This window comes from Pongo pygmaeus, chromosome 12, assembly GCF_028885625.2.
Source record: "Pongo pygmaeus isolate AG05252 chromosome 12, NHGRI_mPonPyg2-v2.0_pri, whole genome shotgun sequence".
In the NCBI taxonomy this organism is placed as follows: domain Eukaryota; kingdom Metazoa; phylum Chordata; class Mammalia; order Primates; family Hominidae; genus Pongo; species Pongo pygmaeus.
In genome coordinates, this window is record NC_072385.2 from 90,141,768 (window position 1) to 90,718,483 (window position 576,716).

The 576,716-nt window shown below is 44.6% G+C and overlaps 2 protein-coding genes, 1 long non-coding RNA gene and 2 other non-coding genes across 15 annotated transcripts; 3 read left to right on the plus strand and 2 right to left on the minus strand.

Annotated features, from left to right (window-relative positions):
• The first annotated feature begins 1,358 nt into the window (after window positions 1–1,358).
• On the plus strand, window positions 1,359–367,710 carry THADA (THADA armadillo repeat containing). 11 transcript variants are annotated; one of them, XM_063648769.1, is made up of 39 exons: window positions 1,369–1,503; window positions 4,544–4,590; window positions 5,019–5,118; window positions 5,401–5,495; window positions 6,492–6,622; window positions 10,438–10,586; window positions 10,706–10,738; window positions 10,991–11,039; window positions 15,577–15,764; window positions 18,923–19,017; window positions 20,300–20,520; window positions 22,546–23,237; window positions 24,580–24,758; window positions 25,710–25,865; window positions 27,059–27,181; window positions 30,718–30,841; window positions 37,142–37,293; window positions 40,971–41,181; window positions 45,176–45,311; window positions 45,594–45,727; window positions 48,157–48,318; window positions 50,027–50,184; window positions 63,389–63,498; window positions 81,813–81,945; window positions 84,857–84,970; window positions 90,994–91,116; window positions 108,616–108,707; window positions 162,878–162,967; window positions 164,942–165,073; window positions 201,417–201,585; window positions 255,883–255,998; window positions 279,584–279,678; window positions 305,095–305,474; window positions 306,080–306,198; window positions 306,533–306,605; window positions 311,226–311,379; window positions 318,385–318,516; window positions 365,705–365,874; window positions 367,221–367,710. In XM_063648769.1, the coding sequence occupies exons 3-39, from the start codon at window positions 5,043–5,045 to the stop codon at window positions 367,611–367,613; spliced, it is 5,859 nt and encodes a 1,952-aa protein (XP_063504839.1). In that variant the 5' UTR covers window positions 1,369–1,503; window positions 4,544–4,590; window positions 5,019–5,042; the 3' UTR covers window positions 367,614–367,710. The 11 variants fall into 11 exon arrangements, with proteins under 11 accessions (XP_054331131.1, XP_063504839.1, XP_054331134.1 ...); XM_054475159.2 differs by having other exon boundaries at window positions 1,375–1,503; window positions 45,591–45,727; XM_063648766.1 differs by having other exon boundaries at window positions 1,394–1,787; window positions 45,591–45,727.
• On the minus strand, window positions 191,277–191,382 carry LOC129030941 (U6 spliceosomal RNA). The gene has a single exon (XR_008500833.1). It is a non-coding gene; the product is annotated as a U6 spliceosomal RNA (small nuclear RNA).
• A 1,174-nt stretch (window positions 367,711–368,884) lies between the features above and the next one.
• On the minus strand, window positions 368,885–371,359 carry LOC129030025 (uncharacterized). Its single transcript, XR_010123109.1, has 3 exons — window positions 370,874–371,359; window positions 370,482–370,631; window positions 368,885–369,010 (listed from the first exon to the last, which is right to left on the minus strand). It is a non-coding gene; the product is annotated as an uncharacterized LOC129030025 (long non-coding RNA).
• Window positions 371,360–371,919: 560 nt separating this feature from the next.
• ZFP36L2 (ZFP36 ring finger protein like 2) lies at window positions 371,920–375,827 on the plus strand. Its single transcript, XM_054475177.2, has 2 exons — window positions 371,920–372,303; window positions 372,817–375,827. The coding sequence occupies exons 1-2, from the start codon at window positions 372,253–372,255 to the stop codon at window positions 374,245–374,247; spliced, it is 1,482 nt and encodes a 493-aa protein (XP_054331152.1). The 5' UTR covers window positions 371,920–372,252; the 3' UTR covers window positions 374,248–375,827.
• A 131,426-nt stretch (window positions 375,828–507,253) lies between these two features.
• LOC129031049 (U6 spliceosomal RNA) lies at window positions 507,254–507,360 on the plus strand. The gene has a single exon (XR_008500926.1). It is a non-coding gene; the product is annotated as a U6 spliceosomal RNA (small nuclear RNA).
• The last annotated feature ends 69,356 nt before the right edge of the window (window positions 507,361–576,716 follow it).

Here is a 576,716-nt window from a genome sequence, read left to right on the forward strand (position 1 = left end):
TTCTATGTCCACAGTTTCAAAGTCTACAATGTATTTCTTGGTATCAGTCAGGGTCAAAAATACCAGAAAAAATTATGGTAGAGAACCGTCTGCACACACTCACCAGCTGACATGCACAATATACTTCACAGCAGCAATGTTAGAACAAAAACTGGAAATAATGGACATGTTAAGAGGCAGCAGGATGGATACATAATGAAGTATATTAAACAACGGAAAATTACGGGCCGGGCGCCGGGGCTCACGCCTGTAATCCCAGCTTTGGAAGGCCGAGGCAGGCGGATCACGAGGTCAGGAGTTCAAGACCAGCATGAGCAACATGGTGAAACCCCGTCTCTACTAAAAAATACAAAAATTAGCTGAGCATGGTGGCACGCGCCTGTAATCCCAGCTACTCAGGAGGCTGAGGCAGGAGAATCGCTTGAACCCGGGAGGCAGAGGTTGCAGTGAGCCGAGATCGCGCCACTGCACTCCAGCCTGGGCGAAGAGCACTACAGCCACCTGTAGGTGAATATGAAAAGCAATGCTGAAAGAAGCAAATTGCTGGAGAAAACATACACAATTCCAAAAACTTTAAAATTGAACGAAACAAGATAGTGATACATACATTATGTGGTAAAGCTATAAAGAAAACCAAGGCAAGGTGATATAAAAAATTCAGAAAATAATTATTAAAAATTTAAGTCATTAACGTTTAGGGAACTGAAATGTTTCTATTTTCCAAATAAATACTCCTGATAATAGCATCAGGTCTTTCCTGATCTTGCCCACTGTCGCAGCTCCCAGTGACATCCAGTTATTGTATTTATTTTTCAAGGACTGAATCATCTGACAATTTGTATGTGCTGCGTAATACATGTATCCTCAGTAGGGGATAGCTTTCAAGGCTAGCGCCTGGCGACGCTCTGACAGTAGAGCTCATTATCTATTGAATGAATATATGCGCTTTGGCACACGTTGGTTCAGCACTTCTCATTGTAGTCCGAATTCTTCGCGTGGCTTCCGTTCAGTCGCCGCCCAAACCCCTGCCTGTCTCGCGGGCTCTAAACTCCCTGGACTCGTTCCCGAGTCCCAGACGTAGTTTTCTCCTAGATTCTACACTGGGCCAACAGAGTGGGAGAAAGGTGGAAGGTCTGGATTGGGACAAAAGCGCTTCCCAGGCGTCCAAGCATGTGAAGAGAATGAGGTGCGCGCAAGAAGGCCCGTCAGCCCCAACGCCACGAGGAACGCGCGCCGCTGATGGTACAGTGGCTGACAAACTAAACCCGATTGCTACCGCCCACCCCGGTGACGTCACGGCCTAGTCGAACTCCTGATTGGAGGAGCTGCGTTAGGTCAATTCTCGCGATGACTCCCCTAGGTTACCCCATCTCCCTCCCTTCGCCCTGACCCGGTAGTCGACCGCGGACCGCGTTGCAAGCCTCGGAGACGCCGTAGAAGGAGACCTGCTTCCGGGACTGGACCAGGCGCCTGCGACTCTTCTCAGACGCCGACGGGCACGAGGTTTGGCTCCCAGGTGTCCTGCCTGCCAAACCCGCGGTAGCTCGGCTCGGCCAGTTTTGCTAGGGCTGCCTGGCGAGCCACACCAATTCCCATCTTTTGGTATCGCCAGGATTCGGCGGCTGTGAAACTGATTTCCGGTCGCTAAGGTCTCCATGGAGACAGCACTTTAACCACTTTCTCCCACTGTCATTCCTCGACTCCACGTGGTTCAGAAATCGCCCAGAGAATGTTTGTGGGAGTCAGCCAGGAAGGTGTAGAGTGAAGCAGCGTTCTAAAGGGAAGCAGTAAGTGGGACCTAGGAGGAGTGTGATTTACTGGGCACCTTCTGGCCTTGCGGTAGACGCGGGATTTACCCCCTTGGGGACCCTGGTTCTTCAGGACACACGTTTAGGCATCATTTGAGCAGGCATAATTACCGAGTCTGCTTTTGTGTAGCCCTCAGAATTGCGAGAGCAGATCCGCCTGCAAACTTGCTTACCTTTAACCAGAGAATAGTCTCCCTAGTTAGGTTTCCCAGTCTCTTCTGGCTTTGTACGATGGTCACTTTCTTAGGAAGCGTGCCTCTATTTCTCTAGATCTGACTATCCCTTTACAAATTACTCTGTTGTCGACACTTTCCTAGCTGCGTCCATTTTTGGTTAGGTGGTTGCTCACCTTCTATTACTGTATGGATTTCTTACTTCCCAAACAGACCATAGGTGCTTAAGATGTAGAATGTCACTTAGATATAGAATGGATTTTAGATACCAGATAGTCCACCTTCCTGCCGTTAAAGACATATATCCCTTGTAGAACATCTCTGACAAATGTTTGTTAATTTGTTTATTCGTCAAGTGTTTGTTAAACACCTACTATGTGCCAGGCATTGGTTTAGGAATTGAGACTTGAAACATGAACAAAATAGATTAAAGTTGCTGCCTTCATTCAGTTTGCTACTAGGTGAGACAGACAATGTACAGATGTACAAGTTACGGTAATTTCTGGTAATAGTAAGTGCTATGAAGAAAATTAACGGAAATGGTGTCTACGTGTGTTGTATTGGTGAGATTTTAGATAGAGTGGTCATGGAAAGCTTTTAGAAGGTAATGTTGCAGCAGAAACATGAATGGTGAGAAGGAGTCAGTCTTGCAAAGATGTGGAATGCACATTAAGGGGCAGAGATAATGGGAAGTGTAAAGCCTCTTAGGTGGGAATAAGAGCATCAGGAAGTACAAAGCTCTTGAGATGGTGAAGAGGAGATTAGTTTGAGATGAAGAGTGGAGGAAGGCAGGGCTAGATTATTTAGGGCCTTGAAGGGCAAATTCTCAAGTTTTTATTTATTTATTTATTTATTTGAGACGGAGTTTCGCTCTTGTCGCCCAGGCTGGAGTGCAGTGGCACGATCTCGGCTCACTGCAACCTCTGCCTCCTGGGTTCAAGCGATTCTCCTGCCTCAGCCTCCGGAGTAGCTGGGGTTATAGACGCCCGCCACCACACCCGGCTAATTTTTGTATTTTTAGTTAGTGCAGACGGGGTTTCACCATGTTGGCCAGGCTGGTCTTGAACTCCTGACTTCAGGAGATCCACCCGCCTCGGCCTCCCAAAGTGCTGGGATTACAGGCACGAGCTCCCACTCCCAGCCTCAAGTTTGAATTTTATTCTAAGTGTATTTAGAAACCCTTGGAAAGTTTTAAGGAAGAGAGTAAGTAATTCAATTTGATGAGAGTTTTTTTTTAAAGAGATGGCTTTGATGACTGTAAACAGAATGGGCTCTTTGGAGGTAAGTGTAGAAGTTAGGAGACCAGTTAGGGAGCTGTTTCAGGAGTCCAAGAGAAAATATTCAGTCATCTTCTCTTTGAATATTCCTGGTGTTGGGAAATTTCTTTGTTTAAAAGGTAGCCCAGTCCTTAGTGGGACCATAGAGCTTTTCCTTTATATTGATCTGGAATCTTTTCCTGTAGCTTGTACTGACTTTTACTAATCTAATAGCAAGGCAAGAAGTCTAAGGCTGGGCGCGGTGGTTCATGCCTGTAATCCCAGCACTTTGGGAGGCCGAGGTGGGTGGGTCACGAGGTCAGGAGATCGAGACCATCCTGGCTAACACGGTGAAACCCCATCTCTACTAAAGATACAAAAAATTAGCCGGGCGTGGTGGCAGGCGCCTGTAGTCCCAGCTACTCGGGAGGCTGAGGCAGGAGAATAGCGTGAACCTGGGAGGCGGAGCTTGCAGTGAGTGCAGATCGCGCCACTGCACTCCAGGCTGGGCAACAGAGCAAGGCTCCGTCTCAAAAAAAAAAAAACAAAAAAAAACAACAGTCTGTAGTAGACAGATAAATCTACTCCCTTTTTCTCCACAACAGTCTAGCAGCTGTTTTAAGGCTCTTGTCCTGTTGACTTTTCTCCAGGCCAAACACCTTTGGTTAACTGAGCTGTTCTCTGAAGGAGGAGCTCTCTAGGTCCTTCAGAAATCAGCTCCATTGTTTGTTATGGCTCCTTAAAGTATGGCCGCCGGCGCTGCACCTAATGCTCTACATGTCACCTGGCCTGTTTGGATAAAATCATGCACTCTGATATGGCTGACTTCTGTGGTTTTTGGCAGTCATCTTGGGCTGTTGAGCTGTTTCAAACCACGTTTTGCCTCTCCAGCCTCTCTTTCTGTGTTTTTTTGCCCTAAACTAAATGCAGCCCTTTACATTTATTTCTATTTCATCTTGGTGAATTTCGTATTGCTCATTATTCCAGTTTATTGACCTGTTTTTATTCCTGATTCCATCATTCAACATGTCCTTCCAGATTTATTTTATACATGTACTACATTATAACCTCTAATATTTGCATCATAAATACTGCTAAAAATGCTAACTGCATCAAGAAAAGAGCCCTATGACATTTTCCTAGCAACTTCTTTCCAGATGGCATGGTACTATTAGTGTGTAGTTGTGTAGTCTTTGAGTTGGGTTGTTTAGCCTGTTATGAACCCGTTGATTTGTTAAGTATCAATAAAAGCAAACTCAAGAGAATAGCATTAAAAAAAAAATTTTTTTTTTAAAAATTTTTGCAGAAATCAGGACACGGTGGTACCTCCTGTTAGTCTAATGAGTCACTGAGGTTAGTTTGAAGTATTTTATTTTTGGAAAAACTATCGTAGTTTTTTTTGTGTGTCTGTTCACTAAAAGGAAAGTTTTCTGTATTTTAAAATACAAAGACTGAGTCATAGTAGGTAAAATAACTTCAGTCAGTAATGAACTTGAGCTTAAAACATTTTTCTTCTTCAAATCAGAAATTCTTAGACAGTGATTCTCATTCTGGAGCAGTTTTGCTCCCCAGGGGACACTTCGCAGTGTTTGGAGACATATTTTGGTTGTCAGAACTTGGGAGGGAGGAGGGTGCCACTGGCATCTAGTGGGTAGAGATGGGGATGCATGAAGCATAATGCATAGGATGATACCGTTCAACAAAGAATGAACCCAGCCAAAAATCACAGTGCTGAGGTTGAGAAACCTTACATTAATGCCTTAAAGTCTTCTTTCTTGCAGTGACTACTATTAATTCTATTTAAAATGGGTGTAAAGAAGAAGAAAGAAATGCAAGTTGTTGCGTTGACCATTTGCCATCAGGACCTTGAAACTTTGAAATGTAGGTGACTTCTGGTTTCCCTTATTTAATATATTTTTTTCCAGTTTGCAAGCAGAGTATTTTAATGACTGGGACCTCTAGCATATAATATTCAAATTCTTTATATTTTTCCTTATGTTTTGGATGTAAAACAATTTTCTTAAAATTCTGTCTTCAGACTATGTTCCACCTATTGCCATGGTTTATAATTAAAAAATTTTGTAGAATGCACAACAAAGGCAAAGTTATCTTTAACTTAACTGTTAAATCATTGAAAAAATTTTTTTTGTATATGTTATATAGCTTTTGCTGATGTGGAAGGGAAAAATCTAGCTTCTTTGCTGTTACATTGTGTGCAACTCACGGATGGAGTGTCACAAATCCATTATATTAAACAGGTAAGTCTGAATTGATATTCATGGATGCATCTTTAAGAGTATCATGCTATTTTTGGTCCCTATTTTGGTCCCTAATTATTGCATATCAGTTTATCATTAACAAATAAGTATTTTTTTCTTTTCTGTTTATTGTATATGAGGATATTGTATAATATCCTCGTATGCAAAGCAGCAATAGAAGCCATATTCAGGCTTCTATCATAATTGAACTGTTAAATAGATAAGGTAGAAGATAATGTGCATACCTCTTCTGTGGAGATAAATTTTAAAATATATGAATCTTCAAAACCTTTTAGCAGGCACATTTAAAAATTAATTTAAAATATAAAGATTATACTTATTAGTATTTCAGTATTAGGATTTACCATTTGAGCACACATAGTTTTTTTTGGAAAGCAAGTAAATGTATTACTGGTTTTTTAATAGTGCTACAGCTGTTCTTTACTGTAAGCCATTAACAGGTCTGTGATTCTCTGTGGAGGTGGGTCTGGAGGGTAAAGAGGGAGCTGGGGACATGAGTTTAAAAAGTTAATAAATAGTGAAATAGGTGTTTAGATCAGTATCCTTGACAGTGGAGTATGGAAAACATTTCACATAATTGACACTTTATTTTATTTATTTTTTTGAGACAGGGTCTCACTCTCTTACCCAGGCTGGAGTGCACTGGTTTGAAATTGGCTCAACCACAGCCTCAACCTCCGGGGCTCAAGCAATCCTCCTGCCTCAGCCCCCTGAGTAGCTGGGACTGCAGGCATGTGCCACCATGCTTGGCTAATTTTAGTATTTTTTTGTAGAGACAGGGTTTCACCATGTTGCCTGAGCTTGTCTCGAACTCTCCTGGGCTCAAGCGATCTGCCCACCTCAGCCTCCCAAAGTGTTGGGATTACAGGGGGTGAGCCACTGTGCCCAGCAATTGAGACTTCAAAGAGTATCTGTAACCATGTTACTTTGCTATATTTGATATTATAAAAATTACTTCAATGTTTTGTATTATAGATTGTGCCTCTGCTGGAGAAAGCAGATAAAAATGGCATGTGTGATCCCACTATTCAAAGTTGTTTGGATATCTTAGCAGGCATTTATCTTTCTTTGAGTCTAAAGAATCCCTTGAAGAAAGTATTGGCAAGGTAAGAAAAAAAGGAAGGGAAGTTGGGTGTTATAAATGTTGAATTTGACCAAAAGTAACTGAAGTTCCTTCCTTGGTTTGATAAAACTGAACTGATACAGATCACAAAAAGTTCATTCATATGGTTTGTTCTCTGTTTTCATTGATTAGTTACAACTATTTTTTTTTTTTTTTTTGAGACGGAGTCTAGCTCTGTCGCCCAGGCTGGAGTGCAGTGGTGCGATCTTGGCTCGCTGTCACCTCTGCCTCCCAGGTTCACGCCATTCTCCTGCCTCAGCCACCACGCCCGGCTAATTTTTTGTATTTTTAGTAGAGACGTGGTTTCACCATGTTAGCCAGGATGGTCTTGATCTCCTGACCTCATGATCCACCCTTCTCAGCCTCCCAAAGTGCTGGGATTGCAGGTGTGAGCCACTGTGCCTGGCCTAGTTACAACTTTTTAAAAATATAAAAAGCCTTCTTAGGTCACAGGCTTAATAAACAGGCTGTGGGCTGTAGTTTGCTTACTCCTGCCTCAATCCATTTACATTTATTGGTTATGTTTAAATGTCATCTTGCTGTTTTTTTCTCTTTTTGTCCTATCTGTTCTTGGTTTAAATATATATTTACACAGATAACACAGGAATATAGGCTTGGTATAAAAATTTCAAACTATATAGAAGTATACAAAATAAAAAGTAAGGCTTCCATTTCATTGTTTAGGGCTTATCTTACTTTTCTTAGTAAAGATTGTCACTTACCATTTTGGTATTTATCTTTCTAGACCTTTTCTTTGAGGTCAGCATATGTGTGTTACGTTCTACTTTTTTTATATATCTGTAAACGAGATTATACTTTACACAATGCTCTGTAGCTTGTTTTTTCACTAAAGAACATCTTAGAGATATTTCCATGTCATAAAATCCTAATTGTAGTAAAAGACACATAATATAAAACCTCAGTCTTGACCTTGTTTTTATGAATTCTTTTTTTTTTAATTTTAATTTTTATTTCCATAGGTTTTTGGGGAACAGGTGGTACTTGGTTCCGTGAATAAGTGGTGATTTCTGAGATTTTGGTGCACACATTACCTGGGCAGTGTATACTGTACCCAACAATTTGTAGTCTTTTATTTCTCACCCCCTTCCCACCCTTTCCCCTGAGTCTCCAAAGTCCATTGTATCATTCTTATGGCTTTGCATCCTCATAGATTAGCTCCCACTTAAGAGTGAGAACATATGATGTTTGAGTCTTAACCATTTTTAAGTGTATATAGTTCACTATTGTTAAGTGTATTCACATTGCAGTGCAAGGATCTCTAGAACCTTGTCATCTGCTAAGCTCTGAAACTGTACACATTAAGTAACAACTCTCCATTTCCTGCTCAGCCCTTGGCAGCCACTTTCCATTCATGAATTTGATTACTTTAGATACCTCATATTAGTGTAATATTTGTATTTATATTTTTGTGACTGACTTATTTCACTTAACATAATATCCTTAAGGTTCATCCTTGTTATAGCATATGACAGGATTTTCTTCTCTTATAAGGCTTAATATTCTGTTGTATGCGTATACTGCATTTTGTTCATCCATTCATCTTTCAATGGACATTTGGGTTGCTTCCACTGCTTGGCTGTTGTGAATAATGCTGCTATGAACATGGGTGTGCAAATATCTATTTGAGATCCTGCTTTCAGTTCTTTGGATATATACCCAGAAGTGGGATTGCTGGACCATATGGTAATACTATTTGTAATTTTTTGAGCAACTGTCATACTGTTTTCCATATGCAACATTTTACATTCCCGCCAACAGTCCTTACTTTTTCAGCTATAAATATTCTGTAATATGAATATACCAAAATTTAAATGTACCATATATATGACTTGTATGTATCTATATATGGTACATATTACATGATTTATATTACATGGTATAAAGTAATTTAATCACTTCCCCATTGCAGTGATATTCTTATGTATATAATTATATATGTGTATTTCTCTGAGATAAATTCCAAGAAGTGGAATTTCTGGACCAAAAATTAGGCCTATTGAAATTCTTGGTAGATATTGTTAAACTGTACTCCCCCAGACTACCAATTGAGTTAGAATGCTTGTTTCTTCTTCGTATATTTCCAACATTGAATAGTATCAATCTTTAAATCTTTTAAAATCTAATGAGTGAAAATGCTGTCATTATAATTTGCGTATCCCAGATTACTAGTGTAATTGAACATTTTTTAATGTGTGGAATTTGACTATTTTTTTATTATATATTCTTTGTACATTTTCTTGTTAGAATGTTTTCTTGATTTATAAGACTTCTGTATAGATCATATGCCAAATACATTCCTTTGTTACTTGTCTTTAAACTTTCTCATGGTGTCTTGTCTTTACAAAAATTAAAATTTTATTTTGGTTATCAACTCAGCTAATTTTTGTGTATGTAGATTTCTGAGTTTTATACCTTGCTATATATGCTTTCTGTAATACAAGATTATTTAAAACATTATTTGCAGGCCTTATACTATTTTTTTTTTTTTGCTCAACTTTTATGTCCATCTGGAATTAAGCTTTGAATGTAGTGTGAGGTAGGGATTCAATTTAGTTTTCTTTTTTATATGGGGAACCACTTACCCAAACTGTTGAATCGTCCATCTTTGCCCACATATTTGGAATGCCACCTTATTGTGTTATATGTTCACATATATACATGGGTTTGATTTCTGATTTAGGTCTCTTTGTTCATACACCAACACCACACTTTTATTTACTATAGTTTGATAAAGTGTTTTAATTATATATCAGTGTTAAGTCTTCCCTGTAGTGACTCTTCTTATTCTGAATATTCCCATTTTTGAATTATTTTCTTCCAGAAAAACTTTGAACTGTCCAGTTATATTTAAAACAAAGCCAATCAGTTTTGATGTATATTAATTGAGGCAAAATTGATATGTTTAATTTACTCATTTGATAAATTTTTATTGACTGCCTACTGTGTTTCAGCACTCTTCTAGGAATTGGGGGTAGAATGAATGAAACAGTCCAGAATGGAGGTTACATTCTAAGGGGAAGATAGAAAATAGACAAAATAAATAAGTAACATTTATAGGATATTAGATGGCATGAGTGCTATCTAAAAGCGGGAAGGAAGGAAAGGGGGCATAAAGGATGGGGTGAGGGTTACAATTTAAAATATTATGGTCACTTCATATAGCTTTGCTCAGACATGATAAGGTAATTGAGATTGACCTGAAAGGGATGAGGCAATGATTGTTGGGTATATTTGAAGGAAGAGTATTTTGGATGGAGGAAACAGCAGGAGCAAAGACTGGTATGTCAGAACAGAGCAAGGTCATGTAGCTAGAGCTAAGTGAACAAGGATGAAGATGAGGTCAGGATTGTGATGGATGCCATTTTAAAAATCAAGAAAAGAAAAAAAATAAATAAAGATGAGGTCAGGAGCTAGTGGTAGTGCCAGATTGTGTTGGGAGGACCTTGTAGGTCACTGTAAACACTTCAACTAGTACTTTAACTGAGAAGGATATTGTTGGAGGTTTTAGTAAGAGAAGTGACATGGTGTTTTAACAGTGTCACTCTGCCTACTCTGTTGAGAATAATCTGGGAGATGGGAAGGAAGCAAGGTGGAAGCAGGGAGACCAGATGAGCTGACAAGCCAGGAAATTCCAGTGATGGTAGTGTGAGTTGTAATTTTCTGGCTGTATTTTGAAGGTTTAGTTCAGTATTCCCACATTTGTATGATTCTCTTCCCTCTCCACATATTCTGGGGCTATTAGATTGTCAGATTTTTAATATTTGTTTCTTTTTCTAGCTCACTAAATAGCCTACCTGAATTTTTTCTACCTGAGGCTATACACCATTTTACTTCTCGTCTTCAGGAAGAATTGAATACTACTGACTTATACTCTTACAGGAAAGTTATTGACAATATTTCTTCCTGTATGGAGAACTTTAACTTGGGTAAGGCTGTACTTTTCTAGTCCTTTTTCTGGCTAACCCCTCACATCACATCATAGTTTTTAAATGATATTAATTTTGGTCGTGAAACTCCTTACCAGTGTTCATTTTTTCCTCTACAGGTAGAGCAAGTGTTAATAATCTGCTTAAAAATGGTAAGTCCTATTATTTTATTTTGTTTCATGAGTTGATGGCTTGTACGAGTCATTTTGGAACTGGCTCTTTTAAGTTTCTTGGTGATAGGTAGAGCATTGTAGATAACTCAGGTACATCATGCTCCTTCCTTTTAAATTTTTGTTTCCATATCATGATACCATTTTGGATAACAGTGATATAAAATATTTTATTTTATTGAAATTGAGGTTCACAGTTTTAAATTCTTGTTTGTCATATTCTTTTTGTTTCAGTGCTACATTTTCTGCAGAAGAGTTTAATTGAAATCCTGGAAGAAAATAGGCAAGTGCTATATGTTGGCATTTGTGTGTGCACACTTGCAGTTGTACATTATCTTTGTACAAAGAAAAATTTAAAAGTCTCAGAATGTGATCTTTTCATCCCTTTTCATTAATATTATCACTTTTATATTTTTTTTGAGACGGGGTCTTGCTGTGTCACCCAGGCTGTAGTGCAGTGGTGTGATCATAGCTTGCTGCAGCCTCAACCTCCTGGGCTCAAGTGTTTGTATCACCTCAGCCTCCCACGTAGCTGGGACTACAGGCATGCACTACCACACCGAGCTAGTTTTTTAATATTTTTGGAGACAGAGTCTCACTATGTTGCCCAGGCTGGTCTTAAACTATTGGACTGAAGTAATCTGCTCGCTTTAGCCTGCCAAAGTGTTGAGATTACAGGCGTTAGTCACTATGCCCAGCCCCTTTCTCCATTAATATTAGACCCAATTATTTATATATATTTTTAGAGGTTTGATATTTAATTTTAATAAATTCAAAATTTTTATATTTAAACTTTATTAAAATATTTAAATGAAAAATTAAAAATTTAATAAATTGTTATGAGAATAAGTGAAAGAACTCTTTTCCTCACCTGAGTGTGTTCCTTTTTCATAGCATCCTGTTTTATTTTGTGAGTGAAATATCCTCTGTTACTTCTCTGAGGATATATTCATGATAGTTTTTTTGTTTTTTATCATCTTTACATAGTATCTGTTTCTTCCAAGTTGCTTTTTTCTGTTTGCTGGTTTTGTTCAGTATATTTCTTATTAGAAGCTTTCCTCAGAAGTCTGGTGATCCTTGGCTGGGCAATTATGTATTTCTTTCTTTTTATCTATCTATCTATCTATCTATCTATCTATCTATACCTATATATATAAATTTTTTTTTCTATCTATCTATCTGTCTATATATATATATAAATTTTTTTTTTCTTAGTGACAGGGTCTCATTCTGTTACCCAGGCTTGAGTGCAGTGGCACGATCTTGGCTCACTGCACCTCTACCTCCCTGGGTTCAAGTGATACTCCCACCTCAGTCTCCCAAGAAGCTGGGACTACAGGTGCTCACCACCATGCTTGGCTAATTTTTTTTTTTTTTTTCATTTTTTGTAGGAATGAGGTCTCACTATAATGCCCAGGCTAGTCTTGAACTCATTGGCTCAAGTGATCCTCCCTCCTTGGCTCCCAAAGTGCTAGGATTATAGGCGTGAGCCACTGTGCCCAGCCAGGGTAGTCATGTTTAATAATGGGACACTGAGGATTGATTTGAATGTCTGTGCCTATGAGTGGAGTTGACTGCAGGTTTTATTGTAGGCTAGTCTAGCTGAGCTCTTTCTTGGGGTAACTCTTCCTTGGGGAAACCTAAAGATGTCAGTACGTTTAAATCTTTTTGCTTAGGTACTGGATTTGCCATGGAAGAATCTTCCAAACCATTGTCTTAATATTCTGGTTGCTGAGTGAGGGAAGAAGGCTGAGGTCTCAGTATTTGGCGTGCATTGTGCATGTATTTACCTAATTCTCCTTTTTGTAATATGTTGCTGCCTTATCTGTGTGTGCTATCTTCCTTTCCAAACACCTGTTTTACCTTTTCTAAAGATAAACAAGTTGTCTGCTGGCTCGGAGGTATTCAGTCTTCCTGTCTTCAATCCTATATTTACCTCCACATCAAGGAGTACCTAGTGCCAACAGTTTCTGAGCCATTTGGGACTACAAATGAAATGGCTTCTGGGCTTGTTCCCTGGCTTAGTATCCACTTTTCTTGATTCTGCTGTCAGTTATCACTCATCCATCTGCTTTGCAGCTTCTGAAATACTATTGTTATTGTCTTGTTGCATATTGGTTGCCTTTAAGAATTTATCTTTTTACGTTTTAAATCCCATGGCTGTTGGTTTGAGGAGGTTCTGGGAGAGAGGAGAAATAATACCTGTACATCGTCTTTCACTCAAGGTAGCCTTTTGCCACAGCAGGAGCTCTTTGTCTCTTTTTCTCTTTTTTGGCTCTTCTTTTTATGCTTGTCGTGTAAAGGTGGGTTCTGTCCTTTTTATTTTGTTTGTTTGAACTGCTTAATAATGTCCACTTTGGTGTCAGCCACCACCTATATACTCAGGATTCCCAAATTTATTACTCCAAGTTAGATCTCTTTCCTGAGTGGTAGACTGATGGACATCAGTTGACAGTTGACTTGTGGACATCTCAGCTTGGATGTTTTACAGGTACCTCAAATTCAGTGTGTCCAAAAGAAAGGAAAATTTATTTTTTTAAAAAAGTCTTTTCCTGTAGCCCCAGGTAATCTCTATTCTACTTCCTGTCTTTTTGAATTTGCCTATTCTAGGTGATTCTTATGAATCATGTAGTAGTTGTCCTTTTGTGTCAGGCTTATTTCATTTATTTTTCCCTTTTTTTTTTTTTTTTTTTTTGAGACAAGCTCTGTCTCTGTCACCCAAGCTGGAGTGCAGGATCTTGGCTCACTGCAACCTCTGCCTCCCAAGCCCAAGCAATCCTTCCATCTCAGCCTCTGGAGTAGCTGGGCCCACAGACGTCCGCCACTATGCCCTGTTTTTATATTTTTGGTAGAAATATGGTTTTACCATGTTGCCCTGGCTGGTTTCAAACTCCTAAGCGCAAGCAGTCCCCCTGCCCCAGTCCCCCAAAGTGCTGGGATTACAGGCGTGTTTTCAAGGGTCATCCACTTTCGTAGCATATATCAGAATTTCATTCCTTTTTGTGGCCGAATAATATCCCATTGTATGTGTAGACCACATGTTAATCCATCTATCGATGGACATTTGGTCTGTTTCTACCTTTAGGCCCTTGTGAATAATGCTGCTATAAACATTGATATACAAGTATATCTTTGAGTCTCTGCTTTTAGCTCTTTTGGGTATATACGTAGGAGTGGAATCATAAGATAATTCTATGTTTAACTTTTTGAGGAACTACTAAGTTGTTTTTCCTAACTTTTGCCTTAATGGGATTATTCTGTGTTTTGCTGTGTTGAGAACTAAGAGGGAAGGACAGAAGCTGCGAGAGACCAGTTAGGAGGCTATGGCAATAACCCAAGGGAGAGATGAGAGTGGCTCAGGCCAAGATGTAGCAGTGGAGTTGGTCTGATTCTAGATGTATTTTGAAGGTAGAACCAACAAGATTTTCTTATAGATGAGATGGAGAGGAGAGGTGGCAAGGATGATTACAATGTTTTTGTAGGATAAAGATGCAGTAGGTACAGCAGATTTGGAGTTGAAGATAAGTTCACTCATTTAGAGATATCTGTTAGACATCCAAGTAAAAATATCAGGAAGTTAGATATACCAGAAAGGAATTAGACAGAGAGGTCTGGGTTAGAGATAAAAATTTGGGAATTATCAGCATGTAGATTATAATTTAAAGCTGATGAGCTAAAAGAGATCAGCAAGGGAGAGAATTAGATGAAGAAAAGAAGAGGAATAAAGACTGAGTCCTGGACATTCCTAACATAAAAAGATCCAGGAGAAGAGGATGAATTAGTGAAGGTATCTGAGAAGGAGTGCTGGTGAAGTAGGGGAAAATCTGCGAGAGCCTGGTATTTTAGAAGTCAGGGAGAGGCTGGGCGTGGTTGTTCCCGCCTGTAATCTCAGCAGTTTGGGAGGGCGAGGCAGGCAGATCACTTGAGGTCAGGAGTTCGAGACCAGCCTGGCCAACATGGCAAAACCCCTGTCTCTACTAAATATATAAAAATTAGCCGGGCATGATGGCTTGCTTGTGATCCCAGCTACTTGGGAGGATGAGGCAGGAGAATCGGTTGAACCTGGGAGGTAGAGGTTGCAGTGAGCCCAGATTGCACCACTGCACTCCAGGCTGGGTGACAGAGGGGGAGACTCCGTCTCAAAAAAAAAAAAAAAAAAAAAAAACAGGGAGGGAAAATATATCAACGTTGAGAAAATATATCAACGTTGAGAGAGTGTTCAAGTTTCTAAGTTAGGTCATTTTTTTTTTTTTAAGATGGTGTCTTGCTCTCTCGCCCAGGCTGGAGTGCAGTGGTGCCGTCTTGGCTCACTGCAACCTCCACCTCTGGGGTTCAAGTGATTCTCCTGCCTCAGCCCCCTGAGTAGCTGGGATTACGGGCATGTGCCACCACACCTGGCTAATTTTTGTATTTTTACTAGAGACACGGTTTCGCCATGTTGGCCAAGCTGGTCCCAAACTCCAGACCTCAAATGATCCACCTGCCTCGGCCTCCCGAAGTGCTGGGATTACAAGTGTGAGCCACTTCACCCAGCCTGAGTTCTGTCATTCATTCTTGATTTCTTATCTTTGCCCTAAAAGAAGTGAAGTTAGTTATTGGCTGAGAAAGAGGGACATGTAGATAAGTTAACGGTGTTGAAAGTTTGCAATTAATATCTACATAGTTGGAATGTTTATAGGAATGGAAGAGAGAGGAGTAAATTATCATAATTTAAAACTGATTTTGGGCCTTTGAGGAATGTACTTATTTTGCTGAGAATTAGAAATGTTCACACTTTTGTTTGAATTTCCTTTTGTAATAATGTCTTTTCTTCTTTATAGAAAATGTGCTGGAAATCATATTATTCAAACACAGTTGATGAATGACTTTTTGGTAGGCATTAGGCTTTCAATGATGTTAGTACAGAAAGTACAAGATTTCCAGGGAAATCTTTGGAAGGCTTCCAGTTCTCCCATATGGCAAAATATGTGTGGATTGCTGAGTATTTTTACCAAGATTTTAAGCGATGGTAAGTGTAACAAATTATATACAAATGATATATAATTGACAGTTAAAATTGAGTGCCAATCAGCTTTTCCTAATAGTGTGAAATGTGATACTTAACTGAGATGTGGAATGTGTCCTTACTCAGCCTCTCAAAAATGGAGGGAGGCCCTGGACTACATGGTTGTTTTTTTTTTTTTTCTTTTTGAGACCGAATCTCACTCTGCTGCCCAGGCTGGAGTGTAGTGGCGTGATGTTGATTCACCGCAACCTCCGCATCTTGGGTTTCACATCCCAGGTTCAAGCGATTCTTGTGCCTCAGCTTCCGAGTAGCTGGGATTATAGGAGGGTACCACCACACCTGACAAATTTTTTGTATTTTTAGTAGAGAAAGGGTTTTGCCATGTTGGCCAGGCTGTTCTCGAACTCCTGGCCTCAAGTAACCTTACCGTGGCCTCCCAAAGTGCTGGGATTACAGGTGTGAGCCACTGTGCCCAGCCTGGGTGGCTGAGTTCTATTTCTTGCCTTGGAAGATAGGTTCAAGGGTGATCACTTTTTAATAATTTATTAAGCTGTAAATTTGTTTTCTGTCACTTTTTTGGAATCTGTGGTTTATTATTGTAATAAGATTAACAAAAAAGTGACACCTAACACAAGTATTTATATAAAACATTGAATTATCCTTTCTGTCTTCACCTCCCTTTCTATATGGTAATATATGTATGAATGTAACTTAATTAAAAACATGCTAATGGGATCTCTTTAGAGCTCTTGTTAGTGAAAAGCAATAACTGACTCTGGTTTTGCTAGGCTGATTGGAAAACAGTAGCATCTCATTGTTTGTGTTTTTTGTTCTTTTGGGTTTTTTTTGTCTGAGATGGAGTCTCTCTTTGTTGCCCACACTGGAGTGCAGTGGTGCGATCTTGGCTCACTGCAACCTCTGCCTCCCAGATTCAAGCGATTCTCTTGCCTCAGCCTCCTGAGTAGCTGGGATTACAGGCATGCACCACCACGCCTGGCTGATTTTTTTTTTTTGTATTTTTAGTATAGACGGGCTTTCACCATGTTGGCCAGGCTGGTCTGGAACTCCTGACCTCAGGTGATCTGCCCGCCTAGGCCTCCCAAAGTGGCTCAGGTGTGAGCCACCGCACCCGGCCTCGTTGTGTTTTTAACCCTGGTAACGAAAGTCTTAGCTATGTTTTGTCCAATTAGTATTTCTATTTTTCTTTTTGTCTGGATTCTCAGGTATTAAAAGGAAAGGAAAGTAGTTAAAGTTACTTTTATTAAGACATAACTTACAGAAAACTTTTCAGAGGTTATTTACTTTTTAAAAGAGGACTGTGTTAGTCTAAAAAAAAGATTCTCTAACTGATGAAATGTAGAGAATACATGATTTTAATATGAGGTAGCTTCGGCCAGGTGTGGTGGCTCATGCCTGTAATCCCAGCACTTTGGGAGGCCAAGGCGGGCGGATCACGAGGTCAGGAGATTGAGACCATTCTGGCCAACATGGTGAAATCCCGTCTAAAATACTAAAAAACTAAAATACAAAAAAAAATTAGCCGGGCGTGGTGGCGTGCACCTGTAGTCCCAGCTACTCGGGAGGCTGAGGCAGGGGAATCAGGTGAACCCGGGAGACAGAGGTTGCAGTGAGCCAAGATCGTGCCACTGCACTCCAGCCTGGCAACAGAGCAAGACTCTCTCTCAAAAAAAAAAGAAGTAGCTTTTTTTCCGAAAAGTTGATGGCACCTAATCAGTACTATTCTTTTCCAGCATTTTAAAGCTTCATAATCAGTAAAGTGTTTAGCTGCAAGTAACTGAAAACCAAACCTCCTTTCCCACATAACAAGTTCAGAGGCAGGTCATCCAGAACTGGTATAGGCAGTGTACGACCCACACATTTTCTGCTTTTCTGCTGTGCCATCTTCAGCAGTTTGGCTTTCACTCACGTTTGTTGCCTCGTGGTTGCCATATGACTGCTGTAGCTCCAGATGTGTCTTTATTCAAGGCAGGAAGAAGGAAGGCCAGTTGCATCTTTACTTTTTATCAGGATACTCAAGTGACTGGCTTACATCCAATTGGCCTGAACCCTCTTATATGCCTACCTTTAGTTGCAAAGAAGATTGAAGAAGCAAGTATCCTGCTTTTGGCTGGGCATGTGGCTTCCCCAATCAAAGTCACAGTTTTGTTATCAGTGATGAAGGGCAGAGTGGATATTTAGTATGTAGTTTATGATGTCATAAAGAAGTGTTACTTCTTTCCCCAGGTTGAAAATTCACCATGGTATTAGAGGCTAATAGAGATAAAACAAAAAGAAGACACCAAGTCAAAACTGGTTGCTATGGGTACAGTGTCAGTGCTAGCAAAGTTTGTAATTAGCACTTACGTACATTCTTTATACAAGCCCTGAAATCTCTTTTTGAAAAAGTCTATGTATATACATACATTCTTTATACAAGCCCTGAAATCTCTTTTTGAAAAAGTCTATGTATATGGTGATTGGGATACAGAGGCATTGGTGGAGGGGAGGGGACAGATGGTGTTGCTATTAGGTGTTCTGGGAAGCAATAGTTGGCAAGGAAGAAAGTGTATGTTAGAGGAGAGAGGAAGGAATCACATTTATTGAGTATCTATATGCTGGGCTTAAAAGCCTTTATATTCGGCCGGGTGCAGTGCCTCACGCCTGTAATCCCAACACTTTGGGAGGCCGAGGCAGGCAGATCACAAGGTCAAGAGATCGAGACCATCATGGCCAACATGGTGAAACCCTGTCTCTACTAAAAATACAAAAATTAGCTGGGTGTGGTGGCACATGCCTGTAGTCCCAGCTACTTGGGAGGCTGAGGCAGGAGAATCGCCTGAACCCAGGAGGTAGAGATTGCAGTGAGCCGAGATCACGCTACTACACTCCAGCCTGGCGACAGAGTGAGACTCCTTCTGAAAAGCCTTTATATTCATTATTCATCTAAACCCGACACTGTGTCAGTTAGGAGTTATCCCATTTTACAGAAGAGAAAAGAGAGTCTGTGGGATGTTAAATAACTTAGGTAAGACCTGTTCACCCAGGAAGTGGTCAGACTAGAAATTGTACCCAGGCCTATCTGGCTGCTCAGCATCTGCTCTTTCCACTCTACCAGAATATTCATTATTTAACACAAGCTTCTCTCCTTTTTTGCCACATAGATGATCTATTACAGACTGTACAGAGCACATCTGGATTAGCTGTTATTCTTTTTATTAAGACTATGTTTCACCCATCTGAAAAGATTCCTCATTTGGTAAGTGCACCTCATTTTTAGAATCGTACTTTATTGAGAGTTAGAGTATGTTTAAAAAATATTTTTGGCTTGGTGCAGTGGCTCACATTTATAATCCCAACACTTTGGGAGGCCAGGGCTGGAGGGTCACTTGAGGCCGGGAATTTGAGATTAGCCTGGGGAGTTTAGCTAGACCTTGTCTCTAGAAAAATAAAAAAACTAGCTGGGTATGGTGGTGCACAGCTGTAGTTCCAGCTCTTTGAGAGGTTGAGGTGGGAGGATCGCTTGAGCCTAGGAGTTTAAGGCTGCAGTGAGATAAGATTGCACCAGTCTGGGCAACAGAGTGAGACCTTGTCTCTTAAAAAAAAAAAAAAAAATATTAAAAATAATTTTAAAGAAGTGAATTAAAAGAATTTTTTTTTTGCATTGTCTGGTTCCTTCTGATGACCTTTTTCTCTTATAATAAGAGACAATTCCAAAAATTCAGATAAAGCAACAATAACAAAAAGACAATAACAATCACCTGTAAGTCCATCTCACACAAAGATAATCACTATAAACATTTTTGATGTACATTCTTTTGGTTTCTTTCTAGTGCTGTTTGTTCAGTGTCATCTCTCATTAGTATCTTAAAAGATATTTTTAATGTTAAAATTATGCATATTAATGTATAGATATATACACAGTAATAACTTTTCTGATAAATGTGTTCTTTATTAAGAATAACCCAAATCATGTGCTTTAGACAGGAAGCATGCTAGATAGAGTCAGTTGTTCAGTAAATTTGCTTCTTATAGAAAGTATAATTTGATAATTTAGGCCACAATCCTTGTATTTTTTACTAGTAGATTTCTTTTTTTGCTTGCTATATTGTATGGAAACTTATTTTATCTTTTTACCTGACCTTAGAAAAATATATGTGCAGTATTTTATGAGATCACACAAAGTAATTATCTTTGGATAAGTTGAAGATGTTTATTTCTCAAATCACCTCTGAAAGCATTTGTTTAAAAAAAAAATACATACCAAAAAAAAAGCAGTTGTTAAGCTTATCCACCTGCAGGTGGCGATGTGTTGTGCTCTGCCAGTACATTCCAACCAGCAAAATCATTCTCGTACTTGATGTAATTTTTTTCCTTTAATACTAATACAATAATCATGACATTTGTGGGTATTTTATCTTTGGATTTAGTCATTTTTCCTAGGATTTTTCAGGGGAAAGAGATGTTTGGGTTTGTATTTTGAAATACCTCTGAAAAGTTTTAAAAGCTTTATGTGTATTAGTTCTGCTATATTTTTCCAGATTAGCAGTGTGCTGCTTCGTTCAGTGGACTGCACCAGCGTCCCCGAGTGGTTTATGAGCAGCTGCAGGAGCCTCTGTTGTGGTGACGTCTCTGAGTCAGCTGTCTTATTCCTCTGTCAGGGGACACTTGCCATGTTGGACTGGCAGAATGGGAGCATGGGTCGGAGTGGGGAGGCCCTGCTCGTGGATACTGCACATGTTTTGTTCACATTGAGTTCACAGTGAGTTCTGATGCTATCGTCTCATATTTTGTTTCACTTGTAAGACATTTAAAAGATGCAGTCCAAAAGCTGGAGTGGCTTGTGCCTCTAATCTCAGCTACCCTCCCAGTAGGCTGAGGCAAGAGGATCACATGAGGCCGGGAGTTCAAAACCAGCCTTGGTGACATAGTGAGACCATGTCTGTACAAAACTTTTAAAACTTAGCTGGGTGTGGTGGCATGCGCCTGTAGTCTCAGCTACTTGGGAGGCTGAGGTGGGAAGATTGCTTGAGCCCAGGAGGCCGAGGATGCAGTGAGGTATGATTGTGCCACTGCACTCAAGCCTGGGCGACAGAGTGAGATCCTGTCTCAAAAAAATAAGTAAATAAAATTATTGCTGCTGGTTAGCCTGTAAAGAACAATTCTAAAATTAATTTTTAACATTTTCAATGTTATCATTTTTAAAAACTGTAAACATTTTTATATGTATAGTATTTTAGAATTTATAAAGAACTTCAACATAGGTAATCTAATGTGATCCTCAAATGGCTACTATATAGGATAAGAAATCTAATTTGTTGAATGGGCAAAGGGAGGCTTAGAAAAGTGAATGCTTACCTAAGACCATATTGCTAATAAGAACCTGAAACAGCAATATTAGAAGATCTTCTGACTTCATGGGGCTGTATTTTGTATTTTTGTGGTGTTTTTGCCATAATGGCTGAAAGTGATCATGTATATGAAATGTTGAAACATATATACAGCTTGATAATAATGAACATATGAATAAAGGAGGAAAACTAAAATAATTTTTTATGTATTGGAGCTATAATTAATATATTATGCAATTCATAAATTTAAAGTGTACAATTCAGTTTATTAGTTTATTCACAGAGTTGTACAACCACCAGCATTTCTAAAATTAATTTTTAATATTCTCTGTGCTGTTTTTTCTTTAAAAATTTTTTCCTGAAATTTGTTTTTACCATCATTTTTTAAAACTATAAAAGTTTCTACATGTGTAGTGCTTTAGAATTTACGAAGAACTTTAACATAGGTAATCTAAAGTGATCCTCAGAAGTCTGATAAACCATCAACGTTTCTGAAATGAAGTTTTAACATCTTAAAAGTTAATTCAAACAACTTTAGAATATTTTTATCACAAAGAAGCCCCATTCCCCCAACCATCTCCAACACTTGGCTTTCCTTATGTTTTAAATTACATGTGTAGGCCGGGCATGGTGGCTCACACCTGTAATCCCAGGCGTGTAGATCTCAGGCAGGTGGATCACTTGAGGTCAGGAGTTCAAAACCAGCCTGGTCAAGATGGTGAAACCCTGTCTCTACTAAAAATAGAAAAAATTAGCCAGGCGTGGTGGCATGCGCCTGTAATCCCAGCTACTGAGGAGGCTGAGGCAGGAGAGTCGCTTGAACCTGGGAGGCAGGGGTTGCAGTGAGCTGAGATGGTGCCACTGCACTCCAGCCTGGGTGACAGCAAGACCCCGTCTCAAATAAATAAATAAATAAATAAATAAATAAATAACTTGTGTAATCACAGTCAAGATAGTGAATATTTCCATCATCCCCCAAATTTCCCTGTGTCCCTTCCTGGACTATTATTATTTTTGAGACAAAGTCTCACTCTGTCACCCAGGCTGGAGGGTAGTGGTGTGAGCACAGCTCACTGCAGTCTCACTCCTGAGCTCAAGCAATCCTCCCACCTCAGCCTCCCAAGTAGCTGGGACTGCAGGTGTGTGTCGCCACACCCACCTAATTTTTAAAATTTTTTATAGAGATGGGGTTTCACTATATTGCCTAGGCTGGTCTTGAACGCCTTTCTGGATTATTTTTTACAAGGTAAAAAGATTCATATACAAATTTGAGATCTGTTTTGGCTTTACTTGTAGTTTTTTGTTCTTGTAAATTTAATAATTGAAATTTGTGCTCATTCTTTGTATTTAATATTTTTAAAGTCTAAATTGTTATAAAATGAAATTTCTTTTACTAATCAGTTTACAATAATGGCTTATGGCTCGTTTTTCTTCAGGATTAAAGAGCCAACGCTGGAAATGTTTCTGTCTAGAATCTTGGCTTCCTGGACTAATTCAGCCATACAAGTCCTTGAATCAAGTTCTCCGAGCCTAACAGACAGCCTGAATGGGAATTCAAGTATAGTTGGGAGACTTTTGGAATATGTCTATACCCATTGGGAACATCCATTGGATGCTCTGAGACACCAAACCAAAATCATGTTCAAAAACCTTCTCCAAATGCACCGGCTCACTGTGGAAGGTGCAGATTTGGTCCCTGATCCTTTCTTTGTGGAATTGACTGAGAGTCTTCTACGATTGGAATGGCATATTAAAGGAAAGTACACGTGCCTTGGTTGTTTGGTAGAGTGCATAGGAGTTGAACATATTTTGGCTATAGATAAAACTATTCCATCTCAAATCTTAGAGGTGATGGGGGACCAGTCATTGGTACCTTATGCAAGTGACCTCTTGGAAACCATGTTTAGAAATCATAAGAGTCATTTGAAATCCCAGACTGCTGAGAGTTCTTGGATTGACCAGTGGCATGAGACTTGGGTTTCTCCTCTCCTTTTTATATTGTGTGAAGGAAACTTGGATCAAAAATCTTACGTGATTGATTATTACTTGCCAAAATTATTAAGTTACAGCCCTGAAAGCTTACAGTACATGGTAAAGATTCTTCAGGCTTCTATTGATGCTAAAACTGGTAAGAAAAATACATTTTTGTTTTAGTAGTTTCTAATTATGATGCTTAAATGTAGGTAGCTATGCAGATACTAATCATATTCAAATATAAATATCACTTCTATAAATAGTAAAGGAAGAGATTAATGATAGATGTTTCAGTTTGAAACAAATGTTCCTATATATAGCTGAATGGAGTTTTTTGGCTGAAGTCATTTCTACAAGCTAAAGAATAATTCCACTTAAAATGATAAGCTTTCCTTTATTACAAGGTTTTAATTCATTTTTTCAAGTTCTGAATTTATTTTGGTGTATCACTGGAATAAAAGTTTGTGTGTCTTATATAATGTGCTTATTCAAGTGATTGAGACAATAATTAAAAATTGTGTTAGGCAAGGTTAAAGACAGGTAACTTGGCAGTAGCAAGTTTTTTTCTCTGGGGAAGTGACAAAATTCAGAGGCATGATCTCAAGAAATAGCCATCTATAGTTATTTAGAATAGGGATAAACATGCCATTGAAACTCACAAACCCTACAGGAATCACTGCATTCAAGCATAATTCAGGATGTGTAAAGTGATGATCATGACACATCATATAAATCTTAAAATTATTACATTCTGTTTAACAAAGCAAGAATGTAGTATCGTACATCATAATTTTAAGAAATATTTTCAACTAAAATTGTTAAAAACTTTCAGTACTTCAAGGAGTAACCATGAGGTAGCAGGAAAATTTGATTCCTGTATGCAAAAATAAGCCATTATTTGTAATTTTTGACAACAATTGTTCTTGAGTTTTTGAAAAGCCATCTGAAATTCAGGATTCAAGAATCTGTTCTGAAGTAAGGTTGTCTTTATTTTTATATCAAGCTGCCCTGTCTTCTTGGTAATGGCTGACATCCTAGCCTCTGAAACCAGCAGCCTCTTTGTGTTCCTTTTTTAATCTTTACTAGTGAGAAACAGCCACTCTAAAATATGCAGAGAGGTTCAGTGTTTACTTTTAGAGAAATAATAGTCTGTAGCCACTGATGTGGTTATTTCTCCACCTGATTTTTTTTCCTGATGTGCTTCCTGATTCCCTTTCTAGGTGTTAGGGAAAAAGCAAAAATGTTAGCAGGTAAATAATGATTTGTTTATGTTAACAATAAGAGAATTATGCTTACTTGAAATGATTGACAAAAGGACGAATCATTTTAAATGATGATTATTTTAGAATAAAACTTTAATTTGTGTTAGAAATGAGTTTAAAATGTGATTTTTATTTATTGAAATAAAATGTTTATTGGAAACATGAAAATTAGCAGCTGATAATTATAGTAGTCATTGCATAATACAGTAATGGTCTTTGTTATTGTGCTTTCAGGACAAGAGCAATCTTTCCCATCTTTAGGGTCTTGTAATAGCAGGGGGGCTCTGGGAGCTTTGATGGCATGTCTGCGAATAGCTAGAGCTCATGGACATCTTCAGTCTGCAGCTGATACCTGGGAGAACCTCGTGTCTGATGCAAGAATAAAGCAAGGCTTAATTCATCAGCATTGCCAAGTAAGTAAAGAAAATTACCTGGATTTGTACATGCAGTAGATCCCTTTCATGTAGCAGTTCAATATAGAGGCCCCTACATTGTATCCTGCACTGTTTTAGGGAGTTCATAAAGAGAATGAGTAGAAACCCTAGTTTCCCAACTAAACTTTCAGTAGGCCCTTTCTTCAAGCTACTGAAAGTTTAGTTGAGGATGTAAGAAAACTTACATAAAACAACTGGAAACTTTTAGAACTGACAATACAGATACAAGCATGCCATCATGTGCCCTTAAATACATAAGGACTCGCTTGGAAGGCTCAGAAGAGACTTATCAGAGCAGGTGGTGCTTGATTAGGAAAGTGATAGATATGATTAGAAAAGAGGAAGCCTTGGAGCAGCATACAAAATGGAGGGACCGAAATGAGCAAGGTCTGGAGGATGATTAAGAACATTGCTTATCAGGGGTGGAGTGTTTTGGACATTTTTTGGAAAGGTCTAATGCTAGGCTAAAGACTTCGTTGGTTCCCAGGCACCAGCTGGTTTTACTAAGCTAAACCAAAGCCACTCTTTTCAGCAAGGAGTTACATTAGTGGAAGCATGAGTTTCCAGAGTGGGAGCAGAAAGAAACCAGGAAACCAGTTAGAAGTGCCTGGCAGTAATTTAAGAGTGAGGTGATGGGGTAAAAGGGGTCACTGGAAAAAAAGAGAAAAAGGAATAAAGCTGAGCATTACCATGGAATAAAAATCTTTAAGATTGTTGCATTTTATAAATCCGCAATTTACATGTTTAATAAAAGAACTGTATAGGAAATAACCCTAGGATCTTTGAGATTAAGAAACCTTTCTGAGGTACCTATTGGTGAACTGAAGTTTACTTTTTTCCTTTTGTAGCCTATGTAAGTAAACAATTCAAGTGATTTAGGCTTTGCTTATTTCTTGGAAAATTAACATTTTATTGCTTGATGTTTTTTAGGTAAGGATAGATACATTAGGCTTGCTTTGTGAAAGTAATCGGAGCACAGAAATTGTTTCCATGGAAGAAATGCAGTGGATTCAGTTCTTTATTACATACAATCTTAACAGCCAGTCTCCAGGAGTGAGGCAACAGATCTGTTCTCTTCTTAAAAAGGTAGAATTTCCCATCAGAAGGCATAGGGAAGTGGTGAACTTTGTTTGGGAAATCGTTTTTAAAAAGAGCCCAGATACTGGGAGCATGTGGGAATGGTCATGGAATTGGGCTACTCGTCTGTTCATGATGGCCGTTCTGTGACCTGTTCTCTGATTCCATAAAGCTTACATTTGGGATTAAAATCCAGAGTGAAAAGCACACACCCCTCCCCCCACCATTTTTTTTTTTTCAGGAGTTCAGGATCAGCCTGGGCAACACAGTGAAACCCCATCTCTACTAAAATACAAAAAAATTAGCCGGTCGTGGCAGTGTGCGCCTGTAGTCCTAGCTACTTGGGAGGCTGAAGCAGGAGAATTGCTTGAACCTAGGAGCGGAGGTTGCAGTGAGCCGAGATTGTACCACTGCACTCCAGCCTGAGCAACAGAGTGAGACTTGGTCTCCAAAAAAAATAGTCTTGCTCTGTCACCCAGGCCGGAGTGCAGTGGTGTGATCATAGCTCACTGTACCCTCAGCCTCCCAGGCTCAAGCGATTCTTCCTCCCCAGCCTCTCGAGTAGCTGGGATGACAGGGGCACAGCACCATGCCTGGCTAATATTTAATTTTTTTTTAGAGATAGTGTCTTGCTCTGTTGCCAAGGCTGTTCTTAAACTCCTGGGCTCTAGTGGTCCTCCCACCTCAGCCTCCCAAAGTGTTGTGGTTACAGGCATGAGCCAGCACACATGGCCAAAAGGCCTTTCATTTTGGTGTAGTAAATCAACCTTGGGCTCTTTTTTGTAAAGAAACAATCTAATGCTGGAGTTAAGGTAGTTTTAAGAAAACTTGGTAACAGCATTTTTATAGTTTTAAGCACCTCACAAAATGATCATTATCAAATAATCCAACTTGAATTAAGTGTACAACACATTTATGGGGTGAAGAATTGGTAAAGTAGGGAAATGACCAAATCACCTTCAGGTTTGTGCCAACTTAAAGGAAATAGAACTGTGGTTTAATGACAGTATTCTGCTTTGCAATAATACTTTGTTTTTGGTATAAAAATTATTTTCTGTCAAAAAGAAACATTATAAAATATTAAGAGATTAAAAATCAGTACTCTCCTTGCCTGAAGTTTTATTCTAAAGAATTTGCCTCTTAGGCTGACATTTAAATTTAATGTGTGGCTCACTTCTGCTTCATTTCCTTTGTCTCAAAAGTTGTTTTGTAGGATACTGGAAAGTTCTCAGGTACTTTATAAATTGGAGCAGAGTAAATCCAAACGTGAACCAGAGAATGAGTTAACCAAACAGCACCCTTCTGTTTCTTTACAGCAGTATAAGGTAGGTGATATATTTCTAAACATAGAGTTTTTTTTTTAAATTAAAAAGTATTATGAATAAGCATTAAAGGGAAATAAATGGAAGTCTCTTGGTAAATTGTGTTTCTGTGTTTTTTTCCTTCAAGCTGAGTATTACCTATTTCTGGTGCTTTGGTACTCTACTTGATGTAGCCTGGGTTATGGAACCAGTGCTGTACTGGAGGACTGTTACAGAATGAGTTAGTGGGCTAACCTCAATCACTTTCAGCTTATGTGGGCCAGATGAATTTAGTACTTTAACAGAAGGGTAATTGACAGTACTGAACTCTGTCCCTCTCCAGGGCAGAAGACTGCTGTTGCTGGGCCTGTTTTCTCTTTAGATTGACATGACTACAGAGGCTTGATATTAATGACACTTGGCCCATGGTCCAGCTGTGGAGGGAGCTTGAAGAGTAGGGCTGGATTTTAGGGCATTGTGTTAATGAAATGTATGGAAACCTGGGTACAGCAGCTCCAGTCTGGGCCAGGGCTTAGCTTGACAATCTTGAATTTCTTTTCAGCAGAACAGATTGAGCTTTTCACTGTTCTTCCCCCAAATCTAGCCTTTGAGAAGCAGACCCTTTTTTTTCTCCTCAGGCCCAGATAGAAGACAGAGCTTACCTATTTATTTTAAGAAAGAGGTAGATTAATAGATTAATGATACATTTGAACTATGACATGCTCACTACTTACTCTAAACATTATTATGGATGTCCTTGGTTTTCAATTTTGTATTTAAAAGATAAAAAGCCATCAAACAAATAATATTTCTGTACAAAGGGTAAAATTAGCTTCGACCTTTTAAAATCTCAATTATGAAGATTGGGAAGTCACAACCTGAGCTTTAAAGACATAGGTTTACTCCTGATTCTGCCACTTATTAGTTGGCTGACTTGAGTCTCATCAACTATAAGCAGAATTAGTAACCTTTCTCAAAAGATTGATTTGAGGATTAAATGAAAAAGCTCTTTGTAGACTATATATCTCTCCACTTGATCTTAGCTAAAAGGCCGAGAAGTGATGAAAACTATATATCTCTCTACAAAGCCTTGCTGGGAGTCATTAAAAGTGACTAGTGGTAGCTCATGCCTATAATCTCAGCACTTTGGGAGGTTGAGGCAGGAGGATCACTTGAGTCCAGGACTTCAAGACTAGCCTGGGCAACATAGCAAGACCCCATCTCTATTTAAAAAAAAACCAACCCTGAGACGGGCGTGGTGGTGTGCACCTGTGTTCCCAGATACTCTGGAGGCTTAGGCTTGAAGGTTGCTGAAGTCTAGGAGGTCAGGGCTGTGGTGAGCCTTAATTGTACCACTGCACTCCATCCTGGGCAACAGAGCAGCGAGACCCTGTTTCAAAAAAATTAATAAATAAAAATTTTAAAAGTGACTAGAATATATATTGAAGCCCCCAGTGTGTGTGTGGGATAGTTAAAAAAATTTTTTAAAATTAATTAATTCTTTGTAGATGTGAGTTCTTGCTGTGTTACCCAGGCTGGTTTCAAAATCCTGACCTTAAATAATTCCCCCACCTCCACATCCCAAAGTGGTGGGATTACAGGCATGACATACTACCTATTCTAAACATTATTATGGATCATTGTGGATATTATGCCCAGCCTAGTTATTTTGTAGTTTCTCTTAGATCATTGGTAGATTTAACAATGCATATCTCGTTTGCTTTCTTTTTGCAAGGGGTAAAATGACATTTGTGAAAACTCAGGTACTTGGAAACACAAAAGCTGTTTTTTGGATTGAGATTCTGAATTTTCATGTATGCATGGTTTCTTGGTCTGTGTTATAGGTATGCATGTTTTGAAAATTAGTCCTTTGAGTCTTAATCTGGGTCAGTCTTATGGTTGTAGTACTTTTTCCCTACTGGTACACCTGTGGCTTTTAGAGGTTGTGACCTTGACACTATATTGTCATAATCGTCACACCATCATAAGAGTGGGTGCCATGCACAGTGTGTGGTAGGCTCACAATCAGTAGACTAAGTGCTGGGGGAGAAGAGGAGGCTATTAGTTGAAAAAGATGTCTTCTAGGCTGGTGGAGATTATTTTATACCTAAATAACTGATATTAGTAACTAGAGTACTTTTAAATTTATAAAATGTTAGATGTCCATGTTCTCATTTAACCTTTAATACAAAGGCTGTGAGATAACATTCTTATCCCCACTTAACAAGTGAGAAAGCTGAAGCTCAGTGAAGTTCAATAACCTGTGTAAGATTCCTCAGCTAGTAAGTGGTAGAGTCAGAACTCCAATCCAGACCTGCTCTTGACTCCAAAATCTCATATTTTCTCCCCCTGCACCCGTAGTAGTAGCTTAATGAAGGCTTGGAGATAAGAAAGCACAGGGAGAACTCAGGGAATGGTGAATTCACTGATGTGAATGACATAAAATACCTTGGGGAATGGAGGACTTGAGTAATGGGAAGTGAATCCAAAGAAGCAAGTTGAAAATGGATAGCTTTCAGTGATAGGCCAAGGGATTTGGAAGCTTCACTGGGAACCATTAAAAGTGATTAGAGCATATACTGAGCATTACTATGTATGTAGGATAGTGTGCTCAGCACTAGGGATCCAGCCATAGAAATGTGGTCCCTGCCTATATTGTGGCTGCAGTCTGATTGCAGGAAAGAAGAACTATATTTAACCATGTAAATGACAATACGGTTTGAATGATACTTCTTAGTGGATGATCTTGTTTTTTTTCAGAGGGAGTTTCGGTCTTTCACCCAAGCCAGACTGCAGTGGAGTGATCTTGGCTCATTGCAACCTCTGCCTCCTGGGTTCAAGCAATTCTCCTGCCTCAGTCTCCTGAGTAGCTGGGACTACAGGCCTCTGCCACCACACCTGGCTAATTTTTGTATTTTTAGTAGAGACGGGATTTCATGTTGGACAGGCTGGTCTCGAACTCCTGACCTCAAGTGATCCGCCCGCCTTGGCCTCCCAAAGTGCTGGGATTACAGGCATGAGCCACCACGCCTGGCCCTTGTTGTGTTTTAATGTGAATCCTGTTTTACTTATAATTAAAAGTAGCTTAACTAGGATATTTTTCAGTAATGGCCCTATTTCTTCGAAACCTAATAGAATTAATAACCTCATAAACTCTTAGGGCTTGTGGGACCTAAAGGATAAATCCCCAAGGTTGCATGTCCTTCACCTGAGAAATGAATGCAGGGATGTTTGGTAGAGTCAGTTAAGACTAGGGCTGTTGAACCCAGCGAGACTCTGTCTTAAAAAAAAAAAAAGTGTACATATCTGTCTGGTCTACAGTAGAAATTGTACTTCTTGTTGACTCTGCAAATACAGGGTTTATTAAAGTCATGATATAGCTTATGGTCAAGGGTGCTAACCTGAATTATTAAGCAAAGTGAACAACCAGTATCATTTTTTGAAATTTTTTATTTTTAAATTGAAAACAAAAACACCCACTCTTAAAGGGTGTTTAATACTCTGAATATAACCTATTGTGACGTAATTATACTTACTGTAATTTTTTTTTTTTTTTTAAGAATTTCATGTCATCCATTTGTAACAGTCTTTTTGAAGCATTGTTTCCTGGATCTTCCTACTCGACTAGATTTTCAGCTTTAACCATTTTAGGTTCAATAGCTGAAGTTTTTCATGTCCCAGAAGGTAAGTGTTTAATAATGTTAGGGGAAATAATTTTTGTTTTCTTTCAAAACATACTTATTCTACATTTTGCTTTATTTGAAGTTTCAGTTTTGTTGCCTTTCTTTGAGGTTTTATTCTTACCATATAATTCTTGCTTGTACATAATGAAATTTGCTAGTAAAGGACAGAGGAGAAAGAAACTATCTCCCTTTTCATTGATCATTATTTGCCAACCCCAAAGTATAATTTTCGTGGATTATGCTTATTATGGAAAGAGTTCCAGCTATTACCTCCCTAATTTGTTTGTTGCCGTTTTAAGATAGTATCCAATCTGTTCTTTAAGTTTTAAAATTTGAAATAATAATAGCTTCTATTATATTTAATATTTCTCAGTGAGTCTCTGTGGTTAAAATGTGGTTTCCTTTACGTGCTGTCTGTTTCATATGCCTCAATCTGGTTTTGGAAAGACAATATGAGGATGTAATTTCCAAGTATTCTGATTTAATGATACCCTTTGTTTTTCCTTCTGTGTGGTTCTCAAGAGGGTGAAATTTCAGTTCCCTCTTTGAATCTTTTTTTTGTTTGTTTTTTCCTTTTTGACAAGAAATGATTCTTTTTTTTTTTTTCTTTTGAAACAGAGTCTAGCTCTGTTGCCCAGGCTGGAGTGTGGTGGTGTGATCTCGGCTCACTGCAACCTCCGCCTCCTGGGTTCAAGCGATTTTCCTGCCTCAGCCTCTGGAGTAGCTGGGACTTCAGGCTCATGCCACCACGCCTGGCTAATTTTTTGTATTTTTAGTAGAGATGGGGTTTCACCATGTTAAGTCAGGATGGTCTCAATCTCCTGACCTCGGGATCTGCCTGCCTCGGCCTCCCAAAGTGCTGAGATTACAGGCTTGAGCCACCGTGCCTTGCCGAAATGATTCTTTTTTCCCTGTATATGTGTGTATATGTGTTAGAATGTGGGATTTCTTGCTTGTGCTCAGTCTTCATTGACTGTGGTCAAACAGGAAAATATCCTGCTCAGCTGCTCCTTCACAGGGAATGGCCAAAGCACAAGGGAGCTTTACACTATCATTGGATTCTTTTTTATTTTAAATTATTGGGCAAAGTGTAATTTTTTGACAGGAGAACAGTCAGCTAATGTAAAAGAGGCTTGCTTCATTTGGGGAAAATCAGTTTTTAAAAGTTTTTATTCTGAAAAAATTTAAATCAACAGCAAAGTTTCAAGACTGATTCAATGAATAGCTATGTATGCTCTACCTAGATTCATCTTTTTTTTTTTTTTGAGACTGAGTCTTGCTCTGTTGCCCAGGCTGGAGTGCAGTGGCGTGATCACTGCGACCTCTGCCTCCCGGGTTCAAGCAGTTCTCCTGTGTCAGCCTCCTGAGTAGCTGGGATTACAGGCATGTGCCACCACGCCTAGGTTAATTTTTGTATTTTTAGTAGAGACAGGGTTTCACCATGTTGGTCAGGCTGGTCTCGAACTCCTGACCTCAGGTTATCCGCCCTCCTTAGTCTCCCAAAGTGCTGGGATTGTGGCGTGAGCCACCGCACTCGGCCAATTCCTCAGTTATTAATATTTTGCAGTATTTGCTATATCTGTGTCTTTTATTAATTCTATAACCATAACACAATGATCAAATTCAGGAAATTGAATGTTGATACAATGCTTTAATTGAATACGCAATCCATATTTAAATTTTGCCAATTGTCCCAACAAATGGCCTTTTATATTATAGAACAAAAAGCTTCCTACAATCTGGGAAGCAATTCTAGATCACGCATTGCGTTTTGTTGTTATGCCTCTTTTTAGCTTCCTTTAATCTGGAAAGTTTCTAATTTTATGATATTAACATTTTGGAAGAATATGTCTCAGGGTTTGTCTCATTGTTTCCTGATGATTTGATTCATGCTGTACATTTTTGCAGGAATGTTGCATAGGTGATAATGGTGTTCTTCACAGGGCATCCTATTAGAGTATTGGTGATACTGGCTTGTTCCAGTTTTTATAATAAGAAATATGATCACCTTATTCAAGTGGGGATGGCAGGCTGAAAAATGGTCTCCAAAACACATCCACATCAAATCCTTAGAAGCTGTGAATGCAAACCTTACATGGAAGAAGGGTCCTTGCAGATATTCTTAAGTTTAGGATCTTGAGGTGAGATAATTCTAGATTATCCTGATGGACCAAAAATGTCATCACAAGTATCCTTACAAGACAGGTAGAGAGAGATTTGACAAAAGAAAGAGGAGGCAGTGCGACAGCGTAGGTAGAGATTGGCGTGATCTGGCTACAGGCCATGGAATGCCTGCAGCTGCTAGAAGCTGGAAGAGGCAAGGAACAGATTTTAGAGCCTCTGGAGTGCATGGCCCTACTGACACCTTGATTTTGAACTTCTGGCTTCCAGAACTATGAGAGAATAGATTTCTGTGGTTTTAAGCACCAAGTATGTGGTAATTTGTTACAACATTCAGTGAATGCAGGAGTCTCCCATCAGTTCATAGAATTTCAATAGTACTTCAATTTAATTTAGAAAATAAGTTTTTACCTTAGAGTGATTGATTACTTCAACCATATAACAAAAAGTTTCCTGCACATTTAATGTAATTGTAGTTGCATCTAAGTGTGTGGGAAATAAAACTAGGCTGAAGCGTACCTGTAATTTTTCAGTCAAGAGAGTAATTTAATACATTTAAATGTACTTTAAAAATGAAAACCCTGAGTCATCTTTCTAATGAATGAGTTGCATGTAATTGGGCAGTGACTTATGCCATCATAATTATGTTAGACAACTGGGAGGTAATGCAAATGGAGCAAGCCATACAGCAGGCATTACTTTTGAAGGAGGCTTAAGAACCTTGACTGTGAAGTACAGGATGGGAGATGTAAATTCATCCTTCATTATCATCTCAAGAACTTCAGTGGTGGGACTGATTTGAGATTAGTCAAATGGTTTCTGCCTTTCCTAGACCAAGAAGAATAAGTTGCATGCATCTTTCTTATGTGGAATCAAATGCCACAATATTGATGGTAAAAAAATTCTACAATTAGATTAAAAGGATTTGTTCAGCAAATATTAATTTAGTGCTTATTATATGTCAAGCAGCTGAGGATATTCACAGTCTCAAACAAGGTGCTTCTTCCTTTGGAGCTTATGTTTCAGTGAAGGGAGACAGTAATGAACAAGTAATACATAGAATTTGTATATATTAGTACATTATGTAGATACAAGATTATGTATATTATGTGTGTACAAGATGTAGATAAGTTCTATGAAAAATATTTCAAGAAGATAAGGGGGATATATAGAAGACCTAGGAGGCAGGAGAGTATTAGTGGCTTCATACAGTGGTGTCATAAAGGGCTTCACATTTGAAAAAAGCTCTTAAACAACTGATGGATAAAAGAATAAATCATGAAGGAAGTTAGAAAATATTTTGAGATGAATGAAAGGAAAAATACAACATACGAAAACTTATGCATTGCAGCAAAAGCAGTGCTTATAGGGAAAGTTATAGCTGTAAATGTCTACATTAAAAGATCTTGAATTAATAACCAAGTTAACTTTCCACCTCAAGCAACTAGAAGAGAAGAACAAACTCAAAAGGAAACAAAAAGATTAGAACAGAGATAAATGGAATAGAGAACAGAAAAACAACACAAATAATCTACGAAACCAGAAGTTGTGTTTTTTAAAGATTAACAAATAGACAAAGTTTGCTAAACTGACTAAGATAAAAGAAAGACAGTATAAACAACTAAAATCAGAAATGAAAGTAGGAACATTTCTATTAAGTTTGCAGAAATAAAAATGATTATAAGACAATACAGTGAACAATTGTAACACCAACAAGTTAGATAACCTACATGAAACGGACAAGTTTCTAGAAACACGACAATTACTGACTTGAGAAGAAATAGAAAATGTGAGCAGACCCATAAGAGATTGAATCAGTATTCAAAAGGCTCACAGAAGAAGAGAAAGTTCAGGGCAAGTGACTTCTCTGGTGAAATCTACAAAGCATTTAAAGGAGGATTACACCAGTCCTTCTCAAACTCTTTCAAAAAATTGGAGAGAAGGGAACACCTCCTACCTCATTTTATAAGGCCATCATTACCCTGATACTAAAACCAAAGACACTTAGAAGAAAACCGGCCGGGTGTGGTGGCTCATGCCTGTAATCCCACCACTTTGGGAGGCCGAGTCAGGTGGATCACCTGAGGTCAGGAGTTTAAGACCAAACTGGCCAACATGGTGAAACCCTGTCGCTACTAAAAATACAAAAAATTAGCTTGGCGTGGTGGCAGGTACCTGTAATCCCAGCTACTCAGGAGGCTGAGGCAGGAGAATCGCCTGAACCCAGGAGGCTGAGGTTTCAATGAGCTGAGATTGCGCCGTTGCACTCCAGCCTGGGAAACAAGAGCAAGACTTCATCAAAGAAAAGAGAAGAAAACAGAGGAGAAGAGAAGGAAAAGAAGAAAGAAAAGGAAAGAAAAAACCAAAGACCAGTATCCCTTATGGATATAGAGGCAAAAACCCTCAATAGAATACTAGCAAACCAAATCCAACAGCGTATTAAAAGTGTTATATTCCGTGAGTAAGTGGAGTTTATCCCAGGAATGTAAGGGTGGGTCAATTTAAGAATAATAGTCAATGTGATACACCACATTAAAATGAAAGTGGAAATACCATGTGATCGTCTCAATTTATGCAGAAAAAACATTTGACAAAACTCAGTACCCTTTTATGATTAAAAAAATGAGCACAGTAAAACTAGAAATAGGAAGGACAAGATGATGAAGGACATTTGTAACACAACCACAGGTAACATCACACTCAGTGGTGAGAAACTGAAAGCTTTTGTCCTAAGATCAGGAAGAAGACACAGATGCCCACTGTCACCACTGCTGTTCACCATTGTACTGAAAGTTCTAGCCAGAGCAGTTATACAAGAAAAAAAATAAAAAGCAGTCAGATTGGAAAACAAGAAGCAAATCTGAGCAGAGTTGTTAAGGAAGTAACAAAAACCTCAGATGTTGGCTCTAGGAATTTCATAGGGTTGATCTAACTTGTAAATTAAGATTAAATGAGAAGTTTGTATCCCAATTTATATTCCTCAAATTAACTAAGCATAAGAATGTTTTCAGTTTTCATTAGGAGTTCACTTGTGAAATGTTTTTAAATGTTCTTCACATTTTGCCATGAAACCTGTTTTTCCACAGTTCTTGAGTCTTCATCCTAGAGTTAAGTGGAGTCAGTGATTACCATCATTCTTTGGGATAATTTTTCTTTTCTTCCCTTGGTTGGCTGAAATTCCTTTTTCTCTAAGAGTTTCTGGAGATAAGTAGTTCTTAATTTCTTGCATATTATAAAATGTTTCTATTGTTCTTACACTTGAATAAGAGTTTGATAGGCAAAGTTCTTCACACCTTCATTCCCTGAGGATTTTGTAAGCATTGCTCCATTATCTTTTAGTACTACATGTTGTTATAGGGACGAGTGAAGCCAGTCTAATTTTTTCCATTTTGTAGATGAATTGAGCTTTTCCCTGAAGGGCCAAAAGATTCCTTCTTTATCTTTGACTCCCAGTAAGTCTGTCAGGATATGTCATCATACTGATCATTCTATGTCAGTTCACTCTAAGATATGGTGGGAGTTTGCTTTTTTTTTTTTTTTTTTTTTTTTGAGACCAGGTTTCACTCTGTTGCGCAGGCTGGAGTGCACTGACGTGATCTCAGCTCACTGCAACCTCCATTTCCTGGCCTCGAGCGATTCTGCTGCCTCAGGCTCCCAAGTAGCTGGGATTGCAGTCATGTGCCACTATGCCTGCCTAATTTTTGTATTTTTAGTAGAGATGGGGTTTTACTATGTTGGCCAGGCTGGTCTCAAACTCTTGACCTCAGGTGATCCACCCACCTCAGCCTCCCAAAGTGCTGGGATTACAGGCGTGAGCCGCTGAGCCTGGCCAGAACTTTGTATTCTAGGTCAAGAAGTTTTATTAAGATTTTTAAAAAGATGTGTTTCTAAATTTACTTGTTTTTGTTTATTTTTAACAATAACTTAGAAATCTTTTATATAGTATCTTTCAAAAGATAATGGAATGGTTTAAAAATCTTTTTTTATTTGGAGAACTGTGGTACTTATTTTGTCATTTTAAGAAATAAATTAATGGAAAAGTTACTGTTTTAGCTATCATGGGTAAAGTATGAAGTGTGGTTTTTTGGTACTTATTTTCTATAAATGTGGTCAAATAACTTCGGAAGATTGATTTCTTTTTGTTCACTTTTAAATCTTTTTGTTTTTAAAATATTTTTAGGCAGAATTTATACAGTATATCAGCTGAGTCATGATATTGATGTTGGTCGTTTCCAAACACTAATGGAATGTTTTACCAGCACTTTTGAAGACGTGAAAATTTTAGCATTTGATCTTCTGATGAAGTTATCAAAAACAGCTGTACATTTTCAGGTATCAGGACTTTTCTAGTATAAATGTGGTATATGCATGGAAACTTTCTATCAGCAGATAAAGCAATCTGAGGATTATTCATGTGCTTTGCATCTGCCTTCTCATGTTTTTGGACTGTTTCTTTCAGTTATCATTAATACCTCTCTACTATTTTGGGGTTAGTGGGAAAGGAGGAAATATCAAAAAGTAAATAAGGCACAAATCAGTGAGCTTTGCTGTTTTTATTGCTTTGATAAAAAGGGAGGTGTAGGAGGTGGTAGGTTTTATTGTTTACAAGATTATTGGTAGATTTTAGTTAATTGTGGTTTCCCCTGTTCCCTTGGACATGTAATATTCGATCAGAACACATCACTTACAGTAACTTGCATTTTTTGAGATAATCTCCCTTTTTCATACACTTGAGAAACTGAGTGTAAATGAGGTAGAGAGGATGTTTCTGGTTTTTGAACCAGCAATAGCTAAACTGAGACTGAAACTTACCAAGTACTTGAGGTTAACAACAGTTCCTAGGTGCTCTACCTCATCCCCAGCCCGTCCATTCTTCCTGACACATTGCTCTTCCCACTTTGGGGTAGGAATTAAAGGTGGGGTTGGAAGTGAACACATTGCATGGGGATGAGTCTGCAGGGGACTTCCGGACCCAGGCTCTTAGCTCTGCCCTTGAGGCTTCTCCTAGGGCTGTTGGGTCACCAGCAGAGTACTGGTTCTGGAGCTTAGCTATGGCTTTCTATTAGAGCTCTATAAAGGCCAAGGGTGCGTGCTGCAGCTGAGCCATGGTCTAGGCTGTGGTTGTTCAGCTGTGTTTAGGGCATGGTAGCTTGTAGATGCAGTGGATTTTGTAGGATCACATGCCGGAGAGGATAGTGTCTGTTTCTGTGGCTTCTAGATGGTTATGTAGAACATCTATCTATCTGTATCTCTCAGAACATCTATCTTTTTTGACTTGGGTCCATATTGGAAGTTGCTGTACAGCATCTACTGATGCCTATGATTTTTCAGGTGCCCTTGTGAGCAGAAAGTTCCTTGGTGCTCAGGCTGCTAACTTTTGTTACCATACAAAGTTTTTAAAGAGGAGATTTTCTCTTCCTCTGTCTGCCACTCCTCACCTTATCATTCATCACATGTCACCTCATATTGTGTCAATAGCGATGCCCCATTCTTGGCAAATATTTTGAGAGTATCTGGATGGAGAAGGCATATTATGGCATAAATGTGAAAGATCTGGCCCTTACATCACTAAGGGGCTTAGGGGACCTCTGCATCTCTAAATTTGATAAACCCGTGCTTGGTATATTGACACTAGCCATAGAATTCAAGAAATTTAGTACCAAATGTGGTTTGCTATAGGATTTTGATTATACTCTCTGGCTTGCAGATTAGTAAAATAGTTAAAGGAATAGGCATTCAAGATTTAAAAATATTAATTATATATTTGTATTAGGGTTTTCTAGAGGGACAGAATTAATAGCATAGATGTATATATAAAGGAGAGTTTATTAAGGAGTATTGACTCACATGATCACAAGGTGAGGTCCCATAATAGCCCTCTGCAAGCTGAGGAGCAAGGAAGCCAAAGCTGAAGAACTTGGGAGAGTCTGATGTTCCAGGGCAGGAAGCATCCAGCATGGGAGAAGTAGGCCAGAAGACTAAACCAGTCTAATCTTTCCATGTTCTTCTTCCTGCTTTTATTCTTGCTGCACTGGCATCTGATTAGATTGTGTTTACCCAGATGGAGGGTGGATCTGCCTTTCCCAGTCCACTGATTCAAATATTAATCTCCTTTGGCAACACCCTCACAGACACACACAGGAACAATACTTTGCATCCTTCAATCCAATCAAGTTGACACTCAGTATTAACCATCACAGTATTATATTTCCAAAGTCTTTCTTTGGGTGTCCCTTATATAATATATAATTAATTTTGAATACAGTTAAGTTTACAGCAGTTTTTGAATGCTAACCTGATCTCTCTAAGGACGTGTACATATGTATTGTTGACGGCATATTTTTTCTCATAAATAGCTTGACTACCCTACTCACCTAGGTTACTCTCCTTCTTTGGAGCCGCATATCCTAGGTCTTTTGTCATATTATACTTCGATTGACCTAAGATGATGGAACAAAGACATTTTAGACTTCAAAGGCTATTTATTATCTTTCTTACTAATGATTAATAAAACAGTTCCGGGACTTAACTGTCAATTAAAAAATGGCTTAGGTGCTTAATTGGTTCTATTACTTATTTAAACTTGAACTTTGGCCACTACTTTTAAGTTTTTTATTTAGGTCATAGAAAATAAACATATCAAATGGTAAAGAATTTAAATTGAAATAAACAGATATTTAAATCAGCACATTTGATATCTACTGTTGTGAAATTATAAAACATCATCAAATATTTGTAGACCTATAATCAACTTCAAAATTGAGTGTATAATTATTTTTTCCTAACACAAGATAGGGAATAATCCTAGTAGAATCAGAATATTATTGAGCAGCCAAACCCTGACTTCCAAACTGGTGAACACACAGCTTGCCAGTTGTTGAAGTTGGGGCTAGGACTTACGTCTTCTGTTGTCAGCCCAGTGCCTTTCCGTGACTATAACAGCAAACTGTCCTTTGTTCTGTCTTCTTTAGGACAGGCGATGTGAGTGGATGTTTCTGTGAGATATAGGTGTGGGAGCTCTGATGCATAATTTCTGAGGCTGAATTGATCACTTTGTTTTCCACACACACAAAGTTTCACCAGGTACAGCCTCCCAGGGGATTTGCAGTTTTCTCCAGTGAACTACCTGTATAGGAAGGAGGAAGGGAGAAGGGCAGTCATGTGATGCCCAGGTGAAACATAAGCCCTGAGAGACTATGAACTGCCCTGTCTAGAAATAGTAAAGATAGTCTGGCTGTAGTCATAGCAAAATTCTACAGGACAAAGTACACTTTTGCTGAAGAAAGAAGCAGTTTTAAAAAAAGGTTTTATCAGTGTTGAATTTCCCAATTGAAATTATTTCCAGCTGATTAATAATCATTAATTACTGTAATAAAAAACTCACGTATATTCAGGGAGAAAGGAAACTAATGTTTATATTGAGTTACAGTTATATGCCAGGCTGTGTTTTTTTTTTGTTTGTTTTTTTTTTCTTATAGAGACAGGGTCTCACTCTATTGCCTAGGCTGGAGCACAGTGGTGCAATCATTGCTCACTGTAACCATGAACTCCTGAGCTCAAGTGATCCTCCCCTCTTAGCCTCTTGAATGGCTGGGACTACAGGTGTGCACCATTACACCCAGCTAATTTTTAATGTTTTTCGTAGAGTTTTTGTAGAGGAAGTTTTTTGTCTCACCGTGTTGCCCAGGCTGGTCTCAAGACTCCTAACCTCAAGTGATCCTCCCACCTTGGCCTTCCAAAGTGATGGGGTTACAGATATGAGCCACTGCACCCAGCCTGTGTTTTTTTTTTTGTTTTGTTTTTTTGAGATGGGGTCTCACTATGTTGTCTTGGCTGATCTTGAGCTCCTGGCCTCAAGTAATCCTCCTCCATCAGCCTCTTGAGTAGCTGGGACTCTAGGCTCGAGTCCACTGTACCCAGCTCCAGGCTGTGTTTTAAAATAATTTACTATTTTTTTAAATTAAAGAGATCTTTAATTTGACAGTTACTGAGTCTGCGCTTTATTCTAGGATTCGGAGAAACTGCAAGGCTTATTTCAGGCAGCATTGGAGCTCAGCACAAGCACCAAACCATACGACTGTGTGACAGCTTCCTACCTGCTGAACTTCTTAATCTGGCAGGATGCTCTACCGTCATCCTTGTCTGTCTACTTAACTCAGCAAGTTGCATGTGATAATGGAGATAAGCCTGCTGCTGTGGTGGAAAGGAACACATTAATGGGTTTGTATTGATGTTTGCTCTTATCAAAACCAATAGCTTAGTCTCAGTATTCATTTGGTTAGAATATCTAATGGTTAAACATATACTTTGTGGTTTTTTATTTAAAAGTTTATCAGCATATAAGAGCACCATGGGTTCTTATTATGCAAATGAACATTTTACTCAGCTATAATACTTTTTTCTAAACAGGATTTATGTTGAATAAGTACATATACAAATATTTATTAATAAAGCTCTTTTTAAATGGGAATGACCTCTTTCTCCACCAAAAGTCTGCTTTTTTCCCTACATAAATTATACTGTGACTAGAGACAGACCATCTTTATTGTTTCTATATAGGCAGAGTTCCTTTTTCTGTCAGGGTTTATGTTTTAATTAACTGTCATACCCCTGCCTTTTACTCTTCCCAAATAGCCAGTTCCAAAACCTAGGGTCTGAGATTATTCAGATCTAGTGATTTTCAACAAATATTTATTGGGGATTCATGTTCGTAATTTTATGCTAGTCAGTCTTCATTTTGGAATTGTACTAGAAATAAGGACAGATAAGGATTTTTTTTAATAGGAAAAGGGAGATCAGATATAGAAAGAGAGTTAAAAATTATTATTTCCAAGATGGTAGAAACAGCCATGAAAAAGAGAACTAGTAATGGGAGAAAAAGAGGAGGCCATGGGTAGTTCTGGTGGGAATATGGCCAGAGATCTGGAGTTAGAGAGGTGACAGTACCTCATGGAGGATGATACTTGCCTACTTGAATTGCTTCATAGCTGGATTTAAAAGGAGACCCTATTGAGACAGTGGGAAGAGGACTGCAATTGAGGTGAATAGGGAGTGCATGCTTCACATAAAGGCTTTCAATTCAAGACATTTTAGGACTTTATGAGATATTTCAAACATACAAAGAATGTTTAAATATAGAAGGCTTAAAAATATATATATATACAGGTAATGTATATAAATAATATGTAAAAAGTTCACAAGTTTTATTCACAAGCTAGGTGATCACACTTACCTTAAGTCATACAATAACACTCATATCTTTGAAGCCTTTCCTTTATCCTGGCTGTATTTTATATTAATTTTTATCTTCTTTTTTTAATAATATTGCCTCTGGTGTATATATTATTATATATTATTCAGTTTTACATGATACTGAATTTTCTCAGTAGTACTTACTGTATATATTGTACAGATTTACCACAATTTATGAATCCATTCTCCTGTTGATGGACTTTTTTTCCTAAATAAATAATACCAGTGTAAACATTCTTATGTAGATCTTTTACATATAGGTTGAGCATCCCTCATCCAACACCTGAAATGGTCCGAAATCCAAAGCTTTTTGAGTACCAACATGACACTCAAAGGAAATGCACATTGGAGCATTTTGGATTTTGGATTTTCACATTTGGGGTGTTCAGAGTATGATGCAGATATTCCAAAATCTGAAAAAATATAAAATCTGAAACTCTTATGGTCCCGAGCATTTCAGATAAGGGGTATTCAGCCTGTATATTAATATCTTCTAATGCACATGTCTAAGAGTTTATGGTAAACAAATGGAATAACCTGGTCACAAAGTATGTGCATCTTGAACTTTATGAGATGATGCCAAATAGGCTTTTAAATTACACTCTCACCAACAAATTCCGAGACTTGTATTGCATCACATCATCACCATAATTTGCTATTGTCAGATTTTAAAAATTTGTATAATATAAAATGATATCTCATTGTGGTTTCATCTTACATTTTTCTGATTACTAATATAATTATTTTTTCCCATGTTTACAAGCCATTTACTTTTCCCCTTCGATGCAATGCCTGTCGATGTCCTTTGTCCAGTTTTTCTGTAGGGTTGTTTGTCTTTTTCTTATTGATTTTTAGGAGTTCTTTTATATGTTCTGAATAATAATTTACTGTTTTTACCAAATCTAATATTTAGAATATAACCTTCTCCTTCCAAGACGTTGAGGGGAGATGTCTGTTATACTGGTATAACTGGACATGTACATGCAAGAGAATGAAATTAGATTCACTACCTTATGCCATATACAAAAGCTAGCTCAAAATAAATAAAAGACCTAAATATAATAGCTAAAACTATAAAACTCTTAGAAGAAAACATAGATGTCAGTCATTGTGATCTTGGGTTAACCAATGGTTAGTTATGACTTCCAAAGTACAAGCCACAAAAGGAAACAAAAGATAAATTGGACTTCATCAAAATTTAAAACTATTGTATGTGAAAGGATGCCATTAAGAAATTGAAAAAGCCTGAAAAATGGGATATTTGCAAATCCTATGTCTGATAAGGGACTTTAGTATATATAAAGAACTTGTACAACTCACTAATAAAAGGACATAACCACATTTTAAAAATGGACAAAGAATCTGAATAGACATTTTTCCAAAGAAGATATACACATGAACAATAAGCACATGAAAAAGTGCTCAACATCAAAAGCCTTTACAGAAATGCAAATCAAAATCACAGTGAGGAAGTACTTCACATCCCATAGGATGACTATAATTTAAAAAATAGATGATAACAAGTGTTGATGAGGATGTGGAAAAAGTGGAACCCGCATAGACTGTTGGTGGGATTGTAAAATGCTGTATCTGCTTTGGAAAATAGTCTGGCAGTTCCTCAAAAGGCTAAACATAGAGTTACCGTGTGACCCTGCAGTTCCACTCTTAGGCATTGTCTTAGCTCGAGCTGCTATAACAAAATGCCATAGACTAAGTGGCTTAAACACAGACCTTTATTCTCATAATTTTAGAGTCAGAGAATTCCAATATCAAATTTCCAGTTCCTGATAAGGGGCCTCTTTTTGACTCTCAGATGGCCATGTTGCTGTGTGCTCACATGGCAGGAAGAGAGAGCAAGCTCTGGTCTTTGTTCTTATAAGGACACTAATCCCATTATGAGGGTCCTAACCTCATGACTTAATTTGAACCTAATTACCTCCCAAGGTCTCCATCTTCGATTGTCACATTAGGGATTAGGGCTTCAACATACCAGTGTTGGGGTGGGGGAGGGAGCACAAACATGTAGTCCATAACAAGGATATACCTAAGAGAAATGAAAACATACATCTAAATAAAAACTTGTACAAGAATGTTTATAGCAACATTATTCATAATAGCCAAAAAGTGGGAACAGTCTACGTCTGTCAACAGATGAATGGATAAATAAAATGTGGTATATCCATGTGGTATGGCTATACAGTGAACTATTATTCATCTATAGGAAGGAATGAAGTATTGATACATGCTGCAGCATGGATGAACTTTGCAAACATTACGCTAAGTGAAAAGCCAGTTTCAAAAGATCACATATTGGATGATTCCATTTATATGATACGTCCAGGCAACTAGTTTATTTTCTGTCTATAGATTTGCCTACTCTGGATGTATCATAAATGGAATCATACAATATGTGATCCTCTAGGGCTGGAGAAGGGTAGAGGTGCAAGGAGAGCAGTGACTGCTAACGGGTAAGTTTTCTTTTTTTTTTTTGGTTTGGTGGCAGGAGGGCAGTGAAAATGTTCTAAAATTAATTATGGTGATGGTTGTACATATGTGACTAATAAAAACTATTGTATACTTCAAAAGTATGAATTTTGTGGCATATGAATTACATCTCAGAAAAGCTGTTCTTTTTTTTCTTTTTTAATTTGAAAGCCATCTGCTGTCCAATTAGCACATGCCACATCAGCCTGGGGTTTGATACCCTAGTGAGAGGATGTTTGGGAGGAAGGACTAAGAGTGAATGCTGTAATGGATACAGGCAGTTTAGGGAAAGACACTCAGTTCTGCCTTAACTAGAAATGAGCCACCCTGTTGGATAACCCTGAAAGATCTCTTTCTGATTAGAAAACTCTAGTGTAAAGTTCATTTGAGTTGGCCATATTAATGAGAACTGTTTTGCTGTTCGTACATTTACAAATGTTTTAAAATTGACATTTGATTTTCTGTTTGCTTTTTCTAGTTATCAAATGCTTGATGGAAAATCTTGAGGAAGAAGTATCTCAGGCTGAAAATTCTCTGCTTCAGGCAGCAGCAGCATTTCCAATGTATGGGCGAGTCCACTGTATAACAGGAGCTTTGCAGAAGTTATCTCTAAAGTAAGGATTTCCACAGCTGCCTCCTGTCTCAGAAATCCATTCATTTCTGAGCTTTAACCTCTGGTTGGAATGTGTCCTGGGAAAGGAATGCAGTCTATTGCTTTGAATAAAATTGAAAATCAGATTTAAAAACATACATATCTGTGTATATTTTTATGTCTCACATGTTTTATATATTGAACAATTTTGAAACACAAATTCAACTCCTTTTATCTAATTTTCATTTTTAAAATGTGATTTTTGCTTTTAGTATAAATTTCCCTGATGTCTTTGTTGCAGCAGCCTGCAGTTGGTGAGCGAGTGGAGACCTGTGGTAGAGAAGCTCCTTTTGATGTCCTACAGGCTTTCCACTGTGGTGTCTCCAGTCATTCGGAGCTCATCCCCTGAAGGCCTCATCCCAATGGACACTGATTCAGGTTAGCAAATGTAGAAGGCAGGCTAGAATGCTGTGGTTTGATTATTATGTCTTTACCTCTTTTTTTTTTTTTTCCTGAGTATTTCTTTGGGGAGATATAAAAGTTAAGTTGAGGAGAAAAGAATTATTATTATTTGTTTTATTTCTGCCTTTAGCCATAGTTTTAACTATTAAAAAGTAGGAAAAAAAAAAAAAAATCCCAAACCAGAGGATGAGCACAGTACCTTCTACCCCAGGGTAACTTGAGTTATATAATACTGTGTAAGTTGAGCATCCCAAATCTGAAAATTGGAAATACGAAATGCTCCAGATTTTGAAACTTTCTGAACACCAATGGGATGCTCAAAAGAAATGCTTATTGGAGCATCTGTATTTTGGATTTTCAGATTAGGGCTGCTCAGCCATTAAGTACAATGCAGATATTCCAATATTCAAAAAAATAAATTGAGAACATTTTTGGTCCCAAGCATTTCAGATAAGGGATGCTTAACCTGTACTAAAATTGAGTGTTCCTTTTAATACACAGAAAAATCATGAAATATATTTATGTTTGGTGTTGAAATAAAGTTTGTAAATGTATTTTAGAGTGCAAAGAGAGGCTTCTATTAGAAAAACTGGCTGTATCATAAACACTCACTGTACCATACGCTGAAATACCTTGGGCTGATAATTAAGGTAATGTGGAGTTATGTGTTTTGCACAGAGAATATTAGGTTTTGTTCTTTCCTAAAAATGAGTTAGAAGATTGGTGATGGTTCACGATAGTAAGACACATTTATTTAGCCTGATGTTAGTCTAAATACCAAATTATTTTATTTAATTATTTTTTTTTTGGTAGAGATGGGATCTTCCTGTGTTGTGCAGGCTGCTCTTGAACTCCTGACCTCAAGCAATCCTTCTGCCTTGACCTCTCAAAGCATTGGGATTACAGGCCTTAGCCACTGTGCTGGCCTTAAATAGTAAATTTTGACGCTTTAGATTTTCTACTTGAGCAGTGCATAAGAGTAAGGAACATGCAATCTTATAGCTAATATTTGGGTCAGCAAAGTACCCATATATTCTGGATGAGAAATCTTGAATATTTCTGTTACCTACTGTGGGTAGATCCTACAGAGGATGCTAACGTTATCTTTATTAGTGAAGAGTTTTAAGGTATCAGTTGGTCTCAATAACTGTCTTTGCCCCACAGACTTTTCCTTCATTCTGCCTGCCTTTTTACCTCTGGTTGTCTTCATTTTTGCTGCTTCTTCCCTGTGTTATCTGCCATACATTCTGAATTGCTTGAGGAAAATCTCCCCTGAAAGCTGTAAAATTGAATGGATAGGATTCTTAAAAATTTATTCTCTGATCTTTTCTTGGTCTTTGCGTGGTTTCTTTTGGGGTCATTGTTAGTTTTTCATGGCTGTTGAAATTTATTTTTGACAAAATTCCAGGAAGGAACATAAGATGTTGATTGAATCATCATGATAGTAATTTGAGTATTTATATTTCCCATAGTACCTAAATATAAGTCAAAATAATAGATGTACAATAAATACTGGTTCTTCGATTTGTTAATTGATTTCAGATGATTACCCATGGCTAGTTTTGAAAATCTGAGCCTGGCTAACTCCTTAATACCTACATCCATTCATTCCTTCAACTCATGTTCCTGAACCTCTGCCGTGAGCCAGTTTCTGTTATAGGCACTCGTCACTCAGTAATGAACAAAGTGTTGCATTCATGGAGCTTACATTTCCTAATCCAGTGAGTGCTTAGGGAATAAAAATGAAACTCAATGTAATATGAAGACTGTAAATCATAATTAGAAAGCAGTATATTACATAATGTGTTTCAAAGTTGTGGAGTCTTTATGATATTCCTATCCTATAAAAGATTGTTTTTGTTGTTGATGGGTTTTTAAAAGTGTCTTTTTACCTTTCTAGCTTTAAACTTTGATACCTTGTATTATGATAGGGAAATAAACTCTTTTCTATTTTTTATTATTTATTTATATTTTAAATCAAATATTTATTTTTTTCTACTTTTGTGTTGCCTGCTTCATTTTTCTTTCATAGAGAAATAGCCTCTTAAAACTAAATTTATTGAAGTTTGTTGCACTTCTTTGACATGATTAGCACCATATTTGAGATATTTAGACAACACTAAGAAAGGCAGTGTAGATGACATGGCGGTCTTTGTCTTGTGGACAGTTTCAGTTAGTTTTTTTTGTTGTTATATTTCAGTCTAAATTGCCATATTTTAAAAATGCACTCAAGCATCATGAAAACTCTATAAATAATTTTCATATTATCCACCTTGTGAGTCCCTTCTAATAAAGCTGATTATTAAGTATTGAAAATTATAGATTTTTTGAGTAAGTATCCCCCAAGGGAAATCTGGCATGTGATGTGTTACTGGGTTTCATGTACGCTCATTTCTTTCCCTCAGAGTCAGCAAGCCGCTTACAGATGATTCTGAATGAGATTCAGCCTCGAGATACTAATGATTATTTTAACCAAGCCAAAATATTGAAAGAACATGATAGTAGCTTTGATATGAAGGACTTGAATGCTAGTGAAGTGAATATTGATACTTCTACAGAAATCAAAGGTAACTTGTATAAAATGGATACTGTAATTCATGTTTAAGTGACAAGTAAAATGTACAGAATGCCCTTTTTATATAGTAAATTAGAGGTTGCAAATCTGTGCAGAACATTTCTAGAAAATAAAGTTTTTTAAAAATTTGGTTTTGGGAAAGATTTGGGTTTAGGAATGCATTTATAAGATTTTTACCAGCCTATTAGGTGCTGTTGTGCAGCGAACAAGCTGTTAGAACAGAAAGCCTTGGAGTGATAAAACCTGCCTTGACAGCCCAGGTGATGTAAGAGCAGTGCTATATAATGAACCTGGGTTTGGGCAGCAATCAACTTCTCCCAGCAATGTGGTTCATTGTCTGCTGTGAGAGTTCTTAAAGTCAAGCAGGCTTTTAAAGGAAACAAACCTTATTAGTAAAATGGGAGCTGCTTTGTTGTATCAAGCTTCCAGAATTCGAGTTCTTACATTTGTTTGATCATTAGTTGTTACTGAATTTTCTGCAGTGCTGTAAAACGTCATCAGAAGCAGCAATTTCTTAGTGATGTATTACATATTCTACATTCTCCACTAGGTGGGGATATTGTCTTGCAAAAAATTATCTCCACACTTAAATTTTTAAATTACACAAAATAACGTATAAATGTAATTATAGCCTATTGTAATAGTTTCAAACAACAGAGGTAAATATGAATTAAAAACAAATTAAATTCCTCCAAGGTTTCCTCTCCAATTCCATGTCTTCCTTCTTTAGTGCACTATATTATTTTATGTTCTATATATTTATGTGTATGTACACTTATCCATTTAATGCATTGGGCTTTTTAAATAAAAATACAAATGAGATTACCCTATAAGTACCATTTTGTCAGCGTGCTCTTTTATTTAATATAATAGTTCATCTTGGATTTTAAAAAAATATCAGTACCAAAAATACTCCTAAAACTAGAATAAGAGAGTAAGTAAGGCTAATTATAGCTTATTGGCCACGGGAATTAAATATATTTTGAAAGATAATTTGTATTTTCCTTTGATTTTAAAAGTTATATTCTACTCCTTTACTAATGCAACAGACATCCTCACCAAAATAAATAAGGAGTGTATTTATTATAGTCATCCATATCATACTTTATGACAGAGAGGCAGAGTTTGTTTAATCTTTGGAAATTAAAGATTAAACTTAAGTTTTGGAACAATATTGTGTTTTATTTTAAAATTTAATTTGAAAATAATAAATTAAAATACTGGGCCTGGCATGGTGGCTCATGTCTATAATCCCAGCACTTTGGGAGGCCCAAGCGAGAGAATTGCTTTAGTCCAAGAGGTGATGTGGTGAAACCCTGTCTTTACAAAAAAATACAAAAATTAACTGGGTATGGTGGCGCATACCTGTAGTCCCAGCTACTAGGGAGGCTGAAGTGGAAGGATTGCATGAGCCTGGGAGGTCATGGCTGCAGTGAGCCGTGAGCATGCTACTGCACCCCAGCCTGGGTGACAGAGCGAGACCCTGTCTCCAAAAAAGAAAAAAAAAAACTTAGCATGATTTCTTCTCATAACACATGCTCGACAAATGTTAGCTTCTTTCCTTCTGAGTAAATATAACATGACAAATTGGGTTTGTTCAAACAGATTATTCTTGGGGAAATTATGAATAAGCTTGTTTTTAGAAACCTGGGATATGAGTAATCAAGGTTGCAATAGTTGTGTTTTTTTTTTTGTTTAAGGTAAAGAAGTAAAAACATGTGATGTAACTGCGCAGATGGTGCTGGTATGTTGTTGGAGAAGTATGAAGGAAGTTGCTTTACTTTTAGGCATGTTGTGCCAGCTTCTGCCCATGCAGCCTGTGCCAGAATCTTCTGATGGATTATTGACGGTGGAGCAGGTAAGGCAGATGTTTATTCTACCATGTATAATTTCTGGTCAACCCATAAATCACAAACTTTTTTTATAACCCAACTTTAAAAAAAGGTTTAAAATTTTTCTTGAATAAAATCATACAAATGTCAACTGAAGAAAGATCATGGTAATTTAGAATGTTAGACTTTATAATACATTTCAAAACTGTGGCATTTTTAGAAATATTTTTCTAAGGTATATAACTGTAGATTTTACCTCACTTTTAACTGTAGTATTATCTCTAATTTTTATTTCTCCATTTCACATACACAGACTTAAACTTTAGCTTAAAATTGTCTTATTTAGTAAAACTGCACAAATCTCTTGAATTTTGGAAAGAAAAAAGTAACATGTTGGTTGATTATGGATCTCATGTTTCCCACTGCATTGATAATAAAGTTGTAGTCTTGGTTTTTTGGCTGACTTTTGTTTTAAGACCACAAAGTTAGTTCACCATCTGGGACTGTTCAAGTGACTTGAGTGCAGTGTTTACAAGAAGTTAGCTTACCACAAGCATTTCATTTGGAAATATTTTAGGTTTATTAGATTTCTGTTTCTAATTGATTCCCTCTTCCTTTCCATATGGTTTTGACAAATCCATTTCCCACCATTTTTCAGCAAAGATACATAACTGAACTTTCATTTTTAACTTTTTAAAAATAAAGGCAACTTTTTCCCTAGGGTGTCACAATTAAAGAACAAAACAAATACTGTAGTATGCTAATGCTGATTATTTCTATAATAACCACATGACTAGTTCCATGGAAATAATGCTAATACTTTTTTTTCTCACACTCTGTGGCTTATGTTGCATGCATCTGGTTAACAGCTGGGCTTGTGATGTTGCAAGGCCTTGAGATGAAGAAAGGCAAAGGCGCGCAGGACACTTCAGGCATCATTATGTTCCTTATTCTCTTCCAAATCAAATAGGCATTAGTGTCCTAGAGTTACTCGCAGTCATTGCTGGTGACTGGCTATAGTGCCAATGCCAACATCTTTGCTGAGGAATCCAGCTATGATTAATGATTACTTCACTGATGTTCACCATCTTGCTAAGAAGTAAACATGTGCTAGAGGCCTTTGATTTCCCAACTTCTCTTTCCAAGGACAAGTTAAAACATTTAGTTTTTTTGGGTTTGTTGGATAGTGTTTAAAAAACAAATTAAGGGAAATGTATTTTGCTTTTACTGTAACTAAGACCTGAAAGCTTCCTATGAACATTATTTTGCCTTGACACCTTTTACATAGCACCAAAATCTTATGTATTTAATTTATGTGCGACAGCCATGTTAAAATTGGGAATTAATGTAAAATAAAAGAGATGTTTGTTAAAAAAAACAAACAATAATTATCACAAAAAGACAGGTTCTTATAAACCAAAGAATTCTTCCAGTGACTGCTTGAATAAAAAATAAGATCCTGACTGTTTTTCTGTAAAACATTAGTTTCCATTGTAATGAGGTCCAGTAATTTTTCTATGTTGCCATTCACATGGTAACCTCAGATACATAAGTGTGAGAAGAAACTGGTGACTCAATGAGTGATGAAATGTATATGTAATAGCAGTGTTCTAACACTGGAACCCCGTCCTCTATGAAAAACTTGATTCTTCGTATTGCTGACTTTAGCTAAAGAAATGTCTGAATTCAGGAGTCAATAAAAATCCAAAGTCATCAAGAAATTAGTGTTATTTATATTACTGGAGGATTCCTGCTTTTAAACATAACATTTTGCCCCATGAACTTCCTTTAAATTAATAATAATTAAATATACTTACATGTGCTTAAAACCTTTAAGAGTTAAAAATATAAATGACAGAGAAGAACGTCATTTACATTGGAATGGCTGGGCCACACCTGAGGTACACCCTTCCAAGGGCATAGTTGCCCTGGCAAAGCTAGATCTGCTGTGCCTAGTGGTAAAACTATGAATTTAAGAGTCAAGCCTTAGGTGAATGTGACTGCCACCTGAATACACGGAGGCAGTGAAGTGACTTGCAGGCAGAATGCAACCCTAGTTACAGGGGAGAATGTGGAACTTGCATTTCTTATTCTTCAGAGTAATAACTGTGATCTACTTTTCTCTCAATGGATGAAGAAAGCCATTCCATACAGTCTAAAATACAATTCTGTTCTATTTTGAAATTTGATGACTTGAATGTAGAAGACAGTCCGTTTAAGATCATCCTGATTTTACAGCTCCTTGTTTAAACGGGTGGCCACTTAAATCCCCCATATAGGAGTATAAAAGGTAGGGAGATTACAATTTGGGGTTTTTTGTTGCTGTGTGGGGAGAAGAAATGGGGCTTGTTTATAATTCTGAGTTTTCAGTGCTATATTCACAAACCATTAGAGCTGGAAGGATCATAGAGATGATATTATCCAGCTCTCTTGGACAAGAGGAAGCTGAACCCTGGATGTTACCTGGTTTGCTCAAGATTGCGAAGCTAGTTTGTGGCAGCTCTGGAACAGGAACCCAGTTCTTCTCCTTGCCAGCCTGTGTTCTGACATGGCACAGTGCTGCCTTTGTTGTGAGCTGCTCATTTAATTTTTCTTTAAGTTTAATTTTCTGTATTTCCCATATCCAGGTAAATTTTCACAAGCAACAGGACAGTAAGATGACTTGCTACTGAACTTTTTCTTAAATGATTGATTCCCTAGAGCACTTCTTGTGAAGCAGTGTGCTGTCACCAGTTTCTCCAGGAGGAAAATGTGTTCATTCAGAGGCATGTCTGACTTTCCTCCTTCACTGTAATCACATAATGAAAGGTTCTTTCATAGTGTTCCTGTACAAGAGGCAGAGATAAAACCAACTTTGAGGGATGTAAGTGGAGACCCTTCAAGAGTAAGCAGTACACACAACCTTATCTCACAACTTCCTGACTAGTTGATGTGTGTGCAGTTTTCAAACTTGATGTTTTGCTGATGTAGAGCTTTTGCTTGTTACATTTTGTTGGTTCTCTTTTCATGGGCTGATACCCAGTGCCTACTGATTTTTTAAAACAGCTTCCTCCACCTGGAGTACTATATGAACTTAAGTTTATATGTATTTCCCTAATATTCCTAAAAAGAAACTACTAGGTAGATTTTTCATTCATGCTTTCCCTCTCCAGTAATTATCGTCACAGAAATCACATGAGTAAGATTGCCAGCTATTAGAAATTGCTAATTATAGAAATTGCTATTTTAAAACATTCTTTTTTAGTTTTTTTTTTTGAGGCTGGGTCCCATTCTGGTGCCCAGGCTAGAGTGCAGTGGTTCCATTTTGACTCACTTCAGCCTCAAGCTCCTGGGCTTAAGCCTCCCGAATATTTGGGACTATAGGTGTGTGCTATCACTCCTGGCTAATTTTTGTATTTTTTGTAGAGACAGGATCTCACCATGTTGCCAGGCTGGTTTTGAATTCCTGGACTAAAGCGATCCTCCCACCTCAGCCTCCCAAAGGGCTAAGATTACAGGCATGAGCTACCATGCCCGGCCTAAAAATTCTGTTAGATTCTGTTATAACTTTTATGATGCCCAGAGTTAACTACATTGATATATTCCCTCAGTAGTGTCTTTTGTTACTATTTTAGATTTTCTGTAATGAACTACAAATGGGATATATGTTTATTCACAAGTCTTAAAGAAATTGCCTTTTGTATTTTCTTTTGCCAAAGTTTATTTTTTAGAAATTATAAGTAATTTCATTGAATTGCACTCAATGCAAGTTCCCATTTTTAAGCTTTGAAATGAAGTTGTGCATGTAACCACATCCTATTTATTGACTGCCTTACTACAAGGATATCGTGGGAAAATAAAGAAGTACATAATATGTGGTTCTGTGACCTCAAAGGGCTTAGAAATACAATAGGGGATACCAGACAGAAATTCATTTTAAAAAGTCAGACTACAGGGCAACAGTTAACATTGCTCATGGTTAAGAATTTGCTAGAAAGCAAAGAATAAACATTCTGGTAAGATGATATCTGAGTGGTAGAAAATTATTACCTTTGTTGTTATGTAGGAGAACAGTGTTTGAGCTTTGAAAAAATCCCAAAAGTTAGTAAGAAATCACTGTAGGAGAGAAGGTACAGTTTAAAACATTAACTGTTTTACTGGAGTGTAAACTTTTGTAAAACATCCCGTTTAACCAAAGTGAAATTAGAAGTGGCTGTGTCTTAAAGTCAGAATTCAAATTAAGGCTTAGGGATTAAGTCTCACTACTTTATAGTATAAAATAAAAATAAAATGGACATTTATTGTTTGCTACTCTTTGCCAGGTACTCTGATAAACACTTAAATGCATAATCTTATTTATTTCTCACAACAATCCTGTGAAGTAGGTTCTAGTGTTAGCTCCATTTCACAAGTAAGAGAACTGTCTTTAATTACTTTGCATTAGTAGTACATTTCAGAATTTATCTTCTCTAGATAAAGGGTAGATTTAAAATATATTTATATTTGTTTTATATGGGTTTTATACTTTAGATGAGCATTTAGGTCCCCTAATTAGTCTGTTGGTGAATTATACATGCCTGGAAACATGGCATGTAGCTTCTTCCCCTGTGGAAATTTATATCCTGTGAGTCCATAAAACATGTTAATTTCCCTATAGAGATACTTTTTATGAAAAGTTAAGAGCAGGATATGCTAATTTTAAAAAGATAAGTGATTAGAATTTAAATTTCTGTTCTTTAAATTTTAAGAACAGAAATCACTGTATTTTTCTTGCATTTTGATCTTAATTTCCTTTATAAAAATCCTGAGATGTATGTTATTAAAAATTATTTTGTTGGAGGTAACATACTACCAGACTTCAAAATATACTACAGACCTGTAGCAACAAAAAAGTGTGGTACTGTCATACAAACAGACACATAGACCAGTGGAACAGAATAGAGAACCCAGAAATTAATGTATCTACAGCCAACTGATTTTTGATAAAGGCTCCAAGAACACTCATTGGGTAAAGGACTGTCCAATAAATGGTGCTGGGAAAACTGAGTATGCTTTCTTCATATGCAGAAGGATGAAACTAGACCCACCTGTCACTCTATACAAAAATCAACTCAAATGAATAGGCTGGGCACGGTGGGTCATGCCTGTAATCCCAGCACTTTGGGAGGCTGAGGCAGGCGGATCATGAGGTCAAGAGACCAAGACCATCCTAGCCAACATGATGAAACCCCATCTCTATTAAAAATACAAAAATTAGCTGGGCATGTGGTGTGCACCTGTAGTCCCAGCCACTCGGGAGGCTGAGGCAGGAGAATCGCTTGAACCCAGGAGGCAGAGATCGCACTACTGCACTCCAGCCTGGTGACAGAGCGAGTCTCGGTCTCAAAAACAAACAAACAAACAAAAAAACCAAAAAACCAAAAAACAAATTAACTCAAAATGGATAAAAGACCTTCAAAACAATAAATGGTAAAGACTACTATAAAACTACTTGAATAGTGGTATTTATTCAGGACATTCATCTGGGAAAATATTTTTTCTTTTTTTTTTTTTTGAGTCTTGCTGTGTCACCCAGGCTGGAGTGCAGTGGCACTGTCTTGGGTTCAGATGAACCTCTGCCTCCTGGCTTCAAACAATTCTCCTGCCTCAGCCTTCCGAGTAGCTGGGATTACAAGCATGTGCCACCCTGCCCGGCTAATTTTTGTATTTTTTTAGTAGAGATGGGGTTTCACCATCTTGGCCAGGCTGGTCTCAGACTCCTGACCTCAGGTGATCTGCCCAACGTGGACTCCCAAAATGCTAGGATGACAGGCGTGAGCCACCGCCTGGCCTGGGAAAACATTTTTATAAATAAGACCTCAAAAGCATAGACAACAAAAAGTAAGTGGGATTATATCAAACTAAAAACCTTCTCAACAGCAAAGGAAACAACAGAGCCAAAAGATAAACTTCAGAATGGGAGAAAAAAATTTGTAAACTATTCATCTGACAGGATTAATGTTCAAAATGTACAGGGACCTCAAACATCTCAACAGCAAAAAAAAAAAAAAAAGACAAATGATCTGAACAGACATTTCTCAAAAACACAGAAATGACGAACAAATATATGAAAAAATGTTCAACATCACAAATCAGGGAAATGCAAATCAAAACCACAATGAGATATCATTTCATTCCAGTTAGGATGGCTGTTACCAAAAAGACAAAAAAAAAACAAATGATGGCAGGAATGTGGAGAAAAGGGAACTCTTACACCCTGTTGGTGGGAATGTAAACTAGTATAGCTACTATGGAGAACAGTGCAGAGATTCCTCTAAAAACTACACCTAGAAAAACCGTGTGATCCAGCAATCCCACTACTGGACATTTATCCGAAGAAAAGGAAATCAGTATGTTGAAGAGATAGAGTGCTGCAACCCCATGATTGAATAGTGTTGCAATCCCATGTTTATTGCAGCACTATTCAAAATACACAAGGTACGTAATCAACCTGGGTGTCCAAAAACAGATGAATGGGTAAAGAAATGTGGTATATATACAGAGTGGAATACTATTCAGCCATGATAAAGAATGAAATACTGTCATTTGCAGCTACATGGATGGAACTGGAGGACATTATGTTAAGTGAAATAAGCCAGGAACAGAAAATTAACCACTGCCTGTTCTCACACATGTGGAAGTTGAACTCAAAGAAGTAAAAAGTAGAGCAGAGGATACTAGAGGCTGGGAAGAGTAGTTGAGAGGGTGGAGATAGGTAGAGTTGTGAAAGGATACAAAATTACAGCTACATAGGAAGAATAAGCTCTAGTGTTCTTTACCACAGTAGGATGACTATAGTTCGCAATAATATATATATTAATAATTCCAAATAGCTAGAAGCAGAATGTTGAATGTTGCTAACACAAAGAAATGGTGTTTGAAATTATGGATAAGCTGATTACTCTGATCTGATCACTATTTATTACATGTATTGAAACATTACTGTGTACCCCATAAATATGGATAATTATTTGTCAGTGAAAAAGAATTTTTAAAAATGCTTTAAAAAATCTGTCTCCATAAAAGGGTTTACATGTCTTTATTAAATTATTTCAAGGTGCAATTTAATTTTTGATGTTATTGTAAATCCATCTTTATAAAAATTACATTTTTGAACTTTATCTTGCTGGGCTATAAAAATACAACTGCTTTTTAAATATTTATCTTATATTCATCCATATTTACTAAACTCTATTATTTTAATCATTTGTGTATTATTTGTAGATTATATGTCCATAATGTCACCTGCAAACAATAAGAGTTTTTTGTTTTAAATTTTTATTTTACTTTAAGTTCTGGGATACATGTGCTGAACGTGAGGTTTGTTACATAGGTATACATGTGCCATGGTGGTTTTCGGCACCTATCAACCTGTCATCTGGGTTTTAAGCCCCGCATGCATTAGATATTTGTCCTAATGCTCTCCCTCCCCTTGCCCTCCACCCCCTGACAGGCCCCGGTGTGTGATGTTCCCCTCCCTGTGTCCATGTGTTCTCATTGTTCAACTCCCATTTATGAGTGAGAACATGCGGTGTTTGATTTTTTGTTCCTGTGTTAGTTTGCTGAGGATGATGGCTTCCAGCTTCATCCAAATCCCTGCAAAGGACATGAACTCATTCTTTTTTTGTGGCTGCATGGTATTCCATGGTGTATAGGTGCCACATTTTCTTTATCCAGTCTGTCATTGATGGGCATTTGGGTTGGTTCCAAGTCTTTGCTGTTGTAAATGGTGCTGCAGTAAACATATGTGTGCATGTGTCTTTATAATAGAATGATTTATAATCCTTTGGGTACATACCCAGTAATGGGATTGCTGGGTCAAATATTATTTCTAGTTCTAGATCCATGAGGAATCGCCACACTGTCTTCCACAATTGTTGAACTAATTTACACTCCCACCAACAGTGTAAAAGTGTTTCTATTTCTCCACATCCTCTCCAGCATCTGTTGTTTCCAGACTTTTTAATGATTACCATTCTAACTGGCATGAGATGGTATCTCATTGCGGTTTTGATTTGCATTTCTCTAATGACCGGTGATGATGAGCTTTTTTTCATATATTTGTTGGCTGCATAAATATCTTCTTTTGAGACGTGTCTGTTTATATCCTTCGCCCACTTTTTGATGGGGTGGTTTGTTTTTTTCTTGTAAATTTTTTTATGTTCCTTGCAGATTCTGGATATTAGACCTTTGTCAGATGGATAGATTGCAAAAATTTTCTCCCGTTTTGTAGGTTGTCTGTTCACTCTGATGATAGTTTCTTTTGCTGAGCAGAAGCTCTTTAATTAGATCCTATTTGTCAGTTTTGGCTTTTGTTGCAGTTGCTTTTGGTGTTTAGTCACGAAGTCTTTGCCCATGCCTATGTCCTGAATGGTATTGCCTAGGTTTTCTTCTAGGGTTTTTATGGTTTTATTTCTTTCTCTTGCCTGATTGCTCTGGCCAAAACTTCCAATACTATGTTGAATAGGAGTGGTGAGAGGAGTTGTGCCGGTTTTCAAAGGGAATGCTTTCAGCTTTTGCCCATTCAGTGTGGTATTGGCTATGGGTTTGTCATAAATAGCTCTTATTATTTTGAGATATGTTTCATCAATACCTAGTTTATTGAGGGTTTTTAGCATGAAGAGGTGTTGAATTTTATCGAAGGCCTTTTCTACATCTATTGAGATAATCATGTGGTTTTTGTCATTGGTTCTGCTTACGTGATGGATCACGTTTATTGATTTGTGTATGTTGAACCATCCTTTTTTTTTTTTTTTTTTTTTTTGAGATGGAGTCTCGCTCTGTTGCCCAGGCTGGAGTGCAGTGGCACAATCTTGGCTCACTGCAACCTCTGCCTCCCGGGTTCAAGCAGGTCTTCTGCCTCAGCCTCCCAAGTAGCTGGGACTACAGGCGCATGGTGCCACTCCCGGCTAGTATTTTGTATTTTAGTAGAGTCGGGGGTTTTACTGTGTTGTTCAGGCTGGGCTCGAACTCCTGAGCTCAGGCAATCCACCAGCCTCAGCCTTCCAAAGTGCTGGCATTACAGGCGTGAGCCGCCATGCTTGGCCTCTTTCATATTTTTTACACTTTTCATTTCTTCTTCTTTTAGTGTGCTGGATAGGGGCTCCAGAACAGAATTCAGTAGAAGTTGTGACAGTAGGAATCCTTATCTTGTTCCTGATTTTAAAGAGGATTAAAAAACAAACAAACAAACAAACAAAAAAACCCTACACTATTGTCTGTGATGTTTTCCTGTTGGGTTTTTATAGGTATTCTTTATGATGTTAAGGAAGTTTTTGTCTCTTCCAAGTTTGGTAAGAGGTTTTTTTTAAAAAAATTATGAGTCGAAAAAAAGGAAAAGACTAGAAAGAAATGCAATAAAAATTAATAGTTACCTCTAAAAAATTATTTTGTACATCCATTATCCATTTTGTGAACCTTAAATAGAAACTCAGTGGTATCTAATAGGCAATTGATTTGGAGTTTTCAGAGGTTTTCATTTTAAAATGAAAATTCAGAGATTTTCATTTTAAAATGAAAATGCAGAGATTTTCATTTTAAAAATCAAATTTTGAAATTGTTTCTGATTTTATTGTTATTAATTTTGTAAGTGGTTTGAGTTAAATCTGTTTCATGTAGTCTGATTATCCACTGGGAGGCTGTCAGCTTGGTCTTTCTTCTCTGTTCAGCTGCTCATGGACTACACTGCCAAGCCCACTAGTCATTTGTAATTGGATTCATCTCTTCCTTGTAGCCTTGTCCTTACTGTTTTCTAGCACTAAACTTCTAGGTCATTCAGCCAGGTTTACTTACCCTTGTCTGTGTATGTTCATTCATTGATATGAAAAGACCTAGCAAAGTATCTGGTAGGTAGCTAGCACGCACTTACTTAATGTTGGTGTATTCATTCTAGTCTCCCAGCCTCTTCTCATGTTAATTACCCTCTTTCATTTTGGTCCACCCAAGTACTGTAATAGCCTGTTCAAGTTCTGGATGTGAAGTCTTTTCTCATTATTCCAGTGCAAAAGGATCTTTCATTTTTTGGAACTTATGCTTCTAATGGGCACCAGACAGCATGTTGGTTTTCTTTGCCAAAGTGAACTAAAAGCCTGCTGAGGACAGGCATCTTGTTTTCATCTTTTCTGTCTACCACAGCATTAAGATGCGAAGCATTTTACATGGTGCTAAAGAAAGACTGTTATCTAACAGGAATTTTACATTATCTTCAAAAGGAAAAAAGCTAATAAGCCTAGGTATTAGCTATGTGGGTTTATTCGGAATTATTAAGTGCAAAATGAAAGGAAAAACTGCCTACGTCTCAGTTGTGTCCTTAGAACGTCATTCTGTTTTCTGTGCCAGGAATACCTAGGGTTGAGGTCCATCCTTGAGAAGACCACCCACTGGTCATACTTCTGATGTCTTTGATTTTTATTATATGCTTTTTGTTTTAGACCCCTTCGAAGGGAGTTTGAATAAAGGAAGTAATGAAAATCTGATCTTTGCCTAAGGAGTAAATTATGAACTGTTGTAAATCCACAGAGAAGCACTTTGTCAGTAATGACAAAGTTTATGTTTTCCTGAAGTGTGTTTTAATATCTACAACATTTTGGGAGAAAAATTAAGGAAGTTAGAGAAACCTCATCTCATTGACTTTCTGTTTTTATTTTCTATGTCTTTAAGTACCTTCTTAGAAATCTCTTGTTTCTCTAATAATCGAAATGATGATCATTACAAATAAGCTAACTGGTGTTTCTTCTAGTCCTTATTTTGTATTAGTATTATTTTTTTGAGCTGGCTATCATGAGTTACTTATTTTATAGGATTATCGGGCTTCAGCCCTATTTTAGGGGTTTAATTTGGATTTAAGCCTTGATAATTCTGTTCAAACTATGCTCTGAAATTACCACATTGAAGATAAAATAAGGCTTACCTGACTATGGCTCTTGACAACTAGTAGTATGTGGTCTTTAAAAGATACTAAAATGAAGAGTATCATCAGATCTTTACAGGAAAACTAAATGAAGAACATGGCCTCTCACTCTTTGGGATACTAAAGAGTTAGAATTTTAAAAAAAAATTTATTTTATACTGCTTTTTTGGTTCTTTGTTAGTCTCCTATCTGATTCTTGTTTCTCCATGTGTATCACTTATTATGTCTTTATATCAGATTTACTTTGAGTGTGGATTACGTCTTTAGTTTTCCTCTATTTAGAACCCTAGTCAGAACTCATATTGAACTGAATTGGATTATAGGTTATGGGCCTGTTCTGAGCTTTGCAATTTATTACTTATTTTAATACAACAACCTATGTCCTAAATACTGGTATTATCCCTAGTTTATGGATGAGGAAACTGAGATACTTGCCCATGATGACATGTTTAACTACTTATTCTACTGTTTATCATCTCTAATGTGTGCAGAATACTAATCTAGTCCCCATGCTGAGATAGGAGGTGTTTCTAGGTAAGCATATCTGAGATATCTTGGGACAACTTGTCTTTTACCATCCTGTGATCTGTTGGGGAGACCTAGATCAAGAGATAGCTGGTTACAGCTTTGGTCCTGAGTTTTATACAAAATCTTGATTTTTAAAAGACAATAGTCACCAAATCTAATGGTATGAAAGCTTAATCGGCTTAAAAGTTAATTCTATTCAAAACCTTAGTCAACAACGAATTGTCAGTTTTGTTTTCTTTAAAATAAATAATCTGGCCGGCCACAGTGGTGCATGCTTGTAGTTAACAGCTACTCGGGAGGCTGATGCAGAAGGACTCCTTGAGCCCAAGAGTTGGAGACTGTAGTGCACAATGATCACACCTGTGAATAGCCACTGTACTTAAGCCTAGGCAACATAGTAAGACCCTGTCTCTACAAAAAATTTAAAAATTAGGTGGGTGTGGTGACATACACTTACAGTCCTAGCTGCTCAGGAGGCTAAGATGGGAGTATTACTGTAACCTCAAACTCCTTGAGCCTAGGAATTTGAGGTTACAGTGAGCTATGATTGCGCCACTGCACTCCAGCCTGGGTGATAAAGCAAGACCAGACCCTGTCTCAAAAAAAAAAAAAAAAGTCATATTTGTTACTTGTCTAATCTTGTGTGGAGAAAGACAGCATGTAGGAAAGCCACTGGGTGACATTCTGGCAAATTCCATGGTTCTGTCTTGAAGTGAAGCCTAGTAATTTTTCAGGAGGTCCTTTGCACCACATCTTGCATTGTCATTAACAATTTTATGTCTCTAAAAGGTAATATGGGTTATTTTTTAATGGGTATGGAGTTTCCATTTGGGAAGATGAAAAGTTCTGTAAATGCATGATGGTGATGGTTGTACAAAAGTATGAATGTACTTATGCCACTTAATTGTACATTTAAAAAGGGTTACAATGATAAATATTATGTATATTTTACCATAATAAAAAAGAAAAAACTTTTTAAAAGAAGGAAAAAAGGTAATTATTTCACCTAGACCTATGTGTGTGAGTGTTGTCGCTTTGTGTGATTTTCTGTTGGAGTTGAATAACATGAGCTATAACAGAAAACATACTGAGGTTTGTGAATATGACATAGGAAGGCAGTTCTAGTGTAGCAGTTAAAGATGGTCAACTCTGGAGCCAGACTGCTTGGCTTCATGTTCTGGTTCCATTGCTTTCTTGCTGTCTGACCTTGGATAAGTTTTGTAGCCTTTCTCGGCCTCAGTTTTCCAATTGTGAAGTAGAGATAATGGTCGTACTTATTTCATGGAATTTTTGTGAGGATTAGATGAGCTATTGTTAAAAAAAAAAAAAAAATACTTAAAATGGCTGGGCACAGTGGCTCACGCATGTAATCCCAGCACTTTGGGAGACCGAGGTGGGCGGATCACCTGAGGTCAGGAGTTAGAGACCAGCCTGGCCAACATGGTGAAACCCATCTCTACTAAAAATACAAAAATTAGCCAGGTGTGGTGGCAGGTGCCTGTAATCCCAGCTACTTGGGAGGCTGAGGCAGGAGAATCACTTGAACCCAGGAGGTGGAGGTTGCAGTGAGCTGAGACTGTGCCACTGCACTCCAGCCTGGACAACAGAGCAAAAATCTATCTCAAAAAAAAAAAAAATGCTTAAAACATGTTCTGTGATATGGTAAGCGCTAAATGAATGGACCCCTAGACCTGGGTTCTAAACAATGTTACTGATATAAATATACTTGCAAATGTAAACATAAATCGGACTTTTTTTTTTGCTTTTTTTTAAAGGTAAAAGAAATAGGAGATTACTTTAAACAACACCTTTTGCAGTCCAGGCACAGAGGAGCATTTGAACTGGCTTATACTGGTTTTGTGAAACTCACTGAAGTACTAAACAGGTAAAACAAATATCCTTTTGTGTACGTTTTTTAAAAAGACTAAATATACAAAGCATATGCTTGGAGTAGAATTTAGTTGTGTCTTTTGATGTTTAAAAGAATAAGACCTTTTTGACTACAAAACTCTTGGAAGAAATTGTTTTCTTAGGTTTCATTGTATGATTTACTGCAGATAACTGATTGAAACGTCCAAACTGAGCTATTATTCTGTCATTGAAAGGTGATTTGAATCAAACTCAAAGATTTTGCTAAAAATAGCTTTGAAATTATTGTGTTTTTTTTGTTTTTTTTTTTAATTGAATGAAATAAATGTTTTGTCTGTTTGAAAATTACTTGGTGTTTGGGATAAAACAGGCCTTGCAATTTTTGGAGTTTGTATTACAGAAGCATTTCAGGATTTTATTTTTTTTCTTCATAATTTTATCTTATAGAAAAGTTTAAAAGAACAGTAAGTAGACTGAAAAGTAGAAAAGATTTTTTTCCTTTTACCTGGAAAACTACTTAGATAGATTTCATGTATTTAACCAAATGTATTTCTTGACATTATAGTTACAGATAATTTCATTCATTCATATAATAGATTTCCTCCAAAGAGCTTGTGAGGAAACCTTAAATTACTTAATGACTAAGTGTTCATGGCAAGTGTTCTCTAAATAAAAGGTAGTATTTTCCAGGAAAACATTTCCATTGCCTGGAAACTTTTTGAAATGAAGCAGAGTTCTGCCAGCCTTGTAGCCTCAGCAAACATTTTATTTTAGGCTGTTAAGACATCTATTCCTTGAATATTTTTGAAACTTTTTTTTTTTCACATGCCTGGTAAAAACATTTATAAAACATTTTGGCAGTTATGGGCTGCACAGAATGTCTTTAAATGATACTTTTAAAAAAGTCCCTGACATTAAACCGCTGATGTTGAAAATATTTTATCTTTTCAAGTGTTTGTTTCCAGCGTAGACATGACTTATGAACTTTTTTTTCCCTCAAAACACAACACACTCCATTCCCATCAAATCAGTTAACAAGAATGTATGAATACCAGCAGTGTGCTTAGTACTGTGCTTGGTTTGGATGATATTATGGTTTTTTATAAGATGAAGTTCCTGTTATTAAAGAGCTTATGGTTTAGTTTGAGAAATAAGTAGAGATGAAATTCAAAATATTTAACAAAAGATATGTTGTGAGCACTGACTGGTCAAAACCAACACTGGCTGTATACAGCACCCAGCATCTCTCTATGTATGGATGTGTGTGGACTGAATACCAGCCTGGAAGTAAGACCGACACACTTGAACAAGATAAAACTGCCAAATTTTGGGTGAAATTTATAAAACATATAGAAATAGCAGAGAGAGAAAGCAATGGGGATAGGCTGGTAGGGCTTCATGGAAGAGGTGGAATTTGTGCTAATGCATGAGTTGAAAGAAGGAAACATTGTGAGTAAATGTTCAGAGGCTAGAATCGGCAAGGTGAATAAATAAGCCATCCTTCCTGTAGTGGTGGAGTTAGTAGGAAATAACCAGGCAAGTTGATAGATTGAGGCCAAATTATAGAGTGTCTTGGAAATAGATTTACTGTAGCAGGGATGGAGAGAGGCATCAAACATTTTTGCTCTGAGATAGATCATAAGAGGCATCATAGAATGGAGGAATAGCAGTAATCTGTGACTCTGGCTCTTAGTTCTGTGTATATTCATTCCATTTATTGGCAATGAGATTGTACAAAAATTAACTTCCCTAACCTTTGATCTCTTCATCTTTAAGGAAAAGGGTATTTGCCCTATTGACAGATCTTTGGCTTTTGTTGTATGAATCAAATAAAATAGATATTTAAGAAGACCTCTTTGCATTATAGAATTTCCTACAAATTTAAAACATGAGATAGATGTTGGTTGTGGGGTTGGCACGTAAAAGTAGTTTTCTGGTTGGAAGTGTTAGGTTAGCTAGATTGTAATACAGATTATAGTAAGGAGAGCCTGCAATCAGTTACAACAAAGTAGATCTGAGGTAATGAGGGCTTCCTCTTGGGTGATGGCTCTGGGAATAGAGACAAACGTGGGGTTTTAGTTAACTTTTGTCCCCACATAATAACAACTCCTCACATGACGTATGCTTAGAGGGAAAGCTGTGGACACATTTTATTACATTCATGGTTTTGTATCTCAAGAATTTGGGCAGTACTCAGCTGGGTGATTCTTCCTTAGGGTATTTACTGAGTTCAGTTGGTGGCATTCAGCTGGCAGATGAACTGGTCACAAGGGACCTAAGACAGCTTCACTCGCATTTATGGCACCTTGGTGGGACTAGCTAGAAGGCTGGGCCTAGTTGGTACTACATGTGGTCTCTCACCCCAGCATGGCAGTCTTGGGGTTGAAATTCTTATGTGGCAGCATGCTTCCCCCAGAGAGAGTATTCCAAGAGAATCAGCCAGAAGCTGTATGATCTTTTCTGACCTAGCCTTGGAAGTTTCATTACATTGCTTTAGTCACATTCCTTTGATTTTAAGTGCATCTTAGTACCAGCCTGGCTTCAATCTACCTTTTGATGGCAAAGTGGCAAGATCATATTGTAGAAGTATATGCAGATAGGAGATGTTGTGGTAGCCATCTTTGAAAAATGCCATCTGCCATATGAACCAACTGAATGTGAATAGTGGGGGTTACTAGGGAGTTCATGGTTGCTTCTGTGATTCTAAGTCTTGGTCACCAGACAAATGGGGTTGATGTTAACAAAACCAAGGAAGTTGAAAGAGGGAATGGTTTGATAAAGATGAGTAAGTTTTTTTGTTTTTTATGTGTTGAATGTGAGATAATGATGGCATACCCTGGTGGAAGTATTTAAGTCAGATGTTAGAGATAGGGGATTAGTTTGGGTGATATAACAAAAACAGAGATGTAGATTTGTGAGTTTTCTCCAAAAATATCATAGTAAGATTGCAGTCTTTGGTGGAGAGCATGAAAGGAAAAAAGAACAGAGGACTAAGGATAGAGGCTTTTGAATAACTGTGGTTGAATGGTACAGTTGAAGACATTCCGAATAAATGGAGCAGGGAGACTAGGGAAGGCCCAATGCCTGGTATCTTAGCCCCTCCTAATCTACTTTAAAGATTTTCTCATGGCTGTTACTGTTGGCTTTTAACCAATCTGTTAGGAGTTCTCAACTGTTGCTTTCAAACCAAGTAGTTCTTGATCCCTTTAGAGACATTTCAAATCTGCTGAACAGAATGTTTTGCAGAGAACATCTTTACAGTGTGTGTGGCTTCCTTTTGTTTGGTTTTTATTTTTAAAAGAAAATTTGTTTCTTTTGGAGCCCTTTTGAAAGCATTTTATAAGCCCTTAAGTTATGAAAAAGTTGTTTAGGCATACAACATTTAAAAAGTTTGCAAAGAGAAATCTGGGCATTCATGAAAATCCACAGAAATGGAGGCCAACTGCTGGCCACCTCTTGAACTACAGCTGTGTTAAGGAAGGAAGCACTTAAAGAGATTAGTGGATAAATAACTGAAGAGTTAAACATGACCCACATTGTTTGAATTGGTCTTTAATAGGATTATGCAAAATGTCTTCAAATATAAACTGACTTCACTATTAAACAATCATCTAAGAATAAATAGGGATGGAGACATTGTTATTTTTTCTGGGAATGTTTTGAAAGCAACACTTGCAACACACATAACACACAAATAGTGTGTTGAGTTAATTTTCTGTAATCTGATTTTCTTATGTAGTGCTTTCTATTTAGAAGTCAGTGAAATATTCCTATTCTCCTTAAAAAACATCATTGCTTGCCTGTGCATAATTACTTGTCTAAGCATTTGATTGGAGTGGTTAAGTTTGTTAATGTCATAAAACTCTAAATTCAACTTTTTGATGACATTCATATTTGCTTGTTTACTTTCTGTGATCTTATTATTTGAAGTCGTTCTTCTGATGAAAATGAACAGACTTCTAGGATGTTAAGTTGGGAATCCAACTTTAATTTGTCCAACCATAAGATACAAACTTAACTATAAGGGGACAAAATCATTGACTATAATTCTAAATCTAGAAGGGAGATTTGTTAGTGCTTGATGTTGTCTTATTCTTCAAATATTCGAATTGCTTTATTTGTTGAAATGTAGCTTAATCTACAGATATTTATTGCAGTAATTATAATCATTTTCACATTATTGGCCTGAAAAAATTAAATTATGACATTTAGTAGTTTTTGTCATAAAATACTAGTACTGACTCATGGACATCAACAATTCTGTGGACAGAAATCATTTAAATATGTATTTAAACTTTCATCAGTTAATTATAGCTACCATGATTCAAATTCAACAGAAAACTTTCGATGAGAAATTTAAATATAATAGTGAAAAAATAATTGCTTCTACCTTTCTGGAGAATGAAAGACCAAGTCTCTAAAGAATATGCAGTTGAGAAATAAATAAATGCAGAATGTAATATATAAGATTTGGGGAAGAGTCATTCAGCTTTGAATGAAAGAATATACAATCTTGTGTAAACTTTATTTTTAATTTAATTTATTTATTTGAGACAGAATCTCTCTGTTGCCGAGGCTGGAGTGCAGTGGCATGATCTTGGCTCATTGCAACTTCTGCCTCCTGGCTTAAGTGATCTTTGTCTCAGCCTCTGAAGTAGCTAGGACTTATCGGTGTCTGCCACCACACCCAGCTAATTTTTGTATTTTTTGTAGAGATGGGGTTTTGCCATGTTGCTCGGGCTGGTCTCAAACTCCTGGGCTCAAGCAGTATCCCCACCTCAGCCTCCCAAAGTGCTGAGATTACGGGCATGAGCCACCGCGCCCAGCCTAAACTTTTATTTACATTTCATTTGGCAAATGTGTCTAAATAAGACACTGTTTCTCACTGAGTATCCTATTAATTTTATTTGAAATATGAATAATTAAATAAAGAATAACTAAGAGATGAGCCACCCTGGGGAGCCATATTCTTTTTTTTGTTTTGTTTTGTTTTGTTGAGATTGAGTCTCGCTCTGTCGCCCAGGCTGGAGTGCAGTGGCGCGATCTCGCCTGGGGAGCCATATTCTTTATAGAGAGAAAAATCCTTTTAATTTCCCATTTCCATTGTGGATTAAAAGAATTTGGAGAAAACTAGAATGTCTTGATGTATACATTCTAAGTGTTTGTTAATGACTCCTGCATTTTTATTTTCATTTTTAAGCCTACTATAATAGTTGAGTCAGATTTTACCGTTTTTCATCAATATTTGTACACTCATTTAAAAAGTTTTCGTAATAACACTTTGTCATTTAGACAATAGAAGAGGGACTTTGTTCTCAGTGAGTAACCTCTATGCCAGCTTTTTAAGTAAAGTTTTAGAATTTTTTTAATATTAATTTTTTCTCCTAGATCTTAGAGAATTATTATATTAAATAATTGAGAGAACCAGCTATCTGGTACATCTTCCAATGACTTCTTTTAATCCACTGTGTCTTGTCCTTCTCCCCATGGCCCTCTGATTGGTAATTCAATTTAGATTTGGTCATTGTATTATTGCCTGTGCCTGCAACTAAGTCTTCAAAATAGTCCCCTAATGTTTTAGCCTGCAGTAAGCCTCAATAATGTATGATACTGGTGAGGGAGGTTAAGATGGCTTCTCTTGATATGTAACTAACAGGATTTCATTTGGGCAAATCATTTTTCAGGCTTAAAGTTTCCTGGTGCTTCAGGGTTATGTTCCCTATTTAAAACGTACATGCAAACAACCTTCCTGCACACATCTGTTAGTGTTTAGTTTCATTGAAATAATAAACATGAACTTTGAAATAATAAATATAATACTTGACCAAAGATTGAATGGAGTTGAATGGGAATTTAGCTTATGAAATAATTAGAGATTTGGGAAAATCTCTAAGTTAGAAAAAATCATACTGAAAGAGTTTGAGGAAATGAAGGTGACATTTCTCAGTTAGCAATAGTAATATAAGTTAAAAATAGCTCTGTGCTACCACATGTAGTTGGATGGATGAAGCCATTGAAAAGCCACTTTGTAGTCAGGGAATCGGATTTATTGGTACAAAATAATTGTCTAATGACCAATTAGTTGGGTATACAGCTTATGTAATTTGATTTTAGTCTGCGGGTTTTATTCTTATCTTAGAATACTTATCCAGTGGGAGTGAGATAGCTCTGTGGATAGAAGTTGGAGTAATCTGTTTATGGAACAATAATTTGCTTCAGTGATCTTCTCAAGAACATACAAAGGCCTGAATACCAGCTATAGCCTGGCCTGTTCACTTCTGTTACTTTTAGTAGGGGCCTAGGCCATAGCACTTAGCATAGGAAAACAACAACAACAACCCCCCCCCCTTTTTTTTTTTTTTTGAGACAGAGTCTTGCTCTGTCGCCCAGGCTGGAGTGCAGTGGCGCAATCTCGGCTCACTGCAACCTCTGTCTCCTGGGTTCAAGTGAATCTCCCATCTCAGCCTCCTGAGTAGCTAGGATTACAAGAGCATACTAATATGCCAGGCTAATTTTTTTGTATTTTTGTAGAGACTGTTTCACCATGTTGGCCAGGCTGGTCTTGAACTCCTGACCTCAGGTGATCCACCTGCCTCGGCCTCCCAAAGTGCTGGATTACAGAAGTGAGCCACCACGCCCGGCCCTCCCTACCTGTTTTTTGTGCGTCTGCCTGCCTGCCTTCTTGTCTGCCTGCCCTCCTGACCTCTTTCCTTCCCTCTTTCCTTCCTTCTTCCCTCCCTCCCTCCTTTCCTTCCCTTCCTTCCCTCTCTTCCCTACCTTCCCTCCCTTCCCTCTCTTTCCTCTCTTTCCTCCCTTCCCTTCCTTCCCTTCCCTTCCTTCCCTTCCCTTCCTTCCCTTCCCATCCTTCCCTTCCTATCCTTCCCTTCCTTCCCTTCATTCCTTCCCTCCCTTTCCTCCCTTCCCTCCCTTTCCTCCCGTCCTCCCTCCCTCCCTTCCTCCCTTCCTCCCTCCCTCCCTCCCTCCTTCCCTTTCTTTTTTCTTCCCTCCCTCCCTCCCTCTTTAAGAATTCCTACTCTTCATACAGTGCTGCTTTCTAGGTTCTGACTGGGAAAGTCAGGATTTCAGATATAAAAGACTGAGAGAAGCTGGATACATTTTTAGTAAGCTTCCTTGAGAACTGGTAAACCGTTTGTTGTTGTTGATATATATGTGTGTGTGTGTGTACATATATATATATGTATAAATATTTGAGATAGGGTCTTGCTCTTTTGCCTAGGCTGGAGCACAGTGGTATATTGGCTCATTGCAGCCTCAACCTCCTGGGCTCAAGCAGTCCTCTCACCTCAGCTTCCTGAGTAGTTGGGACTACAGGTGTGCACCACCACGCCTGGCTAATTTTTTTATATTTTTTGTAGAGATGGGCTTGTGCCATGTTGCCCAGGCTGGTCTCCAACTCCTGAGATCAAGAGATCCTCCTGCCTTGGCTTCCCAAAGTGTTGGGATTACAAGCATGAGCCACTGTGCCTGGCCATATTTTGTAGATTAATAACATTTTGTGTTACTGAGTTGTTTATGATGAACCTTGAACCCCTTTTTAAGAAGGTTGCAGTTTTACAGTGTACTCAGTCAGAGGCTAAAGACACTGTATATTTTGTATTAATTCGACAAGATAGCCAAATAAAAACAAAATACTTTCAGACAAGAGGCTGTCTGCTTATTTAGTGGAAAGGCATTCACTAACAAAAGCAGGGTTTTGGAATTCCCCATGGCTGTGGTTGGTGACTACATAGAGTTGGCTCAAAGAACCAAGGACTGTTTCACTCAAGAACCTTTCTTTTTATATCCTTGCTAGGCCCTGGATTGTGTGATGAAGAACCAAAACAAACAACTAGGGTTTGCTGTATTGTTCTTGGGAACCTTGCATGGTTTCATTTTTACCTCTCAATTCCTTCATTATCACAAACACCAGCAACCCTGGAGTTTTGAAATCACTTCCTTATAAAGAAATCTTTCCTTGCTGGGGAGCAGACAGAAGGTTCATTGAATAGTCAGAACTCTATTCTGCTTTTTATAGGCACAGTGACCTCACTATTGAGAAGACTTAGAGTTCCAGCTCCCTGCTTTTTATACCTGGTTTGTCAATTTTATGCCTACCTGCAGGCACAGCTAATGTGCGCCAGCTGGCACCAGCACTAGTTGCTCCTTAATTATTCAACAAAAGATTTCTTAAACATCTACTGTGTGCCAGATGCTGTGTTTGACTGAGCTCTCTTTGACCATTGAGAATATGATATGGTAGGCCACAGTTACTGTGAACCTAGACATAATTACCAGAGTCTAAATAGGAAACATGTAACTCTGTGGAGGTAAGAGAGAGATGTGAGGACTTGAATAAGGGACTAAGGATTGTATGGGACCATGATGAGGAGTTTTGGGGACATTCTTATCAGGAACTTTGGGTACTTATGTATTTTAGAGTCATTATCTTCTCTATATAACCCAGGGAATGTTCATTGAATTTTCAAAGCACTTTTATTTTATTTTCATTCTAAAGCACTGAGAAATCAAGTGATTTATCTATAGCTACATATGTAGTTGGTGATTGAGCCAGCACTAGAATCTAAATGTTTTTCTGGAATTTCATAGCATTTCAGAAGTTAGCAGTTTAACAAAAGTTTATTGATTATTGCTTTCTATAAGGAATTGTGATAGGTAGGATAAAAATATGGGTAAAACATGGGCCTTGTTCTTAGAGGAACTTTCAACCTAGCATTTTAATCTTTGGGATTAGATAAGTAAGTCACATAATTTACAAGACAGACGTTAAAGACCAAGACAAAGATCCGCTTACTGAACTGTCTATCCTAGGTGATGAGAAGAATAATTAATGCCAATAACAAAAAAAAGCAAGGCAAACAGGAGGGCATGATGGGAGGGAGAAAAATGCTTTAAACATGCTGAGTTAAAGGTGGTTTTGGGAGGCTGCCTAGCGGGATAGCAGACAGTTGGAAATACAGGTCAGGAGATTGGCAGAAGGGGTCCAGGTTGGAGATAGTGTGACCTGGGACTCCCCCAATATTTTAGCAGTGAATGTCCAGCATTCTGGGAAATCCCTTAGTCCCAGGCAAATAGGGATAGTTGCTCACTCCAGCTGGAGGTATATGTTTGAAAGCCAGCCAGACAGAGGAAATAGATGAAGCTATGGGCCTAGAGGACATCTCCTAAAGAGGCTTAAGAAAGAAAGGAAAAAGTTATCATCTTGAATTAAATTTTATAACTATTGTTAAAACTCAGAGACGTTGCTCATGTGAAACATATTTTCTACTCTGTGTTCACAAGTGTACAAACCTCGGTTAAATAACACTTTTACATGAACCTGAACTATACTTGCTTTTGAACCCTGTACTTGGTTTTGTTCTTGGGTCTTAGAGAAAAAATGATCTCTTGGGGTAGCAGTTAGGTTAATAGAGTTGATTTTGGTAGGCTGTTTGGAGATTTCAGTAGGAAATATTCTTGCATGAATACTATAACCCTGGTATGTGGAGATTTGCTGAATGTGTTTGTACCTGTTACAGGAAGCTAAGCAGCTGCATCAACTGCTGGCTCTAACAGTGGCACTTCTTCTTATTGGAAAACATTTTTGTTTATACTTTCTTTTCTAGTTATTATACCCTCTTTGTCAACCTGGTTTGTTAGACTACCATACTCAATGAAGTTAGTAAATTATATGTCATTCTTTTATTCAACAAATATTTATTGAGCTGCCTATAGGGTGTCAGGCTGTGTTATAGGTGCTGGGAATAGAGAAATAACAGGAAGGAATGTGTCCTTGATACATGGAGATGTAGAAAATAATAAACTATCTGCTAGCAGCGTGTGTTTTTATGTGATAAAGTTTGGTGGTAAGGAAGATTCTTTCCTACTAGACTAAAGTAATATTTCAGCCAAGGCCTGAATGGCAAGAAGCAGCACCTTTTCTGGAGAAGAGCTTTCCAAGCAATGAGAACCACTAATGCCAAAATCCATGGTGTATTAAAGAACAGAATGGTATAAGATGAAGTTTAATGAGATTGTCCAGATAAGTAGGGCTTTGTGAGCCAGGATGAGGAGTTTGGATTTTGTGGTCCCTGGGAAATCTTTGTGTTTTCTGAGAGTCTCCAACCACATGGATATAAAAATAGAAGGTATCTTGGAAATTGTACACACATTAATATTTATGGACCCTAGTAGGTAACTTCAAGATTATGAACAAATGAAGTACACATGCGTTTGACAGAGTTGCATGGAAGCGGGGAGGGGACTGGATGAAAAAATGAGGAACTTCATGGATGTGTAAAATCAATGGACATAAAGTTTCTGTTCCCAGAAAGTATACTATTCCTTTCTAAGCTTCCACTTTGTTCTTTAACCTAACAAAGTGAAAGTCTGTGTTTATGGGAAAGGGAAATGATTTTCTTCCTTCTTGTGCTTGGTAAGTAAATTATTGTTTGGTAAATAAAGATATTGGCAGAGGCTTACCCTTACTCAGTTGAGGTTATACATAATTACCTTCATGGCAGTTTGAGTCTTTTCTGGGAATTTTGCTTCAATATGTTGGCTTTAAATGTACTTCATATTTAAATGTGAAATTAATTGCTTTGTGTTTGCAGGTGAAGTAATTTCTTCAGGCTACCATGAATCATTCAGTTAATATAAGAAAACAGTTTATTAATAGTAATAAACTTCCCCAGTTCCCTAAGGGAGTGGGGGTACCTCGAAAACAAATGAGACACAGTTCAATTCAAGTCAGTCACGAAGAGGTTATCTACTGAGTGGCTTTTCTGTAGAGTATTTTAATTTTCTAGCTAGCTCTCTATTCATGTCACCTAGTTCATTTAGAACTATTAATACTTTAACCCCCACCCCAATGGTAGATGTTCAGGGAATGAAATCAATCTGAAAAGTAACCTGAATAAAACATGATCAGGAAGGTAATATCTTAAAAATAGTATTCTCTGGTAATACATTCCAAAGCCACATGAAAACATTTTGTAAATCATGTGCCCTTTGGAATTTTTATTCTGTGGTTCTATTTTTAGGACATAGCATAGTGCAAAGCAACCACTAGGTACCTGATAGATCTCTTTAAAAAATAAAATAGTGAAATTCACTAAAACAAATAATAGAGAGTTGATAGTATCTTCATCATGAGCCAGATCTGAGCATTTAGGGCAGGCACATTGAAATAATGCGTTTTTATTAGGCAAGGGCTTTGGTGTCAATATACATTTTAATTCTCCCTCTGCCACGTACTTGCTGTGTAACCTTGAGCAAATTATTTAGCTTCCGTCTCTTCTACCCCCTTATTTTACCCAATTTTTAAACATTAGTGTGAAATATTTGCATGTACTAGAAGGTATAGTGAATACTAAAATTAGCAGTTGTACAACCACGATGTAAATACCTGGAGGAAGAGCATTCACGGCAGAGAGAATGTCAGGTGAAAAAGTCCTGAGAGGCTTGGGCTTAGGGTAGGTATTTAAGGAACATCAGGTAAACCAATTATGACTGGAGTAGTGTGAGCATAGGAAAGAGTTGTAAATGAGATCAGAGAAGTTATGAGGACTAGACAGCCTATGACATTGTGTAAGAACTTTGGCTTTTACTCTGAGTAAAATGGGGAGCCACTGGAGTGTTTGTGAACAGAGGAGTGACATGATCTCATCTTTTAAAAGGATTACTCTTCTGTGTTGATAATAGACTATAATAGTGAAAACAGAAAGACCGATTAGTTACAGTATTGCTATACTACAGAAAAGAGATAGTGATGACTTGGAAAGTGGTGGAGGAAGTAAAATGTGATCTGAATCTGGATGTAACATGAAGATAGAGCAGGCAAGGTTTGTTGACAGATTAGATTTGCTATTTGCTAATTTGCTATTAGATTTGCTATTTGAGAGAGAGAGCATAACTACAAAGTTTTTGGCTTGAGCCTCTGAAGAGATTGATTTGTTATTCTTTCATTAGGATGGGCAAGACTGTGGGTAGAGTAGGTTTTTGGAGGAAGATCAGGAGTTTAGTTTAGTTTGGGGCATGTTAAGTTTGGCATGTCTAGTAGACACCCCATTGAAACTACTGTAGGTGTACTTTGTTGAAGTACATCCTTTAGAATTTCTTTTGGTGAGAGTCTCTGGAAGGCACACTTAATCTTCGTATATTTCAGATTGTTTTTTTCTTACCTATACTTTTGAATGTACTTTAACAGGGTATACAATTCTGATGGACAGTTGTTTTTCTTCAGTGCTTTTGTTATTGCCAGTGAGAAACTTGTCTTTGGTATAATTGATGTTCCTTTGTAGCTCTCCAGTTTTTTTTCCTTTAAATCTCCTGTGGCTTTTAAGTTTTTTTATTAATCACAATTTTGCTATGCTTTTTCCAGATGTGGAACTATCGTATATATATACACACACATACTTTATGGTTTTTTCATTCTGTATACTGTTATGGGTGAATTTCCCAGAAAACTGTCTTCTAAGTCACGAATTCTTTAGAATTCATCTTATCTCTTTTATATGTGTGTGTGTGTATATATATTATATATTATATATAATGTATATTATATATATTATATATGTATATTATATAATATATATATATATTTTTTAAGACAGGGTCTCACTCTGTCACCCAGGCTGGAGTGCCTTGGCATGATCTCAGCTCACTGCAACCTCTGCCTCTTGGGCTCAAGCGATCCTCCCACCTCAGCCTCCCGAGTAGCTGAGACTACAGGCGAGTGCCACCATGCCCAGCTAATTTTTTTTTTTTGTAGTTTTTTGTAGAGACAGGGTTTCACCATGTTGCCCAGGCTGGTCTCAAACTCCAGAGCTCACGTGATCTGCCTGCCTCGTCCTTCCAAAGCGCTGGGATTACAGGCGTGAGCCACCGTGCTTGGCTGAAAGTATACTTTTATTTCTAGTCTTTTTTATTTTTATACATGCCTGTTCTTATTTCACTATGGCTTGTTTTTCATGATTTCTTGCTTTTTTTTTTTTTTTTTTTAAGGGACAGGGTCTCACTCCAGTGTCATCCACACTGGAGTCTAATGGTGCCATCATAACTCACTGTAGCCCTGAATTCCTGGGCTCAAGTGATCTTCCTGCTTCAGCCTCCTGAGTTGCTGAGACTACAGATGTGAGCCACCATGCCCAGTTAACTCTTCTTAAATAGAAGTTATTCCCTTATTTATCACTTCAGTATCCTAAACATAGTTATTTTAAGGTCTTTGTCAGACTGCACCATAAAATTAGTTTCATATAGAGTGAATGTGTGTTATTACTGATTTTTTTTTAGATTGTCTTTCTTAATATAAAATTTATTTCTATATTTTGAATTTTGGCTTGCTGGCTATGATGAGAGCCTTTTGTTTTCTTTATTGATCTCTTTCTAGGCTCTTTCCTCTCTATCAGAGGAACTAGATTAGGTAGTGGCATTTTGGGTCTCCCACTTCACAGTGAAATTGGGGATATCATAGATCTAGTCACTGAGTTAGTAGTCAGCCTGATTCAGAGGCTCCCTGTGCCCTTGGCTTTTCCTACTGCTACAGCCTCAGGCAGCTCTGGCAGTAGCCCTTTTTCAGATTCTTTTCAAAAGAGATGAGGCTGCTGAAATTCTTTGGCTGCCACTACTGCTTCTAAATCTGTAACTCTGTGGGTCTCTGGTATCAGCACACTCACTGCTTTGCATTTCTCTTCATTTTTACCCAGATGATTATCTTGTTTTTGGACTCAGCAGGTTTTGGGGTTTCTATTTGTATATTTTGCATATTGTTAATATTAACTTGCATTGTAGGGGTATGTCCTGTCAAAATGGAAACTCAGCTGTTTCATCTCTATCATTTCAATTGAAACTCTTTTAATACTTGCTTTTCTCATAATAACAGATGGTTTTAGAAAATGACCATTAAGAACTTATTAGATATAAGAACAAACTCAATCCTCCCAAAAACCGTCATTTTATAGAAGAGCAAAGTGAGAAAATGGAGAAATTTAGTAAATTGCCTTGGATCGTACAGCTACTAGGTAGCAGAGAAAGGATTCTAAACCAGATAACACGGGTCCATAATCTGTGTTCCTAACCACTGTGATATATTCCCTCTCATCTATTAGTTGGGAAAAATAACTTTCTCATAGTTTGTTCCAAGAATGAAGTAAGAGCAGCTGTGAAAAGCCTGGTGTCGTACCAGACGTGTAATAGACATCCAACGAATATTTGTTTTTCTTTCCTTTGTGGCAGGCAAATATATTTCCAGTATGATAGTTTAAATAAAACTTGTGGCCGGGTGTGGTGGCTCACGCCTGTAATCCCAGCACTTTGGGAGGCCGAGGCGGGCGGATCACCTGAGGTTGGGAGTTCGAGACCAGCCTGACCAACATGGAGAAACCCCATCTCTACTAAAAATACAAAATTAGCTGGGCGTGGTGGCGCATGCCTGTAATCCCAGCTGAGGCTGAGGCAGGAGAATCACTTGAACCTGGGAGGCGGAGGTTGCAGTGAGGCAAGATGGTGCCATTGCACTCCAACCTGGGCAAGAAGAGTGAAACTTCATCTCAAAAACAAAACAAAATAAAAACAAACAAAAAAAAAACTTGTAAGTAGATTTTGTTTAAAATGTAGTATGTTTAATTTTAGTAAAAGGGAGGGTGAGAGTTCCATTATTGGACCAAATTCCCTTGTATGGCTTTGAGGGCAGGACTTGCCTGGGAGAGGTGCAGAGCTGAGAAGCAAGGGAATCAGAGGAATAGGAACCGGTGGCAAAGTTCACATTGGAAACCAGATAAGTAAAGAATTCTGCAGAAGAGCTGGTTTGATGCTGGGGAATTCCAGAGCAGAGTAAGAAGGTTTGGACTAGATGGTAGGAGCTGGTGCCTTGAACATTTCCCAGAGCTCATGAGGTTCCTGGGTCCATGGTGCAGTGGGCAGAGACAGCTCTATTGATGGCATTTTGCCAGCCTTGACCTTGTAGAGCATTCTTCTGGCCTCTGTTTTCAAATTCTGCAAATTAACAAGGAGCGTTTGGTTCTTAGTATGCAATACTCAAGGGAATAAATAGGCCCAGTTAACTGTTTACAGTTATACTAGCCAAGTATCTAAATTAGGGAATTGCCTCTGGGGCCTTGACCTAGCTCTTTCCCCAGTCATCTCATCTTTTACTTCCTTAGCTCTCATATATGGGCCTTCCGCCATTCGACCTACATGTCCTTCAAAGTCTAGTTCAGATTCCAGCCCTTCCATGATACTGTACTGATCCCATGTACGCCTAATACCTAGTAGTTGCTTCAAGTTAATTAGAAGTTTAGAGAAAGAAAAAGTCCTCGTGAGATACAGTATTTGGAGGAAGTTTCATCAGTTTGGATGAATAGGGATATGTGTGGAGACCATAAACAAATGCTTAGTTGGGAATATGAGGTATGTGTGTTTGTGGCGTGTGTGTGTTGTATGTTTGTATGAGAACCAGCAAAAAACAATCTTACTAGACCAGAGGAGTTTGTGTAGGAACTTGGAAAAGTTAAGGTTAGATTTAAGTAGGAGGGTTGGGTCCAGGTCATAGGCAACCTTTCAAGCTAGGAGAGTTTGATCAAGTTAGAAGAGGAGTTAGATGATTTGGTTAATAGTCAAGAGCCACTGAAAGTTCATGCAAGGAAGGGTGATGCATAGTGAGATGTTCTACTCTCATTCCAGACCTGCCTTCTTGGAGTGGTTGGTTTTGCCAGAGCCTCTGTGGGCTCACTCAGGGAGGCCCAGGGGAGGCCCACTGACAGTTGAGGCGCATTATTGAACTAGTATTTAGTGTATTTGTATTTCAACACACTGAGGAAATTAAGGAAATAGGAAAGTACCTCTCATGTCCTGCAGTTCCTTCTTCCCCTTAGTTTTTCCTACGTAGCGAATCCCCTACAGGAGACGACCTTAGACTGTAGCATTATCTATAAGCTGGTTTTAACTTTCCCATGGTTCTAGGAAGAAAATACAAGTATAAATTAAGCCCACAGATAATAGATCAAGTACTCTTTATCTTATTCACCTCTATAATTCCAGTTTCTTTTCTTGGGTAGCTAAATCACCAAAAAACATTTTTTTTTTTTTTAATTTTTTTAGTTTTTTTTGAGATGGAGTCTCGCTCTGTCACCCAGGCTAGAGTGCAGTGGCGCCATCTTGGCTCACTGCAGTCTCCGCCTCCCGAGTTCAAGCGATTCTCCTGCCCCAGCCTCCCAAGTAGCTGGGATTACAGGTGCCTGCCACCACACCCAGCTAATTTTTGTATTTTTAGTAGAGATGAGGTTTCATCATGTTGGCCAAGGTGGTCTTGAACTCCTGACCTCAGGTGATCCTCCCGCCTTGGCCTCCCAAAATGCTGGGATTACAGATGTGAGCCACCGCACTCACCTGGCCCAATTTTTTTTTTTTTTTTTTTTTTTTTTTACAGTGAAGAAGGAACAAAAGAAGGCGGTAATCTATATCATTAGCACTTAAGTAATTACTCTTAGGAATTTGGATTTCAGTTTTTGATTGGGCAACTGTGTGAGGATCACAAGTGTGAAAGGATCACAACTGTGTGAGGATCAAGCTGGCAATATTACTAATAGAGAAATTATTTCACAAAACACAAGACATTTATCTTAATTTTAAAAGATACAAAATCCAGTGATTGGGAAGTAACCTCAATCCTTAAAAATACAAAAGTGTGGGGCAATTATTTTTATTATGAAAAATTCCAAACACATAAACGTGTGTATTTGTGTATATATATATCACATATATTTAAAAGTAGAGAGAATAATAAGCCACCTTTACCCATCATCCAAATTCAATAGTGATCAAAGTTGAGTCACAACTGCTTCATCTATCCCTTTTTATTGTTGTTTGTTGAAGTATTCTAAAACACATTCCCGATTTGTGATTTTTATTCCTATGTACTCAGTATGCATCTCTAAAAATATGGACACTTTGTTCCATGTTCACAGTGCAGTGGCACATTTTATAAAGAATTTCTTGGTGTTATCTATTATCTAGTATGTATATAAATTTCCTCTGTTACTTGACAGTGTCTGTTTTACATTTCATTTGTTCAAATCAGGATCTAAGCAAGGTTCACACACTACATTTGGTTGTTATGTCTCTGAATCTTTTTTAATCTAGCGTTGGGAGTTTTGATAGCTGGTTTTGGTGGCTGAGGGCAGGAGTGTCGAAGAAGCAAGGGTGAGGTGATGGATTTTAAGATATGCTAAAAGGAAATCTTTAGAATCACAGAGCCTGCTAGGAGTAGGGAGATGTAATTGTAACGTTTATGACTGAAATAATATTTTTTAGGTCCATGTCAAACTTTAAAAAATGCCTCCTTTAAAGTAGTATTATTTATATATTTTGTTCTATGGGAAACATGTAGCTGAATCTGAGTTGCTATTTAGAATGTTTAGTTACTGAAGTTATCTGTTTTACAGCAAACTAGAATAAAGAAAAAAAAAATCCCAAATGTGTTCCTAAGAGATCTAATTCTCACTGTAAATTGGAAATCAGTTGTCTTTCTGCAACTTTTCTTCCTCAACTTAAAAAAGAGTGTTTTTCCTTTGGACCTTTATCTGCTAATTTTCATATATTAATTTCAGTTAAAACCAGGTACTATCTTGCTAAGATAATTGTGTCTACCTACCACTGAATTTGGTATTCCTTGGGCAATGTTATACAGTCTAGTAGGGCATACAGTTAAAAATTTTATAAAAATTAAATGTACTTGAGCACTCTAAGATAACGCTTAATGTAATAATGCAGAAGCTTACTGATGTAATGTTCAAATCGCCTCAAAACGTTTATGCCTCTTCCCAGATAAATTGCTTTAATTCTCCAGAGGATCTGGTTGAAAATTTTGTGGTAGGCCTCATTTTGAGAGAGATGAAAATGATTACTAAAATACAGTTTAAAATGTGTTTTCTTTGAATATGTGTAATCCCTATAAACATAGAGCATAAATTATAGTAAACTATAAACTTATATTCTCTTTGTTGGAAATCTTGAGTTGTATAGTATGAAATACCTGTGAGACCATGATCAACCTTTTCCTGAATATTTTGAGTGTGGATGCAAGCCCATGTCTCAAAATTTATTTTGCAGACAAGACACATGCTTTAAACACTGCAGTTGGTAGAAATGAAATCTTTAGATCTTAAGACCCGTAATAAAGAGGAAAGTAGGTGAAAAGTATGAGACATGTTTTAGTTTCACCCCCACTCAATATAAGGATATTTATTATTTTCTAACAGTGTAAATGTGCACCAATAGTTTGTACTTTTAACTTTGATACCTAATTCCAAATATTTGATTATATATGCCTTTTAGGTGCCCAAATGTGAGTCTGCAAAAGCTGCCAGAACAGTGGCTATGGAGTGTTTTAGAGGAAATTAAATGCAGTAATCCTTCATCTAAACTCTGTGCTACAAGGCGCAGTGCTGGAATTCCTTTCTACATACAGGTATTTATCAGTAGGACCTTAGCTGTTTGTTTATATTTGTCTTTTGATGATAGTGTATCCTAACCTGTTTGACATGTGAGTGAGCGTATTACATAAAGGACATTTCTGTCTTTTCAGCACCATAGCATTTGTGGCTTTGTTTTAATGTGGGGACGGTGTGTTCCTGTGACAAGATCTGTTCTTGGAACAAACCCTCTAAAAGGTCAATCTTGTAATATAAACAGAGGGTGGTATAAATTTCTGTCTGTGTATTAAGTAGGCAGACATTACTGTGGCACAGTCATTGCTCACTTCCAGGAAGTGCATATGTTACCCCACCACCCCACTGTATTTTTTTAAAAAAATAGTGTTCCTTTCATCTCAAGACCTTCAATACTCTCTGTAGGCAACCAGTGTTAACATTTTCTTTTCAGTTCTCCTATAAAATGTCCATCCATAAAATAATCATAATCATAATAGTAGCTGACATTTATTAGTGGTTATTTCACCTCATTAACTCCTTCCTTGGACCCTATTATCATCCATATATTCTAGGTGAAGACACTGGGGTTTAGGTACATTAAGTGACTTGCCAAAGGCCACAGAGACAGTAAAACTGAGTTAAGACTTGAGCCCAGGCAGCCTGACTCCTGAACCTCTCTGCATATGAGAATATGTGTGTGCGAGTCCGTTTTCCTTTTGAACACATATGAAAACATATACACTGCTTGCTCTTTGATTTCACTTAGTATTATACCTTAAATATTGCTTCATATCAGCACACTTAGATATGGCTATTGATGGGAAAATATTTTATTTAGAAATTAAGACTGTTACCTTCATGAACCCAAAGAATAAAAACCAGTGTCTTCACAATACTAAATCAGACCCCATCCTGAAAGACCTTTGTTTAATATATAGTAAGATTAAATCCAGGAATGTGGTGGTATAATAAAAGCACTGAAAATAAATGGAATGAAGTCTCTGGTTTTTTTCGTGCCCCTACATTTTTTCGTTCTCTTTCTTACTCCTCCGTCAAATTCCTAAAATCCCTTTATGATTTTTTGGTGACGGTGGGCATCAGTTGCAGAGGTTGTTGACAGAGATCATTGAAGTAGTTCTGCTGTACGGATTTTGGTGACCTTCAGAAATCAACTTTTATTTGATCTGACCCATTCTGGATCAGTGTGTTTCATTCTCCTGCCTCTAATTTCACTCTGATCTTGTGTTTTTACGTGTCATTTGTCTGTCTGAGATCAAATGTTAAGACAAGATCAAGGTCTCAATGCATATTTGTGCAGTGTGCTTCTTTCAGCTCTGGTGCCCAACTTGTACTAAGTATTGGTCATAATGAGTAATCAGAAGGTGTACTTTCTTACCCTAGCCTTGGCAAGAATGCTATAACTTTACCTAGCTCTTTGGGAGAAAAAAGCCATGGTTCCCTGAAGACATTTTTGTAACTGAATGTAGCTTTTTTTTAGTTGAATAAAGTCTAATTTTTTTAAAAAAATCTGCTTAAAGAGAGTCTTCATTTCTCTTAGCGTGACTTACTAATAAAGTTGTATTCCTGTTTTGGTGGAAATCTGCATAGTGTTAGCTATGGAAAAGAACTGTCTACTTAGTTTGTGAGTTTACCTTTTGTGTAGACAGATTAAAAATTATTTTCAATATAGACATAAAGTTTTTTTGAATAGTCATTTAAAAAATATACATTATCTGAGCCTAAATAAACTATTAGAAATTTCTTCTAAATCAAACTATTTTTTGTATGTCTTTATTTTCCACTTCTGTAGATTTCAAATGCTTCAGAAGAAGCTAACTAACTTGAAACTTTCACTCTTGAGAGCCAGTAGCTACAAACATGAAAAGTAGACATGGAGGAAGGGAGTCTGGGAATGTGACTAAAGTGACTTTTTTTTAACAGCTTTATTGAGATGTAATTCACATACTATATAGTCACCCTTTTAAAGTGTACAATTCAGTGGTTTTCAGTATATTCACAGAGCTGTACAACCATTATTTAGTTTTAGAACATCAACCCATGAAACCTCCCGTACTCATTAGCAGTCACTTCCCATTTCTCTCTACCCCTGCCACTCAGCCCTAGGCAATCACTAATCTACCTTCCAGCTCTATACATTTGCCCTTTCTGGACATTTCATATATATGGAATCATACAGTATGTGATCTTTTGTGTGTGGCTTCTTTCAATTAGCGTAATGTTTTCAGAGTTCATCCATGTTGTAATATATATTAGTACCTCGTTCCTTTTTATTGCCTCAAGTAGCTTAATACCCTATTTTTATGTTTATTGGACATCGGCAAAGTGTTAGATACAAAGCAAGTAAGAAGCTACTGAAAATTTCAAATATAGGACCTCTTTGGTGTTTGCAGTATTTCTTTTTGTTCCATGGAGTTTCAAATGCTTTGATTTGATTAGTCCTACAAGTAATGATTCTTTTGTGAAGAATTAACTAACTGCTTCATCTCCAGGGAGCCTTAACATTCTTACAAGAAATTTAATCCAGAGATTTTTTTGTTTTTTAAGTAAAGAGAATTTTCTTGTTAGATAAATTTGTTACTGAAACTGATTTGTTTATTGTATCAGAACTGCCACCTACTTAGGGTTCTTAAGGAGTTGTCAATAAGAGCCATTTTTTGGCCTTTTAGAATTATAAAATTTAATGAGCAAACTGGAAGTGACCTTAGAGATGACATGATTTCACCTTCACCTAAATTTATAGATGAAGAATCTGTAGGTTCCACTGTGAGGTTAAACCGCTTGCCCACAGCCACATGGTTTAATTAACTTTCTTTGATAACCACATGTTTTTATTAAGGGGATTTTGCATTTTGGGATTGATCTAGGGAAGCAGCAAAAAAGTATATGTAAACTAAGAACCCTGTTAATTTTTCCATTCTTTTTCCATAGGCACTGTTGGCGTCTGAACCAAAGAAAGGCAAAATGGATTTGTTGAAAATAACAATGAAAGAGTTAATCTCTTTGGCTGGGCCTACAGATGACTTACAGAGTACAGTCCCCCAGGTAATCATGGAAATAAACAAACCCTCCAGTGTTGCTTTTAGTTTTGTTTTGTTTTTCACTTTTTTCAAGACGGTTGTTACTGTCTTGTTACCCAGGCTGGAGTACAGTGGCACAATCTCAGCTCACTGCAATCTTCGCCTTCCAGGTTCAAGCAATTCTCCTGCCTCAGCCTCCTGCAGTTGTTTTAAATCTTTGCTTTATTTTTTAACAAAAAGTATCTGCTGGAGATAAAGAACTCTTGAACATTGGACAGACATTTGAAGCTTGTTTGAATAGTTTTTCTTTCTTTTTTTTTTGTCTTTACCATCCACAAAATAAACCATTGCTTTAGTTGAATATATTAATCAAAACAAACAATTTTTAAACTCTGGTGAAAACATCCAGCTTATATAAGATATTTTATAATACTATTGCATCTACGAATTTGAAAGTGCATATGCTAGCACTTTAGAATTTCATGTGTGTTTCTTTGCGTTGATGTACATTTTGTAACTCAGCAGTTGAAAATTTCCTTTAAATATGATATCTACCTTTTGGGGTGTTCATATTTTACTAGCATTTAGTTCCTTTTAGTCACTACCTACATATATGAAGTTAAAGCACTCCTCATAGCTCCACTTCACCACTAGGGAGTAAATATTAATACCTATCAAGTACTGCTTGTACATTATAGTCTGGACTTACTCAGTTAATGCTTCATAGTAGGACACTCCTTTTTTTTTGTTTGTTTTTTGAGACAGAGTCTCACTCTGTTGCTCATGCTGGAGTGCAGTGGTGCGATCGTGGCTCACTGCAACCCCTGCCTCCTGGGTTCAAGCGATTCCCATGCCTCAGCCTCCCCAGTAGCTGGAATTACAGGCATGGGCCACCATACCTGGCAAATCACCTGAGGTCAGGAGTTTGAGACCAGGCCCAATCATCTGTTGGCCAGGTTGGTCTGGAACTCCTGACCTCAGGGATCTGCCTGCCTTGGCCTTCCAAAGTGCTAGGATTACAGGTGTGAGCCACCATGCCCAGCCTATAGTAGGACACTCCTACCCAACTGTAAAGGGCCATGCTAGGTCAGGGAACAGATTGAGAGCTGAAGTTTGCAATCAAGTACGATAAGTACATATGATTTTATTTCAGAACCTGTGGGAGGTGTTAAAGGGAGCCCACAGGCCAGAATGAGGACTGTGGAAAAGAAAGGGGATTTTATGTTTGTTGGATATTGGCAAAGTGTTAGATAAAGGGAGCCCATGGGCTGGAATGTGGACTGTGGAAAAGAATCCCCGTTCTTTTCCACAGTCATATGGAACATAGTCATATGGCACATAGTGGCCAGTGCCCATAGATATGAAATGTCTTTATTTCTTTAAAAAATTGACTGAAATGTTGTTAATCACCGTTCAAAAATGATCATTTCAAGACATTTTTCAGTGAAATGTGAAAAAAATGTAATTGGTTCTATTTTCCTAGACTATCACTTTTAAAAAGTACATGTTGAGTATCTTTTATCTGAAATGCTGGGGACCAGAAGTGTTTCAGAGTTCAGATTTTTTTTTTTTAATTATTTTGGCATATTTGCATTATACTGAACAGGTCAGCATCTCTAATCTGAAAATCTAAAATGCTCCAATGAGCGTTTCCTTAGAATGTCATGTCCGTGCTCAAAAAAGTTTCAGATTTTGGAGCTTTTTTGATTTCAGATTTTTCTATTTGGGATGCTTTACCTGTGCTATTTTTATAAGAACATCTAAAAATAGTGGGGCTTGGTTTTAACGAGTGCTGGATAGTTACTGCCCTACTCTACTTCAAGGTGATTAATGGCATTTTAGTGATCATTTTTATGAAATTGGTGAGATTTAAAAATTTTGTCTCTGACCAGTCTTCTAAGCTTTTTTAGTTGATAATTTGCTTTCCTTCTCCCCTCCCATGGTTCATTTCTTCATTATTTTTATTATGTGTCTTTGAAATACTTCAGTATGCAGAAATGTATAGTAAATAATGAACATATTTGAAACCAGTTCCAATTTAAAAAATTAAACATTACAGAGACCGTTAGTTATGCTGTGGATTCTTCCACATCTCATTCCCGTTTATTCCTCCTCAGTTATAATCACTAACCCAAATTAGTGACTATCATTCCCAAGCATTTTCATCATACTTTTATCTCCTTTTACATGAATGTTGTTATCGACACTTTTTATACTTTGCTTTTGTCAATCAACATTATATTTTTAAGATTAGTAAGCTCCTGTTCAGCCCCTGTTCACTTTCATTTCTGAACAGTATTTTATTCTATTTCATTTCATCCCTTTTGTGAATGGACATTTGGGTTGTTTCCCGTTTTCTTCTATTACAAACAATGCTGAAACAAACAGTCTTGCGTGTCTCCTTACACACGTGAGTGTTTCTCCACGTTATATACCTAGAAGTAGAATTGCAGAGTTGTAGGGTACACACATATTCAATTCAATACTGTTGTGTTGTCTCCAAAGTGGTTGAACTAATTTGTATTCGTGCCAGCAGAGTATGAGTTTCCATTGCTTATCAACACCTTTGTATTATCAGACTTTTACAGTTTTTGACTTTCTGCTTAGTGTGAAATGATGTTTTCTAGTTTTATTTTGCATCTTTCTTATTACTAGTTAGCTTTAACATCTTTTCATATGTTTATTAGCCTTTTGGTTTATTTCTGAAAGTTGTCTGTTGAAAGACTTTGCTTACTTTTAATATTGGTTATTTGTCCCTTCATTTTTGTTTTGTAGGAGTTGGATTTTTATTGTTGTTTCAAAAATATTTTCTTGATACTGATTTCTTTTTGATCATTTGAATTACATATATATTCTCCCAAACTGTGTTTTCTCTTTTTACTTTGTGGTCTCTATTATTATATAGATATTTTTAATTTTAATAAAATAGAATAGGTCAGCTTTCTCCTTTATGGGTTGTACATTTGGATCTTATTTCAGAAATTATACCCCAAGATCAGAAAGATATTTTATATTTTCTTTCTTTTTTCTTTTTCTTTTCTTTTCTTTTTTTTTTTTGAGATGAGGTCTCACTCTGTGGCCTAGGCTGGAGTGCAATGGCATGATCTCAGCTCACTGCAACCTCCGCCTCCTGGGTTCAAGCAATTCTCCTGCCTCAGCCTCCTGAGTAACTGAGATTATAGACTTCCGCCACCATGCCCTGCCAATTTTTATATTTTTAGTAGAGATGAGGTTTTGCCATGTTGGCCAGGTTAGTCTCGAACTCCTGACCTCACGTGATTCTCCTGCCTCGGTCTCCCAAAGTGCTGGGATTACAGGCGTGAGCCACCACACCTGGCCTAAAACCACTATTTTAATTATTGTGTCTTTATAAAAAGTTATACTATCTGGCAAGGTGAATCTCTCTTTTTTCTGTTTTCCCTTCAGAATGACCTTGGCTATGTTTGTCCTATTGCTGTTCCATAAAAATTTTAGACTTAGCTTGTTAAACTCAATAAAAAGCCCTTTTGGAATTTTGGTTAGAATTTAAATGTATTGATTTATTTGGGAAAAATTATCTTTTTAAGTATTGAATCTTCCATGAGCATGGCTTATTTCTCCATTTATTCAGATCATTTAATGTCAGTTATTATTTTTTAAACTAATTCCCATAAAAGTCTTTTTTTTTTGGAGATGGAGTTTCGCTTTTGTTGCCCAGGTTGGAGTGCAATGGCGCGATCTCGGCTCACTGCAACCTCTGCCTCCTGGGTTCAAGCAGTCCTCCTGCCTCAGCCTCCCGAGTAGCTGGGATTACAGGCGTGCACCACCACGCCCAGCTAATTTTTTTATTTTCAGTAGAGACACGATTTCACCATGTTGGCCGAGCTGGTTTTGAACTCCTGACCTCAGGTGATCCACCTGCTTCAGCTTCCCAAAGTGCTGGGTTCACAGGCGTGAGCCACCATGCCTGGCCCATAAACGTCTTATAGATTATTTTTGAGATTTATTTCTGATATCTTATTTTTTTGCAATTATGAATGGTACTTTTAAAAGATTATATTATCTGTTGCTGTTTGAGAAGAATGCAGTTAATTTTGGGGTTATAATTGTGCGTATATTCAGCAGTCTATCAGAATTGCTGGGCTTATATTCAGCAGCCTATCAGAATTGCTGTAACACAGGAAATGACTTATCTGTAAATTCTTTTGGATTTGTTTTATGGATAATCAAACCTTTGACAAATAATGCTAAGTTTGTTTTAACTTTCTACTTTTTAGTTTTTTCAAAACAGTTTTTATTGTACTTTGCTGCTGGAACCTGTAGTAAAGTTTGGTATAGAAAGAGAGATAGCAGGCATCCTTATGTTGTTTCTGATCAATCTGCTGCAATTTTTAATCTACCCATTATCTTATTAAGGAAATTAAATTTTATTGAATATTTTTTGCATCTTTTGAGATAAATATGTTTTCTTCTAGAATTTGCAGATGTAATGAATTGTATTGATTTTTCAATTTAATATTATCTTTGCATTCTTGCGTATCTCACTGGTTTTGTGAGTGAGACTGGCCTGTGGTTTTCCTTTTCATGCCGTTCCTTTCCTGTTTTTTTAAATATGCATCTTTTGATGGAATTATAGTACATATACAGACAAGTGTACAAACCATATGTGTACCTCAGTACAGTTTCACAAAGTGAACACATTTGTGCAGCCATCAAGAAATAGAACTTTTCTAGCAACTGAAAGCCCCTCTTGTTCTCTTCCAGTCCACACCCTTCTCTCCAAGAGTAGCCACTAGCCTAACTTCCAATACTCTAGTTTTAGTTTTATCTTTTTTTTGAGTTTTACATAAATGAGACCATACATTATTATTATTTTTTTATTTTAGAGACGGGATCTTGTTCTGTCACTCAGGCTGGAGTGGAGTGGTGCAATCTTAGCTCACTGTAGCTTCAAACTCTTTCATAATATTTTTTATTTGTGCCTTATTTCTCTCCTCTCTTCTTGGTTAGTCTTGTCAGGGGTTTATTTCTGTTTCAGAGAATCAGCTTTTGGGTTTGTTAATGCTCTTAGTTGTGTCTTTGCTATGTTAAAAGTTTCTGCTCTAAATTTTTATTTTCTTTCTGTGTTTCAAGTTTATTGTTGACTTATTTTCTGTTGACTTAATTGGTCACTTACACAATCATTCTAGTCTTTTAAAAAAACAAGCATTTGAGATGTACATTTTTTTTTTGAATTTCACTTAAGCTGCATCCTACAAGTATTGATATGTAGGTAGCATCTTCAAAATATTAAAAAAAAAATTTGACCAGTGTTTAATGTGCTTGAAAATGTGCCAATTTTAAGCATTTTTTAGGCCAGGCACGCTGGCTCACGCCTATAATGCCAGCACTTTGGGAGGCCAAGGCAGGTGGATCACCTGAGGTCAGGAGTTCAAGACCAGCCTGGCCAACATGTTGAAACCCTGTCTCTACTAATTATACAAAACTTAGCCGGGCGTGGTGGCATATATCTGTAATCCCAGCTACTCGGGAGGCTGAGGCAGGAGAATCGCTTGAACCTGGGAGGTGGAGGTTGCGGTGAGCCGAGACCGTGCCATTCTACTCCAGCCTGGGCGACAAGAGTTAAACTCCATCTAATAAAATAAAATAAAATAAAAAGTAAAGTTTTTTTTTGAAGTTTCTTAATTCCATGGTGATCAGAGCATAATCTGTAAGTTATTAATTACTTGGTATTTGTTGAGACTTTATTTGTAGCTAGGTATGAGGGATTTTAGAAAATAAATGTTTCATGTGTGCTCGAAAAGAATGTGTTATCTCTTTAGGTGCAGGCTTCTATGTATGTCCATTGGATCAAGCTTTTTTATAGCATTGTTTGAATCTTACTAATTTTTTGTAAAATGGTTTATCAGTTACTGGATGTCTGTTATTAAATCTGCTATTTCATTTGTGGATTATCCATTTCTTGTAATTCAGTAAATTTTTTGTTTTGAAGCTGTACTATTGGATATGTGTAGATTTAGAATTAGCCACGGTTTTCAACTACAACTAATTTTGAACTTCTTGTTTTAGGTTCATGCTTTAAATATCCTTAGAGCATTGTTCAGAGATACGCGCCTGGGAGAAAATATTATTCCTTATGTTGCTGATGGAGCTAAGGCTGCAATTCTGGGTTTTACATCACCGGTCTGGGCAGTAAGTGCTGTCACTATTTATTTTCATTGATTTAATTATGCTTCTGAGTAGGTTTTAATAAACTAATCTTTCACTGGATGATAAAAAATATTTCCTGCCCTTTACCATGAAGTTTCTTAGAAATCTTTGGATCAAGCTACATTTTTTATTCTCGATATTTCATGGTTCCATTTTCACTCATTTGTTGGCTTATTAGCCATCTTTCTTTTTTTTTTTTTTAATTTTAGTGATTGCTTTAGAGTTTACAGTATGTATGTTTAACTTATCACAGACTACCTTCAAGTGATATTACACCATGTCACTTAAAGTATAAGAACTTAATAATAGGGCACTTCTGTTTCTCTCCTCCGAATCTATGTGCTATTATTGTTACACATTTTACTTTTATGTGTGTTGTAAACTTACACTACATTGTTGTTATTTTTCTTTAAATAGCCAGTTATATTTCTTTTCAATTTACCACTTTAGCTGTTTTTTTAAGTATATACAATGCAGTGGCATTATGTGCATTCACAACAACATTTATCAGCACTGTGCATTTCTGGAACATTTTCATCATCCCGGGCAGAAGCTCTGTACTCATTAAACACTAACTCCCATCTCTCATCTCCCTCACCCCTAGTAACCTCTGTTCTCCTTTCTGTCTCTGTGGATTTGCCTGGTCTAATACCTCATATAAATGGAATCGTACAATATTTGTCCTTATGTTATTGGCTTCTTTCATGTAGTATATGAAAGGTTGATCCATACTGTGCGGGGGGGGGGGGGCATGTGTGTGTGTGTGTGTGTGTGTGTATATTGGTTTATCAGTATACACACATCCCACATTTTCTTTTTTTAATTTTTATTTAAGTTCCAGGATACATGTGTAGAACATGCAGGTTTGTTACATAGATATAAGCGTGCCATGGTGGTTTGCTGCACCTACCAACCTGTCATCTAGGTTTTTTGTTTGTTTGTTTTTAATTGAGACGGAGTCTCGCTCTGTCACCCAGACTGGAGTGCAGTGGTGTGATCTCAGCTCACTGCAACCTCTGCTTCCCGGGTTCAAGTGATTCTTCTGCCTCAGCCCCCCGAGTAGCTGGGACTACAAGTGGATGCCACTACGCCTAGCTAATTTTTGTATTTTTGGTAGAGAGAGTGTTTCACTATGTTAGCCAGGCTGGTCTGGAACTCCTGACCTTGTGATCCGCCTACCTTGGCCTCCCAAAGTGTTGGGATTACAGGCATGAGCCATCACGCTCAGCCTGTCATCTAGGTTTTAAGCCCGTCATGCATTAGCTATTTGTTCTGATGTTCTCCCTCCTTTCCTGACTCCAACAGGCCCTGGTATGTGTTGTTCCCCTTCCTGTGTCTATGTGTTCTCACTGTTCAACTCCCAATTATGAGTGAGAACATGCAGTGGTTGGTTTTCTGTTCCTGTGTGAGTTTGCTGAGGATGATGGCTTCTAGCCTCATCCATGTCCCTGCAAAGGACATGATGTCATTCCTTTTTATGGCTGAATAGTATTCCATGGTGTATATGTACTACATTTTCTTTATCCAGTCTATCATTGATGGGCATTTGGTTTGGGTCCATGTCTTTGCTATTGTAAATAGTGCTGCAGTAAACATATGTTGCATGTATCTTTATAGTCGAATGATTTATATTCCTTTGGGTATATATCCAGTAATGGCATTGTTGGGTCAAATGGTATTTCTGGTTCTAGATCCTTGAGGAATCACCACACTGTCTTCCACAGTGGTTGAACTAATTTACATTTCCACCAACAGTGTAAAAGTTTTCCTATTTCTCCACAGCCTTACCAGCATCTGTTGTTTCTTGACTTTTTAGTAATCACCATTCTGACTGGCGTGAGATGGTATCTCATTGTGGTTTTGATTTGCATTTCTCTAATCATCAGTGATGTTGAACTACCACATTTTCTTTATCCAAATTCATCTGTTGATGGACATTTAGGTTGTTTCCACTTTTTGGCTATTATGAATAATGCTGCAGTGAATTATAATGTATAAATTATCTGAGTCATTTTAGTTCTTTTGGGTATATCATATGGTAATTCCATGTTTAACTTTTTGAGGAATGAACAAACTTCTTCCCCAGCAGCAGCACCATTTTATACTCCCATCAGCCATTCACAAGTTCCAGTTTCTTTACATCTTTACCAATACTTGTTATCTTTTTTTTTTTGATAATAGCCATCCTAATGGGTGTGAAGTGGCATCTCATTCTGATTTTGATTTGCATTTCCCTAATGATAAATTATGTTGATCTGGAAACAAAACAACTCTGAGCATATAAATGTGTCTGTATTTTGGATGCTGTGGACTCTGGTATTAGTATGTTAAGTTAGTGCTACAAATAAACTATCAAAAGTTGAAAAAACGAGACACTCGCAAAACATTGAAATGGAAGAGGTTAAATACTGAGTCGCATTTTCTTTTGTAATATGTTCACTGTCCAGAAGCATTTTGATTCAAAACTTTAAAGATAGTGGGCAATACCCAGTACAGTTGTTGGATTTTTTTTTTTTTTTTTTTTAATTTCTTTTTTTTTTTTTTTTTTTTTTTTTTAAATTTATGAAGTATTTATTGATCGTTCTTGGGTGTTTCTCGGAGAGGGGGATATGGGAGGGTCATAGGATAATAGCGGAGAGAAGGTCAGGAGATAAACACATGAACAAAGGTCTCTGGTTTTCCTAGGCAGAGGTCCCTGCGGCCTTCTGCAGTGTTTGTGCCCCTGGGTACTTGAGATTAGGGAGTGGTGATGACTCTTAAAGAGCATGCTGCCTTCAAGCATCTGTTTAACAAAGCACATCTTGCACCGCCCTTAATCCATTTAACCCTGAGTTGACACAGCATATGTTTCAGAGAGCATGGGGCTGGGGGAAAGGCCATAGATCAACAGCATCCCAAGGCAGAAGAATTTCTCCTAGTCAGAACAAAATGGAGTCTCCTGTGCCCACCCCTTTCTACACAGACACAGCAACAATCTGATCTCTCCTTCCTTTCCCCACACTTCCTCCCCTTCTCTTCAACAAAACCGCCATCGTCCTCATGGCCCGCTCCCGATGGTCGCTGTCTCTTTGGAGCTGTTGGGTACACCTCCCAGACAGGGCAGCCGGGCAGAGGCGCTCCTCACGTCCCAGACAGGGCGGCCGGGCAGAGGCGCTCCTCGCTTCCCAGATGGGGCCGCCCGGGCAGAGGCGCTCCTCTCCTCCCAGACGGGGCGGCTGGGCAGAGGCGCTCCTCACTTCCCCGACGGGGCCGCCCGGGCAGAGGCGCTCCTCGCTTCCCAGAAGGGGCCGCCCGGGCAGAGGCGCTCCTCGCTTCCCAGACGGGGCCGCCCGGGCAGAGGCGCTCCTCGCTTCCCAGACGGGGCCGCCCGGGCAGAGGCGCTCCTCACTTCCTCCCAGACCGGGTGGCAGCCGGGCAGAGGCGCTCCTCACCTCCCAGACGGGGCGGCCGGGCAGAGGCGCTCCTCACCTCCCAGACGGGGCGGCCGGGCAGAGGCGCTCCTCACTTCCCAGAGGGGGCGGCCGGGCAGAGGCGCTCCTCACTTCCCAGACCGTGTGGCAGCTGGGCAGAGGCGCTCCTCCCTTCCCAGATGGGGCAGCCAGACAGAGGCGCTCCTCACTTCCTCCCAGACGGGGTGGCGGCCAGGCAGAGGCACTCCTCACTTCCCAGAGGGGGCGGCCGGGCAGAGGTGCTCCTCACTTCCTCCCAGACGAGGTGGCAGCCGGGCAGAGGCACTCCTCACCTCCCAGACGGGGCGGCCAGGCAGAGGTGCTCCTCATCTCCCAGACGGGGCAGCCGGGCAGAGGTGCTCCACACTTCCTCCCAGACGGGGTGACGGCCGGGCAGAGGCACTCCTCACCTCCCAGACGGGGCGGCCGGGCAGAGGCGCTCCTCACCTCCCAGACGGAGTGGTCAGGCAGAGGTGCTCCTCACTTCCCATATGTGGGGGCGGCCGGGCAGAGGCACTCCTCACTTCCCAGATGGGGCAGCCGGGCAGAGGCGCTCCTCACTTCCTCCCAGACGGGGTGGCGTCCAGGCAGAGGCACTCCTCACCTCCCAGACGGGGCAGCCGGGCAGAGGTGCTCCTCATCTCCCAGACGGGGCAGCCGGGCAGAGGTGCTCCTCACTTCCTCCCAGACGGGGTGGCAACCGGGCAGAGGCACTCCTCACCTCCCAGACGGGGCGGCCGGGCAGAGGCGCTCCTCACTTCCCATACGGGGTGGCGGCCGGGCAGAGGCGCTCCTCACTTCCTCCCAGACGGGGTGGCAGCCAGGCGGAGGCGCTCCTCACTTCCCAGACGGGGTGGCCGGGCAGAGGCGCTCCTCACTTCCCAGACGGGGTGGCCAGGCAGAGGCACTCCTCACCTCCCAGACGGGGCGGCTGGGCAGAGGCGCTCCTCACTTCCCATACGGGGTGGCAGCCGGGCAGAGGCGCTCCTCACTTCCCAGATGGGGCAGCCGGGCAGAGGCGCTCCTCACTTCCTCCCAGACGGGGTGGCGGCCAGGCAGAGGCGCTCCTCACTTCCCAGACGGGGCGGTCGGGCAGAGGTGCTCCTCACTTCCTCCCAGACGGGGTGGCGGCCGGGCAGAGGTGCTCCTCACCTCCCAGACGGGGCGGCCGCGCAGAGGCGCTCCTCACCTCCCAGACGGGGTGGCCGGGCAGAGGTGCTCCTCACTTCCTCCCAGACGGGGTGGCGGCTGGGCAGAGGTGCTCCTCACCTCCCAGACGGGGCGGCCGGGCAGAGGCACTCCTCCCTTCCCAGACGGAGTGGCCAGGCAGAGGCGCTCCTCACCTCCCAGAGTGGGCGGCCGGGCAGAGGCGCTCCTCACTTCCCAGAGTGGGCGGCCGGGCAGAGGCGCTCCTCACTTCCCATAGGGGGTGGCAGCCGGGCAGAGGCGCTCCTCACTTCCCATAGGGGGTGGCAGCCGGGCAGAGGCGCTCCTCACTTCCCAGATGGGGCAGCTGGGCAGAGGTGCTCCTCGCTTCCTCCCAGACGGGGTGGCGGCCAGGCAGAGGCGCTCCTCACCTCCCAGATGGGGCGGCCGGGCAGAGGCGCTCCTCACCTCCCAGAGTGGGCGGCCGGGCAGAGGCGCTCCTCACTTCCCAGAGTGGGCGGCCGGGCAGAGGCGCTCCTCACTTCCCATAGGGGGTGGCAGCCGGGCAGAGGCGCTCCTCACTTCCCAGATGGGGCAGCTGGGCAGAGGTGCTCCTCACTTCCTCCCAGACGGGGTGGCGGCCAGGCAGAGGCGCTCCTCACCTCCCAGACGGGGCGGCCGGGCAGAGGCGCTCCTCACCTCCCAGAGTGGGCGGCCGGGCAGAGGCGCTCCTCACTTCCCAGAGTGGGCGGCCGGGCAGAGGCGCTCCTCACTTCCCATAGCGGGTGGCAGCCGGGCAGAGGCGCTCCTCACTTCCCAGATGGGGCAGCTGGGCAGAGGTGCTCCTCACTTCCTCCCAGACGGGGTGGCGGCCAGGCAGAGGCGCTCCTCACCTCCCAGACAGGGCGGCTGGGCAGAGGCGCTCCTCACCTCCCAGAAGGGGTGGCTGGGCAGAGGCGCTCCTCACTTCCCAGACGGGGCGGCCGGGCAGAGGCGCTCCTCCCTTCCCAGACGGAGTGGCCAGGCAGAGGCGCTCCTCACTTCCCAGATGGGGTGGCGGCCAGGCAGAGGCGCTCCTCACTTCCCAGATGGGACAACCGGGCAGAGGCGCTCCTCACTTCCTCCCAGACGGGGTGGCGGCCAGGCAGAGGCGCTCCTCACCTCCCAGACGGGGCGGCCGGGCAGAGGTGCTCCTCATCTCCCAGACGGGGCAGCCGGGCAGAGGCGCTCCTCACTTCCTCCCAGACGGCGTGGCAGCCGGGCAGAGGTGCTCCTCACATCCCAGAGGATGGGCGGCCGGGCAGAGGCGCTCCTCACTTCCCAGATAGGGCGGCCAGGCAGAGGGGCTCCTCACATCCCAGACGATGGGCGGCCAGGCAGAGATGCTCCTCACTTCCTAGACGGGGTGGCGGCGGGGCAGAGGCTGTAATCTTAGCACTTTAAGAGGCCAAGGCAGGAGGCTGGTAGGTGGAGGTTGCAGCGAGCCGAGATCACACCACTGCACTCCAGCCTGAGCACCATTGAGCGTTGAGTTAGCGAGACTCCGTCTGCAATCCCAGCACCTCGGGAGGCCGAGGCAGGCAGATCACTCGAGGCCAGGAGCTGGAGACCAGCCCGGTCAACACGGCGAAACCCCGTCTCCACCAAAAATACAAAAACCATCCAGGCGTGGCGGCGCGCGCCTGCAATCCCAGGCACTCGGCAGGCGGAGGCAGGAGAGTCACAGGAGCCCGAGGCAGGGAGGTTGCAGCGAGCCGAGATCATGGCAGTACAGTCCAGCTTCAATAACAGCGGGAGACCGAAAAAAGAAGGAGAGGGAGACCGAAGAAGGGAGAGGGAGAGGGAGGGGGAGGGGGAGGGGGAGGGGGAGGGGGAGGGGGAGGGGGAGGGAGAGGGAGAGGGAGAGGGGTTGTTGGATTTAAGAAAGTAATTTTTCATGTGTTTTCTTAAGATTTCTGGGAGAAACATTATAGTTTGTTTTCCTATATCATTATGTCTTCTAGAGTAAGGAGAATAATTATAGATGCTTGAAATGTGGCTTAAAGTAAAAAGTCTGGCAAGGGAGAGGAGAAAATAAGCTAGATCTTAATACATTACCTGCAGAGTGGATTATTTACTAGAAAGTCAGGCTTTCCATTTAGTAAACTGCACAAACCATTTCTTACCCGTATGATAAGCCTGTAATTGAGAGTATTTTGCAGTGAAAGCCAAAGGCACAGACTCCCATTGTGAAGAGGAATCCTTTGAGGTTGCCAACTCTTGCCTAGAAAATTGTGCATCTTCCTGTAAGAGATACACACTTCTGGAATTCTGTCTAAGAGCATTGCATAACTACTCTTGAGGACACAGAGTTTACCTTTTATACTTACAGGAAGTAGAGCAATGTCTTTATACTGTCAGTAGAGTCAGAGAGGTAGGAATGTGGCTTGACCATCAGGAATGCTGGAGATCATAAAAGTGATTGTCAGAAATATCAATATTGCTTTCTTCAAGCCATTAGTTCCAGATGAACCAAGAAATATTTTCTGTGAAAGGACTTTCAGAGAGTGAAGCCTGGTGATTCATCCAACTTTTTAGTAAAGTTCAAACTATCAGAAATGAGTGATTCATTTTTTTTTTGAAAAGACTATTTTTTGAGAGCCTAAACAGTAATACATGTGCACTGCAGAAATTTTGAAAATAAAGAAAAGCATAATAAGAACAGTAAAAGTCACCTGTTAAATTACCATACAGATATGAGCATTCTGATTCATTTTCTTTCTCTTTTTTTATGTGTGGGCTTTACATGTGCATAGTACATGTATGCATACATATCCACAAAAGGCTGCATAAATATATATGTGTTTTTATTTTCTTTCTAATTTCATAATACTAATAATTTTATTTCTTGGGATCTTCCTTTTTAACACTTTATGAAGGAAACATTTCTATTTAGTTTGCTTTACTAGAGGAAATAAATATAGCTGTAATGATCAACACTGTTACTTAATAATATCAATGGTTATATTTTCTTCTGTATAAAAATCTAAGATAAAATTTATAAGTCAACCTATTTAATGGATGTGAAGAAGTATTCACTTACAAAAACAATTTACAAAAGCATTCTCTGTTGAAGTGATTTTAAGTGTGATTTTTCCTTAATGCATGCGAAATATGGTTTGATTTGCAGAACTTTGATTTGTACACATCCTCTTAGGAATATAACTGTGCCTAAAGCTGGCTACATCTGTACTTTTGACTTAATTGTTTTTCCTGATAAGTTAGGGAAAACACACATGTAAAATGAACTTAATTTTAACTTGCAATAAAGAAACATTTTTCAGAAAGCATTCATGTATATATTTAATTTGTTTTTACAGACTCCTTAGTCTTTCGTATTGAAACCATACAGATCTCTCAAACTTTGCTACTTAGTAAGCATTTTTAAAATATAGAGAAATGTAGTATGTAAATATTTTCAGCATTAGACATATCTACTTACTGTATTGTAGATGTTATGTTAAGCACTAGAAATACAAGGATAACACACAATCATAATAATGGCTGTCTTATTGAGTATTTCTCATGTACCTGGCATAATTTACATTGCATTGATTATCTTTGTAGGTTCTGTTATCCAGGTAGGTTCTGTTATAATCCTCATTTTACAGATGAAGAAAACAAGGCTCAGAGAGATGAAATAACTCTGCCTAAGGACACAAAACTATGACCTGTCCAACTCCAGAATCTGTGCTATTGTAGAGGAGATGTTTGAGTATTTTAGGAATACAAAGGAGGTACATTTTACCTACCTTCTGGGGTTTTGGCCCTATTTTCTTAGGAAACAGAGCTGGAAGTAAAGCCCAGGTCCTAACATTTTATTGAATGGTACTAACCAAGACCAGCAGGAATGAAAGAAAAAGGGAAGTGAGGCAAGGAAAGATGAATCATACTACCAAGGGAACCTTAACCTTGCAGAAAATCTGAGCTGGTTGTCTTGTACATGGTACATCTTCTAGCCAGACCATGTGAAACTACCACCTTTTGGAACAGCCCAATATGTTTGTCTTTTACTGGTCAAAGTTCATCCTTGGGGCATTACCACAATTTGGGCAGGTGTTGGCACAACCCTTGGGCAGCTGCTAGGGAAGCCAGATCGCACGTCCAGTGATGTGGCATCTCATCTGAGTCTGAAAGTGGCTGGATGAACCAGAGCCTCCATGGATATAGTTGGGACAGACCTGAGGTTTGAAATAATGACTTCTACTGTGTTGAAAAGCCCTGCATAAAAGAAATTTATAGCAGGGGAGTCATGGGATGTGATTGATGTAGGTAAAAGTGGAGACTCGATTGTAAGATAGCAAGAGGGAAGGAAGAAGACCAATCAGGAAGCTATTGTAATAGTTCTGCCAAAAGGTGGTGGTGGCTCAGCAAAGATGGTGAGAAGTGATAGTCTTTAACATATTATTTATATTAAAAATATTTCAGAGATTAAACCAACCAGTTTAGTTAAAAATCTAAGTTAAGAGAAAGTAATTTGTAGAACCCGAGAATTTACTAGGCAGTTTTTTTTAAAAAATATCACTCATCTCTCTTTATTATGTTCAGTGACTAGGGGAGGCCTGATCTTCTTTCCCTGCATCCTCATCCTCATTGCAGGACAGGCAATTCTCGGCTTTCCCAGTGGAGCCCGCCCAAAAACTCCACTGAGTATGCCACTTTGAGTCTTTCTAAGACCCACACTGGGTTTATTTTTATTTTTATTTTAGACGGAGTCTCGCTCTGTCGCCAGGCTGGAGTGCAGTGGCATGATATCATCTCACTGCAACCTCTGCCTCCCGGGTTCAAGCGATTCTCCTGCCTCAGCCTCACTAGTAGCTGGGACTACAGGCACATGCTACCACGCCCAGCTAATTCTTGTATTTTTAGTAGAGACAGGGTTTCACCATGTTGGCTAGAATGGTCTCAATCTCTTGACCTTGTGATCCACCCGCCTTGTCCTCCCAGAGTGCTGGAATTACAGGTGTGAGCCACTGCGCCTGGCCTATATTTTTAACTGGTGTATATTTAGCTTGCTTCTCCCAGGCTAATCTGGTTCATAGCATGCAGTGGGTTTCAAAGGAGGGTAGGAAAAAGATCCTCTCAGATCTGCCCAGTAGTGCTGCCATGCCATGGCTGCTCTGTGCCTCTGTTGGCACCAGCATCTCCAGGCTCTCTGATAATTATGAGGTTGCCACAAGGGTGCCACGCTGAGAGCTGTGTGCTGCTGATACCTGGCTGTGCTCTATTCATTGTGCCGCATGCCTTGGCGTGGAGCTTCATTGACCTAGAGGAAGAGGAACCTTTTTTCTAATTCACTCATATGTACTATATGGGCTAGTTGAAACCCTGTCTCTTCTTTTGTCTGCTCATAGGTGAAGTGTCTTGCTACTTTGGAAGAGGGTCAGCAGAAACTCTAGGACATGGCTGGCCCTCCCTTTAATCATAGGCCCAGAAATCCCAGCACGGTTTTCCTGTATTACAGATAATAGACTTGTGACCCAAAGTTTTAACTGTCTTTTCACGGTCACATGGCTAAGAAGTGATGGAAGGTGAATTAGAACCCAAATCTCATTTAGTTTTTTCAGAAAATATTTTTTTCTGCTACCACGTACACAAGACAAAATATTAAGTGTCATATGTGGATCCCATCCTTAAGAAATTGACTGCCTATTAAGGATAAGGTGTATGGTGTGTAAATGACCATATTACATAGTGATTGCACATAGTAGGCTGTCCTTTCATACTTTCCAAATATTTTTCAAGGGAGCATTTCTATTATATAAGAAAAGCTATGTACATAGATAAGAAAAATATACACATATATACATGTGCACACACACACAGAAGGCTTTGTGTAACCCAGTTTTAATTACCTAACTGTTCTGTATTTTTTTGTGTGTGTGTGACAGAGTCTTACTGTGTTGCCCAGGCTTGAGTGCAGTGGCACCATCTCGGCTCACTGCAGCCTCCACCTCCCAGGTTCAAGTGATTCTCCTGCCTCAGCCTTCTGAGTAGCTGGGATTACAGGCGCCCGCCACCACGTCCAGCTAATTTTTATGTTTTTAGTAGAGATGGGATTTCACCATGTTGGCCAGGCTGGTTTCGAACTCCTGACCTCAAGCAATCCATCTGCCTCGGCCTCCCAAAGTGCTGGGATTACAGGTGTAAGCCACTGCACCCAGCCTCTTCTGTATCTTAAACGAGTCTACATGAAAGCTTTTTCATGCAAGAAAGGAAAGAAAAAGTTATACACTCTGTGAATAGAAGAGAAATATTTTGGTAACAGTTGTCAGTTTGCAGTCGAATTCCAAGTTCCTATCAACCATGTATTTAGGGCTTGATGGAGAAGGAGGTCAGGAGCAGGAAGTGTTTCCCTCGTGAGAAGGATAGATTTTAGCTGGGATTAAAGTCATGCATTACTTAATGACAGGAATTAATTCTGAGAAATCTTTTGTTTGGGGATTTCATTGTTGTGTGAACATCATATCGTATACATGCACAAACCTAGATGTATAGCCTACTTCACACCTAGGCTGTATGATATAGCCTATTATTCCTAGGCTACAAACTGTACAGCATGCTATCATACTGAGTATGCTACCGTGCTGAGTTTGTAGGCAATTGTAACACAGTGATAATTATTTGTACGTCTAAACATAGAAAAAGTACAGTAAAAATACGATATTATAATCGTATGGGATTATCATTAAATATGTGGTCCATTGTTGACCACTGTCATTTTGTGGTTCATTACAGCTATTATCATTTCTCCATTTTTAACTTTACTACTACTTACCCTTTTCTGTCTTTACTCTCCTTTTTACTTATTAATGGCAATAACTGTGGTTACTTTTGCACCAACCTAATATGTTTTCCATCTATCCTTCCAAAAAGGGACATGTTTTATTGCCAATACTACTAATGTATTACTCACATTAAGATTGCTATCAATGATTCATATTAGCATTTATTGTCAGTGAATTAGGAGTCGATAATGTAGTTAGTCACAATCTCTTTCTCAATTCTCTGTCTACTTCAGTTTCCTCCTTGTTAGCTTTATTTATAGTGGATGGGAACAGAAAATATGGATGAAATACTAAAACATAAAAAGCAATACCTGAAACAGATATCCTTGAACCATTCATACTGTCACACAGAAATCTAGGGGACACTCTTCTGTCTTAAGTAGGAAGTAGGCTTTCATGCCAGTTATTTTGCTCTATATTTACAATAACTCTTTTAAATGTTCTTCTGTATAACTTATACAGTTCTAAAACAGAGTATGTATTTTTCAACCTACAAAAGTCAATTACAGTAGTCCCCTCCTCAAATTTGAGGAGAATGCATTCCAAGACCCCCAGTCGATGCCTGAAACCATGGTTAGTGCTAAACCCTATGGATTATGCTTTTTCCTATACATACATACTTGTGATAAAGTTTAATTTATAAATTAGATATCATAAGAGATAACGATTATAACAATAGACCGTAATAAAAGTTAAGTGAATGTGATTGCTCTCAAATTACCTTAGTGTACTATACCACAGGTAACTGAAACCACAGAAAGCAAAACTGCCAATGAGGGAGGACCATTGGAATGTAATATACCATGTGAATAGACTAAAGGACAAAAACCACATGATTAAGCAGATACAGAAGAGGCATTTGACAAAATCTAATGCCATTTTATGTGAAAAGAAACTAAGAATGGAAGGGAAATTTCTCAACCTCAATGGAAAATCCATAGTCAACAATATACTTGATGGTAAAAGACTGAAATCTTCCTCTCTAAAATCAGGAACAAGACAAGGAAATCCACTCTTGTCACTCCTATTCAACATTGTACTGGAGTTCCTAGTAGGCCAACTAGAGAAGAATAAAAAATAAAAGTTATCCAGTAAAGGAAGATGCAAAACTATCTCTATTTTCTGATGACATGATCTTAATATAGAAAAATCCTAAGGAATCCACACACGTGCAAATTAAAGCTTGTCTATTAGCATGGTTTCAGGACAAAAGGTCATCATACAGAAATTGTACACTAGCAATGAAAAATCTAAAAATGAAATTAAGAAAACAGTTTCATTTATGATAGCATCAAAAAGAATAAAATACTTAGGAATAAATTTAGCAAAGGAACTGCAAGAGTTGTTCATTGAAAATTATCAAACGTTTTTTGAAGAAATTATAGGCCTAAATAAATGGAAAGATCTCCTGTGTTCATCACTGGAAGACTTAACTATTGTTAAGATGACGTGTTCCCCAAATTAATCTGTAGATTCAGCACAACCTCTGTTAAATCCCTTCTAGCTTTTTTTTTTTTTGCAGATCTTAAAATACATATGGAAATGTGAGGGACCCATAATAGCCAAAACAATCTTGAAAAAGAACAAAGTTGGAGGCCCCACAGGTCCCAATTTCAAAACTTAATGCAAAGCAACAGTAAATTAGATATTGTGGCATTGACATAAGGATAGGCATATAAATCAGCAGATTAGGATTGATTGTACAGAAATAAACCCCCACATTTAATAAAGGTGCCGAGACAATTCAGTAGAGAAAGAATAGCCTTCAACAAATGGTACTGGGACAACTGGATATCCACATGCAAAAGAATGAATGTGATCCCCATCTCATACCATATTCAGATGACTCAAAATGTATTAAAAACCTAAATGTAAAAGCTAAAACTATAAAACTTTTAGAAGAGGACCTGGGTAAATTTTTGTACCTTGGATTAGGTAACATTTAGTTAGATACGACACCTAAGGTACAAGCAATACAAAAATTGATAAATTAGACTGGCAATGAAAAAAATTGATAAATTAGACTTGATCAAAATTTAAAATGTCTGGCTGGGCATAGTGGCATGCACCTGTAGTCCCAGCTACTCGGAAGGCTGAGGCTGGAGGATTGTTTGAGCCCAGGAATTCAAGGCTGCAGTGAGCTATGATTACACCACTGCACTCCATCCTGGGCAACAGAGCAAGAAGCTGTCTCTAGAAAAGTTAAAAAAATTTTTTTTTTAAATAAAGCTTAACCAGCATCAAGAAAAAAATGTTTTTCAAAGGACACAATCAAGAAAGTATAAAGACAACCCACAGAATGGGAGAAAATATTTGCAAATTATACATCTGATAAGAGTGGAGTGTCCAGAATATATAAAGAACTCTTATAACTCAATAATAAACAACAACCCAATTTTAAAATAGACAAAGAATATTTATCTCCAAAAAAGATAGGCAGATGGCCAGTAAGCACACAAAAAGATACTTAACATCATTAGTCATGAGGGAAATGCTACAATGAGTTACCATTGCATGCCCACTAAAATAAAATGCATGGAAAATAACTAGTATTAGGGAGGATGCGGAGAAATTGGAGAACTGGTGAAATTGGAATGCTAATACATTGCTAGTGAGACTATGAAATGGTGCTACCACTTTGGCCGTTCTTTTGAAGGTTAAACATAGAGTTACTCTGTGACCAAGCAATACTACTTCTAGGTATATAGCCATGAGAAATGAAAACATGTTCACACAAAAACTTGTACATGAATATTCTTAGCAAAATTATTCATAATATTCCAAATTGGAAATAGCCCAAATGTCCATCAAATGAAGAATGGATTTTAAAAATATGGTATATCTATACAACGGGATATTATTAAGCCGTAAAAAAGGAATAACATACTGATACATGCTACAACATGGGGGAACCTTGAGAACATTATGCTAGGTGAAAGAAGCCAAACATTAAAGGCCACATACTACGTGATCCCATGTATATGAAGTATCCAGAAAAGGCAAGTTTGTAGAGACACAAAGTAGACTGTGCTTTCCTACTGCAGGAGAATAGAGAGTGATGACTGACAACTCCCGAGTTTCATTTTGAGGTAATGAAAATATTGTGGAATTTAGTTAGTGGTGATAGCATCACACTTTGTGAATATAGTAAAAACTACTGAATAACATCTCTTAAAATAATAAATTTTATATGTGAATTATACCTCAATTTAAAAAAGTAATTTAAAAGTGATTTTAAAACAATCATGCAGTCACCTTTGGAGGTTGGTATGGCATGAACTAATGATTCTGAAAATGATCAGTATATGGAAATAATTCTTTACTAACTGATGAACAGGGTAACCAAATAGCAGATGAGGAAAAGCTTTAAAAAAATAAAGTTTTTCTGAGGATGTAAATGATTAATGCAGAAGGCCTATAGAATATCGTGATTTTGCTACACCTAATGGAAAATGTAATGATCATCATTGATTGCTAATGAGGGCACTTTATAAAGGATATCTTAGTCCCTTCGGGCTGCTGTAACAAAATACCACAAATTTATTTCCCACAGTTTGGAGGCTGGGAAGTCCAAGATCAATATGCTGGCAGATTCAGTGTCTGGTGAAGGCCTACTTTCTGGTTCATAGATAGCACCTTTTAGCTGTGTCCTCACATGGTGGAAGAAGTGAGGCAGCTCACTGGGGCCTCTTTTATAAGGGCACTAATCGCATTCGTGAGAGCTCTACCCCCATGACTTAATTATTTCCCAAAGGCCTCCACCACCTAACTCCTTGTAGGTTAGAATTTCAACATATGAATTTTGGGGGAACATAAACATTCAGACCATATCAGGATGGATCAGGCAGATAGGATTAGAACCCTCTGGTCCATCTTAATATGACTAAAAAGACATGTGTCTCCTGCCGTCAGTCTATTGAATCAAAGGAGTTTTGTTTCAGAGGGTGCCCATTCACTTTGTAAAATAGTCCTCTACAGTTTTGTTTAAGGTGTGCATTTCTCAACATCTCCAGGCACTCCTGTTTTAATTTTACTGCATCTGGCAGCCTTTCTCAGGAAGTATGGCTTAGGGCAAGATGGAGTCTGTGTTTCTGTTTTCCTTTTCTTTTTGTGTTTTTGTGTGATTTCTGAGAGGAGAGAAGGTCCCAGATATCTTTACCAAGTCATCTTAGACCTAAAAGTCTTTGGGAACCACCTCACTAGATCAGGTAGAAGATAATCCAGACCTGAATGAGGGCAGAGATTATATTGATAAAGTAACAGCATGGATTGATTTGTTATTTGGGGATTAAATTAGGCAGGGCACATAGTAGGGCCTCCACGGATGTTTGATGGCTATTGAATGAACGAAAGTGAATCTGTTCAGTTTTAGGGTTTTATTGCAGCTTTGATATGGATTGTGCCAGTATATCTGTAAAGTTCACTTCTATGGCTGTCATGCATGACTTGAGTCAGTTCTGGGCTTCTAGAGGAGAGGTTACAAACTGGTGGCCAGTAGGACAAACTAGCCTACCACTGTTTTATTTGGTTTTCATAGTGGTTTTTTTTTTCCTTTAATTTCCTGCCAGCATTTCAAAATAGATTTCACATAAAAACCTGGGTTTCTGGCTTCTCTTGAAAAAGCAGATGATCTGGCAAAACTGGACTTATATTTCCTCATGGCAGCAACTCAGCTGACACTGATGCATTAGACCAAGTCCACTGCTGCCTGTGTCGCTCACTGTTCCTGTGAGCATTTGAGCTTGTGACTCTAAGGGCAGCGCTTTCAGGAAGCTGTTTTCTAAATCTTAACGTTACTTTTAGTGATCTTCCTACTTATATTGCTATTTAACACACCATGTGGTTATGTCACTTACTTAATTAGAGTGTAAGGTCTGTAATACCAGTAAGTATGTGTTTTCTGTTTCTGGATCTTATCCATGGTGCTGGTATAGGGCCTTACACACTGTAGCAAGGTGAGTACATATATATCTCTACACTGATTTTTACAGAGTAATTGAGGAAGCCTATAGTGCCAAAACAGTCAAGACCCTTTTATGATCTTCCAAAGCATCTTGACACATTGGTTTGGAAAAGATAGGAAAAAGATTATTATCATCTTGGAGAAATAATTTGTGTTTATTCATGGTAATTCCTGCCTCTTATCTTTACTAATGTTATCAGATAATTTCAGTATTGAAATTACTTGATAAGTTACTTGCATTGTGAAGCTGATAAGCAACATTTTGGATGTTAACTATTTTCTTAGCCGTATTAATTACCTGGATTCTTAGAAGTTAGGATTTTTGGATTTTCTTTTTGTTTTTTTAAAGACAGGTTCTCACTCTTTTGCCCAGGCTGGAGCACAGTGGCACAATCAGCTTACTGCAGCCTCAAACTCCTGGCCTTATGCAATCCTCCTGCCTCAGCCTTCTGACTACCTGGGACTATAGGCATGTGCCATGGCTGTAAAAACAACAACAACAAAAATCACAAACAAAACAAAAAAATCTCTAAACAAATACTTTTTTTTTTTTTTTTGAGATGGGGATCTTACTGTATTGCCCAGGCTGGTCTCAAACTCCTGGCCTCAAGCAGTCCTTCCACTTTAGCCTCCCAAGTAGCTGGGATTACAGGTGTAAGCCACTGGGCCTGGTTCTTTGAAGTTAGGTTTTATAAGTATTTTCTCATAGGTAAAATGATTTCAGAAAATAAGTGGAAAGAGCTGAGGTTTTACTGCGATCTTCATTGTCAGGAAGAATATAGAAAAATGAATTTTTAGAAAAGTGTTATTTGATGCTCTAAGTGCAGAGATATAATGAAAACTGTTGATGGTAATATTAGGAATATAGGAAAGGGCTGTGTTGTGTGCATGTGATTGGGTCGTAGAGCTCAATTTAAGTCATTGAATCGATGACTGTAAAGTTTTTTTTTAAAATTATTTTATAACACAAATCTGTCTTTTTAGCCTCACGCTAGCCAGTTAGGTAATGATTTTGAATCATCTAGTTTGAACATTGTAAATGTTGGTTTCATGCCAAGAATATTTAACCCTTATTGTGTTTTCATTTGTACATTAGGTGCGAAATTCATCCACACTTCTGTTTAGTGCCTTGATCACAAGAATTTTTGGAGTTAAAAGGGCAAAGGATGAACATTCCAAAACAAATAGGTAAGCTCCATTTACGGCTAACTTTACTTTTTTTTTTTAAATACAATATTGTCCTGGCCAAAAACAAATTTTGAAATTGTGCCTACTGTTATAGATTCATCTAGAGCATAAAACTATAAAAATACTATAATGAATTAACCTATGCTGCCAAGTTATAAACCCTTGGGCACAAATATCAACGGTTTAATAAGTGGACCTTTCAAAGTGACAAAAATTTAGCAAGGTAGCAAGGAGTGAAATGTAGAGCTTGTTTCTCCATGCAAAAGCTAGTGTTTTTTTTTTTTTTTAATTGCATCTTCTTTAAGTATTCCTGAATGTCTTAACTTTACTTGTATATATTATCCTAGCTTGTATAATATCTTTAATTTTATAGGTGGAAGTTTAAATGTTTATGATCCTCTCATTAGAACATCTCTCACATTACCTTTGCATTAATCTCTGGTACTAAGAGGAGCACCTATATGTGTTAACCACAAGAAATAAACAGTGCTTTTTACTTTTGGTCTTTAGTTTTATGTTTACCCTCTAATTTGTTTTTGTCTTAACAAAACAGCTTTTTTGTTATGCCTGAAAAGAAACCTGTGGAACCATTTTGCTTTTGGGTAGTTTTTAGATAAAAATGCACAAGATCTGTTTGTTTTTAAAGAAAAGCTTTGAATAGTTGTTCTTCAGCACTTAAGAGGATTTAATGGTAATCTAATTGACTTGCAATTGTTAACACTAGATGTCACTGTTGCTGCACATTTAATTACTTCCTTAACTTTATTTAGGACCCAGTTTGGCCCAGTGATCTTTCTCTTGAGGATCTAGAGTTATATTCAAAGCCCTATTCCCTTCTTACCTAAAAAAGTCATATGCTTCATATTTAAGTTTTAAGCTAATGTTTATTGAAATGCATTTTTGTGTGATGGAACTAAATCTTAGGAATTAAAAAAATATGAAATCATTTTGTGATGTACTAGTGATAATTCTAACGAAACCTACTATGGTATTTCCGAATTATCGTTTAAATTGCTTCTTGTCACCCTGTAACATTCACCATATATTTAAAAGGAAGGTAACTGGTTGTAAGTATAAATCCCTTGAGCATGTTCAGGCAATACCAGAGAGCTTTTTAATTTTTTTTTTAACTGAGTATTTTTTAAATAAATAACACATTACTCTTGTGGAGGGATGATTATGATTTTTATTTTTTAGCCTATTCTTAAAGAAATTCTTCCTGTCACTAACTTGAAATCACTAATATTTGTTTTTCCTTAGCTTTGTCTATTTTGTTAATAATTCTCCAGTGTGCTACAGTTTAAAACAGTTGGGTCATGTTATAAGGCCTTGATAAATACTGGTATAAATGAAATATGATATTAAGTCATCAAACAAGTAAAATTAATGTTTAAGACTGAACTTGAAGAAAATTTGTTTTGTTTTTTATGAAGTGATTCTTGAATGTATTTATAAGTATATATACATTTTACTATGTGTAGGAGAAAATGATCAGAAAATGAGAAAACCTTATTTAGGTTGTATCTGAGGGAGGAATAATAGGGCAGTGATACCATACAATTTTAATTTTTTGCCAAAGTTACAATGATGGAAACCTCCATTATAAATTTATTCCTCTTGGATAGGAAAGATTACAAAATATATAAGGTTTCTAGAAAAAAAGGAAATAGGAATGAGACAGTTTTTAACTGTGAAGAATGTGAGAGCTTTTAATTTTAGTAATCTGAAGATCAGTATGGACCATTATGTGTACAAGGCTTCTGTTCCCTGTTTAACCCATGAAGATATATTTCTTGGCAGCTCCCATTAGGTTTGCTTTGCAAAACCTTTAGTGTCTTAAATTTGCAGTTGCTTGTGATGGTTCTTTTAGTTGTAGTTTGTTTAATTATGTCACTTTTTGTTGAAATGTTTATATGCCTGTTCCTTCCAATATTAACTTCCTGAAGGAAGGACCTTTTTCATCTGTTCTGGGTATGTAATGGGCACTTTAAGAAGGCTAGTAATAATGATATCTTGGTTGGTTACTTATCCACCGGATAACTAACCTCAGCCGGTGACACATCTCACAAGTCAGTTGTTTCCTATCACAACCACAGATTGTCCTGCTCGCAATTTGGAAATGTGTGTTCTTGGTCAGAGGGAACTGGACATAAAAAGAACGTCTGCTTTTTCCATCTAATGGGAAATAAAGGTCTAACTTGGAGTAAACAAACCTGGTTTCTAGGCATTTTGCTGCCACTGGAGATGACCTTAATAGGCCCCCTTATCCACTTTGCACTTCAGTTTCTCCATCTATATACCAGGAATAATAAGATCTGTGCTGTGTACTCCTAGGGCTATTGTGAGGATAAAACAAACTATTAGAAGTTCATTTTCTTTAAAATATTGGAAGTCCTAGGCGATTAGAGATATAGTTTGGTTTTTCTTTCTGTTACCACTTCTGTGACTGTACTCATCTGATTGTCTTGCTCTTAAGACCGTGCTTTCTGAGGACAAGGTCAGTATCTTAACCATTCTTGGGTACCCAGAGTCTAGCATAGTATCTGGCATATAGGAGGCATATAGGAATAATTGCCTAATGAATAAGTAAATTTTGTTACTAGAGGAGAAATAAGAAATCTGGTTTCTACTCCTGCGTTTGTTACAGTATAACCACTGTAATCAACTGAGACAAAATAGCCAACCTCTCTGGGCTTTGGTTTTCTCCTCTGTAAAATAAGGTTTGGAATATCCCTGAGGTCTTTTCTTTCTTTAAAATACTAAAGTAAGCCTTTACATAATGTTACTGGAATTGTAAGTTTGGTAAAATGATGTATTCCCAGTGCTGTAGAACAGTCCCTATCGCATAGTAGAGACAAGAAGTTCCTGTTCCATATATAAAGATAGGAGCAGAGGATCCTTTGTAAGTGTGTAGAGTGTACCTGTAATGACTGAATTTTTACACCCATTAGTCGTAGTTTAGATGTGTTTTTTGGATTTTAAAGAATGAGAAAACACAAGTTTCACTTGTGCTTTTAAAATAATGTTATTACATTTTAATTTTTAAAGCTCTTTTCCTTTCTGTTTATTGCTGCCTGACTGACTTGGCCTGACAGAATGAAGAACTGATTTTGTGTAAAATCGGAACCAGCAAAGCTCTTGCAACCTGTACAATATGCATGTTTTCTAAAATAGCCTCCATCTCCATGTGAGTGAGCTCACCTTCATAGCTCCTCATTTCTTATAGGACAGGAGCTAAACTAATATGGCGCTTAGCTCTAGGTCTTTCCCTTTAGCCCCTGTGTGTATTAACTTTCAGCTGTGAGTCCCAGTTAAATGACACATGTCAATATGTAGCAATCAGAAAAGGTTTATTTTTTACTTCTTGGAGTGTGCTTTGCCAAAGCTTCATACAGGTGCTTAATGTACAGTGTTGTCTAGCTTTTGCACGTTCTCTCCACCTTAAATCAGTGAGCCAATGAGAATTTGAAAGCACTTATCATGAACTCAGTATTAACATAATAGGAGAGTGCATGAAGAATATAAAACTTGGATCTTACTCAAGGAGTTTACAGTTCAGTTAGGAAGACAAAAATTGTTACATGTGAGTCAGATACAAATAGGAGACACCATATAAAAATCACAATGTGATGTGATGAACACATTAGAAATTTATAAACGGGAGAATTGAGTGGAGTATATCTTGGGGGGAGGTAGTATTTTTTACAAGGCGTTGGGAAATGAGTAGATTTGGGGTACATGGAAACAGGTAGATTGAAAGAGGAACAAAATAATAGTCTTGTTTACTGTGTTAAGTACAATCTCTATTCTACCTTATTAAAGAGAGCTCATATTCAAATTAATAGCTTAGGATAATTTAGTACAATTTAAGAAGAAAATGTGTTTCTAAAATCATGGGAAGATCCAAGTAAAATTGTTTCTAGTGACTATGTTGGGAGATGTTAAATTGTATTTATTTTATTTTCCAGGGTATAAGTGATAGAGAATTATTTTAGTTATTTTTCTTAGCATTTTAGTGGTGTAGGCCTGGAAGGATCCTTCAAGGGGCATCTAATCCAGTCCAGCATCATGCTTATAGAGAGATTTTGAAGCAATTTCCAGACAGACTGGCTTCTCTCCTGTTCTTAATGTTTTCTAGGAAAAGAGATTCCACAAGTTTCTGTGGTTACCCACTCTATTGTTTGGGAAAGAATTGAATTCTCAAAACTAAAATTGAAAGCTGCAGGGCAATTGGGTTTTCATATTTTAGAGAATGTAATTATTAGAATTCAGAATAGCTTATTTGCTTTGAACTACATAGTAACTTGTAGCAAGCCCTATTTGGCCAAATTGAAAAACAGAATTTTCTTTTGACTGTGGCCAGGGTAATTTTTTTTTCTTTTTTTTTTTTTTTTTTTTTTCCCCAAGATGGAGTCTCGCACTGTTGCCCAGGCTGGAGTTGAATGGCAGGATCTCAACTCACTGCAACCTCTGCCTCCTGGGTTCACGCAATTCTCCTGCTTCAGCCTCCCGAGTAGCTGGGATAACAGGTGCACACTACCATACCTGGCTAATTTTTTGTAATTTTTTTTTTAGTAGAAATGGGGTTTCACTATGTTGGCCAGATTAGTCTTGAACTCCTGACCTTGTGATCCACCTGCCTAAGCCTCCCAAAGTGCTGGGATTATAGGTGTGAGCGGCCAGGGTAATATTAACATCCTCAAACCCAAACAGTTCTAATTTTCTCCACTGAACAAGCATTTATTATGTTTTTACTCTGGGCCAGGCCCTCTGCTAGTTACTGGGATCCAAAGATAAATCAGAAATACTCTCTGCCCTAGGGGACTCCAAGTCTGATGAAGAATATGGCAGTTATCTGTGGTGCTGGAGTCTCTGTTCAGTTGTGTAGAAGGACAGGAGAAGTTGTGAAGGAAGGTAACATTTCTTTAGTGCGTGGGGCATGCCAGACCCTTTATACACGTCTAACTTAGCCGAGATCGCAGCTCTGCGAGGTAGGTAGTATCATCCTCATTTCACAGAAGGGGAACCTAAGGCTCATGCGGTTTAGCTACTTGCCTGTGGCCATACAGCCAGAAGTGGCAGAACTAGAACAACAAAGCGAGTTCCATCTGCAGAGCACATGCTGTTACACACCAAACAACGGATTCCCTCATGGGCAGGGTGTCACCTTTTTGGAGTTGGCTTTAGGTTTTATTTTGTCAGACTCTGTGGGAAATTAGCCACTTCACCCAAAATCTGAATGTTGACCAATAATCTCAAATCTCCCACATAGTAGGTTGATTTTAGCAGGAAAGTAGGAGTGGACCAGAGGAGAATTTTGTTTTGGGTTGACTTTAAAATTCTTTATCTGGACGGTGGAAGACAATAAGGATGTGTACTTTTTGGTGCATGAATGTTATTTACCTCAATGAGCCCCTCACTGTTCTCATGTAGACAGAGGTGAGGGAGGAGCAAGGCTCAAGATTTCTAATGTCAACTGGGAATGTCGTAAACTATGAAGGTAGAAATCTTAGTTTTCTGGTTAGAAAGTAGAGAATGAATGAAATTACCCCAATAAGGATATCAGTATTGCTAGCAAGAAGTTAACTTTTTTTTTTTTTAACATTTATCTCTGAAACTCTTAATATTTGATAATAGTTTGGTGCTATTGATAGAGGATTTGGAGGCTTATGATAATTCTTGCTTATGATATGATTTCTCTAGACTTAACTCTTTCTCTAGAGTCTGTGCTTATATCTTTCATTGATATCTTTAATTAAAATGATATTAATAACCATTATTATTATTTGTTTTTATCTTTGAGAGGACCTAGGAAGTCATCCAGTCTCATTCTCATTTTGCAGATCTGAAAATTGAGGTGCAGAAAAGTTAAGCAATTTGTGCAAGGTCACAGAGCCAGTACTGGTGATAGAATTTAATGGTTATTTTTAGTTCACAATAAGCTCAACTAAAACATTTAAAAAAATCAGTCAATTATTTAGAAATGAAGTTTCTGTTAGCAACAATACTAGTTTGGATTCAGATGATTCTGATTTAAAATATGAAGTTTATTTTCTCAAAGAGGTACTTTAATTATCATAAGATTATAAATATTAATGATTTGAAAGTAAGTTAAGAGCTCTAGTGTTTTGGTATAGTCTGGAGTGTCATTCATGCATTTTGCAGAGTTGTTTGTAGAATTAACATTCAATCATTTATCTGCTCTTTAGGCAGAGTAGATAAATGAGTATTTTTGGAGACTGAGAGGTAAAGTACAAGTTTTGTGTAACCCTGGTTGAGATGTTCCTAAAGTCAGAATTAAGTCTATACTGACACTTTGGCCTATTAGAGAGTTTCATGTTTCAAGTTTTTGTTCATTCTTAGGTTCATAGATTACAAGTAGGAGAACCACAAATAAAGTTTTTAACTGAAAAGAAGTTCTTAAAAAGAAATGTTTTCATGAACTTGAAGTGGGAATTAGTCATTGTGTTCTTAAATATTGACTCTTACGTAGACCAAGTAATCTTTATTTCTAAGTACTGCTTCAGGCCATTGCCTTCTTTAATAACTAAGGCATTGTTACTTTAGTTTGAGCATGTTCTATGGAATTTTGGCAGTGCATGTATCCTCTTTCTGCATCTTAGTAAAAGCATGAGTAAATATTTTTTCTTAGCTTTGGTATTTTTGTAGCTTACATTTTATATGAGCCAGACTAATATAATGTAATACCAGGATTACATAATTTAAGACGTCAGGATTGCTTCCAGGACTATGAGATAAAGTCTTCATTTATCAGGGGGTTTACAAGCAGTATTTCTTGCTCCTTCAATACCTGTAGAGAAATACCACTGAGCTATTTTCCAAATGAGAAAATGGAGTCTAAGAGGTTAAAGCCAGAGGGAACAGTTTCTTTAGAACTTGGATAATATTTGTTTATTCAGAACTTGGTCCTTGTAACTACTGATTTGAGTAATGTACAGTTTGGAAATCTCAGGAATTTCCAGCTATTGTTTTTATACATTGAACTTTTAAAGAAAATATACTCTTAATTTTTTCATTGAATACTCCTTATGGACCTTGGCATCCTGGTATGTACAAAAGTAGTTTATAACACGTCTGAGATTTCAAGGAGTTTGCCATTTATTGAGAGGTAAGACCAACATGGAAACTAGTTTAGGAAATGTGAGTATCAAACTCTCTGGTACTGACTGTCAGGGGATAAGAGGTCAGAGGAGGGATGAGGCCAGTCTCCATGTAGCAGTCTGGGTTGAATTCGGACTTGAAAGGATGGTCAGGATTTGAATAGGTAGAGAAGAGGGTGTTGCATATGGGATCATGTAACATAAACAGAGATGTAGAAGTTGGAACACACATTGTACATGTCTAAGAAAATTAAAAGATGAATCAGATGAGGAAAGAGAGGACATGATGGAAGTGTTCATTCAGTCATTCATTCCTAGAGCAAGGATTCATGGTCACTTAGTCTGCATAGGCACTGTACTAGGTTCTGAGAGACTATCAGTGAGTGTGGAAAACAGACATGTCAGGAGACTAGTTTGAATTTTACAGAACATTAGGATTCATTTAGAAGTCTTTGTATCTGAGTATTCTTTGATAAAACCATTGCTTTAGGAATTATTTGAGAAGTGATTGCATTCTGTACCACTGGCTGGTGGGCATGGAGAATGTGATGCAAGGCCTTGAAAGGGAGTTGCTCATGAATAAGTAGCTCTCTTTGTAGATTTTAAAGCCTGGTTACAATTTGGTGTGATTATTTCTGTGTTTAGTGTTTGTGTGCCACTTCTAAATTGAGTAGCAGCTATGTTAATGGGGAATGTATGTCCTATGTTTTAAGTAATACTAGTTTTCTCAAGAAATTAAGTGATGTTTAGTGAAAAATAGATTTTTCTGTTATTCACTGACTAGAAATGCTGAATTAGATAATGACAGGTTCTCAGACCTGTGCTATAATGTGTTTTGAGAATCTTCAAGAGTGGGATATAGCATGCAGTATGAGCATTTCCCTAAATTATTTGACCATGGAGATTCTCTCTCTTCCCTTCTCTCTCTCTGTCTCTCAAAGAACATATATTGCCATTTTTTTTCCATCCAACAGTTTGGGGAATACTGCTGTCGGGATACTGATTAAGGCAGGTGAAAGGCATACTTCTGATTATTAGGAGCAGTAGATATATCTACTGTGAGAAAGATATATATATTTAAGATATATCTTGGTAGCAACAGAAAGGATTAGTTTTAGTTACAGCTAAATACACTGTAAATTATCCCACGTTGTCAGATAAAAATGTAAAATAGTGTCCTACATATAGTAGGTAGTCAATGCATTTGAATCTAGGAAAATTTCATAATTGTAGACCTTTAAAAATTCTATAATAACTAAAATGCCTCTTTGAGAGAATGAACTTTATATTCTAGGTTAGAATCGTCTAACATTTTGTCAGAAGATAATTTCCATTTTCCCAATGACTTGACCATTAGTATGGGGAAGATAGTGCCTATAATACAGTTGATGAACTAATCAGCAAGATTAGTACCTAACTTGCATGACTGTGATATATGTATCTGTTTGTGGGGTGGGTGAAGAGTGCCGATAGGGAGAAGGACATAACATAGTAACCAGCTTTGAAATACAATCTTGCTAGTAAATTAAATAGCATACTCTGTTGTTGTCATTCCTAATCCCCACAGTAATAGCACCGTCTGTTAACATTTACCCAGAGGCTTGAAATAATTAAGACTTATACAGCTGGAATGCTTTTGGCTGCAAATAACAGTAAACCCAAATCAAAATTTAAATACAGACAACTTACTATCCCATATATAACCAGGAAATTTTAAAGAGGATTGATTCTTTTGAGGTTGAAAACATCATCAGAGACTCCGATTTCCCTTCATGTTTCTGCTGTGCCATCCTTGATGTGATGCCATGAGCCCCAGGCAAGCTTCCTTCATGGTTGCAAGATGGCTTCAGTTCCAGCCATCATAGCCAGACACTGCAGTGTCTAGGCACAATACCCAGTGGCCTTGTGCATTTCTGTTTCTTTTTAAGAGCAACAGCATTTCCTCTTGTTTATGTTCCCATGTTCCCACCTCCACACTCTACACACTTTTCTTCATATCTTGTTGGCCAGAGTTAACATCTTAGCATGCCCCAGCTTATCCCTGGTGGGGGAAATAGATCCACTGTAATTAGACTAATAGGATTCATCAGTTGGGTCTGGGGTTGGTGCTGGTCCTCCCCGAAGCACGTGACTACTCAGAAGGGTGAATACCCAACCAAAATCAGTTCTGTTAAAAGGAAGGATGAGATAGAGGAATAAATATTGATTAGGCAACTAATGGTGTGTGCTACTACATTCTTCTAGGCTATCTGAAAAGCTTTGAAAATGTTTGTGTTAAGAACGGTGACTTAAGAAGACTATGTATGTAGTATTTTAGCTTAATAGGAAAATATATTTTTGTTTTATGTATTTTCTTTATGTAATTATTAAAAGATATGAAGTAGTGCAAGTGTCTGGATATATGATTCCATAAAATTCATTCCTGTAAGCAGCTTGCATTATAAAAATTTCACCCAGGAACAAAGTCTGTGTCTTTACACATGACTTTACAAAGTTTTGTAGAATGTTAAAATAGAGATTCTGAATAGGATGTAATCAGTTCCTAACCAAGAAAATGCTATTCTGCAATATGAAATGTCTCCCTGGTTCAGAGCTAATCTCTAACAAGCTAACAGAATGTTAACATTGTTTTTTAATATAAACTCTAATTCACTTTGGAATTTCACCTCTATATTATCACATTGATTTTCTTCTTGTACGGCCAAATAATGTGAAGTCAAATAGTCTTTCTAGGGTTTTTTTTTTTTTTTTTTTTTGAGACAGGGCCTGGCTCTGTCGCCCAGGCTGGAGTGCAGTGGCACGACCTTGGCTCACTGCAACCTCTGCCTCCTGGGCTCAAGCCATCCTCCCGCCGCCTCAACTTCCCAAGTAGCTGGGGCTACATGTGCGTGCCACCATTCCTGGCTAATTTTTGTATTTTTTGTAGAGACGGGGTTTCGCCATTTGCCCAGGCTGGTCCCAAATTCCTGAGCTCAAGTGATCCACCCACCTCAGCCTCTCAAAGTGATAGGATTACAGGTGTGAGCCACCATGCCCAGCCGTCTTTCTACATTTGTTGGAATTATTAATTATTTTTATTTATGAACCAAAGTGTTTTGATGTAACTTTTTGGTCTCCGAACTCAACTTAGGTCAGTTGTCCTGAACAATCTCTCTTTCTCTGTCTGCTAGGTTTCTTTCTTTTCTGTCCTCTAAACTCTAAATGTTTTTTCAGCACATACTGCCTCTATAGAAGTGGTCCATGAGGCAGTCTGGGTCAGGGCAGACCGCTCAGGCTCAATAGAAGATGGGGTCAGACTAACTTCTCTTGAGAAAGAAACAGATTACTAAATCTTGGAGGGCTAGAATTTTCCACTCTATAAGCACAATTCTAGAAGCATCTAATGCTCTTCAGACATCTTCATCTTTCTTTTATTTATCTCTGTGATAACTCAAATTCTGAATACCTGAAGTTGATTTAGATACATATAAATGGTCAATTGCATACTTCCCTCCTTCAATTCACTTGATTTCCTCTTTTGCCCCCTATAAGCAAAGCCTTCCTATGCCGCTGGTTCCATTTTCTATGATTAGTGTCCTGTTTAGGTGATTCAACCTTTTTTTTTCTTCATCATTCATTCAGCACAGACGTTTGCTAGGTTCAAGGATCTGATTACTGAGGGGAGTACAGACATTTATAAAATATGGTCGAATTGGAGAAGAGTGGAGGAGGAGAGATGACACTTGAACTCAGCTGTAAAAATAACTCTAAAACAAAGTGGAAAGCTGTCAGTACTCTGTGAACTCCTTTCCTCTCTGTCAGGGGAAGAGCCTGCATGTTTCACTTCTCCCATTTCCTCACTTCGGCTCCACTGTGTAATTGTACCTGGAACAGAGCTCTTTCTCACACTCTTAAAACACACATCCTCTTTAAACCCCTTCCTCATTCCCATCTCTTTAATTCTTCTTCCATTAAGGTGAGAAAATGTCATCTATTTCTGTATCTTTCTTCCTTCTTTTGCTCTATCCATATGACAGTAAGTGATTCAGGTCATGGTTGACAAACACAGAGCAGTATTGATGATATGCCTCTCCTACCTGCACAGTCATGCCCCACATAACATTTCAGTCAATGACAGACCACATGCATATATGACGATGGTTCCATAAGATTATAGTGGAGCTGAAAAATTCCTATCCCCTATGATGTCTCAGCACAATGTGTTAGTCACATGTTTGTGGTGATGCTGGTGTAAAACCTACCTCTGCTCTGCTGTCAGTTGTATAAAAGTCAAGCACGGGCCGGGCGCGGTGGCTCACACCTGTAATCCCTGTAATCTGGGAGGCCGAGGCAGATGGATCACCTGAGGTCAGGAGTCTGAGACCAGCCTGGCCAACATGGTGAAACCTCGTCTGTACTAAAAATACAAAAATTAGCTGGGTGTGGTGGCAGGTGCCTGTAATCCCAGCTACTCGGGAGGCTGAGGCAGGAGAATCGCTTGAGCCCAGGAGGCAGAGGTTGTGGTGAGCCAAGATCACGCCACTGCACTCCAGCCTGGGTGAGAGGGAGAATCCGTCTCCAAAAAAAAAAGCCTAACATGTACGATTATGTACCATAATGTGATACTTGATAAAAAACGATGGTGTTACTGGTTTATGTATTTACTATAATATATCTTTTATTGTTATTTTAGAGTGTACTCCTACTTATTAAAAAAAAAAGTTAACTGTAAAACAGGCTCAGGCGGGTCCTTCGGGGGTATCCAGAAGAGGGCGTCGTTCTCATAGGAGACAACAGCTCCATGCTTGTTATTGCTCCTGATGACCTTTCAGTGCGACAGAATGTAGAGGTGGGATATTGATGATCTTGACCTTGTGTAGGCCTCGGCTAATGTTCGTGTTTTCTTTTTAACAAACAAGTTTAAAAAGTAAGATAATAAATTTTAAAAATAGGAAAAGCTTATAGAATAAGTGTATAAAGAAAGGAAATATTTTTGTACAGCTGAATAATGTGTTGCGTTTTAACCTTTGTTACAGAAGATCAAAAAGTTAAAAATTTTAAGTTTATAAAGTAAAAGTTACAGTAAGCTAAGATTAATTTACCATAGAAGAAGGAAAAATTTTTTAAAATAAATTTAGTATAGCCTTAGGATACAGTGTTTATAAAGTCTCCAGTAGTGTACAGTAGTGTTCTAGGCCTTCATGTTCACCCACCACTCACTCTGACTCACCTCAGAACAACTTCCAGTCCTGCAGGCTCCATTCGTGGTAACTGCCCTAGACAGGTGTGCCATTTTTTTAAATCTCTTATAGGATATTTTATTCTTTTTCTATGCTTAGTATGTTTAGAAACACATATACTTACTGTGTTAGCATTGCCTACAGTATTTGGTACAATAACATGTTGTACAGGTTTGTAGCATAGGAGTAGTAGGCTATACCATATAGCCTAGGTACGTAATGGGTTATACCATGTAGGGTTGTATAAGTATACTCTACAATGTTTACACTACAGTGCAATTGTCTAATGACACACTTCTGAGAACATATCCCTGTTGTTAAGTGACAGGTGACTGTGTTTGGAAATGAAGTTACATGTACTAAAAACACATTGTCACTGGCCTTTAAGTGTGACAAGTGCCCGGTTTTCCCCAGAAACCTAGCACCAGGTCATCATCTCCATCTCTTTCATGCTTTAATTAAGCCAACTTGTCGTTTAGCTTCAAACATTTCAAGGAAATAAAAGAGGTTCTTTCAATGATTCTCTTGTTTTGATTAGTTATCAATATTATAGTAGCATAGGTTTCAATTTTTAATCGTTGTAAAAATATAGTGTTTCAATGGTGAAGTAATTTCTGTGGGCTGTCTGCAGTGCCACCATTTATAGCATTTATGTCTTTGGGAAAATGTATTTCAGTTGCCATATGACTATTTATAAGTTGTGGCCTTTCCACACCTGGAGATATCATACTTAAATACTTGCCTGTTTTTATCCTTTCTGTTTTCAGCCCTGGCTACCTTCAAAATTGTGCTGTCATGCACTGCCAAACTGGTTGGCTGTCCCATGAAAATCGAATTCCGTGAGATCCATGGCATTTTCTGTGGAGGTTTCTTTCTCTGGAAACTTTCCCCCAATCCCTGTTAAATCGAAGTTTAACGGTTTTTCAGGGCCTTGTGTATAATATCACTCTTTGTAGAATTTCTTTAATCAAAATAGCAAAAGGAAACATGTTTCTTGGTTCATTTATCTTAGTCTTGAGTGGGTTTGTGTGCATGATCTCATATCTTCATTATGTATTAAGGATCAACTGTATGCCAGACTTAGTGCAGGCATTAGGAAGGCACAAGAGCAACTTATTCTTAGGGAGCATACAGTGTTCTGGAAATGAAACAAAACAAAAACCAACAGGCACAAAATCATTACAGAACAGGTAAATCTTAATGTGAAGTGACAATAGTGATAAGAACGAAGAAGAGGGAATGATCATTAATTAGGAACCAAATGTTATAGTATTATTCTAGTATTACTCAAGAAGTAAGTGTTTGATTATTGTTACATATTCTGTCTATGATGTATATGCTGTAGCCTATGTATTAGGAAATGCTTGGAGTTGTGTTTGCTATTTACAAGGTTTCCCTACTTCTCAGAGAAACTTACCAATTTTTGATATGTACTCTTTATATTACTTTATTTTGCTTTTTCGGACAGGGTCTTGTTTTGTCACCTAGGTTGGAGTGCAGTAGCACAATCACAGCTCACTGCAGTCTTGACCTCCCAGGCTCAAGTGATCCTCCCACCTCAGCCCCGCCGCTGAGTAACTGGGACTACAGAAGTGCACCACCATGCCTAGTGAATTTTTTAAATTTTTTGTAGAAAGAGAGTCTCACTACATTGCCCAGGCTGGTCTCAAAGTCCTGGGCTCAAGTGATCCTCCTGCCTTGGTCTCTCAAACTGCTGGGATTATAGGTGTGATCCACCATGCCCAGCCAGTTGTGTATTCTTTATAATCAGAGATACTCTATGATATAATTGTCAATATTTTTATTTTGGGGGGTGACAGTAAATGAGTATTTAGCAATATTCTCTGTTCCCCTGAAATTTGTAATTTTTGATATATTTACTTAGGAGAACCATGGACCTTTAGAGACCTGAGTCCAAATGTGAATTGAAGAAAAACACCTGTATGTTTTCAGTAAGCCTATAGACTCCAACTCTTTTCCTACAATTATTTTTTCTTACTACGGTCAGTCTTTTGTCCCTCAGGTCCTCCCCATTATCAGTACCCATCCCATAGATGAGCTCTGTTTCCTTATATTCAAAACGAATATTCTTCAACTGAGATTATCTCTTCCTTGCTACCAGTTCACTGCTGATTTTATAGGTTAGCTAAGTCTAGTGAAACTGTGGAGTCTTCCAAAGCCGGGTGGATGAATGGATTATGCTGTGGTCTAGGCTAGGTCTTGTTGCCTCTATCTATTTCACTTTTGTTCCCTCTTTTTATGTTGAAAGTAGTATATGCTTATTTAAAATAATGGAGAATATGAAAAAGTTAGAGTCTTATTCTTGTCACCCAAATACAATTTTTGTTAGCATTTTGATGCATTTTCCTGCCATTTTCTCATTCGTGAGTGTTCAGTTTTTATAAGGTATATTACTAATTATTATATACACACAGTTTTGTATACTCCCTTTTTCGCTTATAGGAGGCATTTTTCATGTAGTTATATAATCATTCATCTTCTAAGAGGTGCTTAAGTAACATTCATTATAATGGACAAATTGTAGTTTACTTGATAATTCTACTACTATTAAATATTTTGTTTCCCCCCTAGTTTTTAATATTATTAGTAATGGTATGGTGAGCATCTTTATGTATAAAATGTTTTAATGTGTAGGGTTATTTCCTACAGATAGATTCTCCTAGGTGTGATTGATGTGTCAAAGGGTATAACTGGCCTCAGACTCTATTTACATATTGTCAGATTTCTTTTGTTTTTCTTTTTTTTTTTTTGAGACACGGTCTCACCGTGTTACCCAGAGTGAAGTGTAGTGGGGCGATCTCAGCTCACTGCTGCCTCGACCTCCTGGGTTCAAGCAATTCTCTTGCCTCAGCCCCCAAGTAGCTGGAACTACAGGTGTGCCACCCCGCCTGGCTAATTTTTGTGTTATTTTTAGAGATGGGGTTTTGTCATGTTGCCCACGCTGGCCTCAAACTCCTGAGCTGAAGTGATCTGCCTGCCTCGGCCTCCCATAGTGCTAAGATTGCAGGTGTGAGCCACACCCGGCCATTGTCAGATTTCTTGAAAAACGTTTTTTCCCATGTCACCTTCCTACTCAGGAATTTTTATTAGCTTTCTGTTGCCTACAGTCTAAAGTCTTACCCATCTAATTGGTCCTTTTCATTTTTAAAACACTTTCTAAGAAACTTTTTTTGTTTTAACCACCTACTTATCATTGAGCATTACATTCCATCTAATTTTCCACATTATAAAAAGTGATGCAGGGAATATTCTCTTATGCAGAGAGAGGCATGTTTTTTTGGATTTTTTGGGGGGATAAATTATCAGCAGCGAAAATGCTGGGTTAAAGAATATAAACATTCAATGAAACTAATAACCAAGCTTTTTAAAAAATAAGATTATATCAGTTTACAAATTTACCAGTTATGTATAGTCTTCCTAGTAGTGAGAATAATTATTTTTTTTAATGTTCATTTAAGGGAATGTGAGGGGGAAATTTCCATGTTTTTTTCAATTTACATTGTTTTTATTACTAGTGAGATTTCAGGTTTGTCCACATATTTGTTGGTTAATTGTATTTTCTTCGGCTTAGCTTTCAAGGCCCTCTGTAAGTTGGACCTGCCCTTTTCACCTTATCTGCTATTATTCAAACCCACAAATATTTATTAAGCCCCTGCTGGCTAACTTCTCCCACCCCAACAAATAAACACACTCTAATCAAGCCAATCTCCCTATTGTTCCCTTGAACTTGTCAGGCTTTTCCTTTTGATGCTTTTGTTCATGCTTTTTCTACTCCTACAGGGCCTATCCCTCCTCTTTTGCTTACAGTATGCTGATTTCCCCCATCTTTTGGGTTCAACCCAAAGCTTTTTTCCTCTTGGAAATCTTCCCTGACCTGACTGACTTGCTTGAGGGCAGAGTCCGGGGCTCAGGCTCCCTTGTATCCCAGTGCCTTATTTAGGACCTGCCTAATGTAGTAGGTAGGCAATGATGTTGCTTTAAAAATGCATGTTGAGATAGGCAGACCTAGACTTAACTTTTGGCTCTGACTTTGGGCAAGTTATTTTAGTCCCCCGGGCCTCAGTTTCTTCATCTCAGGGTCAGTCATAAAATGGGGATGGTAATAGTATCTGCTTCTAGAGTTGTGAGGAATAAATGCGGTAATGGTCATCCCAGCACTTGGTCTTCCTTTTGTTAGGACCCTTCCTGATGTGCCCCAGATTCTGTATGCCATCTCTTTCTTGCGGTGGTATTGTTTCTTGTGAATTGTTATATGCTCTCAGATACCAAGTTCTTAAGGTGGTGGGGGATTGTATTTTAAATTTTTTGCCCATCCTAAAGCGCTGTGTAAATGTTGATTGAGTATAATTGAGTAGCTTTGGTAGCAGTGAGTATAATTGAGTAGCTTTGGTAGCAGTGAAAATGAGGGCAATGCAGTGAGGAGGACCTCATTTTCAGTCTTTTACTAAAAGCTTTACTGACCCTTTATTGGAGAACTTTCTCTTAGGGCCTTTAAAAAATATTTAATTTTGTTGCTTGTTCAGCCAAATGGAGTCAGTTATTCAGTAGAAAATGGTAAAAAGATCCAAATAACACCACCGGATTTCACTTTTCCATATAGTGTTTCAAAGCGTTGTATTCATTAATATTTGTGCAAAAACCTATGGTTAATACCACAAGAAGTCATAAACTAAACCAGATTTTTCCCCTTTTTAACTTTCACATGACTTGCATTAACAACAGCGTTACTCCCTAATTTACACCAAGCATTCTTGAAAAGCTGAAACAATGATTCATGTTTAGTCACCGTGTGACTGGCTATTTTCATTTATTTAAAATATAAACAACAAAAAATATCCTGGATAAAGATCTCCACATATTTTAACTAGTGACAGATGCTATGATCAGTATTTTTACTTAAGTCAGGCATTTTTTACTTACACCTCAAGCCTTGCAATTAAGCTTTAGGCCTTTCCAAGCATAACAGTTAACCAATAAACCAAAATATCAGCCTGGTCTGGCTTAGCTCAGCGGTCTTTTGATTTCTTCCAGTCTGTTTGATGTGGAGGCTTATTGAGATTTATCTACTGAGCTGTTCATAGTTTGTAGGGCTGAGAGCACTGGCTATATTATATAAGATTCCATTAGTGACAAAAGAGTGTAGACAGTCTCTACAGTGTAGATAGTTTAGTCAGTTGTGGTAGTCATAATTTTGTTGAAATTTTTAAGACTGTTGTCAAGCTTTTTAAAATTAATAGTCAATGATTTTTCTTATTTACCAGTTTATACTGTGAGCCTCAAAACAGATGTAGTTTGATTGGTTCAATTTAGTAGAAATTTTCTCAGCTTTCAGGAGAAGTCTCTGCAGATTTGAAAACTTTTCCAATTATTTGGACCAGTTTACCGGCAGGGAAATAAAAATAGAAATACATAGTAATCAGTCCTAAATATTTGCTATGTGGGTAGGTAAACATTATTCCATTGTATTGTTCATGATGGTGGTAGCATCAGTATACCAACCTGAAGTGCTACAAAGGGCTTCTACACGCTGTGTCCTGTATTCCTGGTAGTGATACTCAGTAAGTATTATTGTCCCTTTTCTAAATGGCACAGTTGGAATTTGGGTTATTATTTGCTACATCATCTCATATCTAGCGTGAAGCAGAGCTAGTGTTCAAATTCAGGTATAACTTCTAGCTCAGTTATTTTTGCACTACATGAAAGGTTTTTTTCTTGTTAAATAGTATACAGTATTTCTTAAAGTAACAAAGTTCTGCCAAGCAGCATTCCCATGGTGTGTAATCACATCCTCTTTCTTTAGAAGTAGAATAAAATTACTCACATTTATCCTGCTGAAGATAAGAAAATAAGGTCATATTGGAGGAATAATGAAACATATTTATGCTTTCTGCCTCAGTTGCCTCATGTCTCAAATGGGGAAAATATCTCTTAGGGTTTTTGTGCAATTGAGTGAGTTCATACGTTGCTGGAGATGAGGAGAGTACTTGGTACAGAGTAAATGCACAATACGATTAGCTCTTGTAAGCATTCATTTACTCAGTAGGGTATGTTGACCTGCTGCTATGTGCCAGGTAATGTGCTGGGCATTAGGAGGTAAATAAGTCAAAGTCTTTGCCCACAAAGGTCTCAGAATCAAGTAGAGTAGACATACCCCAAACTGTGTGCTAGCAGCATGAATATTCTCATATAGAGGTATGCAAGGAGGTGTGGACACACAGAGTAGGGATGAGTAGGGACTGTTAGGCAAAACTTCCTGTAAGAGTCAGGGCCTGAGCTTGAAGGGTGAGTAGAAGTTAACCAAGTGAAGAAAACTGTAGGGGCAAAGGGAGCCAGGAGGACAGATGATGGTAGTGAAAGGTTGGTGTGAAAATGTTTTTTCAATTCAGAATTTCTTGAAGACATTAATATGCTGCTATGCATTATGATTCTCCAGTCATAGCATTGACTACTCATTTAAAATATTGAATCATGGAATCCTTTTTATAGAATATCCATTGAAGAGCTGTGTTTTATAGGACACACTTTGGGAAATTCTGGATGGACCAAGTGGTGAGAAGAGAGGAGAATGAGTTCAGGTTGGAAATGAGGCAGACAAGGAGGATGGAGAGACAGATACTGATCAGAGATATTAAGACAGTAGATTTGATAGGACTTGATGAAAAACAAGGGGGCCAAGGAAGAGGAAACATAGTGGCATGGCAGCAGATTTGTGGCTTGGATGGATTCTGGGGCTAATGGTGCCATTTACAGCAGCGAGGATTTAGGAGGAGGAACAGACTGGTGGGGGAAGATACCAAGTTCAGTTTTGCCCCTGTGTTTTGAGATGCTTGGGGGACATCCAATGGCAGATCCAAAATGACATCTATTTGGCAGTTAGATATGTAGGGTCTGGAGCATAGGAGTGAGGTCTAGGCCAGATGAAGGAGTCATCCATAGGTGGTATTTTATGCCAGGAAAGTGAATGAGATCACCCAGAGGGGCTGGGGTAGACTCGGGGAAGCATCAGTATTTAAGTGATGTATGAAGGAAGAGGATCCCTCAGCAGACATTGAGTATTTTAGTAATCTGATATTCTTTGGGACGGGCTTGCTCTTTTCAAGATCTTTGAGTATTTTGTTTTGTGTTTTTCTGGAAAGTGTCTGAATCCACCCATGCAGAAAATCTATTTTGTGGGCTCTTCCTCCCAAGAATCTGGGTAGTTGTAGAAGGAGGCACTTCACCCACGCCCTGAGCTCTCTAAGGAGAGCTGTGTGAGACTCCACCCAGCCCTTCTGAACTCAGTCAGAGAAGGTGGAGCCATCTTGCATTGTTAAGTTTTGGAGTGTTAAGTCCTTAAATGTAACTGGAGAAATAATGAAAGGGAAGTATTCCACTGGATTAAACAAGTTCAATGGATTTTAATTTTCCTGATAAACTATTATTAAGAAATTGTTTTGGAGATTTACTCTTTGAGTAGGATTAGCTAACCTACATTTTCATTTGGATAAATAGTTCTTTAATTAGAAACCAAGATTTAGAGAATAGTTCCTATTGCTTTACATAGTGTAGAGAAGGTATATGAAACTGCCAAGTCGTGGTTTTCCTCATGATAGTGAGAAGCAGGGAAAACAAGAGGAAATTATAATATGTTAAGGAAAAAGATTCTTTTCCTCCAAATATACCAGATTTTATCTTCAATTCTGGGTCTTTGCTGTTAGGGTTTTTTCCCCCTGTTCTTGTCATGCCAACAGTTGCATATTTCTGGCAAAATGTTCATTACTGGGTAGGGGTGCACAAGAAATCTTTTGCTAGAGAATTAAGCAAGCAGAAGTCTGTCAAAACAAATATTCTAGTTTGAAAATATAGTCCTGTGGGGGAAGCGGGAGGAGTGGATAGTGGAGGAGGCCAGGGCATGTTCTGAGGCTGAGTATTTATTTCATAAGAATTCTGTGTTCTGAAAGACTGTTGTTTGTAGGAATGCCGGAGGAAGTAGGATTGTGGTACATTAAATGTACCGATGAGCAAGATTTTTCTGGGGAATTTTGGTTTGTTCTTGTGCTTGTTATGTAGCTCACGTGATGACAGCCTTTGCTGAGAGTGATACATTTTGCTAACAAATAGCCTTCTTAACTTAATTCAAGAGGCATTTAACAAAACTTATTAGTTTACATGGAAAAAAACCCAGGCCCGAGGATACTAAACACACATAAACAAAGATGCACATAAATACCAGTCCACTTCATAAGCATTTATTTGGCTAGGAATGCCAACATTATACAATTCCAATCTTGAAAGTATTCATTGATTGATTCAAAAAAGTAAAACTTGTTTTTCCTTCTACTTCTTTTTTGTTACTTTTTTTTTTTAAGTTACTTGTTTTATAGATGACTAAGAGAATTGATGGATAGAAGCAAAAGTTTTAGATTCCTTTGTTATATAGTTGCTCAAAGCTACTATTATAGAAGTTGCTCTTCAAGTTGGAGAAACATAGGCTGACATTTTTGGTTTTACCCACTGGGATGGGAGTAGGTGCTAACCATATTAAGCCTCACGGATGAAAACTGTTGCATACAAAAGTGGATTTATTTCTTCTACAGAATTTTCTGACCATATATCAATATACAACTGAGATTTTCGGAGATAACTTTATAAATAAAATATACTACCTTATAATATTGTTGTAAATGATCTTACATAGTAATAAAGAAAAGCTCTCAAAATAACTAATAAAATAGAAATCAGTTTATTCTTAACTTCTTCTGGCAAATTTTAAACTTGCTACTATAAGCAATTCAAGAGCACATGCCTGTGTCTGGAGCACTGAGAGGAAACCATCCTGCTTTTTCCTTCCCTGATTTCATATACTTTAGTTACTGGAAGAAAGATTAATTAATATAAAATTTCTTTACTTTTAGTAATTCAAAAGAATAAAAATTTTTTGAGGGCTTGAAAAGATCATGGTGCACCATTGGAATTTGCCTTTAGTAAATGTAACATTTGTTTTCTAAAGAATTATAACAACATACTTAAATTCCAGAACAGTAAGCAAAATAGCTTAAGTTCACTGACTTGAAAAAACATTCTTTTATACTGCACGGTTCTAAAATAAATACTTAAAAGAAACAGAGAGCAAGCCATTCTATCTTGGATTTCATTTTCCTTCAGATAGAACAGCTAGAACAAACATTCTTGCTAGTTAACATTGCCTGTGTTTTTATGAAGTTAATAACTGACCTGTCAATCACGCCCTATATAAATACGGTAGTTGAATGCTTTCTGCTTTAGAAGCACTTTTATTTACAAGAGCTGCCAGCCAAGATTTCCAAAGGACTCCACGGCTGTTTGCTTTGATCTGTTTTGAGGGCTGGTCTCTTTATACCTGTTGGTTTGCTCTTTCTGATACCTTTGTGTAATCAGGTATGGGGAGAGCAGATGTGCAGAATAAACACATCTTAAGGGAACCAAGACTCAAGAGAAATCAAGTAATTATGAATGAACAGCTCTAAAAAAGAGGGAGAGAATATTTTCTTAAATCAACTTAGTTGCTGTTATGACCAAAGAACAGATGTTGTGGTGTTCACCCCAGAGAAGCAAGAGATTTTCCCTTAAACCTCAGCTTATAATGAATGGAAGTGGTATGTGTATCCCTCACCCTCAAACTGTTGCTCTCCTTTAAATTTGTAAATTGCTGAGATGTTGCAGCTCTTCTCAGTTGACTTTTGCCTTTGACCTTTTCTCATTTGCTTCTTCCCTAGGAAATGTTAACCACATGTCTCTACCCAAATAATTGAGTCTCTGTGAGAGTGTTTACCTTTATATTTTGAACTGGAAATGCCTTTTAGTATTTAAGACAATTTTCCAAAAAAGATGGCTTTTTGTTTTGTGATTTTGATTTGGGGTTCCCCCTCAACACTGAGGGAGAACTGAAAGCCAAATTCATCTTTGTATCCCCACAAATGCCAACCAATAGGGCTCGGTGTATAAGAGAATGATAGAAATGAAGAGAAACCAAAATTCTTTGGTCTTCCTTCCAAAATGGCCTATTCTGAGTTTAGTTTATTTCACTTTTCAATTAAATGTTGCCCTAATCATTTCCATATATTACATTTAAATATCACTTTTCTCTAGGAATCTGAATGTTTGAACATATTAGAGGTTGTTACCTTCTATTTTAGTCTGAAATTAAAACATCAAACCAAAAGGTAGCCTCCCCTATTTTTTTAAACTAGAAATGTTACCTTGACTTTACAGTCCTTAGGAGAGCCTGATTTAGAGATTTTCAGGCACTAGAAGTTCCCCTTACTATTTCAGGAAATTCTCTTTATACTTTTCAAATGGCTTTCATGGACATTTTTTGGTCAGCGCCTTCCCCTTTTGTGACACTGGCAGGAATCTTAGAGTTTCTGTGGAAAGATGCCTGAACGTTACCCATGGTTTGGAAAGCAGGTGTTTTATTAACCAGAGTTTTCTCCTTTGTTGCTCAGAACATTTTCAAAATCTAGTATCTTAAAATGTTATTTGGTTCCTTATTTATGGTTTTTAAATTCTGGCATCTCTATGGTAATCAACAAAGTATAAAATGCAGACCGAAATCCCCTTGATTCAGCAGCCTTCCTCAGATACTCACTTGCCAGAGTAAAATTATTTGGTAAATGTTAAGGTAGATTAAAGCTTGGGTTTAAACTCTGTTCCCTCTGGGCACCTTTTGGGGGTCAGAGGTGGTAAAGCTGTGGTATTGCCTGGAGCCAGTGCAAACTAACACCGTTGTGTTGCCTGTGTGAAGGCAGAAACCTCTGAGGGACGTGAAACTGCCAAAATTACATTTGAGCATTTTCAGGCCTTTGATTGCAGAACCTTTGCTGAAAGCAGTAGTGCAGGGTAGCCAGAGATCAGGCCAGAGAAGCAAGGAGGAGTAAACTAGGATCAGCCATGCCACAGATACTAGGGGAGAAACTGCCTCTCCAAACGATGCACAAGGGACAACTCTGAAGGTCCATGGGACTGCTGAGTTGGCAGATTAGCCAAGTCCCCTCCAGTATTTTCATTTTGCATTCATCCAAGGCTCAAACCTATAATTAAATTTTCTGAACAAAGACTCTATTAACCCACACCATCCAGATTGATGACTAACAGCTCTTCCTTCCAGGTACATAAGGAAATCTGTAATGCTTAAAGCAAAATAAAGACCCTAGTCAGGTTTGGGGGAGGGCAAAGTCAGGGAGTGGATGTAGTTAGGACTGGGTTTACCTTTCAAAGATCATTTTTTAGTGCTTAAAATGGACCTTTCAGTGGTTCCTGCACTTACTCAAGTATATGTGATTTACTGAATGATCTAAAACTTAGTCACAGTGATTTTAATTTAGATATCTGTGAAAATGTGTTGGTTTTTAAACTTTTGGCACATTGGTTAAAAATTCTCTCTTTAATATTTTGTGTGGGCAGTGTAAACTTAGGTGAAACTTTTCAGCACAGACCCAGACACAGTTCATTGTGTTACTCCTATGCCAAAACTTCAAGTAGCTTTCTAGTATTTGAGAAATAAGGTTCAAATTCATTAGCTTGGCATTTGAGGCCTTCCACAGTCCAGCCTACTTTCTACTAGAGGTTTTTGCTCTAGCCTTTGCTGTTGTCCCCAGCAAGCCTTACATACCTCTGCCTCAACAGTGTCCTTGTGCCATCCCCTTCTCCACTGACTTTTCTCCTCCTCCTACAGCCTCCCCACACTCCAGGGACAGGTGAATCCTAACTGTTCTGCAAGGCCAAGCTTCACCTAGAACACTTTAGGACCTCTGCTTTTCCAAATCTGTCAACATCCTGGTTAATCCCACCTCTTGCGAAACTGGCTTTCCTGGAGCATTCCTCTGTGGGCTCTCCCCTACCAGTTTGGCCTCTAGAGCAATGTTATACCACGTCTATGGCTCTTACCACGCCAACCCTTCATTTGTGGTTGGTTTTTGTGTTTTTGTTTTCCCATTCATTTCTGTCTTGTTTTGTAAACTTGATAAAGTTCCTTGAGGCTTAGAATTGTATCTTTTATGTACGAGTGTCCTCCAGAGCACTTAGCATAATGCTTAATATATGTCTGTCAGTTGTTTGATTGATTGGTGCATGTCTCAGGCCCAGGGCTTGATGTCTTTGCAGTCTCTAAAGACAGCAAGCTATTTTCAGAAGCACTGAGTACCTTTGTACCAGGTTTATTTTTTGGCTTTTCAACTTGGTATTGGAGATGTTAGGCCCAATTCTGTCCAGAAAATGTATTTTCCAAATCTTTGCATGGACAGAATAGTGTTACAGTCACAGTCTGGAGCAGTTTCACCTGGGTACTGCCAACTCTTTATTATGCTGACTGGCTGACCCATGTTGAAGTGTTCCTCAGATCTCATTTCAGCTTTCTGGCTTAATTTTTTTTTTTTTTTTTTTTTTTTTTAATTAAGAGAAAGCTTATTTCTAAGATCGTTTTTGGAGCAAAGGCAAGTGAGTATTCATTAAATGTTTACTTTCTTGACTTTAATTCACTTCAGCAGATGATAACTCAGGTGGGATTGTGCCTTGACAGTGATCTAACAAGGTCCTTGTTCAGGGTAGTTACTGACTTTTCCAGTATTAACCTTCTAGATACAGCATGAAGCCAGCATCCTTGTGTCTGAACTATATAAGGAACTGGCTTTCTTTTAATTTTATGTGTTTTGAGTTTGAGGAAGATGCATATTTTGCCAAGATGTGGCTTTTGAGACTTCAGTGCTGAACTCATTTGGTCTGAAAACTACTGATAAAATTTCTACTTTTGCAAACTTGTTTTTTTTGTTTTTGTTTTTGTTTTTAAAAAGTAGGCAAACTCAGTTTTTTAAAAGCAAGTCTGCAGTAGTGAATGCCCTGTCTAACTGACACAGCATGCTTTGGCTTCTGGAAGCTTGGGCCAGACTCTGAGAGATTTTAATAGCCAATATGGACCTATGTACACAGTAGTCAGTCCCTCACATTCACACAGCACTGTTTAACACGTTTGTATTTATTCATTCAACAAATATTTTTTGAGAACCAGCTAGGACCCAGGCATTGTACTAGGTTCATGAGATACAGGGATGAGTAATCACGGGATATTTTACTTCCTTATTATTATTTTGACTTTTAGTTTCTAGTCTGTTTTCTCTTACTAGAATATCAGCTCTTTGGAGGGTGGGTATTTGCCTCATTCATTGTTGTATCTTCAACACCTAGAGCAGTGCCTGACATAGCAGAAGCTCAGTAAGTATTAGTCAAATGTATGAAAGAAGGTCTACAACAAGGGATGTAAACACTTATAAAGCACACAGGAAATGCATATAATCTGGGATTGGGGGAGTCAAGGAAGACATCCCAGAGCAAGAAAGATAATGGGTGAGAGGAAGGATGTGCAATATTTAGTTGGGAAAGAGGAGTGGAGGTGAGGGTGACTGCTCCCGTGCAAAAGTCAGGATGAAAATGCACAGGGTACAGAGAGGGCAGCCTGAAGTGAGCTGGGGACCTTGTCAGCTAACTCAAGGACATGGGAGCAAAGAAAGTATCTTAAACACAAGTATAACAGGATTTGCTTTAGTATGATCATTTTGGCTGATGTGGCTGGATTGGAAAGTTGTGCTCAAGACTGGGAGATCAGTTTGTTTGAATAATTTTGTTTGTTAGAATAATGTAGACAAGACAAGTGGTACCTAGACTTTTCTGTTTTGTGAACCAGCAAAATTTTTTTTTATTTTGAAGATCAACATAATACAGTTATCAACCCTTTAATTTTGTTAAATAAGTACATTAAAAAGCATATTACATGTCAGAATCATTTCATAAATTAAAGGACATTTTCACATACATAACCACATATATACATCCCCCTTTAGGAATCTCAAATTAATATTAGATATTTAAATAGAATACCTTTAGCTTTATGCAGAATTTATTGCCTTGCACTGTGGGGTTTTTTGTTGTTGTGGTTGTTTTCATTTTCTTCATGAATGGGCACTGGCGTGTGATCTGATATTTGTAAACTAGAGATGTAGGCTAGGATGAAAATGTTGGTGATCAGAATTAGGATAGTGACAGTAGGGGTTGAAAAAAGTGAATAGAATTGAGAGATAGGCGGTCGAATCAGCAGAACTTGGTGATTTCAAAGTACTTGCAGATCTTTTATCTCATTTGATCCTAATGGTAACCATGTGAGGAAGTTAATTTGGTTAGGTATAGTTATCCCCATTTAATAGATGAAGAAACTGAGGCTCAGAAATTAGATGACTTCCCCAAGTTACGTATCTGATGAATAGCACAATGAAACCATCATTCAGGTGGCATTGGACTCTTGGTATATGGCACCTTCACCCCTTTTTGCTTTTGCTCACATTTCAGGGAAGAAAGGAAAAGGAATCCTGGGCTCCCTGTGAGTCATATCTTTTAGGTCAAAACATACGATGCAGTCTGTCCTTAGAATAAAATAATATTTTAGTGATGACTAAATCTTTGATTCATCTTATCTTGCAACATCATCCATTACCAATCCATGAACTTGAGTAACCCTATTTAAATTAGGCCAGAGGAGATGAAAGCTTCTTTGGCAGTATTTTCATGTTATCCTGTGCTACCCTTTTTCCTTTCCATAAATAAGCCTTGGCCACTCTATTTATGGTTGTGTTTTTTTTGTTTTGTTTTGTTTTTTGTCGAGACGTGGAGGCCAGTGAGACTTTGTTTGTATGTAAGGATATCCCCTATCACCTGGGATTTTTTTTTTCCTTTCTCTTCCTCAGTGTATGTGCAGATTAGTTTGGTGCTATGTAGATTCCAGAAAGAATGGAATAGACTTTATAATGGAGTACTCCTTGTTGAAGGGCAAAGACAGGAAGTGGAAGTGAATAAAAAGAATGAAATTGGACTTAAAGGAGAAAAAAGTGAAGCAAAAACAATTTGAATTGGACAAAAGAAAAAAAGGGTTAGAAAATATTTGTGGGCGGTTCTCTATAACTGACTTTTAAATAACATTTTTGGTTTATAGTCGTAAAATCCTCTGACCTATGAAACACCAGTTTAATGGAATTAATTAAAAATAAGAAGGAATGCCAGAATTTACATATGAAAACTATCAGTAACTGTTCCTTCAATTCGTTGTTTTTGTTTAGTCTTAGTGTCAGTCATTTTTGTAGGCTCCTTGTTTCCTGGCAAATTTGAAGATGTTTTTGGAGAACTGTTAAGATTGACTTTAAATTATTTTAGTAGAGACTCAACTACTAGTAAGTCTGTTGTAATTACAAATAATTGTGAGAAATATGGTTTCCTTTTCCAAGAAGCAAATAAACTTGTTATTGAAGCATCTGCACCTCTTTGTGTGTATGTCACAGAAGTGTCTACTTTTACTACTAGAATGGGCACATCAAAACCAAATATTGTTCTCTTATGATGTATGAGTAGGAGAGTGAGAGTAGCATTGTGTATACCGCCATTTTCATCTCCTTTAATCACCTCACTCACTGTGCGTGCATGCGTGCGTGCGTGCGTGTGTGTGTGTAGATATCCTAAATATGTTTTTTCTACCGATGTGTAACATTCTATCCCACTTCATAGCTGTCTTCCTGGCCTTTGGCACGTGTGCGCACACACACATATATAAAATTTGGTGTTTGATTCCTTCAAAGTATAGGTGTTAACATATTCAGAATGCTGTGTAAAATTTTTAATGCCAGACCTAAATTTTAATCATGCTTTCAGTGCCTGTACTTTGTGTATTTTTAAAAGCTATTTGCATTGTAAGTTTGAAAGTGAGTTATGTTCTCTGGTGTACTCTTAGTATCTTAGTATCTTGAGTATGTTGAACTTAATTGTAATTTATACTAATTTCCTCTCTATTCCTTTCATCTCATCTTTAAAGTGCTGAGGGAAAGGAAGAGGACTGGGTGGCAAGAGCCAAGACAAAAGAACAATGTGTGTGTAATTTGTTCAGAAGGTACAAAGTTAGATTTGTGATTTGTTGATGCATTATCTCATTTCTCAAGTAATTCCACTAAGTAGGCACTATTATTCCCATTTTATAGAAAACAAAATGTAGCGACAGAGCGAGACTCTGCTTAAAAAAAAAAAAAGAAAACAAAATGTAAAATTATTTAGCAAGGTTGAGTGAATCACCCAAGGTTACACTGCCACTGTGTGGTATTCCTCTGGTCAGGCTGGTTCTAGACCTTTGCTTTTTCTCTACTTTGCATTTCCTCATTCTCACCCCACCACAGAATAAATAATCTGTGGAACATGGTTTCACATTCTATTCCATGATGTAGTAGCAGCCTTTTCTAAAATGAAATGCTGTACATATTATTATTTTTTAATTGCCATTGAAAATAGGCTGAATGTAGGCAGATAAATAATATTTGAACTGCTTTTGTTTATATGGAATATTACCTTTGTCTGAATGCATGACTTTTTTTTAAACTTTTAATGTGATTATATAATTTAGATGAATATTTATGCCTTAACAATGATGAGTTTTGCACATTTTTAAGACTACTTGGAGGTATTTATATACCTCAAATATTTACTAGGAAGTATCTTTGCAAGGTTAGGTAAAACATTTTACCAAATGAGTTTCAATGAGTCTCTGTTGGGAAAGGTTAAATAGCACTGTAGCGTAGTCTTTTGGCAATTGAGCAGTTCGTCTGCACAAATAACAGTGAATATAATTGATGGTCTTAGTAATAAGGTCATAAAGTCAAAAAGAGCTACCACAGTGTGGTCAACGTTTTGACCGTAAGGAACAGAATGTAAAAGTTGGTTAGCTGGAAGGATTTCCTGCCTCCTTAGTAACTATTGTGTCTCTGTTTCCTTAATCATAGCTGAATTGAGAAGAAGAGAAAAATCTTTTAATTCTGCATTTAGAATTGATGTTTTTCAGATTTACATAGTGGAAAGTGTGTTTGGATGAGTATAAGCCAGAACCTAACCTATCCTTTGCATAAATGCCTTTCTGCAATACTGCTTATTCAGGATAGCTTCTTTTATGTCTTCTTGTTAGCCTGCTCTCTAACCCTTGTTTTACACATTATAGCATTTAATATGCTCCTGTTTTTAACTGACAGAATTACTCTGCATTGTTGTGTGTGTGTGTGTGTGTGTGTGTGAGGGAGAGAGAGCGAGAGCGCGTGCGCATGCAAGAGAGAAAGTGTGCTTGTATGACGGAGAGAAGTACTACAGGCATACCAAGAAACAGCTGCCACCTAAAATTTATAATCAACAATAGAAAGAAAAAGAGATTTTTTTAAAACGGGAATTCCGTAGAAGCAGGTATACTGTAATATAGGGAAAAGATGGAAGAAAAGTAAGTTACACTCAGGGAGGTGAGATGAAATTAAGAGCAATCTGTGAATAAGAAGGAGCTTTAGAAAATTAAAAAATATGATAGCCCAAGTAAAAATTTCAGTACATAGTAGGGAAGACAGTAAAAGGACACTGCCAGAGATTGACCTGGAGAGAGGGAGATGGAACATGGGAGAGAAAAAATAAGATTAGAAGATTATCAGGCAGTTCAACATTCCACTTACAGAAGTTCAGAAAGGAGAGCAGAGAAAAGTGAGGGCAGAAAATTATCAGGTAGCTTAAGAACATGTAGAACTAAAGAACATGAGTCCTAGTACAGTGAATGAAAAATGATTCACACGAAGACGCGTCATTTCCAAAATTTTGTGAAGTGAGAGGAAAAAAAAAAACAGCTCATATACAGAGAATTAAGAATAAAAATGACAGTGGACTTAGAAGTTAATGGAGCATTGCCTTCAAAATTCTGAGGGCATATGATTTGCTTCTTATTCGTATTTAACTAAACTGTTAATCACACTTGGAGCTAAAATAGAGTGTACTTTTATTTTAAAAGTTTTCTTTTAAATTAAGGACAAGGAAAATATCTTTCTCTTTCTTTCCAGGACATACATGAATACAGCAACTAAGTATTTTTTAAAAGTTAGTTGCCAAACAATATTGTTTAACATAACTATGTATGTGTAATTTAGTGTGTGTGTGTGTGTGTGTGTTTAGACAGGGTCTCCTTCTGTCACTCAAGCTGGGGTGCAGTGGTGCAGTCTTTGTTCACTGCAGCTTTGACCTCTTGGGCTCAAGAGATGTTCCCACCTCAGCCGTCCAAGTAGCTGGGACTACAAGCTCACACCAGCACACCTGGCTGATTTTTATATTTTTTGTAGAGATGAGTTTTCACCATGTTGCCCAGGCTGGTCTTGAACTCTTGGACTCAAGCAATTCTCCCGCCTCAGCCTCCCAAAGTGTTGGGATTACAGGCATGAGCCACTGACCCTGGCTAATTTAATGTTTTTATATGTGCATATAAAAGGTCTAGAATGGACAAAGTAGAATTTCTTCTTCTACTTACTTATTTGTATATTGCCTGTTTTTTTAATGAGTGCATATTAATTGCAATTAATAGAATATAACTAAAGAGAAGGGAAGAAAAGTGACTTGATTTATTTCTTCATTTATTTAAAAGAAAAAAGTTGGCAGGCCAAGGCAGGAGGATTGTTTGAGGCCAGGAGTTTGAGACCAGTCTGGGCAATATAGCGAGACCCTGTCTCTATAATAATTAGCCAAGCATGGTAGTGCATGCCTGTAGTCCTAGCTACTTGGAAGGTTGAGGCAGAAGGATCACTTGAGCCCGGTGAGCCATGACTGCACTACTGCACTCCAGCCTGGGTGACAGAGCAAGACACTGTCTCTTAAAAACAAAATGTAGAAAGTGCATGCTATGTTGTTCTCCTCTGCTGGGTGCTATAAGAAATATAGTTGAAGTAGCAAACACAGCTTCAGCCTTTAAACGATTTTGGGTCTGGCTGTTAAGGGGAAACACATATGTAGGGGAATGACTCCCAGCTATGTTGAAAGTCTGACTCTGTGTGATTTCAATGTACAGGCTGCTCTTGGGGCCACGCAAATTCCTTTCCAGGGTCTGCAAGAGGTGGCAGTCTAGTAACTTCAGAGTACTTTAAAAAACCAGCGTTTGTGAGAATACCAAACACAGGACTCTCGTCTTGGAATATCTAATTTAATAAATTTCGTTTGCATGTCTACAGAAACCAACCTACTTACTGTTGCCAGCCCCAGGAGCCAGAGGTTAGAGTTTTTAATAATAATAGCAATAATGAGTTATACTTATTCCAGATTAGTTTTCTAGCTCTCCAAAAAACAAATGGCTAAGATGTCCAAAATGTTCTTTTCACAACTCTGCCAAATGCTGGCTTTCCCTCTCCGTCTGGAAATCCAGCCAATCTGTTGAAAATTATCCTATTATTTGAGTACTCCCAGGCAGTTCTTCAGAAGGAAGACTAATTCTTGCAGTCTGAGATGGACGTCCACTACATAAGGGACTCTTTTCCATACTTCTGCAGCTGAGGAAAATTACATCTTGTATTCTGAGTCTTATTTCTTCTAATTGTGAATTTGAGAAAATATGTGTATACCAGACATCACATCATACCTATAGACAGCATTGTGTCTTAATTGGGAGTGTAACATTTGCCTGGTGACTACTTGGGTTTTTTGTTTGTTTGTTTATTTTTCTTGTAAATAAGTCTCGGCCTGAGTGTTCACAGACTTACAAAAAGCGTGGGTTCACTGGGGAAAAGTGAAGCATTTAGCCTGAATAAGAACAAATACACACACTCTTTTCTGGTTTGATTTGCACGGGAGTTAGATGTTTTTTGGGGGTGGGTGGAGGGTAGTAAGGGATATTCTAGTATATTAGTAAGAGTCTCTTAATTTGAATACAGGAGAGACAGGAGACTTATTGGACCCAGTGGAATTATCTGTGGTCCAGTGATCTCCAAAAATGCTTTGTAACAGCAGATGATTAGATTTTAAAAGATCAGTTTAGCTGGCAGTTTGCCTATTCATCTACCCCCATAAATTCAGTGGGTGGGCCTGGCTCAGTGTGTCGGAGTAGAAGCTCAGGTGAGGAACCTTAATCTAACCTGACCAGGCTGATTGACAGCAGTGGAGAGACTGCCATACAACCAAACCATGGGGACACATGAACTCCTTTGAAAACTGGCCTGTCTGGGTCACAGTGTGTCCTCTGCTTGTTAAGAAGATGCCTGGCACAGAAGTAGTTGGATTACCTGTAAAATAGAAACCTTGGAATGTCTAATGACTAGATTGGGAAATAAGAGAATTGGATTCTAGTTCTGTATTTACCTCCAAGCTGTATTTTGATGTTGGGAGACTCACTTCATTTCCTTGGGTATCAGTTTTCTCATCTGTGAAAGGAAATGAGTAGAGTTGTTTGAAAATACTTCTAGTTTTATTATGTTCCTTGAAATATGGGACTATTGGCACCACCCCCTCACTTGAACAATATGAGTTGGCATATTAATATTAATCTTAGTTAAAAGAGTTAACTGAACAAAATGTTAGAATAGAAACAAAAAAATTATTTGAGAATATTGGACCTTATGCTGAATTAGTCTGTTCATTTTTAATGAATGAAAGAGGAATTGTTGGGCAATTTCTTTTTTCTTTCTTTCTTTTTGAGATGGACTCTCACTCTGTCACCAAGGCTGGAGTGCAGTGGTGCTATCTCAGCTCACTGCAACCTCCACCTCCTGGGTTCAAGTGGTTCTCCTGCCTCAGCCTCCCGAGTAGCTGGGACTACAGGTATGCGCCATCACGCCCGGCTAATTTTTGTATTTTTAGTAGAGACAGGGTTTCACCATGTTGGCCAGGTTGGTCTTGAACCTGTGACCTCAGGTAATTGACCTGCCTCAGCCTCCTGAAGTGCTGGGATTACAGGCGTGAGCCACTGCGCCCAGCCTGTGATTTCTTGATAGTATAGTAGATGAGACAAATGTAGTACTGTTTGAACTGTTGGCATGTACGCATTCCTGACTAAGGTTATGTGATGCTCTTTAGAATTAACAAAGAAGAGTTTCTGTAATCTTGTATATATCTTTAGAGTCAGGTTGATTAACATGGAACCCCTATGGCTGAAAAAGAAGGGGCAGGATTTGTGGAAAGTTCTGAAAAATAGCAAAAAGATAGCAAATATTTACTAATGCCTCCTATGTACTAGACACCATTCTGGGTGCTGAGATCAGAGCAGAAGTTAGATAGTCTTTAGTCTCAGGGAGCTAACATCCTAGTGAGAGGAGATGGACTTTAAACATGTTTCAGTAAAACAACAGTAACTGTTAATGTTATGAAAAAGTAAAATTGGTATTGTAGGGAATAATGGACAGTGGTGGATGGAATGTGCTTCTGTAGGTTGGAAAGATAGGGATAATAGGAAATGAGGAAATAAGGAGTGTGGATAGCTGTTCAGAGTTGCACTTTAGAGTTTCTAAAGCCATCAAACTCTAAACTTTGCCTCTGGAGCTCATGGTGGCATTTCAGGATCTGTGCTTGCCTAAGGATAAGAGAGAGGCCAAACTGTTGATCACTTGCCTCAATCCTGCTTCAACTAGAACAGCTCTGGTTTCTTTGTTTTAATTTAATAGCATATTTTTTATTGTGGTAAAATACACATAACATAAAATTTACCGTCTTAACCATTTTTAAGTATATGGTTCAGTGATATTAACTATATTTATATTCTTGTGTAACCATTACCACCATTTATGTTCAGAATTCCTTTTATTTTGCAAAACTGAAACTTCATACTCCTTAATAACTCTTCTTTCCCCTTTTCCTCCAGTGCCCCAGTAACCACCATTCTACTTTCTGTCTCTATGAATTTGACTATTCTAGCTACCTCATAGAAAGGAAATCATACAGTGTTTGTCTTTTGTGACTGGCTTATTTATAGCCACCCCTGCTGTCTTCCGTTACTATTTATATGGAATATGTTTTCCCATGATTTTACTTTTAATCTATTTGTGTCCCTAGAGCTAAACCAAGTCTCTTGTAAACAGCATATAGTTGGATCATGTTTTTTTTTTTTTTTAATCCATTCTGCCAATCTCTTGTCTTGTGGTTGGTGAGTTAATCCTTTACATTTAAAATAGTTACTAATGAGAGACTTACTTGTGTAATTTGGCTATTTGTTTTCTATATGCCTTATAGCTTTTTTTTGTTTATTTTTTGCTGTGAAATGTTTTAATTTCCTCATCATTTCCTTTGTGTGTATGTGTATATTCTATAACTATTTTCTTTGTGGCTGCCATGGGTTTCAATTTAATATTTTAAGGTTGTAACATTCTAATTTGAATTTATACCACTTTAACTTAAGTAGTATACAAAAACTCTGCTCCTATATGGCTTCGTCTCTACCCCCTTTCAGTTACTGATGTCACAGATTTATATCTTTATACAGCTGTGTCCAAAACATTAATAGTTGTTTTATTTTTGTGCATAAATCTCTTAATTTATGTAGAAAACAAAGTATGAAGTTATAATAATATTGGCTTTTAATCTAATAATAGTTTTTTAAAATATGCTAGTCTCTTAAATTTTTGTAGATTACAAAAAGTGGAGTTATAAACCAGAGTTACAATGATACTAGCTTTTATAACTCCCCATGTATTTCCCTTTACTGAGATCTTTATTTTTCATGTGACTTCAAGTTCCTGTCCAGTGTCCTTTTATTTTGGCTTTCAGGACTCTTTTTATATTTCTTGCAGGGCAGGTCTAGTGGTACTGAACTCACTTAGTTTTTATTTATCTGGGAATGTCTCATTTTCTCCCTCACAGTTGGAGGACAGTTTGCCAGGTATTGGATTCTTGGTTAACAGGTTTTTTTGTTTGTTTCTTTCAGCACTTTGAATATATCAGCCCACTGTCTTCTAGCCTCCAAAGTTTATAAGAAATTGGCTGATAATCTTATTCAGGACCCTTTGCATGTAACAAGTTACTTTTTCTTTTTTAAGATGGGGTCTTGCCCTGCCACCCAGCTTGGAGTGCAGTGGTGCAATCACAGCTCACTGCAGCTTTTACCTCCTGGGTTCAAGTGATTCTCCCACCTCAGCTTCCCAAGTAGCTGGGAACACAGGAGCACACCACCATGACTGGCTAATTTTAAAAATTTTTTGTAGAGATGGGGTCTCACCATGTTGCCCGGGCTTCTCTTTCTGCTTTCAAGCTTATCTCTTTGTCTTTGTCTTTTGACAGTTTGATTTTAATGTGTGTGGGTCTTTTTTAGTTCATCCTATCTGGAGTTTATTGAGCTTCTTGGATGTTTATATTCCTGTCTTTCATCAAACTTGGGAAGTTTTGGTCGTTATTGCCTTAGAGAATCTCTTTACCTCTTTCTCTCTCTCTCTTCTCCTTCTAGAACTCCCATAATGTTTGTTCACCTGATGATGTTCCACAGGTCCCTTGGACTTATTCACATTTCTTTAATCTTTTTTTTGTTCCTCAGACTCAATGATTTCCGTTGTCCTGTCTTCAGGTTCATTGATTATTTCCTTTACCTACTCAAATCTGCCTTTGAATCCCTCTAATGAATTTTTTACTTCAGTTCTTGTACATTTTAGCGGTAGGTATTTTTATGTTTCTTTTTAGGTTTCTTTCTCTTTATTAATATTTTCATTTTGTTCATATATCATTTTCTTGACTTTCTCCATGTCTTCTTTTAGTTTTTTGAACAGCTTCAAGACACTTGTTTTAAAGCCTTTGTCTCTACCATCGAGTCTTTCTCAGGGCCAGTTCCCCCCTGCCCCCCGTCCTTTGAATTGGCTATCTTTCCCTGTTTCTTTGTATGCCTAGCAGCGTTTTGTTTGTTTGTTTGTTTTGTTGTTGTTGGAAACAGGATGTTTGAATCTAATAGTGTAGTAACTCTGGAAATCAGATTCTCCCTCTTTCTCAGGGTTTGCTGATTTCTGTTTTTACTTTTGTTGTTTGATTGTGGTAGGCTCTGTCTGTGTCAGGGGTCTGCCTAATGTGTAAGCTTAAGTTTTTCTCAGGTCTTTTTTGAGCCTGCACCTTTCATTGGGTGTGTGTGGTAACCTTCTGCATTCCCCTGCTATGTGGTTACTTTTGAATGTCCTAGACTTTAAATATCTGGCTTCTGAAAGTGGGAAAAGAGAAAAATGAAGAAGAAAATAAAAGCAAAAAAAAAAAAAGAAAGGAAAAAAAGTGAATTGCCCTTTAAATTCCTTGCAAGTTGCTTCAGCCTGAGGGGAGGGGTTTGTAACTGTGCTAAGAGGGTTGCAACAATGGCTGCCTGCCTATGTGTTTGTATCTCCAAGATCAGAACAGCAACCATTGATCTAAGCACAGATCCCCAGATTTTTGGAGGACGGGATCCTCATCCCACAGGCTTAGTAAGCTGATCCTGGAGCATGTGCATAGTTGCCCGCCATGAGGCTAGGGATTGGTTAGCTGCTACGGTGCTAGGAGCTGAAACTGACCAAAATTGACTGCAATATACTGTCCAATCCTTAAGACAGACTACAGAATTTCAAAATAGTTACACTAGACCCATTCTGCCAGTGCAGTTGTTGCCTTCGTGAGAGCACAGGTTCCTGGTGCTTCCTACTTAGTCATCTTTCGAGAATTCTTTCTCTGGTTTTGTTTTGTTTCGATGCTTTATTAATAAAAATTGGCATTATATTTGAAATAAGTAATCCATTGCTTTAAAGATTTGGAAAAACAATTGCCTTGGAAAAAACTAGTTATGTTTATTCTTTCCCCCTTAGTGCTGTCAAAAATCGGATAACATAGAGACAAATCTCTAAGCAGAAAGTTTTATTTAGGAATATATATAAAAACAGAATTGTAAACTGGGACATATGCAAAGACCAGAGTGGTTTTTGGTATGTCCAAAGAACAAAGGAAATATTGGGATTTTATTGGGAAAGGGAAATATTACATAAAATGTTTTGAAACAAAGTTCATTAAATTACAGGTTGTTTCAGCAGCTACTAGGTAAAACTAGTCTTAAGGCTATGGGAGGCTATTTCAGCAGCTGGGCTTGTGAGACAGTTCCTGGAGCTGGCACTTTGTGTCCTGAGTGCTTTTTCCCCGGGTTCCTTGACTCTGTCTGATTTGCTTGGATATGACAGGAATAACGCCAATTCCTATAATCAGTTTTTGCAGTGCCTTAATTCTTGTGTTTTAGCATTTGTGACAGGCAGATTAATGGCCCTTCAAAGATCTCAGATCGTAATTCCTGGAATCTATAAATGCTACCTTGTAAGGAAAAGAGGATCTTTGTAGATGTGATTAAGAATCTTGAGTAGGGGTGATGATTATCTTGGCTTAGCTGGGTGGGCCCTAATGAAATTGCCTATACAAAGGAGGCAGAGGGAGATTTGGGAGACAGAAGAAAAGAGTATGACCACAGTGGTAGAGATTGGAGTAATATAGATATGGTTTGATATGGTTTGGCTTGATATGATTTGGCTGTGACCCCATCCAAATCTCATCTTGAATTGTAGTTCCCTTAATCCCCATGCATCGTAGGAGGGAACTGGTGGGAGGTAATTGAATCATGGGGGTGATGGTTTTATAAGGGGCTTTTCTCCCTTTGCTTGGCTCTTGTTCTCTCTCCTGCTGCCCTGTGAAGAGATGTCTTCCACCATGATTGTAAATTTCCTGAGGCCTCCCCAGCCATGCAGAACTGTGAGTCAATTAAACCTCTTTTCTTTACAAATTATTCGGTCTCGGGTATTTCTTTATAGCAGCATGAAAACGGACTAATACGCAGCTATAAGCCAAGAAATACTGACAGCCACCAGCAGGTGGAAGAGATCAAGATGGGATTCTGCTGTAGAGTCTCTAGAGGTACCTTGCTGACACGTTGATTTTGATACCCTTGATACTGATTTCAGACTTCTGACCTCTAGAACTGTGAGAAAATCAATATAGTAAAGGTAAATCGTGTGCTCCTTGTTATCAGCATCTCTTCTATTTAGTATTACCTTTTCCACAGAGTCTAACTCAGTGCCTTCAGTATTATAACTGTGTTTCAATTACGTATTGCTGCATGACAACCCCAAAATTTAATGACTTAACAATTTATCATTTCTCACAATTCTGTGTGTCAGCCGTGTTTAGCTGGGCAGTCCTTCTTCACCATGTGTTGTCATATGGGATCACTCAGGTGGCTGCTTTCATCTGAGACCTCAGCTGGGGCTGATAGAACCAACATGGCTTCATGCTCACATTTCTGGGGCTGGAAGTAGAAGCATAAATGACTGGGGGCCAAAGTGGCCTCTCTCTAGCAGGGTAGTCAGGACTTCAAGAGGGTGAACCCAGAAGCTGCCATGCTTTGTAAAGCTTAAGTCAGAACTAGCACAGTGTCACTTCTGCTGCCTTCTGCTGATCAAAGCAAGTCATAAGGCATCCTAGAGTCAAGAAAAGGGGAAATAGACCCACCTCTTCGAAGGAAGGAGGCATTTACATATAAGGAACGATAGAAGTTTGTTGACCATCTTTGGAAAAAGTCTATCACAAACTGTTTAGTAAATGATTATTGAATTAAACTATAACAATTAATTGATTCTGAGATTTTAGAAATGATTTTTTAGAAACATTTTCTAAAAAATAATTCCTAGTTAAAAAATATCCATGTAAGCTGCCCAAATGGGACCTTGCACACATGAATAATTCAAGAGATTGACATTTACTCACCAACTTGCTGTGTAAAGGCGTGGAAATGTGTTTCCTGGCCCACCTTTGGGCCAGTGACTTCACAGGGGGCATGGCAGGGCTCTTCCAGGACCAAGACCTTTCACTTCCCTCTCTCAGGATAGTATTGTAATAGGCAGTTTAGTGATTTGGGAATTCTCCACCTTGAAAGCAAGTTCTGAAAGGGAAGGATTGGAAAAACAACACGTAATTAGCCAGGCATGGCAACATGTGCCTGTAGTCTCAGCTACTTGGGAGGCTGAGGCAAGAGGATCACTTGAACCCAGAGGCTGCAGTGAGCTCTGACTGTGCTACTGCACTCTTAGCCTGGGTGACAGAGCAAGACTCTGTCTCAAAAAAACAAAAAACAGAAAAAGTCCAAAAATCCCATGGCTACCTACAGAGGATTGGCAGGGAAACAAGGATACTGGTCGGAGCCCTGATCAGTCAGTGTGCTCAAAACAGAGGCCCTGAGGAGGATGCTTTCCTTCAAACATGGTTTGCCTGAAAGGGCTTCCTGGTAGATCCATCGCTATGAATACACAGACTTCCTGAGTGTGAGATTCTGACCACGGGACTCCTGACATCTCTTTCTGATCACTCATTCTTTTGTTAACTACTCTAGGGAGAAAAGCTTGTGTCAGCCCAGTCTGAGGTAGGGAGAGGATTCCAAGAACAGAATCAGAGATGGGCTTCCTGATGGGATTTCAAACTGAGATTTCTTTTTATTAGTTGTTTCTATTTTATTAGTTTGCATTTGATCATATCCTTTGAAACGCATATGCATGCTTTGTCTTCTTTGTAGGTTTGTTTCCTTTGCAGGGGGCAGGGGGATTATTTTTCTTAAGATGAGCTTGCTGTTTTTATCAGCAATCACTGTGGTGAGGAGACACAGGCCGTTAGATGATTTCTCTCTTGTAGGGTGGTTTTATAGGCCAGAATCTAGGGAATAGCTCCGTTTTAATAGTTTATTGGGTTCCCAATTGAAATACCAACTGAAAACCCCCAGGCTTTGGCCTTCAGCATTTGTTTTCATCCAGTGACCAGATTTATGGTGTTTGCTTCATGGCCTGTGAATAAGTCCCGGTTTTAAAAACTGGACACAACCCACACCTTTACTGCTGTCTCCTATGCAGTTCCTTACTCCTGCATGGTGGCTTTGCTTGCCTTCGCTAGCTTTTCTTTCTATACCTCTGTACATTACTCTGTGGATCCCTATTCCTGAGATGATTGAGAATGATATGGGATGTGTGTGTAAGAAATGGGTGTGTGTGGATACCTCCCCCCAACCTTTTTTTCAACCCATTTCACCAAATGCCTTTTTTCACTGCACAATAGTTTTCATTGGTATACTTTTTGTTCAGAAGCATGTGCTTCTGGCATTGCAACTTTTCATATGTGTGGCAGATCTTGAAGACAGGGTTTCTATGAGAAATTGGAGCTTGGTTTAAATTTTTTCTAGGCTGTTAGATGGCAGGTTGGATTAAAAGCCTACCAAAATGGCCAAAGCTCAGATGCTCTAAAAACTGAAGAACTAGACCCTTGGCATTACCAAGATTAGATGTGGAATATGCAGACAAATTGACATAGCTGGAGTAGCAGCGTTCCACCTATGGCTTAACCCAGATGGGAGTAAGTTGTTCTTGGTGTCAAGGTTAGTGCCCCAGAGGAATGTATGGCCAGACAAATGTTCACACACAGGAGAGGCACAGAGAGTGTAACACACAGAGACTACTATGTTAAAATGGCTTCAGATTGACATGGAACCGTTCTTGATATGCTAGTAAGTGCAGTAAGCCGATTATAGGACACTATATGAGGAGAGAGGTGTAGATGGACCTACATCAAAACATAAAACTGGTGGCTAAATTTGGTTGGTAAGTTCATGGTGATTTTTAGATTTCTCTTTGCGGTATTCTTTTTTATCTGTTTTTTTCCTCAATAAACATATAGTGCTAGAATAATATTTCTAAAGCTTTTAAAATAAAACAAAATGGTGCCTGGCAGGTGTTTTCCTTGATTCAGTAAACCTCTGTTGCTGACCTGTTTTGTCCAGGCCCTGGCTGGGGTCTGTGGAGTCTAGCGATGAATGGATCATGCCAAGGGTTGCCTTGTTGGTGGAGGTTACCGCCACTCTTGCTCCCTGCACCTTATGCTTTGTGCTAGGCAAGTAGAGATCTGCAAGTAGCTTCTGTGTTTCCCCAAGGGCCTCTCATCAGTTGTGCCTGCATATCCTTACCTGGTGGGAGAGGGAATAACTCACCTTTTGCATAGTCTGACAGTTCTGAATTTAAAGCTGCTTCATTCTCACTCTTTATCCTGATTTGTTTGTTTTCACTTATGTCTGTTTTATCCCATTCACAATATTTAGTGGTCTCCTTTTTTCTTCCTAGGAGCTTGAACTTAACAGAGCTTCAGTTTTTCCTTTTTGGCTATCACTTTTATTGTTTTCCAGGCTGGTTTTTGATCACATAGATAAACGTTTGAAATGCCTGTCACTGGAGAATTTACCCTCAGGGCTCACTATATCTGCAGTGGTAACTTATTAGCCTGTTTGCTTGTTTGGGTGAACTAGAATTGAACTGTTTGTAAACCAGTGAGATAAGTTTTATTTATTTGTGTTTAAGAACATTTCAAGCTCTGTCAGGATCCTCATTTTATTAACTCAAATGATGATTCTGAATGCCACTACATTTATACCTGATGATGCGTTTTGTGAAATTATTAATGTGTTACTATCTTGGTCATAATTCCTTTTCTCCTTGCCTGTCTTAAGGACTGTCCTTGTGTTTCGCTTCACTCACTCGGCAACTGTTTAGTAGGCACCAGCTGTAAACTGGGCATTATACTCAGTATCTTAAATATTGTGGAGAAAATGAAGTCAGCTATGGTTTCTTCTTGTGCAGAGTGTATAATCTAGTGGGCAAAATAAGCAAGAAAACAGGAAGTTTCATGTATGACATGCTGCCTGTGTTAGGGAAAGCACAGGGTGTAGTGTACAACTGAGGACAGGTACCTAAGCTAGACTTGAGATATCAGGGAATGTGTCCTGGAAGAAGTCTGCCTAAGCCCAAAGTTGAAAGATTATTTGGAGTTAGTCTGACAGGAGGGGTGCGGTGGGCAGCAGAGGCGGAGAGTGGAGGTGTTCCTGGCAGAAGGTACGATATTTGCCACAATCTAGAGGGTAGAGAGAGCATAGAATGTTGATGGAACTAGAAGACATGGTCCTTAACCTACAGAAATCTATGCTGTGGTTGAGGTGATAAGGGACACATTTAGTGAAGGTGCATGGGGTCACCATGTTTCTACTCTCTAGCCTGGTCCATCTGCTCTTGTAACATATCTCTTCTGTTCAGAAACTGTCAAAGCCCATAAGACAGCAAAGCTGCTTAGCTTGGCATTCAAATTTCTAAAAAAAATTTATGCCAGAAAAAAAATTTTTCTACCTTCTTTCGTCGTGAAGTCCTCTTGTCATCCAGTCAGCTTAACTACTTTTCCCTTCCATGCTGTCTTCTCTCCTTTTTAATCCAGTCTTACTAATTTTTCAAGGCTCATTTTGGTTTCCATTTTCTTTTTTCTGTCTTTGAAACTCCGAGTCTCCCTCTGTCGCTCACCCAGGCTGGAGTGCAGTGGTGCGATCTTGGTTCACTGCAACCTCCGCCTCCTGGGTTCAAGCGATTCTCCTGCCTCAGCTTCTGGAGTAGCTGGGATTACAGGCACGCACCACCACGCCCAGCTAAATTTTGTATTTTTAGTAGAGACAGGGTTTCACCATGTTGGCCAGACTGGTCTCAAACTCCTGACCTCAAGGGATCCGCCCACCTCGGCCTCCCAAAGTGCTGGGATTACAGGTTTGAGCCACTGCAGCCAGCCTTGGTTTCCATTTTCCCTACAAAACTATCCATAGTGATGTCTCCAACCCAAATGATATATTTTCCAACTCCAAACTCTTATTGTAAACATCATATACTTGGCTATTAAAATGGTTTGCCTTATGCTATTAGTTATATCATATGTGAATACCTGTCTTAACCAGGTTTTAAGCTCCAAGAGCACTGACTCTCTTTTACTCTTAGTATCTCCCATAGGATTGCGCCCAACATGAAGCATGTCGGTACTTTAAAAAAATATTTGCTACTTTTGTGAAAAAAAATACGATCACATTACAGTTTTGATTAAGTAGCAAGTGAGAGAGAAGACTCACATATTCTAGGATTCAGAGCAGGGAGATTCAAATATGACCTAAAATGGTCCTATGATCTTGGCCTTTTAAAGTAAGGCTAGATTACAGACCTTACATGGGCAGTCCAAAACCTATGAAATTCTTTTATATGGAGGCACTATTATAAATGGTGATTCTTCACTCAGTACAACCATGAAAACTAATATGGTCATGGTTAGTTGAAGGCTGGTGTTGATATCAGCTTAATTTCTGGATTCAAGATGCTTTAGAGTCTACAGTAGACCTTTTGGTGTAGTTGAGAATCAGAAGTGAGTGAAGTTTGAATAAGCCCCTTAGATAATTCTGGTTCTCCTACCCTCTACCTCTTGAGAGTCTGTTTTATAATACACAAGAATTGTTAATGTTGCATATCCTTCAGACATACTATGTAAATATTTAACCAAGTCTTTACTAGCTTTTGGCTAATGCAGAGTTGAGATGATGCTCCCTGGCGAGTACATGGAGCTCAGCTCTTGTGTTTGTAGTAAATTAGAACTCTGGCCTTTTAGCTGAACTAAACCAGAAATAGGGTCGACATTTCTGTGTTGAGGAACCTAAGAATGTTAGAAGGACACCTCCTGTATGCTCAGAGGGCTTGAACAATGTTGAAACTTTCTGTAGAAAATAATTTGGTGTTTTTAAACCCTGACAAATGCATAGTTGATACTTCAAAGTCCGCACCATCAAGCATGGCCACAATAATTTTAACAGTATACTTTTGAAAAGATGTAGTCAAAAACCTACTATGCTCTTAAAAACAAAACAATTAGTTAAAACGTTCACTGAAGTTTAATTTTCAGTAAGTACCTTCTTTATACACCTTCCAAAATAGACTAGTTGGTAAATATTTGCTAAGGTAACTGCATGATGTAACTTGCTGTTTGGGACAATTATCTTAATTCAATTAAAATAATGACTTTAATCCTAGAATAGTAGCTCTACTGCCCTTTTCTCAGAGTGGTATTATGGTCAGCAGAGCCAGTTATCTATCAGGCAGTTTCTAGATCATAGTGATGGAATCATGTGGTGTGCATAAGTGAGAATACGTGTGTTTCTTACTCAACCAAGAGATAGCAGGCCACTTATTTCTCTGGAAATTAATAACTGATTCCTCAGGAAGACATATCCATTGCCTTTCTGTTTGTATAGTGAGAGATTCTGAATGAGCAAATATACTCAGTGATCCCAATACTAAACTCAAAGATTTACCTTTAAGTGGCTCCTCTTCACAGAATCAAAGCCAAGGAAAGGACATTAACAGTGGAAATTGATGTTCTTGACCAGTTTTGCTCTGAGGTGGTCAATAATATAACAATGGCCTGTAGTGGAATGATTTTGCTTTCTCCCTGTGTAAAACAGTGATCCTGTAAAACCCAAGTTTGTAATTTATTAACAAGGAAATGTACATGTAATCATTTGTAGCTGCAAGAGACTAGCAATAACCAAAAGGCTTGTCATTAGGGATTAAGTAAATTACAGTCAATCATACAATAGATTACTCTGTAGCCATTAAATGGAAGAAAATAGATCAGTGTGCCTGACATGGAATAATTTTGCAGATTAGGCGAAAAAAAACTCAAGGTGCAGAAAAGTGTATATAATATGATTATTTGTAAGGAAAAAAACTACAAACTAAAAGTATGTACCTGTATGCATTGAATTTTTTAAAATAGGAAAGCTGAAATGCTATTACACAGTTCCGTATGAGGAAGGGCACTGTGGGGAGTCTAGTGTGTATTTTTTAACATTTGCATTTTTACTTTTTCCATTAAAATATCTAATAAATAAAAAAGGAAATGAACATATTTTGGATGAAATATTCAATAAATATTTAATGGGTCTGTAATTTGGAAGGGAGTAAGGATTTCTTTTTTTAAAAGACTTTTGATTTTATGAAATAGGTAAAAGAATATGTATAAAATATGTATAAGGTTTAAAGAATAACAATGCAATAAACACCTTGGATCTAACACCTAGTTTAAGAAATAGAACATTACAGTAGTCTCCCCTTATCTGTGGGGGATGCTTTTCAAGACCCCCAGTGGATGCCTCAAACCATAGATACTGCTGAACCATATATACACTATATTTTTTCCTATGCACTCATAGCTGTGATGAAGTTTATATATTAGGTGCAATTAGAGATTAACAACAATAACTAATAATAAAATAGAACAACTATAACAATATGCCAGCATCACTACTCTTGTGCTTTGGGGCCATTATTAAGTAAAATAAAAGTTCCTTGAACATAAGCCCTGTGACACCAGGACAGTTGATCTGATAAGAGTTGGCTACTAAATGACTAATGGCTGGTGGCATATACAACATGGATAGCTGGATAGAGAGCTGATTCACATCCTGGGCAGAATGGAGTGGGACAGCATGAGATTTCATCACCCTACTCATAATTTATAAATTAGGCACAGTAAGAGATTACCAACAGTAACTAATAATGAAATAGAGCAATTATAATAATATACTATAATAAAAGTTAAGCGAGTGTGATCTTTCTCTCTCTCTCTCCCTCTCTCTCTCTCAAAATCTCTCTATAGATCTAAATATCTAATGGCACTCAGTTTAAAACTTACGAATTGTTTAGTTCTGGAATTTTCCGTTTAATATTTTCGAACCATGTTTGACCAGGGGAAACTGAAACCAAGGATAAGGATATCTATGGTTTTGCTTTCTGTGATTTCAGTTACTGGTCACCAGCGGTTCAAAAATATTAAGTGGAAAAACCAGAAAGAGACAGTTCATAAGTTTTAAATGCTACGTCATTCACTTCACTTTATCTTATCACATAGGCAGTTTATCTCACATGATAAAATCTCACATCATCACAAGAAGTAGGATGAGTACAGTATAAGATATATATAGAGAGACCATATTCACTTAACTTTTATTACAATATATTGTTATAATTGTTCAAGTTTATTATTATTGTTGTTAATCTCTTACTTTGCCTAATTTATAAAGTAAACTTTATCACAGCTACGTATGTACAGGAAAAAACATAGTATGTACACGGTTCAGCGCTATCCACGGTTTCAGGCATCCACTAGGGATATGGAAATGTATCCCCTCAGATAAGGGGGGGACTACTGTAATGTTCCACTTCTTTAGCTAGGTGGTAGATCCAAAGTGTTTATTGTATTATTCTTTAAAGCTCACACACATGGGGACTACTATACTACAGTTTACTCATGTTTTGTTGATGAAGATGTGGCTGCTGTGCATATGCTTGTACAAGCCTTTTGATGCCCGTTTTGAAGAGTTTATCTAGGCCATTTACCTTGGAGTAGCATTCTTGAGTCACTAGGTAAACACATCTCTGACTTTCAAGAAAATCCCAAATTATTTTTCAGAATTGTAGTAATTTTCATTTCCATCAACAGTATCTGAAAGATTCAATACGTGGTATTACCAGACTTACTAGTCTTTGCCAATTTGAGGGTGTAAAATAGTCTCTTGGCATAGTTTGGGTTTTTTTTTTGTTTTTTTTTTTTGTTTTTGTTTTTGTTTTTGAGACGGAGTCTCACTCTGTTGCCCAGGCTGGAGTGCAGTGGCACGATCTCGACTCACTGCAAGCTCTGCCTCCTGGGTTCATGCCATTCTCCTGCCTCAGCCTCCCGAGTAGCTGGGACTACAGGCGCCCGCCACCATGCCCGGCTAATTTTTTTTTAATTTTTAGTAGAGACAGGGTTTCACCGTGTTAGCTAGGATGGTCTCGATCTCCTGACCTCATGATCCGCCCATCTCAGCCCTCCAAAGTGCTGGGATTACAGGCGTGAGCCACTGCGCCTGGCCATCCCTTGGTATAGTTGAGCATCCTTTCTACTGTTTCTTGACCACTTATGTTTATCTTCTGTGAATTTCATTTTGATAGGTGTGTCCATTTTTATATTATTTGTCCTTTATTCAGTGATCACTTGAGTTCTTTGTATATTCTGGATACTGATTATGTAATTCTTAGATACATGTATACAAATGTTCTCCCCATTTGTGGCCTGTATTTTTATTTTTAATTTAAAAACTTTATTATCCAGAGGGAGACACTATATCTTCCAATGCTGTTCATTATATAAACATCCTTGAATAGAGTCCAAAAAGTCCAGAACAAAGGGCAGTCAGTGCTTCACTTTGCAATAGTGGCACAGTGGCGGTAACTCATCTTGTCTCTCAACAGCATCTGTCTCCCATTTCTGGTGAAAATTCTGGTGAATTCTCCCATGAATACATCATACTGTTGGCTCCTTCGATTAATCTAAGTGATGAGTTGGCACCAAATCCATCAGTTTGTCTCATACAACATTTAATTAAGGTTACTACCAGTAGGACACCAAGCAGCAGGATGAGCTCAGCTTTCAGTATTGACATCAACTATGCCTCCCAGCGTCTCAGATCCAATCACTTGTACAAATCCCAGAAACCAACAGGGTCTATGGTAGAAACTCAAATGGCTGTCTTTTGAAGTTTTTGTATTGACCTTTCCATTTAGCCCAAGCCATTAAGCCAGGTACAGCAGAATGTATTAGTGATTGTACAGACTTTATCTTATCTTAACCTGTAGATTGGAAGTCTAAGAAAATTTTTCATTTATATTGTTATGACTTGCCCTGTGAATTGAAGCAAACCTGAGTGGCTTTATGGGCTGAAGTGCTAACAGTGATTACCTCAGTTAAAATCAGTCGATAAATTTTGTACCATGTTTTTAATTGAATGACTCTTATAGCAGGACTAAACAACCACAGGGTGTGCAAAAATAATGAGTTGCTTATACCTCTGGGAAGCTTCTGTGAATAACCAAGCATAACCCCATTTTGGGGAGATCTTCATAGACATCTGAGAGCTATATGACCTACTGGTGGTATTTCCTTAAACATTTGAAATTTGCTTACAGCCACCCCTAAGGTGCAAATCACCGTGTTTGGTTGGGTGGAGAGTTAATGCCTGCTTTCACAAAAGAAATAGAGTCCTAAGGACACATCTAGTACTCCTGTAAAGAAAGCATTTGTTTACAGTTTGGGGAGTTCCCTACATCAGTCGAGGAGCATATGTTGATAGTGCCTCCATTGAACAATCAGCTGGTAAATCTTAAAGTTTCTAGTTTAGTCCAAAGAATGTATTCTAGTCCTTGGTTTTGGAGGGACTGCTTAAGTGCAGTCATTCCAACCTATCCAGTTTTGCCCACACCAACAGCTGAGTGGCATTCAGCTGTCCCTTGCAATGATTGAGCTATGGCTACAGAAAAAGGAACGGCATTCAGAGATATTGACAGGTGCTTGGAGCCAAGGCCATAACATATAGTTTCTGATAGGCTTCTCAGTAAGGTTAAGGGGAAAGCAATCAAATTGTGCTTCAGGTCATCTGAGGGAGGCTCACAGACCCAGCAGTTGGTTAAATTTAATGTGCTCATGACAGTTTGGGGGAAGAGCAGAGCATTTTCCTTGGTGAGGAAGGCTCTTGGGGCAATTTCAAAAAACAGACACCATTAATGTTCTTCCTCCCATTGTACCTCCCGAGGTCTGAGATAGTGTCTTCCCAGGTGTCAAGGTTATTCTCTCTACTTCCTCAAAATCAGTTCTCCCATTTCAATATTTATAACTTTGTCTTTTTTCCAGTTGCTCCCTACTTGCAACCAGACGTTTTGTCTAGAATAGTCAGGTACAAGAGAAACAAGGCATTTGTATAAATTTTACAGAGACCCTTTATGTACTCATGGGCCACCTTAGGAAGACTCAACAAGCTGTGCACTCAAGCAAGTAGTCATTATCTTATGATTTAGAGCCAGGTTAATCCTTTTAAGAGAATCCAGGTAGCTAAATAGAATTAAGTTAGAATTTCCTACGGCTCTTTTGGCCAGGCTGCCACATGGAAGGTGTACTAACTAGGCTGCCTGGATTTGTCATTAGGGGAAAGAAAGAAGCATTATGCCAGGAATGCTCAGGGCAGAATCCCAAATTTTCAAAATAGGTTTTAAAAAAAAAAACCCTCATGCATTTTTTTCTTTCTTTCTTTTTTTTTTTTTTTTTTTTTTTTGATGGCAAGGTCTTACTCTGTTGCCAAGGCTGGAGTACAGTTGCACGATCTCAGCTCACTGTAACCTCCGCCTCCCAGGTTCAAGCGATTCTCTTGCATCAGCCTCCTAAGTAGCTGGGATTACAGGCAGATGCTACCTCAACTGACTAATTTTTGTATTTTTAGTACAGGTAGGATTTCACCATGTTGGCCAGGCTGGTCTCGAACTCTTGAACTCAAGTAATTTGCTGGCCTCAGCCTCCCAAAGTGCTGGGATTGCAGGCGTGAGCCATCTTGCCCAGCCCTCCCTCCGTCCCTCCTTCCCTCCCTCCCTCCCTTCCTTCCTCCCTTCCTTCCAGGAGTCTGTTGTTGCCCAGGTTGGAATGCAATGGTGCAATCTTGGCTCAATGGTGCAACCTCCACCTCCCAGATTCAAGTGATTCTCCTGCCTCAGCCTCCTGAGTAGCTGGGATTACAGGTGTGCACCACCACGCCTGGCTAATTTTGTATTTTTCTTTTAGTAGAGATGGGATTTTTCCATGTTGGTCAGGCTGGTCTTGAACTCCTGACCTCAGGTGATCCGCTCACCTGGGCCTCCCAAAGTGCTGGGATTACAGTCGTGAGCCACTGCGCCTGGCCCTGGCTATTTGTTTATGCTGTTTTAAAGTCTTGAAGTCAATGGAATTTAATTTGTGTACATAGTAGTGAAACAGGAAATGTTCCCTTGTCCCCCTTGCAGGGTATGTGAGTCCCCCTCACAAGGTGTGTGATGGGATCGTAGCTCACTTCTTCAGCGCCCCGCTGCTCAAACCTGTAGGGGAACATACAGACAGGCAGGCTGTGGGGCTCCCACTCCACAGCAGTGTCTAGGGGTGAATGTTTACGGCTGAAGCCCCAGTGGGTGTGTGTTACAGGGTGTTCTTTCAGTTTAGCTGTCCATAGGCAGCTTGCGTTAGTCAGCTCAATTAGACTCTCTTGCCTTGTCGCAAGGACAGAGGGCTTTCTGTATCCCAGGGTTCTTGCCTTGATATACCGGAAGAATTTGATCCCACGTAGGCTTGGAGAATTAGTCCAGGGTTTTATTGAATGGAAGTAGCTCTCAGCAGATGGGGGAACCAGAAGGGAGATGGTTTTCCCCTGGATTTGGGCCACTCGGCGGCCTTTCTCTTTTCTGACTGCACTGGCCAAACTCCGCATTGTTTCGCCAGTTGATGGCCTGCTGGTGCCTGGTGGTGTACTCTTGCCATCCAGCCGCTTGTGTGTTCCTCCGCCCATGTGCTCCTCTTGACGTCCAGCCGCTTGTGTGCCTGCGTGCTAGGGTCTCGGGGGATTTTATAGGCACAGGATGGGGGCATGGCGGGCCAGGGTGGTCTTGGGAAATGCAGCATCTGGGCGCGAAGGCAGGAGCGCCTGTCTTCACCTAGGTCCGTGGGCACAGGCCGGAGGCAGAGCCTCCTTCACCGGGAACCTGCCCTTCTTCTCCCAGGACTTCCCTGCACCCTTCTCATATCAGTGGGAGCTTGGGATCCAATTGTAATTTTGTCTGTGTGGATAATCAGTTACCACACTACGTTTCTCTGTGATCTGCAGTATTAGCTCTTACACAAATCAAGTTTTTATACGTGTATTAATATATGTCTGCTCCTGTGCTTTCTATCCTATTTTATTGGCTTACTTGTACTCACAGTCCTAATTACATGAGTTTTATGGTATTTTTAGCTATCTGGGTGAGTCCTCCAACCTTGTTCTTCTTTAAGATTATCTTTGCTACTCTTACTCTTGGCCCTTGATGTGTCTATATACAATTTAAAATCTACTTCTCAGGGCCGAGCGCAGTGGCTCATGCCTGTAATCCCAGCACTGTGGGAGGCGGAGGCAGGCCAATCACCTGAGGTCACGAGTTCGAGACCAGCCTGGCCAACATAGTGAAACCTCATCTCTACTAAAAATGTGAAAAATTAGCCGGATGTGGTGGTGCGCACCTGTAATCCCAGCTACTTGGGAGGCTGAGGCACGAGAATTGCTTGAACCTAGGAGGCAAAGGTTGCAGTGAGCCGAAATTGCACCACTGCACTCCAGCCTGGGCAACAGAGCAACGCTCTGTCTCAATAAATAAATAAATAAATAAATAAAATGAAGTAAAATGAACTTCTCAGGTCACTTGCAGACACACACACACACACATACACACACACACAATTACTGTTTTTATTGGAATTGCGTTGCATTTATAATCAATTTGGGGAGAATGTCATCTTTATAATATGGAATCCTCTCATCTATGAGCAAAGCACATCTCCTTTTTTTGTTTGTTTGTTTTCTGAGATGGAGTCTCACTCTGTCACCCAGGCTGGAGTGCAGTGACGCGATCTCGGCTCACTGCAACCTCTGCCTCCCAGGTTCAAGTGATTCTCCTGCCTCAGCCTCCAGAGTAGCTGGGATTACAGGCATGCACCACCACGTCTGGCTAATTTTGTATATTTTTAGTAGAGACGGTTTCTCCATGTTGGTCAGGTTGGTCTTGAACTCCTGACCTCAGATGATCCACCCGGCTCGGCCTCCCAAAGTGCTGGGATTACAGGTGTGAGCCACCACACCCAGCAGCACATCTCCTTTTAAGGCATATCATTTTTTTTTTCCAAAAAAAAATCTCCTTATTAAAAATATGAAATACTAATGTGGAAAAAAAGAACCCTGACCTCTGTCTCACACTATACACAAAAATTAATTTAAAATGGATCATAGACCTCAATGTAAAAGCTAAAACCATAAAGCTTCTAGAGGAAGATATACGATATCTTTCTTAGGTAGGTAGGTAGAGATTTCTTAGGCATAGCAAGCATGAATCATAAAAGAAAAAAACTGATTAAATAGTGGACTTTGTCAAAAATTTTAAAATTCTGCTCATCAAAAGACATTATTAAATAAGTTGGCAAGCCACAGACTAGAAGAAGGTATATGCCATGCATATATATGACCAAGGAAAAGCAACCTATTAAAAATGGGCAAAAATCTCGAAGAGGTACTTCACAAAGGGTCATAACAATGACCAAAGCACATGAAAAGTGCTCAACATCATTAGTTGTCAAGGAAATGCAAATCAAAATCATGGGAGATACACCATTGCATACCCACGAGGATGGCTACAAAGGAAGGAAAAACAAAACAACAGCAAATGTTGAAAGGACTGTAGAAATCTCCATCAGAAATCTACCTTACTGTTGGGAGTGTAAAATGGTGTAATTATTTCGGGAAACTGTCGGTTTCCTAAATGGTTAGACATGTTACAGTTTTATTCTCAGATATTAATCCAGGAGAAATGAAAATGTGTCCTTAAAAAGTCTTATATTAGAATTTTATAGCAGCTTTATTCATAATAGTAAAAAAAAAAAAGGTAAAGAACTCATGCCTGTCAAGAGGAAAATTAATAAACAAACTTACAGATTCATATAATGGAATACTACTCAACAGAAAAAGAACCAGACTATTGATATGTTGAATAACATGGATAAATTTCATAAACTCTGTGCTGAGTGAAAAAAGCAAGACAAAAAAATGTATTATTGCTGGGCGCAGTGGCTCATGCCTGTAATCCCAGAACTTTGGGAGGCTGAGGCGGGCGGATCACAAGGTCAGGAGATCAAGACCATCCTGGCTAACACGGTGAAACCCCGTCTCTACTAAAAGTACAAAAAATTATCCGGGCGTGCTGGCGGGCGCCTGTAGTCCCAGCTACTTGGGAGGCTGAGGCAGAAGAATGGCGTGAACCCAGGAGGCGGAGGTTGCAGTGAGCCGAGATCGCGCCACTGCACTCCAGCCTGGGCAACAGAGTGAGACTCCGTCTCAAAAAACAAACAAAAAAAATATTACATTTATATGAAATTCTAGAATAGACAAAACCAAACTGTAATGACAGAAATCAAATCAGAGGTTCCTTTGTGGGGTGGGAGTTTGCTGGGAAGGGGCATGGGGGATCTTTATGGGATGATGGAAATTTTCTGAGTCTTGATAGGGGTGTGGATTATGAGTGTATGTATTTGTGGGTCGAATGGTACACTTGATCACAGCATTTTGCTGTGTGTAAAAACGTTTCAGTTTTTTAAAAATGTGATATTCTGGATTTCAATTAATAGGAACCTAACATGTAGAGCTGATAAAAATGGGTAGGTTAGGGAATATTTACGTCACCCCTTCGGAGTAATTCTTTAATAGTTGCGGAGACAGTATGTTCCTAAATGCCATATTTAGTTTGAGCTTTTTGGTCAGTGGTGCCGTCTGAGGAACTATTCTACTTTCATAGTTCAAGAGAAGTTTTTATAAAGTTGAAAAAGATAATTCTTAAAAGTTCAGCAAGGATTAGATTTCCAGAACTTCACATGCCAAGACTGTACTTCTCATAACCGTACTCCAAATCAGTGGTTCTCAATCAGGGGCCATTTTGTCCCACAGAATATATTTGGCAATGTCTAAAGACATTTTCATTGTCATGATTGTTTGGGGAGAGGTGTTGTGCTGCTGGTATCTAGTGGGTAGAAGCCACGGAGGCTGCTAAACATCCCACAATGTGTAGGACAGTCGCCTGAAACAAAGAGTTATTTGGTCCAAACTGTCATTGGTGCCAGGGTTGGGAAAGTTTGTTCTAGACCTGTCCTTATCACTGAAGCTGAGTCAGTCTCAGTCAATCAGGTGTTGACTCTACTTATAGTCCAATTCAGTTGTGGAACTGGCATTGGCACAGATTACATATTTCTTCCCTGATAAAATTTAATATCAAATATTTGTAAACATGCATAATCTTAAATTTTGAGATAAAAGTTCATGGATTGAGAGCACTTCAGAAATCAAAATTACCATTTATGTTGATTGTTAAATTCTTAAGATGCTGTAGATTCTGTTTGTAACTGTATTTAATTAAATATCCAAACAAATAACCATACTTATCTTCCTTTTTTTAAAAAAAAGGCTTTATTGTCAGATCAAAGGAAATAAATGATAATAACTTTTTTCCTCCTTCTTTCACAGAATGACAGGGAGAGAGTTTTTCTCTCGTTTCCCAGAACTCTATCCTTTTCTTCTCAAACAGTTGGAAACTGTCGCCAATACAGTAGACAGGTAAGAAGAGAATTAGGTGGGGCAAAATGAACTCAAGGATGTGAATTACCTTAGTAATTGAGATTTTCCCTCTAGGCAGCTGTTTTTAATAAAATTCTTCCCTTTTTTAAATTTGTTTAAATTTTTTCCTTGAGACAGGGTCTTTCCCTGTCACCCAAGCTGGAGTACAGTGGTGGCCACCACTCCTTGCCCATTTTTGTATTTTTTGTAGAGATGGGGTTTCGTCATGTTTCCCAGGCTGATCTCAAACTCCTGAGCTCAAGCAATCTGCCCACCTGGGCCTCCCAAAGTGTGGGGATTACAGGCTTGAGCCACTGTGCACGGTCAGACTGCTTCCTTGCATAAAATTGGCTTTTTTATTAAAGTGCTTTTTTGTAATTATATCATGTTGCTTGGTTCTCTGTAGTAAATTTGTACCTGAAAAGTTGTGTAAAATCCTGTCTTTATATTTTAAAAATCCTATTTTATGTTAAATTTTATCAAACTTAATTCCATTTTCGGTGGTACAGAAACTAGGAATCACATGGTGATTTCTTCTGTTACGAATTATTTTCATCCTATTTTTAAAAAAATCTGTGTTTACATATTGAGTTTGCTTTATGCATACCTGTCATTTTTTATTACTGGCTTGTTGCAACTTACCATTGTGAAACTATAGCAATTAGCTGACTAATATGATCACTTGTGTTCAGAAATGGTTCTGGTCTACCTGAGCAGAAATGGCCAGTGTTCTTGGAAACACAGAGGAAAGCCATTACGAGGGCTTTCCAGTCTTATAGTTCACCATTGTCTTAAAAATCACTTTCTGGCTGGTGCGGTGGCTCACACCTGTAATCCCAGCACTTTAGGAGGCCAAGGCAGGTGGATCACCTGAGGTCAGGAGTTCAAGACCAGCTTGGCCAACATGGCGAAACCCTGTCTCTATTAAAAATACAAATATTAGCCAGGCTGGTGGTGTGCACCTGTGATCCCAGCTACTTTACTTGGGAGGCTGAGGCAGGAGAATCACTTGAACCCAGGAGGCAGAGGTTGCAGTGAGCCGAGATCTTGCCACTGCACTCCAGCTTGGGTGACAGAAAAAGACTCCGTCTCAAAAAAAAAAAAAACACATTCTAAAGCTGGTAGTGGAATTTTTAGTATGGACATCATAAAGCATGTCTTTTGTATTTTTCCTATATTTTTGCACTTGGTATGAATGTACACTAATTGTCTATAATTAGAAAATAATAGTAATGAATTTTACTTCTGGTTATGATGCATTTGCTCACATTAGTAGTTTCTGCTAACGTGCTTTTCTGGCCTTTAGTGACTGTTCATGCTTTCTTAAATGCATTTGAATGTTGAAAGTTTCACATTTCATACTCTGGAACAGACACCTCTCTACTGTAGGAACAGTTCTAATCAAAATAGCATACTCTAATTATGTAAATGATTAGCTTTGAGAAGACGATCCTGTACAAAAGCCCAATTCCCTGTTTTGCTAGTAGTTTTTTCTTATGATGCACATTTGGGAGATAAGTGAACGTAGAAAAAAAAAAAGAAAAAAGGAAAACTATCCCCTTGATCGTGGAGTCTCACTTCATATACGTAATTTTTTTTTGAAATGGAGTCTTACTCTGTCACCCAGGCTGAAGTGCAGTGGCGTGATCTTGGCTCACTGCAACCTCTGCCTCCTAGGTTCAAGTGATTCTCCCACCTCAGCCTCCCGAGTAGCTGGAATTACAGGCGTGTGCCATCACATCCGGCTAGTTTTTTGTATTAGTAGAGATGAGGTTTTACCATATTGGCCAGGCTGGTCTTGAACTCCTGACCTCACGTGATCCATCCGCCTCGGCCTCCCAAAGTGCTGGGATTACAGGCGTGAGTCACCGCACCAGGCCATATACGTAATTATTTCATGAGAAAAATGTTTGAAGGAGGAGTGTTTCACTACCTAAATGTGAAATCTTTCATGTGTAATAATTGTTGTTTCAGTGATATGGGAGAACCAAATCGTCATCCAAGCATGTTTCTCTTACTTTTGGTGTTGGAGAGACTCTACGCTTCCCCGATGGATGGTACTTCTTCTGCTCTCAGCATGGGACCTTTTGTTCCCTTCATTATGAGGTAGTGTCATGCTGTGTAGAAATGGTCTAGGTGGGCGTGGGAGTTTTATGGGAATATTTTATCTTGTTCTTATTTCAGAAACTATTTTATATATATATCATATATTATATATATTTTTATTTATATATATATATATTTTGTTTGTTTGTTTTTTGAGACGGAGTCTCACTCTGTCGTCCAGGTTGGAGTGCAGTGGTGCGATCTCTGCTCACTGCAAGCTCCACCTCCCAGGTTCACGCCATTCTCCTGCCTCACCCTCCGGAGTAGCTGGGACTACAGGCGCCCGCCGCCACGCCCAGATAATTTTTTGTATTTTTAGTAGAGACGGGGTTTCACTGTGTTAGCCAGGATGGTCTCGATCTCCTGACCTTGTGATCCGCCCACCTCAGCCTCCCAAAGTGCTGGGATTACAGGCATGAGCCACCGCACCTGGCCATATTATATATATTTTTTTATGTATGTAAACCTATTGTATATATTAAAAACTATTATATATATAACTATTATATGTAATATGTAAAACTTTTGTATATAACTATTGTGTGTGTGTGTGTGTGTGTATATATATATAACTATTTTATACACACACACACACACACAACTTTGGGAGAGGTCTTGTGAAAGCAGAGGCCTGGGTTTTCCTGCCATTGCCCCCAGTGTTTCAGAGTAAGGTGCTTATATTGTGGGTACAGGATCTCATTAGAACCTGTGTAAGTAATGTTTTCTTTGAGCCCTGTCTGCTCCAAGGCAGGTGGATGGTGTTGATAGGAGATACTCCTTTTGAAAAACATAGCCCCATGTTTGCGTTATTCCTGTGTTGAGCCTGGCTAGCATGGAGCAAGCTTGGTTCTGGTATGTATCTTCTGTCCACGGGTTCGAGAGGACGTCAGGACATTTGACTTTTCACTCTGGAGGAGTCTACGAGGCGGTACAATGGGTGGCATGTAAATGGTAATGCCATGTGGCATGAATTCCCACTCATCTTCTCTTTTACGTTTGTAGTACCTGAAAAAAGCCATGAATATAGAGTATTCATGGAATAATATAACAGGGTTTTCTTCTTTTAGAGCCTATTACCACTTCTTGTGTTACATCTTTTCAGGCATTTGCCATCTTCTGATTACTTTTTTGGATCAAAGGCCTAAATATGTAGGCCTCCAAGAAGTATTAAAATTTCCTCATGAAACCTTTCAGAAGCCTGTCATATTAGTTAGCTCTTACCTTTCTGCTTAGCTCTTGACAAAATAGTACCTTCATTTTTGTGTTTCTACCAAAAATTGAAGTGGATTTGGAGCAGAAGGGTAAGAAACCAAACTCAAGAGAGTGTTTCTTATGTATGTAGTGTCCTAGGTTTCACTTCCTTGTTTCACAGAGCTGACTTATGCATTTTAATGTGAGAAAACCATTAAACATGAGATTCTGGCATGTGCTTGCGGAGCTATTTGTTTGCCCCAAGCCCTGGCTGTGGCTGTGTTATCTTTGATCACAGAGATGACTCACGCAGACTGGTTTTTGTTTCCTGATATACAAAGTTACCAGTCTCCTTCATCTGGCATTTGGTGGTTCATTTTAGGAATTTGGGTGGTAAATTTTACTTTCAGGGGCCTTAAAAACTGTTCTTTCATGAATAACTGGAAAGAACTAAGAAATGTTTTCAGAAAGTTGATGTAAGGAGGAAAGGCATGTGCACAGAATTGCAGTTTACATTAGAAACAGAGATGTGCTTTAGAACCTGTCCTCTGCCTTAAGAACATTGAATTTGTGGAAGCTTTTTACTACTCAGTCTCTTATTCATTGCATCCTAGAAATAATAAATTACTACACTGAAAGTACCTTTCCAAAATGTTGCTTAGTTTACATATAATCAGAATGCTGATACTACTCATTATATTCAAAGTATCTGTTATATAAAACAAAGATTGCATTAATATAGAAAATTTAAATATTGCTTTGAAGCCAGTGTACTTAGGGCATCATTTGTTAATCTCTAGAAATACAAAGTAAGAAGTTTGCAATCAGTCTGTTCTTCCAGTGAAAGAAAATGCTGTGGTTTGTAGTTGCTTTCTTCCAGTAAGTAAGGTGCTCTATGAAGTAGATTCATAGAACATCACCAACAGCAGAAGTGCCACCAACCAAAATACAAGGTTATTTTGGTGTAACAGAAAGAGCACATCTATCACTCTTGACAAGCCCTGCACTCTTGGGTTCAAATTCTAGCTCTGTAACTGCCTTGCTTGCTCTCTGAACCTCAGTTTCCTCAACGTGCAAACGAGGGTGATAACACCTCTTCTCAGAGTCACTGTAAGCAAAATGCCCTGTAAGCAGAAGTACCACCATTGATTCCTTAAGTACAGAGTCTAGGCTCTGACTTATTGAGTGTCCATGTGTGTTATAGAACAGTGTTTCTAAAACTTCAAGATATAAACATATCACTTGGCTATCATATAAATTCTGATTTCAGTAAATCTGAGGTGAGGCCTGAGAGTCCGACTTTCAAATGGTCTTCCAGGTAATGCCAGTGCTGCTGGTCTGTAGATCACATTTTGAGTAGCACAATTAAACTTGGGATATTAAATTTAATACCATCACACACACACACACACACACATACACACACACAGTTTTAACAAGCTAGACAGTAGTAGCTTATTAAAATTGGTTAGGCAGTTTAAGGAATTTATTAAGAAGTAGATTTTGACCCAGGAATGCAGAAAACAAGAAAGAAAGTGTTCTGAGCAGAGAAATCAGTAGGAAGTAGACCAACCTTTGTTGAGCCCTGTCTTTCTGCCTAGTAGTGAACTGGGCATTTTGCTTACAGTGACTCTGAGAAGAGGTGTTATCACCCTCATTTGCCCGTTGAGGAAACTGAGGTTCAGAGAGCAAGGGAGTTACAGAGCTAGAATTTGAACCCAAGAGTGCAGGGCTTGTCAAGGGTGTTAGAATGTACTCTTTCTGTTACACCAAAATAACCTTGTTTTTTGGTTGCCTTTTGAGTAGCCAGTAACTTAGTTACACTGAATGGACCTATAGGGTCTGAAATGTATGCAACTGAGAGAGATGAGGAGCCTATATCCACAGCTGATGTATCTGAGTACAGGCTGTCTTCTGGATATAGATGTAGTGTCTCTTTTTTTTTATTATTTTTTTTTAATTTATGAAGTATTTATTGATCATTCTTGGGTGTTTCTCGGAGAGGGGATATGTCAGGGTCATAGGATAATAGTGGAGAGAAGGTCAGGAGATAAACACATGAACAAAGGTCTCTGGTTTTCCTAGGCAGAGGACCCTGCGGCCTTCTGCAGTGTTTGTGTCCCTGGGTACTTGAGATTAGGGAGTGGTGATGACTCTTAAAGAGCATGCTGCCTTCAAGCACCTGTTTAACAAAGCACATCTTGCACCGCCCTTAATCCATTTAACCCTGAGTTGACACAGCATATGTTTCAGAGAGCATGGGGCTGGGGGAAAGGCCATAGATCAACAGCATCCCAAGGCAGAAGAATTTCTCCTAGTCAGAACAAAATGGAGTCTCCTATGCCCACCCCTTTCTACACAGACACAGCAACAATCTGATCTCTCCTTCCTTTCCCCACACTTCCTCCCCTTCTCTTCAACAAAACCGCCATCGTCCTCATGGCCCGCTCCCGATGGTCGCTGTCTCTTCGGAGCTGTTGGGTACACCTCCCAGACAGGGCAGCCGGGCAGAGGCGCTCCTCACCTCCCAGACAGGGCGGCCGGGCAGAGGCGCTCCTCGCTTCCCAGACGGGGCCACCCGGGCAGAGGCGCTCCTCTCCTCCCAGACGGGGCGGCCGGGCAGAGGCGCTCCTCACTTCCCCGACGGGGCTGCTCGGGCAGAGGCGCTCCTCGCTTCCCAGACGGGGCCGCCCGGGCAGAGGCGCTCCTCACTTCCTCCCAGACCGGGTGGCAGCCGGGCAGAGGCGCTCCTCACTTCCTCCCAGACCGGGTGGCAGCCGGGCAGAGGCCCTCCTCACCTCCCAGACGGGGCGGCCGGGCAGAGGCGCTCCTCACTTCCCAGACTGGGCGGCCGGGCAGAGGCGCTCCTCACTTCCCAGACCGGGCGGCCGGGCAGAGGCGCTCCTCACTTCCCAGACTGGGCGGCCGGGCAGAGGGGCTCCTCACTTCCCAGACTGGGCGGCCGGGCAGAGGCGCTCCTCACCTCCCAGACTGGGCGGCCGGGCAGAGGTGCTCCTCACCTCCTAGACGGGGTGGCCAGGCAGAGGCGCTCCTCACTTCCCAGACGGTGTGGCGGCTGGGCAGAGGCGCTCCTCCCTTCCCAGATGGGGCAGCCAGGCAGAGGCGCTCCTCACTTCCCAGAGGGGGCGGCCGGGCAGAGGTGCTCCTCACTTCCTCCCAGACGGGGTGGCAGCCGGGCAGAGGCACTCCTCACCTCCCAGACGGGGCGGCCGGGCAGAGGTGCTCCTCATCTCCCAGACGGGGCAGCCGGGCAGAGGCACTCCTCACCTCCCAGACGGGGCGGCCGGGCAGAGGTGCTCCTCATCTCCCAGACGGGGCAGCCGGGCAGAGGTGCTCCTCACTTCCTCCCAGACGGGGTGACGGCCGGGCAGAGGCGCTCCTCACCTCCCAGACGGAGTGGCCAGGCAGAGGCGCTCCTCACTTCCCATATGGGGTGGCGGCCGGGCAGAGGCGCTCCTCACTTCCCAGATGGGGCAGCCAGGCAGAGGCGCTCCTCACTTCCTCCCAGACGGGGTGACGGCCGGGCAGAGGCGCTCCTCACCTCCCAGACGGAGTGGCCAGGCAGAGGCGCTCCTCACTTCCCATATGGGGTGGCGGCCGGGCAGAGGCGCTCCTCACTTCCCAGATGGGGCAGCCAGGCAGAGGCGCTCCTCACTTCCTCCCAGACGGGGTGGCGGCCAGGCAGAGGCGCTCCTCACCTCCCAGACGGGGCGGCCGGGCAGAGGTGCTCCTCATCTCCCAGACGGGGCGGCCGGGCAGAGGTGCTCCTCATCTCCCAGACGGAGCGGCCGGGCAGAGGTGCTCCTCATCTCCCAGACGGGGCAGCCGGGCAGAGGTGCTCCTCACTTCCTCCCAGACGGGGTGACGGCCGGGCAGAGGCACTCCTCACCTCCCAGACGGGGCGGCCGGGCAGAGGCGCTCCTCACCTCCCAGACGGAGTGGCCAGGCAGAGGCGCTCCTCACTTCCCATATGGGGTGGCGGCCGGGCAGAGGGGCTCCTCACTTCCCAGACGGGGTGGCGGCCAGGCAGAGGCGCTCCTCACTTCCCAGATGGGGCAACCGGGCAGAGGCGCTCCTCACTTCCTCCCAGACGGGGTGGCGGCCAGGCAGAGGCGCTCCTCACCTCCCAGACGGGGCGGCCGGGCAGAGGTGCTCCTCATCTCCCAGACGGGGCAGCCGGGCAGAGGCGCTCCTCACTTCATCCCAGACGGGGTGGCAGCCGGGCAGAGGCGCTCCTCACATCCCAGACGATGGGCGGCCGGGCAGAGGCGCTCCTCACTTCCCAGATAGAGAGGCCGGGCAGAGGGGCTCCTCACATCCCAGACGATGGGCGGCCAGGCAGAGATGCTCCTCACTTCCTAGACGGGGTGGCGGCGGGGCAGAGGCTGTAATCTTAGCACTTTAAGAGGCCAAGGCAGGAGGCTGGTAGGTGGAGGTTGCAGCGAGCCGAGATCACACCACTGCACTCCAGCCTGAGCACCATTGAGCATTGAGTTAGCGAGACTCCGTCTGCAATCCCAGCACCTCGGGAGACCGAGGCAGGCAGATCACTCGAGGCCAGGAGCTGGAGACCAGCCCGGTCAACACGGCGAAACCCCGTCTCCACCAAAAATACAAAAACCATTCAGGCGTGGCGGCGCGCGCCTGCAATCCCAGGCACTCGGCAGGCCGAGGCAGGAGAGTCACAGGAGCCCGAGGCAGGGAGGTTGCAGCGAGCCGAGATCATGGCAGTACAGTCCAGCTTCGATAACAGTGGGAGACCGAAAAAAGAAGGAGAGGGAGACCGAAGAAAGGGGAGAGGGGAGAGGGGAGAGGGCTAGATGTAGTGTCTCTACCAGTGGAGAGGGAGAGGGAGAGGGAGAGGGAGAGGGAGAGGGAGAGGGCTAGATGTAGTGTCTCTACCAGTGGTGGGATCTGTTCCTTATTTTGCTTTTCCTGTAGGAAAAGTGACTGATTGGATTGGTTAACCATGTGTGGCACATGGTGACAATTGCCTGGGGTTATAGGATTGGTTTGTGGCCAGATACAGAGGAAGCCTGGCTCTTCTTTCTTGGCCACCTTCTGTGGTAAAGTGGAAGGCCCTAGATTTAGTTAGTTTGGGGTTTCATCAGCCTACCACAGGGACAACTCATGCTACCCCAAAATGTTCACTGGCGAGGTGAACTATAAACAGATTTTTAAAAAGCAGTGAATGTGATAAAACTGTATGCATTTGATTTAGATGACCTCTGAGAATATTATTCATGAAGAAAGTGAAAGGCTGATCATAAAACCTATCATTCCAGGCAGTGCTTGTGGTTCTGATTGTGATAAAGAGTGGGCTGTTTTGACCTGGGGTAATAGCTAAAAAGATGGATGGGTGTATGCACAGTGGGTCAGCAGTGTTTTATTTTTGTACCATTGTTAAGGGTAATTTATGTACTTGGAAGGGTTCTCATCGGGCTCATGGATACTATGAGTTTGGCTAAAGAAAAAAAATTTCAGTTTGTGGGAGTAGTGCAAAGGTTGCTCTGACTGCTAAAAGTGAATTGCACAATGAGAAGAAGATTAAAAGCACCAGCGACAGCTTTTTGTTTCCCTTTGATTTATGTGTACTTACCTGCTATTTCCTTCCTCTCTGTAAGGTATTTGTAAGTATTATATGTAGTTTTACTCCTTTATCCCATGTTTAAGAGTATATCTAAGCTTATTGCTCTGTTGATTTTCTTCGTTGATTTAAGTCTTAGAAGTTACTGATGTGGATTTTCCAAAGTTATACATGTATGCCATTATGATTGTTGCATCCTCTTGGGACAGAACTTATAATGTCAATCCCAACATCTTGTATACAACTTTTAAAAAATCCAGTGTATTTTATGTTCTGATGTTGTGCTGCATCCAGATACACAGTCCTTTGCCATGTGAATGTGATGCTTTCTATTTAAGACCATTAATTCATTCTTCAGTTCAGGTACCGCAAAGCAGAGTAATTCATGCTTTAAAAAGAGCCTTGACTGGCTCTCTGAAGCAGCTCACCAGGGCCTGCTTCTCTGGGCTTTCTAGAGACTAGAAAGTCTTTTCAGAGGCCAAAAAGTCCCTGGGCATACATCTCTGAGTTCCCTTTCACAAGCAAGTTTCAAGTTCCAGTCGAAGAGCTCTAGGTAACTACATATGCCTCAAACCTAGGACCATAGAGTCCTGAACAAAGGCCCAGGAGAGCTTAGACAAATCAGGTCTCTGAGTCCTGGGCCTTTGTTCAGGACTCTATAGTCCTAGGTTTGAGGCATATGTGGTTACCTAGAACTCTTTGACTGGTACTTGAAACTTGATTGTGAAAGGGAACTCAGAGATGTAAGCCCAGGGAGTTTTTGGCCTCTGAAAAGACTTTCTAGTCACTAACTGTGACACTTGGACAGGGCTCTTTACCCCCTCTACACCAGTGTGGTTACTTGCATGTATATGAGTTTCAGTTAAGACCAAACGTGCCTTCTATTGTAGGTAACTGAGATCTGATTAATACCTGCAGGAGAAATCCCTTCACTGCCCTTTTGAGGCACTTTTTAAAGGATCTCTCCTACTTGCAGCCCCCTTCCCCTGCCCCCCACCACCTGTTTTTTCTTTTTTTTTTTTTTCTTTTTTTGCTTATTTTCACTGCAGATGACTTTCAGTACGTTTTTTTACCCCAATCCATTTAGTCATTGTTCTCTTTAGACAAGTTTTCAGTGAAATCTCCTTTCCTTTCCTTTTCCCTTCTCCTTTTCTTTCTTGCTTTTTTTAGAGAGCTAGGATCCCACTATGTCGACCAGATGGACCTTGAATTCCTGAGCTCAAGTGATCCTCCTGCTTCAGCCTCCCAGGTAGCTGGGACTGCAGGTGCACACTACTGTGCCTGGCTTGCTTTTCTTTTCTCTGATATTTTTATTTTTTATTTTTTTTTTAGATGGAGTCTCACTCTGTCGCCCAGGCTGGAGTACAGTGGCATGATCTTGGCTCACTGCAACCTCCACCTCCTGGGTTCAAGTGATTCTCCTGCCTCAGCCTCCTGAGTAGCTGGGACCACAGGTGTACGCCACCACAGGTGCACGCCACCATGCCCAGTTAATGGCAGAAACCACAATTACTTTTGCGCCAACCTAAATAAGTTTTGTATTTTTACTAGAGATGAGGTTTCACCATATTGGTCAGGCCAGCCTGGAACTCCCAACCTTGAGCGATCTGCCCACCTCAGGCTTTGAAAGTGCTAGACTTACTTGCAGGTGTGAGCCACCGCGCCCAGCACTTTTGACAGATATTGAAATACAAATAGCAATACAATTTTTTTTTTTTTTTTTTTGATATGAGCCTTGCTCTGTCGCCCTGTGCAGTGGCACGATCTCGGCTCACTGCAACCTCCACCTCCCGGGTTCAAGCAATTCTCCTGTCTCAGCCTCCTGAGTAGCTGGGACTACAGGCGCCTGCCACCACGCCTGGCTAATTTTTGTATTTTTTTAGTAGAGATGGGGTTTCACCATATTGGTCAGGCTGGTGTCTAATTCCTGACCTCAGGTAATCCACCTGCCTCAGCCTCCCAAAATCCTGGGATTATAGGTGTGAGCCACCACACCTGGCCAGCAATACAATATTAACTAAACATGTGGCAGTAGAAATCATCCAGAGGAACCTATTCAGTGGAAACTTTTTTAGTTGAAATATGGATCTCTAGCCAGTAATCACAGCATTGGAAAATACGTTTTATGTATTTTTAAAATATTTCATGGAATCTTTTGATTTTTACCAGCCTTAAAAAAGAGGGAGTTGGGGGTGCAAAAACTTAAGAGTTTGTTGGTCCTTTTAAGCCTGTGGCATTGGGAAATGACATTGACTCCTTTCCTTTTCCTTGAAAGTTACAAAAATTGAGGGATTATCGCTTTGCTCCTTACTGAGATTATGAAGTTGAAAGACCTTATTTTCCATGGCACAGAGTTGGGGTTTTTGCAGTAGACAATAGTTGCCTTCTACTTCATTTGTGATTGTAATACTGGAAACTCTCCTTCAAGGCTTCACGTGATGTTTCTATCTGCTCTGTTTTCCCAGAATCCTTGTAGATGAATAGAGAACAAGATTTGCTTTATAGAAGAGATAAATGAGGCAGACAGTGGTTAAAATACTGCTGAGAAGTAATGTCCTCATCACTTTCTCTCTACCTCAGCTCCTGATCACCTCTCCCTTTGAATGTCTGTAGCGTTTGTTACTTAATCTCCTCATCTTGCCATTCACCATTACTATGCCATTCTGTAATACTCAATGCTTATTCTTGCAAAATAAATCTTACTTTCCTTCCATGCAGCAGCTGTGGGGTTCTTTCATTTGTTTATTTTTTGTTACCTTTCTCTGCCTCACCCCAGTTTGGGCACAGAGTTAGATTAACAGAAAAATGAAAGTAATCTGGAAGTGAGACTTTTTGTGTTGGATCAGTCTGTGTATCTGTGAAGTACTCAATATTAGAGCCACATTTTGTATCCCTCCAGTTACTATTTTTATAGAAAAGAGACTCGGCTGGGTTCTGTGTGTTACCTGGACTTTGAGGAGTCTTGGGTTCGAATATGAGCTCTGACATTTGCTTTTATTGTGACTTCACCTCTCTGACCATCCGTTTCCTTTTCTATCCATTAAGGTGTTGAACTGGATGTTACCTAGTTTCCCTCTGCCCTCAGGAGCCTCTGGCCACCTTCCTGCACTGTGAACTTGTCTCCTCTAACTGCCTTCCAGTGAGCCACTATAGAGGACTACCTTGCAGCTACCCTGTTGCAGGCTTTAAAGCCAAATGAGAGGACCCTGGATTGATAAGAATAGAAGTAGGGGGGAGGTGCCATTTTTCTGTTCAAGGTTATGGAATTACAAACAAGCCAAAACATGTTGGGGAAAGCCTCCTGGGTTAACGTAGCATGAATGGAGGAGCCATGTAGGAGAGCAGCCTCTGTGTGTTTCAGGCCGTAGATCTATATAATGGGGATAATTCTGCTTACAAAATAGAAGATAAAAGCTCCCTGGTTTGCTTGTTAAGAAAAATTTTAGAGAGAGGAAGGGGTTGATAGTATAATGGTGATAGACAAACTTTTTCAACCCATGGTTTTTCAGTAAGCCAGAGGGAAGACCCTGAAGTCAGATGTAGTTGAAGCAATAGAAAAAGAGCACCGTGTCCTGTGAGGGAGGACACATCCCTGCACCCAGATAAATGACAGCCTTGGGGGCAAGTGAGCCCAGTACCATGTCAGTAATTTTTGGGAAAGGTGGGGTGAGAATGTTGTGCCAGGACCCCGCAGAAGGATTTTTCAGAAGAGAGGGGTAGAGGCATATTTTATTAGTGACCAGACAATTGTGTTGATATTGATTGTTTTTTACTGAATTATTGAATATGTCACTTGGGAGTTCTTTGCACTTTATTCACTGAGCACTAGTAAGGATTCCCTAAGAAAATATCATGCCCGAGTCACCTCATTATTTTGATGGGATTACTAGGCTAGATGCTAACAATGTAGCTTTATTCAACATTTGAATTATGTACTTAAATGAAGACAAATTATGCACATGTATCCTAGAACTTAAAGTATAATTTAAAAAACAAGAAAAAAGGAAAAAATATTTGAAAAAAGAAATGGTATCAAAACTTCAAATATTGGTAACATACTTGATAAACACCACTACCATAGCATTCAGCTTTTTGAAAATAAAGCTACTAGGGCCGGGCACAGTGGCTCATGCCTGTAATCCCAGCACTTTGGGAGGCTGAGGCGGGTGGATCACCAGGTCGGGAGATCGAGACCATCCTGGCTAACACGGTGAAACCTCGTCTCTACAAAAATACAAAAAATTAGCCGGGCATAGTGGCAGGCGCCTGTAGTCCCAGCTATTCGAGAGGCTAAGGCAGGAGAATGGCGTGAACCCAGGAGGCAGAGCTTGCAGTGAGCGGAGATTGTGCCACTGCACGCCAGCCTGAGTGACAGAGCAAGACTCCGTCTCAAAAAAAGAAAAAAAGAAAGAAAGTAAAGCTACCTATTTGGTAGGTATATGAAGTCAAAAGACTGATGCTGGTGACATAGCTTCAAATGCTGGAAAGTCCAAGTAAAAATTCTTTTGAGGAGATAGGGAAAGAATCTCTTGCAACTTTATAGCATGATACTTTATGATTATGCTGTTAATAGCTAAAAGTAGCCATAAAAAAAATGAAGACAAACTAGATTGCATACTAATCAAATTTGTGAGCGAATTAAGATTCAAAATAACCTTCAAGCATAGGACTGACAAACACAAATTCAGGCATAAGACCATTACCTCTGAATGGGGAGGAAAGGGATGAAATTGAGGAGCCATGTACTAGAAGCTTCAATTTTATTTGTGATGTGTTCTTAAATTGGGCATTGGGCAAATGCTTGAATGTCATCTTATTCTCTAGATTCTTTTTGTTGTTGTCATTGTTTTGTATGTCTGATGCAGTTCATCATTTAAAAGTAAGATTCAAAATAGCCAGGACCAGCCTGGGCAACATAAGGAGAAGCTGTCTCTACAAAAAATTTTAAAAATTAGCCAGACTTGGTGATTTGCGCCTGTAGTCCCAGCTACTTGGGAGGCTGCGGTGGGAGGATTGCTTTAGCCCAGGAGGTCAAGGCAGCTCAAGTGAGCTGTGATTGGGCCACTGCACTCCAGCGTGGGTGACAGAGCGAGACCCTGTCCCCCAAAAAAGCCATGAAAGACTGGATTGATGGGCTGAGACTATCAAGATAACATTTAATAGAGACATATATCATTCTGATTTTTTAAAGAAAAGGCAAAATTATATACATACAAAATGAGGGCTCTCTGGCTTCATAGCAGTTTTTGTGGGGGAAAAAATATCTTGGTGAATGAGATATCCTGGTGAACCATGAGAAAGCAGCATGACACTGTTGCTGCTTCCAGACAGTGGGGGCTGTAGTCCCCCTGGACTCTGTTGGTTAGCCTAAACCCACGTTATTCTCCTTATTATTCTGTTCTGGGCTCCCCATTTTAGGAAGGTCACTGATAAACTAGTATCTGTCGAGGGGAGGTGACCAAGATGAGGAGGAAAGCAAACATCTGGAAACAGTTAGACTGGAGAAGACTTAGTGGCAACATGAAAATGGTCTTTGTATATTTGAGAGACTGCCATATGGCAGAAGGCGCATAATTCCTCTTTTTTGCTCCCAATGGGAAAATGGAAGATAGATTTCAGCTTTTAATTTAAAGAATTTTGTGAAAATTAGTATTCTCTATCAAGGAAAAGAACATATTTCCATAATACGGAGTTTGCCCATCAGCAAAAGTGTTAAGTTTTCAAGGAAAACTGATCACATGTTGAGCATTTATCTGCGGCACACCTGAGGTTGGACTGGATATCATCAAGGTATCTGTTTGGCATGCCTTATTTCAGAATAAGTGAACAACTCAGCTGTGGATTCTGAATGTTCAGTGAATGAAATGATCAACCTGCCTCTAATCTTGTGACAATATTTGTACATTTTTGTTTATGGGTCCTTTGCTCTCTCAAAGAAAAGAAGTTGGGATGCCATTCTTGGCATGGCTCAAAAAGTCACAGTGGTTTGCTCTTAAATGGTGCCCTCCAGGAATTAATCTACTAAAATTTAGCCTTTAAGTAACTTCTATAACTGTGTTCTGGATAGTTCTGAAAACATATTTTTGGCCTATGAGATGTTATGTCTGAAAAGCATTCTTTATTAATTTAATTATCTTTTTTTGTGGTTGCTGTATTTTTCTCCATTCCAGATGTTGGCTTAAGCCACATTTTCTGACAAGCAAAAGAACATCTGAGTCTTTGAGAAGTCAGAGTTGCTTTTCTAAAGAATGGTTATAATAGATAACTCTTTATTGTTCCAATTTCCCAAAGTATCTTGAACAGAGTTGCCTGGAGAGAGGGTACAGGAGTCTCAAAGCCTTGCTCATTACAGTAAGTAGAAACACCTGAGAAATAGGGCTTTGCCAGTACTGTTGAGATAGAACTTCCTGCCCTGGCCAGCACTCCACCTGGTCTGTGGTTACTACTAAATTCCATGAGGTCCAGAGAAGGGAATTATAGGAAAGGAGTATGCCCCCACCCTTCCCCCGCTGCCCAGCCATCCTAATCTGCTAACAGTTGTTGGGTGAAAAAAGGGTTCTGCTATCCCACCATTCTGTGGAAACCCTGGCCCCTTGGTTTCACTATGTGACTGTCTGATACCAGGTCAGGCTTGGGACCAGATTGTTGAGGCACAGGTGTTCAGTGCTGCTCAGTTTTCTTCTTTTCTTGTAGGCCAAACTTGCAAAACATGTAAATGCCCCCAGTGTTATCTTCCATGGGGTATTTGTATATTACAGATACATACATTTTGAAATAAAGCAGTAAAACTCTAATGGTGGCATTTTAGGCCTTATATAGGCAGGATCTAGAAGCAGAGATTGGAAGGTTGTTTCCTAATGCTGGGGAAATCACATTGTTTGGGCAGCTACTTACTCTGCCTCCTTTTTACTGTGCCTAGCACTTTATTTGGAGGGCTGTACTCATGGCCCTCTGAATTTCTGAATTCTACCCAGGGTAGCTGAGGTTCAGCGTGTAGTATGAAATTATGTTTTGTATTATGTGTCTTTTTTTGCAAATAGTTCTGGCATAAAAAGATACCTTGTTATCTGTCACCAATTTTTATCTGTTAGTTCCTAGATAGGGGCCTGGCCAACTTCATTTCTGGTGCCAGATCTCTTTAAGACCATTTTCTAAATATGTTTTTGAGCAGAAGGAATGAGGAGTTCACCTCTTATGGAATGCATTGACAAAGCAAACTAGAAAAACAGAACTTGTAGGGACCAGCTTTTCTTCAGTGTTATCTGTTATCCCAACAGGCCAGTTCAGGTCATGTTAGAACAAGTGATTTGATCTGCACACAGTCCCATTCTTAGGTGAAATTTCTGACAATGATGATAATCTATGGCCTATTGCTGCCATTCATACTAGAAGTTAGAATCTAATCAGTTAATTGGTTAACCAAGTATTTGTTAAACATTCATTGTGTACCTAGCTAGTGTTAGGTCTTGGGTAAGATGCAAAGTAAAGAAAAAGGTCTTTATGCTTAAAGAACTTACCATCTAGCTAATAAGGTAAAATACATGCTTGTGAACCTTTTACTGTGTATATTAACCACTTAATTATATGACATATACACTAAGGACTGAGGCCTACAAAGAAGGGGAAGAGCATCAGTGGGTTGGAGAAGTCCAGGAGGCTTTCCCAAATAGCAAGGCTGGAAGAAATGTGGGAGTTCAGTCTGCCATCTCAGGGACTTTTAGAAATCACCCGTGGTGATTAACAAGTCATGTGAGAGGAGTGAAAAGTCAGGGGGATCCAACAGGGGAAGATTGTGATGGAGAGTTTTATGATTCATAACTTGGAAGGCATCATAAAGAGCTTTGCTTCCACTTGAACCAAGGGCGACCCAGGAAATTCACAAAATAAATGGTTTGCTGTTTAACAGGAGAAACCATTGATGGTGCATCTTTGGTAACTTTAATACAGAACAGTATTTGTCCTGAGTGTTGCATTTAAGTCTTATGGAAGTAATGAATTGTAGTGGGAAAAAAATTTAAATTTAGTAATACTGAAACATTTTAAAGTATCTTAACAGTGTTTTTCCATACAGAACTTTTATTTCCTTGTTCTTAAATTGCTTCTCAAAAATTGTAGCGAAGGTGCTCTGCAGGCATTTTTAATGCTGAATTGAAGGATTTCACATTACCAAGCCCCAAGTGCCAACTGATAGGCAGTCATCCTACACAGTAGGGAACATTTTAGATCAAAAATGTGTTTTTTTCTTCCAGAAGAAAATATGAAATTGGGAAATAGAATAAGAAGGTAAAGATAAATTATAGAAGGTTTCAAATGAGGACAAGGAAAAATAATGACATAGTGTGTTTCGGTTAGCTTTCTCTGACTGGAATAGGTTTTCCCTTTCCCTCTGCGCCTTGGCCCCCACCTGTCTATTTCTAATCTTCTAGTAAAAACAAGCTACACATGTTACATCAGCTGCTCAGGATACCTTCACCCTCACATCCTTTTACTTTTTCCTTCCTCACTCACTTTGAACATTGTGACTCTTGACTGCTCATCTTGCCTCCCTTCCAACCAGGTATAGACATTCTCTTCTTCACCATTTATTCTTCTCTGTCTCTTCATATTGTGATCACTCTTCATCACCAGTTCATCCTTCCATTAAGTGTATTTACTGAGGGCCTACTTTGTGCCCTTGCCCAACCCAACACCCCTACTCTCATCACCTCTCATTTGCAAGAGAAGATGTGGAGGCCATCAGGTGTGAGTTCTCTCCATGGAGAAACCCACTCCACCCACAGTCCTCTCCTTTGTTTTATAGCCAGGCTCTTGGAAAAGGTGGTCTGTGTTTAGTCTCCACTTTTCCCCTCCTTAACCCACTGCAGCCTGGCTGCTTCTTCCACCGCCTCACTAAACTGCACCAACAAAGGTAAATAGGAGTGACCTCCTTATTAAAAAAGCCACTGGGTGGTTTTCATTCCTTCTCATTTCTGCTTTTTCCCTGGTGTTTGATGCTATTGCAGACTCCTTTCTTCTTGAGTTCTTTCTTCTGTGGCTTCTCTGGCCGTTATTTCTTTCTCTCCTTGGAGGGCCCCCTTCCTCCCGCTGCCTCTCAAACATTGATGTACCTGTTTGTCCTGCCCTCAAACCTTTTCTTTTTCACTTTGCATGCTCTCTCTGGGGTTATCACTCACCTACGCTTACCTAGTCCTAGATCTAGAACTCATATAGAATCACAAGTTCAACTTTCTATTGGACAGCTTCTTCTGCGTGTCTCACACACATCCAAAAGTTGAGAATTTCGATTACCTCTGCACACTGAAGTTTGAGCAGCCTTCTTTTAGGGCCTAGTACAATGTCTGACATCTTGCTCTACCTGGGTAGCTGCAGTCAGGGGACTTCTTTAAGGGAAACATATCAGAATCAGGACTCAGGGTGTCACAGAGGTTCCTCCCGCTGTCAGTGACTGTGTTCATGCATGCCCAGTAACAAAGGAGCATTGGTTTAAAAAATCACTGACTTCTGAAAGCCCTCCAGTAAGTTTGAAATGATTTGCTTTGCTTCTTACGTAGATTATCATCAGTTTGAGGTAGCAAGTAGCAGGTGCTGGTACTTTTCTTTGGAGGCGAAAAGCCGAGGCCCAGAGAGAGTAGACATAATATGCACACAGTCAAAAAGTGACTCCCTAAGGAGTCAGGGCAAATTCATTTATTCATTCACTCAACAGATATTTATTGAAAACAATTATGTTTCAGGCACTAGAAATAGAGTGGTGAATCAGACAGATATGGTTTTTGGCATAATGAGGTATCCTTTTTGATGATGCTTTTTATCTCTTTTTTGCTCCTATTTTTTCCATCCTGATTAGTGATAAATGATAATAATTAGCAAATGTTTACTATAAGCCAGGCAATATTTTAGGACTTTACACATATCAACTCATTTAATCATGATGACAACACTATCAAGTCATTGTCGTTATTATCCCATTCCACAGAGGGGGGAATGTTGGGCAGTAGGAACTTTCTAAATGTGTCCTACCTAGCTCATACTGGTGGTGATAAGGCATGAATTTGAACCCAGTCTGACTCTAGAACCCATGCTGTTAGCGACTTCTTTAGCTATTCTAGCTCTTAACACTGTAATACTTGCTTTTGCTCATCTGTTTATGATGCTGTATCTGTGAAGTATGACAGGGTAGTTCTCAGCATGCCAAAATTAACCTGCAGCTTTACCTAACAAACATTTGGACTTACTTTGCTTTCTTGAGATATTTCCCCCCTTGGGCATTACGTTGGCAGTAGTCTCATTTTCTAATCTGAAATCAGGAGAAAAGGAAGAAAAACTTGCAATAAAGCTTAAGTGGTTGTGACAGGTTGCTAAATAAAACTGGCTCAACTGAAGTTTTCAGATTCTTGAGAAACACTGAGAATTTCTTACAAAGGAAATTTTCCTTATTATAATAGGAAATCATGGGTCATTGCACAGTTATAAGTGTCTTAGTAAAGAGAGAATGTAGCTTGAGGCTAAGAAGCCTAAAATCTTAATGAGATTATTTGTGGGCTGCTATTTATGCATAATTTTTAAACTCTTAGAAAATATGTTTTCTATCTGTCTTTAGTATGTCATCTTAAGTTTCCACTGCTTTACATAATTTTGAAAATCTTTAGGGTTGCTAGAAAAAAAAACAGTAATAGCAAATGTTTACATAAGAATTTAACTTTAGAGTGTACTTTCACATATAGTAACTTGGTGGTTTCTCTTTTTACTCTCTTATAAAGAAAACAGTCATGAGGATATCAATTCGTGTTGAAACTTCTTTAAATTGCCAATGTTTTCTTATGCACTAATTGTAAACTGATTTGGAAAAAAAGGAAATCTAAATCTGTGAAGTGTTTACATTACTGAATAGTATGAAAGGAAGGTTTTGTTACTTAGGACTGCATATAATAACTTTAGGAAACTGCTTTAATGGGTAAATAACAATAGCATCTGGTTAAGTTGTTAGTTGGTCATCTGTACTCCAAGGCCTCTGAAGTGGGTTCACACCCCGCTTTGTTTGCCCATTTTATATCTTTTATGTACATAGTCCTACTTCCCTCTTTTCATAATTATCCAAAGGTTACCAGCCAAAACCTGTGTGGAGGGTACACGGAGGATGAGCTGTGTCCCCTGGGGTTTTTGCATTAGGGAAAATTCCTGATCTGGGACATTTGTGCCCTGACCACCAGCCCCCAAGAGATGCCACATTTCTGTCTACTTTAGATGAAAACTCTCAGTCCTACAGTAGGCTATAGTAGGCCTCAGTCTGAATAATCACAAAACCAAAAATAGGTATGCCCACATTAATGAGATTTTTCTGTTCAGTCTCTACAGTGTCTGGAGCATTAACAAAATATATATTTGTATGAAATCTACAGGCTACTGTGTAAATAAGCCTGCTCCCTTTTGGTTATTAAATCATACAGGAAAGAAGCATCTGTTTTAGCAGAAACTGTGGAAAAATACATCTGGGTAGCCCGGGAAAAGTTGAATTGTTACTGAGGGATGTGTCACCACAGACAAGAAAAGAATTTACAAAACAGTGGGCAGAAAATATTTTCAGACACTAATCTGTGTTTTTGGGTGATGTGTGAGTAGCACTGGTTTGTTTCTTGCTTGAATGTTTATTCATTTTTTTTCCCAGGAGAATCCCTTTTGCTCAGCTTCTTTCTGGTTTGGATAAAATGAAAAGTAAAATTGACTTAATACTAATTATAACCTGCATAATTCTACTGAAGAGAAACTTAAGAAATAGAATTATTTTTTCTAGTTAAGCTTCAGGGTCATATAATTATTATAATTCAATCATTTATTATCCCCCCACCCTTTTTTCTGCGTGATTTAAGACATCAGAATTTAATTTGTAGCCAGAATGAAAACTGGACTTAAGAAAAACTTGAAAAGACTAGAGAGAGATTTGCATTCTGCTTCATGGTTGAACATGTCTCTAAAGTAGCAACTTCAGAATGCCATGTCCTGATAGAATTCCCCGTTGAAAGCTAGCCAGCAGAGCAGCTTCCTTGTGTCCTCCTCCTTGCCTGACCCACCGTGAAGTGTCACGAGGGCCCTAGATATGAACCTCGGGGGCTCCACAGCCTGACAGAAGAGAACTAGTGTCGCTGGGCAATCCATGATCTGGCACAGAAGCCCCAGGCTCTAGATTTTGTAATTGGCCACCCACCCTGGCCCAACCTTGGATAAATATTCCTGAGTTCTAAGTAGGATGAGGAATTTAAATCCCTGTTTTTTCCTGAGTTCTTCCATAACCAATCCACGACATTGTTATGAGATCTGAGTGGAGTGCCCATGCTTGGAGACAGAATAAAGGGAGCACGTTGTACTACTACTAATGAATACATACTCCCATTAACAGTCCCTTTTTCCCTAGGAATGATGCCACTGGAAGGGCCAGATCTGACTCCATTGTAGTCACTGACCCAGACCAGCTTTACCCCTAGGGTAATTGAAACCTATATTAAATGATTTGACAGGTCATAAGCAGTGCCCTCTACCCACTTAATTTTCTCAGGTGCCTCCTCCATTATGAGCTAAACCTTGGAGATTTTCATTCTTTTAGTATATGGTTTTGATCCCTTCTAAAATGGACACCTCAGTGGAACATAAATTACTTAAAAGTTATTAGTAGTCATTTATGCCATAGTATGAATTAGTTTACATTTCTTTGGTTTTGACAGGAAGATAAATAGAATACGTTGGGGAGAAAATGTAGAACTCGAAACAAAGGGAGAAAGCAAGTTGCCACCTTTGGAAGACTGCAGTGATTTCTTTCCCATTAGAATTTGCTCTGATGTTTTCAGTGAAACAGGGCATCGTGTTTTCCATTTACCTCTCCTTTCTGGCAGGGAAAGACTTGGAGTTCTTTTTACAGCTTTAACTCTTTCTTACCCCTTCTAGATGTAGTTCCATTTCCTTTCTAAGATGAAAGCTTGTCTTTGTGCCCTCCCAGAATAGTTCCAAGCAGCAGAACACAGTGAATCCTTCCAGATAAAAGACCCTGCTGATAAAGTGCCAGATTGTTATCAGAGAAGCAGTGAGGGGAGTCAAGTCCCTACCATTAATTACCTAGTTACAGTTTTGTTTATATCCTGTTCATTTGGGGCATGTTTTTCTTGGACAGTTTCTAGTCTATGTTCTGAACTGCAGTCTGAAGTTTGTAAAAATCCCAAAGGTCAAGGAATAGTGGGTTCCTTATTTTCTGAAAGGTTTATTGGCGAGAAAGAGAAGATCAAAGTTTCTATCTTTCATCTGGAATGAAATAGACAAATGCTTCATTTTGGTGGTTCATTCTTCACCTCAAGCATACAAACCATAGTATGTTGGATGAACTCTGACTTCGAATACCTAGCCAAGAGGTTACCTGGAAATAGAATGACATGTATATCTGTGAAGACGTGAGTATCAACCAATGAATGACTAGATATCCAAGCATCAAGGCCAGAGTCCAGTTGAATCTAAAATAAAACATTGGTAAATGTACTTGATGCCACTGAACTGTACACTTAAAAATAGTTAAAATGGTAAATTTTAGGTTATGTGTGTTTTACCACAATAAAAGTAAATATTACTTCCTGACAGCTCCAGTGCTTCAGTCACAGTTGGAAATACAGTTGGACCTCATCCAATCATTTATGGATTCAACCAACTGTAGATCAAAAACATTTGGAGAAAAAGTAAACACAACAATAAAACATAATGTAAATGTAAAAACAATACAACATAACTTACATAACATTTACATTGTATTAAATATTATAAGTATTCTAGAGATTATTTAAGGTGTACCAGAGGATATATATAGGTTATATGCAAATACTGTGCATACTTTACATAAGGGACCTAAGCATCTCACGGGTCCTAGAACCAATCCTCTGAGGATTCTGAGGCCCAGCTGTACAATATGGGTGGGCTGCATGGCCTGCATTATTTTGAATGGGATTGCTGTTGCATATAAAGCATTATGTATCCATTTAAGAACTGTGGGACTGTGAGTACCAAATACCTTAATGAACAGAAGAAGATGAAGAGACCGCTTTGTCACCATCATATGAACATACTAGGAAGTTTAGGATTGGAAAAGAGCCCTTTCTGTCTTGAAAATGATTGACTCTGAACCATGATAGCCGCTCTCTTTCTACAAATGAACCAAAAGAAGTGGCAATGGGTCACTTGATGGCTGAAATAGTAGTGCCTAAGGCTTTGATTATCAAATAGTGTTGTTGAAATGTTCCACGACTAGAAATGTAGTATTAGGTAAGATAACCTCATCTGTGGTATCTGGCAGCCATTAAGTAGCCAAGCATATATTTCTTGACCGTATTAAATTTGTATCTCACCTTATGCTGCTGTATTAGGTTCTGTCCAAAACCCAACCCATCTTTGCTAATCAGACTGCTGACTTACGATTCAGCCAACCCTCTCAGCCTCACTGGTGATGGGGCGGGGGTGGTGGTGGGGTTTTAGGACTAGACTGTTGTGTTTTTCTCATCAAGCCAAGAAACTTCTCAGACCCTGCAAACATGTTACCTGGTGACATAGCTACAGTATGAATTTTAGGATAGAAAGAAGGAAGGGAGGGAGGAAAGGGAAAGTAAAGAAAATAGCCCTATGACATAGCTACAGTATGAATTTTTAGGATAGAAAGGAGAGAAGAGGGGAGAGAGGGAAATAAAGAAAATAACCCTATTTCAAATCATGAAGCTTTTTTTATCATTAACCCCGAATGCCCTTAACTCAGAACTCTGACCAAAAGATGTCTCTTTTTTCCCTGTAAGTGTGTATTGAACTCATGCACTCATACCTGTCATCATTTGAAGATAGTTATGAGACATTCATTATGACTTCAGTAACTTCCACATATTTAAATTTAGTGTTTTCTTTAGAAAAGGCTAGAAAATATAGGGATTTAGGAAGAAGTTAAGGTAAACTTAAAATATATAAAAGCTCACTTTGAGTGAAAACGAGTAAAAACAAGCCCTGACCTTCTCAGAGGTAAGAAAAGTTGAAATTAAATGTATTCTTTAGGAAATAAAGACTTTGCCAAGAATAGCATGGTTAGTTAAAGCAGTCTGGTGTGGAAGGTGTGTCTTTTAAAAAATAAGATTACTTTACTTTCTTCTTGACTAATGATTTTGTCAGAAGAACTATTTGAATAATAAATGAAATGCTTTGAAGTATATAGGGGAGTGGAGAACTTTTCTGTGACTTGTACGAACTGGTGATACAGATTATAAACTAAGTGATGCCAAATTCCACCAGTTTACCCAGGATCTGAACACGAGCAAATGTAGTCAAAGCCATAGAAATCTGCTGATGAAATCATGAAAATGAACAGAAGTGATCCAGATTGTTTAATTTCTTTTGAAATATTATATTTTAGCACCCAAAAGTTAAACAGTATTGAATTTCACACATAGCACTTTATTTTTAATCTTGGGTTGAAGATTATGCATTTGGCATGACTGAAGAGTGACTCATACATTTTGCACCGGCTTTATTATTAGTTGTATTATTTTGATAGGCAAGGAAGAAAGCTGGGGAGTAAGATGATACTGAATTGAGGCTAAATTTGTTAATTGATTGAACTCAAACGGAAATAAAGAATGTCACTTAATTTTCTTCTGTTTATATTCATGTGTGTATCCCCTGTGAAGACTTTGAATGCTACTCATGTTTAAAATCCAACATAAAATATCATCTGATCATCAAAATTGGCAGTGGGAATTAGCAGTATTTTCTTCTAATTAATGTCTCAAACTCTGCCACAGCTAAAATTTCATCACCTGAACACTTTGAAAGATGTGACCAGTATTCCTTACTGACATGTTTCCCATCTTAAAACACAGTCACCATGAAATTAATATACTAAGTCTTGGTCACAATCCAGGGAAAGACTTGAAGGTAATGTGATTCTTCTCATAATTAGTAACCTAATTAAATGCTAGAGGGCTTCAGCTATATAGTAATGTACCATGCTTCTGAACAAAGATACCACCACCATTGAAATTGTATACTTGTAACACTAGTATATTTTTAATTAGTGGCAGGGTATAGGTGTATGTAATCAGTTTTGTTTCATCTTCTAACTTTGCACAGCAGTCTCCATTGTGCATTCATTTGGAATATATTGAAAAATAATGCACTGATTTGGCTTCTGTCTGTCAGAATTTAGGGTGACTAAAACTGGTATGTGTTGAAAATTACCTTTTCACGATGGAATAAGCAAATTAAAAGGCTGTTCAAAATATTAGAAAGCAGGTTTAATCTAATCAAGTTGGGGGGAGGGGAATCTTTTTCCTTAATAACCACTACAAAATCATACGGCTAAATACAGCAGGTGAGTTTATTAAAGCTGGCCCAACAAATTTGGCATCACTTGGTTGAATAATTGGAGCTGTCAAGTGTCCTTAAAATGAATAAAATTGAATTTCTTTTAATATGTGCTATTGTTGTTAATTTCTATGGTGGTAAAAATATCAGAGATGGGGAACACTCATTTTTGCTACTAGCACAGGCTCTGCGGTGAGACAGACTTGACTTTGAATCCTAGCTCATACATTCATTCCCTTTGTGAGCCTGGGCAAGTCAGTTAACTTCTCTGAGCCTGTCTAGAACATGTGAAAGATTCAGAACATTGTCCAAAAAAATTTTGTTTTTTAATTCTTGTGTGATTGTTAGGATTTAAGTGTTTATTGATTTGATTTTTTAAAAGAGCACAAGGAAACATTAATTCTGGTTGTAAAAGTTTAAAGGAAATAGCTGGGCTTGTTTAATCTGAGGAAGAGAAGACTTGAGATGTTTTGGAGATGGAGCTGGAGGCTAAGAAAGCAAGACAGAATATGTAACAACTTTTCTAATGTATATGAAAGATTATTCTTTTAAAAACAACTTTATTGGGGTACAATTGATGTAAAATAAAGTGCACATGTTTAAAGTATACAATTTGATATTTTTATATACCCATAAAACCATTATCACTGTCATGGTAAGGAACATAGCCATCACCCTTTGTAATCCTTACCCAACCTCCCCTCCCCCACCTCCCTGGCAATGATTGTTTTATGTTCTGTCGCTGTACATTAATTTGCATTTCCTAGAATTTTAGGTAAATGGACTCATACAGGATGTATTCTATTTTGTCTGGCTTTTTCACTCAGTATAATTATTTTGAGATTCAGCCATGTTGTTAGGTGTATCCGTAGCTTATTTTTATTGCCAAATGGTATTCGATTGTATGGATATACTGCAATTTGTTTGTGTATTCAGCTGTTGAGCGATATTTGTGTTGTATGCATCAACTAGTAACAAATAACTTGCTAGGAACAATCATGCAGGAGTCTCTTTTTGGACTTAGGCTTTCATTTCTCTAGTGTAAATACACAGGAATTAAACAGGTGAGCTGAGTGGTGAGTATATACTTAACTTGTTAAGAAACTGCCAAATTGTCTTCCAGAGTGATTATACATTCCCACTAGTAGAGTATGAGAATTCTAATTGTTCCATATCCTAGCCAACACTTGGTATGCTCAGTCCTTTTAACTTTAGCCTTTCTAGTGAGTATATAGTAGTATTTCACTGGGGTTTTAATTTAAACTTTACTAATGTCTAAGGATGTTGGGCATCTTTACATGTATTTGGCATTCATATATCTTCTTTGCTGAAGTATCTGTTTGAAGCTTTGACCCAATTTTTCTGTCAGATTGTTTGCTTTCTTTTCTTCTCTCTCTCTGTTTTTTGTTTTGTTTTGTTTTGTTTTTTAAGAGATGAGATCTTGATCTGACATCCTAGCTGGAGTGCAGTGGCACAGTCACAGCTCACTGTAGCCTCAACCTCCTAGGCTCAAGCAATCCTCCTACCTCAGCCTCCTGAGTAGCTAGGACTACAAGCACATGCCACCATGCCTGGCTATTTTTTTTATTTTTTGTAGAGACAGGGTCTCATTTTGCCCAGGCTGGTCTCGAACTCCTGGCCCCAAGCAATCCTGCTGCCTCAGTCTCCCAAAGTGCTGGGATTACAAGTGTGAGCCATCATGCCTGCTTTTGTTTTCTTATTATTCTGAATATATTTTGGATACAAGTCTTTTAGACATAGATTTATTTGTTTCCCTGGCGTGTAGAACCAGAAAAACAAAATTAAATTGCAGCAAGAAAAAGTATAATTATACTGTATAAGGAAGTATTTTTTTGACTGGCAGTGTAAATACGGGTACTGGGATAACCAAAGGAGGATGTCAGACTTTCTCAGGGGGGTATTTAAAAACTGACTGGCAGTAGTCTATTTGGGATACTGTAGGCATGCTAAAATATGACTCAACTTACCTAATTGCAATTTTCATTTGAGAAAAGATACCTTGAATGAGTCTGTTGCTAATATCTCAATATCTGTTGCTCTTTTATGTCATTTTTCCAGGCCAAAAAAAAAAAAGCAATTTTTTGGAATTTTTCAAAGCTTTCCTTGTGCTTTATTATTTTTAAAAATTCATTCTTTCTGGTTTTAGCTTGAAGTGTTTCTGTGAAACATGAGGAGGGTCATTCAGGGGCATTAATTAGCTTCAGCAAAAACAAATTGCAGTCTCTGCAAAGCAATCAAATTAAAAGAAATACTCAAATTTCTCTCATACAGCAGTAGCACCAATCATTGTTTTAGCTGATGGCATTTGGAAGATTCTTTTAACCCTCTGTAGATGCAAAATAATTAATGAGATTCTAGAGAAGAGGTTCTACATGATGAAAGGAGTTGGAGTGGTTGTAGCCCTCAGAAGAGTAAAGGGTGCTTTCATGACGGGATTCCAGTAGAGTTAATGAAGAGTTTTCCTCTGTGTAGAAAACACTGGTCATTTGTTCTCCAACTCCACAGAGGCTCAAACTAGAGAAAATTGGCTCCAACTATAGAAAGATTGAGTATGGTTAGTGTTAGACATAAAACTTTTATTATTAGCATTGATATTATGAGATTAAGCAATGGAACAAGAGAGGTCGTAATGATATTTTAAAATAAAAAAGATAGCTATCTGCCTGGAATGTTTAAATGTCCATGATTGAATTTTGTTTTTGAAGAGGACTTTGGAGATCATTTATTCTAATAAGCTTTTATAGATGAGGATGTGAAAGGATATTATGTAACTTGCTGTGGCCACATTGTTAGATACTCATATTTTAATGTGAGGATGTCTTAAAAGTAGCCTTGCGTAAGAGACACAAAGGAAACCATGTAAGTGCTTCTGCTTCACAGTAGGTTTCACTTCACTAAAAAAGTCACTTAAAGCTGATGACTGTGTATTTCTTCTACGCCCAAGAAGATTCTGCCAATGTGCTGACATGTATGTGTCTTTTCTTGTCATTAGTAATGTTGAAGATTTTTATTCTTGGGCAATTCAAACTTGTCTTTAAATAAATACTATACTTTGCTCAGGGGCAACCTAATCTTCTCAGTATTGTTCCAATTTTAGTATATGTGCTGCCGAGGCAAGCACGAAATCAATACTGTACTTTGAATGACTGTAAATGATTTGACCTGAGGTGATCAGTACTGAGAGAGGATACCAGGGGACACTGCCACAGCATTTGTGGAACCTGTCGCAGTCTGATGTGGGGTTCTTCGTAAACGTTGGTTGATGGCTGCAACTTGGTGGGTGACTTGCTTCGAAGTCCTGGTGACTAATTTGCCTTCCTTAAAGATAATATTGAATAAAGCTTTGGGCTTTGTTTTGTTTAACACTAGTTAGAGCAGTAGGAAACATTTAGACTACCAATTCCTTATGTATGAGACCTGCAAATATGCATTCCAGCCATTGAAATTAGTGGGATAAATTGCCTATAAAGGTTTCCTCATTCATTATCACAACAAAAAAATTGGCACAAGACATTTTATTTGGTTGTGGTTACATTTTATTTGGGAATTCATTCTTTTTATGTTCCCATAGACTATCTAGAGTGAAAACCCACATATATTTATATAATATGATGTACTTTATTTTAAAGGGTTTATCTGAGTACTAAAAATGAGAGAAAATATTTTAAAGTACCTAGCACATTGCCTGGCATCTAGCAGGCACTCAGTAAATATTCCTACCTTCACTTCCTTTTTTCCTTCCTTCTTTTTAGCGTGGATATCAGAATCTTTTATAAATGTAACAGATTATTGTCAAAAAAGGGAAGTTAATAGAATTGGTGTATGTTGAGCATTCCCTTGACTCACAGGATGTTTAGATTGTCTAAGATTTTAATATCATTTCAGAGATAATCACCTGAAAAGTTAAATTGGTCAAAGAAAAATTTACTCAGCACCTTTGATTTGTCCAGTCAGCCTTGGACTACAATTAGAGTACTTTGAATACCAGAATAAGAATATGTATTTAATGTGACAATAGAGAGCTATCATAGGTTCTAGAAAATTTGAAAGCTAAAAAAAAGTTTTTTAATGTCAATAAAAGCATTCCTTTCTAAACCTTCTATCTCTATATAGTAGGGTTATATATAATAGGGTTTAAAAAATAAGATGATAAATTCTCTCTATTCCTTTGTGTAGTGTCTTAAAATGACTACCCGTTCCTGTGTTTGTGAACTGAAAAATCAATCACTGTAAATATGGAATCTCTTGCTCTAAAGGATAATGGTGTGAGTTTCAACTGTATTAAATCACTTTGAGAACTTGGCCTTTGAGCAGTCAACACCAAAGGAAAGCCAGCCTGTTACTGATTTCTCAGACCCATCCACTGCCTGCAAGGAAAGGAGACATGCTGAGGGGCCAAGTGTTATTATGTTCAGCCCCCTTTAAAGAGTCAGTGGCTGCCTGAATGTGCTCATTTCTTGGTTGTTTGTGTAGCCCAAGCAGAAACATTGTGAAGGGTTTTGCGATTGGGAGGAATGTGCAGCTCTTTCATTCAGTCTGCATATGCTGCAGCCCAGCTCCTGCCTTACACGCAGCTCATCCCAGCCCAAGAACCCCGAGGGTAGATCTGGAATGCTTTTCCAGCTGTTGCGTGAGGAGAACAGTAGACCAGAGTGTGGCTCATTGGTACAGGGTCAGAGAGAAACCCCTCAGATAGGCTGGGAGGGAAGATTATGCCAAAATTTCCAACTAAGTCTAGCGGTTATTTTTACTTGCTTAGGAAAGATGATTCCCTTTTATTTTCTAGGGCTCCCAATGTCTTTGTATGTACTTTGCTATGAAGTCTTTTCCATGTTTTTCCCAGAGTCGGGAAAGAATTATTGCTAAGGTATAGCACATTTCAGTGCCCCTGAGGAGAATCTTCTTCCCAGCTGTCTAAAACATTTGGTTGGAATCTGAAAAATTTAGTTTCAAATTGTATTTGTTGTTGTCTCAAAAAATGATGAAACATTTAAATGAAATTTCAGATGAAATGTAATTTTCATGCTTCATCGCTACATTTTGATCAGCAAGTAACCAGAAATTAGCATTCAGAAATCATGCATCTTTTCATTTATTTAAGAATATTTCTAATTCTGAACAATTAAAGCATATTGTTTAGAGAGCTTTTAAAGTAACAACCACATTGTATACCTTCACCCCTCCCTGTTGGAAAATTTCCTTGCCTTATTTCCTAGCACTGAAAGGGATGGTATGAATCAAGTAGCCATAGCCATTGCACCTGGGACTGTGTTTCTGCCACGTCAGGTTGCTGAATGCCGTGCCTGTTTCTTGCAGGGGCAAGTGGAGGGATGTCCAGATGATGGAGGCCGATTTCTAGCTCCCAGCAGCTGACATTTCACAGCCTGGAATTAATAGCCTGTGGCCTGTCAGCCTGGGTCACTGGGAGGCAGTGTGAAGGTGACCTCAAAAGCATGCTTTTCTGAGGCTTAGACTCTGTGGTTGGGCTTGTCTCAAGTGGTCACACACTACAGTTTTCAGATGTTCTGTTGTGGCTTATTGTTGGCCTTTCTTCATAATTTTTTTTTTAAGGGTTTAATGTGTTGCTTAGAATTAATTTGCAAAGAGCTTTTGAGCTGCCCAATAGATAACGTATTTAAACATTCTACCTGAAGTTACTTTGTGTGTCTGGAAATGTGCAGTTTTTAGCTTAGCTACTGTCTACAGCTCTTATTTTCTCCTTACTACCCAAACCAGGGATTTTTAAAAAATCAAACTTTAAAAGCCCCGAACTCATTACTCTTCCAAGAAATATATTTGAATAAAGAAATCCCTGAGCTATGCAGAGGGCAAGATTACAGTCAATGCAATTTTTATGTGCTAGTGGTTTTAATTGCAGGAAAAGGAGCAACTAGTTCGGGTGGTGGTGGTAGATCCTTTGATGAATGGAATATTGGCATAGGAAGAACAAGTAGAGAATCTGGCAACCTTGGCCATCACTGAACTCACCTGAGAATGTGGAAAAGAGCTTCAGGAATGCCACATTTATAACAAAAACATATTTAATAGTTACAGGACTTGCAGAAATATTTGCTTTTTCTAACTCACTGGATACAAACTTTGTGTGTGTGTGTGGTTTCTTTTATGCATGCACACGTACCCACACATATATGTTTTCCTGAAGGCAAGATTTGAAACTACGAACCACACAGAATAAAAAGGAAAAAGAAATCTTGGTATAAAAGCGGTAGAATCGACAGAAAATAGACTTGGGCCCTGGACCTGGAGAATAAAGCCAATGGGCTTCACATAAACAAGTGAATAGGCCCCAGAGAAACTCAAGCCTCCTCTCCTTTCCAGCTCATTTAGAGGGGAAGGAGGAGGGTAGGCCCGTGTGAGCACTTGGAGCCTGTTTGGTACAGGCCAGGCTGTTTCCTCAGCCAGTTGTTGAGACAAAGAACACTAGAGAAAAACAATTTGTAAATGTGTATAAAGGTTTTATTTTCATGCATTATTTCATTTAAACTTTACAACAGCCCTATGAAATGAGCACTCTTCCTTTTCCCCATTTATAGAAGGTACAAACCTAGGTTTACTGACTTATCTAAAGTCACACACTAGTAAGTGTCAGAACTCAGATGTAAACTTAGGTCTGCTGGATTCCCGAGCATGTTCTTAAGTCCCTGTCCTATGCGCTCTGTGATAAAGAACTATGAAGACCTTGTTTCTGTTCTCAGTGTCATTTCAGTCTAGCAGACATGATGATGCCTGAGAGCTACTGTGGGGAAGGTAAGTGGGATGCACTGGCTGCTATGGCAGAGCTAAATATGCAATTGCAGTAGGCAGAGAGAAGGAAGTGATTGATTCTGATCACAGAAGGTACAGTAAAGTTTCACAAAAAAGGTAGTACCTTAGCAGAGGCCAGGCATGGTGGCTCATGCTTATAATCCCAGCACTCTGGGATGCCAGAGTGGGAGGAGCACTTGAGGCCAGGTGTATGAGACCCTGTCTCTACTTTAAAAAAAAAAAAAAAAAAAAGAAAAGAAAAAGAAAATTAGCTAGGCCTGGTGGCACCCGACTGTAATCCCAGCTACTCAGGAGGCTGAGGTGGGAGGATCACTGGAGCCCAGGAATTCAAGGCTGCAGTGAGCTATGATCAAACCACTGAACTCCAGCCTGAGTGACAGAGCGAGACCCTGTCTCTAAACAAAAATCTAATACCTTAGCATAGTTCAGAAGATGAAGAGGAGTTCCCCTCTTCATTACAAGAGTACAGGAGTAAAAGTACAAGAGTAAAAGGACATTACTCTAGTGAGAATGAGTTGGAATGTGCAAAGGCACTAGATGGCTTGCCAAAACATACATAGAAAAAAGATTTTTTGAAGGTAGTATAATCCAGAGCTTCAGCCTGCTGTGTCTCACCCAGCCTTTAGAGATGGCCTGTTAAATAGGGTTGTCTCAACTTTGGGTTGTCAGTAGATGACCATTTCCCAGGAGCTGACAGCTGTGCTGTAGGACAAACAGACCATAATGGCATGGCTGGCATTCTTGAGTAACTTTTGTGAGAGGTTTTAGGGGGTGTGTTGGGGGGGTGGGGTCAGGGTCAGACATAACTTTTTTGAACTCGTCCCAGCTCCGAAGATGCGAACCACTTGGTTAAGTAGGGGCATCTAGAGCAAGTGGATGGTCCTTTTCATCATTGACAGAAGTTTGGGGCCTCTGTTTTGCACATGGTATAGCCTCATCTGAAAAATAAGAATCAGGGCTGGAGGTGGGCCAGGAAATGGGGAGGAACTGGGGGAATGTTAATTATGTTAATGAGGTAGGATGGAAGGGGATATTGGCTGGATCCTGAAGCCGTTTGGAGACTTTGAAGCCTCTGGTTCCTGTGACATACAGGGACTTGCCCAGTGCTACTGAGCCTTAAAGTTCCCTCAGTTCAAAAATACCTCCCCCACATTGCCTACAAAGTTTCTCTCAGCCACTCTGGCTTGTCAGATTTAAATGAGGTACCACATATAGAGCCTGGTCTTTAATAAGTGTTCAGGAGATGTTAGCTATTATCAGCATCATCTTCGTTGTTCTGCTTCACGGTCTGCAAATTAGAGACTGGTTGGTTCTCTAAGTTGTTCATACCTCAGTGTGATTAGGTTGAATGTTTGGAAACATTCGGCTTTTCCAAGGCTCTGGGGATTTTGAGGCAACTGCGTTGTAAAGTCTTAGAAAGACCGAATTTTGTAGGTAGACAGACCCTAATTAAAATGCAGGCTTTATGCTAGTTTTATGACCCAAAGTATGCTGGGAAACCTCACTCTGTTCATCTTAAAATAGGGATAATGACAGTGACCTTGGAATGAAGATTAATGAAATAATTAAAATAGTGTATCAAAAGCACATAGCCAGTCCTGGCACATACTAGTGACTTAATCTCAGTTCCCTTCCTTTTGTCTGGGTGCCCTGAGGGGCAGTTTGGGTTCACACAGGGAAAGGCACAGGCCTGGGAAAGGACTTCTTTCTTGCCAAACCCAAGTGCTCTCTGCCTCTCCCCCACCTCTTGCCACTTAGGCAGAGCTGGGCATGATCACCTAGACTAGTACTCCCACACACAGGTGTCACACTTACACAGCAGCAGCAGCTTGTGTTTACTTCTCAAGGCCTGAGAATCATTGGCTGGTTCTTCTGTCTTCCACACTAGACTGTAGGTTCCTTGTGGCCTAGGCAGTGATTTTCTCTCCAGTTCTCTGGTACCTGACCAAGTGTGTGCTGTGCTAGGTACTCAGTAGATGTCCCTACAGATGTGTGTGGGCAGAGACAGTTTTGGTGATATATAGCCACTTACCTTTGAAACCTTTCAGAAAAAAAAGCACAGATTGTGAAGGTAGATATGAGAGGAGAACACTTAGAAAAAGCTTAGCCCCAACTCTGTTAAAGGTGGTGAAGTCAGCATGATCTCAGAAGAATGGTCCTTTTTTTGCTGAGAATAGTGCATTCTGAACTCTTCTTGGTTCCTCAAGTGTTAAGTCCAAGTGTGTATTTCGCCCTCATTTGAAGGTCCTTCATCTGTTCCAGAAAGTTGTCTCAGCTCTGCCCCCCACTTCACTTTTCTGTGCCACTCTTCAGCTGTGAATGTCTGCATGGGTACCACTGATTTGTGATGAGCAGGCTGTATATCGCCTCTAGGCTGGTGGTTCCCTGTGAGCAGTGTTCTCCACTGCTGTGTCACATGCAGCAGAGCACAAACCTGACAGCCATATTGTGTGGTCATTGATGTATGCAAAGGAGCAGCAGGAGGTTCTCCACCTGGGTCTGGGAAACTCCCCCCACAAGGGTTTTGGATGTGTGTCACAAACCTGAAACTGTATGGGAAATTGTGTGTATATGTTCATAAATATATTCCTCTTGTGAGAGAGTCCATAGTTTACATTGGTTTCTGAAATATTTTCATGATCCTTAAAATGTTTTTTTTAAAAAAAACAAAAAACCACTCATTTAGAAATTTTCCAAATATGCGTAAATTACAGTTTGTGTTTTTGTTAGCTAGGAGATATTTTTATGCTTCCTTGATTTCCAGGTGTGAGCTACAGGTTGGGTAGCCAGAGAGGTCTGGATCACAGTCTGCCCTGAGCATTGCTTACACTTAGCCCTCAGAGTTTTCGCTGAATCCCTCTGAGCTTCATTTTATTTTTCATCTGTTAATTTAGGTTTATAATGCCCTTTTGTCTACAGGGATGTTGCATAGCAAAGAGATCACAGGTGTGCAGGTGTTTTATCAACTGTCAAGTGCTGTACAATTGTGGGATGCAAGTATTCCTATTAAAAATGTATCATGTCTCGGCCGGACATGGTGGCTCACGCCTATAATCCCAACACTTTGGGAGGCTGAGGCGAGCGGATCACGAGGTCAGGAGATCGAGACCATCCTGGCTAACACGGTGAAAGGCTGTCTCTACTACAAATAAAAAAAATTAGCCAGGCGTGGGGGCGGGCGCCTGTAGTCCCAGCTACTTGGGAGGCTGAGGCAGGAGAATGGCGTGAACCTGGGAGGCGGAGCTTGCAGTGAGCCGAGATCACGCCACTGCACTCCAGCCTGGGTGACAGAGCGAAACTCTGTCTCAAAAAAAAAAGTGTCATGTCTCATGTCACACAGTGTCGAGGACATGGTAGGCAGTCAATAAATAAGTGATTAAAATGAACATGGAAAGGGTTTATTGAAGTGAGAGGGCGAGAGGTTTTAAGACACTGGTGTCTGTGTACCTTGCAGATTCTGTGGAGGACCTAGTATTCAGGCCTAGAACACAGCTTAGGGCTATTAAAGGAACTGATTTTCAGGGAATGTTAAAAGTAGAAATGACCTTCAAGACCTTAAGTGTATTTGTTTTATTTTATGGAAGAAACTGAGACTTAGAGAGACAGAGGCTATCCCATTTATTTCAGAAGGGCTTGAGACTCTTCCTCATCACTTTTAATGGTGGCCAAAAAAAGACCCTCTTTGCCTTCATATTATCAACATGTTGTCTTACCTTTTTAAAACAGCACAGAATTCATCACATGGTCTTAATTCTCTTATTGGGGCTACTCACAGGCCTGCAATTCTGGAGTATACTGATGCTATTACTGGACACTGGCACAGTGCACTGTAAAAACTTGGAATTTCTGAAGCCCTTCCTTCTTGGAGTGTTCTCTTAGACATCACATCAGACCACTAGGTAGAAAGCATTGCCACCATTCTCAACTGTACTGAGACTCAGAGAGGTTACTGTAACTTGTCCCAGTCACAGAACTCAGTGTCCAAAGCAGAATGAAAATCCAGGTGTTCTAATTTTCTATTCTCATAACCACTAGATTCTCAATGTTCTCATCAGATCCCCTCCCTGCCGCCAGTAGGTGACAAAACAGTAACCTAGAAATTTTTTTTCTTTGTGTGTGTGTATATATATATATATATATATATATATAAATTTGTCTATGATCTAATCTTTCCATCTAAAGAATTTGCGATAGAATATTTAACCATTGCTTTATAATGAATGTTACTTAATTAAATATTACTTCAAGAATTGGCTTCTTTTTTGGTAATTGCATTACTTTTTTGAGGAGAGGTTTTGTTTTGCTTTTTAACCTGGTTGTGTGCATTTGGAAACCACCCTAACACAGGGTATCCAAAAGCAGAAAATACTGGCACTTTTCCCACTTTCCGTTCTTCCTCTTGTATGGATGCCAGAATCCTTTGGGAAATCATCATTTACAAAAGTCAGGAGCAAAAGGAGGGGCATTCTTTAGTGTACAGTCACTGCTAATTGGAAACTAAACATCTGTAACCATGTCAGAGTTATTTGTATTTGAAAAGAAACATTTATATACAAGAGCCCTTTTGGTAACATAAAACACACTGTAACACAAAGTGTGTGTGTTGGAGAGGTGGGGGACAGACAGAAGTGGAAGCTTGCAACAAATGACTGCCTTACTAAGTGAGGTCATTTGCTAATTAAATCTCAAAACATTTTCAGAGTTGTTTTTTGTTTTTTTGTTTTTTGGTCAAACAGATTAAACATTTAATCACTTAAAAAGAATAAGTGAGAAAATGGATGAGTTGTGGGAACTGTCCAGCTACCTACTGTAACCATAGCTCTCTGTTTTCCCACAGATAATGTGAGGTGACCTCTTCTCCATCCTGAAACTGTGTGCTGCTAGACCTACCCAAAAGACCTAACTGTCTTGGGGGAAAAAATGACACATTTTTTTTAAACACCCCATACTTGTTTCTCCTCTTCCCCTGCCTCCCCCAACACCATGATGAAATTCTGCTCAGGCTATTCTATTTGTACAGAAATTGTATCTGTATTTCTGTTGGCATATTAGAATAAATGTTGGTGATAACCTCTAGGGTGTTAGAAACGTTGCTATTGTAGGGCCCTATCCCTCTACCTACTGAGCCAACATGGCCATGTAGCCCTAATGGCCTAATTCTTACCAAGTAATTCCTTCATGAACACAGATTAGTTTTGAATAAAGTCAAGAGGCCATCTCTTTTCCCCTACAGAGTCTACCATCTTCTGACCTTCCCTATTCTTGTGATCTAAGATATTTCTGTAAGTTGAGTTACCTTTTTAATTGGATGAAAAATCATGAAGTCTTGAGTGTTCTAGTCAAGAACTTAGTTAAGCTGGTACTTAGCATATTGGACTTTCCTCTCAATCAATCAATCTCCTATCTGTGAAGGCTTTAAAGTGCACAGTTTCAACAAAATGGTTATGGCCTTTCAGTTTCTGAGTGTTTATGAAGTTGAGAGGCCTTTAGATGACCTGCCTTTACAATGACCTTTCTAGAATCTCAAAATAACTCTTGTCCAGGACTTTCACTATTTAAGAACTGGCTTTTATTCCAGCTCTTTGGATATGAGTCAGCCCAGAGGCAAGGATTTGGTGATTTGAAGGTCCATCTCTTGTTCTCTTAACAGTAAGTTCAGACCATGTACTATGCTATTCGTGGCACTCCCCAGTATGGCCTGACCCACTTCTCAGCCTTAACTTTTACTGTTATTCATGAACCTCTGCATTATTCAAACACATCTACCTACACCTTGAGTATTTTTAGCCTTGCTTCATACCACTTTGCCCCTGGTTGAAATGGCTTCAGATCTTTCTTGGCCTACTTGAATCATGCTTGCTTTCCCGAGTTCCATCCTTCTTCTGATTTTCTATAGTCATAATGTCAAGGTCACTTGCTTCTCACTTTTCCTATACTGTCTCATACTTTTGGTCATTTTTTCAAATGTACTTTTCCTCTGGCCAACCAAAGTATGGGCTCTTCAAAGACAATGGTGACTGTCTTTTTTTTTATAGCACTTACCATGGTGCTTTTGCTTATCATAAATACCCAATAAATAGTTAATAAGTAAGTTGTTTTTTGCTACTACCTGTTTATTGTCTTATTCCCAAGCCTGTCTACGTTTAATCTCCATGATAAAGAATTATAGATGCTAACAATGTTTTTAACCAAAGCAAAGTCACCTGTAGAGCTAGTGCAACTACAAAACATCATTTGGGATAAGGAGCAGCTCCTGTCTCCCCCTAACCCCTGGATGTTCCAGGCCGTGCTAGATAGAATGTAAGTATATACAAAGACACAGATGTGGAGATGACTATTGAATGGTCTTGTGTTTTTATTTCTCCCCAGGTGTGGTCACTCACCTGTCTACCACTCCCGTGAAATGGCAGCTCGTGCCTTGGTCCCATTTGTTATGATAGATCACATTCCTAATACCATTCGAACTCTGTTGGCCACACTCCCCAGCTGCACTGACCAGTGTTTCCGGCAAAACCACATTCATGGGACACTTCTCCAGGTAAGTAAAGTTGCTTTGTGTGACTTCTGTCGAACACCATAAGATGAACTTTGGTTTCTTGTGTACTGTTAGCTGGTGAAGATTTGATACACAGCCTCTTAACTTTATCTGTAGAACTTTTTTTTTTCTACTTCCGAAAAATCAGGTATCTCCTAGTTATACTTTTTTCATCCCAAATATCACTACAGTGTTACATTGTGATTCTCTCAGATTATCTTTTGCAATACATCCTGTGTTTTCTACAGTATACTTTCTCCCACTTGGCCTCACCTCTCTGAACCAGATAAAACTTTGTCTTTTCCATCAAGTACGCCTGCAAAACATTCTGGGCTACTACCTATTCCCAGTGAAACTGAAAGCATTCCTTGAGAGAGGTTAGCCTGAGAGGCACAGGAAGAGTTATACACATCAGGGAGAGTTTGCCCTGTGGCACAGCACCTTAGTACCTGGAAGTATTGAACCTTTCCTGTTTTCTCTGTACTACCAAAAAAACTTATTACTTTGAATAAATGTACAAGTTTATTGTTTTTAGCCTAACATTTCTTCTAGAAAATAATAACATACAAAAAATAAATGAGAAAGAGACTTTTTACTGAAACTGCCCTATTTCAACCCTAACTTGAGGACAGGTAGTATTGGTGAGGTCTTCTGTTCAAATGGCTGCTATAGTGCTCATACAGGCATGGGGTTAGGGGTGGAAAATAAGCGTCAGGTCATGTTCCTGGTTTATGAACAGAGTTGAGAGATGGCCTTGAGATCTCAATACATGTTATAAGCCTGAGATCGACACTGCTGACATGGCAGGCAGTGTCTTGAGTGATTAACAAGGTGAAACTCTGGAGCCAGACTGCCTGGGTGTGAATCTCAGATCTACCCCTCATTACTTATACATCCATGTCTTCATTTTTGAAATAAGGATAATAGTAGCATATACCTCATAGGGAATTTGTGAACCCTAAGGGAATTAATACATATAACATGCTTAGAATGGTGCCTGGTACACCACAAGATATATAGATAGTCATTATTGTTATGATTATCATTAATTTTAATAAATCTATACTATAATGAAAACTAATTATTTCATAACTAATTCCCCCTAGGTAATAAGAATGCAAGATAGAACTATCTTTTTCTTTTTCTTTTTTGAGACAGGGTCTTACTCTATTGCCCAGGCAGGAGTGCAGTGGTGCAGTCTCGGCTCACTGCAAACTCTGCCTCCTGGGTTCAAGCCAATTTCGTGCCTCCGCCTCCCGAGAAGCTGGGATTACAAGCAGCCTGCACCCCCCGTCCCCACAGTCGCTAATTTTTGTATTTTTAGTAGAGATGAGGTTTCACCATGTTGGCCAAGCTAGTCTCGAACTCCTGACCTCAAGTGATCCACCCACCTCAGCCTCCCAAAGTGCTGGGATTATGGACATGAGTCACTGTGCCTGGCCGTTCCTTGGTTGTTTTCTATATTCAACAAATATTTACTGAATGCCTGCTACATACCACTGTGTCACAGTCGCAATAGCAACTAAGTCAATTTTTGCCTTGAAGGAGCCAAGGACAAAAAAGGACCAGAAAATAGGCAGTCACGATGTAGTGTGCTAAGTGCTGGCTGAACACATAGCAGGGCCACCAGACTTGTCTGGGAAATCAGGGAAAATGTCCCAGAGGAAGTGACATCTAAGCAGAGACTGAAGAAGTTAGCCAAGTAAAGAAAGGGAAGGAGTCTCCCATGCAAAGAGAGCAACATAAAGGCTCCCAGTGAGTGAGAAGGTAACCCCCCAAGTGGGAACTGCTGGTTTGGGTGGGACTGAAGTTCTAGGTTGGCAGTTTTCAAATTTGTCTCAGGACCTCTTTACACTCTTAAAAGGGGTCGCGGCTCCCAGAGAGTTTTGTCTATCTATATTCAATTAGAAAGTAAACTTGAGACAGGCTGGTGTGGGGGCTCATGCCTATAATCCCAGCACTTCGGGAGGCTGAGCTGGACAGATCACTTGAGGCCAGGAGTTCAAGACCAGCCTGGCCAACATGGCGAAACTCCATCTCCACTAAAAATACATAAATTAACTGTGTGTGGTGGTGCATGCCTGTAGTCCCAGCTACTCAACTTGGAAGGCTGAGGCACGAGAATCGCTTGAACCCCAGAGGCAGAGGTTGCAGCGAGCCGAGATTATGCCACTGCCCTCCAGCCTGGGAGGCAGAGTGAGACTCTGTCTCAAAAAAAAAGTAAACTTGGGAAAATATTAAAACACGAGGACTTACAAGCACATATTGCATTAGTCATCAAAATAATGATATCATCACACACCTTGTAGCCTCTGGCAAACTCCACTGTACACTCATGAGAGAATGAGAGTAAAAGAGGAAACTCTTTTCTTGGCATCACTTGAAAATAATTTGTCTTGTGGACCTCTTGAAAAGATTGCACAGCCCCAGACTGCAGTTTGAGATCATCTAGTCTGTGTTACATACATGATGGGTCTTAGGTGGTTTCTTTAATATAAACTCTTGAGCACTCATCTCCCTTGAGTTCCCACTACGTCCCTGTGATGAGGAGAGGGACGGGGATTATTGTCTTGGTCTTAAAGATGGACCATTGTGTCCCAAAAATTATCATTTGCTCTGCCTCAAAATGTACATCTCTTGATTGTGTCAGACTCTGCTGCTTCTTCAAAAGAGCAGGGCTGGAATGATGAGGAATATAGAACAGTCTTTTCAAAGTGTGAACTGTATCTGAGTTAGAAGGAAGGCCTAGCTTGTCAAGGGGATCAGCCATCAGATTTTCTTTACTGAAGATCCACTCTTGGCTGAACTTTGTCCAAGTAGTTTGGTTGGAGTTGCTTCTTGGGCTCTCTCACCAGTTGTGCAAATGAGCCTCCCAGCCTTGTTTCCCACACACGCTACTGGCAGGTCTGGCTGGGTTTCACCAGTCTGCCCAGCAACAAAACATGGTTTTTGCTCTGTCTCTGGGCTGCTTTTGATAGTCTCAAGTTTACTTCTGCTAGATAAAATGTGAAATCCTGTGGAAAGGTTAAAACCCTAGAACTCTGGGGTTCTTGTGGCTGTTGCTGTTGTTCCTAAGTGTTGGTGAGATGAAGGGCTTGTTGAATAAAAGCCAGCAAATGTGGGCGTTGGGTATCATATTCATGTTTGTCAGACAGATTCCTACCTTTATCAAGGTTGGTTTACCCTGGTTGAGAAAAAGAAGTCAAAGGGATGTGGAAAGTCTTTCTGGCATGTCCATTTGAGTGTCACACCTGTGTTGTCCTAGTTCTGTCCATCCTGTGGTTCTTTATGGGGAAAGCATAAGGGGTTAAGTTGGGAAGGGCTCTTTTTCTTTTTCCTTTCTACAGCTTATAGATTCCTCTCCACATAAAGCTACCTTTGAAATCATTAAAAAGCCTGCACCTGGAAAAGAGGTGTTAGGGATTGAAAGGAATGATCATCTCCATGGGACCTCCAGAGCCAGCTAAGTAAATATAAAGTTGTTATTTTTTTCAAAAGCAGGAAATCATTTCGTAATCAGAAAACAAATTCTTTCCCAGAACGTTTTCTTGAATTATACATTTTGACCACTTTGAAAATGTTTACATAAATATATCAAATCTCAGAGTATTTCTGTAGTATACCTTGAAAACAAGAAATATGCTGATCTCTGAATTTTCTGGGACTATGGAAGAAAGACTCAAATTATAGCACATGCAAAAAGGAACATGTGGGATTCATTTCTTAATCATTTTAAAAACCAGAGGTTCACAATTGCTGTGTTGAGATGGTTATAAGTAACACACATTAGAAAAGGTGAGGTTATGCAGCAGATTCATGAGAGCCAGGGGTAAATGACATTAAATCTCAATAAAGGCTAGATAAGAGCCATGGACATTACCTCATTTGGGAACATCACTAGCAGGGCTGCTCTGTCTTTTAAGTAGATTTAACCTTCTGTTTTTGTTGCCAAAACTCTTCATGTTGGGGACTTAACATTATTACTAGGTTACTTATCACTCTCAAGAAATCATATTGGAGTTCAGAAAATCTTATATTGAGGAGGAGCTTGGCCACCAATCATGAGGAAGGGTTTATTCTGATTCTTGGGTACTTAACTCACATTTTGGGTGATTCATAAGAAAATGTATACCATTTGAAATAAGAGTTTGAATTTTCAGTTTTTTCATTTCTTGTCTATTTTGGGTCTTGTTGTTGTTGTAGTTGTTGTTATGTACAAACAAAAGGTGATCTGTTGCTCTTAATTTAGCTCTTTTTTTTTTTTTTTTTTTAAGACGGAGTCTCGCTCTGTCACCTAGGCTGGAGTACAGTGGCGCCATCTTGGCTCACTGCAACCTCCACCTCCTTGGTTTAAGCAATTCTCCTGTCTTAGCCTCCCGAGTAGCTTGGATTACAGGCACCCGCCACCACACCTGGCCAATTTTTGTATTTTTAGTAGAGACTGGGTTTCACCATGTTGGCCAGGCTGGTCTTGAACTCTTGAGCTCAAGTGATCCCCCACCCTCGGCCTCCCAAAGTGTTGGGATTACAGGCGTGAGCCACCGCACCCAGCTGAGATAACATATTAAACTCTAAAGCCTGTGTTCCTATTTTCTTTAGAATGTGCTGCCTCTGATGTGAATAACAACTTTTTATGGCTAAGGAAAATAAACCAAGGATCCATCTAAAGATATACTTTATCACTCAGTTGCTCTCCTTAAATCTAATTTGGTATGTTATGATACAGTGGAAACAAAGTAGATCTATTTGTGTTATTGAGACAGAAGAAGTCAGTGAAACCCAGGGAAGCTGCGACCTGTAAAAGGTATATTGTACCCTCCCCTCTCCACTCATCTCTCTGTCATCATTTCTCTTTGGTCTTCCATTTAATGCTACTAAATCTGTAATTGGAAATACAGATCCTCCCTTGGGACCTAGGCTATAGCCAAGTCCATAGTTGCCCCACCTTCTGTCATCCTTAAGGGTTTGACATAACCTCTCAAACTTGGGTAACCATATGGATCCTAGATCTAGGAACTGATAGGACCATGAGAAGGTGGTCAAGACTGAATTTAATTCAGCAGACACTGTAGCTTGCTTACCCTGTCCTAGGCACTGGTGAAAACACAAGGAGTTTGCCTTTGAGGCAAACTTAAAGACAGCTGTGGATTAGAAGCCAAGTGAGCCCTCGGGGACCAGGGATCATATGAGTAACAGAAATAAAGAGGAGACAGAAGATACAATGCCAGACAGGGCATCAGGCATAAAAGGAGACTGAAACTGAGGCCATTTCTGCTTGAGTCTGGAGCACCCCAATATACTCTGTGTTTGCTGTAGAGCCGGAATCTTTATGTGATGGGAACAGTAGTGTTGGGCTGGATGGGACACATGAAGACCGAAACTGGAGTAGACTTTAGCATTACCTTTACGGGAAGGAAACCAGAAAACAAAGAAAGAAGTAAAGGTAGGCTAGTTCAGCCAGCTAGTTGTATGAAGGAATCACTGTGCAAGAAGCAGGGATGGAACCAACCGTCCTTCACTCTATTCTACAGACAGGAGCAGTGGAAGCAAGTAGAAAATCAGTGATAGAGGTAACCTTAAGTGTCAACTCTACTGGAGTTTCTTAAATAAGGAAGCAAATGAACATTTATAGAAAAGATATGTATATATATTTCTATTAATATTACCGTTACATCAAAACTTGTGATTAAATATAAAAGAATTATTTCCATCTTTTAAAAATGTAACCATATGAGTCAATGTCTTAGTGCTTTAAGAACTTTAATGTCATTTATATTTCTTAAAACTACAAAATTTTGAAACATAAAACGGTCCAGCTGTCCAGAAATGGAACATTTCTTGATCGATTCCATTTGGCGACCTAAGATGCTGGCCGTCTCCATTGTTGTTTGTTTTATGCCTTGAAAATATTATTTCAGAATGGAAAATCAAAAACAAAAGCATGAAACTATGCTGATGTTGTAAGTTATAAATGGATTTCTGGTCTGTGTGCTTATTTTCTGGAATGAGTCATAATTTAAAGAAAATGCTCACTCTTGTCAGGTGGCCAGATTTATTCTTTCTTTTTGAGGACTTGTGTTAGTGTGAAAGGAGAAAAATCTTAAGTTGCTAGAAAGGTCTCCAGTCCAAGAAGGGTTAGGGCAGAGTTTCTCCAGTGGCGTGGCTATGGATGTGCCAAGGTATTTATCGATTCCTTCAGCTCTCAGGGAGTCTTGAGTGTGGCCTGGCAGGGCTGGAGCCTCTAGGCAGTCACCTGCAGCTGGGAGCACCATCGTCGGTTTTATCCCAGAGTGCCAAAGAAAGATTACTTTCTATGTGTGCCTTGATATGAAAAGGATTGGGAAGCATTGGGCTCTTAAAAAAAAAACTAAAGAAAGGACTAAACCTTGTTAAATCTTACCTTTTGGCAATATATTCCTTTCTGGATATAAGCCCAAAAAAGTCATTTTTAATTAAAATGCTACTTTTGAAGATGAATTAATCCCTTCCTTATAAACATCCAAAAGCTTTTATTTGGTGTCTTTTACTTAGGGGGATTTTGCTGGGTGTTGGAAACAGCTCTTAGCTGCCAGGTTCTGGAGCATTGACTGTACTGCACTGTGTGGTTGTTCCCCCAGCAATGTACTGCTGTTCTGAAGTGCTCAGAACTCAGAGTATCAGTCAGGGGCATGTGGAACTTAGAGATTTGCCAGTTGATGTGTCCTCAGGTGTTTCTAACTGTTCAGGATCAGAGTAGGGGAATTAATAGCAAAAAGAGGAAAAATATATATATTCTTTTCAGTGAGAGAGTGTGTGTGTGTGTGATGTATGTGTGTGTGTGTGATGCACCAGTCACTGAGTTCCTACAGAGCCTCTTCTGGAGGATAGGTGTTATTCCCATCCTACTGGTGAGAAAACTGAAAACAAGAGGGGTTGTGCGATTTCACTAAAGTTATGCAAGATTAAATGGTAAAAAGCAAAACTGAGATTCAAGCCTAGGATCGTTTGAAGCTTTTGAGCTTGTGCAGTTAACCACTCTAGTATACCGCTTCTCTGGATGAGGAAAAGGAATATTGTCAGGGGAGAAGGATTCTCTCTGGGACCTTTGGGTTGTGGGTAAAATGTGACTTGATATCATCTATTTATTCATTCATTTGACAACTGCTAATTGAACACCAGCTACGTGCCAAGCACTGTTCTGGGTGCTTGGACTACATCAGAGAACAGAAGAGACACATCCTTGCCCTCCAAGATTACTGTTCTCAGTGCACTTATATTCCCGCAGCAGGGAGGCAGTAAGAAATGTTCAAGAAATAAACATTCAATTAAACATATCAGAACTTACTATAGTAAAAGGTAAATTAGATAGTTTGTTAGAAGGTAATCGTTGCTGCAGACAAAAGAACAAGTAGAGTAGGCTAAGGGGAATCAGGAATAGATAGGAGAGGAGGGCCGTTGGCATGTCAGAATAGTCGTCGTTGGAAATGAGCAAATTCTATCACAAGACATGGGAAAACTTTCTTATTTTTTGAATAAAGGTAAAGGGTAGACATCTTTTCTTCTGAAACTGTGCTGGCTGCAGACATCCATAAGCAGGTATACCAACTGCATGTTTGAGACTATCTTTACCCATAGGAAAGTGCCAACAGAGTGGGCAGTAGTGGATAAACAAGGCCAGGAAGGATGCCATTACTTTAGAAACTTAAGAGCTCCCTAAAGTGAGGTGGTCATACTATAGATGCCAGGACTGCTGGGGACTCTGAAGCCGTTTTCTTCTGGAATCACAGTGAATAAGGTCAGTCTGTCATGGTTCTGATGAGCTTAGGCAAAGAGCAAAGTATCCATCATATTACTTCCTCTGCTTTCTGATATGACCTTTACCTTAACCCTCTGGACCTGGGCCTTAGAGATGTAGAGTAAATGTGGAGAATGTTTATTCTTCTGCTTAGCAAATATTTGTTGAGAAGTAAATACATACTATGTCAGGTACTGTGGAAGATACAAAGAAAATTTATAGCATATTCTCTGCTCTCAAGAAGCTTATGAGCTACCTGGAAAATAAACCATTGACACTGCAGACAATTACACAGAAATACATGGCTACATGTTATGTGCACCAAGCATGTGGCCGAGATCACACATCTGAGAGGCAAGACCAGGATGGACTGGAGACATCAGAGAAGGCTTCAGGGGAACATTGGGCCTTGGGATAAACCTTGAAACTAGCTTTCTGTTTTTGAGGCAAGGGACATGGTATGAGCCCAGGCATGGAGGAGGGCATCAGAAAGTGTTTGCAGGAGGCAGTGAGCAAACCAGCCTGTTGTGTCAAGGAGAGAGGATGTGTGAATGGCAGGGTGGGTGCAGGTCAGCATGTGAGAGACCACAAATGCTGGGCCAAGCAGTTTGGGCTCTGTAGGCCTGTAGCCTTCAAAGTGGGGTTTGCAAGACAATAATATATGTGGAAGAATATGTTAGTGTGTTATTTCTTTTATCGCATCCTGTTTTATTATTATTATGGTTATTGTTAGAGACTAAGGTATCGCTATGGTGCATAGGCTGTCCTTGAACTCCTAGGCTCAAGTAGTCCCCCTGCCTCAGCCTCCAGAGTAGCTGGGACTACAGGTGTACCTGGCTTTTAGCTATTATTTTACGTTTGATATGTAATGTACATAATGTATTAATAGAATAGTATATAATTTCCAAGTTAAGAAGTACACAAAAGCTGGGAGCATGTGCTCAGAAAGGTCCTTTCAGGTAGCAGGTAAGAGTGGACTCTGGAGCCAGCTTGTCTCCCTCTAGATCCTAGCTCTGCTGCTTACTGGGTGTGTTATTTTGGGTGAGTTACTTAATTTCTGTGCCTCCACTTCTTCTGTAAATGGGAAAATAAAATGACCTCATAGGGTGGCTGTGAAGATTAAATGAGTTAATATGTGGGAAGTGGGTAGCAAGGTCTCTGGTATATAGTAAATGCTCAGTAAATGTTAGTTGCTATTATTAATACTTGCTGCTACTGCCACCACCACTGCTACGGGCGGGGGGTGAGGGGGTTATGATTAAAAATGTAAGAATCACTGGTGTAGACGGTGAGTAAAAGACCTTGAGCTAAAGAAAACTATATTTAAAAAAAATTATGTTGTACATTGAAATAATACTGTAAAACGTGAGGATTCCTATTGGTGTGTGAGTGCATAAGAGAAATAAGTCCATTTTCGCAATTTTGACTTTATGTGTTATCATATTTCACAGAGAGGTTCCTCCGGTCAGTCACTGTGTTCTCTGCCTTCCTGTAGATCATGTTAAAGATTATAAGAGCTGAGATTAGCTCAAATTTTTAAGAGCAGAGTTCTTGCCTATCAGGTTGTTATTCCTTGCACCTGTTTTGTTTTGAATTACATCCTCTCCCTCAGATCCCACCGGAAACTTGAGGAATCAGTGTCTCACACTGTCTGAGACAAAGGACTCTTTTATCATGGGAAGGGAGAAATTTGAAGTTCATAAAGTGAAAGGAGATACAGGATCCTCCTAGATAGATTAATCTAGCACATTCCAAGTTTTTTTTTCATCTTGGAAGATATGCTTTCCATCCCCTCCGAGCCATTCCACTCTTGTTGTCTGAGACTTCATATGACTGACGATAATTCTGAATATACTTTAAAAATTATGCAACACAACAAAACATCTCACCGTGGGTACACTGTCAGACTTTTGTCATTTCCTAGAATCCCTGTAAAATATCTGATGGTATGTGGTCCCATAATGTGAAGGGATTTGTTTGGTGGTTCCCATCCAATAAAAATAGTATTATTTGTTGTTATTTGTTTTTAGTATATGCAAATGGAATGGGCAAAAAGTAATACCTTTGTTTTTATTGGGATAGCATATTTGAGATTGCACAGTTTATGTACTTGTGCTATAGCTCTTAGATATATTTACGGCACCCAGCGTATTTGAGTTACTAAGGACATAGCTGACCATTTAAAAGCACTGTGGTTGAGTATAGCCAATTTGGCAGCCACCCCAGATGCCTGAAGTAAAATTGACACACAGGCCTAAAGGAAAGTTTAAATAAGTAATAAAACTCTTTTCCTATTTTAGACCATATTGTTGTTCATGACATTCTTGCATTTCTCTGTATCGCTACCCACTTCACCCTTTGCTTTTGTGGCAGGGCTTCTCAGCCTCGACACTCTTGACATTCTTTGTTGTGGGTGGGTGCCTTGTGCAATGTGGTGTGTTTGGTAGCACCCCTCCTTCATTTGTGACAACAACAACCAAAAATGTCTCTAGACATTTCCCTATGTCCCCTGGGGAGGCAGGGGGCGGAGGCGGGGGCAAAATTACCCCTAGTTGACAACCTTTGTTCCATGGTACCTATGGATTTTCCCCATCATCCTGTGGGACAAGGCATGATACAGCTCTTAAATACCAGCAACCATAAAAGAAACCATTCCTGACCTGGGCAGAAGTTGTGGCTCAGCATACTACAGTGAGCTGTGCATAGGCATAAATGAAAAGGTAGGGGGATACAAAACTCAGACTGGAGTCACTAAGGAGGCACTTTCCTTCCTCTCTTTCTCTCTTTCTACTGGAAAAGTGTTGTGAACATATAAGCCAGCTCACTTTTAAAATCCTAGCTTCTTATAGCTTACTTCATGTCCTTGTTCCAACCTGCCTCTCATCCACTTTCATAATGTATAGTTGAAACTGAATTCTGCCCTCCTCAGAGTCAGAGAGCATAACATTCTAGTTTCTATTTACCTAAGGAAGCTTCAGAAAATAACACATAATTAAAATTTTCTCACTCTTTACTTGAAACACTGATGAATTGCTAGGTACAGTTGCTGTCTATTTCATTGATCCTCTCTTGGGTGGGGGACAAGAGGCTTTGTGAATGAATCTTCTCTAAGAACAGAGGTTATGCTGAAAACTTAACCCAGAACATAAAAATGTTTTCTTTGAGTTAAGCATAAAGCTTTGTCCATATTCCCAGATTCAGACCTCAGAAAGGAAACTCATGGATAAATCTAACGGGTACTGAACATACATGATGGAGATAGTAATTATGCTTTTTTTTTTGAGAGGAAATCTCACTCTGTAGCCCAGGCTAGAGTGCAGTGGCGTGATCTCGGCTCACTGCAACCTGTGCCTCCCGGGTTCAAGCAAATTCTCCTGCCTCAGCCTCCCGAGTAGCTGGAATTACAGGCGCGCGCCACTGGCACCCGGCTAATTTCTTGTATGTTTTAGTAGAGATGGGGTTTCACTATGTTGGCCAGGCTGGTCTCGAACCCCCAACCTCAGGTAATCCACCCGCCTCAGCCTCCTAAAGTGCTAGGATTACAGGCTTGAGCCACTATGCCCGGACAGTAATTATGTTAATACTATTTTTTTAAAGGACCTTAAATATTATATATGCCTCATATATGTAAATGTCTAGAAAGTCAGTAGTAAATCTGTCACTTGACTCTCAAAGTAGTATGATGCATACAAATAAGACCTTTAAAAGCATATCCTTATTATTGCTTTTAGAAATTGTCAGATAATTCTTATACATGTTTTTCTTTGTCTATTTGGGGAAAAGAAAAGTACATCTATTATATTAAAATGAAGGCTCTCTGTTTTGGACAAAGGCATATGTTTGGAAAAAACATAAGTTAAATCTTACTTGAATTTCTCTTGTTACTGTCAATAGCATGCACATTTTGTGCCTTCTCTAAATCAAGTGAATGGGATTATTAATTGAGGTATGAATTTGTACTTGAAAACGTTCACCTTTTTTGCCAATTGTTGCCTTCCTGCTTCATCCTCCACTTTTTTTTTCCATATTAATTAATGGGTTGTGTGTTATAGTCTTGAACTGGTACCACTCTGAAGCAGTTGTTGAGGTTTGTATAGGCATCAGATATCAGATGTTTTACTGATGGGCCCATGTTCATATGGAATAGGTATTTAGAATCTTGGTCATTTTTCTATTTGGGATGCCTTTTTAATCTTTATAAAGTAAAATTTCTGGTGAGGGGGATTTTTTCATTAGCTTCCTGAGAATCATATTTCTAAAAAGGTCTAAGATTATTTGTTTGGAGTTTTTTTTTTAATATCAAATGGATTTAAGAGGTTTTTTTAAAGTTGTGACTTTGAAGAGTTTACAAGTGCCAGCAAATTCTATCACCTTTGCTAATCTTCAAAGAGATCAGTATAATTAACATCTTACATGTGTTGTTTGACACTTTTTTTCTTATTAACTTCTTAAGCCTTTAAAAAAATCTTTAGACAGTAAGGTGAGTTTTACATGTAAATTTTAGTCCATTTATAGCAGATAGACTTTATGCTTGCCCCTTCTTCTTTTTTGTTTTTTTTAGGTTTTTTTTTTGTTGTTTTTTGTTTTTGAGATGGAGTCTCACCCTGTTGCCCAGGCTGGAGTGCAGTGGCGTGATCTCTGCTCACTGCAAGCTCCCCCTCCTGGGTTCACGAGATTCTCCTGCCTCAGACTTCCGAGTAACTGGGACTACAGGTGCTCGCCACCACACCTGGCTAATTTTTTTGTATTTTTAGTAGAGACGGAGTTTCACCGTGTTAGCCAGGATGGTCTTGATCTCCTGACCTCGTGATCCGCCCACCTCGGCCTCCCAAAGTGCTGGGATTACAGGCATGAGCTACTGCTCCTGGCTTGCCCTTTCTTCTTAGATTACAGGATGTATAGTCATTTTTATTTCTAACTTGTTTCTGAAATGCAGTTTCAGTTTCCTGCTTTATAATTGATTTTTTCAAATATGTGAGACATTTACTTGTCCAATTACCAAATTGTTTTTTGTTTTTTTGTGAGTTTTTTTGTTTTTGTTTTTCGTGTTTTTTGAGACAGAGTCTCACTTTGTTGCCCAGGCTACAGAGCAGTAGTGAGATGTTGGCTCACTGCAAACTCTGCCTCTCAGGTTCAAGCGATTCTCCTGCCTCAACCTCCCAAATAGCAGGGACTACAGGCGTGCACCACCACACCTGGCTAATTTTTTTGTATTTTTAGTAGAGACGGAGTTTCACCGTGTTAGCCAGGATGGTCTTGATCTCCTGACCTCGTGATCCGCCCACCTCGGCCTCCCAAAGTGCTGGGATTACAGGCATGAGCTACTGCTCCTGGCTTGCCCTTTCTTCTTAGATTACAGGATGTATAGTCATTTTTATTTCTAACTTGTTTCTGAAATGCAGTTTCAGTTTCCTGCTTTATAATTGATTTTTTCAAATATGTGAGACATTTACTTGTCCAATTACCAAATTGTTTTTTGTTTTTTTGTGAGTTTTTTTGTTTTTGTTTTTCGTGTTTTTTGAGACAGAGTCTCACTTTGTTGCCCAGGCTACAGAGCAGTAGTGAGATGTTGGCTCACTGCAAACTCTGCCTCTCGGGTTCAAGCGATTCTCCTGCCTCAACCTCCCAAATAGCAGGGACTACAGGCGTGCACCACCACACCTGGCTAATTTTTGTATTTTTAGTAGAGATGGCTTTTCACCATGTTAGCCAGGCTTATCTGGAACTCCTGACCTCAGGTGATCTGCCTGTCTTGGGCCTCCCAAAGTGCTGGAATTACAGGCGTGAGCCACTGCGCCTGGCCTCCAAATTGTTTTTTAAGTTTGTTTATATAGTTATTTATTTTAATTTAATTTTTTGTAGAGATGGGGTCACACTATGTTGCCTAGGCTGGTCTTGAACTCTTGGGCTGAAGCAATTCTCCTGCCTCAGCCTCCCAAAGTGCTGGGATTACAGGCATGTTCCACTGCATCCAGCCCCAAATTTTTCTTATACTGAAAAGAAGTATGCATTGATCAGATTGAGAGAAAATTGAAATAGTCATCAGGTCTGATTTTTAGATGTGCATATAGAGAACAGAGATACAAGGCAGTAATTTATTTAAATTCATGTTTGAACATACAAATATGTGTGTTCAGTATGTACATTTAGGAAGAAGATGCTAGAAATTTGAGTTGATGTTCTTCAAAGGAAACTCTTAGAGTAAATTAGAAATGTAAATACAATCCACACCCACCAACTCAAAGGGGTACTGAGTTGGGTAGGTTTCTGAAGAAAATGAATACCAGTGTCCCCTAGCCTGTAATCCCTAAGCAGTGGTAGGCTCTTACTCACACCCCTCACCCCTCCCCAAGAGCTGAACAGCCTCATTAGAGAAGGAGGACTATATTGTTCAGTAAACGTGTCTTGAAGATCATCACTTCTTCTATTCTGGAAAAATGTATGATTTACTTTGTTACTCTCCCCTTGTCCTAGCTTTTCCTCCTTTGTTGTTTCTCTAAATTTTTACTTCTCCCTCCCGAATGAGAGCATGAGTAGAGATGCATAATTTTCAGTTGTCTATCCATTTCAGAAGTTAACCCTTACTATCACTGCATTGATCATAGTAAGTTTGGTCATTTTAAAATTCAATAGAGAAGCCGGGGTAAGGGGGTAGCCTGTGTGTGTATGTTAGACCAGGAGTGATGGTAGAAGCCTAAAAACATCTAAAATTTCAGTTAAAAAAAGAAACAAAATAACACCAAAAAGTCTGCCCAAGAATTTATGTGCAAGTAAATATGTTTTGGTATTTTTGTATAAATTTAAGAATTGAGAACGTTTTTCACTTTTTTTAATGATTGACCTTTCACAGGTGCAATAGGTTGCTGTGGAGTGTTAGTAAGCACTCATTGCCTGAGGTCAGGCACAGTTTAGAGAACCTTGTCACTCAAAGTGTGGTTCTGGACCACAGAATCAGTATTGCTTAGAACTGGTTAGAAATGCAGAATCTTGGGCCATCTCAACTCGCTTGAATTAGAATCTGCATTTTCACAAGATCCCCAGTTAAACTCCTATGTTCATTATGTTTAAGTACTAATTCAGATGAACCTTTTTCAGGATGCTGTACTGGGGCTCCCAGCTAGTAGCTAGATGGTTGGACCAACTGAACCTAACATTCAGTGATTGGTTATGCCTTTGTTTCCATGACCAACAGAGAGATTGGTGTGATGCTAATTATCTGGTATGTTAGCTTAAAATGCTGATGATAACCCTTAATACTATAAGTCATATATAGCTTTGTGTTCTAGCTGTCACCTAATTCTTAATTTTACCAAGAAGATGGTGAACTCATGGAAGGCAGGGATTGTGCCTTACTTATGCTCTGTCTCCAAAACACCTATTACTAAGCATATAGTGAGCCTAGGTTGATTGGTTTGATTCGCTTTTCCAAGAACCAGTTTTGATACTGTCAATCATCTCTGTGTGGTTAGATGCATCTTTTATTAATATTATTTCTTCTTTTTCAAAATGTACATTTAGAGCCATACATGCTCATTTAATGCCATTTTAGTCCCATCCCATAAGTGTTCATACATGGTGCTTTCTTTGTTGTCCACTTTTAAATATCTGAAAATTTTCATAATTTATTCTTTAACCCATTGATTATTTTTTGAAATTTAAACATTGATACTGAGATTTTATTGTTAAATTTTCTTATAATGTTATTTTGTGGTCAGAGAACATAATCTATAATTATATTCCTTCTTTTGAGAATTTTTTGAGGCCATTTTTGTGGTATGGTAATGTGGTCGTTTGTAAATTGTGTGCTTGGAAGACTGTGTTGTGTTACTTAAATCTTCTAAACTCTTACTGATTTTTAAAACCTGCTTAATCTGTCACTTTATAAGCAGTGTGTCAAAAGCTCCTATATGTGAATTTGTCTTATTTCTTCTTTAATTCTATACATTTTAGTGCAGCAGTTAGAAGCAGTATCCATGAAGTGGCTAGAATCTTCATGATTGTTATGCTTTTCAGGAGAATTGTTCCTTTTATCATTAAGTATTTTCCTCTTTTATAACTGTTAATGCCTTTTGGCTTAAATTCCAGTTTTGTCTGGTATTGACATGGTGATACCAACTCTCTTTTGCTTGGTATTTCTTGAATATCTTTTTTATCTTTTATGTTCATTCTTTGTCTCTCCAAGTTTTAGTTGTCTCTCGTAACGAACATATATCTGATTTTGTTTCAGTATGCAATCTGATAGTCACTGTCTCATTTTAAATAAACTTCTTACTTAAGAATAGTTTTATATATACTGAAAAGTTACTAAGATAGTACAGAAAGTTTCTGTACACCCCTCACCTAGTTTCTCCTATTGTTACTATCTTACGTTAGTATGCAACATTTGTCATGGCTAAGGAAGTAATTGGTACATTACTGTTAACACCACACGTTTTATTCAGATTTCACAAGTTTTCACCTACTGTCTTTTTTCTGTTCCAGGATCCCATCCAGGTTACCACATTACATTTAGATGTCATATCTCCTTAGACTCTTCTGGTCTGTGACAGTTTCTCATGCTTTTTTTCATGTTTTTGATGGTATTAACAGTTTTGAGAACTACTGGTCAGATATTTTGTAGAAAGTCCCTCAATTTGGGCTTATCTGTTTGTTTTTTTTTAATGGTTAGACTAGGATTATGGGTTTTTGGGAGAAAGACCACTGAGGTGATTTGCCATTCTCATTATGTCGTATCCAGGGTACATGCTATCACATGCTATCAATATGACTTATCACTGGCTGGGCGCAGTGGCTCACGTCATAATCCCAGCACTTTGGGAGGCAGGCAGATCACTTGAGGTCAGGAGTTTGAGACCAGCATGGCCAACATGGTGAAACCCTGTCTCCAGTAAAAATGCAAAAATTGGCTGGGCTTGGTGGCTCACACCTGTAATCTCAGCCACTCAGGAGGCTGACAGAAGAATCGCTTGAATCCAGGAGGTGGAGGTTCCAGTGAGCCGAGATCATGCCACTGCAATCCAGCCTGGGGGACAGAGTGAGACTCCGGAAAAAAAAAAAAGACTTATCACTGTTGATGTTAACGTTAATCACATGGCTTAGAAGTCATGTTTGCCAGGTTTCTCCACTATAGAGCTGCTCTCCTCTTCTGTCTTTTTTCCATACTCTACTCTTTGGAATCAAATCACTAAGTGTAGCCCACACTCAGGGGCTTGGGAGAAGGAAGTTGAGCTTCACCTCCTGAGGCTGGGTGGGGGGAGTATTGACATTACTTATTTTAAATTCTTCTCTGGGAAATTTGTCTCTTCTCTCCCATTTATTTATTTGTTCAATCATTTATTTCAATCAGCATGGACTCACAGATATTTATTTTGTACTTTGGGTTATAATCCAGTATTACATTATTTATTTTGTTGCTCCAGTTGTTTCAGCTTCAGTTTTAGCTATTGGGAGCTCTTTCAGGTTGGCTCCTGGGTGCCTTTGACATGCCTTCATCCTTTCGGTTTGTTTGTTTTTCTTCCTTTTTTTTTTTTTTTTTTTGACAAAGTTTTGCTCTGTCTCACCCGGGCTGGAGTGCAGTGGTGCGATCTTGGCTCACTGCAGCCTCTGCCTCCCAGGTTCAAGTGATTCTTCTGTCTTAGCCTCCCGAGTAGCTGGGACTATAGGCATGCGCCACCATACCCAGCTAATTTTGTATTTTTCGTAGAGATGGGGTTTCAGCGTGTTGGCCAGGCTTGTCTCGAACTCCTAACCTCAGGTGATCCACCCTCCTCAGCCTCCCAAAGTGCTGGGATTACAGGCGTGAGCCACCGCACCCAGCCATTTTTCTTCCTTTCTGGCACAAGATGTTCTAGTCTCACCTTGTATGTTCCCTTTTCTAGGTATAGAATTAGTCATTTCTCCAAGGAGACCTGGTTTCTTTTATTGGAGAATGGTATTCGAAACCAAGATTGGGGCACTGGGTATGCTCATGTCTACTGGGGTGTTACCGTTTCTAGGCCCTCTCAATGGACAGAGCTAGGAAATACATATATGTATACTAACCCGTTTATGCACACGTGTCTATTTCTGTCTCTGTCCTTCTGCAACTGTATTTAAGCTAAACAAGAGTTCATACTGATGACTTTGACTCTACTCCAGTACTATGTGGTTCATTTTAGCTTTCTCCCTTGCATATCTGTAACCTTTGTCCAACAGTGAGAAACCTAGCTCCTGTCATCTACTACTCATTTATTTATTTCCTCAATCCCAGTATAGTTGCACAGATGTTTCAGAATTTGTAACCCATACTAGTGGGAGAAAAAACCTTACCTACTAGAATGCTGTATATACATTTCTTTTGTCTTTATTCTTACAGTTTCTAGTCAGAACATTATCTTCCAAAGTTATTTGTAGAGTACAGTTAGATTCTTTCACCACAGTTGGGTTCTTTTGTCCTGATCTCCTGGTTGATTTTTTAAAAATTTGCATACATTAAACTTTAGTTTTTGCACTATAAAGTTCTGTGCATTTTGACCAGTATATAGAATCCAGTACCCACCACTATAATATCATACAGATTAGTTCCACACCCTAAAAAATTTCCTGTGGTTCCCCTAAGCATTCCTATCTCCACAAACCTCTGGCAACCACTGATTTTTCCATCCAGTGGTTTTGCCCTTTCTAGAATGTCATGTGAATGAAATCACAAAATATGTGTAACTTTTTCATTCTGGCTGCTTTTAGTTAGCAAAATACATTTAATATTCATCCATTTTGAAGCCACAGCTTCTTTTTATTGCTGAATACTGTTTCATTTTATGGATATACCAAGTTTGTTTACCCTGTTTCACCTGTTGAAGGACATCTTGATTGCTTCCACTTTGGGGCAGTTATGAACAAAGGTACTATACATATTTGTAAGTTGGTTTTTATGTGAACATAAGTTTTTAAAGCAGTTGGGTAAGTACCTAGCAGATTGCTGAGTCATGTGGTAAGTCTGTGTTTAACCTTATAAGAAACTGGCTATCTTCCAAAATGGCTTTACCATTTTGCATTCCCACCAGCAGTGAATGAGAGTTCCTGTTGCTCTCAGTCCTTGTCAGCACTTGGAGTCACCAGCTTGTTGGGTTTTAGCTATTCTAGTAAGTGCGTAGTATTACAGTAGCTCATTGTGGTTTTTATAGTTCTTGTCGTTTAGTAGGCTATTTTACTCCATTTACATTAATTATGATTCCTGATATCATTACTTTTTTGGTTCTATTATTTCACATTTTCTATTTATTACATTTCTCTTTGCTTCTTGTTTTCTTTCCTTTTACAGTTGTATTAAATAGTTGTGCTTTTTTTTTAACTCTCTCTTCATTTTTACCTTATTCTTTTGGAAGTTATAGACTCCATCTCTATCTTTTTAAGAGGTTGTCCATAAAATCTTAAAGATATTATCCTTATTTTCTCCTCTCCAGAAGATATGGACATCAGAATACTGTAACTGAATTTGCTTTTCCTGTCTTCCACATTATTATTGTCTACTGGACCTACCTTGGTTTTAATCGGTCATTATTTTTATTATTTTACACTCAGTATTTATGCTTGCTAACATATTTAACCAATTTCTCTGTTCATTATTTTTTCTTGCATCCCACTCCTTTCTTCTGATTTCAATTTCTGTCTTATCCTCTAGTTGAGGTTGTCCAGGTTGGCACTTATTTCCTTCAACACTTTGAAGATATTGTTAGGCTGGTGCGATGGCTCACGTCTGTAATCCCAGCACTTTGGGAGGCCAAGGCAGGTGGATCATCTGAGGTCAGGAGTTTGAGACCAGCCTGGCCAACATGGAGAAACCCCATCTCTAATAAAAATACAAAAATTAGCCAGGCATGGTGGTGGGTGCCTGTAATCCCAGCTATTCAGGAGGCTGAGGCAGGAGAATCGCTTGAACCCTGGAAGTGGAGGTTGCAGTGAGCCCAGATCACGCCACTGTGCTCCAGCCTGGGCAACAAAGCAAGACTCCATCTCAAAAAGAAAAAAGAAGATACTATTATATTGTCTATGACATCTGTTATTATAATAAGACAGCTATCATCAGTTTGATTGTCATTCCTTTATAGATTATCTAGTTTTTGTGGCATTTAAGATTTTTCTGTTATTGATGGCTTACAGTTTTATTATGATGTTCCTAGGTGATCATTAGTTATATTAATTATACTCAAGAATTGGTGAAGTCCTTTAATATGAACTAATATCTTTATTAAATTCCAGAATGTTCTTTATCTCCGTTTCTTTGAATATTGCCATTTCACAGTTCTCTCCAATTTTTATCTCTAGGCTTGATTCTTGATTATTTCCTCAGATGTATTTTCTAGTTCACTGATTGCATTTTCAGTTGCTTATGTCTAGTGACACAGGTGAAATAAGTACTTCATTCTGTCATGGAATTTTCTACTTCAATGAAGGTGTCTCTTCCCCATCCCACCCTGAGATCTGCCTCTTATTTTCTCGTGGTAATTATGTTTGCTTCTGTCTTTTAGTCTTTTCATTATCTCTTTGATTGTTTTCTATTAATTTTTTCTTAAATGCCCAACATCACCTCTGCAATATTTTCTCCAAAATCTATGACCTCAGTCTAATCATGTGAAAATACTATAAAAACCCAAATTGGGGGACATTCTACAAGGTATCTATTTACCTTAGTCTTTTTCAAGTTACTGGTTTTCTGTAGTTCCTGGAATGTGAATTCTGCCTTTTGCGGTGTCTGGGGCCTTTCCCAAGGGTTGTAATTGTTTTTTAGCTCATCTTCAGGAACAGTTTTTCCCGGCATTCCCCTGTGCACTGGATGGTAGAGGCAGTTGTCTCTGGTAGTTTTGTGTTTAACCTTTTAGGGCCCTTTCTATAGATTTCATAGGTCAAGACCCAGCATTATGTAAATTTATTGTTCCTATACTGCATATGCCTCTCTCAAACCTGAAATTCTGATTGCTCATAAGGAACAAATTTTTCACCTCTGGCCCCAAGGTAACTAGATTCTTTGCCATATCCCGTGATCAGATGATGGAGCTTTCTAGTGAGTAAAACAGTTTTTCATCGCTGTAAGCTTTGCACAGTGCTCTCAGCTCAGCATCTAATTCCCCTGTGGGTCACTGCACCTCATCTGTTCCTGGCTCTACGTTCCTTCTTTATATCTGGCATTTGGAGATTCCCTTTCTTGCCATTGAGCTTTGTATATTTAACACATTTTTTCCTTAAAAAAAAAAAAAAAAACTATGTCTAAAGAGGAGGGGGAAACATCATGTGTCACCTCAGTCAAGCATTGACTGAATTTTCAAATCCCTTGTTGTGAATGAGTTATCAGGTTGATCCCCCTTCTAGGCCTGTGGTAATGACACATATAAGAGCATATTAATTATTCAAGTAGGAAAGGACCGTTATCTAAACTCTAAACAATTCTAAACAATTTATAATTTTGCCAAAGGCATTTGCAGACTCCTCCACAGGTAGCTCAGAGGAGATGCTATTGTTTATCCCAGCTCCCCACAGCCGCCTTCTCCCCGGGCTATGTTCTGCCCAAGAATAGGTCGTGTTGAGTCATAGATTTTAAACCTGTAGGTGGCCTGTGAGCCGTGTACTCCATGAATGGGAAAACAGACCTGAGGAGGTGACCTGAATTTTTTGAGGCTGAGGACCGTGCCTTACTCACCACTTAAAACTCCCAGTGTCTGGCACTGTCTCTGGCACATAGTAGGGGCTCCTGAAATGTTGGCTGCATGTGAAGTCACACAGTCATTTAGGAGCCAGACCCCATGAATCTTAATTCCCTGAACAAACTCATTCTAGGCAACCCTACTTTCTAGTCGTCTCACATAAAGAAACAGATTTTGTTTGCGTCAGAGTAGTGATGGGTAGAGATAAGTGAGTTATATGTATCTAGGTTGCCAGAGCCTCTGCGAAGCCCTTCTGAATGTCAGTCATTACTGACATTTGACTTAATTCAAGTGTGGTAATTGGGGCTCAGAAACCTATAAGAGTCGGCTGTTGATTCCAAGCAGGTATTAAGTGTTTTGCTTCTAAGTGAGACAGAAATAGGTTTCATTCATTTAACATGTGGCCTCCAGTAACTGAGACGGAATGTTTAGAATACGGATCTTTAGCATTGTCTGAGGGCATCCTAGTAAATCTCTAACACCACATGTAGTTTGGGAAAGGGACATTGCTTCTGTGTATTTTCAGCTATAGAATTAAAGAAAATTTTGAAAATGACTTAAGCCAAATGGAGACCATTTTTGAAGAGCAGGTGGTTCTCTGTTTTAAAAATGTTGGCTCAATTGTCTTAGGTGTTTGTAGAAAACAAATCATCATAAAGAGGGTATTACTTCAGGAGTGCATACAGCAGTGTCCTTGTGTCTTGACCATCTGAATGTAGTAAGACAGGGGAAGCCATGTGCATTCTGAACTGTATCTTTATATACACCGGATAAAATAGAAGAGAGCGTTACTGGTTGTGTGTAGAACCCTTGGAGAGGCCACAGAGAAGGGATATTCTGTTTTCTACAGGTACAACTTTAACCATGCTGTAAATATTGACTCTGAGGGTTTCACAGTGTTGATCTGGCTTCAGGGGCCCCTTTTAGTCTGAAACGGCTTGCAGTTGGGTGGTGTTTCTTGTGTTGGGTTGTGAACACTGACACTGATTTCACGAAATTCTCTTGCAAAATGCTTTTGCGTGTTTGTGCTTTGTTTTAGTCCTTTTCTTGGAGACCTTCCTAGTACAGGCCCTGAGCTGATTTTCCTTTGCTGTCTTAACACTGTCAGCAGTTCTGTAACAAGATTAAAGGGATACCTCAGTTTTCAAAAATAGAAGTTCAAGAGGTTTACTGCCCAGCAGAGGAAAGTCAGAATAATCAGCATTATATTCTTTTGGCCTACAGATTTTTCAGTTTCCTAAAATTGTGACCTTGTATTTAAAAAAAGAAAACAGTTACAAAATTTTCCTCTGTGTAAAATTATTTCGAAGTGCATGCTAGCTTCACTTTAACGCTACTCTTCTGGAAAGAATTTTATGTGAGATGCTTTCATCTTAGATGTCATCCAGCAATTGAAAAGCTAAGAAGCTACAATGATAAAGTATAAATCAGACAGGGACCCCAAGTGTACTTATCATTTTAAAATTAAGAAGAGTAGAGAGAAAATACTGTGTTATATTGTACTTACTTCATTCCTACTTGTTATATACAGTTTGTAATCTTGCAGTGTTTATTGCTCCATTGATAGTTTCATTGACAAACTGGATTATGTGGTGGCTAGAGGATGATATAATAGAAAGAAGTTTTGGATCCAGGCAGACCTGGACTTGATATTCTCTTTCCCCATTTTCTAGAGACTTGCTAGGGCAAGTCACTTAAACTCTGAACTGAAGCCTACCCATCTGCAAAATAATAACACATAATTGGCAAGGATGCTGTAAGGAATAGAGATGTTACATGTACAAATTCCCAGTATAGTGGCTGGTATGATATAGTTTCTTAATAAATGGTAACTATCATTTGCATAGTTTTTCTGTTGTTTTTTTTTTTCTTTTTGGTCCACGACCATTTATTAGAAAATAAATCTTACCTCCCCAGAGTGAAAGCTGTCTTTGTCATATACTGAGTTTCAGTATATAGTTGCTCTTATTTTCCATTCCTTTGAACAATTTGTTTATTCATACACCAGTTGCTCACAGTAGCTTTATAATATGTGTTTTACAATTTGGTGGAGACTAATTCCCCTTCAGTATTATTTTTTCAATATTTTATGAACTTTAAATCAATTTGTATAGTCGCCTACCTTTTATTGTCATTTTTAAAATTAGGATCACACTAAACTAATATGTTAACTTATTAACTGTATATAACATGTTTAATTATGTGTTATTTAATGGTTTATGCCATTCCATTTGTTTGTATCCTTATGTGTCATCAACAGCATTACATTTTAAAGGTTCCTTCGTATAGAATGCATTTTTAAAATATTTCTTATTGCTGTTATCAGTGGGTACTTTTATTGGTTATATCTTTTGATTGTGCTATTTTACTTTTGAAAATGATTGACTTCTGTATATTTGCTTTGTAATAATACTATTAGTCATCACTTTTATTGCACTAACTCTGGGTCAAACACTTAGATGCACTTACATATATTTGCTGATTGAATCTTCATAACGGTTCTAGAAAGTGAATACTGTTTTACAGTGAAGAAACCGAGGCTCATATAGCTAGAAAGTGGCAGATCCAGAGTTCAGAACCTGTATTCCTAACTTCGGTACCATACTGTATCTTGTCACCTAACTCTCATTTGCTGTATCATTTGTAAAGATCTTTTGTGCACTAATATGTTTTCTGTTGATTCTCTTGGGCTTTCCCCAAGACTATTACATGTTTTTGATTGGACTAAATATTATAAAGATGTCAGTTTTCTCCAAACGTAGGCTTAATGCATGTCCAATAAAAATTTTAACTTTTTAAACTTTCACTTGATAGTGTAATTCCAAAATTCCAAAATTGATGTGCAACAATAAATAGTAAGGATAGATGAAATGTTTTTTGATTGAGATTGTGTTGCATCTGTCCAGCAATTTGGGGAAAATTGACATTGTTAAAGTATAATTTCATAAAGGTAAAATCACTGTCAGGCAAATATAAAATGAACATGCATATAAGATTTTATTTAACTCATTAATTAATAAGGGAACTAGAAAGATGTTGTGATCAATACAAAGAACATCTGTTGGTAATATTAGAAATGAGTTTTCCTGGTGTATTCCAATAGAAGGTTTAAATACTTATTAGACTTGGCCAGGCTCAGTGGCTCATGCCTGTAATCCTAGCACTTTGGGAGGCCGAGGCGGACAGATCACATGAGGCCAAGGAGTTCGAGACCAGCCTGGCCAACATGGAGAAACCCCATCTCTACTAAAAATATAAAAATTAGCCGGGCCTGATGGTGTGCACCTGTAATCCCAGCTACTTGGGAGGCTGAGGCAGGAGAATCGCTTGAACCCGGGAGGTAGAGGTTGCAGTGAGCCGAAATCGTGCCACTGTACTCCAAGCCTGGGAGACAGAGTGAGACCCTGTCTCAAAAAAAAAAAAGAGAAAAGTTAACAACTGAGATTTATTACAAGCCGTTAATTTTTTTCCTTAAGAGACCTAGTCATGTACTAACACAAATTATTTTAGACAGAAAATAGAAATTATTGGATGCCAATAATAACTTGCATCAAGAGAATAAGCAGTTCTAGTAGTCTTTTAAAGTTGACAGTTTTCATAGAGATAGTGAAAATGTTGGGCTTTTTGTTTTAATTCTTGAACATCATTTATGATTTAAACTGTGTGTTATATATTGTACTTTAAATAAACATGTAAACTTGTCATTATTTTGTACACTCCCATAACATTTAACCTTAAACACCCAATACATGTTTGTTGAACGAACGAATTAGAGTAATGCTGTTTTTGAGTAATTCAAAGGGTGTGATAGTGATAGTATTTTCTTTTCTTTTTTTCCTCTTTGTTTTCCTATTGGTAGCGTTAGAAGTAAGTTTTTTTGGGGGGTATTCCAATGGAGAGTTTAAATACTTACTAGACTTAGCTGGGCGTGGTGGCTCACGCCTGTAATCCCAGCACTTTGGGCAGATCACTTGAGGCCAGGAGTCCAAGAGCAGCCTGGCTAACATAGTGAAACCTCGTCTCTACTAAAGATAGAAAAAATTAGCGAAGCTGTGGTGGCACACACCTGTAACCCCAGCTACTGCGGAGATTGAAATCGCGCCACTGCACTGTAGCCTAAGCGACAGAGTGAGAATCTGTCTCAAAAAAAAAAATAAATACTTATTAGACTAATGCTCTACATTTGTCACAGTGGAAGTCGAGCCACTTTGAAATGCAGTTTATATGGCCTGTTTCCTTTTTGGTGACATGAAACAGGCATGCTGCATAGCAGAACAAGAAAACTCATGTTGTAGAAACCCCCTCTGTTGGCTATGTTGAGTGGGTGGGGATTTGAGGACCTTCACACTCGGCAATGCAAAGTTCCCAGAGAGGTTAGAAACTCCTGACCCTAGAACTGCAAGTTTAATGCTTCACCTATCACTTCATCATTAAAAAAGAGTGAGATTTTTCTAGAATAAAGAAGAAATCTCATTAATTTGAATTTCACTATTTTAGGGCTTTGTTTTATTTGTGTACTTCTGACACATGGACTACAAAAATGTACCTTCCTCCATGATGTTTATTATTAATGCGTCTTCTGAATGTATCAGGTTCAGAACAGAAACAGTACTTGTGTGTTTTAGTTCACATTACTCATCATATTTAAGTAATAAAACTAGCAGCTCTTTAAAACTTATTTTTTGTTTGAATAGATTTCTCGTGTGTTCAGATTAGTCTTTTCCCAGTTAGTTTGTTGTATGCACATTCTTAGACATTTGCCACTGATGTTTAAAAATTGTTTAGCTGAACACATAGTCTTTGGAGACTACTAAGAAAGAAGTTTATATTGTGAGGAGGTGACAACTGGCCGCCCAAAGATGGGAGAATATGTTTGGATGAATGATGACAAAAACTCAACACCCAGGAACGAGTTATCCCAACCATCAGAAATCCAGCATGAGATGAATATCCTGGGGCCTGGGTTTTATAATCCATCACTGACTTGGGGAGTAGATATTTAAAAAAGAGTGAGATTTTTCTAGAATAAAGAAGAAATCACATTAATTTGAATTTCAGTATTTTAGGGTTTTGTTTTATTTGTGTACTTCTGACACATGGACTACAGAAATGTACCTTCCTCCATGATGTTTATTATTAATGCGTCTTCTGAATGTATCAGGTTCAGAACAGAAACAGTACTTGTGTGGGGAAAGTTAGCACATAAACCTAGCTGCTAAAGTGGCAAGTGATTTTTTTTTTAGTGCACCAGAAAAGGGAAATAGCAGACCCTCTAAGCAATTAAGTGGCCAAATTGCTTGTGGAGGTTTGGCAAACAGACCAAAGTAATTCAGTCCATGGACAGCAAAATAGTTTTAGTTGAAGAAACTATGAAGGTTTAATTTATTTTGTTTGCCAAGGAGTTGATGCATTCAGGGGTGAGTTAACAAAAGAATCAAAGAGTTTGAAAATCAAGTCAGTGATCTCTCCCCTTTGTGAAAAAGAAAAGAATGCATGTTTTGTTTTTTTTCTTTGTCTTTATTTTTATAAGAGCACTTTCTTACTGAATATTGTTTAACATAAAGAGACAGTTTACTTGTGAAAGTTCATTCCCCTCTCAACAAAAACTGAGCATTGCTCTTTCTTATATTATGAAAAATCAGTATCTACTATTAACATTCTAATCAGTGTAGAAATTCTACCATTTAACCACCATTGCAAAAGAATGTTATAATATATAATTAGACATATGTAAAAACTCATCAAGCTATACATTTCAGATTTGGAACTTCAAGTTGTATTGCTACTTTTAAAAAATTGCATTAGGAGTGGTGGTCAGAGTTTAAGAATTATATTTGATAATTTAAGGAATTACATACTTTATAGTACTATGAAGAGGATATTCTTTATCTAAAAAGGTTCCCCAAGGACTGAAGCTTACGGTTAATTAAAAATAGAATAAATATAAAAATCTACCTTCAAGTTACTATGTTAATTATTTGGCACAATTCAAACTCCAGAGGCTGAAAAAGAAAATGTTGTGGGCATGTTTTTCAGTGTTCACTTCAAAGCAGAAATGTAATATTCATTAATCTTGTTCTTTGATTGTGATGTTAGCTCTTTTGTTACTGTGGAGTTTACCTTGGCCTGAGTGCTGGCAATTAAATAGCACAGTGAAGATTACTGGAAAACATTAACTTGTTATTGTTAGTTGACATCTTGCTGAGGTTGATGGGAAGTAGAGTTTATAAATAGCCTTGCCCCTGTGCATTGATTTTGAAATCTACTGAGTTTCAGGGATAAATCTCATTATTCAGACCATTCATTACTTACATTTGAAGCTTTTTATTTCACAGAGAGTAGTTTCATCCTTTAGAAAAATGTAATATTGAACATAGCTGTGATACAACCTTGTTGAAACTTTTGTGTTCAGTATTAACTTCTTGAGTAAATTAGCTTCCTATCATTTGCTTAACTTTATTTTTTTGGATATTATATAAGTGACGATCTTCCACTGTTTTAGAAAGGGGCCTATATTCCATTCTGTTTTATATAATTTATACTTTAATCTAGAATGATCTTCGTGTTTCGAATGTTTTCAAATAAGCATCCTTGAACATTTGCAGTGTTCAACATGAAACTTCTGTTTGTTTGTGAGAAGGGTGTTGCTGTATGTCCTTTCCCGAAAGCAGCCCGCCACTTGAATTTTTATGGTGCACTATCAGATGCAAATCATTAACTCTGAGATCTCTCCAGCATGATGGTGGAAAGAACACAGGGTCAAAGCAGTAATCCATGAGGGATGAGAGGAAGTTGACTCTATTATGAGAAATCTAGGCAGTCAAAGTATAACAAAAGTTTCTAGAAATCTGGCCAAATCGCCAAATAATTGCTTTCCTCTTTCAGGCCAAGAGGCAAACCCTCAGTTTGCATTCTCATTCTCCTCATTAACTGATGGTGTGGGAAGGATTCAGTGCTATTCAGGTAGGCTTTAAGACGTGGAGTTTTTTTGAACTGAGTGATGGCTTTACTGATTAATCAGTAAGGTTTTAATTGAGTTTCAATTAAATGCTCAGTACTGTGCTAATTAAGCACTGAATGGATGTAAAGCAGTATAAATTCTTCACTGGGATCTTACAGCATGGTTGGGGAGACACAACCAACAAACCTGAAATAGAAACACTGGAGTACAAGAATCACATAGTGTTAATTTTAAGTCCAAATTAATTTTCAGTCCATACTCACAGCATGGCTGGAGGATGTAGAAATTTTGTGACTAAATTCTAAAGAGTTAAGTCATTTGGCTATGTGTCTTCAGATCTCTGGTTATTAGGACACTGACAAAAACAGGAAGATTTTATAGGCTGTCAGTGTTTCCCAACTTTACCTGACATGAGAGTTACTTGGGGCACTGATGAGGATACGGATTCCCAAGTGCCTGTCCTAGAGATTTTGGTCATGAAGGCCTGAGGTAGGACCCCAGAATCTGCCTTCTTAATGAACAACCTAGCTGATTCTTGTGATCAGACAAACTTGAAAAATACTGGTTTAAGTGTGGAAGAGAGGGATGTAATGTATAAAACCTAGTTAATATAAGAGATAAGTTATTGTTTTTAGATCTAAAGGATAAGAAGGTGTATCCCCTAAGTGATAGATATTATATGTCACAAAGTAATCTGCTTTTGAGATTAAAGGACCATGAAGAGTACTAAGAAAACCCTGAAATTTCTAAGCTCAAATATTTAATGAACAAAAAGTGTTCTGGATTTCATTTTATCATTTGTTCCACTCTAGGAAGGGTGCTCCTGGTCATTCATGTGGAGAAGTAGGCAGGAAGACATGAGTAAGGAGGACACATCTGAAATAGCTCATGGTATTAGCTTGGCGGACACAACAGGAGACTCTTCCAAGTTAGAAAGGCAGCTGGCAAGACTGCTCAAAGGCAGAACTGAAGGAAGCAGGAGACTGAGCAATTTAGTAACACAATGTTTGGTGGTCAAGATCAAGGGGCATGAAGTAAGAGTTGTGGGAAACGAGGGCAGAGATAACAATAATAATTGTAATTGCACGTGATACATCTTATGAAGATCAAGTAGGTCAGCAGTACGTGTAAACTCTTGGGCCTCATGACATCCTCTTCCTAAAAGATAGGGGCAGGGTGGTGGTACTACTTCAGTTTTACAGCTTGAAAGCCAGTGTTAGGAGAGGTGTCATTGCTATAGACAGTGAACTAGAGAAAAAAGTCAGAGAATTTGAGCCAGTAAGGTTTTCTAACTTGTGATGTTAGGTTGGATAGATGTTGGGGGACTGGAGAAGAGAAAAAAAGAACTATGTTGAGTTGAGGTGGTGAGTCTAATTGTTAAATTTTAAGTGGGTTTCAGTATAGGTAAATTAAAGGAAGTTATCAACAGATTTAAAAAGTGCTGTGGGCCGAGCACAGTGACTCATGCCTTTAACCCCAGCAGCACTTTGGGAGCCTGAGACAAGAGGATCACTTGAGGCCAGGAGTTCCAGACCAACCTGGGAAACATAGTGAGACCCTGTCTCTACAAAAAAAAAAAAAAAAAAAAAAAAGCCGGGCATGGTGGCTGGCACACACCTGCAGTTCCAGCTACTGGGGAGGCTGAGGTGGGAGAATCACTTGAGTCCAGGAGATCAAGGCTGCAGTGAGCTATGATCACACCACTGCACTCCAGCCCGGGCGACAGAGCAAGACCCTCTTTCAAAAAAAAAAAAAAAAAGGTGGTATGGAGTGGAGATGATGAAGATAAGGGGCTAACGATGTTGAGAGGTCTTTTAGCTTTGAGCAAAGAGAAACTAGATTTGTATGGCAAGTAAAGTTGATGGTTCAGCACAAGTATATGACATAAAATGAACTTTTGTACCTCCTTAAGAGATGACTGATAGATGACAAACTGATAATTATTATCCACATCTTAACCATATCTTTTCGGGTAAGCCTACTTTTTAAAGTAGTCTGCAATGGAGAAAGGTTTTTTTGTTTGTTTGTTTGTTTGTTTGTTTTTGTAAGACAGAGTTTTGCTCTTTTTGCCCAGGCTGGAGTGCAATGGCACGATCTTGGCTCACTGCAACCTCCGCCTCCCGGGTTCAAGTGATTCTCCTGCCTCAGCCTCCCAAGTAGCTGGGATTACAGGTGCTTGCCACTACGCCTGGCTAATTTTTTGTATTTTTAGTAGAGACAGGGTTTCACCATATTGGCCACGACGGTCTCGATCTCTTGACCTCGTGATCCACCCGCCTCGGCCTCCCAAAGTGCTGGGATTACAGGCGTGAGCCACCGTGCCTGGCCAGAAAGTTTTTTAAAAATTAAACTTTGCCTAGGATTTTGGTCTATGGGCTTTTTTCTCTCCAACATAACAGTAGAGAGACTGGAAAAGCAGTGAACTTTAGAAAAATGGTAAAGTAGGTCTTTACCATCCCATTGTTGCAGCGTCACTCAATAATTGTTCCTTTCCCCACAGTTACTACAGTCTTGTAGCTTGCCTCTAATGATAGACTTTGGTATTTCAAATCAGCACCTGTTGCTAGATTTTTGTTTTTTGTTTTGATAAAGGATTAAAAGAAGTCAAAGTGGATTTCTCAGAACATTTAATTAATGCAGGCTCACAATACCAGTTGGTAATGTTAGGTAAATGTGTAGCTCACCCACAAGGCTTTTTAATAGATGAAGAATCCTGTAGTCAGAAAACTCAAAACATGACCCGAAAATATTACTGAATACAGTATACAATATTGAATAATACTGACTTGAGTGTAGGGAATTTTTTAATTAAAATTTTTAAAATTGTGATAAAAGACACATAACATAAAATTTACTATCTTAACCATTTTTAAGTGCACAGTTTAGTAATGTTGTGTGGTCACATTGTTGTGCAGCCAGTCTCCAGAACATTTTCATCTTGCAGAACTGAAACTCTATACCCATTAAACAACAGTGCCCTATTTCTCCTTTCCCTCAGCCCCTAGCAACTACCATTCTATTTTCTTGTGTCTATGAGTTTGACTATTTTGGTACCTCATATAAGGGAAATCATACAGTATTTATCTTTTTGTGACTAGCTTCACTTTGCATTATGTCTCAAGGTTCATCTGTGTTTTGGCATGTGTCAGAATTTTCTTTTTAATGCTGAATAATATTCCTTTGCATGATATACCATATTTTGTTTATTCATCTGTCAATGAACTTTTGGTTTACTTCCACCTTTGGCTATTGTGAATAATGCTGCTGTGAACATGGATGTACAAATATCTCTTTGAGACCCTACTTTCAATTCTTTGGGATATATCCCTAGATGTAGTATTGCAAGGTTACTTGGTAATCAATTTTTAATGTTTTGAGGAGCTACCATACTGTTTTCCATAAAAATGTAGGGAATCTTGATTTTTTGTTTTACTTAGATGGTAACTTCATTGGGAACCTTGCTGATTTGCTTGTTGGCCTCAGTTTCCTCCAATATTAAGAAATATTGTACATAAACTTTTGCTTTCCTATTTATATTCCTCCACTGTGTTTTGGCCACCTCCTCCTCTCTTCCCCACCTTCATATCTCAATCTTTTTGAAGCAGTTAAATCTACTTTTTTCACTGAATTGTTTTTAAGATCTGAGAAATTGGAGATTGGAGATCCAGGTGATCATAGATCACTCTGACCTCTTTATCTGTGACTTCTTCTTGTGAAAACTCCACATTCTTCAGACAGTGAGCTTTTTCTTCTTCACTCCACCTTACTTAGGTCTTTAATTGACTGAATCCCTATGCATCTGTGTACAGTTTATTAGACAGTAATTTTTATTGGTCGGTATTTTACTTTTTAAGTGAAATTAATTTCATTTCATTGCATAAAACCCATTTAACTTGCTAAATATGTATGTGCCAAGTTAAGAAATAAAAGAGAAACTATTAGCAATTCAGATGTTGCCTTTTTCTCAATAAGCACCTGCCCTGCAGTGAACAGTGAAATGGTGTCCCACTGTTTAGTGGTGACACAAAGATACTGTCTCTTTAGTATCTCTGTGCTCAACATAATTCAAGGGTCATTTTTTACTGTACACAATATTCACCTTAGTCACTTGCTTTAGACCCTACTCCCACATATTATACTTATATGTTATTGCCTCAAATAAATCATAAACTTCTAGGAAGTTGAGATTATCTCCCTTGCACCCCTCATTAGATTGGGAGACAGTGTCTTCCATCTGAGCAATTGTAAACTCTTAATTTTACCCCCTGGCCTATCCACAGTCCTGGCCTTTCCATCTTCAGCAAATGAGACTACCATTCACCCAGTTTCTCAAGAGGAACCTGGGGATCAAAGAACCCACCTTTTTTTTAACTTGCTTTTTAATCTACTGGTATCATCTGCTTCTGTACCCTTATTCTCTACACTGCTATCCTTGTGCAAGCAGCCTCATCTTTTGCTTGGACAACTGCATTTGCCTCATATCTGGCCTGTCTGCATTTTGTGTGTGTGTGTGTGTGTGTGTGTGTCAGAGTCTCGCTCTGTCACCTGTCACCTGGGCTGGAGTGCAGTGGCGTGACCTCAGCTCACTGCAGCCTCCACCTCCAAGGTTTGAGCAATTCTCCTGCCTCAGCCTCCCGAGTAGCTGGGACTACAGGCGCCTGCCACCACGCTCAGCTAATTTTTGTATTTTTAGTGGAGACGGGGTTTCACTGTATTGGCCACGCTGGTCTCAAACTCATGGCCTCAAGTTATCTGCCTGCGTCAGCCTCCCAAAGTGCAGGGATTATAGGTGTAAGCCACCGAGTCTGCGTATATTCTTGCTCCCTTCAATCTATACTCTATATAGGGAGAAGGATCTTTTAAAAACACAGATGAGGCCAGGCACAGTGGCTTACACCTGTAATCCCAACACTTTGGGAGGCCGAGGCGGGTGGATCACCTGAGGTCAGGAGTTCGAAACCAGACTGGCCAACATGGTGAAACCCCGTCTCTACTAAAAATACAAAATTAGCCAGGCATAGTGGTGCGTGCCTATAATCCCAGCTACTCGGGAGGCGGAGGTTGCGGTGAGCAGAGATCATGCCACTGCACTCCAGCCTGGGCAACAAGAGCGAAACTCCGTCTCAAAAAAAAAAAAAAAAAACAACAGATGGGTTTCACTTAATTCCCTACTTAAAACCCATTAGTCATTTACCATCACAATTACAATAATCTAAATCTCGTACAGTTGCTTATAAACACCAAAATGACCTGACCCAGCCTACCTCTCCAACCTCATCTCATGCTGCTTTCCTCCTTTCATTCATCTCTAACTCCATGGACCTTCCTCTAATAACCAGGCCTTGTCCTGCCCTAGGGCCTTGATATGTGCTGTTCATTCTACTTGGAAGGCACATAAGCAGATGTCAACAAACATTTGCTGAGTGAATAAACAAGTCAGGCGCGTCATAAGGACGTAGACTATACTAACTGTCATCTCCCAAAAGTAAATACAGTACATGGTGTCAGTTTATATAATAGAGTGCTTAGTGCAGTGATTCTCCATTGTGAGCCATTTTTCTCCACGGGGGCATTGGCAATATCTGAAGATACCATTGGTTGTCACTACTGGTGGTGTGCTGTCAGCATAAGATGGATAGAAGCTAAGGGCTAGGAAACATCCTGTAGCATGCAGGACAATCCCCACGACAAAGAACTATCTGACAACAAAAAACTAACATTTGGGGAACGTTAGTAGTGCTGGGGTTGAAAAATCGTTTTAGAGTAATACATTTGAGTTAGGAGAAGTCAATTTTAATAGCAGTGCTGGCCCTTCAAGTCTGTCATATTACATAAACAGCTTTTAAAATTTTTTTATTTTCTATTTTATTTTCTTTTCTTTTTGAGACAAGGTCTGGTCCTGTTGCACAGGCTGGAGTGCAGCAGCAGATCTCGGCTGACTGCATCCTTTGCCTCCCCAGCTCAAGCCATCCTCCCTTCTCAGCCTCCCTGGTAGCTGGAACTACAGGTGCACACCATCACACCCGTATAATTTTTTGTAATTTTGGTAGATAACAGGGTTTCACCATGTTGCCCAGGCTGGTCTCCAACTTGTGAGCTCAAGCAATCTGCTTGCCTTGGCCTCCCAAAGTCCTGGGATTACAGATGTGAGCCACCACGCCTGGCCTAATTTTTTTATTTTTATAGAGAGAAGATCTTGCTCTATGAGGCTTGAGTGCAGTGGTGCCATCATGGCTCACTGCAGCTTTGAACTCCTGGGTACAAGTGATCCTCCCACCTCAGCCTCCCGAGTGGCTGGCTTATTTAAATACTAGAACGAATCCTCATGTTTGGAGACTACTTTCTCATCCTCAGGAACTGTGTGTTATTTCCATAAGGGTAAATGCCAGTGCTCCACAGACTCATGAACTACTCCTGTTGGTGGGTATCTTGCTCACTTCCTCGTAATGCTAAGCTGAACTCAGTCTTTCCATTTGTTTTTCCAATAATAAAAATGACCACTGATAACCAAAGTTGAAGACATCCCTCTGGATCAGATGAGAAATCTCCCTCTTTCTCTTCTGCCACTACAAAGGCTTTTGAATAAACAAAGTTTTCATGATAGCCAGGAAACTGCCTATTATGGAGATATGATTCGTTCTACATAGAGTTCACCATTAATTTCAAGAAGATTGGGATTAACTACAGTCATGCATCACATAACAGCATTTCAGTCAACCACAGACTGCATATGTGACAGTGGTCCCATAAGATTATAATGGAGCTAAAAAATTTTTATTGCCTAATGATGTAGCACAATACATTACTCATGTGTTTGTGGTGATGCTGGTGTAAACAAACCTGTTCCGCTGCCAGTCAAATAAAAGTATAGCACATATAATTATATACAACACATAATACTCGATAATGACAGCGAATGACTATGTTACTGGTTTATGTATTTACTATGCTTTTTATTGTTACTTTAGAGTATATTCCTGCTTTAGGCATTGTTATCATAGGAGGTGACTACTTAAAAAATTGTTAACTGTAAAACAGTCTCAGGCATTGTGATTATATACGGTGACTGCTCCATGCGTGTTATTGCCTCTGAAGACTTTCCAGTGGACCAAGATGTGGAAGTGGAAGATGGTGATTTTGATGATCCTGACCCTGTGTAGTCCTGGGCTAATGTGTGTGTTTGTGTCTTAGTTTTTAGCAAAAAAGTTAAAAAAGTAAAAACATAAAATTTAAAATAGAAAAAATAGGAAAAAGCTTATAAAATAAGGATATAAAGAAATTATTTTGGATAGTTGCACAAGTGTTTGCATTTTAAGCTGTGTTATTACAAAACAAACAGTTTTTAAAAATTTAAAGTTGATAAGGTAAAAATGTTAGGGCAAGCTAAGGTTAATGTATTATCGAAGAAAATTTTTAAAATACATTTAGTGTAGCCTAAGTATACAGTATTTGTAAAGTCTGCAGTGGTGTACAATGATGTCCTAGGCCTTCACATTCACTCACCACTCACTCACTGACTCACCCAGAGCAACTTCTAGTCCTGCAAGCTCCACTCATGATGAGTGCTCTATACAGGTGCACCATTTAAAATCTTTTATATTAATAGTATATTTTTACCATACCTTTTCTATGTTTAGATACACAAATACTTACCATTGTGTTACAGTTGTCTACAGTATTCAGTACAGTAACATGATGAAATCGCCTAACAACACATTTCTCAGAATGTATGCCCGTCATTAAATAATATGTGACTGTGTATTGCCTTTTCTTGTAAATCAAAAATTATGGAATTTTAAACACATGCACACATAATTCATACCCTTTGAAGTAGGACTGCAAATGTAAGATCATAATGCTTCATTATATAAACATCCAGATATCTATTTTGTGAGACTAATACACACGGGAAAGACACTTTGCTTCCTTTGAATAAGGTAAAAGCAAACTGTCCAGATTCACCCAGGAAATGACCTACGTTGGGAGCTAAAGTATTTGTTCATGTGTTACCTGATTTGGGTCATTTGGGAAATACTAAAGAAAATAAGAATGTGCTTTCTTAGCCTATTTTAAAGAGTTTTCCTCTCTCAGAGCAGTCCAAAAGGGCTAGAAATTATATCTCTGGATATGTGAATTTATGGAGCAGTCTCAGTTGGAAAGAATATCAAGAATAAACCTCTTGAGGGTCATAACTAATAGAGTTAATACCTTCAAGGGTCACCAGATTATTTTTTTCTAAGACACTGAGTGGTACAACTTATTCTTAGATGTACATCACAAATGCAGAAAATTTAACTTATGATAAAAAGGGCAACCTTGATAACAAATACTGTATTTCTTAAAGCACCTGAGGGATAATCATAATTTATCCTTGCCATACATTTGTCATTGTGATGAGCTGTAGTAAGATGATTCGTCAGAAAGCACAGTTTCTGGGACAATCACCACAGACCACTAAGAAAAATACTGCTGAGGAACAGTACTGCCAAAGGCAGAAGTCCAGTGGTCAAGTCAAAACAGCTGCCAAAAAAGAACATAAGCAGGCAGCACAGAGGAGTCATAAGCAGGCAGCACAGAGGAGAATGCAGAGCTAGGAGAACAGGAGGGCCGGGTGGCTGGAGAGGAGTGAAGTGAGTCTCCTTTTCACACCAGCACTGAGAGAGGCCGTCAGTTGCACCACAGAATTGAAACCACATGTAGGCTATGCCATTCATTAATAAGAGTGACTAATTTTTTAAAGAGAAATTACAAAGCGCTTTGTACATCAGTTATCTTTTAGACCTCATGGCAACCTCATGGGATATGAGAGGATTGTATTATTAGCTTTATTTTATAGATGAGGAACTTAGGTCTCAAAGAGATTAAATAATTTTCTAAGGCTACCAGCTATGTCTTGACTACAAAGCCTGTGATATGATAGTAGGCCAGGGTTTTTCACCCTCAGCACAACTGACATTTGGGGCTGGATTCTTGGTTGTAAGAAGTTGTCCTGTGCCTTGTAGGATGTTTAGCAGCATCTCTGGCCTCTGTCTACTGGTAGCACCCCCTTTCAGTTGTGGTAGATGCTGGTAGCACCCCCTTTCAGTTGTGACAGCTAAAAATGTTGTAGATATTGTCAGATGTCTCCTGGGGATGAACTCATTCCACGTTTAGAACTCCTAGCCTGAGGATTAAAGTATCAGTCTAGTATTACTATGAGTCTAGTGGGCACCAAGAGAAATATCCTGTTGTCCCACTGTCCTCAGTCCCAATAATTGGCTAAAAGGACTTCTTTATGTGGAAAATCCATAACAACTTCTCTTTGAACTTTCCCAAACAATCCTCATAGCCTTCCAGCAATATAGTGAAAGGGAAAGGCCAAAATGGTTTATGGACAGATGGGTGGGTGACTGGTTGCTTAGAGACAGTCATTGTTTCATTCAGCTATTGACTCAACAAATAAACTTAACAGTTCCTGGGAATGGTTTCATAGTGGCATCAGTGTTTGAGCTGAAGTAGGTTTAAAAGGAAGATTATTAGTTTCCTCAAGATGAGCTTGGGGAAAGATGAACATGTAAATAACCTGACATGTCAGTAGGCTAGGACTTAAAAGGCTGGTGGCCCATGACACAAACATATTCCTGTCTTGAGGACTTGTAGTCATTGGTCATCTTACTTTGTATGCCAAACCATTTGCAAGCAGTCTTGCTGTTTACTTTCACTGTTGAGTTAACTATTGCCTTACAAGTACCGTTTATCTCAGCCCACATGGTAATTGCCTTAAATTTAAAATCAAATCAACAAACGTTTGCACTCCAGCAAGGCTCTATAGGAGATAAAACGACATGGTTTACATAAAAAGATACATAGTAATTAAGATAACATATCCTAGGTGCCAAATGAGTGGTTCAGATAAGTGTTATGGCATGAGAGGATGGAACGATTTGCCATGACCTGGAATTGTCAGAGAGAACTTTGCAAAGGGAATTGGTGAGCTGAGCTTGAATGGATGAGTAGAAATAATATGAAATCTTTGTAATAGACTGAGAATTGCACTTTGATTAATTTGCCCAGCACACCGTGTTAGAAGGTACCTTTTAGGTTGATTATTTTAATACCACCTACATCTCATTATCTTGGAATATATCTAATAATAGAAAAAAAAAAAAAAGAAAAGCCCGTTAGAGCTGGGGGCAGTAGCACATGCCTATAGTCCCAACTACTTGGGAAGCTGAGGAAGGAGGATCCCTTGAGCCTAGGAGTTTGAGTCCAGCCTGGGCAACATAGGGAGATGCCATCTCTTAAAAAGAAAAAAAAATCCAGTTAGCAGCTTATCCATGATGATTGTCCAGAGTATATTGTCAGATCAGCCAAGAAAACGCCTAAGAGTAAAAGGGGTTTTTTGTTTGGTTTTGTTTGTTTGTTTGTTTTTAGTCTTGCTCTGTCACTTAGGCTGGAGTGCAGTGGCACAATCTTGGCTCACTGCAACCTCCGCCTCCCAGGTTCAAGCAATTCTTCTGCCTCAGCCTCTCAAGAAGCTGGGATTACAGGTGCCCGTCAGCACGCCTGGCTAATTTTTGTATTTTTAGTAGAGACGGGGTTTCGCCATGTTGACCAGGCTGGTCTCGAACTCCTGACCTCAAGTGATCTGCCTGCCTCAGCCTCCCAAAGTCCTGGGATTACCGGCATGAGCCACCACACCCAGCCATGAAAAGGTTTTTTTGATGACTCTCAGGGATCCGAGGAGGCTCATAAGGACTGATATCACAGGACCCTTGGTTCAGTTAGATCTCACAGAATCACCATTCTCTGAACGAAGGTGCGCTCTTAGGAAATGGGGCTCAAGATTTGGAGAGGCCTTACTGCATCCTTTCTCTATGACTTTGGATATTACACATAATTGCAGGACTGTGGGAGGCATAGTTATCAATAAGGGCTACAGAGGCTTTTGCTTAAGACACTGCCTGGTTTATTCCACAAACACCAGCTGTCTAGTAGACTTTAATAATTATGCATAAAATGGATGCAACAGATGTTCCTGGACCTCACTGCTGGAGGTTTTGAGTGGCAAATGAACAAACAAACTAGATGGAGGGGGAAGGGCAACCACCCAAATCTCCATTCCTAGGGGCTTAGAGGAATCATTTTTTCCCTTCCTCCATGTGAAATTATAAACAGCCACTTTGTAAACAGTTGTCACTTTTTGACTTTTAAAGATTCACAGTCTTTTCCTTTTGTTTACTTTGATGACCTTTGAAATAAGCTGCAACCGAAAGAGGGGAAAAAATTCCGTCTTTATTTTTCTAAAAGAGGAGTCTGTCTGTTCCCACAGTGCATTGGAAGCCAGCAAACTCCTGAGGCTGGCTCAGGCCCACTCAGGTTTTGGGGCCTTTAGGTACAGTTAAGTCCAGTTGCCTCAAACCCCTTCACTGGGCAGCTCAGAGTAACGTGCATTACCAGATGCTGGGTGCCAAACAGTTTTCTGTAAGCCAGTCTCTCTTTACAAGGCAAATTTTATAGCCTCTCTAAAATCTGGAAAATGCAAATTAATATAACTTTACATTTCCTTTGGCCTCATTTGCAGAAGAGGCAACACTGGAAATACAGTTGTGGCTCTTAAGAAGGCTGCCACCTATCTACTCCATGAAGAGCCTTCTCTGCCCCCAGTGGGTTTCTCCTCTGACCTGCTCTTCAGCCACATTGGGCACAGAACTGAAAAGTCAAAGGAGGAGACCAGAGAGGAAGAGCCTTGGGAATGTCAAAATTTCTTTTCTTTCATTTCTCTCTCGGTGAAAATACCACACAGCTACCCGTCTCAATAATTAGTATGTGAATTTTCATATTGAGTAGGGAGTTAGAGAATATATGACAAAAAAATATATTTTAGCTTTTATTGTTTCTGACTCTAAAAGTAATGTACTTTGTAGTGATAGGACAGTCCTGTATCTTGATTGTGGTAGTCGTTATACAAATTCATACATGGGATAAAATGGCACCGTCCTCCCCCACCAAATGGATGCATGTAGAAAATGGTGACAGCTGAATCAGGTATGCAGTCTGGTTAATAGTAATGTACCTATGTCAGTTTTCTGGTTCTGACATGGAACTATAGTTACATAAGATATCACCATTGGAGGAAGCTGAGTGAAAGGTACACGGACTCTGCTGTTTTTGCAATTTGCTATGAGTCTACAATTTCAAAACTTGAAAAAAATTGAAAAGTAGTGCACATTTCTACTGTAAAACTTTCTAAATTACAGAAGTATACAACATTGAATGTAAAAATCCCACTCCCCCAATTGTTAACAACTTGGCATTAATAAAAATGGGATCATAGTATTTTTGCAGCTTCCTTTTTCACTTTACAGTATGACTTGGAGATCTTTCCAGTTGAGTCTATATAAAACTACAACTTCTTTATAATGACTGTACAGTTTGGCTGTACATGACAGGATGTATGTAGGACTATCCCTTACTCTTTTCAACTGGTCCCGTATTGGTCATTTCTAAACTTTCCTATTCCATACAACCAGTGCTGCTGAAGATGATCCTTGAGCATCTATACCTTTGCTCCTATCTGTTTGTCTGTAAAATAAACTCCTAGAAGTGGGCATAGCAAAATTAAAGAAAGTGCATGTCTTCCATTTTGATAGCAAATGCCGGACTTTCAAGTCGTGGCTTTGCCCAACTCCATTGGGTACCATTTGTGTAGAATATGTTATGTATACAACATGATTCTGCTGATTACCCTCCAAAAAGGTTGTGACAATTTATACTTCCACCAGTGATGACTGAGAGTGTCTTATTTTCTTGTCCATCTATCAGTTGGGTCTTACTCTTTTTTTAAAAAAAGTATGTGCCAAATCCATAGGTTAAAAAAAACCCTCATTGTTTTATTACACTTCTTTAAACACTAATGAAATTAAAGATTTTCTGATACATTTATTGGCTATTTGGATGTCATCTGTGAATTGTTTATGTTCTTTGCTAAATACTTGCAGTTCCCAAAGTATGTGGCAAGGCATGGGATATTTTCAATTTTAGGGATAAGCACAGTGACACTTGCCATCTGTCAGACATCATGTGAATTACTAGAACAAAGTAATTTATAGTTTTTAACATTAGCTCATACTACATTCCTTTTGATGATGCTGTATCTTTGCAAAGTTGAGCATTTGGTAGTTGCTGTGATAAAAAAGCAAGCGCCCTGAGAAAATCAATGTGGAACAGGAATGAGTGGTAGAGTCCAAAGCTGGGGAAGCCATGAAGTATCCAATAGGCACATACATCCCATTAGTGAGTAATTGTGGTTATTTAAGAATGAAAGGAAAATATTTTTTCTTTCAACTTATGTTTATTTTTTCACACAGCCACTAAGTTATTAAGGCATAAATACTTATTGGATTGTTTGGACCTAACTACTTAATAAATGGAACTCTTAGCTATTTCCTTTGGCCTTAGGGCACCCTGAAAAAGTCAGTGAGGTACTAAAGGTGCTTTGAATTGAGAAAGTTTGACAATTCGTGCCATATTTCATTCAGTTACTTTCATTTTTGTTATTGATTTGCAAATTTTGTTCCTTAGGGGAATTAGCAGATATTTTACCCCTGGTTTCCCTCTACTTTTGAATCTTCATAGTAGTTTTTGCTATATAAAAGTTTTCAGTTTTTATGTTGACATATTTATACATCTTATTTCCGCCATTCATGGCTTTTTGTTTATTCTTTTAAAAAACATTTTTACCTGATGATTATAAAACATGATATAAAACATATTTCATTCCCTTCTAGCATTTTTATAGTTTCTTTTTTACATTTGATTCTTTTCTCCATCTGGAATTTATCTTAGTTTAAGGCTTTAGATAGGAATCCAACTATATCATTTCCCAAAGGACTGGTTGATTGTCTTAATACTGTTTATTGAATGAATCAGTCTTTTCACTACTGTTCAAATGTCACCTTTATCATCTACTTAGTTTCCATGTGCAGAATTTCGAAGGAGTTTATTTCTAGGCCTTCTGTTCTCTATTTCTCTTATAGCACTTAACCGTTTTCTGCCTTAAATTTCAGTATGTACATCTTACTTTCTGCACTGCATCATAAGCTCTTCCTATATTGCTTATTTTTGTGTCCTATACACTAAGCTATTTTATCTTTCCCTTCTTCCTCCCTCACTAAATCTTTTTCGCATTTTTATATTATAGGAATTTTTAGATATACACAAATAATATAATGAATCCCCATGTATCCATCACTCAGCTTCAAACATTGTCAATCGATGGCTAATTTTGTTTCATTTATGCCACTATGAGTTCCCCTTCTCCTTTATTGCCTTAAAATTAACTGTGTCTGCAATGGGGAAGGGATAGTTTTTTCAGTAAATGGTGCTGGGAAAACTGGATTTCCACATGCAAAAGAATGACATTGGACCCTTATACCTTACGCAAAAGTCAACTCAAAATAGATAAAAGATGTAAACGTAAGACCTAAGATATAAAACTCTAAGAAGAAAACACAAGGGAAACCTTGACATTGGCCTTGGCAGTGATTTCTTGGCTGTCACACCAGAAGGTCAGGCTACAAAAGCAAATATGGATAAAAGGACGATATCAAATTAAAAAGCTTCTGCAAGCAAAGGAAACAATAAACAAGATGAAAAGGCAGCCTATAATTATCTTACCTCAGTTAAAATGATTTTTAACCAAGAAACAGGCAATAATGAATGCTGGCGAAGATACGGAGAAAGGGGAAACTTTGTACACTGTTGGTGGGAATGTAAATTAGTACAATCACTATGGAGAACAGTTTGGAGGTTCCTCAAAAAGCAAAACCATATGATCCAGCAATCCCACTACTAGGTATATACTCAAAAGGAAGGAAATCGGTATATCAAAGAGATATCTGCACTCTCTTGTTTATTACAGCACTGTTCATAATATCCAAGATTTAGAATCAACCTAAGGCCTAAGTGTCCATCAGCAGATGAATGGTGTATTAGTTTGTTCTCACGCTGCTAATAAAGACATACCCATGACTGGGTAATTTTAAAGGAAAGAGGTTTAACTGACTCACAGTTCAGCATGGCTGAGGAGACCTCAGGAAACTTAACAATCATGGCGGAAAAGGAAGCAAACACATCCTTCTTTACGTGGTGGCAGCAAGGAGAAGTGCCAAGCAAAAGGGGGAAAAACCCCTTGTAAAACCATCAGGTCTCGTCAGAGCTCACTCTCTATCATGAGAACAGCATGAGGATAACCACTCCCATGATTCAATTACCTCCCTCTGGGTCCCTCCCTCAATACATGGGTTTATGGGAACTACAAGATGAGATTTGGGTAGGTACACAGCCAAACCATATCAAATGGTAAAGAAAATGTAGTCCATATACACAATGCAGTACTGTTCAGCCATAAAAAAGAAGGAGATCCTGACATTTGCAAAAATATAAATAGAACTAGAGGTTCCATGTTAAGTGAAATAAGCCAGGCACAGAAAGACAAATTTCACATTTTCACTCATTTGTAGGAGCCAAAAATTAAAACAATTGAACTCATGGAGAGAGAGTAAAATTATAGTTACCAGAGGCTGGGGAGGAAAGGAAAGGGGAATAGTTAATGGGTACAAAAATATAGTTAATTAGATAGAATGAATAATATCTGGTATTTGATAGCACAATAGGGCAACTACAGTCAACAATAATTTATTGTACATTTAAAAATAACTAAAAGAATATAATTGGAATGTTCATAGCACAAAGAAATGATAAATGGTTAGTACACATCGTGTGCCTATATCAAAATATCTTATGTACCGTATAAATATATACACCTACCATATACCCATAAAAAATAAAATGTAGCCAGGCGTGGTGGCTCATGCCTGTAATCCTAGCACTTTAGGAGGCCGAGGCTGGCGGATCACTTGAGGTCAGGAGTTCAAGACCAGCCTGGTCAACATGGCAAAACCCTGTCTCTACTAAAAATACAAAAATTGGCCGGGTGCAGTGGCTCACTCACGCCTGTAATCCCAGCACTTTGGTAGGCTGAGGTGGGCAGATCACGAGGTCAGGAGATTGAGACCAGCCTGGCTAACACGGTGAAACCCCATCTCTACTAAAAATACAAAAAATTAGCCAGGCATGGTGGCAGGCACCTGTAGTCCTAGCTACTCGGGAGACTGAGGCAGGAGAATGGCGTGAACCTGGGAGGCGGAGCTCGCAGTGAGCCAAGAACGCACCACTGCACTCCAGCCTGGGCAACAGAGCAAGACTACATCTCAAAAAAAAAAAAAAAATTAGCCAGGCTTGATGGCCCGTGCCTGTAGTCCCAGCTACTTGGGAGGCTGAGGCAGTAGAATCGCTTGAACCTGGGAGGCAGAGGTTGCAGTGAGCCAGGATTGTGCCACCACACTCCAGCATGGGCAACAGAGCAAGACTCCATCTCAATAAATAAATAAAATAAAATGTGAAAAAAGGCAGCCTACAGATTGGGAAAAAGTATTTGCAAGCCATGTATCAGATAAGAGGTTATTATCTAAGATTTATGAATAACTCATACAACTCATTAGCAGGAAAATATATAACCCAATTTAAAAATGGACAATGAACTTGAATACCCATCTGTTTTATATCTCAAAAAAGATGACATGAAAATGTCCAACAGGTATATAAAATAGTGCTCAACATCACTAATCATTTGATTTGCATTCAAATGAAATCAAAACCATTATGTGATGCCACCTCACTCCTCGTAGGATAGCTGTTATCAAAAAACAAGAGATAAGTGTTGGTAAGGGTGTGCAGAAAAGGGAACCCTTGTACCCTGTTAGTGGGCATGCAGATTGATGCCTCCATAATGGAAAACAGTATGAAGATTCCTAAAGAAATTTCAAATAGAACCATCATAAGACCCAGCAATCCTGCTTCTGGGTATGTATCCAGAGAAAGTGAAATAACCTGGGTATCCATAAATGGATGAATGAATAAAGAAACTGAGAGAGATAGGTTATGTGCAGTAGAATACTATTCAGCCTTTAAAAAGGAGGAGATCTTGCCATTTGCTACAACATGAATGGACCAGGAAAACACTTTGCCGAGAGAAATAAGCCAGACACCGAAAAGTATTGCATGATCTTAATTATATGTGGAATCTTTAAAAAAATAATAAAAGTCAAATATATAGAACTGGAGAATAAACTCATGGTTAGTGGTTACCAGGGTTGGAGTATGAGATGGGAAATCAGATGTAGGTCAAAGGATACAAAGTAGCAATTACGTAGGATGAACAAGTTGAAAGATCTAACTACAGTATTAGGACTGTAGTTAATAACCCACTCTTGCCCTGGAAGGTGGTGGTAGGGATGCTGGTTACTATGTGAAATAATGAGTATGCTAATTTGTTTCACTGTAATAACCCTCTCTCTCTCTCTCTCTCTCTCTCTCTCTCTCTCTCTCTCTCTCTCTCTCTCTCTCTCTCTCTCCCTCTCCCTCTCCTCATAACATGTTCTATACCTTAAATATACACAATAAAATTTATTTTAAAAAATTAACTTTGTCTTGACTGAACAAATCATCTGCTTTTTTATTATTATTATTATTATTATTTTTTAGTCTCACTCTGTCACCCAGGTTGGAGTGCAGTGGTGCGATCTCTGCTCACCGCAACCTCCGCCTCCCGGGTTCAAGTGATTCTCCTGCCTCAGTCTCCCAAGTAGCTGAGATTACAGGCACAAGCCACCACACCCGGCTAATTTTTGTATTTTTAATAGAGATGGGGTTTCGCCATGTTGGCCAGGCTGGTCTTGAACTCCTGACATCAGGTGATCCACTTGCCTCGGCCTCCCAAAGTGCTGGGATTACAGGCATGAGCCACTGCACCATGTATTATTTTTCATTGGTAAGTTTTACTACATTAAGAGTTTCTTGTTGATCTTGATACTCTCTCTTTCAGAAAACTCAGTAGTTGAAGATCCAGATATATAAGCAAGATAAATTATCACATATAATACAGCTCTTCCTAAAGAATTTAAACAGATTTATTTTACAAATAATTTTATAACTAGATTTTCAGAAATGTATCTGTGTTCTAAAATTAGGAACTTTTTAGTTAGAGCAGGTATTATGTTAGTGTTAGTTAATTTTAAATTCTTCATATGCAGGCCTTCATTTGTATATTTGGGTTAAGTTGACTATCTGACATCACTGTCCAAACCTTGCCCTTAGCAACAGCTTGGGGGCCCTTGTTGAGGGCCCTTGACAAGTCTCCCCTGTGAAGGAACTCATAATTACTTTATAGAATTTAGAACAACAGGTGAGAGATGATCCAAGACAAATGTATACTTTCTCTCTTGTCAATACTATTTCCCCCAACATCTTGGTGTGACCAGGGTTTACAGAGGTGGCTTTTAGCACCCCAGCTGCTGCTGCAAGTGCAGCTTCTGTTCTGCCACCCCCTAGCAAGACCGTGGAAGAATTCCGAATCAATGAATCCTCTGTTTTCAGCCCCTCTCCCTGCCAGATAAAGAGGTCTATATTCTAGAAAAGGATAGTATAGATTGATAACCGTGATGATGGGATTAAACAGTTTTTTAAAATCATCAAATTAAAGGAGATGTTGGGGCACTGAAGAGAAAAACAGTGAGTTTTAGGGTGGGAGTGGGGGTAGTTGAGGAAAGCTGGGGAGAGTTTTATGGGGAAGGTGACATTTAAGCTGGGCCTTACTTTATTAATGGAATTTCAGTAGGTGGAGTTGGAGAAGGTGGGGAGACAAATGAGGGAACGTCCTGGCCAGGAAAGCATTTGTAAGTTGTTAGGAATGGGAAATTGTTCTTTGTGGCCACAGAATAGGTTCGTAAAGTGGAAGAAACAGAAATTAAATCTAAAAAGGTAGATTGAGCCTTTAGTGCAAGCACATTCTTTAGGAGGTTGAAAGTCATTGATGGATTTCGAACTTGAGAGTCATGTCCTCAGAGCTTGGCTTTAGGAATATTTCTTTGCTGGCCATGTGTGAAATAAGTGCTGGCAGAGACCAGGCAGTTAAGTTGTTTTTATCATCTGGGTGCAAAGTCTTCTTGCTCCTGAACTAGAATAGTGGGAGTGTTAATAGAAAGGAGGGGATGGATTTGAGGCCCAAAGTGAATTTCCAGTCCCCAGCAGGCTTTGTGTTTTTGTACACTGTAGTCCTTAAAGATATTCACGGCCTGTTTCCTGTGATTCTCTCCCCAAACCAGAATCAGCTAGGAAGTAATTACACTTTGTAATTAGCATCCTTTTCCTGGCAGCAACACACAACACAGTAAGGTGTCATGTTTTGGGGATTTAGCAAGACCGTCCTAAGGATGTATTCTTACCCAATAAACAGGTTGAAGTTTAGGGAAGCAACCACATGAAATGCTTTCTGGCTGGCCCTCTAGCAGATTGGTGGATTAATGTGGACAGCAAGTTCCCACCAAGCACTTTCTTCTGGGGAATGACCAGGTTGAGGAGTTCAGGTATCCCAAGGTTCTGGCTCTAGCCCAGTTGGGCTGTGAATAAAAAACAACATGTTGAGCTCTGTACAGATGATATAAGTAGGTACTTATACCCAATAAGCATGGCACCCTGCATTGTGGAAGTCAGAGGCAAGAGGGGTGCTCTTGAGAGGCCTACTGCCTAGTTGGGGTTCCAGTTAATATGCCTGAAGCAGAAAACAAATCCTAGTCCACATTGGAATGACTGCAAATGACATACTGTATTGTTAGAGACCTTTCTCTCTCTTGCCTTCCTACCCTGCCCTGCACTCACATACAAACACGATCTGCATTTTGAATAATTTTTGCTGTATCTGTTTCCCAGCAGTGATGTGATTGGGCTTGTTTCTGTGAATTAGAAAGTTTAGATTCCTCCCTCAGTCATCTCCCTTTTACCCTTTTACCCCCTTTCAATCTGACATAGAGCCATAAAATACTTCTGCCTGCCTGCCTGCAGTTCTGTTTGTATGAATTAAGTCGACAGGATAAATATTCACATTCCCAGCTACAGGCTGAAACAATGTTTGCCTGTTCTGCCCAGTGAGTCGAGAAAAAAAGGGGGCCTGACATCACCCTATACTGTACATTCCCGGCATAGATCATTTATTTAAGTCCCTGAAAAAATACAGATGTTTTACCAGTCGAAATAAAATCCTGTGTAAACACTAAGGAAAATGTGGCACTGACTCAGCTTTGGGGGTTGAAGCAATGCAGGGAGAAAACTAGGCAAAATGGCAGATACAGAAATTTTATACTTGGCTGAAGGTGATAGGGTCAAAAATATTCACCTGTAGTCTGCATGCAGCAAGGGAAAAACAGCATTTGCTTTTAAGAAAATACAGTTGCAGAAGTGGACAGGTTTTTTTATCTTCAGAATTTGAGGTTTTTAATGATTACGATACATTTACCCCATTTATATCTGACCTTTGAAATGAGCATCTCTTTTCTTATTGGAGTTGTCTTTTTTCATAGCCTGTCTAACCTTGTCCTGTTATTGCTGGATCCTGCTGGTTTCTGGAGCTCAGCTGCTGTTGATTTTATAAGGGGGAAAATTGCCTGGAAGCCATGCTTGGTGAAGAGGAAAACCCATCTCAGCGTTGCATTCCCAAACAACCATATATCATCTTGATCTTGTCTAACACAAGTTGCTATTTTAGTCCAGCAGCATAAACTAGACATATTTTACTGGTGCAGTGCAAGTTTTTTCAGGGAACTGCCTCATGACTCTTTTTAGGCCCATGGCATTTGTTCAAAGAGCATTTCAAAGCTGCCAAAATGGACCCCATGCTTTGCACAGATGCCTGGGGCTCCCCTGAGTCTCTCTGTGTTTAGAGTGGAGGGGTGAGGGACAGAGGGTAACTGCTTCCAGGTTCTCCAGACTTCTCAGTTCCCCTCAAACTTTCATTAAGGCTTGCATCTCAGGGGCAAGAAATCAGCCTACTCACTGACACCCTCCTGCAGTGCATTCCCTGTTCCTCCTAGCTGCTTCCATGACCACCCCCTCCTCGGGGCAGGGCTGACAGTCCCATCTCTTGGCAGCTCCATGCCTATGATAGTCATGGATGATGCTGTTGGCTTGTACTTGTTTGTTTCATAATGTGCTTTCAGTCTTTTTCTGATTGGGTCATAACTATCTTAGGGCAACAAAGCTTTCTCCTGTTTCTTGTGCTGATGACCTCTATGTCCACCTCTAACCCTTCTCCAAGGGACCTATTACAGCTAGGGGTAAGCATCTGTCCTCTGTTTTTCCCAGTGTGATTATTAATAGAGCTCCCTTTTGTCCCTGAAGAATTCTTTTTTGCGACATAAATTACCCTAAGTAAAGCAGTCATCACACGAATGTTCCCAGCCAAACTCATTAATTCCCCTCCCTCATTCCCAAGCCTGCTGTAGATTCTCTTATGATCTGCATCTTGAAAGATGCCCCTTGTTCACCAGCTGCCCAAGTTAAGAGGCTCTTTCCTATGGCTTAACTCCATGTCTAAAGCAGTTGCCAAGCCCTGCCTCTGCAGCCCGCAGAAGCTCTCTCAAATGTATCCTTTCCTCTCCTTCCATTTCTGTTTTAGTTTAGATTGGAGTGGGGTGGAAATGTCACAAAATCAGAATCCTACCCGTGCCAGGCAGGTAAGTGAACCAAAGGGAGACGAGTATAAACACAGGGGCTCCCTGCCCATTCTTTGTTTTCAAACTTTTACTAGAGATTTGGGTTCAGTAAGTATTTTATTTTTTTCTTGATTCTCCAAAAGTTTAAAACAAACAAACAAGAAAGCCTAAGAGCTTTGATAAATGGCATTGACCCTCCGTCTTAGTGACTAGAGTAACAGGCAATAGTAATAGTGGTGACAGTGGTGGTCTAGAGAGTGCAGTTCTCATCTCCGGGGCAAGCTCCTGCTGCTCAGCTCCGGCCAGGTGACTGTTTGCCCTACAGGAAGGTGGGCCGCTATAGCCAGATCTAATTTTTCAAAATGGAAATCAGGATGACTTTAATGTGAAATCTCCCAATTCATAAAGGTTGATTTAAAAGTACTATGTGGGCTAAATAAAACATCTGCAGCCACTTTTGGCCCACAGGCTATTGGTTTTGAGCCGCTGGTTTCAACCCTCACCTCCTCTTGTCTAGACTACTGCAGTAGTCCTGGGCATTCCCTTCTGCTATGACCTCCACACTGCCCCTGGCTTTTTTCTTCAAATTACAGATCTCATCACCCAACAGCACTCTCTGAAGAAACCTTTGCCGTCCACAGAATAAAGTACACATTCCATGACGTTGCCTTTAAGGTCTTTATCTGACTAGACCCAACTCCTTTCTCCAGCTGTGTCTCCTACCACCCTGTGCACACCCTAGCTGTGCTCTGCGCACACAGGACCACTTGCCGTCCCCTGAATAGTACCAATATTTTTAAAAATTAAGAGACTATTTTTAGAACCATTAGATTTACGGAAAAATTGAACTGGTAATACAGAAAGTTCCCAAATATTTTTCTCCTCCCCACCTCCTTCCCCCAATTTTCTCCTACTATGAATATCTCGTGTTTGTGTGGTGCATTTGTTACAATTAATGAAGCAGTATTTACACATTATTATTAACTAAAGTCCATAGTTTAAGATTCACTCTTTTTGTTGGCATTACCAATATTTTAATACCCTTAAAATGTGTTTTAATTGTTTTCACTGCTTGCATACCCTTCCCTTGATTCTGGCAAGATTGTTTTTAAGGCCACGTATGCATATCACTCTTTCTGCAGAGTCTTCTCTGACTGTTTATTTTTGGAATGGGGCTGGAAGAGAGGGAGCAGACAGAACATGGAAAAGAATCAACATTGTTATCACTTCCCTAGTGTGTGCCTAGTAGTATATATATTCTTTTAAATCTCTCTACAGTCCTACAAGTTAGATATTATTATAGGCCATTTACCATGGAGAAACAGAGGTTAAGTTCCCCAAAGCCACAAAACTGATAATTGGTTTACACCTATCTCTGCCCGGCTCCAAAATCCATGCTCTTCCACTTTCCCATGAGGCTGGATTCTTAGCACTAATCTAGCCTTCCTGCCTCCACCATCAGATGAGGCATCCATGGGGGTGAGGAGTACAGCGTGATATAGCTCTCCGTTCCACTCCAGACACAGAAGTCGGCACTACAATAGCTCACCAAACCCAAGGGAATGTGTCCTAAAGGAGTGAATATAGGAAGAAGCACCAAATACCGACATCGTTTTTATTTGGCAAATGCTTGTTGAATTCCTACAGTGCATCAGACTTATTGGAGGGGGAGGTCAAGCATAAAAACAAAAGTGATGACGATGCTGCCATGCAGGTTGTAAATCGTGACCAGGCAGAGTCAGGAAAGCTATTGATTTTTCATGTCTCCGTGACTAGAATGTAAGCTACAGGAAAGCAAGGAACTATCTGGTCTCTGCTGCAACCCCTCGGACAGTGCCTGGTAATAAGAGTTGTTTAATAAATATTTGTTGACAATGTTTGGATTCAGTTACCAATTTAGGACACATAAAATGACACTGAACTTCTGAGTTCTCATGTGTGTTCAGTTAATCGTCCTCCTTGGTTCTGGCAGCTTTGGTTTCTCTGTGCTTGGTTCAGTACAGGCCTGGGCCTGACTGCTTTCTTAGCCTCAGAATTCTTTGGGACCAGAACTTTAGGAAAGTGAGGAAGAAAGAGTTGCCTTGCCACTTGCCATCCTTTAAGAGCTGATGGACAAACTGCCCTTCTTGAGAGCTGCCAGAGCTCCTGAGTCTGACCTTGATCAAATCCTAGTTTCAAAGGGCCTGGCCTTATACCTGGACCTCATGCCAAAGGATGGTCTCATTTTTCTTGAACCCAACACACTAAGTGTCTATGAGGTTAGTTGTGTATTCAAATATTTTTATTTTCTTAAAGAAAAATATCTCAGAAACACTAACCTGTTTCATACAATTGCTTATAAAACTTTCTTTCCTTTCTCCTTCCCTTGTCTTCTCTTCTCCCTCTCCTTCCCTGCCCCATTTTTTTCCTTGACTTCTCTGACCCTGGCCCTTCGACATGCTTATTTCCGCCACAGTTCTTTTCAGCGTACCTGTCTCTCCATTTATCTCGTGTAAATAGATCGCTCTCCATTCCTGGTGAATAACCAGAGTCACAATTGTCTGATTTGTACCCAGTGTGACAGAATTGTAGGCTGATTTTCATAAACCAGAGCTACCAAGCGTTTCAAAAACAGTCTTGTTTTTGCCAAGTAAGGTGAGCAAATATAGGACTAAGTTTAAACATCCATCAGGAGTTATTTTTGAAGTGATTGCTTCTAAATGAGAAGCATTTGAAAATCTCACAGGTTTCCTTACAAGTAAATTCCGAAGTCATGTATTTTGCTGGTGTCTGCTGATTAATTGCGATCCTATGACACCATGAAAAGCCCTGGTGGTTGGTTTTGTGCAGCTGTAGAGAAAAGTAAAGCAAAGCCCAGTGACTTTGCCAGCTCTTTCAGGACAGTGGGGATTCAGGCTGAGGGAGGTATTTTTTCCCTCTGGCAGTCACCACATAAGAACAGAAGCTCCAGCCAGACCCATTGCTCCAGACTCCACAACGGGTGGTTTGGGTCCCTGCGGGGGTGTGGTGAAGGCATGACATTTGATCTGTTGCTTCTGCAATAACAGATCCATTATTAGAGAAAGCATTTTCAGTCTCCACATTGGGACTTGTGTTCACTCTCCTGTACAGTTACTTCTGTTTAGAAGAAATTTATTTTGATTCTCTAAACAGAAAGTGCTTGGCATGTATTTGTTGTTGGTGATTGCAGACGTCTGACCCAGTAAAACCTGCCAGCTTACCGATTTAGGGTCTGATGACTCTGGATTGATTTTATCTGGCCTTTTCTGTTTCTCATTACCCCCTTCCATATCTAACTCTCAATTATTTCACTATTGTGAGCCCCTTGTTGATAGGAGAGAAAGAGAGGAAAACGTTGAATCTGGTTACACAGAAAGAATTATTCACAGCTCTAGAGAAGGATATAATAGGGAAAGAAAACAGATGTTATTAAAATAGACTTTCAGAGTTCTTAGTGTGTTTATCTATGCTTACTTTGCCACACCCACCTCTTCCTCTTGATTTAGATAAGGAGGCTGGAGACTGAAGGATTTCTCTTGACATGCATTTTTCTCCTTGGCACTAGCCAAGGTCAAAAGATCTCATTTATGCCCTTGTCCTTATTCTTTGTCTGCTATAGATTTGTACTCCTCACAGAGGCCTTGCGGATGTCATTGCTGAATGCAGTACATACATACGTGCATACGTGCATATACGCGAGTATCCTTGTATAAGTGGGGCATGGCTGCATTGCTGCATTCACTCCTGACATCGACGGGAAGATCTGCTAAAAAAAAAAAAAAAAACCCTAAATAGTTACAAACATCACTGCCCAGTATTTGCTAAGGCAAGAATTAGTTTGACCTACTTCTTTAGCCAAGACTGTTCTAATGAATTCAGACATGTAAACCAGTTTAGACTCTCAAACAATGTATTTTTCTTTAAATTTAAGACTTTGACTTTAAAAGGCACATTTTATTTTCATGTGCAACAGCTAACATAAAGATGTTTGCATTTCTTTGCTGAAATCAGTGTATAGGTTGTTTGTAATAAACTCTTGTGGCAGATGATTGGTGGGCCACAGTCATCAGTTTTGGGGATTGTGTGAGAAACCCATAACAAGGTATGGATTAAGGACTTGGGTTTCTCACCACTGCTACATCCTCCAAAACCAACATGCCTTTCTGCAAAGGGACCAGAGCTACATTCTGCAGGTGTCTGTTTTCTTTGAGGGGAGCATTTTAAGGAAACTTAAAAGGGAGGAACTGAGCATTTAGGAAAAATATATTTTCACAGCAGGATTTTTTTTCTTTTTTGGTTTAGGTTTTTCATTTGTTGCAAGCCTACTCAGACTCCAAACATGGAACGAATTCAGACTTCCAGCACGAGCTGACTGACATCACTGTTTGTACCAAAGCCAAACTCTGGCTGGCCAAGAGGTATGTTAAAATCCCACATGAGCAAGGAGTTATCAGGGGTTAGGAATACATTTGAGAATTGCTGTTTGTAGTTGTGGGGAGTTTTAAAAGTCATTGGCATGAGTTTTCTAAACTTATTGGAGTATTTATCCTTTTAGAACTTTGGGTTGTGGTAAAGAAAGAAAAATATTTTCTTGACAATTTTTCTAAAACTGCTAAGTGACTGAGGGGCATGTAATATGGCTTTTTATCTGCCCACCAATCAGCTTGTTTTTGTTGAAACCTGCTGCGTGTCCAGTCCTGTGTTAGATATTATAACAATGAAAGGTAGTAATTGACTAAATCATGTGGTACAGACTCTTAGGTGCCGTGGCAACTCAGAGATTAAAGATTGCTATAGGCTTGAGTAGGCACTGAGGGACAGATAGGGTGTGAATAGCAAGAGGGGATGGAAGTTGCCTTTCTTAGGTGGGTAGTAAGGTAGCTTGAATAAGCAAGGCAAAAAAGAATAGAAACATATTTTTCATCCTTGCCATTGTTAGTTTATCCTGGAACTTAGAACATTTACTGTGTGAAAGATGAAAGAGTAAAAGGAATTTCTCATGTAATATACAGGGAGTCCTCTCTGTAACGCCATGTTCAAAATCTGTGTTGCAGGAGTCTGGTGGTGGTAGGATAGTGTTAACTGCAAAGGCCCCCGTAGGTCCTCTGTAAGTTCCACCAGAGTAGCTCCAGAAGAGGCGCATGTGTTAGTGTTACCACCTTTCCTGCCATAGTACACGCATTTAATTAAAAGTCAGTTTATTGGCTGGGTGCGGTGGTTCATGTCTGTAATCCCAGCACTTTGGGAGGCTAAGGCAGGAGGATTGCTTGAGCCCAGGAGTTCAAGAACAGCCTGGACAACATAACAAGACCCCATCTCTACAAAACAACGACAACAACAAAAATTAGCCAGGTATGGTGGTGCATGCCTGTAGTCCCAACTACTTGGGAGGCTAAGGCAGGAGGATGGTTTGGGCCCAGGAGTTTAAGGCTCTGGTGAGCTATGATTGCACCACTGCACTCCAGACTGGATGACAGAGCAAGACCTTGCTTCAAAAATAAATAAATTTCTGATGCTTAGAGTTTGAGAAACAAACAAGTTTAAAAAAAAGAAAAAAGTATATTGGCTGTCTAAGGTAGAAGACTCTCTTTTTTATTTTTCAAAAAGTATGCTTTTGGTCACTTTTGTTGGGCTCTTACCTTCTATGGCAAGTCAAGTAATGGGCTGTGTGAGGCTCTCAAATCAGTTTAATTCAACAGAGCATTGTTGAGCACAGGCTACCTGCTAGCCTTTTTGTTAGGAGATGTAGGGATACCGAAATATAAAAGAGCTAGTCCTGGCTCCAGGGACTTCCAGGAAGTGAGAAAGATGTGTATAAATAATTTTCATCTGGTATATTAAGTATTATAACAAATGTCTGTAGTAGGTACAGCAGTACCCCAGAAGAGGGGGTGAGAGAGGGCTGACATCAAACTGGCCATCAAGAGTGAGCCAGAATTTTGCCAAGTAGCCAAGACAGGTAGGGGAATTCCAGGCTTAGGTAATAGCATAGGCAGAGACACAGCAATATGAAACGGCACTGTAGGTTTGCAGACCCATAAGGAAGTTAGCCCTCTGGAACCTAAAGTGTAAGGCACAAGTGGCAGAGTATGGGGCTCAAGAAATATGCCCAGGCCACACAGTGAAAGCTCTTGTAAGAAACCTTTTGGTGAAGGAGCCAGTGGTGAATTTCCCAATGTGTGGATGTGTGTATCTCAATTATTGTCTCAACATTAATAGCTTTGGACAGGGATATTGATGGAGAAATTATCTTGTGTCTGAAATGCCAGTAAAATTATTGGGAGCCTCTCATTTTTAGTCTGTTAGTCTATTCTCCCTTTTTTTAGACAGGGTCATGCTCTGTCACCCAGGTTGGAGTGCAGTGGCGCTACCATGGCTCACTGTAGCCTTGACCTCCTGGGGCTCAAGTGATCCTTCCGCCTCAGTCCCCTGAGCAGCTGGGACTACAGGCACACGCCACTATGCCTGGCTAATTTTTGTGCAGTTTTTTGGTGGAGAAGGAGTTTTAACAGGTTTCCCAGGCTGGTCTTGAACTCCTGGGCTCAGGTGATCCACCTGCCTCGGGCTCCCAAAGTGTTGGGATTACAGGCGTGTGAGCCACTGCACCCAACCTGTTTTCTCCATTTTATTTAGAGAGTAGGAGTTGCTTACCCATAAAGTGTTTACCCAAGCCTAGTACCATTTGCCTTCTGTGTGGCTCTTAGCGTCCCAAAGATACATATCACATCAGTACCCTCAGCTGTTTGCCAGGTAATAGGCCACTTCTTCCTACCTGTTATTTCTGGGGATCAAGAAGTCAGGGCTGTCCAGAAATTATCCTCTGAAACCTGCTTCTAGCCAGGACTGTCCCAAGTATCCTAACACTCTAGTTCTTGAAGTGCTGTAAGGAAGGAGTTTCTGCCCCCTTAGCTTGCTACTCCTTCATGCTTCTCATAGAAAGTCATTATCCACTGGCTTCCTGAGTCCATTACCTCTTGTTGGATGGGATGGAAGAGATAGAGCGGCAGGCCAGCCATTGAGTGGACCTTCATGTTGTGCAGTGCCTGAAGATGGCTGACAAAGCTGCCATCAGCTTCCTCTGCAGCTAAGAGGAAGAGAAGTCCTCCTGGTCTTTTAAAACCTGTCCTGTGGTCCCTATTGCTGTTTTCTAATTGGGCTTTCCATTCTCCTTCCCTCTGCTCCCCACCCCACTTATGATTTTTCTCCATGATTTTCCAGCTCTAGAAGACAAAGGAATGAATCACTGCAATTTACTGGGTTTCCACCTTCCTTGCCCAGAATCTAGGAAAGCCACTTTTCTGTTTCCAGTACAGTCAACTCTCTATTATCCAAGTGTGAACTTTCCACTTTGTGGGTGGTCTGTGAATGGTTCCTAACACCAGGCTTCCTTTTGCTCCCCAGCACACTTTTACAAGTGTTAATCAGGATGTGTTCAGAGCCTGAAATAGAGTTTGGAAGGAAAACATACTGCCAGACAGCACAATGCATTCCAAAGCTTTGTATCAGTTTTTCTATATTATCCACATCATTGACAGGATAACTTTGAGGTTCCTAAATAGCAAATTATAGAACTGGGTATAAGTGATGAAGCCTCGGTGTCACGTGCCTGCCCTGTCCCTGAGGTCCTCTTGTTCCGGGAGTTGTCTGTCTGTACTAGTTAACTCCATGCTCAGACGAACCCCCTCTCGTCCTAGCGGTCCCTTCTCAGAACAGACCCCTGTCTTTACTTTCTCACCTGCCTTTCCCATGAAGATATTACAGTGCAGAGTATTCCAAATTCAACTACTGAAGAGGCTTTTTTATGTCCCTGGTAATTTACACATGAAAGAAGAATAAATGTTCCTTTGAGTCTACTAAGGATTTTCTGTATCTTTTGAATATAAGCTATGAAAAATTAATGTTTTTGCAAAGAAAAAAATGTTGCCTTAAATTTTAACACCGATACCCTTTTCCTTCCATAATTTATTTGATCATTAGCCTGAGTTTGTTCAGTGCCATAAGTACAACAATGCTAGTGGATATGTATTTGTCCTTTTGTTCTCAAAGTTTTTAAAAAATTGATTGGCGCTATTGGATAACCAATTCAGTCTTTAAATTTTGACTCTGAAATTGCGGGAACATAAAATGAAGACTTTTGTCCTATATTTGTGTTTTGACTTTGCAAGATTAATAGGGATTTATATGAGGTGATTAAGCAATAGCCATGGAGTTGCTGGGGAATTTTTGGTGATGAATGGTCAGCTGGCAACATGGCTTCAGGAAAGGACTGGGCTTCTGCTCTTACAGGCTGCTTTTCATTCCAAGATGTCAAAGCCTTAATGGAAATCAGCTCATTAATCCTTCAAGTCCTTTCCTTCCCCTTTTCCTCCACCCCTCCCTTCTTGATCCAGTTTACTGTCTCTCTCATAGGTCTAAAGCAGTTTACTAACTACTGAAAGAAAACTAAACTGACCTAGACCAGAAACGAAATGAGAGTAGCCGTCTCGTAGGGGTCTGCTGCTGGCCTGGAAAGGATGGCAGTGGGCATCATGAGAGACGAATCACCCAGTCTGACACTCATGCTAATTACAAAAACTTTTTTTTTTTAAGTTTTTTTTGTTTTCTTTTCTTTTCTTTTCTTTTTAGAGATGAGGTCTGGCTGTGTTGCCTATGCTGGACTTGAACTCCTGGGCTCAAGCAGTCCTCCCACCAGAGTCTTCCAAGTAAGCTGGGATTACGGACATGAGCCCCATGCCCTGCCACCCTTGCTACTTGCAGATTCCAGCTCGGCTGTCCCAGCTAGATCGCTTATTTACTTTGGCTGAGAGTTGTAATTAGTATTATATTAGGCTTAAACTTTTCAGAAGTGAATTTGGCTATCTAGTTTCTCCTTCTTTGGTTATAAAAGGAAAAAAATAAGTGTGTATGTGTATGTTTATATATTGCATGTGTGTTTCTTTCAGTAAACTTAGTGAACTAAATGGACTAGTCAGGGCTGGGTGCAGTGGCTCATGCCTGTAACCCTAGCACTTTGGGAGGCCAAGGTGGGTGGATCACATAAGGCCAGGAGTTTGAGACCAGCCTGGCCAACATGGTGAAACCCAGTCTCTACTAAAAATACAAAAAATTAGCTGAGTGGTGGCACACGCCTGTAGTCCCAACTATTTGGGAGGCTGAGGCATGAGAATCACTTGAACCTGGGAGGCGGAGGTTTCAGTGAGCTGAGATCACGCCACTGTATTCCAACCTGCGCAACAGAGAAAGACTCTGTCTCAAGAAAATGAATGAATGAATGCATGCATGCAGTGGATGTGATAACCAGAAATAAATATGTGCCCTACTAAAATTTTTTCACTGTTTTTCCGTTCATTGTTGTGTGCTATATGCTTATCATAGAAAATTAGTCAAGTACAAAATTTGGAAGAGAGTAAAAGTCTATTCTTACCACAATTCATAAATCACTATTATTGGTTAAGAGTTGTATGTAATTCCTTCATCTTTTTTCCTATGCTTTTTTTTAACTTTGTCAAGGCTATACTGTATATGTAAGTTATAGCTTCCTTCCTTTTTTCACTCGACAGTATCATGAGAGCATTTGTTATTATTTCAAACTCTTTATGATACAGCTACTGTGGAAAACAGTATGATATTTCCTCAAAAAATTGAAAATAGAATTACTGTGTTAATCCAACAATTCCACTTTTGAATACATACCCAACAGACTTGAGAGTGGAGTCTCAAAGAAGTTTCCATAGCAGCATTATGCACAATAGCTAAAACATGGAAACAGCTCAGGTGTCCATTGATGAATGATGAATGGATAAACAAAATGTGGTGTATACATACACCAGAATATTACTTAGCCTGAAAAAGGAAGGAAATTCCAACATATGCCACAACATAGATGAATCTTGGAGAAATTATGCTAAGCGAAATAAGCCAATTACAAAAAGACAAATACTATATGATTATACTAATACAAAGTACATAGAGTACTCAAGACCTAGAGATAGAAAGTAGAATAGTGGTTGCCAGGGGCTACGGAGAGGAGGGGATGGAGCATTGTTTAATGGATATAGTGTTTTAATTTTACAGAATGAAAAGGGTTCTGGAGGCTGGGTACAGTGGCTTAGAGCTGTAATCGCAGCACTTTGGGAGGCCGAGGTGGGCAGATCACTTGAGGCCAGGAGTTCAAGACCAGCCTGGCCAACATGGTGAAACCCATCTCTACTAAAAATACAAAAAATTAGCCAGGTGTGGTTGCGCACACCTGTAGTCCCAGCTACCTGGCAGGCTGAAGCAGGAGAATCGCTTGAACCTGGGAGATGGAAGTTGCAATGAGCTGAGATCATGCCACTGCATTCCAGCCTGGGCAACAGAGGGAGACTCTGTCTCAAAAAAAAAAAAAAAAAAAAAGTTCTGGTGATTTGTTACACAACAATATGGATGTGCTTAACACTAGCAAACTGTATACTCAAAAATGGGTAAGACGGTAAAGTTTATATTATGTATATTTCATCACAATTTAAAACATTTTAATGGAAAATATTTAAAAGAAAATATACCCCATCACTCATCTGAAGTTATCATTGTCTTGACATTTTATGATAATTATTTCTTTGCTTTTCTTCCTAGTTTTACCACCTGTGCATCTCTAAAAATAAAATACTTTTGCCTATTTTTGAATTAAGAAAAAAAAACTTTGAAAACATCATTTTTGAAGGTAGCATATTTTTGTCACCTGAATAATTACTCATTAAATTTACCTAACCATTGCTGGCATTCAGTTTGTTTCCCATTTTTTTAGTGTCATAGATGATGTTTCAGAAAAATCTTTGTACATGAGTGTGTGTGTGTGTGTGTGTGTGTGTGTGTGTATGAGTGTGTGTGATTGTGGGTTATTGCCTTAGGTTTGATTTCCAGAAGTGGAATAAATTGGTCAAGGAGAAATGGAAAAAGTCTTGGTATACACTGCCAGATTGTTTTCTAAAAAAGTCCATCTGCCTACCAACAGTGCGTGAGAGACCTCCACCAAAATTTTAACTAAGATATAAAAAATTCAGTTGAGGAAACTTTTACGTTTTGAATGCTTACTCTATGCCAAGCTTCGTATGAGGAGATTTGTAAATATTATTTCGTTAACTCTTCTCAAAACTGCCTTAATATAAAAAATCTTTTCTACAGTGAAAACAACTGGGGAGACACACCACATGTCTGACAGCCATTTTAGTTAACATTTCAGCTTGGCATGAGTTAACAGATAAGTCAAACGGGTACAGATTGTTCTTCAGTTTTTACTTTCTATATTACCACACAGAAATGGCCCTGAGTTAGCATTTTGTTTTATCTTCTTTAGAAGGAGTCTTCCCCTGGACCCTCCCTAGGGTGCTGCTCAGGCCCAGGCCTGCTGTGCACTGTCAGCCAGAGGGCTCAAACTGACAGTACATTCGGGTCAGACTGGCCATAGTTGTGTTTTGTTTGACTTGTGGAGGATTTACATTTCTTTTTTTAAATTATTTGCTGACATTTTAAACTGAGGAAATTTCATAGTAAATCACGATCTACAACTTCTTTTGAAAAACTGGAAGATCTGGCACCACCAGGCTCAAATTCCCACTTGGCCACAATGGGCCAGAGCTAAATCCCAGCCATCCTCCCTTGATGAGTATACTCTGTGCTTCTGCACGGCCCCTGCCCAGCCGCATCTCTCATTAGGTTACCTGAGCTCCCTTGGAAACAGGAGTTTGTATCCCTTGCTATTGGCATTTATTAAGTAGCAGATTGGCTGATACTGGTTCTTAATGTTCATGGCTGCGTTTTTAGAATCATCTGGAGAGGTTTTAAAACCTATGATGCCAGGCCCCACCCTCAGAGTTTCTGATTCAGATATTTTAAGTTATCTCACTAGCCCTCAGAAGTACCATTTAAACCTGATACTGTGGTGTGGTTAATGGTTGATTGTTGTGGAGGTTTATGGCACTTTAAAAAAAAATTGGAGACGGGTGCGGTGGCTTATACTTGTTACCCCAGCACTTTGGGAGGCCGAGGCGGGTGGATCACCTGAGGTCAGGAGTTCGAGACTAGCCTGGCCAACATGGCGAAACCCCATCTCTACTAAAAATACAAAAATTAGCCAGGCATGGTGGCATGCACCTATAGTCCCAGCTACTCGGGAGGCTGAGGCGGGAGAATCACTTGAACCCAGGAGGCGGAGGTTGCAGTGAGCCGAGATTGCACCACTGCACTCCAGCCTGAGCAACAGAGTGAGACTCTGCCTCAAAAACAAACAAAAAAAAATCGTTTTTTTGAGAGACATGGTTTCATTCTGTCACCCAGCCTGGAATGCAGTGGCATGGTCATAGCTCACTGCAGCCTTGAACTCCTGGGCTCAAGTGATCCTCTCACCTCAGCTCCCAAGTAACTGAGACTATAGGTGTGTGCCACTGGACCTGGCTAACTTTTTTTTTTCTTTTTTTTTTTTTGAGATGAAGTCTCGTTCTGTCACCCAGGCTGGAGTGCAGTGGCATGATCTCGGCTCACTGCAAGCTCCACCTCTGGGGTTCACGCCATTCTCCTGCCTCAGCCTCCTGAGTAGCTGGGACTACAGGCGCCCACCACCACGCCCAGCTAATTTTTTGTATTTTTAGTAAGATGGGGTTTCACCGTGTTAGCCAGGATGGTCTCGATCTCCTGACCTCGTGATCCACCCGCCTCGGCCTCCCAAAGTGCTGAGATTACAGCTGTGAGCCACCACGCCTGGCCCTTTTTTTTTTTTTTTTTTTTTTTTTTTTTTTAAGGTAGAGACAGGGGCTTGCTCTGTTGCCTAGGCTGGTTTATAACCCCTGGCCTTAAGTGATCCTCCTGCCTTGGCCTCCCAAAGTGCTGGCATTACAGACATGAGCCACCCACACTCAGCCCAGTTTTATTAAGTTGAAGCTTAAATAGAATAGCTATCCCTGTATTACTTCATTCAACAAATACCTATTGAGCCCTGCTGTATGCCAGGCCATATCAAATACTACAACTGTATATTAAAACCACTACTTCAGTGTAAAGAGAGCAACAGAACAGAGTCTTATCAAATAGAATCATTGACCTAGAATTTTAGAACTGGAAGGAATCTCATGAAGTTTATTGTATTAAGAGTCTACTCTCACCCCTGTGCATGTGGAGTACTACAGCCCACAGAGGTTGGAGGATTTATCCGTTTTCACAGAATTCACCAGAATTAACATCCTACCTGACAACTACTGACATTTGTTGAGGGCTTAGCTCCCAGCACCTTATTGGGCTCTTTGTACTTGACCACACTGCCTCCATCTATCCAGTGTTTTTATGTGAGGATTTTGAATGGCAGTAATTTAAGCCTTCTCTAGAACAGTGATTCTCAGAAAGAAAATGTGCACGTGAATCACCTGGGAATCTTATTAAAATGAAGACTCTCATTCACTAGGTCTGGGTGGAGCCTGAGATCCTCCATTTTGACCAGCTCCCAGGGGACAGAGTACGTACCTTGAAGAGCCAGGGTCAGAGTGCCAGGCTCTGTGATCTTCCAGCTCCCGCGTTTGAAATACTCCCATCCCCATTCCCTCATTCTCAAGGGCTTGTGGCTGAGCTTGGAGCTACAGGAGAGGGCTGAGGCTACTGAAGGGATCAGCCCAAGATTCTCTCCCTACCCACCTGGGATGACCTGTGTTGAGGGGCTTCATGGCCCCAGGGCTCTCTATGGGAAGTCCATACTCCGTTGTCTGGGCAGCCATCCCAGTGGCCTCAGTGCCCTGTGTGGGACCAGTGCTTTGTTGGCATGCAGTGTGTTTATCATTTTGGAAAATAACAGTCTGATATTCTGGTGAGAAAAACAGGCTCTCAGAAATACAAGACCAGGTTCCAAGGTTACAAGGAAAGCAACCTTGGGAATAAATTTTTTGCATAAAACAGTGCTGATGAGGGGAAGAGATGGTAGAGGGAGCTAATGTTTGTTGAAAGCCTGCTCAATGTACCAGACCCAATGACTTGCTACCCAAGTTAATTCTAATAATCCATCCACTTCCCTGTCCAGCTTCCCTGTAAGTGCCCCTCACACCCCCATGCAGTCCTCCATGTGCCCTTTCATGTGCGCCTCATCTGCTTCTCCATCCCCCTCATGCATACTCCAGTCACTTTCCTGTCTCCTCCCCTGTCACCCCCTATCCATACTCCCATCTATTCTCCTTTTTCTGTCTTGCTTACTGGACCCCACTGAGCTGAATGGTGTGCTCCTGAAGGGCCTGTGGATTTAAATGTGTAAGGAAAATATGCTTATAGAGACAAAGCTGAGGCTTTTGTGTGGCAATCCCAGTTCTTCCCTAGGGGGTCTGTGGCCAGCTGCAGAAGTTCTGGTTTAGGATTCTGTTTTGCTTTACAACAGCTGAAAACAGCATTTATTTTCTAACCACCAAATTTATTCACACAAGAGACTACACTTCCCAGGCAGAAATACTGGGTTTTAGGTCTGCTTCCATTTTCCCACTGTCCTTTAGCTCCTTCCCAAATCCCTCATGGATTGGTCCCCTCCTGAAGAAAGAGATCCTTCTTTTGCAATGACTTGAAATAGAAAGAGGCCACAGCCTTTTGCCACAGCTGCAAGTTGCTGTTTCACTTCCATGCCGTTGAAATGAATCCAGTCCAGGATGATTGTTAAAATATTCAGATGGTCATGTGACATTTTAAGGCTATCATTTGTGGTCCATGCCAAAACTTTAAGGGAAGCAAGTCTTAACAGGGATCACTAGCCACACAGCAAGTTTCCAGGCATTGCTAGGGGTTATGTTTTGCCTTTTGGTTTGTTTCTTTTCTCTCTCTCATTTTTTCTTCTTTCTTTCTTTCCTTCTTTTTTTCTTTCAAAAAAAAGGATCCTCCTTTTTTTCTTTCAAAAAAAAGGATCCTCCTTTTTTTCTTTCAAAAAAAAGGATCCTCCTTTTTTTAATTTTAGAAAAAGTTGTTTTTTTTTTTTTAGGAAAAAAATGGAAGAGGTAGTCACTGCTTTTCAATTCCTAGATTTTACTGGAAGAGAGAGGTTCTCATTAGGACCCTTCTTTAATCCTCCAGCACAGCCTGTTCAAAGTCACATGAGCCTCATGCAGATTTGAATGATGAGAGAAATGAAGTTGGTGTATTTTAAACCCAAGCATGCTGACATATGTTCACTTCCCTTTCAGACGTCTCAGGAATGTCTAAGGTCATGATATCTCCGGATGAGATCCTGTTTGTGTTTTTTAAATACAAAAGGAAACGTTATCGTATTTCACCCCAAGCCAGTGGGACAAGGTGCAAAACATTTTCTTCATTAAATATCCCTTTTACAAATACAGCCTCAAGTTTTAAAGGAATAAGCTGTTTGAGGAAAAGTGAAGTTTGAAAATATATGAAGTATTTCTTGTTGACCGACTGAGCTTATGGAAACGAGTCTGGGTAAAAGCAGTCAAAAGTGATCAATATGTTACCCTGGGCCTTTGAGCAAGTCGTCCAAGATCAAAGCTTCCTCATAGTGCAGCGAGAAATAAAAATAGTCCTTTTACGCAACTGCACACACGCCAAGAATTCAACCCCCAACTGCTGATGCTTTCTACTTTTTAAATATAGAAATCTGCAAACCTAACCTGGAGATGGCAGTTAGTTCAATAGAGGGCTCAGAAATCTCTCTCTTGTTCCACTTGTAGCTGTTGGCTTATTGGGGTGTTGCTGTTGGAAGATTTGGACAATGTTGTCATTGCTAAGCTTGCAAGGGAGTGCAGGCTTTAAGTGTCTTCAGCACATTCTCATAATATTATGTAAAGCCCTAATGTAGTGGGTTTTTTTTTTTCCTTTAGCATGTAACATCTTCCATCTTTTGGATAAATTAACACCTTTGTTACCTTCATTGAGCCATTCTCAGTCAATTAAAGCCAATTCGGAGTCACAGATATTACAAGACAATGGTAGTAGGCACAGTGGGAAATATATGAATGAATGATAATTGTCTGTGTTTCAGAAACCCCACAAGTAAGACAAGTATGGATTCAAATAACTATAAACAAGATTATGTCAATGCTAGAATGAGTCAAAGTGTGTTGCAGAAGCAGAGAAGGGAGAAATAAATGCCAGCTTGTCAGGGTAGGGGTGTCAAGGAAGTCTTCAGGAAGAGGGAGAAGTCTTTAAGGATAGGTGAGTTTAATTATTAGATAAGGTTAATTTTTTAGCGTGGTGGCATGGGCCTGTAATCCCAGCTTCTTGGGAGGCTGAGGCACAAGAATTGTTTGAACCTGGGAGTTGGAGGTTGCAGTGAGCCAAGATCGTGCCACTGCACTCCAGCCTGGGTGACAGAGCAAGATTCTGTCTCAAAAAAAAAAAAAAGATAAGATTAATTGTCTCAGATTGGAGACTGAGTAAAGTTATACTTGTATAGTACCTTTGTTGCCAAGTAAATTGTGAAGGTCTCATTGCCCAAGTACACAAAAGGTATCTTAGTACAGCGCCCAGCATTGTGGGAACCTAATGTGGGTGGGTGTGTGTGTATGTGTGTGTGTGTGTGTGTGTGTGTGTGTGTGTGTGTGTGTGTGTGTGTATCAGATATATATAATGGAGTCTCTGTTGTCAGAGTTCAGTAATGGTTGAATCTAAATGAAAATTTAGACAGTGAAGCACATAGAAGTACATACAGTAAGTACAAGAGTTCAGAAAAGAGTGTGGACTAAGATAGTCAGGGAAGGCCTTCTCAGAGGAGTTAGATATTTGAGATGGGCGGTAGAGCAGGGTGTGATTTGGAAACACCAAAAAGTGGTAGGAAAAGAGCATATCAAGATGGTGGACCAAATGTGCAGTGGGATACTGGAGGGACTGGAGGGAGTGCATGTGATATATCATGGGCCAGTGAGGAGATCAAGCTGAAGGAAAGCTGCTGTGCTTTAGAGAGCAGTGCAAGATTTGATAAGAGACCAGTTGTGGAAACCCTCAGATGTCAGCCAGAGGAATATGGACTTGATCAGGAGTTAAGAGGAAGTTAGTGAGCCCTGGCTGACACTAGTAAGTAGTCTGCTATCTATATGCACATGAAATACACTAAATGCTTTACATCTTTCCACCCTTGCTTAGTGGTCATCAGAGTTTCTAGTCTCTCTTAAGGATTAACAGAAATCTCTCTAGTAGCAGTCCTTGTCACCTGGAAGCCCCTGTTGCCTGCCTGGGCAGATAGTAATGGGAATAGAGATACTTGTATGCACTTGAGACCACATGGCTTTTGTCTTTCCAACATTGCTAAGAGTACCATAGAACCACAGAATTTATAACGGTAAAGGGAATTTAGAGATCATCTAATCCAGTAGAATTCATTCTTCAAACCAGCTTATGTGGAAATTCAAGATATTGAAGATAGTAGAAATGGTTTCAATATGGTCTAAACTGGGGTGGGGGCCCGGAGACCCACCTGCATGGCTTCCCTCCTATTGGTAGCCCCAGAAGGGACTAAGAGAAGCACCCTAACTCCCTATTTCAAAACAGTGATCTAATCTAAGCTGATATTTGTAGAAGAGGTAATAGACATGGGGGCAGGCGACTTCTTCCTACTTGAAAGATATGGCTGTCTCAGAAGATGGCTCAAATTAGGGAGGTAAATAGCAAGTTTGTTTTTTGCCTCTTGATCTGCTTTCTTCCTCTCCCGAGGCCTGATCATCCTTGTGGAAAATTCTACAACTCCATGTCCTTGGGCTGCCAGGGCCCTCTCTTAGGAGCTGCCTTCCATGGATAGGGCTTCACGCTCCAGACCTTCTTGCCATCAAAATTTAACTATTCCATATCCCTTTTCCTCACTCTCAGGTGGCTGGCTGTCCCTAAATTTTAATATGTAAATAAGTTTGTTCTCCTGGGTCACACAGCTGTTTTCCAGTAGTGACCTGGTAGATACAGCACCTTTAACTGAAGTCAGTAACTGACGCAGGCTTTACGGCAGTGCACTGGCCTGGCAGGAGCACGTCTGCCCTCATATTAAGCTGCTCAGCCCTGATACATTTGTCCCGTGTGGCTGGGGTTTCGGCCACCTCCAGGAGGGCTGTGGGCAGCATGAGCTGGTCTTACATGAATGGGCCAAGGGAGCATCTTGGAGAGAGGCCCTCCTAAGTCTCACTAGCCTTTCCTTCCCCTCAGCTGCCAGTGATGATCAGGCTTCCTCAGCAATTAGACTGGCCTGGGGGCCTCTGGGAATAATACCTTCCCACACAAGTTCAGGGGCTCACTCTAGGACTCCCTAAGCCAGACGGGTCCTCACCAGTCCACAGGCTCTGTGCTCCTGGGTAACCACAAGAAGAGTCACATCTAGAGGCACTTGGTGAATGGAAAGCCTCTAGCCAGAAAACACAGTGCTCTGCCACTGAGGAGAGGCAGAGAATACTCAAGGTTAGCAAGTCAAGGGTCTGGCCCCTGCTGGACTACTGCCCAGCAAGGTGTTGCCTGTAATTTCCTTAGGCCTGAGTTTTCATCTGTAAAGTGGGAAGCTCTAAAATGAAGGTGTGAAATAGAAGACAGCAGGGGAGGGCATAGTGAGTAATGGAAGTGTAAACATAAAAGTGCTAAGAAGATACGGGAACTATCTATTGTCAAATAAGGAAGTCTCTATCAACATAATCGCCACGTTGGAAATGTGCCTTTATGCTGATCCTCACAGAAACAGCTGCACTTGGAGCCTTGCTTTTCACCAGACTGGCTACCAGGATATAACACCAGTCTACGTGGTTTCTAATTGCTTGGCCCAGTGTCTCACTTTTCACCTGATTGTGTTTGGGACACATAGATACAATTTGTTTTCTAGAAAACCTTGATTCTATTCTTGGTTTCTGCCCTTATCTTGGCTAGGTCACTTGAGCTACTTTGTTGATTTGTAAAAATGGGAATAATAATTTCTATTTTTCTTCCTTCTTAAGAATTTTATAAAGATAAAATAAAATAAGAATACTTTTTAAAGAGAAAACTTTTAATATAATAAGCTGTTGATATTGTTATTATCATTACTGCTATTTTTACCAGGGCTAATTTCCAAGTGTGTGCCTTGCCAAATTCACGTGACCACGGTCCTGTTGACGGTGCTGTTAGAAATTCTCCCCTTGTGATTTACATAGCTCAGGCAGCATCTAGAAGATTTCATCCACCTCACCTATTTATCCTTTTTTATGCTTTTAGGGAGAAAGTAAGGTTTGAAAAGAAAGGGGACTTCTGTTAACATTCTATATAAGATTTGAAGCTATATATCTTCCAAGCCCCAAACTGTACAATAAAAGTGTTCTTGGATACTACTTTTCTCCCATAATTCCTAGCACATAGCTTATTAAGTTATTAACCAGCAATTACTCTGGCAGCATATTAAACTTTACTTTTAAACAAGTCACAGAGGGAGGGAAACACGCATCTCATAAAAGGAATAAAAAACATACACCCTCTAAAACAGTTTCCCCGGGCTTTGAACAAATCCCAAGCCCCACACCAAGGTCTCTTTTTCATCATTCTCTGCACATAGCTTGAGTGTTAGTACAGTAATGAGAACAAGATGCCTAATAGAAAGATGGAAAAATATGAGGATTCTGGAGGCTCCCTGGGGGCTCCCTGGAAAGGCAGGTGATTAATATTAGGAGGGAAAGGCAAAGGCATGGCATTGAAGCTGTGGGCTTCCTAGAGCAGCAGCAATCCTAAGGGAAACAGAGGAGGCTGTGGCTTTGGCCCTAACCTAAAAAGGGGACCCCAGTACCTTTTGCAGGCTGCTGGGGCCTTGCTGAATGCCTACCCAGAACCCTGGTAAGAGTGGGTAAGGCCCTCTGCTTTCACAGATTACATTCCCCAGGATCAAAACCTGCTCTTCCAGGGAAAGCCCACTGTGCTCTGCAATGCATAGCTGGACTTTCAGTCACTTTCTGGACAGACTAACAGCTCACAGTCTCTTACTTTGTGCATGGTGGCTCAGTAAGAATTCCGTATAAGTTGGTCCACCACCAGAGCAGGGCATGGAGGATGGCTTCACTTTAAAAGGAAAATCCAAGTAGGAGGGCTGTAGGGCAGCGTCTACATATGGCTGTGAGTATAAACACTCACAAAGCTCCAGACCAAGAAAAGCAGGATGGTTGTTGGGGCATACCATAAAAATGCAGCTCTGCCGTCACACCTCCCCCAGGGAGGGCAAGGTAAATGAGCAGTCCTGGTAGCCAGCCAGGCCCTGCAAGCTGCTGCCAGCTGGCCCTGCATGCACAGCTAAACTCTCCGTGTTACAGTGGGGGAAATAACTTGTTTAAATATATATATTCTGCAGTTCATCACCATTTTGCATTTTGGTTTAAACAAATCCCCTATTGTTTGTCTAAGAGTGCCATATGATGGTTACTTGGCTGGGGGCCATGGTAAAAATTGGAAATCGGAAAGGCAGAGGTGGGTTCTTTTTATTTAATTTATGTTTCCACATTTACATGGCTTAATGTGGCCTCCATCAGAGAAGTTCCTCCTAACTCCTATCCACAGGATATAGCCAAATAGAAGGAGAGGCAGTGTCTGGTCCATGGACAGCTGTTACGATGATGTGAAGTGCTCAAGACTACAGAGATGGCCAGTGGGATCTCTGGGAGAAGGGGAAGCTCAACAAAATATCCTGGGTTGAGATAGCCATTCAGCGTATCCTCAGAGGTAGTTTTCTGGATAATTAGAAAAGTCATCCTCTAGAAATAGAGGAGGGGCTCTGAAGTGAGTTGGTGTTTAGGGGGGTTTGTTGTTGTTATTGCTGTTTGAGATAGGATCTCACTATGTTGCCCAGGCTGGTCTTGAACTCCTGATCTCAAGCAATCCTTCCATGTCAGCCTCCAGAGTAGCTGGGATTATAGGTACCTATGCCACCTACACCCAGCTTGAAGTGAATTTTAAATAAAGGGCAGGAGGTGGGTAGACATGTGTCAAGTGGAGGGATCATAATGGGATGTGGAAACATGTTGTAGACTAATTTCCCCTTTTTCAACCATTTTCCCTCTCCCATTCTTCTAACCACCCTCCCTCTTTCCTTCTCCCCCACTCCCCTTCTCACCTGCCTTCTCTCCCTTTGCCTCTCACCCACTTTTCCTCTTAACTTGGTTTCCTTCTTTCCAGCCCGTTATGGGCCTGCTGGTGGTCCCTAGGATATTGCTTCATTAACTCCAGTGCTGGCTCCATGGCAAGAAGCTTCTAGTACTTCTTGCTTATTGTGGTTGAGAACAGAAGTGATCTGAGCTGCTTATGTAGGAGCTAAGATAAGAGAACTACCCCAGATGGGCTGGGATGAGCCTGCCAGCTGCACCTGTTTGATTTTTTTGAACTTCTTCTCTTTCACCAGCTCAAACCCCTCCAATGCCTTTAGAGCCTTCCTCCATGACAATCATGACAATCAAATCAATCCTCTATTTTTATGTGTATTTTTTCTCCACATATACCCCTCCCCCAACAAGATCATAAGCTCTGCAAAGCCAGAACGTTTTCCTCTCCCTCCCCTTCCCACCCCATGTAGAATATCCCCCATACTGCTCAGTAAATGTTTCTGTATTAATAAAGTTAAGCCATGTGTCTTAGAGACCTTAACAGACACTAGCAACCTAAAGCCAGAACAGCAGTTTCCAGCCCTCTGAAGATGACAGTGAATTCTGGTAGAGCTTGGTAAGTCCAAAGTGAATTCCCTCTCTCTTCCAGGGAGCCCACCAAGGCTTCACAATATTGAGTGGGGACCCCAGCTGTCCAGTGTGACTTGAGCTGATGGGGTCCCACTGGGGTCTTCATTCTTTGGAACTTTTAGAGCTCTGAAAGACTTCTTTTGTTTCGGGCCCCTGTTGACTCATCCCATATCATTTCCTGTTAATCCCACTGGCCATCTTTGTAGTCTTGGCAGTTCACATCATTGTAACAGCTGTCCATGGACCAGACACTGCCTCTCCTTATATTTGGTTATATCCTGTGGATAGGAGTTAGGAGGTACTTCTTTGATGGAGGCCACATTAAGCCATGTAAATGTGGAAACATAAATTAAATAAAAATAACCCACCTCTGCCATTTCAATTCCCGCCCCCCATACCATTGTCCCTTTTAGCACTTGGTATTCTCTAAACATGTCATGTCCCCAAGTCTTTGGACATGCTACTTCCTCTGTTGGGGTCACTTTGCCCATGGTCTGCCTCCTCCCCATTCTCCAACTCTCTGCCAAGGCCCTTCCTGACTCACCCAGACAAACAATTACTCTGTTAATCCCTCCTTTTGGGGCACCCATCATACTCTAGCATGACTGGTTGTGTGTTTTCCCAACTACACTAGTGGCTTTCAAGTGTTTTTTTTTTTTTTTTTTGACAGACATTGACAACAAGAAACAGCTTTTACATATGACCTAATGCATATGTTTGTGTGTATATACTGTATGTACACACACACATGAAATCATGCACAGTCTGAAATTTTAGTAGCTGTGTAAGATACAAATTGCCAAAAATGCAACAGAGACAGAATTTGCTCAAGATAGAGCATATTTAATTTCAGGAATGTTTGCTTTCAGCATATCCACTGTCATTTTGGATACAAAGCATAACCCTATGATGCCATTCAGTATAATGTAGGGTAGCTTATTACCTGGAAAAGAAAAAGAAAAAAGCTAGACCAGTCAATTATTTTACTTAAACTTTTGTTGCATTTTAATGGTTATTTAAATCTTAAAGATAACTTATTAAAAATCATTCTTAGCAAGGACTTAGTGGAAAGCTGATATATAACAAAAACCTTAGTGAAACAATCCCTTGGGAAATCTCTGAACTTCTTTAAATCTCCTGCCCTCTGTCCTTACTACACTACTTTGATACACTCTGATTATATTTTCCTCCTTTCTCCCTCTGTCTTCCTCCTAGCTCCTTCTCTCCCTTCTTCCTCTGCCCCCATCTCTCTCCTCTTCCCTTCCTCCCTCCTTCCCTTCCTTCCTTCTTCCTTCTTTCTTTCCTTCCTTTGTTGCTGGTCACTACCCGCTAGTTGATTTCATAACCAACTGAATGAATCATAAAGTATATTTTGAAAAACACTATTCAGGACTCTAAGTTCCTTGAGGGCAGTGACTGTGTCACTGAATCACTTCATCTTCATATTTCCAAACCCACCACTATTCCTGGCTCTCAGTAGCCTCTTAATAAATGTTTTCTGAATGAATAGGCCTCAGTTAAAAAAAAAAAAAAAAAAAAAAAACCTACAGCCACTGGGATTCCGGAAGGGACAGGAAAAGTGAATAATTTATCACAGACTTCCCCAAGACTTCTGCTGTCCTCTAGACACTGGGGCTTTTGTAGACGTGTCTGGGAAGCCCTGCTCTCTGCCTGCCTTCTGCCTCTCCCAACTTCCAGGAGAGAGGGCAGGAGATTTAAAGAAGTTCAGAGATTTCCCAAGGCAAAAACATATTAATCAAGTTCGTAAGTGGATATTTATAAAGGACAAATGGTAAAAAAGAGTGGAAGAAAATAGGATTCTTAACAAGGCCTTCATTTCATCTTTTGTATGTCAACTTCGTCCACATAGTGCTGGATTCCTTCTCCTCCTTCGAAAGCCACTATTAGTGCTGCTTTTCAGTGCATCTGCTAGATGCTGATCACTTCTGATTTTTTTTGAGCACTATAAATCTTCATTATGCTGTGCTCCATGCCAGGATTTTTCCATTTGGGGGTAGAAAAAATCCCCAAGCCCACCGAAACCCTGTGGCTTAGTTTCCTGTCCAGCTGGCGTGCTGCTCTTCGGGATTTTGTTCCCATCATCAAAGTGGCTTGACAGACTGAGAACAAACCTCTGGCTCACCCTGAACTTACAGTTTACCATTTCCAAGTCAGAACAAACACCAAGTAATAGCAAGAGAAAAAGAACGAAAAAGATTATTTTCCTGACTTAGAAGCCAGTTCAGAGTGAAGCCCAACTCTGTGACTCCAGACAGGAATGTTATAAGGCCTTGACTGTCCTCAAGGGTGGAGTCATGAACAGTGGGCTCCGGGCCAGAATTTCACTCAGAGTCATCTCAAAGGAGAAGCCATGGATGGACTCCTTTGTGGCCCCAAATCTTCCGTTTCCTGGAATCCAAAGCAGCAGCATTTGGGGGAGCCTCCCATGATCTCGTTGACTACATCACACTTGGCCCCAAGCCTCACAGTTGTGGGAGCAGTCAGTGATTCCTGAAGTGTCCCAGGAGGCCAGTAAGGTCACAAGCCTGTACCGGGTCTAGGGAAGATGCAGAACACTTCAGCCTGGCAGAAGGCTCTAAAGATCGTCAACCTTTCCTCTGTTCATTTTGAAATTTTTAAAATATGCTAACTTAGCTGAAAATCTCGTGGAAACCAGGCTCCTCATCAGACTTGAAAGTCAAACCGGTTTCTCAACAACTTCTCTTTATGGCTCTGTATGGCTCCACAGAAAACCAGGAAAACATTTGGGGCAAGAAGCTATGACTCTGTGGGCCACATGGGAGCAGGCAGTCAATTATTACACTAAGGAACACCCAGTTAACATGAAGTATCCCATCACTTAAAAGCCTGACCAGCCTTCCTCTTGTTTCCACCTTATCAACGCATTCTCTTATCTTCCCAAGCTGCCGCTCCTTGGGACTGGAGAAGCCAAATGAATTCCCTCTCACATCTCTTACCCTCTTTCCAAATGCCCTTCCTTATCAACTTTGTCTCTCGATTCTTCCCATCTTACATGGCCCAGCTGGAAGTATAACTTCATTTCTCCAGTCCACCCTGGTGGGTGGGTGTGTGGGTGGGTGGGTTGGTTGGTTGGTTGGTTGGTTGGTTGGTTGGTTGGTTGGTTGGTTGGTTGGTTGGTTTTTTGGCTTAACTCCTTACATCCTGTTCTGAAGTTTGTCTTTGTTTTTGTCTCCAAAACTAGTCAAAATTCTCAGGTCAGAAGCCGTCTCCTACATGTCCTCCCTGCACCTAGCTCAAGGCTGGATGCACAGGAGACATCCTATCTGCTTTCTCAGGCCACTGGCTTTCCTCCCTGAGTGGCTCTTGCTTTAGCAGGGGGCAATCCCAACTAGTAGAAATTTTACCATTGGGAATGATATCATTAAAGTTTTCATAGACTGTGGGCTTTCCATAGTGGATGGAAGAGTAACAGCAGGAAGTTACGATTGAGAGTCCCAGGGTAAACTAGAGAGAAAAGATAGGGGCAGGGTTAAAAAGTAGAACCCCAGGCTGGACAATATAGCAAGACCCCATTTCTACAAAAATAATTTTAAAAATTAGCTGGATGTGGTGGCATGCACCTGTAGTCCCAGGTATTTGGGAGGCTGAGGTGGGAGGATTACTTGAGCCCAGGAGGTTGAGGCTACAGTGAGCCATGATCATGCCACTGCACTTCAGCCTGGGCAACAGAGAAAGACCCTGTCTCAAAACAAAGCAAAACAAAAAAGAAAGAAAAGAAAATGAGGCAAATCTCTATGTTCTTAATAGAATGGTATCCAAAATATATTAGTGAAAAGGAGTCATGATCAGAACCTAGTATATAGTAAGCCACCATTTATATAAACAAGTGGGTAGCAGATAGATGCTTATAAAATAATAGAGCCTGGCGCGGTGGCTCACGCCTGTAATCCCAGCACTTTGGGAGGCCGAGGCAGGCGGATCACGAGGTCAGGAGATCGAAACCATCCTGGCTAACACAGTGAAACCCTGTCTCTAATAAAAAATACAAAAAATTAGCCGTGCGTGGCGGCGGGCGCCTGTAGTCCCAGCTACTCCGGAGGCTGAGGCAGGAGAATGGCATGAACCCGGCAGGCAGGGCTTGCAGTGAGCCAAGATCGCGCCACTGCACTCGCGCCTGGGCGACAGAGTAAGACTCCATCTCAAAAAAAAAAAAAAAGAAAAGAAAAGAATAGAATGTGCTTGGAAGGATGTGCTAGAAAGTAGTCATAGCGGTTGCCTCGGGAACAGTATATAGGCAGGGGGTAGGGTTGTGGAAAAGGAATTTCATTTTCATTGCATGTCCACATTTTGTGCTTTTTCAATTATTTTTGCATGTGTTACCTATTTATTTATTTATTTTTGAGACAGAGTCTCACTCTGTCATCCAGGCTGGCATGCAGTGGCATGATCTCAGCTCACTGCAACCTCTGCCTTCCAGGTTCAAGTGATTTTCCTGCCTCAGTTTCCTGAGTAGCTGGGACTACAGGCGCCCGCCACTATGCCCGGCTCATTTTTTTATTTTTAGTAGAGATGGGGTTTCACCATGTTGGCCACGCTGATCTCGAACTCCTGACCTCAGGTGATCCACCCGCCTCAGCCTCCCAAAGTGCTGGGATTACAGGCGTGAGCCACCACGCCTGGACCACCAGCACACTCTTAACCAGCCTCTTGTCTTTCAGTCTTACCCCGTGTAATCCCAGCTACTTGGGAGGCTGAGGCAGCATAATCACTTGAATTCAGGAGGTGGAGGTTGCAGTAAGCCGAGATCATACCACCGCACTCCAGCCTAGGGAACAGAGCGAGACTCTGTCTCAAAAAAAAAAAGTATCTGATAACATATTTTTCATGTTAGACATACACCAGCTCCAGATATAGGCAATTCAGGATAGAGATGTGAATAAACTTTAGGGAAATTGTAAAACTTAATTTATAGGAAATGAGAAGGATGGATTTCAGGATTAAGCCACATGGAAACTGACTAGCCAGAAGACTTGTGCCAATTTCAATGCCATCCCCTAATCCCATGTTGGAAGTAGAGAAGGGCAAGGAATGGACAGTTCTGGAACATCTGCCATGGCCAGGCACTGAGGTGGGCGTTTTAAGTTTACTGTGCCACAGTGAACACTCACAGTGACTCACAGTAAGGCTGTCTTAGTCCATTTTCTATTGCTGTAACAGAATGTGTGTATTGTATTGTATGTGTTGTAACAGATGGCATTGGCATCTGGTGAGGGTCATCCCATGGTGGAAGGCTGAAGGCAGAAAAGAGCATGCAAGACAGAGGGGAAATCAAGCCAAACTCATCTTTATAACAAACCCAGTCTCCAAATGACTAGCCCAATCCCAAGATAACAACATTAATTCATTCATGAGGACAGTACCCTCATGACCCAATCACCTCTTAAAGCTCTGCCTCTTAACAGTGTTACAATAACATTACCTTTCAACATGAATTTTAGCAGGGGCAGTCAAACCATAGCAGAGGTGATAATATAGTTCCCATTTTACAGGTCAGGAATCTGATTCAGGTCACAGAGATTGTAAGTGGGAAAGACTGAGTTGTAGGTCTGTCCCGACTGTCTCCACTACTCACATTGTATTATTAGTACACCAAAGATGTTTTGGCCTTTTCATGGCCAAAGACACTCAAGAGTCAAGGCCCTTCAGTGCTGTTCTTAAAAAGAAAGTCTTCCTTCTTCCTTTTGTATGTAGATCCCCAAATCTGAGCCCACTTACTATTTCTACTATGTCGTTCAAAGAGCTGCTCCATATATTGAATGAAGAAAAAAATCCATTTGTTGGGGAAAATGTCATCTCCAGTGTTTGTTAATCTTGCCATGTGTCTATTGTTCAGCTGGTTATTTCAAGTCCACAGATACAGCTTTTCATATGTGAGTGTAATTTTCCTTCCCTACAATACTAAATCTGATTTTCATGACTGATGTTTTTTTCCCCAAATTTCTACACTTAAGAATGTAGAATAATAGAGTACCATCTCCCCACCCCTTCTTCCCATCTTATTTTCAACTAACTAGGATAGGATTGTGGTGTTTGTTTTCATTTTATTTTATTTGAAGCCAGAGCATAGAGTTTTTATCTATTTTGTCTACACATAACCTTGGCCTCCATCATATGGTCAAGGATTTCATTTGCTCACATTAGTTGCTTATTTTCTTGCCATCAATGATTGTACATCATTTCTTAATATTTGCCACAGCTGCTTAAGCCCCATCATATACCATAGAAAATACCCATGTTCTCCTTCCTGAGACCCAGACCTAAGGGAGAGAAAATCTCAATTTATATTCTGTTCTTTACCTTTCTAGGCAAAATCCATGTTTGGTGACCAGAGCTGTATACATTGATATTCTCTTCCTATTGACTTGCTGCCTCAACAAATCTGCAAAGGACAACCAGCCAGGTACGATTCATAGTTATACTATATTTTGGAATGGTTACACATCTTTGAAATGTAGATGGTGTTTTGAGTGGCTCTGCCACACACTGTTCCACCTTCTACTTTTATAAGACTAACCACACATCAAAATTAAACAGTGTCATATAGTTCCCTCATAGAAGTTTGTCAGGGAAACTTGTTCTTGTTTATTTGGAAGTTTGCCGTTTATTTTCTAGTTGGTCATTCAGGGAAGAGTGAATTCTACTCAGATACCCTCTCTGCATCTACGACCCTGGCTTTTTTCTATTTTATGTATTTTCTTTGAAAGGTCATTATTTTGAATAGCTGTGAGTTCATTCTGTTCCATTCTGTGGAGATAACTGAGCTGGGCTCATTTGATTTTGGGTATTTGAGACTCTCTTCTCAAATCGACCCCTACATCAATGCACTTACGAGTTGCTGCCTCAGGCTCTGACTTTCCACATGTGTCTTGGTCATGTATGTTTCTGGGGATGGACCCCAGATCCACATACAGTTGCTCTATTTTAATCATGATTTGCAAAGTGGTTTTTCTTTTTTAAGGGAAAATGGCAACTCCAAATAAAATTTTTTTGATGTGTTTATATAAAAGGCTACAGGAAGTGCTGTACATGAATTCCAGGCCACAGACTGAAACTGATTTTCATCAACACAAACTGGAATGCAGGGTAATGAGTCTGCAACTGGTTAAAATCAGCCTCTTCTAATTGATTAGGCCTGTCTAAAGGAGGCTACAATTACAAAGTCAGATTCTGAGTGCAAGCAGACCAGGCCTTTCCTCTGTTACATTTAGTCTGTCAATGATTTGTTGTCTTCGGTAAATACATTCAGGCTGTCAATGTCCAGCTCTGTTCATATGGAACCCTGTTCCCAAATTCAAACCAATTTAAAATGCTTTGCAGGAGGGAGGTGGGGGAGGTGGGAGCATGCAAAACCGTCTCACCCAGATCGATGTATATTAGCCTACAAAACCCCTGTGGCCATGCAGAGGTAATAAGAACATGCTCGACTCTCATCAACTCCACATCCCTGGATAGGAGTAGCTATTGTATCCTCTTTGTAGTGTAAAATCATATGGTTTTATAGCTATAAAGCAATCCCAATTTATGCCTCTTATCCCAGCATAATTATTAATAGTGCCCCCTTTTACTCTTGAAAGTGACCAAGTTTGCATAATAAATTACTGGTGGCCGTGGCTGTAAGGGACCCCAGAGTTGCATCTACTTCAGCTTACCCTTAAGTCAACCGGAGTCCAAAGTTTAAAAAGAGACTATGAATCCAATGTTACCAAGTAAATTGCTTTAGATTTCCACCATTTCTGTATTTCAGTTCCAAATTCCGTATAGCTTTGTAATACTTCCCTGCCTATGTTTCTAAAGGGCTTTGGCCATAAGAGATTTATTTGTTCATTGCTTACAAATCTACTCACTGGGATTCTGACAGTTTATGGTTGACTATAATCATTAGTTTATTTGAACTGAGTTTTTCTTGGCTCAGTGCCATTATTCTTTGTCTAGAATGGTTAATCGTTATATGTTGTAAAATGCCTTCTTTCTTCCCCAACTACCCATCCTTTACTGATGAGCTGGGTTCCTTGAAGATGACTTTAGCTTTTTTGAACCATCCATTTCTCCAAGCTGTTAACATTATTTAGAGTTTATACCCTAATTAAACAGATCACAGCTTGTTTTCACAAGCTGTGTTTAATAACTTAACAGTATTTCACTTGCATCTATATATTACTCTTAAAGATGTTACTCTGCAGAGTAAGATGTGAGGACAGGATGCTTTTATTCTAGTGTGATCACCGTAGCTCTAAAAATTTTGTCCTGCACTATCCAGTACTACAGCCACCAGTCCTATGTGGATCTTGAGCACTTGAGATGTGGTTGGTCCAAAATGAGATGTTCTGTTAGTGTAAAATACATACTAGATTTCAAAGACTTAGTATGAGTTAAAAATAAAATTTCTCAATAATTTTGTATTAATTATGTATGTGTTGGAATGATGTTTTTGACATATTGGATTAAATTTAAAATGTATTATCAAAATTAATTTTACCTGTTTCTTTTACTTTTTAAAATGTTGCAACTAAGGTCAGATGTGGTGGCTCAAGCCTATAATTCCAGCACTTTAGGAGGTTGAGGCAGGAGGATTGCTTGAGGCCAGAAGTTTGAGACCAGCCTGGCAGCATAGTGAGGCCTCATCTCTAAAAAAAAAAAAAAAATTTAATTAGCCACATGTGGTGGCACACATCTGTAGGCCTAGGTACTTGGGAGGCTGAGGCAGGAGGAGGAGTTCGAGGCTGCAGTGAGCTATGATCATGCCATTGCTTTCCAGTCTGGGCGACAGCGATACCCTGTCTCAAAAAAATAAAATAAAATAAAATGTGGCAACTAGAATGGGAAAAATAACAAAGAAAAAGTAAAACTGTCATTGAAATATATGTGTTTAACTCTGTCAAGTGGAGAAATAGGAAGAATTATAAATGACATCATAACCCAAAAAGTACATTAAAGTAACATTATTAATGTTGAAAAATGTGGCTGTTTACATTTTAAATTACATATATATGACTCATTTTTATCAGACAGCACAAATTTTATTCAGTTCTCAGGGAATTGCCCTCATAAAATCGCTAGATGTGTTTGTGTTTATGTATATGCATGAATGTCCATGTTCATATAATACATCCACACAAACAGTGGGAGCATATTTTCTTTCTGTGAGGGTGGAATAGATTTTTAGAAATAACCAAATACGAAATAAAATGGCAATTAAGATGGAAAGCACCGTTTGGGATAAAAATAAACTGTGCTTAATGTAGTGAAATCTATTCTTGTGTGTTTTATAAATTGTTCCCCAAAACAGGTTGAGCAATAGATAAATATATCACCAAATAAGGCGATCACTTATTTAGATGTGTAGATTTCAATATGCTTTCAAAATAATGTGATGATATTATAGTTTTAGCATATAAGCTCCTTGAAAGAGTGGACCATGTCTTAGATTCTTTGTCATCTAAGCACATAGTAGGCTCTCATTAAGTGGATTTATTAACTGTTTGATTGAAATGCAGTTTTCCTCAGTTTTTAGAAAGTAACAGCTGTTATCAAAATACAGATTTTATTTAAACTCATGTATCAAATAGATGTGAATTCATTTTCTGAATCCAAGCAAAGTGTTTATGTGTGTATGTAAATATATATCTACCTCCATTATTAGCTCACAAAGCCCAGAGTAGGAAGTATACCACATAGACTGAAGCCAAACCTCTGGGTTTGAATCCTAGATCTGCCATTTACTAACTTTGTGACCTTAGGCAAGTTATTTAGCTGCTTTGAGACACGTTGTTTCCATTGTAAAAGGGGACAGTAAGATCTGTATCTTAGAGTGGTTGTCAGCTTACACATGTGAAGCTCTCTGTGAAGAATGTGCTTTGCATGGCACAGAATAAATGCTCAATAATATTAACTATTATTAATATTTTTTTTGTTGACATGGAGTTTCACTCTTGCTGCCCAAGCTGGAGTGCAATGGCACAATCTCAGCCTACTGAAACCTCCGCCTCCTGGGTTCAAGTGATTCTCCTGCCTCAGCCTCCCGAGTAGCTGGGATTACAGGCATGCACTACCACGCCTGGCTAATTTTGTATTTTTAGTGGAGACAGGGTTTCTCCTTGTTGGTCAGGCTGGTCTCGAACTCCCAACCTCAGGTGATCCACCCGCCTCGGCCTCCCAAAGTGCTGGGATTACAGACGTGAGCCACCACGCCCAGCCTATTGTCATTATTATTCGCTGGAAGCTATGCATCTAATCCAGTCTCCTCCAGCCGGGGAGCATTGTGTTCACCTCCTCACCTTGACTGTTCTCATATTTTTAAACATCTTCAGGAAAGAAGAAATGCCTGCTTTCCCAGGAAAACACTGCAGTATAACGTACCTGTCTTAGAATGTCAGGAGTCCACTTGATTAGGGTTGCCCCTGTCCCTCTGACTGATCCAGAAAAAGATCATTTCTTTTCTTGTTTATTTATTTTTTCGTTTATCAGACCTGCTAGCCTCAGAGATATATTGAGCACTTGTATCTGGAGATAGAAATGAATATGCCTTGGTCTTATAAGTAGGTGCAATGAAGGATTTTTCAGATGCTGTATTAAAGGAAGTATTTATGGGACACATTTGAGGCACTAAAGAAAGATCGTTTCTACTTGAGAGGACGGGAAAGACTTCCTTGAAGAGGAAGTGGTTGAACAGAGTTTTGACAGTGGATAGGGATTCACCAGGATGGGCAAGGTGGAGGTGGGTATTACAGACAGAGGTAGGAGCATGGCCAAAGCTGTAAGGGCACAAATCAGCACAGCCTTCAGAGCACTAGGGACATGGCGACTAGGGTGTTGGGTTCAAGGCCAAGCAGGTGTGACTGGTGAGGCTGGGGAGGCAGAAACTCAGTCATGGAAGGCCTCATTCATAGGCCAAAAGTCCAAGGAGCCTGAATTTGTCCCGTAGACAAAGGAGTTGATTGGACGATCTAAGACAGAGAGTAGGACTGTGTGGTTTTTAAGACAATGTGACATTTCTTTCTCTGCCCTCATCCTTACAGGATTTTTAGGACCCTTATGGAACCAAGTTCCTAGTGTCACTCCAAAATAATGTAACTGGCTGGATGCAGTGGCTCAAGCCTGTAATCCCTGCACTTTGGGAGGACAAAGCAGGAGGGTTGCCTGAGGCCAGGAGTTCGAGATAAGCCTTGGCAACATAGCAAGACTCCACCTCTACAGAATTTTTTTTTTAATTAGCTGGACATGGTGTTATGTGCCTGTAGAGTCCCAGCTACTCAGGATGCTGAGGCAGGAGGATCCCTTCAACCCAGGATTTCAAGGCTGCAGTGATCTGTGATCACACCATTGCAGTCCAACCTGGGTGACAGAGCAAGATCCTGTCTCTAAAAAAAGAAAAAAAAAAAAAAAAAAAGAATGTAACTGGAGATTCATTCACTTTGCCTTTGCCCCGCCATTTTGATAATCAATATTAGAGGTTTGGGAGGTAGGGAGTGGGGAATGGAGGGCCAGACTAGAATGAAAGGCAGCGCTATGGTAAAAGGAATTATTTTAGAATGGTAGGATTACAGGGGAGATTCCTTCTCTTATTTTCTATTTTACTAATTTTATGAAACATAATTCTGTTTCATTATGTGTATATACATATGTTTAAATGAAATGTATTTAAATATGAATCTTGAAAGGGATTGATTATTCCAAAGGAAATGAAGTAATAACAATTTCAGGGAAACTTTTTTGGATGGAGGAGCATCTGCTCATCCCCTCTCCAATCCTTTTCTGTAAATGACCTTGGAAGGCTGCTCCTACCTCTGACATGTCTTAGAACCACGTTGAAGGGCCAGGGGCATAAACAAGGAGAAAAACAGTGAAGGAGAAAGGCAGAGAAGATGATTAGAAAAGCTTAAGATAATGATGTGTTTTGTGTAATTCAAACTTTTATCTTAGTGCTTCCCAATCATTTGAGGTTTCCTCAGCCATTAACTAGGTTTTAAAATTTTCAAATCTGGGGGTTTTGTTTTGAGTTTTAAACCCACAAGGACTCTCTGTCCCCTGTGTTCTTTTTCCTCTTCTGAATCCAGCTGTCATCATTAGTATATATCAGTTTCCTGCTGGAATGGAAAGAAAATTATAGTGTCCAGTTGTAGTTGAGGGAACAAGGAAGAAAAAGCCGAACTGCCACAAGGACTCAGAGGGCTGGGTTTCAGGCTGGGCAGCGACATGGAGACGAGAGCTTTAATTCTTATATTAAACCCATCTTAAATTATTTGCTCTCAGGTTGGAAATTTTCCATTGAAATTTCTGTTTACAGAAATGCTATCTAAGACTTGACTAAATATTTACCCCTTTTACTCTGAGAAATGGACTTTCTGTTTTTCTTATGCCCACACCCCTTAAAATTGTGTCTTCACAGCTATTGAATTGAACATTTTCTTTTACCAAGTATTTAAACAAATACCTACCTGCACTTTCAGACTTTCATTTTAAGCAGTCTTGGTGGGTTTTATGAGTGGGTTTTTCCTTTCCTAGTCTCCATTTTATAAATTTTATGCAACTTGGTTCTTTTATAATTATGTGTATGTATAATGTGTTGAAATATGACTCATGAAGAGGATTAATTAATCCTAAAGAAATGACATAGCAATCATAGATAGAAATATTTTAGGCTGATAAGGATTTGTCCATCCATACCATTCGTATAAATGATCTTAGAAGGCTGTTTTCCTGCCCCTGAAATGTGGATAGGATGCCCGTTATACTCTCATTTTTAGGAAACATTGTTTTCAATCTCATCCTCCTTGTTTGTAGGGGGTTATAATAATAGTGGCCAACATTTATTGAGCATCTATCTCTATGCCAAGCAATGCCAAGCATTTTATGTGCATTAATGAAGAAAGTACTAATGTTCCTTCATCAGACCACAGAAACTGAGGCATAGCGATAAGTGCCCAACATCCCATGTGTGCTAAGGTGGCAGATCTTGAGCTCTCCAACTGCCCTCACTGTGGCCCCACGGCACAACCAGGGCCAGAGTCAGGAAACATCAGTCACTCGCTTAGGGAAGGGAGTCCGAGAACCCTCTTCGTGGACTCAACTTCCCAGGCTTGTGTCCCTGCTGCAGAATGCCCAGGCCTCAGAGAAGGGATCCCCTTTTCAGGAGCTTCCACGTCACAGGCTTTTATGGGGCCTTTCTTGAATGTGTTTCTGTTTCCCATCCTGAGGGTGTGTGGAATAATACGAGAGCCTACCCAGGACTGGAGCGTGTTATTAGAAAGAGCAAGCTTGACTGCTTCCGGGCAGCCACCTGCCCTTTTTCCCTTCGAAAGTGGACCTATGGCCACTGCACAAAACACTTCCTAATACCAGGCTGCTGGTGACTACATTTTGTGGTTTCTTTGTTAGTTGATATTTATAGTTCAGATCTCATCACTCTGCCAAGTGCAATAAACATTTTGTTTTAACTGGAATATAACTTTTATTATTGTTATTATTTTTCTTTTAAATGTTTTAAAAGTGACCAGCTTGTGCAAGTGGAGTCAGAAACCCTAAATAGTCTAAATGCCAAGTCAGTGCGCTCTGTAGATCAGTGTACGATTAGAAGACAGGCTCTCATTTATTACTGCTTGTATTTATATAATGGAAGTTAGGTAACATAAGCCCCTCTACAGGCCAGCTTAGATGTTGATGATGCTTAAATGGTAAAATCTGTGAGAAATGTTCAACAATGCCCTGTATTTGTACTGCCTAAAACATGAATAATACATATGTGACATGAATAAATAGGTCAGTGATTTTTATGACATATTAATTTCCTTTACCTAAGTAAGTTCCTGGGAAATATAGCTGAACAGTTACAGAGAATGAAAACAAACATTGGCATCTTACAAACACCTGCTTTGATTATTTAGTCTAATTAGGTTAAATTTAACTATTTCCATTTGAACAAATTGAAAACACTTCTTACCTGTTCCTCGGTCATGCACTTTATCAGTGTTGGATGCAGATGTGTTTAATATGACACAGTTGGTGCTATTCTCTCAGCTCTGGGTGGGAAATAAAAAGGAATTGAGAACATATTTTTAGAGTCTTCTGGGGACTTTGTATTTCTGGGCCTATAGCTATGAAACTTTAAGGAGGAGAAAAAAAAAAAAAACAAAACAGGCTTTGTGGTCAATAAATTAGTTGGTTTTCTCCAAAACACTGGAACTGTCATCTGAACTGCTGCTTGTGCCAAAATTATCTTTCCCAGGGAACAGTGAGCTTCTAAAATAAGCAGATGATTCCTAGCTGTCTTTCAGAAGTCAGAATAATATAGGGTATGTTATTAGATTGCTAGGTTAACGTGGTGTTTACTCTGTTAATTCCAAACCTTGTGCTGAGTACAGAGGCCCACAATTCTTCAGAAATTTAGTTTAGAGATCATAGCAATTTAAGTGACTTACCCAAGGTTACACAGCTGGTTAGTGAAAAGGTTGAGCTTTCCTGACTCCTTATTCATCGTCCATTTCTGTGACCAAAGTTAAAGGCCTCATATAATGTGAGAGTTGTATCTGTGGCAGAACCGTGTCGTGAAACCTTCTACCCACATTTTCATCCCAGGAGTGAAATACTGTTCTAGTCAACAACTAGGGTCTCAGAACATCTGTGATTTCTTTTTTTTTTTTTTTTTTTTTTTTACAGCTTTGTCGCCCAGGCTGGAGTGCAGTGGCACAGTCATGGCTCACTGCAGCCTCAACCTCATAGGCCCAAGCAATCCTCCTGCCTCAGCCTCCTGAGTAGCTGGGACCACAGGCGCATGCCACTATGCCAACCTAGTGGTTTTTTTTGTTTTTGTTTTTAATTTTTTATTTTGTAGAGAGAGGTCTCCCTTTGTTGCCTAGGCTGGTCTCAAACTTCTGGGCTTAAGCAGCCCTCCTGCCTCGGCCTCCCAAAGTGCTGGGATTACAGGCATGAGCCACCATGACCGGCCATATCTGTGGTTTCAATGTTCTTTGTTCCTGCCTTTCCCAGCTCCAGCTGCTTATCACAGATAATCTGAAAGTAGTTGCCCATGTCAGTTAAATTTTTATGCAAGTAGTTTTTGAAAGCCTATTTAAGATATTTCATATAAATGGAATCATACCTTTGTGGACTTTCATGTGTGGATTCTTTCACTTAACATGTTTTCAAGGTTCATCTATGTTGGTCATTTTGTTCTTTTTATGGCTGAATAATATTCCAGTATATAGATATCACATTTTGTTTATCCATTCATCAGTTTGATGGACATTTGGGTTGTTTTCACTTTTGGGTTGTTATGAATAATGCTGCTATGAGCATTCATGGGCAAGTTTTTGCTGGGACCTGTGTTTTCAATTCTCTTGGGTATTTACCTAGAAGTGGAATGTCTGGGCCATATGCCAACTCTAAGTTTAACTTTTGAAGAATTGCTAAATTGTTTCCAAAGAGTCTGCAACCATCTTACATTTTTACCACCAGTGTATGAAGCTTCCAGTTTCTCAATATCCTTACCAACTCTTACCGTCCATCTGTTTTATTAATAGCCATCCTAGTGCTGGGATGTAATTGTGCTTTTGATTTGCATTTCCCTAATGACTAATGAGCTTGAGCATCTTTTCTAGTGCTGGTTGGTCATTTGTATATCTTCAAAGAAAGGTCTCTTCAGATCCTTTGCGCATTTTTAAGTGAGTTGTTTTTTTTTTTTTTCTGAGACGGAATTTCGTTCTTGTTGCCCAAGCTGGAGTGCAATGGCACGATCTCGGTTCACTGCAACCTCCGCCTCCTCGGTTCAAGCGATTCTTCTGCCTCAGCCTCCCAAGCAGCTGGGATTACAGGCATGTGCCACCACGCTTGGCTCATTTTGTATTTTTAGTAGAGACAGGATTTCACCATGTTGACCAGGCTGGTCTCAAACTCCCTACCTCAGGTGATCTGCCCGCCTCAGCCTCCCAAAGTGCTGGGATTACAGGTGTGAGCCACCGCACCCAGCCGAGTTATTTGTCTTTTTATTCTCAAGTTGTAAGGGTTCTTTTTATGTCCAAGATATTAATCCCTTATAAGACACACAGTTTGCAAATATTTTCTCCCTTTCTGTGGATTTTTACTTTCTTCATAATGTCCTTTGATGGACAAAAGTTTTTAGTTTTGAAGTCCATTATATCTATTTTTTCTTTTATTGCTTGTGCATTTGATTTTGTGTCTAAAATAATTGCCTAATCCGAAGTCACAAAGATTTGCACCCATGTTTTCCTCTGGAAGTTTTATAGTTTTAGTTCATAAGTTTATGATCCATGTTGAGTTAATTTTTTTATCTGGTGTGAGGTACAGATTCAGCCTCATTCCTTTGGCATATGTGGCTATCCATTTGTCCTAGCACTGTATTTCAGAAAGACTATCCTTTCCCCATTGAATTGTCATGGCACCCTTGTCAAAAAGTCAGTTGACCATAAATTAGGGGTTTGTTTCTCGATTCTTAATTGTATTCCATTGATCTATGTATCTATCCTTATGCCAGGAGCACACTGTCTTGATTATCATTACTTCATAGTAACTTGAAATCAGGATGTGTGAGTCCTCTTTCTTCATTTTTCAACATTGCTTTGCCTATTCTGGGTTCCTTGCATTTTCATACAAATTTTAGGATCAGCTTGTTTGGGGGAAAAAAAAGGGAGGGAGGGAGGAAAGAAAAAGCCAGCTGGAATCTTGATAGGGATTGCATTAAATCTGTAGATCAATTTGAAGACTACTGCCATCATAACAATATGATGTCTTTAAATCCACAAACACTGGATGTCTTTCCATTTATTTAGGTCTCTTGAATTTATTTCAGTGGGTGTTTTGTAGTTTTCAGTGCACATATACTTCATGCACATCTTTCATTAAATAATTTGTTCCTATTCTTTTTGATGCTGTTATAAATAGAATTATTTTCTTAATTTCATTTTTGGATTGTTCATTGCTACTGTATAGAACTACAATTGATATTTGTATATTGATCTTTTATCCTGCAACATTACTGAACTAACTTATTAGCTCTAATAGGTTCTATTGTGGACTCCTTTTTTCTTGGCTAATTGCTCTGGCTAGAACTTCCAATACAGTGTTGAATAGAAGTGGCAAGAGCAGACATCTTGTCTCATTCCTGATCCTAGGGGATCTTAAAGCATTCACTCTTTTACCATTAAGTGGTAGCTTGATGTTAGCTGTGGGTTTTTTATAGGTGCCCTTTGTCAGGTTGAAGAAGTTTTTTTCCATTTCTAGTTTGTTGAGTGCTTTTATCACAAAAGAATGTTGAATTTTGGCAAATGACCTTTCTGTGCCTGTTGAGATGATGTTGTAATTTTATCCTTCATTCTGTCAATATGGTGTGAGTTGTGACATTTTATTGCTGAGTAGTATTCCATTGTGTGTATGGCTTGTTTATACTAATTTACTAGTTGATGGTCATTAGGGTCGTTTCCAGTTTTTGGAGATTGTGAATAATGCTGCTGTGAACATTCACATAGAAGTGTTCGGTCATATGTTTTCATTTCTCTTGGGTAAAAACCTAGGAAAGGGGTTACTGGATCATATGATAAGGATTGTTTAATGTTACAAGAAACTACCAAAACATTTACCGCTTTGCATTCATGAGAAGTGTGGCTGATAATGTTGAGCATCTTTTCATGTGTCATGTTTGACTATGTATGTCTTTTTTGGTAAAGTGCCTATTCACATATTTTATACATTGCTTTTTAAATTCGAGTTGTTTGTCTTACTGGGTTGTAAGAGTTTTTTCTAAATACAAGTCCTTTATACAGGTAAATGTTTTACACATAATTTTTACCTGGTTGTGGCTTGCCTTTTCATCTTCTTAACAGTGTCTTTTGAAGAGCAGACATTTTTAGTTTTGATAAGGTCAAATTTATCCATTTTTTTATGTGTTTTAGACTTTTTATGCCCTGGTTAAGAAATCCTTGCCTATTCCAAGGTCACAAAGATGCTCCCTCATTTTTCTTCTAAAGTTTTGTAGTTTTGCATTTAACATTTAGATCTGTAGTCTATCTCACATTAATTTTCATGTGTATCATGAGATATGGTTGGCATTCTTTTTTTATTTTTTTGTTATGGCTATCCAATGTTTCAGCACCATTTTTTGTTTGTTTGTTTCTTCGTTTCTAGAGACAGGGTCTTGCACTGTCTCCCATGCTGGAGTGCAATGGCGCGATCATGGCTCAATGCAGCCTCAAACTCCTGGGCTTAGGAAATCCTCCAACCCCAGCCTCCCGAGTAACTGGGACTACAGGCACATGCCACCATGCCCTAATTCTTAAATTTCTTGTAAAGACAAGGTCTCGCTATGTTGCCCAGGTTGGTTTTGAATTCCAGGGCTCAAGCACTCCTCCTACCTTGGCCACCCAAATTGTTGGCATTACAGACGTGAGCCACCGTGCCCAGCCCCCAATACCATTATTGCTTTAAATATTTCCTCCATCTCTTGCCCTCTTTCCTTTCTTTCTGTGATTCCATTCAAATGTAAATTAAGTCACTTGAAGTTGTCCCATACATCGCTGATGCTCATTCTTTTTTTTAAATCTGTTTTACTTTTGATAGCTTCAACTTTTGTGACTCTAAATTCACAAACTTTTTCTTTTGCAGTGTATAATCTGCTACTATTCTCTTTTTAAAAAAATGATACAGGGTCTCACTATGTTGCCCAGGTGGCCTTGAACTCCTAGGCTTAAGCAATCCTCCTCCCTTGGCCTCCCAAAGTGCTGGAATTACAGATGTGAGCCACTATGCCCAGCCTCTGCTATTATTTTCATCTTGTGATTTTTTTAAATTTTAGATATTGTATTGTTCATCTCTAGAAGTTTCATTTGTGTCCTTTTTATATCTTCTATATCTCCCTTTATCATGTTCAGTCTTCCTCTAGATTCTTGACCATATGTAGCAGGCGTACATAACTGTTTTCATGTTCTTGTTTCTAATTTCATTATTGCTGTCATTATAGGATATTTTTAAATTATTTTTTTCTCCTGGTTATGGGTTATATTTTCCCACTTGTTGCATGCTTATAATTTTTTAGTAGATGCCAGACAATGTTAATTTTATGTTGTCAGGTGTTGGATTTTATTTTATTCTTTAAAGTATTGGACTTTGTTTTAGCACACAGTTGAGTTACTTAGGATTGGTTGGATTCCTCCAAGACTTGCTTTTAAGCTTAGTTCTGGTGGGTTCAATCCAAAGAGGAGCCTTTAGTTTAGGGCAAATGTAGCTCCTCTAACAGGATCCTTCTGAGGTCCTACATGATGTCCCATGTGTTACAAGGTCTCTACTCTGGGTGAGAGAACACAAAACTATTGTGAGCCTACATGAGTTCCAGGAATTGTCCAGCTCACTGCTTTCTTGCAGTTCTGCAGTTCTTTTTGTAGCCTTTTAGAGTTTCACCCCATGCATGTGCAAATCAGTATTCAGCTGAAAGATTCGCGGGGTCCCTTGGTCTACAGATCTCCAGAGCTCTCTCACTATACAGATTTGTTCTCTCCGGTATTGTGCCCCACAAATTCCAGCTGCCTGAGTCTTCCCAAACTCTGATATCTCATCTTTTCAACTGAGCCAGGACCTCTGGGCTCTGGGTTCCTCCTCTCTGTACTGGGGCTTAGAAATTACCTCTTGGCAGTAAGCTCAGGCAATTGTAAAGCTTCCCTTATTGTCTTCTTGTTGAGTCTTGCATTGCTCATATCCAATGATTAAAAACAATAATTTCATACATTTTGTTCAGTTTTCTAATTGTTTATGGTGGAAGGACAGTTCCTGCAATGGTTAATCTTTCATAGGCAGAAGCAAAAATCACTTCCATCACCTTGTCTTGAAGCCTCTTGGTTCTTCAACTGTAAAGTGGGCATAATACCCTCAGAGGATTGGGATAAATGTTATAAAAATTGTGAATAGTCACATTACAGGAAAAAGCCAACATTGGGAGAACAGCAGCTATCAAGAGATAAAACTGATAGCAAGAACAAAGAAATGAATGGCCATCACATCCAGGGTAGAAGCAGCTGGATCCTGACTCCCAGGCTCATTTCCATTGATTACCTGGCAGAATTAACCTAACTCCTCTCTCCATGTTGGGGCTGGACTTCATTAAAATAGGAGCACTCCTAGTACAACCAGATTTTGTTGGATTTTGCTAGCAGCTGTATACTGCACCTTGCAACATCACTGATGATTTGGTCTACAATTCATTGGTGCCAGGAACCTCTTCAGTCTTAGACTCTACAGGCCCTCAACCCCAGGGGCATTCCCAGAACTAAATTGTAGCACTAGCAAGGGACTGAGATGGGTGATCCTAGTCTCTCTTATTACAGGTGAAGCAACAGAGGTAAGCCCATTATGTAAAGGAATCTTCCCGGTTAGCAGTTGACTCCCAAGTTGGTTTTGCAGTATCCAATGGACTAAGTGTGGAAGAGAAGCCCCAGGTCCTTTGTGAGTTAGAGTTTAAATTAAACAGGGTCATGGTGGACAAATTTCTGATTCCCAATCCTGTTCTTTGGACCAATTCGCCAAAAGAACCAGAAGTAGGCTGGGCGCAGTGCCTCACACCTGTAGTACCAACACTTTGGGAGGCCAAGGCAGGTAAATTGCTTGAGCCCAGGAGTTCAAGACCAGCCTGAGCAACATGGCAAAACCCCATCTCTACAGAAAATACAAAAAATTAGCCAGGCATGGGGGCTCGTGCCTGTAGTCCCAGCTCCCTGGGACTGAGGCTGAGTTGGGAGAATCACCTCCCAGACTCATTTCCATTGCTTCCTGAGCCCGGGAAGGCTGCAGTGAGCTGCGATCATACCACTGCACTCCGGTGTGGTAACAAGAGTAAGACCCTGTCTCAAAAAAAGAAAGACAGATTGAGAGAGAGAGAGAGAGAGAGAGAGAAGGGAGGGAGGGAGGGAGGGAGGGATGGACAGGAAAGGAAAGGGGAAAGGAGAAAGAAAAGGGGAAAGGAAACCAGAAGTAGTGTATACTTAGAAATAACTATGTTTGTGTCTTTGGGTTGTCATGTGTTTATCCACAGTAGTTCTGGACTTCCTCCCTGTGTTGGGCAAAGGCTGAGATGGGATGGTGGGTGGAGGCAATAGTAAAAGCTGTGGGTCCCACCCAGGGCCTGGTGAGCTCATCTTTAGCCTACCCAGATCCTTTGAGCTCTTCTGGCTCTGCTGTCTCCCAAGCCAGAAAGGCTGTGTTTTGATTTTATGGGCTGCCAGGATAGTCTTTAGAGTATCCTCGGAAGCACATCCTCCTTCCTCAGCAGCCGATCAGGAATCCTACACTGGAAAAATACATGCCTTTGAGAATATGCTGGGACAAGGAAAAGTAGGAATGTTTTCCAAGGGGTGTGTGTGATGGGGGCCACACCTGTGTAAGCAGAGATGATGGGGTTCAGAGAACCAGAAACAAACCAAAGCAAGAAATAAACAACCAGTACTAGTTCAGGGTGAGACAAAGTTAGTTTCCAAATCCCTCCACCAGGTCATTCAACATGTTTGTAACTGGAAGGGCCCCTGGGGTCAGGATTACAGTTTACTGGCAGGGTCAAGGATTAAATAGAAGAGTGGAATTTCCCTTTGATAAGGAGAAGCCAAGATTTATTAAGTCAGTTTATTTTGTTGTTGTTGTTATTCCTATGGTTTCCTTTTCTCTACAAATATAATTTTTTTAACTGAGAAATTGCATAACAGGACACTGACGTTAAGAGTGTACAAATTATCATCTGTGATTATTTTTGGAACCAGTTTATCCACCATTTCAGATAAAAACTTCTGTTGGATCTGATTACAGAGCTCTGACCAACGCTACAATTCTTTGAAATAGAAAAAGCAGGCTGTCTCCCTATGCATTGAAAGTGAAGTCTAGGCCAGACACAGTGGCTCATGCCTATAATCCCAGCACTTTGGGAGGCCAAGGCAGGTGGATCACCTGAGGTCAGGAGTTCAAGACCAGCCTGGCCAACATGGCAAAACCCTGTTTCTACTAAAAATACAAAAATTAGCCAGGCTTGATGGCTGGTGCCTGTAATCCCAGCTACTCGGGAGGCTGAGGCAGCAGAATCACTTGAACCTGAAAGGCGGAGGTTGCAGTAAGCCAAGATTGCGCCACTGTACTCCAGCCTGGGCAACAGAGTGAGACTCCATCTCAAAAAAAAAAAATGAAGTCTGCTCTGTATTTTTTCGTCTCCCACTTTTTTAAGGAGGTTGGAGATGCTGGGAGAGAAAGGGGAGAATAGAGAAAACTTCAGAACAGTTATGTCTGCAAAGGAGAAATTCATTTGTTCATTCATTCATTCCTTTGAGGCAGAGGGAACAACATGTGCAAGTTCAGACAGAATGAGGAATCTTCTGAGACTCAGTGGCAGATGACCTTCCATGGTGGCACAACCAGTATCACTGCCATTTGCACAGTATCCTTATAAGTGACATTTTGTAGTAGTGAAACCATTTTTTTGTTGTTGTCGGGTTGGTCTTTTCAGTCCTGAGGAGGATCCTTCTGCCTTCATGGATCCTGACTGCTGCTTCTAAATAGAACAAGTTGTGTGTGATTACCGGGGCTTTGCCTCCCCCATAGTCATCTTTGCTGGGACCAAGAAAATGTTGTCACTCTGGGCTTTGCGTTTTTTCTTTCTTACCCTTTTTATTTTGGCACAAGACAATCAGGCTGTCTTGATGAGTGACGTAAGAGTGAAGGCCAGGAACTGTATAATATGCAGGAGCTCTTTGGTTGAGCACTAGATGAAGGGGTTGACTTATGATGAAGGGCCATGGTGTACAAAAACAAATACCATTAAACACTAGAATTACACACATTCAGCATGGCAAGATGTTTATACTGTGGAAAGCATGGATGATCTCAGATGGTCTGAGGTGGAGGCCTTGAAAGTGCGGTCCCTGCACCAGCAGCATCAGCATTACCTGGGAATTTGTTAGGAAATGTAACTTTTGGGGAGCCCTGCCCAGACTTACTGAATTAGAAACTCGGGGTGAGCAGCTAAAGTTTGAGAACCGCTGGTCTGAGGTAACAGTACAGCAACCCTACATGGGACATTGACCACTGATTGGAATGCCAGGGGAAACTGCCCTCTCTAATTATTATTCCTCCCCCACCCGCGGCCCCACCTAAAGTTAAATTCACCTAAATTAAATGCTGTTATGGTGTAACTTCACTGTATCCATAATTATGTGGTAATGATATTACCTTTTTTTTTTTCAGAATGCCCTTGTTAAAGCTATTTAGATTAACATGCATCTTTTAAAAATTATATTGATTTTTTTTAATTTAACAAACCTAATGAGTAGCTCAGAAGAGCAAAGGTGAATGGCCCACAGGCCTTCCCTTTTGGGTTATGCTTCTCCTCTAGGGAGGAGACAGACTGCCCTAAATAATAGAACAGGACATGCTAAGTATGATGCCATCCCTGCTCAAGGTCTGTGCTACTGTTAAATCCTCTTTCAGCAGCCTGTCAAAATTAGCACTCTCCTTTGGTTAGTTAGGGAGTGGCAGTTTTGATATCTAGAGTTAACTTTCACAATGACTGTTCAGGTTGCAGACATTACACTGGAATCTCCAACCTACCAAAGAACCAAAAACTGCTAAGATAACACATCTGATATTACCAAAGGAATTGTGTGAATGGGCCACCATACTCCTTTATGCAAGACACTCCTCAGTGCCATGAAGGACTCTGCAAAGTTCCTTCAGTTTCTTCCTGAGAACAGAGGTTCCTAATAGTTATGCCGTCCAAACAAACTAGCCTCAAGAAGCTTTTATCAACTTCTCCAAAGCTGTAATTCACTAGTGCTGCTCCCTGGTGATTTCACCAGCCCATGGCACAAAGAAGCTATAGCAAAATGATACTATAGCAAATTTGTCTTTTTTTTTTTTTAGTTTTTTTTTAGTTTCTTAGTTTTTAGTTTTTAGAGATGGGGTCTCACTATGTTGCCCAGGCTGAAGTGCAATGGCTGTTCACAGGTGTGCTCATAGCACACTGTAGCTTCAAACTCCTGGGCTCAAGCAATCCTCTTGCCTCAGCCTCCCAGCTAGCTGGAACTACAGGTGCACGCCACGATGCCTGGCTACATCTTTTTCTTAAAAACAAATTTCTTTAAATTATCTTTTATGATGACACTATGATTTTTTCTCTTTTGGGGCATAAGAGACTTTCTTTCATGAAGTGATAATAGTAGGTTTTTAACATCCTTTGCAAAATAAAAAGCTGGCAACTTATACCAGTCTGCCACATTGTGACATTTCATTAGGAATTACTTCTCCAGGAAACCAGGACATAGCACAGTAGGAGGTATTGTCCTTCCATGTGAATCCAGCCATTCAGCCATTCCCTTGAAGGCCAGAAATATACTTGCTCCAAAGAAGGAAAAAAAAAAGTTAATTCCAAAAATGAAATCAAATTGGATGCAAGAATCAGTCACACATACTTGAGTGGCTGAGATGACTGCACTGGTGGGAAAGTGCAAAGACTTTCCAAACAAGGAGGGCTGAAAAAAGCTCCAGCCAGGAAGAGTTAGAAAAAAATCACTCTAACTTAGGAAAAATACGATGGGGCCATTAAAGCAGGGACTTGATTCTTTCACTCAAACATTTGGGCTTTCCAACAAAGAAGAAACCCAAATCAATCAAAGTTGAGGTTGCGAGTAGAAAAGGTAAGGTTTCAGATGGGTGTGGTGGCGTGCACCTGTAGTCCCAGGTTCTCAGGAGGCAGATGTGGGAGGATCACTTGAGCCTAGGAGTTCAAGACCAGCTTGTGATAAACCATCTCTTTTCCTTTTTAAAAAAAAAAGGCAAAGAAGGTTTAAAAATTACAATCTGCTAAAGAAGAAGGCTGCTAAACTTCAGACTGGATCAAACTTCAGTTATTTGTGTCCTGCAAACGAAGGGCACTCATAGAAATGAAAATAAGTACCACGTGTTCATCTAGACTCTTTATGGCAGGACACAAACGTTGTTGCACCAGGGAAAAATCCCGGTTGTGAAAACCCTTTGACGAACTCTACCACTAAAACAGTAGCCGTCAATCCCTGCTGTACCTAGGTCACTTTAAAACTAGACTGCCAGGTCTCACCCCAGAGATATGGTCAAGTGTCCCCTGATATGAGTATTTTTCTAAAGCTCTCAGATTAATGTAATGTGCTTCCTGGGCTGAGAACCACTGTGCAAGAGAAAAGCAGCATTTCTTTGTTAGTTGCTGCAGTAGCTTATGCTGAAGTATTGGACATTCCTGCCTCCAACCTTCTGTTCCACCTAGAGACCCTCTCACTCTGGGTACTGAGATGGAATAGGGGAATATGGTTCCTGTGGTCCCCACCCAGTTGGAGCTCCATGAGAGCAAAGCCGGGTCTAATTCACTTCTGCATCTAGACCTAGAACAGAACCTGCACACAACGAGCCAGTGTTTACATTGCTGAAGGTCTGGCCAGCTGGCTGGCCTGCCTGCCAGGAACATTTATAGTGCGTATTCGTTCTTTTGAATTCTTGGTTATTTTCTCTCCTTTGGTGTTTTTATTTGAAAGAGAAATTGGGGCGTGGTGAATTTTCTAGTTCTTCACTACTGTGAAGTCCTGTGCTGGAATCATCCGTGCTCTGCGTGAAACTCCAGTGCCCTACCCACCCATAAACCCTGCCAACCCGCATGAAAGTTGGCCCTGAGGAGTGTGGTTCTCAGCTGGGGTGCAGAGCAGTATTACCTGCCAGTTCTTAAGATTACAGCTGTCTGCGCCCAACTTGAAACCAACTGAATCAGAATCTACAAGAGTGGGATTCAGGCATGTGTGGTTTTAATATCGTTAGTCATTACCTTCACTTGAGGGCAGTGGTTTTTAAAATACCTGGATCAGCAGCAGTAGCATCACCTGTGAGCTTGTTGAAAATGCAAATCATCAGCCCCATCCCAGGACCTGCAGAATCAGAAACTCTGGGGTGAGGTCGAGGCAGCAGTCCATGGTTTCACAAGCCCTTCAGGGCATCTCCTTGAGTTAGAGTTGCTGCACAAACAGAATATTTTTTCCAAGCAGCAGTTTGGAGAAAGTGCCTAAATGAATGTCACTTGATAATTTTCTCCGTTTTGGCTCTAGATCTAACCTCTCTTGCTGCTGCTCTGTTGACACATTAATTCAGCAAACTTATTTAAAGGTCTCTCTGTGTCTGTTCTCTCCTAACTCTCCCTGGCACGTTTGCCCTTTCCTCTCCTCTCCCAGCAAGGCACCTGTGCAGCCTCAGGGCCCACCTTAAATTGTGTTCCCTTTTGAAAGCCCTTTTTCCATTTCTTCCAGTAGAATATCAGTGCCATCGCATTCATTTTGGTCTTTCATATGGCTTTAGTGTGTATTCTCTTTACCTACCTTTTCCTTAGTGACCTTGAGCAAGTAACCTCTCTGTTTCCTCATCTGTAAAATGGGAAGAATAATAATAGAGCCTACCTCAGTGAAGAGTTAAATCTTGTCTAGGTGCTCAGAATAATATCAACAAGTGTCAATTCTAAAAGTAATTTTTGGCCTGGCACGGTGGCTCACGCCTTGTAATCCCAACACTTTGGGAGGCTGAGGCAGGAGAATTGTTTGAACCTAGGAGGTGGAGGTTGCAGTGAGCCGAGATGGTGCCACTGCACTCCAGCCTGGGTGACAGAGACTGTCTCAAAAAAATAAATAAATAAAATAGAAGTAATTTTTATTTGCAGCGTTAAATCATGGGTATGTAATATTTTATAATTACAGAATAGTACATGACACGTAAATACTCAACAAATGTCTGCTTTTTTTTTTTTTTTCCGCCTTGAGACAGAGTTTTGCTCTTCTTGTACAGGCTGTAGTGCAGTGGCACAATCTCGGCTCACTGCTACCTCCGCCTCACAGGTTCAAGCAGTTCTCCTGCCTCAGCCTCCCGAGTACCTGGGATTACAGGCATGCACCACCACACCTGGCTAATTTTTGTATTTTTAGTAGAGACGGGGTTTTGCCATGTTGGTCAGGCTGGTCTCAAGCTCCTGACCTTGGGTGATCTGCCCACCTTGGCCTCCCAAAGTGCTGGGATTTTACAGGCATGAGCCACCATGCCCAGCCCAAATTTCAGCTTTTATTAGTAACAATTTTAGGACACTAAACATTTTGTGATTTTTATAGGTTTTTGTTGTTGTTGTTGTTGTTGTTGAGACAGAGTCTCTTCTGTTGCTCAGGTTGGAGTGCAGCAGCCCTATCTTGGCTCACTGCAAACTCTGCCTCTTGGGTTCAAGCGATTCTCCTCCGTCAGCCTCCTGAGTAGCTGGGATTACAAGCGCCCACCATCACGCCCAGCTAATTTTTGTATTTTTTTAGTAGAGACAGGGTTTCAGCATGTTAGCCAGGTTGGTCTCAAACTCCTGACCTCAGGTGATCTGCCCGCCTCGGCCTCCCAAAGTTCTGGGATTACAGGCATGAGCCACTGTGCCCGGCTAGATTTTTATAGTTGCTATTGTGTACTTGTTCTTTGTCCTCCCATTGGTCTTAAAGCTCTTTGAAGCAGATCTTTTTCTGTCTCAGCTCTGCATCTCTGTATCTCCCAAAGTACCTAATGCAGTTAAGCATCCTTTATCCAAAATGCTTGGGACCAAACATGTTTCAGATTTCAGGTTTGGGTTTTTATTTTTTTTAATATTTATATATATAATGAGAAATCTTGGGTATGGAACCCAAGTCTAAACACAGAATTCATTTGTTTCATACATACCTTATACACATAACCGGAAGGTGATTTTATTTTTCCCTTGGGGACGCTGAATAAACTGCATCTGTGTGTTGACTGCATTAGGTCAGGTGTGGAATTTTCCACTTGTGGCACCATTTCAACACGTAAAAAGTTTCCAATCTTAGAGCATTTTGGATTTCAGATTTTCAGATTAGAGATGCTCAACCTGTATATGCTTAGGAAATACTTACAGAGTTAATACTCAAGTCACAGGCAGTGTAGGTCAAGAAGTCCCAAAGGAATGTCTCCCTTCATTCCCCTCATCAGCATGCTTGATCCCCATCTCCTCCTTCTTTGGGGTCGTGCCTTCATTCCCTGGCTTCCTGGTGATATCATCCCTTCTTAAGGCCCCAGACCAGGCAAATGGGTCTGGGTGTCCAACTCTCAAGTCCAACAGACTATACTTACACTCAGCCTGGACTATATCCAGAACAGCCCAGATAGTTCTTCTTGTTGTTGATTACAATTTTAAGAGCAGATTTCTGAGCCATATTTCTGACTGTGCCAAACAAATGAAATTGCTTTTGAATGTAATGTTGTCCTCTAGCAGCAGTGGATAGGAAGGATAGGGAAATGGTACCTGGAGATGATAGTACTGTGCTCTTCTTATTATTAAATTGTTATGAGATTCGGTTTTTAGACATTGAAACAGATGACACAGAGGTTGAAGATCCCAGCTGCCCGGGGTTTCCCCCAGTGCTTTATAAAGATACTGCCTGGCTGGGCTCAATGGCTCACACCTGTAATCCCAGCACTTTGGGAGGCCAAGGCGGGCAGATCACCTGAGGTCAGGAGTTTGAGGCCACCCTGGGCAACATGGTGAAACCCTGTCTCTACTAAAAATACAAAAATTAGCTGGGTGTGGTGGCATGTGCCTGTATTTCCAGCTACTCTGGAGGCTGAGACAGGAGAATCACTTGAACCGGGGAGGCGAAGGTTGCAGTGAGCCAAGATGGTGCCACTGCACTCCAGCCTGGGTGACAGAGGGAGATTCTGTCTCCAAAAAAATAAAAAAATAAAAAGATGCCTCCTAGTGAGCTGGGAATTCTGCAGTGTCTGAGTTAAGTGTAGAGGTGTGGCCGGGCACGGTGGCTCACGCCTGTAATCCCAGCACTTTGGGAGGCTGAGGCTAGCGGATCACAAGGTCAGGAGTTTGAAACCAGCCTGTCCAGCATGGCAAAACCCTGTCTCCACTAAAAATACAAAAATTAGCCAGGCGTGGTGGCACGCTCCTGTAATCCCAGCTACTCAGGAGGCTGAGGCAGGAAAATCACTTAAACCCTGGAGGTGGAGGTTGCAGTGAGCCGAGATCGCATCACGGCACTCCTGCCTAGGCGACAGAGCGAGACTCTATCTCAAAAAAAAACAAAACAGTAGAGGTTTGTCTGCAACCCCAGATGGTGGCCTCCCTGGGGTCCCATCATATTGGAGCCCAAGTCTAGTCCCCGTTTTGCCCCCTGTGACAGACTTTGAAACAATTTGATGTGTTACATAAATACTCTATATTTTTAAATCTCGAGTTATTGCAAGTCTATGCAAATTTTCAATTTCAAATAAATTTTTCTGTTACCTTAATGTTTTACATTTGCATTATGTTTATGTTAGTTTTCTAGAAGTCAGCAGAGTTCTCTGAGTTATAATGAGATGATAAATATAAACGGTGTTTTATTAGCTATAAATGCGTATCACTTAAATGCTGTCTGGTAAGCCAATCCAGGATAAACTTGCTAACATCTTGGGTACAATTGTCAGGATTTATCAGAGAATGCTATGAATATAAAATCTAAATTTTGGCAAGGCATTTGGTGAAGTCTGTCCTAAGTTCTTGTAGATAAAACTTCATGGACAGAATGATACAATTAAGAGGATTCATAACTGGGGGATGACTCAAACCAAAGAGGGCTAGTTAATGAATTGGTGAGAGCCTGGAAGAGTGTTTGAGGCAAGGGCCAGCAGGGAGCCTGCTCACCAAAGGCCTCCACCCTCCACCTTGCCCACATTTTTAGTAATTATTTGATTTTGGGCATTTAGGCATTCCTGTGAAATTGAAGTTTGCCAACTGCTTTGTATGCATTTTTGAGATAGGGTCTCACTTTGTCGTCCAGGCTGGAGTGCAGTGTCAGCATCGTGGCTCACTGCATCCTCAACCTCCTGGGCTCAAGTGATTCCCCCACCCAGCTGACTTTTTATTTTTTGTAGAAATAGATTTTCACAGTGTTGTCCAGGCTGGTCTCAAACTCCTGGGCTCAAGCAGTCCTCCCACCTTGGGCTCCCAAAATGTTGGGATTACAGGCATGAGCCACCACGCCCGGCTGGTTTACCCAATTTCTATTAGATGATGAACATGTGTGAAGAACTGGGTGCTGGGAGGTACCCAAGACTCCTCCCCTAGTCTGCACCCTCATTCCCTAGTCCTGCCAGTTTTATACCTGCAGTAGTTTTTTTTCTTTCTTTTTTGCCTTTTTAAATGATCACCTTGGCTTCAGACCTTCAGTGTTTCTTAAACCCACCTTCTCCTGATTCCTTCTGAACTTTAGGCTCTCGTCATTTATTTCTCTCCTGGACTACGGTGCAGTAGTGTTGTAACTGGTCTCCCTGCCTCTAATATTGCCCCCTCAACGATAAGAGCACTTCAGTGAAAATGGGCCCCTGACCTTATTGCTTAAAATAACCTCTCAGTGGCATTCCCTTGCATACAGACCTAGCTGCTTCACATTGTCTAGGAGGCTTTCTGTACTCTAGCCACATTTCTTCCCTAGCCTTATCTTCTGCCCTTTCCCACCTCAAATTTTATGCTCCAGTGTTATGGGATGGCCTGTAGTTCCCCACATGGTCCGTTCTGTTTCATGCCTTCGTTGAGCCTTTGCTCAGCTGGTTCCCCTGCCTTTGGTGGTCCTAACACATTGTCACCTGTCTTCCTCTTTGAGACCTAGATTATCATTTGTACCGCTATATTGGAATTATGTGTTCATGCATTTCTCTTTCTCAAACTAGACTGACTATAAACTCCTTAAGGGCAGTGATCTTATTTAGCTCCTAGCACATAGTAAGCAGGCAATAAGTTTTTGGTTTTTTTATTTTTTTAATCAGAACTGAGAATATGAAAAGATCTCGGCAAATGAAAGGCAGACCATAAAACTTAACAGGAGGATAAAATTTAACAGGGATATACTTGGGCTTAAAATAAACAAACAAAGAAAACACATCTTGGCTTAAGTACTGAGTACAAAGTGGGAGAAAGATGACTCACCACCATCAGTAGACCATGTCAAAAAAGAAGGGCTGTGGTTTCAGTTGACTTTGTGCTCCGTATGAGTCAACAGTGTGATGCAACTCCAGTTCAGAACAGAGAAAGTAATAGTCCTGCGGGTCAAACCATGCAGGAGATTTGTGATCTAGCCTATGGGCCATCCTTTGAGAGAGGGTGAGGCATGTCCACAGGAAAGCAGCTAGAATAATGAGAGATGGTGACCCCATCATTTGAGGAAGGAAGTAGGAATGTTTCATCTGGAGAAGACAGAGGGGACACAAGAATTGTAATCAAATGTCTAAAGAGCTGTCATTGGGAGCCTCAAAATGTAGCATTAGGCCAATGAGTAGAAACACAAAAAGAACTTTTTGACAATTAGATCTACTAACAATGGAATAAGCTGTCTCATGAGCTCCAGGGTACTGTAGGGTTCAACCAAGAGCTTCTGGGAAGGGGTGTTACAGAGGGGAACTTCGCCCCTGAAGGAAGTTTATACTAGATGTCCTCTTCTCCTGGTCAGCTTTGAGGCTCGGTGATAAGAGGTCACTGAGTTCATATTTATTGAATGTTGAGGAGGGGTGTCAGGAACGCATTTTCTAATAGTAATGCCTTTGTGCCCCTGTTAGAAAAATTATACATTACCTAAATGGAAATTATTGTGGACTAGAAGTCTGAACCTTAGAGGGCCACTCACTTATGACAGTGTTTGAAATCTGCTTATGGGAGACATCTGATGGCCTCACGCAGTGGATTCAGTCTTCATTCTTTCATGTCCTTTTGTGGAAATTTAAAGTGATTATCTCTTTCCCTTTTGCTTTTTTTGCTTCTTAGTTCTGGAGAGTCTTGGCTTCTGGGAGGAAGTCAGAGGGATTATCTCAGGATCAGAGCTGGTAACGGGATTCCCTTGTGCCTTCAAGGCGCCAGGCCTGCCCCAGTACCTCCAGAGCCTCACCAGACTAGCCATTGCTGCAGTGTGGGCCGCGGCAGCCAAGAGTGGAGAGCAGGAGAGGGATGTCCCCATCTCTTTCTCTCAGCTGTTAGAATCTGCCTTCGCTGAAGTGCGCTCACTGACACTGGAAGCCCTCTTGGAAAAGTTCTTAGCAGCAGCCTCTGGACTTGGAGAGAAGGGCCTGCCACCCTTGCTGTGCAACATGAGAGAGAAGTTCTTATTGTTGGCCATGAAGGAAAATCACCCAGAATGCTTCTGCAAGGTAAAGTCTCCAATGTACTGACTGGCCCTTTCCACTCCCCACATTCTTTTGTGAGCCACTGGAATGATAGGATCATGAAGGCAAAATTGGGCTCTCCAGGGGCAATAGGAAGTAGATTCGGCAGCCAGTGGATAAGGACTCTCTCTTTATGGTGGTTGGCATGGCGTCATACCTAGAAGGGCACCAAGAAAAGCTTTTGATGATAGGGGTATTGATGGCAGAGATTAACCAAAGACAGAGCAAACCACTTTGGGATGTTTAGGAAACAGATCATTAAAAATTCACTGTAGAGTGTGTCAGAGGTAGTCTTTGCTGACATGGCTATTTCAGGGCAGATGGCCACCTGGGAAGCATTATCAAAAGGAAAGGGCACTGGCCTAAAATCAGGGCATCTGGCTCCCATCCCAAGTCACTAGATGCCCTCTGGTTAGTCATTGCATCACCCTGCCTCAGTCTCCCAAAGGTATTATGGGGGAAATAAGAAGTCAGTGGGAGCCTTTTCAAAGGTAGACCTCTTGTTGATACAATTGATTATCATGTAACATCTAGAGACATCTCCCTGAGTATTTATTTCTCTTTTTTGTGTGCGGATTTGGTTTACACAGATACTGAAAATTCTCCACTGCATGGACCCTGGTGAGTGGCTTCCCCAGACGGAGCACTGTGTACATCTGACCCCAAAGGAGTTCTTGAACTGGACGATGGATATTGCTTCCAATGAAAGGTTTGCCCCCAATACCTCCTGTGCAACCTTGGTAAGATGTATGGTCCCATCAGTCATTATGTAATGAACTTGCACACAATCCTGCCCTCAGGTCTCAGGTCCTGTGTTTCATTCTAAGACTCAGCCTAAGAGTTCTAAACTCAAGCAATAGAATGATGTCAGTGATTTGCATTAATAACCAAAAGGTAATTGCTTCCGGAGGCATTTTTGTAACCAGGAGGTAGAGATTTTCAGTGTTCACCTCTGCATGGATTATAGACTATCTGCAAAAACCAGTGTATGAAATATGTCTGATTGTAATTTTGTGGGTTTTTTTGTTTGTTTATTTTTCTAGATCTGAAATTCAGAGTGTAGCTCTGAGACTTGCTTCCAAAGTCATTTCCCACCACATGCAGACATGTATGGAGGTAAGGCTGGTTCTGATCTTGTTCCGGGACCTAGGATTTTGTGTTCTCATTTACTCAGAAGATGTCAGTAAAAGTGAACAGTCTTAGCAGGCAGAACCCCTGTGATATGTGTATGTAACATCTACAGAAATATTGTTCGTGCTGGTTTTTCAATTGGAGTATAACTTGAAAAGACTTCTTTGGACACTACCTTTCTTTTCTCTTTTTTTTTTTTTTTTTTGAGATGGAGTTTTGCTCTTGTTGCCCAGGCTGGAGCGCAGTGGCACGATCTTGGCTCACTGCTACCTTTGCCTCCCGGGTTCAAGCGCTTCTTCTCCTGCCTCAGCCTCCTGAGTAGCTGGGATTACGGGTGTGTGCCAGCACGCCCGGCTAATTTTTTGTATTTTTAGTAGAGGCGGGGTTTCACCATGTTGGCCAGGCTAGTCTCGAACTCCTGACCTCAGATGATCCACCTGCCTCGGCCTCCCAAAGTGCTGAGATTACAGATGTGGGCCACTGCACCCAGCCTGTTTTAGGCATTTTTTAAATTAGAGTTCATAGGGGTAACAGAACCTTCCCCCCAAAACACATATGCCCAAACCCCTTGTTTTTTCCCCGTTTCTCTAGCTGGACTCTTTATTTAAAGAAGAGTAAGCATGTCAATTCCAAAAATATTTAGGATTGCAACCTAGTGAACTAAGTATGCAAATACATCGCTAAGGCTTAAATATTCCCCCAGAACATGGCCCAGCTGGCTCCGGATGGAGGCCCAGATGCGCCCCACCTGTTTTACATGTCCTTTGGTAATGAAGTAGAACTAAAGTAAGAAAAACAGCTTCTTGGGAAGATGTCTTAAGACAAATACATGCTACTTAGGTGCATACAAGAAAGATAGCACCCTCACAGAATCACAACTAGAAGGCAGCCAATACCACAGGAAAATTACCTGAAGATCCAGATTCCACACAGCCACACTGATGGTGGTGGCATAACATTGTGGACCCTGAGCCCTTACAATAAACTTAGCACTGCTGTGTAGGTACTGAAGATACAGAGATGAACAGAGACTAGAGCTATAGTCTAATGAGAGAAAGAGAACATTAGATAATTACATTAAATGCTCTAGTAGCAAGGTGTGCCAGGGCCGTGGGAACCTAGAGGAGGGACTGAGAGTTCAGAGGCTGAAGAATACTTCATAGAGGAGATCACGAAGTTCAGAGAGCTGGGCAGAGATAAAACCAAGGGTAAGAATTAACAAGCAGGTCCAATTTCCTTAGATCTGTCATTCAAAGGCAAGCCGGGTAGCCAAACATAGGAGGTCACTAGGAGCTAAAAAAGCCCCCAAAAAAGTCAGGTGGGGTGGAGGGAGTATAGGAATGGAGATGATTTGCTAAAAACTATAGCCCAGGAGGGGAAAAAAAAAACAAAAACACGGCCAGACATGGTGGCTCACACCTGTAATCCCAGCCCTTTGGGAGGCCAAGGCAGGCAGATCACCTAAGGTCAGGAATTTAAGACTAGCCTGACCAACAGTGAAACTCCATCTCTACCAAGAAATACAAAAACTAGATGGGTGTGGTGGTGGGCACCTGTAATCCCAGCTACTCAGGAGGCTGAGGCAGAATTGCTTGAACCCGGGAGGCGGAGATTGCAGTGATCTGAGATCATGCCACTGCACTCCAGCCTGAGCAACAGAGCAAGACCCTGTCTCAAAAAATAAATAAATAAATAAAACACCAGGGCCAGGCACGGTAGCTCATGCCTGTGATCCCAGCACTTTGGGAGGCTGAGGCGGGCGGATCACCTTGAGGTCAGGAGTTTGAGACCAGCCTGGCCAACATGGCAAAAGCCCAGCTCTACTAAAAATTACAAAAATTAGCCAGGTGTGGTGGTACGTGCCTGTAATCCCAGCTGCTCAGGAAGCTGAGGCAGGAGGATCGCTTGAACCCAGGAGGTGGAGGTTGCAGTGAGCCGAGATTGTCTCACTGTACTCCAGCCTGGGCAACAGAGCAAGACTCCATCTCAAAAAAAGCAAACAAACCAAAAAAAAAACACCAAGTTCTAAGACAGAGGTCACCAGGCAGCCTAACAAGCCTGCCAAGGCATTATTCTTATCCAAAGCTGTTTTTAACCAATTGTTATGTCCAGTACATGAATAAAGTGATATTTAATGAAAATTGGGAGTTTTCCAGGGAGAAAAAAATTAACAGAACTGTAGAGAAATAAATAAAAGAAGCTCCTGGGGAAACATCAGTTTCTTGGTGCGTTGGGAATTAGCATCTTCCTCAAGGTCTAAAATACTCATCATGTTAGTTGCATAGATGCCCATAGATGATCAAAGGAATCATTAGTTACATTTTGAACATTTAAAGAGGTTCAATTGATAGGAGAAGTAAAGTACATCTGGAACAACAGTCCCTGTTCTAGAAAAAGTGAAAGAACAGTTTAAATGATGAAAACAATCCAGATGTTTATCAACTGATGAATGAGTAAGCAAAATGTAGTGTATCCATACAATGGAGTATTATTTGGCCACAAAAATGAGTGAAGTACAGATACATCCTACAGCATGGGTGAACCTTGAAAACCTTATGCTAAGTAAAAGAACCTAGTTGTAAAAGACTACATATTATCTGACTCCATTTATAGGAAATTTCCATTTATAGGAAATGTCCAGAATTGGCAAATTGATAGACACAGAAAGTAGATTAGTGCTTAGTCAGGGCTAAGGAGATGGGAGGATAGGGAAGTGATAGATAAAGGGTGCAGAGTTTCTCTTTGTGGTGAAGAAAATGTTCTGAAATTGACGTGGTGGTGATTGCACATATCTGTAAATATACCAGAGTTCACTGCATGGGCGACTTTAAATGAGTGAATTCTATGGTATGTAAACTGTATCTCAGTAAAACTGTTACTATTAAAAACAAGGAGTTGAAGGTTGAGTTGATCACCAATGTCCAATGATTTAATCAATCATGCTGTTGCAATGAAGCTTCCTTAAAAACCCTGAAGAACGTAAAGTTCAGAGAGCTTCTGGGTGGTGAACAAGATGCACTCATGTGCCAGGAGAGTGGCACACCCCAAAGCCCCAAAGGGAAAGGAGGTCCTGTGCTTGGGATCCTTCTGGACCTCTCCCTGTGTATCTGTCTCTTCAACAGGATGTTCATTTGTATCTTTTAGCCTTTGTAATAAACTGAGAATCTAGTTTTCTAAAAAATAAAAACAACACTGCTTTGTTTAAACAATAGTGTTAGATGCTGCTTTATTTATTTATTTAGAGATGGAGTCTCATTCTGTCTCCCAGGCTGGAGTGCAGTGGCATGATCTTGGCTCACTGCAACCTCCGCCCCCTGGCTTCAAGCAATTCCCATGCCTCAGCCTCCTGAGTAGCTAGGATTACAGGCGTGCACCACTATGTCCAGCTAATTTTTGTGTATTAGTAGAGACAGGGTTTCACCATGTTGGCCTGGCTGGTCCTGAACGCCTGACCTCAGGTGATCCACCTGCCTTGGCCTCCCAAAGTGCTGGGATTATAGCCGTGAGCCACTGCGCCTGGCCTGTGATTCTGTTTTAAATGTTGTAACAGAAACTCATAAATACTGTGGCTTAAATCAGATAGAAACAGTCCAAAGCCAATGTAGCTTGACAGTGTTGAGTCACCAGGTTCTCATACTTTGTTGTTCTGCTGTCCTAAGCACATAGTTTCTATCTTAGGGCCCCACCTGGTTGCTCCAGCTGCCACCATCTTGTCCTTGTTTAGCCAGCAGGAAGGGGAAACCCAGGAAATAAAGATCATGGGCATTTCCTAAGGCATGACTTGAAAGTGCACAGGTACTACTTCTAGTGTCATCCCAGTCTTCAGAACTTAATCACCTGTTACTCCCAAATGCAAGAGAGACTGGGACATGTAGTCTCTAGCTGGGTGCCCATGGGCCCAGCCAAAAATCTGGGGTTCTGTTACTATAGGAGGGGCATCTGGTTATTGGTGACAACAAGTTGTTATTTGCTGGACAGTCTTTCCCCACAAGTTTGGTCTTTACCAGACCAAATGTATGCCAGTGTTCTCGTAACCTGATTTGCATCCAAAAAGACTAAAGGAAGGCCGGGAGCAGTGGCTCATGCCTGTAATGCCAGCACTTTGGGAGGCCGAGGCAGGTGGATCACTTGAGGCCAGGAGTTTGAGACCAGCCTGACCAACATGGCAAAACCCTGTCTAATTTTGCTAAATACAAAAATTAGCCAGGTGTGGTGGCACACACCTGTACTCTCAGCTACTCGGAAGGCTGAGGCAGGAGAAATCACTTTAACTCAGGAGGCAGAGGTTGCAGTGAGCCAAGATCGCACCATTGCACTCCAGCCTGGGCAACAGAGTGAGACTCCCTCAAAAAAAAAAAAAAAAAAAAAGACTAAAGGAACTTGTTGTCTAGTCATAGTGACTCCATCTTACCAAAAGACAAGTCAGATTTTCTTACTTGGGCATATTTCTCTCTAGTTGGAATGGAAAAGCAACTAAAAAACAACTTTCTTCCCACTGAGCTAAGAGCTAATCTACAGGCCCAGTTTGGTGTAGGTCACCCCTAATTCCATGTCAGCCCTTGTTGCATCTTCTGAACTACTGATAGGTACATTTTGTGCTTTTAGAACAGGGAATTGATAGCTGCTGAGCTGAAGCAGTGGGTTCAGCTGGTCATCTTGTCATGTGAAGACCATCTTCCTACAGAGTCTAGGCTGGCCGTCGTTGAAGTCCTCACCAGTACTGCACCACTTTTCCTCACCAACCCCCATCCTATTCTTGGTAAGTGCACTGAGATGAAAGTCTGTTGTACCAAACTCACTTAAAATATGAATAGATATTCTCGCCTAAAAAAGGGAAGGTGAAAGATGGCAACATGAAACCTGCCTTTATGTCTTTCAGTTATATTCCTGCCATCTTAGTTCATGCTCTAATCATTTTCACGAGCACACTCTTTTTTTTTTCAGACGGAGTTTCACTCTTGTCACCGAGGCTGGAGTGCAATGGTACGATCTCGGCTCACTGCAACCTCCACCTCCTGGGTTCAAGCAATTCTCCTGCCTCAGTCTCCCGAGTAGCCATCACCACACCCAGCTAATTTTTGTATTTTTAGTAGAGACGAGTTTTCACCATATTGGCCAGGCTGGTCTCGAACTCCTGACCTCAGGTGATCCACCCACCTCAGCCTCCCAAAGTGCTGGGATTACAGGCGTGAGCCACCACTCCCAGACCACCAACACACTCCTAACCAGCCTCTTGTTTTTCAGCCTTACCCCTAAACTTTTTTTTACAAAGAGCCTCTTTATGAAATGCAAGTCTGATAATTTCAGTCCACTATTTAAAACCTTTGAGTGGGTTCACACCGCTTTCAGTATAAAGCCTAAACACCCTTTAGCACGGCTCATAAGGCCCTTCCTGTTCTGTCCCCTAGCCCACTCCTCCTGCCTTATCATCCACCACTCCCTAACATGGGCCCTGTGTGTCATCAGTAGGGAACAGTTCTCTAAATTAAACAAACCACTGCTTGACTGACTTCTATTTGTCTTTCAAAACAGCCTAACTGTCCCCTCTTCTGGGAGGCCTATTGCAATAATCTAGGTGAGAAATTAATGGATGAGTGTGAAGCTGTGGCAGCAAGGAAGACAGAACAGGCTCAAAAGATTTAGGAAGTAGAATCAACAGGACTTGGTGGTATTGAGGTTGATATAGAGGCAAATTCAAGAATGACTTCTAGGCAGCTGGCTAAAGTGACTGGATAGGCTGCTGGTTGCATTCAGTGATTTTTGTTTTAAGTTGAATGTATCTGTATTAGTCTGTTCTCACACTGCTTTAAAGAACTACCTGAGCCGGGCACAGTGGCTCACGTCTGTAATCCCAGCACAATAGGAGGCTGAGGCGGGTGGATCACCTGAGGTTGGGAGTTCGAGACCAGCCTGACCAACATGGAGAAACCCTGTCTCTACTAAAAATACAAAAATTAGCCAGGCTTGGTGGCATGTGCCTGTAATCCCAGCTATTCAGGAGAATTGCTTGAACCTGGGAGGTGGAGGTTGCGGTGAGCTGAGATCATGCCGTTGCACTCCAGTCTGGGCAACGAGCAAAACTCCATCTCAAAAAGAAAAAAAAAACTACCTGAGACTGGGTAATTTATGAAGAAAAGAGGTTTAATTGACTCACAGTTCCATAGTCTTAACAGGAAGCATGGCTGGGAGGCCTCAGGAAACTTAGAATTATGGCAGAAGGTAAAGGGGAAGCAAACACCTTCTTCACATGGTGGCAGGAGAGAGAGAGAGCAGGAAGAAGTGCCACACACTTTAAAACCGTCAGATCTCATAAGAACTCACTCACTGTCATGAGAATAGCAAGGGGGAAATCCGCCTGCATGATCCAATCACCTCCCACCAGGTCCCGCCTCCAATTCGACATGAGATTTGGGTGGGGACACAAATCCAGATCATATCATTTCGCCCCAGGCCCCTCCTGAATCTCATGTCCTTCTCACGTTGCAAAATACAATTATCCCTTCCCAACAGTCCTCCAGTCTCAACTCATTTCAGCATCAACTCGAAAGTCCACAGTCCAAAGTCTTATCTGAGACAGGGTAAGTCGCTTCCACCCATGAGCCTGTAAAATCAAAAACAAGTTAGCTACTTCCAAGATACAATGGGGGTACAGGTGGTGGGTAAATGCTCCCATTCCAAATGGGAGAGATTGGCCAAAACAAAGGGGCTACAAGCCCCATGCAAGTTCAAAACCCAGCAGGGCAGTCATTAAATCTTAAAGCTTTAAAATAAATTCCTTTGACTCCGTGTCTCACATCCAGGGCATGCTGATGCAGGGGGTGGGCTCCCAAAGGCCTTGTGCAGCTCTACCCCTGTGGCTTTACAGGGTACAGCCCTTGCAGCTGCTTTCACAGGGTGGTGTTGAGTGCCTGCGGCTTTTCCAGGCACACGGTGCAAGCTGTTGGTGGACCTACCATTCTGGAGTCTGGAGGACAGTGGTCCTCTTCTCGCAGCTCCACTAGGTAGTGCCCCAGTGGGAACTCTGTGTGAGGGCTCTAACCCCACATTTCCCCCTCTGTGTTGCCCTAATAGAGGTTTTCCATGAGGGCTCCACTCCTGCAGCAGACTTCTGCCTGGACATCTGGGTGTTTTCATCATCCCTCTGAAGTTTAGGCAGAGGTTCCCAAACCTCAGCTCTTGCCTTTTGCACACCCACAGGCCCAACACCACATGAAAGCCACCAAGGCTTGGGGCTTGCACCCTCTGAAGCAATGGCCCGAGCTGTACCTTGGCCCCTTTTAGTCACAGCTGGAGCTAGAGCAGCTGGGACACAGGGTGCTGTGTCCCGAGGCTGCACAGAGCAGCTGGGCCCTGGGTCTGGCCTAAGAAACCATTTTTTCTTCCTAGGCCTCCTGGCCTTTGATGGGAGGGGCTGCTGTGAAGGTCTCTGAAATGCCCTGGAGACATTTTTCCCATCATCTTGGCTGTTAACATTCGGTTCCTCTTTTTTTTTTTTTTTTTTTTTTTTTTCTTTGAGATGGAGTTTCACTCTTGTTTTCCAGGCTGCAGTGCAATGGCACGATCTTGGCTCACTGCAACCTCTACCTCCCGGGTTTGAGTGATTCTCCCACCTCAGCCTCCCCAGTAGCTGGGATTACAGGTGCCCACCACCATGCCTGGCTAATTTTTGTACGTTTAGTAGAGTCAGAGTTTCACCATGTTGGCCAGGCTAGTCTTGAATTCCTGACCTCGGGCAATCCACCCATCTCAGCCTCCCAAAGTGCTGGGATTATAGGCATGAGCCACTGCACCCAGCCTTGGCTCCTCTTTACTTATGCAAATTCTGCAGCAGGCTTGAATTTCTTCCCAGAAAATGGGTTTTTCTTTTGTACCACATGGCCAGGCTCCAAATTTTTCAAACTTTTATGCTCTGTTTCCCTTTTAAATATAAGTTCCAGTTTCAGATAATCTCTTTGTTCATGCATATGAGTGTATACTTTTAGAAACAGCCAGGTCACATCTTGAATGCTTTGCTGCTTACAAATTTTTTCTGCCAGATACCCTCAGTCATCTCTCTCAAGTTCAAAGTTCCACAGATCTCTAGGGCAGGGGCAAAATGCCACCAGTCTCTTGGCTAAAGCATAGCAAGAGTGACCTTGACTTCAGTTCCCAATAAGTTCCTCATCTCCATCTGAGAGCACCTCAGCCTGGACTTCATTGCCCATATCACTGTCAGCATTTTGGTCAAAACCATTCAACAAGTCTCTAGGAAGTTCCAAACTTTCCCGCGTCTTCCTTTCTTTTTCTGAGCCCTCCAAACTGTTTCAACCTCTGCCCATTACCCAGTTCCAAAGTTGCTGCCACATTTTCAGGTGGAAATGTCTTTATAGCAGTGCTCCACTTCCAGTACCAATTTTCTGTATTAGTCCATTCTCACACTCCTATATAGAGCTACCTGAGACTGGGTAATACATCAAGAAAAGAGGTTTAAACTGGCTCACAGTTCCATGGGCTTAACAGGAAGCATGGCTGGGAGGCCTCAGGAAACTTACAATCATAACAGAAGGCAAAGGGGAAGCAAGGCACAGCTTCCCATGGCAGAGCAGGAGAGTCAGAGAGCAGGGAGAAGTGCCACACACTTTTAAACCATCAGATCTTGTGAGAATTCACTCACTGTCATGAGAACAGCAAGGGGGAAATCTGCCTTCATGATTCACTCACCTCCCACCATCCACTCCAATTCAACATGAGATTTGTGAATCCAAACCATATTAGTATCTTTGGGGCGTAAAGGTGGAGATATTTTGAAATTAAATGGATGTACAGATCTTATCTGGTTTCCAGCATGTTGTACACCTCTATGTCTCTCCTCACTGCTACTCTGTGTGTCAGGACTAATAGGAAAGGGCAGCATGTCAATGATGTGTAAGAAAACCAAGCTTGAGAATATCCTAAGGAATTGAAAAGCATAGTTCTTTTTTTAAAATTTTTTAAATTGTGTTATTTTGTTTTTTGTTTTGCTTTTAAGCACAGGGTTTAATAAAAGGAAACCCCAGGTTCTACACCCATGCTTCAACCCCAACCCTGCCCTCTCCTGCCATGTTTAATCCCATATTAACATGCTATGATTCTCTTCTCACCTATTAGTAGAATTATATTTTTGTGTACCTCTTCCATGCCCAGCCCTCAAGAATCAGACATGGTCACTGCCTCCAAGGAGCTTTCAGTATAGTTGTGGAGAAAGGATTTACAGAATAAAGGAAGGAATTGTTTTTTAGATAGTGAGATCCAAATTTTAAATGTTGTAGGAGTTCTCATGTCCCTGTATCTCTCTGGGAGACAACGTTTTCTTCAATATGGTTTTAACTTTTTTCTTCTCAGTGACTTCAGGCATTTTTCTTACAGCCAGAGAGATATTGAGAAGGGACCTTCTGTGATTGTGATTTAATCATTAGACCCAGAGGAATAAGAGCAAAGAATGACAAACCTTAGTCAAGCTTCTCCAGTAAAGTTAATACCATTTTGCAGCATATTTTCTGGGTGACTTTAACTACTCAAACCCTAGCTCATAACAGGTAAAATGTGCGTGGAATAACCTGGAATTCCTTTGTGAAATTGGGTCCTGTGCCTACAAGAACATGAGAAATAGGTTCAGTGACTCAAGCCTATAATCCTAGCACTTTGGGAGGACGAGGCAGGAAGATCACTTGAGCCCAGGAGTTTGAGACCAGCTTGGGCAATGCAGCAAGATCTTGTCTCTACAAATAATAAAAAAAATTAGCCGGATGTGGTGGTGCACAGCTGTAGTTCCAGCTACTCAGGAAGCTAAGGCAGGAGAATTCCTTGAACCTAGGAGGTCGAGCCTGCAGTGTGAGCCGTTGTACCACTGCACTCCAGCCTGGGCAACATAGTGAGACCCCATCTCAATGAAAAAGGTACTGAATAGGTAGAAGCAAAGGACGTAAAAGTGCATGAGAGGCCAGGCGCGGTGGCTCATGCCTGTAATCCCAGCACTTTTGGAGGCCAAGGAGGGTGGGTCTATCTGAGGTCAGGAGTTTGAGCCTGACCAACATAGTGAAACCCTGTCCCTACTAAAAATACAAAATTAGCCGGGTGTGGTGGTGCATACCTGTAATCCCAGCTACTCGGGAGGCTCAGGCAGGAGAATCACTTGAACCTGGGAGGTGGTGGTTGCAGTGAGCCGAGATTGCACCATTGCACTCCAGCCTGGGCAACAAGAGTGAAACTTCATCTCAAAAAAGAAGTACATGAGAAAAGTCAAGGGCACAGCAAAGTCATTTAAGGAAAAAGAAAAATTGAAATGGACTAAAGAGGGAAGGATCTGAAGGATATAAATGATGACCATGTTAAAGAGGAAAATATTAAGAAAGGAAGGTATTGAACCCTTACAGAACAACTAGAAAGGATGGAGACTGAAAGGCTGAGTAAAATTTAAATCAGATCTGTAATGAAAAGAAGAGAACGAAACCCCAAATGGAGCCAGTCTTCTTATTGGTATGACTAAAGCATCAGTGACTCTGAAACCAGGTTCTCCATGTACAAATGAGGGAGAGGATAGACAAACGGGAGTTCTTAGGGAAGGGTAGTTTCTCCATTGAAAGGATGGGGATGCTGCATGGTGGCCTTCCATGGCCCTCCAGTGATAACCCTCCACAAGCCCAGGCCCACCCCACCTGGACTAGAGGTACCCTTTCTGGGAGGCCATGCTCACCTCTCACTTTCGTCATGAATTCTGTGTCAGTTACAGCAGTCCACTGTCATCTTTCCTGTTGTGAGTCACAGCCACGCAATTTTGTTCTTTACAACTCATTGCTTTGTGTTTTTGACTTTATATTCCTTTTGATTGCTCAGGACAAGATACTATCTTTTATTATTCATTGTCCACAGCAGCACCTAGCACAGGCTGAATAGACAGATCAGTGTCCAGGAGAATGGCAGTCAGATAGTGGACCCCCTACATACATGGGACACAAGCTGCTGCTTTTATCATGGGTGTTTCTCTTTTTTTTTTTTTTGTTGGTCAGGGGGCGAGGATGGAGTCTCGCTCTGTCGCCAGGCTAGAGTGCAGTGGCACGATCTCAGTTCACTGCAACCTCTGCCTCCCAGGTTCAAGCGATTCTCCCATCTCAGCCTCCCAAGTAGCTGGGAATATAGGCGCCCACCACCACGCCCGGCTAATTTTTGTATTTTTAGTAGAGACGGGGTTTCACCATATGGGCCAGGATGGTCTCAATCTCCTGACCTCATGATCCACTCGCCTCGGCCTCCCAAAGTGCTGGGATTACAGGCGTGAGCCACCACACCTAGCCTTTCTTTTTTTATTCTTGCCCCCAGAGCATAATCTTGATTGATGCCTCACTTTCAGAATTTATAGGCTCAGACACTTGAATCAACACTGGGCTAGTTTCTCCAAAGCAGTCTTATGCGTAAAGTTTTCTTCTAGAGAATCAGGACTCAACTAGGAGAGCAGGGCAGAGGGTCTTTTTTAGCTGGGCAGCATCTTCTGGAGGCCTTGCCTAGGGCTGGTTGCCTCTGGAAAGCCTACCTCCTCACCCCCAAAAAAGACATTTCCAAATCTGCTCCCTTAGGAGTCTCTCTTTGCCAATGTTTGTCTAACACTCTTTCTATCTTAACAATACCCACAAAAAAAGGGATAGCTGTAACTCATTCAATGCTCCTCTCTTCCACCAGGGATTTGAAGCAGTGTTTGCACCTGCCTGTTGATTGCATTCTAGGTAATTCAGATTCCTTTTGGTCTTCTTAGAGTTGCAGGATACACTTGCTCTCTGGAAGTGTGTCCTTACCCTTCTGCAGAGTGAGGAGCAAGTTGTTAGAGATGCAGCCACGGAAACCGTGACAACTGCCATGTCACAAGAAAATACCTGCCAGTCAACAGGTACCTTGTTCTTATCCTTTCACATTGTCTTATTGCTGTAGGATAGAGGTTGGAACACTTTTCTATAATGAGCCAGATAGTATCTTAGGCATTGTTGGTCATTTGGTCTCTGTCTCAACTCTGCCATCTTAGTGGGAAAGCCACAAACAGTAGGTAAACAAATGGGCATGACTGTGTTCCAATACTTTGCTTACAGAAATAGGCAGCTTCTCAGATTTGATCTACTAGCCGTAGTTTGCTGACCCCTGCTCTAGGACATCCTAGAGAAAAATTATTTTTAAAGGTAGAAATTTAATAAACTGTTAGGTCTTTTGCTAGTTACATTGTCATCGGTTTTAAATAATGCCAAGTCTCTATTATCTGTGTGGTTCCATAACTCAGGAATCACAAAACCATCATTTTGTTACTGAGTTTTCATATGTGACATAAAGCAACAAATGATTATGTGTACGTTAAGTTTCTGTACTTTGTGTCCTAGCTGCTCATTTGATAATGACATGAACCCAGGAGGGAGGAGGGAGTGGAAAGAAGAGCACCCTAGCTAGGTAGTCCTGAGGTCGCAGCCATCGTATAAGCGGTTACAGCCCCAGGCCCAGGGTCATGTGCATGTAATGGCAAATCCTACGAAAGCTAAAAGGAACTCAGGCTGTGGGTAGAAAATGGGCTGCTGGATGAAAGAGACAGGGGGCAGATGGAGTATAAGTAAGGTCACACCTCTGGACAAGTGGCCATCTGGGAGGGTGCCTGCTTTAGTAGACTTGGATTCTCTGTGCCTGGAGCTGGGTGTCAGGAAAGGTCTCTGGATCAACGGTCCCAATGAGAAGCAAGAACACTGTTTTGAGGTAAGGGATCAAAGCTGAGCAAAGAAGTTCACCTTAATAGACAGCAGAATGAGAGAAAAGGAGGCCCGATGCAAGGCCCCTCATCAGTTACTGTGGCTGGGTCTGCTTGCCAAGGCAGGACACAGGACTGTGTTCCCTGGAAGCCTCCCCAGATGTGTGAACCTTCCAGGATCTGAATCCTCAGTCAATGGTCTGTGTACACTTCTCTGCCTATGTGGAAGAAGCTAGTTTTGGAATAATCTCTCAGTGATACCGCACCAGGGCAGGTTTTGCCTAGATCAGCTTTTCCTCTCAGCAGGATAGCATTTGGAACAGAGCTGCAAGTGATATGCAAGCAGGCTCCCCTCAGCCCCCAACCTGCCAGACTTGCCCAATAGCTAAAATTATGCCATTGGCAATTTATTCATTTTTCCAATTGCAGCATTTGCTTAGAAGGACACACAGAAAGCCTAGTAAGTGCTCAGTAAATATTTTTTGGAATATAATACTCATAGATTCCACACCCAGCCCAGCTTGATTTTCTTAAGCATAAAATATAGATCTTTTTCTTTAGACTGAAAATTAGCTGAGGACTGAGAATCACCCTGATTTTTTTCTTTAATCGTAAGTTAGGCAATTGATTCATCAGAACAATATTGTCTTGTTTTAGGCCAGGCGCAGTGGCTCACGCCTTTAATCCCAGCACTTTGGGAGGCTGAGATGGGTGAATCACTTGCGGTCAGAAGTTCAAGACCAGCCTGGCTAATATGGTGAAACCCCATCTCTACTAAAAATAGAAAAATTAGCTGGGTATGGTGGTGGGCACCCGTAATCCCAGCTACTCGGAAGGCTGAGGCAGAAGAATCTCTTGAACCCAGGAGGCATAGGTCGCAGTGAGCTGAGATAGTGCCACTGTACTCCAGCCTGGGTGACAGAGCAAGACTTCATCCCAAAAAAAAAAAAAAAAAGAACAATATTGTCTTGTTTTACCATCTCTCGAGGATATCAAGTGCTGGTGGTAACTTCACATTCCTTCAGCATATAAGGATTTTGTAGAATACACTGCTGATGTTTTCCTCTTGATGTTCCAAGTTAATTACGATTGAATCTTGACTACCTTAAAAGTACATGTTGTTTCTTTTGTCCCCAAATCGGTGGTTGAGTAAATGCCACAGTAAAATAACATTAAGTTGTGTTAATATTTAATGTCGTCTTTGAGAAGTTAAAATTACAATGAAAAAATTAAAGTTAATTCTCAGTTTTCCTCCAAGAAAGAAATACAACACAAGAGCTCCACACCTCTGAGATCTCCCACTGTCAGTGAGGGATGGATGCAGACAGAGCTCTGCTCTCAGACCGTCTCCTAGCAGCCTGCTGGAGGAGCTTGGGGAAGTAGGAGGTGCATTCTGTGGGGTCTCTCTGGAAAGGGTCTGGAGAGTAGAGTGGGCCCAAAGGAAGGGAGAGATGTGACACAAATGAGAGCTGAACAGTCAATGCAGAAAGAGAAGTTGGAGCCAAAGCCCTGAATTGGGGAGAACCCGGGAGCTGATTGGGCAGCAGTGAGTGGACTTTTGTGGTCAGAACACAGGCTCAGGCTAGGCAAGGAAGAGGAGCAGGAAATGAACTGAGCAAGGCAGGGGCACTTGCTTGTGGGATGGCTCAGTGCCAAGGCCCGATCTCCTTCTGCAGGTAATGGGAAGCTGGAGAGGGTTTAAAGCAGGAATGAGGTGGGAAGGCACTCAGAGGAGACTGATGTTACCGGAAACATACTTGTGGAATCTCTGACAGCAGTGTGTGAGATGGGCCAAGGCTGGGGCTGAGTGAGGGGATTTGCCAGGCAGGGAAATCAGCTGGGGGCTGGCAGCAACAGTCCTCTCCAGCTGCTCTCAGTGGGGTTGGGATGGAGAGGAGAGGAGAGGACTGATTTGTGAGAATACTGGTTGGGGGTTGGGTAATCTCAACATGGGGACTGCTGCTGTGGGAGGTGGGAGAGAAGGGAAAACATGAGGTGACTTCAGAGTTTCAAACCTGTGAGGTGTCCAGGGGAAAATAACGAGGCATGCCTCTGGCACTGATGCAGAAGTCAGACTGTGGCATTCCAGGAAGTGAAACTACCAGGAAATCGGGAAAGGCACTCAGAGGCCACAAGTCACTGTGATCCAGGACAAAGTTTTCCTTAGGTCTTGGAGAGCTCGACATTCGAAATGGAGAGGGCAAAGGGAGACCTTTATCTGCTGTGGGAACAGAATAAACTGTCTGGGTTCTGTCCTGACTTCCTCAGAACGCAGCACAGCTATCCTGGGATCTCCAGTGCTCCTTAACAGATCTAGTTATTGGTCCCCACGGGCACTTTCTGGAACCTGTAGAAGAGGCAAGCATTAAATGCAGTCATTCAGACTTCCTCACCCTAAGATATCCTTTTGCATAATTGGCTTTAGGTCTAGATTTGATTCGTTAATGATTCTAGAAGGCCTGGAGAAAATAATGCCATGGTTAGCCGGCCCTCCTGAGAATAGATTTCTTATTCACCTTTTTTGCCTGCTGGAATCTCCTGCACATGCTTCACCCCACATAGGGAAGCATGAAACTCACAGCCTGTTAACAACTCTCTCCCTGCAATGTCCGAAGCACCCTCAGCCCTTAGAAGTATGGACATCGGGGAGCCCCAGCTGCAGGACCCTCTCTGCCCCTCCCTCCCCACTCTATACCAATCATGGAGCCTGCAGAAGGGAATGGAAGAAATGACATTTCCAGGACTTAAGAGTAAGGTATTGAAATTTGTAGCTAGGAGAAAAAAAATTTGTGGGCTGGACTCCAGGCAAGGCTCTGCCTTCCTCCTTTCCCTGCTCTGACTTCAGGCCTTGAAATGCTCAGGAAAGAGCTCTAATGCTGCAAGAGCAGGAGATGCTCAAGGCTATCTCTGCAGCTCCCCACCCTCTTCCACCAAGGGGCCACTCGGATCTGTTTTATACCACATCGGGGATTTAATGTCAGATTTCATTTGAACAAAGGCCTCTGTGTGGGAAAAACAACCTGGACGATACTTAACTTTAAATCCCGGCATTTGCCTGATTCTTAAGTTAGGCAGAGTTCTGGGTGAGAGCAGCAGGAGAGGAACCCATGAAGGTACAAATTTGTGAAGCTGCCTTCAGAGGAAGAGAAGATGAGAAAGGTATCTTAGAAGGTTAGAAGGGCTAGAAGAAAGAATCCAGTGATTGGGGTTCTTCCATAGCCTTTCCTACAAGCCAGGGGTATCCGAGCCTTTTCTTTTTGCAGAGCTCTTTCACTCTGATGCAAGTTATCTGGTGTGGCTTAGCTGGAAATACTGCAGAGAGTTAAGACAGAAGGACTCCAGGATGGGCTTAAGGATGGCTAGATCAGGAGGTCCCCAGGCAGAACCACATACGTTCCACTTAGCAGAGGCAGGGTGCCTCTGGGAGCTGGATGGGCCATGGGGACAGGGCAGGCAGGGGGATGGCTTTCTGGACTTCCCTCAGGCTTCTTGCTTTTCCTGGCACTGGATCTCCCCCTTTCTTGCTCTTTCGGCTTCAGCCACTGTTGGCCACCTAATTTAGATGGCCTGCTCCCATTCCCATCTCCATTTGTGAGGCTCAGAAAACAGTTTCTGGCCAGGTGCGGTGGCTCACGCATGTAATCCCAGCACTTTGGGAGGCTGAGGTGGGCGGATCACCTGAGGTCAGGAGTTCAAGACCAGCCTGGCCAACATGGTGAAACCCCATTTCTAATAAAAACACAAAAATTAGCTGGGCATGGTGGTGCACATCTGTAGTCCCAGTTACTCGGAGACTGAGGCAGGAGAATTGCTTGAACCTCGGAGGTGGAATTTTCTCAGTAATGCAGTGAGCCAAGATCACACCATTGCACTCCAGCCTGGGCAACAGAGTGAGACTGCCTCAAAAAAAAAAAAAAAAAAAAGAAAAGAAAAGAAAGGAAAACAGTTTCTGCTTGAGTTGATACAGGATGAGAGAAGGCACTGAGCAAGGAATTTTAAGGCGTGCCAGATTTCATGCCTGTTGTCAGTGTTTTGGTTCAAGAAGGATGACTTCTTGGTAGAAACTTTCTTATGAAAAAAATATATATAAGACCTTTAAAGGTGGTAGTGGGTAGGCAAGCAGGCAGATCAGCTGTGGCTCTTTTTCTTGGAATAGTGTCTCCAAGTAGTTCTGGTCCCTCTCTCCTAGCAGGCCCCTTGCCCACAAAAAGTCATGTAAAACTTATGCTCATCCTTCCAAATATGGACATTTAGTGGGAATGTATTAAATCCCATCTTCTCAACAGCACCCCTGCCCTCCGGGATCTCCCCATTCCCTGAGCCGCTGCAGCATTTGGTTATTGTATCATCACAGAGCCTTTGCTATTCTACACTTTTATCGTTTTCCCTTTCCTGTGCTTTAGTTCTCTCTTCCCAACTAGCCCTCATGAACTTAGAGACTGTTTTCTATTAGGTACACAGTGGGTGCTCAATTTGTGTTAATGGATTGATTTTTCACCACCACAGGTGCCACCAAAGGTGGCAAAAGAAGCATGAGAGTACGCTTTGAAATAAGAAAGCTCCAGAACAAGCAGGCAGACCCTCTCTGCTGGAACCAACTCAAGGGGCAGCGTTTTTCACTGATTCATACCAACTAGGGTGGCAGTCTTGCTGACTCGCGCACTGTCCGGGTCTGGTAGGCTGAGTTTGCAGCCTGTAGTGTTGGGTCCCTCCTCACTCTTACCTCTGAAGTCTGGGTCTTGGATTACAGGACCAGAGAGCCAGCCTGGGGCTGCGGGGACCATGGCCCTGGGTTATCTGGGAGACACCAAAGGAGCCTCCTGTGCTTAGCATGGTGACCCGTAGAGACTGGAATAACAATGGTGTTTAGGAGGGAGGTGGAAGAGGGGAAGTAGGAGCGAGATGTGGAAAAATGAGACTCAGAGGTTAGAGAATGGAGCAGTAGGCAAGTGGCATTGTGAGGTTGAGTCCAAGCAGCCATGTAGCCAGGGCAAGGCAAAAAAGGAAAAAACCAACATCTGCACACGTGTATACATGAGTGCATCATTGTCACCCACACAGAGCCCGTGGGCCAGCATGAAAGGATGAACACTTCTCATATGCCCCGACCCTTGAGCAAACAGGGAGGGATGCCTGGGAGGAGAGAGAGATAGGAAGGCCTGGGTCACTGTGACATTTTCCAGTGGCCCCTTGGAGTGAGACAGCTCAGTCAGCAAAGCCCCAGGCCTGCGGGACTTCATACTGAGTCACAGATGGTTCCACCCCTGGAACCTCTAAGGCTGCCCACCAGTCTCAGACCCGCAGCAGGCCCTGCCAGCAGCTTCGGTTCCTGCCGGATCACAGTGTCAGGCACTAGAAGGGCTCTGCAAGTACTGACTGCCTCCCTCTTCCTCCTGCCTTCCAGTAGGCTCTTTCCTAATCGACTCAGGTATATCGTCTTCAAAGTGCCCTTTTTGCTCTGTGGTGCCAGAGCCTGGCCCCAGACTCAATATTGTAGAGGTACCAAGTAACTTTTTCTAAAGAAGAATGACCCAAAAAAGTTAAGAATCACTCTACTAGAATATATCCTGCTACCTATCTCCAAGCCTGGCCTAAATTCCTCTTCAGATGAGTTAAACTTATTTGCCTCCATCATTTCTTTTTCTTTTTTTTTTTTTTTTGTTTGTTGTTGTGGTTGTTGTTGAGACAGAGTTTCACTCTTGGCACCCAGGCGAGAGTGCAGTGGTGCAATCTCGGCTCACTGCAATCTCCGCCTCCCGGGTTCAAGCGATTCTCCTGCCTCAGCCTCCCGAGTAGCTGGGATTACAGGCACACACCACCATGGCTGGCTAATTTTGGTATTTTTAGTAGAGATGGGGCTACTACATGTTGCCCAGGCTGGTCTTGAACTCCTGACCTCAAGTAATCTGCCCGCCTTGGCCTCCCAAAATGCTGGGATTACAGGCGTGAGCCACCGTGCCTGGCCATCCATCATTTATATGTGTCTACTTTAAAATTCTAAATTGGGGCTAGGCACAGTGGCATATACCTGTAATCCCAGCACTTTTGGAAGCCGGGGCAGCCAGATCACTTGAGCCCAGGAGTTCAAACCCAGCCTGGGCAACATGGGGAGACCCCATGTCTACAAAAAAATTTAAAAATTAGCCAAGTGTAGTGGTGCATGCCTGTGGTTCCAGCTACTGAGGAGGCTGAGGTGGGAGGATCACTTGAGCCCAGAAGGTCGAAGCTACAGTGAGCCATGATCATGCCACTGCACTCCAGCCTAGGTGACAGAGTGAGACCCTGTCTCAAAAAAAAAATGAAACCAAAACTCTAAATTGTTTTCTGACCCCTTCTCTTATTCCTACTTAAGATAGTCTACAGATTTTTCTTACTATTTAAGTATGAAATGAGAAGTGGTCAGATCAAGGGTATTCAATCATTCATTTGTTCATTCGTTCAACAAATACTTACAAAGTGCCTGTCCGCCAGGCTTGTTTCATGTGCTAGTCCAAGCCACCACCATCTCTTCCCAGACTTCTACAGCCTGGTCTTCCTGCCTCTATTTTTGTTTGTTGCAATTCAGGCTCGCTTCTTCAGGAGTAAAACAGATGATACCGCTCTCCTGCTCAGAACTCTCTCTTGGCTTCCCATCTTAATCTGGGTAAAACCCAGACTCCTAAGGCAACATAAAAAATCCTACCCAGTCCAGCCCCTGCCACTCCTCCCCTAGCCACTCCAGCCATCTTTGGGATTTTCCAACTCCAGAGCCCATTCCAACCTCAGGGCCTTTGCAATAGCTGTTCCCTCTGCTTGGAATATTCTTCCCTTGTCCCGTATGGCTCACTCCTTCATATCATTCCAAACTCAGCTTCAGTGTCATCTGCACGGGGGGCCTGCCTTGACCTCTCAGACTACAGTAACCACCCAGTTATTTGCTATTATTCACCCCACTGGTTTAATTCTCTGCATAATTTTATTTGTTATTTGTTTCTCTCCACCGGAATAAAAGTTCCAAGAGAGGCCGGGCGCGGTGGCTCACGCCTGTAATCCTAGCACTCTGGGAGGCCGAGGCAAGTGGATCACCTGAGGTCAGGAGTTCGAGACCAGCCTGGCCAACATGGTGAAACCCCCTCTCTACTAAAAATACAAAAATCAGCTGGGCGTGGTGGTGCATGCCTGTAGTCCCAGCTACTCGGGAGGCTGAGGCAGGAGAATCGCTTGAACCCAGGGGGTGGAGGTTGCAGTGAGCTGAGATTGCACCACTTCACTCCAGCCTGGGCAAAAGAACGAAACTCTGTCAAAAAAAAAAAAAGTTCCAAGAGGGTAGGATTTTTGTCTTGTTTGTTTGCTGCTATATTCTCAGAACCTGGCACATAATAGATTCTCAATAAGAATCACTGTTTGATGATCAGTTGAATGAATGAATTGAGGAATGTATCTATCAAAGTAGTTAAACCCAGTAAGAAGCTTAGTGTTTTTCAAATCTACCTGGTGGGGGAGCTGTTTGGATTCTATGTTATGAAATTGCCCTGAGATCACAGCATTTTCTTGTCGTGGCAGATTAAATCGCCTGCCTTAGTCCTCACTTCTTCCTAGAGACATTAATTCAACAGCTGATGAGGAACTGATGGAGCATCTACTAAGACTGCCCACTGTAGAAAATCCTGGACTAACTCTGTGTCTCCCTTGTCATTCTATACTGGATCATGCAGGATGGAATTTCTTGAGCAAGAGTTTCATCCATAGGGGCCCACATGCCTAGCACAGGGCCGGCCCTGGGAAGTGCCCAGCAGGTGGATACTTGTCAGTTGCTCATCAGGTTCCAGGTGAGGGACCAGAGCCAAGGCTGCATGAATCGATCTGGAAGGCTTAGGGGAGGTGGCCCCTTCCTCCCAGAGCCCCATCTGCTCTTTCCCACTCTGAGCAGGCCAGTGGGGGGACAGGGGAAGGAGAACCTCATCACCTCCCTCTTGATGCTCCTGTTTCATTTTATCCCCTTTGATCCTCGCAACACTGTGAGATACTTTATTATTTCCTCCATTTTATTTATATTTTTACGATTTTAAAGGTGGGGTCTCACAGCATCACTCTGGCTGGAGTACTGGTGGCTGTTCACAGGCACGCTTGTAGCTCACTGCAGTCTTGAACTCCTGGGCTCAAGGGATCCTCCCACCTCAGCCTCCTGAGTAGCTGGGACTATAGGGACCTACCATACTTCCTCCATTTTAAATGTGAACATGCAGAAGTTCAGAGAGTTGAAGGAATGGGCCCAAAGTCCCAAGGCAGATAAGTGTCAGAGCCAGAGTTGGAGCTCCGGCCCCTGTGGTGACAGAGGCCTTGCACTCTCAGAGCCTCTCTGAGACAGGGAAAGGAGTCCAAACCTGGCATCTAGTTTAGAACCCAGGAGTTAAGAGAAAGGGGTGCATTGAAGGTCTTCTAAACTCACTGTTGTGTTTGAAAGAAGACAATGGAGTCAGAGCATAAGAAAATGGGTTGGGGAACAGAGCTGAGATACCAGAGTGTGCCCTGGGGAAAGGGAATAGAGGGCAGATGCAGCAAGAGGCGGCAGGCGGTCCTCCATCAAGGCTGCTGCTGTTCCTGTTCTCCAGTGCTCCTCCTAAAGGGAGGGAATCCCAGGACTCCAGAGTTTTAGAGCCTCTGACTTACAGATGTGGAAACTGAAGCCCAAGAAAGGTAAATGATTTCCCCAGTGTCACATAATGAGTAGAAAAACGAGGTCTACAACACCGACTCCTGAGGCCCAGGACAGTACCTCTCTACTGTCCCGCAAGCCTTGATTTATACAGAGGAAATGACAGAAATGTAGGGGTGCCCCCTGAGAATAATCCAGACTCGGGGGTAGAGAGGAGCTGGCAGGGGTGAGATGGGGTGGTGTGGGGTAAGGGCAGAGAAGATGGAACACTGCCTTGAGAAGAGGGCTTGGAGGAACTCCAGCAACACTGGGGTGGGAAGAACTAAGTGTTCTGTGAAACCAGCCATCTCTCAGCAGTCAGCAATCAAACCACACCCTGAGTCAGCCTGGGATTCCACTGCCTTGCTCTCTGTGGGCCTCTCTCCATGGCTGGGCTGGGTGTTCTTCAGTATTGTCAGTGAGGCTGCAGGGGAGGAAACAGAAGAAGCGAGGAATTGTGGTCCTAACCCTCTGTGAACTGGTGGAGGGTGAGGGGAAATGCTTTTGAAGGAAGGTAGTTATGTGGGAGCCAGTTATCTGTTTCCTCATTTATTCCTTCAAAATAAACAGATTTGATCAAGGTAGGCCCCCATTCCTGCCAGCTGCAGTGGGTGGGCACGGCAGAGCTCCAGTTGCCACATTCCAAGTTGTGTGTGGTGTCAGTTGCTGTTCCAGAGAGCCTGGGCCCCCTGACGTTCACCTGCGTCTCAGCAAGTGCGTCACTGGCAGCGGCTCCCATGATGTGCAAAAGCAGGTGCAAACGAATGCTCCCGTCTTCGATCTGCTGGCCAGTTACGAGTGCCAGTGAGTACCCTGGCTGGGCCTGGTTGCTGGGGTGATGGGATTGTTACCATGGCCTCCCAGTGACTAATCCCCAGAGAGACAACAACAGGCTCCTTTCGAGGAAATGAGGGTCATTTTTGCATCATTTTGCCCTGACTCTTGCTGCTTCTGAAAGCCGAGCTCTCTGGCCAAGGCAACTGACCCCTGTGGGTGACGATAAGCCCTCAGTCTGAGGCTTAGACCATCTGGTGCTGACACGGCTGCAGGGTGTTAGTCAGGGCAAGCCTGGTGCCTGGTGATCTTCCTTCTCCAGCTTGTGGCCTCGGCTCTCCTCTTCTGTGCTTTCCTTTTCCTCAGGAACTTTCACTTTCCTCAGCAAGGCCATATCACAATGCAGGATTTCTCTTTTCACTGTGGCAAGCAGGCTTCCTTTTTGAACCTAAGCCAGTTTCAGGTGTTAGGGTCACTGCTCTGTCAGGGGTGGCAAGATGGGCACCCCCCTTTCTCGTTCGTCCCTGGTTCAGTGAGGATGACTCCTCCAGCCCCAGCTTCAGGCCTGACTCTATTGGGAGCACCCTTCCTGAGCACCCCAGCCAGCACTGGCACCTGCCCTTTGCCCTCCTGAGTTCACTCAGCCACAGACTTCTTCCATCCCAACAGCCAGATGAAGGTCAGACCCAGGCTGTCATGACAGTGCTGCCCGAGAAGTTCTGCAGGGCAGGGGTGGGGCCCAGGAGAGGCCTCCTCACTGGCCACAGTGGCGGCCCCTCCCTCACCATCCTGCTGTTATCCAAGGAGGCATAAAGGGTGACATCAGAGACCTGGGGAAGCCCTCATCCTACCCACCAAACTCCAATTCTGTTCCCAAATCTCCCAGAAGATGCTTGGTGGATTGTGAAAGTCTGGGCTTCCTTGTTTTTGCTGCTCTATTTTGACTACAGCAGTCCCCATGGCAAGACCTCTCATGGGCAGAAGAGCAGAATGGAGAGTGGCTCTGGTGGTGGCGGGCCAGTACAGGGAGGGTTTTTTTCTGCACACATGGGGCAGGGTGTGTACATTGAGATGGAATGGCATGTTGGGAATCTGTGCGCCTTTCAGAGTGTCTGTAAAGAGAACACAGCCCCAGTTTGGATGTGAATGTCTGTATGAGCGTTAGGAGGAGAATGGGATTCGAGAGATGTGCTCTGACCTGTTCACTGATGCATCGTGATGAGCTAAAAGTAAGAAATCCCTCCCTGAATGTCAAAATGGCCAGGAAATCCTTGCTGTACTTCAGTAATTGGGTTTGTCAGAAGTGAATTTTTTGTGAGGCTGATCTACAGGAGCAGAGGCAGAGAACAGCAGGTGGGAATCAAAAACAAAGAATTGGCCTTGACAGCAACTTGTCTTCTCCCTCTCTACCTCCTCTCCCCTTGTTCCTTTCCCCCTCTCCTGCCTCCTCACCTCCAGCTGAAGTACTGACGTTACTGGAGTACAACCAGGGCTGTCAGCTTGGGGTGTATCTTGAAATGGACTTTCTGAAGTATTTTCTGGGATTTCAAGCATGAAACAGCTGGTGTTATAGTCAGGGTATAGATTTGGCATCTGTAAGAGAAGTTAATAGTGGCTTAAACAAGTCAGTAGCTTATTTCTTCCTCACATAGAGCACTCGGTAGACTAGTGTGATGGTCCGTATGATTAGGGGCCCACACCTTCTTTCTTGGTGCTCTGACATTTTCAAGACACACCATCCCTCACATGGCCCCAGATGGCAGTGCCAGCTCCCACTGCCATGTCCACAATCTGGTGAGCCGGAAGGCAGGAGGGAAGGGCCAGCTTGGAAGTCACATGCACCACTTCCATGGATCTTATCGGCCAGGCCCTCATCATCTGCCACAGATCTCAGCCAAAGAGGCCCAGAAATCGTGTGTTGAGCTAAATGGACACACGCTCAGCTAAAAAGCCCATTTCTATGTAAGGGGGAAAGACTGGGTTTTGGGAGATAGGAACTTCACTTCTCGCAGTCTGCCATCTTCTTATTTTTACCAGGTCCTAATCACTGAGGTTCTGGAAAGTGCCACCTGCATAGGCACTAACATCTGGGGACACAGGGATGAATTAGATAGAGCATCTGCTCCTAAACTGTTGGGAGTCCACCCTCTCAGGTGGTATGCCACCTAAAATCAACAGACCTTCCTTTACATATATCCAAATCATTTTTTTCTGTTAGCAACTTACATGGCTAATTTTATAAGAAAAGGAAGTAACCATTAATAATAAGAATTTTGTTCTAAACGTTCTCAATAACTTGGTAAGTTTGTTTGCTGATCCCTGTATCATCTCTTAGGACCACACACATCACCCAAAATGCAGACACTTCATTAGGAAACAAGCCCACAAGCTTTGCAGTTGCATTACCCAGAGCAAGAATTTACTAGAAAGATAACTTTTTAATTGAAGGGGACTGGGGAGGAAGAAAACACTTAATAGAGACCAAAAAAAATGGAGCAATGGTGGGAGGGAGGGAGCCACACTTAGAAGGGAGCAGGAATGGGGAAGTGGAGAGGGGAGGCTCAAGTTTGGCACCCTGCCTGTTCCACCACTGTGCTTACGTGTGGCAGGTCCTCCTTGTGCCGGTCAACCTGGTTAAGTGTCGCGATTCTACCCAGCCCCATGCCCTCCTTTCCCACAAAGCCTTTCCAGTCTTTGTGTCTCTCCTTGAGTCAGACCCGCACTGTTTAGCTCTTACATTGCTCCTTCTTTAGGAGACTCCTCCTCTCACCCACACTAAGCTTTTTAAGGGTTGAGGCCTCCATCACAGCAGAGTGGATCATGTTTTTTGTTTTTTGTTTTTGAAAGGGAGTCTCGCTTTGTCGCCCAGGCTGGAGTGCAGTGGCACTATCTTGGCTCACTGCAAGCTCCACCTCCCGGGTTCACACCATTCTCCTGCCTCAGCCTCCCAAGTAGCTGCGACTACAGGCGCCAGCCACCACTCCTGGCTAATTTTTTATTTCTGTTTTTTTGTTTTTAGTAGAGACGGGGTTTCACCGTGCTAGCCAGGATGGTCTCGGTCTCCTGAGCTTGTGATCCGCCCACCTTGGCCTCCCAAAGTGCTGGGATTACAGGCGTGAGCCACCGCTCCCGGCCCGGAGCATGTTACGTTCTAGAGTGGCTCACGGCAGGCAGACCTATTGTTTCTGTAGCACAGCCTGGTTTTGGAGTTGAATGTGGACATGGGGTTTGAGATGGGCAGCTTCCCTTCAGTCAGTCCCCTACTCAGCGTCCCGGCAAGCTCACTGGCCCCAGCGATGAGCCTGTAGGGTCAGGTTATATTGGGACAAGTTGGTAAGGGCTCCCCAAGCAACCCAGTCCCATCACACCAGAAAATGAAATTCCCCTCTTTTAAAAGCCACTCATAGAACATAGTGGTGGTTCTGCTTCAGACCCTCAGGAGTGTGTGTGTGTGTGTGTGTGTGTTTCAAAAGTAAAAAAAAAAAAATCAGATTATCATCCTCGCCCCCTTAATCTGTTCCAAATGAGAATACTTAGGAAGAAAACTCCCAAGAACCCACTCTGTTAAGAAAATTGGTTTCTGCTGTGGAGTGGGTCAGGGTGGGGAATGGAGTTAGGAAAATATATGGAACCTGACAGAAGAGATTCGGTTTGTGTTTGGAAAAGGATTCGGGTTGTTTTCAAGTTTTGAGTTACAGCCTGGGCATGTTTGAAGAAGTGGAGTTGTACAGCACAGCCTCTGTGGGCTTCTCATTCAGCTCCTCCTGCCTGCCCAGCCCTTGTTAGAGATGCCTTGCTTGGCAGGCTGGCTGGGAAACCTTCTTCATAAATAACTCCGCGGGGGATACAGGAGTGATAACAGACGTTTTAAGTGGAAGCCGAGCTGCCTTAAGAACTTAGGAAAGGGCCCAGCACGTGTCTGGCCCCAGGATTCTCCTTGCTAAGCAAGGGAACACTCTTAAAGCTTTCAGTTTGGTTACTCTAATTTTATTATTTCTCTAACCTCTCTAACCAGCAGAGTGATTGAGGCTCTGATTGTGAGTCCTGTTTTTATTTTTCACACTATTTTTATACTTTGAAGCTGTGGTTTTAAAATATACACTCGAAAATGTTGGCTTGGCACCCACGAGGCCCAGGAGGTTGTCCAGATGCACTGAGTCCGGGGCTGCTCCCAGCAGCCTTTCAGTGCCCCTGCCCCCACCGCTGGCCTTTGGGGACGGATGGAATGGGCAGGAGTTGCTGTAAGAGACTGGTCCAACCACAGGCAAGCTTCTGGCCAAATATTTTAAATTCGACTCTGAGAAACTAGCAGGAATCTTGTTCTGGTGGCTTCCCAAACATACACTCAGGGATCAGAACCTGTAGAAGCAGAATTCCCAGTTTCAGATAAAATGTTCATTCATCTCCAATATGCAGTGCTGGTCCCCATCGCCCTTCCATCCATGCTGAAAGTGTGTGCAGCACGGTACTTAGGGAAAAACAGTGCCAGCAAAGTGGGTTCATTTGTTTCTGTCACCACCATTTGCTGGAAATGGCTGTCATGTTCACGGTACTGTAGAACTCAGAGATGGGTGCAAGAAATCTTCCAAAGCGCTGACCTTCCTGTGTTCTTCTCCAGCTAGTTCTAACCCCGCCCTCTATCCTCTTGCCCTCTTTTTTCCCCCAGGCTCCTCCCTTCCCTTCTTTTCTCCCAATCCAGAATAGATCTAGGAATCTGAAATTTCCACCTTGGCTATACAAACAGCACTGAGTCTCTTTGAACAGCCTTGTCCATAAATCTTAGATTGTTTTTCATCTTTGAAAAAGTTACTTCTGGCCCAGCATGGTGGCTCATGCCTGTAATCCCAGCACTTTGGGAGGCCGAGGCAGGCGGATCACCTGAGGTCAGGAGTTCGAGACCAGCCTGACCAACATGGAGAAACCCCGTCTCTACTAAAAATACAAAATTAGCCAGGCGTGGTAATGCATGCCTCTAATCCCAGCTACTCGGGAGGCTGAGGCAGGAGAATCACTTGAACCCAGGAGGTGGAGGTTTCGGTGAACCGAGATCGCGCCATTGCCCTTTAGCCCGGGCAACAAGAGCGAAACTCCGTCTCAAAAAAAAAAAAAGAAAAGAAAAAGAAAAAGCTACTTCTATCAGCAAGTCATTATTCACTTGTGGGGCAGGGAAAAGTTCACTACATTCAGACTTCAGTTTCTTTTCACTCTGTTTCACAGCATCCACTCCCCTGAAACCACGGGCTTTAAAAAAAAAATCAGTCCCCAATAGGCAAGGTGCCCCGTGACATAGCCAGCTAGAACCAGGGAAGGAGGTGAGAGTAAGGGGAGGTTTGCCTAGATGGGGGCTAGCTGTCTCAGCCCATGGGGGAAAATAATTTCAGTCTCAGGGAACTAAAAACCCACTGTTCTTATTTTAGAGTGGTGGATTTGGTGGGTGGGGAAATTTGGGGAGACAGGGTGATATTTATAATGAAAAATAGCTGTATTGTTGAGGGGTGGGTTGTGAGGAGGGAGAGCATGAGGAAAATAGCTAATGCATGCTGGGCTTAATATCCAGGTGATGGGTTGATAGGTGCAGCAAACCACCATGGCACACATTTACCTTTGTAACAAACCTGCACTCCCTGCACATGTACCCTGGAACTTAAAAATAAATAAGTATTATAGTATAATGTAGCTAACAGGCTAGAACATCCCTCAATTCCATGTTATGTCAGCTAAAGAAGAGATGAAAGGAGGGTGAATTTGGAGCAAATAGAAGAGAAAGGAATGGGGGGAGAGAGAAACAGACTGTCACTTGAGGACCTGGCTTGGTGTTTCTGCTTCTCATCCCTAGCATGTTGGCTCTTTGACCCCATGCTTGTCCTCATGGTTACAAGATAGCTTGTGTACCTCAGGTACATCCCAACATTTTAGGTAGGAAAGAAGGGATAAGAACATACATTTTTCTTCTCACGGGGCTCTGTTTATCCAGGTATTTAAAATGCCCCCCCCAACCACCCACCCACCCAGCATATATTTCTGTATGCATCCTTGGCCAGGTCAGGTACATGGCCATCCCAGATATGAGGGTAGGCTGAAGGAGAAAGTATCATGCAATGGAGAATGAGACAGGTCTAGGCATATCACTTGGAACTGGAACCATCACCTCCCAGAACAAAATTGGCCTTCTATTAATTAGCAAGGAAGAAGTAGGATAGCTGTTGGGTGGGCTACTGGGGAGGGATTAGTGTATACCCAGGAAGTGCCGTGACACATTTAGGGAACTACCTGACACATTTAGTCCAGCATGATGAGTGTAGAGTTGGGGTAGGGTGGGAGAAGGACAAACACTAAAGGTAGATAGGGACCAGATTTTCAAAGGCCAAAGATGCCCTGCTGCTGACTTGGCTCTCTATGGAAGCCATCACAGGTGTAAGGAGGAAAGTGAGACATGATTGCACATTGCACAGAAGTGGGGAGGGGACGCCAGTCTCAAGAGCAGTGGTTTTCACACTGCAATATGTACACAGATCACCTGAGGATCTTGTCAAAATGAGATTCTGTTTCTGTGGGCCTAGGTAAGGCATGAGATTCTACATTTCGTAAAAACTCCCCAGTGATGCTGACACAGCTGATCAGGGGATCATACTTGGAGTAGCAAGGTCCTAATGTACAAATACGTTTGTTAGACATTTTATAGTAACTGCTAATATAACTGAAATAGAAATTAACACTCTCAAATCACTAAAGGAAAAAAAGACAAACTTAGATTGAGTTTTCTTTTTAAAGAAAGGCAAAATCTGATGTGTCTTTTGGTAATCCTGATGTCTACATGTGACAGAAAAGCCAAACAGAGGTTTAAACACAGTGGAAGTTTTTCTCTCTCTCAAGTGACTGCAGTCCATTCCATATGAGTGAGTCCAGACTGATTGGCAGGCCCCAGGCCCCATGCTTCTTCTGTCTTTCTGCTTCACTCTCCTGGCATGTGGCTTCCATCCTCAAGGTCACCTCTTCATCCATAATGGTTGCCAGAAGCATTAGCTAGCTCATCCTCATAACAGATGAAAAGAAAGGGAAGAAAGAATAAAGAGTGTGCATCCTCTCCTTTCAAGGAATGCCCCCAAAGTCCCATAAAACCCTTCTCTTTACCTCTCATTAGCTACAACCTAATAACATGTCCATATTTTGCTGCAAGATGTGCAAAGAAACATGATCTTTTGGGCTAAGCACATTACCTAGAGTTCGCTTGCTAAGGAAGAAGGAAACACATCCAGCTATATGTCACTTTGATAAAGAGATAAGCCTAAATTTGCAAGGAATGGTTGAAAATAAAGAAATGCACACCCAGCACTTTGAGAGGCCGAGGCGGGTGGATCACCTGAGGTCAGGAGTTCGAGACCAGCCTTGCTAACATGGCAAAGCCCCATCTCTACTAAAAATACAAAAAATTGCCAGGCGCGGTGGCTCATGCCTGTAATCCTAGCACTTTGGGAGGCCGAGGCGAGTGGATCACCTGAGGTCAAGAGTTCGGGACCAGCCTGGCCAACAGGGTGAAACCCCATCTCTACTAAAAATACAAAAATTAGCTGGGCATGGTGGCATGTGCCTGTAATCCCAGCTATGCGGGAGGCTGAAGCAAGAGAATCACTTGAACCTGGGGGAGTAGAGGTTGCAGTGAGCCGAGGTCATGCCATTTCACTCCAGCCTGGGCAAAAAAGCAAAACTCCATCTCAAAAAAAAAAAAAAAAAAAAATCAAAACAATAGCCAGGCATTAGTGGCACGCACCTGTAATCCCACCTACTTGGGAGGCTGAGGCAGGAGAATTGCTTGAACCCGGGAGACAGAGGTTGCAGTGAGCCGAGATCGTGCCATTGCAGTCCAGCCTGGGCGACAGAGCAAGACTCCGTCTCAAAAAAAAAAAAAGCACAAACCAGGCAACATGGCGAAACCCCATCTCTACTAAAAATACAAAAATTAGCTGGGCATGATGGTGCATGCCTGTAGTCCCAGCTACTCAGGAAGCTGAGGTGGGAGAATTGCTTGAGCCCGGGAGGTGGAAATTGCAGTGAGCCGAGATTGGACCACTGCACTCCAGCCTGGGTGACACAGCAAGACCCCTTCTCGGGAAAAAAAAAAAAGAAAAAAAGAAATGCACAAATTTATTTCAGGCAAATGGTAACAGAAAGAAAGCAGGAATGGCAATAATAATATTAGGCAAACAAATTTAAGACAAAAAGTATGAAGATGGACAGGAAGAGAAGCATTGGATAATGATAAGAGTTATCCACAAAATAACAGGCATGAGCCTTTACATATCAGGTAAAATAGTATCCAAATTTACCAAAAAACACTCTACAAAATATTAGATAAAAATTATTAAAATACAGCCATAGTAGGATACTTTTCCTTTCTCAGAATGTAAAAGGTCAAGCCAACCAAAGATGAAAGAGGCCTTGAAGGATTTAAATACCGGACTTAAAAGTTTGTATAGGTATAAACCTTGTACTCTGACAGAAAATAAACATCCATTTCAAACAGCTACATAACATTTATAAAAACTGATCATATTTCATGTTACCAAAAAAATTTCCATTTCATAAAGAAATCTTCCTAGGCCACATTCTGACCAAATTGCAAGCACACTAGAAATATAAAATAAAAATAAAACAACAAAATGCCACTTAGATATTTAAGCACAGTCTTCTAAATACGATATGCCAATGACAACACAAAAATTAAAGACTCCTTAGAGGCCCATACAGAGGAAAACACAATCAAGATTTCAGTAGATGAAGCTCTCTTCAGAGGAAGTACTTGCATTGTACCTCCCGGGCTCAAGTGATCCTCCCACCTCAGCCTCCCAAGTAGCTGGGACTTCAGGCAATATATTAGGCAATTAAGTTTTTATGAATAATATACGAGGAAGTCTTTCAAAATAGGTAAATGAAGGCAATAGAAAAAGAGGCAAAAGATAAAAACCGAGCACTCTGTAGAAGAAAAAAGATGTGAACAGTACACGCATGAAAAAAATGCTCATCCTCACTAATAAAAAAGAAATAACCAATTAGAACATCAGCACCCTGTCATTTCCCTGTATCTTATTGGCACAGAATAAAAAGATTGCTCTTGGCCAGGTGTGGTGGCTCACACTTGTGATCCCACACTTTGAGAGGCCAAGGCTGGAGGATCACTTGAGTTCAGGAGTTCAAGACCAGCATGGTGTGGTGGCGGGCATTTGTAATCCCAGCTACTTGGGAGGCTGATGCAGGAGAATTGCTTGAACCCGGGAGGGATAGGCTGCAGTGAGCTGAGATCATTCCACTGTACTCCAGCCTGGACGATAGAGCGAGACTCCATCTCAAAAAAAAAAAAAAAAAAAGATTGCTGTCACCTGGGGTGAGAGCTGTGAAGGAACAGGCATGATCATACCAGGTGGAACTATAAATTGGTGCATTTTTAGAGAGAGTTTATTGGTATCTATAGAAATTTAAATGTTTATGCCAATTGAGCCAGCAATTCCCTTTTAGGAAATTTATCCTATAGGAATATTTGCACAAGGGCACAGAGATATATGTATAAGGTATTCCTTTCAACAGCGTTTATAACAGGAAAAAGAATAACCTAAATATTCATCAAAGGATTAGTTAAGTAAATGTTAATACCTCCACATACTATGCAGCAGTTAAAAATGGAGTAAATCGGTATGAACCCACGTGCAAAGGCATCCGTGATATATTGTTAACTGAAAAAAGCAAGTCAGAACAGAACATCTGGAATGATTCCACTGTCAGCTATAATAAGTTATTATTATTCTCTATAACTCTGTAATTTTTTTAAGTCTAGAAAGGTCCATATTATGAATTACTGCCTATAGGGCCTCTGCTGCCTACAGGGGCCTGGCAAGGAGCATAAATGCATGAACTGGCAGGACGTGCAGTCAGAGTAGGATGGACTGGCAGGGAGCGGACAATCATGTACTGTCTCAGTTGTAGCCAATGGTTGTGATTCCTGACCTTGCCAGGTTTCCCTGGCCAGCATTCATGGATCAAGACTCAGGAGCAGTAGCTCTGAGTTTAATAGTCTTGAGTAGTCTTGAGTTTCAGCCCCAAGACAGCCTTTTCTGGCCCCCTAGCAAGGGCAGTAGTAGTGACCCCTATCAGTATCACTTTGGGTCCTCTTCAGCAAGTGCTGGGTGAACCTGGAGCTTTTAGTTGATGGCAGCTTCACTGCCCCTCTCCCCTTGACATGGTGAAACGGGCTCTATCATGTCACTCTGAAACTGACAGCAGTTGACATTAAGATTTTTTTTTAACACCATAGAACTTACGGACTGTGTTTCATTTTGGCCTGGTTCCTTAGTGCTCCAGGAAGTTCACTTTCCACCACAGAACCTCCAGAATCTTCAGGAGGCCTCACACAGGCCAGGTTACCAACAGTCCCAATGTGAGCCCTGTGTAGAGTTACTCTTTTTAGTCCTTCTAACCTTTTTGGCAGGGGGAGGGGACCAAAACAGCCTCAGCTGTACTGGAGGAGAACAGCTGGAAATAAACAGGCAATGGACGAGAAAACTTGAGGGTTGATATCCTCCAGTTGCCAAGTTCTATCCTGCTTAGCAAAGTCTCTGTGCTGCTTCACTCTTCATTTCTAAAAGTGACCTTCAACTTGATTTCCCCCTGGCCCTCAGTGTAAATATTGGCCTGGTCATTGAGTTCGTCCAAAGAATGATTTGGTCTCTTGTGTAAGGTTGCCAGATTTAGCAAATAAAAATACAGGACACCCAGTTAAATGAATTTCAGATAAATAAAAAATAATTTTTTATTTTTATTTATATTTATTTATTTATTTATTTATTTGAGACAGAGTTTCACTCTTGTTGCCTGGGCTGGAGTGCAATGGCACGATCTCGGCTCACCACAACCTCCGCCTCCCAGGCTCAAGCGATTCTCCCACCTCAGCCTCCCAAGTAGCTGGGATTACAGGGGCCCACCACCATACCTGGCTAATTTTGTATTTTTAGTTGAGACGGGGTTTCTCTATGTTGGTCAGGCTGGTCTCGAACTCCCAACCTCAGGTGATCCGCCCATCTCAGCCTCCCAAAGTGCTGGGATTACAGGCATGAGCCACCGCACCTGGCCAACAAATAATATTTTTTTTAGTATAAGTATGCCTCATGCTATATTTGGGAATACTTATACTAAAAGGTTATTTATTGTTTACCTGAAATTCAGACCTACTCAGTGTCTCGTATTTAATCCTGCAAGCCTGCTCCGTGGGCCACCGGAGCTCTCCCTTTCTAAGGGAGGCACCTGAAAGTGTGAGGATCAAGAGCAGTAGGAGGTGTCAGTAATAAACCTAGTAAGCACTGTCCAGGGCATGACACGTCACCTCAGCCCCAGAGCCTACTGAACCCCCAACTCCTGCTTTTCTGTACCTCCCCTTCCTCCCACTGGCTTCTCTGCTTCTGAGCTGCCTGCCTCTGGACTTTATCTCTTTCAGTCTGTGACTTTACCCTCACCTCTCCTCTTTTTTCCTCATTTTGCTCTCACTGATCCGTAACACGTAATTAAAGTTTACATATTTGAGTGTTGGTTATAATTACTAAATAAGGTTTTCTATTCCTTGCTATAATTTAAATAGCAGGGGAATTTAACTTTTTGTGTGTGTTTCATTTTGCTTTTATTGATAGGTGGCCTTAAGTTCATTTTTAGCCATGTGAATCACTGACCTTCACCTTGAGCTGAAAGGCCTTCCATATCTGGAATGAACTCATGCACATCTTCCTAGAACAGATGCCAACAGAGGAAGTGGGGAGTGGGATAGATTGAGGTGGTGGAGTGAAGGGAGACGTCACTAGGTTGACCCGTTCAAGAGAGAAGGAGACTCGGAAGCCTCCTGTGCTGCCCCAAAGCCCAGCCTTTTGGAATTGGGCCCTGCTGGCCCGGGAGAAGCCCCCTCTCTCCTCTTTATGATTGATTGCCTGACTCCTTTCCAGTGAGAAGCAGCCTGTCATAGGGAGGCGCAGGGTTTGGGGTTAGAAACAAGCGCCCCAGGGGCCTTGTGCCTTCCGTCTCTGCCTCTCCCAGTGGGAGCAGACACTTGAAGGAAACTCCACTCTGGCCCCTCCCGAAACAGGTAGTCTGGACAACTTTCTAACGTCCCCCTGTGTTAGAAGCTTCTGGTTTCTAGTTGCTGCCTTCAAGGACTCTGATGTCTGTTTTCTCTCCCATTCTCTCGGTCTGCCTTTGTTTTTCCATCCCCCCTCTCCACCCACCAACAGAGGGACCTCTACCCATCTACCAGATGGGAGGCGTTTTCCCATCTGGGAAGAAAACTTTGAAGGACAGTTGCCATCTTGGAGAGAGAATACTGATCTGGGAATCAGGGAGTCCTCTCTATCCTGAGCTATTTGACTCTACTCTCTTGGCTTCAGTTTCTGTATAAAATGAAGGTGATTTTGTTTGTATTAAAATATGAATAAAAACAAATGTTGGCCAGGTGTAATGGCTCGCACCTATAATCCCAGCATTTTGGAAGGCTGAGGTAGAAGGATCACTTGAGCCCAGGAGGTCATGACCAGCCTAGGCAACGTAGTGAGATTTCATTTGTACAAAACATAAGAAAATTAGGGGGGCTTGATGGTACACGTACCTGTGGTCCCAGCTACTCAAGAGTCTGAGGGAGGAGGATCACTTGAGCCTGGGAGGTTGAGATCAGCCTGGGCAACATAACATACTCTGTCTCTATGAAAAAAAAAAATTATTTGTTTTTTGTTTTTTTTTTTCCAGTTAGCCAGGAATGGTAGCATGCGCCTGTGGTTCCAACTACTTTGGAGGCTGAGGTAGGAGGATCACTTGAGCCCACTAGGAGGTCGAGGCTGCAGTGAGCCATGATCATGCCCCTGCACTTCAGCCTGGAAGACAGACTCAAAAAAATAAATAAATACAATGTCAAAAAGTGAGCAAGGTCCTATCCCCAATCCAAATGCTAACTGGTTTAAAAAAAAAAAAAAAAAAAAAGGTAGAAGAGAGACAAGGTCTCGCTGTGCTGCTCAGGCTGGTCTGAAACTCCTGTGCTCAAGTGATAACTCCCACCTTGGCCTCCCAAAGTGCTGGGATTACAGGCATGAGCCACCACACCCAGACGTAAGTGGGGTTTTTTTTTTTTAATGCTGGAAAACCAGAAACTTGCTGTTTGTTAGAGAAGCCTTTTCTTCACCAAGTTAAGAGGACCTTACCAGTTCATTTTGGGAGGAGTGTTTTTATTCCTTCTATCTTGGATTTTGGATTCATGAACATCCAGGTGTTCTTATCTCTTCTTACAGGCAGGGGAGAATTTAAAAGAGCCTGAAAGAATAGTTATGTGCCCCTTGACATTTCAGCAAATGTTTCAGTAGAAAGGAGATTGGCTCTTTCAATAGTTCACCTAATGGTCTGTGACTGAGCTGAGGTGTCTTCTTGACCCTGTAAAGGAGGCAGCTACATGAGTTTGAGGGCTACACGTGTCAAATGGCTGTAGTTGCCCAAAGAATTTTGGATCAGATCTCTCACCTTTGATGGGAATGAAATAACAAAGCCTCACCCACCCGGGGCCTGTTGCCTTTTGCTGAGCAAAGTCCTGTCAGCCGTTTAGTACAGACAGAGGCTTCACCCCAGCTGGAAACCCGATAATGAGTGAGGCCTAAGAATCTGAGCTTCCCGGAGTGTGTGGGAAACCAAATATTAGAGGCCACAGCATTCCCCGACTCCAATACTTGGATGGAGCTTGTGCATTCCCTTGGTTACAGCCATTTGGGGCTCCAAAAGGCGGGAGAGGTTTAGCCAGAGCCTCCTCTCAGCAGTTCTGGGGGGCCCAATCCCTTGTCACCTTGAAGTCCTGTTTAATCCTTCACCTTCACAGCAGCACCACAGCAGTGAAAAACAATGAAAGTCAGCCACACCCGTGGAAATTCATGTCAAGGAAAGAAGGCAGGAACAGGATCAAAGCCTCTTGTAACCCAAGAATTCCTCAGCAGCTCCAGTCCCTTAATAATTATGGTTTGGAGATTTGCCAAAAAGCAAAACCACTTAGCATGCCATATTTAACAATGAACAGTTTTCTGTGTTCATAATAGTCACTGTGCAGAGCAAATAGGCACCTTGAACAAAGGGTAGGATATTTATATGTGTATATAAAATAACCCGCACCTACCTTAAACCTAAATATGTTTTCAGAGAAGAATGTGGCACGTCCCTCTGCTCTGGTACCTGCTTTATGAGTAAGTTGGAGAAAAGCTGCATACTCTGCCCCCATCCCCACCTCCCCAGGTTTTTAAAATAGAAATATTTGTTTAACCCAGAGTTTCCCAAACTTACTAAATAGTTACACTCTTTAGTTTCTAGCTGGAGTAAAGCTGCTGTGGTTGGTTTTGAAGTTTGGAGTGTTTTATGTTGTTTTAAATATCTACTAACATTCCAAAAAGCCAGTGTCCCCAGAAAAACTTTTTGGGAAGTGATGACCAAAGAGTGCAGGAAACAAGGATGTAGACCAGTGGGGGGGCCGAGAAAACAAGTCGCAAGCCCTGAGGGGAGATGAACAAGTTTGCTGGAGGCCCAGGTCTCTGTATCAGGTTTAAGGAACCTTGGATCCAGGTTCTCCATGTCACTGTGTTCAGTTAGACTTTATCCAACAAACATTTGTCACTGGGGGAAATTAGAGAAGAATGGCTGCTTGGAGGAAAGTTCATTACAGCCAAACCTTAAAGGATGGGCAGAATTTCAAGAGGAAAAGATGAGAAAGATGGAGAACATTCCAGAAAGACATGGGTGGCAGAGTATGAGGCCTGTTCAGGAAAGGAATGTTAGTGTGGTACAAGCGTCGAGTGCGTGAGTAGGGTGGGGTGAGATGAAGCGGGATGACACAAAGGACCTTTGGATCAAATAGGATTCTTTCAGATGCAAGTGACAGAATGTCCAATGCAGCCCACTTCAGCATAAGGGAGGCATATTGGATCGTGTAACTGAGAATTCCAAGGCTAAGACTGGCTTAAGACATGACATAATTCAAGGACTCAAACAGTGTCCCAAGGACCTGGTTCCTTGCCATTTCTCCCTTCTGCTTCTAGGTTGGTTCTGTTTTCAGTCAGCTCACACTTTTCTTGGAGTTTAAGATGGCTACAGCAGCTTAGCCTTTACATCTTCATTTATTCAAGTCCAAGTCCTGTGTCAGTACAATCCCATTGCATTTTATTGGCTCTAGTTGGGGTCCAGGCCTATCCCTGATCTAATCTCAGGGGCCAGATGCCAATGAGGGCATCATATTCCTGGTCTCTGAGATTAGTTCAGGGATAGGCCTGGAACCTATCTGGAGCAGGTACCCATGCCTGGAGTTGAGGGTAGGGTTAGCCCCACCCAAACCACATGGACTAAAAGGTGTGGAGGGGCTGGGTCTCCGCAGGGAGACTGGGGACAGCTATCCAAAGGAGGGCGAATGGAAGGTGGGCAGCAAAAACAACAGATGTCTGCTAAAACCTGGAATGCTAGGCCAAAGAATCTGGATATCATTTACATCAGAGAACCAGTAAAGATTTTTGAGCAAATAAGCAGCGTGATCAGAGCTACACATTAACATTAATTCAGCTACAGTTTAATAGCTGCCATGTACTTCGCACATGGTAGGTACTTAATATAATTACATATTGAATGAGTGAATGCAAAAAGAGAGATGGGTAGCTTGGGAGAGGAGAGAGAAATTAAAGGTGGGCAGCATTTTTAGGCCATCGTAGCAGTTTGGAAGGGGAGCTAGCAAAGGGAATAACGAAGACCCATCAAGAAAACCAAGAGGTTCCATTGTCATGAAACCCACATAAGGAAAACCTATCAAGAGGGCAGGTTTGGTCACCCACGCCAAACACTGTTGAGAGGGCAGGTTTGGTCACCCATGCCAAACACTGTTGAAAGGTCAGGTTAAGGACGATGAGGATTGAGAAAATGTCATGAGTGAGAGCTGAGAGAGAAGGTTCAGTAGTGGGAGGTTAGAGCCACCTTTAAGGAGTTTAGAAGTAAGTAGGAGGTAGGCAAAGGGCCCAAGTGTTGACCACTCTGCTACATCATCTGTCTTCTTATCCTCCCCGATTCAAACTCAGCAAAAAAGGTGCTCCTTCCCCTGCACACATCCTTTATTATTATTATTATTATTATTATACTTTAAGTTTTAGGGTACATGTGCACAATGTGCAGGTTAGTTACATATGTATACATGTGCCATGCTGGTGTGCTGCACCCATTAACTCGCCATTTAGCATTAGGTATATCTCCTAATGCTATCCCTCCCCCCTCCCCCCACCCCACAACAGTCCCCAGAGTGTGATGTTCCCCTTCCTGTGTCCATGTGTTCTCATTGTTCAATTCCCATCTATGAGTGAGAATATGCGGTGTTTGGTTTTTTGTCCTTACAGTAGTTTACTGAGAATGATGATTTCCAATTTCATCCATGTCCCTACAAAGGACACGAACTCATCATTTTTTATGGCTGCATAGTATTCCATGGTGTATATGTGCCACATTTTCTTAATCCAGTCTATCATTGTTGGACATTTGGGTTGGTTCCAAGTCTTTGCTATTGTGAATAGTGCTGCAATCAACATACGTGACCTGCACACATCCTTCACACCACACCTTATGCCTCCCCCATGACCTCTATCCAGCCACGATTCCCTTTCCTCCCAGGCGTCTTCAGGTTCTCCTTCTCTACCTCCAGTGGCTCCTTCTCATACAAATATTTACATCACTCCCCTGCCCTAAAACCACATCTTCTAGACCCTGATCTGTCTTCAAGCCAATGTTTCAAAAGAGTCATTAGAGAAGCTTTGACTTTGAGGGGGACGGAAGTTTGAGCTTATGCTGAATATCCTTGTAGAAGTCAAGATTATCAAGAATGTCAAGTCAAGAAGTCAAGAATGAGTGGTTAGGGAGTAAGATGTAGAGACAGGGAAAAGATTGGAACAGTTTATATAGAGGATCAGTTAGGAGTCACCAGAATAGGAAGAAAAGAATTACCAAGGGACATGGAGATTCCAGCTGAGATTAAACAGCGTGAGTTTATAGACAGCTTCGTCAGCAGACTGCCGCTACTCAGCTGGAATTGGTGGCTCAAAGTAGAACAGTAGATTGGGTTTGGGGAGAGGTGGCTAGGGAGCATTGTTGAACCTGGTGGCAGATCAGATTGACAAGGGCATTGGGGACTAGGAAGATCATCACAGGCCTGGGGAATCCTGGATAATGTAGAATAATAGCCTGGGAGAGAGGGCAAGGTCAAGGATGTGGTCAGGATTGGGGGGCGTGGGTAGTTTCAGTGGAAAAGGTAGAAGGTTAAACAGTCGTGTTAGGAATATTAAAGAGGCCATATGATGTGGGAGCCATAGTGTGTAGACTATGTGGCTTAAATCCCAAATCCTAAACTGTGTCTCTCTGTGATACCCCATTATAAAATGGGGCTCATAAAACCTACTTTAAAAGGTCATTATTATTAATATATATGAAGCACATATGATAGTGCCTTGCACATAAGTACCCACTAAACGTTCACAGTGATACTGATGTTCATTTCAAAGTGATGATAAAACTTAGAATTTGAGATCTTGAGTTGAAACAGTTCTAAATAATGACAAGTTCTCAGATGTCATCATGGTTAACTGGGAGTAGAGTAAAATCAGAGATGGGGAGTATTTGAATTGAAGAGGTTGAAGAATGGTGAAAGCAAATACTGGGAGGGACATCTTTATGGATGTGGAAGTCCCAGATGGGGTGGCCATGACGCAGTCATTGAAGAAGGCCAGGTCTCTAGCCAACAAGAATGGGGAGGTGGTTAGTATGGACTTCAAAAAAGAGATTGTGGGGGGTGGCAGGGGGATTATCTAGGAGTGGCAGAAGGAGTTTGCTGTTCCGTCCAAGTCAGAGACTCAGGGACAGAAGGAACAGCCCCGACTGGAAAGTCAGGAGAATGGTAGCTTCTGCCGGGAGGAGGAAGAAACACGGAAAAGATGACACATATGGAGAATTTGCTCACAATACAACAGATTTTAATTGAGGGGAAATATTTTTTCATAAGAGCTTTTGAGAAAAACTATTCCCTGAACATGGGGACACATCTGAAAAAGGCATGAGGATAGGGGAGGAGGTAGGAGGTTTTGGAGTAGATTTCCAAGAAAGCCAACAGAGGGAGGCCCTGTTTCCTCACCATGATTGTAAGGTGCATGACATGAGACAAGCCGGCTCAGGCCTGTGGGCTGGTGCTGGGCATGCCCCAGCTGGACACAGCTCCCTGTGGCCCTGCCACATCTCCCACTCGGGAGCACACAGTCACACAGTACCTTAGATTGCTGTATTTCCGAGACCGGTGTTTCGCACGCTGACAGAGACAGGAAGCAGACCAGGTGAGCTGGGACTGGGGGCTTCTGCTTTTAGAGAGCAGAGAGCAACAAATGGGTTTAAAGGAGAGGAAACAGGACACCAGCAGGCTTCAAGGCTGCCTTCTTTTCCAAGAGTGCTGCTCTGTAATGTAATTGTATTTGGACATTTTTTCCACATGATGTCAGGGTATAGCCTCCCTTAAAAGCCTTCATGAAAAAGCACAACTATAAAACAGACTCAGGCAGTGAAATGGAAACCAGACGAGTGGGTCTGTGTAATTTAGGTAAAGAGATTTCTCTTTGCAGCTTTGTGATCTGATCTGATCTCTGCTCTCTGCATAAAACTGTGTTTCACAGGATCCACTTACATTTGAGTCTTACCATGCAGGTGATTTCAGATGTGAAATGTCTTGCTTTATTATCAGAAAGCAAGGGTTCCCTTCTTGGTGGCTGTGCAGACCACTCCTCTCAGGCTGCAACCTTTCCAGTCTTCTTGTCCTTGTGTGAGCCCAGACTCCAGCAAACAGGGAAGGAGGCCTGACCCCTTTTCACTCTTGTTTTAACCCCTCTGTTCACCTTCGTCTGTCCACCCCTCACCTTCCTTCTTAGGGTTAGTCTTTGGAGAATGCATCCTGGGGAGAAATACTCATTGAAGAGGCCCAATCCCTTTAAAGCAAATGGGCCCACTTCCCTGCCCATTACCTTTGCTTTAATAAAGTCTCAGGGGCACAGAATTGAATTACCCATTGTCCTCTGTTCTTGACACACTATCCTGCTCCATCCCCATGAGGATCCTTTTATTTTATTTTATTTTATTTTACTGTATTTTATTTTATTTTATTTTATTTTATTTTATTTTTATAGAGAAAGGGTTTCACTATGTTGCCCAGGCTGGTCTCAAACTCCTGGGTTTAAGGATCCTCTGACCTTGGCCTCCCACAGTTTTGGGATTACCGGTGTGAGCCACCATGCCCAGCCCCTTTCTTTTTTCATGTTTATATATTATTGAGATGAAATAAACATAAAATTAATCATTTTAAAGTACACAGTTCCAGTAGCGTTTAGTACTTTTACAATAGTGTGCAGTCATTACCACTATCTAGTTCCAGAACGGTTTCATCACTTTCCTAAAAACCCTGTACCCATTAAGTAGTCCCCGCTATCCCCTGGCCCCTGGCAACTACCAGTCTGCTTTCTGTCTCCGTGACTTTTCCTATTAAGTTGTTTCATAAATGGATTTATGTATGACCTTTTGTGCTTGGCTATTTTCATTAGACATAATGTTTACAAGGTTCATCCATGCTGTAGCGTGAATCAGCACTTTTAATTCTTTTTATGGCTGAGTAATGGTCCATTGTATGGATCTACCACATTTTATTTATCCATTCATCCATTAATGGATGGACATTTGTGTTGTTTCCACCTCTTGGCTACTGTGAATAGTGCTGCATGAACATTCATGTATAAGCTTTTATTTGGGTATTGCTTTCAGTTCTCTTGGGTATGTACCTAGGAGTGGAATTGTGGGTCACATGGTAATTCTTTGACTTATTGAGGAACTGGAGGTCCTTTCTTGATGGACATCCTCCCCAGGTCTGCTCCGACAAGGAATAGCAGGCATGTTCCAACCTATCCCCACCTCCCAAGACACTGAGAATTGGCACAATGTCATCATTCTGTTAGATCTGGAAATAAACTGAAGAAAAAAAGAGTATGGTCACCACAGAGATGCTGGTAATGAGAAGAAAGACAGCTTGGATGGGGGTGGGAAGGGGATGGGGTACTGAGAAGATTCAGGGTCACTTGAAAAGATTTGACTAAGGCCCAGGAAGAACTTAAGAGAAAGGGACTCAGCCATCCAGAATGAAGGAAATTGTAAGCCTAAAATACCCATGGCTGGTACAGCCAATCCACTAGTGATGAGGGAGGGATATAAGAGAGCTGTGGACTTACTTTTTCCTGCAACAAGGGGGCAGGGAAGCCATGTAGAAAGAGTCTTTAATGTTAAGGATGTAGGACATTTGGGCCTTGTGGGAGCACTGAAGGCTTTTAGACTGAGATATAATCAGGTCAGAGTTGTCTTAGACAGGTCACCCTGACCACAGGGAAGGGGAAAGCTTGGAGTCTAGACAAGACTGGAAGCAAGGAGCCTGCTTAGAAGGCTACCGTCACTGGCCGGCCACAACGATTCACACCTGTAACCCCACATTTTGGGAGGCCAAGGTGGGAGCAATGCTTGAGCCCAGGAGTTCAAGACCAGCCTGGACAACATGGCAAAAACCCTGTCTCTACAAAAAATGCTAAATTAGCTGGGTGTAGTGGCATGTGCCTGTAGTGCCAGTTAACTCAGGAGACTGAGGTGGGAAGATCACTTGAGCCCAGGAGGTTGAGGCTGCAGTGAGCCATGATTGCACCACTGCACTCCGCCCAGCCTGGGCAACATAGTTAGACCCCATCTCAAAAAAAAAGGAAGGCTACCATTGTTCTGAGAGGAAGGATGGTGAGGATGGACCAAGGAAGTGGCAGTGGGGATGGAGAGGAGATAAGTTTGAGAGGTGTTTAAAAAGGGGCACAATTGTCAGACAGGTTACTGTGGATACAGAGGTGAAGGCAGAGCATGAGATGCTGTGGAGAAGAAAGAGTAAACCAGGAAGCAGCAGAGGAGGGAGCCTCAGAGCTCCAGAGAGCTCCAGAGCACTGCACACACTGCCGAGACAGCTCAGTCAGACTGGGCGCGAGGCTGAGAGTGTGGGGACAGGAAGCCTGTGGAGGCGGCCCAGGCCGCTCCTTCTGAGTGAGGGCTAAGTATGGAGGAGATTTGTCTCCTTTTTCTTCCTTCAGGTACAAAACTTTCAAAACGGATTCCGAGTGTTTTGATTTCAACATTTTGACCTGGAGGACACTGTGACTCTATGTAAATGCAAATTTCTAATATGAATTATATGAACATTAATTCATTTCATCAAGAAATTATTTTCCATCGTAACTCCTACAATCCAGTTTAATTCCTTAATCAATTTTCTGTACTGAGCGAGCGTGGTGGCTCATGCCTATAATCCCAGCACTTTGGGAGGCTAAGGCGGGCAGATCTCCTGAGGTCAGGAGTTCAAGACCAGCCTGGCCAACATGGCAAAAGCCCGTCTGTACTAAAAATACAAAAAAATTAGCCAGGCATGGTGGTGCACGCCTGTAATCCCAGCTACTCAGGAAGCTGAAGTGGGAGAATCGCTTGAACCCGGGAGGCAGAGGTTACACTGAACCGAGATCGTGCCACTGCACTCCAGCCTGGGTGACAGAGCGAGACTCTGTCTCAAAATATATATATATATTTCTGTACAGAGCAGTGAAGGTATTTCCTAAAGTTCTCCTTTATTTTCTTAAATATCAACTCTTTTTTGTTTGTTTTGTTTTGCTTTAAGATAGGGTTTTGCTCTGACGCCCAGGCTGGAGTACAGCAGTATGATCACAGCTTACTGCAGCCTTGAACTCTGAGGCTCCAGTAATCCTCCCGCCTCAGCTTCCCAAGTAGCAGGGACCACAGGCATGTACCACCACATTCAGCTAATTTTTAAATTTTTTGTAGACACAGGTTCTCACTATGTTGCCCAGGCTGGGCTTGAACGCCTGGGCTCAAGTGATCCTCCCACATCAGCTTCCCAAAATGTTGGGAATATAGGCATGAGCCACTATGCCCAGCCCTTTTTTTTTTTTTTTTTTTTTTTTTGAGATGCAGTCTCGCTCTGTCACCAGGCTGGAGTGCAGTGGCGCGATCTCGGCTCACTGCAACCTCCGCCTCCTGGGTTCAAGCAATTCTCGTGCCTCAGCCTCCCGAGTAGCTGGGATTACAGGCACCCGCCAATACTCCCGGCTGATTTTTATATTTTTAGTAGAGATGGGGTTTCACCATGTTGGCAACTCCTGACCTCAGGTGATCTCCCCACCTCAGCCTCCCAAAGTCCTGTGATTACAGGCGTGAGCCACCTCGCCCGGCCGTGCCCAGCCTTTAATAGTGATTTTATTTTTATTCAACAATTTTAGTCAGTAGGACTTTTCATGCCCAGTTTTAGAACTTGTAAGTTTTATTTTTTGTGTTTGTTTCCACCAAATCACAATTTCCCCCAGTCATTGTCTTGTTATTTGCAGTTTTCAATGTTACTAACAAAATGACTCCTGGGGTCGGTTACTTTGAATTTTTTTCATGTGCTGCCATTTTCAGTGTAGTCTGATTATCTTCACTAGTAACATTCACTGCAAAGTAGAAAACAGCCTGCCTCTTCCTGGAGTCCCTCCTCCCAACTTCTCCACTGAAGACCTGGTGCTTAAAGGAAGGGAAGTTTTCTGGGCAGTGGACCCCTGGAGTCTCGAAACTCTTAAGACTCAAATGCTCCTCTTAGGAGGTAATTTCAATCCATCCTGCAACAGTTTGAGCGTTCCTCCTTTTTAGTTGGCCTAAAACCCAGAGTCTCGCTGCTCTAGTCTAAGCTCTGAATTGTTCTCTCTTCCTTGGACTGTTCCTGAAAGGTTTTCTGTGGACCTCTCTCTTCTCTTGCCTGCCCTCCAGGCTTCTCCACACTCAGCGTCAGCCTAGGGCCATGTCAGCGGTGATTTCCCATGCCTTTGGGAAATGTAGTCACTCCAGGGAGGCTGCTGGGGAGTGTTGGCCACAGGGGACAGATAGGAAAGGCCTTGAGAGCCCTGGGGAGTAAACTCCGTTTCAAGATATAAAATTCCCAGAAACTTTGAAATCGCAGGCATTTTCATTTTGAACACTGTTTATAAATCTTAAAATCATGTTGTGAGTTTAAAAGTCATTTATACCTTGATTTGGTCATTGCATTACCATAAACTGTGTTTGTTCTATTTAGAGCCATAAAAGCCTAGGGGGTGAGGCAGGGTGCCTATAGTAAGGGAGCTTTCTGGATTCTGTTTTCTGTTTGTTTGTTTGTTTGTTTGCTTGTTTGTTTTTGAGACGAGTCCTGCTCTGTCACCTAGGCTGGAGTGCAGTGGCGCAATCTCAGCTCTCTGCAACCTCCGCCTCCCAGGTTCAAGCGATTCTCCTGCCTCAGCCTCCCAAGTAGCTGGGACTACAGGCACCCACCACCGTGCCCGGCTAATTTTTATATTTTTAGTAGAGACAGGGTTTCGCCATGTTGGCCAGGCTGGTCTCGAACTCCTGACCTCAAGTGATCCGCCTGCCTCAGCCTCCCAAAGTGCTGGGATTACAGGCGTGAGCCACCGCGTCCAGCCTCTGGATTCTGTATAAGACTGGGAGGCGGGTGCCTAGTAAGGGGACTTTCTGGATTCTGGATAAGGCTGGGAGGCGGGCGCCTAGTAAGGAGACTTTCTGGATTCTGGATAAGGCTGGGAGGCAGGCAGCTAGTAAGGAAACTTTCTGGATTCTAGATAAGGCTGGGAGGCGGGTGCCTAGTAAGGAGACTTTCTGGATTCTGGATAAAGCTGGGAGGTGGGCGCCTAGTAAGGGAACTTTTATATTCTGGATAAGGCTGGGAGGCAGGTGTCTAGTAAGGGAACTTTCTGGATTCTGCATAAAGCTGGGAGGCAGTAATGTTAAAGTCCTCAGGAGAGAAACATTATCTTCTTGAGTTTTTCTGATTTTCAAATTCTAGTCTTCAGTTACACCTCAGGACCATCTGCACCACTACCACCCATATCCCACCAGTGTGTTTTGGGAGCCAAGCAGTCCCCTGTCTTGAGCTCTGTGCTGTGTTTACAGTACCTTGACTGGGCACATTCTTCAAGGCTAGCACAGTGCCTTTTGCTCATGACAGCTCTGTTGAAATGAATCAGTCATTTGCTTTCTTCCTCTCTCCCACCTCAAGCCCTGAGTAAGCTCAGAGGGTTGAGGGTGGGAGTGGGAAACCAGGCAGGTGACAGTGAGGGCCAGTGAAGCTTCACAGAGAACTCAGAAGGAACCAGTAAGTCTTAGGAGCTCAGGCCAAGAAGAAATTTCTTATAAAAGAAAGAAGTTGCTGGGCGTGGTGGCTCATGCCTATAATCCCAGCACTTTGGGAGGCCAAGGCGGGTGGGTCACCTGAGGTCAGGAGCTCAAGACCAGCCTGACCAATATGGTGAAACCCTGTCTCTACTAAAATTACAAAAATTAGCCGGGCGTGGTGGTATGTGCCTGTAGTCCCAGCTACTAGGGAGGCTGAGGCAGGAGAATCGCTGGAACCCGCAAGGCAGAGGTTGCAGTGAGCCGAGATCACACCACTGCACTCCAGCCTGGGCGACAGAGCAAGACTCCGTCTCAAAAAAAAAAAAGAAGAAGAAAGAAAGAAAGTTCCAGTAGTGAAATAAGCTGAAGAAAACTGAAGTGACTTCAAGGAAAGGAAAAAGAGAAGTTTCAAGATCCAGGCTGGTCAGTGAGGAATGTGGAATGTGTCCTCAGAGCTGGTGAACTCTGCCCAGGCAGAGGAGAGGAGGCTGATGGAAGGCAGACCTCAGGTTGCCCAGCACTTACCAGTCTGTGGAAGCCTCCCTCACTGGCTCATGACACAGGGGTAGGGAGGAAAGAAGAGGGCTGGGTGCTGCCATGTCCAGGAGGAGTGCTCTGGGGTGAGTGGCCACGCAGATAGGAATGAAGTGCAAGGCACTTACCACCTGGGCAGAGTTGGAAGCGATCGAACCCTCTGGAAGGCTCTGCAGAGTGAAATCATCAAGGAGCAGGCAGAGGGAGGGACTCATCTGCTGTGGAGGGACTGGCTTTGCACTTTTTACAGGAAGGGCCTGACACAGTTCAGGCCCCAAAGGAATCATCACCAAATGCAAGAATGCCAAATGCAGGCCAAAATGGCTGGACAGGGCCCATTGCTTGCTCTGCTGTCCCTTCACACACCAGGGCCCCAAGGACTGGCCTTTATTACCTGCTCCAGAACAGCCATGAAGCCCACATGCACAGCCCATGGGTGCCGTACCCTTTCCTGCTGAGCTCCAGAGATTGCCACAGGAAACAGGAATGAGGTGCACACAAAACTGGGTATAATGGAAGCACCCGGAAGGGCTGGAGGCTGGTGTGACAGCTCCAGGCTGTAAGCCCCCTGGAGAACCAGGTCTTTTTCACAGGTGGTATTTTCTGAGAGCAATATTTGTTTGAATCCATTCTTTATTTGCTACTGTGGTTTGAAGTGAACAAATGCAAGTATTTTTCTAGGGTTTGAGCTAAGTATACTGTTAACTGGCTATAATTTATCAGTCCCTTTTTGGTGAAGTATGTCCCTATTGAATAAGAAGTGCACACTTTTAACTCTTATGAATTGCTTATTTTCATTCATATCGGCTGTATCCATTTTTAAAATCGGGGAAAAATTTTATTTACCCAGTGTTTTGAGGTGGGCCCACATTTTTAAAATCATAGTTATTTTAACTTTAAAAATAAAGATTTTTTGGAATGTATTGTTGATTAAAAATAATAATATTTTGAAATTATCTTTTCTTTTAAATGAAAACAAAGGATTTGCTAGGTTATTTCTGGTTTCATAGTGGGTCACCAGGAAACATGTTTACATCAGGCAGTCATAGGTTTTAGGCACGTTAACACTTCTGTGAAGTTTGTATTCTTTGGGAGCTGGACCTGCAGGTATTCTGGGGAACCCAGGCCATGTGTTCCATTTGAAAATAGCTAAAGCATGAAGAAAAGGCAAATTCTTAGAATTTTAAAGGGTTTTCTCTCAGGTAGTTTTAAAATTTCAAATGATGGTGTTGTATCCCTTCCCTTCAGACCTGGAATCACATTTTCCCCCCAAGACAGAAAGGGCTCTGCGGCAGGTTGCGCCTGAGAAGGGGCTGCTTCTCACTTGTGGCCACCTCTCTGCCCAGGAGCTGGTGAGGAGGGGTGAACTAGGGGATGCCTTTCAGAAAAAAGGAGGTGAGGAGATGAGCCCCTCCGCATCTGCCCCAAATAGAGACTGACGTACTAGACTGAGCACTTGCAGAGACGTTCACAAAGGGACTGTTTGTGGTTGTGTGAGATTGGAGGCAGGCCTGCAGCAGGGCTTCTCATCCTTGGTACTGTGGACATTGATTGGGGTGGTAGGGCTGTCGTGAACACTGTAGGATGTTGAGTAACATCTCTAGCCCCTACCTACTAAATGCCAGTAGCACCAGCAACTCTGACTGTGACAACCAAAAGTGTCTCCAGACACGGGCAGATGTACCCTGGGAGCAATGTGCCCTCTGGCTGAGAACCATGGGTGAAGGGAAGCAGTCATGATGTTGAGGCACCTACAGACAAGAGCAGTAGGAAGCCCTTCCCACCCCTCTGGCTGAAAGGGAGACCCCAGGGATAGTGGAAGTCAGGGAGGAGGAGCTGCCCGGCAGGTGCCCTAGCCATGGGGGATGCAGCCACTGCTAGAATCTTCGCAACTTTCTGGGGAGGGTGCAAGAAAGAAATACCGCCAACTCCTCTCACTTCTACTCTCCAGTATACCAGTGCTCCCTTCACATTAGGAGAAGTCAGCTGGAAGCCCGGTGGCAAGGACACCTGGGTAAGGCAGTCTATAGAAATCAGCATCTTGGGGCACTGGGCAGCGTGGAGGAGAGGCAGAGAATGGAAAACGGAAAATAATCAGTCTCTTCATCCATCCATCCATCCAAGTATTCAGTACTTATGAGCAGCTTAGCAAAGTGGTCAAGAATGTAGATGCTGGGCTGGGCACAGTGGCTCACACCTGTAGTCCCAGCACTTTGGGAGTCCAAGGTAGGTGGATCGCTTGAGTTCATGAGTTCAAGACCAGCCTGGGCAATATGGTGAAACCCTGTCTCTACCAAAAATACAAAAATTAGCCAAGCATGATGGTGTGCCTATAGTCCTAGCTACTTGGGAGGCTAAGATGGGAAGATGGCTTGACCTGGGTGATGGAGGTTGTAGTGAGCTGAGACCACACCACTGCACTCCAGCCTGGGTGGCAGAGCCAGACCTTGTCTGCACAGGAAAAAAAAAAGGAAAAAAGAATATAGGTGCTGGAGTGCTGGAGTCAGATAAGCCTGGATTTGTATCTGGCCCTACCACTCGCAACCTGTATCCTATATGATCTTGAACAAGTTGTTTATCTAAATGTCAGTCACCTTGAGTATAAAATGGCAACAATAATTCTATCTACCTAGACCTTATTCTTGCAATCTTGGATTTTTCCCCAATGGGAAAATGCAAGTCACAAGTAAATTGCATAGTATAAGACCACAATCAAGTGCTAAGCAGGTGGTATCTGGGCAGTACCCAGTGGTGGTTTTATAGACAATCCTGGGAAAGGAAAGACACAGGGTTCAGCCATGGAGTGCCCCCCTCAGCATCTGTGAACACCTTGAGCACTGTGCAGATACAGCGGAGAAAAAGTCCCCAGTGGGCTGAGAAACACCACAGGATCTGCGTTGTGTCCTGAGGGACAGGCCAGCAGGCTAAGTGAAAAGGAGGAAGAAGGGACCCCAGAGCAGGGAATGATGAGTGAATCAAAGCCAAGAGAGTTGGAGGGAGGGGGAAGGCCCAGATAGCAGTGTGGGGAGACCACTGAGATGAGGTTTGGTTGAGGGACTCAGTGTTCTCTCCTATAAAAGTAAGGGGAGGGCCTGGGGCCAGCTGCCTTCTTCAGTACCATTTCATAGGGGTCACCAACTCACATGTCCACAGAGATCACTCAAGTGAGCACGCATGTGAAAGGGGCGCGATGGGAGGCAGTAGGGCGGTCCCAGGCTGGAAGCATCCGCCTTCTGTAGGCGTGGCCACCGCTCTGCTCCAGCAGCCTCTGCCATCTTCTAATGCAGGCCTGGAGACACCACCGTCTGATTTTCCTAATTTTCCAAAGATGCTAGAAATTTGGATCTTTATGAGAATTGTCCTGATTTTTTTTTAAATCCATGTGAGCTGTACTAAATAGTCCCTTTGCACCCCTGTCCAGACACTGCTGATAGGTCCAGACAGGGGTGCAAAGGGACTGTTAGTACAGTTTAGCTGACACAACTCAGCTTAGAACCCAAGTTGTGTGTGTTTGGATTCTGCTTCTGCATATACTTTCTTTTAAACAGTAGGCTCTAAGACTTAAAACAAAAAGGATGCCAGGCAAAGTGGCTCACACCAGTAATCCTAGCACCTTGGGAGGCCTAGGTGTGTGGATCACTTGAGCCCAGGAGTTTAAGACCAACCTGGGCCACGTGGCAAAACCCGTCTCTACAAAAAAATACAAAAATTAGGGGGGACATGGTAGTTTGTGCCTGTAGTCTCAGCCACTGGGGAGGCTGAGGTGGGAGGACCTTTTGAGCCTGGGAGGTCGCTGCAGTGAGCTGTGATTGCGCCACTGTGCCCTAGCCTGGGAGACAGAGTGAGACCCTGTCTCAAAAAAATAAACATTAAAAAAAGGAAGAGGAAGAAGAGGGGTCCACCTGGGCTCGGTGAAGTCTGAGTTCCCCCCAGACTTAATATGGCCAGGTAGGGAGTTGGGGGAAGGGATGGCTGTGGACGAGGGCACAGACAGGGACGAGGGCAGAGAGAGGGTGGGCCATAGTCCTGGTGCTGCACACGGCCCTGGCACTTGGCCCAGTGCATGCTGGGACTAGGGCTGCCCTTGAGAGCTCTGGCCAGCACATTTGGTTCTTCTTTGATGAAATTTTTTAAATTTTCAGATAAAGGACAGAGACTGTTAACCACAAACACCCATGTTCCCCGACCCAGACTTCCTACTGGGTTCTTTGAAGCTGGGGGAGATGATCCCCTTCCATTCCTTAGGACACTGACCTTCCTCTGGGCCATTTGTCTCCAGTAGGGGTCAGCTGGGAGCTCTTAATTGGTGGTAAAGGTTGAAATGATGGCATTTGATAGCATGGCCATGAATGTACTCACAGAGTGCTCTACCTGGAATCCCAGCTCTGAGCCTGGGCTCTGATGGCCCTGGTGGGTGGAGAGCCCTGGCTAGTCTTGGAGTAGAGGGTAAGGGGAGGCAGGGGACAGAGAGGCTTCTGGCAGCCCCAGGAAATGTTGAGTGGCAGAGTCAGCTGAACCGAGCTTGTTTTTCATGACTAATTTAAAGTTCAGGCTCTTCCCCTGCTAAGGGGAAGTGAAGAAGACCATGGAGAAGACTAGAAATAATGAGGTTATCTGGAAACAGCCTCATGAAACCTGAATGTATTTTTGCTCAGAAAAAAAAAAAGTGCAGTAACACTCACTCCGTCAGACGCTGCCTTTGCTGCCCAGGCCGCCCCAGCTTGCCTGGCCTCACCTCCAGTCCTCCCTTCAGTGGGCAGCTTGTCTCCCTGCGGCCCAAGCTTGGGCTCCTCACTGCCTCCTGGTTGTGTGTGTCCTCTCACCCGCTCTGCTTGGCCTGTCTGTGAAGCCTCCTCCTCCCACATTTGTTTTTCCTTTCTGTCTTTTGATTACCCCTACTCATGATATAATTTGTCTGTGTCACACACCGTCTTCGACTGTTTCCTCACACTTCGTGTGGGTCAGCTTGCCTCTGGCAACTCTTCACTCTCTAAGAGAGAGTGGTTTTCCGGGTGGTTTTCCTCATGTTTCACACAGTGTCCCCCACACACAGGTGATCAATAAATACTTGTGGGTAGATAAAATATCAGATTGATGGGTGAATGCGTGAGTGGGTGGATGGGTGGTGAGTTGGTTGGATGGCAGGGCCACCCAACACCTTGGCCAGTCCCCTAAAGCTGAGGGATTTTTCAAATGCCTGAAGGAGGATTCTCCAGAGCTAGGGGCAGGGAGAATTCAACCCATTGCCATTTGCACAGCATTTACTATGCTGATTGCCCTCTCTTGAGAAGGACTAGAAGGCAGACTTGACCAATGGCCTTAGTCTAGAAGGCATCTCCCCCATAATACTTTAAAATCAGACCATGGGCTTAATCCGTGGTCTGAAATAGTTTTCAAGGCTGGCACCTGGAAAACATCCACTTTGACATCTTTCTTTCAATCAGTAGTTGAAAGCAACCTCAAAACCTGTGACTTACCTGTCTACCTGCCTAGAAATTAATAATCACTTCCCCTAGTGGGGGGAATCAGAGGCTGAGATTTGTAGTGGAGCCAACACACTGTGTGAGGCCTGGGTCTTCACCTCCAGCCCTGTTGTGGGGTGGGGGATGGGGGTGGCGGCGCTCTTCATGGAGGCAGAGAAGAAGCACCAGGGAGTATCAGCACATAAGAGGGTTTCTGATAGCTAGGCATCTGCCTTGGATGGGGAGCCCTGATGTGGCTGGGGCAGTAGCAAGATGAAGGCTATACTGCAGCAGCCCTGAAGCCTCTGGTTTGCTTCCCTCCTCTGCAATCCCAGTGAGTTATCCCTTCACAAGGATGGAAGGCACCAGATTAACCAATTCTAAATGCTGATCCATCACATTTCCAACATGATTCCAAATGACTGCATGTTAATCCCACTTGTGTAGGCCTACCACAGACAAACCCCACCCATTTGAAGCACTCCAGGAAGATTCTAGGGCATATTTCTTCTTGCCCTAGCAGTGTAGCCAGTGGGAGGAAGAGCCTCGGAGATCATTTATTCCCCACATTGACGTCTTCCTCCCACCAACCCCCAGCTCCCACAGCTCTTGGCACGTGAACCACTCCACTGAGCACCTGATGTCCCTGCTGTTGCCTGGGTGTTTGTCTTACCTTCCCACCTAGACCTCCTGCTTCTTCGTTCCCTTTTGTGGCTGATTACTATTCCATTGTATGAATTTATAACCACATTTTATTTATCCATTTATTAGCTGATGGACATTTGGGTTATTTCCACATCTTGGCTCTTACGAACAAGGCTGCTATGAATGTTTATGTACAAGTTTTTGTGTGGACTTGTCTTTTTCTCTCTCTTAGATACACTCCTAGGAGTGCAGTTATTGGGTCATAGGTTTAATCTTTTGAGGAGAACTGCAAGACTGTTTTCCAAAGTGGCTACACCATTTTACACTCCCACTAAAAATATATGAGGGTTCCAATTTCTCCACATCTTTGCCAAAACTTAACTTTTTTTTTTTATTATAGTCATCCCAGTGGGTATGAAGTGGAGTATGACTGGGGTTTTGATTTGCATTTTCCTGATGGTTAATGATGCTAAGCATCTTTTCATGTGTTTATTATTACTGAGTATTAAGAGTTCTTTATGTAGTTTAAATACAGTCCCTTGTCAGAGACTGGATTTGCTCATATTTTCTCCCTTTCTGTGAATTATCCTTTCACTTTCTTTTTGGTGTTACTTTGAAGCACGAAAGTTTTCCATTTTGAGAAAGCCCAGTCTTCCTTCTCTCCCTTCCTCCCTCCCTCCCTCCCTTCTTTCCTTCCTCTTTTTTTTTTTGAGATGGAATCTTGCTCTGTCACCTAGGCTGGAGTGCAGTGGCGGGATCTTGGCTCACTGCAACCTCCACCTCCCGGGTTCAAGCAACTCTCCTGCCTCAGCCTCCCGAGTAGCTGGGACTACAGATGTCCACCACCACGCCTGGCTAATTTTTGTATTTTTAGTAGAGACAGGGTTTCACCCTATTGGGTCAGGCTGGTCTCGAACTCCTGACCTCAGGTGATCCACCCACCTCAGCCTCCCAAAGTGCTGGGATTACAGGCATGAGCCACAGCACCCAGCCTGACAAAGCCCAGTTTCTCTAATGCTGCTTGTGTTTTCGATGTCATATCTAAGAAATAGTTGCCTAATTCAAGGTCATACAGATTTACTTCTATGTTTTCTTCTGTGAGTTTTCTAAGGCCAAGCGTGGTGGCTCAAGGCCGGGCGTGGTGGTTTACGCCTGTAATCCCAGCACTTTCGGAGGCCGAGGCGGGTGGATCACGAGGTCAGGAGTTCAAGACCAGCCTGGCCAAGATGGTGAAACCCCGTCTCTAGTAAAAATATAAAAAATTTAGCCAGGCACAGTGGCAGGCACCTGTAATCCCAGCTACTCAGGGAGGATGAGGCAGGAGAATTTCTTGAACCTGGGCAGCAGAGGTTGCAGTGAGCTGAGATCGCGCCACTGCACTCCAGCCTGGGCGACAGACAGACTCCATCTCAGAAAAAAAAAAAAAAATCAAATGAGTTTTCTAGTTTTCGCTCTTACATTTAGGTGTTCGATACATTTTTATTTTTGTATATTGTGTGAGGTAGGCGTCCAACTTCATTCTTTCGCAGGTGTGTATCCAGTTGTCCCAGGATTACTGGTTGAAAAGACTGTTTTTTCCCCATTATTTTGGTACCCTTGTCAAAAATCATTTGACCATAAATGTGAGGGTGTGTTTCTGGACTCTCAGTCTGTTGATTTGTGTAATCTGCCCTTGCTGTTCTGTTGATCTATATGTCTATCCTTATGCCAGTACCACGCTGTCTTTATTCCTTTTTTTTTTTTTTTTTTGAGACAGAGTCTTGCTCCATCACCCAGGCTAGTGTGCAGTGGCGCGATCTCGGCTCACTGCAAGCTCCGCTTCCCGAGTTCACGCCATTCTCCTGCCTCAGCCTTCCAAGTAGCTGGGACCACAGGCGCCCGCCACCATGCCTGGCTAATTTTTTTTTTTTTTTTTTTTTTTTTTTGTATTTTTAGTAGAGACGGGGTTTCACTACATTAGCCAGGATGGTCTCGATCTCCTGACCTCATGATCCACCTGCCTCGGCCTCCCAAAGTGCTGGGATTACAGGCGTGAGCCACCGCGTCCGGCCCACACTGTCTTTATTCCTATAGCTTTGTAGTAAGTTTTGAAATCAGGAAGTGTGAGTCCTCCAATTTTGTTTTCTTTTTCAAGATTGTTTTGGATACACAGCAGATTCTTTATTTTTTGTAGCAACAGGGTCTTGTCTCAAGTGATCCTTCCAACTTAGCCTCCCAAAATTAGGGGATTACAGGTGTGAGCCACTGAGCCCAGCCTCTCAGCAGATTCTTAAAACACACTTGTTGCTTGGCTGCTTGCTTTCTTGTTTCCTTGATGGACTGGCCAGCCTGTGAGAGCCTAGCTGGCCTGCATGCTTAAGTGACAAATTCCTCTTCTACTCCAGCCTCCCTTCATAAGGCATTTGGCCAGTAGAGATCTAGGCAGTTCTGGCTGAGCTGTCTTAGTCCAGGGCAAGGTAGTAAGAGACAGAATTTGGCAGGTTGCAGCTGGTCCCTCAAGCAGGAGATCTAAATCCAACTCATCCTTTCTCCACCATCCCCAAAACATCTCAGCATTCCTTCCTCTTCTGTCTTTGCCTTGCAGGCTTGGAGTCTGGGTAGTTAAGAGTTTTATCTAGACCCACTTCTGGCCACATCACACCAGCTCTTCCCTTTTGCCTGTCATCCCACCACTCTCCTGCCCCTTCCTAACCATGATTCATGGCAAAATGGTGCAGGATGGGCCAGGCGTGGTGGCTCACGCCTGTAATCCCAGCACTTTGGGAGGCCGAGGCGGGTGGATCACAAGGTCAGGAGATCGAGACCATCATGGCTAACACGGTGAAACCCCGTCTCTACTAAAAACTCAAAAAAAATTTAGCCGGGCGTGGTGGCGGGCGCCTGTAGTGCCAGCTACTCGGGAGGCCGAGGCAGGAGAATGGCATGAACCCGGGAGGCAGAGCTTGCAGTGAGCCAAGATCGCGCCACTGCACTCCAGCCTGGGTGACAGAGCGAGACTCTGTCTCAAAAAAAAAAAAATGGTGCAGGATAGAGGCTACCTGTCCTGTCAGGTGGGGCTAGTGCAGCAGCCTAGCCTTCCTTGGTGGCATCTCTGGTCACCCCCATAGGTTCTTTATGGACTCAACAGGAATGTCACTTGAGCTGCAGGTACTGATTTTGCTGATGGATGATGAAATTTTTTTCTTCCCTGTTGGGCTTTCAGTCCTTGCCTTAAGGAGACCATAAAAAAAGTGGTGGGAGGCCAGGTGCAGTGGCTCATGCGTGTAATCCCAGCACTTTGGGAGGCCGAGGGGGCAGATCACTTGAGGTCAGGAGTTCGAGACCAGCCTGACCAACATGGAGAAACCCCGTCTCTACTAAAAATACAAAATTAGCCGGGTGTGGTGGCGCATGCCTGCAATCCCAGCTACTTGCGAGGCTGAGGCAGGAGAATCACTTAAACCCGGGAAGCGGAGGTCGCGGTGAGCCGAGATCGCACCACTGCACTCCAGCCTGGGCAACAAGAGCGAAACTCTGTCTCAAAACAACAACAACAAAAAAGTGATAGGCTGGGCACAGTGGTTCATGCCTGTAATCCCAGCGCATTGGAAGGCTGAGGCGGGTGAATCACTTGAGGTCAGGAGTTCGAGACTAGCCTGGCCAACATGGTGAAACCCCATCTCTACTAAAAATACAAAAATTAGCCGGCCATGATGGCAGGTGCCTGTAATCCCAGTTACTCAGGAGGTTGAGGCGGGAGAATCGCTTGAACCCGGGGAGGTGGAGGTTGCAGTGAGCTGAGATCACGCCACTGCACTCAAGCCTGGGCAATACAGCAAGACTCAGTCTGAAAAAAAAAAAAAAGAGTGATAAACCCACTGGGTGCAGTGGCTCATACCTGTAATCCCAGCACTTTGGAAGGCTGAGGTGGGTAGATCACTTGAGGTCAGGAGTTTGAGACCAGCCCGGCCAACATGGTGAAACCCTGTCTCTACGAAAAATACAAAAATTAGCTGGGCAAAAACAGAATTATCTGGGTGTCACGGTGACATATGCCTGTAGTCCCAGCTACTTGGGGGCTAAGGCAGGAGAATTGCTTGAACCCAGGAGGCGGAGGTTGCAGTGAGCCAAGATCACGCCACTGTACTCCAGCCTAGGCAACAGACTCTGTCTCAATCAATCAGTAAAAGTTGAAGGGAAAAAAGAAAGAAAAAGGCCACTTAATTATCCCTTCTCTATACAGATTCTCAGCCAATTGAGAACTGCAGAAAGGAGTTAGATAGAGGTAAAAATGGAGACTGTATTGTAGGTAGAGGCTCAGTCAACACATGGCTCAGACCCACAGCCAAAATGCACCTTCACCCCCTCCCCTTTTCTGTTTCCTGGTTTAAATCTGGGTTCTAGGCTGCAGAGCAAGCAGCATGGGGAACAGGGACACTAAAGGGCAAGTGTCCTGGGTGACTTATCTGGAGCTCTCAAGATGGTGAGATCAGTCCTTTCGCCTGCTTACATGCAACTAGGTGCTGCTGTGTGACCTCTGAATAGTCCTGGCCCTACTGCAGGGTCATTACCCCTGCTGACCCCACCATCAAAACCTCTGGAATGTTGATGCTGGTTCTCCAAATCTGCACTTTGCATGCACCATGAAACTTGTTGCCAACTGTAATTTCTTGATGTGTGCAAGTGGGTTATGTAATACCCAACCCGTAGGATGCTAGAAGGACTGGGGAGACAGCATTTGATCAGCGCCTGGCACTCACTAGGCCCTCGGTGGGGCCATCCCAGTAAGCCTGGTTCAACACCCAGGGGAACTAAGCCTGCTGTTGCAGATTCTCGGCCGTCTGCCTGTGTGCCGAGTAAGTCTCTTCGGGGTCCAAATGGTCAGGGTAAGTCTGTGTGCTCAAGTTAGAGATGTGGATTTGGGAGTGATCAGGGCTCAACAGAAATGCATCACTGAAAGACAGGCATTGGTGCAAGATGGGCCTACAGAGGTCCATTGTCTGTGCAGTGGGCTTTCAGTCCCGTGTTTCAGACACCCTCCAGGTTTGGGATGGGAGGGGCAGAGTTGTTAGGGGAAGTGACAACACCCCTGAGCCTCCCTCCAAACCCATATTTAGGATTGTCTAAGGCCAAATGTTGAAATAAGCAATGGTTTCCCCAAGGCCCCCTGCTTCCTCTTTCTGCAGCCTTCTTTTCTTTCAGTGCTCTTCCTCCAAGCACCCAGGAAAACAAGGGTCCAAAAACAAAAAACTCCAAGACAGAGGGCAGCAAAATAGGAGCCAAATGCAGCCTACCACCTGCTTTTTACAGCCCATGAGCTATCAATGGCTTTTACATTTTTAATTGGTTGGAAAAAAATAATATTTTGTGACACAGTAAATTCAAATTTCAGTGTCCATAAATAAAGTTTTATTGGAACACAGCCACAACCATTTGTTTACAAATTGTCTATGGCTGCTTTCAGCTGAGTTGAGGAGGTATAGGCTTGCAAAGTCTAAAATATTGACTCTCTGGCCCTTTAAGGAAAAACTTGCCAATGCCTTGCTCTAGGATGTGTCTTGTGCCCAGGAGATCTGCTTTCCAAGGAAAGGACAAACCAGTCAAATCCAGGCAGATGTGCAGAGGAGACACTGGACAGGGAAGCCTTCCTGATCCTTCTGGTGACACTGGAGGAGCTGAGGGGGGATAACTCTCTAATCCTGCAGATGGGACTGCTTCTGTCCACACTGAGTTAGGGGGCATGGAAACAGTGGGTTCAGGCCTATGACTCATTCTAACAGTATAAATAGCAGGATTCAGAAGGTGATTAATCGTCTCCAGTGAGCCCACCCTACCAGCTTCCCTGCCAGGCTGGTGGCAGCGATTTTACCTGAGGCCTTTCATGTTCCCAGGGTCCTGCAGGCTGCCCTGGGGCCGGCCCTGAGCAGTATATTCATTGCTCACCTTTCTCCTGTCTTTGCAGAGTTTGCCTTCTGCCAGGTGGATGCCTCCATCGCTCTGGCCCTGGCCCTGGCCGTCCTATGTGATCTGCTCCAGCAGTGGGACCAGCTGGCCCCTGGACTGCCCATCCTGCTGGGATGGCTGTTGGGAGAGAGTGATGACCTCGTGGCCTGTGTGGAGAGCATGCATCAGGTGATCCCGGGGCGTCAGGGGAGTGGGAGGCAGGGTTGGAGTGTCCTAAACCCGCTAGATGCAGCACCTACAGCCTCAGCTGGGCTTGTGCATGCTTAGACAGAGCAGGAACCACTAGGAAAGTCACCCACTGGGTGCTGCCGCGGACACAGGGACACTCTCAGGCTGACTTCTGGGGTGCTGTTGGTCAGCCTCCAGATTAGCCAGGGGAGAGAACTCGGAAAGAAGCCCCTGGCCGGGCACAGTGGCTCACGCTTGTAATCCCAGCACTTTGGGAGGCCAAGGCAGGCGGATCATGAGGTCAGGAGATCGAGACCATCCTGGCTAACACGGTGAAACCCCGTCTCTACTAAAAATACAAAAAATTAGCCGGGCGTGGTGGTGGGCGCCTGTAGTCCCAGCTACTCGGGAGGCTGAGGCAGGAGAATGGCGTGAACCCGGGAGGCGGAGGTTGCAGTGAGCCGAGATTGCACCACTGCACTCCAGCCTGGGCAACAGAGCAAGACTCCATCTCAAAAAGAAAAAAAAAGAAGACCCTGGATGCGGAGTTTTATTATGGAGACTGCTTGTTAGTCAGTATTGGAGTTAGCCTGGGGCTTCCCAAAGTTAGGTCTGAGGGTGAAGCATTTTCAGAGAATTAGGATCTTTGCTGTGAACTTCCTGCTTGAAGAAAACTATTATTAGCCCCCTCCAGGGTGGGTGCAGTCACAGATAGGGAAACCGAGGACAAAGACAAGCAGCAAAAGCATCCTGAGAACTGAAATTGATCGCCACCAGCATCTGACTGAGCTGGCCTTCTTGGCATCCCCAGCAGGCCAAGGGTTCAAAACACATTGTCCCTGTTTATGAGAAATTTGGAGACATGGTAAGTGTCTGATAAAAGGACCTTGAGAATCACAGTGTTATAGAAACAGGACACAGCCTAGTGTCCTGTGTTTGGAGATTCTTTCCTCTCTGGCCTGCTGCAGAGATGACCTTTCCTCCCTCCTCTCCAATTTCCAGCTGCACCTTAAACTCTAGGGCCCACTCCCTTGTTGAAGTCCCCTTTTCAGCATCCATCCCCCAAAGTATCTTGACTTTGAACCACAAACACATCTTTATCCAAGGTCATGTTAAGTCTGGGGAAAAAATTCCCCTCTGGTGGAGAAATACAGTGAGTGAAAATAGAAGGTGACTTTCAAGGCTGCAAGTGGTGTGTGTACATGGATGACAGGCGAGAGTGCACCCTCTTTGTCAGGTGGGGGAAGGGAAACCCCTCTTGCATCTGGCAGGGTACTGCTTGGTCTGGACTGGGGCTTGTCACCATTCCCTGTAAGACTGACTTTCGGCTTTTTCATCTGATTTAGGTGGAAGACTACCTGTTTGAAAAAGCAGAAGTCAACTTTTGGGCGGAGACCCTGATCTTTGTGAAATACCTCTGCAAGCACCTCTTCTGTCTCCTCTCGAAGTCCAGCTGGCGTCCCCCAAGCCCTGAGATACTCTGTCACCTTCAAAGGATGGTGTCAGAGCAGTGCCACCTCCTGTCTCAGCTCTTCAGAGAGCTTCCACCAGCTGCTGAGTTTGTGAAGACAGTGGAGTTCACAAGACTACGCATTCAAGAGGAAAGGACTTTGGCTTGCTTGAGGCTGCTGGCCTTTTTGGAAGGAAAGGAAGGGGAAGACACCCTAGTTCTCAGTGTTTGGGACTCTTATGCAGAAGCGAGGCAGTTAACTCTTCCAAGAACAGAAGCGGCATGTTGAAGAAAATTTGGGGGATTGGAATGGGGGTTTGTGTGGATTTTTCCTCCACTAAATCTGCAGGAAACATGTTGAACATAAATTCAAAAATGTTATCCCATTCATGCCTCCCCTGCTTCTGTGAGTCCAGTCGTCTGTCACTCCTTACAGAGAAACTTTTCTTCAGTTCACTCATTCAGGGCAGCCTATTTTATTGCTGCTACTGTAGGAAGTGAGGCAACTCCATTGCAGATTTACTCTGTCCCCAGGTGCAGGCCACCTGCAGGCCTGAATGAGCCTTTTTCATCCCCCAGGGTCTCTAATGTCCTGCCATAGCCGCCCTGCATTCTCTGTGAAATGACTACACAGAGTTGGATTTTAGCACATACACATGATCCCTCCCCCTCCCCTTTTCTGGCTTTATGTAGGGGCTGGATTAGTTGGCAAACAGCCCATTTGGTCAGATTTATAAATTTTGTTCCATTTTAGCAAAGCAGAAATATGTTCCAAATGTTGGATCCTAGGAGAATTCAGGATCAACTTTGCACAAATAATTTATTTTTATTGTCTGCATGTGTTAAGTCCTGCAGTGACCTACACATTCCATCCTAATTATTCAAAGAGCCATTGAGCATTCCCCCTAACCCCCAAAAAGTATGCTAATGCTAGGAAACCTGATTTTGCCACCCAGTGAAAGTATATCCATGCTCTTAGCTGTGAGGAGGAACCTGAGGAAAGGAGAGCCAGAGAAAATGACTTATTCTATGCCTACATTACCTATCACTTGCTTGGTGGCAGTAACAAGTGTCTCATTTAAGATGCCATTAAACACATTTATTAGCCGGGCGCGGTGGTTCACACCTGTAATCCCAGCACACTGGGAGGCTGAGGCGGGTGGATCACAAGGTCAGGAGTTCAAGACCAGGCTGGCCAAGATGGTGAAACCCCGTCTCTACAAAAAATACAAAAAAATTAGCCGGGCGTGGTGGTGGGCGCCTGTAATCCCAGCCACTCTGGAGGCTGAGGCAGAGAACTGCTTGAACCCGGGAAGCGGAGGTTGCAGTGAGCCAAGATCGCACCACTGTACTCCAGCCTGGACGACAGAGCGAGACTCGTCTAAAAACACACACACACACACACCCTTTACACACACACACACACACACTCTCTCATCCTTTGCAGTGATTTTAATCTAGAAACCTTAATGATTTTCTGCCTTTTCAAGCCCAGCCCAGCCCTCTTCCTCACACATCCAGCAGGTGGCGCTCTTGCATACGTTTTGCTGCTGGTCCAGTTTTTCATTGGCTCACCATTTTTTATTTATAATTTCAGAATAAGTGTTACCCACTAACAGTTATCTTGAGAATCATAGCTTTGGATGGGTAGTAGCTTCATCTGCATTCATTTTTCATCCTACTGATCTGAAAAAAAACATTTCATAGTATGTAAATTTGCTCCAGATTTTAAGGTCTGTAAAAAAAAAAAAAAAAGTACTCAGGTAAATGATCACTTAGAGTAATTTCATTGATGTTTCAGAGTCTGAAGGGGCGGGTTAGAGGAGAGTGAGTTTACAATCATTTCCTACTGCAGAAAAGCTCATATTTCAAATGTAATTCATCGCTCTTCGAGAGAAAACCATCTAACTAAAAATGCAGCTGTAAGCCAGGCATGGTGGTGCACACTTGTAATCCCAGCTACTCAGGAGGCTGAGGTAGGAGGATCGCCCAGGAGTTCATGCCTGTGAAAGGCCACTGCACTCCAGCCTGAGTAACACAGCAAAACCCCATCACTAAAAGAAAGGAATTTAAGAACAAAAAAGCGGCCATACTGGAAGTATAGGAAAGGGGCTTTGTAGGAAGAGGCAGGAAAGAAGTTAACTCAGTGTCCAAAGTTTTGTCCTAAAGAGAACAGGAAATTCCCTGGGTGGTTTTGCAACCACTCGGCCCCAAATGTGGTTTTTGTGATCCTGAATTAATTACCTAGTTAGGCAGCTGTGTAGCCCACACCTGATGGAAAGCTGCCAACCTAACACTTTTTGTTCTAAGACCTAGTTGGTGAGAAGTGAGGGACTTGGTAACATAAATGTGGTGATAACCACAGAAAAATAATTATGAAACTGGCCCAACAAAGCCCCAGCTCATTGGAAATGGCCAGCACTTCTTTTTTTTCTCCATTTAAAATGAAATAAAAGCAGCTACATTATACATTTTATACTAGCAGGTACTCTGTACACAAGCATGTCCCATCACATGTCCACATGTTATCTCCAGAATCCTAATCTGCAAAGTGGGTGTTCTCACAGCTGTTGACTGGGACTCACCCCAGATTTGGACATTGATTCAAACAGATGTTTCCATTGGTTCTGTATCTGAAATCTTGTTACTAACCTAATAGGAGTGCCTAGGGAAGTGGCTGTTTCACAGTTTGGTGAGATGTTTGGGGTCATCTCACCAAAGGACAAACCAGACCACAGTTGCCCAGGTATGTCAAGGGGTCAATGTAGGGTAGGTGCTAAAAGTGAAACTGGTCCCTCTGAGGTCACCTACTCTTGGCTGTGAGTCGTAGGGTCCAGGACTTGGGTGCCCCCACAGCTCTGCACTCGTGATTCTGTGGATGTCTGTGCATCTGGCCATAGTTCAGAAGCCTGGCTTTCTCCACCCTTATGCTTTTGTCAATTTGGTTTAATACATAAAGATGGTTTAGTTCTTGTCTTTTAAACACCTTCACAGGTATCATTTGCACCTTGCCAAAGGTGAGAGATGAATAAAGCAGGAATATTATCTTCGTTTAACAAGGAAACCCAAGTACCAAAGAGATGATGTGATTTGCCTAAGACCACATGATTTATATGGGGCAGGGCCTGAACTCCAGCCCAGCATTCCTGATTCTTACCCTGGACTCTGGCTGCCTGGGCCATGAGCGGAGTACAGTAGCGGGAAATGCAGGCTACACTCCAGGGACTCGAATCCCTGAGTGGCAGGCCTAGTTCTTTCCCCAGCGGGTCCGGGACCTTCGAGCTTCAGGCCCAAGCTTTTTGGCAACCTGTATGTATGAACGCGGAGCGAGAAGTGCCCTAGACCAGACTCCAGATCGTTCCTAGTGGGGCTGTCAGCGGCTTTAGCCTCACTGGGCGCTAGATGGGAGTGTCTGCTCCGTACCCGGACGAAGGCGGGGCGCCCGCTGGCAAAGCGCATTTTCCAGCGCAAGCTGTTGGGGTGTGGGGCTGGCGAGTGAGGGAAAACAAGAGGGTGGCGCGCCCACCATTAGCGTCTGTGCAGCCTCACCTGCGCCGCGGGTTGGTCTCAGCCGGATCCTGCAGCCCTCATCGAGCAAAGGCTGGGCGCGGCGCCCCCACTGCCGGGGAGGGAAGAGGCTGGAAGAACGCAACAGGCCCAGGCTGTGCCGGGCGGGGAGCCTCGGCAGGCAGCTGCACCCCCAGCCCCAGAGGGCTGGGGAAGGCCGGGCCGACCAGCAGACGGAAAGGGTGGCGCTAAGTCGCCTTCAAGCCCGCACGGCTCTCCCGGCCTTTCCTCCTGTCCTCAGAGTCAGCTCCCCCGCCCGGGACGTCCCGCGCCACTCCGCGCCTTTGGCCCTCGCTCAAGGTCTTGTGATGTGATTAGCAAAGCCAGCGCCTTGTCCTCAGACACTCAGCCCTGCCCGGCAGGCCCCGGCGCTCAAGCCCTGTTTACTGAGCCTGGGCGGGGAGGGGGCGGAGAAACGAGCCCGGGCTCCACCGGCAAGACTGCCGCGGCGGCCGCCCGCGTGGCCACCCCCACCCCCACCCCCACCCCCACCGCGACTCCACGTGCAGTCCGGCTGGAGCCGCCACCGACTGGACGCAGGCCCCGAGCCCCCGCCTCCTGGCCGGGGCACCCTTTGCAAACCCGCCAGGCCGCGGGGATGGTGGCGATATTCTGGCATTTTGCAATTCCCGCGCCCAGCACAAAACCGAAGGTGGGAGCTAAAAGCTCCACAGGTCCGCCTCGGAAAACAGGGCAGGGAAAGACACGTCCAGGGCTGCAGAATCCCGGCCACGCTAAACGTACCGGGGCTCTCCGACCGCGCAGCCCCAGAGGAGGAGAGCTTGCCTTCCCGCCGCCACCCGGCGGCATCCACTGGGGCCGAGCGCTACATGCCACACCGGCCTCCGGGGCCGCCGGCCCCGCCCGGAGGCCTCCCGCCCCCTCCCCCGGAGGAAAAAAATTGGCGGCGGCCAATGGGAGGCCGGGAAGGCGCCTGACGTCCGCGAGCGGGCGGGCGGCGTTGCCTGGAGACCCCGGCGGGGGCCGAGTTCTGTCCCCACCCCCGGCGCGCCCGCCCCGCCGCAGCCGCACTCCCGGGCTCTATATAGGGCGCGCGCTCGCGGGCCGCCGAGTTCCAGCAGTCCGCGAGCTGCCGTCGGCTCCGCGGGGGGGGCGGGCCGGGCACCCCGGGGCGCGGAGGAGCGCTCCTCGCTTCTCTCCTTCCCCCCTGCCGCACTCCGCCGGACCCTCCCGCCGGCCCGCGCCGCTGCCCTCGCCCTCTCCTCTCGCCCCCCGGCAAACTTTCGGCCCCTCCCCGCCCCTCGCCCGTTATTCGTCGTGGCTCAAGCCCGGCCACGCCGCCCCAAGGGCTCCTCCCGATCTCCCGGCCTGCCGCTCCGGCCACTGCGGGATCCAGAAACATGTCGACCACACTTCTGTCCGCCTTCTACGATGTCGACTTCTTGTGCAAGGTACGCCGGGGAGCGGGCCGGGCCGGCAGCAGCCGTTCTAGTTCTTGGACTTTGCCTCTGTCCCCAGGTCCTGGGGGACGCCCCTCCCGCCCTGCCTTTTAGGTCGGGAAAGTCCCGGGGTTTGCAAAACAGTGTGCGAGCGCCCTGGAGGCGGGGAGGGCGGCAAGGAGGGCGCCGGTGTCGCGGTTGAGTTTCTCCACTGCCGACCGCGGCCACGCTGCCCGGGGCTTCCCGGACAGGCTTTGCGCCGCCCACCTCGGCGGCCGGGGCGGAGGATCACGTGTCGAAACCCAGCGCGGCCCACGGTGGGCGTCCTCCCCGCTCCCGCTCCCTCCAGCAAGATCTCGCTGGTTTTGCGCGTGTATAGGTGGAGGGTGGAGGCCGAGTTGGGATCCGCCAAGAGTGGGGGAAAAAAAAGGAAAAGAATCAGGCTGGGAGTTCCTCTGCGGCTCGCCCCGAGTCTGTCTTCCCCTTCCGTTTTTCATCCCTTCCCCGCTCCCCTCCCTTTGGCAGACGGAGAAATCCCTGGCCAACCTCAACCTGAACAACATGCTGGACAAGAAGGCGGTGGGGACGCCCGTGGCCGCCGCCCCCAGCTCGGGCTTCGCGCCGGGCTTCCTCCGACGGCACTCGGCCAGCAACCTGCATGCACTCGCCCACCCCGCGCCCAGCCCCGGCAGCTGCTCGCCCAAGTTCCCGGGCGCCGCTAACGGCAGCAGCTGCGGCAGCGCGGCGGCCGGCGGCCCGACCTCCTACGGCACCCTTAAGGAGCCGTCGGGGGGCGGCGGCACAGCCCTGCTCAACAAGGAGAACAAATTCCGGGACCGCTCGTTCAGTGAGAACGGCGACCGCAGCCAGCACCTCCTGCACCTGCAGCAACAGCAGAAGGGGGGCGGCGGCTCCCAGATCAACTCCACGCGCTACAAGACCGAGCTGTGCCGGCCCTTCGAGGAGAGCGGCACGTGCAAGTACGGTGAAAAGTGCCAGTTCGCGCATGGCTTCCACGAGCTGCGCAGCCTGACTCGCCATCCGAAGTACAAGACCGAGCTGTGCCGCACCTTCCACACCATCGGCTTCTGCCCCTACGGGCCGCGCTGCCACTTCATCCACAACGCGGACGAGCGGCGGCCCGCGCCGTCGGGGGGCGCCTCCGGGGACCTGCGTGCCTTTGGCACGCGCGATGCGCTGCACCTGGGCTTCCCGCGGGAGCCGCGGCCCAAGCTGCACCACAGCCTCAGCTTCTCGGGCTTCCCGTCGGGCCACCATCAGCCCCCGGGCGGCCTCGAGTCGCCGCTGCTGCTCGACAGCCCCACGTCGCGCACTCCGCCGCCGCCCTCCTGCTCTTCGGCGTCGTCCTGCTCCTCCTCCGCCTCCTCCTGTTCTTCGGCCTCCGCGGCATCCACGCCCTCGGGCGCCCCGACATGCTGCGCCTCCGCGGCGGCCGCGGCTGCGGCCGCTCTGCTGTACGGCACCGGGGGCGCCGAGGACCTGCTGGCGCCGGGGGCCCCGTGCGCGGCCTGCTCGTCGGCCTCGTGCGCCAACAACGCCTTCGCCTTCGGCCCGGAGCTCAGCAGCCTCATCACGCCGCTCGCCATCCAGACCCACAACTTTGCCGCCGTGGCCGCCGCCGCCTACTACCGCAGTCAGCAGCAGCAGCAGCAGGGCCTGGCGCCCCCCGCGCAGCCCCCGGCGCCGCCCAGCGCGACCCTCCCCGCCGGGGCCGCTGCACCTCCCTCGCCACCCTTCAGCTTCCAGCTGCCGCGCCGTCTGTCCGACTCGCCCGTGTTCGACGCGCCCCCCAGCCCCCCGGACTCGCTGTCGGACCGCGACAGCTACCTGAGCGGCTCCCTGAGCTCCGGCAGCCTCAGCGGCTCCGAGTCTCCCAGCCTCGACCCCGGCCGCCGCCTGCCAATCTTCAGCCGCCTCTCCATCTCCGACGACTGAGGCAAGAGGGCGCCAGTGAGGAGGAAGGGAAGGCGGCTCAGAGATGTTGGAGGACACCCCTCGCCATCTCGCCCTTGCTGGGGGCACGGGAGTTGGGGGGTGACATGGGCCCCAGGCAGACTGCAAGCCCGACCGAGCACTTGGACTCGAACTCTGTGCCGGGAGGGGCCCCCACCCCTCCTTTTTCGGTTTCCTCTTGGGTTTTTTTGGTTTTTTTTTTTATTATTATTACGAAGTTTAATTCTTTTTGAGCAAAAAAGTCGAGAAACTTTTTCTATTGAACAAAATATTCACAACAGGGCAGTTGTGATACGAATAGAACAAAAAAAAAAAAAAACACTTAAACTTTTTTAGGACTCCGATGAGTTTGGGACTTCAGGAAAAATCAACCCAGCACCAGCAGCTACCAACCACCATTCCATCTCTTCACTTGAACAGCATTAGTTAAGTCCAGATGTGGGAACCCTTCTCATGGAAGAAGTTCCTAATTGTGTGTCTCAGACCGGTGTAAACAAACCAGCCAGCCGCCACCTTGCTTAAACCTATAAGCTTTTTAGAATCCAGTATTCTGCCAAGAATATGCCTTGATAGTTAGCCCTCAGCCCATAGGTGTTTTTTGTTTTTTAACAGAATTATATATGTCTGGGGGTGAAAAAACCCTTGCATTCCAAAGGTCCATACTGGTTACTGGTTGCATTGCCACCACTTAGTGGATGTTTAGTTTAGAACCATTTTGTCTGCTCCCTCTGGAAGCCTTGCGCAGAGCTTACTTTGTAATTGTTGGAGAATAACTGCTGAATTTTTAGCTGTTTTGAGTTGATTCGCACCACTGCACCACAACTCAATATGAAAAAAACTATTTAACTTATTTATTATCTTGTGAAAAGTATACAATGAAAATTTTGTTCATACTGTATTTATCAAGTATGATGAAAAGCAATAGATATATATTCTTTTATTATGTTAAATTATGATTGCCATTATTAATCGGCAAAATGTGGAGTGTATGTTCTTTTCACAGTAATATATGCCTTTTGTAACTTCACTTGGTTATTTTATTGTAAATGAGTACAAAATTCTTAATTTAAGAGATTGTATGTAATATTTATTTCATTAATTTCTTTCCTTGTTTACGTAAATTTTGAAAGATTGCATGATTTCTTGACAGAAATCTATCTTGATGCTGTGGAAGTAGTTTGAGGAACATCCTATGAGTTTTCTTAGAATGTATAAAGGTTGTAGCCCATCCAACTTGAAAGAAAAAAATGACCACATACTTTGCAATCAGGCTGAAATGTGGCATGCTTTTCTAATTCCAACTTTATAAACTAGCAAAAAAGTGTTTGCTTATTCCACCAGTTCTACTGTGACATACTCGAGTATAAACACATGTAGCAATAACGGGGAGTGGGGGGGAGTCTCACAGTGCCTTTGGAAGGGCCAGAACTTGCCTTAAATCTTCCTCAACCAAATAAGTATTTTATTAGTGCTTGAGAGAATCTGAATGTAGGATGGGTTCAACTGCACAAAAGGAAAAGATTTTTACCACTTTTTTTATATAGATATAAAGTGAAGCAACCGCCTCTTAGTGCTGAAATATGTAGTACATGAATATGCCTTGTTTAATTACAGAAGATTCCAAAACTTGTACTTTTTTTTTTTTTCCGTGTAGAAAGGAATGTCTCCTAAGCTTTCCTGGACAGCAGATGAATGAGCGGTAGCTTTAGTTTGTACGTAGGTACAGTTGGAGCACTATATGTACTCTCTGGACTACTTTGGACAGAAGTAGGTTTTTGAATGTAACAAGATAAGTCAACTTGAGTTGTAATATATTTTGGGGAATCAGTTCACTACAAATTGTGACTGTAAACATTGTACTGTAAATGTTTTGTAGTTTTCCCCCAATAAAATTTTTGGGAAAAAAAGGTATTAACATGTAAGAGCTTTCTTTTTAAACAGGAATGTCTAGCTTTCTAGCTTCCCAGCTAACCATGTCTGCCATTCCCCAGGTCTTGGCATGGTGGGGGAGGACTTGGAGAGCTGGCAGAGCCAGAGTTCAGAAGAGCCTGCGTCCTCTCAGCCCGTATATATTTTATAAGCAAGTTCTTCTAACTGAAAGAAAGTAATTATTCGGACTGTCAAGGGCATTAGCTAGCTGTTCCCTTTGGTAATAAGATGCATCCCAGAGTTGGCTGGCTGGTAGCAGGGCCTGGCCGGGAGGCCTGAAGGGGTGTGGCCTGCCTGTGAGTCACTGAGTGGATCATGTGGCTGCGGTAGCAGCTGAGGGTCCGATTTTTTGCTGGGAAACAGAACTGCTTGGGTGGGGAAGGGGAGGAGGATCTTTCTGCAGCCGGTGGCCTGCCAGGCCTGAGTGCTGAGCTGGAGGTGGAGAGTGAGGCCAGGCTTTTTCTGGGTCGGAGAACTGGAGTTTTGCCTGGATTTTGGAAAGCCTGGTATGTCCTTGTGGACAGGGTGGAGGGGAAGATTAAACAGGTTAAACTTATATCTGGGTGATGTTTGCTTATGCGAACAACTTCCTCTGGGAATGAACACATACAAGTTATTTATGCGAAAAAGATTTCTTGTGTGTGCTTTAGAGGACTGTAACTGACCAGAAAGCAAATTCAACTCAGGTCTCTAGAAAAAGGAAGGAAAAAAAGACATTGATTTGCCTGCTGATTTTGCAAACAGTTGAACAAAATCTTACTATAGTGACTCTGGCTGTTTCTAACTTTAAAACAATCACTTTAGGAACTTAAGTTGGGTTCATAAATCAATTCATGTTTCTTCTCCACCGCCGTCCCCCATACACACAGTTCAGACACTTTCCAAAGTAGGTAAGAGACTTAGCAGTAGTTTGCTTTCTCATATACAACAGCTGGGCTCCATCAACAATCCTCGCATCCCCGCTACCTCCCAGGCCCTGCCTTAGCCAGGGTCTCTGGTGACTCACAGCTGAGCATGGAGGGGAAGGGGCAGTCTGGTGGATACGCCAGGCCTGGGGCAGCTGTTTCACGTTAACGATGATTGCACTGGCGTTAACTGGAGCGTTTTGGTGCTTGTTGCATTGTTGCATGCTGCCAAAGGGGATGGGAAACAGTTTCAAGGTTCTCCCAGATGCCAGTCCCTGACTGAAGGCCTCAGCAGCGGGGGAGGGGAAGCCCGAGGCCAAGGAGGGCTCAGGAGGGGCGACGACTGCAGGCTCTCTGGCCCCTACACCATAAAGAATGTGCAGTGGGGAGGAAAAGTCTAAAATGTGGTGCTATTTAGGTTAAGCTGCATTTCAAAGGCCTTGTTTCCACTTCATTCCTCAACTTATTTTTCTAAACAAGTACTTTTGATCAGCTGGAATGTTGGGGTAAGCCACATTCATTTTTAAAAACTGGTTTGTTTGAAAAGCCCAACTGTTAGGATCTGAAGTTTTGTATCGCAGATCCAGTGGAGCATGGAAAGCTACGGGGGGATCTTTCAGAAATTTCCTCTTGCCGCAGATCAATGGAGGGTACTAGGTCATTGTCTTCCTGCAGCACCTGGAAATTAACAGCAAAAAAAAAACCTCTACCGTTGCTTGATCACCCTTAGAAAAGTTTTCTTGTAAATTAAGGAAATAGAAGTAAAGATTGCAAGTAATGACAAACCAAAATTCCCATCCCGGACTGTTAAGACTGAGTTGCACTTAGAAACTACGGGAGAGAAAATTCCTCCGTAGTCAGTTGTGAAAATGAGCCCAGAATGTGATGGTGTTTAGAATGTCTTCATCGTGGCGTTTCCACTGGATGTCTGAAGACCGAGGTATTTTTTAAGCAGCCCAATTAGTGTGTGCCACCTTCTAACTTATTTCAGAGAAAGGATGTGTGCATGTACACATTTTCCACCCCTCATGCTGTCTGAATCTACTGCTGGGTGTGTAAAAGAGAAAAAAAAAGCACACACAAAAAAACTATTCAGAAGGCCAAAGCTCTGCACCAGCCCCAGGGAATAGATGGAGGATTGTGAGCCCTGCAGTGGCTCAGGACCCCGGATGACAGAGCCAGGCCTGGTGGGCCCGACGCAGGAAAAACAAGCAGGCCTAGCTCTTGGCCGCCAGCTTGGCCCGGCACTAGAATGCTCGGTGCTAAAACCTGCCTGGGGGGGCTCAGAAAAACCCCAGGGTGGCCATGTGCAGGGAGGAAGCCCGCTAGAGAGCATTGAACCTCGGAAAGGAACCGTCCCCAGACTCCCGCTCTCCTTCAGTTTCGCTTGTGGTGACAAGTGAAGGCGGATGTGACTGTCACCAAGTTTTCTTGAGACCGGAAGTTGGGTCTCGGCACCGTCCTCGGCCTTCGAAGTTCGTGGGAGCCGGCACAGCCCTTAGAGGCTAGCCGGGCTTACCTTCCATCAGGGGCCCATTGTCGTGAACTCTAATTGTGTTTATTTTTTCTTGTCCACACTCCTGGGGGATACGCAGAGCTGTGGCCGTCCAGGGCGATTCCAGTTCTGCGCTGCTGCTGGCACGGCTGAGGGAGGGAGGAGGAGAGCGGGAGCTGTGGCGGGGCGGGGCCTGGCGGCTGGACAGGCCTCCCCAGGCCGAGCCCTGCAGGGAGGAGGCGGGAGGGAGCGGGGCAGCAGGAAGCCACAGCACCTCCAGGGCCCAACCTCTCCTGATGGGTTTTGCTAGACCTTGAAAGAGTGTGTGTGTGTATGTGTGTGTTGTGTGTGTGTGTGTGTGTGTGTTGTGTGTGTGTGTTCGCGCGCGCATGCATGCCGTGCACGTGTGTGGAGGTCTGAGGGGTGCGCCTGTATGGGAAGTGTATTAGTACGTGTTTCTGCGTCCTTTTCTGTCTATGGGTGTGCAGAGGTTTGTGGTGTTGCTCCGTCTGCAGGTGTTCAGGGGTCGGCATGTGTGATGTCGCCCTAGGGGAGTACTGGTGTGTGGATCTGTGTGCTTCTGCATGTGGAGGCTATGTGAGGGGAAGGTCTGTGGGTATGGCTCTGTTTGGATGTGAGTGTGTCTGTGTGTAAGTGTGTGTGGATGTGTGTGAGTGCTGGTGTGGGTTTGGGTGTATCTGTTGCTGTGTAGGTATGTGGGTCTTTGGGGTGTGCCTGGGTGTGGGTGTGTCTGTTGTGATGTGGGGGTTGGTGTGTATGCAGGGGTGTGTGTGCTGGTATACATGGGTGTGTCTGTGTAAGTATGTGTGGATGTGTGTGAGGGCTGGTGTGGGTTTGGGTATGTTTGTTGCTGTGTGGGTAGGTATGTGGGTCTTTGGGGTATGTCTGAGTCTGGGGGAGGGGGGTGTGTGTGTGTGTGATCTATGGGAGTGGGTTTGGGTGTGCCTGTGTGTAGCTGCTGCTGTGTGTGGGTAGGTGTGTGGCTCTGTGGGGGGTGAGCAGCTGTAGGTGTTGCTGTGTATTTGGGTCTGGATGTGTCTGCTGCGGTGTGCATGTGGGTGTGTCTGTATGTGGGTGTTACCAACACCTACGGAGGAAAAGCAGACCTTTTTAGCATGACTCTTTCAAGTTTAAAAACTGCTTTCAAAACCCGGAAATGACCGCCAGGCTGGCATCCGCTTCCTGCAGGGCAGCAGGCCAGACAGGGCTGGGTGGGAGGGTGGTCAATGGGCCCCTGCCTTGCAGGGACCCCAGACTCACCTCTGTTGCTGGGCACACCTGCCAAGGACAGGCCTTGGTGCCGCTGGCTGTCTGCAGGGACATTTTTAGAAAGAATTCACTCTGGGGGAAGGGGGAGGGGCCCTTTTATTTTCATCTGGGCAGAAATAGCTCCTGTCAGATAGCAGCTCTTGTGCCCTCTAGGGTGAGAGGCAGCTCTGAAATAGAAGGAAAGATATTAAGGACTCGAGACAGACAAGAAAACTCCTGAGCTCGCTGAAACCAAGTTTAAAATATTTCTCTAAAAATAAGCTTTGTTTTTCTTGTGGATTCCTCCAGCCCTCGTGTCAGGGTGCTTAGCTGGTCTGGGACGCCAGGCGGAATTTTTAAAAAACCAAGTGTTTCCCAGCTGTGGCCTTGGAAAGTTCTCTGTTTTCCATTTATTAAACTCCTAGTTTCCGGCTAATTAAAATTATTTTCAAATAAAACTCCATGGCCCAGCAATATTTGATGAAACACAGAATTCCCGGTGACCCCTCTGCAGGGGGCCAGGTGGCTGTGGGGCCGCCTGTGTCCCCTCCAGTGGGCTCAGTGTTGGTTTTATGGAGAGAGGGAACCCGGGCCTTTGAAATGCAGACCCAGGGCCCTGTCTTACTAAATCCCACCTCCGCTCCCGTGGTGACTGCATGCTGGTGTGGTGACTGCTTGCAGGCGGGCAGTCTCTGGGTCCTGCACCACTTGAGAAGGGGCTGCGGGGTAATTGGAAACCTGCTGTTTGTTTCCCCTGCACCACTAATAACCTGAGCAGAGGGAGGTGCACGTCAGGGGAGAGGAACTTGGCTGAGGCATGTGGCCACATGATCTTCTGCTACCTGGTGGTTTCTCCCTGGCCCAGCAGCTGTGGAGACTTCAGCTCCCACCAGGCCAATGTGCCAGGACTTTATTGAGCACCTATAAGATGCCCAGACTGACATCTAGTCCCGGAGTTGGGTGGGACTTGACTGACATCCAGGGCCACATGTTATGCAGATGGAAGTCGGTGAGGCTGCAGGGTGGAGGCAGATTTTGCTGAGGGCCAGAGCTGGTGGGATTCAGACTTACAGACAGATCCCCCTCCATGGTCCCTCGCATTCAGCCCACACAGCAGTGGGGCAGGATACTGGGTCTGTTGGCCCGGCCCTGCCCTTTCATTCATCCCACAGAGAGTTCTCCATTGTCTAGTAAATGCCTGCACTGGGCTAAGAGAGGGGAGCTGACAGGTGTTATTCCTGCCTTCAGGGAGTCTGCATAATGATTTCAAGGTTCATTCATGTTGTAGCAGAAATCAACTTCGTTCCTTTTTTATGACTGAATAATATTCCGGTGGATGGGATTTTGGGTTGTTTCCACTTTTTAGCTACTGTTGAATGTTGAATAATCCTGCTATGCACAAGTGTACAAGTCCGTGTGTGAACATAAACTTTCTTTTTTTTTTTTGGAGATGGAATCTATCTATCACCCAGACTGAAGTGCAGTGGTACAATCTCGGCTCACTGCAACCTCCGCCTCCTGAGTTCAAGTGATCCTCCTGCTTCAGCCTCCTGAGTAGCTGGGATTACAGGCAAGCACCACCACGCCCAGCTAATTTTTGTGTTTTTAGTAGAGACAGGGTTTCTCCATGTTGGCCTGGCTGGTCTCAAACTCCTGACCTCAGGTGATCCACCCACCTTGGCCTCCCAAAGTGCTGGGATTACAGGCATGAACCACTGCGCCCAGCCCATCTTAGTTTTTTCAAAAAGTACAATCACAAGCTGAAATCCAGGCTATAAAGGGGAAGAACAAGGTACTAAGGGAGCATCTGTCAGGGAAATTGACCACACGTAGGGCCCAGAAGGCGCCTGAAGAAGCAAGAAAGGGCTGGGCATGGTGGCTCACACATGTAATCCCAGCACTTTGGGAGGCCCAGGTGGAGGATCGCTTGAGCCCAGAAGTTGGAGACCAGCCTGGGGGACGTGGTGAAACCCCTTCTCTACAAAATATTCTTTTTTTTTTTTTTTTTTTTGAGGCAGAGTCTTGCTCTGTCATCCAGGCTGGAATGCAATAGCGCAGTCTTGGCTCACTGCAACCTCTGCCTCCCGGGTTCAAGCAATTCTCCTGCCTCAGCCTCTTGAGTAGCTGGGACTACAGGTGCTTGCCACCACATCCGGCTAATTTTTGTATTTTTAGTAGAAACAGGGTTTTACCGTGTTGGCCAGGCTGGTCTCGAACTCCTGACCTCGTGATCCATCTGCCTTGGCCTCCCAAAGTGCTGGGATTACAGGCCTGAGCCACCACGCCCGGCTCTTTAACAAATTAGCTGGGAGTGATAGTGCACCACTGCACTCCAGCCTGGGGAACAGAGCAACACTTTGTCTCCAAAAAAAAAAAAGTTGTGTTTTTTTTTCACCGCAGAGCGCAGAGGGTTATCACACGTGGAAAGAGCTGGGACTCTGGAGTCAGATGGGGGCAATGGATCCTCAGGTGCTGCGAATTACTCGCTGGGTTACCTTGAGCACAGTTCACAGCCTCTTTGAGACTCAGTTTCTTCATTTGAAAAATGTGTTAATACATAGTTGCTGTTACAAAGATTAAGTGAGATAATACACATAAAGTGCCTTGCCCAGGGCCTGGAGGTTGTGTGTTGAGGAGCACGGGCTGGCTGCTATTATTAGTAGCAGAACACTTCATCCCCTTCTGCTACCCTCCTACCCTGGCCGAAGCTCACAGTTCTCCAGGTCAGAATGCCTTAACAATTCTAATAGCTACTATTTATGGAGCTCCTATTATATACTAAAGCTTTACATATGTTAATGAAGTCCTATAACAACCCAAGACCGACGTCCTATTGCTATTCCCATTTCAAAGATGAGGAAATGAGCTCAGAGGAGTTGTTATATGCCTGCGGCCATGGGGTGGGAAATGTCAAGGAAGAATCCAAAGGAATCTAAGCTTTTGCTCTTTCAAATACCACAGGCTGCTTTCCTGACCCCTTTCTTCCTGCTTTACTCTCACCTGTCTATAAAGCCCTGATCCTTTAAGGAACCCTCCAGGATTTCATTCCAGGGTAGACTGTGTCCTGCCTCATCTGTGCGTTTTTTTGTTTTGTTTTGTTTTTAATAGAGACAGGGTCTCACCATTGTGCCCAGGCTGGTCTCAAACTCCTGGGCTCAAGTGATCCGCCCACCTCAGCCTCCCAAAGTGCTGGGATTATAGGCATGAGCCACCACACCCGGCCTCATCTGTTTTTTAAAACACAGCTGGGCACAGTGGCTCCTGCCTGTAATCCCAGCATTTTGGGAAGCTGAGGCGGACAGATCACTTGAGTCCAGGAATTTGAGACCAGACTGGGCAACATGGCGAAACCCCATCTCTACAAACAATACAAAAACTAGCTGGGCGTGGTGGCACTCACCTGTAGTCCCAGCTGCTCAGGAGACTGAGGTAGGAGAATCACTGGACCCCAGGAGTTTGAGGCTGCAGTGAACTATGATCATGTCACTGCACTCTGGCCCAAGTAACAGAGTGAGACCTTGTCTCTAAAAATGATAAGAATAAAAATAATAATAATTTTAATGCTAAAAAAGGTTTAAAAACCACTGACCGCCAGTGTAGTGGCTCACAACTGTAATCCCAGCACCGTGGGAGGCCGAGGTGGGCAGATCACCTGAGGTCAGAAGTTCGAGACCAGCCTAGCCATCATGGCAAAACCCAGTCTCTACTAAAAATACAAAAATTAGCCAGGCGTGCATGGTGGCAAACGCCTGTAATCTCAGCTACTCGGGAAGCTGAGGCACAAGAATCGCTTGAACCCGGAGGCGGAGGTTGCAGTGAGCCGAGATCTCGCCACTACACTCCAGCCTGGGCGACAGAGCAAGACTCCACTTCAAAAAAAAAAAAAAAAAAAAAAAAACCCACTGACTTAGTGTAGCCCTCTCATTCCATAGATGAGAAAATTAAGGTTGAGAAGGGGTAGGGGCACCCCTCTGGAGACTTGCCAGTTTCTGGGTCTCTACCTAGCACTTGGAAAAGAAAGGACCCAGGACACCTCCCTGAGCGTGCGCTGTGCCAATAGGGCTGTTGGTATTGATTCTTACCAAAGCAAACCCAAATCCTTCTTGGCTGAGAGGCTCAGCGTGGCTGGTCCCTGGATGTTCCATCCAGCAGGCTTCTCAGAGGGGGCCCAGAGAGTCTGTGGGGCTGACAGGCAGGAGCTTGCCAGCAACAGCCCTGTGGATCCAGAGCCGCTGCAGGGAGCTTGGGCAGGCATTACCTCCATGGCTGTGGAAGGGCCTGGCCCTAAGGGGTTACAAGCAGGGGCTCCCATTGGCCTGCATTCAAATCTCAGCCCAGTGCTGCTTCCTACCTGCGTGACCTCGAGCAAATCTGAACTTCAGTTTTCTTTTTTCTTTTCTTTTCTTTCTTTCTTTCTTTTTTTTTTTTTTTTTTTTTTTTTGACACAGAGTCTTGCTCTGTCACCCAGGCTGGAGTGCAGTGGCGTGATCTCGGCTCACTGCCACAACCTCCGCCTCCCAGGTTCAAGTGATTCTCCTGTCTGAGCCTTGCGAGTAACTGGGATTACAGACGCCCGCCACCATGCCCGGCTAATTTTTTGTATTTTAGTAGAGATGGGGTTTTGCCACGTGGGCCAGAACCTGTCTCAAAAAAATAAAAAAGACCAGCCTGACCAACATGGAGAAACCCCATCTCTATTAAAAATACAAAATTAGCTGGGCATAGTGGCATATGCCTGTAATCCCAGCTACTAGGGGGCTGAGGCAGGAGAATCGCTTGAACCTGGGAGGCGGAGGTTGCGGTGAGCCGAGATTGCACCACTGCCCTCCAGCCTGGGCAACAAGAGTGAAACTCCGTCTCAAAAAAAAAAAGTGCAATATTTATGGTTTGTTTGTTATTACCATTTTGGGGTATTTTTCCACTTCTAATCAGTAGGCATCCAATCTGATGGGCATCAGGAAGACCCCATGGTTTGCCCCCACCAAACTCCCAGGGTTTGTAGCTGTGCATTTGGCCATTTAGATTTAAATTAATTAAAAGTAAGCAAAATGTAAAGCTCACTTCCTCAGCCATACTAGCTAGCTACGTTTTAAGTATTCAATTGCCACATGGAGCTAGGGGCTACTGCATTAAACAGCACAGAACATTTCTGTCATCACAAAAGTTCTGTTGGACAGCACTGTGAGTCTAGAATGTTCTATTAAAATGCCAACAGCTGAAGGAAAGACGCTTCCAGCAGCAGGTCCTGGGATACCCCCATGATGTCCTTGCTGGTTCTCCTTCCTTCCAAAAGCCAAGAGACTCCAGAATATTCCCAAACTACTGCTCCACCTGGCAGATTGAAAGTGACAGGGGAGAGGGGAAGGGACTGAGCTCTGCCTAACTGCCCACACGTGGTGGCATCTCTCAGCCCCACTCAGCAGTCTAGGACCCACCTCCTCCCAGATGCACCTCACACCAACCCCTCCAGTTGTCCCTGTCCCCAAGCATGTGACACCACATCTCTCAAGGAACCCACGCCAGAACCTGGCACGCTTCCCCAGTCTTTTCTCTCACTTCCCTCTACCCCTTCCCTCATAGGTTGCCCAAACATCATGACTCTGCTTTCTAACCAGGCCTTGACTTTGCCCCCTTTGTCTCTAGCTCCTCTGCAACTCAGGCTTCCCCCACGCTCACCCAGACACCTTGTTAACCAGGAGCCCTGGCTGTTCCTCTTCCAGGCCACCACTCCTCTAGAGCAAGATTGTAAAGCACTTGGGTGATCATACTCCTCTCTGCCCTAGGACGCTACACAGGGTCCCACCACCCGCTGCTCAAGTCCAAGGAGGCTCTGGGATCCGGGAAAACCTCCCTCCTCTGCCTATGCTCCTTGCTTCTTAGCTGCTCGGGAGCACCAAGGATTCCTAGAGATGCTGTTCACACTCTGGGCCCTTTACTTTCCTTCCACCCCTGCCTGGGACATCCCCTTGTGACCCCCTGCTTCCTCGCCTCTTCCCTCAGCAGTCAGCCCAGGCTGAATCTCAACCTCAGATCTAGCCTCTCCACCCCACCCTGGCCCCACCGGGGCACTGTCCAGGCCTTTATCAGAGCACATGTCACAGCATCCCACAACGACTGGTTACGTCTGTCTTCCTCTCTACCCTGTCAGTTCCTTCAAAGCAAGAACATTGTGTTCCTCCTTGCAGCCCCCAAGCCTGCCTCCTCGAAGGGCTTCAATAACTGTTTGTACAACAAAACCAATCTGCCCTGTGAGACTGGCCCTGTTCGCTGCCATTGGACAGATGAGGGAAACGGAGCTCAGAGAATGAAAGATGCTTGCCTGAGGTCTCCCAGTGCATAAGCGGCAGTGCCATGATGCCGCCCCAGGCCCTCACAGACAGGGCTGAGTGTCCCAGCCATTCAGAAGAGGGACAGATGCACTATTCCTTGGTACAACGAACCTCATGTTGATTTTTTCCTCTTTTTTATCTTTTTTTTTGAGACAGAGTCTCGCTCTATTGCCAAGCTGGAGTGCAATGGCGCTATCTCGGCTCACTGCAACCTCCGCCTCCCGGATTCAAGCGATTCTCCTGCCTCAGCCTCCTGAGTAGCTGGAATTACAGGCTCCCGCCATCATGCCCGGCTAATTTTTTTTTGTATTTTTGTAGAGATGGGGTTTCACCATGTTGGTCAGGCTGGTCTTGAACTCCTGACCTCAGGTGATCCGCCCGCCTCGGCCTCCCAAAGTGCTGGGATTACAGGTGTAAGCCACCGCTCCTGGCCAATTTTTTCCTCTTATTTGGAACTCATGCCTGCTTGTTATGAATATTCCAACAGCTGCAGTGAATCCCAATACGTGCAAGTGGAAAAAGCCCCCTTAACCTTCCTCCTCAGGCCCACTCAGCAAAGGTGAGCACTTTGTAGCCACTTTGTGTGAGGCATTCCAGAGATCTGGTGAGGCAGCTATCTACAAATATTTATACACACACATTCATATATGGTTTCAGTCACAAAATGGGGTCATTCTCTCCCCTGACCTATCATTCAGGGCACTGGAACACGGCCGCATGTGGCTCCGTTTGTGAGGGCCCAGGGGATGGACAGGGAGGCTCTGCATTATTTTGCTTTTACCAACATTGCAGCATGAACGTTTTTTTAACTCAGGGCCTTGGGTGAATATCTCCATTGGATGAATCCCGAGAGGTGGCATGCATGGGCCACAGTGTGGCTCACGTGTTTCTTGGGAGGGTCACATGCATTTTTCCTCATTTATATTATTATTTTATTTTTTGTAGACAGGGGGTCTCGCTATGTTGCCCAGGCTGGTGTCGAACTCCTGAGCTCAAGCCATCCTCCGGCCTGCCAAAGTGCTGGGATTATAGGCGTGAGCCACTGCGCCTGGCCCATCATGCATTAAATGCTTGAAGCCTGCCCTCATAGTAACACGCTGCACTAAATATAATACCTCAGAGGCCGCGTCCCTCCCTGTCTGTCCCTCCCCTCTGCCTGTTCTGAGTTTCTGGAGTCCACATCTCAGGGGCTCCAGCCTGGACTCTGGTCTTCCTCCAACTCCCTGCCCTGTTCTCAAGTCCCCCTGTTGTCGTCCACTGCCTAGGCTGGCACCACAGTCTGAAGCTGTCCCCTGGGAGACCCAGGAGAGGCCTGGAGCATTCCCAGTGGGCTCAGGGCTCCTGGGGCCTGAGGAACCAGAGGCACTGAAGCCACGTGGGGGAGGCCCTGCCTGTGTGATGGGTGGTGGGAGCAAAAGAAATCTTTTCTGAAACCACAGCATTGGGATGAGAGCGTGTGTGGGAAGGGGTGTGTGTGTGTGAGTGCGTGAGACTGCGGTGTGGCTCTGTGAGTGTGTGTGAGTGTGTGTGGGGGGGTGAGCCGGCATGACAGCATGTGCGGTGGTATGTGGGAGACGCCATGCGTGTGTTTTGGGGCGGTTATGTCAGGCGTTATGTAAGGGAGGCGCTCCCTGGGGCCAACAAACCGCAGTGGTGTAACCGCCAGGCCGGCAGGGAAGGAGGGAAAATGTAAACACCATTCTGCGCCTTTCCCTGCCCTGCCACAGGCCCTGCGGTCCTGCCTTCCTGCCACCTGAGGCCCCTTGGGCTGGCTGGGGGGTGATGATGGGGGCGTGAGGGCTGAGGCCGAGGGTCCCAAGAGCTCCATAGGCGTGCACATCTGCAGGTCTTGATCCTGGCCCAAGGGATAGCACCAAAGGAGAGCCCAGCCAGGGCCTAACTGGGCTTCTCCTGGTCAGTTGCAGGCCATGCATCCCCCACGAGTGAGGCGTGCAGGCTTCCCCACCCCACAGCGCTCCTGTGTCCCAGAGGCCTCTCCCTGGCATAGGAGCCCCTTGCCCTGCAGTGAATCAGTGTGGGGCTCACGGCTCACCTGTTCACACCCGTATGGTGGCCTCAGGGCCAGCTGTCTCTGTCTCTCTCACATACACTCAAAGGCGCACCTCCTCCCTGCCCCGCTCCACATCCTGGCCCAGACACCTTCCTTCCCACCAGCTCCCAGTTTCCAGCCCTTCAGCCTGGCACCTGAGGCTACCTCTTCTAGGAAGCAGCCCTGTCTGCTCCAGGCCAGAGGCCTTGCTCTCCACTCTGAAAACTCCTGAGGCCCCTGTGGACACATAGCTGGACATCTGGCCAAGCTCAATAGTCCCCTGTTCTCCAGTTGCTCATTTTAAGAATAATGGCCATGGCCAGGTGCAGTGGCTCACACCTGTAATCCCACCACTTTGGGAGGCTGAGGCAGGAGGATCACCTGAGTCAGGAGTTCAAGACCAGCCTGGCCAACATGGCGAAACCCTGTCTCTACTAAAAATACAAAAACTAGCTGGGCATGGTGGCACGTGCCTGTAATCCCAGCTACTAGGGAGGCTGAAGCAGGAGAATCACTTGAACCTGGGAGCTGGAGGTTGCAGTGAGCTGAGATTGCACCACTGCACTCCAGCCTGGGTGATAGACTGAGACCCCATCTCAATAATAATGATAATAACAGTGGCCATAATTTATGGAGCATACTCTGTCAAACCCCCTCCCTCAAAGTGTTCTTATTATGCCACGCCATCCTTGAACCAATCCTAGAAGGTGGTGTTCTAACCATTATGGGAGCCAGAACCCCAGCAGACAGAGGTTAAGTGAATCATCCACGGTTATGCAGCCACGCCTAGAAGTGGCTGGTGGCAGAACCTGTATTCACAATCTCCCGTGGCTGAGCCCCATTTCCCCACACCTCCAGGCTCTTGGGGAGCAGCAACTCTCCTGCCTCCCGCCCCCCACCTTCCCCAACATAGTGCCAGCTGGGCGGCCACAAGATACTCAAATCAAGGCTGTGGCTTACTCAGTGGCTGCGTGCAGTTGGTGCCATCTAAATGCTAGTTGATTGAATAACTGAACAGGATTGAATGCAATCTTTTACTTGGAACAATAAAGTGAAATGTTGAGAGGAGGAGCTCTGGAATCACTCAGCTATATGACTTTAGGGAACTGACAGACCCCGCTGAGCCTCAGTTTCCTCACCTGCGAGATGGGAATCGCCATTGTGCCTTCCACACAGGGTTACTGAGAGAATCCCTGCGATGCTGGGTGCGATGGGCTTGGCTCCGTGCCTGGCACACATTTTGCAGTCACAAATGTCAACTGCTGCTGCTCCACTTTCGGGGTAGAGCTGGGGCAAGCATTTTCCCCCATTTTAACAGTGAGGAAAACTGAGGCCCAGAGAAACCACTTTCCCAAGGTCCTGCAGGACTTGGACTGCAACTGCAAATTGCTGATTCCTAGCCTGGAACCTTTAACAACAGGCCAGCGCTTTTCATCCAGGTCAGTGTGGATAGAGGCAGTGGAGTCCATGGGGGAGAATATTTTTCTAGACCTTACAAAAGTTTCTGATCAGCAAGAGGGCAGTGTCCTCTTGGAAAGATAGTACTCTCATTTTTCTACTCCTATGAAGGTGGGATTAATCAAGGAGGGCTTCCAGGAAGAGGTGGGCATCAGAGTAACCTTGTCTCCCTAAAGGAGGAACACACTGTGGCCCTTCAGGGAAGGCTGAGCCTGTCTCTCCAGGGTGACCTGCCCTGTTAGCCTTCCAATCCTGGAAGACCTCCAGCCTGGCCTGGCCTGGGGTCCACAGGCTGTACCTGAGTGCTGTACCTCTATTCCCCTGTTTTCCCCCATCCCTTCCCAATGTAGGGCTTTGAGAGAATCTCATCTAAAGCTCACTTCTTTTTTTTGAGAAAGAGTCTTGCTCTGTCACCCAGGCTGGAGTGCAATGGTGCGACCTTGGTTCACTGCAACCTCCGCCTCCTGGGTTCAAGCGATTCTCCTGCCTCAGCTTTCCGAGTAGTTGGGATTACAGGCACCTGCTACTGTGCCCGGCTAATTTTTGTATTTTTAGTAGAGACAGGGTTTCACCATGCTGGCCAGGCTGGTCTCAAACTCCCGACCTCAGGCGATCCGCCCTCCTTGGCCTCCCAAACTGCTGGGATTACAGGCATGAGCCACCGTGCCCGGCCCCCAAAGCCCACTTCTATCACCTCACTCCTGTCTGCTCTCATGGTCAAATCCTAGCTTCTGCACCTGGCATCCCAGGCAAGGCCCCTGCACCTGGCCCTGCCCTCCTGCAGCCCCTACCAACCCGTAGCTAATATTGCAGCAGCTCCCCGCCCTCCACTACTCCCCTCTTTTGCTGTTTCTCCACAGCCTCCTCACCAGTGAGCACACTATAGAGTTTACAGATTTGTCTTCACTGTCTGTCTCCCACTAAAATGTCAGCTGCAGGGATTTGGGGAGGGGGAGGGGAGGGGTCTTTTTTCATTGTGCTCAACAAATACTTGAGGGAATGACTGCAAGATCTCCACCCTCCTGCCACTGCACACTCATGTCAGGCACCTTTACCCTGATGCTATTATGCCCTTGCCCTAGTGTCCTTCCGATGCCTTTGGCTGAATCATGCTACCTCTTGCAGAAAGGCTTCCGGAATTATACCTGCCCACAGCCCAGCCTCCCCTCTCTGACCTCATCACAGTGCAGAAATCCCCAAGCTCAGGTGGATTTCAGAGGAGGAAGGTGGACAGGGCAGGCCAGCTCCTTGGGGCTGTGCAGGGACCAGGTGTGCATAGCCCCAGGCTTGGGAGGCCGGGGCTCCTGTAACCCACCAGCTTTGTCCAAGGGTGGGAGATGAGTCCTATACTTTCTCCTCTTTTGACCCTAAGATCCTTTCGCTCCAAGTTCAACTTCAGGTAAACCTGTGGCAGGGGAGCCCACAGTTGAAGTAGGAGGTGTCTTGTAGCCCAGGTGGGCTGCTCAGCTCTAGGAAGGCCAGGCTCTGACCCAGAGACCCTACAGCCAAGGCTCTGCCCTAGGGGCTTCTCATGAGCCGGAGGTTCAGGACCCCCTTTGAATCCTTCCCTGAGCATTCTTTTTTTCTTTTTCTTTTTTTTTTTTAAGACAGAGTCTTGCTCTCTTGTCCAGGCTGGTGTGCAGTGGCGCAATCTCCGCCTCACGGGCTCGAGCCATCCTCCTGCCTCAGCCTCCCGAGTAGCTGGGATTACAGGCACACACCACTATGCCCGGCTAATTTTTTTTTTTTTGTATTCTTAGTAGAGACGGGGTTTCACCATGTTGGCCAGGCTGGTCTCAAACTTCTGGCCTTAAGTGATCCGCCCGCCTCGGTCTCTCAAAGTGTTGGGATTACAGGCATGAGCCACCGTGCCTGGCCATCCCTGAGCATTCTTGAAAGAAGCTGTCACCAGGCGGGCTGTGCTTCCCTGGGAGCACACAGATGGGAGGGAGAGAGAAAATTCTCTTCACAAAGAAACCCAAGCCAGGGAGGCAGGCGAGTGAAAACCAGAGAGAGAGAAGGTGAGACGACTCAGGAGTTGCTGTGGTCCTGGCCCAAGCACAGGGCAGCAGGGGAGCTGGGAGTCCAGGGGAGAGGTGCCCTGAGGCTGGATCTGGGGCCATGGGCCCTCGGGTGGAGAACGTCCTCCTCAGAGCAAGCTGGGGCCACTGGCCTCAGAGGTCTTCAGGGCCCAGGATGGTGGCATCTTCTTCCCTCTGGCTTGCCTTCACTGGGCCCATGTAGACCCCACCTTCATGCATCCTGGGGAATGAGGAACTGGAATGGCCAGCCTCCCTCAGCAGTAAAATAGTCTCTTGTGCAAGGATTAAATGGCATATAATACATAAAATACACCTTGCCTGGCACACAGTGGCACTAACTCATGTCAGGGCCTTGCCCCACACCCCTGGTGGGCACCATCCCTGCAGATTTTCCCATGGTCATTTCTTCTAATGAAGCCGGAGTACACAGAGAGCCTCTTTGCATGGGGCTCCATGGAGGAAGAGGGATGCAGAGGGCTTGAGACCCCTCACCCTGCCCAGGACGGGTGGGTGAGCTCTTGCACCTGTACCTTATCCAGTTTGGGAAGTCCCTTCACTTCCCTTGGCCCCTATTCACCCCTAGCTCCTTCTCAGCCAGCCTCCTCCAGCCCAGCCCTCCTGTCCCTGGAAACTCCTCCAGGCTCCTGCCCTCCCACAGCAATCACGCCCCCCACCATGTCCCAGAGCACAGTCTCTGGGCTGCTCCCTTCCATCCTGGAGGTCCTGCAGTGTGTGGTCTAGGGCCAGGTCCTCAATCACTGCGACTTGTTTCCTCATCTATTATTCCCTTACCTTTACTCTTCCCTGGAGATACAGGAGGGGAAATGTCGTGCTCATCAAATAGTCACCGAGTTCCAGAGGGGCCCATTTATTAGGCCACACTGTCTTTTTAAAATTTCTACCTCCAGCCAGGCACAGTGGCTCACGCCTATAATCCCAGCACTTTGGGAGGCTGAGGTGGGAGAATCGCTTGAGCCCAGGAGTTTGAGACCAGCCTGGGCAACATGGAGAAACCCCGTCTCTACTAAAAATAGAAAAATTAGCTGGGCATGGTGGTGTGTGCCTGTAGTCCCAGCTACTTGGGAGGCTGAGATGGGAGGATCACCTGAGTCTGGGACCTGGAGGTTGCAGTGAGCTGAGACTGCACTACACCACTTCACCCCAGCCTGAGCTACACAGTGAAACTCTGTCTCAAATAAAATAAAATAATAAAATAAAATAAAATTCCCTAACAAGAGCCTGATCACCAGGTGGCCTGTTTACAGGAGACCAGCCCCATGGCAGCATGTCTGTGAAATGGTAGATTCTGTGTGGTCAGAAGTATGTTTAAGCTGTCAGGTAAAGTTAAAAGAGCTTGAAAGACTGGGTGAGGTAGCTCATGCCTGTAATCCCAGCACTATGGGAGATTGAGTCAGGCGAGTCACTTGAGGCCAGGAGTTCAAGACCAGTCTGGCCAAAGAACTTTGGTAGAGACGGGGTTCCGTAGAGATGGAACCCCATCTCTACCAAAAATGCAAAAAGTAGCCAAGCATGGTGGCACACACCTGTAGTCTCAGCTACTTGGGAGGCTGAAGTGGGAGAATTGCTTGAACCCAGGAGGCGGAGGTTGCAGTGAGCAGAGATTGTACCAGTGCACTCCAGCCTGGGGGACAGAGCGAGACCCTGTCAAAAAAAAAATAAAGAGCAAGGAAGGAACCATGTGTTACAGCACCACCTCTTTGGCTGAACGTTATCTTTAACAGACACACATGTATACATATACACTAGCGTGAGCATGACATTTTTTTCTGGCAGGCTACCTGAGAAACTATTAAGCGGTCACCTTCAACAAAAGGTTGGGAAAAGAGGGGAGAGTTTTATCTTCATTTTATACTTTTTGTTTGACTTTCCTACCATGTGAATATATTGTTATTATTTTTTATTTTATTTCATTTTTGAGACAGAGTCTCGCTCTGTCGCCCAGGCTAGAGTGCAGCGGCGCAATCTCAGCTCACTGCAACCTCTGCCTCCCGGATTCAAGCGATTGTTGTACCTCCGGGTAGCTGGGATTACAGGCATGCGCCACCATGCCCGGCCAATTTTTGTATTTTTGTAGAGACAGATTTTCGTATTTTTTTAGAGACAGATTTTCGTCATGTTGGTCAGGCTGGTCTCAAACTCCTGACCTAATAATGATCCACCTGCCTCGGCCTCCCAAAGTGCTGGGATTACAGGTGTGAGCCACTGCACCCAGCCTGTTATTATTTTTTAAATGTCCAACAGATGTTATCTGAGTACTTGGGATGAGGGGCCTTTCTGTTCTTTTTCCGTGGTGTCAAAGAAGAAAGCGGTAATAGAAGTTGGCAGGGAACAGCTATGGGTTTGTTGGGTCTTGCTGTTGGGGGCAGGGCCTGGCTGGGGACAAGAGGCTGAAAGGCCCGAGGACCCCGGAAGGGGATGGAGGAGTCACTGCATGGGGTGGGGGTCCTGCCCAGCCACCCACTGGCTGGGTGGCCTCTGAGGAGCCTGGGTGGGGCCTCAGGCTTTGGAGCGCTCTCTCCCCGTTGAGCTAAGCCTCCCAAAGCACCAGCTTCTTTACTTAGGGAGCACGAAACAAGACCTCTGTCTGTGTGCCTGAGGTTTGCCCACAGTTTGCATGTCCCCCCACTGCCTGTCCTTTTCCTGAGCCTCTGGCCGTGGCCTGTGGCAGATGGAAGGTGGAGGTGAAGGAGATCTCGGGCCAGGGGCTCTCTGATGAGTCTTGCCATGTCTGCTCACAGCTGCCTCCCTCCATCCCTGTAGCAGATGACTGGGCAGGAGCCACACCTTGCTGGCTACTCCTGGAGGGCCTGGGGATGCCCGGGGATGCCTGGGGATGCAGGGGTGCAAAGATGACACCCCACTTCTCCTCATGGTCTGGCCAGACACGCTCCCTAGGTTGCCATCGCTCCTGGCCCAGCCCCAGATGGGGCAGGCTGTGGTTTCTGGTGTCAATCACCCCTGCACTGACCACCACGCCAAGCCATGCCCCTCATGTCCCTCTAGTGGACAGAGACCCCCCCATACATCCCTGAGGTGGGAAAAGTGCTGTGAGCTCCATTTCACAGGCTGAGAAACTGAAGCCTAGGTTGGTAAAGTGACTTGCCAAGGACATGGTGAGCTGGTGACAGCACAGAACCTGAAAGCCAGGTGTCTCTCCATCCCGGTGCTTGCCCCTTAAGGGCAGGCTGTTAAGAAATGAAGTTAATAGGATCTCAGGATTATGCGAGGAAAAGCCTGCCCTAAAAGTGACCCACAGCCTGTGATCCCAGCACTTTGGGAGGCCGAGGCAGGCAGATTGCTTGAGCTCAGGAGTTTGAAACTAACCTGAATAACATGGTGAAACCCCGTCTCCACAAAAAAATACAAAAATTAGCCGAGTGTGGTGGCAAGCGCCTAGTCCCAGCTGCTCAGGAGACTGAGGTGGGAGGATCACTTGAACCCGGGAGGTAGAAGCTGCAGTGAGCCAAGACTGTGCCACTGCACTCCAGCTGGGGCTACAGAGTGAAACCCTGTCTCAAAAAAAAAAAAAAAGAAAGAAAGAAAGAAAGAAAACTTATATCTGCTGCACAAAAAACTGCACACAGATACTTATAGTAGCTTTATTCATAATTGCCAAAACATGAGCATAATCAAGATGTCCTCCAGTAGGTAGTGGAGAAATAAATTGTGGGACATCCAGACAATGAAATATTATTAAATGCTAAAAAGAAATGAGCTATTGACTGGGCGCGGTGACTCACGCCTGTAATTCCAACACTTTGGGAGGCCAAGGCAGGTGGATCACCTGAGATCAGGGGTTCGTGACCAGCCTGGCCAACATGGCAAAACCCCATCTCTAATAAAAATACAAAAATTAGCTGGGTGTGGTGGTGCACACCTGTAATCCCAGCTACTTGGGAGGCTGAGGCAGGAGAATCATTTGAATCCAGGAGGCAGAGGTTGCAGTGAGCTGAGATCGTGCCACTGCACTCCAGCCTGGGCAACAGAGTGAGACTCCATCTCAAAAAAAAAAAAAAAGAAAGAAATGAGCTATCAAGTCATGAAACGACATGGAGGAAAAACTTCAGTGCATATCACAAAGTGAAAGAAGACAATCTGAAAAATTATGCATGCTGTATGATTTCAACTATATGACATTTGGGAAAAGACAAAACTATGGAGACAGTAAAAAGATGATCAGTAAAAAGGTGGTCATCTGGGGTTGAGAAGAGGGAGAAATGGGTAGACGGAGCACAGAGGATTTTAGGGCAGTGAAACAACAGTGTATGATGTCATTATACATTTGTCCAAACCCGCAGAATATACAAGACCAACTGTGAGACCTAATGCAAACTATGGCCTTTGGGTGATACTATGTATCAGTGTAGGTTCATTGATTACAACAAATGAACCACTCTGGTGGGACATATGGATAATGGGGAAAGAAGGAGGTAAATGAGCATTCTATAGTTTCTGCTCAATTTTGCTGAGAAGCCAAAACTCTAAAAAAGAAAGCCTTTTTTTTTTTTTTTTTTTGAGATGGGGTCTTGCTCTGTCATGCAGGCTGGAGTGCAATGGCATGATCACAGCTCACTGCAGCCTCAACCTGTCAGACTCCAGTGATCCTTCCCACCTCAGCCTCCCAAGTAGCTGGGACTACAAGTATGCACCACCACACTAGGCTACTTTTTGTATTTTTTGTAGAGACCAGGTTTCCCAGGCTGGTCTCGAACTCTGGGGATCAAGTGATCTGTCCACCTTGGCCTCCCAAAGTGCTGGGATTACAGACATGAGCTACTACACCCGGCACAAAGTCTATTTTTAAAAAAGTTACCCAGGAGCAAGGGTTCCAAAGAGCCCCTCTTGACACTCTTCCCAAGGCCCTTTCTGGTCCCTGCCAGCGGGGAGGTGGGTTAAGGGATGCTCAGCTCCTTCCCAGCATGAGGAAGTGAGAGAGGCTTTGGTGGGCTCCCAGTGTTGGGGGCTGCAAGACAGCAGGCCCATCTTCACCCCCTCTCTTCTCCCCTCCCACTTCCTGGAGGAGCCTCAAAGATCCTTGGCCGTTGGCTCCCTTCTCCCCGGCTTCCTGTTTGGGTTCCAGAGAGACGTTTGGCCGTTTCTGCAGCTGAACTGGAAGCCAGTTGAACTGGTGGGAGGGAGGACACTTGCTGGGGAGTAGGTTGAGGGGCTGCCAGCCCAGGGGGCAGCAGCTGGGGGTCGGTTGGAGCCTCAGCTAAAATCATTTGGAGGCTCAAATCCTCAGGCCTGGAGCCTTTGAGACCTCAGTTAGTTCAGCCCCTACCTGGATGCAGTATATATTGGGGTTGGGCCGCTGAGCCATGGCCATCACCTTAGCCTGCTACAGCCGTGCAGGGACCTTCTTACTGGTGTGACTTGAGCAGGCCACTTTGTCCAGCCGAGGCCCAGGTTCACTATCCGTGAATTCCCACTCCGTAGGCACACAGGCTTGTAATCAGCACTTACTCTTATGGCAGATGGAGCCCATACTTTGGACATGTCAGAAGACAGGAACCTTCCTACCTGCCTCTCACCCTCTGCCCCTTGTGGCCCCTCACACCGCAAACTTGATCCTAGCTCCAGACCTGCCAGGGGTCTTGGGGAGTAGATGACAGGCCTGCCCTCAGAAAACCCAGGGTGGTTCAGGCTAGAGACAGACATACTTTGCTGAGTACTCACTCGAGGTAGCAGCATGGGAAGGCTGAGTTTCAAGGAAAGATTCTTAGGGAAAGAGTGTTTCAGCCAGGCATGGTGGCTCACGCCGGTAATTCCAACACTTTGGGAGGCCAAGATGGGAGGATCGCTGGAGCCCAGGAATCTGAGACCAGCCTGGGCAATATACTGAGGCCCTGTCTGTACAAAAATTTTTGAAAATTAGCCAGGTGGTACACGCCTGTAGTCCCAGCCACTGGAGAAGCTGATGTGGGAGAGGTGGGAGGATCACCCAAGCCCACCAGGAGGTTGAGGGAGCCACAATGGCACCACTGCACTCCAGCCTGGGCAACAGAGGAGATCTTGTCTAAAAAAAAAGGAAGAAGAAGAGAGTCTCAAGTCAGTTGTTTCAGAGTGAGTGGAGATAGCCCAGCATAGAAAGCTGGGCAAGGGGGCCGGGTACGGTGTCTCATGCCTGTAATCCCAGCACTTTGGGAGGCCGAGGCAGGTGGATCACCTGAGGTCAGGAGTTCGAGACCAGCCTGGCCAACATGACAAAACCCTGTCTCTATTAAAATACAAAAATTAGCTGTGCATGGTGGCGAGCGCCTGTAATCCCAGCTACTCCAGAGGCTGAGGCAGGAGAGTCACTTGAACCCGGGAGATGGAGGTTGCAGTGAGCCAAGATTGCGCCACTGCACTCCAGCCTGGGCAACAGAGCAAGAGTCTGTCTCAAAGAAAAAAAGAAAGCTGGGAAAGGGGATCCCATTAGCAAATACCCAGAGGTAAGGCGGGTACCTGATGTGGACAGGCTCCCACTCATCCTGCCTCCTCTACTCTACTCCCTGGGGTCCAAGACTGGCCAAAGGCCTCAGGCACCCTGAGGTATCAGCAGGATCACAGTCCCTGCAGGTCCTGGCTCTGTCTGCCCCTACCAGGAAGCAGGCTCACCAGGTGAGCAGAGGCTGAGGTCACTGTAGTGCTTCCTGGCTACAGGGAGGGGATGGGGCCTGACTCACAAGGCCCACAGGACACAGCCCTCCAGCTGTGGCTGGGAAAGGACGGCCCTGCCCCCGGGGAGGCCACACCACACACCCTGGAGCTAGGGAGGGAGGACGGCACTGCAGGGCTGCCGCCAGAGGGGCATGTCCATGTGGGCCCCACCTCAGCAAGGCTATTTACAAACAGGAAAGGCAATGCCTTCCTTCAGTGGAGTGTGTTGGGGAGAAGCTTCTCTTTGTGGGTGCACAAAGGGATGTTTGGGAGTCGGAGCTCTGCAGGGTTGGGGTTAGGAGTAGAGGGGTACCCAGCTCCTGCTTCTCCAGCCCCAGCACAGCTACATCCTCCTGCCACTGCTCCCAGCAAGGGTCCCAGGAAAGAAGAGTGTGAGCCCAAAGTGTGTGCTGACCCCTGGCCCCATGGTGCCCTGGCACAGAATTGCCTCCCTCAGGAGATGAGGGCCTTCTGGGGCCAGCTGCTTGGCCTCCCCCTTTAGAATGGGGCCTCCTGGGGGCAGAAGCCGAGTCTTCTTCCAAGACAGAACCAGGAGCTCTCCTTCTTTCTGTTCTCCATGTCCCCTGGCAGTTCTGTGCCCATTTTCTCTGGTGACATATGGCCTGGGCCCGTGATGTCAAAGGGTCTCTGCTTCTTTCCCTTGGGCTGTAGGGCTGGCCATCCCACGCCAGAACTTCTCCCTGGTCCATGAGGGTTTGGAGGGGAGGAAGGGCGAGGAGGGGTTGATGGGAGGAGAAGAAGGCAGGGCTGATGCATAATTTGTGGACCCCAGTCTAAAAGGGAAAGTCAGGGCCCCGTGGTGGCTCACGCCTGTAATCCCAGCACTTTGGGAGGCCAAGACAGGTGGATCACTTGAGGTCAGGAGTTCAAGACCAGCCTGGCCAACATGGTGAAAACCCATCTCTACCAAAAATACAAAAATTAGCCAGGCGTGGTGGCGTACACCTATAGTCCCAGTCACTTGGGAGGCGGAGGCACGAGAATTGCTTGAACCCAGGAGGCTGAGGTTGCAGTGAGCCAAGATCGTGCCACTGCACTCCAGCCTGGGCAACAGATCGAGACTCTGCCTCAAAAAAAAAAAAAAAAAAAAAAAAAGAAAAGAAAAGAAAAAAAGAAAGTCAGGGCCGCTTGTTCAAAATTTTTAAATTCCAGGATGACGTTAACAGAGCATTAAACCAACTATGGGGGTGCATAAGTCACTGTTCATGAAGCCAGCCCTGCAGGAGTGGGCAGGTGTTCCAGAAGCAGGGCCCTTGGTGGGGAAAGGAAAGGAGGTTGGAGCAAGGACCCAAGGGACAGAGAGGAACTGTCCCTGCTGGACCCCCAGAAAACAAGAGAAGTGAGGCTGATGAGGCTGGATGGCACCCGATGCAGAGGGTCCTGAACACTCAAACTTGACCCTGATCCTAGAGGTAGACACTGAAGATTCCTGAGCCACAGGGACGCGGGCCAGGGAGGCTGGGTCAGGGCGGCAGAGACATTAGACCTGGGAGGGCCCTCGAAATTCATCTGCTCGCCCTTTCCTGAAGAGGAGACTGAGGTCCAGAGAGGGACCAAGACCCGCCCAAGGTCACCCGGCAAAGGGTGCAGAGCCAGGCCAGAGCCCTGGCTGCCTAGAATCTTGTCTCAGGTTGTACGGCGAATTAAGTTGAGAGCCTATGTGCAGGGTAGGAGGGCGGCTGGTGCTGGGCCTCTGGTGTCTGTGTTCACCTAAGGAGTAGGACCCACCCTCCCAGCACCCCTGAGCCGGGACCTTCCTTTCCTGGGTTCTCTTCTCCTCTGGCCCTGCCTCAGGGTTTCCTGTGTCCGTCTCACTTGGGGTCCATCCTGTTGCTTCTCTGCTGCCTTCCATACTTGGCCCAGGAACGGAGCCTCACTAGGCATCTGGACTTTTGGAAAATTCCTGCCCCATCCCCTACCCCACTGCCAGCCTGACCTTCAGGGGCACTGAGTGGGGGACCCTGTGCCAAGAAGACAGCCAAGGGCTGGATGCAGTGGCTCCCGCCTATAATCCCGGCACTTTGGGAGGCTGAGGCAGGTGGATCACCTGAGGTCAGGAGTTCGAGACCAGCCTGACCAACATAATGAAACCCCGTCTCTACTAAAAATACAAAAAATTAGCTGGGCATGGCGGCAGACACCTGTAATCCCAGCTGCTTGGGAGGCTGAAGCAGGAGAATCGCTTGAACCCAGGAGGTGGAGGTTGCAGTGAGCCAAGATCGTGCCATTCCACTCCAGCCTGGGCAACAAGAGTGAAAGTCCATCTCAGAAAAAAAAAAAAAAAAGAAGGCAGCCAAGGCCCACGAGGTTCCTCCAGGCCCCAGCTCCCCTAACTCCTCTAGCCTGCCCCTGTAATGTAACAAGATGCCCTGTCTCCTCCCTATTCTCCCTGCATTCCAGGGCCCACCTAACTCATCTGGAGGCCTCACAGAGGCCTTGGGGCCCCCTGAGGACCACAAATCCGTTACTTCTCGGTGCCCTTGGGGACATGGAGAATGGTCCAAAAACAGCCCATGCAAATACATGCAAAAGAGATGCAAATAGAAATGTGAGCATCCCCAGTTAAAGCCAATCTGGGCTTTAAGTGTTGCTTCCCTCCTCTCTGCTTTGCCTGATTCATCAAAATTTGTGAGTTTGTGTGAATGAGTGAGAGTGTGTGTGAGAGAGAAAGACAGACAGAAACACAGGGCAAAAGACAGCGTGGCAGGCTGGGCGGGAAACCTGGCTCAAAGCGTGTGTGCTGTGCTGGGATATGGGAACACTGCTTATGGCTGAGAAGCACGTATTGTATGTTTCCCGGGTTTCCCAGTATCGTCTGACAAACCCTGGGCTCACTGTCAAGGATGGGGGAGCTGGACTGTGGGGAGCAGTGGTCCAGGGAGGGGTGAGGGGCATGGGAGCAGGTTAAGGCTCTCAAGGATGTACTGGGGGTTCAGCTCTGAGTGTGGGACAAGGGGCTGGGGCCCCAGAGGAAACCTCTGAGCCCCTGAGGTATGGGCCTGGAAGCCCCATCAGTGCCAGTCAGAGGCCATCCCCTTCCTTAGTGTTGCTGCTGCCCTGAGGAACTCGTGTGGGAGCCTCCGGGCCAGCGAGGCTCTTGACCTTCGGGGGGCCTTTCTTTCCTCATCTGTAGACACAAGCACTGGTGTGAGGAAACCGCAGTGCAATGCTAATTCTACACCATCCTGCCCTGGTAAGATGATTTGTAACATGCAGGAACAAGGAAAATGGCAGGTCCTTCTAGACGTCTCTGCAAAAAACTTAGTAAAACATCTTAAAGTAATGAGCCCCATTTTAGGAGGGAGAGAGAAATCCCCATCCAGAGCCAGTGGGTCTCCACATGGAGTCTCCTTGGGTCACATCCTCCGTTCTGAGGAGATCAGGGGCACCCTTACTTGGAAGAGCTAAAGTCATCTCTCCCACATAATGGAGGCTATAAGGGGTTGTTAAGTGTTCAGGTATCAATACAGGTGAGAGAAAGTCGAAAGGAGAAAGGGGCCAGGCGCAGTGGCACATGCCTGTAATCCCAGCACTTTGGGAGGCTGAGGAGGGAGGATCGCTTGAGCCCAAGAGTTTGAGACCAGCCTGGGCAATATAATGAGATCCCCATCTCTAAAAAAAAAAAAATTTTTTTTTTTTTTGAGATGGAGTCTTGCTCTGTCGCCCAGGCTGGAGTGCAGTGGCATGATCTCGGCTCACTGCAAGCTCCACCTCCCGGGTTCATGCCATTCTCCTGCCTCGGCCTCCAGAGTAGCTGGGACTACAGGCACCCACCACCATGCCCGGCTAATTTTTTGTATTTTTAGTAGAGACAGGGTTTCACCGCGTTAGCCAGGATGGTCTTGATCTCCTGACCTCGTGATCCGCCCATCTTGGCCTCCCAAAATGCTGAGATTAAATTTTTTTTTTTTTAATTAGTCAGGCATGGTGGTGCACACCTGTGGTCCCAGCTATTTGGGAGGCTGAGGCAGGAAGACCACTTGAGCCCAGGAGGTCAAGGCTGCAGTGAGCTATGATCACACCACTGCCCTCCAGCCTGGGTGACAGAGCAAAACCGTGTCTCAAAAAACAAACAAAAAGGCCAGGCGCGGTGGCTCACACCTGTAATCCTAGCACTTTGGAAGGCTGAGAAGGGTGGATCACTTGAGTGAGGTCAGGAGTTTGAGACCAGTCTGGCCAACATGGTGAAACCCTGTCTGTACTAAAAATACAAAAATTAGCTGGGAGTGGTGGCGTGTGCCTGTAATCCCAGCTACACGGGAGGCTGAGGCAGGAGAATGGCTTGAACCCAGGAGGAGAATGGCTTGAACCTGAGAGGCAGAGGGTGACAGAGCGAGACTCCGTCTCAAAAGAAAGAGAGAGAGAGAGAGAGAGAGAGAGAGAGAGAGAGAGAAAGAAAGAAAGAAAGAAACATGGTTGGGAACTGTGGCTGAAAAGAAGCTGAGCTTGGGGTTAGACAGCTGTGGCAAGAACGGTGTTAGGTCCTTTTCAGTTTTGTATGGCTTTTGCACCAGGCAGGCCAGCTTCTGCCACTTCCTGTCTGTTTGAGCGTGACCAAGTCCTTTAATTTCACCCAGCCTCAGTTTCGCTGTCTGCAAAATGGGGATGACATTGCCCGTCACTAGGCCTGCAGTGTCAGTGCAGTTCACTGACATGCAGAGAGAGCAGTGCAGGCCCAGGCTACGGTGGGGCTTACCCACCATGGTAACTTACCCACGCAGTCATCTGGGGCTTCCCCACAAGCAGGAATGAGAGCGTATCAATAGAGTTATTATTTGAATAAATAATTCCATTTTTCTATATTTATAGAAAAAGACACAGGTAAACCCTGTGTCATGCTGCCTGTGGTTCCTGCTGTGGGGAGGGTGACCATGGCTTCACCCAGGGGCAGGCCCTAGGCTTAGGTGCGATAGAGCAGTCCCCGCCCCCAGCGCTCCTAGGCTGTGCACTTAAACTTCAAAGGACCTTCCAACAGATGCAGCTGGTTTCCTGCAGCCTTGCAGCAGCCAATGCCAGCCTGAATCACCCTGGCCTAAGGGAAGCTGGGGAGCAGAGGCCCACAGAGAGCTTAGCCCAGGTTAATATGAGAGGCTTCCTGGAGGCAGAACACACCCAGATTCTAACTGCTAGAAGAAAGAAGAGAATGGCATGTTGGGGAGTTGCTGTAGCCCAGGGTGTTGGGGCCTGGGATGTGTAGATTCAGAGGGGTCTTTAGGAGGAACGACTTGGGAGATAAGAGCACTGGTAAACGAGGTCACAGGTAGGAATGTAACCTGCGGACTCTCCAAGCCCCAGGAGCAGCTGGGTTCAGGCAGGTCCTCTCCTCCAGAAAGCCCACCAGGAGTGCCTACAGTGGTGTAGCTTGCAGCTTCCAAGCTACAGGAAGAGTCCTTGGGTCTGTGCTGTGGGTATGAGACAGTGAGATGGGGTGGACGTGGGCCAGGGCCAGGGCAGGATGGGGGCATGGGGAAGTGGTATCCCTAAGCAAGGGGCTTAGAGGCTCTGTGTGGGGCTGTCCCACGGCAGGTGGGAGGGATTTTTAGGTAGGCTCAGGTGCAGATGGAGACATTACGCCGTGGCCCGACAGGTGGTTAATATTTAATCCCCTCCTTAATCATTAACTCCCTAGCTGGCTGGGGAGGAACAGGGCGGTTGTCAAATCAGTAACCACAGGCCCAGGAACAACGTCCACAGATCTCTGGCCTCTCCCATTGCTGGCCGAGTGGGGTAACCCCTGGCCCTGGGGTCCAGGTGCATCTCCCTCCCACGGTGACCTTGGGCCATGGAGAGGGCTTGAAGAGGCCAATCCTCTCCGAGCCCCTGGATCACCCTCTACCCTCTACCCTCTACTTACTGGTGGGGAGTGGTGGGAGGTGGTGTCCATTCAAGCATGAGGGTTCTAGTCCCTGCCCACTCCTTCCAGGCTGTGTGACCTTGGGCAACTCACGTAGCCTCCCTGAACCTCAGTTTCCTCATCTGTGCGATGAGGATAATTATTCATGTCTTGGAGGATTGTCATGAGATTTGAATGAGAGGAGGGTATACAAGGAAGTACTTTCTAAGCTGACGACTGAGCTAGCAAACAAGTTAGAGAAAGTACAGATGGGAAGAGACAGAGAGCAAAGGGTAAAGAGGAAAGAAAACAGCTTGAGAGCTCTTGTTTCCATCCACCCAAATGCAGTTCCTTTGCTTGGAGTTTGTTTTAATTCATTCAACTAGTGTTGATTGATAAGGCTGTGTCTCCCTAAGCGGGGCTTTAGGGGTAATTTAAAAAGGAGTCAACCTCACCCTCAGGGAGCAAGGGTGACCAGGCTCCACGGCTGAACCCGGCAGTATCTGGGATGAAGGTCAGCAGGTCAGTGGGATGGGCTGGAGGGTCAGAGCAGGCCTTAAGGCTGAAGCAGGGCGGGGAGAGGATCCTGAGGGATGATTAGGAGTTGGGTGTGGAGGTGTAGGGAGGACTGTGCGTGTAAGCTTGCACCTAGGGACGTTTGTGTACTTGAATTCAAGCACATAAGCAGACTATCTGAACACAGCCTGTCGCAAGGGTACACATGAATCACCCACAAACTCAGAGTAGTCAGCCACCCACGCACAAACACACACACACAGATGCACACGGTCACCCCAGGGGCGTGTGGACACACCAGCACCTTGGGATGGCAAGCCCCTCCTCTTCTAGCCAGCCCCAGCCCTGAGGTTTTCTGGATAACTTAGCATATGTGTCCCCCAGTTTGTGTGCTTTCTGGGCCTGGCTGACACCCATCACAGGACTGAACACTTCTGGAGTTCCAAAGTCTTCAGATGCATCAAGAAGCCATGGTATCCTCTCAAAGCCACCAAGTCTCCAGCTGGGACCCAGTGTGGATGTGAGGGAGCTGTAGGCAGAGAGCTTGGAGCTGGTATGGAGCCCTGGACACATCACTGCCTGGGACAGGAGACAGGGCAGCTGGACATTGCAAACCCTCCCTGACTACTCCCCACCCTGTGGGAGCAGATGGAGGCTGGCCTGGGGTCAGCAGCTGGGGCTTCTTGGAGGAGGTGGGCATGGAGCTGGCCTTTAGAATGGAGGGATATGAGGGGCAGAGATAGGTCGCAGGGAGCTACTGGAGCCCCCAGGAGCCAAGCCCCCAGCCCTCCTCTGGGTGGTCCACTCACATCCCACACTTGGGCTGGGCCCAGGCTGCCAGAACCAAAAAGAAGCCAGGCAGTGACTTTTTTTTTCTTTTCTTTTTTTTTTTTTTTGTGAGACAGAGTCTCACTCTGTTGCCCAGGCTGCTGTGCAGTGGCTCAATCTCAGCTTACTGCAACCTCTGCCTCTCGGGTTCAAGCGATTCTCCTGCCTTAGACTCCCGAGTAGGAGTAGCTGAGACTACAGGTGCATGCCACCATGTCCGGCTAATTTTTGTATTTTCAGTAGAGATGGGGTTTCACCATATTGGCCAGGCTGGTCTTGAACTCCTGACCTTGTGATCCGCCTGCCTTGGCCTCCAAAAGTGCTGGGATTACAGGCGTGAGCCACTTTGCTCAGCCCAGGCGGTGACTTTTGAGAAACTGGGCTGAGTGGTAATAAAAACAAAATTCTGTCCTTCCCCGTGCTGCCTCCTACAGGGGACTCTGAGGACTGGAGTTCTGGGGGAGGGGTCCGGCTCTGAGCTTTCTAAGCAAATACTAAGACTTTTCCTACAGGAAGCCAGTCCTGACCCATGGTCCCTGCCCCAAGGAGTTGCTAATCCAGTGGATGCCATGGATCCAAACTGCCGGAGCCTGAATCCTGTCTTGATCTGTTTCCAGCTGTGTGACCTTGGGCATGTTACCCGACCTCTCTGTGCCTCTGTTTTTTAATCTAGAACCTGGAGGTGATAACAGTGGAGTGAATTTGCTGCTTGTGGTTGCTGTGAGGGTTAGATGAGACCCAGGGCTCAGCACAGTGCCTGGCATATAGTAAGTGCTACACCCATTTGAAGGAGAATGTGTTTTTGACTGCCATGTTTAGGGAAGCTTCCTGGAGGAGGAGACATATAAGCAGGACCCTGAAGGACCAGCAGGGTCCCCAGAGATCCAGAGGGAGGGAAGGTACCACTTCCCCACGGAGGGGCCAGGGCGAGTGTGGGCAGGAAAGAACGTGGCGTAGTTGGGGTCACCAGGAGCCTGTGAGGCCACAGCCCCTGCTTGGAGGATGGAAGTGAGGGTGGTGATCAGGGTGGGGAGTGGTCAGGGAGGGTTTGCAATGTCTAGCTGCCCTGGAGAGGGGAACGCTTGGAGGCTTGTGAGGGGAGCCCCAGCATTGCTCAGGCTGAGCTTGGCAGCAAAGAGCAGGCCCTGTTGGAGGGAGAAACCCAGGCAGAAGGCTGTCAGGAGACAAGAGCCCTGCAGGAGGGAGGCACAAGGGCTATGGGCTCAGGCGGTGCTGGGAGGCTGGCCGGAGACTGTGGAAGGGGCAGTGCACAGGCCTCACCTGCAGGCTGGCCTCTCCAGCTGGACTCACTCAAAAAACATCCTCCACGAAGCCCCATCAGAGAGCCCTGGGACATGCTCAGGCCCCGTCCAGCCCCGACTTCCTATGGGCCTGGCCCAGTGACCTTGGGCAGGTCACTTCCCCAGCCTCCACTTTTTCTTTTTTTTCTTTTTCTTTTTTTTTTTTGAGACGGAGTCTTGCTCTGTCGCCCAGGCTGGAGTGCAGTGGCGCAATCTCGGCTCACTGCAAGCTCCGCCTCCCGGGTTCACGCCATTCTCCTGCCTCAGCCTCCCGAGTAGCTGGGACTACAGGCGCCCGCCACCACGCCCGGCTACTTTTTTTGTATTTTTAGTAGAGACGGGGTTTCACCGTGTTAGCCAGGATGGTCTCGATCTCCTGACCTCATGATCTGCCCGCCTAGGCCTCCCAAAGTGCTGGGATTACAGACGTGAGCCACCGCGCCCGGCCCCCAGCCTCCATTTTTTCATCTGCCAAGTGGGCACAGGAATTCCTGCCCACCGTCCTTGCCCATGGGGTTGGAAAGGCAGTCTGATCTTGGGATGTAGAAGTCCCAAGAGGAGGCTCTGCTGCTTTCCACCCAAGGGCCAGGCAGGGAGGTTCAGGTCTGGGGAAGAGCCAGGCTATAGCTTTGCCTCTCTCCTCCTGGGCTGGCCCCTCAGCTTATCTGGGTTAGGGCAGAAGCTGGGGTGGGCGTGGAGATACTCCTTCAGTGGCCTGATAGTGTGAGGGGATGATAAAGGGCCCAGGCCCAGCAGCCGGCTTTGGGAGAGGTGCGACCAGTGAGGCTGGGCTGGAGGGTGGCATTGCTCCAGGCTGGCACTGCCCTGCCCCTCATCCAGCCCCACTGCATCCCTGAAGGGCAGTTGGGTACTGCCCAGCCTTACACCACCCCATGGGCAGGAGGAGGGAGAGGCCTCTGAAGGTTGGTGGTGGCCTTTGGACACTGTTTCAGGGAACCGATGGGGGCAGAGGCCAGTCTCTGGGGTAACAGAAGGGTGACCAACTTGCCCTGGGTTGCCTGGGGCTTTCCCAGTTTCAGAGTGGAAAGCCCGTCCTGGGAAACCCTTCAGTCCTGAGCAAATCAGAATGGTTTGCTGAGGCCAGCCATTCAGTTTTTGGTTTTTTGTTTGTTTGTTTGTTTGTTTGTTGTTTTTTTCTTGAGATGGAGTCTTGCACCCAGGCTGGAGTGCAGTGGCGTGATCTCAGCTCACTGCAACCTCCACCTCCCAGGTTCAAACGATTCTCCTCTCTCAGCCTCCCCAGTAGCTGGTATTACAGGCACATGCCTCCAAGCCTGGCTAATTTTTGTATTTTTAGTACAGACAGGGTTTCACTATGTTGACCAGGCTGGTCTTGAACTCCTGACCTCAAGTGATGCACCCGCCTCGGCCTCCCAAAGTTCTCCCACAGGCGTGAGCCACCGCGCCTGGTTGCCTCTTTCTTATCTACAACAAGGAGGTGGTAGTAGAGTAAACTTGCTGCTTGTGGTTGCTGTGGGGGTTAGATGAGACCCAGGGCTCAGCACGGTGCCTAGCACATAGTAAGTGCTACAGCTATTTGAAAGATAATATGCTTTTTTGTTTGTTTTTTAATTTTTTTCTTCTTTTTTTTTTTTTTGGAGATAGAGTCTTGCCCTGTCGCCCAGGATGGAGTGCAGTGGCTCGATCTCGGCTCACTGTAACCTCCACCTCCTGGATTCCAGCAATTCTCTTGCCTCAGCCTCCCAAGTAGCTGGGACTACAGGTCCATGCCACCACACCTGCCTAATTTTTTTTTTTTTTTTTTTTTTGAGATGGAGTCTCTCTCTGTCACCCAGGCTGGAGTGCAATGGCAAGATATCAGCTCACTGCAAACTCCACCTCCCAGGTTCAAGCGATTCTCCTGCCCCAGCTCCTGAGTAGCTGGGATTATAGGCACCCACCACCACATCCAGCTAATTTTTGTATTTTTAGTAGAGACAGGGTTTCACCATGTTGGCCAGGCTGGTCTCGAACTCCTGACCTCAGGTGATCCACCCACCTCAGCCTCCCAAAGCGTTGTGATTATAGGTGTGAGCCACCGCACCCAGCCGAGAATGTGTTCTTGACTGGCATGTTCAGGGAAGCTTCCTGGAGGAGGAGACATATAAGCAGGCCCTTGAAGGACCAGCAGAGTCCCCAGAGATCCAGAGGAAGGGAAGGTACCACTTCCCCGCAGAGGGGCCAGGGCGAGTGTAGGCAGGAAGGAACACGGCATGGCTGGGGTCACCAGGAGCTTGTGAGGCCACAGCCCTTCCTGGAGGATGGAAGTGAGGGTGATGATTGGGGTGGGGAGTGGTCAGGGAGGGTTTGCAATGTCCAGCTGCCATGGAGAGGGGAACGCTTGGAGGCTTGTGAGGGGAGCCCCAGCATCGCTCAGGCTGAGCTTGGCAGCAAAGAGCAGGCCCTGTTGGAGGGAGAAACCCAGGCAGAAGGCCGTCAGGAGACAAGAGCCTCACGTGAGGGAGGCACCGCGGCTGGGGGCTCAGTGCTTGACGACAGGTTCAGAACAGGCTGCTGGGACCGGACAGGAAAGCTGTCAGGAGGGCACAGGGATACCCGGGGACACCTCCCCACACGGCACTCAGAAGGGAGACTCTCTGCAGCCTGTTCTTCCAGCCTAAGCCCCCCTGCCCCCTGCCTTGGGCTTGCTTTCCTCCAGCACTTACACTGTAAAAAATCATGGCCTTGGCCCGGCACAGTGGCTCACGCCTGTAATCCCAGCATTTTGGGAGGCCAAGGTGGGCGGATCACAAGGTCAGGAGCTCAAGACCAGCCTGGTCAACATGGCGAAGCCCTGTCTCTACTAAAAATACAAAAATTATCCAGGTGTGGTGGCGCATGCCTGCAATCCCAGCTACTCGGGAGGCTGAGGCCAGAGAATTGCTTGAACCCGGGAGGCGGGAGGTTACAGTGAGCCAAGATCATGCCATTGCACTCCAGCCTGGGCAACAAGAGCAAGACTCCATCTCAAAAAAAAAAAAAGAGGGGGAGCGCTTTCCTTACCTTGATGCTGACACAGGAGATGAAAATCCCAAAGACCCTTGGCCCTGGCACCCCATCTAGGATGGGCACGGACGGGGAGATGAGAGCAAGATTCATGCAGGAAACAGAGCACCCCAGGGGAGAAGGCTCTGAGTTTTGTTTGGGTGATGGGCCTGAGGGGATGAGACAGGCAAATTGCATCCAAAGCAGCTCCTAAGATTCAGCCAAAAGAATGTATAATATCTGAGAGGGAAGGTGGGCTCTGGGGAAATGTATGAATCAGATGCCAGCTGGGTGCAGTGGCTAACACCTGCAATCCCAATACTTTGGGTGGATCACTTGAGCCCAGGAGTTTGAGACCAGCCTGGGCAACATGGTGAAACCCTGTCACTACACACACACAAAAAAACAAAAATTAGCCAGGTGTGGCGCGTGCCTGTAGTCCTAGCTACTCAGGAGGCTGAGGAAGAAGAATGGCTTGAGCCCAGGAAGTGGAGGCTGCGATGAGCTGTGTTTGCAGCACTGCACTTCAGCCTGGGTGACAGAGCGAGACCCTGCCTCAAGGAAAAAAAGAATTAGATGCCCCCAGAGTGGCTATTCTAGACTGGATGGGCCGTCTACCCCACTTCCCTCCCAGGAGCCCGGAGTTGGTGGTGTGGACAAAGTCTGTTAGTAAAGCTGGATGTGGTCCTGTTGTTAACATCAGGGTTGGCAAATGGGCCCAATTAAGCTGGTCACATTCTAACTGTAGGCGCTGTTGCTTCCAGAAAGTCCTTCCTGGCCCTCTGTGGTCCACCCCCACCACGGCTCTTTCCACCTCACATCACACCCCGTCGCTTTCACCTACTTACGCCTCCACTATCCCCTCCTCCCTGGAGGTGTCCCTGTCTGGTCACCTCTGAATCTCCAACACCTTCCAGGTAGTGTGCTCAGAAGATTGCACACTTCCAGGCATCTCCCACCACACATGCCTGAAGATTCATGTGTGGTGGGAGATGGGGCCCCCAGCAGTGACCATGAAGTTCCAGACGGGCGGGGGTCCTGGGGAAGGCCTGGTGACCTGGAGCTCAAGGAGGGGCCCAAAGGCCAGTTGAGGTGTTCTGGGGGGAGAGAGTGCTGCAAGGGGTCCCCAATTTCTGAGGCTGTTTGTGTCTCTAACCCGGCCTTCCCTCCCTCTTGCGCCAGACTCAGCCAAGAGAACAAACTGCGTGAGCAGATGGTGCTGCTGTCCAGGCTGAGACAGAATCCCCACAGACAGGCTGGCCAAAGGGTTTGGCCCTGGACCTCCTAGGTGTGGCTGAGGCTGGGGAGGGGAGAGGCTGGGGAGGGGAGAGGCTGAGGGCCGGGCCACCACTCCGGGAGAGGCTGCGGGGAGAGGTGCTGAGGGCAGGGGAGCCAGGCCTGGCTGGCCTTTGAAGGGCAGGCCTTCCTGGGGAGGACACTTTAATCGCCCCCAATTAAACCATCGCCGGAAGCTTTTAACAGCCTCATAAGGCCTTTTAAGGACCGCCCTTTTGTTAGGCAGCCAAGCTGTTATGCAAAAAGAGAGCAGGCCAGGGCCTCTTACCACTTTCCCCAGGCCCTAAGACCAGCGGGCCCCAAACTCCAGTCCGAGTCCAAAGAGGCTGCTTGTTGGGGAATCAAAGGCTGGGGAAGCTGCTTTGATCTGGGGAAACCCAGCCCTTCCCAGCCTCCCCAGCTGAAGACCTCCTCCCACCCCCGCCCAAGGGCTTGAGCCCTTGAGGTCTTCACTCCCACAGTTTCCAGTGTGGAGCCTGTTGGCTGATCCCCGGGGTCCTGGGAGGCTGCCCCTGCGCCTTACTTCAAGAGGCAGGCCTGCCACAGGGTAGGAGCTTCCAGGGCTCCCACTATCCCTCAGGGCAAGGACACCCTGGCCTCACCTCTTCAACCTGCGCTAAGGTCTTCTCGGTCCCATGAGACTCCGAGTGTCAGATGGGCGTCACCTGGGACTCTGTTAGAAGCGAGGACTCTTAGGCCCCACTCCAGGCCTTCTGAACCAGAACCTGCTTTTTAACAATTTCCTCAGGGAAAGTTGAGACATTTAGGAAGTAATGCTCAAGTGTCTTCCCTCCCTGGTCCCCAAAGCAAGATAGAGTGTAGGAATGATGTTAGCCATGGTAGACTGTGGGCACTACACGCCTCTGTTTTCCAAATTTTCTTCACCATATCTGTTTTTAAAAACGACAACAAAGCCTTTTCTGTAAATAGCAGCTTCTGGAGGACCCCATATGGAAGGCTTCCATTTGGTCCTTTGGTTGACTTCAAAACCCTCCACCCTGGTGTCCACATCTGCTTCATCATTGCATACCTAGAACTGCCGGAGGGAGACAGGACAGACATTCCCATTATATAGAAGAAGAAACAAGCCCAGGAAGGCTGGTGGACTGGCTTGAGTGAGGAGCAGAGTTAGAGGGAAACTCAGGAAACCCATCCCGGTTCAAGACCTGCCTACTGTCAGGTCAAGCCAGGCTGCCACAGACAGCTGTGAAGTGGGAGCACTGCATAAGGGTGTCTGGCCTGGGGGTAGGCGCAGGGCGGGGCTGAACTACAGCTCCCTCCCCACTCACCAACGGTGTCCTTGTTGGGCAGGAGGAAGGGGAGCCTTTTTCTTTACTTCTTCTTTTTTTTTTTTTGAGACTTAGTCTTGCTCTGTCGCACAGGCTGGAGTGCAGTGGCGCAATATCGGCTCACTGCAACCTCTGCCTCCCGGGTTCAAGCGATTCTCTGCTTCAGCCTGCTGAGTAGCTGGAATTACAGGCGCCCGCCACCACACCCAACTAATTTTTTTGTATTTTTAGTAGAGGCAGGGTTTCACCATCTTGGCCAGGCTGGTCTTGAACTCCTGACCTCATGATCCACCCTCCTTGGCCTCCCAAAGTGCTGGGATTACAGGCATGAGCCATATCCAGCCGCCTTTTTTTTTTTCTTTCTTTCTTTTTCTTTTTTGAGACGGGAGTTTTGCTCTTATCGCCCAGGCTGGAGTGCAGTGGCGCAATCTTTGCTCACTGCAACCTCTGCCTCCTATGTTCAAGTGATTCTCCTGCCTCAGCCTCCCGAGTAACCAGAATTACAGGCACCCGCCACCACGCCCGGCTAATTTTTTGTATTTTTAGTAGAGACGGAGTTTCACCATGTTGGTCAGGCTGGTCTTGAACTCCTGACCTCAGGTGATCCACCTGCCTCAGCCTCCCAAAGCGCTGGAATTACAGGCATGAGCCACCACGCCTGGCCCCGGCCACCTTTTTCTAATTTACACAAAAGTTCCACACAGGTTTCCAGAATTCCCTATTTCCCTCCTCCTCCGCCTAAGAGTTGCAGGTCATCAGCACCTGTCACTTGCTATCCTTTCAGGCTTAGTACTTTCTTTCTGGGTCCCATGCAGTCCCCATAACAACTCTCTGACTCATTCTTCCCATGAAGCCTTCTTCCTTCTGCTGTTTTCCTGGAAATTGTTTCTTTGAAAACCAAACAAGACCCGAAGAGCACGCCACCAGATGAGTCAGATCCTGTAGGGACCAAGGTCTCCCACCGCAGACCCTGGGGCGGATAGTCTGGCTCAGCGGGGAACACCAGTAGGGGTTGGTTTAGAGGCATTTTCTGGATGTTTTCAGGTCTTGAGCCTTTAGCAAATCTTGAGTACCTGGGTGTACAAAGGGCTGAAATCCACCTTACTTTTCCTCCAGGGTCTTCCATCAACCCCTAGATTCAGGCAGTGTGTTTAGGGCCCCTGGGGCTGTGGGAGAACCCTTTAGCGCAGGGCCCAGCAAATGCTTTCTGTAAAGGGCCAAATGTAAAAAGAATAAGGCTTTGGAGTCTTTTGTCTCTGTCACAACTACCCAACTTGGCCATACCTGACTGGGCACAACTGTGCTTCAATAACATTTTTTAATGGGCACTGATATTTTAATTTCATATGATTTTCACATGTGCCAGAGTGTTATGCTGCTTTTGATTTTCTCCCTGCAACCAGGTAAAAAATCATTCTAGCTCTCAGGCTGCACAAAAGCAGACAGTGGGTAAAACCGGGCCCACAGGCCAACTGTAGCCTCAGCTACTGGGGAGCTCAAACCATAGTTTGCTGACCCATGAAACAAAGCTAAGTTTTACAGATCAGTCATCAAGTCAGCCTTGGATTCAAGTCCTGGTTATTTCATTAACCACTGGTGTGAGTCATGGCACGTTACTAAGCCTCTCTGAACCTCTGTTTCTTCTCTGTCACCTGGGGATGGTGGTGTCTGTTGTTCCGGGATTGAGAGAGATGAAGCACATGAAGCACTTACTCACCTCAGTGACTGGTGTGCGCAGCCACTCCCTGCTGGTGAACCATGAACTTGTAGCAGCCCATTCGGAGGTCAGCGGGAGGGGGCGCGAGCCTAATGAGGTCAGGAGTCCTTTCCTGGAGGAAGTCGGGGATGAGCTGGACTGATATGAGACCAGCAGTGATGGAAGGAGAGAGAAACTTTGGAGAGGTCAGGCCAAGAAAACTCAATCCTGGGGTCTGGCCATTAAAGGCTCTGAGAAGGGGCCCCCTTCAAAGTAGGGCCAAGGGGAGGTTCATCTACAGGTGCTGCCTGGGCGCTGGGGAACTGGGGTGGGGGGACAGTAGGGGAAGACACCATGGACTAGAGATATATGAGGAGGTTGCTGGTGAATCCATGTGATTGGGAGTGGGGGTGGTGGGGTGGGGGTTCCCCTGAGTGCCAGGATCTATAGATGGAAACAGCCCCAGGGAACGTGCCTACAGGCACTAAATGCAGTTTTGACTGCAAGCACATTTCCGCAGCCTATTGTTTTGCTGACGAAGTAGCTGTCCTTTCCCTCCTCCTACCCTCCATGGCACCATCATGTCATGGTACACGCCAGTCCCTTTGCTCCTCCGTACTGACTGGTGCAGGGGTAGCATCTGAGCAAAGCCCAGCCAATCAGGGTCCTTCCCTAAGAGTCTTGTTCACGTGGGATCAGAGAGAGTATAAGTCCCTCTCTGTGAGCAGGAACATCAAGATGTGAACTTCAGGCCTGGCCAGCAGCTGTGTTGCCTACCACAGGGAAGTCAAAAAATTCAGGAGAGAATGAAGTTGATCCCACCAGGAAGGGATTCAGTGAGAGTCCGGAGAGGCCTACGTTCTCGCCCTTCCACTGTGTGTGGCTTGGCGACAGTTCTTCCTCTGATATAGGAGCTACCCAAATTCTTTGAATAAACGCCTCTTTTTTTTTTTTTTTTGACGGAGTTTCGCTCTTGTTGCCTGGGCTGGAGTGCAATGGCGCGATCTCGGCTCACCGCAACCTCCGCCTCCCGGGTTCAAGCAATTCTCCTGCCTCAGCTTCCCAAGTAGCTGGGATTACAGGCGTGCGCCACCATGCCTGGCTAATTTTGTATTTTTAGTAGAAATGGGGTTTCACTATGTTGGTCAGGCTAGTCTTGAACTCCTGACCTCAGATGATCCGCCTGCCTCAGCCTCCCAAAGTGCTGGGATTACAGTTGTGAGCCACCACACCCGGCAAACGCCTCTTTTTCTAAAGCGAGTTTGAGTTTCTATTACTTGCAATTAAAGAAAGTCACTGACCACATGCATCATCACAGCATTCCTCCCCATCATTTATTGCTCATTTGCTGTGTGCCAGGCACTGGATAAGTGCCTTACATCCATTACTTAATAGAATTCTCAGTTATGCTGTGAGCTGCGGGTGCGCCTACCTCCATTTTACATTTGATTAAACTGAGGCTCCGACTTCACTGGACGTTTAAGTGGGGTGGTCTTCAGGCCTTGGGCTGAGTTCTCTTTGGCTGATTATTTGAGAGCCATGATTACTCTCTCCCAAACAATCTTCCCATTCCCATCTTTTAATTCCACCTCTATGATTTCCAATTTTCAATCTAGAAAATTTCTTTGTTTGACTTATTTGAGACGGGGTTTCACTCTGTTGCCCAGGCTTGAATTCAGTGGCACAATCTCCGCTTACTGCAACCTCCACCTCCCAGGCTCAGGTGATCCTCCCATCTTAGCCTCCTAAGCTCCTGAGTACCTGGGACTACAGGCGTGCACCACCATGCCTGACTAATTGTTTATATTTTTTTGTAGAGATGAGGTTTCGCATGTTGCCTAGGCTGGTCTCAAACTCCTGGGTTCAAGTGATCCACCCTCCTCGGCCTCCCGAAATGTTGGGATTACAGGTGTGAGCCACTGCACCCAGCTGATGTTTCTTTTATTTTTAATTAATTTATTTACTAATTTATTTCAAGACAGAGTTTCACTCCTGTTGCCCAGGCTGGAGTGCAATGGTGCAATCTCAGCTCACTGCAACCTCCGCCTCCCGGGTTCAAACGATTCTCCTGCCTTAGCCTCCTGAGTAGCTAGGATCACAGGCATGCGCCACCACCCCCAGCTAATTTTGTGTTTTTAGTAGAGATGGGGTTTCACCATGTTTGCCAGGTTGGTCTTGAACCCCTGACCTCAGGTGATCCGCCCCCCTCGGCCTCCCAAAGTGCTGGGATTACAGGCATGAGCCACCGCACTGGCATTTTTATTTTTTTGAGACTTTTTTTTTTGAGATGGAGTCTCACTCTGTTGCCCAGGCTGGAGTGCAGTGGCCTGGGTTCAAGTGATTCTCGTGCCTCATCTCCCAAGTAGCTGGGATTATAGGCATGTGCCACATGCTGACTAATTTTTGTATTTTTAGTAGAAGCAGGGTTTCACCATGTTGGCCGGGCTGGTCTCAAACTCCTGACCTCAAGTGATCCACCTGCCTCGGCCTCCTAAAGTGCTCAGATTACAGGTGTGAGCCATGGTGCCCAGCCCCTTTCTTTTAAAATCAAGACTATAATCCCAGCACTTTTCAAGGCCGAGGTGGGCAGATTGCTTGAGGCCAGGAGTTCAAGACTAGTCTGGCCAACATGGTGAGACCCCCTTTTTTTTTTTTTTTTTTTTTTTTTTAAAAAAAAAAAAGACTGATATATCCAGTTGCTTACTTGCTAGAGATCTCTCAAAAATAGATCTCAAAAACTAAATTCCTGCTCTCCCTTCTCCCAACAAATCTGCCCCTCCTCTGGGGTTTCCCATCTCAGTAACTGGCCCCACCCAGTTTCCCCAGTCAGAAACCTGAGCGGTATATTTGACATCTTCTCCTTTGACCTCCATAACTGCCCTATCACCAGGTACCCACTCCCTGCGTACATCTTGGCTCTGCCCCTTTTCTCTGGCTCCACTATCCCCCCAGTCCAGCCACTCTTCCCCTGGAAGATAGCCTCCTCCCTGGTCTCCTGAAACCTGCTCTAAGCCATTACCCCTTCAGCTACTGGAGTACAGCAAGAACTGCAGCCATGCCCCCACCACTTAAAACCACTCCCTGGTTCTAGTCCAGAGTCCTTCCCAAGCCCTGTGTGTTCTCGCCAGATTCAGCCCTGTCTACTTCCCAACCTCATCTTGGGTCTGTCTTTTGCTCCCTCAGTGTGGCCTCCTTTCGGTACGAGGAGTACCCAGCTCTTCTGACCTCAGGGCCTTTGTACATGCTATTTCTGCTGTCTGTCCAGTGCTCTCCCCATCTCTACTTCCCCAGCTCCTATCATTCCTAGATATCCTTCAGTTGCTGGTGTAAGCTTTAGGGATACCCTCTCTTGGGCCCGCTGGGAAATCTGATCCCATTGCACCCTTCGTTCTGCAGTACTCACTAACTATGTGTTGGGTGTGTATTGAAATTTGTCTCCCTTGCTAGATGATTCACTCTCCCAGGGCGGGGATTGGGTCTGTGTCATTCACCATTGTACCTGCGGCACCCAGCGTAGTGTCAGGCACAGAGCAGGTGCTCAGAAACATGTGCTGAATAAATGAGTGAGTGACAGAGGCGTGGGGAGGACCCATGGCTTGTGCTAGGGTCTCGCTGCCAGTGAATGGAGGAGCCTAGATGTCACCCCAATCTCTTGGGCTCTCAAGTACACTCTGTTAGCTTCATGCAATATTGGCACCCTTGGGAGAACCGGGAAGGGAGAGGCTGAGGATCCAGACCCCAGGTGCTTAGACTCACCAGAAAGGATGCTGGAGGTAGAGTGGGGTGGGGGCAACCAAATGGAGTCAGATTAGGGGTAAGGAGATTCTCAGGCACTCAGCACAAAAGCTGAGACAGGAGCTCTTCAAGGCCACAGTGTGGCTTAGGGATGGAGCTGGGGTGGAGACAAGGGTGGGGGTGGGGGAGAGGGAGAGGGAGAGGGAGAGGACACCACAAATGGAACCCTGGCCTCACACCCAGGCCCCACACGAAGAGCTTGGCCTGTGCTGCCTCATCTACTACCCTGCTCACCACGCAAGGCAGGGATTAATATGTCCTGTTACAGACAAGGAAACGGAGCTTGAGAGAAAGAAAGTAGCTCGCTCAAAGTCTCCCAGCTAGTAAGTGTCAGGACCAGATTGGAATCTGGAGACTGAGAAATCAGCTATTTGGAAAAAACAGTCCAGACAAGAAAATGGTAGGACAGAGCCCACCGTGGGTGAGAGGTGGTGACATGGCCACCCTCCCTCCATCATTTCACCCCTGCAGGCCCATCGTCTTTGGGGACATTTTTTTGAAATTCCAAAAGCTCTGCATGCAAACCCCAAAGCCTCTCTGAGTAAGTCCTCAGGTGGCCAGATCCTCCCAGGCTGGCGCCTACCTCCCTGGAAGATTTCCCCTGCACGGCTTCCATTTGAAAAGGAGCTTAGGGCCTCGGTACCGACCCTGCTGGGCCCTTCGATGCCCTGGCTCAGGGATGCAGAGTGGAGGAGCCTGGCCTGCTGGGGAGGGGGTGGGGGTGGGAGCAGGTGTGGGGTGGAGGAGGGGGCACTGGAAAATCCCTCTGAGCCTGGCCTTGGGTGTTGAGTTTATTTTATTTAATGTTACCCGTAGACCCCCCACCTTTTTCCCCATTTAACATCTCTTGTACGTAGCTTTTTAAAAAACTCACATCAGGCCAGGTGCGGTGGCTCACGCCTCTAATCCCAGCACTTTGGGAGGCTGAGGCGGGTAGATCACCTGGGGTCAGGAGTTCAAGACGACCCTGGCCAACATGGAGAAACCCTGTCTCTACTAAAAATACAAAAATTATCCGGGCGTGGTGGTATGTGAGGTGTGTGACTGTAGTCCCAGCTACTCAGGAGTCTGAGGCAGAAGAATGGCTTGAGCCCGGGAGGCAGAGGTTGCAGTGAGCCAAGATTGCCCCACTGCGCTCCAGCCTGGGCAACAGAACGAGACTCGGTCTCAAAAAAACAAAAGAAAACAAACAAACAAACAAAAAACCAAAAAACCTCACATCATTTATGTAGCCTTTTATAAATATGAACTCATCAATCCTCAGAACAACTTTATGATATAGGTATTATTGTGCCCAAATTTTACAGGTAAAAAAGTTGAAGCAGAAGAAGGTCAGGGACTTGCCCAGGGTCATCAGCAGTCAGTGGCAGAGGTGGAGCTTGAACCCAGGCAGCTGGCCTCTGGACGCTATGCTCCGAAATCCCTCCTCTCTTTGGAGACAGAGGCCTCTGAAAGTCTTGCTCCCCAGCCAGGCCACTGAGGGCCTCAGAGATAACCATTCCTTTCTTTTCACACAGGCCCAGAATTTGTTTACCTCGAGTGAGCAAGTAACCGCCCCAAACAAAGGGGATGCGAGTGGAGATAACTCAATCGTTCAGGGCCTGGCCAGGCAGTTGGGAGGGCCAGGATTGAGCCCAGCCAGCTTGGGGGCCAGGCTTGAGAAATGGCTGGGACCTGGCTGCCGACTGTTTGTTGCAAAACAATGAGTCAGCCCCGGAGGAAGGGGAGCAGGGGTGCTGGGGAATCGGGTGGAGAGGCCTCTCCTCCCCCAGCCCTGACTCTAGCTTTTCCCATGGTGGGTTCTGCCCACCCCCACCCTTCCAACCCTTGGTCTTCAGAAGGCTCAACCAATTTCCTTTTTTGTTGTTTGGCTGTGATAGGAAAAGTATTGAAAAATAGAAAGTGCCCTAGACAAGAAAACACTCTGAAAGCTGAAACATGAAACCTGGCAGCCTGGGCCAACGCCCCAGCGGGAGGTGGCCAGCGAACCAGGATTCTATCCCTGGGCTCCCTCCCAGGCAGGCACCAGCCCATGAAGGCACTGCAGCCCCGTCAGTAGAGATGAGAACTTGGAGGTCCAGGAACGAGTGGTGACCGGTTCAAGGTCGCATGGCTGGTGCTATGGCCCGGGAGGGTGGGCAGGTCTCAGGGACCAGGTCCCTAGATAGGAAGAGGCTGGAAACACAGACTTCCTTTAAAAACAAAACGTTAGCCTTGCCAAGGGACCATGCACTTATATTCCCACATGGCACCAGAGCTCCTTGCCAGAGGCACGTCAGGGTATGTGACAGTTCTCTACCCTGGCCTTCCCCAGTGAGCCAAAGCCACTCCTAACAGATCCCATCTGCCCACAGTGGGTGTCACAAGCCACTCCATTCCTCCTCTGGCCCTGCCCCCTCCACCTCCGGGCCCCTTCCTCTCACTTATCTAGTAAAGATAGTGCCTTCCCGTTGTTGAGAACAGGACAGAGGGAATTTGCTCATGATCACAGAGGAAATTTATTAATTCATTCATCAAAACCGTGTTGGGCTGCTACAGAGCCTGACTCCAGAGAAGAGTGAGAAGGGAGGGCATGGTCTCTTGGGGAGCCAGCTGTACACACAGATAACTGCTCTATCACAGCACATCGATCAAGACTTATCTGCCATGTGCGCAGTGGGACGCTGAGGGGCCTGACCCAGCCTGAGGGACAGAGAAGTCTTTCTGGAGGAGTCAGAAAGAGCTGGGTCTTAGGAACTGAGTATGAGTGCACCAGGGCCAGGGGGTGATGATATCCACAATCTCCCAGGCCCCCTGTCTTGGCTCTATCCGCTGTTGGGTCTACAGAACCACTCAGTCAAGAGAACTGAGCTCCCACAATGGCCCAGTGGTCCACAATAGGGGTGGTGTGGGTGTGGACACAAGGCAACTATCACATGGTGCCTGCCCTCAAAAAGCTTCCTGGGCCATTGGGGAAGACAAAACTATCAACCTTGCAATGTTGAGGAAAGCCAACAAGTGTTGGGAGCTCCTCTGTGAACAGTTGTCCCTCCCTCTGTATCCTAGGGATATTGTGGCGGGGGGATTGGTTCCAAGACTCCCATGGATACCGAAATCCACAGATGCTCAAGTCCTTGATATAAAATGGCATAGTATTTACAAATAACCTATGCATAACTTCTTGCATACTTTATTTTTGGCTAAGCAGGCATGAATGACTCACGTATACTTTAAATTATCTCTAGATTACTTATAATACCTAATACAGTATAAATGCTATTTTTTTTTTTTTTTCCTGTAGAGACAGGGTCTTGCTTTGTGGCCCCTGGCTGGAGTGCAGTGGCTCGATCATGGCTCACTGCAGCCTTGACCTCCCAGGTTCAAATGATCCTCCTACCTCAGCCTCTGGATTAGCTGAGACTACAAGGACACACCACCATGCCCAGCTAATTTAAAAAAAATTTTGTACAGCTAGGCTCTCTCTATGTTGCCCAGGCTGGTCTTGAATTTCCGGGCTCAAGCAATCCTCCTGCTTCAGCCTCCCAAATTGTTGGGATTACAGGCGTAAGCCACTAGGCCTAGGTGCTATGTAAATATTTATTATACTCTATTTTAAAATATTGTATCATTTTTTATTATATTGTTATTTTTATCATGTTTTTAATATACTTTCCATCCGTGGTTGGTTGAATCCATTGATGTGGAGCCTGAGGATAGGGAGGGCCTACTGTATCTCTATGCAGAGCTTACCTTGTTTGGCCAGGCCTGGTGGCTCATGCCTGTAATCCCAACAATTTGGGAGGCTGAGGCAGTCAGATTGCTTGAGTCCATAAGTTCAAGACCAGCCTGGGCAACATGGCCAAAAAGAGTCTCTACAAAAAATACAAAAATTAGCTGGGTGTGGTGGTGCACACTTGTAGTCCCAGCTACTCTGGAAGCTGAGGTGGGAGAATCACCTGAGCCTGGGAGCCTATGGTGAGCTGAGATTGAGCCACTGCACTCCAGGCTGGGTGACTGAGTGAGACCCTGTCTCAAAAAACAAACAAACAAAACAAAAAACGTACCTTATTTAATCCTCACAGGTGGACATTCTTCTTATTTCCATTTTATAAACAGGAAACAGAGGCTCAGAAAGAGGCTCTGGAGTAGAGCCAGAATCTTAACTCAGGAGCCTGTGTGTGGAGCCTGAGCCTTTAGCCACTCTGCTCATTCCAGTTCCAGGGGATGGAGGGATGGGAGAAACAGAAGTAACAGCCTTAATTGCCACGCTAAAGAGCCAGGACTTTATTCATCAGGCAATGGGGAGCCAGCAAAGGCTTCTGAGGAAGGGCATGACATAATCTGACCTGTGTTTTGGCACAATAACTCCAGAGGCCACTTGGAGAATATATTAAAAATACAGTGCAGGCCAGGTACAGTGGCTCACACCTGTAATCCCAGCACTTTGGGAGGCCGAGTTGGGTGGAGCATGAGGTCAGGAGATCCTAGCCAACATGGTGAAACCCTGTCTCTACTAAAAATACAAAAATTAACTGGGTGTGGTGGCGCATGCATGTAATCCCACCTATTTGGGAGGCTGAGGCAGGAGAATTGCTTGAACCCAGAAGGTGGAGGTTGCAGTGAGCTGAGATCGTGCACTGCACTCCAGCCTGGTGACAGAGCTAGACTCTGTCTCAAAAAAAAAAAAAAAAAAGCACAATGCAAAGGAGGATAACTATCTTGCTGTTCAGTTGAGAAAGGATGAAGGCTGAGTGGGGCATTGAGGGTGCTGAGAAAAAGGGATTGCTCAGAGAGGTAGAAGATCTGGCTTCAGCCCTGCTCTGGTCTCTTCTTCAGGAGAATAATCATTGCTTGACCTCCTCTGACCATCTGCTTCCAGTGAAGCCAGACAATAGCCATTCACCCAACAGATGCCAATTGAGCCCCTCCTAAGTGCAGGACCTATCAGTCCTGAGACCCAACAGGGGCAAGACATTTTCTGACCTCAGGGAGCTCAGGTCATTGTGGTCCATAATCCTCAAACAGTTAGCAATGTCACACATGCTGCTTTCTCCCCTCCAACCCTCCAACAGCTCTTAGAGGAGTTTTCATATAGACTCTTTTCTGATTGTTTAGGCAGAAACCTCTCCCTGCCTCCATCCCTCTCTTGCCCCTGAGAGGCTTTGAGACTCATCTATCTTCATCTGTACATTTCCCACAGGACCAGGTACAGTACTGAGTACATTACTAAGTAGTCATTTAGTATTTGCTGAGGCTAATTAGTAATAATGGAGAAAAACTATTCTCCCACTGACCTTGAATCCAGACCACAGACAAATTCCTTAATTTATCCAGAAGTTTTCAAAAGGTGCTATTGGCCCTAGAGTCCCTGATAAAGAATGAGGCTGACCAAGTGGTCCCATTCTGTGAGACCACAGGGCTGTTACTGTAGGCTCAGAAATGATGACCTTGCTGAGCCTTTAAGGCCACAACCCTGTGTACTGTGGACAGAGTGATCTCTGAAGGCTGCCAGTCACTCCAAGTGAGCCAATCAGCACAAGCTATCTGGAATTAAAAGCTATATTAAGTTATGAATGAGAGGGCTCCTGTGAGGATGGGATCTGGTGTCCTGCATTACCATAAGCCCTACGCTGCTCTAGACTTTGTTGAGGCAGCTGAGATACAGGCAAGCCCAAATCTAGAGCTTGGAAAGGACCCTGTGAGGCTATTCTAGTCCTTTGGGGGCCTCAGTGCAGGTAGCTCTGGAGTGACAAATGGGGTAGGACCTGGGAGCCTCAAGTGGAAGTGACTATGGGAGGTCAAACATGCTGGAATGCATTTTGGGGGCTGTTTTTATTTCCTGGACTTGTATGTTTTTATTTCCTCTTTGCCCTTCCTTAGGATTTACTAAACCTCTTTGGGAAGTTTCAGCTGCTTCAGCTGTGTGTGTGTGTGTGTGTGTGTGTGTGTGTGTGTGTGTGTGTCAGATCTTGGGTGTGAGGGGATGGACAGAGAAGGAGAGTGGGGGATTTGCTGGGGGTGAAGTTGAGCTTGGATCAGTATCAGGAAGCAGAAACTCTGGGTTTTATGGTCGGGGAACGGGGGTTTTTCTCTTCCCCTCCCAGACCCCGTTCCAGCAGTGGGGCGGCCCAGGTCATGACGGGGACTATTTCTTCCTTTTATTTCTGGCAAAAGCTACAGGAGGGGAGTTCCCCTTCTCTGTTTGTTTTGATTCTGTTGTTTTCTTAAAGAGAGGAAGGAAAACCATCATCACTTTTTCGGTTTTGTGAACAATAAAGGCAGGCTGAGAGGATGTTCGCCTGGGCTGGGGCTGTGGGGGCTGGGCCAACACCTCCTCCTCTTTCCCTCTGGCAACCCTTCTCCTGGCAGCTCAGCGCCTGGGGAGACCCCCAGAACACAGATCAGGCCACATTGTGGGGTCAAGTTTAAGTGCCGGCTCTGCCTTTTAACTGCTTTTCACTGGTCTGAGGTGTATCTGTATAAATGGGAGTCATGGGGTTGTTGAGATTAAAAACAAAAATACTCGCTTGTAAAAACACAGTGCTGGGCCTGCACTAAATGTCCCAGAAATGTCTTTCCTTTGCTTCCTTCCACTGGGGGGTCTATACCATGAGCCTAGTGGTATGGTATACCCAGGGCCACCCTCCTGTCTTCCTGCTTGTCCACACAGAGCCGGCTTCTTCCATGGCAGGACCTGCAAATGCTGGGCTCACAGAAGGCTCTGAGAAGTAAATAACAGGTGAGGCTGGGGGTGACTTCTTATTTCTTGGGGTTGTCCCCAGTCTGTTAAGAGACAGTCTAACCTTGCCTTTGAATTTCTTTTTCTTTTCTTTTCTTTTTTTTTTTTTTTTTTGAGGTGGAGTTTCCCTCTTGTTGCCCAGACTGGAGTGCAATGGCGCAATCTCGGCTCACTGCAACCTCTGCCTCCCAGGATCGAACGATTCTCCTGCCTCAGCCTCCCAAGTAGCTGGGATTATGGGCACCCGCCACCACGCCCAGCTAATTTTTTGTACTTTTAGTAGAGATGGGGTTTCACCATGTTGGCCAGGCTGGTGTTGAACTCCTGACCTCAGGTGATCCACCTGCCTTGATCTCCCAAAATGCTGGGATTATAGGTGTGAGACACTGTGCCCAGTCCTTGGATTTCTCCTAGCCCTTCAGTTCTCAAGCTTCGTGCCTCCCAAGGTTGCACCCCCCATGGCCTGTCCTGCAGTCCTGGGGCTCTTCTCTGAGGGGATGAAGGGGGCACTTCCCTGAACAGAGAGAAAGGGAGACTCACACCACTTGGATTATATTCCCTGGGCACCAGCTGGCTCTGCAACTTGGCCAAGAAGCCCTATCTCCTAGGGCCTCAGTGTCTTAGTCCGTAAAATGGTTCCTGAACTTTTAAAATACAAACACTCTTTTGTAGAGTCGAAACACTTTGCAGACCTGCACTCTGTGACAGTACCTGTACTTTTAAAATCCTTTGATTAAAAAAAAGACAAATGGGCTGGGTGCGGTGGCTCACGCCCGTAATCCCAGCACTTTGGGAGGCCAAGGCGGGCGAATCATAAGGTCAGGTCATCGAGACCATCCTGGCTAACATGGTGAAACCCAGTCTCTACTAAAAATACAAAAAAAAAAAAAATTAACTGGGCGTGGTGTCACATGCCTGTAGTCCCAGCTACTCAAGAGGCTGAGGCAGGAGAAGGGTGTGAACTCAGGAGGTGGAGCTTGCGGTGAGCCGAGATTGTGCCACTTCACTCCAGCCTGGGTGACAGAGCAAGACTCCATCTCAAAAAAAAAAAAAAAAAAAAAGACAAATGACCATCTACAAGGATACCTTCATCAGTGCTTTAATTTTTTAAAAATTTTATTTATTTATTTTTGAGATGGGGTTTCGCTCTTGTTGTGCAGGCTGGAGTGCAATGGCATGATCTCAGCTCACCACAACCTCCGCTTCCTGGGTTCAAGCAATTCTCCTGCCTTAGACTCCCAAGTAGTTGGAATTACAGACATGCATCACCATGCCCAGATAACTTTTTGTATTTTTTAGTAGAGACGAGGTTTCTTGATGTTGGTCAGGCTGGTCTTGAACTCCTGACCTTAGGTGATCCACCCGCCTCGGCCTCCCAAAGTGCTGGGATTACAAGCATGAGCCACTGTGCCCGGCCTGCAATGCTTTTAGATGAGTGTATATTTTATTCAACAGCCCTAAGTACATTTGAAAATGTGTCCCCTTGGCTGGGTGTGGTGGCTCACATCTGTAATTCCAGCACTTTGGGAGGCTGAGGCAGGCGGATCACCTGAAGTTAGGAGTTCGAGACCAGCCTGGCCAACATGGTGAAACCCCGTCTCTACTAAAAATACAAAAAATTAGCCGGGCATGGTGGCGGGTACTTGTAATCCCAACTACTCGGGGGGCTGAGGCAGGAGAATCGCTTGAACCTGGGAGGCGGAGGTTTCAGTGAGTCCAGACTAAGCCACTGCACTCCAGCCTGAGCAACAGAGTGAGACTCTGACTCAAAAAAAAAAAAAAAAAGAAAAAAAGAAAATGTGTCCCCTTATGTGAGAGGCATCAGCTTGTGGATGATGCTGATTCCTAAGGGGCTTGAGGCTCCCAGCGTGTGCAAATTTGTGTCTTTGAGGGGACAGATAGCCCTGGAATTAGTTGATTCCTCCTTGGCCCTCCTGGGGCGGACCCAGGGACTCAGGGACACCAAATGGGTAGTCCCTGGCTCAAATGCAAAAGTCCAGCAGTGACTGACCAGAATGTGCAGTGTAGTGGTTTCTCTTTAACATGTGGATCCTGCCTTGGATGCCTGCCAGGGCTTCCATCCTTGTTCTGCCACTAACCAGCTCTCCCCCCAAGGCATGCTACTTTAACTCCTGGGCCCCAGCATTGTCACCTATAAAATGGGGTTGACAGTACTTGCGAGTTTTTGTGAAAATTAATGAGATAATGAACTCATGAGACCTGCTTAGCACAGGGGACAGTTATTGCTTAACAAATATTACTTTTTTTTTTTTTTGAGACGGAGTTTCACTTTTGCTGCCCAGGCTGGAGTGAAATGGTGCAATCTCAGCTCACTGCAACCTCCGCCTCCTGGATTCAAGAGATTCTCCTGCCTCAGCCTCCCGGGTAGTTCCGGCCTGGCTAATTTTTTTTTTTTTTTTTTAGTAGAGACGGGGTGTCTCCATGTTGGTCAGGGTGATCTTGAACTCCGACCTCAGGTGATCCACCCGCTTCGGCCTCCCAAAGTGCTGGGATTACAGGCATGAGTCACTGCACCCGGCCCAAATATTACATTTAAAAGCAAAAATAAAAACAAACCCACGAGTGCCCAAGCTTCTCTTCTTGCAGTTGCTGCTCACCATCCTGTGGGCTGGTGCTGTCTGCTTTTGGAATGGTCTCCTCTGGCCCCTCCATCCTTCAAGCTCAGCCTTCTTCAGGAAGCCCTCCTGGCTCCTGCAGGCTGTCCCTGCAGACCCCTTCCCTTGCCTGTGCCCCTTCAGCACGCGGCGCTGGCCCTGCCAACTATGCCCTCCTACGTGGTTCCCTGATGGGCCCTGTCTCCCTGAGAGCAGGATTCCAGTCCCCCTGCACTGTTGCTTGGGGAGCCCTGCAGGTCCAGGCTGCATTCCCAGCCCCACACAGCTCTGGAGACCAGAGCTTGGTTCCCAACCACATGAAGGAAGGCACACGGAAAAACCATAAACCCGAAGGCTGAGCGGGATGTTTGTCAAAGCAGGACAGATCTGCGGCCAGGGACGTGGAGGGAGTGCGCTGGCCCTGAGCGGAAGCGAGCATTTCAGGGAGCCGGGATGAGCACCGAGGAGCTGGCACAGGCAGGGCACGGCAGGAAGGAGGCCCATTAATACTTCTGCCCCGACCACGCTTCCTCCGGCACCTCGGCCAGGAGGCACACAGGCGCGTTTGTCCCACTTTCACTGCGGCACTGTGTTCGCAGCAGCCCCGGCTCCCCAAGCCCCAGGTGGGTGGGTGTTGCCTGGGCACAAATGCCCTTTATGGATGGGCAGTGCTGGAGGGAGGAAGGTTCAGAATTGACCTTAGAGCTACCTCCCTGCCAGCAATGCAGCCACTCAGGAGGCCTGGTTACATGGAGGCCATGGCATTGCCCCTGGGGACCCCAAATCATGGGGGGTAATCCCAGGAGAAAACAGCCGCCTTTAAAAGGCGAGAGTGCCCCAAGTGAGCCCTCCCTCCAGGGCCTATCACTCTGCCTGCTGCCACCTCCTGGCACGGGGACTGTGGATTCTCATCTCCTTGAGGGGCTCGAGGCGGCAGGCCTGCCTTGGTGAAGCTCACAAAGGAGAGGGAAAGAAGGAAAACCCATTGATGCCTCATTGCCCTCCTTCCACCATCCCAGGAGGAGTGGGGCCTCAACCAAGCATCCAGGGACTACCTTCCCTTCCATCCCTTCCATGAAGCCCAGCCCACGTTAGCCTGAGAGTTTATTCACAGAAGGGCCTTTGGTGCTCTTTCTTAGGCCAGTGGGTGATAGAAGTCACACATGCCACAGACAAACCCTCCAGTCACGCCCCACTGAACTTCCATCCCCCATTCACACTTAGCCTCAAGCCCCTCTCCCCTACCCCAAGGCCTGCCTGGGTTTTTTTTCAGCTGTCTTTTGCTCATTTAATCTAGGGACAGGTGCAGGCACGTGCTGGCTGACTGTCAGCGCCCCCTAGAGATGGCCCAAGGACCCGCACCCACCCCCAAGGAGGCCTCAACTGAACCTTTTTTTTGGAGGCTGGGAGGTGAAGGAAGGGAGCCTCCGTTCCCTGCCAGCCACGAACGCCAAGCTCACCCCGGTGTAGTTAGCCCCTCTCTGTAGAGATCATTGTCTTCCTTTGACATCTGGGGAGACTGAGGCTGGGAGAAGAAAGAAAAGTCAAGCCCTGCCTCCTGGGGTTCTCAGTCTAGCTGGGGCGGCGTCAGGTGGGAGTGGCTCGTGAGTGGGAACAGAGCAGGTCCTCCCTGGGTGCCCGCCGGTGCCCTGCCTGCAGAGTCACAGGCCCTGTGTTCCAGGTGCCCCTTCTCTCTGGCTGGGCTTGGTGTGGCAGATGGATCACCTTGAGGAGGGCAGGAGGGGCTGCCAGGCCCTCAGGAATTCAGATGAGCTTCCCTATCTCCTGGAGCCCCCCAGGAATGGGACACCACCCCGGCCACAGCCACCAACGCTTGCTCACTTGGGTTTATCTCCAACCCTCTGATCCTACTGGAGGGTGTGACACTGGCCTCAGTCACAAACCCTTTCACATCCTGCAGAACCAGATGTAAAGGTTGGCTGGCCAGGCACAACCCACCCCCGCCAATCCCTGCCACCCCCGCAACACACACACAGACAGACAGAAACACTTCCTCCATGCCCAGCGCCCCTCCTCCCACACTCACCACACGGATATCCCTGCGGACACACCTCGGGCAAAAATACGTTCTCCACCCACACCCTGTCTCCTTGGGGGCATAGACAGCACACATGCCTGTGCTCGCCCCACAGCCCCCGAAACCTCCCTCCCACCACAACCCCACAGACACAAAGATGCCTCCACTCTCTTCCCAGACACTGCCCTGGCCTCAGCAAGCTCACACATTAAGACTCCACCTTGTCCGAGACTGCACGCTTGTGCCCTCACGTGCTCAGGAACCCACTCTGCAGGTATCCACATGCCCAGGAACCTGAGCCAAGCCCCTCACCACCCTAGCCTGGATCAAGTCATTTATGGTGATAAACCACTTATTTATAGTTCACAGGTTCTGAAAGGTGAGTGTGTGTGTGTGTGTGTGTGTGTGTGTGTAAGAGAGAGAGAGAGAGAGAAAGAGAGAGAGAGAGAGAAAATGAGCAGGGTGTGGAACAAGCAGAGCAGAGAGGAAGAAAGGGAAGGAAAAGTTCTCTGACTCACTTGCTGCTTAACAATGCCACATCTCAGCTCCCCAGGCCAGGGGGAAGGGCCCATTTGATCACACAGCGAGGGCCTGGCTGTGGGCCAGTCAAGTGAGGTCCTGTCTCCTAGGCCGATGAGATAGGGAGGTGAGGATCCCCCCCCCAGAGACAATTGCTGTTTCCCTGTCTGCACCCTGGGGGGTGTGCACTCTGGGCGGCCCCAGAGCCCTTCTGTGTATCCTTACCATAGCTCCCCAGCTGAGGCGGCCCCACCACTCACAGCCTGGCCCCTGCTTCCGTCTCTAGGACCCTGTGTTCCCCACCCTGCTGCTCCCCATTCAACCCTCCAGGCCTTTCTTCCCGCTGTGTCTCCTGCCTGCAGTGCCCTCCATCCCCTCTGCACTTGGTCCTCTCCATCCTTCAGGCTCCAGCGCCTTTCCCTGTTCTGCCTCCCGCCTCTGAATGCTTCCTGCTCTCTCCAAACCACAGTCTTTTTTCCATGTTTACTGGATAGTGAGCCACTACTCTCTTCCCAGTTAGACTATGAGCTCGTCAAGGGCAGGCCCTGGAATTTCTTCCTCTGCCCCCAGAAAGTCCCACCCAGGACCCCAGCAGGGCCGTGGAGCAGCAAGTGCCAGGATGTTCTTGAGAGACAGACAGTAAAGGACTGAGAGGGACTGAAAAGGCCAGGTGAACCCTTCTGCAGCCTCTGCCCAGCAGGTAGCTGGTTCCCTTGGGACTTGATTCTCCTGGACAAGCCCCTCCACAGCTGAAGCAGTCTAGGGCAGCAAGGATTTCTCACCAGGCCCTGTCTGACACCAGGGTCTGGGGGACAGCAGCTGAGGGCCCAGAGAGCAGCACATGGCCTCACCTGCCTGGTGCCAAGCTTATGCTAGTTTTCCTTAGGAGCACACCCATCCCTACAATAGCCCTGTGACCTAGGGGCTTCCACTAGCTCAGGAAACTGAGGCTTAGAGAGGCCTGGCGATTGCCCAGGTCACCTAACTAGTGAGCAGCAGGGCCCCAGATCCATGCTCTTTCCTCCATTCCCCACCGCCCCTGCCCCCACGGTCCCTGCCCCCAGCAGCCCCTGCCTCTGAATCTCACTGGTCTCAGACCTCAAACTTTTGCTCTGTTTCATCTCCTGAAACTTTGCTTATTTCTTCCCCTATCGCTCTTCTGAGCCTTCACCCCCTTGCCTAACTGCACCTCCTTTTACTTGCCCCTGGAGCAGAAGAAGGAAGAAGGCCCATGGCTGTGGGCATCTCTATGTGCTGTTTCTCAGAGGGAGCGAGGCTTAGCACACAATTCTGGATACGGAAGCCTTTTCTTTTTTTTATTTAAAAATATAATTTTTAAAAATATAATAGGGGCCGAGCGTGGTGGCTCATGCCTGTAATCCCAGCACTTAGGGAGGCCGAGGAGGGCGAATCACCTGAGGTCAGGAGTTCTGGACCAGCCCGGCCAACGTGGCAAAACCCCATCACTACTAAAAATACAAAAATTAGCCGAATGTGGTGGTACATGCCTATAATCCCAGCTACTTGGGAGGCTGAGGCAGGAGAGTCACTTGAACCTGGGAGGCAGAGATTGCAGTGAGCCGAGATCACGCCATTGCGTTCCAGCCTGGGTGACAGAGCAAGACTCTGTCTCAAAATAATAATAATAATCATAGGGACAGGTAGGCCAGATGTGGTGGTTTAAAAAAAAAAAAAATAGAGACAGGGTTTCACCATGTCGCCCAGGCTGTTCTCAAATTCCTGGACTCAAGTGATCCATCCACCTACAAAGTGCTGAGATTACAGGCGTGAGCCACCGCAAGGCTTTTCTTTCTTTCTTTCTTTTCTTTCTTTCTTTCTTTCTGTTCTTTCTTTCTTTCTCTCTTTCCCTTCCTTCCCTCCTTCCTTCCTTTCTCTTTCCTTTTCTTTCTTTCTTTCCTTCCTTCCTTCTTTCCTTCTTTCCTTTCTTCCTTTCTTCTCTTTCTTTCTTTCTTTCTTTCTTTCTTTCTTTCTTTCTTTCTTTCTTTCTTTCTTTCTTTCTCTCTCTCTCTCTTTCTTTTCTTTCTTTCTTTCTTTCTTTTCTTTCTTTCTTTCTTTTCTTTCTGATGGAGTCTTGCTGTGTCGCCCAGGCTGGAGTGCGGTGGTGCAATCTCGGCTCACTGCAAGCTCCACCTTCTGGGTTCACGCCATTCTCCTGCCTCAGCCTGAGTAGCTGGGACTACAGGTGCCCACCACCACGCCCGGCTAATTTTTTAATATTTTTAGTAGAGACGGGGTTTCACTGTGTTAGCCAGGGTGGTCTCAATCTCCCGACCTCGTGATTCGCTCGCCTCGGCCTCCCAAAGTGCTGGGATTACAGGCGCGAGCCACTGCGCCCAGCCCCCTTATTTATTTATTTATTTTTTTGAGACAGAGTCTGACTCTGTTGTCCAGGCTGGAGTGCTGTGGCACGATCTCAGCTCACTGCAACCTCCACCTCCTGGGTTCAAGCAATTCTCCTGCCTCAGCCTCCTGAGTAGCTGGGATTACAAGCGTGCACCACCACGCCCAGCTAATTTTTGTATTTTTTTCAGTAGAGACTGGGTTTTGCCATTGTTGGCCAGGCTGATCTCGAACTCCTGAACTCAGGTGATCCACCTGCCTCGGCCTCCCAAAGTGTGCAAGGCTTTCCTTTTCTTTCTTTCTTTCTTTTCTTTTTTTTTTTTTGAGACAGAGTCTCACTCTATTGCCAGGCTGGAGTGCAGTGGCGTGATCTCGGCTCATTGCAACCTCCACCTCATGGGTTCAAGTGATTCTCCTGCCTCAGCCTCCCGAGTAGCTGGGATTACAGGGACCGCCCCTACACCCAGCTAATTTTTTTTTTTTTTGTATTTTTAGTACAGACAGGGTTTCACCATGTTGGCCAGGCTGGTCTGGAACTCCTGACCTGGTGATTCGCCCACCTCGGCCTCCCAAAGTGTTGGGATTACAGGCGTGAGCCACCGCGCCCAGCCTGCAAGGCCTTTCTTAAACCTGGACTCAGAAGCTAGACACAAACCTGTCCTTCCCTCTCCAGGGACCAGCAGGGGCTGTGTTCCCAAGAGGCTCTCCTTGTGGGTTTGCACCATCCCTTGTGGGTTTGCACCTCTCCTTGTGGGTTTGCACCATCCCTCGCACACACATGTACCATAGCTGACTTGCCTTCAGAGCCCACAGAATCTCCCTTGTAAGCAATGATGGGAAAAACAGGTAATGGGTGCTGGGAAATGCATGGGGCAGATTCTCTTCGTGGTGCAACCTCAAGCGTGTGATCCCAGCCTGCACATAGCATGTGATTATTTGATAAAAAATCGCATTCCAACCCCAAGCCAGCTGTCCTTGGTTTTCTCCACCCCCCTCTTGCTGGTTGCCGGACCCACAGTGTCTGTGAAATATGGTTGTGATTTTATGCTTAACCAAAGTCAAGGCTGGATTCCTTGATGAGTCCAGTTTTGCTAGAAGATAAGGACTGACCCAGATTCTTGTGTGTTGATACTATGGGGGGAGTGTTCCAGGGAAAGGGGGAGATGGACAGGCTTTGGAGGGGTGGGGTCCACTCTTTGCCACGAGGGGGCTTTGGGTGGCACAGTTGGGAGTGGCTGCTAGCACACCTGGGGATGGTGGCCTTCATGATACAGAGTTGGAGGTGCAGGCCTGGCAACTTCACTACCTGGTAACTTCACTCGCCTGGTAACTTCACTACCCCCTTGAAGTAAGCGTGGCCATGTGAGTTGCTTTGGCCAAAGAAATGTGAGTGGAATGGATACATCTCCCTTCCAGGTAGCAGCAATAAGAGCAAATGTGTGAATCCCCATAGCCCCTTCTTGCCACCATGTGGTCATCCGCAATGCCGTTGATATGAAGCCTCCTTAAGGCCGGGTCTCTGGGCTAGCACAACACAGCTCAGGATCCTCCAAGTCATCTGCAGTGCTCGTTTGCCATGACAGAAATAAATCTTTGTGGTTTTAAGCCACCAAAGCATTGGGATGGGCCAGGCCCAGTGGCTCATGCCTGTAATCCCAGCACGCTGGGAGGTGTAGCCAGGTGGATTACTTGAGCCCAGGAGTTTGAGAGCAGCCTAGGATGTGTGTGTTCCAAGCAACATAGGAAAACCCTGTCTCTACAAAAAATAAAAAAGTTAGCCTGGTGTGGTGGCGCAAGCCTGTAGTCCCAGCTACTCGGGAGGTGGAAGAATTGTTCGAGGCCAGGAGTTCCAGACTGCAGCGTCGACGACAAAGCGAGACCCTGTCTCTAAAACAAAACAAACCCCCCAAAACATTGGGATGTTTGTTACTGCAGCATAAACTAGCCTCTCCTGCCTGATACACCTACCTTATAGGGTTGAAGAGATTATCTAGTGATGAAAGTATTCACTAAATAACACAAGTGAAGAGCTTAGCAAAGTGCCAGGAAATACGCAGCTGCTTCTTCCTCCTTTTTCCCTTTCTCTTCCAATGTTATTTCTCTTTTTCTGCCACTTCAAACCAGGTCACAGGAAGCTTTCCAGGCCCACTAAGTATGTATAATAGTATAGGAGCACAGAAGTGGTGGGTGGCTGGGGGGACAGACATGTATGCAAATAACCATCACATGATATGCTAAGTGCTATATTACCACTGTGAGTCCAGAGCTAGGCAAGCCCAGGGGAGGTATGTTTACTGACGTCCTCAAAAGTGAAGTCTGAACTAGAGATACTAGATATCAAAGGGTTAGTTCAGTTTCTTTAGGCAGAGCAGGGAGAATGGAGCATTCTAATAATGAGAGCAACTGCCATTTACTGAGCACCTGCTATGTGCCAGATATTGAATCACGCAGTTTTCCAATTCTCCCCTTCTGTCAGATCTACAATATGTATGATGCGTGTATTACTGGTTTTTGTTGTTGTTGTTGTTTGCACCAAATTTTTTTTTTCCCTATAGAGGGTCTCTGTATTTTGCCCAGGCTGGAGTACAGTGACGTGATTACTGCCCACTATAGCCTCAACCTCCTGGGCTCAAGTCATCCTCCCACCTCAGCCTCCCAAGTAGCTGCGACTGCAGGCATACGCTACCACACCTGGCTAATTTTTTTTTTACTTTTTTGTAGTGATGGGGTCTCACTATATTGCCCAGGCTGGTCTCAAACTCCTGGGCTCAAGTGATCCTCCTGCCTAGGCCTCCTAAAGTGCCGGGATTACAGGTGTGAGTCACCGTGTCCAGCCCAGCCCATTTCCTGCTTTTTCAGTTTTGCTCAAGTTGTTCCTTGTGTTTGGAATGCCCTTTCCCAAATATATCCTCCTGCCTGAGGCCTGCTTTTCCTCCTAAGCTCAGCCCAGTTCCCCCCTTGTCTCTTTGTTGAGATGGCCCGGCTGGAATGGAGACTTAGGGAGTGTGTTCTGTTTGAATGATCTGGTTTGAATGATGGGATGAGAATAGGAGTGCAGATATTTGCTAACATTTAACACACAGATTTCAGTCACACATGTATATGATTTGTGGAAGCATAATTATCCTGAAGGTGTGTGCCAAGAGTTGTTTCTTCCTGATAGCAGAACATAATCAAACAAGTCTGGAAACCACTGCTGTGCAGAGTTGTTGAAGTTGGTTGTTTACTGGCTGTGTGACTTGGGCAAGTCACTCAGCCTCTCTGAGCTCAAGTTTTCCTGCCTATAAAACGGGAATTATCTTGGTGCCTACCTCATGAGGTTATGGGGCCTCGGTGAGATAAAGCTTGGATAAAACTCAGACACATCTGTGCCTCCCAGATGTGTCTGAGTTCCAGCCTGGGCAGAGCCTTGTTGGGTGCGTCCAAGCTGCTGGTGGGTCCTGACAGGAGAGGCAGAGGAGGGAGGGGAAGAGGAGCTGCACCAGGTGATGGGGACTCTTGTGACTTAGGCAGGCTGAGCTGAGACATCCCAGTGGTGTTTGATAAAAGGCAGGGGCTCTTCTCTGGCCAAGTAAATATTAGAAGAAAAGGCTGTCTCCAGGGAACGGCTCCCCTCCCACTCCCCCTTGAGGGCCAAAGTCCCCAGGCCAGTCTGGAGGCTCCTTTTATGCGACTGTAAAGTAATCCAGGGCCTGGCAGGGTCGAGCCTGGGCGGGCACTGACGTGCAGGGCGGCATTGATGTGGTCAATGATTACCTTTTATGCCTGGCCATAAAGGCAACCGCCCAGCCCTCTGGACAATGCCCCCTCTAGACAATGCCTCGGGAAGGTGGGCTTACACACACACACACACACACACACACACAACTGCCAGGCAGGGACCTGTCCCAACTGAGGTCTCCGAAGACATCCTTGCAAGGCATCTCCATCTCCCTTGGAGTCCCTGAAGAGTTGGCCCAAGAGCTAAGGGGTTTAGGTGGCCATAAGTGAGGCCGGTGAAGTGTAAAACACAAAAGAGTGACATCCAGGGGCCTGGATCCTGTTCCAAGTGTATCTATGCAGATGGGGAGGGGTCGCCACCCAGACTCAGGTACCACATCTCCAGGGAAGGAGGTATTCTGGGACAGATCAAAGTCTACTCCCATTTTATAGGTGATGCAGTTGAGGTCTGTGCATGCAGTGGCTTGCCCTGGGTACCAAGGATGGAGATGATGGCCGAGCTGGGAGTAGGACCCAGGTCTGCTCTGACAGTGACAAACCCTCTGGCCACTGCCCCCAAGGGGGTCCAAGTAGTAATATCAGGGGTCAGGAAGGGTTTGGGTCACTTCTCAGACAAGATATCTCTCGTGGGGCTCAGAGGGGAGCTGGTGAGAACCTAAGGACGTGGCTCCAAGGCTGATGTGGGAAAAGACCTAGGGTGAGCCCCTCCAGCAGCCACAAAGCCCACGTGCAGGGCCCTGCCCTCATGGGGGCCCCTTACATAGCCCCACCTCATTCTGTCCCGATGCACAGATACTCTCACCACCTGGATGATGGCGGCTTGGCTCTGCGGGTCAAGGCTGGGGCATAGATGGCCAGATTAATATTCTACCTCCTTGGTTGATAAGGCCCAGTAACCTTTGTCCCAGCGAGCGAGGCTGGAGAAGCAGGGGCCATGGCCCTGGTAGGGAGGTCTCACTTTGTCAGGTTCCAGAGCCTGGGGCATTGCTGCTGGGTACTGAGGACAGGGCTCAGGAGACCTGGGTCGCCGGCCAGCTCACCCTGGGGCTGTGCATCGCTTTTCTCCCCAGCCAATGGGAGAAGAACTCTGCTGTCTTCCTGGTGAGGATGGTAAGGATCACACCAAGGACTCTGCAGGGAAGGTCCTGAATGGATCAGGCTGCTATCTTGAGGAAAGAGGGTTATTATTCACAGTAGTCATAAATGCCCTGTGAAATTGGAGTGGAGTTGCTTTGAGCTCTGGCCAGAATGCCCCAATCAACCTTTGGCTCTGATAAAGATAAGCAGGCTCAAGGTGATAACACATAAACCAGAAACTGTCAACAGGAGCTAATTAGGGCACTGGGTGCTGGGCGAGCCACGCCCCCTACACCTGATGGAGGAGAAATCTCAGGTGGGGGAGGATGTGGGCTCATTGCCTGGACCTTAGCCTATTGCTTTTTTGTCACCTTCTGGCCACTTTTCCACCTCCAACCACTACCTCCCACCCCTCTGCCTGCATTATATAACATAACATGAAACAAGACGGAATAAAACAGAATCCAATGTGATGGGCGCCATATAACACAGTGGAAAGAGTCCTGGCTTGGGGCCAGGTGTGGTGGCTCGTGCCTGTAATCCCAGCACTTTGGGAGGTGGAGGCAGGCGGATCACCTGAGGTCAGGAGTTCGAGACCAGCCTGACCAACACGGTGAAGCCCGGTCTCTACTAAAAATACAAAAATTAGCCAGGTGTGGTGGCGGGCACCTGTAGTCCCAGCTACTCGGGAGGCTGAGGCAGCAGAATCGCTTGAACCCGGGAGGCAGAGGTTACAGTGAGCCAAGGTCACACCATTGCACTCCAGCCTGGGCGACAGTGTGAGACTCTATCTCAAAAAAAAAAAGTCCAGAATTGGGAGCCAAGGAACCCGCATCCAGCCTGGTTTTGCATGCCCTTGAGCTGGTCATTTGTCCCTAAGCCACAGTCTCCCTCTCTGTAAAATGGAGGCCAGAAGTGGGGCAGCTGTGCAGTCATCCCTTGCTGGGATCCCATCTAGGTTTAAAGTCCATGCTCTTCTGCGACACAACACTGCAATCTGTGAAGTGCAGAAAACATTGCCCTGGTGCCACCCAGCAACACAGGGGTGTGTGTGACACTCGGCAGAATCACACCCCACAGGGAGAGGGAGGTCATGTGGAGGCTCTGAGACACAGCTAGTTCCCAGGGGTCCTGGAATCCCTCTCCCTATCTGCAGCCTGCACTAGGAGCACTCAGGTCTATTTTTAACTCAGTGCCCAGTAAATAAATGTGGCGTTGGGGCTGGGGTCCAATGGTCCATTTCCCCTCCCTCATCAGTATACATCTCCCCCGCCCTGCCCACCACACACACACACACACACGTTGAAGTGGCCACCCATAGGTAACCCCCAGTGCTGAGCCAGGGCTCCCGGCGATGTGGTTCAGGCTGGGCCTCCTTCAAGCTGGGGGAGTTGCTGGAGGAACCAGCCCCGCTCCTGTCCTAGTTTTAGCCCAGTTTCTGCTTCCCATCAGCAAAGTCCAAGTCACTTTTCCTGGGAACTGGCAGGAAGGGTGTAGACAGGGTTGGGCAGAGAGAGAAGTGGGTGTGAAAAGACAGGGAGGGGCCAGGAGCGGTGGCTCAACCATGTAATCCCAGCACTTTGGGAGGCCAAGGCGGGTGGATCACGAGGTCAGGAGATCGAGACCATCCTGGCTAACACAGTGAAACCCCGTCTCTACTAAAAATACAAAAATTTAGCTGGGCATGGTGGCACATGCCTGTAGTCCCAGCTACTCGGGAGGCTGAGGCAGGAGAACTACTTGAACCTGGGAGGCAGAGGTTGCAGTGAGCCAAGATTGTGCCACTGCACTCCAGTGTGGGCGACAGAGTGAGACTCCATCTCAAAAAAAAAAAAAAAAAAAAAAAAAGGGAGGAAAGTGGCCAGGAGGTGGGTGAGTAGGAGGGAAGAGAAAAAGGAGGAGGGCCTGACCATTCTTCCTGCCTCCCACTTCTCTGGGCAGCAGGGTCACCTGCACCGAAGCTTGCCTGGTTCAGGGCTGGGCAGGCAAGGCTAGGCAGTGACTCAGCCCCAGGCCCAGCCACCCACTCTCACAGGCCCCAAGACCGAGGGAGGAGGGCACAAATCAGGACCTGGGGGCTGAGGTCTCAGCCTCAAACAGAAGTCACTACAAGGGGCAGTGGCTCTAGGCTGGGAGCAGTTTCTCCTGCCTGGGGTGTAGTGGGGCGGTGAAGAGGAGGAGGGAGAGTCTGAGGAAGGTGGTGTCCAAAGTGAATCTTGAAACGTGGGTAGAAATGCATCTTCCTTGACGTCTGTCAGCTCAGCTTCCTCCTCTGAACAATGGTATCTTTTTTTTTTTTTTTGAGACAAGGTCCCTCAGTTGCCCAGGCTGGAGTGCAGTGGTGTGATCTCAGCTCACAGCAACCTCCGCCTCCAGGGCTCCAGTGAGCCTCCCACCTCAGCCTCCCAAGTAGCTAGGACAGGGACTACAGGTGCACGCCGCCACACCCGGCTAGTTTTTGCATTGTTTGTAGAGATGGGGCTCGCCATGTTGCCCAGGCTGGTCTTGAACTCCTGAGCTCAAGTGATCCTCCTGCCTCAGCCTCCCAAAGTGCTGGGATTACAGGTGAGAGCCATCGCACCCGGCCAACAGTGGGTATAATTAATGAGACTTTTTTCATCGGTCTCGTCAGGAGGATAGGACACAGCCTCGCTAGTGCTAAGTGCTAGGTGCTGACATGTGGGCCACTGATGCTATGGGCAGGAGGGTTAATGGGGAGGGGATTTCAGGCACAGTGAACGGCACAGACATGAAGGCAAAAAACGAAAGAAAACAAAATGCCACAGCCCTGAGCCATCCAGGGTGCTGGGAGCAGGGCAGAGCCGCTGCCAACTTCTGTGTTGCAGGCAGGAGCAGGCGTGGTGAAGCTGCGGAGTGGCCGCCAGAGCAATCAGAAGTCTAGCCAAAGAGGCGTGGACCCAAGAGGGCCAACCCTGGTAGGGGGAAGTCCCCAAGACTGGGCCACAAGGCCCTGATCTCAACTCCTAGGTGTTGAGAGAGGCCCAAGGCTGTGTGGGGCTTTGATGCTCCTTCTGTTGGGTGAGGGTGGGTGAGAAATTTTGAGGAGTTGCAGGGGAGGAGTCTAGAGGGGTGTGCGTAGGAGAGAGAGAGAGAAAGAAAGGGAGAGAACTAGAAAGTTGGAGGCCAATACCAAGGGGCAGCCAGAATTAATGCCTGTTCTGGAGAGCGAGCAAGCAGCGCCGGTCTGTTTCCCAGCCCAGGCTGCTTTGCCCTCCAGTACCAGGAAGTGCAGGGGCCTCTGCGGGAGAGAAGCCAGAAGGCTGCTCCGCACACGCCCTGTTTTTGCTCAGTCTAACTCTCCTCCCTGGCCTGCCTCAGCCCTGCACCCGGACTGTTTCATCAGGTCATAGAGCGGCTGGGTGTGAGTGTGTGGGTGTTTGTGTGTGTGTGCACACGCATGCGTGTACAAGTGGCATTTCTAGATCAGAGAATGCTCAGAGGCCCTGCTAAAGGTCAGGTCAGTAAGGAGTGAGGGCATCGCCAGCCCCTCAGGCCCTGGTACCCGGATAGCTCCTTCCCACCCAAATCTGCCAGGCCTCGGGGGCAGTGGCAGCTGACAGGCCTCTGAGTCAGGATGGGTGAGGAGGAGGAGCTGGAAGGGCCGGCCACGGAGGAGTAGGACATCACCCGCTGAGTGGCAGGTCACGCATTTAGCCCAGTGGTGGGGAGCAGTGCTGCAGGGGGCAGGCAGTCGGAGGGGAGGGGGATTTCTGCCACTGAAACAATTGGCACCCTAGGTCTGTGTTACTGGGACCGGGGGCCAGGAGGCAGGATAGGACATGCTCTTGCCTCCCCACCTCCGCTCTGCTCAACAGCTGGTGGAGGCCTGGGATGTGAATCCCAGGCTGATGCCTAGCGTGGGCCCAGGAAAGTCTTTGGGGATTTGATGCAACCCCGGGTTCCTGATGGCTCATGGAGAGGCTGTGCCTGCACCTCTTGGCAGTGAGCCATCTGGGGCTCGCCCTGCACCCAGCACATGGCTAGGAGCGTAGTGAACTCCATGTCTAGGAATGGGCAGGACCCAGGAAAGCTAGTGAAAAGATGCGTTTGAGGCCCGAGCTCTCTATGTCCAGAAGCAGCCCACTCAGGTTGTGGGGGGACACTCTGGGTCTTGCACCTACCAAGGCCCCTGCCACAGAGAATGGGAATAGCACTGATCCCCTAGGGCCACTCCAAATTTTCTGGTCTCAAGATGCAGTCCCTGTGGGTCTATGGGTGGGCCCCCTCTCTGCCTAGCCCAGTTCCAGCTACAGAAGCTGTGTGGAAACATCTCTCCTGAATGAAGTGCCTTTGAACTTTCCAGGAATGCTGGCCTGGGGCGAAGCAGGGGTGGCAGGGAAGGACAGGCGTGGGGTGGGATGTTCCAGAATCCACTGGAACCCAAACCCGAGATCACCGAGTTCCCACAAGCCAATGCCTGGCTGTGGAGGAACTGGGAGGTCACAGGGGTGCACCTGGCAACATCAGAATGAGGCAGGTAGAGTGTGTGTGAGGGTGAGACACAGGGCTGGAAGAGACCTGGAATGTCACATGTCCATCCGCCTAATGCCAAAGGCTGCCTGGTGCAAGTAATAATACTTTGTCTTTTTCTTTTTCTTTTTTGAGACAGGGTCTCACTCTGTCACCCAAGCTGGAGTGCAGTGTTGCGAACACAGCTCACTGCAGCCTCAACCTCCTGGGCTCAAGTGATTCTCCCACCTCAGCTGGGACCACAGGCGTGAATTTTCTGTAGAGATGGGAATCTCACCGTGTTGCCCAGGCTGGTCTCAAACTCCTGGCCTCAAGTGATGCTCCCTCCTTGGCCTCCCAAAGTGCTGGGATTATAGACAAGAACCACCATGCCCAGCCTCACTTTTTTTGTTGTTGTTTGTAAAAAATGTTAAAGAAGAGACATGGTAGAGTGTAGTGGTTGAAAGCGCAGACTCAGGCCGGGTGTGGTGGCTCATGCCTGTAATCCCAGCCCTTTGGGAGGCCAAGGCGGGCAGATCACAAGGTCGGGAGTTCGAGACCAGCCTGGCCAATATGTTGAAATATCATCTCTACTAACTGGGTGTGGTGGCATGTGCCTGTACTCCCAGCTACTTGGGAGGCTGAGGCAGAAGAATCGCTTGAACCCAGGAGGCAGGGTTGCAGTGAGCGGAGATTGCGACACTGCACTCCAGCCTGGGCGACAGAGCGAGACTCTGTCTCAAAAAAAAAAAAAAAAGAAAGTGTAGACTCCAGGCTGGGCGCGGTGGCTCCCGCCTGTAATCCCAGCACTTTGGGAAGCTGAGGCGGGTGGATCACCTGAGGTCAGGAGTTCAAGACCAGCCTGGCCAACATGGTGAAATTCCATCTCTACAAAAATACAAACATTAGTGAGGCATGATGGCGGATGCCTGTAATCCCAGCTACTTGGGAGGCTGAGGCGGGAGAATCACTTGAACCCGGGAGGCGGAGGTTGCAGTTAGCCAAGATTACGCCATTGCGCTCCAGCCTGGGTGACAGAGTGAGACTCCATCTTAAAAAAAAAAAAAAAGGAAAGTGCAGACTCCAGAGCCCAATAGCCTGGGTGTGGACCATGACTGCCCACTCCTAACTGCTTTGATGGTGGGAAGTCAGTTTATCTGTCTCTATGCCTCAGTTTCCACGACTGTGAAATGGGCATCAGAACTGTATCTACCTCACAGGGTCATTACAAGAATGAAATGAGCAAATATAAATGAAGTGTTTAGAAACGGGCCTTACGTCAACTCTATGCAGGCGTGGTTGGTCCTTGCTGAAGGAATGGAATTCCATGTCAGTCAATTGATTATTGCCAGGCCCAGGCCCAGGCCGGTCAGAGCTCTGGCCAACTGGGCCCACATAGGGTGTGTCAGCGCAGCCAGTGTCAGCACATCCAAAGTCCCCGGCCTGCTGAGTTGGCAGAGGGCCTACCCTGACACTCCCCAGCCCCAAAGAACACTCTAGAAAAAGTGCCTGGGGCTTCCTTAGGTGTCAGTGGGTAGAGGGAACAGGAGATTGGGAGCCCCTGACCGTGGCTGAGACACTCCTGCAGCCCTCACTGTGTGTCCAGGCCTGGCACGGGGCAGTGGTGCATGTTTTCCATGGTATGTGGAGGGTACGAGAGTGCAGGACTCACTCCAGGGGGGCTGTAGTCACACGTGTGTGCTTATGGGGGCTAAAAATCCTCCAACCCATGGGTGCTCTCCTGCTCTGACTAGAACCGATAGCAGCAAGTCCAGGCCAGTCTGTCTGGCACTAATTCTGAGCTAACTTATACTTCTAATGATTTCATCCAGCAAGTCAGTCAGTCAGGCAGTCAACAAACATTTTTGGAGGCCCTATTGCATGTCACACCATTAAAGTGGAGGTACACAGAGGTCTCTGTCTTGAAGGATGGGCTTACTGCGATGAGAAAGGGATTCCTGGCTGCAGGCATCGTGTGCGCCAAGGCACAGTGAAAAGGGAAAGCCTGCCCAAGGTGGGAAATGTGGCCAAAGGGAGGGCAAATGGGAGGAGGGCAGGGCAGGAGGCAGGGCTGGGGCTGAGATGGGGAAGGGCCCTGTGAGGCAGGCTCAGGGTTCCAGCATCTTCTGGAATGAGCCCTTGAAGGCGCAACTTCAAATATCCAGAGATTGAAGGTGGCTTTCCTGCCATCCCACAAGGCCTGCTCCAGGAGCTGTTCAGTGAGACTTGGCTAGTTAATGACAGCATGAGTGTTGGGTGGGTCTGAGGGTCCAGGTTACCCCATACAATGCAGACCACCTGATTGGCTCATTGTGGAGTTGTGCAACATGGCATCTCTGTGGCATCTGGGGCCTGGTGTCTGGGCATTAGTGACTGTGCCCATTTGTGTGTGTCAGTGAGTGTCTGTGGGCGATGGTTCAGCCACTGTGTGTGTGTGTGTGTGTGTGTGTGCGCGCGCGCGCATGGTGCAGGTGTCTGCCATGATTGGGGCACTCCCCAGGTGCTGGAGGGCTGATGAGTATTAGTCCATAGATACAGCCTACCCCAATCCCATCCTAGGCACAGCTGCTATGGTGAGAACATCTGGAGGTGATTCCACATCTGGGCTAGCAGTAGTAACAGCAGCAGGATCATACCTGGCTGGAAGGTGCGTCTCTGGGCACCAGGCCAAGCAGGCATTGGCTTCCCTGGAGCCTGGCCTGGGGATGTGCAGGGGTGGGAGTTCTGGAATGGGAGTAGCCGGGTCTTAAGGCTCCTGAGGGTGACTGTGGGGATAAAGGTCCAGCAGCCCTCTCTCCCTGCCTCTCCAACCTCCATCCATCCCCACTCCAAATGTCCATTCCTTCATCCACCCATTTCTGCCTTTCCATTTGTCCATCCATCCTCCTCTGCCTTTCAGCCCATCTGTTAGTGTATCCATTTGTCCATCTGTCCTCCTCCGCCTTTCGGTCTGTCTGTTAGTCTATTCGTTTGTCCGTCCATCCTCCTCCGCCTTTCAGTCTGTTAGTCTATTCATTTGTCCGTCTGTCCTCATCCATCTTTCAGTCCATCTGTTAGTCTGTCCATTTGTCTGTCCGTCTATCCATTTGTCCGTCCATCCTCCTCTGCCTTTCTGTCCATCTGTTAGTCTATCTCTTTGTCCATCCGTCTTCCTCCATCTTTCAGTCCATCTGTTAGTCTATCCATTTGGCCTCCCATTGGCCCCCTGTCTGTCTCTGGTCCCCTCCGTCACCTGCCTGTTCCCCCAGGCACCTCATTCTTGAGTCGTCTGATGCAGGCTATGAGCAGGGGCTTCACTCTGGCCCCTCAATAGCCCCTGTGGCTGCAGCTTGGGCCTGCCCAATCCCTAGTGTGTGAGCCTGCCCAGTGAGCCTCCGCCTCACTCTGGAGGATGTCATAAACTCCTAAAACAGATCTGATGCATCCTTGCCAGTCCTGAATAATCACACCAACAGCTTCAGATTCCCCTTTCAGTCCTGTTTCCAGATGGTCCTCTTGTCTCTCACCTGGACGAGGTTCCTCTCCTCCAGGGAAGATTCCCTGACCACCCAGCCATGGGCTCTGCGGCCACCACATGCTCTACTCATAGGTCTCAATCTGTTGCAGGCAGGCTCAGCCTGTGGGAAACCCGGCCTTTCTCCCAAAAGGGATTACCCATGACAGGGACCCAGCCAGACATTTTCCCACTCAGAATTCCAGCATGGTGCTGTGGCCCCCGCGGGAGGTTCTTCCTGTAGAACACCAGGATCCCCAATCACCTTCCAAACATAGGCTCAAAGCTGCTGCTTCCAAAAGCTCTGCTTCCCTGGGCCACCTCCCACCCTCCCTTGCCCGGACAATGGGTTCGAGGGGCTGACCTGGTCAGAGAGCGACAGACTTCCAGGTGCCGCTCCCTCCAGGACCTCAGAGAACTCAGAGCGCCAGGGTGGGGAGGGGTGAGGGTGGGGTAATTAATCATGGAATGTGTGTCTGTGTGTGTGTGTGCAAGTGTGTGTGGCATTCACTTATAGAACAAACATTTCCTGAGCACTGACATGTGCCAGACACCGTTACAGGCACTGGAGAGATAGCAGTGAACAAAACCAACGGCCCCTGCCCCCAGGAGGCAGATGTCCCAGCCAGGGAGACCTAGGAGGCTGCAGGGCCTGTGAGTGTAAGGGAGTGTGAGTGAGTGTGAGGATGGTGAGAGCCTGTGGAGAAGGGGCCCGTACAGGAACAGGGCCAGGTCTAAGTCAGAACATGGGTGTTCAGACTCAAGTGTCTGTCTTTGATGGATAGGAGTGTCCACTGGGGTCTGTGCCAAGGAGTTTATGTGTCTTTGCAGGCCCAGAATCGACATGTGCCTATCAGCCAGTTTGGGAGGCTGTATGGCAACCACACCTGGCTGACTCCCAGGCTGTGGGGCTCTATTTTTAGAAGTGATAGCCTGCAAATCCCCGCCCCCCCGCCCCCATCCCTATCCCACACCTGCTCAGGTGCCTAGCCTCTGGGGAGGGCCCGGCTGGCCTATCTGCAGAGAGAGCCCACACTTCAAATGGAGCATCCTCTGGCCCCCAGGTAACCGGGGTGGGGTGTGCCTGGGGCCCTGCTGATCGATGGGGGAATCCCAGCTGCCTTGCCTCACACCCGCAGCCCTACCTCCTGCCTCCCAGCATAGCCCCTGTGTGGGAGGCACAGCTCTGGAACCCTCCAGGGCTCCTCTGGCCCATGGTGCCCTGCCTGATCACCCTGGGAAGTGGGCCAGGCAGAGCTGGAGGTGAGAGGGGAGGAGGGAAGCAGATCAAGGATGACCTCCCATCTTATCAAATATCTGAGCCCCGCCATCACCCCCTCCTTCCATGGGGTCTTCTTCCCTGGCTGCAAGTGGATAGTCCAGGTAGGTAGAAGCTAGGGCTGCCAGGGGGTCGCCCTCCCCTGCCTCTGACACTCCCTCACTCTCTCTACTGTGTGTCCTATTTACCTGATCTTCTCTCACCCTTGTCACTACTCTGAGTTAATAACAGTCATGCATTGATCTGTTAGCAGGCATGATGCTAAGTGCTTTGCATGTATGCTCTCCTTTAATCTTCGCAACAACCCTGTGAGGTCAGCAATTGTTATTCCACTAGAAGGGAGAAAGCCGCAGCTCAGAGGCATCCACATCACCCAATGAGGAGGGCAGAGAGTAGGGCTTCCTGCCCAGTTTCTGGAGAGCCCTTAGCTGTACTGTGGCCTTGGGATCACGCTCTGCTGCTGTCCTCCCAGCCGTGGTCCCTTGGTGGGAGCTGAGCTGTGTCCTCGAGGGGTGTGGACTGTGGACATTCTTCACAGGAACCAGAGACATCACTCTTTAGGATACTACCAGCAACACCTGAATTGGCTCGACATTTGTGGAGATGATGTTTCCCTGAATTACTGACTTCTGTTTTATAATAATTAAAATCTTTATTTGGTCTTACTTAATATAATTTAGAAGCTATCTAATCTGTTTTTTTTGGAGAGGCAAACTCCTTTTGAAAATGTAACTTTTGGCTGGGAGAGGTGCTGCATGCCTATAATCCCAGCACTTTGGGAGGCCGGGGAGGGTGGATCACCTGAGGTCAGGAGTTCCAGATCAGCCTGGACAACATGGTGAAACCCTGTCTCTACTAAGAATTAGCCGGGCGTGGTGGCGGGCGCCTGTAATCCTAGCTACTAGGGAGGCTGAGGCGGGAGAATTGCTTGAACCTGGGAGGCAGGGGTTGCAGTGAGCCAAAATCATGCCACTGCACTCCAGCCTGGATGTCAGAGTGAGACTCTGTATCAAAAACAAAAAAAAAAAGAAAGAAAAGAAAAAAGAAAAGGAAAAAAAAGGAAAGAAAAGAAAATGTAAGTTTTGCTTTTAATTAAAAATAGTTGCCGGGCGCGGTGGCTCACGCCTGTAATCCCAGCACTTTGGGAGGCCGAGGCGGGTGGATCATGAGGTCAGGAGTTTGAGACCAGCCTGACCAATATGATGAAACCCCGTCTCTACTAAAAATACAAAAATTAGCCGGGTGTGGTGGTGTGTGCCCGTAATCCCAGCTACTCAGGAGGCTGAGGCAGGAGAATTGCTTGGAGCTGGGAGATGGAGGTTGCAGTGAGCTGAGATCACGCCATTGCACTCCAGCCTGGCCAACAGAGTGAGAGCGAGACTCTGTCTCAAAAAAAAAAAAAGTCTTAGTTCAGAAAACTCAGGATGCACAAAATTATTCAGACTGTTACCTTAGCATTTTCCCATTACTGCATCAGTAATATTTGCCACACTTTGCTAGATGTTCATTGATTAGAGTGTTGGAATCAAATTCTGCTCTAAATGTGTGTGAATACATTGGAGAGGCTTTGTGTTTTTCACTGTGAAATGCAATTTTTTTTTTTTTTTTGACAGTCTTGCTGTGTCGCCCAGGTTGGAGTGCAGTGGTGCAATCTCAGCTTACTGCAACCTCCACTTCCTGGGTTCCAATGATTCTTCTGCCTCAGCTTCCCGAGTAGCTAGGACTACAGGCACATGCCACCACACGCAACTAATTTTTGTATTTTTAGTAGAGACACGGGTTCACCATGTTGGCCAGGCTGGTGTCGAACTCCTGACCTCAAGTGATCCACCTGCCTCAGCCTCCCAAAGTGCTGGGATTACAGGTGTGAGCCACTGAGCCTAGCCACAACTGTGTCTTGAATAAGAAGGTACCTAGAAGTCAAATTAAAGTAATAATAATGACTTATTTTTTAAAATGTGTTTTATTGGCTCCTCTTCCTTCTGTGCACTCTCTGGACTGAGTTAGGGGTGCACAGAGGGGGGGAAGGAGCAATAAGCACATGTGGGGTCCAGGCTGTAGCCATGGAAGATGGTGGCAGCCAGGGGATCCCAGCCACCTCCCATCCTCTGGTCCCTCCCCTGCTGTAGAACCTACAATGGCTCCCTACAGATGCTTCCCAGGACAGCTCCAAGTCCTCTGTCCAGCAGGCAGCCTTGCCTGCACAGCTTCCCTCTCCTCTTCCCCACAAGCACCCTCTCACCCAGGCAGACACTGCTCCTGCTCTGCCCGTGGCCCATGGCCTCTTCTCTCGCTGCCCTCCTGCCTCAAGCTGAGGCACCCTACCCACTTCATTTCATTCAATCTGCAGAATGTCCCCACAGGCTAGGTTTTCTTATGCATTTTTTTGTTTGTTTTTTAGAAATGAAGAAACTGAGCTCAGAAGAGGGCAGCAACTTGCCCCAGGTCACACAGCTAGTAAAGAGCACAAGTGGGATTCCAGAGCAGGCTTACCTGACTCCAGTATGCCATGCAGTTCAGCTGCATTTCATAGATCTTTACTGAGCGTAACCCAGTGCCAAGCCCTGTGCTAAGGATCGGGGATACAGACTGTTAGGGGAGAGGGATAATGTATATGCACATGCACGCATGCACGCACACACACACACATATACACACACACACACACAGACACACACACAGACACATACACAGACACACACAGACACACAGACATACACAGACACACATGTACACAGACACACACACAGACACACACACGGACACACACAGGGACACACAGCACACACAGATACACAGACGCATATACAGATGCACACAGACACACACACACAAACACAGACACATACACAGACACACACAAACACATCGACACACACACACAGACACACATGTACACAGACACACACAGAGACACACACAGACACACACACAGACACACACACAGACACACAGACGTACACACAGGTGTACACACAGACACACACACATACACATACATAGACACACACAGACACACACACATACACACACACAGACACACACACGCGCGCGCGTGCTCGTGGTTCTGATATCATTTCCTGCTGGCAGGTGGTGGGATGTCCTTTGGTCCTCTCTGCCCTTTCCCTTCTGAGTTTCAGATGGGAGGGAAAGCAGACAGGGAGGAGGTGGTAGGTGCCGAATTACTCACCACCCAGTCTTAAAACCTTCACACTTGTGACTTAGACCCCCAGATGGTCTCTTTCAAGAAATGAGCTCCATTTCCCTTTAAAAGAGGGGGAGAGTATGAAAGAGAAAAACGTTTTGTTCTGCAGTTTCAAGTTGTCATTTGGGGGAAATTTGTTCCTTTTCCTCCCTATCTCTATCTCCCTCCTCTCTCACCTTCAACCCAGACTAGTCCTAAGACCACAGAGAGCATCACTTCCACCCATCCTTCCCTGCACCAGCTTTCCCCAAATCCCGGTGTCCAGTGCGGAGCCACTAGGCTGGGGCTTGGGGGGTGATGCACAAGAGGGTTTCTTCTTTTTGACACTTGGGGGTTGGGAGGGAAGTCGGGGTCCTTGGCTAGCCCAAGACTTAGATCTGATCTCCTTCACTGTCTCCTACTTTTGTTGAAATGTTGGCTTGTTTGTGGACAGAAAGCTCTCTGGGCCGTGCACGGTGGCTTACACCTGTAATCCCAGCACTTTGGGAGGCCGAGGCAGGCAGATCACCTGAGGTCAGGAGTTTGAGACCAGCCTGACCAACATGGAGAAACCCCGTCTCTACTAAAAATACAAAATTAGCCGGGCATGGTGGCACATGCCTGTAATCCCAGCTACTCCGGAGGCCGAGACAGGAGAATCGCTTGAACCTGGGAGGTGGAGGTTGCAGTGAGCTGAGATCGCGTCATTGCACTCCATCCTGGGCAACAAGAGCGAAACTCCATCACAATTAAAAAAAAAAAAAGATTGACTCTAATTTCTTAAAAAGCATCATGCATACTTGAGACTTCTTTGAAATGAGAACATCTAACCCAACCAATAGCTTTAAAATGTAATGAAATATTCATGATTTCCAGGCTTTCCAATTAATGAAGTTGTCATACAATTATGGTTTATTGACATTAAATGACATAATTTTCGTTTTCATTTTCTGGTTTTTAAAAAATACTTTGGGCTGGGAGCGGTGGCTCACGCCTGTAATCTCAGCATTTTGGGAGGCTGAGGCGGGTGGATCTCTTGAGGTCAGGAGTTCGAGATGAGCCTGGCCAACATGGTGAAACCCTGTCTCTACTAAAAATACAAAAATTAGCCGGGTGTGGTGGCGAGTGTCTGGTAATCCCAGCTACTCGGGAGGCTGAGGGGCGAGAATCACTTGAACCTGGGAGGTGGCAATTGCAGTGAGCAGAGATCACGCCACTGTACTCAAGCCTGGGCAACAGAGTGAGACTCTGTCTCAAAAAAAAAAAAAAAATTGAAGCCAGTATGTCCTCTCTTACCTTCCAAGTCTCAAACCTTTTTGCAGGACCATAAAATCTGCATAGGCCCCAGACACTGCCTATGTGACTTAAAGAATGAACAGCCTGGCCGAGAGTGGCTCCTTGTGAAGAGAAGTAAGAGAGAGAGAGAGAAATACAAATGATTTGGAAACATGAAAAAAAAAAAAAGCTAACATCTCTCATCATAAAGAATGCAAATTAAAATGAGATACTGTTTTCTTCATATCTCAGATTGGCAGAGACCAAAAAGTGATTTTTTTTTACAATTTGATGCAACTTTTTGGAGGACTATTGGATGATATCTATCGAAACGCAAATTGCTCATTCCTTTGCCCCATCAATTACACTTCAAGGAAGCTGAGCTCCAGATACACTCACAGATATACAAAGATACATGTAGAAAGATTTTCACTGCTGTGAAAAACTGGAAACAGACTAGATATCAACTGACAGATGACTGACACAGATGGCAAGATATCACATTCTGGAATAGTACACAGCCATGAAAGAAGGTGTGCACGTGTTGATATGGAACAAATACCTCAATACAGAATTAAGTGAAAACAATTCAACGTGCAGAGCTATGTGTAATGTATGATTTCTTTTGTGAAAAAAGGAAAATGATACACACCACACACATATGTTTGTGTTTATTTATAGTTATATACTAGGAACTGCCTAGAAATACTTGGAAGAAGACTCAGAAATTGAGAAGAATAGTTGTTTCTGAGAAGGGAACTGTTTGCTTGCTCTGTTTAACTTAATTTTTTAATTTTAAATTATTTTTGAGATGGAGTCTTGCTCTGTTGCCCAGTCTGGAGTAAAGTGGCGTGATCTTGGCTCACTGTAACTTTTGCCTCCTGGGTTCAAGCGATTCTCTTGCCTCAGCCTCCTGAGTAGCTGGGATTATAGACGTGTGCAACCATGCCCAGCTAGTTTTTGTATTTTTAGTAGAGATGGGATTTCACCATGTTGGCCAGGCTGATATTGAACTCCTGACCTCAGGTGATCTGCCAGCCTCCGCCTCCCAAAGTGCTGGGATTACAGGCGTAAGCCACCACGTCTGGCCTAATTTTATATTTTAATTATAAGTGCATATCTCTTTTTTATTTAAAAAAATCTAGTTAGCAAACAAATAGACAAATGCCTGTGGAATAAAAGAAGTAAAACAAACAAATGAATGAATTGACTAAATGAATGGATGAATGAATTTTAGGTGCTAGGTTGGGGAAGGAACTCCACTGAAGGCCAGGTGTGGTGGCTCATGCCTGCAATCCCAGTAATTTGGGAAGCTGAGGCAGGAGGATCACTCAAGACCAGAAGTTCAAGACCAGCCTGGGCAACATAGCAAGACCCCTCATCTCTACAAAAAATAAAAAAATTAGTCAGGTATGGTGTCACATACCTGTAGTCCCAGCTACTCAGGAGGCTGACAGGAGGATTGCTTAAGCCTAGGAGTTTGAGGCTGCAGTGAACCATGATCACACCATTATACTCCAGCATGGGTGACAGACCTCGACACTGTCTCTTAAAAAAAAAAAAAAAAAAAAAAAAGGCCGGGTGCAGTGGCTCATGCCTGTAATCCCAGCACTTTGGGAGGCCAAGGCGGGCAGATCACCTGAGATCAGGAGTTCAAGGCCAGCCTGGCCAATAGGGCAAAACCCCATCTCTACTAAAAGTACAAAAATTAGCCAGGTGTGGTGGTGGGCGCCTGTAATCCCAGCTACTTGGGAGGCTGAGGCAGGCGAATCGCTTGAGCCCGGGAGGCACTGCACTCCAGCCTGGGAGACAGAGCGAGACTTTGTCTCAAATAATAATAATAATAAGAAGAAGAAGAAGAAGACGAAGAAGAAGAAGAAGAAGAAGAACTGCACTGCATCCTGGAGCCCAAGGAGCTCCCACCACCTGGTGGAGGAGACACAGAAAGGGCAGACAATCCCATGTTCTATGCAACTGTGGGAGGAGGGGCCCGGAGGAGTCAGGAGGGCTTTTCCTAGGAGGTCTGAAGAACGGAGAAGGCTGAGCCCAGGGGAAGGAGGAATGGTAGGGGGTGGTTTGTGGGTTTTTGTTCTGGGAGGCCTTCCTTTCTTCCCTGCCCCGACCTGCAGCTCCTCCCTTGAGTATATGTCAAGCCTGGGAAGTCCCAGCCCTTAGCATGGTACCTGGCATACAATCTATGGCAATAAATAGTGGTGGATCGAACTGATGGAATCAGTCACTGGTTAATTCAGGCAACAGTGAATTAATTACTCCTCTTTCCTACCCGAACATCCCCCCACAAACAACAACAGATGACTTTCTCAGAGCTGCCATGGATAGCTGTACAGACTCTCCACTGCACAACTCCAGGAGGCACTATTTTCCTAGACTGTCATGTGAGTGATGCCTCCTGAAGCTGTGGGACATGGTGCACCTGCAAAACACTGTCTCTTCCTCTTCTAAACTCAAGCGAACTTAATCCACATGAAGAGTGAAAGGGCTCAGAGAACGGGGATCTCCCAACTCTGACACTACAGGGTTTCCCCTCCCTTTTCCCTCCTGTTCTTACGGCCCCGCCCTTTCCTTTATTCCTTTCTAGCTTGGGCTCGAGGCAACTTAGCCAGATCTGGCCAATTACACTACACCTCAACTTTACAGCCTGGAACTTGTTTGCAGTACATCTCAGGCAAGTCCCAGAGCCTCTCAGGGCCTCAGTTTCCCCATATGAGAAATAGGTAAACGTGTAAGGAGCAATTCTTGATCATCCTCCTTGGCTTGAAGGGAATGTATCGGGGTGAAATGTTGAAGAAATGCATCCCTATGGGACCTAGCATTCTCGAAGGGACAAGTCCCAACGTCCTGTCCAGTCCTGCCTGGCCCTCCTTACCCTTGAGACCTGCACTCTGCTTCATGGGCAGCATCCTAGCATGGAAGGAATTGTGCTGGGAGCAGCCTTGGCCAAGCCCTCACTGATGACACTCACTGTGTGCCACTGAGCAAGCTGCAAGCCCTGCCTGGGCCTCAGTTTCCTTTCCTGTTGAATGGGAACTTAGGCCAGATCAGCAAGTGTCGAATGCCAGACTGGGTCAGGCGCGGTGGCTTACACCTGTAATCCCAGAACTTTGGGAGGCCGAGGTGTGTGGATCACCTGAGGTCAGGAGTTCTACACAAGCCTGGCCAACATAGTGAAACCCCATCTCTACTAAAAATACAAAAATTAGCCAGGTGTGGTGGCAGGTGCCTTTGAGGCAGGAGAATCACTTGAACCTGGGAGGTGGAGGTTGCAATGAGCCGAGACCACGCCGTTGCACCCCAGCCTGGGCGATAGAGTGAGACTCTGTCTTAAAAAAAAAAAAAAAAAGCTAGACTGAGTCTTTCATGGCCTTTTCTTTTTCGCTTTAATTTTTGTAATTTCTGTCTTTCTTCTTTGTGACTACAAACATCATAGATGCTCATAAAACTTCAAACACTTCCAAAATAGGTAATGTACCAAGGGAAAACCAACCCTGAGGCTCACTGCTAACTCACTGCTAACATTTTTTTGGGTAACTTAATTCTGACATAATTTCAAATTTACCAAAAAGTTGCAACAATACTACAAAGACTCTAGTATAACTTTTTTGCAGATATACTAATTGTTTACATTTTACCCCTTTTACTTTTTCTTTATATATGTTTATGTGTGTGAATGTGTATGTGTGTATGTGTAATTTTTTCCTGAAATTTCCCAATTAAGAATAAGTTGCAGACATCGTGCCCTTTTACCTCTAAATACTTCAGGGTGTATTTCCTAAGAACAAGGATGCTCTTTTACAGTGCAAGACTTACATAACTCCTGCATGGTAGACACCAGGAAACTCAGCATTGATCCAATACTATTATCTAATCCACAGCCCATATTCAAGTTCAGCTGTGTCATGATCTTTTCACAGGTTTCCAGCAAAAGTCCTGAAAAGTCCTGGAAATTCAGGGCAATATAATGAGTTTTCTTAAAGCCAATATGTATTTAGCTGAAAGGATTATGCTCTATTCTAAAACCTGCTCTCCTCTCTTTTTATTTTTATTGGTGTTTAAGATGTCTCTTGTCTCTTTTTTGATGAAATGATGGTGCCAGGAGAAAGTGATTTGTTAGCCTAGGCTCATGTCTGCAGTCCCAGTACTTTGGGAGGCTGAGGTAGGAGAATCACTTGAGGCCAGGAGTTCGAGGCTAGCCTGGGCAACAAAAAAATAAATAAAAAAATTAGCTAGGCATGGTGTCATGCACCTGTAGTCCCAGCTACTTGGGAGGCTGAGGTGGGAGGATTGCTTGAGCCTTAAGAGGCGGAAGTTGCAATGAGCTGAGATTGCACCACTGCACTCCAGCCTGGGTGACAGAGTGAGATCCTGTCTCAAAAAAGAAAAAAAAATGGTTTATTATTTCTCTGATATTCTTACTTGACAAAATAAAAACTGGGTGGTTGAATGTTAGTCCACAGACTTCTTTTGCAGAGATGCCCCCATGTGGCCCCTCCAGCTCCCATGGTCTCTAATTCTGGGTGGGACCCCTCACCTGAGGAAGGTTTCCTGCGCCCTGTTGAGAGCGCAGCCACTCCTAATGCTGGGGTGGGGGCTGGGATAGGCAGACACAGGCCCTGCCCCAGGAGCAAATGGTTTCTTACCCAGCAGAGGGGACCTTTATATGTTTTTTTTTTTTTTGAAAGGGAGTCTCATTCTTTGGCCCAGGCTGGAGTGCAGTGGCACGATCTTGGCCCACTGCAACTTCCATTTCCTGGGTTCAAGCGATTCTCCTGCCTGCCTCAACCTCCCAAGTAGCTGGGACTATAGGCGTGCACCACCATACCCAGCTATTTTTTGCATTTTTAGTAGAGACAGGGTTTCACCATGTTGGCCAGGCTGATCTTGAACTCCTGACCTCAGGTGATACTCTTGCCTCGGCCTCCCAAAGTGCTGGGATTACAGGCGTAAGCCACTGCGCCCGGCCCACCTTTATGTTTTCCAGACTCTCTGGCCTCTGTCTGGAACCTTCCTGGCCTTGTGAGTCTCCCCAAGGGGCAGACTCTAGGCACCAGGCCTCACTTTCCCAGCCTCCCTTGCAGCTGCTGCAGGCTTGTGACCTGGCTCAGCCAATCAGACACACGCATTCAGCAACCCTGACTCTTAGGCAGAAGATACAAAGAAGCAGAGATGGAGTGCATCTGCCCCAAGTGGAGGCAGCAGCAGCAGCAGGAGGGAGGTGTCAGGGGCAGTGGGGCCGCAGGGCCAGTCCTCAGGTTGGTTACTCAGTTATCCTCCCTGGTCTGGCCTCAAGGTATGATTTGGGCTGGGGTTCTGGCTGCTGTCCAGCCCTCCCTGGTTGCTGTGAGCCTGGCTCTCTAGCCAGCCTGAGAAGTCCATGAGTTAGTTCTCTGTTGCTTGCAACCAAGAACCCTGACCAGTAAGTACAAAGAGTATTCATGGGGATGGCAAGGAAGGGGGGCCTGGAGTGTGGACACATCTGGACTTGATGAGCAGTGATTCTGAGGCATGGGCAGCTGTGGAGGAATCTTGTTGCTTTGTCTGAAATGTGGATGGGACACCCTGTCTAGGTGCTAGGTCGGGAAGCCCAGACAAGGAGTGCTGTGGGTAGGGGGTAGGAGGGATCTAAAGGGGAGAGCCTAAAGCTGGGGACTGAGGATTGAACTGGGAGGAGAGAGATGGACTCAGGAACAAGAGGAGGGTGGCATTGCAGAAGGAGATAGCCAGATTGGGTCATATGGTTCCACATGCTTAAAATATTTTTTCACCCTTTGCTTTTCTCTTTTTTTTATTTTTTATTTTTGAGAGGGAGCCTTGCTCTGTCACCAGGCTTGAGTGCAGTGGCACGATCTCAGCTCACTGCAACCTCTGCCTCCCAGGTTCAAATGATTCTCCTGCCTCAGCCTCCTGAGTAGCTGGGATTACAAGCATGCACCACCACACCCAGCTAATTTTTTGTATTTTCAGTACAGATGGGGTTTCATCATGTTGGCCAAGCTGGTCTTGAACTCCTGTCCTCCGGTGATCCGCCCACCTTGGCCTCCCAAAGTGCTGGGATTACAGGTGTGAGCCATCACGCCCGGCCTTTTTCACCCTTTTCTATATGCCAGGCAATGTATTGGTTAATAAAACAGTCCAGGGATGGGTATTATCCTCATTTTACCTACAAAGAAATTGTGTTACAGAAGGATGAAACAACCTGAATAAGATCAGAAAACCAGGAAGGGACACGGTCAGAATTCAGACCTAAGTCTGCCTAACTCTGACATTGATGCTCTTAACAACCTCAACAGGTGCTCAGATGAGGAAGCAAAGTCTCTGCCTCAATCCCTGAGTTTTTATATATTCAGCCCTCAGTGTCTGTGGGTTCCTCATCTGTGTATTCAACCAACTGCTATCAAAAACATTTGCGGGCCAGGCGCGGTGGCTCATGCTTGTAATTCCAGCACTTTGGGAAGCTGAGGCGGGCAGATTGCTTGAGGCCAGGAGTTCAAGACCAGCCTGGTCAACATGGTGAAACCTCGTCTCTACTAAAAATACAAAAATTATCTGGGCATGATGGTGCACGCCTGTAATTCCGGCTACTCGGGAGGCTGAGGCAGGAGAATCGCTTGAACCCAGGAGGCAGAGGTTGCAGTGAGCTGACATTGCGCCACTGCACTCCAGCCTGGGCAACAGAGTGAGACTGTCTAAAAAAAAAAAAAAAATTAAAAAAAAATTGAAAAAATATGAGGAGGCTGAGGCAAGCAGATCGCTTGAGCCCAGGAGTTCAAGATCAGCCTGGGCAACATGGTGAAACCCTATCTCTACTAAAAATACAAAAATAAATTAGCAGGGTGTGGTGGCACACACCTGTAGTTCAAGCTACTTGGGAGGCTGAGATGGAAGGATTACTTGAGTCAGGGAGGCAGAGGCTGCAGTGAGCCAAGATCATGCCACTGCACTCCACCCTGGGAGACAGAAGGAGACCGTGTCTCAAAAAAAAAAGTTTTTGAAAAAAAGTTGTGTCTGTACTGAATACATAGACTTTTTTCTTGTCATTATTCCCTGAACAATATAGTATGTACACTTATATACTGTAACAACTATGTACATACCATTTACATTATATTAAGTATTTAAAGTAATCTAAAGATGATTTAAAATACAGAGGAAGGGCTGGGTGCAGTGGCTCACACCTGTAATCCCAGCACTTTGGGATGCCGAAGCGGGTGGATCACCTGAGGTCAGAAGTTCGAGACCAGCCTGGCCAACATGGTGAAATCCCATCACTACTAAAAATACACAAATTAGCCGGGTGTGGTGGTGGGCGTCTGTAGTCCCAGCTACTCAGGAGGCTGAGGCAGGAGAATGGCGTGAAGCTAGGAGGCAGAGTTTGCAGTGAGCCGAGATAGTGCCACTGAACTCCAGCCTGGGCGACACAGCGAGACTCCGTCTCAAAAAGAAATTTTATCACTGTGAGATAACACACTTTTCTTCTTGTCTAAGCCAATTGAATAGAAGTTCTGTTTCTTGTCGCTAAAACATCCTTACTAATTTGGTATGCTAATTGCAGCAGGAACAACAGCCATCAGTTAAAGGGGGAAAACCTGATTCCTTGACCAAGAGGGGCCCTGAGAATTCCTTTCCCTGCTGGTTCAGTGGGGAAGAGGGAGAGAGCGCGCAGAAGCACAGGCTGCCCGAGGCCCTTGCACTCTGAATCTTGTGGCAGGCAGAGAGCTCCCATCGGAGGAGGCGCGGCTCCTGGCCAGCCAGATTTCCAAATCCCATTTCCTGTAGGGTCAGCAGAGGTGGAGGATGGGGTAGGCAGAGGAAAGCAGCTTTATTTTCTGAATCAGGATGGAAAACAGATGTCCCAGTACCCCGCTGGGCCCAGATTCACCCTGGACAGAGGCTGGGCCTGTTCTCAGCCCTGACCCGTCCACCAACCTCCTGTCCCCCACATCAAGTCCAGATGTGGCTTCTTCCAAGTTCTAATAATAATTTTGATTTGTTGCAGCGAAGCAACCTTCACCCCCTAGCTCAACCCTAAACTTACCAGCTCACCATGGAGTAGAGAAGGAGTAACACTATGAAAGCTTTGTAAGGAAACCTGGGTGGGGTAGAGAGGAGTGTGAACTTGAGATTCAGACCAATGTGGGTTCAACCACAGCCTGGTCTTTTACTAGCATTGTGATCTCAGCCATTACATCAGTCATCAGCTTCTATGTAACAAGCCACCACAAAACCTGGTGGCTCAAAATAACAACTGTTTATTGCTCATGGTTCTAAAATTTGGGCAGGGCTTGGCAGGACAGCTCACTTTTTCTCTACATAGTGTTGCAGGGCATTTTGAGTGTGTGTGTGTGTGTGTTTTGAGGCAGGGTCTCACTTTGTCACACAGGCTGGAGTGCAGTAGTGTGATCATAACTCATGGCAGCCTCAAACTCTCGGGCTCAAGGGATCCTCCTGCCTCAGTCTGCCAAGTAGCTAGGACTACAGGTGCACATAACCATGCCTGGCTAATTTTTAAATTTTCTGTAGAGTCAGGGTCTTGCTATGCTGCCCAAGCTGGTCTTGAACCCCTGGGCTTCCTCCCTCTTCACCCTCTCAAAGTGCTGGGATTCCAGGCACAAGCCATGGCACCCTGCCCATGGTGTTGTGTTTTGTAAGTTAAGACAATGGTGCATGTGCATGAGCAGAGGAAGTCCATGCAAAATTCATGTCCACCCTGTTCCTTGTCTCTCATCTCTGTATAGATCATACCTTTTCTTTTCATCTGTCCTTACTCATCAGTAAACCAAAGGAAGAGAGTGTTGGTAGAATATATGCATAGCAAGAAGGGAAATTAAAAGATGTTAGTTTTGGCCAGGCACGGTGGCTCATGCCTGTAATTCCAGCACTTTGGGAGGCCGAGGCAGGTAGATCACCTGAGGTCAGGAGTTTGAGACCAGTCTGGCCAACATGGTGAAACCCTGTCTCTACTAAAAAAAAAAAAAAAAAAAATTTAGTAAGGTGTGGTGGCACACACCTGTAATCTCAGCTACTCAGGAGGCTGAAGCAGGAGAATTACTTGAACCTGGGAGGTGGAGGTTGCAGTGAGCCGAGATCGCGCCACTGCACTGCAGCCTGGGTGACAAGAATGAAACTCTGTCTAAAAAATAAAAAATAAAAAAATAAAAGTTGTTAGTTTTGTGTGGTGTTCCCACTCTTCTGGTAGGAATGAAATATATATGCATATATGACCTATGAAATATGAATTGCATAATTCTGATGATTGTACATATGAGTTAAATGCTCTTATTTGCATTTAAAACTGGCTTTGCACAATATAAAGTTGAACAGCAAAATTCATACTAACATTTACAAATTTTAGGTTTTTTATTAGGGTAGCATTAAATAGCAAGTTAAAAACACCATGGTGAGTTAAGTGAGAGAGACTATCAAAGAAAAGAGAAAGCTTTATATTTTAGTGCCTCTAACAATGTTTTTCTTGCTTTTTGAATAAGGGGCTCCACATTTTCATTTTGCTTTGAATTCCAAAAATTGTATAAGCATAGGCATAGGCCTCTTAAAGCCTATGCCAGCACCGACACAGCATCACTTTTGCCACATTCGATTGGTCAGAGCAAGTCACAAGGGCATCCCAGAGCCAAGGAAGAGGCCGGGGTATGCAGGTGTGTGTGTGTGTGTGTGTGGTGGGGAACTGGCTCCACCTTTTGAAGGGAAGAACAGCATTCTAATACAGAGAGGAGAGGAATTGTCGGTGACCATCTTCGCAGACAATCTACAACAACCATAGGTCATCCCCTTTCTGATCTCATCTTCTCATCTGTAAAGTGGGAATGATTCCCCAGGGTTGATGGAGAATAAGGGAATATTGTGTTTGCAGTTTCCTGGAACACGGTGATGCCTCACTCAGGGTTGGTCCCTCCCCTTCTATTTTTTTTTGGGAGGGCGGGGAATGGAGCCTCACTTTGTCGCCCAGGCTGGAGTGCAGTGGCACGATCTGGTCTCACTGCAACCTCCGCCCCCCGGGGTTCGAATGATTCTCCTGCCTTAGCCTCCCGAGTAGCTGGGACTACAGGCGTGCACCACCACGCTCTATTAATTTTGTATTTTTAGTAGAGACAGGGTTTCACCATGTTGGCCAGGCTGGTCTCAAACTCCTGACCTCAGGTGATCCGCCCACCTCGGCCCCCCAAAGTGCAGGGATTACAGGCGTGAGCCACTGCGCCCAGCCCCGCTTCTATTTCTTAATTGTGCTTTATAAATGCTTGCTGATTTGCTGTCTCATTTCAGTCATTCATTCACTTAATCTTTATTGAGTCCTGTGAGTCAGGCTCTGCTCTGGGAGCCAGGGATCACAGCTGAGAATAAAACAGACAAAAGTCCTTGCCCCTATGGAGTTCATTTTGACAAGAGAGACAGACAATAAATGAGGCAAACAAATAAAATATGTATTGTGTTGGGAAGTAAAGAGGCCAAGGAGAAGGAAAAAAAAAACGGTAGGGGGCTAGAGAGTTCTGTGGTGAGGGCCCAGTGCTCGCTAGGGCGGCCTGGGAAGGTCTCACTGAGAGGAAGTCATCTGAGTAAATCCTGAAGGAGGAGCCCTGGGGATGTTCCAGGCAGAGAACAGCCAGCGCAAGGGTGCCGAGAAGGGAGCACGTCTCAGGTGAGTGAGGGGCGGTGAGGGGTCCCAGGTGGCTGGAGGAGGGAAGAAGGGAGAGATAAGGGAACTAGGGAGGGCAGATCAGGAAGCATACCCCCTACCCTCCCCCGCAAAGGAATTTGTCTTTTACTATGAATAAGATGAAATCACAGAGGCTGGCGTGGAGGAGGAGAGCCGTGGCTGCAGGGTAGGCCAAAGACTATAGTGGGAGCAAGAAGAGGCAGGGAGACTGGTGGGAGGGTGGCCTGGCCAGGGGTGTCCCACTGGAGGTGGGAGAGGTAGCTGAATTCTGAACAGTGCTTTGGAGTTAGACAGGACTTTCCTGTCAAATCACAGGAAGTCAATTTGGCATGACAAGCAGGTGTTATCAAATCCTCATGTTATAGAAGACAGCATCAAACCTCGGCGAGGCTGGATGACGTGCATCGTGTCATGTAGTTACTAAGCGGTGTCTTTCCGAAGGCAGGAAGGTGGCGGGGTCTGTCTGAAGCTGACAGTAACGGATGTGTGGTCTGCACGTGGGTGTGTCTGTAAGTCTTGCCTTTCTGTGGATCTCCATATCTGTTGTCACCCCATCTCCACCCCCCTGCTGCCACCTGTCAGCTTCTGCTCTTCTTACGCATTGCAGACACATCTTCGTCTTCTCCCAAGCCCATTTCTAAGGGGCCTGTATGTTTCTGGTGCCCAGAGTGTATGTGGGCGACCCTTGTAGCATCAGCATGCCTCATAAGAGTGTGAATGCCCCGGTGTATGTGTTTGAGTTTGTGTGCATTACTTTGGCTGTGGGTGAGGTGTGTGTGCATACTGCTGGCTGTGAGCACCTATGGATGGGGGGCTTAAGGGACTGGGTGTGTGCACGAGAGTAAATGTGTGTGCAAATGTGTGAGCACATGGAGGTATCCTCTCTCCTCCTTCAAATTTGCTCCCATCCTGAAAAGCCCAGGCCAAGCCCACTTCTGCAAGAAGTCCCCTCACTTTTCTAGGCCATAAGAAGCCCCCCCACCCTGCTGACATCCCACCACCCCCTCTGTCAGAATCACACACTCCATGGCTTTGATTGCTTTCGGGTGGATCTACCTCCTAGAATGCCAGCTGGGCAAAGTGGGCATGCAGGTGTACATCCCTGCCCCTGTTCAACCATCAGGCTAGACCTCCTGGGGTCACCTCCCCCAGCCCCCCACGTGAGTTGTTTAATGGTGCTTTGGAGAAGGAGGGGCAGCAGTCTCAGTAGGGTCTAGTAAGCAGGCCTGGTGGCCTCCAGCAGGCAGAGGCAGGTGCGCAGAGGTGGCTGTGTTCCAGGCTCCCTTCCTCCCTGTGGGTAGCAGCTGAGTCCAGGCAGTAGAATGGAAGTCTACACTGCACTCTGTCAGTGAGCTCCCAAGGTGGGCTCGTGGGGGTCCTGGGAACGCAGAGACTTGGCCCTCTAGAGAGACCTGCGGGCCTCAGGGTAGCTGGTCGCATCCTTTGCTCCCTCCCCTGCACCCTCTAGGGGCCCCCGCACTGGGCCCCAAAGCAGGGCTCCTTCTGATGTAAACCCCTCTCCTTGTCTTCCTCCCAGGGCACTGGTTCCTCTGTGAACCCTGTGACCACTTCTGTAGGTACTACAGGGTCCTTTCTCCTTAATCCACCGGAAATCAGGCCTTTGCTGTTAGCCTGAGTTGCCTGACAGACTAGAGAATCATTTCAGCCATGAGCCGAGCCATCCTCACATGGACCGCACTGGAAATCCTGGAGGCGTAGGGCCAGTTTAGTCCCCACCCCAACAGCCTGCCCTTCCCTCAGTCCTCGCCAGGCTCCTGCCTCAGGGCTTTTGTTCTAGCTGTTTCCTCTGTCTGAAATGTTCTCCCTCAGACTCTTCTTGGCTATTCCTTCCCCAAGCTCCTGTTGAAATGTTGGCCTCTTCATGGGGCCTCCCTGGAGCACCCAGTTTACTACGGTGACCTGAGTGAGTGTACACCCCCGCACCCACCAGCACTCCTCATCTCCCAGCCCTATCTGCTTCCTCTTTCTTTCCATAGAACCCACTGCCTACGTAAGGATTATAGAATGTAAGGCTGGGCGCGGTGGCTCACACCTGTAATCCCAGCACTTTGGGAAGCTGAGGCAGGAGGATCGCTTGAGGCCAGCCTGGGCAACATAGCGAGACCCGTCCCTACAAAAAACAAAATGAAAATTAGCCGGGCTTGGTGGTCCCAGCTACTCAGGAGGTTGAGGTAGGCGGTTCACTTGAGCCCAAGAGTTTGAGGATGCAGTGAGCTGTGATCCCACCACTGCACTGTAGCCTGGGTCACAGAGGGATACCCTATCTCAAAAAAAAAAAAAAAACAAAAAGAGAGGAAGAAAGGAATGTATTTATTCTGTCTATTGTGCCTCCCCAACAAAATGTGGGCCCCAAGAGGGCAGGAATTTTTTTTTTTTTTTGAGACGGAATTTCACTTTTGTCACCGAGGCTGGAGTGCAATGGCACGATCTCGGCTCACTGCAACCTCTGCCTCCCGGGTTCAAGCGATTCTGCTGCCTCAGCCTCCTGAGTAGCTGGGACTACAGGTGCCCGCCACCACGCCTGGCTAATTTTTGTATTTTTAGTAGAGACGGGGTTTCACCATGTTGGCCAAGCTGGTCTCGAACTCCTGACCTCAGGTGATCCACCCGCCTCGGTCTCCCAATGTTCTGGGATTACAGGCATGAGCCACCACGCCCGGCCGAGGGCAGGAATCTTTACTTTTCTCGCTGATGTCTCCCAAGTGCTCAGAACTTGCCAGGCCATTTTAGGTGCTCCAAAGACATTTATTTAGGTTGTCCCTGGCACTGGAGCTGAGAGCAGAGAGAAGCTTGAGGGAAGAAGGGGGGTCCTCAAAGCCATGGCTGCTCCTCAGAGGGGAGGCAGGGGCAGGGGAAGGAGCGGGGCCGGGCGGCCACTGGATCTCTGGACCCCTCCACCCCATTTGCCCTTCTCCCTCGGGGGTGGGGGGGCATGTCTGCCCTGCACACGCATGTTGGCACACACCTGCGTACCCTGCATACGTGGCCCCACCTCCCACCTAGTCCATCTGCATGCGCGGCTAACGTGGCTGTGGTTTTGAGGCCCCAGAGGTACAGATTAGAGTCAGGGCATCTGTCCTTTTCAGCTGCAGGAGCAGGGTGGGATGGGGACAGGCACTCCCTGCAAGCAAGCACACAGAGGCCCTTTCTCCCTGACCTCTTCCACACACATGTGGACAGACAGGTGGTCCCCCAGGCTGGCTGTCCTTAGACCTCAGGCCCAGGAGCTGTGTACCTATCTGTACTAGGCCTTGCTGCAGGGGAAGAGGGGGGCAGAGGAAGTGGCTGCGGGCGCCCTTCCTAGCGTCTGAACTTCCACCTTCAGTGTTTGTGCCCGACGCATGGGCGCCCAGCTTTGTTTGTCAGTTCTTTCCTTTGAGGGAAGCGTTATTTCTTTTGCCTTCTCATGTCAAAACCACATCCCTGCGGGAGGGTTTCACATTCAGCCCTTAGTGGTGTTGAGCTTGTCTGCCCAGGCCTCCCTCATGCACACACCATGTGGCCAGTCCTGGGGAGCATGCTGGTCCCCTGCTCAGAAACCTGCTGCTGCCCAGGGCTTACCAGGTCCAGCCCCACACTCAGACCCAGTGCTCGAGGCCCTGCCCTGCGGCCTTCCCTACCCCAGGCATCCTGCTTTGTGGGGAGATGTGTGGCCTTGAGCCAGGTGTCCAGGTTCAATGCCAGCACTGTATGACTGGCAAGTCACTTAGCCCCTTTGTGCCCAGGTTCTCTCCCTCGCAGAACTATTGTGAGAGTTAAGTAGGTTCATATATGCAAAGTGCTTAGCACAGCACCTACTGTGCAGGTAAGGTGTCAATTAATATTAGCTGCCATGATGATCATTTCCTGCCTCAGTCAGGAGGGCCTGAGAAATGGCTTTGTCAGGGCTTTGCAGCCCAGCTCTGGCCTCCCAGACTGAGCCAGCTGCTTCCAGGTCACCTGGGAGCTTGTTGGAGACTCAGAGTCCCAAGCTGCTCTAGGGGTTGTGACACAGCAGCTGTGGGCTGGGCTGGGGTGGTGGGGCTTGGGGCCCCACACCTGGACCTGCAGGCATCTGTGGGACAGGAATCCCCTGCAAGGCCCTTCCCCAGCCTCAGGGTGGTCCACCCTCCCAAGTCTTTCCAATTCTGCTTTTCCAGATCCCCTGTGCCTTGCAAGGCTCCTGTCCTGCAGGAAGCAGGCCCACAAACCCTGCCGCCGACACCCCACAACCCCTCCTTCCTGGAGCCTCAGTTTCCTCAAATATGAATAAACTGATAAAAAACGCCCACATCTCAGGATTAACATCAAGTGAGGTCTTAGATGAAAAGCACCTGGCCCACGGCAGCCGAGAAGGCTAGTTATTATTACTGCTATTGGTATTATTGCCCTCACCCTGCACCTGCTGAGCACCTGCATGTTCCTCTGGGCTCCCGGCAGGGTCTAAGTGCCTACACTCACATCAGGTGTTGGGAAAGCTGTGTTGACCAGGGTGGACTCTGATTAACCTTCCACCTCCTTGCCTTGGGCTCTTGGAGCTGAAAGGGAGCACCATGGCTGGGGTCTGAGGGTGGCTGGCCCTCACTAAAAACAGCCTGAGTGAAGGAGGAAGGAAGAGAGGTTGAACTGAGTGGCTTGGGCCCCAAAGGAAGTTGAAAGCTAGGCCGTGGAGTGACAGTTCTTGGGGGCCCCACTGCAGCTCCCTGCCCGCCCCACCGGCTGCTGTCAGTGGGCAGTGCACAGGCCCAGGGTGGGTAGAGGTAGGGTCCCTGGGCCCTGCCACTGCAGACCTGGGCAGCCACCAGAGCTTTGCGCCTTGGGGTCAGCATTGCCTTCTCCAGGCTCCTCCAGTGGAAGCCGTTTACCACCACCTCCTCACCGCACCCCCAGCCCCACCTCGCCCCATCTCGCCTAGGCGCAGCCCCAGAAAATATCTATGAAGCACTCACTTCATAGATAGCACCTGTGCCAGGTGGTTTCGGTTCCACAACCTCATTTAATCCTCCACAATTCCCTGACATTTTATAGGAAAGAAAACTGGCTCAGAGAGGCTGAGTAACCTGCTCAAGATGACACAGCTTGTGGGTGGCTGAGTTGGCCTTCCAACCCAGATTCCTGTCATGTTCCTCAAGCCGACAGGTGGGTGAATTTGTGCTGGAAGAGACTATGCGACTAGGCCTCTTGTTTGTCGGGGAAGAAATAGACACCCTGCACTGGGAATTGAGGGCCCCAGGCCATGCCGCAGGCTCCTGGCAGAACCAGGACGGGTTATAGAAAGTTCTTTTGGCATTGGGTGCCAATGGGAGGGGCTCTGCCGGGAAGGCTTCCTCCTTTCCTGCCTCCAGGTCTCCCCTCAGAGGCCACCTTCCCAGAGAGAAGCCTTTCTGGCAGTCCTAGCTGAAGTAGGGCTCTATCACCCTCTACCCTGGGCTGGCTTTAGTTTTCTTTGTGGCACTTATTGTCACTTGCAGTTTTATGTATCCAATTATTTATTTATTGGTTCTCCCCCATGCTAGAATGTGAACTCCATGAGCTCCAGGAGGGTCTGTCTTGTTCCCTTGCCTAGAATAGTACCTTGCACAAACTCAACAATTTTTTTGTGGAATGAATGAATGAGAGTGTCAGGTGATAAAGAAGCAAGCACACATGGGGGAAAGTTTGGTGTGATAATTCTGGTGGAGGAGGGAACTGAGAAGTAATTTACAAAAGGGAAGGGGCAGGGCCACCGTGGACAGCCATAGCATCTGGCACGAAGACTGCCAAGTGAATGGTGCCCCCTGCAGTAGGACAGTTCTCAACTTGGACAACAGTCCATGGTGCCCCTAAGGGTGGGAAAGGACCATCCCCTCAGCAGGGACTGAGGGAGAAGGGAGCCATGAATGGCGCAGGTCTGCAGGTGCCCGCAGCGGGAGGAACAGGCTGTTCCCTCTGTAAGGACGCCACTTGGTTGCGGTTAGCAGTTTGCCATCCGGTGTTGTCTCCACAGACAGCTGTCCAACCAGGGAGGGGGCGATTGCTCTGCTGTGAGCAATTGCTAGTACCTGGAGCACCCAGCAGGCTTCGGGCAGGAAAATCACCTGACACACCCCACAAACACACACCAAACACTGTGGACAAAGATAATCGCACAGGCAGAGGGGGGCTGTTTCCTGAGCCAGCCCCGGGCTCGGAGGTGGAGGACACTGTGTACTGAGGTCTCTCCCCTGAGCAGGGGCCTCGGTGAGGAACTTGTCACAGCTCTGTGGGCCTGCCCCCCTTCCTCCTCCTCAGCCCCACAGGCTGGGTACAACAACAATCACCTGGCGATCGCAGGCCGTCTTCAGTGAGTCACCCTGCCCACAGCGAGCCTGGCTGGCCGATGTTATCAGCTCACCTGCTTACTTAATTCCTCGGGTGACATCACCACCGCCTCCGTCTTCTCCTTCTCGGCACTGTAGCCTGCAGCCTGGCATATCCTGGAAGGGAAGGCGGTGGAGGTCTCTTGCCAGAAACTACCAGGGCAGGCAAATTGGAACCTTCAGTTCCTTGACCTTTAGCCCTAAGGGGCTTGCCCTAGTTTCTCGCTTTGCACACAGGGGCCTCAGTTTACCTCCCAGGAGATGCCGTCTGCAGTGAAGCCCTGGGAAACACATGGCGCCCCTACTCTGTGCTCATTCCTTCTCTCCTTGTGCAGAGGGCGTTTCCTGTCAGACAGAGGCCAAGCTGCTTGCCCTTCAGTGTGTCCAAGTTTATCCTGGGGTTGCACCCCCAAGTCCAGCCTAAGTTCTGTCTCGCGTGGACACAGCTGCCTCCGAGCCTCTGTGATGGGCCTTTGGGTTCCCAGGCTCTCCCAGGCTCAGATGGGGCAGCCCTGCTGGCCTTCTACCTGCCTCTGTGTCCGGCCACCATGCCCTGGGACTCAGCCCCTCACCTCCTGGGAGCCCAGGCCAGCCCTTCCCCGCCACAGCCTAGCATTCCCTTTTGCGTCTCCTCACCTTCACCCTTCCCAATACCGACCTGCAGGCCCAGTGGCACATGAGAAGTGCTGTAGGGTCAGATAGCAATGACAGAAGTGACTGGAGATGTGTGTGGTTCCCTTTCAGCCTGGCTGCCTCCTCTGCATCCCAGTGGGATGAGGGAGGGGATTAGTTCCTCTCCCTGAATTGTCCTACTCTACCCCCTCCCCACCATCTGAGCTGGACAGCAGAGGGGGGAGACTGAGAGGCCCCAGTGAGGGGCTGAGCACAGGCCTCCCAGGACGGACCTCCGTCTGTGATGGGAAGCTGCCCAAGCCTGGCATGCGAAGGAGGCAGCCAGGGGAAGCGGGTGGGGCTGGGCAGGGACAAGAGGCAACCCTCTGAGCTGCCAGACAGCTTCCTCTATGACCCTCAGGGGACAGTTCCTCCAATGGCACTGCCAGAGGCTGGGGAAAGAGGTGTCTAAACACCAGTCACTTTTGCTCTAGTTATTTGACCAAAACGAATTGTTCCTTAGAAGGAAAAAGAAAAAAAAACAAAACCACAAAACCCAAAAAACCTCACCATTGAGGTCATGCCGATCACCCCGTGGGCTGATAAACAAGTCCTGGAGCAGACAGCATCCCTGGGCAGGTTGAGCACCCCCCACCGCACCCTTCCTATGGGAAGCGCATTGGAGGTTGGCCTCGCCACTCTGCACACAAACACCGCTGCCCCCTCCACATCCTAGAATGCTGTAGAATGCTGTTCCAACCTTCTGGAGTGGGGGGCCCCAGAGAGAGGTCAGAGCAAGCCTGGGCTCCTCCCCACACATGCCACACTCACTGGACTGATGTTTCCTCACCTGTTGAGTGGAGGAACGATAGAGGTATTAACAATAGAGGAAGTATTCACTGGCCAGCCAAGAGGCTGGGGCCCTGCAGAGAAGGGAAAGGGGAGAAGGAACATTTCAGAGAAGAGATCCCACCTCAATGATTTAAGGTCAGTTGACGACATCTGGCCTCAGATCTGATAGGCTCCCTTTAAGTCCTGAGCTGAGTTCTTATGAATGCTTCTAGTGAACTGCACACCTTGAGAGTGATTGGCACCATTGCTGAACTTGGCTTGTGATCTGCTCAGACCCTTGGCTCCTTCTCCAAGTTCTAGAATACAACCTAACCAGATTTAATGGGTGTTCTTACTGTTGTACTTCCCTCATTGATTGCAGACTAAGCTCAAATTCTAGTCCACCCTGATTGCTTCCCTCAGTTGAGCTCAAATTCTAGTCCACCCTGATTGCTTCCCTCAGTTGAAGAGTAGAGCCTGACTTCAGCTCTAGTTTGAGCCCTTATTCCTCTTTTTTTTTTCTTTGAGATGGAGTCTCACTCTGTCACCCAGGCTGGAGTGCAGTGGCATGATCTTGGCTCACTGCAACCTCTGCCTCCCGGGCTCAAGCGATTCTCCTGCCTCAGCCTGCTGAGTAACTGGGATTACAGGTGTGCACCAATGTGCCTGGCTAATTTTTGTATTTTTAGTAGAGATGGGGTTTCACTATATTGGCCAGGCTAGTCTTGAACTCCAGCCCTCAGGTGATCCTCCCGCCTCGGCCTCACAAAGAACTACCACTCCTGTCCTGATCCCTTATCCTTCTTTAACTCTGAGCTCAAAGCTCCCATCCACTTCCATAGCCCAAACATACCTGACTCTCATTTGTCCCAAACCAAACTTGTCTTTCTCTCACCAGCACATTCCTCCACTTGAATGCTACAGTCACACTGTGAGCCATCATCCACACCAGAGGCTGAGCCACCCCAGACCACTGCCTTCTGTCCAGGGCGTCTCATTGGCCCTCTCATCTGGTGAGTTCTAACGCTTTGTTGTCTTAAGGCTTCATCCCCTCTTTCTCATTCCTCTCCACCCCTCAGTTTCTATAGTAATTTAGGTCCTCATCTCTTTCCTTAAGAATGGCCAGTGGAACCAATCAGAACTCCGAGGCCATCCTCACACAGCTGCCAGGGGCTCTTTTCTGATGCCGTGGTGCCCTCCTCTCTTGGTGTCTCCCTGTCTGCCCCTCCAGCTTCATGCTCTGACCCTCCTGGGTGCAGACCATGTGCGTCTGGAAACAGCTGGGCCTAACTGCTTCGTTACCTGTGCTCAGGCTGCTGGCAAGGCCCTCCCCTCCTCCTCTTCCCCCTTCGCTGCCTCCTCCAGCAGGCTTCCCTGACTGGAGACACATGGCTGGTGCTCCTTCCTCCGTGCGTCTACTCTGTCCACTTCCTGCTGAGCATGCTCTTCCCTGGGGTGCCTTCCCAGTTACAGACTCAGCCCCGACCCTGGCCGCAGACAGGGCCTTCTTCTCTCTACCTAGACTGTAGCCCCACCAACCCTGTGTGGTGGCTACATGCCAGGCAGACCTGGGTGTGGGTATCCCATTTTACCCACTTCCCACTGAGGACCTCGGACAAGTGACTTTCTCTCGGTCTTCTTTTCCTCATGTGTCAAATGGGAGGATAACATAACCTGCCTCCCAGGATGGGTGGTTGGGCCTGGCACACCGTGAGGGGCAGCACAGGGCGTCCATGCGGCACCTGCTGTTTTGATGAATTGCTAGGACCTGGGAGAAAGTGCAGAGGGACCAGGGCTCTCCAGCACAGTCCTCCTGTTCTTCCTCTTTCTGGCTGTCTGTGATCTCTACCCAGAAGAGGGCTTGGGCGAGGCCGCCTCTTCCCCTCTGCAGCACTTCCTCCCCAGGACCCAGTGCTGTCCACACCGGCGGCAGGGTCCAGTGTCAGACTCGTTCTCAGCCGGGGACTGCGTGGGCTGCCGCACTCCTCTCCCTGGCTGCAACTGCAGTGCTTTGCTCAATAAGGCCCCAAGGGTTGCTGCAACCTCACGGGGACTGAGCCACTGAGGTGGCACACAGTACACCAGTGGCTTCTAGCTCCAAAGTCCAGATGCTATCCACTCTGCCCTGCTGCTGCCCTTTCCGCCTTTCTTTTGGCATCTGAATGACCTTAGTCTCCTCATCTGCAAAATGGGCATAGGAATTGCTTCTCTTGCTTCCTCAGCCAGAGGACAGGGAGAACAATGGGGCTGGGCTGGGAAGTTGTGAGGAGGTGGAGACCTCGCTGTGTGCACGGCAGGCGAACCTGGCTGGGGCGGGGGATATGACAAGAGTTGCTGTAGGGAGACCTCACCATCCTTGGCCAGATCCGCGTGTCTGAGTCCACAGCGCCCCCTGCTGGCTAGCCGGCCCAGAAGCTCCCTGTGGGCAGCACCAGCCCCACACGGCGTTTCCCCGCAGAGACCAAGCCGAAGGAGCGGCCCCTGCCCTCAGGGAGCCCTATCGGAGGAGGGACGTGCAGCCAGGCCTCAGGGAGCCCAGACGGGGCGTGGGGAGCCAGGGCTTTTGTCTGAGAAGGGAGCTCCCGAGGCCAAGGAGCATACCATTCTGCTCTGAGGAACCTGCTGAAATCCTTCTGCGGAAGGTCTACGGCCTGCCAGGGAGCCAGTGGTCAGCTCCAAGTCCAGCAGCCACGCCTTGATTAGGGCTGCCCCCACCCCGCTCCCATCCCACATGAACTGTGAGGGCGGGACATCGGGCAATGACAGACCCTGAGAAGTCAGGCTGGAGCTGGTCAGGTCCCTGGCTCGCCCTCAGGCTGGGCCCCCGTTGGCATCAGTGGCAGTGCTCCCAGCCCTCCAGAGCCCAGGCGCCTTCCTTCCCCGTCGGACCTTTTCTTCAAGTCGGTGGCTTCATCATCTCAGCTTTTCCTTAGGCTGGTTCTGTGTTGGGTGCTGGGGATTCTGGGAGGAGAAGCCCCTAACTGGCCCTCTGGGATCTCAGACATGCCCTTATCCCCTATCCTACCATCCCCCTTCCCTCCTTCCTCCTCAGTGTCTTCCCTGCTCCCTGGGCTCAGGGACCTGCTCTGGGAGGAAGGCAGCTGAGGCAAACAGACACCCCCCCAGATTAAAATCCAGACAGCGGTGCCATCCTTCCAGGATGCTCTCCCAGTCATCCCACATCCTGGGCTCTGCTTACTGTCTTTGAGACTTTCCCCTCAAAATCCCTTCTCCCCCAACTGCCTACATAAGTCCCCAGTGGAATTTCACCTTCTCCAGGAAGCCTCTCTTGCTGGATCTCAGCCTCTGTGGTTTTTCCCAGCTTTAGACTTTTGCAGAATTTCCTGGCACACACTGCTTTATCCTATCTGCCCATAGTAGATGCTCCACGCCTCAGGAAGGAAGATCTATGGCACCTTCTTCCTTGCACCCCTGGGAAGACCCAGGGGACAGTCTCAACATGCTCATTTAAGCCCATTTAAGTCAGTGGTTTTCAACTGGGCACAGTTTTGTCCCCAGGGGACATTCGTCAATGTCTAGAGATAATTTTGATTGTCACAACTTGGGGAGGGGGTGGTGCTACTGGCCTCTAGTGGATGGAGGTCAGGGATGCTGTGACACCCCACAATGCACAGGCCAGCCTCAACCCCAACAAAGAACTGCCCAGCCCAATATGTCAGCAGTGCCCAGGTTAGAAATCCTGATTGAAATAAATTCATAGATTGAGGTATAACTATAGCATCCAAGAAGAGGCAATGGCTCAGGCAGGAGCAAATCATCCCTCTGAAGGAGACAGAACAGGAGCCTCCCCTCCATATGACCATCACAGTCCCAGGTCCCTCCCACGCCCTTTCTTGGGCTGGTAGTGTCTAAGTGGAGGCCCACCTGAGCTAGAGGAGGAGGAGCCTGTGTCTGTCTAGAGAGGGAGTCCGTGGGGGAAGAGGGCTCTGTGTAAGGAGCTCTTTGGGAACAGGCTTGGCCTCAGTTTAGTCACCTGTAAAATGGGGATAGGGTGGCCCCTTCCAGTTCTAATGGTTTAGGGTTCTAAACTGAGTCTCTGCTGTGCACAAGTCATTTTTCCTCTGCTGATGGGCGGGACCCCTCCAGCAGAGCTGAGGGTAGAGTACCGGCTTTGGGCCTCTTCACCAGATGTGTAGGGTTATTGTGGCTATAATTGCCCTTCCTGGAAACAGCTGTGAGAACAAGAATGCTTTGATAGGTTCCATCAAAGCTTCCTTCACGTCTCCTGGGGACTGACTGGGTGGGGGCGCATAAAGAACTTCCAGCTGGGAGCAGCTGTTAGCCAGGCCCCCATGCAGAGGTGGAGGCTCCACAGGGTGGCCCCACTTTGGTTGGGGTTAAGAATGTCCCAGAGGCTGGTCACCCTGAGACGGGCCTCTCTGAGGGCTCTTCAGGGGCTGTCTCTGTGCCCTCCTGGGGTGGGCTTGAGTGGCGCAGGGCGCTTGGCTGCAGAGCGGAGGTGGCACTCTCCTGGTATGAAAACCTCCTGTACCACGAGGGGCCTAGCTCTGGCTCCCTGGGGCAGGGGTCCACACAGAGGGCAGGGGAAGTGAGCTCACAGAGACCCTCTCAGCCCTTTCAGAGATAACCTGGTCTCTGGTTATTGATGGGACCTGGAGCACCTCCCTCTCCGGATCTCACAGACCTGCCTTATGGCGCGAGCTCTATCCGGGGTCCACACCTCACCAGGAAAGGATTGGCTTTGGAGGAGAATAAGCCTCTGCCAGTCAAGGCCTTTTTAGCACTTTCCACAAGGAAATTGTTGCCCAAGCAGCCCCTTCTGCAAGTGGGGTGTGTGCGTGTGTGCGCACATGTGCCTGTGCACACTGGCTGCACTGCGACTGGGCTGGAACATCCCTGGGTCCTATCTTGCGGCTCTGCAGGTAAGGCTACATTTTGGCGTTGGCCCTGGGTCAGATGCTGGAATCTCCACAGAGACATTGAACTCCTCCGAGCGTCAGCTTCCTCATCTGTAAATGGACACCGTATCAGTTCCTACCTTACAGATTGTTACGAGGGTCGAATGAGGGAATGTATGTTAAGCATTTAGCGTGGTTGCTGGGGCATAGATTGTGCTCAATGGGTGTTGGCAAGTGTGGCTTTTGCTGCTGCTGTCGTCATCATCATCATCATCATCATCATCATCATTCAAGTTAACATCTTGATTTCCAGAATCCAGCTTTCAGATGATCTATTGCTTTAGCCTGATGTGAAAAACAAAGCACTGTCTGACTTTCCCCACCACCCCACCACCCTCCAAGCAGCTTTCAGAGGCAGTTGGGAGAAGCTTTAACCCAGGAATACCTTGGACATTTGGGGTACAGGATGAGGATCACAGATGTGGGGTGGCTGGGGATGCAGCTGAGATTGGCTGTGTTCCTGTTGCCTTCGGGGAGTATGTGTGAGATCATGTGTGGTGAGTATGTGAGGGTGCACGAGTGTGGTCTGCACCGTGTCTGGGCGTGTGTCTGTGTGGGGCACGCATGCATGCTCTGGGTGAGGGCACGTGTGTGCCGGGTGTGCACCATGTAGGAATGCTTCTCGGTCCGTGTGTGTGAGGGCCTCTCTGCATTGACCCCCTCTGGGTTTCTCTGCCCCCATGCTCCCCAACTGAGTGCATCTGTGTTTCTGCTGCTGTGTGTGGGTACCTGGCCCTTGGGTCCTTTCTAACAGTGCCCTGGTGGGCTGATTTGTGGGAGCTTCTGCTGCATGAGGGGGCTCCAGGGCTGAGGTGAATGGAGGTAGCACAGGCCTGCTGCTTCAGGAGGGCTGAGTGCGGGGGCCTTCTGGGTCTGGAAACCTCCTTCTCATACTAGTGGAAGTTAAAGATTCTTGCCTGCAGTGAAGACTGTCGGGTTATTAAATCTAATTCTGAGCCACGATGGAGTTTAGAGTTCCACCCTGGACTAGTTTTCTCATTTTATGGCTGGGGATCTGAGACCTAGCCAAGGGTGGGGCATGGCTTGAAGTGTGGGCCGTGGGGACTATGGGCTGCTGTTGGGAACCTCCCTGGCCCTACTCCCTACCCTGAATGGTGTCTCTCCGGGGCCAGACCCGGGGCAGAGGTAGAAGTCTCAGCAGAGAATCTGGGTTTGGGCACAGCTTCTGCTGGGCCTGGCAGGGACTTCTCTGGGAACGGGCTCCTAGAGCGTAGAGTTTCTGATAAACAATGAATAACTTTTTAGTGTAGTACATCGTAAATATTGCATGGAACATATTTATACTAAAAATTATTCATTATTTGTTTGAAATTCAAATTTAACCTGGCATTCTTATTTTTATTTGCAAAGTCTGGCAACTTAGCGCCAAATGGGCTAAGAGGCTGGGGGAGAAGTAAGGAGACCCAGCCGGCCACGTTCCACCCTGGCCAGCAAATTCAGGGCAGCTCCAATCAGCTCATGCCTGTTGAGTGATTCCTGGGGCTCAGCCTCGTGCCGGGAGCATGGGGCTTACTCAATCTGAGGCCCAAGGCCTCTGCTTAGTAGATCTACATGGTCTAACTCAGTAGACCTGAATGGTGGGGCCAGGGAACCAGACTGGCTTAGGACAGCTTTCCTACTGATGTGGCTGCTGTTTTTCAAATGTTAGGAGATACTATTGTAATGAATAAAATGCACATTTGTTCCAAGGCAAGCATTGCATAATGGCTATTGCTATTAAAACTTTTTCTCAATCAGGAGAACACCAAAAGCATAATTATTAGTGGAGAGGGACACATTTGGGGGTGTGATTTTTCTACTGAAGAGTGTGAGGATTCTAGGACTTGACCTTACACGTAGCATAAACCCCATGGGCATATGGTGAAGCCTATGGATGGACCCCTTCTCAGAATAATGTTTTCAAATGTGTGAAACAAAATTCACAGGGCTGCAGAAGAAACCAATGCTACTAAAATACATTTACCAAAGCATTAAGAAAACAGCTCTGATATAGTAATATGTGTGCTTCTTTATTGACACTTTAATGGTGATCACTTTAAAGTGGTGATGAATATAAATGATATTTGAAAAGACCTGCAACAACTCTGATGTGATTTAAAAATGCCTGTGATTTTGGCTGGACTGGTGACAAAGCTTCAGGTTCTGCAAATACAACTGGAGATTTTTCCTACGTCCGTGTTGAAAGGAAGAGGCTACCTTTCAGTTGGAGCCTAGTGAAAATAAGGATACATTTTTTTTTTTTACCATCTGAACTCATGAATGGCAGCATCATAGGAAAGGTAGAAAAGAGAAAAAAGGAATAAAACAACCCCCACATTCATGGACCCCTGAATTCTATTCCCAGACCTCTGGGTGAGAAGGGGCATCTGTGGACCCCAGGTTAACAGCATGTGCTCTTGAGGAAAACCCACAAGGGGATTAGAAAAGAGTTCAGGCAAGAGTCGCTCATGCACAGAAGTAGGGTGAAATCAGACAGGAGAATGATGGGCAACCTGCAGGCATGGGCCAGTGTGTAGGGGGCTCCGTGGCTGCCCACAGGACCCAGGAAAGACACTAAGTATGCTCCTACCTGCACTGCCTGACCCAGTGCTGCAGACCTTGGGTTAAGCATTGCTCTCCAAGGTCCTTGCTGTGTGGGCAGACCCTGTCCTTCCTGAGCAACCAGCTGTGAGTTGACACTGGGGGATCTGGGCTGTTCTGGAGAGAAGGTCCTGGAGGGAAGGACTCAGGCAGAGCTGGTGACCAGGTGAGACCAGAGGCCCTGGTTCGGAGAGGTGCTGTGGGCAGCTTTGGAATGCGGGGGAGGGAGGCAGGAAGGGTGAGGGGGTGTGTTCAAGCTAGAGCTGGGTTTTGTCTTCATGGGTAGGAGTGCCAGGATGAGATGCACGTGAGAGGAAACCATGAGGAAGATTCTGGAAACCTATGCCTTTTGCCTCCTTCCTGAACTCCCTCTCTCTCTCCTCTCCTCCCATCTGGAACCAGGATCCAATTTCCTCTTTTTTCAAAATACAACTCAAAACAGATTTAATCTCAGAGGATTGTTCTGTGAGGAGAACCTGTGGAAGCAAGTTGTTTCTGAGGTTGTAAGATAAAAATAAAAAGCTCTGAAAAATACAAAGCTCATTGGGCACATGAAGTGACTTGAATCTCTGGCTGCCGGTCACCTGCATCCTGCCTGGACATCAGCTAGGGCCACATCTCAGGGTTGGTTTCCCTCACCTGCCCCTTCCTGTCCTAAAGTGGTCCCAGTCCATGGGGACCTTTTAGAAACAACCACCTAGAAACCCTAAATTTGGGAAGGGCCTAGCCTCCTGTGACCTGTGATAATCCTCACAGCAGAGACTAAGAATGAAGATTCCCAGGCCCCTTCCAAATGAATGAATTGGAATCTCCTAGCAGCTTCTGGAGATTCTGCTGCAGCTGGTGCATGAAGTCCACCCTGGGCAGCCCCTGTCCCTGGCTGCCAGCTTGCTCAGTGAGCTCCTGGAGGTGGTCCATGTTGGGGGCCTTTCTTTATGCAGTGCCTCAGAGAAGGGGGCTTCAGGACAGAACTTTTAAGCTCTTGAAAACCGCCTCTTGATAGCCGCAATCATTCTGAAGTGCAGTGAGATGGGGTGGGGTAGAGTGGGGTGGGTGTTGCCCAGTGTGTGAGACATGGGATTCTTTCGTGCCAGGTGACAGAGGGTCAGTGTTGATGCAGTAGAATGTGTTGGAGTCGACTGACAGGGGTTGTCCCAGACACTCCTCAGGTGGTGTAGCAATGATGCTCCTGACCTCCCATCACTCAAGGCCAAGGGACACAAGGGACACAGGCAGTCCCACAGAAAGGAGGGCTTTCCATTCCTCTGGAACAAACTGTGTCTGATCCACTGTGGGCAGCCTGCATTTATGGTCCTAGACACCTAAAGCCCTTCTCTATAAGCTTTAAATTCCTACCAGGCCAGCATTTCCAGAACTTTTTGAGCAACGTTACCATACCAAGGAATGTAAAAAGTCTCCTCCCACAAACACACAAAATTAGTAATTTTTTTTTTTTTCTTTTTGAGACAGGGTCTTGCTCTGTCTCCCAGGCTGGAGTGCAGTGGCCCAATCATGGCTCACTGCAACCTTGACCTCCCAGGCTCAAGTGAGATCCTCCCACCTCATCCTCCTGAGTAGTTAGGACTACAGGTGCATGCCACCAGGCCTGGCTAATTTTTATATTTTTTTGTAGAGACGGGGTCTCACTATGTTGCCCAGGCTGGTCTCAAATTCCTGAGCTAAAAGCAATCCTCCTGTCTTGGCCTCCCAAAGTGCTGAGATTATAGGTGTGAGTTTCTGTGCTTGGCCAAAACTAGGAACATTTTTAGTTTAAAATTTATGTTGAGGCCGGGTGCAGTGACTCACGCCTATAATCCCAGCACTTTGGGAGGTCGAGGTGGGCAGATTGCGAGGTCAGGAGATCAAGACCATCCTGCCTAACACAGTGAAACCCTGTCTCTACTAAAAATACAAAAAAATTAGCCAGGTGTGGTGGCAGGCACCTGTAGTCCCAGCTACTCTGGAGGCTGAGGCAGGAGAATGGCGTGAACCCGAGAGACAGAGCTTGCAGTGAGCCGAGATCATGCCACTGCACTCTAGCCTGGGCGACAGAGCGAGACTCCATCTCAAAAAAAATGATTATGTTAAAAAATGTATTAATATATGTATGAAAAGTATAAATATGTGACTACACTTATCATCATATGATAATCTGCCTTTACAAAATGGAACACTTTATCAGATGTCAGGAATTCATATTAGGCCTTGATCAGTGCATGAATGATGTTGAGAATTCTATGATCTCTAATACATTTCAGAAGTGCTGTACTGGTCTGTGAGATACTTGAGGACAAGAGTCAGGACTAGTGTCCCCTCATATCTTGGGGTGAACTGTTACATTGGTGGCTCCCAGTGAATAATATCTTTTGGCATTCATGCCCTTGTATCATCGTTGTCTTCCCCTCATGGGCTTGAGCATGTAACTTGCTTTGGACAATGTAACATTGATAAGCATGATGCAAGTATAGATCTAATAAGCACTTGCTTCTCCTCTTGGGGCTTGTCCTATTGGAATGCTCTCGAGGAATCTAGCCACCTAGCTGAAAAGAAGCGTCAGTAGATTCATGAATGATGAGATAGCACATGGAGAGAGAGAGGCCATGTGGAGGAGCTAAGGCATCAGATATTTTAGTGCAGCCATTTTGGACTTTCTAGGCTAACTCAGTTGAATAAGTGGCACTAAGCTGCCACCTGGAGCAGAAGAACCAACCAGCTGAGCCCCACCCAAATTCCTGACCCGCAAAATCATGAGAAATAATAAATCATTGCTGTTTTAAGCCACTACATTTTGGAGTGATTTGTTACACAGCAATAGATAACTAAGATACTTGTAATAGGTGTGTAATAAATGTGTATGAAATGACTGAATGGCAAATCACAATTCAAGCCCTGGTGCTAATCTCTTACATTGGTCTTGGATACTCATTAAGCCTTGATCACATCTATTTTCTGGTATGATTCCTATGATGGTTAATCTTATGTGTCAACTTGACTTGTTCATGAAGTGTCCAGATATTTGGTCAAACATTATTCCGGGTGTTTTATGAGGGTGTTTTTGAATGGGATTAACATTTAAATCTGTAGACTAAGTAAAGCAGATTGCCCTCCATAATGCAGGTGGGCCTCATCCAATCAGTTGAAAGTTTAAATAGAACAAAAGGTTGACCCTGCCCTCAATAAAAGAGGATTCTGCCTGACAAACCTAAAATTGGAACATCAGCTCTTCCTGATTCTGCAGTAGCCTGCTGGCCTTCACATGGAAACTGAGACACTGGCTCTGCCAATTTTGAACTTGCCACCCTCCATAATTGCTTGAACCAATACCTTATACTCTCTCTCTCTCTCACACACACACACACGTTCCTTGACTTATGATGGGGATATATCTCAGTAAACCCATCGTGAGTTGAAAATATCATAAGTCAAAAATGTACTGAATACACCTAACCTACCAAACATCGCAGCTTGGCCTGCCTAATTTAAATGTGCTCGGAACACTTACATTAGCCTACAGTTGGGCAAAAATCATCGGGCAATACAGTAAACTGTAGAATATCAGTTGTTTACCCTCATAATTGTACGACTGACTGGGAGCTGCAGCTCACTGCTGCTGCCCAGCATCATGAGAGAGTATCATACCACATGTTGCTAGCCCAGGAAAAGATCCAAATGGAAAATTTGAAGCACGGTTTCTACTGAATGTATATTGCTTTTGCACCATCATGAAGTGAAAAACATCATAATTCTGAACCATCATAAGTTGGGGACCATCTATGCATACTTAGGAGATGTATGTATCTCCTATAGGTTCTGTTTCTCTAGAGAACACTGACTGATATAGATTTTGCTACCAAGAGTGGATGCTACTATAACAAATACCTAAAAATGTGGAAGTGGCTTTGGAATTAGGTAATGGGCAAAGACTGAAGAGTTTTGAGGTGCATGTTAGAAAAAGCCTAGATTGCCTTGAAGAGACTGTTGGTAGAAATACAAACATTAAACGCAATTCTGGTGAAGGCTCAGAAAGAAAAGAGTTGTAGAAAAAGTTTCTATCATCTAAGAGGATATATATATCATCATAAACAGAATGTTGGTAGAAATATGAACATTAAATGTACTTATGGTACGGTCTCAGAAATCAGGAGCATAATGTTGGAAACTGGTGAAAAGGCAATCCTTGTTATAAAGTAGTAAAGAACTTGGCTGAACTGTGTTCAGCCAAGGTAAAACTTGGGAGTGATGACCTTGGATATTTAGCACAGGAGATTTCCAAGCAAAGTGGTGAAAGTGTAGCCTGGTTTCTCCTTACTGCTTATAGTAAAATGCAAGAGGAAAGAGATAAGTTGAAGGAATTGTTATGCAAAAAGGAACCAGAATTTAAAGATTTGGAAATGCTCAGCCTATTCATATTTCAAAAAAAGAGAAAACACATTTCTCTGCTTGGTGCAAATACCAAAGGCCTGTCTGGACAATCACTGCATAAAAAAGATTCCCACGAACTTAATCAACCATCTCAGCTGAAGCCAGGAATAGAGATGGGATTATACTAGCAGAAACACTTCCAGCTGGGACTAAAGAAAACAGAGAAAATGGAACAGAATGAAAGAAGTCTGTTGGACTTCTGGGATTCTACAGGACAGGACAATAGAGTTATCCAGCTTTGAACATATGTTATCCTTCAAGAAAAGGGAAGAATGACCCCTGAAGACAATTTGGAGATTATCAGGGCTGCCACTCACACCCCAGGCCCAGGGGCATGGTTGTTTTTTCCTGTTTTCAGAGAGCGGGGCCACCTTCTTGGTTTCAGTGGGCCAAAATGTTGCCCAGTGCCTCAGGGGCAAGGTGACTAGCAGAGCTGCAGAATGGGATCTACCACCTAGGGTGGTGGGGGTGATGCAGCTGCCCCAGTGGGCACAGCATTCAGCCAAAGAGGATTATTCATTATTTTTTGTTTTTTTGAGACAGGGTCTCCTTCTGTCACCTAGGCTAGGGTGCAGAGGTGTGATCATGGCTAACTGCAACCTTGACCTTCTGGGCTCAAGCGATCCTCCTGCCTCAGCACCCCTACCCCTGAGTAGCTGGGAATACAGGCATGCACCACCATGCCTGGCTAATTTTTGTATTTTTTGTAGAGACAGTTTCACCATGTTGCCCAGGATGGTCTTGGACTCCTGAGCTCAAGTAATCCTTCCGCCCTTGGCCTCCCAAAGTGCTGGGACTACAGCCTAATGGACTGCAGATCTAATGGAATTTTCCTTGCTAGGTTTTGGATTTGTTTGGGATCCATTATCCCTTTCTTCTTTCCAATTTCTGCCTTTTGGAATAAGGATGTCTATTCTATGCCTCCCCACCATTGTATTTTGGAAGCACATAAGCTTGTCTGGTTTCATACGTTCACAGCTGGAGAGAATTTTGCCTCAGGATGAATCATACCTCAAGTCTCAACCATACCTGGTTTAGATATTCAGTGAGACTTTGGACTTGGAATTGATGTTGGAATGGGTTAAAACGTTTGGGGATGCTGGGATGGGCTGAATGGATTTTGCATGAGAGGAGAACATGAATTTTAGGGGGCCAGAGGATGGAATGTTTTGGAGTAAATTGTATCTCCCCACCAGATTCACATGTGAAAGCTCTGACTCCCAGTGTGACCCTATTTGGTGATAAGGCCTTTGAGGAAGTAATTAAGGTTAAATGAAGCTGAGCGTGGTGGCTCATGCTTGTAATCCCAGCACTTTGGGAGGAGGCCAGCAGATCACTTGAGGTCAAGGGTTCGAGACCAGCCTGGCCAACATGGCTAAACCCTGTTTCTACTAAAAATACAAAAATTAGCCAGGTGTGGTGGGGCTTGCCCATGGTCCCAGCTACTCAAGAGGCTGAGGTGGGAGAATCTCTTGAGCCCAGGAGGCAAAGGTTGCAGTGAGCTGAGATGGCACCACTGCACTCCAGCCTGGATGACAGAGTGAGACTTCATCTCAAAAACAAACAAAACAACAAACAAAAAAGGTTAAATGAGGTTCTAAGTGTGGGGTCCTAATCTGATAAATTGGTGTCCTTATAGAAAAGGAGGAAGCGCCACAGCCCTCCTCTCTGCATGCATGCACCAAGAGAAGAGACTGTGAGAGGGCACAGCGAGAAGGAGCAATTCAAGGAGAGAGGCCTTATCAGAAACCAACTCTGCTGGCATTTTCTTGTGTTTTTTTTGAGACAGAGTCTTACTCTGTCCCCAGGTTTGGAGTGCAGTGGTTTGAACTCAGCTCACTGCAACCTCTGCCTCCTGGGTTCAAGTGATTCTCCTTCCCCAGCCTCCTGAGTAGCTGGAATTACAGGCGCCCACCACACCTGGCTAATTTTTTTGTATTTTTTGGTAGAGACGGGGGTTTTACCTGTTGCCCAGGCTGGTCTTGAACTCCTGACCTCAAGTGATCCACCTGCCTCAGCCTCCCAAAGTGCTGTGATTACAGGCATGAGCCACCATATGTAGCCCCGTGCTGGCATTTTGCTTGGACTTCCAGCCTCCAGAAGTGTGAGAAAACAATTCTTGCTTAAGTCACTCAATCTGTGGTATTTTGTTATGGCAGCCCAAGCAGACAAATACAATTCCCCACAGCAATTTGCAGAGGAGTCATGAAGACTTAGATTTCAATTCTAGCTTTCACTGATTCATTCATTCAGCCAATATTCAAGTTCTGCTATGTGCTGGACACTGTGTGTACTGATTTCCACATCCACTGGGTTTCAATGGTGAGCAAAATGCACATGGTTCTCGTCCTCAAGGAGCTTAAAATCATGTAAGGGAGACATATTCGTCAAATAATTACTCAAAGAGACATAAAATAATAACAGCAATGAGTGCTCTAGGAGGATGTCTCCTAGTCAAGGAGGTCAGGGAAAGGTTTTTGAAGAAGTGACACCAGACCTGAGATACAAAAAGGGTGATTAGGAGTCAACCCGGTGAAGATGGGGAGGAAGGGTGTTCCACGCAGAAGAAACAGCACGTGCAAAGAATGCTTCTACCAAGGAGGAAGCTGGTGGGTGTTCAGGGGACTGGAAGAAGACTACCATGACTGAAACGGAGAGAGGAGGAGCAGAGTGGGAGGGGCTCGAGAAGAGGCTAGATGGCACAGGCTGGGCAGACCATGCCCAGGTCTTTGTCATGAGAGCAGTGGAAAGCCATTGAGCTGGCTTAACCTGGGAGTTGGCATGGCTAGATTTGCATTTCCAAAAAGGCGCTCGAGGCTGCCATGGGGGTGAGCGTGGTGGAGTGGAAGAAGACTTGTATGGGGACTGGCAAGGATGCTCCTGCAGGATTCAGGAGAGGCATGCGGGGGCCTTGGACCAGGGTGGTGGCAACAGAGATGGAGGAAAGGGCAAGATTGGAGAATGATTTATTAAGGCAAAAAAACCGGACTTTGGTGCCCAATTGTCTATAGGAGGTGAGGAAAAGAGAGGAGCAGGGATGATCTGAGGTTGCTGGGTTGAGTACCCAGGTGGGTGGTGGTGCCATCTGATTATAGAGAGATGATGGGGAAGACCAAGTTAGGGCTGGGGGCCACTACTTACCAGTTGCATGAACTTGGACAGGTTACTTTTAAGCCCCTGTATGCTTCATTTTCCCCATCTGAGATAAGTGATGTGAGATGATATTTGTAGAGGATCTGCTCGGAGCAGCTGCTCCTGCATATTAAGCTTTCTGATGTTTTCCTTTGTGAAGTAGCCTGGGCAGATGCTATTGTTCCATTTTTAAGGATGAGGAAGCTGAGTCTGCAAGATTGGAGTCTTGCCCAAATCCACATACTTTGAAACCAGGCTTACAGGCAGGTGGTGGGAGGAGCCTTACCTCCCTGCCAGTCTGCCTTCAACATCAGCTCACAGAGCCTAAGAGCAGAAATTATTCATCCATAAGTTGCTCAGCCTTCACTGGAGGTCTGGTATGGGTGGGGAAGAGGGAACATTGTTCAGGTGAGAAATGCAATTAGGGGAGGGGAGAGCGGTGTTGGAGTGAGCAGGGTGAAATTTAATTTTAAGCACCAAATTCATGTCGTAGCCAATTTCCCAAATGTGGGCTGCTCACAAAGTTTCTTTTTTCACTCACATAGAGGCTCAGATGCGGTGACTGGCAGGCAGCCTTCCTCTGAGTGGAGATTCAGGCACCCAGGCTCTTTCCATCTTACGGCTCTGCTGTCTCTAGGCCATGAGGTCAGGCAGTGGCGGAAACAGAGGTGGATGAGGCACATCTGCCTCACATCCTCAGCCCAGAAGCGAGACACATTGCTTCTGCTCACACTCCACTGGCCACCCTGGATGGCAAGGGAGCTGGAACTGTAGTCTAAATGGGCGCCTAGGGAGAAGGGAAAGGGAGTTTTGGTGATAAGCTTCTCAGTCCTGCTGTAACAGATCAGAGCTGATTTCCACATCCTAAATATTATATTGTGGAGCCTGGTAAAGAGAGACATATCTTACTGGACAGGAACCTGAACTGCTCCAGGCCAGGCTCCCAGGGTCCATCTGGGACTAGGCCTCTTGGTCAAGGTGGAGGAGAGGGGACAGAAAGGCTGTCCAGGCTCTGCTGGGATTTCTCCAGGAGGGGAGAGGACCAGCCTTGGGTAAGCAAGCTGAAGGAACCAAGCTTGATCCCATGCCCTGGCTGAATGGGTGGCAGGAAGGCTCCTTCTGGGTACACTTTTGTGAGCCACAGAAATAGCCTCTGGCCAAGGCCAGTGGGGAATTTGTCCCAAGTTTCTGAAGAGAGTGGGCTGTGCAGAGCCAGTGAGCAAAGCCTCTTGTATTGCACATAATTAAATGTTTGTGGACCGCCAGAGAGAGGGGCATTGTTGTGAACTTTACTTGGGTGGCCTCATCGAGAAGGGATATTTGAGCAAAGACATGAAGATGCTGAAACATGAGGATACTTCAGGAAGGGCAGAGGGAACAACAGGCGCCAAGTCCCTGTAGTAGGAGCAGGGGGGCTGTGTTCTGGACCCCTTGCCTTCATCCAGGCCAGAGATGATGGTGGTAACAGTGCGTAAGAGAGAAGGAGAAGTGGTTAGCTTCTGCATCTATTTGGTAGGTACCTCCCTCCTTCCTCCTCTTCCTTTCTTGGTTTTCTAGGAGTGACTTGTGAAGACACACTAAAGTGTTTCTACCTCTGTGCCGTTTTATAGACTGTAAGCCTCATGAGGGCAGGGAATGGGCCTTACCCTTATAGTGGGCTCAGGCACAGCTTATCCCTAGCACCTGGTTAAACATGTCTGTGTCCTGAGTCATCAGATTTCCTGGGGCTGAGCCTGGGTATATTGCTCATGATGAGAAAAGCTTTCCTGTGGCTCGGACACTCCTGTCCCTCTTCTAAAGGAACTGTCCTGTGTATCCAATCAAAGGAGATGGGGCTTCATTGTCTTTTTTTTTTTTTTTTTTTGAAATGGAGTCTCGCTCTGTCACCCAGGCTGGAGTGCAGTGGTGTGATCTCGGCTCACTGCAACCTCCGCCTCCTGGGTTCAAGCAATTCCCCTGCCTCAGCCTCCCGAGTAGCTGGGATTACAGGCACACACCACCACATCTGGCTAATTTTTGTATTTTTAGTAGAGATGGGGTTTCATCATGTTGGCCAGGCTGGTCTCGAACTCCTGACCTCAAGTGATCCACCCACCTCAGCCTCCCACAGTGTTGGGATTACAGGCATGAGCCACTGCACCTGGCCAGGCTTCCGTGTCTTGAGTACCAGAGAGTCACAGTCCATCCATTCTTCCCGGCCCCGCTGTGAAGTGCTCAGGAGCTCAACAGTGGACAAGTTCCTGGGTTCTGTTTTGTCCCTGATAACGCCTGCCTGCTGGTTTCCTGGGGAAGTGACAGGGGCACATATGGCTGTGCCCAGCAGGTATCCCTGGCCCAAATCAGCTTGGCCTGTGCTCAGGCGGGGAGTGTTGGGCTCTGCATTGCTCATTCATTGATGTCAGGAGGGACCCACAGGAGTATCTTGAGCTTGGTTGTGGAGTGTCCGTCACCCACAACGTGCAGCCTTTGTTTAACCTGGGGCCTTCCCTGCAACACCTCTTGCCCTCTGACTTTTGCAGAAACTTGGGTGCAAATGATATTTACAATCCAGCAGGCTCTCGATGTTTGGGAGGGCTCTGTCCACAGGCCTTCCACAAGCCCCACAGTCTTGAATGCAAAATGTTGGTGTCGGCTTCCGGCTTTCTCTCGAATGGTGTTTTCTTGAGAGTTATATGTTTCCTGTGCTCTCATGCCACAAACTAACTGCCTTTTCACTTTTCCCACAGGTTTTATCTCTCTTTCTCTGTGGCAGGGTCTTACAGTGTAGTTGTTAAAAGTGTGTGAACTGGCGAGGCATGTAATCTCAGCACTTTGAGAGGCCATGGTGGGCAGCTCTGCTGAGGTCAGGAGTTCCAGACCAGCCTGGCCAACATGGCGAAACCCCATCTCTACTAAAAATACAAAAATTAGCCTGGTGTGGTGGTGCGCACCTGTAATCTCAGCTACTTGGGAGGCTGAGGCAGGAGAATTCCTTGAACCCAGGAGGTGGAGGTTGCAGTGAGCTGAGATTGTGCCATTGCACTCCAGCCTGGGCAACAGAGTGAGACTCCATCTCAAGAAAAAAAAAAGTGTGTGAACTTTGGAATTGGACAGATTTGAATGGGCATTGCAGCTTCTGCTCTTACTGGCTGTGTTGTGTCTGGCAAAGTCCTCTGAGTCTCAGTTTACCCATCTGTAAAACGAAGACAATTACAGTATCTACCTAGTAGCTTGGTTGTGAAGCCTCATTGAGGTAGTAACATAATGTCTGGACCCACGATAAATAAGAACTATTATTACCCTTAATGAAAACCCTACTGGGTGCGGTGGCTCATGCCTGTAATCCCAGCACTTTGGGAGGCTGAGGAGGGCAGATCGCTTGAGCCCAGGAGTTTGAGACCAGCCTGGGCAACATGGTGAAACTCTATCTCTACAAAAAAAAATACAAAAATTAGCCGGACGTGGTAGCATACACTTGTAGTCCCAGCTACTTGGCAGGCTGAGGTGGGAGGATCGCTTAAGCCTAGGAGGCAGAGGTTGCAATGAATGGAGATTGCTCCGCTGCACTCCAGCCTGGGCAACAGAGTGAGACCCTGTCTCGAAAAAACAGAACACAAACCGCCCAAAAAAAGAAAAGAAAAAGAAAACCCAAAGCTGCTTGTGGGGGCTTTGGGCGCAGGCCAATGTCCCCAGCCAGCTCTGAGGCTTGTTTCTACTTCCACCAGCCTCTCAGCCCAGTCCACTTCAGGCCAGGGCAAAATACGAAAGCCCTGCTTGTTCTGGGTCTTCGGGGGAGTCTGTGAATAGCTGAATCCATGAATGATGCCTCTGCAGGTGCCAGGGACCCACGGCTCCACCCTCACCCAGTGCAAGTGCTGCCTGCCAGACCCTTGTCAGCGGTTACAACCTCCAACTGCCTCCCGCTGCCCGAGTTTTATCAAAAGCTCGGTTGAGAGAAATAAAGTTCATGGGGGTTATTTAAAGGTCATGCATTCCATCCATTCTTCCAGATGGGACTTATCCCTGAACCAAGTCGGACTCTCACGAAGCTGAGTCGTTCTTGGAGCACAGTATTTAGTCTCCACAGAATCTCTACCACATCCCTCCCTTATGATGGAGACTTGAAGGAAAATGGCTGAAGGGGTCTGGCCATTATGTTTATTTTGGGATGTTGCTGCTTCAGCTAGTGTTCTCTGTAAGTCCTATGAGTGGAATGAATATATTTTAGGCTCCAGTTTCCAGCAAAATTCTGCATCCTCAGAGGAATTAGGGGGCTTCTGACTTATGGGCAATGTGACTCATGAAACTAATCCCAATTCCCACTTTACCTGGGTTGCTGGGAAGCTCAGAGCCAAATTTGGCACTCATCCTTAAGAATCTTAGAGGCTCTCATAGGCTGGGCACGGTGGCTCACACCTATAATCTCAGCACATTGGGAGGCCGAGGTGGGCGGATCACGAGGTCAGGAGATCAAGACCATCCTGGCTAACATGGTGAAACCCCGTCTCTACTAAAAATACAAAAAAATTAGCCGGGCATGGTGGCGGGTGCCTGTAGTCCCAGCTACTCGGGAGGCTGCGGCAGAAGAATGGTGTGAACCCAGGAGGCGGAGCTTGCAGTGAGCCGAAACTGCCCCACTGCACTCCAGCCTGGGCAACAGAGCGAGACTCTGTCTCAAAAAAAAAAAAAAAAAGGAATCTTAGAGGCTCTCTTGGGCTGTTTTTAAAGGAGATGATTACTTTCCAGGTGCTGGTTTCTAACAGATGAGATTATAATTATTATTTTGTATGTATCTTGTCAATTGCTTCAGGGCTTTAGTGGGACCGGAGTGGGAGTAAGTAAATAAAATCATCCTCATCCTGAAAACAAAAGAGGAATGGAGAATTGGTCTGGGTGAGTGAGAGAAGGAGGAGGCAGCCAGGGGGAGAGATGGTGCAGGGCCTGGTGGTGACAGGACAAGTGTCCCTTTCTAGGCCACTGTGGTGATGCTGAAGGGTCTGTCTTCACTGACCCAGGGGGTGTGAAAAGAGGATTTTCCATGAATTTGAAAAGAGAACCGCAGTCATTGCTCAATTTGCACTTCTCCCCATGGCCCCCAGGCCTTGGGGGGTATTTTTGTAATGTTGTGAAACATTGAAACTTGCAGTGTCTCCTTTCTCTTCCTCTTCTCTCCCAACCCAGTCACTCCTACCCATTTCTTTTTTTTTTTTTTTAACCATGTTTTGCTCCTTTCCTTCATGTGGCCACTGGTGTAGGGGTGTGAGCTGGGCTGCCCACTGTGACTGCTCCTCCATCTCTGGGCAAGACAGAAGTCCCTCTGGACCGAGGCCCACAATTTGCTGCTGGAACAAATAGAAGAGGGTCAAGCAGTTCAGATCCTTAACGAAACAGTAGCAATAGAGCAGCAAATACTACTTGAAAACTCTACTGTGTGCCACTTAGGAACCATTATTATTGCCATTTAATTTTACTTAAGTTTGTCCTGTGCTTCAGCTCATGGTACATGTTCATTATTTGTTTGTGCAAGGCCCCTGCATCTATTTGTTTGTTTGTTTGAGACAGGGTCCTGCTCTGTCATCCAGGCTGGAGTGCAGTGGTGTGATCATAGCTCACTGCAGCCTTGAACTCGTGGGCTCAAGCGATCCTTCTACCTCAGCCTCCCAAGTAGCTGGGACTACAGGAGCATGACACCATGCCTGGCTAATTTTTAAATATTTTTGTAGAGATGGGGTCTCACTATGTTACCCAGGCTGGTCTCTTAACTCCTGAGCTCAAGCGGTCCTCCTTCCTCAGTCTTCCAAAGTGCTGGAATGACAGGCATGAGCTACCACGTCTGGCCCATTTGTCTGCTTATCCATTTACTTTGCCCAGAGTTTCTCATTGCCCACACTATTGACATATCAAGTCAGATCATTCCTTTTATGCAGGCTGTCCTGTACATTGTAGGATGTTTGGCAGCCTCCTTGGCCTCTCTACTACATGCCAGTATTACCCACCCCCACACCTCCACTGTGACAACCAAAAATGTCTCTGGATATTGCCAAATGTCCCCTGGGGAAAGGGAGCAGAATCATCTCAGGCTGAGAACCACCATCCCCTTGTCCCCTTCCTCACTCCCCTCCTCTCCCGATAGAAGCCTCTCTGATGCATCTGCTGTGTGTCTTCCTGTTTGCACACATCCTTGCAGCTCTGTTCACTGCCCCATTCATATCCTTTGCCCACCTTTCTATTGGAGATGCCATCTTCTTTGGATCTGCAAAGGGCAGTCCTTGTGTTTTCTTTTCTTTTCTTTTTTTGAGATGGAGTCTCACTCTGTCACCCAGGCTGGAGTGCAGTGGTGTGATCTCGGCTCATTGCAACCTCCACCCCCTGGGTTCAAGCGATTCTCATGCCTCAGCCTCCCGAGTAGCTGGGATTACAGGCTCCCACCACCACACCTGGCTAATTTATATATTGTTAGTAGAGACGGGTTTTCTCCATGTTAGTCAGGCTGGTCTTGAATTCCTGACCTCAGGTGAGCAACCCGCCTCGGCCTCCCAAAGTGCTTGGATTACAGGGCATGAGCCACTGTACCTGGCCAGTCCTTGTGTTTTCTAAATGTGAGTCCCACGTTGGTGTGGCCTGTGTTTTCTTCTCCTTTTCTGTCATCAGTCTGCTAACTCTTGCCTTACAGATGAGGAAGCAGTAGTGCACAACCATAGCTGCCGATGCTCACACTGCTAGTAAGTGGTGAGCCAGGTCCAGGCCTCTGTCTCCAGAGCCCAGGCTCTTGACTCCTGGGCTACAGCAGTGTCCCTTCCATTCAAATATGACTTTGCAAGTAGGCAGGCAAGGTCAAGCCCTGAGGCCCAGGCAGGGAAGGGAGGTGGCTCACTCCAGGTCATGCAGCTCGACAGCAGCATCACCCAGTTCACCCTGATGTGATGCCAAGTGTCTTGGGAACTGGATTTAATTTTTTTTTGTCTTTTTTTTTTTTTTGGTTGAGGAATGACCAAGTTATTTCGCTTAAATGTCCAACAGGAGGCTGTGGCTCTGGTGAGAAGAGGTGGGGATCTGAGGGTGTCTGTGTGAGGAGGCTCCTTTGTTGGCTCTGCATGGTGCTCATAGACACATGGTTGGGCAGATTTCTGGATTTGGATTTTCTGGCCTGGATCTCTGTGCCCTGGACCCTGGCAGAAGAGTGCTTCTCTCTAGGCCCAGGAGATGATGGATGGAGGGGAGCCAGGTTTTGTTCCCTAAATGCCATTCACATGACTCGCTGACCTCAGGGTCCTTCCCCTTTCTCTTGTCTTTTTCTCCTTCACTGCATTCTGCCCTGCTTTGGTTTCCCTTCTCTATTTTCCTTTTTTTGAATCTGCACAAAGCCCTTGGAGGGCTGGGGCTGACCTGGGGCCTCTTGGCTCTGGCTGAGGTTGGTTTCCAGTTCCTGGACTGTAGCCCTGGGGCTGTCTGCCTTCAAGGGCCATAGTGAGACTTGGGAGGTGGGAGGTTTGGAAGGAAGCAAGCCTGCCAATGAGCCAGTGCCTGGAGGCTGGTCTTCTCCTGCATCCTCAGGGCAGGACCTCTGAGCCACCAAAGCCAATGACAAATACCTAGTTCAGGCCACAGCCACTCCCTACCCATCCCTGACAGACATGCCTAGTTCATCGCAGATCTCTTCCTACCAGCCTCAAGATCCTTCTCAGCAGAGCATGTGGGATGGAAATGTATCACCTCTGGCTTATAGCTTCATCTTTACTTCCTGGAAGCCTTTCCCACTGTGGTTCTCAACCCTGACCGCTCAGCAGAATCACCTGGGTAACTTTCCAAACAGACTGATTTCCAGGCCCCAACCCGAGATTCAGATTTCATGGGTCTGGAGTGTGGCTGAGGATTGAGATGTTGTAAAAAATCTCCCTGGGTGATTCTGCTATGTGGCCAGGACTGAGAGCTACTGTTTCACTGAGGCCAGAGTGTTGCAGAAAGAGCACAGAAGGTAGGTGGGGGACTGAGTTCGTGTCTGGACAACCCTCGGGTGGCAGCATGTCTCTCAGCAAAGCCCCTTCCCTCTCCAGGCACTGGGCAGGAGCACCCTAAGGAGAAGTGACCGATTTGTGGAGTTTTAGACTCAGAAAGGGACAGGAAACCAACCAAGCTATCCCCTTATCCTGCAAAACAGAAGACTGTCTGGAGTGGGTGGAGTAGCCAGGGTCTCACAGGGCACTGGCAGGGTTGGGGGTGTGGGAAGCCAGACTAGGCTTTGGGCTGCCTCCTCCCGCTGGCTGGGCCCCTCGGTGAGTCCTCTTTAGATTAGAATGTTGGGAACATGATGTCTCCTCACTGTTTACTCAAAAAGGAGCCTGTTCTCTCAGTGCCTGGGAGTGGGGAAGCAATGGCTAGAGTTAGAGGGTGTTGGTCTCAGCCAAACTTGGCAAGAGGACTTTTGCAGTGCCGCTGACTGTCTGCAGCTGTTTTATAGGCCCTATGGCTCAAAAGGGGAAGTGTGGCTGCATTGAGAAAGTTGTCCACAAGGAGGAATGGTGGGGGTGGGAGTAGGGGTGGGGCTGACAAGGGTGGCCAGGCTGGGGAGCTGAAGGAGGAGGAGGGATGCAGGCAGGACCTGTGGACAGGGGTTTGATTTGGGGCCCACATGTTGTCACTGTGGAAACTCAGGTTCGAGGGGATAGAGATAGGGGAGAGTGAAAGGGAGGCAGACAGAGAAGAAAGGGGGAGGTGGGGAGGGAAAAGAGCTCTCAGCTGGGAAGCCTGGCTTTTCTTAGGTTGGAAGCAAACACGAAGTGTGCTGGGAGCATGCCCAGCCATTCCCTGAAGGCCCAGGAAGGGGTTTCCTCTAAAGGGGAGCAGGGACATGGTGAGAGGTGCTGGAAAGGTGGAGGTTTTCTCAACATAGTCCAGCCCATAGTAGGGGATGTGAGAGGAGGAACTCTTCCTTCCCCCAAGCTATACAGAAATATCTCTGATATCTGAGTCCATTTAGGCTACGATAACAAAATATCATGGACTGGATGGCTTACAAACAGCAGACATTTAATATCATAGACTGGATGGCTTGTAAACTGCAGACATTTGTTTCTCACAGTTCTGGAGGCTGGAAGTCCAAGATCAGGGTGCCGGCAGATTCAGTGTCTGGTGAGGGCGATCTCCTCATAAATGGTGCCTTCTTACTCTAACCTCACATGGCAGAAGGGGTGAGGGGTCTGTCTCAGGGCATAATATAAGGGCACTAATCCTATTCATGAGGGCTCCACCCCCGGGACCTAATCACCTCCCAATGGCCCCCTTCCTACCTCCATCACTTTGGGGGTGAGGATTTCAACATATTAATTTGTGGGGGACATAAACATCTGGACAGCCTGAATGAAATGCACCATCCCTATGGCCAGGAATGTACCCAACCCTTCCCAGGGCTGACCTGGGGCTCAGGTCTCCATGGTAGCAACAGGAAGATTGCTACACAAGGCTCCTAGCCCAGGGGTTGGAGGCTGGAAGACCTCAGAGAGCCTGATTGAAGATCCCCATGCCTCAGGCTCCTGTTCCTATTAATGACAGGGAGATGAACATCCCCTGCCCTATCACAAGTGCCCTGCCCCAAGCATCACGGAGAAACATGGAGCTCCTGTTGATCGTGGGTCACACTCCCCCTGCTTCCCTCAGGCCTACTGCTCTCCCTCAGTCACTGGCACCTGCAGGGTGCTGCTCTCTGCTGGCCCCATGCCCTAGCCTTGTCCCTACTGTATATGTGGGGATAGTGATGGGGTGGTGGAGGTGGGGGGTGGTGGTACCATAACTTCAATCCAGAGCTTTCCTATAGAAGATCCTGCCTTCACCAGAAAAGTGCTTTAGCAAAGCTCCTCTTCCCAAAGTAGCCCCACCCAAAAGGACCATGAGAAGAAGACCTTATCCTAACTTTGATCATATTACACTGGCCATAGAGAGCTCCACCACCTTTGGTGATAGATTCAGCAGCCAGAGAGATCTACTCTGAGGATGAGAGTTAAAACAGAGAGGGGAGGTTTGCATTGGTTCTGACTCTGTGGTTCAGCATCTGATGTCAGAAGCATGACTCCCAAAAAGCCTGCTCAGTGTACCCTGGGGAAGAAGGCAACTCAACTCAACCCAATCCAACTCAACCCAATTCAACTCAACCCAACCCAACTCAATTCAACCCCACTCAACCCAACTCAACTAAACTCAGTTAAACTCAACAAAAGTCCCATTCATTCACTCCGTGATTTAACTATTATGTACTAGTCACCAACAATGTGTCAACCGCTGTGCTAAGTGCTGGGGATGTGGAAGAGAGCAAACAAGACACAGCCCTGCCCTCATGGAGCTTTGAGTCTGGTAGAGGCACTTAAGGGCACATCACGGGTCTGTGTCTCTATTAAGCTCATGAGGATGGCCATGGGAGGGTAAGGACAGGAAAGGCCCTTACCTCTGTGGTCTCACTGGAGAGACAATATTCATATACACAAAACACTCAGAGAATGAGGCAATGTTTAATAAGTCCATTGTTGACTCTGGTAACCACTAGGTGGGCCTGACCACTAACTAACCTTGAAAAAAAAAAAAAATTGGCCGGGCGCGGTGGCTCACACTTGTAATCCCAGCACTTTGGGAGGCCAAGGCAGGCAGATCACTTGAGGTCAGGAGTTCAAGACCAGCCTGCCCAACATGGTGAAACCACGTCTCTACTAAAAATACAAAAAATTAGCCAGGTGTGGTGGCGCGCACCTGTAATCCCAGTTACTCGCGAGGCTGAGGCAGGAGAATAGCTTGAACCCAGGAGGCAAAGGTTGCAGTGAGCCGAGGTTGTGCCACTGCTCTCCAGCCTGGGCGACAGAGTGAGACCCTGTCTTAAAAAAAAAAAAAAACCCCAAAACAAACAAAAAAAATTAGTTCCGACATGAGTGTATTGGACTGGAAAATCCATGTGGACTCTGCCATCTTTCTTGGTTTCTTCTTCCATTTGGCTATCTATCCCCTTCTCTTCCTCCTTCCACCTCACTTAGAGCTAGAAACCTTCCGTGGCAAATGATTGGATTCCAGGTTTGGTTAAATGCCTACCATTTACACAGTACATTGCTAGCTGCAGTAGGATTCAGAGGTAAACAACACTGGCTTTCCCCTTAAGGACGCTGGGCCTGACTTGGGTTCACAAATTGCTATGACAGAAGACAGTGAAAGATGCATGCATCTTTGGACTGCATTTTACCAGTTCAAATATTTTATTTTTAATAATATATAATAAAATATAAGGTATAACAGGGAAATGAAATGCACAGATCTTAAGCGTGCAGCTCCAAGTATTTTGAGTGTGAGTGTGACTGTGTGTTGCAGGGGGAAGGTAACAGAAGAGTTGAGTCCCTTCACTGGATATGGGATTTTGAATATCAGTGCTATCATGTTTTGGCGTGTCTGCTGCCTACCGTTTTGTTTTTTAAATTTCCAACTTCAGAAAGGTTGTAAGACTATATAAGGAATTCCTGTATACCCTTTCCCCAGATTCACCAATTATTTACATTTATGAAATCATTTGAGAAAAATTTAGAGAAATATTGCCCCTTTACCCTTAAATACTTCAGTTTATATTTCAAGGACATTCTTTTACATAGTCTGGCTTCCTCTTAGCTGAGCCTTGGTCATTTCATTTTCAGACAGTATTGGGTCATTCTATATCTTAAGTAAAGCTGATTTAATGGGAGAGAGAGCTGGATTGGTTTTCTGCTTGATGCTGTACTGGTGGCCTGGCTGTTGGGGGCTGCCTAGGTCACAGGGTACCCCAGGGAAAATCTGTTGACTTCCGCAGCTATGCTTGAGTCTGCTTGTTACTGGACAGCTGGTCTGTCCCCTTAGAGGCTTGGCTGAACTCTGTGCTGTCCTTCCCTCTACTTTGTTCTCGAGTTTTCTGCACATTCTTCCACCCACAGATGTGAATGTCGTGTGATGTTGGCTTTCCAGTGTCTTGCATGGCGTGGTAGCAGCAGAAATGAGCTTGGCTGGGCACCCTCTTGGCCTTGGAGGCCAGCCTGGGCTCCTCTGAAAATACAGGCAGCTTCCTTTCCCTGATTTGCCTGGAGGAGCCAGGCCCTGTGGTGCGGTCTGGCTGTGAGGCCTGTGGTCCTGCTTGGGACTGGCAGTCTTAGGCTGAGGGAACATTTTCCAGAGTATAGCCGAGGGACAGAATGTCTCAGTAAGACGGGCTCGGAGGGGCAGGGTTTTGGAAAGGCCTCTGCTTGTTCTGGGAGGCATTCAGGATGCTGAGGTTTTGGAAATCCATGGCGGCTCTTCACAACTGCTCCCAGCTTTGGGAGGAGGAATAGACGGGTGCTCGTTTCCTCGGGTTCAGTGGCAAAGGTGAAGCCCAGCACTGCCGACCTGGGACCTGGGCCTCTCCCGGGCCTGGGGAGGACACTGGACTTTGAAGAGGAATGCAGCCTAGAAGGCCTGGACCCTGGAGTCATGAGATGCTGCTCCCATCCAGTAAGCCCTGGCTGGAGCTCTTCTGGGCACCAAACCTGGCATAAAACCAGTGGGGCCTCTGGGCCTGCATTCAACAGTGCCTCTGATGGAGCAGGTAGGAGAACCCCCCGCAAATCCACCAGGCAGAACAGAACACGCTGGAGGCATTTAATCAGGCAGACACGTCTCCTGCAAGGAGAGGCCAGGGAAGGGAGAGCTCAGATGCCCCGAGCTGCCAGGGGATGCTTAGCGGAGGAAGTGAGGCCTGAGCCCCCCTTTCTAGCACCGTCTCCCTTCTTCTGTTCTGCTTTTGTATACAACCAGCATGCCCAGGGTCCAGTTCCAGCTCTGTTCTGTGATCTTGGACAAGTCCGTTTATCTCCTTGGGCCCATTTCCCGCCTGTGAAATGGGACGTGGAGCACTGGAGCCACCTTCCCGGGACAGTGCTGAGTGGTAACCAAATGTTGGTGGGCTTCAGAGGTGCTTGGAGAGCTTAGGAAAATGCAGATGCCTGGGAAGTTGGGAGCCTGAATTCCCGGTGGTGAGGCCCAGGCGTGTGTAGGCATTGCTTTCAACCAGCTCTCCTGGTGGTCCTTGGAGCGGAGCTGGGTTACTGTGGAGGCACCACATCCCCCGCCCCTAATTTAACTGCAGGCTCCTTGGACCCAGACTCGGGCCTTTATTCCTGGATGCATTTTTCCCGGTGTCCGGGAGGGCCTGGTACAGGTGGGGGCACCCGGGCCTGGCCACTGGGCCGTCCACCGGCCCCTCCCACCCGGGAGCCGTGCCACAGCCCGGGCAGCCTGGACGCAACCCCCCTCCTTCCCTACGAGCCAGCTTCAATGCCCCGCATTACCATTTCCATGGCGCCCTCCTCCAGGGCCCCATGGAAATCACGAGGCTTTCTGAGGAGTCGTGCAGACTTCAGAAAAGACCCCGGGCCCCCTGCCCACCCCGGCTCCCTGGCCGCTCTAATCCCGCGCGGGGCGCGAGAGACAGAGCTCCCAGTCTCCTCGCGGCCCGGCCGGGCGCTCATTCTCCCACAGAGCTGACGTTTCTCTGCGGCCCAGCTGGCTGCAGTTTTTAGAAATAACAATATCCCCGGGGGGAGGAGCGGCGGGGTGAATGGGCGCCTTTGTCCCGGGCCCTGTGAAGCCCGATTAATTATGCGCGGTGGAGCGCGGGGAGCGCGGGGAGCGCGGCCGCCGGGGCCCCCCCTGGGCGGCTGAAAGGCCCGGGCTTGGGAGCGCGGCCGCTGGTTCCGCGCCGCCGCACAAAGGGCCGCGAATTAGAGAAGCGGCAATTACCCCGCATTTTGTATGTGCCCTTGTCTCGCTGACACTGTGGACGGCCCCTCCCCGGGCGGCTGCACTTTGAGGATTTTCAAGCCCTTTCTTGGTTACCAGGGCGACTGGGCAGAGGGCTGGGGACTTGGGGAGAGGGGGAAGTGCCAACGGCCGAGTGGGATCGTGTGCAGTGGGGGGCGTCCCAGGGTGGGGGGCAGGGAGCGGCGTGTGGGTATCGCCCCTGGGGACCTGGGCCTCAAGTCTAATGCTCTCTCCAAAGCTGGAGCCCGTTCAGCCTGCAGATTCCAGGGCCTCACCACAGAGGACTCCCTGACTCAGGGATTCTGGGGCGCCCAGGAAACTGCATTTTACCAGTCCAAATATTTTTAATAATATATAATAAAATATAAGATATAGCAGGGAAATGAAATACACAGATTTTAAGTGTGCAATTCCATGTCACCCACAGCTCATCAAGATATAGAAAAATTCCATCACTCCAGAAAGGACCATGGGTCCTCTTTCCAGTTTCTCCACCGCACTGCTCATCCTCCCAGGTAACTACTGCTCTGATTTCTAGCACTATTCCTAAAGTTTCATCAGTTTTTGGACTTCATAATAAATGGAGCCATACAGGATATATTTGTTTTGTTTCTGACTGTTCTCATTTGGAATCATGTTTTTGAAATCCATTCATGTTGTGTGTATTAATAGTTTAGTTTCTTTCTTTTGATTAAACAGTTTTTTTGATCCATTCACCTGTTGATGGACAGACACCCGGACTGTTTCTAATTTTTGGCTGTTATAAATAAAGCTGCTATGATCATTTTGTACGAGTCTTTTTTTTGCAAACACATGTTTTTGTCTTTTGGGTAAATGTCTAGGAGTGGAATTGCTGGGTCATAGGGAAGGTATTTGGCTTTACTAGATTCTAAAGTGGCTATATGATTTTGTATCTGCACCAGCAATATATGAGGGTTCCAGTTGTTCTACCTTTTCGTCAGCACTTGATATTGTCAGTCTTTGTGATTTTAGCATTCTAGTGAGTGTGAGGTGGTATCTCACTGTAGTTTTCTGGGTGGGTGATTTTAATGCATGAGTTCCAAGGAGTACACTTGGAGAAAACTCCTGTCTAGTCCAATCCTTGCATTTGCCTGCAAGGTCCAGCAGAGGAAATGTCCTCCCTGAGGCCCACAGCTGGTTGAGCAGAGGCAGGATCAGGACACACGACTGCCATCCCAAGCTAAAGCTCTCTTCTTGGTATCATGCCACCCCTTTGGCCCACACCTCCTGAGCCTGTGTGTATGAAGCATGGATCGTGCTCTTCCTAGGACCATTCAAAGTGGACCTGGCAGGGCACTTCTGAAGAGTCCCCACCTGCCACCCAAGCAGCAGCATCCATGGGACTCAGGTTGAGAGACTGGGTTTGGCCAGGTACATGTGGTGTGCACACGAACATAGGAACAGGGGTAGGAAGCTGCTGGCTAGCTACCCTTGACTCTAACTCCCAGGACACAGACCTGGCTTTACTGCTCTCCACCATCTTACCATACATTTGAAGAGCCAACCTACGTGAAAGCCTAAACCCTGAGAGTTCCTCTGCTTCAGGTACTCATGGGGGGCTTTGCATATTTTCTGATCAAACACAGAGGAGATGCTGGGTGGATGGGAATAAGTGAGCAGGAGTCCTGGGGCTTCCAAAGTCTTCCTTTGCCTGTAAGCATTGTCCTACATGTGCTTTTTTTTTTTTTTTTTTTTTTTGAGATGGAGTCTCACCCTGTCGCCCAGGCTAGAGTGCAATGACACGATCTCAGCTCATGCAACCTCCACCTCCCAGGTTTAAGCAATTCTCCTACCTCAGCCTCCCGAGTAGCTGGGATTACAGGCGTGCACCACCACGCTCAGCTAATTTTTTGTGTTTTTAGTAGAGATGGGGTTTCACCATGTTGGCCAGGCTGGTCTGGAACTCCTGACCTTGTGATCAGCCTGCCTCAGCCTCCTAAAGTGCTGGGATTACAGGCATGAGTCACCGCACCCAACCTCTACGTTTGCTTTTTAAGACCCTCCAGAACCTGGCCTGACCTATCCTAGTTGCCTTGTTTCTGCCTGCCTTCACCTTGCACGTGGTGCTCCAGCAATAGTGGACACTGGTCTATTGTTGTTCCCCCACCCCCTCCCATCCCCATCAACACAGGCGGTGGGGATTGTGTTTTCCAAAGATGACTGCACCACAATATATCTCCCAACCCAAATGCTCTTGCAGTGTGACTGACACTCCTCCCACTGAGAGGAAGGGGGTCTCTGTTTCCTCTCATCAAATTGGGATGGGGGCTTGAGACCACTCTGACCGACAGACTATGGCAAAAGGGATGATTTTTGATGCTAAGTCATATAAAAGCTAGAACTTCCACCTAGTTCTCTCTCTCTTCTTTGGGATGTGTGCTGTAGGAATCTAAACACTGTGCTATGGAAATGCCCAAACTAGCCCACATGGAGAGACCCATGTGGAGGAGATCTGAGGCCTCCAACCTGCAACCAGGCTCAACCACTAGATTCGTGAGTGAATGAGCCTTTAGATGATTCCAAACTCCAGCCTTCAGAGTTTCCAGTGGAGGCCCCAGTCAACAGAGAGCAGAGACAAGCTCCTTCTGCTGTGCCCTGTCCGGATTCCTGACGCTGACTGGATACTAAACGTAATTAAGGGGTGTTTTATGCCAATATTATGATAATTTGTTACACAGCCATAATGACTGGAACACACACAAGATTTCTTGCATCCTCCCCGTGTTAATTCATATTCCCGTTGCTCCAAGCCCAGCTCTAAGCTTAACTCTTCTCTTTCAGCTTCAGCTTGGTTGTGACCTCTGCTAGAAGCCCTCCCTGGCCTCCCGGTGCACTGAGCTGGCAGTTCCTCCTTTGCGCCCCAGGTACATGCTCAGATCTGTGTACCCTCCACTTTGTCCTCCAGCTTCGTGTTTGGATGTTCACAACTCCCATGAAAAGGGCCCCCGAGAGCTGGCGCAGTGCACGTTTCCTCTCCAGACTTCTACGAACCCAGCACGTAATTGTTTGCTGAAAGATGGCATGTTCCTAAAACAGAGGAAGTAGAATCTGAATAAAGCAAAATCCAACTTCCCACTCCCTGCTCTCACTTCCTCTGGGACAGTCCTTGAGCAAGAGAGACAAAAAGAACAAGAGATGGTCTTTCCCTTTAATGGGATTTCAGTCTGATCAGGGAGATAGTAACAGAAAGACTTAGACTAGACTAGTGTATGATTAAATGAGATTTGCCATCCCCAGAAGACCTGCATGGAACAGGGTGGTCAAGGCAGGCTTCCTGGAGGAGGCAAAGACTTGGATTTAACAGTACCAGAGCTCCAGGATAGATCCTCCTCTGATTGAACTCCCCATTTCTTTCCCCCACCCCAACCTTCCCGGGTCCCCAGCTGAAGGGGTACGTGTGTGTGTGTGTGTACATGTGCCTGCACACATGTACACATGTGGTTAGAAAGCAGGTATTAGTATCTCTCTCCTAGGATGGAGTCTCAAGGACAGGCCCATCATTTCCTCAGTTTGCCCCTCTCTCTCCCACTTCACCTGGGGAATGGAATAAGAATGGGATAAGTATAATACAATGAGGTGAATGCAGAACCAACTAGATGTACACCCAACAATGTGGATGAACCTTAAAACAGTGCTGCCTGAAGAAGGCAAGAAACAATGTAATCTGCAGCACATCATTCATATAAACTAAAAATATATGCACACAGAAAGGCAACTTTTTTTTTTTTGAGACAAAGTTTTGCTCTTGTCGCTCAGGCTGGAGTACAATGGCATGATCTCGGCTCACTGCAACATCCACCTCCTGGGTTCAAGCAATTGTCCTGCCTCAGCTTCTAGAGTAGCTGGGATTACAGGAGCCCGCCACCATGGCTGGCTAATTTTTGTATTTTTAGTAGAGACGGGGTTTCACCATGTTGCCCAGGCTGGTCTTGAACTCCTGACCTCAGGTGATCCACGTGCCTTGGCCTCCCAAAGTGCTGGGATTACAGGTGTGAGCCACCACACCCAGTCGGCAACGTATGTTTTATAGAGACACAAAGATGTGATGTCAAACACATTAATGTAGTTGCCTTATTTATGGATGGGGGACTGGGCTGGTGAATGAGGATTAAAGGAATAAATAAATAAAACAAGAGAGGGCCTCTGTACAGAATGGTGATGACAGTGTGCTGTTGAGGAGAATGATGAACTCAAACTTTTGCACCTGAGGGCCAAACAAAAGGTCAAAACCAAAATCACTCTTAGAAATTATGCCACCGAGTTTAGGATGGCACTCATATCTGTGTGAGTGGGAGAGAGAAGGGTTTGGGGCAGAGATTTGACTGTAGCTGTAATGTTTTATTCCTTTAAAAAAGATAAGGTAATCTGAAGCAAAATGTTAATATCTGTTGAATCTGGGGAGAGGCTATGAGGGTTTCTGTTAAACCATTTTGTGTACATTTTAAATACAGTCATGCATGGGTTAATGATGGGGAATAAGTTCTTAGAGATACGTTGTTAAGCAATTTTGTTATTGTGTGAACATTATCAAGTGTACTTACACAAACTTAGAATGGAATAGCTGACTATGTAACTTAGACTATATGGTCTAGCCTATTGCTTGAAGGCTGCAAACCCGTATTCCATGTTACTGTACTGAATAATGAAGACAAATATAACACGATGGCAAGTATTTGTGTATCTAAACATAGAAAAGGTACAGTAGAAATGTGGTATCATAGTCTTATGAGACAACTATTGTATATGCAATGCTTTGTTGACTGAAACATCATTATGTGGTTCATGACTGTATGTCATAATTTTAAAAAATATTTTAAGAGGTTGCCGATCAAGACACTACAAACTAATTTTGTGGCTTTTGTCAAAATTCATTTCTTTCTTTCTTTTCTTTTTTTTTTTTTTTTTTTGAGACAGGGATCACTCAAGCAATCCTTCTGCCTTAGCCTCCCAAGTTGGTGGGACTACAGTCATGCATGCCACCATGCTCGGCTAATTTTTTTTTTTAATTATTGAATAGAGATGGGGTCTTGCTATGTTGCCCAGGCTGGTCTCAAACTTCTGGACTCAAGTGATCCTCCCGCCTTGGCCTCCCAAAGTGGGATTACAGATGTGAGCCACCGTGCCTGGCCCTGGCTAAATTTTAAATTATTTTTGTAGTGACAGGGTTTTGCTATGTTGCCCAGACTGTCTTGAACTCCTGGCCTCATGTAATCCTCCTGCCTTGGCCTCCCAAAGTAGAATTCATTTCTGATGCTAGGTTGGCCTCTGAACAGTTTTACAGAGCTGAATGCTCTAGTCTTCTGTGACACAGTCTTTTTTCTTTTTTTTTTTTTGAGACGGAGTCTCGCCCTGTCACCCAGGCTAGAGTACAGTGGCTCAATCTCGGCTTACTGCAACCTCTGCCTTCTGGGTTCAAGCGATTCTCTTGGCTTAGCCTCCCGAGTAGCTGGGATTACAGGCATGCACCACCATGACCGGCTAATTTTAGTAGTTTTAGTAGAGACAGGGTTTCATCATGTGGCCAAGCTGGTCTTGAACTCCTGACCTCGAGTGATCCACCCACCTCAGCCTCCCAAAGTGCTGGGATTACAGGCATGAGCCACCATACCTGATGACACAGTCTTAATAAGGAGAAGAATATGAAGAATTTGACTTTTTATTGATGCTAAAAGCATTAATAAATAAGATCTTTGGAAAAATGTGGAAAATGGAAAATGTCACTGCCTGTTGTTTGTAGGGTGAAATCAAATGGATAAACAGCTATAAGAACATTTTGTTCTCACTTATTGGATCAGATCAACTTCCCAGGACTTTGTGGGAAGATCACAAATCCTAGACAATTGTACTGCACTGCTGTAGGAATTCTTGGAGGGCTGGAAGGCTCACAATTAGGGCTTTTTCTCTGGGCACCAACGTGACACCCATGGCAAGGGGGCTGAGCAGTTGTCTATGGTATAGATGCTATATTCTATGACTCCTCTTGGCCCTAACCATAGCTGATTGGTATAGAGGGTCAAAGCTGGGCCAATCAGATTATCTCTCTCAAGATTCTGGAATTCTGAACCGGGGCAGAGATGGGGAGCTGTGGGAATGTGGTTGCTTTAATGGGAATGTTCTGGTGAGGAGATGCATTGACTCCAGATGCTTACATCCTTTCCTGAGGATCAATTGTTCAACCTTTTCTTGAAATTTAATAAATACATTATTGTGATTTGTCAGGGTTGATTTCTATTACTTGTCCTATGGAGTAGGTTACTATATTTTTGTCTTCTCATCTTCCCCTGGTGCTGCTGTTAATACATATGGTATCTTTATTGAGTTGGAAAAAGATGCCTGGCTCTGGGTGGACAAGCAAGAAAAAGCTGTTCTTTCCTTCAGGCAGACACAGCCTCTCACCAGGGTGGAAAGTTTGGCCGGTGGAGCGCAGGCCGGGTTTCAGGCCATACTCCACTCACTTCCTTGGCCCAGCCCTTTTGTGCATTGCACAGATGACATCCCCATTTATGGCGGCCTTACACCTGTCCACCGTGTGCTTTTGGGATGATCTGTCTTCTGCAGCTAGGCATCATTCAGAATATGAAGGGCTATTCCAGAAAAGATTCACGGAACGTGGTCTATCATGCAAGTCCTATTCTGGACTTTAAGGCTCATGACAAAGACGTTCAAAGTCAAACCTGCTCAAAGTCAAGACTTAAAGGAAATGTAGGAAAACTCTCTGGCCTGATAAAGTCCATAGAAGCCTCATCTTCTTCTGATGAATGATCTTCAGGCTTGAAAGGATGCCTTCCTCCAAACAGGCTGGCAAACATTCTTGAAATGTCAAAGGATAGGCCAGGGGTGGTGGCTCACGCCTGTAATCCTAGCACTTTGGGAGGCCAATGTGGGCGGATTGCCTGAGCTCAGGAGTTCGAGACCAGCCTGGGCAATGTGGTGAAACCCCATCTCTACTAAAATACAAAAAATTAGCTGGACATGGTGGTGTGCACCTGTAGTCCCAGCTACCTGGGGGGCTGAGGCGGGAGAATCACTTGAACCCAGGAGGCGGAGGTTGCTGTGAGCCAGGATTGCACCACTGCACTCCAGTCTGGGCGACAGAGCGAGACTCCGTTTCAAAAAAAAAAAAAAAAAAAAGAAAGAAAGAAAGAAATGCCAAAGGGTACTCCTCTATTCCCCTGTGAAAAAAACTAAAAAACGAGTGGTGAGAAGGTAAGAGCAAGATCACAGGAACAGATGACAAGGAGGTGTCTGAAGGCCACAGTGAGAGTGACATGGAAACCAGCCAAGGCACTGATGGCCATGGGAAGAAAATGATCTCAAGGAAGAGATAATTCCTTGAGAGGAGGCTGCTCCAGCTCTGATCTCTTCATTCATTTTACAGTCAGGAAGCCACTCCACCCCCGAAGAAGGTAATATGAGTCCTACTCCCTTTCTGAAAGGAAGCTGAGTACAGAAAAGCAAGACAGTAACTTTCCCAAGCCAGGGAACCCCTGTCTCCCCAGCTTCTGCATCATGTAGACCATTTGTGTCTACAACTTACAGGAGGCAGTGTAGACTAGCAGTTGAGAATGTGAGTCTAGAATCAGAATGCCTGGGTTCAAACCTCAACTCTGTCACTTTCCAGCTATTTGGCCTTGGACATATTACTTAAACATTTGTGTGTTTTAAAACATGCACACAATCCTTTGACTCTCTTTCCATCAAGAAGTGGAGCCTATGTCCCCTCCCTTTGAACCTGGGTGGAAATGTGGGAGTGCCTAGACAAATAGAATGTGGCGAAAGTGACACTGTGTGATTTCCAAGGCTGGGTTAGAAAAGACCCTGAAGCTTCTGATGATTCCTTTAGGGACACTCATGTCGGGAGGCTTCAGCTGCTGTGAAAGAAACTCAGCTACCCTGAGGCTGCCTTGTAGAGGGACTGCATTTAAAGTGAGAGATTCCTGAGGAGCCCCAGCCGTCCAGCCCCAAGCAGTGTGAACCTCCTAGTCTAGACCCCAGCATTTGAGCTGACCTCAGCCCCAGCCACCAACTGACTGCAAACTCATGAGACACCCTGAGTGAGAACTGCCTAGCTTAGTCCCTGTCAACCCTCAAATTTCATGAACAAAATAAATGATTGTTGTTGTCTTAAGACCACTGTTTGGGGATGGTTTCTTGTCATGCAATAGATAGCTGATGCAGACTTTTCTATAACCTGGAAATGGAATGCTGCCATCACAGAACCTAAGTCATGTGGCTTTAGGACTGGGAGATGGGTAGAGATTGTAAGGACTTTGAGGATATTGTTGATGGAAGTCTGATAGTTCTCAAGGACATTGCTGGTGAGGGCTTAAAGGAAAGTGAGAAAATTTTATTAGAAGCAGAAGGAAAGAGGACAAACCCTTATTATGTGGTGGAAGAAAGTTAGTAACATTGTCACTTGAAGCTATGTGAGCAATAGAAAATGTGCCTAATGAAGGCTGGGCATGGTGGCTCACACCTCTAACCCCAGCACTTTGGGAGGCCAAGGTGGGCAGATCACGTGAGGTCAGGAGTTCGAGACCAGCCTGGCCAACACGGAGAAATCCTGTCCCTACTAAAAATACAAAAATTAGCTGGGCTTGGTGGCTCATGCTTGTAATCCCAGCTACTCGGGAGGCTGAAGCTGCAGAATCGCTTGAGCCCAGAGGGCAGAGGTTGCAGTGAGCTGAGACTGTGCCACTGCCCTCCAGCCTGGGTGACTGAGTAAGACTCTGTCTCAAAAAAAAAAAGAAAAAAAAAGAAAAATGAAAAAGAAAATATGCCTAATGAGCTAATGGTTTGGGCTAAAACAATTTTTAAGCAGACTGTTGAAAATGCTAGTTGGATTAGACAATGCTAGTTGGATTATTTTAGCTGTATATGATAAAGACAGAGAAAGATGAGTTAAAAGGAAGCTTTAACTTTCAAGCAAAATTTATAAAACATATACAAGAGCCAGGGACTTGCTGGGTTTGAAAATAAATCTGCTTTTCATTCTCAGCCTCCCAGATGGCAAAAGATTCTCAGAGTATGAAAGGACTTCAGGACAAAGATAAAACCCAGAGTGGGACTATAAGAACCTTTGTTAAAATCTCAGAAATATCTAAGGCTTCATAAAATATTTTGAATAGACAAAGGCCCTCTAAGTATTTCAAGAGTGTGCCTCAGTGCTCGCTTCAGCAGCACATATACTAAAATTGGAACAATACAGAAAAGATTAGCATGGCCCCTGTGCAAGGATGACATGCAAATTCATGAAGCATTTCATATGAAAATAAAAACAAATCAAAATAAAATAAAAAAGAGTGTGCCTCACAGATCCTCTTCATTAAACAAGAGGGCTTCTAAGTATCTTAAGTAAATTGTTTTATACCAGCCTCACACTGAGAATGTAGAGAATGTTTTCTTGATGAAATGTTTGGTTATAGCTTTTGACTAACAGAGTGAGCCCCAATAGGATTCATGGGAAACCCACACAGTTTTTAATAGAATTATTTTGTCAGAAGCACCACCAGCTTGGGCAAAAAGGGTCAGAATAGTGTGAAATGAAAAAAGGCTTTTGGACCCCCAAAATTCTGTGGGAAGGAAACTAGCTGAAAACTACTCAGTTGGAAACACCAGGTGTATTAGTCCGTTTTCACACTGCTGATAAAGACATACCTGAGACTGGGCAATTTACAAAAGAAAGAAGTTTAATTGGACTTACAGTTCCACATGGCTGGGGAAGCTTCACAATCATGGCAGAAGGCAACGAGAGCAAGTCACATTTTACGTGGATGGTGGCAGGCAAAGAGAAGATGAGCTTGTGCTTCTTTTTTTAAAACCATCAGATCTCGTGAGTCTTATTCACTATCACAAGAACAGCACCGGAAAGACTTGCCCCCATGATTCAATTACCTCCCACCAGGTCCCTCCCACAATACGTGGGAATTCAAGATGAGATTTGGGTGGGGATACAGCCAAACCATATCACCAGCCATTTTTATAGAGAAAGAAGGGTGATTCAGAAGGCGGAACCAAGAATCTAGAGAACAGAGCCAAAAGCCACAAAGAATCATTCCCAGGCAGTAGAACTGAGCCCTAATCAAGAAATTGGCAACACAATATGAGCCTGAATGGATTTCAGAATTGCTATGGACCAGTCATGGCTGTGTGCCTCCTTTCCCCTCTCTTGAATAAGAGTGTTTATAGTGGCTACACTATGCCTATCTCATCATTGGATGTTCAGTGTGTAAGTAGCAGATAACTTTTTTTTTTTTTTTTTGACACAGTGTTTCACTCTTGTTGCCCAGGCTGGAGTGCAATGGTGTGATCTTGGCTTACTGCAACCTCCGCCTCCTGGGTTCAAGCAATTCTTCTGTCTCAGCCTGCTGAGTAGCTGGGATTACAAGTGCCTGCCACCATGCCCAACTAATTTTTGTATTTTTAGTAGAGACAGAGTTTCACCATGTTGGCTAGGCTGGTCTTGAACTCCTGACCTCAGGTGATCCAACTGCCTTGGCCTCCCAAAGTGCTGGGATTACAGGTGTGAGCCACTGCACCTGGTCCAGTAGCAGATAACTTGTCTCTTTAGTTCACAAGTCTCTGAATAAAGAGGAATAATACTTAAGGAAATGTGCCTGAGGAATTACATCTGAGGAACTTCCTCCATACCTGGATGGTTGATATAATGGGATCCTAGACCTCTCTAGCCTAAATCTGATGCCATAATAGATGAGACTTTTGGGGGATCTTTGCAAAGGAATGAGTATATTTTGTATGTGAAAGGAATGTAAATAATTTATGTCCAGAGGATAGACTATGGTGGTTTTAAATATGGCTCAGATTGTTGACCCATTTCCTATCAAGAAATGGAACTGTTTCTCCCTCCTGCTGTACCTGGGCAGGCCTTTTTAACTGCCTTAACAAATAGAATGAGGTAGAAATGACACTGCATGGCTTCCAAGTTCTGGATTAGGAAAAGTGTCGCAGCTTCTGTGTCTCTGGGTATGTGCCTTTGGATCGCTGAGTGGCCATGTAAAAAACTCCAGCTATAGCCAGGCACGGTGGCTCATGCCTGTAATTTCAGCACTTTGGGAGGATAAGGTGGGCAGATCACCTGAGGTCAGGAGTTCGAGACCAGCCTGGCCAACATGGAGAAACCCCATCTCTACTAAAAATACAAAAAAAATTAGCCAGGTGTGGTGGTGGGCGCCTGTAATCCCAGCCACTCGGGAGGTTGAGGCAGGACAGATGCTTGAATCTGGGAGGCAGAGGTTGCAGTGAGCCAAGACCGCATCGTTGCGTTCCAGCCTGGGCAACAAAAGCGGAACTCCGTCTCAAAAAAAAAAAAAAAAAAAAAAAAAGTCCAGCTATTTTGGGGCTGCCATGTTGGAGAGCTCATGTGGAGAGGCCACACAGATAGAGAGATGCCTGAAAGACCCTGGCTTTCACAGCCTCCACTTGTTTGTGTCCTCCCAGCCCAGGCGCCAGACCTGTGAGTGAAGAAGACTTGAAAGTGATCCCATCCTCAGTCACAGCCTGACTACAACCTCATGAGACCCCAAGCCAGAACTTCCCAGCTGATCCAAAGAAACCGCGAATGATAAATTATTGTTGTTTTAAACCACTAAGTTTGGAGGTGGTTTGTTATTCAGCAATAGATAACCTCTTTTCTAAGTGATCTAGAAAACAGGACAAACAATAATACCTACTTCAAAGGAGGGAAAACAAGTGAGGAGTAAATGAGTTAGACTTTGTAAAGCACTGAGCTCAGGGTCTGGTATGCAGTAAACTCTCAATGAATGTTATTTACCCTTTACAGAGCTTCTCGGTGGCTGGTATCTTGAATGATAGTGAGTCAAACAAAAGTGGTGTTTACTTTAAGTATACTCTATTTAAGAAGGAACTATGTGCCTAACAGTGAATGTTTGTTGAATAAATGAAAAAAGACAATGATTTTCTTTTTTGGGGGGTGGTCGCTACTCTCCAAAGATGGCCCTGGATGATATTCATTCCCTGGTAGAGTTCCTTCCTGTGCTGAATCTGGTCCAGGCTTGTAACTCACCTTAAGCAGCAAAATATGGCCAAAGTGGTGCCATGCCATTGCCAGGCCTAAGCTTTAATAAGGCTTGGTGACTTCCACTTTATTACTTCTGGGAGCCCTTAGCTGTGATGTAAGAAGTCTGGATACCCTCTTGGAGAAATCCACATGAAGAGGAGATGTGGAAAGGCTACATGGAGAAGGAGCCCATACAGGACAGCAGGAGAGAAGGAATCCCAGCAATGCACCAGTCCCAGCCGAGCCCAGCCCTCCAGGTTCTTTCCAGGGTGCCTGACATGTGAGGCCACCATCTTGACTCAGCCAGCCCAGTCTAGCTCCCAGATGACTTCAGTTCCAGCTGCCATCTGGCTGCAGCAGCATAAAAGTCCCTTGGTGAGATCAGTGGAAGAACTGCTCAGCCAACTTATAAAGTTGCAAGAGATAATAAATGTTTGTTGTCCATTTTAAGCCACTGCATCTTAGAGTGGTTTGACACATACAGGTAGATAACCAAAAAGTAAGTGCCTAGGACAGCACCTGCCATACAGCAGGCATTCAATAAATATTGGCTGACTAAATGAATGAACCTCTTCATTCTCTTCCTGTCAAACCTTTTCTGCCTGGGTCTGGGCCTCCTGAGACGCCCTCCTTACCTGCTGCTTAGCCCTCCTCTTCTGCCTTACCCATGTCCCCCACAGAATAGGGGACTAAAGTAAAATGGATGCTCCTGTTGGGTTCCCAAGTGCACAAAACCCTGAAACAGGTCTCCCTTGTGAGGAAATTCCAGGCTGTAGATCTCTAGGTATAATGGAGGCAGGTCTCTGTAAGTCTGTTAAGAGAAAAGAGAAGAGAGAATCTGTTCTGGTTCTCTCTTGGGTTTGAATTCCAGTCTCTCCAAGTCCTGACTGTGTGGCAATGAACTGCTGATTCAACCAACTTACTTATCTGGAAAATGGGTTCAATGTCAAGGCCTTAGTTTAAACAAGTAACCATGACGTCCTTGGTACAGCATCTGGAGTGTGGGAGGTGCTATGGGGTCATTAGTGTGTCTGTAGCATGGATGAATCTCATAGACAGGATGAACTAGGTAAGCTGGTCATGAAAGCACATACTGTTGGTGATTCCATTTCAATGAGGTTCAAAAAGAGGCAAAATTAATTGATGGTGAGAGAAGTTCAAAATCATGGTCACCTCTGAGGGGGACGAATATTGACTGGGAAGGGGATTCAGGGAATCTTCTGGGGTACTTGCAATGTTCTACATTTCATCCAGGTGTGTTTGTATATAAAAGTTCATTAAGCCACACCATTAAGACGAGTGTGTTTTACTGAGTGTGTTATATCTCCCTAAAGAAGTTGAAAAAATGTTCGCATGTCTTCCCTTCATGCAGGAGTGATCTTCAGGAATTCTCCAATTCTAAGGCCTCTTGCTGCTCATGGGCTGTCTGTCCTGCCCCCTCACCCCAAGTCTGCCCTAGAGCAGCTTTGGCAATGATATCTTCCTGCATTGCATGAATTGGCAGGCACTGCCCAGCCTGGCCTGGGGCTGAGTTCTAGGATGGGAATCATGTTGAGGGATGCATTAACCTGCTCCTGAGAGGGCAGAGTGGCTGGGCTGGGGTGTCCTCAGTGCCTCTGGGGGCTGGTGAGTGGGAAGGGGGTCTCACCCCTATACACGGGGGTGTCTGGCTATGTTGGGGGCCGGGGGTGTTTGGAATAAGCGAGCAACAGCGGCACATCCTTGGCATGACGGGCCTGGTTCCTGGAAGGAGAGCAGGGAGGGGTGCTGCTGAGGGTGTCCAGGTTGGGCTGAAATGAAGAGCCTGTCCTGCTCACAACCCTGCTATTTGGAACCTGGAGCCATGACGTCCCTCAGAGTTTCCATTCTCTGTGCTGCAGCTGTTGGTTACGTGTTTCATTCAAAATGCTTTGCAGGAAGCAGCAGGCTTCACATTCCAGGGTTTGTAGTCATTTTTTCTCTCAGAGCTCTCGGGCTGGGATTAGAATGTTCTTCAAACCACACTGTCCTCGGCTGGACTCCCAAGAGGAAGTGGGTGGGTCTCTGGGGGAAGAGAACATAGGCCTAAATGCAGGGACGGAATGAAAAAAGAATGGCCAGGCACAGTGGCTCACACCTGTAATCCTAGCACTTTGGGAGACTGAGACGGGCGGATCACCTGAGGTCAGGAGTTCGAGATCAGACTGGCCAACAAGGTGAAACCCCGTCTCTACTAAAAATACAAAAATTAGCTGGATGTGGTGGTGGGTGCCTGTAATCTCAGCTACTTGAGAGGCTGAGGCAGGAGAATCACTTGAACCTGGGAGGAGGGGGTTGCAGTGAGCTGAGATTGCACCACCGTATTCCACACAGAGCAAGACTCCATTTCAAAAAAAGAAAAAAGATTAAGGCCAGCACAAGTAACTCCTAGAGGGGTCAGCTGAGTTGAGGCCCAGGTATGGTGAAGGATAGAAAGCTGGTGGGTGGTGGCTTTTGCCCTACCCAGCGTTAGGCCAAGGAGAACGCAGAGCCTCTGGTGTGTGCATGCATGTGTGTGTGTGTGTGTGTGTGTGTGGTGGGGGGGGGCGGGGGGCGTGAAACAGAACAGGGTCAGTGCTGGCCTTTTATCCTGATGGACGCACTCATGCTTCCTCTCACTGTGGTCACTGCCCTCGGGCTGAGGGAGAGAGTGACACGCGTGTCACTTGCTGAGGCGGCAGTGGGAGACGTATGCTCAGGTTTGGGGCAGGCAGGGGAGCACATTAGCACATGGACCACATAGATATGTGGATCCAGACAAACAATGACGAATGTTTGCTAGAGTGTCTGCTGTGCTCCTGGCACCCGGGTGGGTGTTGGGAATAATACCACAGGTACAAGACAGACCCTATGGCTGCCGTCACAGGAAGGCCTGGCAGAGATGGCCTGGAAGGTGTCCACTGGGGTAAGGGAGGGAGAACAGATTAAGGCAGTTGGGGGCTGGTAGGGGCCAGGCTCCAGTGGACAGGGATGGGAGCAGGCGAGTGTAGACGGCCATCGTAGATCCCGGGAAGGAGTGGTACCCAGAGAGTGTGAAGGAAGGGCAGAGCCCAGGAAGGAACTTGCAGGGGGTGTGGAGTGGCCGAAGATCTGGAAGAGGAAGGTGACGGACAGGATTAAGTCCTGGGGTCCTGAGACAGGGCTCCCTCTCCAAGTCATGAAAAGCCCAGAGGTAGGCTCAAGAGGAGGAGGAGGAGAAGGGGCAGGGGCCACAGGCAGCCACCCCTAATCCAGTGTCACCCTTTCCTTTGCGCTCCTGGGGCAGAGGGAAGGAAAACCTCCCTAAGGGTTAGAACCTCATGAGGCTCTAATGAGAGCCTAAGTCTGGCACTTTAGAGGTGACAAAGCACTTTTGCTTCCCATGTAGGCAGAATTCTAAATATGGCCCCCAATATTTCCATCCGAACCCCTGAACATGATGAGACATCAAGCCCATGATCATGTGAAATTATATGGCAAAGGGATTTCAAAGACATCATTAAGGATAGAAATCAGTTGACTCTGAGTCCAAGAAAAGAAAGACGAGTTGGTAGGGGCCTAATCTAATCACACGAGCCCTTTAGAAGCAGAGGGTTTTCTCTGGCTGGGGGTAGGAGAGAAAGTCACAGATGTGAAGTGTGAGGGACGGTTCGATGCATCTTTGATGACTTGAAGGAGGAGGGGACCATGTGGAAAGGACCCGAGAGAGCAGCTTCGAGGAGCTGATAGGGATCCCTGGCTGACCGCCGCCTCAGTCCTGCAACTGCAGGAGTGGAATTCCGCCACAACCCGAATGAGCTTTCAAGGAGATGTTTTCTCAGAGCTTCTGGAAAAGAGCTTCTGATAGGAGCCAGCCAGCTCATACTTTGATTTTCAGCTCGTGAGACCTTAAGCAGAGACTACAGCTGAGCCCACCTGGACTTCTGACCTGAAGTATGAAATAAGAAATGGATAGTGTTTAAGCTGCTTTGTAATAATTTGTGATGCAGCAATAGAGAACGAATATACTCCACTTTCTCATTTCACCCTGAGAAGGTCTTTGGGAAGCATCTGATGACTCTCCCTTTGCAGATGGGACAGGCTAAGTGAGGCCCTCAGTTTGCAGGTGCCCGGCTGGGGCTCAGGGCTGAGCCTAGCTGATTTTTTGGCATCACAAAAGCTTTTCCCACCTGAACGGCCACAGAGGAACCACAGGCACTCAGCCTTGGCCAGGAGCACCAGAGGTGGGGGACCTGCATCTCACACTCCCCTTTCTAAGACGCACCTCGGCAGATGCAATCCTGCTGGAGCCTGCAGGGTACAAAGCCATCCCAGCCCCGCCACCTCCCTGGAGAAGAGCAGAGCTCTTGGCAGAAACCAGAGAAGGGCAGTGACCTCAGCCTCCCCCTTCCTCTCAGATGACAAGTCTGGGCTCTGTTAAGGCAAGAGACAGGAACTGAGATCCAAGGAGCCATGAGGTTTGGCTTCCCCTCCCCCACATCCAGTAAAAAGCGTTCTCTGACTTGTCGGGATGGGGATTTTTTGAATTTTATACTCGCTTTCTGAATCATTTGTTGGGCACAGTTGGGCATCTCCTAGGAGTCCAGAACTGTTTGCAGGGAGGGAGATTTTGTTCCTGCTTTATTGATTAAAAAGCCCTAATGAAGGTTTTCTCATTCCTGCAGAGGCCTTTTCTAAAAACCTCCTTAATTCTTCCCAGATGGTGTCCAGTTCCCCCCCCTCCCAGCAGGGTGGGGCTTCAGAAAGTAGGAGGGGTTTGTGTCTGGCCGACTGGGGATCTCAGCTCTGTCACTTAGTCCCTGAGGGGTGCGTAGGGGCAGGCAACCTCCCCAAGCCTCAGTTTCTTCAGAAGGAGTTTCTAAGTTGCAATGAGCCAACAGATATGCACAAGGTCCCTGGCAGGCAAGAAGGAAGCACTCACTATTGCTTCCTTACCCGCGTGCCTGACCACAACACAAGAACTACCTTGGAAATATTTTTTCGACAAATGAAAACAATTTTGATTCTCATGACAGGCGGGCCTGGTCTGCCAGCAGCAAGAGTCTTCTGTCAGCAAAGTTTGCCTTTGTGCTTCACCTTGCCAAAGCTACTTCCTCTATCTGTGTCGCATTTCCTTCTTTCCAGCCCTCCCTGGCCAGATTCCAGGCCCTGGGAGGGGGGACACACTTGAAACCTCGGCAAGACTCTTCGAGTTCAGTATTGCAGACGGAGGTCAGGTTGAATGGTGGAATCCCAGGCCCTGGAGCAGATGGGCCAGTGTGGGAATATTTTCGGGCAGGGGAGGAGGATGTTGCCAAGGTCCCTCCAGGTGTCTGTCGGGTGGGGACCAAAAGCAGTGGTTGTGCAAACCTCTCTCCTGCTTGGGTTTATCCTGACTATCTATTTGCAGGTTTGGAGGTTTGAGCTGAATCCTCTTAGATGTAGCTTTTGCTGTCCTTGACATTTGAGAAAAATCTGCTTGACTTCAGCAGGTCCTGGGGGCAGAGTTTGGGAATGTGGGAGTGGTCATGTGTGTGTTGGGGGGAAGGGTGAGAGGAGCTTCAGGGTCTGGTCCCCAGAATAGTTGGCCCCATGACAAGAAGATTGGAGCATTGGTGAGGCTGTTTTCCCTGCTGTTCCCCATGGCTTCTGGGGTGTTCTGGGATGAATGGTATTTGAGGGCCAGTGCAAGTCCCTGGGATTTGGGAGTAAAGCTAGTTCCTCTTGGGGAAACCTTCCAGGGCAGAGGCTGAAGGAGGTACTGGGGGATGAGGGGGGTGTCCATGAACTGGGGCCCTATGCTCGGACTGGGATTTTGAGGCCAGGGCCCAGTGCTGCCCTCAGCTGCCTCCACCCTCCTCCCCTGAGCTGTGGGCTTAGAGCTGAGCCAAGCATAAAACAGACAGCCTCTCTCTGCTTCTCTGTCCCCACCCCCATCCTGACGAAGTCTGGTTTTCATCACTCATTAATCACTGCAGCTTCCCACAGCCTGTGTCTGTCTGTCCACACTCACCAGCCCCCTGGGCCCTGGGGGGATGGATAGACAGACAGGCAGATGGTCTTTAACTTGGGGAAATTTCAGGTCACACTGTGGGCTGCTCCCTCCCCCAGGGCAGGGGAGAGGCATGCTTCCTGGGTTGTTAGAGGTCGCCCCTACCCCCAGCCCGGCCTGAAGCTGCCAGCCCGACCCACCTCACCCTGGCAGCAGGCGACTGGGGCCATTAGCTGTCCTGTTCAGGAAGGAAATGGGTTGGAGGGCTGAGGAATTCTAATGAAGCTTCCCCAGCTGGCAGGCCGGCTGGCGGGTGAGAGCTGGCACCTCCACCCCTGCTAGAGTCGGTGCCAGCCCTGTCCGGCCTGGCCCGCTTGGTGACCACCTGCCGCTGTGGGAACCCCGGCCTTGGGCCGCCTCGCAGAGCCCCTGAAGATTCCCAGGCACTGGGGTTCTCGGCCCCTGCCAGCCCACCCTGCTCCCCCCACATCACCTCTCTGCTCCTGTCCTCCCTCCCCTTCCCCTTGACCTCACCACCTTGACTTCTCTGAAGGAGATGGGGCCTCCAGGGTTGCACCGCCATGCGTGACCCCACCCACCAGCCTCTCATTGAACGCCACCCCCCACAACCACCAACTCTGGACTCCTGAGTACTGATCTGGTTCTTCTCTGACCCACTGTCAAGTTGGAGCTACTCATAGCCTCTCTAGGCCTCAGTTTCCTGGACTCTAAAGTGGGGTGAAAATTGCAGTTCTGCTACATCTCTTAGGGTTACCCTCCTGCTATGACTAATTAGAATGCCATTGATTGAGGGTCTGCTGGGTGTGGAATATGATGTGCAACTGGTGGGAAAGAGTACCAGGTGCCCTAGGTAGGGTGCCGAGGGTCACCCTCACTGTCATCCTCATCCCAGGGCCATAACATCACTGAATTTGATCACAGAATTTGCCTTCTGGGCCCTCCTGGCTTTTGCATACATTTCTCTAGGACCTCCCTGCTGACCTCAGCCTCTCCTGCCTTCCAAGAGGATTTGTCTTTTAAAATAGGAGACTAAAGAAAGCAGCTCTTGTCCCACAGAAAAAGCATTCTCTAAAAAAAGCGTGAGGTTCTAATGGCGGGACTCCAGGTGCTGCTGTAGTTGAGTGGGGGACATTCTAGGTGAGGCAGGGGGGTGTGGAGGGGGTGTGAGGGGGTGTGGCGGGGGTGTGTGTTTCAATTAGGTGGCTGCCAGCTTACCTTACCTTGCATGGGGCGGGGAACCCCAACCACTACACTGGAACGTCCCCCTCTCAACCCTGGACTTGTCCCGCTCCCCAAACGTCCCTCATGGGAACTGGGTACACAGTGGCCATTGTGGTGTGGGAGAGGAGGCAGGAAGTGGCAGTTGAGAGGGCCACTTTTGGAGTCTAACAGTTTTGGGTTTGAATCCCAGCTCGACCATTTGCAGGTTGGATGGCCCTGGCCTCTGTTTCTTCATTCATAAAATAAGGATCATAACAGTACTGCCTACCTGGTGGGGCTGTCAAGGATTAAGTGATATAATATGGTTAAAGTGCTTGGTCATGGTGCCTGGCCAGAGAGGGTGCCCCATACATGGTGGCTACAGTGTTAGGAAGCCCTTAGATCTCCCAGATACCATGGCCTGCCTGCCATGCAGGGCACTGGCTGAGGGCTGGTGGGCAGCACAGTCTAGGGCTGGGAGTGGTGGTGAGGAGTGTCAGGCAGCCATGGGCTCCCCAGTGGTGGCCACAGCAGAGAGCTGGAAATGAGACCAAGTGTGATCTTTCCTCCCTGGTCCCATGCTCCGTGGTCCTCCAGAGCTGTGTCCCTGGAACCCAGGAGCCTCTGGCTACACACCAGCCTTTCCTCATGCAGGCCTCTGTCTTTATAACCTCCTGTTGGCTCATCTGCCCTGGTGGGTGGGAGCTGCTTCACAGAGGATCAGAAGATGACATGGATCCCCAAATGGTTTCCACTGGTGCCAGAATGCCACACGGCAGCCAGCTCTCAGCATTGCCATGCGAGATGGCAAGATCCCCAGCAGGGGCAGAGCCCCTCAGAGAGCAAAGCCCGCCAGAACCAGGATTCTGAAGTCATAGAACTCCTTCCCACAGATCCAGGATACACATCTGCATATCATTGCACAGTGGTTTGCATACATTTGCATCCAAGTCCACATCCAGTCCCTCCATACTGTTCCTTTTCCACCTCTAGTAAGAATGAATATTTAATGTGCCACTCCAAAGTTACAGTAGCTAAGCCCCCAAACCCAATTCCATCCATTTCAAGTGTGTTTTGAGGGCCTGATGTCTGGACCAGCCTTTTTTTTTTTTTTTTTTTTTTTGTTGAGCTGGAGTCTCGCTCTGTCACCCAGGCTGGAGTGCAGTGGCACGATCTCAGCTCACTGCAAGCTCCGCCTCCTGGGTTCACGCCATTCTCCTGCCTCAGCCTCCTGAGTAGCGGGGACTACAGGCGCCTGCCACCATGCCTGGCTAATTTTTTGTATTTTTTTTTAGTAGAGTCGGGGTTTCACCATATTGGCCAGGATGGTCTCGATCTCCTGACCTCATGATCTGCCCGTCTTGGCCCCCCAAAGTGCTGGGATTACAGGCGTGAGCCACCACACCCGGCTGGACCAGCCTTTATCAGAGATGGAGGATGAGGAAACTAGAGTTCTTGCTTTTAGGGTACTCACAGCCTAACTGGGGAAATTCACAGATAAGATCCACGAAAATGTATTAGGGTGCATTCCAGGGTGCAGTAGCCATAGATGAATAGGGTGCTGGGGTTGGGGGCAGGAGCTCCAGATGGGCTGGAGGAGCATGGGTGGTAAGCTCCAGGGTCCCTGGCACAGGGCTGCACATGTGCTGGCCACTGTGTTGATGAGGGGTCTGTGAGTTTTTAACTCAGCCCCCCGTCCCATGGCTCTCTCTGGTGCAGGAACTACATGTGGTCGCCTTGCATTGTACCACAGGCCTGCGCTCCACTGCGACAGACTGGACCCAGTGTGGGGCCAAGGACAAAGGCGGCCTTCCGTGAGGTAGTCGGACTTGGGAGCTCTGAGTGGGCAGGAGTGCCTGTCCCACCTGGTCCCATCCATGCACCTTCATGTGATACAGAGGAGGGAACTGAGGCACAGAGGGCTGGGTAACACACTCAAGCATCCACACAGGAAGAGGAACTGGAAGAGGAACCCAGGCAGCTAGGCTCTTTGGCCAGTGCCTTTGGCCACCATACTCCATAGTTCCCCGCCAAAGGACATGCTCGGCTCCAGGGCAGGAATTAACAGACCATCAGGGGTTGGTGGGGCCGGCTCTGGAGTCCCACTGCCAGGTTTTGGCTGGCTTCTTGATTGCATCCTGTTTGATCAGCTGGGTCTTTCGAATCCTGGCTCCACTGATTGTCAGCAGTGTGACTTCAGGGAAGCTGCTCGATTTCTCCACCAAGGTTTCCTCACCTGTGGAGCAAGCGCAGTGAGGGCACCTATTCAAGGGAAGCCGATTCACCTGGCACTGCGGTGAATGTGCAATGAATGTCTGCTGCTGGGTGGGGACCGATTGGGAAGGTCTGACAATGGCTTGTTGAAGGCATGTAAGGAAATGGGCCTGGCTGGAGCAGAGGCCGCCCACAGGAGGAGAGAAGAACAAGGCTGGGCCTGGGGAAGGGAGCCCCAGTGCCCTCCGTCGTTCCAGAGAGGCAGATGTGGTCGATGTGGCCAGAGCTGCCTGTGGCTTGGCAGCTTCTCCTCACTGGCCTCATCTGGTCCCTCATAGAGATGCTGGGACTGCCCCTCCTTAGGAGCTTCAGGGCTGGGAGTGGGTGCTATGCCCTCAGAATGCCCTCAGAATGCCACCAGTTGCTCACAGTCAGCCTGCAAAACCCACAGCATGGTGAAATTCTGAGTTGCCGACATGGCACTTGAAAGCAAGACTTAAGGTTAAATTTTGCCTTCCCTGGTTTCCTTTAAAAAAGTCCGGAGATGGATGGGGTCTTGGCCTCTCCACATCATTGGGAAAATGTCATCAGACTCCACTGTCAAGGCAGGAGGGTCAGGGGCAGTTGGAAGACCAGGGTTATCCAGGGAGGAGGGGCTGGGGGTGCTAAATAGAGGCAAAAGAGCAGAGTGAGGAGGGGCTGGGGGATGTGACCATAATTCTGAGGACCCCATTATAGGGAAACACAATATTCACAGGCAGACACACACCTGGACATGCGTTCTTGCACCCATGGGCCCACAGACCATCGTCAAGAGGCTCAGAGAGTAGTGAGCCAGCCTGCAGGTTTCTAGAATATTCTCTTATGAGAGTTTCTATCCAGGAGTCTAGTTGGGGATAAAGCAAGGCCCTCTCCTTTACACTTTTTATTTAAGCACATTTGGGCAGATTGAGTTTGCCTATTAACTAGAGCTAAAAGGGACTTGGGGCTCAGCCTCTTCTTGGCCCTACAGCTGTGGGCAGGGAAGAAGGAATGAGGGGTAGATAGTACACAACTGAGATCTGCTTCCACCTTGGGTTCCAGTCTCCAGGCACCAGCTCTGTGTAGGAAACCCACTGAAGGGCAGCCTGACCTGATCTGGCAATGTGTGGAGTCTGCTGGAGGTCTAGTCCCTGCCTTGTCCTTCCCAACAGCCCCTCCTTAGGTGGGTGCTCAGTGTCTCTGGGGAGAATGCTCTAAGCTTTCTCTTCCACTATTAGCTCCACTCTATTCTTGTTCCCTGGCCCTCCTGCCCCAAACCCTGCAAATTCCCTTTAGCTATCCTCCTTTCTGCCTTTCTGCATGGATTAGATCCTTTGTGACTTGGTCCCTCCCCATTGTAACTTATATATAATAGCATTAACAAAGCATAACTGTACAGCTCGATGGATAGCCACGTGTGTGTCTAGACCCACGGAACCACCAGATCAAGATTTGAAACATTTCTATCTCCAAAGTTGGTTCCCTTGTGCCCCTCCCCAATCAATACCATCCCTAGTGGTGACTGCTAGTCTGACTTCTGTCATCCTAGATTCATTTAACCTGTTCTTGACCTTCATATAAATGGTATCAAACAGTCTGTCTATGTCCAGCTTATTTTACTCAATATAATGCGTAGGAGATTCACCCATGCAGTTGTGTGTAGCAGATGCTTTTTGTTGTTGTGTTCTAATCACTGTATAGTGTTCCATTATATGAGCATGCCACGATTTGTTTAGCTCCCCTGTTGATGGATATTTGGGTGTTCTAGTTTGAGGTACTATGAATAAAGCATTCACGTGCATACCTAGTCATGCACACATGCATTCGTTTCTCTTGGGTGGACAAGTAGGAGTGGAATTCCTCGGAGACTTGAGGTGTTTTTAACTTAAAAAAATTTTTTTTTGAGACAGAGTCCCTCTGCCTCCCAGGCTGGAGTGCAATGGTATGATCTCAGTTAACTGCAACTTCCGCCTCCAGGGTTCAAGCCATTCTCCTGGCTCAGCCTCCTGAGTAGCTGGAACTACAGGCATGCAGCACCACGCCTGGCTAATTTTTGTATTTTTAGTAGAGGCGGGATTTTGCCATGTTGGCCAGGCTGGTCTGAAACTCCCAACCTCAGGTGATCTGCCCACCTCGGCCTCCCAAAGTGCTGGGATTACAGGCGTGAGTTACCACACCTTGCCAGGAGACTTGGAGTTTTAAGAGGTCAAGTCCTTCCTTCTCACTGGCCAGGCTTTGGGACACAATAGTGCTAATAAGATAGTTGTCCCCACCTCCCAGTGCCCTCCCCATTCCAGGGGCAGCTTCTTGGGAAGATCAGGCGCTCTTTCATACTGTTGGCTATGAGGAATGGAAACACCCATCCTAGAGGGCTCATGCCTTTAAAGAGCCACTTGAGACCGGGCATGGTGGCTCATGCCTATAATCCCAGCACTTTGAGAGGCCAAGGCAGGCAGATTGCTTGATTCCAAGAGTTCAAGACCAGTTTGGGCAACATGGTGAAACTGCATCTCTACAAAAAATGCAAAAATTAGCAGGGTGTGGTGGCATATGCCTGTAGTCCCAGCCACTCAGGAGGCTGAAGTGGGAGGATCGCTTAAGCCCGGAGGTGGAGGCTGCAGTAGGCCATGTTCACACCATTGCACTCAAGCCTGAGTGACAGAGTGAGACCCTGTCTCAAAACAGACATACAAAGAAACATAAAGAGCCACTTGAAGAGGCCTGAAATGCTACGGAGGGAGTTGCAGGCTCTTCTTCAAGGCCTGGTAGGAAGGTCAGGAGAGCATGGGGCCTGGGGCAGCAAGGCAGGAAGGATGCAATTGCACAAGGTGCTGGAGGCAACTGAAGCTCCAGGTTAATGACCTGTCCAAAGCCACATGGCCAGTATGTGGCCAGCAGGGATGTCAACTCAGGTGAGTCTTCCTCTAGCCCAGAGCTCTTCTGACCACACAAAGACTGCCCTCTCTGTGGGGAGGAAGGTAGAGATAATCAGGGCTCAGCATTATGGACCTGCTGGGTGCTCTGCCCTGAGATCAGCCTCCAGGCAGTTCTTTCTCGGGATCTTCACCCCTGCCTGGCCACCAGCCATGCCTCTGGCCCAGTCCCCTCCCAGGGAGATGTTTGCAGGCCTTGAATAGCCTGAGTCATGGCTGTGAGCTGGAGAAGAGAGAGACAGAGCCTGGGGGCTGGTATTATCCAAGACCCCATGCCAGGACCTTCCAGTGAGCCAGCCATGGATGAGTGGGGGCAGCACACAGAGAACATTCCTGGAAAACAATTTGCCTTTAGTAACCCTCTCAGGCTTTCTTGGCCATACCAACACATTTGGTCTCAGGTTGGCAAGGCCTGGGATGGCTGTGAGCATCTGGTGAGGCCATAGTGGGTCAGGGGGAATGCTGCTTTGGCCTCCTGGGAACTGCCAACAGGCATCTCCACTGGAAGGTCCTGGATGGTAACTTCATGATGCAGTTCATGGTGTGAAAACTTCAGGCTGCAGAATTAGCGATTCACTGACTTTGTTCCAGAGAGGGAGAGAGCCCAGATATATATGTATGCATGTAAGTGTGTATGTCTGAGTAATAATGTGTGTGTGGGTGCATGCATCTATGACTTAGACATTCATTCATTCATTCATTCATTCATTCTGCAAATATTTACTGTTGCCTATTATGTGCCACGGGAGATTCCACAGTAAATAAAAGAGACAAGGTCCCTGTCCTCAAAGGTGTTATTAGACCCAGAGCACACATCTCCATGTGATGCATGTGTACATAAAGGAACATGTGGCTGCCTGTGTGTGTGTGTCTGAAGAGAGGTCTGAATATCTGAGTTTCTGAGTATGTGTGTGTCTAAACACATGAGTCTGAGCATGTGTGTGTGAAGGGGAGAGAATTACTCATCCACTTAGAAAGGCCTCTCCCAGAGCAGTTATATTTTCATAAATAAAAATAATCAGATAATGAGTTCATTTCCGATCTCAAGTTTGATGCCAACATTCCAGTGAAACAAGACTCGCTGGCGGGCTGGCTGCACTCTGTGTGGCTTGGATTAGCTGGGGAAAGTGCAGAGGCGAGACCTGCCACTTGCAGGCTGTAAGGAGTGGAGGAAGAGAGGGTGGCCTACAACCAAAGGACTGGCAGCATGTGTCTGAGGCTGAGTAGCCCCTCACCCTTACACAGGTATCAGCAGACAACACTCAGGAGTAAGTTCAGGCCTTATACCCCCAACAGCCTGTGTAAGACCTGAACTTCCTCCATTCACTCCTTGGAACCAGTGATGGACAGAGTCTGTGCTGCTTTGTAAATGCAGATGGCCCCAGAAAAGATGGCCCACTGAGCTGCCATGAATCATGGAAGGCTCAGTGAATGATCCTTTCCCTGGGCACCCAGGCCAGAGGCCAGGGATGCCTGCTGGGAGAACAGTAGCAGGGTACAGAGAGAGGTTGTGACTAGATCCCCTAGGGGAGAGGGATAGAGGCCACAGGCAGACTACAGCCCCTGCTTCTGCTTGGATTGACACTCAAGGAGTCAAGTTAATGCCTCAGTTTGGCATTCATGGTCTTGGACAATGGCTTTCCCAAATGGATCTGGGCTCTCCTGGTCTACCTCCCCTCACCCATGCCCCTGCCAGACACAACCATCTTCTATTTGGCCTTCTCTGCCTTTGCTTAGGCTGTTCCTTCTTGGAATGCTTTTCCCCAACTCTGCATGCCCAAATGGATCAGGTCTTGAAGATCCAAATGTCGCCCCCTTCATGCAGTCTTCCCTAATTCTGCCAGCTAGGAATGCTTTCTCACATTCAGTGGTGACCGCCTTTTAACAGTGTCCTCCTTTTCCTCCTGGACTCCATGTTCCAAGAGGGCAGGATCTGTGCCTCCCTCTGCTGATTTTCCTCCACAAGTCCTAGCCAGCCTGAAGATGGGGCTGCTCCTGCAAGCTGGCCAGAAAGGTGAACGGAGCTGGAGTCAGTAGCAACTGTAGGTGGACCTGGGGGGAACCAGTCAAGGTTGTGCCTTGAGATATGCCCCTGCTCTGAATTTGAGACCTAATGCCAGACAGGAGTGCCCTGGAGTTAGATAGGGGCTTGGAAAAGGGCACTAAGGGGAGAGGGGTGGGGAAAGGAGAGGGGCTTTTCCTAGGAGGCACGACTTGGACCCCAAAGCGAGACATCTGTGAGATGTCAGGGTACTACACTGGGGGCTGGGGTGGAGGACTGTGGGGATAATCAATTCAGAGGCACAGGCTGATTGTCTGCAAGTAAGAAAGAGGAATCCACAGAGATTGTCTGTCCATCCATCTGTCCATTCTTCCATCTGTCCATTTCACTATGTACTTACCTGTTCATGCATTCAACAAGCAGCATTGAGCCTCTACTGTATGCCAAAGCCTTGTGGAGCTTTACATACATTATTTCATCTACTCACAACAGCTGCGTGAGGAACGTATCTCAGAGGAGGAGGCTGAGACTCAGAGAAGTTGAAGGCAATGTTCAGGGTCACAGTCCAATGTCCAGGCTGCTTCTCCAAAGCCCAAGCTCTTCCCACGCCAGCGAAGAACAAATGGCTTATTTCTCAGCCTCTCCCTGGCTTCAGGCTGAGCTAGATCATGGCCCTTGGGCAATATGATTAAGCCTTTTTCTTGTCTGGGAAGTTCAGCCTGTGTCTCCACCCAGGGGCCCCAGCCACAATTTGGCCATCAGCCAGCTGTCTTTATCCTCTAGCATCTTTGCTGACAAGACCATTTGTAGGGGCAAGCTCCTAACCCAAAGAGCAAAGCTTCACCAGTGGAATTGCTAGCAGAGAGAGAAGTTTTTTGGGCAGGCACCCTCTTACTTTGCCAAGAGGGAGGATAATCCTGGCAAGAGGGTCCAGCATGACAGAAAGAGCTGCAAATGTTCTAAAAAATCACCTGGGAGGTTGCTGTAAATGCATATTCTGGGGCCCCATCCCCATAGAGTTCAACTAAATAATCTGGGATGGGCACAGAAGTCTGAATTTTTAACAAGCCCCAAAGGCTGTTGACGTGCGTTGTCAGAGGACTCACAAGAAATGGACATGAAACAAGACTTCCCTTAATGCACCTGAAGATCACACCACTGTTTTGTGCAGATGCATTTCACAGTTAAATGGCACTCATCCGATACCTAAAATCTTTCATTTTTTTTTTCTTTTAACCTGTGCTGATGCTGTGGATTTCTTGGATTCCACAAGCAGATCCTTACACTGAACCCCCTTCAGACTCATCTCTTTACATGTGGCCTATCCACCCAGCCTGACCAAATCTTTCTGGATCCCAATTTTATTATTCAGTGCATTTCCCACTCTTCTCAGCTTGGATGGTCTGCAAATTCTACCAACCACATATCCACCCAAGTTCCTGCTAAACATGTCGAAGGGGCCAGGACCAAAGCTGTGTAAGAAACTCTCGCCACACCACCACAGGCAGGCCTCAAGGCCCAGCGCCTGAGGAGTCACAAAGCCTGCAACCTGAACTGCTCCACCCTCCAGGCCTGCATGGCAGAGGACGCTATGAAAGGCTCGCTGGAATCCAGCCACGGGAGCCCGGCCATTCTAGTGTCCTCCCTCAGCCCATCAGCCGGACACGGAGGCTACCTGGATCAGATGCTGAACTCCTTCACGGCTTAGTGCATTTTGGATGGACAAACCCATCTTTTCTCAGTGCATGTCCAGAACTGTGATATCAAGTTCACAGATAGGTAGAGCAGGTTTCTCTCCGTGCCCCCTCCTGAGACTCAGGCCTCCTTGGTGACTATGCTGTAGTTTGGCAATCTCTAGGCCAGGAGACCTATGTATGTATATACGTGTGACCCAGAAGATAGGGTGGAGGTAGGCAAGGAGTAGGCAAGGGGTGGAGAGTTGGGGAGAGGTGAGACACTTGTGGGAATTTGGTTTTCCTTAAGGCTGGAGTTTTGAATAAGTGGTCAATGTAATTGGCCGTAAGCCTTGGAATGAAACTCCTCCTTTCCCACTGGCAGAAAGGGCTGAGCCGCCGCCTTGCACATCCCAGGCTGGAATTTGAGCCGCGCAGCTGGCTGTGTGCAAAGTGGGGAAAGAGGGGAAGAGGGGACTCTAACCAAAATGTTCTAGGCCTGGCTGGGAATGCTGAGCACAGAAATTTGATCGGGGACTGAAACAATTCCAAATGTTTCCCACATTTCTTGGAAATGGAGGCATTCTCACTAGAACCTGGGTTTTCTTTTGAATAACACTTCCCCCTAAACCTGTCCCCCACCCTGATAGGGTGGGAGTTGGGACAGGAAGCAAGCATTTACCATGCCGTCAGCGATCCTGGGCTGTTTGTCTCTGAAATTACCATCAGCCATTAGAAGGGAAAAGTAGGGAGGCTTTGCAGAAGAGGTGCAAGAACCACCCAGCATCCCCAACTCCCTCCACTGAGCTGCTGAGGTCCAGAGATTTATGTTCCTCCCTTTGCCCTGGTTCTAAAGCTCCTCCTCTGAGTTCAAGCTGAGTGGAGCTGCCTCCTGCCCTCCGAGGGCAGCTGTCCTGCAGCTCGCCCCTCCCTTTCTCTAGCTGTCCACCCCTTTGGCCTCTGCTCCCTGACTCCTGCTCTTTCAGGGGCCATGGGGGACAGAGGCCTGACCCCTGGATTTTCACTGCCACCTCTTAGCCATTAGCCTGGCGCCTGAGGCCCTCCTCACACGCCAGGCTATGCTTGGGGCTGGGAGCCCTTCGCTGCCCACGCCTGCCCCTCTCAGGAGCTGGAAGAAGCCGCTGCTATGATAGACGTTTCCATCAGAAAAAGGAGAGAACGTGAAGGTTGCAGAAGGAGGAGAAAACAAAGGCTGTGTCCATCTTTGCCCATGTCCAGATCTGGAGCCGGACAATCGCCCCTCGGGAGCTCAGCTTTGAGCCACAGCTGTGCCTGCCCTGCGGAAGGAGGAGCAGCCTCCCCCCACCTCTCGTTTTCCATGAGGTGGAAATGGGGCACCTAAGGAGAGGCATGAGCAGTAACAGAACCCTCTTCATACATATTATGCCCCCCAAGAAAGCGTGGGGCCTGGGTTCAGGTCCACTTTGTCATGAGCTGACTCTAGGGGACAGGCCCCCACCTGGGCTTCTCTCTCTTGTGGATGTGGACTGTGTGGGTACACAGGGTCGTGCCAGAGGTTCCAGATGCTGCAGGACAAGCATGGCTCATCCTCGAGAGCATCAGGTTTGCCAGACTGTAGGAAGAAAAACGCCATCATTTTTATATTGAAGTAGCCATGTGTATATTATGAAGGAGGATGCAAAACACATGTCAATTTTTAAGAAAACACCACTTTTCCAACAAATCACGCCATTGGAGCCCCTTGAAGCTACTCCCTCGGATGCTCACTCTTCACTCCCTTCAAATACACCAGCCCTCTGTGCCTCAGTTTCTTCAGCCGAGAAGTGGGATAGTGTTAACCCCACACATGAGGAAAGGCTGGTGGGGCTGGGTGGAGGTGGGGTGGGACGGAGCTGGACAGAAGCAGGCCTTTCCTCCTCCTGGGCCTGCAGCTTGCAAACTCCAGTGCTGTGTCCCCAGAGGAAACCTTCATTGAATGGGTCACTGGGCTTCCCCCAGCTGAGCTGGGTGTGATGATCTCCAGCTCTTGGCCATGTGCCTGGTCACCCAGATCCCAGTGGCCTGGAGACTTCCTGCCTGAGCCTCTTTGGGCTGAGGCTCCCAGGGCAGGTGCAGTGTCGCCAACAGGGGACAGCCCTGAGGCAGGGCACAGGTATGTGGGCAGGGACTAGGCACCCCCAAGCACCTTCCTTGCTCATTTCATTCACTTGCCCTGGAGAAGCTGGGGGAAGAGGGCTTGAGGGGAGGGAACAGGGTATTCCTTCTTCTGGAGGCTCAGAGCATCAGGAAGAAGGTTGCAAGCTGCCAACCTGCTGCTGAAGCTGGCCCATACCTAAGTTAGCCTGGCCTACATCAGACTTTACAACTTGGAAATCCCACCCAAAAGGGCGGATTTCTTTTCTTTATTTTTGACGGAGTCTGACTCTGTCACCCAGGCTGGAGTGCAATGGCGCAATCCTGGCTCTTACAACCTCCACCTCCCAGATTCAAGCAGTTCTTCTGCCTCAGCCTCCCGAGTAGCTGGGACTACAGATACATGCCACCATGCCTGGCTAATTTTGTATTTTCAGTAGAGACGGGGTTTCACCATGTTGGCCAGGTTGGTCTTGCACTCCTGACCTCAGGTAATCCGCCCACCTTGGCCTCCCAAAGTGCTGGGATTAGAAAGGTGATCCACCGTGCCCAGCCTGGAATTCGTATTTCTCTTGAAAAGCTCAGGCCTGACCATCTCGGCCCATATGGCACTCACGAGTCACAATGTGCAGTGGCTGTCCTGTCGACAGCAGGCTTTGCCACAGGCCCCACAGCCCCTAATGCCCCACACAAGGCACACCTCTCCACTTCTCCCATTCCCATCACCTGCCGGCGGTTGTGGGCTGGAGTGTGTGGTCTCTGACGACATCTCCCGTGAGGAGAGACGTTTGGTCAGCTGGGGCATGACACCGACAGCCCAGAGAATGCTCTTTGAAAGTCAGAGCCTTTCTGACCCTCAGGCCTGGCTGGTGAGAGCTGGGTGGCGGGGAAAGGCCCCAGTGCCTCCTCTTCCCACTCCCATGGGGTACCGTCAGCCCTTCACATTACCCTGGGCTTTGGAGGGACCTGGGGCTGCAGGCAGAGAGCCCTGAGGGAGATACAGTTCTGTTGGGGCTGCTGGAAAGAAACATGTCCCATCCCTTGAGCCCCTGACCCTAGTGACTGGCATCCCCTACACTGCCCCAAGTGGGTGAGGTGTCAGCACTGACACCCGCCTCTGCAGATCTCCCAGGCAGTTTCCCTGAAGGCTGGGAGCTCCCAATTCCCAAACATCCCCATGCTGTGGGTGGCCAGGGGGTGAGGCCAGGGGCTCTTTGTGTCTCTGCCTTTTCCAGACACTGCCAACCTTGTCATTCATTCATCACATAATTGTTGGGTGCTTACTGTGTGCCAGCAAAGACGTGAGGCACCCCTTCTGACTGTGTGACCTCAGGCAAACCACAATCCTTGCACCTCACCTCTCTTATCTGTAAAACTCGGATATGACAGTATCTGATTTAGGAGGTCGTTATGAGGATTACATGAGATGATGTATGTCTCCCAGGCTGGGTGTGGAGCCGGTACACAGCAAGCGCTCAATAAATGTTGTCCATGTCACAGGTACTATTACTAGTAAGAACGGGCCAGCTTCCTGCCCCTTTGGTGTCTCCCCTTCTCTGGCCTCCATTCTCGGCTTCTGTCCCTCTTCTTCCTCCCTGCTTTCCGCCAGAGGCCCCAAGTCTGCACCCTGAAGCCGGGCTGCGGCCTCCCTGGGGTCCCAGGCCCGCGGGCGGCCCCCGCCGGCCCCCTCCAGGTGCACAGAGGCCCCATTCTCCAGGCGCGCGTCCCCTCGCCCGCTCCTGGGGGACCCTGCCCGGTGACCTCGTGACCCCGCCGTTTGCGCGGGCAAAGAGGGGCCTTTTGTTCTCCGGCTGGGCCCGCCCGGCCCGCGCGGCTCCCTCCCTAATCCGGCTAATTACCGTCCACACGGCGTCCAGGGCGCGCGCTCGCCCACCACTTTCCCACGGCCGCGAAGAAAGCCCCTCAGTGCGCTCCGGGAACAGAGCGGCGATTCAGCTGCGCCCTGCGCCGTGCTGCCGCCGCGGCCACCCTTCGCTGCGTCTTCTGCCGTTCCCTTGTCCTCTACCTCTGTCTGTCGGTCTCCGGGCCTTCCACCCGCCGGCTGTTTCTCTTTTGGTCTCCCTCTCTGTGTCTCCCCATCTTTCTCCCTCTCTGTGTTTTTGTCTCTGTCTCTCCCAGGCGTTCTGTAACCTGTCTGTCCCATTCTCTCTGCCCCTCTGCTCCGAGGCCTTCTGCCTCTGTGTCTCTGTCCCCTGGGCCTCTCCCATGGCGGGGGTTCAGCCTGCCCCTCACTGGCTCCACGTGGGGTCCCAGCTTAAGCTGAGCATCAGCTTCCCCAGCCCAGCAGCCTCGGGCCTCCGTTCTCTCCCCACTGGGGACCCCAGAGTCCTGGCCCCTTCTAAGGAAACCAAGGAAGCTCTGGGGCCGGGCCATGCCTCCTAAATGGTTTTGGGGAAAGCTCCAAAACAGAGAAGTGCCTCAAGATGTCCGGTGCTGGCCCAGGTGTTGGGGGAGAGGGCGGGGAGGGCTCCTGCAGCAGCTCCTGCTGGTGTGCTGTGGCCAGGTCAGAAAGGGGAGCCACTCGGAAGTAATCTCAGCCTTGGGGACAGTCAAGGAGAGAGTCTGGTTTGTGCTTGACTAGTTCCAGACCAGCCACCATACAGTCCAGACAACTGCTTTTCTAGAATTCACTGTGAATATGTGTCTAAAGGGTGCTGGACAGGCCACAGAATGGGTCTTTTTGGCAGAAGAAATTCATTCATTCATTCATTCATTCATTCATTCATTCACTCAGCAAGTATTTATAGAATGTTTACTATGTGCCAGAGATTGTTCTAAGCAGCAAGGAGAAAGCCATGAACAAAATGAAGATCGTTCTGTTACATTCTAGCAGGGAAGGCACATGGGTGAAAGGTAAGAGAAGCAGATTGACAGATGGTGGCAACGGCTAAGGAAAAATGCAAAACCGGGAGGAGGTTGGCCGGTGCAGTGGCTCACGCCTGTAATCCCAGCAGTTTGGGAGGCCAAGGCAGGTGGATCACCTGAGGTCAGGAGTTTGAGACCAGCCTGGCCAACATGGTGAAACCCCATCTCTACTAAAAATACAAAAATTAGCTGGGCGTGGTGTTGCACGCTTGTAATCCCAGCTACTTGGGAGGCTGAGGCGGGAGGATGGCTTGAACCTGGGAAGCGGAGGTTGCAGTGAGCCAAGATCACACCACCGCACTCCAGCCTGGGCAATAGAGCGAGACTCTGTCTCAAAAAAAAAAAAGGAGGTGTCAGGAGCTGGAAGGGGATCAGAGGTGGCCTATCTGGGTCGGTGACACTGGAGCAAGACCTGAAGTAATGTCAGGGTGTCCTCCCTCCAGGGCAGTGGCTGGGCCTGCAGGCAAGTTCCCACCACAGCTGCCAGGTGGCTCTTCCTTGTGTCCTCAGGTCCCAGTCACTGGGAGACACTGAGACCCACTGAGGCCCGGTGGTGGCCCCCAGCTCACCAAGGGGCAATGGCCGGGAAGAGGTTGGTTGAAAGACTTGTGCTGCAGGAAAACTCCTCTTGTCCCTCATTTTGCTTGAGTTTCCCTCATCACTGTCGGGGGTTTTCTGGCAATGATGACCTTTGAGTGAATAGGCCACAAATAAACCACACAGCCCCATGGGAGGGGTCCTGACCAGGGCCCGGTGGTCTGTATCCCAGGGAGAAGTAGAGCCCTCCTGTCTGCAGAGAAAGCGAGGACTTCTTTACATCAAGGTAACTGAGGGAGAAGGATTACTGAGTTTTGTGAGCTCATAAATCACAAAACAACCCAGTGGTGTTGTGGGTGTCCAAATCAGGGGGGCAAGAAAGACAGAAAAGGGCAAACAAAAACACTCTGGTGGGGCTATGTTGGCCTTGGACAAAGCAAGAGAACCTGGGGCATAGCCGAGGCGGGACTGAAGGAAACACCGTAGGACCCAGAGGTGCTGGGGCTGAGATTTAGGGCATTGAGGGAGTTTGAGAGCCAGCCAGGGGGCGCCATCACGAGTGTGTTGGCTACACATGGTTTGTGTGTGGCATATGGGAGGATGGAGCAGGCCCATGTGACCTTCCTCAACCTCTCCCGCCAGCTGGCTCCGCTGCTTTCATTGCCCCACCTGGCAGAACCTGGTCCTGGCTGAACTACCACTGAGCTTATGTGACTCCTCATCCTGCCAAGCCAAGGTGGGGCTGGCCAGGTTTAGGGGCCCAGACACCTTCAAACCTGGACCTTTCCCCCTTGGGACTTTGAGAAGCAGACAAGTGCCACAATTCTGTGTGGGGCTAAATGAAGGAATCCCCAGCTGGGTCCGGGAGCCGATGTGTTCCTCATGGCCCTGCCCCTCACTAACTGGGGGCCATAAGTGCACCATTTGCCCTCTCTGGGCCTCACTTTCCGTACTCGGAGAATAGGAATGGTACTAATAATCACCCCTCTTCACAGGGTTACAGTAAGGATAGATGAGACTGAGATGTAAAATGTATTCTGTCAGCCAGTGATCCCATCTTGTTTGACCAATACATGTAAAATTTTGACCTATTACTCACACATATAATCGAAACAAAAGTTTATACTTATCTGTTATATTCTGTTGAATGCACTGATCTAGTCTATCCTATTCTGTTTCTTTCTATTTTTTAAAAAATCACAGATCATAATGCATTGGGTCTTGAACTACAGTTTCAGAAACACTGTCATAAACTATGGAAGGGGATATAAAAGCATTTGTGGTTTCATCACCTAGAGAGCTTGCTGGAAGTGGGGCCTGGAGTAGCCTTGGGAGCTGCCACCCTAGGCACACCAACGGTGACCCCAGTGCCGCTCATCACTGGCCTTATGTGGGCCTCCTCCTCTGTGGTGGACTCGAACCTTACTGCTCCAGCCATCTCCCCTGCCTGCCTGTCAAGCCTCCCTGTTGACTGTAGTCAGCTTCGTGCCAAAGGCCAGACATAGCCTGCGAGACTTGGATGGGACCTCAAGGGTCACCTCATCTCTCACTTTATATAGGAGAAAACTGAGGCCCAGCCAAGGAAAGTGATTTATTCAAGGCTGCCCAGTGAATGGGTGGCAGAACCAGAACTAGAGTTCAGATGTCCCTCTGTCAGCCCAAGGCTTGTTTTCATTACGGCCTTGTTATCTGCCTGATTGCAAACCCAATCCCCCCTTCTCTCTACCTCTTGGGTTTGGGAACCACTCCTGGCCTGAGCAGAGCAGGAATAAAGCAGCAGGGCCAGTCTAAAATCTGCACATACTAACCATGTGGCCAAAGGCAGGCCTGTTAATACTTCCAAGCCTCAGTCTCCTTCTCTATAGAGTGGGAATGATGTTTTCTGCTCTTCCTAACACACAGGGTTGCTTTGTAAATTAAATGAGATAATGTGCATCAAATAGGCTTTGAAAAACCTTTTAAATATGCTTAAAATGGAAGGGTTCTTGAGGGTTGGGGTATGGTTGAATAGGTGAAGCACAGGGGTTTTCTTAGGTGGGTGAAATTATTCTGTATGATATTGCAGGTGGATACCTGATACTATGCACTTGTCAAGACCTGTAGAAATGTACAGCACAAAGAGTACATTTTTACACAAAATAAAAGAATCATTTAGGAGGTCAGAGGATCCTAAGATGGAATGCAAAATGTGACAAAGCTATCTAACTGGATTAAAAACATGTAAAACAACTTCACTGAAGTGGGGGAGGGGTGGGAGTTTTTGATCTAAGTAACTTTGGAAATGAGTGGAGTCTATAAGACTAAAGGCTAAAGAAACTGTTCCTAAGCATTGTACTCTAGTTGATAAAGTAGCTTCTCATGGAGTGTGGTTAACAATTCCAGTACCATTATACATGTGTATTGGAATTGAATGAGTAAGTCAATGGATAGTGGATGGTAACAGACAGGTTTCTCACTGCGGGAGTGGAAGGTTACAGACAGGCAAGCGGAGAAGGCTAGAATGATCCTTGTGATAATTTATTAGAGTTGTAATATTAGTATGAAATCAAGTTTAATATAGATACAGATAGTGACATATAGAAATATTTATATGTTTGTGTATATCTGTTGTGATATACATACAGGTTAGTAGATACACATGTATTTCTATGCTCTGTCAGCTAAGAGGGCCTAGAAGCAATGACAGCCCAGTAGCTATGAGCATACTTAGTGCTCAGATTTTGGCTTCTAATATCATTCTCCAATTTTAAAAACCCCCACAAAAACCAGGGCTTCTTGTAGAAATGGCTGATTCTAGGATTGGAACAGGAAATGTACAAGATGAACCTGGAACATCTTGTAGTGCCAGAAAGTAAGGAAGATCCAAGGAAGAAATGATGGGAGTATGTCAAAGGGACACAGGAGACAACTGGTAGAGCTCCAGTGGCTAAAGCTGGAACAAATTGAGCAATAAAATAAATACAGTAGTATTGGATTATTACCCTAAGTAGAAGAGAAATATCCTGGCTCATGCCTGTAATCCCAGCACTTTGGGAGGCCGAGGCAGGCAGATCATGAGGTCAGGAGTTCAAGACCATCCTGGCTAACATGGTGAAACCCCGTCTCTACTAAAAATACAAACAATTAGCCAGGTGTGGCGGCGGGCACCTGTAGTCCCAGCTACTCAGGAGGCTGAGGCAGGATAATCACTTGAACCCAGGAGGCAGAGGTTGCGGTGAGCCAAGATCATGCCACCGCACTCCAGCCTGGGCAACAGAGCAAGACTCCGTCTAAAAAAGAAAAAAAAAAGAGAAATATCCATGAGTTTGAACTTATATAAATAAATGACTACATAGAGAAAAGGGGGAGAAGATACAAAAATACAGAATTGCAGATGATATTCACAGATACTCAAGGATGAGCATAGCTCCCTGCTCCTTAAATGTGGGTTCCACGTAACAACTTACTTCCAAACAGTATACACGGAAAGGGGAAGAAAGAATAACTTCATAGTGGAGAAACCTGACAAACACTACTTCTGTTAACCGTGAACACAGTTGACATCGACAGTGACAGGTCATGGTGGTGGCATATATTCTTGGTAGGATGTAATGAAAGTGGCACTTCACCTTTGAGGTCTTGCTCCCTCAAACCCATAACCTAAAACATCAGACAAATCCCAGCTGAGGAACATTCTACAAAATACCTGACCAATACTCCTCGAAATCATCAAGATCATCAAAAACAAGAAAAGTCTGAGAAACTGTCACAGCCAAGGGAGTCCTAAGAAGACATGATGGCCAAATGTAATGCTGCATCCTAGAACAGAAAAAGGATATTAGGTTAAAAAAGAAAAACAACCGAGGAAATCTCAATAAAGTATGAACATACTTTAATAATAATGTTAATCTTGTAGGGCTGATATCAATAGCAGTTTATTAATTGTGGCAAATGTACCATACTAATGTAAGATGATGATAATAGGGGAATTGGGTGTGGAGAATATGGGAACTCTCCATATTATCTTTGCCATTTTTCTTTAAATCTAAAACTTTTCTAAAATGAAAATTTTATATCAAAAATTGAAAGCCTTACATTGGTAATTATTCACAGCTTATGGCTAAGACAGGTGGAATTAGGAGAATGCCCTGGGAAGGTTTCAAGGAAGTACAAGGGAGGATTTGGGGAACTGCTCAGGGGTGAGAAATACAGCTTGGGAGACAGGGCCGAGGGAAAGCTCAGTGCATGTCCCAGACTGAGGAGGTGTCAGAGGGAAAGGGTCCTTGGGACAGGGTGTCTTGGGACCCTTCCCTGCCTGGGAGGGCTTCTGGAGGAGGAGGTGAGTGGATGGGGAGTGACAGCCCGGCTCTTTGCTCTCCTACCTTATCCTGACCCACCTTGCCACGTCTCTGGGGCCAGCCCTGCTCCTCATCTGGAGGCAACCCATCAGAGGAGTTAAAGGGTCAATTCTGGAATTGGAAAAGCTGGCCACTCACCAGCGTGTGACCGTGGATAAGGCTCACACCCTCTCTGAGGCTCAGAGTACTCATCTACAAAGAGTGGTGAAAAATCTGTGTCAGAGGGTTGTTGCAAAGGAAAGTTGAGATAATGCCCACGAGGGCCAACACCTGGTACACACTGGGGACTTGGTGAGTGTTACAGTCAATTTATCTTCCCTTTAGTCTACCTTTGAGCGAGATCAAACAGCCACTTCGCCCTTATACCTGGAATCCAGCCCTTCCTCTGGATCCCAGGCCCAATGTGGCAGTTTTAAAACCTGGCCCCCAAATTCCAACACTCTTTCCATCTAGAGGTCAGCTTTTTTTTTTTTTTTTTGCTTTTTTATTTTGAGATGGAGTTTCGCTCTTGTTGCCCAGGCTGGAGTGCAATGGCGCAATCTCTGCTCACTGCAACCTCCACCTCCCGGGTTCAAGTGATTCTCCTGCCTCAGCTTCCCAAGTAGCTGGGATTACAGGCATGCACCACCACGCCAGGCTAATTTTTGTATTTTTAGTAGAGACGGGGTTTCTCCATGTTGGTCAGGCTAGTCTTGAACTCCCAACCTCAGGTGATTCGCCCGACTCAGCCTTCCAAAGTGCTGGGATCACAGGCGTGAACCACCACGCCCGGCCTAGAGGTCAACTTTATATCCCCTCCTGTTGAATCTGGAATATGTGACTGCTTCACATAATAGAATATGGCAAAAGTGATGCTGCTGCCAGCTCTGGGCCTAGGCTTTCAGAAACTGTCATCTTCTACTTCCTGTATCTTGGGGTTTTCACTCTTGGAATCCAGCCACGGTACTGAGAGGGAGGCTGAGCAGCCTGTGGAGAGGCCCATGTGGAGAGGAACGGAGGCCCCAGCTCTCAGCCCTGGCTGAGCTCCCAGCCAGCAGCCAGTTCTCGCTGACTGCCTGAATCATCTTACAAGTGGGCCCTCAAGTCCCCAGATGAGCTGCCCTAGCTACCGCCTTGCAGAGAAGAAACGAACCTTCCCACCATGCCCTGCCCAAACTGTAGATTCAGGAGCGAAATTAATCATTGATGATATTTTAGGCCACTAAGTTTTGGAGTTACGAAGCCATAGTAACCTGAACATCTGCTAACTGGGTCCAGGACTGTTACTATTGCTCCACCTCCTCCTCTTCCTCCTCTCCGCTGTGTGCTTGAGTTGTGATGTGGGTTGTGGTGTGGTGGTTTAGTGGGTGGGCACCGAGCCACACTACCTGGGCTCAAATCCTGACTCTCACATATCAATTGTATGACTCTAAGGAAGCAACGTAGTCTCTCTGTGCCTCAGTTACTGTGTCTGTAAAATAGGGGTGAAAGTAGATAGTACAGAATTATTGGGAAGATTAAATGAACTAAGCAACATAAAGCACATAGAAAAGCACCGGGCATGTGTACAATTATTCTGCCAAGCCAAGGCCCCAGCCCTCTTGGGTTCTGGGGTGCTGACTCCCTGGGGCCTCCGTCATTTGAGGTGATCCCTACCTCGCCACTTGAGGCCCCAGACCTCCCAGGTGCCACCAGCCTACCTCCTCGGACTATCACTCTTCCTGCTGGTGTCAGGCTTTGCCCATTAGGCCAGTCTTGCTCACTCCCATGACACTTCTGGCTCTGCCCCCTGGTCCCTCCCTGCGCTGCTATAATTCTGACTTCCTTTTGGCTGGGCTGTTGGGGAAAAAGAGAGAGTGGTGAGGTGGAGGTGGACCCCCACCATAGAGGGTGGTGCACTGATGGGTGTGTTGGGGAAGCTTTAGTTCATAAACTTTACTGGGAAACAGAAGCCTTATCAGCCACACATCTCTTGGGAAGACATTGATTTTCTTGCCAAAATGAGTCCAGAGAGTGAGAAACACACTCACAATATGAGCAAGGCCTGCCGTGGAAAGCCAGAGAATTTTCGCTAAATCTTTCGTAGGAATTGCAATGATAGCACGCAGCAGATTCCCGAGGAAGGTAGTGTTGTGTCTTAATTAGGTTTTGCCAGGGAAAAATGAACGTGCTCTAAGACACTTTCCCACATATGTGTTCGTGCAGGTTGTGAGAACTCAGAAATGCTTTGCATCCAGGCTGTGCCCAGGACTCAGATTTCACTAGCTCCAGGAGTTCTCTGTTGCAGCAGGAACACAGCGGCCTCCTCATTAGAGCTTTTCAAACCAGGGTGGGCACTGAGGAAGGGATTGAAAGTCCCCTGGGGCAGAGGGACCTTTGAAATGGGGAGCCACTGCCCCAGCCTGAGAAGCAGAGAAAGGTGACCTGGGGGGCGTCCATGGGGGCAGCCTGAGTTCTGGAGCTTTGTGGTCTTGCAGCGCTACTTAAAGGTCACTGCACCATCTCCAGTGATTCCCTGAGCCTGCCCTGCTGCTTCCAATTCCCCCAGTGGGCCTGGAAGAACGACCCACTTCATGCTGGGAAAGCCATGCTGATGCTGTTGACCTGCAGGAATAGAGTTTGGAACTGTATCCCTCCCTCCATCCCCTCACAGGAGACAGAAAGCAGGGAGGATTGAGAGGATCTGGGCACGCGGGGGTTGCTCAGGCAGCAGGAGGGGGCTGGCTGCAGGGAGAGAACATCAGGAGTTCACCTGGAAGAGGAAGTGTGTGAAGCAGGCTTGCCGCAGCACCACCTGGCCACTTGATCCCCCGGTGGAGTCTCAGGAATCCTATTTCTGGAGGTATTCAGGCCATGTTGAGTGTGTGGGGAGTGTGAGGCGGAGACAGCCCTGAGTCAGAATCCACACCAAGCCACTCACCGTGGTGACGACGGCAGGCACATTCCGATAGGGACAATATTGATCAGTTCAGTAGTTCCTGACCTGTCTGGCTGCAGAGTTGAATCTCCTGGAGCCTTAAAAAGAAAACAAAAAACGATGCTGGACCCCACTGCAGGCTAATGGAATCCAGTGGGAGCCTGACGCTGCCCGGGTGACTGATGGCCAGGCAGGACTGAGGACCGCGGGATTGCACTCGGTAGAGGACCCCCTCCCCTAGTGCCTTCTGCCGTCCCCACAGCCGTGCTGAGGTGAGCAACCAGGCTGCTGGGTGGAGGGAAGGAGGTGCCCAGCCTCCTTGGGGCAGGATGGAGTTGGATGCCTCTCCAGCTGCCACTGGCCCCTGGCATTAAGTGATGCCCCTGCATTAAGTGAGGACTCAGGCTTTCTGTCTCCCAGGACCCTCACGTCCCTCAGCCTCTGCTGCCTTTGGGGCACCTCTGTGGCCAGGGTGGCTGGGTGGCCTCCGTGTGCTCCCCAGCCCTGATTCCACCAGCCCTGTCAGCCTGGCACGGCCTGGGTCCCCTGCCAGGTCTGGCGTGCAGCTGGCGTGAGGCCTAGAATCTGTCAGCGGCTTCATTGAGATGCTGCCCCATCTCTGCCCTAGTTCAGGGTTTCAGAGCCTTAAGGCACACATCCCAGTCTTTTCCTGCTCCCTCTGTCACCCTGGAAACAGGTCTCAGTTTCTGGGGGCCCAGGGTGAATGGTGGGGTTGTCCCCATAGGGCAAGGTAGGGCATGGGTGGAGGGCAGTGCTGGCTGGCTGAGTTGGGACAGAACTAGTGGAACCAAGGCTTGGCAGGGTGTGGGGGCTGGGGAGGGTCAGGGCAGGCCCACGCTGAAGAAAGGGCCCTTTCTGAAGTTCACCGGCATAAAGGGAATGTTTTTTTGTTGGTTTGTCTTCCCTGGTGAGGGTGCCTTCTTCTAATTTACACAAAAGTGTCATATGTGTCAGTGGTGGTCAGGTGTGTGGAACCTGTCTCGGGTTCCCTGGGCATATCCTGAGCCCAGAATCTCTCTCACACCCACCTGGTCAGTGATTTATCCATGGGAAAAACCTGGCAGCTTGTGGGGTTCGGCCCTTGAAACTCCTGTGGTGGGTGACTCTGGATGTGCCCAGCCCCACCTCCAAGATGAGGAGAGACAGGACCTTCTCCTCCCAGACTCCCAGCCAGCCACGCTCCCCTTACCAAGCCCAAGATGGGAGGATGGTGGGTGGCTGTGTGGAACTTGTCTGGGGTTCCCTGGGCTTTCCCAAGCCCCGAATCCCTGTCACAGCCACCTGGTCCGTGATTTGTCCATGGGAAAAACCAGGTGAGGACTAGAAACCCTGCTTAGTTCTTCTCGCTCTGACTCTCCTGGGCTTTCTGCCCCAAAAACCTCCACTTACGCACTCCCCACAGCTTCATGAGGTTTCAGGGGAGATTGAAGACCCTGCTCTGGATGTGAAGTCATTCGGCCTAGACTCTGGTCCCGGCTCAGCTGCTTCTGCATCCCCCCAGTTCCCAGGGCCCCCATTTGCCCATCTGGAGACAGGGCCTTGCCCTTCCCAGCCAGGACTGCAGGTGAGTGTGTGGACTGGCATCTGGCTGGCCCACTGGGGTCCCCTCAACTCTGAGTGGGGTACATCAGTGACTGCTATGGGTGCCTGCCCAGGTCCCTTCACTAGCCCATGATGCAGATACCAGCTGCTATGGGAGAGTTGGCTGCTGAGGCTCACTGCTGCCTGCTTCTCTGAAGAATTGTCCTGTCTGACCAGCTGGGAGATCATCCCCTCCCAGATGCCCATCCCCCAACTTCATCCCCATTCCCCAAAACCAATGTCTGAGCCAGGGTAGCAGAGGCCGGTCCCTTTGCCTTCAGGTGGGACGGACCAATCCCACGGTGCTCCCAAGCTCCTTGGGATCCAGCTGAAGCTAGAGGCCACATCTTTGCCTTGGTTTCTCCCTGGCCCCATCCCGTTTCCCTCACTGCCCTGCTCCTGAGAACACTCCCCAATAAACTACATTCACTGGGTCCCCTCCCAGGCTCTGCTTCTAGGATGGCAGGCATGACCTATGAGAACTCTAGGGCCCTGTGGCTCCAGGAGCACCTGACCCTGGTACGGCGATGAAGCAGGTCAAGGCACAAGCTGTCCTTGGCTGCAGGAGCTCAGAGTGGGTGAGGGAAGTGTGGCAGCTCAGGAGCCTGAGCTAGGGGCATTGATCTGTGCAGGGGAGGCAGGCTGGAGGAGCAGCTATCCAGCCTCACTCACCCTTCCCCCGGCCCCCACCCTGAGCCTGGTCCCTGGGAGGCACATGTTGTTAGTCCTGTCTTACAGGGGTGGCCGCCGAGACCAGATAGTCACTAAGTCTCTAAACCGTAGGTGACCCAGTAAATTGAGTGCCTCCGCTGGATTCCAGTGCCTGTGTCTCGCTCATTGTCCCTGAGTAGTTGTACAGTGTCTGCCCTGGAGGCATTGGCAGAAGCCAGGCCCTTGGCAGGAAGGAACTGGGGGAAAACTGAGTACTGGGTCTCCCCTGGTGTGGGGAAAGGGTCTGACCGTGTTAGAATGGCTGGAGCAGCTGACCCGACCCATCTGGTGGGCAGCTGGATTGGGAAGTTGGGGAGCAAGCTTCCTGCAGAGCTTCTTTCCCTTTTCCTGCCAGGAGGAAGGGGTCTTACAACTTCCCATCCTCATGCTGACTCTACCCTTCCCTGCATGTGCATGGGTGGGTGGCTCAGTGTTGAACACAAAGGCAGGGGGACAATGGGGACATTTCAGGCACCATCATTGGTGAAATTAGGGACACTCTCAGGATTTCTTCACATCACCAAGTCATGTACACCATGCCCTCATCTCAAAGAGCGGGGAAAACCTTTGACACTTGGACCATTCCAACCTCCTCCTTCCACACCCCTGCACACACCACAGCCTGCCTGAACATTGGGACACCCCCTTGGCATTTGGGGAAGGGGAGTCTGGAAGAGCCTCAGGGGAGAGGCCAGGTGTCCTAGCAGAGAGGGCTGAGGCCAAGGAGGAGGAAGAAGTGCTGCATGCTTTAATGACCCGTTCAGATTCCCATTCATGTTGGCTGGGCTCGCATTGACACTCCTGGGCCAGTGCAGCTGGTCACTTATGCACTGTAGCCACTGCTTCCTGTGCTCAGCTGGTGGTGAGGCTGCAAAGGCTGGGGTCGCCAGCACCAGCGGACACCCTGGCCCCAGCAGCTGCTCTGATAAGCTCAGGCTCAGCCGGCGGAAGGAGGGTGGTGGCCCCTGGCTCAGCAGCCTGGCCAGAGAGCTGTGGCCATTGTGCTATCTTGCGTGTTTACTCCACACTTTCCTTCTGCTCACTGCCAGGAAAGCCATGGCTCTCTGGACTCCAGGGAGGAGGCAGGGCATGTTTAAATGAGTGGCTTTTGGGCTTGTGAAAGCCTCCAGCCCGTGGGCACACATGAATGGTGAGGGGTGAACTGATGCAAGTCTTCTGGGGGCAGCTTAGCAACGTGGATCTCAAACCCTAAAGATGTGCATGCCTTCTGACTCAGCAATCTACCAGGAATTCATCCTAAGGAAATAATATTAAGTTCATACAAGGCGTGAGTATAAGGACATTTATCCCAGCCTTGTTTACAACTGATACCAGTCAATGGCAGATTGCACATTCACACGATGGAGCGTGTGGCAGCCATTTACACAGTGATGGAATTATCAGTAAAGCTGCGATGAACATTCTGGTACATGTCTTTTGGTGGGCATATGAACGCCTTTCACTTGGGTGCATACCTAAGATGGGTTCAAAGGATTATGTGTGTTCCATTTGAGTTGATGCTGCAAAACAGTTTATGAGACTCCCACCACCAGTTTATGAGAGCTCCAATTGTCCTAACATCTTTGTCAACACTTGGTATTGTCAGCCTGTATCGCTTTGGCTCTTCTAGTGAATGCATAAAACTGTTGCGTTGTGGTTTAAATCTGCATTTCTAAATATATGCCAACAGAAAAATGGATGAACAAATTGGAAATATACATGGCAATTAAAAAGAATGAACTACTGATTCATGCAACTACATGGATGAATCTCAAAAAACAATTATACAGAAATGTGTACACAAAAGAGCACGTACTGTATGGTTCCATTTATACGAATTGCCAAAACAGGCGAAAGGAAGGTGATAGAGGTCGGAACCGTTGCCTGCTCTGGGATGGGGAGGTATGGACTAGGATGAGGGAAGAGGATGAGGGAACTTTCTGGAGTGTTGGAAATGTCTGAAACCTTGTTCTAGGTAGTGGTTTAAAAGTGTATATGCATGTACAATTTCGTCAAACTTATTTTGCATTTTATTGTATATAATGTATACTTCATAGAAAAAATTTAAATATATACTAAAAGAGGGAAAATAATGTAGATCTATATTGATTAATCTGGAATTACATTCAAAATAAAGTAAATGTAAAAAGCAGCTTGCAAAATTCTATGGACATCTAGGGCTTCCCTCATGAGCTCTTTTTTGGTGAAAGTCCAAAACTAACATAAAATGTGGGGTTTTAAGCTAACACAAAATGTAGGAATTACCCTGAATAATGTGCAAAAGATTCAAAGTGCATAGGAACCATTGAATAAAGATAAGAAATAACTCAATGGCACATTGATAAGGAAATCAAATATTATAGCTCTCAGCACCACATTTTAAAGGACTGTATGTGATAAGGCAGGAAAATCTGTTAATTATATGGATTCTGAATATTGAAATGAAAACAGTTAAAGAAATTTGGAATATTTAACCTGGAAAAGAGACAACTTGGAAGCAAATATATTTAGGGATTTGACGGCTTACCATATGAATAAGGTCTCAAACTTATTCTGCGTCATTAGAAAGAGAAGCAAAAGGAAAGAAGATGGATCTCATCAGAGAAAGAACCTCTGTTGATGGGATATTGAATGAGTGGTCATCAAGATTCCTTCCAACTCTGATTCAAAAAGTCAGATGATAAGGGCACATGATATATCCAGAGTCACATGGACAAGAGTTAAGACTAGAATCTTAATCCTATATGCTAGCAGTGAAACTCTATAAGCAAGTTTGTGGAGAGGAACAAAAAAGGGATGTGTAGACTTAGCAAAAATAGCAGCAATACTCCCTCCCATCCCTGCAAGAACACCTCTTCCCAGTGTGACTTTTTAGCACCTCCCTTCAAGAAGTGAAGTCTATTTTTCTGTCCTTTGAACCTGAGTTTGGCCCTGTGACTTGCTTTGGCCAATGGGTCATTAACAAATGTAAAGAAAGCAAAGGCTGGAAAAGAGCTTGCACACTGGACTTGCCCTCCTTTCCTGCTCTTATGATTGCCACCATGTGAATAAGCCCAGGCTAGCCTGCTGGAGACATGTCCCGGTCACTCCCATTACTCCAGCAGATAACCAAACAATAGCAGTTCCAAACCCCAGATGCGTGAGTGAGATCATCCTAACCAAACAGTCCCCAGCTGAACCACAAGCTAACTGTAGCTACCTAAGTGAGCCCAGGTGAGGCCAGCCAAAGAACCAGCCTGCTGAGCCCAGCTCCAATTGCCAGCCCTCAGAATCATGAGCTACTAAGTGCTTAAGTCACTAAGTTTTGGGGTGAGACGCTAGGTAGGAAAAGCTAACTTACACAAAAGGCAGGCATCTTTTTGAATAAAAAGGTCATAAAAATCCTGTATTTCAGAGATTCTGGAGGCAAAAAGTAGCTTAATTAAGTTATGATGTATTTTTATTTTTATTTTTTATTTATCTTTTGTGAGACAGTATCTTGCTGTGTCACCCAGGTTGGAGTGCAGTGGCACAATCACGGTTCACTGGTTCACTGCAGCCTTGACCTCCTGGGCTCAAGTGATCCTCCCACTTCAGCCTCCCAAGTGGCTGAGACTACCAGTGTATGCCACCAGACCCAGCTACTTTTTAAATTTTTTTGTAGAGATGGGTTCTCCCTATGTTGCCCAGGCTAGTCTTGAACTCCTGGCTCAAGCGATCTTCCCACCTTGGCCCTCCAAAGTGTTGGGATTACAGAAGCAAGCCACTGTCCCTAGCCATATGTATTTTTAAAATCAGGATATTCTCAGCCTTGGATGGGGGCAGACAAGTTCCCGGAAATACAAACAAGATACGTAGAATAATAGGTATAAGGACAACAACAACAACGATTGCTAACATTACTGTGCCAGGTGCATACCTCAGCCCTTATCACATATTATTTCACTGAATCATCGCAACAAGTCTAGGAGTCTGTTCTAAGACACAGACATGCCCACTGACGGTACTGATGGGTGGCTCACCCAGCTGGGGCTTGTGAGGGGTAGGGCCAGGAAGTGATCTTTTAGAGCAACCTCGCAGGGAGGGTGTGTTTTCTTAGGGCACGCTGCCCGCTTCTCCTTCTCCAGGTGGGAGGTTGTGGCCCTGATTTACCTCCCATCCCATAGCCTCCTTTCCTCCATCATCCTCACCCTAGAAAATCTTCAAAGGCCTTTCATGATGTGCTCAGTGATTTCCAGACTTCCCCGTCTGAGGATCTCCCTTTCTAAGCTCCCATCCTCCAGAGGCTCCTCTTCTCATCCTACGCCACTGCCCTTTTACATAACTTCAAGGCTGAAAGGGTTTTGGAGCTGCCCTTTGCACAGAGACCAGGAAGCAAAGAAGTCAAGGGACTGGCCAAGGTCACCCAGCTGGTCCTGCCTGGGCCTGGAGGACTCAGACTTCTTGGGTCCCGATCCAACATTTTTTTTCATCATGTGGGCGCATCAAGGAGCTGCTTGTGAGGCTGATGGGATTGAGCTCTGGACTTGGGCCCTGGGGTCCAAAGAAGTTAAGGACAATCCTTCAAGTCTCTGTGGTTGAGCTGAGATGGAAACAGCAGGATCTGCAGCTTCTCCCGCTGAGCAAGGCACCGTGTCTCCTGCTCTGCCTTGCATTGCTGCATTTTCTTCCTTTATTGTCTGAAACAATTTCAGCCTCTCCCAGTGTTGGATTTGCCCAAACTCCTGGTGGAGGTGGATGTGAGGGGTGCCGTTGTGTGACATGTAACTGGGTGGGGGTATTAGTGTGGACACACACATCATGGCATGTCTGTCTGTGCCAGCAAGCATCTGTCGGTCTGGGTGTGATGTGATTCAAATGCTGAGGCTCACATTTCCTCCTCAACCCCTGCCCCCCGCACCCCTTCCCCTCCCTCCCCTCCCCTCTCACAGCAGCTGTATTCCCCACTCTCCTCCCAGGGAAGGAATGTTCCTGGCAGCCTCAATGCCCACCCCAGGCTGAAAGCAGCACAGGTGGGACACTGTGTCCAGCTGGCCCCAAGACAGGGCCGCCCAGAAAAGTCTCCCCCAGCGCCCCCCTATCAGTGCTGCCTGCAGCAGCTGTCGCCTTGAGGGACAGGATTGCCCCAGGAGGAAGTGCCTAGAGGCCAGGCAGCCTGTCTGTGGGAGCCCATCCTGGGCTTTGCCTCAGGTCCAGTCCAGAGGAGTGGGGTTGGCTGGGAACCCTTGGGGGCCAGGGCTCCATTCCCTGTACATCCCTTGGTACCCCCAGCAACAGATACATCCTCAGCACCTACAACATGGCAGGAGCTGGGGCCTGGCCTAGGAGCTTTCAGTGCAGGCAGGCAGAAGTTCCCACAGAAAACCCAAGTTGTCTGGGCGCTGCCAGGTGGGCGGTGGCAGGACCCCCTCTGGGAGAATGGTCCTGTGGTTCTGAGAAGTGCAAGACCTACTGCACTAGGGGTAAAAACCAGACACTACGAACTCACCTGGCAGCAGCAGGTAGGACCTGCCCAGGGTTGTGAGAAAAGCCCATAAATTGTTTTAGTGGTTTAGAGTGAAGCACATTTGTCCTTTGGGAGTAAGAGTGGGGAGGTAGAGTGACACCTGTGATGGACATTAAAGGATGGGTGGGAAGCAGAGGAGAGCGTGGAGAAGTGTGATCCTGGCAGAGGCACAGCATGAGCAAAGGTATGTGCCCCTAAAGCACGTCTGGTTCCATTGTGGGACCAAGGCTCATGCCCAGCCAAGAGGCCAGTAAACGCCAGCATAGGGACAAATATCTGTGTTTGAAGTGTTGTAATTATGAGGAGAGGCACCTGGTGAGACCTAGGGGGTTGGGAAGGCTTTGGAGAGGAGGGGAGGTCTGAGACAGGGGAGAGAAAGGAACACGGAAGGAAGATACCATTTATGAACCCAGAAGGGCCCCTCACTCCTGGCCTTGATCCTGAAGGCTGGAGGCCCAGGGACTGGGGCCCACGGCTGCTATATCTGGGACAGCAGGGACCCTCAGCTTGTCCCAGCAAGGATAGCTAAGGCTTAGACCAGGGCAATAGGGATTCAGTGTGTCTTGGGAGACTTAAGTCTGGGGAGCCTCCCTCTGGCCCCTCTTCTTCAGCTCCCAGGAGGCCCTTGCCCTCACACAGGCCACATCTGTGGAGCACAGAGTTGATCAGGGGGCTCTGTGAGGGTTGTCTCATTGTGGCTAAGCAGCGTGAGTTGTGCTGTGTGATCTCAAACAAATCACTCACCCTCTCTAAGACTCAGTTTTCTTGCCCCTAGTACAAGGGAGTTGGGCTCCATGGGATCCCAAATGATTCCTACCTACCTCACTTGCCAGTCCTGATGAACTGGTAAGGCTGTGTGGAGGATTGTGAAGCCAAGTCCAGGATCAGAAGGATGGATGCTGTGATGGATTAGTGATGTCTGCTGTAGCCTCCCAAGGTGGTTGGGTGGCACATGTGCTTCACCTCTCCCATCTTCATCACACCCTTTGTGACATCCTGTGCTCTAACAGTAGGCAAAGGACCAACCCCCCATGAGAAGTGGTTATTCCACTACTTGTGACAAATCTGTGTGTTCCCCCAGGGCCAAACATCTGGATAGAAGGCATGGGTCTCCAAGCAGCTAACATTTGGTCTGATGTAGACAGAGGCATAGCTACAGTTTCATAAGGAAGTAGAGGAAGGGTGGACGGGCACGGTGGCTCACGCCTGTAATTCCAGCACTTTAGGAGGCTGAGGCAGGCAGATCACCTGAGGTCAGGAGTTCAAGACCAGCCTGGCCAACATGGTGGAACCCCATCTCTACTAAAAATACAAAAATTAGCCGGGTATGGTGGTGGGCACCTGTAATCCCAGCTACTCGGGAGGCTGAAACAGGACAATCGATTGAACCCAGGAGGCGGAGGATGCAGTGAGCCGAGATTGGGCCATTGCACTCCAGCCTGGGAGACAAGAGTGAAACAAACAAACAAAAAAAGTATAGGAAGGGTAAATACCCACAAATCAGAGTTCTTGGTCCATTTACGTTTCTGGCATGTGGAGAAATTGGTACCCAGCTGCATCTATTTATAGCTAATACGAAGGAAAATTTGGGCCAGGTCTGGTGGCTCACGCCTGTAATCCCAACACTTTGGGAGGCCAAGGCAGGCGGATCACCTGAGGTCAGGAGTTCGAGACCAGCCTGGCCAACATGGTGAAACCCTGTCTCTACTAAAAATACAAAAATTAGCCAGGTGTGGTGGTGCGTGACTGTAATCCCAGCTACTCAGGAGACTGAGGGAGGAGAATTGCTTGAACCTGGAAGATGGAGGTTGCAGTTAGCCAAGACTGCGCCACTGCACTCCCGCCTGGGTGAAACAGCGAGACTCCATCTCAAAAAAAAAAAAAAAGGAAAATTTCGTTGTTGTGTTTTGCTGAAACAGAAAAAAATTGTCAACAAACAAAAGAACAGATTAAGAGAAATTGATGAGTTATATAATTGGGTTTAAATAGAGCCTAAAATCTTGAGAAGAACTTTAATCAGAAAATAAGAATAGTTTTGTGAAATGTGTGTATTTTGTGTGTCTGTCGATGTGTGTTTGTAAATGTAGCATATGTGTGTAGACTGTTGATACACAAAGCATAGGTTCATGTATAAATGTGATGTGAATATGTATTTAGTGTGTGTGTGTGGTATGCAGTAGGTATATTTACATGTGTTTGGTGTGGGTACATGCAGTATGCCTATTGTATGCAACAAACAGAAAAGGTAGGTATAGTGTGAATGTGTGCAGGATATGTGTGCATTGTGTGTGTGCACGTAACCCGTGACATGTGTATTTTGGGCCAGTATATGGTGTCCTTGCTCTGTGATGCACTGGCCTTGAGCAGGGCCCAGCAATGACGTGAAGTAACATCAGAGTCTGAAACAGCTCCCGGTGGAGCCGCATGGAGAAATGAAAGAGAAGAGGGCTGTGACTTTCCCAGGGCTTGCCCCTCCAGGAGGAAGTGAGGAATTTTAGGGGTCTGCTTCCCACACCCTGCGAAATCCAGACATGCAGAAAGCGACTGGGGTCCTGTGGAAACCTTGCTGGCAGCTCGTGGCGCCTGATGAAAAAGCTTGCAGCTTAAGGCATACAGAGTAGTAGGATGGACCCTGGAGACTCAGAAGGTGGGAAGGGCAGAAGGTGAGGGGTGAAAAACTACATTTTGGGTACAACGTACACTACTCAGGTGACGGGTGCACTAAAATCTCAGACTTCACCACTGTACAGCTCATCCATGTAACCAAAAACCACTTGTACCTCAAAAGCTATTGTAATTAAAAAAATTCTTTAAAAAAAAGCTTGCGGTTTCCAGTTTCCAAGAAAAATTGCTCATCCACCTTTCCAGACCTTTTCACCCCTTCAGCAAAGATGGGAAAAGTTCCCAATGGGTTTTCACTGGGAAGTAGAGCAATTTCCATGATAGATTTGGAGCACTTCACTGGTGATAGCAAAGGCTTAAGAAAGTAATAATTAATTGACAGACAACTGGAGCTTCCAGAACAACTGTTCTCAGTAAAGGTTGCTTCGCCCAGCACATTAGTACATTGAAGACCACAAAATGAGAGAGAGAGAGAGAGAGAGGTGCAAAACAATCTGTTTTAACTGCCTGCAGGTAAGATATCCAGAGGATTTTATTCCCCTGCAGAGGGCCCCAGGCTGGGCGTGGGGCGGAGAGAGCAGGAGTGCAGGCTGCTCTCCATGTGCCCTGCAGAAGTCATGGCGGCTTGCTGAGCCTCAGCTTCTGATGTGTCCCGGGGGGACTGGTGACCTCAGCCCTTCCTGCCACACAGGACGGCGGGGTGAGTGCAGAGGCAGCAGACGTGAATGTTTTTGCAGAGTAGAAGGGACAGTCCCCAGGGACAAGGTTGTTCCTGGCACAGGGCCTGGCACCAAGTAGGTGTCCAGTAAATAGCTATTGAATGAATGAGTGGCCCAGCAGGGACCATCCAAGAGAAACAGGCTGATTTCCACCAACCTCGGAGCGGGGCTTCCAGGGCAGGGCTGGGGGCAACATGTCTGCCGGTCCAGCTGCCCCGTTTCCTCCTCCTCTTTTCCGGCCCTCTCCCCATAACCTTGGGTGGTTCCCACACCCCGGCTCAGAGGCTTCTGCTGCCATTGTTTGGCTGTTATCTGGGCCCAGGTCTCTGCCAGCCCAGACCCTTCATTGGATCAGGAAAAGGGGAAAGAGAAGGCAGATTGTGGGGCCATGAAAGCTTCAAGGATTGATGAGGAAAAGAACCGGACGTCAAATGCATCTGAGGGGTACAGCCTCAGGTGAAGAAACCAAGGTTTAGAGAGGAACAGGGATGTTCCCACGGTCACACTGAAAGGTGACAGAAAAATGATGATCATAATGATTTTGGCAGGGACACCAACATGCACACCATAGCAACTCTCAGACTTAGCAACAGAGCCCTTTCATAAAATAAAAATGTATTGTGGAAAACCGAAAGCAGAATAAAGGACCTGCTGGTTGAATTGGGGTGGGTGAGGGTGGGATGAAGACACAGAGCCCAGCTGATTAATTTCCCCATTTTTCTTTATGCCCCTCGAGGCACCTTGGCTGGAGCAAAGATAGAAAACCACCCCAAAAGCTTGATTGTAGCTTTCCCCAAAATGTGTTTCTAGAAAATCTGTTGTATGACTATGTGTCCCATGAAAAAAAGGTTCTGGCTGGGTCTGGTGGCTCACACCTGTAATCCCAGCACTTTGGGAGGCTGAGGCAGGTGGATCACTTAATGTCAGGAGTTCAAGACCAGCCTGGCCAACATGGCGAAACCCCATCTCTCCAAAAAAAAAAACCCAAAATATAAAAATTAGCCAAGTGTCATGGCACATGCTTGTAATCCCAGCTACTCAGGAGGCTGAGTTTGGAGAATCACTGCAGCCTGGGAAGCAAAGTTTTCAATGAGATGAGATTTTGCCACTGCACTCCAGCCTGGGCGACAGAGCGAGACCCCGTCTCAAAGGAAAAAGAAAGTTGGGGGCGGGGGTGGGTTCTGTGGTCAAATTAGTTTGAGAAACACTGGATTAACCAAAGTGAGTTGGGTCTCTTAAGGATTTCTTAGAGACTTGAATATTTACATTGTGTACTGGGAGTCTTGAGAGGGTGGTTGGTGTGTAGGGTCCTGTGAACCTACCTGTTCTATTGAGGGCCATCCCTGTAGGATGGTGCTAGGCAGAACACACTAGGGAAATGTTTTTTACTGGAGAATAGTAATAATAATTTTTGGGAGGCCAAGGCAGGAGGATTGCTTGAAGCCAGGAGTTCCAGACCAGCCTGGGCAACAAAGCAATACTTTGCCTCTACAAATTTTTTTTTTTTTAATTAGCCAGGTGTGGTGATGTGTGCCTCTAGTTCCAGCTACTCAAGGAGGCTGAGGCAAGAGGATCACCTGAGCCCGGGAGTTGGAGGCTGCAGTGAGCCATGATCCTACCACTGCATTCCAGCCCGGGTGACAGAACAAAACTCTGTCTCAAAAAAAAAAGAAAAAGAAAAAAAATTACCCTCTCTTTCCCTCAAGACTTATCTATACTAGCCCAAAATACACATGTCACGGGTTACCTGCACACACACGATGCACACATATCCTGCACACATTCACACTATACCTACCTACTAAAATGAGGGTAGAGGGGAGGCAGTATATACTCTGGAATGAATATAAGCTTTAGTCTTCCCTGATGCTAGAGTTAAATAAGTCCTGTGGGAAGCCCAGGCATTTCCAGGCCTCTTTCTTCCTGTCTCTGTCCTGCAAACACAAACACGGCCTGCCCAGCATGGATAAGGTGAGTCCTGGGTCCACTGGCCAGTTATTCCTGACATATCCCTGTCCCAGGGCTGAGCTGGCCCTTTGGCCCAGACAGGAGGCCCCAAGCTCGGGCTGGGCCGTGAGAGCTCCGGGAAACCTGGTTCCCACTTGGCCTGCGAGGCTGCTCCGGCCTCTCTTTCCTCTTCTTACTGATGGGAAGAATTTCTGGAAATGCGCTGGGCCAGTGACAATGAGGCAGGATGCCCTCCCCGCTCCCCAGACCAGCCTGGCTGAGAGACCCACCACCCCTCAGGGGCTGGGGCCCACAGAGGTAACCTGGCTAACCCCCTCCTGCCCTGTCACAAAGGGGAGGGCGGGCCAGCCCCTGCTCAGGCTCCCAGAGCCGGCTGGGAAGGAGGGCAAGCCCCTGGGCCATTTCCCAGAGGCCACATCCGTGCTGGGCCTGTCTGGCCTCCGGTGGCCTGGTCTTTCCCTCTTTCTTTTTTGCACTTGGACAGACAGCAGGGGAGAAGGACCCCCCCACCCCCACACACACAGCAGGTGCTGGGATGCACCAGTGACCAAGGCAGCTCTGTCTCTGGGGCTCAGGGTGAGGTCGGGGGGGGGGTCCCACATGTAACCCGGGAATGTTGATATAATGTTTTGAGGGCTTTGACAGACACTAGAGCCTCAAAAGCTCCAGCCTGGGAATGAGGAGGCCTTCCTGGGGACGCCCGTTTATGAAGAAGCTTCCCTGGCTTCTGGGCCTAGAATCCACGAGGAAACCTTGCTTTCAAGGAGTTTCTGCTCTGTGTCGCTCCTCTTCTCCACCTCTTTCTCTACTTTCCTTTTGTCTGCCTGGCTGCACCCCTACCTTTCTCTCTGAATCCATCACACCCCTCCCTGACTCCCGCCAGGCCATGGCAGAATTGCTGTTCCCAGGAAGGGGAGGTAAACGCTAGAGATGCAGCAGACCCTTCCCCACAGCACCCTGGCTTGGTGTCCACCCCTCTGCCACGGATGGCAGGAGGGACAGCCCCCCTACCCTGGCCGTACCTTTGCTCAGCCAGCTTCCCTTCTCGGTGACTCCATTACTCAGGCCACAGCCCATCACCCAGCCATCCTTCCTGGGGGAGGCTGGGCAGGAATTTTTGTACATTAAAAAGTTTGTATTGTCTGAGGGGAAGCAGCCAAAAAAGAAAAGTTTTATCAGAGAATTGGACTTGGCTTTTCCTCAAAAACAAATGGGGTTTCTGAGGAACGGATTTGAGGGGGACACTAAGGCCTGGGGGGCAGGAAGGGCCTGGGAGTTCTGTGTCTCCCTTTAACTGGGGGCTCCCTGAGGAAGGGGCTGTGTTCCCACCTCAGAAGGGGGCTCCCTGAGGCCACAGCCATGTCCCTCAGTCTGAGCTGCTTGAGGGTCGGAGCCCTGCCTCTGCCCCGACTGGAGTGTGATGATCAGACGCCTTGCCCAACCCCTCAGGTCGAAGCAGGCACTGGGATCCCAAGGTGGTCCAAGGATGTTGCAGGGACCAGTGTTCCTTGGCCAAGGTTCTTTCAGTCCAAGATTCATCTCCCTGCCCCCAAACGCTCTCCTTTGCTCCCAGGTCTCCCAGAGTCTCTTGGGCCTTTGCTTTGGAGACTTCCTGCAAATTCCACAGCCTGGCCCTGGCCCTGGCCCTCTGGCCTGATCAGCCCAGGTTCTCCGGTCTGGCAACTCCTCTAGACCTTATTCTGTTTTTGTTTTTTGTTTTGTTTTGTTTTTTTGAGACAGAGTCTTTCTCTGTCACCCAGGCTGGAGTGCAGTGGTACAACCTCGGCTCACTGCAACCTCCGCTTCCCGGGTTCAAGCAATTCTCCTGCCTCAGCCTACCAAGTAGCTGGGATTACAGGCGTGTGCCACCACGCCTGGCTAATTTTTGTATTTTTAAAAGAGACAGGGTTTCGCCATGTAGGCCAGGCTGGTCTCGAATTCCTGACCTCAGGTGATCCACCTGCCTCAGCCTCCCAAAGTGCTGGGATTACAAGCATGAGCCACCGCGACTGGCCTAGCCCTGCTTATTCTCAAGTTTCCTCCCCATCCCCCTACACACCGGTTGGTTTCTACCTCTAGCCTTTTCTCATGCCATCCCCTGGGCCTGAAGCACGCTTTCCATTTCTGCACTTAGCAGTTTTTATCATCCTTTCTGGCCCAAAACAAAGTCCTCCACCCCCCAGCAGCCTGCCCTGACTGCCCTACCCCATGCCGGCCTCACCTATCTCCTCCCTCCCCGGAGTTCCCCTCAGAGCCATGCACCCATCACTTTATGGGGTCTGACACTTCCATGCTCAGTCCCATGCAACACACAAGCTGCTGCAGGAGGGACAGGGGCAGAATGATGGATGAGGCTGCAGTGGCTTTGCTCCCTGCCGGGGCTGTGGTTAGATCTCCCCTCCAAGAAGCCTGATATTTTCCAGGAATTTCCTGAGGGGAGGGGGCCAAGCACTCTGGAATGAAAGCCAGCTGTGGGGTTGAGGCCTGAGGGTGGGGAAGGGGGCTCTGGGCTTCCTGGCTGAGTCAGCGGACCATTCCTAGGTAATTTATGGGCTGAGTCAGAGCTGTGGCAGTGGGGCGAAGGGTGGGGTTGGGAGAGCTCCCTGGTCTCTAGGCAGTCTGTGGAGGGGAGGGCAAGAGGACTGGCTGGAAGTAAGTCTGGCTGAGTCCAGCACAGACCCCCTCTCCCCATCAGCCTCCCCACTGCTTGGAGCCTGTAAAAGCAGCAGCCAAGAGACGGAACCGTGGGGGATGGATGCAAGCTGGCAAAAGGAGAGAAGCCTCTGGCAGGCACTGGGGGCTCCTGAAGACAGAGGGGCATGCTGGCAGGGAGGGGCTTGGGCCAGCCTCAGGGCTAATTTGAGGGTAAAGAGAACTGCTAATTCCAGCACCTCAGCCTGGGTGCCCCCTCCCGCCCTTTTGTAGCAGGCCTGGCCTGGGCTGAAAAGCAGATCTGGGTTCTAATCTCCCTTCTGCATGGACCTGCGGGTGACACAGGCTTGGTGCCTTCTCCTCTCTGAACTTCAAGTCCTTACTTGGACAAGATGGCCTGGATTTGGGGATGCTCCGATGCTGCCTGGGAGCCCAGTCTGATCATGGTGGCCTGGAAATCAAGGCTAAGCGAAAGCAAAGCCTGAAAGAGCTGCCCTCTAAGCACCACAGCAGGACTTGCCCCTGAATGGAGATGGGGCTGGGGCAGGAGGGTGGCAGGGAGGGGCTAGGCTCTGTGACTGTCACCTCCAGTTTGGAGGAGGGGGGAGGGAAAGGCAGGGCAGGGTGCATTATCACACACACACTCACCCACATACACTCAAACACACACCACAGAGTCCAAGGAAAACCTGTTTCCGTCCCAGCACTGAGCCAGGGATCCCACACAAAGATGGGTCCTGGCCGAGCGCAGTGGTTCACGCCTGTAATCCCAGCACTTTGGGAGGCCAAGGTGGGAGGACGACTTGAGGTCAGGAGTTCGAGACCAGCCCGGCCAACATAGTGAAACCCCATCTCTACTAAAAATACAAAAATTAGCCAGGATGGCAGTGCATGCCTGTAATCCCAGCTACTCAGGAGGCTGAGGCAAGAGAATCACTTGAACCCAGGAGGCGGAGGTTGCAGTAAGCCAAGATTGAGCCACTGCACTCCAGCCTGGGTGACAGAATGAGACTCCGTCTCAAAAAAAAAACAAAAAAAACAAACAAAGAAAAAACAGAAAAAGAGAAAGAATGAGTCCTGATGAAGTTCCTAGGGGGCTCCCTCCTGCTGACAGAGCACAGCAGGAGTGTCCCCCTGGGCGATGGGGCCCAGCTTTCCCATGTCATTCATGGGCATCTGTTGCATCATGATATCTGTTGCAGAATCATCCCATAGTGGCTTCCAAGCGGGGCGTTGCAGCTGAGACTGGCCCTGGTCTCAGCATCTTCGGAGAGGCCCCAGATTCATAAGTGTCTTGTTCTGAGTCATGGCTCAAAGTCCCCATGGCAGACAGGAGTCCCTATCAGCATGGTAGATTTCATAAACCCCAAATTAGGGCATGAGATCTGAAAAAGAATCTGGGGGATTTGTGATAACATATGAGGGCATACAAATAAGGACTTACTTGCTCAGGACTAACAAACTGCATGTCTTGACAAGAGTAGCCAAGATGAAATCAAATGTGGGCAGGAGGGTCCTGAACACACGTGGGGTCACTGGTGTGGCTTGGCCCTGGACTACCCCTCTCCCCCTCACCACCCAACTCCACCAGAGCCTTCTAGAGGAAGCATTCTCCCCACTGGCGGCGTGGTGGGGCCGGGGCCTCGACAGGGGCTGTTGTAATCATCCAGGTGGGAAATGACAGAGAGGTGGTGAGAGGCAGGTGGGCTCTGGAAGAAGTTGGAATCCTGCTGACAAGATGCTCCAGTGGATTGGACATGGCTCTGAAAAACTCCAGGACGGCTCTCCAAGGTTTCGGCCTGAGTGAAGGGGGGGTTGTCACTGACTGAGGAAGAGAATGTATTCTATTGCATATTTAATTAATTACTTTGATGTGAAAAGTCCAAATAACAACTATGTCTGGAACTGAGCAGGGCATCTGTGGGACCACTGCCCACAGGCACCCAGGGCTTATGGCACTACCCATCCCCGTCCTAGGTGGACCCAGAGACCCCGGTGGAGAAAGAGGGAGGCTCACCCTCTTGCTGTGGTGTGTGTGCGGGGGGCAGTGTGAAAAGGTTTGGCCCACCTGAGTCCCCTGGGCTGGCAAGAGAACTGGGGCCGGGCGGGGGGTGGTGTTGGAACAGGAGGGGTGGTGTGTGAGCTTCTGTGGGCACAGACCCACCGTGGCCCACAGAGGCTCTTTCTCCTCAGACCCGGTGTGCTGTTACCAGAGCCTTCTAGAGGAAGTGTTCTCCGAGCTGAGGGCGGCTCTTTGATTCTCCAGGCCACAAACCCCCGCAGGCCTGGCCTGGCCAGAGGCGTGCCCGTGCATCCCGGCAAGTGAGCGCCCGGGGACTCTCGGCCAGAGAGGCTGTGAGGGTGGCTTTGTGAGGATGGCTTTGTGTGGCTGCACATTGCCCTTGGCCAAGCCCCGCTGCCAGGAGAGGCAGCTTGGCTGCCAAACCTCCTGAACCCAAGTTACCTGAGCAAGCAGCCCTATCCCCTTGCCTGCTTCTCACTGCCTCGCCTGCCTTGGGCCTGCCTGACCCAGGGGGTCACATGCCTTGTTCCCCATCAGTGGAGACCAGGGACAAGAAGACAGCTCTGTGGGAAGAGCCAGGAGGACCATTTGGGAAAATACAGGTTCCAGGTGTCTCTCCAGACCTCGAGAGTTGGTGTCTCCTGGGGAGAGGCCCTGATGAGATCTGGGGAGATTCGGATCTGATGAGATTCAGGGAGCCGTAGTCTCTCCGTAATTGAGGAGATGGGACACACAGGACAAGCTGCAGGCTGGCGAGGAGGTATGTTCTGCTTCTCTGAGGACAAGAGAACCCTGGATCCTTGAGGGCTCTCAAGGGACATTTACAGGGTCTGAGCCTAAATCAAGGCATCAGGTCCCAGAGAGGGAGAGGGTGCATGTGCTCAGACAACCAGAGGTCCCACAGAGGCCACCAGAGCCCCCAACGGGGGTCAGAGAGAGTCCACTTCCTGCCAGAGGTGCGATGTGGCCACATCACTGGGCACCTAGTCCTTCTTTCTGCCAGCCTCAGCCATATGATGAGGAACCAATGCCTAAAGCTTCCTGAGCTGGAGGCGGGGAGGCAGGACTGGGGAGATTGGAGCTGGAGTGGAGTGGGCCTGAGCTGGGGAGAGTGGGGTTCCTGTGGCCCCCGCAGGGTGAATGCCTGAGCTGGTTGCTCTGGATATGTGACCTGCTCCTCCCTCCTGTAAACTCTTCACCCCGATCTGGAGAAGGTGATCCCCAAGGGCTAGGATCCACCCGCCCAGAAATACACTAAATAAGTAAATGTGCTCTGTTCAGATTTTATCTAATCAGGATTCCAGAGCACAAGACAAATGGCCTCACGTCCGACTGGGAGGTGTAATTCATTCTCCTGGGTGAGTCCAAAGCCTGGGGCAGAGTGGGGAGAGGAGGGGCGGGGTGATTTAGGGTAGTGGAACGTGCACTAAGGGTCTGGGAGGCCCCAAAGCTTGGAGTGCAGGGCCCAGCACCAAGACCTCCGGAACAACCCAGCCTTCCTCGGGATCTGCCCAGGGATGGAAACGAACCCTAATGTCCTTTCTTTCAGGGAGTCTATTTCTGGGACTTATTCTAGGGAATATACATAGGTGGTTATTCAAAGATTTAGCCACAAAGTTGTCCTTCACTGTGACTTCTAAGCCTGAAAAACCAGAAGCAACCTCAATGTCAAAAAATGGGGCATGGGTTAAATACATTGTGAAACATCCAGAAAATAAAACACAATTGAGCCTTTAAAAATGATGTAGAAGAACATCTAATGACACAGAAATAAGCAGATAGCATAATGAACAGAATAATACAAAGCTGAGATGTATATAAAATAATCTGATTTTTAAAGCATTGATTGGGCTGGGTGCGGTGGCTCATGCCTGTAATCCCAGTACTTTGGGAGGCCGAGGCAGGCAGATCACCTGAGGTCGGGAGTTCGAGACCAGCCTGACCAATATTGAGAAACCCCATCTCTACTAAAAAATACAAAATTATCCGGGCATGGTGGCACATGCCTGTAATCCCAGCTACTCGGGAGGCTAAGGCAGGATAATTGCTTGAACCCAGGAGACGGAGGTTGCAGTGAGCCGAGATTGCACCATTGCACTCCAGCCTGGGCAATAGTGAAACTCGGTCTCAAAAAACTAAATAAATAAAAATAAAAAATAAAGCATTGATTTATGAAAAACGTTGGAAGGATATACAATAAAACATTGACGAGTGGTGAGCTAAGGGGTAATTTTAGATTGCTTCTTTTTCTTTGTTTTTATTTTGGTTTTGCTTATTTGAATTTTTAATTTTTTTAGCATAATCATGCACTTACACAATAGACAAATATAAGGAGAGCTATTATTTTACAAACCAGAATCTCCAAGATTTAGCTTAGGAAGAATTCCTGGGTAGGAGAGACAGCTGGCTCAGTCAGCCCTCACTCCACCTCCCTCTGTGCACTCTCCTCTTTGGGTCACTTTTCTTCATTCCCACGGCTTCTTTCTGGCTGGACCCCAGGGATGCCACCACTTTTTTAATTCTGTGGACCAAACATAGCTAGAAACCCAGCCTTGGTTGTTGTTTGAGACCGAGTCTCGCTCTGTCACCCAGGCTCGAGTACAGTGGTGTGATCTCGGCTCACTGCAATCTCTACCTCCCAGGTTCAAACAGTTCTCATGCTTCAGCCTCCCGAGTAGCTGGGATTACAGGTATGTGCCACCACACCCGGCTAATTTTTTGTATTTTTACTAGGTTGGCCAGGCTGGTCTTGAACTCCTGGCTTCAAGTGACCTGCCCACCTCGGCTTCCCAAAGTGCTGGGATTATAGGCATGAGCCACCACACCTGGCCAAAACGCAGGCTTTCTTCTTTTAACAAGCACAGCTAAGAAACCTGGGAAGATCAGACCAGGTGGCACTAATAAGGGCACTGAAGGGAAGGCAACAGGACGTAAACATGGTGCCCAGAAGAACTGTAAACCCAGTCCAGCTTCCTGAGGCAGGGGTGTCCAGTCCTACCTTAACCAGGTACCCTCTGGAGGCTCCCAGCTCCTGTCCATCCTATGTGGAGGTTTATGAGAGGACAGAGACCCCACCAAGTCCTTTGTCCCATCGTAATTTTTATCACCTTCTTTTCAGGTTCACTTTCTATTTTGAAGACCTGCTTCTTCCTCAGGTACCTGATCTTGAAAATGACCTCCCCTTTCAGGTAGGACCCACCATGACATATGGAGAGTGCTCTAGCCCTTGGTCCAGGCTCCTGATAAAAAATATCCCAGCACATCCCCAAGCCACAGCACTTATTTCAGAGGACTGACACCTCACACACATGGGTCTCAGGACCCAAGAAGCTCCCAGGCTCCAAGAGCAGATACATTGGCTTGGCAGCCCCAACCTTTTCTTCACACCACTCCACCTGCCCCAGTGAAAAACAGACAAGTAATCAATGAATTATTTCCCCCATTAAAATAAACTAATAGCATTAAAAACTGTAATCTAAATATAGGCTAATTGTAAAAAATATGGAAAATCTGGAAAAGTATAAGAAATAAAATGAAAATACTCCACAGTAATCACACTAAATAGAGATAACCATTATTAGTATACACATACACATTTAAATGAAACTGAGGTAATGCCATGTGCATACACACATATTATATATAAAATCCTGATCTTTTTCCGTATCAATTACATCATAAGAATTTTCTTGGGTCGTTAAAATATTCTTTGAAAATACGATGTAAAACGGCTGCATAGTATCCTATTGTATGGTACACTGGTTACTAAGCCAATTTCCTAGTGTTAGGCATGTGAACTGTTTCCAAATTGTTCATTATTTTAAATAATAATTTAATAAACATTCTTACACATACATCTTTGCATACATCTCTGATTATTTCTTTCTCTCTCTTTTTTTTTTTTTTTTTTTTTTTTTGAGATGGAGTTTCGCTCTTGTTACCCAGGCTGGAGTGCAATGGCATGATCTCGGCTCACCACAACCTCTGCCTCCTGGGTTCAAGTGATTCTCGTGCCTCAGCCTCTCGAGTAGCTGGGATTACAGGCATGTGCCACCACACCCAGCTAATTTTGTATTTTTGGTAGAGACGGGGTTTCTCCATGTTGGTCAGGGTGGTCTCGAACTCCCGACCTCAGGTGATCTGCCCGCCTCAGCCTCCCAAAGTGCTGGGATTACAGGCGTGAGCCATCGTGCCCAGCCTCTGATTATTTCTTTACGATAAAGTCCTAGAAGTGGGATTATGAAGTAAAAGGATGTGAATCCCTGCAAAGTTCTTGGTGTCTGGGAGCAATGTGTTTTTGATAAATTGTGTTACCGTAGTCCGCTCTTATCTTCAGGGGACATGGCCCAAGCCCCACAGTGGGTGTCTGAAATTGTAGTTAGTATTGAACCCTATATACACTATATTTTTTCCTATACATACATACCTATGATAAAGTTTAATTTATAAATTAGACACAGTAAAAGATTAACAACAATAATAGGTCAATTATAACAATATGCTGCAAAAAAAGTAATGTGAGTATGGTCTTTCTCCATGTGTCTCAAAATGTTATATTGTAGATCCTAGCTACCTGAGCTAAAATCTGAGGTCTAAAATCTTGATTATTTTTCCATATAAATTACATCATAAGAATTTTCCTGGGTCATTAAAATAGTCTTTGAAAATACAATTTTATTTGATTTATTTATGTATATTTTTTGAGACAGGGTTTCTCACTTTGTCACCCAGGCTGGAGTGCAGCAGTGCAATCATGGTTCACTACAATCTCGACCTCCCAGGGTCAAGTGATCCTCCAGCCTCAGCCCCACAAGTAGCTGGGACCACAGGTGTGTACCACCGTGCATGGCTAATTTTTGTGTTTTCTGTAGAGACGGGGGTTTCTCCATGTAGCCCATGCTGGTCTTGAACTCCTGAGTTCCAGCGATCTGCCCACCTCGACCTCCCAAACTGCTGGGATTGCAGGTGTGAGCCACAGTGCCCAGCCTGAAAATACAATTTTTAATGGCAGTATAGTATCTCATTGTTTGGCACAATATACACTTTTTTTCTTTCCTTATTAAGTCAAGAACTTCCACCTTTTCACTTAAAGGAAGCACTTCATGGCTTCTCTTTGGCATATCCAAATTTCCAGCTTTGCTATTCTTGTGCTTTGGGGCCATTACAAGGTAAAATAAGGGTTGCTTGAACACAAGCACCATGATACCTTGACAGATGGCCCCTAAGGGATACGCAGGTGGGTGGCAGCCATAGCATGGATACGCTGGAGAGAGGAATGATTCATGTCCCAGTGGGACAGCAGGGGATGGCCTGTTGGAGTAGGAGTCAGGAGGCCAGTGTGGCCGGAATGGAAACTTGACATCTATTCTTATTCTTTAAGGGAAGTGAACCCCACTGTGACAGCGTGGCCTAGGCCAGAAGGCAGGAGAATGGCAGAGGGCAGCTTCCACAGCTCCAACATCTGCTCAGGTGTTTATGGCAGTGAGGAGGGAGAGCATGTCCCAGAGCTGGGTTCCACTGTGCTGGGTGCTGAGAGTCCAGGGCTGTCTAGGTCATGACTCTGCTTCTAAGTTTATTTTATAAATTAGGCACAGTAAGAGATGAACAACAACAATAATAAAATAGATCAATTATAACAATATGCTGCAATGAAAGTTATGTGAGTATAGTTTTTCTCTCTATGTCTCAAAATATTGTAGATCCTAGCTTCTAAGTTCAATTTATAAATTAGGCACACAATCCCATGGGGTCGACGGATGGACACTGTTAACAAGCATATGGCATGACAGACAGGGGAGGCTTCCTGGAGGAGGTGACATTTGAGTGGGGCATTGAGGGATGAACAGGTGAACTGGATTTCAACAGGCAGGGAATATATTAATACCTGTTTGCTGAGGAGAGCATAAGGGACCCATGGTTATTAGGGTGTGGACCCATGGCCTTGATCTGGGATTATCACTGGGAAGTAGAGAAAGCAGGGAGTGAGAAGAGGGTTCAGAAGAGGACTCTTGGCCACATGGCCATGTTGAAGGTGGGGTAAGAGGTGGGGCTGGAAAGTGCTGGAAGGGGGCTAAGGAGGAGCATCAAGGCATAAGGAACACCAGTGGAGTGGGCTGTCACAAGATTTAAGAACGAGCAATGGAGAAAATATCACATATTGATGGGAGGCCAAGAGAGACAGGCTCCGAGGAGGGCCTAGGGCTGGCAAGCATTTGGTCCCGGGAGACCGTGGCAGGGGCCGGGCTGGTAAAGTGGACAGGATAGAGGTCAGGAGCATTTGGTTCCTGCGGCTGTCATGGTGACAAACCACTTCAAACTGAGGGGCTTAAACAACACAATTATTCTCTTACAATTCTGGAGGCCAGAAGCCCAAAATCAGTCTCGCTGGGCTAATGTCAAGGTGTCAGTTGGTCTGGTTCCTTCTGGAGGCTCCAGGAGAGAATCTGTTTTCTTGCCTTATCTGGCTCAATTTCTCGGCTTCTGGCTCCTTCCTCCATCTTCAAAGAGCATCACTCCAATCTGCTCCTCCATCAGGTCACCTTCTGCCTGACTCCTACATCCCTTTCAGAAGGACCCTTGTGATTCCATGAGGTCCACCCAGATCACCCAGGATAATGTCCCCGTCTCAAGAGGATTAATCTAATCACAGGTGAAAGCCCTATAGGAGGTGTCATGGACAGATTCTGGGCCTAAAGACATGAACATCTGTGGGGGCATCATTCAGACTTCCACGGGTGACAAGGGACCCACGGTGGGAGGGGAGAAGAGGAGGAAACGGGAGAGTGAGGATTCACCAGGAGACTGGCCTGAGAAAGGAGACAGGGATTGGACAGGCTCAGCCAGTGGAAGACCGTCCTGCCTGGAGGGAAGTGGTTTTAGGAGTTTTCTCCTGAGCCTGTTGTGTCTCCTTTCCTCCTTTCTCCCCCAAATCCAACTAGAAAACTAGAAACATAATCTGTTGTGTTGACTCCATAGGTCTTGCTTCCCCTCAACCCAGACACCCACTCGCCCAAGGGTCTTCCAAGCTGGCTGAGTTGGAACCTGCGTTTTTTAACCACAAGGAAAAGAAGCCCAGAGCTACCAAGAATAATATTTTATTGACTTGGAATGAGTTTTGGAATCTGTATTTTTAACAAGCTGCCCAGATGATTTTGATGATCAGACAGTTTGAGGTGGTTTTTTTTTTCCTTTCCTCTTTCTCTTCCCTTCAGTAAACTGTTTTTCAACTTTGTTTTTCAGTGAAAACCATTTCCTCCTCGTCGTGGCGCAGGTCCAGAGGCTGCGCCCATCTCTCCCACGTCAACAGTCCTGTGTCCTTGGCGAAGGACTGTTCTCTCATTCAGTGCCTTTCCTCTCTTCCTGGGCCAAATCCCTGCTTTGCGTCTCCCTGCAGCTCATAAAAAGCTGAATTACCTGAGGCAGGGAAAGCCCCACCCACTGTCATTCTCAGGGAGGAGTGGAGTCTGCAGAGGCTGCAATGCACAGCTTCCCTTTCCCCCTCCACCCGTGTTTTCCCAGAGCAGCTCTGTTCCAGGCCCGGGGGTGTCCCTGGGCTGAGGTGGAATCCAGCCCTGACCACCTCCCAAAGCCAACAGCCCTGAGTGAGCGTGCAGAGAAGCAAGAGCTGTTCCTGATGCAGAGCAAAGACATCTCCCAGTCAAGGGGGATGAACTGATTTGGGACAAAAGGCAGTTGTTGGCTGAGGAAGGCAGGATCTGGGGGAGCCCTGTGCTGAGTGGAGGTGGGTGGGTGTATTTCCTTGGCTCGCAGAGGCCTCTTGTCTGGTGGGATCAGCTCCTCCAGCCAGTTGACACCTGGTCCAGCTTTGGGAGATGTGGAGAATGACTTTCACAGTGATTTCCACTGGGCCATGGCATTGAAACAGCTGCAGGAGGGGACACAGCTGGTGCCACCCCCACTCCATCCATTAGAGCTGCTGTGTAGGAATGCCACCTTCCCCATGGGGAGTGAGGGGGCCCTACTTGCTGTGGTTGGTTCCAGGGACCATGGGAAGAGGCGAACCCCTATTTTCAAGGGCACAAGTTGGCCTCTATTAAAATAAAATTTCATCATCACTTATTCCAGTGGCTCCCAAACTTGGCTAAACATCAGGATCACCCAGGATGTTTGTTAAAAAATAAAGATTATGGCTGGCTGCAGTGGCTCATGCCTGTAATCCTAGCACTTTGGGAGGCCCAGGCGGGCAGATCACTTGAGGTCAGGAATTCGAGACCAGCCTGGCCAACATGGCGAAATGCTGTCTCTACTAAAAATACAAAAATTAGCTGGGCGTGGTGGTGCATACCTGTAAGCCCAGCTACTCGGAGGCAGAGGCAGGAGAATTGCTTGAACTTGGGAGGCAAAGGTGGCAGTGAGTCGAGATAGCGCCACTGAACTGCACTCCAGCCTGGGTGACAGTGCGAGACTCCTGTCTCAAAAAAAAAAAAAAAAAAAAAAGATTAATAAAAATAAAGAGTTTCAGAACTCATCCTAGACGGAATCAATCAGAATCTCTTTGGGTAGGCTTGGGCTGGAATCAATGTGAATCCGTCTAATCAGATTGCTTTCCTGATTCCAGAAGGTTGAGCCCATAGAACAGGAGTGAGAAGATGGAAGGGTGAGGGAGCTGGGATGATGAAAACTTGTGCTTGCTGCCACCATTCATTAGAGAGCGCCGGGGGCCAGCTGCAGAACTGAAGACTCCTCATACATCATTGTGTTGAGTCTTCAAAACAAACCTATGAGGTGTGCCCAATTGTTTCCATTTTGCTGGTGAGAAAATGGGAGCTCAAAGTGGCCACACACACAGCTACTAAGAGGCAGAGCCAGGACTCAGGCCCAGATCTTTCTCTTGACTCCTCTGCCGTGGAAGGGATCATGAGAAAACCTGGCCCCAGCTCCGGAGTCAGGCCAGCACATGACCCAACTGTCATGCCAGCACAAGCTGCCTTCTAGACACTTCTCTGGTGGGCTCTCTCTGTCTCAGGGCTTCAGCTGCCCCCTGCTCACTCCCCTCACATCAGTCACTGTGTAGCTGGGGACACAGAGGTGGCTGAGACACGGCCATCATCAAGGCAGGGGGTTCACGGAAAGGGCATGAGCTACAACCAGGAGGGGGGCTTCTGGTTCCAGTGCCACCACCCAGAGCTCTGAAAGGGGCCCCAGCACCCTTTTAGAGGGACTAGATTGGGTGGTCTCTGGGGGTCGATCCACTCTTAAAAAGCAGAGTCTGATCACCTGACTGCCCTGGCACCCCCACACTCCAGCACGTGGCCCTTGCTGACACTTCTGCCCTGCACGGCTGATGGGCTGTGGCTTCTTGCCTCTTTGGCTCCTTTCAGCACCCAGGAGTTTCTGGTACATAGTAGACATTCAGTGGGGCGACCCTTCATGAATAATCAGCAATTATGTATTAGGCACTATTGATAACCTCAGACACTGGACTAAAACACTAGGAATTCAGAGAGGGCCCTACCTCTATGGAGTTTATAACCTCGTAGGGGAGAAAGATAGAAAACACCATGAATCAGTCACAATTGTGGTCAGTGCTAGGAAGAAAAATAATAGGATAGTTTAAGAATGTGATTGGGGGGAGTTCTAATTTAGACAGAGGCATTAGAAACATTTAACCTGAGACCCGAAGGATGAATAAGAGCCATATGGAAACTGGAGGTAAGGTGGGAGTGGGGACAGTGTTTCGGGCGGAGGGAGCAGGAGTTGCAAGGGCCCTGAGGTGGGGAGGATGGACACCAGGGAACCCACTGAGGGCCAGTGTGGCTGCAGGGAATGAGCTGGCAGGAGGGGCTCAGGAGCAGCAACTGATATTGAAGATGGCCAAGGTCAGACCATCAGGGTCTTGTTTTTTTTGTTTTGTTTTGTTTTCTGTCCCCCAGGCTGGAGTGCAGCGGTGCGATCTCGGCTCACTGCAACTTCCACCTCCTGGGTTCAAGCAATTCTCCTGCCTCAGCCTCCCGAGTAGCTGGGATTACAAGCACCCGCCACCATGCCCGGCTAATTTTTATATTTTTAGTAGAGGCGGGATTTCTCCATGTAGCCCAGGCTGTTCTCGAACTCCTGACCTCAAGTGATCCACCCACCTTAGCCTCCCAAAGTGCTGGGATTACAGGTGTGAGCCACCATGCCCCACCGGCCATCAGAGTTTTATAGCAAGAATTTTTACCTTTGTCCTTAGTGCAATGGGAAATCCTTGAAATGCTATTATTGCCTTCCTCTGCAAGGAAAGGTTATTTTGGTGGGGAGTGGATAGAGGAAATGCAGAGGGAGCCACTAAAGGGTTCTGGTGAGATCTGGAGCCCTGCTGGGATAATCTGACCAGAGAAAGCAAAGATTCCAGAGATCTAGGCACACTTGCCCTACCCCCAGCTGCACACAGCTGGTTCCAGCTTTGTCCTGACCTTCAGTCTGGCATACAGGGTAGACCCACTGGTACCTGGTACCTCACTCTGGGGGTGAGGTGGCCACCCACCTAGGTCTGGGCCCTGTAGCAGTTTAGCAGCAACATCTGGGTGATAAGAGAAGGTGATCTGACCTACTCACAGGGACAAGAAGCTTTGACTCTTCAAGATCATAAAGTCTTCCCTCCTGTCCTTGGGTCCTCCTGTTGCCGGAGAGGTGAGGTGGGGTGAGGGTCCTCTGGGAGGGCAGGCTTAGCAGAGCCCAGCACCATCTCAGTGGACACTGCCCTTCTCCTACTCTCAGCACTTCCAAGGCAGTGAGTGGCTTTCTCTTGTCTAGAGGACATAATCCGTTCCTCACCTGGACACAGTGAACCTGTCTGTGGGATTCGGGGAGCCACCAAGGAGGGAATTTAGTTTCCGCAGACTTCAGGGAAGACTTCCTGGAGGAGGTGATGCCTGAGAGCTATCCAGGAGAGAAGAGTGAAAAAATGTTAAGCAGTGGAAAAACATGAACCAAACTGTGGCTGCATCTTCCCATAGGTATGTGCAGGTAGACTCAGCATTTTACTGTTTCTGGGCATAAAGCACAGTACCATCTGCCCTAGGAAGCCCTTCTGCCATAGTAAACAGCCTCACATGGCTTCCAAAGGGCTCTTGAGCACCTCAGGGACCAGTGCCCAGCACACTGCTGGGGAGGCCAGGCTGTGCCTGGGTGGCCTGAGCTCTGGGAGTTTAAGCCAACGTGGATTATTGTTAGGAGTGAGCTTCATAGCCCTGCCTCTCCCATTCAGAGATCTCCACTCCCTACCCAGCAGCCTTGAGTAGGGTCTAGGATTCTTCTCCACACATCACAGGTGGGCAGAGGAGGACTCTGCCTTAGGGAAGGTTGAAATTAAGATCCTAAACTAAGTTGGGCTGGGGTTAACTCTTCACAGATGGAGGATCTCCTTCAGCACGGGCTGAGGGCTGACGGCCCCAAATCAGGGCATCAGACTCCTGGGGCTGCTTGCAGGGTAGAGAGGACCTCCATTCTGATGAGTCCCAGGACTCAGCACTGAGTAGAGAGGGGAGGGGCCGTGCCCATTTGACCAGACGTCCGATAAGGCAAGAGACTCTTGTTTTAGCATCAGAGCTGGAAGAGGCCCAGGGAGACTGTCCCTTGAAGCTTGAGGCCCTGAGAGGGACACTGGCTATGGAAGGATGAACAATGGCCCCCAAACATGTTCACATCCTTATCCCCAGAGCCTGTGAATATGTTCTCTTAACAGGGCGACAGGGACTTAGCGCGTGCAATCAAGGATCTCCAGATGGGGATAACCCAGGTGTGCCCAACCTAATCTCAGTGTCCTTGGAAGAGGGATGCAGAAGGAGTCAGAATCAGAGAAGAAGGTGACAGGATGAAGAAAGCCGAAATTAGAGTGATGCTCTTTGAAGATGGAGGAAGGGACCACAAGCTGAGAAATAGAGGTGGCCACTAGACACTGAAAAAGGCAAGGAAATGGATTCTCCCCTGGAGCCTCCAGAAGGAACCAGCTCTGCCGACACCTTGACATTAGCCCATTGAGACTGATTTTGGGCTGCTGGCCTCCAGAATTGTAAGAGAATAAACGTGTGTTGTTTAAGGCCCTTGGTTAGTAGCGATTTGCTACAGCAGCTGCAGGAACCTAATAAGTATAGGTTCCGCCTAGAGACGCAGAACTAGCCAGCGGCCGATCCTGCTCCGGGACCCTGCAGGCCCCAGCTCTATGGAATCCTGTCGCACACGGAATGGGCGTGGGCTAGAGGCGGAGGTGAGGTCCCAAGGAGGCCCACAGACCAGGACCTCCAGGGAATGTGCGTGAGTGCGCAGGGGTGCGTGTATGAGAAGGGGAGGAACTTGTTTTCTTCGTGCGTTGGGGATTTTCTAGGCAGACAGTCCTCCAAAGTCATGTCAACATTTTTCTCTCCAGTAAAAAACAACTCAAGTCTCTATCAGAAACGTCAGAGTTTCACATGCACACCAGTAGACAGACTCGTGGGTGCCAGCGAGAAATGAGCTGCACCCTGGCCCCGGGCACCTTTCATCTTCACCGGGCGGGGAGCTAGGCAGAGGGGGTGGGGGGAACCAACACAGTCACTGTGGACACATTGTGCCATCTGGACTTCCCCAGAGCTCTGGGAGTCCTGTGGCGGGCGTGGCCCCACCCCTACCACGCAATGCTTCCCACTTCCACCAAATCTCTGGGAAGATTTGACACATTTCTTAGCAGCCGAGAGCCATTGGAATTTCCAGCCTAATCCCAGATGGGAGGCTGACCGTGACGGGAGTTTGGCCTCGTAAGGCATCTGGGGGGCTGGCGGTGCCCTCGGGGCCCCCCAGCACTGGCTCGGCTGGGCTAACGTGCGTGATCCTCCTCACTCTGGGTCCTGCCGTTGGGCTTTCTGTGGCGAGCCGAAGAGAGCCCATGCATGTGGTTTTCACATGTGTGGAGAGGGCTGGGGGGCCTGAAGCCAGCAGGCTGGAGCCCCACAGTCAGGAAGAGGCAGACAGCCTCTGGCGCCGGGAGTGGGGGCCCTGACAGGACAGGAATCCAGAGGGGTAAGGGGACTGAGGGAGAGCCAGAGAAGAGCGTTCAGGGAGAGTGGACACAAGCCTGAGGTCTGGCGGGGGCTGGATGTGGAGCCGGTTGAGTGGGGATGAGGGAGGCTCAGGGGCTCAAGGGCTTGGTGTGAGCTGGGGTCATAGCTGGTGCCTGGCCACGGGCTGCTGGGAGGGTAGGAAGTGAAGACAATGACACTTTACCCAGCCGGTGAGCCCTAGTTCCTGGTGCCAAGAGCTGCTCACTCCAGGGCCAGTATTGTGGGAGGCAGGTAGAGAGCTGCAGTGGGGGAAACGCATGCCTATGGCTGGCTCACCCATGTCGGGGAGAAAGGCAGTGGCCATGAGGGAAAGCGCAGGGGAAAGCCCTCCAGGGCCAGCGGGCTCTTCAGCAGGAATGCGGGTCCTCACTGGGTGAAACTACGGGGGGAATAGGAATGTCACCCCCTTTTGCCAGTCTGTCTGTGATTGTCCTCTTTGTTAGAATAATGGCCCCCTGAAGATGTCCACATCCTAATCCCTAGAACCTGTGAATGTCACCTCAAAGGCAAAAGGGACTTGTAGATGTGATTCTGTTAAGGGTCTTAAGATGGGGAGATTATCATGGATTATCTGGGAAGGCCCAACATCATCACAAGTGTCCACACAAGAGGGAGGCAAGAAGGTCAAAGGCAGTGAAAAAGGCATGTGGGAGCAGACAGAAGGAAGACATGAAGATATCACGTGCAGCTGATTTCATTTGTTTGTTTTTGTTTAGAAACAGGGTCTGCACTGTTGCCAAGGCTGGAGTGCAGTGGTGTGATCTCGGCTCACTGCAACTTCTGCCTCCTGGGCTCAAGTGATCCTCCCACTTTAGCTTCCTGAGTAGGTGGAATTATAGGCATGTACCACCACACTGGCTAATTTTTAAAATTTTTGTAGAGATGGGGTCTCACTATACTGCCCAGGCTCAGCTGACTTTGAAGATGGAGGCAGGGACCCCAAGCCAAGGAATGCAGGCGGCCTCTAGAAGTGGGAAAGGCAAGGAAATGGGTTCTCCCCTAGATCCTCCAGAAGGAGAGCAGCCCTGCCAACACCTTGTTTTTAGCCCAAAGATGCTGATTTTGGCCTTCTGGCCTCCAGAGCTGTATAAATTTGTGTTGCTTTAAGCCGCTAAGTTGGTGGCGATTTGTTACAGCAGCAGTGGGAAGTAAACACATCTTCCCATCATGTGGTAGGCTCCAGACTCTGCCCTACTCCCTGTGGCAAGGATTTTCAGCATGACATGGGTAGGGGGCCTCCCTTCTGCCTGCCCCCCAGCACTGGCTGAGCTCCAGTGCAGGGCCTCAGGCCAGGAGCAGAGCTAGGCCTTGTCCAGGGCTTTCCCCTGCACTTTCCCTCATGGCCACTGCCTTTGTTCACCCATGGGTGAGCCAGCCATGGGCATGTGGTTCCTCCACTGCAGCTCTCTAACTGCTTCCCACCATACTCTGTGGCTCCACTGCCCCCCCGCAACAATGAGAATAATGTTTACCAGCTACAGAGAGACAGAGAGAGAGCTCCGGAAGGCCTTGCTTCCTGGGAACTGGTTGTCAGCAACACCTGCTGTAAATGAGGTTTTAACAAACAAATTCAGGGGCTGTGCTGAGGAAGGGACAAGAGGTGGCCAGGCTGGGTCAGTGTATTTGGACATGGGACAGTACAGATGACCCCACATCCCTGCCTCCTAGAATGTTGAGATGTCAAATCATCCCCTTCCCCAGGTCACTTATTTTTCTCCTCTGTCCTTACAAGCCCAAGCATAGACAACTGTGCACAAATCATGCAGGATTCACGTGCACACAGATATACGCAGGGCTACAAGCAGTGCCAACATGTGCGAAGAAGGAATGGGCAAACATACACGCAGAGACAACACCCAGCACACTTACAAACATGCATGCACCCACAGACACCTACACGCCCACAAATGCAGATACACCCACTTCCCACACTTACATACCCCCACACGGATGCACACAAATACAGATGCACCTATGCATGAGTCAAGACCACCCATGCACGTGGACCCCTGGACATCTGTGAGCAGGGCGGAAGGCACAGGGCATCCTTCCATTCCCTTCCCCACCCCAAGCCCTCTGCTCCCTGCTCTGGAGACCTCTGCTGGTGAGGCCAGGAATGGAAGGCCAGCCCCTCCTTGGTTCTGGAGCTGAGCCTCACTGGACTGGGGTTTGGAAGGAGGGGAGATGGGAAAAGAGGGACCAACCAGGGCCACCTCCCAGGCTTTCGGCACTGCTAACTCCACCTGGCCCACGGGACTTTATTCACTCTCCAATTCCAGCACCGAAGGAGAGATTTCTCCTGCAGAGATCTCTTTTGGGCTTTTTGCTGACCCAGGCCCACCCTGTTCTATCAGTGGACACTTCTAGTGTGTCTGCTGCGGAGGAGGGGGTTTCCCTCTACAGAACAAGGCTCCTTCACTTTCCCATGCTGGCTGCCCACACACCCCTCACCCCGCCAGGGCTGTTTTGTGGCCGTCCTGGGCAGGCAGTCTTCCTCCCTGCTGCCCACTGGATATCTGACTGGGCTCGTAGATCCCTGTTCGAACCTCCACCCCCATGGCCCCTCATAGGTCCTACCCTCCTGCTCTCAAGGGCTTTTTCTTTCCATTTCGTCCTGCAGGAAGGGGAGGAAGTGAAGATCTTCAGACTAAGATGGATGAAGCTGAATTCAGATCTCAGCTCCAAGGTAGGATGGCAGCTCTCAGCAGCTCTCAGCAGCTCTTAACCTCTTGGGCAGCTAACCTAACTGCCCTCAGCCTCAGTTGCACCAGGTGGAATGGAGCTCATGATAGTGCCCTGGCAGGGAGATGAAATGAGATAACATGCTCAGTGCCCAGCACCCAGAAGCTTCCCAGGGTGCCATCTTTCGGAGGCACTCCAACATCACTGGAAATAAAAGGAGACCAAGAAAACCGTATCTGCAACTCCTCTATGGGACTGTTGCATGTTTTAATGAGTAGTTTGCAATAGGGTGATTAGGGATACCCCCAAAAGAGCAGGCTAGTATAATAGCAGGCAGTCTCTAAGGAAGGTGGGGAAGGTCTCTGCAGAGTTTTTGTCTCATTGGGGTGTGAGCTGAACCGCTCAGAGGAGATGGAGTGTTGCTAACAGGGACCCTCTTCTCTGCCTACTTGCTAACAGGGACCCTCTTCTCTGTCTACTCCCTCATTCCTCCAAGCAGAGATCAGTTTCTGCTACACTAAAGTGGAATATGGTAAAAGAATAAAAGAATATGGCTTTGGTGGGATATGAAATTATTCACCTGCCTGGAGTCTCCATGTGTTTCCACTGGGCCCTTCTTGTCAGGTAGTCAGTTGAGTCTGTCTCCAGTCTTGACCCTAAAACTCTCTCCAGATCCTCTACTCAACCCGTCCTCCTCACATCCTCTCTGCCTAGTCTCTGTGCTCACATCGCTACTTAATTCATCACTCCGCACCTCATTCCTCCAACCTTAGGCCACTGGCACAACCCATTTTGGAAGCCTCAAGACTTCTTCAAGGATCAGGATTTCCATTTTGGGGAAACCAGATAGTTCTCATATACTAGCCTGTTTGAAATGGCAACAGGAACAAGAATAAGCAGCCACCAACCTGCCCAGAAAGCATCTCATGACCTTTCCTTTAAATATCTTCGTCAGGCTGTCCCGACTTTCCAATGGGTTAGATTTCAAAATGTTTCTATGAAGTGGTTTGGCATTTCACACAATGAACCAATAGAAAGTCAAGAACTCAGGGTTATGAATGGGGCTCAGTTTTCCAGGTTGGGGCATAATAAATGCCCATTAAACCCATCTCAAAACTGGGCTGCCATTCAGCTACATGGGAAGGACAGAAAACCCTACTGTTGCAAGACCTGTAGTAGAAATGGAAAAATCATAATGCGGATCTAGAAAAGTCAACCTATTTTCTCTTGAAAACTGGTGCTTGAAGGAAAGCAGGGTTCTTAAAAGGAGGATGGGCAGATGGGTGTGGCATTCTGAAGGAAACTTTTCAAGGGCTTTTGAAGTCGAAAACCTCTATTCTTCATCATTCTAGTTATCTCTCTGACTTTCAGTCTGCCTTTTTCTTGACTTGGGGGTGGGCCTGCCCTGTCTCAGTCAGCATGTTGGCTGGGTAGACGGAACATACCGTGGGAAAAGGACCTCTTGAGGTAATTGGGGTAAGGTCAGAAGAAAGGGAGATGACGGAAGTAGGCTCTGGGATTTGGAATTTGTGTTTTAAAGATGGCCTGAGGAAGAATGAGCAAAACTGAACCCATTACAGTTTAAAACAAAAACAAAAAACAGGGAAGAATAGAGAGATTATGGAACATGTGTGACCCCCCCCCCACCTCCCAGACAAGTTCCAAGGCTGGCCACCAGGTGACACCACAGGCCCAGGACAGCTTGGTTGCTGTCTGCAGTCAGTGGGGGACCTCAAGTAAGTTGGGGAGCCAGCCAGCGGTTCAGATCCGCCTTCATTCTGACTGCCCTGGAGGCAAAGCCAGCCAATGCCCATCTCCTGCTTTCCTGGGTCACCACCTGGGCTCTCCTGAAGGGATTCTGCTGATAATCAAGGTGAGGTGGGGTGTGGAATGGTGCCCAGAGGGCCAGGGGCCAGGGAGAAGAGGCTGAATGAGGAGCAGAGGAAGGGGCTCGGGAAGGCAGTCACAGAACCCGATAGCAGAGGGGACAGAAAACAATGAACCTTTATTGAGAGTCCTCCCCCACTCACAGGTTCAGGCCAAGGGAGGCCCAGAGGGGAAATCAAGCGGCCCCACCCACAGGGCTGCCCACAGATGCAGGTGATTCAGAGTTTAGGCTGGGTTGATAACAGCCCTCGCCAGCTGAGAATGGGGCCTTTGTACAGTGCCCTCCTCAGGCCCCCTCACGGCTGGGCCGGATGCAGCAAGCCTGGGAGGAGGGCTGGATGGCAGGCAGTGGGGCTGGCTGGAAAAATGCGGAGAAACCCAGCAGCCTCCACGGTGAAGGGAACTTTGAGGTGCCACAGGGCACATGTGCAGGGGAGAGAGACGGCGTGGTTGGAGCACATGCACTTTCCTTCCAGATTTTCCATCTCAGCTGTGTCCCCCAGCCATTCACTCATTTCCCCAGGGACAAAAAAAGAAAAAACGCCACTTGCAGTGATAAGGGTTGCGAATGGCTCAAACTCGACTTGAATCAGCTAGGTGAGAAGGGGATGTTGACTATTGGCTCAAGCGGGGCAAAGACAGAGCAGGCCCTGAAGAGGCCAGAATGAGGCCTACTCACCCACCAGATTATCTCCTCCTGTCTCTTCTCCCTCTGTCTCTCAGAGGCGAGCAACACCCTTTCTTCCGCAAATGGGCTTTGTGCACCCTCCTTCCCCTGCAGGAATAATGCCTGTGGTCGGTTCGGCATTACATCCTCACAGTCTCATGACCAGAAAGGAAATTGTACCGTCTGCTATCAGGCTTGCTTAGAAAAAAGTCCTGAGGGGAGTTTGAGACCGTCCTGGGCAATATAGTGAGACCCCGTTTCTATGAATTTTTTTTTTTTTAAAGTTAGCCAGGTGTGGTCGTGCGTGCCTGTAGTCCCATCTACTCCAGAGGCTGAGGTGGGAGGATTGCTTGAGCCCAGTTCAAGGTTGCAGTGAACCATGATCTTGCCACTGCACTCCAGCCTGGGCGGCAGAGCAAGACCCTGTCTCAACCTTTTTTTTTTTTTTTTTTTTGAGATGGAGTGTTGCTCTGTTGTCCAGGCTAGAGTGCAGTGGTGCGATCTCAATCTCGGCTCACTGCAACCTCCGGCTCCCACGTTCCAGCGATTCTCCCACCTCAGCCTCCCAAGTAGCTGGGATTATAGGTGCACCACCACACCCAGCTAATTTTTGTATTTTTAGTAGAGACGGGGTTTTACCACATTGGCCAGACTGGTCTCAAACTCCTGACCTCAGGTGATCCACCATCTTGGCCTCCCAAAGTGCTGGGAACACAGGTGTGAACTACCATGCCCAGCCTTCAACTTTTTTGAAAAAAAGAAAAGAAAAGGAAAAGGCCTGAGGAAGAACCCTGATTGGATCCACTTGAATCATGTGCCCAGTTCTGGGCAATGGCTGTGGTCAGAGGTCATTTTCCCAGATTGAGTCCCTTGCCTGCCCCTGTGGCCAGGGGGAGTGGGGCACATGGCAGACAAATCCAAGAACCTCCTTGCTGTGCGCTTGGGGTCTTGTGTGGCAGAACTGCTAGTTGGCCCCCAAAACAATTTTCCGTTTTCTCTCATAGACCAAAAGATGTTTACTGGAATAAAAACTACATTTTCCAGGCTCCCTTGCAGCTAAGGATAGCTAAGTGCCTAACAGTTCTGGCCAATGGGATGTGAGCAAAAGCATTGTCTGCGACTTCCAGATGGTGTCCTTAAAAGGAAGGAACCTGCCTCTGGGGCCCTCTCTCCCTCACTTCGTGCAGGCTAGAAGCCTATGTGATAGAGTGTCGTCTTGGATCCTATGTGTGAGGGCAGGACCAGAGGGATGGCACATCAGTAAGTGAGTTAGAAGAAGCACAAGTACCTGATACTATTTTGATCCCAAACTGTCTATGCCTGGACTGTTGTACAAGAGGAAAGAAACAGTGATCTTGTTTGAGCCACTCTTATTTTGGATCTCTGTTATATCAGCCAAGTGTATATCCTAATTAATACATCTTGGGACCTTCTCTTGGTACACGTTGCTGTGGGCTGAAACTCTATCTCTTGTGTGAGGACTAATTTTGTTCCCTCCATCCAGATCCAGAAAAATTCTGCCTGTGACCAGCCTCCCCTCTGCTGAGAGTGTGGCATGACACATCACAGGGCCAGATCTGCTCACCCTAACCTGAGAAGTTAATTTCATTTTTCCGCCTCTATCCTGACTCCATGCCACTGGTACGTTCAAAGGATTTTGCATGCGGGTTAGAGCAGCCTTTGCTTCAGCTCAGGAGCTGCTATGGAGTGGAGGTCATGGCCCTCTCATCTG

Excerpts from the sequence above, each read along its gene's own strand:
- THADA (XM_054475156.2), top strand. The coding sequence starts at position 5,043 with ATGGGTGTAAAGAAGAAGAAAGAAATGCAAGTTGTTGCGTTGACCATT. Across the intron at positions 5,496-6,491 it reads AAATCCATTATATTAAACAG|ATTGTGCCTCTGCTGGAGAA; the intron begins GTAAGTCTGAAT and ends TTTGTATTATAG. Across the intron at positions 6,623-10,437 it reads TTGAAGAAAGTATTGGCAAG|CTCACTAAATAGCCTACCTG; the intron begins GTAAGAAAAAAA and ends TTCTTTTTCTAG.
- ZFP36L2 (XM_054475177.2), top strand. The coding sequence starts at position 372,253 with ATGTCGACCACACTTCTGTCCGCCTTCTACGATGTCGACTTCTTGTGC. Across the intron at positions 372,304-372,816 it reads ATGTCGACTTCTTGTGCAAG|ACGGAGAAATCCCTGGCCAA; the intron begins GTACGCCGGGGA and ends TCCCTTTGGCAG.